At 35.5% G+C, this 576,716-nt stretch overlaps 1 protein-coding gene across 2 annotated transcripts; it reads right to left on the reverse strand.

The window, feature by feature from the left end:
- Positions 1-13,146: 13,146 nt before the first annotated feature.
- Positions 13,147-462,413, reverse strand: cpx (synaptic transmission protein complexin). Of its 2 annotated transcripts, none has more exons than XM_069839638.1 (4): positions 462,298-462,413; positions 120,289-120,449; positions 41,149-41,290; positions 13,147-22,384 (listed from the first exon to the last, which is right to left on the reverse strand). In XM_069839638.1, the coding sequence occupies exons 1-4, from the start codon at positions 462,308-462,310 to the stop codon at positions 22,311-22,313; spliced, it is 390 nt and encodes a 129-aa protein (XP_069695739.1). In that variant the 5' UTR covers positions 462,311-462,413; the 3' UTR covers positions 13,147-22,310. The 2 variants fall into 2 exon arrangements, with proteins under 2 accessions (XP_069695739.1, XP_069695740.1); XM_069839639.1 differs by having other exon boundaries at positions 16,994-22,384; positions 41,158-41,290.
- Between the last annotated feature and the right edge of the window lie 114,303 nt (positions 462,414-576,716).

Below are 576,716 nucleotides of genomic sequence, written 5' to 3' on the forward strand. Positions count from 1 at the left end.
TATCTATCTATCTATCTATCTATCTATCTATCTATCTATCTATCTATCTATCTATCTATCTATCTATCTATCTATCTATCTATCTATCTATCTATCTATCTATCTATCTATCTATCTATCTATCTATCTATCTATCTATCTATCTATCTATCTATCTATCTATCTATCTATCTATCTATCTATCTATCTATCTATCTATCTATCTATCTATCTATCTATCTATCTATCTATCTATCTATCTATCTATCTATCTATCTATCTATCTATCTATCTATCTATCTATCTATCTATCTATCTATCTATCTATCTATCTATCTATCTATCTATCTATCTATCTATCTATCTATCTATCTATCTATCTATCTATCTATCTATCTATCTATCTATCTATCTATCTATCTATCTATCTATCTATCTATCTATCTATCTATCTATCTATCTATCTATCTATCTATCTATCTATCTATCTATCTATCTGTAGGCATTAGCTATAAACAGTGTTGCGTTTTCCAAATGTGGTGCATGATAACTGAATATTCAGGCTGTTAATGAATAATTGTAATATTGACTTTTAGGAAAACACGAATTATTATGTTTTACGACACTCATTTTCAACATACATATTTCCCTCATTGTCGGTAAAACAGCTGACACATCAAACAAATGACGATCGATCACACGCTTAGCGTATTGAGATCGAATTGAATACGATACCCGTTTTCATGGAACTCTATTCGAACTGAATACGACCCGATCCCACTTTTTAGGTGTATCGACCTCGAGACTCAGATCGAATTGAATCCCCGATTTCATGAAGATTTCAATACGGTAAGTGTATTCAGATCGATCTGAATACTGCATGAAAACGTAGTACATGTTTAAATAAGCAAAATGTTCAAATGACTCGAGTAGTTTTAGGTAACCGGAAGCTTTAGTACCAGCATCACTTTTATCGTTTTCAGAAAAATCTGAAAGGAACGAAAGAACGTCTTGATAGTTATCTGTAAGGGATTTTAAGCTAAGGGCCCTGACAATGAATCGCGTTGGACAAACCGGTCTTAAATTTTGTTCTGAGCCATGTGCATTTGTATACCTTAAAGAATTTAACCAGTTCAACCTTTTCGGGGACTCTCTCATCATATTTATTAGATCTTGAGTTATATTGATCACATTTCTGCAAGTTGTAATGTGCTTCACACTGTCTTGTGCCTCTAAATTCAATGAGTGCATGAAGCAATGCAAATAGTTATTTACTTGGTTATTTAACGACGCTGTATCAACTACGTGGTTATTTAGCGTCGAATTGGTGATAGTGAGATGATTTTAGCGAGATGAGGCCGAGGATTCGCCATAGATTACCTGACATTTGTATTACGATTGAGGAAAACCTGGGAAAAAACCCAACCAGGTAATCAGTCCAAGCGGGAACCGAACCGCCCGAGCGCAACTCCGGATCAGCAGGCAAGCGCCTTAAAGGTTGACGCTCACTGGTACGAACCGACCGGAACGGAACGAACCGGAAATATTCTGCGAGAGACGTATGCATGTATTTTAAACGGCAAACGCTCACTTGTCCGAACGGAAGCAACCGGCTGCCGGTCCTGACGGACAGGGTTCTAGCGACACGACCCTAGCGGAATTTCCGATGACGATCGTCAGCATTCGTATGTCTTCGCTGGTCTTCGGAGAAAAATGTGTTGGCTGTTCTCAGTACTTTCCCACTCAGCATGTGCTGGTGCCTTGTCCAGACAGATTATTCTTAAAATGGGCGATGAAAAGTTAATTTTAACAGTGCTAATCGCGCTTCTGTGCTGATTGGCCTTCGAAATGTGATGTTTCCCTTCATTATTTCAGATGCTAATAACAGATGAAGTTTTAAACATTTTTCTTCGCTCATACGAAAGTACTAAAAAAACCATTACTCGATCTTTACACAAATGTGGGCAAAGATGGTTAAATTAATCAAAACACTTTTTATATTGTTATGACTAGAGCCCGGATTGTATGTAATTACATATTCCGTTCCTACATATGTAGCTATAAGGAAAGCTAAAAGTCCGCGAATTGTATTGAATTTAAATTTAAATATACAGAATAAAGAATATAATTACAAACAAACAAGACAAATAGAAATAAAATAATACAATCAATATAAAAAAGGAGATACAGTAGTATTAACAAAATTTGAGACCGAATGAGCAGCGCTCGTGTTCGGTCGCAGTTAAGATATAATATTAATAGGCCTATAAGAGAATATAAAATAAAATAGGAAATAAAATTAAAATTACAGTTACAAAAATTATATAATACAATATTAATATAAGAGAAATATAGAAAAAAGAAACAAGTAAAATAAAATAAGAACTAAAATTTAAATTACAGCGGCAATGGAATTATATAATATAATATTAACACTAGAGAAGAATAATATCGCACGTGAAAAGTAGGACAATATATATATATATATATATATATATATATATATATATATATATATATTTCAAAATTAAAGAATACAAATATAATATAGGTTGATTAATTCATACACATAGGCTATAAATTTATTTAATCAAATTGAAGATATTAACACGTTTCTAATTTTCTTGCTACATGTTAGTGGGTTACTGTTAGAAGTTCTGGGTGTAATTTAGCTGAAGCATTGTACAACCGAGGGCCAAAATTAATGCTATGCTTTAGACCAGCAGATGTGAGACATTTAGGTTCTATTAATGTTGAATTAATATTTCGTCTTGTGTCATAATTATGTGTCTGTAATACAAACTTATTACGATTTTTATGATAAAATTTTAACAGCGTATACTTATAAATTTGTTCAATATTAAATACATTAAATTCAGAATAAATTGTTTAGTTGGATAATCGAAACGTTTCTTCAAACAAATTTTAATTATTCGTTTTTGTAGTAAATTTAACGAACTAAGATTAATGTTTGTACTTCCACCCTAAACAATTATACCATATTGAATGGTAGACTGAATAATGGCCAAATAAACATTTCGTAGAACTTTATGGGTAAGTAGCATCGAAGATTAACGAAAGGGATTATTATTCCGAAGTTTTAAATGTTTTTACATATTTTCGTGCATAATAAATATTTTGGCATATATTATATATTTTTAAATATTTTGAAGGATATTGCATATTTTGAAAGAATATATACATTTTTTCACTAATTTTCTCTCTACGTAATGCTTAAGTTATTTTTAAAAATTGTTTATAAAGCTTATCCCTTCGTCTCTAGTGCATAAATATAATTTGATAAGTGAAAATAATAACGTATTCTGTCAAAAAATGGACATCTCTTTGCAATGCTAATAGTTTGTAGGCTATATCCCTTGAGAAGTAACGGTAAAGTAGGTACAAATAGCAATGCGAATGGTAGTAGTGAAGGAAAGAATGAAAATTACCCTGTGGGTATGACCGTTTCGCACAAACACCCCCAATCAGTTGCTCTAAAAGAAAACAATATTTTTTCTGTTTTTTTTTTTAAGAAAATTATTTTGACATCAGGTAATACAAGTAGCAAGCCTACTGCCATTCGCATCCAAGTTAAAAGACTGAATTTCAATTGACGATTCCTTTACTAAAATGGTAAAATCGTGCAGTCTAAAGTGTATGACAGACGCATTGGGTGCTCCATGAAGTCACAATTAGAATAGCATTTAAAACTTGGACTTCATGTGAGAAATAAAAACGTGCTCCGTCAAAAAGAAAAAGTTCTTCTTACACAAGTGGTGCTGAAACATTCGTCTTCTACAAGTGAATTTAATAAAAATTTGTGCATGGCAATGGTTGCTGCAAACATAGACAGTGGTATAAACTTGGAGTTCCAAAGTTCTAAGCATTCATACACAAATACTGCAACTTCAATATTTCGCATGAATCAACACTCCGGAAAAAATATTTGAACTCCTGCTACACTGACACAATGGAAACGATTAGAGATGGACTTGATGATTCCTACGTATGGGTTGCCGTTGACGAGACGATCAATAACCGCAGAAAATATGTAAAAATATTTAATTATTAATTGCGCCTCCAAACAATGAGGTTCAATCACATGTGCACCTGTAATTTTTTATTAGTGTGCAAAAATACATCTAATAAAGCTTAGATTTTAAATTACCAAATTTTTTTTTATTTATTACATATTTATCTACATACTTCGTCATTTTTAGCTTCATATTTATGTAGTCTACATAGTTCTCATTTTCACATTACATAAAATCCGGGCTCTAGTTATGGACCCATATTTTCTTTTTTATTTTCTTCCTCATCAGCTAAAGACTCAGTAAAATAAAATCATCTTCGGAACTACTATCCCACTCCATGTTTAAACCAGACTACCTGTCGACTGTACCGGAATATTCCGAGCAGTGAGCGTCAGAGCTTCCGCGGAAGACGGACTGCTGTAGATTTCCGTTCCGGTCGGTTCGTGCCAGTGAGCGTCAACCTTTTAGTCGACAGAGCTACGCCGGTGGCTACAATGCAAATATCTAACTTTTTTATTTATTCGTAAAATATTTGCCTGTACTCCCTTGTATTTCCCACTTAAATTCGCAGCACCATCATAACATCGTCCGCAACAATTTTGAATATTTACTCCTAGTCTTAATAAAGCGTCACTGATCGTATTGTAGAGACTAGCCACCTAAAGGTATCTCTATCAATAAATTGCCTGAGTTCTGGAAAGTCTTTACATCGCAATTTCAAAAGCTGATGGAAATTACTTGCTTTGTCCTTATGCCCGCGGATTGCTAGTTCCTGCTTTGATAACTATAACAACGATGAAAATAGTTTATGTAAGACGACACGAGAATTTTGAAGGTTTTGCAACTTTGCAAGATTCAAACTGGATGCAACATTTACTCCACTGCACCGTCAGTATTTTGGAACATGATTCTTTGTGGCACTGGGATATTTCATGGGAACTAAATTTTCTTATGGCATGTTTCCAGTTGGCAAAGCCGGAGGAAATGAAACAAGGATCAGCTTTGATGGAGAAATTTAATACTTTTTTATCACTAGCTTCCATGGATTTTGCTGGACGCTTATTTAAAACACAATTTAGTAGTTGAACTTAATAAATATGAAAAATATAACTATTTTGACGTAAGGGTATGGCGGAACGGTCTAAATACATGGAAATGGTTGGACCGCAGCGGCGACCATTTTTGTTTATATATATATTTATTTATTTATTTATTTACTTATTTATTTATTTATTTATTTATTTATTTATTTATTTATTTATTTATTTAACCTGGTAGAGATAAGGCCATCAGGCCTTCTCTTCCCCTCTACCAGGGAATTACAACTACAAAATTAAGAATACAATTACAATTATAATTACAATTAATATTAAATTTACAGATGCAATAAAAATCAAAGTACTAAAAGATTAACTGATTAATAAAAGCTAGACAGTTTATTGTAAAAGTTGAGAAGAGAGAAGCATTTCTTTTATTGATTAAGTACAAATTAAACCTACTCTACGCAGAAAGAAAATGCTTAATAAGTTTGCTTTTGAATGCTACTAAATTCCGACAGTCTCTGATGTCACTGGGTAGGGTATTCCACAAGCGCGAGAGCGAGATTGTGTATGATGATGAATACGATGATGTCTTATGTGTTGGTATGGCTAGTATGCGGCTATTTTGCGTGCGTGTGAAGAGATTATGATATGATGACAGGTAACTGAAACGGGAGGCAAGGTAGGTAGGTGTAGAAGTGTGAAGGACTTGGAAAAGGAGAACAAGAGAATGAAAATTTCTACGTTCGTTAAGCCGTAGCCAGTTTAGAGCTTGGAAGGATGGGGTAGTGTGGTCAGCGCGACGGACATCGCAGACGAAGCGAACACAAGAATTATGAACACGTTGTAATTTTTGCAACTGGTTGACATTGAGGTCAGTCACTAGAAAATCACAATAATCGAAGTGGGGCATTACTAGTGTTTCCACTAGTATTTTTTTGAGTGATAGCGGAAGGAATTTTCGAATGCTGTTTAAGGAATGTAGTATGGAAAACACTTTTTTGGTAATATGAGTTAAAAATTGGTTATTCCAGTTTAAATGCGTATCAAAGTAAACTCCAAGGTTTTTAACACAGGAAGCAAAAGGGATGATACGAGTATTGGAGACGGTCTTGGTTCGGCCTCTCGACCGTTTCTACGTGTTTGACCATAAACGAAAACCATCTTGGCTTGATCCTGAAACGAATAACGAACCATTGTGCCTCCATAAAAGTATTTGCCGAGCCCTCCCTAGCCAGCCTATCGATAATTCAATTACCTCTGATCCCCGTATGTCCTCGTACCCAACACAGCTTTACATGACATCGGAAACAGAAAAGATCTAATGTCTTCTGGCACTGCCATACCAATTTGGTCATTGTTTTGACTGCACTTAATGTCTTTAAAGCTGCCTGGCTATTAGAGGAGATGTAAATCCAACAGATCAAAATAGCAAATATTTCGGCCTAAAATACCGTAGTGAAGCAATCTAAAAATAAGATAGCCTCCTCTTGGGTCCATGAATGCCAGCCCCGGACCTTTCATTAGTCTTGGAGTCGTCCGTATACTAGAACAGCCCCTTGATGAGAGTAGGAGTCTTTGAGCCACGAGTCCACTTTTCCCTGGGTGAAAAAAACCGTGTGTAACAACTCAAAAATTACATTTAGGCGCCAAAAGACACCCCATCCTAAGAATTGTGAGGACTACCGATTGTCCTTTCAGGACCAGCAGCCCAAACTTCAGAGTCGATGCGCAACCACTCTGGCCTCCCTGAACTATCAAGCCCAATGGAGATAGGCCCAATAGCGTCTCAAGGACAGTAAATGGAGTAGTGCGCATCGTACCTGTTAGTCTCAGACACACCAAGCGTTGGATTTTATTTAGCTTACTTTTGGCAACCTGTGTCAACAAACCGGATCCCATACTGAAGATGCAAAAGTGATAGAAGTTCTAATGATAGAGATATAGTCAAAAGTCTTTTGACCTCTTTGGGCCCGAGTCCTCAACTCTTACCCTAGCCTCACAAAGAATTGCAGGTTTTAGTCATCTTGTACTCAATAAGCTCTCTTCAAGTCAGCCGAGAATCCAGAATAACGCCGACCTGGTTGGCGAGTTGGTATAGCGCTGGCCTTCTATTCCCAAGGTTGCGGGTTCGATCCCGGGCCAGGTCGATGGCATTTAAGTGTGCTTAAATGCGACAGGCTCATGTCAGTAGATTTACTGGCATGTAAAAGAACTCCTGTGGGACAAAATTCCGGCACATCCGGCGACGCTGATATAATCTCTGCAGTTGCGAGCGTCGTTAAATAAAACATAACATTTAACATTTCCAGAATAACAGTAAGGTACTTGACCGACATGGAGCGATGCAACTTCTTCCCGAAGAAGAGGCGCTGAAACAAATCATTCAGCCTTCTCATTCTTGTGAAAACAAGATGAGTCATGTCAGGTTCGACTGGCAATTCCACCTCGTGACATCAATTATCTACAGTCTTATGGGAACTTTGAACATTTGAACGTGTTTCAACACTGTCAGGAAATTTTCCCATGACCATAATGCATAGCCTCTATCATTTGCTTAGCCTTAATAATATTCTCCAATTTTATTGAGCCTGACAAGCAGTTCATCAACTACCAGGCACCATAGAAGTGGAGACACAATTCCCCCTTGAGGGCATCCTCTGGACAGAGTAAAGATCAGTGAGTACTGATAATGTACTACTGTTACTTGGCGACCCTCTGTGGAAGCCATAATCCAATTGGATCACTATTTGGTTGACCGCGAGTCTTGTATCTTCTCTATAGATGGAGTCATGAGATGTAAAGTTAAAATGTCCCCTCTGTGACCAAGAAGACAACCACAGCCAGCTCTCTCTGATCTAGCTCCTTCTCAGCCCACACAACTAACTCATAAAGCGTTGTCTTAACGGATACTCCAGGCTGGTAAGCATGTGGATTGGATGCAGATGTTTATGTGCTAGAGCTTGATTCCTAATATGCCTAACCACAATCTTTCCAAAACTTCCAAAAGAAAAGAGATTAGGCTAATAGTCCTTTGGCTTAAGGTAGACATTTCTAAGAGGCTTAGGAATAAACACCACTCTAGCCTATCGCCAATCAGAATAAACGAATCCTGTGGACAAGCAGGATCGAAAATTCTTATGAGAAGTAGAATAATTACATTTTGTCCCAACTGTATCAAAGCTGGATATATACTATCCACTTCTGGACTCTTAAAGAACAAATTATTAAAAAACCCACCTAATCTTCCTGAAGACGCCAATATCAGCTGCAGTCCGCCAATCCAGCTTAGCTGGTCGGCAGACTTGGCTGGATACTGCATCCTCTTCAGTTACCTTGTTACCCAGAAAAATGCGTCCTTAACAAGGGCTGCAAAGTTTCCGCCTCCGAGACAGTAAATATCCCAGGAGGAATTAGTGAACCTAATTTGTTTTTGCTGTGTCGCATCAGGACCTTATGCAATCTAGCCGATTTTGGTGGCTCACTAACTCTTTTGCAGAACTCTCTCCAGAAATCTCTAAGAGACTTTCTTCAACACCTTCTTATACCTCCGCTGTAAATATCTACACTGATTCCAGCTTTCGGTACTTTGCTTGTCTTTAGCTTTATTTTACAGCCGTCACATATATTAACTCAGATAAGACTGACGTCCTATATATAGGACACCGGACGTTTCACACAAATATGTTAATAACAATGACTATGACAGACTAAATATAAGAAAAAAAAATTGGAGGCAATTTATAACACATAAGGATTATGGTATCATGATTGCCGACTATGAAAATCTTACACAGCAATGTTAAAAAAATAAAACGTTCCGTCCTATATATAGGACGTCAGTCTTATCTGGGTTAATGTTCACAGCCACCAGCATAGCTCAGGTAGTAGCGCGTTTGTCTGCTGATCCGGAGTTGCGCTATGGCATGGGTTGGATTTCCGCTTTGGTTGATTACCTGGTTGTGTTTTTCTGAGGTTTCCCCTAACCGTAAGGCGAATGTCAGGTAATCTATGGCTAAATAACATCTCGCTACTACCAGTTATATCGACACCAAATAACCTAATAGTTGATACAGCATCGTTAAATAAGCAAGTAAAAAAATAATGTGCACCTCCAAATCTTCTTTCATAGATGAGTTAATAGGCAGGCCCTCATCGATTCTACCACTCAGGTCAGCCCTAATTAGTCGCAATTGGTCCTCCTGGGATCCCTATAAGGTCTTTCCTTCAGGGGGCGTGCCACTTGAAATTCAGTATGCCTATGGTCCGAAAGGGAAATTTCTCCAGAGATCCTCTAACCGCCGATTTTATCCAATATACAAGATACTAATGTAATGTCTATGAATTCCTCCCTTCTATCTCTTACAATATGTTGGTTCATCGTTATTCAGAATTTCCAAATCTTTTGTGCTTAAAAATCAAGAAGGGGCTCTCCCCTTCCATTGATATTGGTGATACCCGATATCCTATAATGGGAATTAGTCTCACACTCCACTACCAGGTCGTCTTCATTTCTACAAAAAGTAACGAAGTCCTCAAACTCCCTGTCAGAAGAAAAGTGCTCGAAATCATAAGAGATATCTACAGAGCATATAACAAGTTGTCCATCAGTATTCCCTTCTTTAAATATGATCAGGACAGCCACAATATCCTGCGAACAGAACTGTGGTAGCTATTGCTCAGGAGTTCATATCCTTAATAAGATATTGTACATGTTCTAGGCCGCTCTATTACACCACCACTAAAATGGAGAAGCCTGGTATATTCAGACTCATAATACGCACCTCACGGATCCATGGTTCCTGTATTCGGGCGACAGCAACTCAGGCTAAGAACTCTGAAGGCAGCAATAGTGTATTGGAGAGTAGCCTGCACACAATAAATAGCAAAGGTATTACTTACCATAACCAAGCATCTCTAATACCTCTTCTTCTTTGGTGCGCCTGGTCCCATTAAATTAAATGTTGCCTGGCCTGTTCTACAGAAGAGCTGCTTCAATTTCGGAAGCTGCCGTTTAAATAGACGGAATCCCCTCCGAAGAGAAGCCTAGATCAGCTGGGTTTGCTGCAGCAGAATGTGAGGACAAAGTTGCCAAGTTGCACCTCCCTCAGCCATAAGCTTCGCCGGTCTCCTCCTTTTCCTCTCAGCTCCCGAGCGCCCTTTCTTCTTTTTAAGTTTCAGGGTGCCTACCTTTTCGACTAGAGTCCCCATCAAAGTTTCTCCATTTCATCTATGTTCTGGTTCCCCTTGTGAGGTCCCTGATATGGCAGTCATATTTTCATTCTTCCTCCGAGTCCCCCACTAGTGAGCTCTCTGGGTTCTCATGTTCCCTTAACTACACCCCTGAAATGTAACTTGACCCATTTCCAGATTCCTCACCATGCTATTTTAGGTTATTTTACGACGCTTTATCAACAGCTTAGGTTATTTAGCGTCTGAATGAGATGAAGATGATAATGCCGGTGAAATGAGTCCGGGGTCCAGCACCGAAAGTTACCCAGCATTTGCTCATATTGGGTTGAGAGAAAACCCCGGAAAAAAGCTTCAACCACATGCTCTTCTCTAGAATTCATCATTAGGGATCACTCTGGTTGTTTTGTTCCCTGGATAGAGATTGTTCCCACGAAACTGGAGAAACTAAAGTCGCTATCCTCGGAGACCTCACGGAAGCAGGCCTAAGTACAATGAGGTTCCACCTGGTACAACAAGGGGATTATTCGCGACACTGAATATTTAAGTACCTCAGTGCCATTCTGCTCTCAGCACGATACCTTACACCTTGGTTTGGGAATTGATAAGGATAGGATAGGGCAGACAGGACGTTGTAGGACATACTTCGTCTGGCACCTCAGCTGAGACCTGTCCAGCATGGGAGTCCCTGCCAGTAGCAAGCTACGGCTGGCATAGCCCTCAGCGTCATTGGAGCACGCAAACCTCCCCGCCCACACGGACAGTGTTACTTTAAGGCGGTGTCCCTTGATGATAGAAGTCTTAGAAATAATTCCGATTTACGAGAGACAAAAGTGGCAGCAGAGGATCTTCAACTAATAACTACAATTATTATGAAACATTTTCAGTATCCAATTTCCTACGAAATCCTTCTGTGATATCATTTCGTTAATACTTCTGAATGTATCTGTTCAGTCAGAAAACCTTCACCTGGCTGAAACCGTAATCATTGCACAAAATTCAGTAAAGGAACTAAAATATGTGAAAAAGGCAACTAGTTCTGCAATATAACTGAGAAAGTGAAGTCTGGCACTGATGATGTCAATCTCTGTTCTAAAATTAAGCAAGAAAAAAGAATACTGAAAGAATATCGAAGTTGAGTTGCCAGAAGAATATTAATATGAATGCATTTTGTACCATTTTTAGATTAGGTTAACAGTCGTATTGAATTTGAATTGATCAAGTACGGCAAAATTATTCAGGAGTTTAAACGGTCTGCTACCTCATATGCAGATGAACATCAATGAAAACAACCATCGGACCCTATACAAAACTTGTAAGCTTATCTCTGAATGTGTCAATGAAGGCGAATTCATAGAAGTGAAAATGTAACGAAGAGGAATCGGAGATTGCAATGGGAAGAAAGGAGACATCCTCCTTACTCTGAATGTAGTTTGTGAAGGAAGGGAAGCGTTTCTCACTGTAAGAAAACATTAGAATATCTAGGTTTGAGAAAGGATAAAGTTACACAACGCGGAACTGCACGCATTGTGCAAATCAAGCTTTCAGGTATAACTCCCTGTAAAGTTGATTTGAATAATTTCGAGGGAAAAATTGTTCCGGGATCTTTGGTTAAACGTACCAACGCTCTCCCAACTGAGCTACCCGGGAACTCTACCAGACACCGATCCAATTTTTCCCTCTATATACACAGACCTCAAAGTGGGCTGACAACCGTCAAGCAACCAACATTGAGTGCACACTAACTCTGTGTGACTTAAATTGTGGTTTTCTGTTAACGAACAGTGACGTGTATTATGCAAATCAAGCTTGCAGGTATAACTCCCTGTAAAGTTGATTTGAATAATTTCGAGGGAAAAATTGTTCCGGGGCCGGGTATCGAACCCGGGACCTTTGGTTAAACGCAGCGGCGTATACTGGTTAAAGGGTTTGGGCTACCGCTGACCCTATTATGACACAAAATATATCTAACAATTACTTTAATTTTAATTACCATGGTAAAACTAATAATACAAAATTATTACATTATGTTATATTATAAACTTTTTCTTTTGTAATTTCCTTGGGCTACCGCCGGTAGCCCCGGTAGCTCGCAAAATACGCCCCTGGTAAACGTACCAACGCTCTCCCAACTGAGCTACCCGGGAACTCTACCAGACATCGATCCATTGTATTGTATTCTTCACCTGACATAATTAGGAACATTAAATCCAGACGTTTGAGATGGGCAGGGCATGTAATACGTATGGACGAATCCAGAAATGCATATAGAGTGTTAGATGGGAGGATGGAGGGAAAAAGACCTTTGGGGAGGCCGAGACGTATGAAGATGGGAGGATATTAAATGGATTTGAGGGAGGTGGGATATGATGATAGAGACTGGATTAATCTTGTACAGGATAGGGACCGATGGCAGGCTTACGTGAGGGCGACAATGAACCTGTAGGTTCCTTAAAAGCCATTTGTTGTTGTAATTGGGCAAAAGAAATTTGAGACGATTCAATAAGTGACGGAGAGAATAAATGAAAATGTGTATCTAATACCTACTCACTTCACTTGTGTTATTCAGGTTTTGGCATATTGCGGATAGATGACCCATTTTCAAGTTGCACACCACTTCGGTGGACCATATTATTATTATTATTATTATTATTATTATTATTATTATTATTATTATTATTATTATTATTATTATTATTATTATTATATCAAATAGGAGAAGCTGTATATACATAACTACTCGTGTGTAGCTTAATCTGTTTTTCAGTTACCGCATTATCCTTTAGTAATTATAGAGTGTACATAGAACAACTTTCGCGAAAAAGTGACGGGAAGGAAAGTAATGTACATGTTGGGTTGATAAGTAAATAGGGAAGGTTTTTCTTCAAAATAAGAACACAAAACATTTTGTTATCGTTTTATTCATTTCAATGTTTTCAATGTTAATTCATCTTTCAACAGAGCGACTGTGGGTATACACAACATGTCTTCCATTCTGTTATATCTACTGTAACGATTTTTAATATATATTTTTCATTTTCCTTCCTTGCATACTTTTCGAAAAAAAGTATAAATTGCTCCATGGAACTTTGTGATCCACAAACATAGTAAAACAGTTCCATGAAACAATTTTTCATTGAAGGAATGAATTTCACTTGTAATGGCAGCTTGTTTTGCATGTCACTACGTGACAATATCAATCCTGGATAGGCTATGTTGGTGTAGGGGAATTTTGGCATCTGAGCTAAGTCTAGATTTAACGAATCGTTTATCATTTTACTCTTTAGGGATGAAAGTAACAGATATGCATAGTCACAGGACAGTGTGATATTGGCAATACAACTGCGTGTCTGTTCCATATCGTAATTTAATTTGCAAACTGCCAAATAAATGAAAAGTAAACCTTCCTCGTGCAATTATTATTTAATTCTATTTATATTTTAAATTATTAATCTAAAGTAACTTTGTATTATCAACCTCTACACATTGTTAAGAAATAAACATAGAACAAATATATAATTCATACAATTACTTCGGAAGAGGTTCTCGTGCTAAAAGAAACGAAGTATAAAATTTGATAAATATACAAATTATTTCACTTCGGTTTATAAAACAGGGTACATTTGCATTACCAACATTTAAGTATCAATAATTCTCAGTAATTGTTTGTTGTTCACAGCAAGGTCGCTTATAGTAATAACTAACAACAATATATTAACAACAACTGTTTAAAACAAACAGGCTCCCTATAATACAATTCTTTATTTTTAGAATTAACACAACTCTCATGTATTTAGGATTCTGTCGCTCTGCACTGTCTTATGTTTTGGATTTCATGTCGGGTACATTCAACGTCTCACTCATTCTACACGACTCCATTCATATGTTTGTCTGAACTCAGTTATCAGGAAAATTACAGGTAACACAGTTTTGTAACTCGCAGAGCATGTGCCATATTTTATTATATTGACTAAATTTCGTGTTTTCCTTAATTTAGTAAAATTATTTTCATAGTATGTTACACTAGAATTAAATTGTAATATTAAACATATCAAATTTAAAATAACTAAAATATTATCTTGCTTAAATAAACATTGGCATAGTTTCTACAGGAATGTCTTTCCATCTTAAACTCAATAACAATAAAATGCAATTAATTTAAATCGTAACAATCTCCTTTACGAATATTTGGTGCCGATTCATAATTTTTATTAATAGAGAACAGATCGAACCATATGGATCGAATTTTGAAAGTAAATAATGATAGCGACAACGGTACATCAGTGCACGTACGCTCTAGAGTTAGGCCCGTTACACACTTCAGCGATATATATGTAATAATATATGTTTGTCGAGCTATGGAAAAGCTTTCTTTTAGCACGGAGTAACGCTCAGCTGACATTGGTCGGCTAGCGATTTTTTGAAAACATACCTACGTACAAAGACGTTATATAATGTACGTATTTCCCGCTCCCACAGATAACCTAACCTAATTGTAGCATATAAAATTTATATTACGTGAATTAAATTGAACAATTAATACAAAGTCAGATGTTCAGATTTATGTAACTTCATTTCTGTCAGCGCATATCAAACCCAAAGACCTTGTGGTTTTTGATCAAACTGCCTTCCGTATGACGTAATGAAATTCGTGTTTTAATTATCAATACAGAGATGGCTCCATTGAGTAGCAACATATTTCTCGCTGTAGTGTGAAGACGTTAGGCTAAGCTAAGCCGTGTCCACACATTACATAGTTCATAGCTCTCGTTGTAGTGTGTAACCGGTCTTAATAATTGTTTATTTTCGATGCGTATCTTTAAGGCCAATTTAAAATGTTTATATCAAACACTTTTAATAATCCATATACGTTTCCACATATATTTATTTATTTATTTAAATTTGAAATTTGGTTGAAACGAAAAGTTACCGTTGCTATTTTGCTGCGAGAACCGTAATGTAAATGACATTTTTCTCTGTGCCATACTGAGCAGATTTTAGATTTCACTAATAATTTTTTAAAAGGCGTGTATAAATTAATCTCTGCAACTGTAAGGCGTAATATATATCATCTGAATAACAAAGAGGAGGTAATATGTCATACATAATTGGACACTGTCTTGAAAGCGTCAGTTATCGTCCCTATAGGCGGAATATTTCGAAGAGGAAGGAAAATCTTAGCGACATGTTTCGTTGATTAATGTGCACACCGGATGCTGTTCATATAAACTTGGAGAAGTAGCAAGGAAAACAATTTCTGTATTCAAAATTACATAATTAATAGAAAGATGGATACCTCCATTGCATACAAAACCAATTGACAAAATTATGTTTAATATTTCATATTTTATTTTATATTCTTTGGTGATGTATGTCTATATTCATAACGGTACTATTTATTTCGGAACCGACATTTTAACATATAACCAGAGATAATTGATTTGGATTTGGAAAATCGAAATTGAATTAATTTAATGGAATGTTTTAGTTAAAATTAATTTCCGTTTACGTTAGCTTTCTTTACATTAATTTACATTTATACATTAAAGTCACGTTTTGCATACCCTGCAGATGAGATGAAATAATAAAGTTTAATCCTTTCGTGTAAATAAAGTCAATTTGTTGCTTAAACGGAAAACGGCACTTTTATCCGTGTAGGCTATATTTCTTGTACCTGAGTTGAGACAACACTTATGTTGGAGAGAGTATGTAATCTAATTTCACAAAAAAGAAACGAAAGCAATATTAACGTAAGCAATTAGGGTTACTACAGAATTCATTCTTGCCATTCATAACAAGACAATATACTATTTTATTTAATAACACATGTCAGATGTCGTTGTAGCAAGTTACACTTCCATTATAAACTGATATCGAGGTTCAGAGAATTCTCTTTATTGTTGTTATGACGTCAAAGTTTGTGTTATAATTAAGAAGGTATCCACACAAACACATAAATTCATTTTAAATGATTTTTAAATGAAATGTTCATACTTTCAGAGCTGACATTATTTTGTTTGCATTCCGCCATTATGACCTCTTCAACGAATTAAGACATCGCCATTAAAATTAATTTTGACCATAATATTAATCAAAACTGCGTATAATAAAATTATATTTTCAGTTTTGCTAAATGAATTACTATATATTTTTCTCCACAGTATGATAATTTGTATAATTCTAATTTGAATTTGTAAAATAAAGTAATACATATTTACTACTTGAAATTTGTTGGCGTGGTTGGTTGTCAGGGAGTGTATATGCATTAACAAATATCTTCAATTAAATAAATGAAGATAAAGTCATGTTGACTTATTTTCCATTAATGTGGAAGTACAGGAATTTTCTTTTACGACGAATATTTCAATCTAGGCGTTCCTATACTCTTCAATTGTTTTAGATTTTATCGTCGTCTGCCTCCATTCACTTGGAGGTCTTGTAAAGGAGAGAAATTGCATAACACAACAGGTACTGGTTCCTTAATTCGTCAAAGAGATTGTAACGGCATAGACTATACGTAGTGTTATAGTTATTCCGGTATGAAACTTGTCAATCCTGTACTTGTGTATCATTGTTGCTAATACAAAGTAAAATAGTTTGGTAACGTATTTACAAAGAAATGCCAAAAGAGGAAAGATTACCATAACAACATATATGTGTACTTAGTCGCTCTTACTAAAATGATAACGGTAGTCGAACTCTAAGTGTTATTTTTAAAAATTCTACTTCATTTTTTCAATATGAAACAACACAATTAATTTGGAATAGAAATTAACAGGTATTTACAATTTCTTATGATCAGTTAGTACATAGGGTGAATTTTAAAAAGAGGATTGGTTACAATCACGGGCAGTCTATCACAATGTTACCTTCCTTGGTGGAGGAATTAGTTTTAACACCAGTTTCAGTCTACTATTTTTGGAACACACGTACGGAATTTTCGTACTATATAAGAATCGATTGGATAAGGCTGAATTAAGGGGAAGAACTGAGTGTATTTTATCTTGAAGTGAACAAAGTAATAATTTCTTGATTAAAATAATAACACTTAGATCACAAATCAATATAGATTCAATTGCTATTATTCTACAAAGTCGGGATGTTAAACTTCAAAATTTCCATTAAAATTAAATTAGTTGTGAAGCTATGTAGGGTAATGTGACGTGATATGAGTCGGTAATAACAGAATACAGTTCAGGTCTTCCCCGTATCGTATAGTTCGATACAAAACACCATGAGCCCGGGAGAACATAGACCACATAGCAAAGCATCATTATCACTTTTCATACTCTGCTGTCATAATGAACTTCCATACACTGTCCAACTCACCAGAAGTGTAAGGATTCAGAACAGGTGTAATTTAATTCGTTCGGAGAAGTTCTGTATTATTACTGTTACAGTTTCAGAGAACAAAATTTATAGTTAATAATATTAATTGTCCTCTAAGCAACAATGTGGAGTCACGTGGCGTGTTTTAACATAATTTGACGGCCATTTTAAGACTGCAACAAATGCCACTGTTAAAAGGACTCAATAAATGTCCTCGTTAATTAAAAAATAATGAGCCTAACTTTCAGAAAAAGGTTACCTGTATACACTTACGCAGCGTAGTTAGAGTTACTCATATACGACGAAAGTCTTTACTGAATCAATGAATGTTTGATGCTGTAATTATGTTAATGGAACAACTCATTTGAGAGCAGAGAAAGTGATAATATTACTTAATAATCAACTGGATGACCTGGCCACATGGCAGAACTATTCTTCACCAGTTCTACCTATGGTCTGTCTAGAGCAAAAATATAAATCCATCATGTGAAATAACATTTAATATTAATACATCAAGAGAGAAAACGTTTAAAACCGTAAAACCTAGGGCTCCATGTAAATAAATCTAAAAATGCATCTTACAAGATGCTTCTCTAAGATCTAAGAACCACATTTAGGCATAACCTACAATACTTCGAACTTATGGTACATCGGTTTGATTCTGAGGTGGAATTTACATTGAAAGGTTTCTTTCTATATAAAATGTGGTGCAATATTTTCACTTTTCTTTGTTGACTAAGTTATACTGAACACAAATTACGAATCGTACACAGATAATTTTAACTATAGTATAGTATATGAGACACTGTATAGTATATTTTATATGTTCGAAATATTCGACCAAGACACTTTCAAAGAAAATGATAACAATTTTATGAATCCTAAAGTATACAAGTAATCTACATGAAAATCACGCTGGTGCCTCTTCGGATATTTGGTACGATTTGTACTTTCTGACATCACTTACAGGTAAAAACATACTATGCAGTATATACTATAACTAAGACATGTAAGACGTTATGTTTAAGAATTACACTTTTTTGATAGTCACTGTTGAATGTATTTTATACATTTAATCTTGTTTGGATTAATCACACATAAGGAATTAATGTTCTCACCAGTTTGTATATATCAGGATAACATCTAGGTTATGTACAGATCTGTGATGAGCATATTTAGTGAACTGCACCGCCACAGCGTCCCTATTTCTTTGTGGGTTAAGCCTTTACAATGGTTCTTTCAGCCAAAGGTTGACGGTAAAATATTAAACAGAAGCTTTAAGATTAGAAGCAACCAGTTTGTGTTTGCGTTATTCAACATTTCATTATAATTCATAACACAACTAGAATTAAATCATATCTATAAGTGAATTCAAGAAATTTCAATATTAGAAATTCAACTTCTCATTACTTAAAATATGCGTGCTTGCTGAAGATTAGCTTTAAACTAAGTCAATTACAACAGAGGGAAACATTATTTTACATGGTTGGGACTAAATACCATTTAAATACGTCAGCTCCTGCTAAGGAAGCGAAGACCTGATTTTTAAAGTATTCATTCTTGACATAAAACTAATCTTCAAAAGTAAATTCAGACAGAAATATGTAAGGCGAATTTTTGTCCCGGTGTTTTGATATATACTGTACATATCTTATAATTCGCACATTTAAAAGCTTCTATATTTAATCATTTTAATTGCTTATTTTAGATAAATTTTCATTACATGTATTAGATGAAATAGTTTCCTATGAAATAAATTATACGGGCCGAAAGGGAAAAATACATATGTTGAAATGAAATGAAATTACGCTTTCTCATCCAGGTGTTGGTCCATGGTCATATCGATTCACCCAAATTCCAAGCTTTTAATTTACACAGACAAGCTATTAGAAACATTTCTACACACTGCTAGCGACATCTAGTGAAGGTTAAGAGCAATTACAATTAACATAACAAGTGAAAGTGAAGGTTACAAGGATATTTTCTTTTGTTCTTGAATTCATTATTATTGTTACACTTAACTAAAAACACATTTTGTCTTTTCAACAAAATATATCCTATATATATGTTGAAATGTACTAAGCTATATTAATATTCATGTTATATACTTGCATTATTGGATATTAAACATCTGTGTGGAGTACTTAAGTAACTTATATCACGAAATAACTATATTTAAGTAAAAAGGATATTGTGACTATATTGTCACCATTTGAATCTGTACTTATTCATTTAAAAAACTAATCACAAATTATTGGCTAATATGGGGTAGTTTAATTTTTCCGACAGTTGTCGAAAAATTAACCGTCTTATATGTTTGTTTCAATTGTGATACGTATAGTTATTGACACATTTAAGCAAGAAAAACACACATCTCCTTTCATTTTCCACAACATTTAAAGTTTCCCCTCAATTACCATTATTCATATGTTACTATTTTAATCTCTTACTTCTAACAATACACATCCACCTTCAATTTTTCAGAATAATGTTTACCATACTAAACAAACACACAATATATAAACAGTTCAGTGTTCATCCATGGGGAGATGCTTCATAATATTATAATTGACAATGAAGAACAGTCAGTACAAACTTTGTTCAAAGGTCCATATTATTACATAGTTTAGATTCCTACTTCCACACACATTATACCATTCATATTTTAATATCATTCTGGTCAATATTTCTTACATTAGGAAACTTAATATGAAGGAAAAATTTAATACGTCAAATCTATAAAGATGATGTTCCGAGAAAATTGAAGGTGGAGATCTAATTACTTTTTAAGCAAATCTTTTATTAGAAATAAGGTATTTCCATTACATCATGCCAATACTTGCCGATCTTCCAATATTATTCTGGTGTCAAGAGGTAGAATAATTTTATTACCATACGTTAAATGTTCCACCTGCCTATAACTGAGGGGAAAGTCTAAAATGAATAGAAGTTTAATACAAAATATATCACTAAACAAATGAAAAGTTAATATTGAATAATTGAGCTATATCAGCTCTGTTTTAAATCTGCAGATTAGCTGTTAAATCACCACAATATTTGGTGACGTAATTACCAAACACTGATGATTTACAAAAGTATAACTGAACAAACATTCCATGTTAAAATTGTTTAAAATTTTAGAACAAGAGACAAGCAATATGCAAGTGAGCAAGACCCAATAATAAATATCATGTGCATTTATTAGCACATGGAAATTAACTGAAGTCCCACATAGAAGGTACACATCAATAGCGTTACAATTAGTACATCGGAAACATTTGCTGGCTGTGTGAGGGAGCTGCCGAGCAAGGAAGAAGAGGAAGAATATGCAATAACGAGGAAGGTTAGGTTAGGTTAGATTAGATATTAGACAATTTCAAACTAAAATAATTTTCTTCATCCGAAGATTGCGTCATATTACAGTTAAAAACCAATAAACCACATCAGTGGTGACAACTTAGATAATTTTGATATTCCTTCAGATTATGTAGCATTACGTCATTTCGAGTGAAATTTTCTGTTAATATGTAAACTAAATTAGAAAACTGGTTCTGAAACTTTAATATTAATTTCGACTGTTGCTTGTATAAATAAGATATTGAAATTGTCTTCCGTAAACAACGTCGTTCGAACAATGTGCATAGGAACAGGGAGAATTCATGACAGAGATACATACATGAAAAGGAATTTGGATGATTGCAACCGGCCATGGCAGGTTAGGGTTCTTTTTCTCTTCTCTATAAGATGTGGGAGTTCAGACTATAGCTACAAAGTGTTACGTATATTCCACTTACAAAAGTTAAGTCTATTTACCCATTTTATAATAAAACAACTAACTTAACATAATTAACAGGGATTTTTATTTACAAAAGGATTAGTGCTGTTCACCCAACTAACAGAAGGGGGCATCAGTTACAGTCTAGCAGAACACGAGTATATTAATTTTAACATGTTCATTTTTGTTACTGTTTTTGTTTGTTCAAAATTCTATCGTATAAAACTTCCATGCAAATATTTATAACTGAAAGTACAAAAATGTGATACATAAACTTCCGTTCTTTCACACTTTCACACAAAGGGTTAACTTACATATTTTGAAAGTGTAGAGTAGCTACGTCGAGGTGTAGACGATGTCTTCTTGTCGCATCCATGTAGCTTTATAAAACTTTACAAATGAAATTCAAAATTTGAAAACGTCCGTTTCTTAACAACAAACCTGTTAAACATATTTGAGCTCCTATTTAATACTAATATTGTATCATATTTTGCGATCTAAAGTAAGAAGATACAAATGTCTTGAGGCATTGAAATTTACATTTCTGTACAAAGAAGTGAAGTTAATATTTTTCTTCTTCATCCTCGTCATCAGCTCTAACTTACAATTTTACATATTAGTATTATTACTTCTACAACCCACAATAAAAACTTATGCATTCTTGTTTATGTATCTTTCATATTATATATACTTTGACAATGCTACAAAAACTAACAGCATGGCAAGCATGGTTATTTTTTTATTATAAATTAGTGAAGTGTGTTATTTACTCTTCATATTTTAGTATTATTTATTATTGTAGTTGGTCGCTACTATATATATCGCAGTCTCTTGTTAAATCAACTTAATTTAGTTTACAAAAATCATCATGAACAGGCTTTGCGTAGCTGTGTCTCTTATTTCGACCGATTACTTGCCGTCATTTTAAGATAAATCGATTTATATCGATCCTTCACTAATATCTCACTGGAGAACACATTTACTCTCGATCGTAGACTTGAGCTCGCTCACTTGTGTCTCTATCGAGTTTTTCAATTCTGAAAGAAAGCAATTCTGAAATTATTAAGAGTATGAAATGCTACAAAGTTGGATCGGTGAAATAGGTTGAAGAGACGATGCCGTGTAATTGAAGATATCTCTGAAATGACACGTTATGAACTCGTAAGATGGTCACAGCATTTAAATAGATCTGTGGCTGAATTATAATTATTATAACCAGTGGTCGAATTGGACCGGTATGAGCCGGTATGGGATACCGGAAGTAAAATAACATGTCAAAAAGCGTACCGAAGTAACATTTTAAATTTGACTGATATTAGTGAAGCTGATCACACAGTCATTACGCTAACCAATAATGTACCTTCTCTTAGAAAATTTTTCAGTAGTGCGTGAAATATACGTTATTCAGCGCGCGCGGGAGCAATGTCTTATTTAAGAAATCCCCAAAATAGTAGTATCACAAGGCAAGTTTTTGCATACCAGCAGTAACTTATTTCAAATTCGATCACTGATTATAACTATTTGAAGTTTCCATTTTCTTCGATACTGAGGTGACCACATTACGAATTTACAGAAAATAATCAACTATCTACAAATTAAATTTAATTCTTATGTTGTCTTCATAAGAACAGTTTGAAAAATTAAACTTTATTTTATTCAATAATAGACAATTTAATGCAATTTTGCTTTAAGTAAATAATAAATAAATAAATAAATAAATAAATAAATAAATAAATAAATAAATAAATAAATAAATAAGGTAAAGAAGGAAATAAGTAAGTAAAGAAATAAGTAAAGAAAGAAGTAAAGAAATAAGTAAAGAAGTAAGTAAAGAAAGAAGGAAAGAAATAAGTAAAAAAGTAAAGAAATAAGTAAAGAAAGAAATAAAAAAATAAGTAACGAAATAAAGAAGTAAAAAAGAAGTAAAGAAATAAAAACGAAGAAAATAAATAAATAAAGAAGTGAAGAAATAAAGAAGTAAAGAAATAGATAAGGAAGTAAAGAAATAAATAAAGAAGTGAAAAAATAAATAAAGAAGGAAATAAATAAATAAATAAATAAATAAATAAATAAATAAATAAATAAATAAAGAAGCTAATAAATCAATAAATAAATATATGAATATTGATTTGTAATTACATTGTTAACTGAAAATTATCAGCCAAAAATATACGAATAATATGAAAAAAAAATTAAGATCGTGTTTGATGAAACATATATACCATTAGTCTCAATAGCCACAGTGATGAGCTCCTATAAGACAACATCTTACTTAAATTTGAATTGATCTTGTGAGACAATAAAGTACAAAGTAAGGTAACTGAAAGTTGTATATAAGACTCGTGTTCGAGACAAAAAGACAAAAATAGTCTGACCTCCGTAAATGATGATTGAATAATTTCTTATTTTAAGTCAAACAAGTAGAGCGTACCCATTACATACGTAACATGCATTTTTGTGACACAAATATGGTGACATTGAAAATGTGGATTGCAATTCGTGTAGGGATTGTCATGCGACTGTGTCAACATCATCACTCCATCAATAAACTTCAAGGTGAGAGATGTCTGTAACACTTCTTAATTTAACATGAGCAATTTTTTTCCGTTTCGGAAACTTGCTAAATTGTTACTGTAAAATATTTTAATTTATCCAAATCCATGAAAAGACTTGTTAACATTAGAAAGCGTGTAGAATATTAGGAATGGGTCTCAAAAGTGTAATTAATTCAATATCTGAAATTTTAGAACGAATACCTTCAATGTTAAACTTACTGGAATGCTGAATTCTACCCAACTACTTCGTAAAATCAATATAGCCTACGTCACTTACGGTGAGACATCTATTAATTGCTCAAAACGTAATAAATGTTAAAGCAGGCTGAAATTTGAAAGCATTTAACACCAAAATTAAATATAATATTGATGAAGCGAAGAGAGGTTTTAATACATTATTGTATTTGGTTGGAGAATTTTTGGAGTTTGCTTGCCTCGTAATTTTAAGTACTCCTCACTAGATCAATTCTACAGGAATCAGGACTTCTTTCAAGAGCATTTATTACTTTTTTTTGTTTATGAACAATTGATATGTATTAAGTGACATTCAGGGAAACGGATTAATTACAGTGAAACGCTTTTAGATCTTCTTACAAAGTCCAAGGTTAGGGGTACAATTTCATGGATTGAAGAGACAGAAACAAAAACTTATGGCTATTTTTTTGAGCATTTATAATGTCTAATGATTAAAACCTATTATCACAAACTTCTAATGCTCATTGTCCTCTCCTTAAATACGTAAATTTGAGATTGCATACTGCCTTTAGCGATGTCTTTTCGAGAGGTCTGTGTGCTTTATTATGATTTTTTCATATTTTGGCCGAAAAAATTGCCCAACTTATTAGAGCTTTGTTACTTACAAAATTTAGTCACTATTTCTGTGCCTTTAAAGCAATGAAGTGATTGAAACATGAGTATTAGCCTATGTAATTTTCATTAGCTATAAATACAAGGTGATTCACGAGGATTTACCGTCCTTTACGAAGCATATCTCCGAAGACATTCTAAGCAAAAAATGTCATATAAACATGGGTCCTATTCTCAATATTTACAGAGTTATGTTTCGTTTCTGGAACGCATTACTGTGAACGCGTGATCTTGGTCAGCGTACAGTCAGCAGCCAGCGCGAGCGCTACGGAATTCAGAGATAGCTGTATGCAGTTAAGTAGCGCGACGAGTGCCGTTCACAAGGATGCGGCCAAGTGTACTCAAGCGAACGGCGACATTTTTAAAAATGTGTTGTAAACTCTCCAAGACTGTAAATTAGGATGCAAAATTGAACTGCAAATAATGAAGTCTTTGGGAGTGGTGTGATTTGTAATAATTGTTGTGATAAGTGCGTGAGAATAATGTAATTTTCTAGTTAAAAATAGAAAAAGATGTCTGTACGAAGCAAGTAAGGAGTTCATAGCACATTTTTAGCTTCATAATACTTGTCAATTAAAGAAATGATACTTCTGAATGATTCATTTTCTATTTGTATTATTATTTCACCTTCAAACTAAAGAAAAAAACGTATTTTACAAACAACTTTAAAATTTATTAGTGTAACTTTGAAAATATTGAGGATAGGAACTATGTTTATAAGACTTTTTTGCTCAAAATATCTTCAGGAATAAGCTCCGTAAAGGACGGTAAATCCTCGTGAATCACCCTGTATGTCAATTACATTTCATACACTGTTAGTCTAGTATTTTAAATATGTACAAAAAGTCCATCACAAGGTACAGTGACGAAATAAATAGACAATTAAAGAATGGATTTCCTGAGCACCACATATAATATTTTTAAAATTATTATTATTATTATTATTATTATTATTATTATTATTATTATTATTATTATTATTTTTGGTTAGGGGAAGAACAACATACTAGTTGACCAAGTAGCGAAGATTCTGAAACAGAGTGGCGCTGATATTAATCTGCGTTTATGATAACTACAGCCTATGCTGTAATGCTATACTATAGTCACCGTATAATAGCAAATGAATCAATGACATAATGGTTAAAAAGGCTGTTGCATACAATATAAACACATACTAGATTTATAAAGCAGTACTTCGTAAGTTAGTTCATTTATCGATGGCATTAAATAATTTGCTACTATTTAATGATCCATTTAATTGTACACCTATCAATTTTAAGAAAAGAATTAGTTCATCTAATACCGATACCAAGGAAAGCGCAGTTAAATTACATTCTAAATGAAAAAGAAATGTCTTTCTTCACAGACCTTTTCATATCAAATATTGTACATAATAAAATTACAATTAATGTATATGAACAAAGTTATTTCGTCGAATCATTGGTTTAACTTTGTGTATTGTTTTCTTTCTGCAGAATACAAACATTTTGCTGGAGATGACATACTGTGACCACTTGTCTCTGTTCTCGATTTTTTTTTCATAGACTGTACTGAGACAAGCTAATTTAATTGTCATATTCGTATCAGTTTCTCCATAGACTTATCACTTAATTAATAAGATTTATTATCCATTTAAAAATGCCACTTGGTCACGTAAGTGTTTTCCGTTTCTTCATGCTAAAAGAGAGGTCTAGTATAGTACTATCTGTAAATTTAACAGCTTGATCACGTATTGTTTTCCGTTTCTTCTATGCTACCACTGAAAGAGAGGTCTAGCATGGTACTATCTGTAAATTTAACAGCTTGATCAAGTATTGTTTTCCGTTTCTTCTATGCTATCACTGAAAGAGAGGTCTAGCATGGTACTATCTGTAAATTTAACAGTATTGATCACGTATTTTTTTCCATTTCTTCTATGCTATCATTGAAAGAGAGGTCTAGCATGGTACTATCTGTAAATTTAACAGCTTGATCACGTATTGTTTTCCATTTTTCTATGCTATCACTGAAAGGGAGGTCTAGCATGGTACTATCTGTAAATTTAACTGTAAATTTAACAGTATTGATCACGTATTTTTTTTCCATTTCTTCTATGCTATCACTGAAAGAGAGGTCCAGCATGGTACTATCTGTAAATTTAACTGTAAATTTAACAGCTTGATCATGTATTTTTTCCATTTCTTCTATGCTATCACTGAAAGAGAGGTGTAGCATGGTACTATCTGTAAATTTAACTGTAAATTTAACAGTATTGATCACGTATTTTTTCCATTTCTTCTATGCTATCACTGAAAGAGAGGTCTAGCATGGTACTATCTGTAAATTTAACTGTAAATTTAACAGCTTGATCACGTATTGTTTTCCATTTCTTCTATGCTATCACTGAAAGAGAGGTCTAGCATGGTACTATCTGTAAATTTAACAGCTTGATCACGTATTGTTTTCCGTTTCTTCTATGCTATCACTGAAAGAGAGGTCTAGCATGGTACTATCTGTAAATTTAACAGCTTGATCACGTATTGTTTTCCGTTTCTTCTATGCTATCACTGAAAGAGAGGTCTAGCATGGTACTATCTGTAAATTTAACTGTAAATTTAACAGCTTGATCACGTATTTTTTTCCATTTCTTCTATGCTATCACTGAAAGAGAGGTCTAGCATGGTACTATCTGTAAATTTAACAGCTTGATCACGTATTTTTTCCATTTCTTCCATGTTATCACTGAAAGAGAGGTCTAACATGGTACTATCTGTAAATTTAACAGCTTGATCACGTATTGTTTTCCGTTTCTTCTATGCTATCACTGAAAGAGAGGTCTAGCATGGTACTATCTGTAAATTTAACAGCTTGATCACGTATTGTTTTCCGTTTCTTCTATGCTATCACTGAAAGAGAGGTCTAGCATGGTACTATCTGTAAATTTAACAGCTTAATAACGTATTTTTTCCGTTTCTTCTATGCTACCACTGAGAGAAAGGTCTAGCATGACAAAAAAAACTTGTTAAACGGACCAAAATGCGCTAATTTTGAGAGTGTTCCAAAAGTTATGGGGCACTTTATGATTCACATCTGACGCAAGAAAAAATATTTTTAGTTTCCTTATTTTTATTATTAGATACAGAAATTCGAATATGTTATTTCAAAATCATCATTACAGTTTATATTATACAGGGGTTCATCAAATAAAATAAATTATTTGTATTCTAAGAACATGTACAATATTGCACTATAAATTAATGGGGTTCCATACTTAACCGAGGTGTTTTCAATTAAGGTTATTTTACAAAATAGAATTGTTAGTTACCTTGAAGAGAAGTCCTGAAACTAGTCTACTGTGCAGAACATAGTTACAACACACATTATAGAACCATTTGAGAGAAGGCGAGCGAAACACACTCCAATCTTTGGTTAGTCTCAATTTCAAGCGCCGTGGAAAACGTTATTGTCAATTTGGTAACAATGCGCATCCACAAAATGGTACCGTATTTAACTTTTTATAACGCTACAGAATTCAGAGACGTACTTCGTTGAAAGACTAACTTCTAGCTAATATTTTTTCTGTTAGTGTATGAATAGAAGAGGATGGATTTTAGAATATTATTATACAATTATGAAAGATTTATTTTTAATAGAATGTGATTATTACAGGATAGAACATTTACCTCCATACTCTCTCTAGCGAACATGAATATACTATGCACCGTAGACAAGGCTTCAGATAGAACAACTATCGAACATATCTTTCGCTACTATAACAGCAGAACAAACTATTAAATGGTGCGCTGCCATATTTTAATTTACCGGTAAGTAAATATATAAATATAATCAAATATATAACTTTAAAACATACATATTAAAGAGAAAAATAATATGATTGTGAACCAGAATCTTAAAGTTAATATATTTTCCGTACAATATTTGTAGATTGTAGTCAGATGAATTACATCTGTGATGAAATATACTTATTTTCATAACTGCAATTGCATCCCCACCGCTACAGTACATACTGATAGGCGATAGCTCGCTGCCCTGTCCACGTTGCCCATATAGTCGATGCTTGCCCTGACGTCATTCCGTTTTGTAATGACGGACGCTGGTCTAGTTGAATTCTTAGGTATCTTGTTTAATTTCTTTTAGGGATTGTTTCATTGAAGAACTTTAATTGAAATAGTTCTATTGACCGTCTTCTAGTGAAGACTATTACAGCGCTTTTTCCTGTATTTATTTTTATTTTCCAGTTTTGTAGCCATTTTACAATTGAATTTAGGTAATTTGGAATTCTGATTTAAGCACTTTGTATAATCCAATCAGTGTATATGATGGTATCGTAAGAATATTGTGCGAAATAGCAGTTTTAGTTGCGAGGGAAGTCTGCTGTATAGATGTTGAATAGAATTGGAGTAGAAACTGCTCCTTGGGGTATTCCTACATTTATAGGCAATTTAATAGGGTACGCAATTATCTGTTGCATAGAAAGCTGCTTTTAATACGAATGTATGAATAAGGAAAATGTGCAGTGAGTATTTTTATAAGTTCTTTAGTCCAAACAGTGTCAAATATTTTTTATATGAAAGAAGAGACATACTGTAAGCATGCCTTAAAAATATTGGTATGTATTTACTAGAGATGAATAAAACTAAGTGCCGCTCTCGCTCGCTGTTTTCGTTGCATTATTGTCTTGCGAGTCTCGTTTCGTCATTCTCGTGCGCTTCGAGTCTCGCTAATCATTCTCGAAATAGCATTTGGTCGGCGTCTAAAGATTTCGTAACTTTGAATAACATACATTGTTGTAATAAATAACATTATAAATGTTTAAATGAGACAAAAAGACAAAACAGAACAGTATCTTAGTTATCAAAATGTTCTGATTCTATTATATGATTTTACCTATGGTTATATAAATAGAAAAAAACAATTCTCAATAAATTTGCATTTCTAAGAAACATACAACATAACGTTAATATCTTTTTACTTGAGATTGCACACTTGATCTCAAACATATGAAAAGAAAATTCCTAGCCTTTTAATAAGGGCCTAGTAATTAAATAAAGATTGGAGGACGGATTGTTATACACTGAAAGGTAGAGATGATGTTTCAAATAATAATAATAATAATAATAATAATAATAATAATAATAATGATTTATTTTAGCTGGCAGAGTTAAGGAGTTAAGGCCGTAGCCAAATAGGCTACTTGATTGTTTATACCTACATATATAACAGTTGCCAGAGTAGATAAAAGTTCAGTCAGGTATAAACAACTGTGGCGATTCAAGGCTGCTTGACATTCGGGACTTCGAGAGTAATCGATCTCGGCGTCTCGAAACACTCACAAGCAGTTTTTACATCAACGACGCGACGTAGAACATTGTCGTGCGGGTTTTCGGCTTTGCGGGCGCTATTAGTCTTGCTTTCTCGATCGTTGTTCATCTCTAGTATTTACATATATAAAATAACTGATGATTGGTACTATGACTTGCTTTGAATCCGAACTATCGTAGCATCTACCGCGATAGGTCTGCCATCTATCTGGGAAGTACTACATCCGGAGAAGCTGCCCTGTATGGGCATGATGGAGAACCTCAATATTTTTTTATAATGTAGTTAATTACACTGTTTCCTCACAAATATCATCCAATAGCGGGGTTTTCTCTACATTAATATTTCGGTTTCTTCCACCTGACACTAGGCAGACTTTCAGTTGAATGTGCGTAATATGAGCTCAGTATAACACTGATCTCCATTTAAGAGAACGTAACAGTACGTATATAGCGATAACAAATGATCGATGAAAGAAATACGTAATAATTTCAGCGCTGTGCGGACAGTATCGGGTCCATAAAGTGATACAGATGTGATAGTGTTTATTGGTTTTACTGTAGACGATGCAATAATAAACATATTTTTATATTTCACTTCCTACTGAAATATTTTACTGCAAATGTAGGCCATCCAGTGGGGGGGGGGGCGAGTCTCCATTTAAATGTTGCTCTACTCTTAGCCTTGTGCATGTGCCTTAGAACAAGAATTACTTTACTTTATGCCTCCTTGGTAACTCGATTGGCAGAGCAATGGTTTGACTGCGGACCCGGGTTTGAATCCGGTTGATGGTAAGCCGTATGTGGTTGACAAAGCCGAGGCTCTTGATAATTTTCCTCAGGTTTCTCTCGTTTTCCTCCATCATTTCAGCGCCACTCTCCATTTCAATATTCATTATTATCATTACAGTAACAATACCCAAAACTGTGTCGGTGTGATTTAGTATTGTAACTAGCGCACAGATGGCAGCAGTAATACGCTTTCGAGGAGAGATGGGAGACATTGCAGTGAGACTCCATCAGGACCATAAAGACGTCCAAGCAGAATCGACAGATGGCGCCATAATTCTGAATAACAATATAAAAAAGAGCGCGAAAGTTCGAATTTGACTTCAAACATTAAGTTATTCCTACAATAAGAGCGGTCATGCACAATAAGCCAACTAGACATTGTAGTGCTAGCCTTCGAACCCTTCCTCCATAAGAAATAAAAGATAACTATTTTGGGCTGTCATACTCTTGTTGAGATTTAATTTTGGGCAATTTTCTCCTTTTTAATTTTAACACTAGACAAACAGACAATGGGACTCCGATAGCGTGATATCACCGTGAAATCGTACTCAACAAATATAAGCCATATATAATTGTAATATAAAACAATAATGCTACAATCTAATTCGAAAATTAGCCATTTTAAATTAAGTATTGACATTGTTTATGCTGCATTCCATAGTGTAGCAGTTTATTTTTATAGGTGTAACACTATAACATTTCAATCTGGTAACTTATGTTGGTTATAATGTATTCTGCTTACATTTCAATCTATACTTGTATAGTTCAGTTTTTTTATTGTCTCATGGAAAGTGTGCGCTTCCTTCTCTCGTTGGTTAACAGTTCCAAGCAGGGCAGCCAGTGGAGTCATGCTAGCTATAAGGCAAAGTGTTAGTGGTTTCTATTCTACACTGCCTTGTGTCTATTTGGTTTGGCTCATTGAAATGTTAATAATTTAGAAACTATATGCGTCTTTATTAACCACAATTAAGCAAAGCAAAGGTTGTTGAAAGGCAGTTGGCTGGCATTGGTGCAGTCATCTTCTGGAATATCGATTTCAAACATGAAATATTTGTTAAAGTCTTTATATATTTTTAGTTAAAAGTGTAAGAATTTAATTAATCTTCTTTATATATTGGGGGATATTTCAGAAGAGACTTCACTGCAGTTTTCTATTTGTTCTAGTAAATTTCATTTACATTTGTATTTTATGAACTGATTAGCAATAGCAAAGCGACAATGATATGACTGTGTCGAAGGACTAACAGTGGCACTCGACGTCTATTGGCACAGAACAGAACCAGTAGGAAGTCCGTGTCCGCAGCAGTTGGGTACTTGAAAATCAGCATCTTTGTTCAAAACAATTTTATTCATCTTTGATTTATGTTGTATAAAAATCGACATGTTTTATGTAGGCCTACATTATAAAATTATGCTACATCGAACATAGAAATTGTCATTCATTTGTATTATATGTTCGTAGTTTTATTAATGAACCGATACTATACAAAACTAGAAAATATCATCTATCATATATATTATACGTATGTAATTATTTATATTATTAGATGATGCTATATTAAAATAAATTTTACATTTTATATGTATTACGTTCTTCATATTATTAAAAATATTATCATAAGCAGAAAGTTCAATCAATTATGTTATTACGTAGACTGTTAAATTATGGCATATCGAAGGTAATAATCCTCATCAATTTTACGTTCTTATCTAGATTATTAAACTACGACGTGCCAGAAAAAGAAATCGCCACACGTTACTTGCATATTATACAGAGTGAAATGTAATTATCTTAATATATAAAATTGAATGTGGGTATGTATGTATGTATGTATGTATGTATGTATGTATGTATGTATGTATGTATGTATGTATGTATGTATGTATGTATGTATGTATGTATGTATGTATGTATGTATGTATGCATGCATGTATGTATGTATGTGTGTGTGTATGTTCTCTATACAAATCTACACGCTTTGACCGATATGTGCCAAAGTTTGCACATTTAACCTTCATAACCAGGAGAAGAACACAGGCTACATTAAAATTGTGCAATGGAAGTTAAATTAATTAAAATTGTAAAAAATAAAAATAAATAGATCAAATATTCACGTATAATATTAAAATGCAAAATCTACTACAGTCAATTGTTTTTTATTATTGTCTGTTGTATTCAACATCGACTTTCACGAGGCCATGGAAATTTTTTTTAAATTTTTTTTAAATTTAATTTATTTGACAATTTTTGTACATTAGTACTATCAATTGTGCTTAAATAATTAACGTTACAATAATATGAGACTTGTGGAGAGGGTGACGTCCATTAACGTTCCTCAAAGCATCAACAAATCAGTGTGCCTTTTCCTCTTGAGGCGACGATCAGGCCGTGCAGGGGGCAGGTTCCGAGGAATCTGGTTGATTAAGTTGTTAGAATGTGTTGACAATGATGGAAATTTTAACACGAAATTAAATTACATTGTTGTTACACATCATGAAGGCTAAAACTAGATAATTCATGCAATAAGTATCTTTACGCACTCCAGGACCGTAATTCCTCGATGCAGTTCTGTAGATAGTGAGCAGATTGTTTTATACAACTAAATTCTAGAATTATTTGAAACTACAAGGTTTGCTACCACATAATTTACTTAATATTGAATAACCAATAGTACTATTGCGAAATATTGACTCACCAAAATTATGCATGAATAAGAATTGGTGTGAAAAACTCATACGAAACGTAATAGAATTGGCAATATTAACGGCAAAAATAAAAGGAGATGTTTTTATTCCACGTATTGCTAGGATACTCATTCAATTTTAAGCAACTGCAATTTCAATGTCGCTAGCATTTGTAATGGCCATATTAAAAAGAAGCTCAAGGACAGTCGTTCAAAGTTGCAGACATTAACTTAAAAACTGCGTGTCTTTCACATCCTCGCTATATTTTATACAAAGAAGTGGGGGGGGGGAAGATTTTACACATATCAATAAGCAATTCAATGATACTTTTGTCATGTATGTGAATGTATATAAGCCCACTGAAAATAGCACTGTATTAATTCTCAAAATATTGTTGTTCACATCCAAAAACGTGTTGCTGCGAAATTATATCTGTATAATCACGTTGTAAATGTAGTATGTTAAGCGTTGTGGAAATAAAAATCTCTTAATTTCTAAAATACCGGTAGGCCTATACGTTTCTCAGAATATTAGTCTTTATGTTAAAAAACGACATTGCGAGTTTATATTGTATCTGTATTCTGTGTATAAAATTAGAATTAATATAATATGTTCTGAATTATGAGATATAGTTTCAAGTTATATTAAAAAAACTGGGTAGGCCTATGATATAAGTGGGTGTACAGCGGTCAAGAGGTAAAAAAATCTTCCAATATAAATTAAATTATATATGTATATATTGGTTCGATAATGAAACTGATCAGAAAGAGGAGAAGGAATTATATTTTCGTTGGGTTTTACTTTGTTTATAGTTTGATTTTTCTATTACTTTATTTGTATTTCTGGTGGTGTGGAAGAAAAGGCCTAATGGCCTTATCTATACTAGAATAAATAAATAAACACAAATGAATAAAACAAATAAATAAGTACCGGTAACAACAATTAAATACATAAAAACAAATAACTATATAAATTTAAAACAACAGTTTAACGTCAGGCACATGATGAAATGTTTTCTTTTCGGTGCATGATTTACAACCCTGAGTTAATCCTGGAAGACATTGGGCTAAGGAGTTCATTAATTCATGTAAGTGACGTTAAGTAAAGATTCATCTTTATGGGCGAGGAAAGCTTAGTAAAGAAATTCGTTTTTGTTGTCTGTAGTTAGGTTTCCGAGATTTCCGAAAATGTAATAACCAGTTTAATTAAAAATAGAAGCAGAAAGGAAAACCCGGGCAATGCCGGGTACTTTCAGCTAGTGTACTATAAAGTATTGCAGAGTATTCTTTACACCAGAAGAAACATATTTTGTCATATAAACGTATAGCCGATACTGCATTGTTATCAAGATATGTTAACATTGCATTATTTCAAAGGTAATCTACCAATATTATCCGTGGCTAAAATCGAAACTAACAGTCGGTGTTTTTTTTTTTGTGGGAGATGTATTTATAGTTGGCCATGTCAAGTACTCGTAGTTACGGTGATGTTTTGTCAAATCATGACAATTGTATGTAGAGTTATATTTTGAAGAATGCATAGACACAGGAAGCTCATTTTCGTTATCAGGTGGACAAAAGACATTTTGAAAATGGGCTCCTAATGTGTAAGTTGCACTAAGAATTGTTATATTTAATTAATTTGTTATTTCGAACCTTCGTTTGAATTTAAAATTAAATAACCGCACAAAATTAAGACCTTAAGGCAGTGGTGGGCAAAATGAACGTAACCCACAAGACAGGATTTAAATGGCAACTACATAATGTGGGAGGGGTTGCATTCTACAGTGCAGTGACGGATTTAAAGACAGTTGCGCCACTACACCTACCATATGTAATTAGAATAGTCCATTCACGTGATATTTAATTAATAATTTTTCAAACGAAATTGGGATTTATATCTATGCATGCTATTTTCAGTTGCGCAAGGAGATGAGTATCACTTAAGCGGGATCTGTGGCTGGACTTTATCAATTTCATTTTAGAAAACAGCTGTTCGCACTGGTAGGTTGATGAATACATACCGTCATTTCCCATAACTATGGTCCTGGAACACAACTATGGTTCACGATACAACCATTCAAAGATCATTGTAGAAGTAACATAGACCGTTCGTAGATAGCTGCAGTGACTTGAATTCAAACTACAGTACAGCAAGAACATAGATAAAGGAGGTACTACGTTATGGAGTACAAAATTTGAATAGTTGTATCGTGGACAATAGTTATGTTCCAGGACCATAGTTATGGGAAATGACGGTACTCATTATTTTTGAAGCAAACTGTCAAAGCAGTAGATATGTAGTACTGGACATCTTTTAAAAAATTTAGCCCCCAGTAGACCTTCACATTCTGCTTTCAAGAAGTCATCATTCTGCAAATCCAGTACCTCTAACTGCAATTCTGGGATAACATTTTCAATTTAAACATGAAAAGGAGTGGCAAAAATATTGAAATCTTTCTCCATCCTTTGAAAATCACTGAATCTGTGTTCTTTGAACTCGTATAACAGGTGATCTATTTTAAGAATGTACATATTTAAGTTCGCGTCCTGAATATTTGTAACTGATCCTAAACATGAGAAATGAAAGAACCGCCTTTCTTGTAAGTGCGATAACCTCTCGATTCATATGATTCTGCGAGACATTGTATCACTAATGAAGCTCCGAAGTACAGCAGTCCAGTATAATCCGCCACGTACAAGCGCAGTATTTTTATGGAGTGGGGGAAGGGGAAGGTAGGGGGAAAGTTTGATGCTTCGCTGAGGTCTGACGTCACTGCGGCAATGCCGCAGGAATGCCCACCATTGCCTTAAGGTAATCTTTAATTTCGTGGAGGGAGGGGGAGAAGAGACCTTCCGAATACTGAATTAATTTACTATGAGTATATGTAATTTTTCCTGGGTGTTAGAGTTAGGTTGTATTTATAAGTTACAGTCATGTGACATAAAAATATGTCAGTAGAAAATGGATTTTTATTCCTGCAAAATTTTGACGTCTTAAACAGTAATGTACAATGTATTAATACTATAATTAAGCACAATAAGCTATGGAGACTGCGGTACGTCCGGACTTTAATGCAGACGTGCCTGTAGTGAAAGAAAAAAGTGTAACTGAATTTTTAGGATCTATAAGCACAATACATGTTGGATATACAAAATAACTTTCTATAATATTATGCTAAAGAATTTTCTTTGGCGATCATAGTAGTATATTGGTCTACGATTTTGCTAATAATTTCTCCTGAGTAAAAAAAAAAAAAAGTGAACATAGATAAATAAACTTTTACAAGCATATTATTTTCTTTATTTATAAGAATAAAACATTTTTACTAGTAGCTGTCCTTCGTAATGCTCGAATTTAATAAGAATTTTTCACTGAAACTACAGAGTTGTTTCCGATCTCTGATAACGAATTTTAATGACATCATGTGCGTCAGGAGTCACACGACAGCTGAACTGTGGCGCGAGGTGACAGACCAGTATTGAGTGATCTCATAGCCAAAGTGTACGGCGACTCACAGCAGAAATTCCCAATAAAATCGAGCCTTTTTGGGAGGAGTACATTACGACCCTTTCCAATGCCAAGTACAGTTAAGTGAAAATAAAAGAAGCCTGCAATAAACGAGGTTTCGTTATTTCCAAGAAAGGCATCTTCTGTGTACTTAATAGGATTGGTAAAGCTCGAATGGAATTAATTTGTATCATCTCGTGGGGTGCGGCGACTTGTGACGAGGGATGGATTTGTTTGCTTTTTCCACTCTGGAATTAATCCCATCCGAGTTTTGCCACAAGATGCCTTTCTTCGAAATAACGAAACCACGTTTTTTGCAGACTCCTATGATTTTCACGTAACTGTACTTGGCATCGGAAAGGGTTGTTATGTATCCCTCCCAAAAAGGCTCGATTTTCTTGGGCATTGCTACTGTGATACACCGTGCACTCTCATTATGAAATCACTCACTACTGACTGGTCTGTCACCTCTCGCCGCAATTCAGCTGTCGGTGTGATTCCTGACACACATGACGTCATTCAAATTCGTTATCAGAGATCGGAAACAACGCTGTAAGCCGAAAGAAAATCCAAAACCAATTGAATACTTGATGCTTAGGCAAATTTTGCAACTTACTCTTCTTCGTTTTACTATTTTGGAGGTATCGGTAAAGTATTGTGGCGACTGAGGTAGAACAACTTCCAAAGAAGGAAGTCTCAGAATTACTTGAATTAATTATTGTAGAAGAAAAGAACAAGATAAATTAAGATAGCAAAACAGAGAGGACTTGTGTATCAACAAGCATAGTCATACTAAATTATTTTATCATCGGTAAATAAACTTTGCAAGTTATTTATGCTTAAATATTGAGATGTTCTTCCACTTACGCCATTATAATTAAATTAATTCTAAATGCATAGGCTATATGTCGTGCACAATTCAGTATTTCTGGAATTCTACTTGGAAATTTAAGTATTTGTTTTATGAATATATTATCAGGGTTTTTAATTACGATTCCTTAATCGAGAAAGAACTAAAACGACAGTCCAAGAATGACAATAAATTATTCATATTAAATGATTAAATAATTACGCATGTGTTCAAGGTTGCCCATTTTCAGATTGAAGGTTTGAAAGTAATCTCAGAATTTTAGTTCCGGACTACCACTTCTTCTTTCGCTGAAATTGTAATAGCAGGCATTTTTTAATACTCTTACTTCATCCATTCTCAACATTTCTTCCTTGCATTGTACTGGGTGAACAGTATAGAACATAACAGATTTCACGGCCGGCCGGCTATGCACGTGTAGGTGAGGGACTCAAGGCCGCGCGAGGCCGTGAAACCTGTTCTGCTCTATACTGTTCACCCAGTATTATACATTGTTTATCTTGAACGATACTGTATTTTTAATATATTCACAATTAAAAGTTATGTAAATCATCAATAAATTTTAAGTGAAGTATTGATTTCTAAATACATTATTATAGAAAAAGTGTGGCTTATTTTAAATAAGAACAATCTGTAGAATTCCAAGTATCCAACTGTCACAGTTCCTCTGTTACTAATGCGTACGATACAGTCACTGCAAGGAGCGACGCCATCAGGGAGAGCGCAGCAACAACACAACAAACCGGATTCCTCACTTCAAATCTCACAGCCGTAAAGAGAAGACAGCTTTTTTAATACTCTTGTTTCTACGAGTTTAGTTATAAAATTTTGACTTCCACAGTTTATGCGGAATATTATTTTCTATAATATGTTGACGACTCGTGAAAGGGGAAACGGGAACTCTTGCGTTTGTACATAAAATTTCATTTTCCGTAATACCTATGTAAATACAATTTGTGACAATAGGAATATATTTAAGAATTTGTACATAACATCAAAGATATTTGAAATAAATTTTGTTTTATTTGAATTACAGATATAACACTCTTACTTTAAATGTATGGGTTTCAGTTAAAACCTGGAAATAATTTCCGTTACATAACATATTTCTCAAAGAGTGGAAAGTTTATAAAAGCCAAACGTTACAGCCACAACAGTGGTTAAGAGTATTATTACTTTTGAGATGAGGTTGTTTTCTGGCTTGTTTCATTGGATGCTTAAGAGGCCATGGCTTCCTGGTTTCACTAGGTTGAAAATAATACTAAACAATAATAATATGTAGTGTGTGTATGCATATTTCTCATGAGGGGAGGATAGAATCCTAGATAGAGAATACCATACATAAAATTATTATTATCCTCATTCGATACGGCTCAACGCTTGGTCGCACTGAGTTGCTTGTCTTGCATCTTGAACATAATAAAACTTATATCCATGAGCAGGCTTAAGATAAGACGTTTAATTCCTAAGTTATTGATTGTTGTCAGCTTGTTGGTGATGATAATACATCAATTATTTTCTTTGTTAAAACAATTATATTTTGTGAGGGGGATAGAAGTTATTCGTGGCAGGGATGTTAATGTGAATTTATGAGGGAGGATAACTTTCCAACAGGGGGAAATCCCCTCGCCCCCCCCCCCCCCGTTAATTCGCATCGTGTGTGTATGTAATCTTTCTTTTGTAGAAATTAGGTTTAGTTCGCATATGGATTTTTTTCCATGTAACATTAGATACCTAAATGTTCAGCGAAGCTCTAGTGACAGCAAATGAAATTATTGTATTGAACAGAGGTACATTTGGGAGATTAAAAGGGCATATTAATCTGGAGATCCAATTCTAACAGACGTGAATATAGGTAGTGGGTAAAGTAGTTCTCAGATTTGTCATAAACATTAGAAGCTCTGTCGAGCAGAGATTATCTGTAGGCTACCTTGTGGTATAACATATGGATTACTGCGGTAATACGAGACTGGGCACTAAAGAGGGAGGAAATTGATCCCATTTCTAGGCCACAGTTAATTAGAGATCACAGTAGGTAATTGATGAGAGTGCATGGACTCTGATTTGACCCCGCTCTAATGAATCGCAGTATCTCTGCAAATATTTGCAACTACACAAGTTACACAACGCAAACAATATACTGTACTATAGATACTGAATTTCTGCGATGAAACTTCAGAGTTTTACAATTAAATAGTGTGTGGAAATTTGATTTCTTTGCGTTTGGGAACATAAATATTCCAATCTTAGGGTGATACCGCTTGAGAACTGAAAAATTCTGCAACCCTCCTGGGTCCATCACAGCTGAACAAAATAAGACAGAATACAACGCTTAAACAAGAGGTTTCGAGTATATAACTACTGTAAAGCAATTCCCATGTATGGTTACAGACTATTTATACATCCATCGCTTATGCATGGTTTATTAGTAACGTTTTCTGTCTCAACTCTGTATAAGTCTCGTATAAAAACTATGCATGGTTTATTAGTAAGACCGTAACAAGCTACAAAGACAATTTTCTTAATATTCTCCTCTCAGATACTGTTAATTTCCGAATCGACGAAGTTACATTTTTATAGGTTGTCCTTAAGGGCTGAATGTATTACTTTTATTTGTTCTCTGTTTTTCTTAACGTTAACCTAACCTAACCTAACCAAACCAAACCAAACACAACTTAATCGAACCCAACCAACCTTAGCAGAGAGTCCCACAACTTGTAAATTTGTTTTCTGTCCGTCATGTTTTAGAAAGTTTCTGCGCATTTAGTCAAGTTTTCCCTTGGATCCATTCAGTTGTAGTTATTTACCACTTTTACTGCTGTCTACATAGCTGGTTATTCACAACTGTGCTCATAAACCAAAACTGTTTTAAATCTATTGAACCTCCATTGATTATTAAGTTCCTCTACGGACAAGGGAGTTAAGTTCTTTATTCTTTATAGCCAAGCTAGAGAGTTTTTTTTTTGCCGTTTAAAAAATTATAAACAGATAGTCTGTAAAATAGTCTATCTAATGCTATCACAATTATAACTAAAATTGTAGGTGAGTGAATGGTTTTTATAATGACTCATCAGAGTGATCCTGAGGAGGTTGTATCATAAAGGGAAAGAGTGTCTGAAATCAAGAAGCCACGGCTCGCGCGCCCCACCCGGGCGACGCGCCTGCTGCAGGGTGGGATGGGGTTTTGTGCGGGGTGCGTCCTGAACCTGTCTTACTCGTGAACTCGTCCTCTTCCTCAGCTTCGGCCTCTCGCGCCAGTTCTTCAGGAGTCTTCTTCTTCCGCATCAGCGGATTGGGCTCTTCTTGAGGCATCTGCTCTTGTACCTCTTCTTTTTTCTTGATGTTGTACTGTGAACACAAATACACAGTCACTTAAATCTCAGAATTCAACAAAATTCAGCAGTTTTACAAGCTAATTTGTTTGCAGTTACATTATGTACTGGCGTACTACTATAGCCTACTAACAGATCAGGCTTGCAGAGCTGGGCGACAATTGTGACGTTACGTCACACATCAGAATACGTCACTCACCCCTTCCTTCCATCCTCGCGTCATTGAGTTGGTAGGGAAGGGGATTTGTATTCAGTGTCTGTTTTATGTGATTGTGATTGCGTACGGGCCACAGATACGTCATTCAACGCCGGTGGACTGTGGAGGGAGAACCAACACTTACCCTATGCTTTCCATCCCTCTCTCGCCAGTTATGTATGCCTGGGTTAGATCGTAGGATCTTTACGTAGGGGACATGGGTTGAAATCTTGATGAGCTCAGGTAGAAGCTTGTGGTGTACAAAAACTTTTGGACAGGTATTCTCGGAAATTGTTCGTTTCTCCTTATGCAACTCAATTTTTCGTTAATTTGAAATCATCCTTATTATCACAAAAAATAAATAATTTTCATTTTGTTCCATATTTATAAACATTTGTCTTGTACAGTACACCTAAGTTAAAATAAATAATTAATATTAAAGGTAAAGGTAAAAGGTATTCTTAAAGGAGAAAAATTCGCTCCGGCGCCGGGGATCGAACCCGGGTTCTGGCTCTACGTACCAAGCGCTCTAACCAATTGAGCTACGCCAAAATTCAATCCACAGCACCGGATCGAATCCCTCTCCTCCAGTGTTTTTCCCTTTGTAGCCTGATTCCACGTTCGACATATATGTTGACATTTAAATTAAGTCAACTACCATTATACAAGGAACGCACTCAGCTGAGTGACTTGGTGGCCGGGATTCCACAGGAACATGCACTGTTGCTCGAAGAAACTCCGTGAAGATTAATTTATTTTTTGGTCCTACAGAATACATCTGTTATGGTAACAATTGATATTAAAACACTGGAGGAGAAGGATTCGATCCGGTGCTGTGGATTGAACTTCGGCGTAGCTCAATTTGTTAGAGCGCTTGGTACGTAGAGCCAAGGATCCAGGTTCGATCCCCGGCACAGGAGCGAATTTTTCTCCTCTAATATTAATTTTTACTATAACAGATGTATTCTATAGGATAAAAAATAAATTAATCTTTACGGAGTTTAATCTTTAAAATAAATAAATAACATTAGAGTACTTCAAAGAAACGACATAATTAACTCTCAAATTAATGTCAATGTGCGTAAGTTATAAGCAATTACTAGTAGGAAAAACAACAGCGAAAAGAGGAGCTGAAATAGAGGGAAGAATATTCCACTACTATTACGGACATATACAAGGAGTCCCATTCGTCTCCCGGTCTATAACGCGCGCACCAACTATACATGCGTCGCCGACTATGTTACGTTACTATCGATTTATAATCTCCCGCCTTTTTCTGATTATATAACTTTGATGCATACAGTTAGTCTATGTTTTTCTTTCATGAGAGCAGCGATGAACCTGCGGGTTCTCTAAAAGTCATTTGTAAGTAAGTAAGTAAATATGTGCAAATAGAATTATGGAGGATACTATTAACTTAGTCAACTCATTATGAAAGAAAAATATGTGCAATTATAATATGTATGCTATTATAAATCAACTCATTGTGAAAAAAATATATGTGCAATTATAATTATGAGTGCTATTATTAATCAACTCATTATGAAAGAAATCAAAGCTAGAGTAAAATAATAGGACATATATAAGAAATATAGAAAACAAGAGAATGAACAAAAGAAAAGAAAACATAAAGAAAATTAGAATTTAAGGCCTGTTGAAAGTAAACGGTAAGAATTTGTGACAATTAATTTCAGTGTGACTTGAAAATCGTTGCTGTTATGTTGGATGAGGCAACGGATTGCGCATAAACGGTGCTAATAAAGTTCGATATGATACAAAGGGGGGCAGTTGGTCACTCTAGTAGACACTTAGAGACTAACTTTATTACGCCACGTGTTCTCTCTCCTTTGACTGTTGTCTCGGTGCCATGGTATAATTGAATTCCTCTGTGTACAAACTCGGAGATGTCACTGACATTGATATTCCTTGCAAATTCCTCTTTGATCAATCTCCAAGGAGCACGAAACTTAGTAAGACTGCAATTTCTCATATCACAATGCCCACTGAGCTGAACACATGCATCGTCTGCAGCTTGAGGTACAGGACGGTTCCCAACACTAGCACCATTTACTACATCACATCAGGGGTAAGGAAACCATTTGGGTCTCGCGAGATTAGTTTTGTGGCAACAAGAATTTATTATTATTATTATTATTATTATTATTATTATTATTATTATTATTATTATTATTATTTTACTTCTTACTGATGGCAAAATTCGCACTATGTGCAAGATGGAAAAAGTTTAGAATCAAACATAAACAAGTTAATGAAAAAGCATATAAAAATATGTCTTCTACAAGAAGAAAGTATAAAGATTTTATAACAAAAACGATTAAAACAATGTCTTCTAAACTCACCTACAAATTATGATATAGATAAGGAATGGGAAAATATCAAAACTTGCATTGAAAAAGCGACCCAAGAGGCTGATGGAAAGAAGAGAAAAAGAAGAAGTAAAAAGGAGTTGAGGATTTGGAATAATGACATTCAATTAGCAGTTAAAGAGAAACAAAATGCATACAGACAATGGCTTCAACAGAAAACAGATCGGTCCAAAGAAAATTATATTAAAAAAAAACGAAGTAAAACAATTAATTAACGAAGCTCATCAAGAGTCATGGAATAAATTCATTTAGTAGAGTAGAGATTTTATTTGCGTTTGATTTATAGGTGTAAATGCATATTTAGATAAAAAATAATTGTAATGAATACTTTAAAATGTATACATAATAATGTATATTAACATTTTAATTAGATTAAGCAAGGGAAACTTCGGTTTACTGTTGGCTATTGGAAGAAATTAATAACGACCTGAGTACTCGATGTTTACGTAAATTTAACAACATTATTATTTTACTTTATGTAATTTTTGTGGGAAAGGAAGAATATATAATGTTAACTGTATAAAACGTTCCTCAACGACAATAGTTATTTATTGTGGTTAAACCAAGATCTCAGAAAGATCTATTATGAACTGCGACAGCGGAAGATAAAGAACATTAATTCGTATATTACCTTTATTGTAATTACATAAATTATAATCGAATCAATGAACCCGAAAACCACCCATCTTCATTTTTAGCTGTGGCTTTTATTTCAGTTTCGTGTTCTTCAAAGATAAATGCATCGTTTGAATTGAAAACATTCATACCTTTATATTGAATATGGAAAATATTGAACTTCAGCTCTATTCAGTTTGAAAACATGTCATGTGCAGCTGACTTGTTTTCCAATAAAGCGGAAAATACACACCATATAGTAGCATTTTCGGCCCTGCTAGCAGCTTGTAATCATAACCTACAATACCATTCAGTGTTTGTGTCTATCCTGCAAGTTCAGTCCTCTGTATATGAAATATTTGGTCTATAATCGCTTTATATAAAGTTGCATTTAAAATTAGTGATTCAGGATACAGTTCTGCAGCTGGTTCATTGAGAAAAGAAAGAGACGCAAAAGAAATTATGAGCCACGTGAAATGAAAATGGCAAGAGTGAAAGGTTCACAATTAAAATTAAATCAAGGAAATGTATATTAGTAACTAAAATAATTATTGGTGATTATCAGAGATGTCTACATCGTCATACTATTAGATGGCAATGTTCCGCGATAACATGACCAACGAATCTCTCATTTGCATCTCTTATTTCATATGGTGAAACCCATAGTCCTATTTCTTTATCTAGTATCTACAGCATACCTGCACAAATAGCGCTCAACGAGCGCGCGCGCTCCTTCGGAGCGGGAGAGCCGTGTTTTCCGCTCGCCGAAACGGACAGGAAGATACGTCAGAATGACATAGACTTGCTATGGGTAGAGGAGAGGGAAACGACCACTCAGTTATCCACTAGTAGTGGAGTGCAGTGTGTAGGCCTATTCTCAATAATTGTTTCACGTTGCTTACCTATTGCTACAGTACAGTATGGAGAATCTAAAAGACGGAACATAACATTTAACATTTAATGATTTACAGCTAGAACTTATTGATCTTCAATGTGACCTACGGGCTAAAGATCGTTTGAATAATACTACTAGCCTGGTTGAGTTTTACAAGACTAAACATTAGCAATAATATCCACGACTACACAGGCTGGCTGTGAAAATGATTGCTATGTATGGCTCAACATTTATATTTGTGAGCAACTGTTTTCTATAATCAACTTTAATAAAGGCAGGCATCGAACATCTGTAACTGAGGTTTCATTACGATCAGTAGGCTATTGTTCCCTTCAGATGCCAACAGCATAAAACCTCGTTTTGATGTACTGATAAATAAAAATATAACAAAATGATATTGTACATTTAAGTAGCTATAGAATTTCTATTATTTCTGTAAAATAAATATTTATTTATTAATTAATAATAGTCCAAGATAGTTTTGCAAACACTGAACGGGAATTCATTTCATAAACACTCGTAATAGTACTTCCTTTTGTGTATATTTTGTACGAGATCACCCCTTCTTCCAGTCCACCCTTATACAGAGCGCAGCTAATATCTGCATTCCGCTCATGAGCTGTGAGCCGGCTCGGAGAGCGCAAACCTTGTGCAGGCCTGATCTACAGGGTGTAAGGGGTTTGCGTGCCGTCCTTTTCACAGTCGTCGGGGACGGTCTACAGTATCAAAAAAGTCCATACAACATAGGGTCAAAACTTGATAGTTTTCCCAGAAAAAAACATTTCTTCTCTTATTTTATTCGCGTTATACTCCTTATATCGTTAGTAAAATTACGAAAACAATTACATCAGTAAGTATATCTAGCAAAGAGTTAATATTAGTTTAAATACATATTTATGTGTTCTATTACGTTTTCGTGAAGTTAAATAAAATTGCATGCTTAAATTTGTTAATATTCTGGTGTGAGAGACGTGGCAACGTGTTCAGCAGGCAGTACTCTTCACAGACGTACGTGCATGTCAGCTGAGTTCAAGCTCCTTGTCCATAGGTCTACTGCCGAGCGGATGACAGTTCGGTACCAGGTATTCGATAAACAACTTACAATATCATTCACAGTTTAGGAATATCATATGTTATTAATTTACGGAGAAAGTTGTCGTAATTCAAGTGAGGCAAGAAGATGTATCAATGGTTTTCGCAATGAAGGTTACCTATTCGGCGAACTTTTGTAGCAGTTTCTCAACGATTATTAGAAACTAGGAATCTCTTGCCTCGTTTCGGAAATCACACAAACAGAAATGTCTTTAAAAATGGTACTAGTTTATGGAAGTGGGAGAGATTAAAATGCTGCATTTAAAAAAAAGTTCGTGTGATTTTGTGCAGTAAACCATTATTGTTTATTTTTTAGACGTACATTAAAAAAATAGACCAATATTGCCAATATTGTTAAATAAAATGAACATTTATCATGAAGTTCCATTAATGAGATTGAAAGTTTGTAATTGCTGTTTGTTTTATGTAAACAACGGTCCGCCCCTGCATTAGAACAAAGCAACTGTTTTGTACCGGTATGTCTGCATCCGCTTAAGCTGTACTACTTGGTTTCACAAGTAAAGAACCTTCGTTGCAGGGTTGGGTTCAGGAAGCCATAAATCTGACTGACACGCTCCCCCAATTAGTGAAACTGTGGACAAAGATACCGCCAGGAGACCGCCGAGAATGCTGTGTTGTGAATTTTCCATTTTTGAAAGAATCCAACCAGTTGCAAAAGAAAATACATTTAAAGAGTCCAGCCAAGAGCAAACGTGGCAACAGCTTCCCCTAACTGGCCTGTCAATCACTGTCATCTGTGCAGAAGTGGTGTGAGGCCAGGGTTCTTTACTTGTGGAGCCGAGAGGTACAATGTACTTGTAAAGTCCCTCTTCCGCATTCAGCAACGTTGGCAAACGCCTAATGTTGTAAACTTTAATAATTAGTGAAATATTGCAATTGGAAAAAAATTGTGAGGACATTTTTTCTTCCTTACGACATAAACAATCTTCAGTTAAAATAATGGCACTTATATACTTCACACTCTGTATAACGTCCCTTATGAGAGTTGAACATTTTTATAGCAGGACGCAAAATTATATTTAAGCAATGTATTGCCCAAAGAAGTTTTCTTTTAGTGTACAGTACGTACGTTCTTATAAGTATAAAAATGAATGTTTTCGACTTTTTCAAACAAAATATTAGCTAAAAACATCATGCTACACGAGTACTTATAAAAAAGTGACCGTTTACTTACTTACTGGCTTTTAAGGAACCCGGAGGTTTATTGCCGCCCTCACATAAGCCCGCCATAGATCCCTATCCTGAGCAAGATTAATCCAGTCTCCATCATCACATCCCACTTCCCTCAAATCCATTTTAATATTATCTTCCCATCTACGTCTCGGCCTCCCCAAAGGTCTTTTTCCCTCCGGCCTCCCAACTAACACTCTATATGCATTTAGGGATTCGCCCATACGTGCTACATGCCCTGCCCATCTCAAACGTCTGGATTTAATGTTCCTAATTATGTCAGGTGAAGAATACAATGCGTGCAATTCTGTGTCACCAATTAGGAACAGGATTCTTTATTCATAAAATAATAAAATCAGCAGTAAAAAAGGTCGAATTTATCAGATAGGTTATCGTATTTAGTACTTAAGGGTAGATGGTGCGATATCGTAGTTATAAATGCTCACGCCCCTACAGAAGAGAAAGACGACCATATAAAGGATAGCTTCTATGAGGAATTGGAACACACTTTTGATCAGTTACCTAGATATGACATGAAAAGTTTATTAGAAGATTTCAATGCTAAAGTAGAAAGGGAGGATATTTTTAAACCGACTATTGGAAAAGAGAGCCTACACGTAACTAGTAATGATAATGGAGTTAGGTTAGTCAACTTTGCCACATCAAAAAATTTAATTGTCAAAGTGATCGTGTAGCAGGAAATAAATTGAAGAGAAAAAACGTCTGTTTTGAGTCTCCTTGAGAAACACTACATTTTGTGTGGATTTCCAATGTTCTGATTTCGAACTTCAAACTGTTCTATAAGGAAGTTAACTTCCGAATGCATTTCCATCTTTCTGAATAGTCACTACCTTATTTGCTGATAGGCCATCCTGAATTGATTGTAAGTAAGATGGGTTGGGTGGAGAGTTGTTCATGATGTGATAGTACGATTAAATTTGTAGTAGAGGTTGACAGCTTCAATTATCCCGGGAATCGGTTATGTTTAACATGAAGGAAACGCACTGAAATCGCAACTCGGCTATCAAGATATTCTCATAGTTCACTAAATTAATCAGAGACTATATCTGCTAGAGATGAACAAAACTAACTGCCGCTCTCGCTCGCTGTGTTTATTGCATTTGTCTTTCGAGTCTCGTCTCGTAACTCATGTACGCTTCGAGTCTCGCTCATCATTCTCGAAATAGCATTTGGTCGGCGTGGAAAGATTTCGTAACTTTGAATAACATACATCACTGAAATAAATAACATTATAAATATTTAATTGAGATAAAAAGACAAAATAGAACAGTATCTCAGTTATAAAAACATTCTGGTTCTATTATATGATATTACCTATGGTTATATAAATAGAAAAAAGCAATTCTTAAATAAATTTGCACTTCTAAGAAACATAAAACATAACGTTAAATAAAGCGTTAACATTTTTTTACTTGAGATTGAACACTTGATCTCAAACATACGAAAAGAAAATTCCTAGCCTTTTAATAAGGACCTAGTAATTAAATAAAGATTGGGGGACGGATTATTACACATTAAAAGGTGAAGATGATGTTTTAAATAGGCTACTTGATTGTTTATACATATATAACAGTTGTCAAAGTAGATCAAAGTTCAGTCTAATATAAACAACTGTGGCGATTCAAGGCTGCTTGACGTTCAAGAGTTGATCACTCCCGAAGTCCCGATGTCTTGAAACACTCACAAGCAGTCTTTACGGCAACAACGTGACGTAGACATGGTCGTGCGGGTTTTCGGATTTGCGGGCGCTGTTAGTCTTGCTTTCTCGATCGTTGTTTAACTCTAGTATCTACTAACTCTGGAGCCTGGTGTTGAACTATACTCTGTACATAGTTAATCTGATTCCATTTGGTCGGTGACCAAACTCTGGGCTCTAATTATCACACATACATACGAAAAATGTTTTACCGGTATATGCAATGCCCTTTATCATCTACTTTGTTCAACATCTACTTGGAGGATTTGGTGAAGAACTGCTTTCAGAACATGGGATGGGTAAAAGTAGGAGGAAGAAAAATAAAGTGCATAAGATTTGCTGATGATATGACATTGTTACAGAAGAGGAGATGGTACTAAGGGATATGCTACTGGAGCTAAATGACAACTGTGAGCAGTATGGGGTTATGGGATGAAGATAAATGCAAACAAGATGAAGAACATGGTTGTTGCAAGAAAAATAAAGAAGGTAAACTTAATAATTCTAAATGAGGCAGTAGAACAAGTGAACAGCTTCAAATACTTGGTATGTACTATAAGCAGTAACAGGAGCTGCAGACAGGAAGTCAAAAGGAGGATAGCAACGGTAAAGGAAGCTTTTAATAGAAAAAGAAGCATCTTCTGGGGACCTCTGGAAAAATAACCAAGGAAGAGACTAGTGAAGTGCTTTGTGTGAGTGTGGCATTGTATGGGGCAGAAACATGGACTTCACGACGAAATGAAGAGAAATGAATAGAAGCATTTGAAATGCGGATATAGAGAAGAATGGAGAGTGTGAAATGGACAGACAGAATAAGAAATGAAATTGTGTTGGAAAGAGTGGGCGAAGAAAGAATGATGCTGAAACTGATCAGAAAGAGAAAAAGGAATTGGTTGGGTAAGTGGCTGAGAAGAAACTGCCTACTGAAGGATGCATTGGAAGGAATGGTGAACGGGAGGAGAGTTCGGGGCAGAAGAAGATATCAGATGATAGACGGCATTAAGATATGTGGATCATATGTAGAGACTAAGAGGAAGGCAGAAAATAGGAAAGATTGGAGAATGCTGGGTTTGCAGTGAAAGACCTGCCCATAGGCAGGACACTTACGTATGTATGTATTAATCCCTTATGGTAGTATTCTATACCTCGGATATACTGCATAGGCCTATAAAAAAATCGGTACTCTCCGAGATTTAACGAATTTCATTCATGGACTCCATGACAAACCCTATCTTTCGTGGTTCACAAAGTCTGTGCTTCTAGATTCCCACTTTGTGCTTGTTTTATAAGAGTACAGTGCCTCGTCAGTAGGCCCATTACAATTCTAATGTTGAATTCTTTAGGAGAAACACTTGTCTAGCAATTGAAGAGGATTTACATTCCTATCTTTACTGTGTCTTAGATTTACACAAGTTGTGCAGAAGCGATGTTTTTTTTAAGTCTTAGGCCTATTATTGAGAGTACCTTGAGAAAAACTGATCTTAAAATAATATAATTAATAGTTTTTAAATGAAGAGTAACCACAACTCTCCAATTGTAAACCGAGACAAAAAAAACATTCAAACCAACACAACTGGAGTTTCATTCCCGAAACTGGGTGACGTATATCCCTAATACAGAGCAGAATTTTATCACTCTCGTAATATTTTCGTGATGAAACGTGAGTTTTGATTGAAAATGAAGTGTAGGGATACATTTCACGACGACAGACAATTGAAAATTGGTGAAGAAAGTCGAAGAAACAAAAAAAGAGGCATTATTGACAGACATAAGTTCATTAGAACATATGAAAACATTACATGCCTACACCAAACTCTTATTCTTAGGCCTGAGAAATCTGCCAAATGTCTGTCGCAACAAATGGGTTTAAGAAGGCTTAGAAATATTTTCACATTGAGGCAAGCATTGAGGCAAATATTTGAGGCAAGCACTAACTGGAAGCGACAAACAAAGACGTGTTGTCTTTTGTGAAATGAACCATTTAGTCCGTTATTAGAGGAGAATTCCGCGAATCATATTTGTTACCCTGATGAGGCTAATTTCCATGTAAACGGCTATGTTAATAAACAGAATACGCGTGTCGGGAGCTCTGAATATCCACTTCAGTCACTGAAGCGTCTTTACATCCTCAAATGTATACAGTATGGTGCTCTATTTCATCAGCTGGAGTTGTTGGACCGGTCTTCTTGAATGATACAATTACCGCGAAAAGCATCCTATAACTTCTTATTGACTTCCGTTACAAATCTTTATGGTATGGAAATAAATATGAAATAAACATTTTTACAACAAGATGGGGCAAAACTAAAGTGAGGGCCACATAAGAACAGTTCCTAAACAGCAAATATTGCCTTCTTGTCAGTGTTGCCAACTGTTACCAGATATCACACGATAATACGTACTACATGACTTATTTGCTTATCGTACTTTATGTTGGAAGGTTATTCCAAATAATTCAATAATTTGTAACATTTTCGTAGGCAAACTATACGAGAAAGGGATCAACATGTCAAGTATTTTGTCTGGCAATACGAATTCATTGGTTTGACTCGCGAGACCTAACCTAAAATTGTATTTTGTTTGACCACATGAAATTATTAGTACTAACTCCGAAAACTTACCTGACTATGGTCTTGAATTATAACCACAACGCAACACATAAAATAACTATCATGTATTAATATTAATACTGATATGAATTAATTATTAGTTTTTTTTCAAATTTTACTAGCTTCCAGTAACCGGCTCAGAAATCTAGTACAATTTTAATTTCATGGAACACCAGTACCGACAAATATTTTCGATATTTGTCTCAGCTGGCAACATACCAGTTACAAAATTACTACAATTTGTAGTATTTGTCAGTATCGAAACTCGAAACGAAGTTGGCAAAAGAAAATTCAACCTGCAAACTAGAAAATCACCACAATCCACTAGCATATGTAGTAATGGAGGAAAAATGGTTAGGTTTCATCCTTAGGATATGAAGTGAGCTGACTCGGACTATAGGCCTACATACGGCGAATGACGTCCTGGATTACTTGAATGAACACTTCCTACAGTTATCTTGAAAGATTTGATGAACGGAGATAGTCCTGTTCGCCTTATTTCCCGGATTAGAATCCCTGTGATTATTACCTAAAGAGTTTTCCTGAAAAACAACGTACCGTATATAGAAATAATCTACATACGACTGAAGGAAAGAAAGAAACATTATTACAACTGTTGTGGAGAGTAACTATGAAGAAACACTAGCAAGGGTAATAAAAAACTTTGGTACAAATTTGCGAAGGATGTTGGATGCAGAAGGATAGCACAATGAAAATGTTGAGATTTGAATAAAAGCTTCCATGTCTAAGATATTGCATGACATAAAAATCATTAATATGAGTGAAATATATAGAAATGTATTTGAATTTAAAAATACTGCGACTTTCTTTAAATATATTGTATAATATTTTATTTTAGCTACTGAATTTGGTTCAGATTAATTGTAGTCTTTGATTTTTAGGATGAAGAATCTGAATTAGTTTCTTGCTTTAATATGGATTACAAAAATGATAATTATGGTTTTGTTTTGGTTGAATGTAGTAGGATTTTATCTTTCAGTATGATTTTTGTATTCTTTATTGGGTAAAGATTTGCATTCTTTTTTATTTATTTTAAGCATCTATCCTTGCAAATTAGTGATGATAAGGTTGATGATAGTGATGAGAGTAACCAACAGTCGTCTTCGGGTTCCCGTTCTCGTTGTTGGATCCCATGTTCCAAGGTTTAATCTCGGCCAAGGGCAATGGATATTAATTGACGATAAAATCCTGGCTTAGTCTAGGAAGAAAGTAAAGCTAAATTTCGTGTCGTTGATTTATGGTAAAGAACTTTGCTCCTAATAGAGAGATCAAAGCAAAATTTGTCGCCTTTTCTCACTCATTTGAATTTCGAAGCAGAATAACCTCTACAGTTGAAAGTGTCCTAAAATTAAATAATAATAAAATATGTAATCAACATCATAACCGGATTGAACAAAAGATTCGTTTCAATAATATGGACCAGTGTTTTCAACATATTTCAACAGATATGTGACATACTAAAGTTTTAATTTAAAATTCTCCGGCACACTTATACAGGGTGATTCACGAGGATTTACGGTCCCTTACGGAGCTTATTTCCGAAACATACTGAGCAAAAAATGTCATATAAACATTTGTTCTAATCTCAATATTTTCAAAATTACACTAATTTGAAGTTGTTAGTAAAATACCATTTTTCTTTAGTTTTAAGAGTAAAATAATATTATAAATAGAGAATGAACTATTCAGACAAATCATTTATTTAATTGCCTAGTGTTCTGAAGCTAAAAATGTGTTGTCAATTGCTTGTGTAGATTTTGTTTTTCAATTTTTAACTAAAAATGACATCATTCTTACGCACTTACACAAAAAGTGTTACAAATCATATGATTAGGAACTTGACTCTTTACAGTTTAATTATGCATCCTAATGTACAGTCTTGAAGAATTTACAAGAGTGACATGATTTGTAACAATTGTTGTGATAAATGCGTAAGAAAATGTAATTTTGTAGTTAAAAATTGAAAAAAAAAAAATTCTGTACGAAGCAACTATGGAATTCATAACACATTTTTAGCTTCAGAATATTAGTTAATTAAAGAAATGATACGCCTAAATAGTTCATTCTATATCAGTAATATTATTTTACCCTTAAAACTCAAGAATAATGGTATTTTACAAACAATTTCCAATTAGTGTAACTGAAAATATTGAGATTAGGAGAAATGTTTATATGACATTTTTTGCTCAGAATGTCTTTGGAAATAAGCTCCGTAAGAGACGGTAAATCCTCGTGGTTCCTCGTGGTCCCTAACTAGGAAGGACTTTTTCATAAAAGCATGTTGTAAAATACGATATTTCTTAATGTTAGTCCATAGTGACACTTGTGGCGAAATGGCCGCAGTTGTTTTTTTTTTCGGGGTTCTCCCGTTTCTCCAAATTAGGTATCTACATTATTCCATCAACATTTCCCCATTTCGTCACCATTTCACAGCATTCCTCGAACGCTGGCTGGCGACGCGTGGAGGGGGCTGGCCTAGGGACGAGTGGGGGGTTGACTGCTCGAAACCTGGGTACGCAGCGAACCTTAGTATAGTCAGGCGGTGTGGGTTGGAAATGCGCCTAGCTTGAGAATCAGCGCTATAGATCTAATAATGTCGCAGTGAAAGGTCATAGTGTCCTCTCCCTTAAATTAAAATTCAATTTAAGGTTGGTACGATATTCTAACTTTACTAATTTGGCAATCCTGGATGCGTGTCAGTTATTCTCTTCCCTGCTGATCGCACACCTACACTGTGATTATTGAATGCTGACTTGTTCCGCGTTCGCTAAAAATTGACTCTTGCCAACTCACTTTTCTTTACTACAGTACAATTATTTAGTCCTGACAGTCGCCGGCAATGTGCGCCTAGGTCAGACGAGTCCATTAAGTTACGCCAAGGGGTATTCAGATTAGTCTGTCGCCTGCAGTCAGAGCGATCGGAAGTCACTCATGTGGTATAGCGTTGTTTCCAGTACAGTTAAGCTGTACTGCATTCATTTACCGACCGCTCGCCCTTATCTCTACTCCGGAACTCTCCCCACTATTTCTATTACTTCCCTTCTTTCGCGTCGCTGAACTGTCAGGACTAAATAATCGATCTGGTCTGTTTTCACTTTTATTTTCCCCAAGTTCTGCTACGACAGTCTTCACTATTTTCGTTTTCTCACGGCACACGGTTGAAAATGGCTGATGACTTAAGTCATACATAATATATCAGCAGTCTCTAATACACCTGGGAGTGAAAGCTCTGACCGCGTGTTCTGAAAGGCAACCACTCGTAATATACCATGACCTTACTCTCCCTTGATCCTGCAAGACGTGACGGTGCGTGTTGCTTTATCTTTTTGAGGGCCGGTTTATTGATTGTTGCTTGTGCCACTCTCCCCGTCTCATGCAAGGGAAGGAAGAGGGTCTTATGAATATGGAGACGCGGCGGAACAGGTGATAAAACTGGATTGTTGCGTTACAATGTGTCTCAAACACGCCATACGGAAGACTCAATGATATCATGGAAAGCACATTCTCTCTAACAATGCTAGCGTATGTCAAAAACTAAACGAGGCTTCATGCACTTGGATTATGAAGTTTCTTAGATGTGGTTCAAGCGATAATATTTTATAATTACAAAGCCAATGGACCCTTGTTTGATTTCCGAGAGGGAAATGAAGATTTATTTATTTCACTTACACAGGGATTGGGGTGTGTACCATGCATTACACAATACATTAAATTTAGAAGAGGGCCACATGTAACATAATTGAATGTATATTTTGTTTGCAGTAGTAATATATATTCCTACGTCATAATTAGTAACCAAGCAAGAATCAATTGTGAAGAAATGCATTGAAACAGAGGGACATCATTTCCAATACACAATTCGATCCATATTTATGTGCAACTTTTTATTACACTGTAGTAGTGAAAGCAATTAGGTTAAGTGGCCCATTTCACCGCTAAAATGTACAGTGTTCCATACCATATAAAAGAAGCTGTCATTTTATTTTAATTTATTGTGTTTTCAATACGGTCCGAAACATTTAATGTAATCAGAAAAATGTGGTGTAAATCTTAAAACATTAACCATGGCCACAAGACTGTCTGTGTACGATCGAACACGAATTGCTGCTCGAATGGAGTGTGGCAGTCCACAATTATGGTGCAGAGATGGTGGAGAATGGTGAAAGGAAGAAATGCGACGCTGGACTACAAGACATTCAAGAGACTTGACGCCAACTTGATTCGCAGTGGCTCAGTTACGCAACAGTAGGGAGCTGGCCGACCAAAAACAGTGCTCACAGAGGAGGCTAAAGCAGCCGCTACTGAGGTCTTCCAGACATCCATTCGACAGCACCGGCGGGAATCTGGTGTATCCTATGGATCCGTGCATCGGTTGCTAAAGAAAATGAATTGGCGGCCATGGAAGCCATACTTTATGCAGGCTCTGTCATGTGAGGACTGTGATATCAGAATGGAGTTTGCGGAGTCTCCACTAGCATGTATTAAAGAGGAACCTAACCTTTTGCGACACATTCTATGGTCAGACGAGAGGAGTGTGGCCGGGTGCCATATAAAATGCTTGTGAGAGCAGTACAGAACGTTCAGCCACGTCTGGAAAAATGTGCAGTAAATGCTGGTGCTTACATCGAATTTTGATATTGGTGGAATTTGACTGGTCTATTAGTTCATGCTACTTTGATCCTGTCATGTTAATTCATTTTTACTTGTGATAAACGAATAAGAAGTTGCACCGGTGATTGCAGTGAACACGCGTCGGTCACTGGTGTCGAACACAGCTAGTATTGCCAACTGATTAGTTAGTAGCTTCTGATAAAACTATTTGTGATTAGTAGGGCTAGGATTTTGATGACCTATAAATCACGAAAAAATGCCCTAAAACAATGCATTTATGAACTAAAAATCTTTCAAAAATGCCCTAAAAATTGATCTTATATAATTGGCTTAATAGAAATATTAATATTTAGACTAGTAATTGAATTAAATTCTTGTACCAACATTCAAGTTTATTTAATTTTACATAATTTTTCTAAGTAGTACACTTTAATTAATTATTTTACCTGATGTAGTTCCATGTAGTCCACCACAAGGCCACTCTTATCCGGAACTAGCAGGTATAGAGGAGTCTATATTGAAGGGGTGGTTGGACTGACCCATTACGTGGGGGTGTACTATGTTAAAATGGCAATATTTGTGTAGAAAAACGATTAAAATAATATACAAAATAATGGGTATTAATGGACAAAATATGTAGAGAAAATATCAAAGGAAATAAATAATATTTTACATTAATAATGGGAATTTATGGCCAAAATTAAATGAAGATACCCCAAAAATCATATAATAAAACAAAAGATGCTCTTATGAGTTATAAGAAGTAAAAAATGCAAAAAAAAAATGCCCTAACAAATATGTTTTAAAACACTCAGTTCATCACATAACATTTAATACTAAAGCAGCAATGTTTCTGGCTTACTAGAAAAAAGATGCAATTTCATCAAAATCCTACCCCTAGTGATTAGTTAGTGAAACGGATTCGGGCGAGGCCCTTTTGTTGTTACTGCTATTGAACAGGAGGAGAATGAAGAAAAAACGTTCATTACCCAGACATTCACTGCTATGTGATCGGCTAGAGAAAGGCTTGTTTACACTCTGTATGACGACCAGAGACGAGATCACAGGACATTGTTTCAGTACTGCCGAATGTCAAAAACTTCATTTGATGAACTATTAGAAAAATGTGAAAGAGGAAATCACAGGAATGGACACAATACTAAGGAAAAGTATCTCACCAGATGAAAACTTTCTCTTATTTTGAGGTACTGTGGTATTATTTTCTTTTATTTTGAGCATATTTGACAGATTTTTAGCTGGTAGTAGTATATTATATATTTTAAAATATTATAAAAAATGTCACAGGTAAGTTCATTATTGCTCTTCATGTGCTGTTGGAAAGTATAACAAAGATTACTAGATATGTTATGTGAATATTTGTGGTTCCTACATGTCAATATTTCATTTAAGTTTCTTTTTTATATCATTATATTTGTGATGTGTATACTCGTAGTTCAATGCTAAATGTTGTGTATTGTTAAATATAACTTTCCATTATAAATAAATTAGTACGGTAACAATTACAAACCATGTCGCCATATATCATTACTTAGCATCACATGAAATGTAATTTAGAACTTTTTACAGTGGGAAAGAAAATATGCAATTTAGGTACCTGTACCAATTTTCTTTCTTTCATCTATATCTATATATTTCTCATTGAAATCAGGTACAAACTTTGCTATAATTTCTTGCCAAGCATTCGTTTTCTTCACTTTATTGCTACAATCATCGTTTTTGACATCCCAAATAGCAGGTCGACTTTCTACTTCACTTATAAAATCTTCTGTATTAATCAAATCTAAACTCATGGCTGGAATATGACTAGTTTCACTGTGCTTGAGTGTTTTGTTGCCAATCTGCAAGCTGTGTCTTGTGATCGGTGTCCAGTGTGAACATTCCAATTCAAAGAAATAAATGTCGGGTAGTGACTGGTCTGGACACAGTGACCTTGTCCGTCACATGTGAAGAAGTCGAGTCACTGTTGCGTCACTGTGACTGGGTCAGACACTGCAGTGTCCCTGTATGAACGCGCCAATTCAAACGAATGTATCTCTATCAGTGACCGTCACCGGTGTCCTAGTGTGAAAAGGCTCATATATTTCGACAGAATTCAGCAAAACAACCCTGTTTTGATTTATTACATGACTCCAAACTTTTCGTTTTGGATTCTCCTCTTCCTATACAGTGACAATAAGATTAAACAAGTGGGTCGTTTAGGGACATCTCGACACGCTAAGGAAAAATGTTAATTTTGGGACCAATTTATGCAAATTTTATTGTTCCGTATATTTCACATATCTTGCGCCAATGTGATCATTTTATTTCACTGTATTAAAAAATACAAATTGATGCCGAAATGTTGACTTCTCCCATAATTGGAGAGATTTCGACATAATATGACAAACATAGGAAACATTAAAAAACCCTACATTTACAACACTATTTTTTCTCCTAAAATATAAATATTTTGTAGTATTCTTACTCGCGTTGGCCACATATGATTTCTTCACCGGTGCTATTTTACTCACATGCCTCATGGAACTATTATTTTTTGGCATTCTCCAACACACTGAACACTAAATTGTCTGGTATTGTCACTGTAGTATCTACTACATGCGGCACAATAGTTTTTTTTTGGATTGTTCAGATTGTTTGATGAAATAGCTCCCTACCCCTACACGCCGAGCATTATAGATGGCTTCCTTCTGTGGACAAATCTAACTCCTTTTTGTTGTTTAGTCTTCCTGAGCTGTTTTGTATAGTTTTCAGACGTTATTACGTCTGAGTCTTGCAGTTTTCTTACTCTTTTGTCACCAGATAGAAGTGCTGGCAGCGGAACTTGCAACAGTTCTTCAAAGGAAGTATCAGAGGTGAGGAATTAGGCAAGCCTAAATCTTCTTGTGAAGGTGGTATCTGAGGTATTCTTGGAGGAGTGGTAATGTCTTCTTCAACGCGAATTTCAGATTAATTTTCGGCAAACATGTTATTCGGCACTACGTTAGGATGTCGATTCTCTTACGTCATTAATAACAGTTAATCCATACACCCTTTAGAATCAGGCGAAGGATGTGCCGAACTAATTTTGAATTTCCATGTTTGTATCGAGAGTTCTATCTTTCCTATTTGTACGATATCAATGAAAATTAAAATATAAAGTTTAATTAAGATTGGTTCAATGAAAAATGAGTAGTTTCATACACGCAGCCAGACACACCGAGAGAAAAACAGATAGACGGACAAAGTGGCACTGAAAGCTCTATGAAGAATTTCGAACTCTCCTAAGACCAAACACACACAAATTTTGATACAGACAGCCCCCAAGTCATCTAAGAAGGAACACAAGCGAAATCAGAAAGAACTCGATACATGTCGAAATCTTCCCAAAGCACAGTGTCGAAATCTCCCAGAGTGACACAACATTCAAAAGATAACAGAACACTCGAAAAAAAGATAATTGTTTGAGGGTAATCACTTTGGCACCTTTACTAACCTGTAAAATGTATATACAATAATTTGTGCATCTACTAAAGTCGCACGTTTCCAGTCAAAGTACAATAAAGACTGTAAAACACAAGTTCAAGCCACAAGATTCACTCACACAGAGATTACAAACACAGTCAACACAGGTCTCATGTAGTTCGAACTTTTTTCACTTGGAATTGTGCTCGCAATGATTACTTTTCTTGAAAGTGTCGAAATCTCCCAAAACGACACTATATAGTTACTCATCTGGTGAAGAAGAACTGTAAATCATTCTTGTAATAATTGCATTAGCAGTTCAGTGACTATTCATTAAAACAATCTACTTCCGGATGAGAAATTATGTACTGTAGTGATTAGCATGCAGTCGCGGAAATTAGTTGTGTGGATGCTCTTGAGTCGTGAAGGCTTCTCTTCTCTTCCCTCCTCTGCGCTGCAGTGGGCAGACGGCCCAGAAACGACATTTCTTCGTCGCGCTTCAGTGGGTGAGCACCTTAATGCTGACGAACTTTGGTTGTGAAGGATGTTGGAGTGCATAGAGCGAGATCGAGTTCCCCATTAGAAATTGGTCTTTCAACCCAGTTACTTCTACACTAGGTAACTAATATATGGAAAATACGCTGCTCCATCATCTCTTCCTTCCAAGTGGTCAACGAATGAAGAGACCATACGATCGCAGTATTGTGGTCCACGAGGACTTCTGTCCACAAAAAGTTGACTATTTCTACTTTTTAATTAATGATTTCGCGTCTTTTTTTTAGCACCACTTCTTTTATGTTGTCCTGAGGATATTCTCGCTTTTTCCCTCAGGAATCGTATGTCCGAGATCTAGGAATTATTGTTGATTCCAAGTTGACATGGGAAAGTCATATTGATCATATTTCTACTACACTTTTAAGAATTTTGTTTCTCTTTAAGAGATTAAAGACTGTTGTACCTGAAAACTATATTCGTGATGCTTATTTTGCTTCCTTTCAAAGTACTCTTACCTATGGAATATTGCTACGGGTCAACAGTGCTTTTATAAATAGGGTCCTTCTGCTTCAAAAAAGGCCCGTAAGAATTATATCAAACGCAGCTTTTAATGAACATTGTAAACCATTATTTGTGAAAAACAAAATCATGACTGTAATAAATTTATATATTCTAGAGTTAATTTTGTATGTTAAAGATAATCTTCCAACTTTAACATTAAGAAATAATATTCATTCCTATGACACAAGACAAGGAAATGATTTTAATATCATAACATGTAGACTTGCTAAATCCCAAAAAATCTTCTGTGAAATGTCATTGAAGGTTGCAAATAAATTTCAATCGCATATTTTTAATTTAAGCAGAGATGCTCTCAAATTTTACACCTCTAGTTGGTTAATTTTAAATCCGTTTTATAATCTTGACGAATTTTTTTGATTGTACAATCTCTTTGTAATTTAACTGACTTTGTTTGTACATTTTGTTTTTTAGACATATAATTTAAACTATTAAACTATTTTATTTCAGTAGTTTTTGTTAATGCCTGTGATAAAAGCACACACACGGAAACTGAAGCGACATTAGTTTTACAGATCTGTGTGTGTATCCTGATTTTATTTTAAAAATATTTTTAATGGTTACATGCTGGTTTACCTATTTAAGAACGTTTACATCTGCTGCAATAATTCGGCATTTATGATTATGATAATCATTGTAAGATAAAGAATTAGTGACTGCATAGGAATTTAGAAAATCATTACGATCTAGGAATTTTTCAGCAGAAAGTGAAAAAAGTGAAGATGGCTATTCTCGTTATCGAATCCAAAACGTACGAATATAAAGTCAGGATGCTTAGACAATGAGCACAAAAAATTACTTGAGAAATCAGACATAAGCTGTATCTACTCGTATTTGAAGATCCATAGTAGGCTATATTCGACACTGTATGAATAATAATAATAATAATAATAATAATAATAATAATAATAATAATAATAATCTTGCCAATCCTCCTTTGATCTGCAACGCCATAAAAGCGTAATGCCACTACCTCATGAGAAGGTTTCCGGGCTTCTTACATTCAAACATTTGTAGTTTCATATTAGTTGATTTTGAGTACAGATTTAAGAAGGAAAATCTGTCTGCAAGCAGAATTTAGAGGACCTTACTTTGGAAGTAACGACTGCTTCTTTTCAAAATCCGTTTAATAAAATTAAAGCGTCCTATAGATGATCTTAAAAGGAACAATGAATAAGTAAAACAGTAAACGATCGTACAGAGAAACGGACTAGAATTGGAACTGTATGATTAATGGAAATGTACCCGAAATAGTCAAGAAAAAATCCGTTAAATTTGAATTTCTTTTGAGCATGAGTTGCAAAGAAATCGACCACCCTAGTAGATGAAACATTGACGACGCTTCCACAAACAGAATTATCTATGATACATAGGATGCAAATAGAAAAGCATCGCTCCAATACCACATTCCGAAGTGACTGACTCAGGCTGTTTGGCTTGGCTTTTCGAAGGCTGGAACCGGGACGGTTCCCTACACTAAGACACCTCTGCTCATTGCACGCCCTATATATGCGATGATTATTCAAGCCCGACAGGTAGGTTTGGTTGAATTCGTGAATCCGACGCTGACAGATGGGCTATTCTGCCTCAGTCCCCCATAGAGCCAGTTTACATCCACAGGCCAGTACCCTGATAGGCCCAGAGCCCAAGTTCTTTCTGAATCAGCGTCGTAAAATGGACACTTACAAGTACAGACTTAGGTTACTTATTAGTAGAGACGAGAATTTCATGCACTATAAAATCCAAAAATATGCATGTATTCATGCGCTATCAAACTATGAAATATGCACGATCAAGCGAAAAATATATTAAAATATGCACTTTCATTTTTTTTTCCAAAGTTCTTATTTCACTTCACCTTTTTTTTTTTTTTTTTTTTTTTTTTTTTTTTTTTTTTTTTTTTTTTGTGCACAGTTAACAACTAACAACATGTCTAAATTGGTTTCTGTGAGGTTCCTGCGCTTGTCAGTCAATATGTTTTTGTAGGCAGAGAATAACTTCTCTACATCAAAAGAAGTTATAGGTACAAACTTGAATTAAGCTTTTTCTGTTATTTATTTATTTTTCTTTTCCTTCTTCAATCCTGATTCCTTAAGCTAAAATAAGGGACATTAAAATCGAGAAACTGAGGTGTCCACTCAAAACCATTGAAACATGCATATAAACTGAATATAATGTATATTATATGCATGATTAAGCTAAAAATTATGCATTCTGTATGTTTTTACCCCCAAAAGTTCAAAAAAAGCAAAAAGTACACATATTAGGAACCGGAAAGTAATGAAATGGTACTAAGTTTGAGCTATGTCCTATGTTTTTATAAAAACATACATTTGCATGAAATTCTCATTTCTACTTATTAGTCTAAACATCTAAATTTTTTATTCAAACACTAGGCCTACTTAGATTTAAAAAGGCAGAAGCTCTCCAGTTCTTCAAGTTGAATTCAAAGATGTTCTAAGTCAGTAATCTTGTAACTACGAGTTCAGAACAAGACAGAAAATGTGGATAAAATCTCATTCGTCACTGATTGTGAACTGCATGTTATTCTAGTTATATAGGCCTACATATTATTATGTAAACATCTCATAATTGAATACATTTCCACGCACATAAATCCACAGAGGAAGGTGGCATCGCTATTATGAAGAATTTCGACTGAAAAGGTCAGCTTTGTATGATCCTGTCGCGGTGACTGAGTGGTCAGACCACCAGTCTGTCACGCAGGCGGCCCGGGTTGGAGTCCCGGTTAGGTCTGGGATTTTTCACTGAAAAATTCATAGTGACACTTGTGACGGACAACGTCCAGTTGGGGTTTTTATCGGGGATCTCCCGTTCCACCTCATTACGCATATACATAATTCCGTCACCATTCTTCATTTCGTCGTCATTTCATAGCATTTTCCGATCGCCGGCTGGCGACACACGGAGGGGGCTGGCCTAGGGACGAGGGAAGTTGCCTGCTCGAAACCTGGGTACGCAGTGAACCTTAGTGTAGTCAGCCAGTGTGAGTTTGGGTTAGCGTAATAAATTGTAACAGGTCGCAGTGCTGGGCCATAGTGCCTTCCTCCCGTCTATTCCATTTCATTGCATGATCCTAATGTGAAGTTATGAGAAAATATGTGAAGTTAATATTGTTTTGCGGATTATTTGGTGAAAGGACGTTCTAAACATACAAGAACGTCATGGCTTCTTATCGTAGTGAATGTTAACATTAGTGTCTCTTTAGGAAGATACTCCAGAATTGAAGACGGTGTATAAAGAAGCACATTGCTTCATATAAAAGTATTTGATAAAAAAACTGAATAATAATAATAATAATAATAATAATAATAATAATAATAATAATAATAATAATAATAATAATAATAATAATAATACTTACTGGCTTTTAAGAAACCCGGAGGTTCATTGCCGCCCTCACATAAGCCCGCCATTGGTCCCTATCCTGAGCAAAATTAATCCATTCTCTATCATCATATCCCACCTCCCTCAAATCCATTTTAATATTATCTTCCCATCTACGTCTCGGCCTCTCTAAAGGTGTTTTCCCCCTCCGGCCTCCCAACTAACACTCTATATGCATTTCTGGATTCGCCCATACGTGCTACATGCCCTGCCCATCTCAAAGGTCTGGATTTAATGTTCCTAATTATGTCAGGTGAAGAATACAATGCGTGCAGTTCTGCATTGTGTAACTTTCTCCATTCTCCTGTAACTTCATCCCTTTAGCCCCAAATATTTTCCTAAGCACCTTATTCTCAAACACCCTTAACCTATGTTCCTCTCTCAAAGTGAGAGTCCAAGTTTCACAACCATACAGAACAACCGGTAATATAACTGTTTTATAAATTCTAACTTTCAGATTTTTCGACAGCAGACTGGATGATAAAAGCTTCTCAACCGAATAATAACATGCATTTCCCATATTTATTCTGTGTTTAATTTCCTCCCGAGTATCATTTATGTTTGTTACTGTTGCTCCCAGATATTTGAACTTGTCCACCTCTTCAAAAGATAAATTTCCAATTTTTATATTTCCATTTCGTACAATATTCTGGTCACGAGACATAATCATATACTTTGTCTTTTCGGGATTTATTTCCAAACCTATCTATTTAAAATAATAATAATAATAATAATAATAATAATAATAATAATGATGATAATAATAATAATAATAATAATAATAATTGATGTCTCAGGCATTTGTGTAAATGTCAGGAATTGTCATAAGTGATGTTAATGGTAGTTATTTTATTTGAAATCTTTAATTCATATTCCGAGCGATTATAATAGTGCAATAAATTTTCATTGGTTGACAATGATAATAAAAGAAAAATGTTTTATGTGAATATATTGAACAATAAGCATGAAAATTGTATATTTCACTTACACATATCTTGTTAGTTTCTTTGGGATTCGTCATATATTTATTCGAACATGACAAAATATATCAATTATTTAAAATGTTTATTTATCGTCCACAGTATCTGAGCCAAATGCAGTGCATATTGTAAACAATAACGGTAGGCAGAACTTTTATTTACTACTAACCATGCCCGTGCGCTTTGCTGCATTTGTTAGAAATAAATGTTATTGATTTAAATCTAAATACAGTTTTGTAATTACTTAGTGAATAATAGCTTTTTGTATGTTGTAAGTCGTTTGCTACTGAATCATTTTGAAAGTTGTATTTAAAACTATAAATTTAACTCGATACCCGGCCCCGGAACAATTTTTCCCTCGAAGTTATTCAAATCAACTTAACAGGGAGTTATACCTGAAATCTTGATTTGCATAATACACGTCACTGTTCGTTAACAGAAAACCACAATGTAAGTCACACGGAGTTAGTGTGCACTCGAAGATGGTTGCTTGACGGTTGTCAGCCCACTTTGAGGTATGTGGATATAGAGGGAAGAATTGGATCGGTGTCGGTAGAGTTCCCGGGTAGCTCAGCTGGTAGAGCGTTAGTACGTTAAACCAAAGGTCCCGGGTTCGATACCCGGCCCCGGAACAATTTTTCCCTCGAAATTATTCGCATTATATAAATTTAACTATTATTATCATGCAATACTTTCTGGTTGCTACAGTGACTTTATATTAATAGTGTGGTCACGAGGATTCCGATTTTTACTGGTTGCTACAGTGACTTTATATTAATAGTGTGGTCACGAGGGTTGCGATTTTGAATGGTTGCTACAGTGATTTTATATTAACAGTGTGATGACGAGGGCTGCGATTTTGAATGGTTGCTACAGTGACTTTATATTAACAGTGTGGTCACGAGGGCTGCGATTTTGAATGATTGCTACGTGACTTTATATTGACAGTGTGGTGACGAGGGTTGCGATTTTGAATGGTTGCTACAGTGACTTTATATTAACAGTGTGGTCACGAGGGCTGCGATTTTGAATGGTTGCTACAGTGACTTTATATTAACAGTGTGGTCACGAGGGCTGCGATTTTGAATGGTTGCTACAGTGACTTTATATTAACAGTATGGTCACGAGGGCTGCGATTTTGAATGGTTGCTACAGTGACTTTATATTAACAGTGTGGTGACGAGGGTTGCGATTTTGAATGGTTGCTACGTGACTTTATATTGGCAGTGTGGTGACGAGGGTTGCGATTTTGAATGGTTGCTATAGTGACTTTATATTAACAGTGTGGTCACGAGGGCTGCGATTTTGAATGGTTGCTACAGTGACTTTATATTAACAGTATGGTCACGAGGGCTGCGATTTTGAATGGTTGCTACAGTGACTTTATATTAACAGTGTGGTCACGAGTGTTGCGATTTTGAATGGTTGCTACAGTGACTTTATATTAACAGTGTGGTGACGAGGGCTGCGATTTGGAATGGTTGCTACAGTGACTTTATATTAACAGTGCGGTCGCGAGGGCTGCGATTTTGAATAGTTGCTACAGTGACTTTATATTAACAGTGTGGTGACGAGAGTTGCGATTTTGAATGGTTGCTACAGTGACAATATTAACAATGTGGTCAGGAGCGTTGTGATTTTGAATGGTTGCTACAGTGACTTAATATTAACAATGTGTTCAGGAGCGTTGCGATTTTGAATGGTTGCTACAGTGACTTTATATTAACAGTGTGGTCACGAGGGCTGCGATTTTGAATGGTTGCTACAGTGACTTTATATTAACAGTGTGGTCACGAGGGCTGCGATTTTGAATGGTTGCTACAGTGACTGACTTAATATTAACAATGTGGTGACGAGGGTTGCGATTTTGAATAGTTGCTACAGTGACTTAATATTAACAATGTGTTCGGGAGCGTTGCGATTTTGAATGGTTGCTACAGTGACTTTATATTAATACTGTGTTCACGAGGGCTGCGATTTTGAATGGTTGCTACAGTGACTGACTTAATATTAACAAATTGGTGACGAGGGTTGCGATTTTGAATGGTTGCTATAGTGACTTTATATTAATAGTGTGGTCACGAGGGCTGCGATTTTGAATGGTTGCTACAGTGACTGACTTAATATTAACAATGTGGTGACGAGGGTTGCGATTTTGAATGGTTGCTGCAGTGACTTTATATTAACAGTGTGGTGACGAGGATTGCGATTTTGAATGGTTGCTACAGTGACTGACTTAATATTAACAATGTGGTCACGAGGGTTGCGATTTTGAATGGTTGCTGCAGTGACTTTATATTAACAATGTGGTGACGAGGGTTGCGATTTTGAATGGTTGCTACAGTGACAATATTAACAATGTGGTCAGGAGCGTTGTGATTTTAAATGGTTGCTACAGTGACTTAATATTAACAATGTGTTCAGGAGCGTTGCGAATTTGAATGGTTGCTACAGTGACTTTATATTAACAGTGTGGTGACGAGGGTTGCGATTTTGAATGGTTGCTACAGTGACTTAATATTAACAATGTGGTCAGGAGCGTTGTGATTTTGAATGGTTGCTACAGTGACTTTATATTAACAGTGTGGTCAGGAGCGTTGTGATTTTGACTGGTTGCTACAGTGATTTTATATTAACAGCGTGGAGAGGAGCGTTGCGATTTTGAGTGGTTGGTACAATGATTTCATATTAACAGTGTGGTCAAGAAGGTTGCGAGTTTGACTGGTTCCTACAGTGGCTTATACTGTATTAACAGTATGGTCACGAGAGTTGCGATTTTGATTGGTTGCTATAGTGATCTTATATATAAACAGGGACTTTACTCAACAGTAAGGATATGAATGTTTTTGAAACGATAATTTGCTTATGTTCATATTCCATTATTATAGTAATTATATTAACATATATAATGCAAATAATATTTACATTTCTCATTTCAGTTGTTTATTCCAGAAATGGTTGCATGAAAGATTAACTTGCCGAGTTTCTTATTACACTTTATTCTATTTATTTATAGCATAACTTACGTTATAGTTCTACACTGGGCACACAAATTTAAGCCACACTCAACATATCAATGCGTTAAATTCTGAATGAAGTTGAATAGAGTGACTTTATAATATCAAGTGAATGTAGAATTGAACAATATTAATTAGAAGTGAATGGTGGCGACCTGTTGGTGACCATACTCTGTTTATAAAGTCGCTGCATTTATTATTAGTTCACTCATTTTTCTGCAGGTAACAGTTTCAAAATTACATTGTTTATCAATGTTACCGTGATTCAATTATTTCCACACTTCTTAGTATCGCAACAGAATCTACAATTCCCTACGGAATTACCATATTCATGGAGTATTTTCTTCCCTTCTAGCAAATGTATGGAAATTAGTTGCTCTTTATTCGTAGTTTTTTTTTCTGAATAAGGAGATTGACAACCGTTTTCAGATTAAAGAAAAGATATCCTGCTTACGAGTTTCGTTTACACAGAGAACATAAATTGGATGTAGGCTAGATGAATAACACCAAGAAATAAAATAAAAATCCACTTCAATAGAAAAAATAAAGTTTTAATTCCCGGTGAACCCTATGTAACAAGTATTTAAATAATTCTGCAACAGATTGCATATGCTGATTTTATGCGGTTAAGAATATTTAAACATCACTGCAAAGCAGTTTAGTTATGAATTTTATCGTAATCCAAAAAGATGATGATGATAAGACTAACGGGGACGTAATGGATCGTCTTAATACAATATTTTCCATCAAAGATTATGAGTAAATTTTGCATAGGAAAGTACGATAAAATAAAGAGAAAGAAAGACAATTTTCTTAACTTTTAACATTCTTGTACAAGAATCCTCCCTGGAACTGGATGGACTATTAATACACAATATATCCTACATACACACACAAAATGTTGTAAAGTGTACAAAATTATGTAATTACATTAACAAAAATATTATGTAGACCTACAATATTAAATTAGCTTCGGCTGCATAGTATTTCTATTGTATTTGAGTGTTTCAGTTCGACAAGAAAGATATGATCATATTTTGGTTACGTAATTCAGGAAATGTCATATGCAAAGTCCTAGATAGAAGATCGTTGGTTGGTCGCAATATTCATTATGAAATTCACTATGGCAGTGTACTCTTTACTTGGTATATGAACTTCTATAACCAATACATAGGTCTATTCATCATTTTCAGTGTCTGTACAGACGACTGAAGAAAATATATTATTTATAACTTTAATCGTTAATATATTTAAATATGTGAGCTATTAAGGCTCTGTTAAATCATGGTATGGTGATAATAAATCCATTATTAATCTATTCACCCAAATATTTCTCAATCCATGCCATCAACCGTGTTTACAGGAAACTGATTTTGGGTCAGCTGCATCCGTGTATGAAAATGTACTACTTGACCACCTACAATGCATCGCATAAATACAATAAGTAGGCCTATATTTATTAATAAATAACTTACAGAGTTACGTTTCGTTATTGGAACGCATTGCTGTGAACGCGTGATCTTGGTTAGCGTGCAGTCAGCAGCCAGCGCGAGCGCTACGGAAATCAAAGATAGCCGTATGCAGTTACGTAGAGCGACGAGTGCCGTTCACAAGCGTGCGGCCAAGTGTACTCAAGCGGACGGCGACATGTTTTAAAATGTATTGTAAACTCTCCAAGAATGTAAATTAGGATGCAAAATTGAATTGCAAATAATTAAGTCGGTGGAAGTGGTGTGATTTGTAATAATTGTTGTGATAAGTGCGTAAGAATAATGTAATTTTCTAGTTAAAAATAGTAAAATATGTCTGTACGAAGCAACTAAGGAGTTCACAGCACATTTTTAGCTCATAATACTTGCCAATTAAAGAAATGATACTTCTGAATGGTTCATTCTCTATTTGTATTATTCTTTTATCTTCAAATTAAAGAAAAAACGTATTTTACAAAAAGTTTTAAATTGGTGTACCTCTGAAAATATTGAGAATAGGAACTATGTTTATATGACATTTTTTGCTCAAAATGTCTTCAGAAATAAGCTCCGTAAAGGACTGTAAGTCCTCGTGAATCACCCTGTATTATTAAATTTACTTGCTCATTCATTGATTCAATCATTTATTTATTCTTACGACAACATTAAGTAATTCATTCATTTTAAAGGATTATTTAACTTACTCTATAGATAATTTTGAATATTTCCGCTCTTATTGCTACCCAAGAACAAGCTGCAATATATAAACAAGTATATTTAATTCACTTTATTATGTAGGATTGTGAAACATTATGATGTAATTTTGCTGCAACTTGAATCAATGTCGTTAGAGAAAGATGTAAGTTGATAGTTGGCAACAACTCCTTCGATGTAAACAGTTTAAAGTATATTCTCTAAATCAAAATATATGTTACCTTCTTTTCACGTAGTTAGAGATGCGATTAACCTGTAACAGAGTTTTATACCAGGATTTTTTCTTGGAACAAACGAGTAACAAGAAGAGGAAGAAAAGGGTCAGGGGAGTCTCCCTACTTAGTTTTGGAAATGTCCCAACACAAAGTTTCCTAATTGAAAACAGTGCTTATCACCATAACAATCTGCCTACCGTGCAAACTCAATACTTACTCTTACAAAGAAGAAAGATAATGGTTCGGATCATTAAGTCCAGTAAAGTGCTTTACATCTTACAAGATGAGTAACAGTTATGTTCGGTAGTGCTGAACAAAAACTAAATCGTCGGTTAGAAGCAAAACACATTAAGGAGTTAGGTACAGCTTACAGCAGTAAAAGTTTTGGAAATATTCAACATTTTTTCTTCCATTACTGTATATTGTACAATAATGAAAATTGGTATGTGTAAAACACTGTCCTCCAGCTATATGGAAAAAAATATTTTTACGATTAAAAAAATTATTTATATGTATTTTTTTTCCAAAATTTAAAATGGTGGCAGTTCACTGTGCAGTGATGAAGCGTTTTGAGTTATGAGAGAAAAACACTCGTTTTGTTTTAATGTAAATGTCAACACAGATAACCCAGTGCAGCACACACGTTCTTAAATAATGATTTCACCATAAAAACGAGTGATGAATCATTGAGACCAAGGCTCGCAGAAAAAAACATCCAACTAATGGAAACTATTATGAAGTTTAAAGAGGAATCAAATGGTTTTTATCATGTTTGCAATTTTATAATGTTATCATTTAAACATAATACCAACAGTTCAATCACAATTGTATTCTATATTAAATTTTATACCTGTATTTTTAAATTTTAGATCGTTAATCATCATAAGTCAATTATAAAATAGCTGTTTCATTATTAGATATAGGTTGTGTTTAATCAGTTTGTATACATTCCACAACAAAGACATGAAAAATGTACAAGATATTGTATGTAAAATGCCTGATGATGCCCGAAGGGCGAAAACGTTTGCTTTAATTTTCATAATACACAATGATCATTTACAAATGTAAATGTCATTGATTTTAAATTTGTGATATGTCAGTTAGACTGAACTTCAAATAAAACAATATTATATTATATTATACATGAGTTAAATTATTTCCTTTCCACGGTAACGTGTGAAACCTATGAACATTATGTAATTTAATGATATCAATTTAAAGGCTATTTTCTGCTTGTCTAAGTTGGAAGAGTTTTAATAAGCAAAACAGTAGACTCTAGAGGAAACTTTAAGAAATAACGTTTTCTTGGAAAAAACATCATTGACAGTTTAATGTATGACAAGTTGTTTGTTGTGTTAAAATGACTAAAAAAACGTCCTGCGAAGAAAATATATAAAATTATGAATAACACAGTCTTAGGTATTGCTTTCATGAAACATTACTGTTGCAATGGTCTGTACATCAACAAGACGTTTAAGTTGCTTTAGTTGAATGACTAATCTTACTAACACCGAACTGCGCTTGCAATGCAAAATTTTTGTTGGAAACGCTCACTATACAACAGATTTGTCAGGTTACTTCGGCATGCCCTACCATTATCATTCTATCCTTATTTCATGATACTGTATCCCCATATATATTCAAGGAGAACCGTAAGTAATGTCATTGATTTCAAGGGGTTATACATTGAGATATTTCAAACAAAAAAGTTTAATACAATTTTTCTCGTTTTTGCTTCCTTTTCGAAAAAAAAAAATATTTTATATAAAACATTTCATAGTGTATTTTGGGAAACCTACCGAGTTAATTACCAATATGCTCAGTCAATTTAAGACAGCACTGTATTATGATAATAAATGATTGAAATAATTTTAGTTTTGTCCTTTAAATGTGCAGAAATTTAATCTGAACAAATGTAACTTTTCGTTCTGAAAATAAATTTTAAAATGTTACATTTGTTCAAATCAAATTTCTGTACATTTAAAGGACAAACCTAAAATTATTTCAATCATTTATTATCATAATACACTACTCTCTTAAATTGACTGAGCATATTGGAAATTAAATCAATGACTTTCCCAAAAGACGCTATGAAATGTTTAATATAAAACAATTTTTATTTCGAAAAGGAATCAAAAACGAGCAAACTTGAAAGAAACGTTTTTGTTTGAAATACCTCAATGAACAATCCCCTGAAATTTACATTACTTACGGTTAACCTGTATAGGCTACATAATTATGTATGTGTCTATACAGAGCATTCACCAGGAACAGGTTTCGCTCAGATAAATACAGCCAGCCTTTTATTGTTATACGAGTATACATAGATCGAACGTGACTGCCATTTCCCTTGGGTCGAGTGTGTGAAGGTTTTGTATTGCGTAGTATAAACAAATAACACAGGCTGAAGGGACGTCAAGATTAGAACGCAGCAGCGTGGTCTAAGGCGTCAAGCCCTGGACTATCGATAAGGAATGAGTCCTTTTTCGAGCCCTCATAAAGGAATACATTTTCTCATGAAATTTCGCCTCTGAATGGGGCTGGTGTCCACCTAGTATCGTGATGAATTTTGGGAGTTACGGTTTGAGGGATCATAGTGCTGAACACATTACTCTCGTACTGGTTGGATGATCGTTCGCCTCTACTAAGTCGTGTGGACGTGAGGACAGCAGTCGGCTAGTCGGTCTTGAACCTCCATGCGCTGTCGTGCCACAGATATATTTAAAGATAATTAATTTAGCACTTAATACTGGGCAAACAATATACAGCAGAACAGGTTTCACGGCCGGCCGGCTATGTGCGCGCAGGTGGGCGACTCTAGGCCGCTCGAGGCTGTGAAACCTGTTCTGCTCTATACTGTTCACCCAGTAGTTGTTCATCTGATAAACATGGATGAATTTTACATGCAATTTGTGCACGAAATGGCGAACTTCAGCTTGGATGAGTCATTGTAACGCACTAATATGGGCCATCTCATCTTCTCTAATATTCCGGTTGTTGCACAAACTTAGTTCACAGCCAACCAGTATTATTATCAGAAGATATTATTCAGTTCCTATATTGTTCTCCAACCAGGAGATTAACCGTGAAAGGAATGTGCTTATTATTGCATCATCTTTTGGAGCGAAGTAGATAGATAATATTTCCGTTATAACGTCAGTTTAAAAAACATGAGCTCTCCTGCATATGTTATTTCCTGTATAGAGGGATTAAAGGCCAGGAGATCTAATTTTGTAACTAGGGTAGCATAAGTATGTGTATCAGTGGTTTATGCTTTGAGAGTTAGCCAATGGAGATGCGTGTACCCAAGTGTGTGTGACCTTATGACATCAACATTCATTCAGAGTATTACCCCACTGCGTCTCATTCTCCTGAAACTTTCTCCTGATTGGAGTACAGTAGGTGCGCCATTAATACAACTTCTCATACAAGCAAGAGAAGTTGCCAAATTACAAAACACCGTAATGGAAAAAAATTGTCTATAATTCGTAACAAGGGCGTACTTCGCACAAACTTACTTATGATTCGACTTGCAACTAATGTGAAAGTTGTTAGTCACACAGTTCCGAGTTTTATTCCCAGTACTAGTGAGGACTGGGATTGTCCACTGGCGCTAACATCTTCGAGGGACTTGGCTCTGCCTTGGCTAGTGCTCTGCGTCTTCCATCATTAGTCTATGCTAAGCCGAAAGTGTTATGTCCTTATTAGCCATTTTCCCTCAAAACTGTCTAAGGAGATAAGTGGTTAGGCGGCTTGGAGTTCACACAGTTTCTTACCCACAGTCCCACGACCCCTTTTAGATTATTTCTTTCCTTTAGTCACTTTTCATTCCTTATTCCTAAAAAGGACATTACCAGACACTGGTTCCCAATCCCACAGTGTTTCTATTATATAGTATCCACACAAACACAGTATTCCTATTATACAGTGTGTTAATTAAGTATGGGATATTGCTAATAACTCTTGATATATTCATTTTATGAAAAAATATCAAAAACAAAAGTTGCTGAAGATATATAACTAAAACTTATGACTATGGTCTCATAAAAGTAATGATTCATGTACAGGGTGTGGCAAAAATAACATTTTTTAAATAGCACCCTATATTAAATTTTACATATTTGAAATCTCCATTCAATTTTACATACAAATAGAAGTTTGACTCAGCAAAAATGATGAATACTCTCTTGTAAATGTTATGATTCTTTCAAATGCTTTGATAATGTAACACAAAATAAATGTGTGTATTCATATGGAGTAGGCCATGCAACAAACAAAACAATAACATAACTGTTTCAGAGGATGTTTAAAATTATAATAAGTATCCAAAATGAGAACTATTCTCGGCCAAACAATGCCCCAGTCTATCACGAAAGCATTCAATTGACTTTCTTACAGTTTCAGGAGTGATCAGTTCCATCTCATTACTAATTCTTAATTTCAGATCTTCAATACTGTTCCGTCTATCACGATACACCATGGACTTTAATTAACCCCACAGAAAGAAATCCAATGGATTGATGTTAGGTGATCTAGCTGGCCATTCAATGTGTCCTCGTTTTCCAATCCATCTGCCAGGGAACATTTGGTTGAGGAAATCCATTTCTCTTCTACCATAATGTGGAGGTGCACATTGTTTTTTTTATTTTATAGCTTACTTCATATGCATACACAATTATTTTGTGTTACGTTATCAAAGCATTTGAAAGAACCATAACGTTTACAAGAGAATATTAATCATTTACGCTGATTAAAACTTCTATTTGTATGTAAAATTGAATGGAGATTTCAAATATGTAAAATTTAATATAGGTGCCATTTAAAAAAAGTGTTATTTTTTACCACACCCTATACATGAATCAATACTTTTATGAGACCATAGCCATAAGTTTTAATTAGATATCTCCAAAAACTTTTGTTTTTGGTATTTTTTCATAAAATGAATATATAAAGAGTTATTAGCAATATTCTATACTTAATTAACACGCTGTGTAGTATCCACAGAAACTTGCATCATATTGTCAGGAACACACTGAATACCGCATACCGATAACAATTCTTAATAAAAGTAATTGTGTTAAATTAAACCATTGTATTCAGTAAGTTCAGATTTAAAATCGACTTAAAATTGCCACTAGATACAGAGTGGAAGTGATATAACTGTGCAGATTGAAGTAGACAATAGAATACATTAAAATAAATTGAAAACCTATTATGCATTTTGTAAATAAGTGCAAGGTTAATTAGAAAAGTATGCTGAAATCTGCGTACTTTGGCAACAGCTCATCTACGAATACACTGGGTATGAATAGCAGCATTCCGTCCCTTTGTTATTGCAGTAGGGTTGCCAGATTTGCTAACGCATTATTATAATTATTATTATTATTATTATTATTATTATTATTATTATTATTATTATTATCGGTGTATTAATTGACAAATTATATTTTCACAACCACATCTATATATATATATATATATATATATATATATATATATATATATATATATATATATATATATATATATATAATTTGAACTGGTAATGGAAATTACGGGAAAACGGCTGAATGGATTTTAATAAATGACCCCTCATTTTGAAGCTTGGAAGCCAAACTTTTTCAGAAAAATAGTAGTTTTCAGTGAAATGTCAATTTTCCTAAATCATTTTTCTATTTTCCAAAATCCATCTTTCGTCAGTTTTGAGAACTAATTAATTGCATTTCAGAATAAAACAAAACACACACTACAATAAACAATAGATTATTACACGAAGGCCATGACCTACAGGATTGCTGACATAGTTAGAGTTCAGATGGCTCAGATTCTTTCACATCATAATGCCACTATGTCGATCTTCATTTATGTAATTTTTTGATAACGTATAAAAATAATTTACAGATCTGATTCTCTGGTCTGTAGTTTTCCGAGTACAGCTGTGTATTGGATTTTAAGAACTACAAAACTTAAGAATGTTTGATGACATTATTACCATTAAAAATGAAATATTATTATAGTTAATGCAACACATAATGCTATACTGATGATATGAAAGTGAAACCTTTTGGGGCTTTATGGAAGTAGACGCAGAGAAAGAATATTTTATATTAGATCTTCATTTCTATAATTTACTGAGTAACGGCTATATATAAACTTATGTTACTGAAAACTATAAAACTTACGTACGGTAACAATATTGTTATTAAAAATGAAATACTTTTATAGTTATTAATCAAGAGGTGTGGGTCCTTTTCATATATGTAATGACAGTGTGATATAGATATTTATATGTCTGATTCTCTAATTTTCCTTGTTAGTAATTGAGCCATGCTTCCTATTTTAGCTGCGTCTTTAAACTACATCAAAATTATATTATTTTATTTATTTTTTTATTTATTATTTTAATGTACCGAAGTACATATGATATTTCCATGCAGATATTCTGCGTCATCATACGATGAAAGAGTAATGGAACGGAGAAAAATTCTCTCCGGCGCCGGGATTTGAACCCGGGTTTTCAGCTCTACGTGCTGATGCTTTATCCACTAAGCCACACCGGATACCACCCCGGCGTCGGACAGAATCGTCTCAACTAAGCTCCAACTCTTGGGTTCCCTCTAGTGGCCGCCCTCTGCACTACGTCATAGATGTCTATGAACGTAGGACCGAAGTCCGCACATCTGCTGAGGTGCACTCGTTATTAGTGACTAGTTGGCCGGGATCCGACGGAATAAGCGCCGTCTTAAATCACGAAGTGATTTACGCATATCATATATGTTATTTTAATGTACCAAAGTACATATGATATTTCCATGCAGGAGAGAAGGGGGAGGAGGCGCCGGAGAGAATTTTTCTCCGTTCCATTACTCTTTCATCGTATGATGACGCAGAATATCTGCATGGAAATATCATATGTACTTCGGTATATTAAAATAATATATATGATATGAGTAAATCATTTCGTGATTTAAGACGGCGCTTATTCCGTCGGATCCCGGCCAACTAGTCACTCATAACGAGTGCACCTCAGCAGATGTGCGGACTTCGGTCCTACGTTCATAGACATCTATGACGTAGTGCAGAGGGCGGCCACTAGAGGGAACCCAAGAGTTGGAGCTTAATCTGAGATGATTCTGTCCGACGCCGGGGTGGTATCCGGTGTGGCTTAGTGGATAAAGCATCAGCACGTAGAGCTGAAAACCCGGGTTCAAATCCCGGCGCCGGAGAGAATTTTTCTCCGTTCCATTACTCTTTCATCGTACATCAAAATTAATTTCATATTTCTTTGGTTTAATCGATTAGATTTGTGATCGCTGCCATGCATATTTTGTTGTAGGGAAAATAGCAGGCCATTTCACTTCTTGCTACCGTGATGAGTAAGTTTATTTCCCGCAACCAGCAACGAATGAAACATTGAAACTGCTAATGGTTTACGATGAACAATTTTACTTAGAGCGCATATAAGATTCTACAAGTCTGACATATCATTCGCCTCATTTTCCGCATTTCAGCAATGGATTCCTGACAACAGGATATATTACTGAAAATTTACGGGATAACATTCATTGTTACACAAATTAATCCAGCAGTATTTGGTAGATCAGTATTGTCTGGAGGAAGCACAAAAATTACAATTCCTAAAAACCAAAAGGTATTACATACTGATAAAATAAGATGCCTACAAGATTTTGTAGTCTCTTGATCACCTCAGCAAGATCTCTTAGTGGGAAAAAGTGATTCTGCCCTCTACATTTCAGGGTAGTTCACGAAACATGCAGCAGCTATACCAAGATGCTAAGTCTTTTGTTCAAAGCATGACAAACCTTACATTTTCTTAACTTTCATATACAATCCGCAATGACCCGAAATAGCTACTGCATTACTCCCACATGAAAAACCCACTGTTCGTCCTGACATTGTTACTTGCTATTTTGCATTGAAACTCAAGAACTGAAGACGGATAGGTTCAAGGAAAAGTATTTGGCAAAAAAGAAACATTCAGAGGGAGCATGTATCACTATTATGGAAGCAAATAAATATGAAAATGTCTGGTATTCTTCATTGAAAATAAATCTGAACAATTTTTATTTGAACTTTTTACGGACTTAGTTTGCAGCATTTGCTGCACAAGCCACTAGTTGATTATATTTATAACCATGCAATGAAATGTTAGGAATAATTCAGTCAATTACTTATTCTTTCTCAACACCTGACTCTCTTTTAATACTATATACTATACATTAGTGAGGTCGAAATTCGAATATGCATTTGTAGTTTGGAACTCTATTACTAGTACCTACTGATTCTGCAAAACTGGAAAATATTGGAAGGAAATTTATTTCATTATGTTCGTACAGATTTCTGCCTAATAACTCCGGGTATAACTATGATAAAAAATGCGAGCACTTTAAATGTCGACGTCATGATCTCGATTACTTATTATTATGTAAGGTTCTTAAAAGGTGACATTAATTGTCAATCTTTCTTAAACAGTGTCAGCCTTCGTATTCCTATTAAGGACATGAGACATCACAAACTCTTCTATATTAGAAATTCTAAATCTTCCTCGCCGGTCTCCAGATGTATTAAAAATGCTAACATACATGTAGGCGATTTCGATCCATTCAATATATAGAAGTATTAGAACATGGCAATGTCTTTGCTATTTTATTTGCATAATCTTTCTACACAAATTGGTAATACTTTTGTAAGAATCAACTCCTTTCCATAAAATATTACAGTATTAATAATTCTTGTAAATTAATCATTGTCATCTATGTTCTTCATTTTGTTGTTATCTCAATTATTTAATTTGTACCATAGGTGTTCATTTTATTGTATTAATTGTATCACTGTGCTGAACTTTTATTGGCCAATGGCTGTTGTCCAGCAAATAAATAAGTAAGTAAATAAATAAATACATAAATAAATACATAAATAAATAAATAAATAAATAAATAAATAAATAAATAAATACATAAATAAATAAATAAATGGATGAATGAATAAATAAATAAATATTATTATTATTATTATTATTATTATTATTATTATTATTATTATTATTATTATTACAAAAAATAAAGATATGTGTTTATCTATTTAATTTGCAAGAAAACTGTCCATTTTATTTAAAAACTGCAAAGGGATAAAGCATTCCTTATCAGTTTCTATAATAATAAGTGTAAAAATCAGAATCGTACGGGCAGTACTTATCCAGTGTTAACATTTAGGGCGAAATTATTTTTCCTGATATATTTATTTAAAATCTGCACCATTATATTACTTTCACTCTGTATGTTTAACAGGAACGATGTTACAAACACACAAATATTTTTTACTGAAATCAGAGGAACTTACCACATTACTATAATCAAGTACCTAAATGTGACAAACATTGTTCCAATTATAGATCTAAGATAGTAGCTTCCAGGTTATTACTGGTGATGCTAGACAGCAGGAATGTGCGATGCGTGTCCCGGAAGCCCCAGATGACGATTAGAATCCTTGGGAATGCAGACAGGCCGATCGACGTTGCCGCTCTTCGACCGTCGTGTTCACTTCAAAGAGGTCAATCTGACTCCGTTAGGGAGTCACTATGTGTATAAAACGGACTCCCTACTAGAGTCAATTTGACCCCGGTTGAGTTCAATTCACTGTCCGCTCTCACCATCCTCTTCCTGATGTCTTCTCTCTTCCGGTGGATTCGGTGTCGTAAGTGTAGCATTATGAGGCATGACGCTGAAGCAATTACATTTCCTTTAACTGTTTAAGATACATTGTTATTGCGCTTTAATTTAGAAATGAATGGTGACCGTATGCAATATTACATTTTGTTTTTTTACGACTCAGATAGCGGTATTTCATCTAAGAATATGGATTGTGATGCCCAAGAGATGATTTATTTTGATATTTGAGAAGAAATAAAATTAAACACAAATAGGCACACATATAAATACATGTATATATACATAAAAAGGTAAATGGATAAATAAATAGATCAATGAATAAATAGAAAAATAAATATATAAATAAATGGACAAATAAAGACAAATGAATAGAAAATAAGTAAATAAATAAATAAATAAATAAATAAATAAATAAATAAATAAATAAATAAATAAATAAATAAATAAATAAATAAATAAATAAATGGTATTACTCGACCAAGGCCAGTGGAGTCCTGCAGCCCGGAGCCGTGGCGCTACTGCTCCTGCGTTCGTAATACCGCATCGCGATAGTTCACATTACGCCCGCGGCTCCACTCGCCTTGGTCGAGTAATACATAATATAGGCCCTATAAAAGAATGAAATAAATAAATAAAGATGGATAACTTAATACATAATTTTCTTAATCAGTTGCAATGGTTTTGTAGCGTCTAACTGAGATGAAAGTGATCATTTTTAGTTGGTTATTTTATGGCGCTTTATCAACTGGTATGGTTATGTAGCGTCTGAATGAGATGAAGATAGACGGAGATGAGTCCAGGGTCCAGCGCCGAAAATTACCCAGCATTTGTTTATAATCGGTTGACGGAAAACCCTGCAGAAAACTCAACCAAGTAACTTGTCCCAAACAGGATTTTAACCCAGACGCGCTGGTTTCACGGTCAGTTGTGCTAACCGTTACTCCACAGCGGTGGACAAGGCGATAATGCTAGAGATATGAGTCCACGATCCGGCGCCGAAAGTTACCCAGCATTTGTTTTTATTGGGTTGAAGGAAAACCCTGGAGAAAACTCAACCAAGTAACTTGTACCAACCAGGATTTGAACCTGGGTGCGCTAGTTGCACGGTCAGACGTGTTAACCGTTACTCCACAACGGTGGGCCTAATAGATAATTTATTTAAGAAATATTTAAACGGATGAAAGGAACATACAACTCAAATGAATATGCAAGTAATAAAAAATAGATATAAATAAATAACTAAAATCAAGCATTAACATTAACATAGATTAAAAAAGGAAAATAATAAATCACACAAATAAGGAAGAACAGGCAAATTCTTAAGAATTTAAATGGTTAAACAGACAATTAAACAACAGTACAAATAATTAAAAAGAGTACTTAAGGGGTTAGGTATAACTTACAGCAGTAAAAGTTTTTGAAATATTCAACATTTTTTTTTTCTCCATTACTATGACTTGTACAATAATGAAAATTGGTATGTGTAAGACACTGTCCTACTGCTATATGAAAAAAATATTATTACGATTAAAAAAATATTTTACAATGGTGGCAGTTCACTGTGCAGCGATGAAGCGTTTTCCTCATAACTCATGAAGTTGTTAATTTTTTCATGTTCTCTCTCTTTTATTTTATTGCTGAAACTCATGTTTACAATATCATGCTCTTTCAACTACGAGTACATTCCTTAATAAATAATATATATATTTTTTATTTTGTGTTAGAAGAAAATACTGATATTTGAGCATTTTTTAATGAATTTATTTTTTATCAAACAATCTATCAAAGGTAGAGAAGTAATCTTGCATCATCTTGTAGATATGAGATGCATAAATACACACAAAAACTTTCATCACAGAATATTGGATAGTTTTTGAGTTATGTGGGAAATGCTTCATCACTGCACAAGGAAGTGAATTTTGAAAAAAAAAAGTAAATATTATCGTAAAATCATTTTTTCATGTAGCAGAAGGACAGTGTTTTACACATACTAATTTTCATTATTGTACAAGATACAGTAATGGAGGAAAAAAATGTTGAATATTTCCAAAATTTTATTGCTGTAAGCTGTACCTAACCCCTTAAAGAAAAATATACAAAGAATTAGGCAACTAATTAAAGAGGGAATTAATTAGATAGATATTTAAAGAAAATAATTAAACAAACATTACAATAATAGAAACAAACAGATAAGTAGTTAAAGTGAAAAAATTTATAACAAATTGTAAAAATAAATGGTGATCTTAGTAAATATCGACCTAATTTAATAAATAGGCTATGAAAACAAATAATAATTAAAAAACAAGTACGTAAATAAAATTAATATGAAATAGATTAAAGTGATAATAAAATAAACCATTTTGCTAGATTAAAGTGAATAATATAATTTGTAGTTCTCCCGACTGTTTCATGTATTCATCAGCACCAGACTTAGTCGTCCAGTTGCTCATACTGCAGTCATATCAAATACATTTTGGTATTATGCATTTCTCAGGAATTATTACAATCTTCATTTAACAAAATCCACTACAGATAAATGCATTCACATACCACAATCCGCACACGTTTCGGAATCAACGCTTAATTTACATAAGAGCAAGAAGGAAGTTTAAACATTTCAGCGTCATACCGCATTGAACAACATAAACAACAATCATTGTAACTTACGATTTCAAGATTTCAGGCTTCAAAATTTTACGAAAATATAAAACTCACATCAAACTTTAGTCAACTATTTTCTCAAACACTATTTCATTTAAGAAAGAATTTGGATTCAGAAATCATCAGATTTTATGATAAAAGGTAATTTATTGCTAATTATATATAAATAATTAATCTTTTATTATTATATAACATGTGCGCATACAAGTACATACAAACTTCACAGTACACACTTAGTCTACATACATACACAGTACTCACAAAAATATAGATTAGACTTTAACCAATGGTATATTTCAGCAATTATAGTCCCGTCGCTCTAATTTCCGGCAGCCAATCTCGTTGCAGGTTGTCTACATTTAAACGTGTGCGTCTTGTGATTCGCTGAGGAAGACGTTATTCATTTCTTAAGGCTCGATAGATACTTAATATAATCGCCCGCCATTTCGGCTCTTTCGTTGGCGTTCGCAGAAAGCACACGAAGACGTTATTTGCCGCTCAATTATTTGCTGAATTACAGTGCGTTTGATTTATTATCATAGGAGCTACGACATGATAATGTTTAACGGTGTGGCAAATAGATTCCTCGTATGGTAGCTCGGCAACGAAAGAACAAAAATGGCGAACGATACTACCTACCTAGACTTTATAGAGCCTTCACTTCCTAAGATGTAAGCAAAGAGAAGGAGTCACGCCGGGAATAACAGCGTCGCGACTATAACACTATGATAGGAACAGTTCAAATAGTTTAAAGTTATTCTGTAATGTGATTCGATGGAAAAGTTTTCCGTTGCATTGGGACCTGTTCCGCATTTCGGCAGAGAAGTGAAAATACATAGCCTAGGTATATCTTGCACCGTGACTGGGTATGAACATCCTATATTGAGGTTGTCCTTCGTTGACCTGATCAGGGTGTCTCATTAGGTATGTCTGATGTTGATTCATATGAAGAACGGAGCGGATAAGCACATATGATGAAATTTGAAAATTTCATTACTTAGAAAACCAAGGACTTAATCTTATAGCAGTCTTTATATAATCCACATCTGAGAATTAACACATCTATATTACACATTATTCATCTTCAGGATTACATACTTTGGCCTATTCCCTTAATTTTTTGACGTGTAACCTCTACAGAGTCTTTCATAAGTAACAAGTCTATCGAAAAATAAACTATTTTGGATAATTTTTCGAAATGATATTCATCCTCACGAGAAGGAACCCTTCCCGGTGCCGTACAGTCGACTTGGAAACAAACACCCCCTCTCCCCGCCGCCAGCGGTGGCTACTTATCCAAGTGTAATGTGCATTTGAGGACAACTTAAAATGACCTCGAGCATGGCCTTCTATACGCCAAGGATAATAGCATACGGCCATGCCTATGCACATTGTTGTGATAGATTGGAATGATAAAATGCCACGCACCCGCTTAGCGTTACTGCAGAAGAGAAAAATTGATGTCTGGTTTGAACTTGGAAAGAGTGTCGCTCAAATTAAGCGTTTATTCCGTAGACGAAGTGATTCAAGGCAGGTGAATCGGTCGCACAGGCCCAATCCGTTGGCCTCCGCAATCACCTGATTTGACTCCCCTGGACTTCTTTTTCTGGGGATTCATCAAGGATCGTGTCTATGCGACTAAGCCACGCACTATTCCTGAATTAGTGGAACGAATTGAACACACGATACAAATGGTTACGCCTGACATGCTCACCAGAGGCAATGAAGAGTTGATACGTCGCTTACATTTGTGCATTCAACAGAACAGAAGACATTTTGAAAATTTTACACCATAATTTGTCAACAATTGGAACTGTTTTTACATTTATATGTTTTAATAAAGATTTAAAACACTAACCATTCTTTCGTTTAATAGCTGGCGCAAGGGGAGAAGGTGTTTTTTCCAAATCGACTGTACGGCACCAGGAAGGATTCTTTTCGGGAGGATGAACATCATTTCAAAAAATTATCCAAAATAATTAATTTTTCGATAGACTCGTTACTTATGAAAGATCCTGTATATTCGACCTACACTAATAGAAAAAAATGAAAGGATTTTCAGGAACGGAAATTTCACTAACGTTGCCATGGAAATGCTTACGTCATATAGGCCTACGGTAGACGACAATGTGAACGAGTCCATTCCTACAATATAAACAAGGGGAGTCCGCATTGATACGTAACCTACTTGAAAGAGGCATTATACATATCCTACTTGAAGGAGCTTATTATAATCCATGGAGGGGGGGGGTTGCAATACATAAAAAAATAATGTTAATTAGTTGTGCTTTTACATTGACACGAAACAGAGGCGTGCACATTACATGCGTAACTATAGAAAATTAATACAAGCTTGGCTTTACTCACAGATGGATAAGTAACAAGAACATTATTTACGGGGTAATCTATTCTTATGTGCTTATATACAGCATGTCAGTTAAATGTTAATTATTTTTGACTCATAAACAGTTCTTCACTTGTTCTCGTAATAGCGCATTCTGTCAGTCTGTGCTTAAATGCGACAGGCTCATGCCAGTAGATTTACTGGTATATAAAATAACTTTTGCGGGACAAAATTCCGGCATACCGGCGACGCTGATATAACATCGGCAGTTGCGAGCGTCGTTAAATGAATCATAATTTATTTATTTATTTATCGATCCTGGCTCAGGTCAATGGGATTTAAGTGTGCTTAAATGCGACAGGCTCATGCCAATAGATTTACTGGCATGTAAAAGAACTCCTGCGGGACAAAATTCCGGCACACCGGCGACGCTGATATAACCTCGGCAATTGCGAGCATCGTTAAATAAAATATAATTTACAATAGCGCATTCTGTTTTAATACATAATAATAATAATAATAATAGTTTTATTATTATTATACTGGCTTTTAAGGAACCCGGAGGTTCATTGCCGCCCTCACATAAGCCCGCCATCGGTCCCTATCCTGAGCAAGATTAATCCATTCTCTATAATCATATCCCACCTCCCTCAAATCCATTTTTATATTATCTTCACATCTACGTCTCGGCCTCCCTAGAGGTCTTTTTCCCTCCGGCGTCCCAACTAACACTCTATATGCATTTCTGGATTCGCCCATACGTGATACATGCCCTGCCCATCTCAAACGTCTGGATTTAATGTTCCTAATTATGTCAGGTGAAGAATACAATGCGTGCAGTTCTGTGTTGTGTAACTTTCTCCAGAGAATCAGTTCCATTCCGACGCTTATTTGAAGGATTCGTAACAAGCTGTTTTTTACGGTGATGGGTTGTTAGCCCTTCGCCCAACCCCCAAGCTGGAGGACCACTCCTCATCGGCTGTCCGCGACTGCTTATTCAATATATTCACAGTTACCCGTCTCCTCGGTCCGCAACCTGAGGACGCGCCATGCCGTGGTGATAGGGATCCACAATGCAATAATAATAATAATAATAATAATAATAATAATAATAATAATAATAATAATAATAATAATAATAATAATAATAATAATAGAATTGACAGTTATTATTATTTCATTCCCTTTATTAGATACTATTAAATCGTAGATCAAATTGTATTTATTTACCCTAATTCCATATCTATAATTCCTGTATAGACGTCATAAGGGTTTCCTCAAATTCTCTGCCACATATTTTGACGTAAATGTTTTCAAAATCATATCGATATATGGGGTACCAGGAAGGAAACGGCTATGTAACGATATAAGGTTTGCAGAGTGATCCACTCCGACACCATAACATTGTGACTAATGAAACGATTGAAATAAATGTGGTCTCCTTCGTTTGGGTATACTAGTACGGTGCGAGCATGAACTTGATGGAAGCCCGCGGAGACTGACGGTCATTTTAGGCGTTCGCGAAAATTTCCCGGTAGTAGGCCTATATCTCGCGACCCCAAAATGCTAGCCTTCTGATTTTAGTGCAAAACGAAAGATCTTGTGTAGGGTAAAGGTAGGTAATATTGTGATACTAATAATATTATGATAGTTATTTTTGAGAATTTTTTTTACAATTTTACTGAGCGAGAGGAAGATCGGTTCTTTGTGTCAACGTATTAAGAGAATGTTGTGAACAAGTTTCTGCACAAAACCGGTCCTTTCTCAAAAAGTACTATCATATTATTAGTATCACAATATTACCAACCTTTACCCTATATCAGTCGTTTTAAGACAGACGTATTCACGCAAAACCCGCGGTTGTATCCCCGATGCAGGGACACAGCCAACCACCCCCAATCCCCTTTTAAGGATTTTGAATTAAAACTAGGTAAATACTAGAATATGGTGCTGACGTAGTAGTCACAATGGCTCAGCCACACTGTTTGACAAAAGATATTAAGAGGACTAAGGTTTCACTATGACTATGCGTGAAGAAAATTTTCATCTCAACCTGTAAACTAATTTATATTTTATGCCATTTCTTTAAAATGTTTTAGTGACTGTCTAACAAGACCGTCTTGATATTTACTTTATATTTTTACTGGCCTCGAAACAACTGTCTGATCTAGGGACCAACGATACAAATATTCTTAATATTCGTGACCACATAGGATTAGAAACGAAGCAGTGTTGTCTAAGGAAACATTAATAAACACTCAATTAAGGAAGATCAATACAGTAGTGGCAGTAAATTCTGAAAGTGTGATGTAAAGCTATGGATAATTTTATCATTATGAACTGCAGATATACAATCCACGAGAAGTACTTTTAGAAATTGGAAACTATTCCTCTAATGTTGAAGCTTGGGGAATTGCAGTTGAAAAGGAAGGAGAACAGAATGAATAATTGCTACACTTCTACTCCGATTATAATCTTGGCACTGTGCCGGAGATTCGGGAAACGTTCTTATAATATATTATAACAATAATGGGGAGGGTGGGGAAGGAGGGGGTTATGTTTCACTCAGTTTTGGAAATGCTCCAGCACAAACTTTGTGGACTTAAAACGCGACGTTAATCACCATGACAAAATTTTCACAGAATCGTTAAGACATTCAAATTTCACACTCAAGAATTACTTTGAAGTTTAAGACAGAATAATGGATAAGAAAGAGTTGATACTACTGGCTACAATCTCACATTAAAGTGTCTAAAATTTCCTACTGTAATTCTAACAGTTGAAGTAAATGAAGACAATTTAGTAGGTAAGTAAATAAAATCTCACATAAAATGACAGTAAAATTAAAATCATAAGATACATTACAACGCTTAATTACTTAGAAAGAGAAATTGGTATTGGAAAACAAAGAACAAAACCAGATCATAAACAAGATAAAAGCTATGCCTACATTATAATATCGCAGTGAGACATTGTCCATTAGGGTGGAGTGAATCCATACATAAAATTGTTTTTTTTATCTGTTTTCTAAATGTAATAGTTGCAAAAAGCTGTATTTTCACTTAACTTAGGAATGTGAAAAAAATGGAGTTTCTATATTTAATTTTTGAGGTCCCCCAAGGGCTTTGAAGTTTCTTAAAATTATATTTTTTTGCCTCTTTGTACATAATTTGTTCTATTATTTTGTTTTTCATTACATAGCCAATGCATTGCTGTAAAATCACATATTTAAACTTTATTTGGAAGACTCTAAATTGGAGTTGCAGTATACAGTATTTTTGAGGAGATCCAAAGGGACAAAATTATAGTATTTAACATAACATATGACAAAAATTCCATTTCAGTGCATTTATTTTTTTTAGTTAGAATTTATTCTTGTTTTGGAACACGGCGGTCTTTAACAGAATTAGATTAGACTTACAGTATTAATTTTTTTTTTTTTTGCATTTCCAACTGCATAAATCAAATAGTTTGTTTGCTTCTTCTTTGAATTTTGCAATGTTGTTATTTTAGTTGTGACTATGTCATTTCTTAGAAGGCTTCATTAAGTTTGTGTATTGATCATGGTAAGCAAGAATCAGTTGTAATATTCTTGTATGACTGGCTTTCGGGATTTATGCCTTTACCTGGATTTTCTTAGTTTTGATAGCAACTCTTTGTGAAATCTCTCCAACGGTAGATTCTTTTGATTTGGAGTCAGATTTTAATTCATTTTTGACCCATAGATAATATTTCATTACGTCATGATAGGTAGGTAATTGTGATGGGTTCAGTCCCTCTGGCATTGCGAATATAGAGTAGAAGGTCACATCTCTTGTATTAATTATAGATATTCTGATTTAAAGACCTTGCAACATGAGAAGAATGAATTTCCATTAATTATATTTTATTAATTATATCATATCTCGAAGTTTTGATATTATTCCCAATTTTCTTATAAATTGAGGTTTTTGTGACACTTCAAAATGAAACAACAGGGGATCAAAAATATGCTGAGTCTTTTAACATGTATTTTTTAACATGTTCCTGATTACCTGTTCAGATTAAATCACTGGAGAATGTTCTCTCGCTAAAAAAATATGAACCTCAAAATTTTGTGAAAATTTGAAAATATGATACTCTTGGGACACCTTTAAATATTAATCTAGAGAAAATATATTTTGCATAGTTCTTTATGATATCACCCCACAACTTTTCCCTGGTATTACATTTTGATTCTATAAACTTCATATTTTCACTCCACTCTATTGTCCATTACTCAATTTTTTTAAGCATTGAAAGCTTAAGGATAGGATTCTAAAGACAAGTAAAGCAATGCACATTTACATGATTCAATACAAATAAAATTTATAAATTAAAAATTAACCAGTATTTTGATAACGGAATAGAAAGAAGTATAGAAAGATTATTCAAATTAGTATTTCACTATAAATCAATACTATGAAGAGAAATGACACGATGAAGAAAAATATGGTGAGGCAGATTGGAATATGGATGACATATACACAGAAAACCGTGAATTGTAGAGGGAAAAACACATGTACTGGTGGACACAGTGAATATGCGTATCAGATTGGACGCGCTGCTATTGCTTGGTTAGGTGGAGTTCGCCGCAATAGCTAGCGCTACCAACGGTCACGTAAAGAACTGGTAAGCACAGAATTATAAAATAAACATATTGTGTTTCAAAAATTGAAATATTCCTATGTTACTTGATTAAAAGTACATTTAATTAGTCGCAAAAATTCTACAAGATAAAATTTATTTTACTGTCATGATTTACAAATCTATTAAATTCAGCGATCTTCCTCCAGTGTTGGTAACCCTGGGTAGCAGCGAGTTGTATGTCAAGACGTATGGCGTCGCACGGTATGATTTCGCTAGTCACCGATACGCATGTTCGCTGTGTCGAGTAGTAATAAACAGTATTGTAAACACATTTTCCAAATGACCTAACTTGAAAAATACAGCATTCAGTTAAAAAAGTGATCCTCGGTAATCCATTGGTTACTCCATGCTTAGTTACTGGATTCAAGATTTGCGGGTTCAAACCCGGCCGATGGACATGGCTTTAAAGGGCAATACAATCCTTAGCATGGCTTCCTCTGGGAAGGAAGTAAAGCTGTGGACTCTTGTCGTGAATTTACGGTACGTAAAGGAAATCTGTCCCTGATAGGGGGCTCCTCGAAAAAATTTCCGCCCATTTCCCGCCCCCGTTGAAATTCGGCGTTGTATAGACCTAAGCTTAGCAGCTGAATCTACGTAAAGATTTGTTTTTGGTCCTACAGAATATGTGTTATAGTGACAATGGTTATTAGAGGAGAAAAATTCGCTCCGACGCCCGGGATTGAACCCGGGTTCTTGGTTCTACGTACCAAGTGCTCTAACCACGAGCTACGCCGAAGTTCAATCCACAGCACCGGATCGAATCTCTCTCCTCTAGTGTTTTTCCCTTTGTGGCAATTGACTTAATATATATGTCAACATAATATATGTCGAACTTGGAGTCAGGCCACAAAGGGAAAAACACTAGAGGAGAGGGATTCGATCCGGTGCTGTGGATTGAACTTCGGCGTAGCTCGTAGTTAGAGCACTTGGTACGTAGAACCAAGAACCCGGGTTCAATCCCCGGTGTCGGAGCGAATTTTTCTCCTCTAATAACCATTGTCAAACCTTAGTAATGCCGCATTTCGATTATTGTGACGTTTTGTTAAATGACCTAAGTTCTGAACTGTCAGTCAAGTTACAGCGAGTTCAGAATATGTGCGTCAGATACGTATGCAACATCCGACGATACGATCACATATCACCGTCCTTCGCAAGTCTTTCGTGGCTCCGACTTACAGAATGTAGAACTTTACACTCCTTGTCATTGCTCTTTCGAATTCTGCACACTTCAACACCAAATTACCTTTCGTCTCGTTTCTCTTATCTATACTCTAACCACGACGTAAATACCAGATCACTTATCTGTGGCGCGTTAAGTATACCTCTTCATAGAACATCTCGTTATTCATCATCTTTTACAGTATCCACCTCGCGACAATGGAATTCCCTGTCACAAAGTATTAGGGCTGCAAGACAATAAACACTCTTAAAAACAGCTTAAAAGATAACCTTCTTAGCATTTCACTCCAATCATACTTACTTACACTATCACTGTCTATACTGTTACTCCTTCCTTTAGACATGCATCCTGATAGTGCTGTATTTTCAAAATTGTCTCATAATAATCTCTTTCTATTATCTAACATTATTTGAAATATATTAACATTCTATGTATTTTAGCTTAATTCTGCTACATAGTTTGTATTTCAGTGCTTAAATAATAGTTCATAGTATTTTGTTGTTTAATTCGTAAATAACTCTTGTATACATGTAGCTCTTATCTAAATCAAATTGTTGAATTCTTTGTAAGTTGATACATATGTATGTATACTTTTTGCTGGTTGAGTGGAAGAGAAGGCCTTGCGGCCTTAACTCTGCCAGCTAAAGTAAATTATTATTATTATTATTATCATTATATTATTATTATTATTATTGTCAGCAGTTGAAGACCACCAAGCCTAAATTAGGGCCTCTGGACTACATTTCTCCTCGCCTTCGTTCTAGTAGTCCTTAGTTGCATACTGGGTGGCATTTTAAAGGATGAGTCTACCACATGTCTCTCTGCCCCTGTCGGAAAATAAGTATAACTAAATTCCTAGTGTTTATTGAAACTCGCGCTAGAGGGGTGCCTATGTTCTGACTCCGAAACTGTGGGTTGAATGGATGAATGAATGAATGAATGAATATGCAAAGTTATAATGCAAGTTTTACAACTTATTGCTCAGAAGAGCATTCTCAAAAGAGCGCATGAAATACTACTTACGATAATAGCCGAATTCGTTGTCGTCATCATCATCATCATCATCATCATCATCATCATCATCATCATCATCATTTAATTGATTCAGAGTTGCCGCCAAGGCTAAAAATAATCATATTGTGAGTGGACAGGAATGCAATCTTATTTTCGTTCTTGACTGTAGAAACGAAGCCAGGTAAGTGGTAATATTCGCTAGCACGCAAGGGACTTCTGAAATACTGTTAATGAAAATAGGAACGTCTCAAAAATCTTATCCCAGTAGTCTTCGTCTACCATACGTTGCTTTCGAACTCGCAGAAATTTGAACTCGGGGTCTGCCGTCGTCGTAAGCCAACTGAGCCACTAAGGCGACTTTGAAAAGCATATATTCAAAATGAGCGAAATACCACAAAAACCTATATACATAATTACAGAGTAATAGTGATGAACACAAAAAGCATGAATTTCTATTGAGAATAAAGCCATCGGGCCCTACTGCAAAATAGTGTTCAATGACAGGCCACGGACAGGGAGAGAACAGTTTTAATATATAGAGTGAACCGTAAGTAATGTCAATTCTGGTGGGTGATTCTCTGAGAAAAGAGCAACAAAAAAGTCACAAACCATTTTTCTATATTTTGAATACTTTTCCAGAAAAACGTGCATTTTAAAATACATGAATTATGGCATCTTTGCAACGCTGCACACTGCAACCAGCTGGGAGTACACATTTAGTTGTTCTGCTCTGAACTACCCCTTCACCTGACTTGTTGCAGGTCATTGTTTTTAAACTTGTAAGAAAAAATACAGACGATATATCTTTTAATTTTTGTGTTTTAACTATGTTGGAGAACGGAGCATGAACAATGCTCATTTCACGTTATACAAAATCTTGGAAAATTTAAAATAAACTCTAAAAGCTAAATTTAATTAAATGTTCAGAGAACACAGAAATAAGACACGCTTATTTCAAACTAAAGTGAAAAGATTAAGAAATATTTCTATATTCCCATTTCAACTGAATATTCTAGAGATCGTATACAATAATGATGCGTATTTCACGTTATAAAACCAAAATTTTAAAACATTTAAAACTCTAAAGGACATACATAAAAATAAGATATGCTTATTTTATGTTAAAGTAACGAACAAAATTAAAATAGTAATATTATGAAACAAGTTTATAATGTTATAGTTTATTACGTGAGCAAATGTTACGAAACCAACGTCGTGAGTTTCATACTTTTATGAATATAATAAATTATAAAACATTATAAATGAATTTCATATGCTATTTTTTGTACGATAGCATTATAAAATATTATTAATAAAGAAATAACATCAGATTTGTAATGATGTCTAGTTTGATATCATATACTACGAAGAAAGGGCTTGCTATGACAAATTTGATTTAAATATTATAGCGAGGCAAATCGTTTCATAATGTTAACTTTATGATACAAGTTATGCCTTCTTAATAGAAGTCCTGACGTTTTGGTTGTCATGGTACGACTTACGGACCTAGTAGGCCTACGATAATGTGGCATATTAAGCAGGATTTTCACTAACGATAAAACTGTTAATAATGCTGATGTACAACAAATTTTATTTTTAAACTCTTCGATTTAATCTTAATTAAATATTCGGTGAACACAGCCAATTAAAAAGCTTATTTTACATTATACGAATGTAATTAATGATTTAAAAAATCTCCCTTCACGGCTTAGGCATAATTTCCTGTTCCGGTTTAAGAGTTAAGGGAAATAATCTCGCCATCTTTTAATTGGGCGTCCTATTCTCCTCTTTCCACTTGGATTGTAATAGAGGAGCTGAAATGGTAGACGATTGGTTCCATTTTTTCTACATATTGTTTCCATCTATTTCTATATTGTGGTATAAAATCATTTACATCATTTAGTTTCAATTCACTTCTGAATTCATTGCTGTATTTATGACCCATTAAAGTGTATTCTAATATTGATCGAAGCAATCTTATTTCAGCAGCCTCTATTCTTTTTCCTTCTCCTTTTATTAATGCCCAAGTCTCGGAACCTATGTCAATATCTGGATAGTTATTGTTTTATAAAATTTAGTGCTGGTACAATTTTTTTTTAAATTGTGGTTTATTTAACGACACTCGCAATTGCCCAGGTTATATCAGCGTCGCCGGTGTGCCGGAATTTTGTCTCGCAGGAGATCTTTTACATGCCAGTAAATCTACTAACATGAGCCTGTCGCATTTAAGCACACTTAAATGCCATCGACCTGGGTCGGGATCGAACCCGCAACCTCGAGCGTAGAAGGAGTGCAATACCAACTACGCTACCCAAGCCGACTTAGTGATTATATGTTTTCTTTCTTTGCCACATAGGGTCTTACTTATTGTACTAGTATCTGGGTAATTAATTATCAATATCTGCAGATTTCAAATACGAAATATTTCAACCTAAATAGCGAAATTGAGAAACCTGTTATAGTATTTTATCTTGTATCATTATTACCTCTAAATCCCATTACTTTTGTTTCTGTAAGCGATATGATTTATTGTTTATGATAATTATTAACATTGTTTTGCTTTTAACATATCTTGAAAATATTATTATTCTCTTTCTGTCTGTTGGTCAACTGTCCGAAGACAGGTCTGAACCTCGTAAGTGATAACAAAAAGGAATCACTCATGGTAACTAGATAAGGAGATAATAGGGTAGGGCGGCCAATTCCTTTCCCCCTCCATTGCACACATCGCCGATTAGCTACATTTCTGTCTGTTATGACTTATGACTTACTATACTTTTAACAGAATGCATTTTCTTGAGACCAGCCAACCCTTCTTCGTCTATACATTTCAAGCAATAATTTCTCTCAGCTCTCGCATGGAAATAAGAAATCAATACATCGATTTTCGTCGTCATCTCTGCATTCTTGAAGAGATGTTTTTTTTTTTTTTTTTTGAGGGATGGAACGTTATTTCCCAAATATTGACATTTTCTCCAACAGCATTTTTCAATAAACATTGTTTATCTTATTTCCTTTGTAAAGTTTGCTGCTTCTGCCTCGGAGTTGGACAACTTGTGCACTTTATCGTAGCTAGTGAGACGTATGACGAATGCACCCCCTCCCTAGCCCCTGGCGCTCGAGGCTGCATCTCTTCGCACCCGTGTCTCTCACAAAACTTACTCTCAACTTAGAAAAATGATTTTTTTTTTTTGTGTACGCCTCTTCGTTATTCGTGACATCGCTATAAAATGGGGCCTCAAGAAGTAGCGTCTCTCTCTCCCTCCGTCCCGATAGACTGCAATGCAAAAGTGGAACTATGGCCTCTATAATTTCATCCTACAAAACAACACAACTGTTACGTAGTTTTAGTCTGTTTCATAGTATGAATGTGTCGTTGAGAGGATTAGGCAAAAGGGCATTGAAGACTTTTGTCAGTCTATAGAAACATTGCACTTATCTGTCAGTAGGAATGGCCGCACAAATTAGATTATACATATTTCTAGTAATTTAATGTTAATGCTATGTTTTATTTAACGACGCTCGCAACTGCCGAGGTTATATCAGCATCGCCGGTGTTCTCCAACCAGGAGATCAACCGTGAAAGGAATGTGCTTACTATTGCCTCATCTATTGGAACGAAGTAGATACATAATATTACCGATATAACGCCAGTTTAAAAACCATGCGCTCTACTGCATATGTTATTTCCTGTATGAAGAGATTAAAAGACCAGGAGATTAACTGTGATCTAATTTTGTAACTAGGGTAGTATCAATATGTCTGTATCAATGTTATGGTTTGTGCTGTGAGAGCTAGCCAATAGAGATAAGAGTACCCACGTGTGTGACCTTATGACATCTTATGACATCAACATTCATTCACAGCATTACCCTCCTTCGTCTCATCCGGCGGAGACTTCCTCGTGGTTGGAGCACAGTATTTTAAACGATTTTCTACGCAGCGTAATAAATTATTTTAATGGAAGTAAATTAATAAGTTACATAAGGTAATGGAAGGTAATTGTGCGCAGGCGGCCAAGTATACGCAGTCTATTTTTTTCAGCTGTTAGCATCACTAGACGACAAGTTTAGGTCTCGCAAGCAGGGAATACCGACGGAAGGAATGCGATTGAAACAATGCGATAAGGAAGAGCGGGCGACAGGAAAGGTCACGAGATAGCTTGAATGATATTTAAGAGTACAGTCGGAAGATAAATGACATCGATAGAATCAGTCTTGCGTTGTGATAGTTACATTACGACTTTAGTTTGTTCCATTGCATGTGAATACGTGTCTTGTATCGCACGGTAAACATATGTTGCGCGTTTAATTAGCTTCGAATTTTTCTCTTCCTACGTTCTTTATTTCCGCAGCGATGTCCTCATTTGTTCATCTTCTTGGGAGAGGCAGTACTTCCGTCGGCCCGTACCTCTCTCCCCTCGGTGTGCCTACATACACACGTCAAAACAGACAGCAACGCCACCATTGCTTTTCGGTAATCGTTCCTTGCGCGAGCTATAACAGTCTAGTATGGTAGTATGGTAGTGTGGTATTAGTATTAGTATTTATTTATTTAACCTGGTAGAGATAAGGACGTCAGGCCTTCTCTGCCCCTCTACCAGGAGATTCCAACTACAATATCAACAATAAAATTACAATTAGTGTGATCTGTAAGAGGTTGTGTTAACGCTATGGATGCTTTATTCGTACGATTATATTATTGAAGCAGCTACTTTGTCATGTTTCGCTAATTTGACTGTAATTTCACGATGAAGCAAGTGAAGTACTGGTCTCTCCGCAATAAAAGTATCACATTACTATTAATACCTTGGAGAATGCTATTATTGCTGGTGAGGGTGCCGTTATTCCCACCTGGAACTAGCAGTACTTGTTTCATCTACACTGGATTGAACGAGACATTCGCAGCCGGGCAAGTGTGCGCGCCAGATTCAAGTTTGTGTACAGTAGTGACAAAAAAATCCGGACCGACTCTTGTAGCTGATTTCAGAGCCTTGTTCAGTCCAAAGCACGATTGACTGGTAACTAAAACTTTCGTGGTTCGAATCCTGCCCGGGAAGGAAACTTTTTTTTTGTTCCTTATTCAAATTTATTCCTAATACTTTTCGATTGCAGCGATATTTTACTACTTAATTAACTTATTATTCCCAGAACATGAATTTTACCAGCAATCGAAAAGTATTGGGAATACATTTGAATAAGGAACAAAAAAAAAAGTTTCGTTCCCAGGCAGGATTCTAACCACGAAAGTCTTAGTTACCAGTCTATCGTGCTCTGGAGTGAACAAGGCTCTGAAATAAGCTACAAGGGTCGGTCCGGTTTCTTTTGGCACTACTGCTGTACACTTGTTGTCTTCCAGCCGGCAGCTTATGCGATAGGCTAATTTTACGGTGCTTTATCTCGCAGATCTCTGTTTTGTTCTTCCATTACTTTTTTATATGCTGAAGATAATTGTTTGTATTTATTTCTTGTAGTTAAAAAATACATGGGGAAGTATGAAAGGAAAACTGAAAAATCATAACTCACACAAAGGCAGTTTGATGAGGCAAAAAGATTGAGGGAACTAGCAGAGAGATGCTGCTAACAAGAAAGGCTGAAAGCAAGAACTGAAAAGTAGCTTTCAAAATCGGGTTCTCAAGTGTTCAAAATAACAAAAAGGTATAAAAAATATGAAAGAAACCAATCGAAAACTTTACTGCACGACAGCTGACATTCGGGCCTAGAACATCCTAGTGTTAAACAAACTCCTTCAGAGAAGACATACATCTGCCCTGGGTGTGATGTATCTAATGAAGAAGATTGGGTACAGTGTAATGGGTGTGGCAAGTGGTGGCACGAGTTGTGCACGTCATATGAAGGACATGAACATTTCTTAGTAATCTTTGTTAATAAGTTGTTGCAATACAGGCATGTTGTAACTCAGTGAAACTAAAGAAAACGTACATTAAAATGTGCGCACAGTTAGCCGACATTCTGCGTACACTTACCCGCATATGTCGTCTAAGTGTTCGCATTCGCCAACTTGTCTAAACTTGCCACAATTAATGATTATCACTATAGGCAGTTTTAACAATGCATAAATATTCTTAAACTTTCCTTGAGTATGAACACCTACCGTACTTAATGTTACAAAATAATCACAGACCACATTATAAGCGAATTAAAACTAAGTGCACACAGTTAGCCGCCATTACCTTACTGTACTATGCGCTTGAGGATGTTGTGTATCTGTGTTTTTAATTAATTATCGAGCAATCAACTATATATTTTGCGCAGTTTTTATTTTCAAGTTTTGTGGGAATAAAACCAAGTTCATCATACTTGCTCTGCAAAAGTCTTCCTGCGTACGGTGTTCAACTTATATTTTTAATAAAGGATCTTACTAACTTCAAAATCACCGATTATTTGATTACAAACTGTTACTGAACTATGTTGTGAGCTAAAGTTGATTATGTTATTCCTTCTCTAAACATTTCTAGACTATTAGATCACTATACGATCATGAACAATCTAGAAGTGTGTAGTAAAAGTAAAACGTGCCGGCTTTGGAAAAGTGTCTACGGAGTTTTCAAAAGAAGAACGAATTTTGTTTCCTTTTTTAATATTGGCCATTGTGAACAGAATTTCTTTCGTTAGCGGGTGAAGGAAATACGTGAAGTCAGCATTACGTACAAAGACATTATCCATTATCATAATGATATGAGTTCAGCGGAAAATATAAAGACAAAATATAGTCCTACCAGTGGAAACCATGGGAAATACAATGATAAAGTGATGGAAACCAACACGCCAAGCAACACGCGGAAGGTGCGTGGGTGTCGGCTTATCGTTCCAAAGGATAGAAGAAATGAAGAAGATTTAATACGAAGAGCTCGAATGAATTACTGCAAGCGATGCATGCTGGTAGTTTGGGAACTCAAGTAAGAATTTAACACTTTATTTACTTTATATTTATTATATTACAGCGCTTTAAGTTACTCAGCAATTCTACTTCAATTGATTGAGGAGGTAAAACCTCGGAGATAAGTCCAACCAGGTAATTATCCCAACCAGATTTGAACCCGGGCCCACTCGTTTTCCAATCAGATATTCTAATTATTACTCCAGCGATGGACTCCTTATCTATTAATCGAACTCCTCTTGTAACTCAGATTAATAACCTGAAAAATATGATTTTTCTATCCTTCCTAGTTTCATTCTTCCTTTCTCTTTCCTAGGTACAACAGCAGTATTTGGCCAGACTACCCCAGTGATCTTCTCCATTGATTCCCTCCCTGGGTTTTGTTTTCGTTGGATTATTTGGAGAGTTTTGATATTTTCTACTTCGTCTTCCTACTGTCCTTTTTACATAAATGGAATCATTTTACATCATATTATTTCTCTTTCTTCTTCTTCTTCTTCTTCTTCTTCTTCTTCCTTAACATTTTCTCATTCATTCTTCCTTCTACATCTCATTTTTCTTTTTTTTTAATCGAATTTTCCTTAATTGTCCCTTCTTCATCTTATTCTCCTTAATTATTTATTCTCCATCTTGTTTCATTTCTCGTTCTTAGTGCATCTAATTTTTCTTTCCGTTTTTCCTCCACCTTCTTATTCTCATTATTCTTTCTCTATCATGTTCTTCATTCTTGCTTTCCAATTTGATATTTTCTTCTTCTTATTTCATCTACTGTTCCTTTCTTTCTGCACCTTGTCCTTCCTTCTTTTCATCCCTGTTTCCTTTCTCATTCTCATTTGTTTCATTTTTTCTTTCTCCATTCGTTTTCTTTCTTCTTCTTGGTTTTCTTATTACATTCTTCCTTCTCTATTTTTCTCCTTTCTTCTTTCTCTATGTCCTTCTTGTTCTTTCTTCTTCGCACCATTTTCTTTCTTATGCTCCTCCCGCTTCTCCGTTTCTTCTTTGAAGGTTTGAGAGTTTTTATCGATTTCAGTGCAAGTTATACAGGGACATTACTTTATTTTTACTAACATTTCTAATATTAACCTGGCTATACCTTTGGATTAACGGTTGAGAATAGGAAACACCGTTCGCTACTCCCTTCCACGACTGGAGTTCGATGATACTGCGTAAAATACAAGCAAATCACTTTACTAGGTACAGGAGGGAAGAAAAGTAGTTCATCCATTTACGTAATCTAGGAAATATCGCGATTTTGAGTTTGATAATTTTCATTAGGATTTTGTTTAATCAAAATACAGTACTGTATTAACAATAAGTGTTTTTACTCACGAACTGAGCTATCCATGTGGACGTATTCATTATGCAGTGTATATTATACTGTCTACAGCACATTAGCGTACACTATAGAGCAGACGTCTCCAAAAGCGTACTCGCGAGTAAGCCCCTGAACGGAACCGAACCGAAGCCAGTACATAATGAGCGCGCTCCGCCTCACCCATCTCCACCTGTACTGTACTCAATGTTTATGCGCAAACGAAGAGCAGTGGCGGACTGCCGTTATCATTGTGTTGGTCGGAGTGTTCCACCGTTTCACAATGTCTTCTAATCATGGGCGTAGTACATTCAAGGATGAATAGGAAGTGAAATATTTTTGTGTTAGTGGGGAGAATGTGAAATGCTTAATTTGTTGGAAAATTTTTAAGGGCGTGTTAAAATTCAACATGCGACGACAATACTCGACTCTTCACAAAGAATATCATACAATAACTGTTAGTTATACATAATAATCAGCATATTACAATGCGTTTACACTCAGTTCCGCATGACAAACATATTGTTTTTCGTTTAATTTTAGGTGAAATGCGTAAGCCTACAAATATTTTGATAAATATAAAATAAGAAAATACCAACACAAATCACACACGTGTCCTCAGTCTTAAACAACAAAAGCTTCTTGCTAGCTATGTTCTAGCTTGAAATATTGGAAAATCAATTAAGCCCTTTACAGAAGCATTATTTGTAAAATCGTGCATACAGAATGTTACTAAAATACTGTGTCCAGAACAAAGTCAAAGTTTAAGAAAATTAAATTGTTTCCAATTACAGTTCAGAGAAGAAATTTCAAGATTGTAAACGTAATTGAATCTGAAATCGAAATCACAATTAACCAGTTTGTAGCTTACTCACTTGCATTGGACGAAAGCACAGATAGAAATGACAAAGCCCACCTATCCACTTTCATCCGAGGAGTTAATGAACATTTTACTTTGTCTGAATGTCTTCTAGATGTAATTACAAAATACAACTGGAGAAGATCATTTCCAGGCACTGAAAGGCACCATTAAACAGAAGAGGTTGAATTTGCAATGGCTTGTGTCAATAGCAACAGAAGGGGCTCCAGCTTCATATACGTCAAAATAATATACAAACGTAAATTATTTGTAAACATAAGCAGACCGTTGCCGCGATCCCCCACTGGTCGCTCCAATCTGTTGAGGTACGATCTCTTCCCCTTCTCTAGCCTTACAGCACACTGTGTTCGGCGGGCAGCATCGAGAGCACGAAAGACGATACGCTTTTTGGAGACCGCTGATATAGAGTATGAAGTTAAATTGAAAAATAATCACAATATGGATATTCAAACACATTTTTGAAAATGGTGGCCGTTCATTTCGATACAGTTTTCAGTTCTTTTGTGCATATTATCGCACTATAGACTATTGTACCTAATTCCAATTATCAGTTTCGTCCTTCGTACTATTGACTCATGTTGAAATAATTCTGTATCTACTCTATAAAAGAGTACCTTACGTACTGTAAATTCAATCTTCACTTCTATCCGATCCGAAAAGATAAAATTACTCAGAGATCCTATATACTGTCAATCCAAGTGGTTTTGTCGGGGTCGTAGAAAGGAGGGAAATCACGTGACAGTTAATTACTTAACGAGGCCCTTTTATTTAAGTTATTTTAAACAGTTGTATAATATTACGTAGACGTCCAATTCCTAACAGGAATTAATGTTTTGAGAAAAGAGCTAATATAGCCCAGCCCTTTACAAAGGAGTGAGCAGAAGCGTGTGGGGGAACTGGGATGCGACGTAGACAAACAGACGACAATGTCTGTGCGAAAATATGATTCGATATTGATAGCTCTTTCGTCACTGGAAAACGCGAACATATTTCTGGAACGTACTATATTCACTAACTCAGTACGGTTTATTTTGACTGCATACGCGACCTTGGTTCTGTGTGGAGGACGGTTGGAAGTTTACTAGTAGAGGGGTGGGAGTGAAATACATTCAAAATCTCAGGTAGAATAAAAATTGAATTAGAAATAAAATGATGTCCCTATACAATATAATTAAGCATGCACAAGTAGCTGAATATCGTTGCTATGTTGTGAGTTCGACACAAACAACATCACATAACTGTTGAAATTGTAAAATTGTAGTCTTTAATCCTATAGTGAAGACCAGGTAATCTATTATTTTTTATTTAAAATAAGCTTGGTTAAAGTATTTGCTGTACTGTACAGAAATATTTGCGAAGAGAGATGTTCGTATTCACAGACACAAGCATACAAGGATTAATGTTCATCGCAGAATGGTACGCTCTTAGTTTTTACCACTACATCAATTACATCCGCTAGCCATTCTCGAATTCTAATTTCCCTAGAGGATACACCACTCATGCTCTCAACTTATTGGACCTTGTGATTTTTTCTTCCCTCTTCTGAAGTTGCTTATGGAGACCGGATAATCCATTAGAGCCGTTCGTTTTCCAGGTTTTAATGTGAAGGCGGTCTCTAGGGGTCGAGTAGATGTTTGTCCGTCCCACGGACACGAGAGCACAACTTTTCAAAGTAATTTTTATGAAACTCCCCTTTGCCCTGCAGGTTAATCTACTCAGCATCCGCTATTGTAATTGCTCTTCAGGCTTACACAGTACAATATTTTGGCAATTAGGGAGAGCGCTGCGATCACCAGACTTCACGGCAGTGAGTGGCAATCGTTTTCTCCACATATTTCGTGTGGGTCTGCAGGACACAGCGAATCTCATCCTAGTACAGCGTTAGACAACGTGAAATTTAAGGTGGACAAAGCGACTATGGAGCACATTTCCATGCCATGCCATGCACACTTAAATGCCATCGACCTAGGCTGAGATCGAATCCGCAACCTCGACCATAGAAGGCCAGTGCTATATCAACTACGCTAACGAGGCCGACTTTTACGACGTTTTATCAACTGCGATGGTCATCTAGTGAAATGAAGCTGATAATGCCAGCGAAATGATTCCAGGGTTCAGCGCTGAAATTTGCTCAGCGTTTGCTCTTAATGGTAAAACCGCGGAAAAAGCCTGAACCAGGTAACTTGTCCCAATCAGAATTTAAACTCGGGTTCGTTCGTTCCACAGTTAGACATGCTAGCCCTATTCATAGCGGTAGACTAATCATTATATTGTTGTTGTTGTTGTTTAGTCAACTGTTACAGCCTGTGGAGTAACGGTCAGCGCGTCTGGCCGCGAAACCAGGTGGCCCGGGTTCGAATCCCGGTCGGGGCAAGTTATCTGGTTGAGGTTTTTTCCGGGGTTTTCCCTCACCTCAATACGAGCAAATGCTGGGTAACTTTCGGTGTTGGACCCCGGACTCATTTCACCGGCATTATCACCTTCATATCATTCAGACGCTAAATAACCTAGATGTTGATACAGCGTCGTAAAATAACCCAATAAAATAAAAAAATCAACTGTTACATTAAGGTCTACAATTCACACTTTTGCTGCTGAAAATGTCTGTTCATATTCCTAACGAATGTTAAATATTAGGAAGTAGCGGAATTCCCTATTCATATGTTTTGCATAGCAACGTCATCGCTTAAGGGTGTATGTACGTAAACGACCACAAATATTCTCAGAAAATGCAGGCTCTAATTTCTAAAATGTTATAAGGAAATGAACTCACAATTGGACAAAAATTACAAGGCACCACAATAAGACTTATTAGAACTTAAATATCTGATAAAGGTATAAAAAGGTTGCTAATAATATTTTTAAGAATTCACTTATTATCTTAAATTAAATTTTCTAAAATTTGAAAATTTTCACACATTATTTCATAACTCCACAACAATTAAAGATAGAATTATGAAAGTTTGTACACTGATTTAACATGCATTTTTGCAAAAGGTAGACTACAATAATACCCATTTCTTTGAAAATAGAAAAATTAGGTCACAAAACATTATGTAAATTGTAATATATTTTATATAGAACAAATAAAGAATTAATTATATTAAAATAAACAACTCTACAGGTCTGAGAGTAGTCTACTTATCAGAAATAGGTGTTCATTACATGCAGGAAAAATATTAAAGATGTCAGAGAGACTATAACAATGTTATGGTTACCAAATGATGTAACTGCAGAATTTTTTTTCATATTCTGATAAAACTGGTTTGAAAAATATTATTAATAACCTTTTTTATACTTTCATCAGATATTTAAGTTCTAATAAGTCATGTTGTGATACCTTGTAATATTTGTCCAATTGTGAGTTCATTTTCTTATTTTGGAAATTTAGAGCCTGCATTTTCTGATAATATTTATGGTCGTTCACGTAGGCTACAGATACCCTTAAACAGCACAGGAAAGGCAAGACGAAATACACACAGCGTATCTGCTGGAAATAGAACCAGGACCTGTTGGTTTTGTAACTGGAATGTTAATACATGAACCAAGTTGACTGCAAGTGAATTATGAAAAAAAAAAATCATATTAAGGGGGAGTGATATTTTCGGAATCGTTCTAAAAGCGGTAGATGAGATGGAAAGGAAATAATGCTACGCATCTAGACAGGAGATGAAGTGCGTCGCACCAGTTAATGACATCGATGTAACCTGCGCTGCGGACTCCATATGATATCGAAGCTACGTCCGCGCCAACATGTGCTTCTTCATTACGAGCCCTCTTCTTTAAATTGTTTCCTTAACGTCGGAAGTTCTTCAAGGGGAAGTTTTCTTATAAGCTTCAGGTCGAGAGGTTGGGATAAGGAAGGGTGGGGGGGGGGTTGGCTGTGTTGAAAGGGTTAGATTTTATAGAGAGGGTGAAGCAATATGTTAGTGGAGTGTTTGCAGAGAAGGGGTGCGAAGAAAGCAAACAGAAGGGTGCAATATATTATTAAAACAGAAATCGTAGACTCAGGAGATTTCCATAAGTCAGCCGGCACGACCCTAATTCACGTGATGGAGACGCCGAAAGTTGGGGTCTGTTCATCGATTTCTGCAATCTGACATTCTATACGAAATGTCAGAGTTCGATCGATTTGAACTAAATTTAGACGCACAGGTAGGCGAATGGTTGGAGATTTGACATTCTACTTGGAGGCCTAGGATCAAATTTCAGAGAGTCCAAGAAAGAAATTTGTTGTATACAGAGACGGTTGGGGCGGATATCTCCAGAAACTTCTGCAATTCTATACCACTCTATATCACCTAAAAATGGGCAAAGTGTATTATGACCAGGCAACGCATTTTCGTTCCCGAACATACAGCGGATCGAGTAGTTTCTTCTGGTAGCTACTTCTATTACGTCACGTGGATGCGTAAGCAAGGTCGAATTGCAAGCAGGTACGCATGGGGTCATTAAATAACAATGATGTAATGTATTATAAATATGTCCCTGTAACGTCATATGACGTAGAAAGAACATTCTCTTAGTTTAAACAAATTTTATGTGATATTCGTAAAAGATTTGCATTTCATAACCTCAGAATATAGGTTTTCGTTCACTGCAACGGGATAGGTTTTGATAAACGAATTATTTGTATATATTGTGTAAAATGTAAATAATGATAATATGTATATTGATTTTTGTTATTATTATTATTATTATTATTATTATTATTATTATTATTATTATTATTATTATTATTATTTCCCCGTAACATCATGTGACCTAGGAAGAAGATTTTCTTAGCTTAAACAAAGTTTTACTGGCAGTTATAGTAATGAATTTCATAATCTCAGAATACATAGGCCTATTTTTTTGTTCATCATAACGGAGTTGATTTCGTTAAATGAATTAATTGAATACAGTATATTATATATAGAGTATTACGCTTAATTTGTATCGTGTTTACTATTATGTTCTATAATATATGAGGGGTTCAGAGCCATAGTGGGCCAAGCGCCATGTATTAAAAACGAAGAAAGCAAGAGTTAAAGTTAAGTGAATATCATAGTTTAATGAAGATTGACATATCATTTAGTTTTAATGTGTATACTTTATATTACTTGCTATATGTTTCCATTGAATTATGGTAATAACTTCATTTTAACTCTTGTTTTCTACGGTTTTAGTAAATGGCGCTTGGCCCACTATGGTTCTGAACCCTTCATATATTGTATACTATATTCAATTAATTCATTGATGTTGAACCCATTCTACCCCCATGCTACCGTTTATCCAGCGTTGCCAGCTTTTATAATTTGAACTCAACTTTTCTCGGAAATTAGGGCCTAGGCGCAATTTTCGGAAATAATAATTTGGACATAGTTTGCAATGGTAAATTGCGCGGTGGCTTGCATATGCGCGAATTATGGTTCATCCTGTATAAGAATGGCTTTAATTCCCTTTGTAATGTGTGTCCATATTTTGAAATATTCATTTCACGTAAAGTGATATCCTTAAATTAAGCCTTACAATATTTCAATAATAAATCTATTCGGTCTACTTTGCATTTTGAACGTGGGATGGAGTTGCTTTACGCCTAAAATCTTTCTTCATACTTTCACCAAAAGATACGTAAAGTAAGATTAACTTATATATAAAAGTTAATCTTACTATAATATATGTATATATATGTACATATATATATATATATATATATATATATATATTCATGAATACCATACGAGACAAAACTACAGTTTCTTTCCAAACATCCTCAAATGCCACACAACTGCTGGATTAAAACACAGCAGAAATTTTGGACCAAGAATATATAATGAATTAATTAGAGCTTACCCTGAACTAAGTACTCTGAGCACACATAGATTTAGGAAACAAATTAGATTAATTATTTAATAATTGTTTTGTCTTTTCTTAAGCTAACTGAGTTTAAAATTGTGATCTAATACTCGTGTACTTTGTATTTTCTATATTTTTATATGTTATTACATGGTCTGTATTTTACTACATATTAATATTATTGTAGTGAATGAACATTTTTCAATTTTATATACGTAGACTGAACTGCGACCGAACACGAGTTTCTGCTCTTTCGGGCTGCAATGCCTAATGTAGGCCTAGTGTAAATCTTCTGTATCAAATAAATAAATTTGAATTTGAAAAATAAATTAATGAATGATAAATTATCGTGCGAGTAAAACACTCTTTAGAAAATATTAAAAAAATTCTCTTAGAAACTCAGATTACAAGCCATTTATTCAGCAACCGACTCTTCTTCGGGTGGACTGGACTACCCCAGACACGACGATGCACTGTACGTGACAAGATGTTTTCGAAGTTGTAAAACTTGGGAAGTGATTTAAAGGAGTTTCCTTGAAAAGATCGCGTCGTTTTATTGGCATCTATGAAAGGCAGAAGAGCGCGATAGAAACTCGGGAGTTTGCAGAATTGATAAGTTCGTTGATTTGTTTTTAGTTCTAATTACTTTGCTCTGGTCATGAATAGTTAATGGGGTCGCACATCTAATTTGTTTTGCACATGAGAACGGAATTATCGACAGGCTGATGGATTACTGTTCGCGGAAACTTTTTAATGGCAGCAGAATTCCTGCGTGCTAAAAATAACTCGGACGAGACGCAGAATTTTATGCGTTGTTGTCGTTATCACTGTCAAATGACGTGTGTAATCGGTCATGACGCTCCCATTGACGTATTATCCTCTTAATGGCTATGTCGATATTCTGTGGAATGAAACACGTTGTCTCTTTTGCATCCATAACTTCCTTTTTCATAGTGCTGTACAGAGGAAGTAGCCTACATTAGTACAGTAACCGTAAAAAGTTACTTCCATATCTCAACAGAAATAAACAAAATTGTTTTAGTTATTGAAAGACGTTCTACTACAGTGCGTTCGTAGCTCGGCCGGACCGTTCCGCGGCCTTGGACTGGGTGAAGATTGGCGCGCCTGCCGCCAGAGTAGCGCTATAGCTACCGCTGACGCGCCAGTCAGGTCCGGCCGAGCTACGGACGCAATGTATAATATTTATCTATGAATACACTACAGAATGCAAATGGTCGCAGTTTACGGAAACAGAAATATATAATCAATAAAGTATAAATGTACATTTGCACTCAATTATCTTAAGTAAAGAATTATTTGGTGCAAAACTGCCAATAGAGCAAGCTGCCAGCGCCTAAATACAACAAAGAATCTGTTGATTTCTGTCGCATTTTCATTCCTCCTCCTTGACAATTCTGACCGATAGTCTGAGGCGTTCAGCGAACTCGTTTAATGAACAATTCTGATGATGAAATTTCCAGTTTATTCTGCAGAAGAAGAAATAGTGGTTTATACTCACTATTTTAACATATATTCTTTGTTAAGATTTTGCGAGATATTCTATTAGAAATATTAACGGCATTGGGGGGAGGGGGGATAGTGCAAAATATGAAAAAAAAATTAAGATTTTTATGAAATATGAAAATGTTACCAAAATATTATATGAATATTTTTTAGCATTAATCAACTCTACACTTTGTGAATCGTTACATTCCCTGTTATCATACCGCTAGCAGAAATATTTTAGAATATGAAATTTCATATTTTTCCCGTCTTTAGTAATGACTTTTATTTTAACAAATTAGCATATATCAGGGATGTAAAACTGTGCTACAATTGTAGCACACGTCACAAGCCGAACACGTAACTCATCCCTCCACTTCAATCCTCGCGTTATTGTACGATAGCGGGAGAAGAGATATGTATTTTGTGTGCTAGCCAAACGTCACAGCAACGTCATTGAAGGCTCCGGTCTTGTGGATGGGGAAAAAACTCTTTCCCCATGCTTCCACTCCTCTCTGCAACCCTGATATATATATATATATATATATATATATATATATATATATATATATATATATATCATGAAGACAATGAAACAAGTTACAATAATTCTGTTTAAACACATGGCTGATTTTAGCACGGCATATAGCTACGGGTCGCTGCCGATGTTGTAGTAGTCCGTGACGTGAGAGCATGACGAGCGACACGGAATCAAATCTCAGTCAGAGGTAGTGGGGGTTGAAGAACAGTGGCGACTCCTAGAAGATTACACAAAAACCATTGTAAGAGATTAAAAGATGATTCTGTTGAAGAGAGTTCTCGAGTGGTTTTAGATCCATTTTTAGATTTTAATGTTAGTAATGAAATTGACCCAATAACATAAGATGAGGTCCGACATGCACTTAGGAGTTCAAAAAATGAAAAAGCTCCAGAACCTGGAGCAATAAATACGGAATTATTTAAATATGGAGAAGAAAAAGTATTTTAAGAATCTCAACCAGACTCTTCAACCAGATCATAGAAGGTGATACTATTCCATCAGAATGGACCTTATCATTTATAAGTACAATACACAAAAAGGGAGACAAGAGAAATCCAATGAACTATCGAGATATCAGTGTATTGTATCAGTGGTAGGATACTCAGTAAAATAATCAATATACAATTGGAGTCTTTAATACATAATAACATAACTGAAGAGCAAGCTGGATTTACAACAGGAAAATCCTGTGTAGATCATAATATTTACAATTAGAAAGATGATGGAAGGAATGCTAACCAAAGGAAAAGAGATAACATTTTATCTTCATTGATATAGAAAAGGTATGTGACATAGTACCAGTTAATCGACTTTGGACCGCCCTACAAAAAAACTGGAGCCCCAAGTCGTCTCATAGACCTCATAAGGGGAATGTGTAAGTGTACAGCATGTGTCAAAATGGGGAAAAAATCTATCAGAAGAATTTTGTATTACAAAATAATTGAGACAAGGGTGTGGAATGTCACCAACCTTATTTAAAATATTTCTAGAGAATGCCTTGAAAAAGTGGATTGATTCATGCAGAGATATGGGCATAAATATTAATGAATGATCGTATGGTGTATACCTTGCTATTTTTTGGGACCAGATAGTAGTAGGACAAGATCAGGAAGATAATGAGTATATGTTCCGCAAGCTTATAAACAGGCCAGGCGGTTTCGGTCCCGTGGAAGTAAGGTTAATGGTACATTTACTATAGCATACGTTTGTCGCGTGGAATGTTATGTAAACAAAGATATGTGTGTACAGGTGGACTATCGGCTGTGTGCACGAACAGTTTTAGGAGCTACAACTACATACTACTTACGCAGATTACAAGTTGTTCCTAAATTATGTAGTCAAGGCTAAGTTGCACATACCTGTAAGGATATAACTCGAAATAACATTAAATCTCTACATACCTCAGTAACATGTCTACATATTTAGAGAACAACATATGAATAATTTAAATAAATTATGTGTAGACCTACATAACTTGTCTAATCGACTTCCTTAAAATCCGATGTAACAACATTTTCGAAATGGATTACGATTGGAATTCGATGTTTCTCCCTATCCTTATATTCTATACATGATTGAACCACGATAAGACTGGTGTTTGTGTATTTATATAACTTCAAATGTTGAACAATTGAAAATGCCTTACAGTAGGATTCTTTTTATTTTCTTGAATTTTACACAACTCTGGAAAAGTCAAATTTGCCGTCCGGTTTTCTTTGTGATGTGCAATGCATGTCTGCAGCATCCTTATTTTCCATTAATGCAATATTTTTTTCTTATATATTAGTATTGCAATGGATCTATAAGCTTATATTTGCGTTTTCGTCCTCTTGTAACTGAGCGACAAACTTTGCACTGTCCAATTCCTTTACAATATCTTACTTCATATTTATTCGTTGGAGCATATTGTTTTCGCTGTAATTATGCACTGAAGGACCTTCATATAACACCGCCTCCTTAAGTCACTGTAATCGGTTGTTGTTTTATAATGAGTGTAAACATGGACTGCATGACGTAGACCAGTAGTCACAACCCTATGTGCACGTAAGCTCTGCTTATAAATGAGTATAGTCTACATGGATTGAAAGTGAATTTTATGAAGACAGAATATGGTTGTTGGAGGGAAGGGAGAGGACTTTGTTGTAAATGGTGTAATAATTAAGACTGTCAGTCAGTTTAAATATTTGGGATCAATTATTATAGATAGTTCTGGTACTTGTGAAAAGGACATAGATAATAGAATCAGCCAAGCGAGAAAAATAACTAGATCCTTGAATGGTATCTTTTGGAACAGAGAAATGACAAAAACAACTAAAAAACGTATCTTGAAAACAATGGTAGAGAGTGTCGTTATATATGGGTCAGAGTGTTGGACTTTGAATGATAGATGGAGAAAAAAGTTGGAGAGCACTGAGATGGATCGGTTACGTCGAGGTATGAGTGTCTCGGTTGCAGCATATAAGAAATGATTTTATTAGAGAAGAGATGGAAGAAGAAGAAACGGTAGTAAACAGGATTGAGGAAAGGATACTGCAGCGTTACGGTCATGTACAAAGAATGGAGGAGGAGAGATGGCCCAGACGGATAATTCATTTATCCCCCACAGGAAGAAGGAAAAGAGCAAGGTCTCGTTTAAGTTGGTGTGAAAAAAGTTATGACTAAATGCGACTTAGAAGATGGGCAGTGGAATGATAGATCCTTATGGCGGATAGGAATTATAAACAACCGCTGAAAAGTGGATAGCTGAATAAAAAAAAGGAGGCGAAGGAAGGCAGGAGATGCTATTGGCTTGTTTCGTTCTAATACTTTCTTTGTTTATTTTGTCAGTCGGAGCTCTGAACACGAGACTGACCTGCAGTGACTTCTGTTCACAAAGTTGCAATCCTAAAGCTCCCTCTTTCAGGGACAGAATTCTTTCAGATGTCCTATAATCTACAACTATATACTAATCCTAAAGAGTTCCGTAGCCTAACAGATAACGTGTTAGACACATAACCGATATGTTCTAGTTCTTTCTTTCACTGTATCACTGTATTATTTTATAGTTCATATATTTTTGTCAGTTCTCTTTACTCCTATATTTATTTTTATGTTCAGAGCTGATGATATCCTCTAAGTAGACTACATACAAACTTCTGCAGCACGAATAGACGAGATCCTTCTCCTAGTAAGAATTCTTGAAATATAAGAACAGAAAAGTGCAAATTGTGCAACAAATATTCCATAACTAAATTATTTTAAAAAATTGTAGAAATTTCTTCCACGTTTAGTGGTATTTTTTACAGAGAGTAATGATATACAATCAGTGCTGGCTACTTCAATTATTGGAAGACGTTAAAGAAACTGTGCTGAATTTGTTAAATATCTATATAATCGATTATGGATATTATGATTTTATCCCTGAAAAGCTACAAATTCGATAAATTTCTATATCAGAAACAGTAAATGTGTAATATTTTGTAGTTACTCGTAAATTGAAGTTCAAATTCATTACATTTCCAAGACTGATAAAATCAAACTGGAAACATAGGTCCCCATCTAACGACCAAATTTAACGCGTTTTATCGAGTGTATAGCAATTGGATAGATAGATTTGCTTTCAGAAGTGGGCACAAACTTATCTATTCCATGAAGTTATGGAAGAGATAGCTATAGAATATTTAGTTATCTCTAGTTATGCCAGGTTGTATAAAGCAACCTGGCATACTCGCACATTCATAATTGTTATTTGAACGCTATAAAATATTCCCAGATTTAACCGAAATTGTACCCCTTAAAGTCATGTGCGTAAGTTTTAATTATAATAATAATAATAATAATAATAATAATAATAATAATAATAATAATAATAATAATAATAATAATATTATTATTATTATTATTATTATTATTATTATTATTACATAATTATTTTATTGGTGTTGTGAAGACGAAAAGAATTGTCATTGTATTATATTAATTATGTATTATATTGTCTTGTATTTGTAGAATTGTATTGCTTTGAATTGTATTGTATTGTATTGTATTAATTTTGTTATATTCATAGCACTGTAGTAATTTTTATCATACTGGTTGAGTGGAAGAGAAGGCCGAATGACCTTAACTCTGCCAGTTAAAATAAACCATTATTATTATTATTATTATTATTATTATTATTATTATTATTATTATTATAATCAAAATAGTTTCTGTATAGCCTGCAATGGAATAATGATGGAGTGTTTTGGTCAAGATGACTCGATACGTATTTTTTAATATCTTATTTAACGCCGCTATGTAAACTTCTAGGTTATTTAGACTCGATGAAATTGGTGATAAAGAGATAATATTTGGCGAAATGATGCCGAGGATTCGCCAAGACGTACCTGAAATTCGCCTTAAAGTTGTGGAAAACCTCGGGGGAGGGGGGGAACTCACCAGGTAATCAGTCCAAATGGGAATCGAAAACACGCTCGGGTGCATCTTTGGAGGTACATAATTAATCAGCTTGTTATTCTTAATTCGTACTCTAAACTTTAATTGAACTCTGAAGAAAACTGCAGAAGTTGAATAAATACAGATGGTTTTTATTTGGGGTATTGGTAATTAACGAGTTAATAATAGAAGTATTCAAGAAAGAAAAAAAAATATAAGACAAAGAGCTGTTTTAAAACTCTTATCATTTTTAATGATTAAATACAATGACTATGCTGATTATAACAAATTATGGAAACGAGTCGCAACTCGAATATTATATATTATAGTAATTAATTAATACAATAGAAATTAAAAAAAGACATCAGTATTGGGTAAAGGGGGAATAGACAGAGCAAACATAAGAAAACAAATTAACTTGCAACGCAACCCACAATGAATAGAAGTTCATCGCAAAGAGTGTAATAATATTGTGTAGATCTAGTATCTAAATGAAAATCGAATCAAGTGTAGCAGGAGATTGAAAGCTGCATACAAAAATACTGAAAGAAGGCAATCAACAAGGGATAGAAAGACGACTTTATGTCTTCTTTTGTTTGTCAAGGTTAAGTGAAGAAAAACAAACTATCGACGTATTTTACTACAAGGTGAATAATGTAAATATGTAAGTAGGTAATTTTAATTTTAATAATGTTTTTCAAAAAAAGGCTATAAAAATAAGCATGCCAGTGTAACTACTTGTACATTGCAGGACACTGGTTTGATGCGTATGTTTCTATACGTTTGGATAATGCCGAATAATAAGAAACGAAACCATACAAATAAAATATGAGCCAAAGTACAACGTAGAAATGTTTTGCATTTGTTAGCTTTTAAAATATTAAGTGATTAAGTATCAGGCTTCATGTATCTTAGTACTTTTCGGGGTTCTGGATGAATTTTTTTAAGTAGGTTATTTTACGACGCTTTATCAACATCTCAGGTTATTTAGCGTCTGAATGAGATGAAGGTGATAATGCCAGTGAAATGAGTCCGGGGTCCAGCACCGAAAGTTACCCAGCATTTGCTCATATTGAGTTGAGGGAAAACCCCGGAAAAAACCTCAACCAGGTAACTTGCCCCGACCGGGATTCGAACCCGGGCCACCTGGTTTCGCGGCCAGACGCGCTGACCGTTACTCCACAGGTGTGGACTTCTGGATGAAACCTGGCCAGTTCTGAAGACTATTTACTGACTAGCATGATGATTATAACTAGTACACACTGATTTCAATACTAATATAACGTTTTTTATATTCAGTTTACTTCAAATAATAAATATAACATCATCTGCACCTCATAGTACAGTACAAAGTTCATATTAATGACCCCTTTTTTATAATGTAATTGCTCGGATGTTGTCTCTGTGCTAATGATATTATTAATTAGTTTTATAAATGAAAATCAATTAATTATAGTTCCTTTTCACACACACTTTTATTATAATATATGTTCATGTTGTTCCGAGTATCTAATTTGACTTCAGCAATTAGTTTTCTAGTCAATTAAAACCATTGCTTTAGCGTCCGGACTAGCATGGCTTAACAGCCCAACATCCGCCCTGGTGATGGAATCTGTATGTAGTTCCGAAAGGTTGGAAATATCAAGTTCCAGGACACGGTGGAATGCTCAAAAGTCTGATTCTGATCATAGTCAACGGGAAAACCTAAAAACTAATATCATTTGGACCAATTTCGAAGTACTCAAACGAGTGAATCTAAGAAATGCATAAGTTTTTAAAGCAATGATTAACTTTACAAGTTCTTTACTATGTTAGCTTTTTAGAAAATTATCTGGCTGACTAGTTTTGAAGCGTTGTTCTTCATTGTCCAAAGCCTAGTGAAGGTCCCGCGCTTTCTTCTGGTTTCCTGTTGTGGTGGGGTGTGTTCATGATTGTATCGAAAATGGTGTGTGTTTTGAAATTGAGTTGAGTGTTCAGGATGTTCTGGGGGTAAGTTTTTGTATGTTTGTAAATTTAATATTGATCTAGAGTGCCAAGTTTCTATTATAATATATGTTCATGTTGTTCCGAGTATCTAATTTGACTTCAGCAATTAGTTTTCTAGTCAATTAAAACCATTGCTTTAGCGTCCGGACTAGCCTGGCTTAACAGCCCAACATCCGCCCTGGTGATGGAATCTGTATGTAGTTCCGAAAGGTTGGAAATATCAAGTTCCAGGACACGGTGGAATGCTCAAAAGTCTGATTCTGATCATAGTCAACGGGAAAACCTAAAAACTAATATCATTTGGACCAATTTCGAAGTACTCAAACGAGTGAATCTAAGAAATTCATAAGTTTTTAAAGCAATGATTAACTTTACAAGTTCTTTACTATGTTAGCTTTTTTAGAAAATTATCTGGCTAACTAGTTTTGAAGCGTTGTTCTTCATTGTCCAAAGCCTAGTGAAGGTCCCGCGCTTTCTTCTGGTTTCCTGTTGTGGTGGGGTGTGTTCATGATTGTATCGAAAATGGTGTGTGTTTTGAAATTGAGTTGAGTGTTCAGGATGTTCTGGGGGTAAGTTTTTGTATGTTTGTAAATTTAATATTGATCTAGAGTGCCAAGTTTCTGGTTTTTGAATGAAGTTTTTAAAGAGCTAGAACAGGCTAAGTGGTTGTTAGAATTCAATACTAATGAATAAAATACATTATTTAAGCATTTTTATGACTTGATAAATGTAAAATAAAATTTCGCCATAAACTGAAGGCACGTGAGATGGACGTCCTCCAACGAATTATGAAAATCCGCAGATAATAACATGCAAAAATAATATTAAAATGATGGTGGATTATGAAACACCTATAATGGATTGACTGGAAGAAAGAAACACACAATAGTATGACCATAAATCAACGACGGATTTTCAGAGGAGGCAATGGAGGCCGTACCTCCCCTAATAGTTTACCAGAATACAATATCGCAGTGTTAATTCCAGCTGAAGTAAGATCATAGACAAGTTATAGCAAATGCCGGACTTTTTACTTTTATATATTTTTTTAGTAGGTTATTTACGACGCTTTATCAACAGCTTAGGTTATTTAGCGTCTGAATGAAATGAAGGTGATAATGCCGGTGAAATGAGTCCGGGGTCCAGCACCGAAAGTTACCCAGCATTTGCTCATATTGGGTTGAGGGAAAACCCTGGAAAAAACCTCAACCAGGTAACTTGCCCCGACCGGGAATCGAACCCGGGCCACCTGGTTTCGCGGCCAGACGCGCTAGCCGTTACTCCACAGGGTGGACTACTTTTATATTAATTTTACTATTCAGTACGACTAAGATGTAAGTTACGTCAAGACGACCACATCCAGTTGGTGATGCCCGCTCGCTATAGACAGGACAAATAATTTGTACCGAAAGAAAACAGATAACCTGTACAATCGACATCGAGCAGCCTGCAGTGTCTATGCGAGTAGCACAGCGGAGACAACTGTATAACTCTTTTCCTCGGTAACAATGACAACAGCAGTTCAACCAATAAGATAGCTGGTTAGAGGAGTGTTTAAACCTGACTAAAATCAGCGAGAGGAGGCGAATTTGGAGATATCCTACCCAGCGTCGACAAGTGTATTGCTAGTCTCCGCTGCTTTCTGCTATGTTAAGCTATATTGGCAAGCTCTCTCTCTCTCCCTTTATTTCTTCTTCGCTTTAGAAAAGCGCGTCATGAATTGTTAATTTTCTCTCCCAGCGTAAAAGTTTTTATGTTGGCAGAATTTTTTCTTCTTTGCGGGTGTTTATATTATTTTTTTCTTTTGTGTTACGAAATATAACTTATTTATTTATACAGTGTATTAAATATTGATAGTTTAGAAATAAATTCAGACTAGTCTCTAGATACTTCTAGTAGTAGATGTTCAGCAGTATATTGTGACCTCATTGATCGGTTTGCGAAGGAAGAGGATCGTCGAGTGAATTTGCTGTACAAGTAGGCCTATGTAATAGTATTAAGGTACGTGAAGGTCCTATATTTTTTAATATTATATAAAATGCAACCTTTCATCAGTCACGTTTGGCTTCTTCAACTTTAAAACCCACCGTTCGCCACCGAATAAAACATTGCAGGTTGCAAAGACTATTGAAAACAACCAAGTTCACAGAAAGTCTAGAAGAGACTGGACGAGATTGACATATATATATATAGTGAAATGATTCTTGTAGCAGGAGTTTTAAGTTTGATGTAAAAGAGGCCAGTGGGAAAAATATCAATTATTATGGAACCTGAAAATAAAAGACAGATGAAAATGGACATGTCCACGAGAAAAGAGGAAAAACGCAAGGGAAGTCAAATGGCTGTTCTTTAATAAGGCGTAAAGTGTTTAAGTATTATAATATTATCATCAGCATCAGTATAAACAAGTGCAGATTAATCATGTTACGGTGGTGAAAGAAGTAATTATTTTTAAGATTGCCATTAGATAGTTTTCTTGGACATCCCACTTTTATTCTTTATGCATAGGTTTATAATTGAAAGATATGTATGGTAATCTGTAAGGATCCATCACTTGAACATATTCTTTTGATTTGCTGAAAATTATTCAGCAATGAAAGGAACTATTTATGGTGGCGTTACCTTACTCTATCTTGAGCTCTGACGCTGAAACGAAGCGACGCGTACAGTGGCATCGTTGCCAAACTGAAGAATTTCTAGTCATCTGTGTTCCAGCAGTCTAACAGGTCGAATGCAACTCATGGATAGTGATGAGAAGAAGTGGCCTGTTCTGCATTTACAAGCGATAGATTGTCTTTAAGCTAAGAAAATATTTTTTTATCCTTTTTACAGCTACTGTAGTTCAAGGTATGGCAGAAGCTCTGTGGCTATGTGTCGACGATAAAAAGAATAACAAAAGAGAATTCTCATAACGTTGGTGACGGTTTTTGGAATGCTGAAGCGACCTAATGGTGAAGGAGAACTTGTTATTTTCTGTTATGGAGGTTCGACAGATGGCTCTATCAAAGGATAGTTACGGATTTAAGTCTAAGAAGATGAGATTATCATGCAGAAATTGATGCAGGCAGGCATGTCGAACGGTTTAGGGACAGAATATTGCCAAACATACCTGCCGGCTCTTTCACTGTTATGGACAATGCCTCCTACCACTCTACGTAGATGGACAAAGCGTCAACCTGAATGAAGGCTCTGCATTTTCTCTCTCTATCGTTCGACAAGGGAAACTGACAACAAAGCTGCTATGAAAGCCATGGGCCAATAATGTTACGAGATCTTGACAGCTGATCATTGGTTGACGAACTTAAGATACAGGGACTCAACTATAGATGCAACACTTGGATGTCATGACCATGTTCATTATTTTTCAGTATTTGAAAGATCTCAGGTGTTTAAATTATTCTAAGAAGATTGCCACTACGTCGCAGGAATATAAATCTACAACTTAAATATCTATTATTGTGGTCTCACGTTACGTCCTTAAATTCCGGGGCCTTTGCAGGTCTATTGTGTCATATTTTCCCATTTTATTTCCTGCTCTATCTATTCAAAATTTATACGGTCTCACATGATGTCATCCATCACAGGATTATGCAATGTTAATCAAGACATTATCCCGCAGAAATGTCTGTCCGTAAAATAAAGATGGTACAGTGAGAAATTGTCTTCCGGTAAATTTACCTAGTTTGAATTCTCTTAAGCATGTGCCGTAAATATACGTATACAGCCAGTGCCACAGTTTCTGACGTGTGAAATAAATAATGGGAACGTTGAGAGCGAGTATCTTATCTTTGCCACAAAATGTGGGCGAGAAAGCTGACAACTGTTTAGGAGGTGGTACCACTCTCAGCCGAAGTAGCAACGGATGCCACTGACTGGACAGTGTACTCAAGCCCAGAAACGCGAAGTGCGAGTGTCTTGCCTTTGACGCAGTGGGCAGATTGCTGACGAGACGTGCTGAGTGGTACCGTTCTCAGCTGCAATGGCAACAAGTGCTCACTGACTGGCATTTTACTCAAGGACATGCGCCAAAAACGCTGGCACTGGCTATAACACTCGACATCTAGATTCTATCTAGATTTTACAGAGGAATATCAATGGCATGGGAGTTTTGTATGTCTAAAAACAGTGACATTCATGTACAGCATCTCTATATCCTAATCATGAAAATGAACGAGAAAATGTCTAATCAATACTCCCTTACTGCCTACGTAGTTTGTGACATGGCAGTTCAAATTCGCGGTTATTTTGCATTGAAATATGTTCTTTGCTGGGTTCATTATATAATTTTGATGCTGTTTTCCAAGAATTTCTCATTGTATAGCAAGATATGACATGATCAGTGACATATCTCTTGCGGCGTGACATCACATATTTCTCGTGATACAAGCTACAATAATGACGTGTCTACGTACCTTGTCCCTGATCTCCTGTCTCATCTTCTCTCTCTCTTCCTCCATCTTCCGGTGCTTCTCTTTCCGCCTCTCCTCAGCCTCCCTGATGGCCTCTTGCCGTTCTCGCTCGGCCTCCTCTTCCTTCTCCTTATCATCTCCGTCATCATCGCCTCCCACCGCACCTGCAACAACAAGAAAAATAATGACGTCTACTTGTGAAGCTGGGGAGAGGTCTGTGGTACAAAAAGCACAACTCTTAAACATCGAATAATAGCATAGAATATTCTTTGCCGGGTTCTACCTGTAGTAGAGATGGGTAAAAATAGCTGGAACAGTTTTTTTGAAACTGTTTCACAATTGAAACTGTTTCAGTATGAAACAGTTTCGTGAAATAACCTGTTCCAACTGTTCCAAAGAGAGTTACACTGCTCCAGTGATCACTTCAACTTTCCACATGGTTCCAAGAGATAAACAGTTTAATTTCTAAACAGTTTTCCTTTCTTCGCTGTCTGCAAAGGCTACATGTAGCGCTATCATCAACCTCCAATCGAAAGTAGATATAATAAAGATTTTCCACACGGCCTTCGTTCAACAGTGTGTAGTACCGCGGAATTTATTTGTACGAATCAAATTCCCTAACAAATCCGATATTAATAGGCCTAATTATTAGCTGCCCATTGATGGAGAATAATTATGTTTATCGTGCCCTGACATGGTGTTAATTAATATACTGCAAAAATATTATCAGATAATGTTTTATTGTTATTAAATTATCCTACGGTTATATACGTTATTTTTCACTAAAATAAATTCATTTTAATTGTACAGACGTGGACAAATTATTAGACTAAAACTTTTCTTGGAAACATAATATAATTCGTCATATCAACTATCAGTATAATTCACAGAGTCTCTATTGTTGTAAATATGATTGTTTACATCTTCTGGTATATTCTTCCAATGGTTAAGTATGTTTTTTCTAGCTATGTTGGTACTACTGGTGTTTTAATTATATACTGCAGAAGATATTCTCCCATGGCCTGCAAGAAGACCGGACATGAACGAAATTGAAAATCTGTGATCTATATTGAAGAAGAAAGTGAACAAAAAGAGGCTTACAACATCACATGGACTTATTTAAGTACTGTCTCATATCTGGCTAAATGATGCTAATATTCAAAGAAAGTGTCAAATTTTGGTTTCCAGCATCCCTGACAAAATCAACGTGTTAATAAAGAATAAGGGAATGTTTACAAAATATTAGTAACCTCAAATCTCAATTTTCTGTTCATTATATCTGTGCGAAATACATTTTTGTTCATTATTTCTACCAATAAATGCAACTTCGTTGCACATATAATTAATTTAGTCTAATAATTTTTCCACGTCTGTAGATATTTACGGTACTCTTAACAGTAACCTACGAAAAATGACTGACTTTAGTCGTCATAATACACTGAACAGCTGATTTAAGACGATTGAAGGGCTTTGAAACATGTTCCTGAAACAGATGAGAAGTTGAAACAGTTGGAACACTTGCAACAGTTGGCACAGTTACAGTCGAAACTGTTTCTTAAAAAGAACAGTTTATCCCATCTCTAATGTACTTTGCATTGTAGACCTATTTATGCATGATTATTGACTGACTACTATTTTTCTGTTCATATAATTTTTAACTAAAAAGGCTGTTCAGAGAAAATTGGATAAGATAATGGAGCAAAGACGGGACGAGAATGACAAAGAAGTAGATATTTGACAAGTAGTACATTGAACTTTGTTACTGATTATACTGTCCCCTTTTAAGAGTAACTTCCAAAATTGTAGATTTCTTTCCGACCTTCGGTGTTGTCCTCGTCGCGCATTGGAAGAGGATCTTTGATGAAATTAAGTTATATATCAAATCAGGTAAAAATTCTACTAAAATTTGTAGTAAATATGGGTACCAAAATGTACCATATTCTTATATAAAAAGAAATATAAACGTAAGGGTCCATTGTAAAACCTGCTTAATGCATGAAGTTAGTAGTGATACTTTGTATCAGAATCTTACACTGACATACACTGTCGACAACGGTCGAACAAACAAATGCATTGAGTGGAGGCGTTCACAGTAAAGCCGTGCTGCATTGGGATATACGTTTCCACTAGAGATGAACAACTATCGAGAAAGCAAGACTAACAGCGCCCGCAAAGCCGAAAACCCGCACGAAAATGTTCTATACGTCGCGTCGTTGACGTAAAGACTGCTTGTGAATGTTTCGAGACGCCGAGATTGATCACTCCCGAAGTCCCGATCGTCAAGTAGCCTTGAATCGCCACAGTTGTTTATACCTGACTGAACTTCTATCTACTTTGGCAACTGTTATATATGTATAAACAATCAAGTAGCCTATTTGAAACATCATCTCTACCTTTCAGTGTGTAATAATCTGTTCCCCAATCTTTATTTAATTACTAGGCCCTTATTAAAAGGCAAGGAATTTTCTTTTTATATGTTTGAGATCAAGTGTGCAATCTCAAGTAAAAAGATATTAAGGTTATGTTTTATGTTTCTTAGAAATGCAAATTTATTTGAGAATTGTTTTTTTTCTATTTATATAACCATAGATAATATATAATAGAACCAAAACATTTTGATAACTGAGATACTGTTGTTTTGTCTTTCTGTCTCATTTAAACATTCATAATGCTATTTATTTCAATATATGTATTATTAAAAGTTACGAAATCTTTCCACGCCGACCAAATGCTATTTCTAGAATGATGAGCGAGACTCGAAGCGCACGAGAACGACGAGACGAGACTCGAAAGACAAATGCAACGACCACAAGGAGCGAGAGCGGAAGTTAATTTTGTTCATCTCTAGTTTCCACAGACTGACGATGGAAATAATAATTCTATTTTTTTCCGTCCGTGTGCGCCAATCTGTAGTATAGTTTGATGCTAAGCACAATGCTCTTATCACTGTCTTGTTTCCGTTTCTTTAACGAAATGGTTGACAATGAGAAACTAATTTCTTTGCTATAAGAGCGTCTTAGGTTCCATTCTAAAATACTACTAATAAAATTTAAGTGGGTGCTTCATCAGCCATTGGAATAGAATATGAAACTCTACATATTCTGGGGTGCGTTCTTCAGTACACTGTCCAGTCAGTGGCATGTTGCCACTTCGACTGAGAGTGGTACCACCTCCTGAACAGATGTGACGTCAACAATCTGCCAATCACAGTAGTTGTCAGCTCTCACGCCCACAGACTCTGGCAAAGATAAGATATTAGCTCTCAATGTTCCTATTACTAATTTCACACTCCAGAAACGGTGGCTTTGGTTATAACCCAATCGCTTCTATCGTCCCCTAATAACAATATTTTAAAAAATTCAATAGGTAACTTTCTAAATACAACTGCTCAACTATTTTAATGGGCGTAGCATAAAATTTGATTAAATTTAATACTGATGAGAGATCTCGGTATAGGTCTGTGCAGTATGATCACAGACTCTGCAGAGCATGGTCATCCGATGAGTCCGCTGTGTATGCCAGTGTAAAACAGCGGATGCAGTGTGACTATTACCGTAACTGTGCGGTATGGATGGATCATTAGAAACTAGAGGTTGAAACAAGCCTACAGTCACTTAAGTCAGTGACAAGTCAGATTGCGCTATCCCCAAATTTCTAAGTGTGCGAAAAATTCCGAGAAATTAAATTTATTAACAATGTAACAACAATCATAGCAAATACTGATTTTATCACTTGATTGAGTTTGAGAAGTTTAGGAATTAAATTTCCACTCAGTATAATAATAATAATAATAATAATAATAATAATAATAATAATAACAAAAATAAAAATATATTAAACACACACATGGAAGCCGTACTATTGATTAATATACAGAGGTGAGCCTGCCTGGAGAGAAATAAAAAAATAGATTGCAGCCGCCAAATTACTCTTCAAGGAACGACCACTCATATAAATTGAGGGAAAGAAGACAGAGGACGGACACTGAAAAGTTTTCTTTTCTCAATCATACTATCGGGGACTGGAATGATTTACCTGCAGACTTACTGAAGGCTTTACCAATAATAACTAAAAATGTATTTAAAAATAGGCTTAAGGACTTTACTAATAGACGGTAGTATATTTATGTACACACTATTTAAAGGTAATTAATATTTTGTTACTGAAGTGTTGTATGAGTGAAAAAGCGTGTTGTGTCAGTGAAGAAGTGTGTTGTGTAAGTCAAGTGTGTTTCTGTCAGTGAAGTTTTATAGTTTATAATGACAGTGCAAAGTATTTGAACAGTAAAATGTTTCTGAAGTGTTAGTGAAATCAGTATAGAATCAGTGAAATGTGTCGTAGTTCCAGTGCAGTGAGTGAGTTATCAGCGTGTAGTGCTGTAGTGAGTGTAGTGCTGAAAGGTACTTGTGCAGGCATGAACATATCATACTCGTGGGTTTTAGTTCGAACTTAGGGTTAAGATCCAAATTAGATTTACTTTAAATGTTATTTTAAGTGATCGTGCTTCATTTAATTTAGGATGCTTCCTGTTGTTATTATTATTAATTATTATTTGTATTATTAATTTATTAATAATTGTATTTTTTATTAATTGTGTTTATTATTAATAATTGTCATTATTGAGTGTAATTAGTTACCACAGCCACCGAGTATATACCCATTTGCAGTGTGAATATGTACATACATACATACATATTCTTCGACTAGCCTTGTTGCAGTAAAAGGAAAAACACAGTAACCTCTAGAATGGAGAGAAAAAAATGTTTACCATTACCGAAAACAAATGAAGTAATTGTGTGCTCACAATTAATATGTAATTGGTTTTTGCTGGCACGTGATATCTGGGACATTATGGCCTCCCCTCGTTACGATCACCAGGTTAAGTTCCCCTCGGGACTATTACAAACAGCGCGCTCTGGGAGAGATCCGATGGAAATGCAATACTGCCACCTATGGCGCTATGTGCGCCCACTAACACGGTTCAATATCTCTGATTACTAGCTAATGTCATTAACTTTCCATTATAATGCGCTACGTTACCCAGCTATGCCAAATTATGTGCATTTATATCTCTGCTCTTACTGGAAACATACCGGTCTCTATTATAGTTTAGATCTGTATAGAAATAGAATTTAAAAACAACTGTCCAGAAATGAATTCTACAGATATTGTCCTGAAATAATCTCCATCATATTTCAAAGAACAAAACAATTTTATTGATATATTACGGTTTCACTGCGAGGTTTCAGATATTTAACGGCCTTTTAGACTTTTTCTTTTTAGATTTAAGTAAATATGTACAGATTGGAAGTGAAATAACCTTGCAGATTGAAAGAGACGTTAGAGTACACGTAAATGAATAGAAAATCTGCATTACATTTTGTGATCAAATGCATGGTTAATTAGAAGATCAATTTTGAAGTTTCAGCAGTCCGACAACATCGTCGCTAATATATTCTACTCGTATACAGATGTAAGAAGTCAACGAATTCGGTGAGTCTCCGTATGTAAGCTGCCGAGATGCCAAGACGTTGCCAAGCGTTCGCTTCGTACAATGCAGCATTAGGAAAGGAAGGCGATTGAGCAGTGCAATTTTGGCCGATTTCTCTGCAGATAATGAATTCGCGAATTTTCTTGATACGAAGTTTAACAATAAGCATACAATTTAATATTTTAAGGCATATAACTCATTCTTAAGCCTAAGAAAAAGCACCTTAAATTATAAACTTGGCTACTTTCAAGTACTTACGTTCCTTTCCGACGGGCGGCGGCTCCATTACGCCGAAAAAAGATGCGATTTTTAGCTTTATTAGCGACGTCGTTTATCCGATTATATTTTCTTCCTGATATTTCGAGAGAGAAACCAAAGAATATGATCCAAACACAGCAGTAATAAACTAAACAACATCAATTAAAGCTAATTAAAACAGCAAGGCAGAAGAAAAAGCTTATCACAAGAAGCATACACAATAGGAAGCGAAAGACCTAGACACGCAATTCTAAGATAAAAATGTGAAAGGAAACAATAGAAAGCGGAATTTGATTACAAGGAAAATAGGAATGTACTGAAATGAGAAAGATTGTGGTTTGTAGAACTTTACGTTGGAAATATTTACACAAATCTTATAAGACATTAACAGTGACTGCTTTGCTAACTGTGGAATGTGGAGTTTTTAAAAATGATTAAATATTTATTACGATATATAATAATATGGCGATTGAGAAAACGAAAGACGATAGTCTCCACAAATGGATAAAAAATTACCTCAGTTTAACGAGGGGCTTGAGGACATACTTTGTTACGGGCAAAAATACTATTAAAGGGAAATCATTATTCTTTTATACTCAAATTAAATACAAGTTTTATATCCACGACAATATATCCCTATATTGAAATTCATTTCATGTCTCTTTTCAACTGCAGAGAGATGATGAGATGATGAATGGTGATAATGGAGCATTGGTGTAATGCGAATAGAAGGAGAATGGATGTCCTGAAAGAAAAACTATATTGGCAGCTATTTTAGATATAAAAATATTACAGGATTTGTAGAATATGGAATCCTGCTTTCTTTTCGTAAGAAATTATGTTTGCTATCTAAGCTAAGACTGGGTCCATTTTGAAGAGGAATAATTCTGGTTGAAAGTGAATGGAAATACAGTAATTCCGTTTTATTTTCTTATCTCCAAGCGGCACGTTTACTATTAGCAGCTACGCTACCTGCTTCCGTCAAACAGCCAGCAAGATAATCATAAAAGATATTCATCATTAGCACTGATTGTTATTGCATTGAACAGACGAGTAGAATATATAACCTTGTTAAAAAAAACATTTTCCACAAACAGAAGCTTTATGTTGTTTAGGATTTCCTCGGTTGAAGCATGTCGTCGCCTGCTACGCTTTTTGTCTTGTACACTTCCAGTCCCTCTCAATTTCCTAACATGATTATCCGTTGTAAGATGGCTTAACACATAACAAATTTTTTACAAATATTTGAACTTGTTAGACAGACTTAGTGAGTACATGAGAAACATCAATGTTAGATATTGCAAAGAAAACAGAAAAAAATCCATTCCAATCACACGATCAGCACAGAATATAAATTCTTGCTCGTACTTGCCATGTACTACAGGAGGGATGCAGTACTGGCGAGAGAGGGCTGGAAGTATGGGGAAAGCGTTGGTTCCCCGTCCACAGTCACGGGCGTTGAATGACGTCTTTGTGACCCGTACGAAATCACATAACACAGACACTGAATACAAATCCCCTCCCTTACCAAGTCAATGACGCGAAGGTGGAAGGAAGGGATGAGAGACGTATTCCGCCTTATGACTTACGCCACAATTAGCGTCCACTTCTGCAAGCCTGTAATTACTTACAATGGCTTTTAATGAACCCGAAGGTTCATTGCCGCCCTCACCTAAGCCCGTAATCAGTCCCTGCCCTGTGCAAGATTAATCCAGTCTCTATCATCATATCTCACCTCCCTCAAATTCATTTTAATATTATCCTCCCATCTACGTCTCGGCCTCCCCAAAAGTCTTATTCCCTCCGGTCTCCCAACTAACACTCTATATGCATTTCTGGATTCGTCTATACGTGCTATATGCCCTGCCCATCTCAAACGTCTGAATTTAATGTTCCTAATTATGTCAGGTGAAGAATACAATGGGAGCAGTTCTGCGTTGTGTAACTTTCTCCATTCTCATGTAACTTCATCCCTCTTAGCCCCGAATATTTTCCTAAGAACCTTATTCTCAAACATCCTTAATCCCTTCAATTGTCTGCTATCAATGTTTCTAGACATGCTGATTAATTATTCCCCACAGGGAAATCACACCACCTTTGCTGCGGAAAATTTTACACAGGACATGGTGCCCATCATTTTATGCCGCGACAATGATGGTGCCCATACTGATGTTCTGGATCATTAAACAAACTCAAACGTAAAGCATCAACCATTGCCACACATCTGCTATGACATGTACAAAATGGATGCACATCAACATACAATCAAGGAGAAGTAACAAGACTTTCGGAACTTACTGTATATTGCTAAGATGTCTTCTACAACTCGAAACATTTGAAGAGACAGCCCGTTATTTTCCTTCCGATGTAAATGGACTTGACCTATATGAAATTATTTATTTTATAAAATTTCTTGCTTGAAGAAATATGTGACTTCAGAGAAAATAGCGAAGTGAAATGAAGAAAATGCTGATTTTAGCTCAAAATAGACGTTGTGGAATATGAACGTTACATTAGCGGACATGAATGGTGTCGGCCAGAACAGAAATGGAATTAAAAAAAAAGTGAACATTAAATACAATGTCCAAAAGAATGTGTGAACAAAAATATGATTAGACATTGTGTCTGTGGAAGATGCGTCTTGAAACCCTTTGTATTATCGTGTTTGCGGACTTTAAATTATTTGTGTAATGCCAGATGGTTCCTCAAATTCTCAGTAGAATGGCAAAATTATGCACAAGTTAATTTCGTGTCAGATTAGGATTCCCAGTGCTCAATTACCTCGTTACTGTGCACACGATTACATATTTAGCTCGACAGAATATGTGTGGGGCGTCTGACACACAAGAACCGACGGGTTAGAATGCGGATTCACGTGCTGAGATCCAGATCTGCCGCCAATGAATAAACAACAGCAACCCTTGTCTGTTATTTATCAAATAAAACATGACCGTAAGAGAGAAAGGGGGAAGTAGCAGAGGAGAAATAGTCATAAATACAAAGCAAGTCATGCAAATTTTTTCAACGTTGTATAACTATGTACTTCACTCAACATGTTAAATAATATTTTCATTAATATAGCATAACAGTAGTCTTGTTATTGTATTCCGTTTTCTTACAAGGAATATGACATTGTTTACAACAAGCGGAATAGCTATGTAAATCTCACGCCTGAAAATTTACGATACTGCGACCTATCAAATGAGGGGTTCGGGAGTAAAACATGGTAAATGACGGTTTAGTGTTTTGAAGTTATTAGGTAGATAAACATTTATATATGCAACAGTTTGTATAGTTACCAGAAAAGTAAAATTTGTATCTATACTTCTGCCATCTGTTGAGATGTTGGAAAACTAACAACGGGTTGTTTCCGATCTCTGATAACGAATTTGAATGACGTCATGTGTGTCAGGAATCACACCGACAGCTGAATTGCGGCGAGAGGTGACAGACCAGTAGTGAGTGATTTCATAATCAGAGTGCACGGTGTATCACAGTAGCAATGACCAAGAAAATCGAATCTTTTTGGAGGAGTATATAACAACCCTTTTCGATGCCAAGTACAGTTACGTGAAAATCATAGGAGCCTGCAAAAAACGTGGTTTTGTTATTTCCAAGAAAGGAATCTTGTGTGTACCTAATAGGACTGGCAAAGCTCGGATGAGAATAATTCCAGAGTGGAAAAAGCAAGCAAATCCACCCCCCATCACAAGTCGCCGCACCCCAAGAGATGATACAAATGAATTCCATTCGAACTTTACCAATCTTCTTAAGTACATAGAAATTGCCTTTCTTGGAAATAACGAAACCTCATTTATTACAGGCTTCTTTTATTTTCACTGAACTGTACTTGGCATCGGAAAGAGTTGTTATGTACCCCTTCCAAAAAAGCTCGATTTTCTTGGGAATTTCTGCTGTGAGTCGCCGTGCACTCTGACTATAAGATCACTCACTACTTGTCTGTCACTCCGCGCCACAGTTCAGCTGTCGTGTGACTTCTGACGCACATGATGCCATTCAAATTCGTTATCAGAGATCGGAAACAACTCTGTACTGCATTAGACACAGAATGTAAGCTACCATATTATACGCTACATATCTAATTTCTGTCCAAAATGTTAGTTACCATGTTTTATGCCCGAGTCCTTCAAATAATAAATGACCTACTTACATATATAAATGAGCTTTGAAGATTAAAGTGGCTGATTTCAAGAATCAAAGTAACAGTATCGGCTAGGATTTCAAGAAATGAATTAAAATAGATTGGAAATAATAATAATAATAATAATAATAATAATAATAATAATAATAATAATAATAATAATAATAATAATAATAAATGTCAGAAAGAAAAACATATTTTTGCGCATAAGATCTCAATTAAGAGTTTAGATTTTAGGAAATTAAATTAAATATTTTGTAATATTTTAAGATTTAAAAGCATATAACGATTAAGATTAAATATTGAACTTCAAACTAGGATTGGCATAAAAGTTAGTTTAAAATAAATCTCAATTAAATGCTTAGGTTTCGAGAATAAAAACAAATATACGCCGTAATAGTCGAGATTTTAAGAATGGGATACAAAAAATAGTACCTTAAGATTTTAAGAACAACATCTGAGCAACCAAACAATGCTTGAATTATTTAAAAAAAAAAAAAGATCAAGGCTAGCCGGCTTGTCGGATGCCGGATGCCGAACCGGGGGTGAATTCATGCACTTAGGCTAACACTGGCCCATTGTGCGTCCTATAAGAATATAATTGTTCCAGTTCGACAGGTGGCCTTGGTGACATTCCTGAATCCGATACTGACAGTCGAGCCATTTTGTCTTATCCCTGATAGAGACAGGTTCCATTCCCAGAGGAGATCTAATAAACTATAGAGCCGTCTGAACACACAAGCCCTTAAAAGCTATATCAACATCGGAGATCCATACTACTCTCAAGACTTCACCCCCAGTGTACTTTTAACTAATGTAGACTAGATGATAAACGAAATGAGGGAAGGTGGGAAGTGTTTTTGAAATGACAGAGGTAGACAAAGTTCCCCTAGGAAATCCTTTGCAACATCTGCTTTCTATAAAACAAATTCCATCACTACCAGGCCGGAGATCGAACATGGACCCCTAGCTGGAAGACCAGTACGCCAGTGCTGAGTGAAATACGCGGCTGGATGTAGATGATTGGTTTTATTTTAATTTTTTATTACCTATACAGAGTGGAAGTGAAATAACCTTGCATCTTGAAAAGGACGACAGAGTACACACAAATGCATAGAAAACCTATATTACGTTATGTGATTAAATGTACGATTAATTAGAAAATTACGTTTGAAGTTTCAGCAGTCCGGCAACATCGTCGCTAATACACTCTACTCGTGATACTGATGTAAGAGGTCAACGGACTCGGTGAGTCTCCGTACGTAAGCTGCATTCTGCCGAGACGTAACTCGCTCGCTTCGTGCAATGGCTTGAATTTAGGGATTTTAAAATTAAATTTACACGAAAACCGTTCACGCTATTGAAATACGCCAAAGGGATTAATTATTCATTATTAGATTTCCTATCGATATGGACAAAAATCACGATCCTACTCGCAATATTTACCCGATAAGAGATTGTTAAACATTTGAGAAAAAACATTTTGTTTCTGAAGCACTATGAACTTTCCACCAATATGATATACTTTTTTGTTACATAGGCCTATAGAGCTATTCGCTCTGGAAATCTGCAAGGCTATTTCACTTCCACCAGCCACCGGCGTGGCTCAGTCGGTTAAGGCGCTTGCCTGCCGGTCTGAAGTTGATCTCGAGCGCGGGTTCGATCCCCGCTTGGGCTGATTACCCGGTTGGGTTTTTTTCCGAGGGTTTCCCTAACCGTAAGGTGAATGCCAGGTAATCTATGGCGAATCCTCGGCCTCATCTCGCCGAATACCATCTCGCTATCATCAATGTCATCGACGCTAAATAACCTAGTAGTTGATACAGCGTCATTAAATAACGTTAAATAACCAACTAAAAAACACTTCCACTCTGTATAGTGCTTGAGGTCACTTTGAAATTAATGTAGTTAAATGGCAAAAGGCCAATAGAACTCAATATTTGAGATTATGAAGTGGAATAGAATGAGATGTAAGAGGAAAAAGCAGATGAAAAGAAAAATTAATGTCTATAGAGAAAGAAGAAAATTCTCATCGTATTGGAAACTGTTAAAGAACGACACGAAAAGTGTATTTTGTACCAGAGCTTGATTATTCGTAACTATCTTGTTTCTGTGTAATACCAGGCTATGGAAGTTGTGTAAAGTAGAATAAAAGTTACTTTTAATGCAAAATAAATGCCGTTTATTTGTCGTTTATGGGCTCTGTTTTTGTCCGAAACAGAGTTAACTGCATTACTTTTAAGTGATACAAGAGAAGTCGGTTATGTTAGATTCAATTCCTGCTCTCGCAGACAAAACATTGCTGCTACTACTACAGTGGAACCAGTGACATCAAAGCCACAGCCCGCTGCAGTGCGGGCTGCAGTCTCTCCAGGGTGCAGAAACAACGGAACACCGAGGAGCGTATCGTCTCTGTGCGGTCAGGTGACTCTACACGTACTAAAGCACCTCGGCTAATGGAATTAAAGCCATTCAGACAACGAATAAGTGACTTCAGGTCAAGTTCTTAATACAATGGTTATAAGAGCGTCATGTTAAGGAAAGAGAAATTTCATGGAAAGCAAATACAAAAATCTGAAACGAATTCAAGGTCGTAAAAATCACAACAATTAGGGTGCTATTCATAGACATTTCGCAGCACGCGCTACGAGCGTGCTAAACTAGCCCCGGCTATCCACTGGTTACTTGTACAGAATTCAAATCATATCCTATCGCTAACACTGGTTTATGAATACGAAAAACGCTGATCATCCACCGGAAGCCCGCGCTAAGAATGTCTATGAATACGGAGATTTTAAATACATAATATGTTATGCTTGGGCTGGATTCCCGTTTAGTAGTGATTGTTGGCTTCTCCCGAGTTTTCCCCAGCCGTGGGGCGTATGCCGAGTGGTCCATGGCGAGTCTTCGGTCTCACCTCACTTCATTCCTGTTTGGTCTGATTAATTGGTTGAGTTTTTCCGAGGTTTTTCCCAACCATAAGGCAAATACCACATAATTTGTTGGCGATTCCTCAGTCTCATCTCAATACATCTCGCCAAAAAATTGTAAAAAAGTATTGTAACTGTAATCTTGTAAAATTGTGACTTATTCCACATCTTTATATTCTTCATCTTATACAGTTTCAGTTGCTAGAAATTGGAATTCGCTTCCGAGTGATGTAAGGAGTTGTTGGACAATAACTTCACTTAGGTCAAAATTACATGAATTATTACTTAACAGATTAATTACTGATTAATATTTGTTACTTATAATGAAACTAAGATCTGTCCACTCTTATTATTATCATTAATTTCTCTAAATACATTTACAAAACCTCTAATGGCAATCACATTAATATTCTCATTATAGAAATATATTTTAGATTTTTTTCTCCTTATAACATAGCTCTAGTAAAGTTATATTAAATTAATTATTATCATTTTACTAGCTATCTCAACTTAATTATAATTGATTGAATTAAATTAGCTCATAAATTAAGTTATTACTTTTTCTCATAGGTTTATTTAAATTTAAATAAATATGTAGGCGTACTAGTCGTTAAAACTTAACTGAAGAATATTTCTGGAGAATATTTTAAGTGTAGTGTAAATATTCGTAATTTAAATATGTATTGTATTGATTAAGGCTGGTTGAGTGGAAGAGAACTCTGCCAGCGAAAATAAATCCTTCTATTCTATTCTAAAGCTTCATTGCTAATGTAACATCTATGGAATACAATAAATGAAATGAAATGAGTACAAACGTGAAAGAATATTAATTTCTACACATATTGGGACATATATTTTTTGATAGAATCATAAAAGATGTTTATCAACAGCTAAAATGAGACTCTAACGATCCATATTAGGCGTTACATGAAATTACAAACCAAGAAATGAAAATAGAGAAACTTCAATGTCTAATTGAAATAACAGATAGACAGAGAGACAGACAGATAGACAGACGGACAGACTGATTTATTGAGCAATATTATACATAGGCCTACAGATGTACTATATTATCCGAATTTTCTCTTACATCCAATGCACGTATCTTCTGACCGTACGTGCTGTGTAAAACAAGTCCTACTTTGTAGGTTTCGCCCCCCTCACCTATGATTAGATCCAATCACTCTCCAAAAGAATACACAGATTAAAATGAAAATAGCACAAACAAAACACATTATATAATATATCCTAACCTAAAACAGACATAAAAGTGTATAATTGAGTAGATATCATTATCCCTTCGTCAGTTCGCATCACACACTTCAACAGCTGAAGTTCTAATCTGTCTCGCCTTCAAGAGGAACAATCCAGTCTTTTGTTCGTATTCTCTATTCCCCATGAGGTCAAGACATGCAAGCGAACTCCTATTCTGACTTAGCATCGAGGGTGGTAGATATTTTCTCCGGATATATTCCAATTCGACACACTGCAATAAAATATGTCTATAGGAGTCCTTTTCCCCGCACAGTGGACAAAGGCGATCTCCTTTGTTGACAATTTTATTACCCTTCCATGCCCCCAATCTCAGCCACGTTAAACCTGCTCTACTGTCTTTGTTACGAGAATTTATATAGTCACACCTCCCCCAGTTAAGAGGATATGGTTGTGGAATGCAACGGCTTATGTTAAGTGTAAATAATGAATATGAGATGATATGTGAAACAGATTTTCGTCATAGAGCAGAGAAAAGGAAAATATAAGAAACTGATGAGAAAATGGTTTGGAGAGCTGAAGTTGTAAAGCATTTAAAAACCCGATTCTGAACAAAGAAGATGAGAAAATTATGACGAGAATGGAAATTTCAAACATGAAGTTATCAAGCAACTGGTCACGATAGACGGTCCATTCATTTTAAACATTTCTTTAAAGTTTACAATCACAAATTACAACTGTGAAAGCTAGATAATGAATACATCTGATAAAGTAAAAGTAGAATCTACAGATATGAGATTCCTGAAGTCAGTAGCTGGAGATAGACTACTCTTCTCTATTTGTTTTGAATAAACTTTATTTATTTAGCCTTTTCTAAGTGGAGGCTGCCTACAAGACAAAGCTTACCATAAAAATGTTTTAATAAATAAATGGTAGGTAAACAATTATAATAAAAATAAGAAAAAGAAATACCAGATTTATAAATATTTGAAAACGATTAAACAAATAATCATTAATTCCAGAAGAAACGTTAAATCTTCCTAGTATCTATTTATCAGATGATCAGAGTCATATGTATTAAGATATAAAGAGGCAAATATATGAAATATGATCTGAGGCAGAAAATAAATTGACATAAACATGACTTTTGATGACGTAGTCCATGATGTAGAAGAAAATTAATGTCGAAAGTAATAAGTGAAAACGAGTTGGAAAAAAAATTGTTTTAACTTCAGTCAACCACAGCAGTACGTAAATGCTATTCTTACGTAAGAAAATTGGAATTTAAAAGTGGCATACACAAGGTGCAATCAAAACATTTCCGAACTCAACTTGCATTTATTGTAGCTTTAGGCCATGACGTACGTGTCAATGAAAATAATTTTATTGCTTCCATGCCTATTGAGTCAGTCTATCAAACAGCATCAGACTGTCTTTAACAACTAAACGTTTACACGTGATTTTGTGCAAACATGTCAAGGACCTATTGCGATTTTTCTTGGAATCGCTCATATGGAGCGATATGGCTAGTCTTCTTCTCTGCCTTTCAAGTGATGCATTTAGTATAGATTGCAGGGGCTTCCCTTGTTCTACGCGTAAATAACTTCTCCGTTTCCTAGGTCTTGTGTGTTGCGTACATTCAGGGCAGTCCGGAAACTTACTAATTGCCTCTTGTAGCTATATTTACTGTACAACGGTAAATAATACGCAGATGTTCGGTATGCCCAAAAGAACTTTCCCGTTTCAGTGGTACTGAAACGTGTACATTCGCGAAAACCCAAAACATATATTTTTTGCGGCATTATATTTTCTCACTGTATTTCTTGTAATGAGAAAGTAACGAACTGCGACAAAACAAGGTGCTTAAACATCTCAACAGGAATAGAAACAAAAGAGAAGTTTAATTTTTTATTAGTGAATGATCGGAAGACTTGGTTGATAATAAACTTATTATAGGGATTACTATGATGCACCGAAGTACATATGATATTTCCGCGCAGGAATTCTGCGTTACCTTATGATGAAGGATGGGTGGAACGGAGAAAAAGTCCCTCCGGCACCGGGACTCGAACGCAGAATTCCTGCACGGAAATATCACATGTACTTCGGTACATCATAGTAATATGATACGCGTAAGTAATCACTTAAGGATTCAAGACGGCGCTCATTCGTCGGATCCCGGCCACTTAGTTACTCGTAATAAGTGCACATCTGTACATAGTATGTTGGACATTGTGCCACTGTCACATATTCTGTGACACAATACATGAGGGTAGGCCACCAAAGGGAAACTGAGAGGTGGAACTTAAACTGAGAGGGATTCAATCCGGCATCGGAACTAGAATCCGGTGTGGCGTAGTGGATAAAGCGTCAGCAAGTAGAGCTGAAAACCCGGGTTCGAGTCCCGGTGCCGGAGAGAATTTTTCTCCGTTCCACCTATCCTTCATTATTATAGGGAGATCTGAGAATAAAAGTTAGCTAGCTGTACATAAGTTAAGCCACGTTACTAATAAATATGGAATGCAAATTTCAACAAGTAAAATTAAGGCGGTATTGTTCCTAGAACTAAAACCTATAAGGGATAAAGTAGTAATAGATGGAAAAATTATTGAACATATAAGTTCAGTTATACAGAGTGGTTCATAAATACCTGTAAAAACTTTGTGGGTATAATGTAGGGGTAAAAATAAAACTAAAATGTTCTATACAACTTTTACCGAAAATCCTTACTTTCAGAATTATGATGCATAGTGCCATATCTTGCCAGGCATAAAAAACATGGGCCAGTAAAGCCTTCACGTTCGCATACATAGCGACTGCGGTAGGTGTTTCTCATTCGTACACTACAGTTGATTCCGACCTGATAAGACTTTGCAGGTATGTTTAGTCGTAAAGCATTGTTGCTGTTCCTTCAGTCACCACGTCCCGTAGGTACACATTCATTTTGTCGTTAGTTCAGTATGCTTCAGTTGTGTAGGTAAGATAAATCGTGCAACACCAGCTGTTTGGCCAGTCAGATCACCAGACTTCTACCTTTGGGGTCGTCTGAAGGCGCTCGTTTATGCCATTCAAATTCTGAACTTTGCGTAACTATGGCAGTGACATCAAAATAGTTATGAAACAGTTCGGAATGAGTTGAACGAGGTCTGTAAAATTCTAAGATCAGTACATATCTAAGTACAGTCAACGAAGTTTTATCAGGTCGAAATCAACTGTACGTAATAGGGGCGTACGAATAACAAACACCTAAGGCAGTCGCTATGTAGGCGAGCATTACACATCCGAAGGCTTTACTGGTCCATGTTTTTGATACCTAGCAAGATAGGACATTTTGCATAACTCTGAAAGCAAGGATTTGCGGGAAAAGTTGTATAAAACATTTTAACTTTAGTTTTACCTCTACGTTACACCCACAAAGTTTTTACATGTATTTATGAATCACCCTGTATACGATATTATTTTGGTTATGAAAAATTATAAAATTTTAAACTGAAGTTACATATATTCAGAAAGTTTTGCGAAACAATAAAATTAAAATTAAAACACGAGGTGGAAAAGGAGATGCAAAAGCTGGGCATTAATGTCAGATCAAAGAAGGCGAAGTGAATAATCAGAAATGTGATTTATCTGTTTCGTGGCAAGATATGCATTATTGATTATAAAGAAAGTATTGACATCAGGCAAAAATTGAATGTCAAATCAGTTGCAGCTACAATTGTAATACATACGAGTACAAGAAAACTGTAGAAATAATGTCTAGCATAGGCCAGATACCAGAAAACTAAGGCTGCCTTTCAGCACAGTCCTACTGCAGGAAATAATTTGGGCCAACTCTTGAAAAGATGGAGTGAAGAATTTTGAGATGGAAAGGGACGAAAGGTCTAATCCTTGATGTTGATGATGATGATGATGATAATGTTGATAAGAAGTGCCGAAGTATAATTTAATTGTAGGATATTTTAAAACTAAAGTGTGTGCGTCAATTTTGGGGATTTGTAATGGTCACTTTTCAGTGGAACTTTCGCCACAGAAAAAGTTACATATCCCAGAATAAAGTTTTTTCTAAAAAAATGTATTGTACGTTAGCCCGCAGAAAAACCAGGGGCTGAGGACTGAATGCAGACGTCCACACAAGTTACTGCTGTTTCCTTCGTTCAGCGCGAGGTAAACACCACATAGTTGCCAGTTCTGTAACGACTTGGAGGGTACGTAGTTTGCATTATCTGTTTAGTTTTTTAGTGTACATTAAAATGAAATATGTGGCGACCATGGGAGTCCGTTGAAGAGAGTGCACAACATAGTGATGACGACAATAATTGTAATGTTCGTACTTCTGTTGAAAGAGGTCATTCATTAGAGAGACAAGCTGCACATATAAAAAAAATGTATATCTATTTTTCAGTGAAGAAGAAGGCAAATGTGATAACACTCCTAAAAAGAAAACTCAGATTGCATTACAAACAGTTACGAAATTCAAGAAATTTGATGATTTCGGACGTGATATAATACGACGCACCATTTATGAATGTTACAACCACCACATATCCCCTTCATTGGAAATAATTTTTAAGTGCAGTGCAAGGAAAACCACAAGCACAGATTGCGAATTGCTGTATTTGTAAAAAAATATATGACGCAATTGTTATAGGTTATACTATTCTGAAATTTGTGAAATTCACAAATTTATTGTGTTAACTGTATAAAAGAATAAAACTATTATTTTATGACTCAAATAAATATACTTCTTTCATATTTAGAAAATGGGTCTGACAGACCCAACCCGTGCAGTTACGTAACTTTTCATGACCCGTCTACTGGCGAGGTAGTAGGAATAATAATAATAATAATAATAATAATAATAATAATAATAATAATAATAGACTAACTTACTTACTGCTTTTAAGGAACCCGGAGGTTCATTGCCGCCCTCACATAAGCCCGCCATTGGTCCCTATCCTGAGCAAGATTAATCCAGTCTCTATCATCATATCCCACCTCCCTCAAATCCATTTTAATATTATTTTCCCATCTACGTCTCGGCCTCCCCAAAGGTCTTTTTCCCTCCGGCCTTCCAACTAACACTCTATATGCATTTCTGAATTCGCCCATACGTGCTACATGCCCTGCCCATCTCAAACGTCTCGATTTAATGTTCCTAATTATGTCAGGTGAAGAATAAAATAAGTGCAGTTCTGTGTTGTGTAACTTTCTCCATTCTCCTGTAACTTCATCCCTTTTAGCCCCAAATATTTTCTGTAGCACCTTATTCTCAAACATCCTTAACCTATGCTCTTCTCTCAAAGTGAGAGTCCAAGTTTCACAACCATAAAGAACAACCGGTACCGGTAATATAACTGTTTTATAAATTCTAACTTTCAGATTTTTTGACAATAAACTGGATGATAAAAGCTTCTCAACCGAATAATAACAGGCATTTCCCATATTTATTCTGTGTTTAATTTTTCTTTCGAGTATCATTTATATTTGTTACTGTTGCTCCCAGGTATTTGAATTTTTCCACCTCTTCGAAGGATAAATTTCCAATTTTTATATTTCCATTTCGTACAATATTCTCGTCACGAGACATAATCATATACTTTGTCTTTTCGGGATTTACTTCCAAACCTATTTCTTTACTTGCTTCAAGTAAAATTCCCGTATTTTCCCTAATCGCTTCAGGATTTTCTCCTAGCATATTCACGTCATCCGCATATACAAGCAGCTGAAGTAATCCGTTCAATTCCAAACCCTCTCTGTTATCCTGGACTTTCCTAATGGCATACTCTAGAGCAAAGTTAAAAAGTAAAGGTGATAGTGCATCTCCTTGCTTCAGCCCACAATAATAGACTAACAAAAATGACAAATGTTATTAGTGAAAATAAACATAAATCGTAATTCGAACGTTTAAGAGACGTACTCTAGTAGATGTTGCAACGCTGCTTCCTTAGTCACGTGTAGAGTTGTGTAACAACAACCACTGCTTCGGTAGCTTACTCACTTATTGCACCCCTTTCCCTGGTTTTTCTCCGAGCGAACGTAAATATATCTTGAAGATTAAAGTCCTTGTATTTATATTCCTGTTTACGACAGAAGTTTTTATAAAGACGTTGTTATGTCTGGAACATCGAGATAAATTTATATCCGCGCGAAGACATAATTTATAGTAACTCAAGCAATAAATCTGTGAAGCTACGTTAAAATCCAAACTTGCTTACGTATTCAATAAAAAGAATACACTAAAGACACGTCGTTACTTTTATACTAAAATCAATAGATTGATATTAACGACGCATTAACAGAAGATAGATGAGGCAAAGCAATGGAAAGGAGTACAAGAAACATTCTCAAGATTCTATCACACCGTAACTGGCATCGATATAGAGATGTAGGGACTACTACAGTAATGCACGTCTAAGCGACTTCAACAAAGATTTGGGTTCAAAAAGGTTTTAAGCATGCATGGGCAATATGTTCCCGCGCGCGCACTATACGTACTACTCCATTTCTTCCTCCACACATATTCTACAGGAACATCATTTTATTTTTACTAACATTTCTTAATATTAACGTGACCATTCGTTTGGATTAACGGTTGAGAACCGGAAACACCGTTTGCTACCCCCATCCACGACTGGAGTTCGATGATACTGGAGTAAAATACAAACAAATCACTTTACTAGGTATAGGAGGGAAGAAAAGTAGTTTATCCATTTACGTAAACTAGGAAATATCGCGATTTTGAGTTTGATCATTTTCATTAGGTTTCAGTTTAATCAAAATACAGTACAGTATTAACAGTAAGTGTTTTTACTCACGAACTGAGCTATCCATGCGAACGTATTCATTATACAGTATATATTATACTATCTACAGCACATTAACGTACAATATAAAGAATTAAGTTCAATTGAACAATGGATATTTAAACACATTTTTGAAAATGGTGGCCGTTCATTTCGATACAGGCTTCAGTACTTTTGTGCATATTATCGCACTATAGACTATAGTACCTAATTCCAATTACCAGTTTCGTCCTTCGTACTAGTACCTAACTCGTGTTGAAATAATTCTGTACCTACTGTATAAAAGAGTAGCTATCTTACGTACTGTAAATTCAATCTTCACTTATGCGCGATCCGAAAAGATAAAATTACTCAGACATACTATCTACTGTCCGTTCAAGTGGTTATGTCGTAGGGTCATAGAAAGGGAGAAAATCACGTGATAGTTAATTACTTAACGAGGCTCTTTTATTTAAGTTGTTTTAAACAGTTGTATAATATTACGTAGACGTCGAATTCCTAACAGAAATTAATGTTTTCAGAAAAGAGCTAAGACAGCCCAGTCACTAGCCTTTACAGAGGAGCGAGAAGAAGCGGGTGGGGAAAGCCGGGATGCGACGTAGACAAACGAATGACAGTACCTGTGCGAAAATATGATTCAATATTGAAAGCTCTTTCGTCACTGGAAAACGCGAACATATTTCTGGAACGTACTATACTCACTAACTCAGTACTGCTTACTATGACCGTAAGACGACTTTAACTGCATATGCGGCCTTGGTTCTTGGTTTAACTCGGTACCATGACGTTCTAATCAGGAGTGTGTAAAGCGGTGGAATACGGCGAAAAATTTCGTTTTAATTTCCAAGAAACATGGGAACAACACTATTTTGTTATTAAGCTTATGAACACACAGCGGATTTTCTCGGTCTCTACACAGCGAGAAGACGTAATATCCCCTGCGTATGGAGGGAGCGTAGCAATAAGTTCAATGACCTCCCTGAAACTCACGTACAGTTACCCTGAAAAAGAATGAGACGATTCTTGGTCGTCGGAAGTTAAAGTTCTACAGCGCGGTTCACTCGATATCGACGTAACGATACATACCATGAGAAATAGTACAAGAATTGTTACAAGAACCACAACAAGGACAAGGACCAGAATAAGGATCACGAAGAAGACTGCCTTTTAAGGCCAGGATTTCACAACATAGCTCGAGTCACAAAATAGTATTTATTGCTTCACTGTACCGAATGGCAAATGCCTGCTAAGGGATCTACATTCTGGACTGCTGCTGTCACTGTCTTGTCTCGATAGCTCATATGGTAGCGTATCAGTTCCACTATATAACCGAAACGTCTCGTGTTCGATCCCGGGTAAAACTTTTTTTTTATTGAGGTGTAATTAATTTGTTCAGAGTTCCTCGACTGTCTAATTTGTTGAAAAATATGGAATAATTTATGCCTAATTTCTGGGTCTTGCAAGTGGGCTGAACCTCGTCAAAAAAATAAATCTTACTTGGAAGTTAAAAGTATTCTTCCCTAAACAAAAATCATAAGAAACAAAAAGAGATCTGTTAACTTAAAATCTTGTCCACATGTCATCAGCTTCTATTACAGCTCTAAGTCGATCCGGCATGGATGTCACGAGATTGTGAAATAAGTTCTGATCCCCGGCGAAATCTTCCCAGGTGTCAACAACTTGATCCCACAATTCGTCTCGATTTCGAGGGCGTCGGTGGGCATAGGTGGCTATCTTTCTCTTTTTCAATTCCGCCCATAAATTTTCGATGACATTCAAATTAGGTGACTTCGGAGGCCAATTAATCATTTCGATCTCGGGTCTCCTTTGAAACCGTCTTTGAATGCTTGCAGCATAGTGCACGGGATGGTTATCCTGCTGGAACAGCAATGTTCCTTCGGGAAAACGTTCTCGGGCGGAGGGAAGGAATATATTTTCCAGAATGTGCTCGTAAGTTTCCGCATTAAACCGGCCATCGAATGCGTTCTATAACGCCAGGTCCATCGTAAGACATCCACCCCCAACACGATATGCTAAAGCGCCCCGATCTTTCACGTCTGTGCACATAGCGCTGGTCATGTCGGAGACCATCCTCACGATAGACACGGACAGGATCTTCATAATCACTCGAGATGGTTGTTTCGTCGGAGAAAATTACATTTCTCCAATCGAAATCCACTCGATTGGTAGCGAAGGCAAGACGGTCGACATCTTGTGCTTCCCCCAATATTTCCATTTGAGCGGTTCCTCAACCTGCTGATCACAGTTTGTGAAGAGCCGGGAAAGTTAGATGCTGCTCTTATTTCGTTAGCAGTCAGGAAGGGGTCCTGTCGAACTGTCTCGAATAAGAGAGAATCCTCTTCCAATGAAGAAATCCGCGGACGCCCAGGAATAGGGCGATTTTCGACCTCCCCTAAATTTTGGTAACGATGAACCCACCTCGCGGCTGTACTTCCAGGAACACCGACCAAACGGCCAGCAGATCTAGCCCCATATCCAGCCTCAACTACAGCTATAACTCGCTGTCTCATGTCACGTCGGTTCGTCATTACGATGAGAAATGAGGGATGGCAATAATACTTTATTGTAGACAATGACTATTTAACGTGATATATAATTATTGAAATAACAGGCATCTTGCATAGTAAGAGTTAATAAATCAACCCTAAATTAAATATCTAAATAACAGGATATAACAGGAAGTCCAATTGTTGCGAAACTAATCAAATTAAATCTAATTACATTAAGTAAACAAATCCCAAGTTATGACACCACATTGCTACAGCTAAATTGTAGGTTATTAACATAAGCATTGAATAAGTCCGTGGTTGTGCGTTGGACGACAAAATCATCATCGAAAGTTCGAATCTTGCGGAAGAATGTAACTTCTTGCTTTTAATAATATAAATCAGACTTCTAACTACAATCATTCATATTTCTTACATTATTTATTAATATTTATAGCCAATATTGAATTTCTAAAGAAAAGACTTTAGAAATCTCATATGGAATTTGTGATCTGTAGTGACATAAACATAGATTATCTCTCTGAACATTTCCGTAAAAGTAAATTAAATTCACTGCTTGAAACTGGAAACCTTAGTGGCAGAGTCATTTTCCCACAGCATACAAGCTGAAGTAGCACAGCCATTGATAAATGTTTTGTACACAGAATTAGACTGAATTCCTATTCGACAGAGCCTAAAATCAATGGCTTGTCTGAACATGATAAACAAAACCTAAGTGTTTCCAATGTCACTGAACAATTTCAAAATATTAATTTAAAAACTAAGAAAGGATCGTAAATGCTGTATCTAGTGATTATTTACATTTAAGTCTACAAAATTAATCTTAGAAAAACGTATATGATACTGGTACTGCTGATATTAAGAGTAAATGTATTGAATTTTTTACTTAATTTCATAATCACTTCAGTGGATGTTCTCCATTCAATGCTGTGAAAAAATTCAAAAGTAAAAACATGTAGATAACGCAGGGACTTAAATATCTCATGTATTAAAAAGAAGAATCTATATGTAATGAGTTGCAATGTAATGATCCTCATGTTCCTAAATACTGCAAGAAGTACAGTGTAATTTATGAAAAATTATGAAAGAGGGAAATAGTTTATATTTGAATAGAAAAGTACCAAATTCAGATAATGCAATTAAACCTATTCGGAATATTATTAAATATAAACTTGTAGATATCCTAAGAAAGAAAATATTTTTTTTCATTAAAACCAATGATTATAAAGTAGAGGATCCCAAATCTATTGCAAATTCTTTTAACGTATTATAGTATATAGTACAGAAATATTATTGACAACTTAAACATTCAAGATTTTGCAAAAGATACTGCAATTGGTTACTTAACAGATGTATTTAATAATTAGTATTAATATATGTAATTATTCAATAACTGCAACAGTGCTTTTTCATTCAATCATAACATGAATCAAACTGAATGCGCATTAAATTAAACACTATTGCAAACACGTAGATAAAATAGTTAAAATTAACTGAAGGGGTGAGAATGAAATAATCCAAAGCCACACTTTTAACAAAAATTGTTTTGTGCGAGTGCATTTCTTAACATAGGGGAAAGCTATTAATAAAATATTGTAATAATTACTCAACAAATGACATAGCCTAAGGACTACAAACCTTTGTAAAAGTTTGTCTATTATTATATATATTTTTTAATTTCATTTTAATTGTTAGTTTTTAATATATATATATATATATATATATATATATATATATATATATATGCATTTATATTGTATATTTGTGTGTATAAATGCATTCATTAGATTAACGTTTATAATATTATAATTTGTAAGTTTGTATTGTTTGCGATCCTAACACTTAATCTCAGGACTTTGTAAAACTCTATTTCAACGTTACTTAGCTATTTCAAAGTTATTCAGACAAAAAAAAATCGTTTTGTAGACTAAGAATCGAACTCGCACTCTTCTACACAACACGCAGAACTCTTACCGTCTGAGCTATTGAAACGACATGAAAGCTTTCCTTTCTGTGCGGAGTGTCGATCTAGTCATGAAGGTCCATTGTCAATTTAACTACACGATTTATGTATATGTTTATCTTTTATTTACGTAATGTTATCATATTTTTTTGCAGTTTTTGAAGTGAATTTTGGAACGATGCTAGCAACAAACCAAATAACCTGAATTTAAGTAACTCAATATTCGTTATCTTGTGTATCAGTGCTCTGGTCTCTGATCATGCGCAGTGTCTTACATCCGAGACTTAGGAATATTCAATCGTCTCATCCTTTTCCAGGGAAACTGTACATCTAACGTTCAGTATCGGGACCGAAAATCTGCAATTTCGCTCATATTTCGCAACATAAAGAAATTTAATTTTTATTAATTATTATTGAATCATTCCCTTTGAAACTAACAGAAAATTGTTTGCATAATTAATTAAATTCATAATTAAATTTCACTCGGCTGTTAGGGGGTTATGGCACTGCCTTCTTCATCTCATGATGGTAGTTGTTGCGGGAAAGAGAAATGATCGTTGTCTGCTTGCGCTGCTCCCTGAAAGTAGTTCCTGAAACTATGAGTACGGTACATTGTTGCCAGATGTCACACGCATGTAATGCTGAACATATGTAGAAATGTTCATATATATTTTATAACGAAGAAAATTTTCCCGTTATATTTGGACGAAAGAGTCATTTTTTGTGCGAATTCTAAATAAAACCCGGTTTTTTTTCTGAAAACAACGTGATTAAGAAGTAATTTCGCGAAAATTTGTGGGTATATTTGATTTAATTTTGGACTTTCATTAAGGAATTTGTATTTACCATGTATAAAATTAAGATTTAAACACATTTTGCGTATTTCGTTAATACCAAAAATTCACACCAGTATAAATGGCAAACGTGGAAACTACCTAAGCACATTTTATTAAAATGTTACGTATGAAGTTTCATGAATAAAATAATTTTATGCAAATTTGGCCGTATTAACAAAATCATCTCCATCTAACTTGAAGGATTGGACAATTTGCTCCTTTCCGGCCTATCTCTTGAGAAGATTATAAATCAAGCATTAAATATTCATAAATAGTGGAACTCTGTTAATGAGAACAAATTGAAAGGAAAAATTCGTCTTGCAATTTCTCACAAAGAATTTATCCGAAGATAAGATATGTAAAACAAAGACTGGGAACGGATACCCAGTCTGTCGAAGCCTCCACCCCCCCACTTCGGAAATAAAAAAACCAAGAACATACTCTGCCCACGAGGGAAATCAAATCTATGCGGCATCGTTCCAATGTCAACAGCGCCAGTAATAACATCTGCAGAAGTGATTCCACTCAGCAGGAAGGAAAATCATGGTGACTTCACAAGGACACCAAACTTTTATGACAGTATTATCTGTGTACGAAGAAAAGAACTGTAGGTATTCTAACGCTGCGATTTGGGAAGTTATAAGAGAATCAAAAATTCAGGTTAAGACAAATACCACTTTCAAATAGCGATGTATAAGTAACAATTTCATTTCCCCGGAAAGAAAATATAGAATGAATGTAAAATGTTCTGAGTGCCGGTCTCAGTAGCCTACTGATTTTTAGTTTCGATCACAGTTTATGGTAGTCACCTTTAGATATGCGTTTCAAAACATAACGTCTTTAGTTTAGGAGTGCCGTTAGCCAAAAGCCTAGATCGTAGGCTACAGCTCATGAATTTTGTGAAGACACTCCCCCACTCTTCCTACAGAGCTGCGCACGAGATCGCATGTGTCTACTTACGAATTATAGGGGAATGGGTTAATTTTTTCCCGATCTTCCCTTCTTATTTTACTCCCTCCACAGAAACGTTGTTCCCTTACTGTCCAAATCCGACAGGCAGCCTGGGTGGCATTCGTGAATCCTACACTGACAGATGGGCCATCCTGTCCGAGCCCTAACAGAGTCAGATTCCATCCTCAAACGCGTATTTTATAAGCCTCAGGGCCCCCCACCCCAAACTTCAACCTAGATTATTATTTTTTTAACTATTTCAGATAATATGAATCGAGGGAAAGATGGAGAATATTGGTGGAATGATAGAAGGAAACTCTGCAACTATGATTTGTTCACCACAAATTTCATCAACACGTGTTCGGAGATCGAAACCGGAACACCTGAATAAAAGACCAGCGTGCTAGTTTATTGGGGAAATCGCTACGAACCAGCAATACAACCTTGTAAATACTGTATATTGTGCTTACCCTCCGCTATAAGCATGCAGAACCCATATTACATCGGGAAGGCTCGGTGTTTCTGCCCGACATTCGAACAGTGTTCATTTAGTTACTGCTTCAAATAAGAAGGAAAGAAAACCCGTATCTTTTGAGAGATCTTTGCGAAACACTGTTGGTGCAGTACATTTATAAATTGGGCTGACATATAAGTAGGGCCGTGACATCGGTATATTTATATCAGTTTGAGGTCTATTGAAGGTGAACATACGTCGCCGGACAGAATGTAGTCGACGTGTTTCAAGTACAGGCAGCGGAAGCGAATTTGACACACGCCTTAGTAAGCAGACACGTTCCGTTTTTTGTATGCGATTATTGTATATTATAAAATCAGGACAATACAATCATCGTATATACGGGTTAATATCGGAAAGGTCTAAAATGCTGGTAAGGCTAAGAATAATTGTTGGAAATCATACTGAAATTGTCACAAATGTGGTAAACTGAAAAGAGTTTTTTTTTAATAATTAGAGTTTTGTATTACAGTTTTAGAATGCCGAAAACGTATATGGCATACAATTTTGCTTTCCCTATATTTAACTGTTACATTAATTTATTTATCACATCTATTCCGTACCTTACTTTTCTTGCATGTTGTTTGTCTGGTTTCAGTTGCTCCTGCCATGAACAATAACATTCATTTTCAAAGTTTCAAATGAAAATGACCGCCGAGTGTCCGATAGTATAACTTTGTATGCGGAAAAACTGCGTTCAACATCGGCTAAAACCAAGGGCGCATATGTAAAATATTTCACATCATCCATTTCTACATCAAGTTGATAAAAATCGCACTTGGAATCTGACAAAACAGTTGCTATTTTGCATAATGAATTGAAGCCACGTTTTTTTGTGTTACTGTGTTCATTTTCGCAAACACCTTTTGCTTATATCATATTGCAGATCATTCACTTTTGAGATGAGATTATTTACTATCGAAATTTGCTCCACCAATTTCATACCAGTCTTTTCGAGGCATTTGATTGTAGAAGGATAAATCCAAAATTAGATTAAATGTATTAACACTGTTTTTTATATTTGAATCACCAAGAAGAGTTTCGGCATTGCTTATGAAGCTGCATAGTTTTCCGTCAAACATCTGCATGACTCCCTTTGCCTTTATACACAATGATTGTATTGTCTTGATTTTATAATACGCAATAACCGTATACAAAACACGGAAAGTGCAAGCTTAAGCGTGAGCCAAATTCGTTTGCGCTGCCTGTACTTGAAACACGTTCGGCGTCGTGTTCTTCTTCAATCGAACTCAAACTAATACAAATTTACCGATGTCACGGCCCTACATATAAGTTAAGCATTTACATTGGGAAAGCTCGGTGTTTCTGCCCGACATTCGAACAGTGTCCATTTAGTTACTGCTTCAAATAAGAAGGAACGAAAACCTATCTCTTTTGAAAGATCTTTGCGAAACACCGTTGGTACAATACATTTATAATAAGAAGCATATTAAACTGGGAAGCCTCGGTGTTTCCGTGACCATTCAAACAGAATGTCATTTAGTTACTGCTTCAAATAAGAACGAAAGAAAACCCGTATCTTTTGAAAGATCTTCGCGAAACACCGTTGGTACAATACATTTATAATAATAAGAATATTAAACTGGGAAGGCTCGGTGTTTCTCTGACCATTCGAACACTGTGTCCATTTATTTACTACTTCAAATAAGGAGAACAGAAAAACCTTTTTATTTAAAGATCTTCGCGAAACACAATTGGTACAGCACAATAATAAGCATATTAAACAGGGACGCCTCGGTGTTTCTCTGACCATTCGAACAGTGTGTTAGTCGACCTGGTTGGCGAGTTGGTATAGCGCTGGCCTTCTATGCCCAAGGTTGCGGGTTCGATCCCGGGCCAGGTCGATGGCATTTAAGTGTGCTTAAATGCGACAGTCTCATGTAAGTAGATTTACTGGCATGTAAAAGAACTCCTGCGACGCTGATATAACCTCTGCAGTTGCGAGCGTCGTTAAATAAAACATAACATAACAGTGTGTTCATTTATTTACTACTTCAAATAAGGAGGACAGAAAAACCTTTTTATTTAAAGATCTTCGCGAAACACAATTGGTACAGCACAATAATAAGCATATTAAACAGGGAAGCCTCGGTGTTTCTCTGACTATTCGAACAGTGTGTCCATTTATTTACTACTTCAAATAAGGAGAACAGAGAAACCTTTTTATTTAAAGATCTTCGCGAAACACAATTGGTACAGCACAATAATAAGCATATTAAACAGGGAAGCCTCGGTGTTTTTCTGACCATTCGAACAGTGTGTCCATTTATTTACTACTTCAAATAAGGAGAACAGAGAAACCTTTTTATTTAAAGATCTTCGCGAAACACAATTGGTACAGCACAATAATAAACATATTAAACAGGGACGCCTCGGTGTTTCTCTGACCATTCGAACAGTGTGTCCATTTATTTACTACTTCAAATAAGGAGAACAGAGAAACCTTTTTATTTAAAGATCTTCGCGAAACACAATTGGTACAGCACAATAATAAGCATATTAAACAGGGAAGCCTCGGTGTTTCTCTGACCATTCGAACAGTGTGTTCATTTATTTACTACTTCAAATAAGGAGAACAGAGAAACCTTTTTATTTAAAGATCTTCGCGAAACACAATTGGTACAGCACAATAATAAACATATTAAACAGGGACGCCTCGGTGTTTCTCTGACCATTCGAACAGTGTGTCCATTTATTTACTACTTCAAATAAGAAGGACAGAAAAACCTTTTTATTTAAAGATCTTCGCGAAACACAATTGGTACAGCACAATAATAAGCATATTAAACAGGGAAGCCTCGGTGTTTCTCAGACCATTCGAACAGTGTGTTCATTTATTTACTACTTCAAATAAGGAGAACAGAGAAACCTTTTTATTTAAAGATCTTCGCGAAACACAATTGGTACAGCACAATAATAAGCATATTAAACAGGGAAGCCTCGGTGTTTCTCTGACCATTCGAACAGTGTGTTCATTTATTTACTACTTCAAATAAGGAGAACAGAGAAACCTTTTTATTTAAAGAACTTCGCGAAACACAATTGGTACAGCACAATAATAAGCATATTAAACAGGGAAGCCTCGGTGTTTCTCTGACCATTCGAACAGTGTGTTCATTTATTTACTACTTCAAATAAGGAGAACAGAGAAACCTTTTTATTTAAAGATCTTCGCGAAACACAATTGGTACAGCACAATAATAAGCATATTAAACAGGGAAGCCTCGGTGTTTCTCTGACCATTCGAACAGTGTGTTCATTTATTTACTACTTCAAATAAGGAGAACAGAGAAACCTTTTTATTTAAAGATCTTCGCGAAACACAATTGATACAGCACAATAATAAACATATTAAACAGGGACGCCTCGGTGTTTCTCTGACCATTCGAACAGTGTGTCCATTTATTTACTACTTCAAATAAGGAGAACAGAGAAACCTTTTTATTTAAAGATCTTCGCGAAACACAATTGGTACAGCACAATAATAAGCATATTAAACAGGGAAGCCTCGGTGTTTCTCTGACCATTCGAACAGTGTGTTCATTTATTTACTACTTCAAATAAGGAGAACAGAGAAACCTTTTTATTTAAAGATCTTCGCGAAACACAATTGGTACAGCACAATAATAAGCATATTAAACAGGGAAGCCTCGGTGTTTCTCTGACCATTCGAACAGTGTGTCCATTTATTTACTACTTCAAATAAGGAGGACAGAAAAACCTTTTTATTTAAAGATCTTCGCGAAACACAATTGGTACAGCACAATAATAAAAACATATTAAACAGGGAAGCCTTGGTGTTTCTCTGACCATTCGAACAGTGTGTCCATTTATTTACTACTTCAAATAAGGAGGACAGAAAAACCTTTTTATTTAAAGATCTTCGCGAAACACAATTGATACAGCACAATAATAAGCATATTAAACAGGGACGCCTCGGTGTTTCTCTGACCATTCGAACAGTGTGTTCATTTATTTACTACTTCAAATAAGGAGAACAGAGAAACCTTTTTATTTAAAGATCTTCGCGAAACACAATTGGTACAGCACAATAATAAGCATATTAAACAGGGAAGCCTCGGTGTTTCTCTGACCATTCGAACAGTGTGTTCATTTATTTACTACTTCAAATAAGGAGAACAGAGAAACCTTTTTATTTAAAGATCTTCGCGAAACACAATTGGTACAGCACAATAATAAGCATATTAAACAGGGAAGCCTCGGTGTTTCTCTGACCATTCGAACAGTGTGTTCATTTATTTACTACTTCAAATAAGGAGGACAGAAAAACCTTTTTATTTAAAGATCTTCGCGAAACAAAATTGGTACAGCACAATAATAAAAACATATTAAACAGGGAAGCCTTGGTGTTTCTCTGACCATTCGAACAGTGTGTCCATTTATTTACTACTTCAAATAAGGAGGACAGAAAAACCTTTTTATTTAAAGATCTTCGCGAAACACAATTGATACAGCACAATAATAAGCATATTAAACAGGGACGCCTCGGTGTTTCTCTGACCATTCGAACAGTGTGTTCATTTATTTACTACTTCAAATAAGGAGAACAGAGAAACCTTTTTATTTAAAGATCTTCGCGAAACACAATTGGTACATTTAGAAATTCGGCTAAAATATAAGCATATTACACTAGAAAGCTCAGTGTTTCTATCCGACTATTTGAACAATTTGTCCATTTAGTTACTACTTCAAATAAAATGGAAAGAAAACCTGTATCGTTTGGGTCTTTGTGTGATCATTCGAACTTCAAATAAGACGGAAAGAAAAACCCGTATCTTTTGGAAGATCTTCGCGAAACACAGTTGGTGCATCTATAAATTGGGCTGAAAAATAAGCATATCACACTGGGAAAGTTCGGTGTTTCTGTCAACCATTCGAAATTTAGTTAATACTTAAGAAATAGAAGATGAAAATTTTCACTAGGATTTCCAACTTGAAGTTTGTGTTCAATACCTAATTACTTAACCATCACGATATTCCAAATGCGAGTTCAAAACAGTCCAGGATTCTATTGTACATTGTATTTAAAGTTCATTAAGGCAGAGCAAACATTTCTCCTTGTGTAGGTGGGCAAAGTGCCCTTAGTAGTTAGGATTAAAAATAAGGCCGAGGAGAGACGGGAGATGCATAAGAAAACAACTTGGCGTACAGAGATAGAAATAATGTATGAGGTTTCTTCCATTAAGAAGGGTATAAATAAAATACAACATCGAAAAGTTCACCTGTCGGAAGCAAAATATTAAAATATTAATGCTCGCTACGGAATCTTGATCACAAGGCTCACGGAGACTGCGATTGTGACACGGGAGAGCGTTGTTCTCAGGTGTACACACGAAGTTCGGCTGGTTGCAGTCTGCTCAACTTCTCTAACTTTTTTTGGCATCCGCAGAATTCGGAGTTAATTACTTGAACCTTACTTTCTACTGACATTCTTAGTGCCAAAATTTATGAAATATAAGTAGGACGAGTGTGTCTCTTGTCGTTTCATTGTTTTATAATAATCGCTAGTTCATTTTGGCCTTATGATCAAGGACTTCTGCTACTTGAGAAAATTGTTCCATAAAGTTTACGGCAATGACGGAAACTGGAGGATGATTCTGCTCCTCTTTCCGATAATAATAATAATAATAATAATAATAATAATAATAATAATATTTGTTAAAATGTCTCTCATCGAAAATTTCACCATTGCCGTGGAGGCTACAGACGAGAGTTCCAGTCTCGCCATGGAAATGAGTATTCGTCTATTATCAATTAAATTAAATATTTAATCTTCCTCAACTTTGTGAGGTTGCCGAAGACAATGAATGTTAAACAGTAACATTTTATTTATTTATTTTGCTAATAACACTGAACAACAAGAATTTTGCTCCGATTTAAAACAATATATCCCTTATGGTTTAATGTGCGCTGAATCCGAAAAATGCATCTCTTTTCTTCGTATCACGTAAGGTTTTTAAGATATGCTGTGATTTCACTTTCCGATAAGCGCTCCCCAAGAAAATAACTGGCGCGGGTTGGGTATATAAACCAAAACTAATGCTAATGCGTTTTATGAGTTTATGACTTATTTACGGTTTATTATGGTTGTTGGCATTTTCTTTTGTATTTATAATAAATAAACAGATATTGGTCCCTTCTATTAAGTAAATTTCATAACAGTTCAAAGTGAGGGCTATGCAATGAAAAACAAGGGTGTGGTTTTCAGTATTTAAAGGAAAAGTTTACCAGTTTGAGTGAAGGCAAATTAAAAGAGGGTATTTTCATCGGTCCACAAATTCACAAGTTATGGCGGACCCTTTGTTTGAGGAAAAAATGTTTCAGTTACAGAAAGAATGGCATGGCGCGCTTTTAAAGACGTTTGTTCAAATTTCCTTGTAAATTATAGGGCAGAGAACTAATAGAACTTGTTGTGGAAACCTTGTTAAGTGCATATGACAAAATGGAGTGTAATATGTCTCTCAAAATACAAAGTTCAAGTTCTGGGATTTTTCTCATTATAAGCATAAAATATTTTTATTGTTGTTCTGTTTTAAACTATGGGACATTATTTTTGTACACATTTTCAAGTATTATGAGGAATTTTAAATCCCTAGTGTAGCAATGAAAAATTAAAAAAAAAAATAAGTTTTGTCATAAAAAATTCAATTCATTTTCCCTCGAAAATGGTAATGATGGGGCAATCTGGATGTTAAATTCAGATTTAGGGCACACATATTAGTAATATTCACCTATTTTTATTTCGGAGCAAGACAAAAAGCAAAAATTTGTTGCTCAGTGTAATTGTAACATAAAATATAATATAAACAGAAAAATTTTAGCTCGCCCCTGAAAGACTAGAACTCGTGCTCAGGGACGGATTCCTGAATTGAAATTAAGAAGTACATAATAAAATTTGTCTTATGTCTACTATGCAATAAGAATATATAAATTTAAATTTACAATTTTTCTATTTTTATAAAACCCATACATAACTTTTAAAATTTAATACTAGAACTATTAGAATTGACAAGATTAGGATATTTAAACATACATTTGTTATATATTTTTGGGCCTAAATTACTACTATGATTAAATACTGTAGCAGTGTTGCATTTTGGTTCAAGCAATCTTAAAGAATAACAGATAAAAAAATAAAATAGAATGAGAAAATTCAACTGTAATTTGAATTACAGTACAAGTGTCGCCGTAAGATCTGCAGAGAACCCTTCAAAGCTGCCATAGAAATGTCCTTGATTGTTGTTGTTGTTGAGACTCCAAATTTATGACAGAATGACATGAATTGTTTTGTTATGGTCCCTCTAGTGCCCACCATTTTCTGTGTTGTCAAATATACATGTCCAATGTTGTGTTGCCGCAATATCATTGACACCTTCTACGAGTTTGTCTATAAGACTGCATGAACTACGACTGTACTGGTTTAATTGATACTCTTACTAGGCAAGTGCTGAAAAGAAAACGAAAGAAAGAAATATGAGTCAGTGGGGAGAGTACCTCGAGAAAAACCTTCTCTGAAACTCTTCTCCCTCTTTCATTTCACTGACATACTTCACCTCTCCTTCATTTCATCTATCATTTGCAATGGTTAAAAATAGGCATAATTAGACTCTGTGTTAAACAACCAGAAGACTAAATATCTCGTAGCTGGAAAACATCAAAGCCATGGGCGTAATTAGATATTTCCACAATTTTAATATTTAAGTAGCCTATTACATTGCCCAATAAATAAAAAATACCACGATATCAAAACTCGATAATCTAAGAGAAAAATACAATCAGACAGCTTAATTTTATGTTTCCGAATAGAAAAATAAGAAATAAAAAATAAATCAACGCAACATAAAATTACTAAGATAAAGGTACGTATACGCCTACAAACGATGAGTCAGTTGACAAATGGGAAACAGTACTAAATACTGAAATAATTTATTGTACAAAGTAACATAATGATGTATTCCTTTCAAGATGTCCGTAATCTGATTTTATATATTCCAATTCAAATTTATTTATTTAATATACAAGGTTTACACTACATTAGACATTGCAGCCCGAAAGAGCAGAAGCTTGTGCTCGGACGCAGTTCAGTCTAGTTATACAGAGTGTTTCCGAGATGGTGTTACAAACTTTCAGGGATGATGGCGAAGGGCACATGTATCAATTTGAGATAAGGAATCCTGGTCCGGAAATGACCGAGTCGAAAGTTACAAGCAAAAATAGTTCTGTGGAAATGAAATAATTTTATTCCTCTATACACCTTATTTATGTATTATTTATCTGTACATCTTACACATACTGTATTCATCTGACGTTGTTTACGTTGTCTACTTACAGTATTCCAGTCTGAGAGATGGGGACAGGAAACTACACTAAAGCAATGCGGATAGCGTAATGTGTAACGGACGTGGTCGGTCCTGAGATGCACGTCTGTAGACAGCAGTGTATGTGTACAAATTGCAGTGTCCAGTCGATCAATCATAGTGAAATGGAGAAGTACACGAGAGCGGAATAAGCAGACCTCATTTTCGAATACGGGTGAGCCAATGGGAACAGTAGACAAGCTCACAGATTGTATCGGGTCAAGTACCCACCTAGGAGACATCCGGCCCATACCATTTTTCCACGACTGTTCCAAAAGTTAAGGGAAGGAGGGCACGTGGTGCGAAATTACAATTCCATTTCCACACAACTATTTTTGCTTATAACTTTCGACTCAGTCATTTCCGGAACATGGTTCCTTATCTCAAATTGATACATGTACCCTTCGCCATCATCCCTGAACGTTTATAATACCACCTCGGAAATGCCCTGTATAAAATTGAAGAGTGTTCATTCAGCACAATAATATTAATATATCGATGGCCCAAAACCAGACTGTTCCAAGTTCATTTTACAATTTTTTTTTTCCAGGAGAGATATTTTCAGCTCCTGACGTTCAAAGCTTCATGAAACAATTTGGAATAGCTTCATAGCATCCTTATGGAGAGGAATACTTACAATTTTGTTCGATTCATATATGCAGACAAGAACTGGAACACAATGAAACACAGATTTCTTTCTTATAAAAAGTTGGACTTAGAACAGTCTGGTTCTCAGCCATCGATATAGTAAAATACAGACCGTGTAATAACATATACGAATATAGAAAATATAAAGTACAAGAGTATTAGATTGCAATTTTAAACTCATACAACTTAATAAAAGACAAAGAAATAATATAATTTGTTTCCTAAATCTACTGATTGTGAGTGACCTTTTTCGTTTATACTGTTAGGTTGACAGTACATATTATTTCCCTTTTGTACGGCTAAAATTCTCCACCTTTTATCTCTTTATTAGTTTTCCTGAATTAATTTCTGTGGAATACGTAAAATTAATACAGTACATGAATTGAAATAGGCCATGGTACGATAAACAACAATGCTACATTAAGTCTGTGCTTTGTTTCTTTTATTGTTTGAAGCTATTGCGTTATTACTTTGAGTGGGGTAAGAGTTGAAGAAGATAACATTATTGTTTATTGTTTTCAGTTGTGATATTCAAGGAAAGTTGAAGAGATCATGTTGACTCCTGAACAGTGAGTAGAGCTAGTACAGCTCTGTGGGGACAATAACAGGACAACAAGAGAAGCTGCAGACGAGTTGCATCGTCGTCATCCGGACATTCCAAAACCATCATAAGAAAATGTAGCCAAATTATTGCATAAATTTAAAAGAACTTTCAGTGTACTCAACAAGAAACGAATTTGTCATCCCAAATCTGCTACTGATGGACAGCTTTTAATAGCCTTCATTGCGAAGATAACGGCCAGCCCTAAAAGGTCAGTGTGCTATGTGGCTCGAGGAAGAAGTATCAGTAGAGAATCTGTTCGCAGAATATTGAAATCTGCATGTTTTCACCTCAACAAATTACAGCATTTACACACAATGCAAGAAGAGGATCCACTCAAGAGATGACCACTATTGAAACTCGATCACACAGCGTTTGCGTACTGATCGATCTTTCCTTCAGCATGTTCTGTTGAGTGACGAATGCTTATTCTTTCTGGATGCACACGCTCATACACAAAATGCACGATATTGGTCCAAAGAAAACCCAAGATGGATGCGTGAAGCTAACAACCCTGGTGCTTCAAACAGTATGGTGTGGTATGGAATTGAAGGTGATATGGTTGTGGTACCATCTTTCTTTGATGAAAATGTAAGCCAACACACATATGGGGAATTTCTGGACAGCAATGTAATGGAGTTCCCGTATAGTTTGCCACTGAATAAACGTAATCTTTTCTAACGGAAAGTGCGTATATGTCTACTGTATAACAGAACAAATTTTCTCAAATGCAATTCCATTGACCATGTTTGTTTAGCTGTAAAAATTGAGGAGGAGATATTTTATTATTTACAGACATTACACAGCTAATAAAATAGACGTAGGTCCTAATGTGCAGAGGACGTTGTATCTGTGAACGAAAAATTGTGGTTAGGGGAGTCTGTACTGTCATCCGATCAATGTAAAGCAGAGTAATAAAAGATAAAGATCGTAATTTTAGCCTGTTATATACAATAATACTTGAAGAATAACCCCTAAAATTTCAAATGTGTATCTTACGTAAGTCCTGAGAAAAGTGCACCTAAATTAGATGAAATTTACATTGCTGGGATAGGCAGTACAGACTCCCCTTAGTAAGTTGTTACTCGTGGTAGTGAATATTTCCCCTCATCGCTATAGTCAACTTTTATTCTTATTGTCCTCCACATCAGTATCACTCCAGTTTTGTATTCTATTCCTTCACAAACGCTCAGTATATACATATTTTATATGCAATAATAATGTTGCTTTTTGACTTACAACTGCATATTTTACATTGCTTGAAATAGAAATACAGAAAATTAACAACATTAATTATAGTTAACATAACTTGGAACTGAATTTTTATGTAGACAGTTTTTTATTTATGAATACAGTATTCCGTTCTAATAATAATTTAGTATATTTAATGTAAGTACCATTCGTTCACTTTAAGTTACTGTGAAGAAATTGTTTACGTTTTACTGTCCGTACTACTGAATTTACTGTACAGTTCTTATAGCAATAAGCTACCCCTTTTAGATATGCAGTGTGCTTTAGTCTGTGAATTAAGAGCAACGAACGGCGCAAGCCTGAATGATATGATGACGCAACTTAAATTAGCCACGTAACGGAAGGTCAAGAAAAACTTGGGCCGAAGGACGGGTAACGTAAATGTCGAACAGAATAAAGTGAAATAGAAAGGAGTTCCTAAATCCTGTTCATTAGAGGTGTATTGTTTAGCATCGGATACTAAGTGTAAAGAAATAATCGACTATTTAAGACTTAAATTAAATGTTTTGTCCTGTGTAAAATTAAATTCCAAACATCCTCATATTTATTCCTCTTTTAGGATTGATGTAGCCTACAGGGTGTAAGGGGTATAAGTGCCGTCCTTTTCACAGTCGTCGGGGACGGCCTACAGCAGGCCTGCACAAATGGCGCTCATTGGGAGCGGGAGAGCTGTCTAACAGCTCGCCGGAAAGATACGTTGGAATGACGTAGGTCTGCTATAGGTAGAGGATAGTCCACGCAGCTATCTGGTATAGTGTGTATTATCAGCAGCTATTTCACTTTGCCCATCTACGGCTACATAATGGAGGAATCTAAAAGACGGAAAAGTGATCATCAGACAAATTCTAACAATATTGCATGGGAAAATGCTTATTTTTTCACATCAGCTGGAGTCAATACTCAGTACCTTATCTCCCACAAAAGTGTGAAAGAAAGAGGAAAACATAATATAATGCGTCATTACTAGTCCACACATACAGATACGATGGTTTGGTGGTGAAGATCGCAGTAAAAAAAGTTCAGGAGTTGAAAGTTGCATTATTACATGAAGTAGGATACGTTAGAATTTATTAATCTTCAACAATTTAAATATCTCTTTTCAGGGAAAAGGCCAGCTTATTGTTGATATGTAGAATAAATTACGGGATTTCAGTCGTAAACTTACACTTTTCGTAAGTCAGTTTCGGGAAGGTAATATGGCTCACTTTCGAACGATAGAAATTGCTCGTGATGAAGCCATGTTAAATGATTATGTGAAAATATTAATTGAAATTCAAAATTAATTTAATTCTAGGTTCCAAGATCGTGCCTTAATTGGAAAGAAGTTTAAAGTTACCATAATAAATTCCTTCAACACCAGTTGAAACAGTGTCATATAATTTACAGATCGGCCTGGTTGGGGCAGTTGCTATAGCGCTGGCCTTCTATGCCGAAGGTTGCGGGTTCGATTCCAGATGGCATTTAAGTGTGCTTAAATGCGACAGGTTCATGTCAATAGATTTACTGGCATGTAAAAGAACTCCTGCGGGACAAAATTCCGGCACACGGGCGACGCTGATATAACCTCGGCAGTTGCGAGCGTCGTTAAATAAAACATAGACTAACATTTAATATTTAACGATTTACAGCTCGAACTTATTGATCTTCAGTGTAACCTAAGGGCTAAAGACCGTATGAATAATACTACTAGCCTGGTTGAGTTTTACAAGACTAAACCTCAGTCATAGGCTGACTGTGAAAATTACTGGTATGTTTGGCTCAACATTTATATTTGTGAGCAACTGTTTTCTACCCGTATAATCAACTTTAATAAAGGCAGACATCGAATATCTGTAACTGATGTTTCATTACGAGCAGTACTGTTCCTTTCAGCTGCCAACAGCATAAAACCCCGTTTTCATATACTGATAAATAAAAATATAGCAAAATGATATTGTACATTATGTAGTTATAGAATTTCTATTATTACTGTAAAATAAAGATTTATTTATTAATTAATTATTTATTAATTAATAATAGTCCAAGATAGTTCTATAAACACTGAACGGGAATTCATTTCATGAACACTCGTACTAGTACATCCTTTCATGTACATTTTGTACGAGATCGCCCCTTCTTCCAGTCCACCCTTATACAGAGCTAATATCTGCATTCCGGTCATGAGCTGTGAGCCGGCTCGGAGAGCGCAAACGTTGTGCAGGCCTAGTCTACAGGATCAAAAAATGTCCATACAACATAGGGTCAAAACTTGATAGTTTTCCTAGAAAAATATATTTTTCTTATTTTATTTGTGTTATACTGCTTATACCGTGAGTAAAATTACGAAAACAACTACATCAGTAGGTATATCTAGCAAAGAGTTAATATTAGTTTAAATAAATATTTGTTTGTTCTATTACGTTTTCGTGAAATTAAATAATAATGCATGCTTAAATTTGTTAATATTCTGGCGTGAGAGACGTGGCAACATGTTCAGCAGGATTCATCCTTCAGACAGCAGTGTGTACAGACGTACAGATCAGCTGAGTTCAAGACAACTTTTAATTAATTTGTAAGGAATGGAAAGAACAATCAATATCTATTTTTGTGAGAAAGGAGAAAACATGAGATGTTTGCTGTGCCAAAAAGTGTTACTGGCTTGCTAAGTATAATAAATGTGCAGTGGCATAGTGCGCATAGCTATATTAAGAGTTTTAACTGTTTAAGGTCCAATTAATTAAAATTCAATTCTATAAATATTTGGATATAAAATTCATTATCACGATTATATATGTTAATATATTTACAGACTTTATCCCTTGGAAAGTGCTGATAGTGATAACAACTAGTAGGGCTGAAAAGCAAGTTATGTGGAAATAATAAATAAACAACAACCAACAACCAAATGCAACAACCGAGCCGGAATTCATGAGCAAAAACATTCTTGAAGCGAGTTATGAATTTCCGTGGGAAAGGAAAAAAACCGTAAACGCAAAAGTGCCTCATTAAAATAGCAGAACGTGTATGTGCTTGAGAAATTACAAATTTTAGAAAAGATCACCATCATTATCATGGGTGGGCAACTCGTGCTGTTAGAGTGTCAAAACAACCTCAGTGCAGGTAGAAAGGACTCTGTACTAGCTATAGTGTCTGTATGCGGTTCTTGCAAGACGCAAGTTTTCGCGCGTCTGCAGTAAGTGGCGGCTCGTTTTAAGTGAAAAAACAATATAATCCCCAGATCATTTTCCTTTAGTGATGAGTCGAAAGATAAATTTTTTTTATTAAGAAGGGAGGTAAAGCTTCTATTATGTTCTATTACACTTTCTTACGCATTACATTTTATGTTACAAATAAGCACAGTGAAGGTTTTAGTAAAGAAATATTGTCTAGATCTGCTTTAGAACAGCTAAAGATAAAAATGGGATATCAACAAAGTGAGACTGATATCAAATATCGTTAGGACGTTGTACATGCGAGTTACAGAATTGCACGATATATGATCGACTACCTAAAAGCATTTATGGATAAATTTGAAATGTGGCAGTATCATGTAGAACATAGACAACTTCAATTTCTTTGACTATAAAATATCTTGAAGAGTGATAAGAAAATCTTCTTATCAAATATAACATCCTACTTCAAGACCTACAGCAGAATTGACTGGTAAGTTTGGAAAAACAATGGCAATTGACAAGGAATCGAGATTTTTCTGAAATCCTTTTTGGCTTACAGCCGATAGAAGATCCTGAAAGTTTATAGCTTGAATTGATAATACTACAGAACAGCATGCTATTCAGATTCCGGTGAAGTCAGGAATCGAACTATTCGTAAAGCTGCCTGTCAGAATTTCCAAATATATTCTTTGCTTTCATATATATACTATATGTGTTTTAGTCAGAGTTTAATACAAGAAAAAAGTGTAAAGGCTCTCAATGTACAGAAAGAGCTTAGAATTAAGTTTATTTCATCTACCATGACATATAAAAAAAACTTCCTTGAATTTGTGATTGTTTCCGAATACAGACTATTACTTTTCTGAGAACAGAGGAATACTCTTCAATGTATAAAAACTTGTAAATTCTAGCGTTCTATGTTTCAAATAAGACATATAATAAATATTAACAAATAGTGTAATAATAAATAAGTTTTGCAGCTAAGTTTGTTGTATCTTGAAAAAGTTGTATTCAGTTTGTGTTTCCAGTACTAAACCAATTTACAAAGCTAGGAAATAATATAATTTTGTTATGTGTGTTAAGGCACAGTGTGTCTAAAATTACTATAATTATTGTACCATGCGTCATTCTGAAATACAAATCGTGAAGTAGATATCACGACCACCTGCATCAGCCGCCAGAGCGCACCGTGGCAGTGAACTACTTTTGCAGCGAAACTACAAACAACTTGTAACTGCTGCGGCTGGCTCCGTCTATCTTTCTCTCTTTCATGTTTTTTATTAGCACTTTGTGAGTACGACTTGCCCATCCATGATCATTATAAGTTCTATGTTAAAATTTCTGGTGACCTCTTTATTAAATTTTTTTGTATAAATTTGAGTTTTTAATCTCGATTATTTGTAATAAATGATTGTAATTATGCTTTCATTAAGGATAGCAATGGGTTTATACTGTTTTACATTCTAGCCACCACTGAGCAGTAGCAAGGATCTATTAAATATAAAAGTTGTAAATATGTGTTAAGGTTTGTTGCTAATCCACATATGGCAAGGGACAAACCCAGCCGTTGAAAGGAGATGGCAATGATGAAAAAATAGTCTCACACTATCTACCGTAAATTTTTCTCCGAAGTTGATAAATGAGTGGATCATCCTGTTCGATGAGGACAGAAAACACATACTACACTTCACTTCACTACACTGTATACTACATTGAAACTAAGGACATTTTAACATACAATTTCTGCTGCTTTATAAGAAAAGTAAAGCAACTGCTGCACACATGTGTGAACTAGACGTCAAAAGCGGTGAAAACTTATACAGAAGCAGAAGCAGTCAACTTTCTTGATGGATCTCAGCTGAGGATGAACTAGCTCGTCCAGGCAGGCAGACGAATGGGAGGTCACTGATAGATAGCTCAATAGCTGGAATCCATTACTGGACGCGGGTCCATGCATCTTTTATTGCGTGCATGTCTCTTGCTAAATCTCATGCTATCCCACACAAACTTGCTGCCAAGTTCATCAATCTATTGCCAACCTATGAAATATAATAACCGCTTTTATTTTTCAGCAGTAGCACAAGGAAATGATAATCATGCATTTATGGCTCCAGACCCCGCATCAGCATGCAATCTACACATCACATGGCGTTTCCCACAAGCGCCAAGATAATTTCAACCTCTAATCAATATTTTTTGTCGGCGTTAAGAACTAGGACAGGAAAATTTACTCTCCGGACACTCACTTCTGGTACAAATATTAATTTTCACTCCATAACCATAATTGGAAGCATCAGTTGCTTTGATTAACATTTTGTTTCTTTACTATAGTTTCATCATTCAGAGACTGAAATACGAAATTTGATTCGTGTGTATACTGGCTCTCTCTTATGCTCAGTCTCGAACTTATTCCTGAGAGCGTTGTACTTGTAAATAATGATATTGCATTGAAAACATTTTTAATAGCGTACACTCAACCAATTCTAGATGATAATTTTTCTTGATTAGAAGAAATTAGATAGATAAACTTTGAAACATATATTTTTCTTATTTCAACAGATCTATGTAGAGAAACATTTTCAAATTTTGTTACATGAAGACGAAGCATAGAAATCGCGTCGATGTTGATTCAGATTTGAAACTAAAAATGTAATAATACTGAACTGTATGTACAGTAGTGGCAAAAAAACCGGACCGACCCTTGTAGTTGATTTCAGAGCCTAGTTCACTCCAAAGCACGATAGACTAGTAACTAAGACTTTCGTGGTTCGAATCCTGCCTGGGAAGGAAACTTTTTTTTTGTTCCTTATTCAAATTTATTCCCAATACTTTTCGATTGCAGCGATATTTTACTACTTAATTAACTTATTATTTCCAGAACATGAATTTTACCAGCAATCGAAAAGTATTGGGAATAAATTTGAATAAGAAACAAAAAAAGTTTCCTTCTCCGGCAGGATTCGAACCACGAAAGTCTTAGTTACCAGTCTATCGTGCTCTGGAGTGAACAAGGCTCTGAAATCAGCTCCAAGGGTCGGTCCGGTTTTTTTTGGCACTACTGTGCAAAGATTGTTCAGAGCAAAAGGATACATGATTTCGCTTTTAGATTGAACAACTGTAGGTAATATATTTTGTTCACTTATTACAGAAATTATATAATAATAAATTAAGCTTCCCTTATGAAAAGGCTGTCAGATATGACAAAGCGTATTACATATAATTTGGAAACACACTTAAAAGGTAAAATGATTTACATTTGAAACGGTTAGGGAATCGAATATATAAAACGTCAGAAAAATTTACACCTAAGTAGCGTTTGTGCTCACTTGCAGAAGCAAGAGATAGTAGTAAAATCAGATATGTTAGAATGATTTGAATGCCATATACCGCGAGAAAAATAATAGCTACGGATTTATTGACATTGATACCTAAACCAATCAACAGCCACCGGTTAAGATAACTTGAAATTTCCATTATCACTCCCATACAAGTGATTTCTCAATATCTGAACCGGTCCTTTGAGAGCACTAATGGCTATTTCCTTCACAATGCTGTGTGCTAGCCCCAGGTTTTTACATTTGTTGGCAAAGAAGGAGGGTATGGTACCTCGTGCTCCCACCATCAGACCTATTAGGAATGTGGGACAGGCTATATTTATCTTTATAGAACGGGATTGTTGGTTCATAGATCCGTTTCTTTTCACTATCCACCTCATGCAGTTGATCTGCATGTCTCTCAAATCTGATGGTGGGGTCGAGAATGTATGCCGAGTTGTTCTTAATGGCAATGATATCAATTCGCCGAAGTAGGGTGTGGCTAGTCCCTGCACCTCTTGATGGACTGTAAACCCTACCTCCTTCAGTGCCTCGGCCAGCATAGAACGGACAGCATGGTGACAGATGTTGCGAAGGGCCTCACTATAGGGGCAGAAGCCAAGGATATGGGGAAGAGTTTCAATCTCGCTGAGACAGCGACACATTTTCTGCAAAATTGCTTTACATAGGTAATTATTACACAAATAAAAAATTGTACATGGATTCATGTCTTTCTTCTTGGAAAACAGGAAGCTCACAGTTCTTAGATAATTTGGAACCATTGAATTAGAGGGTGCAAGAATGAATTAGACCGTGCATGAATGAGAAAGGGCATGAATAAATTAGAGAGCGAATGAATGGATGAATCAATGAATGGCTGAATGATGAGTGAAAAAATGAACGAAGGAACGAACGAACGAAAGAATGAATGAATGGATGGATGGATGAATGAATGAATGAGCGGCTGAATTTCTAATGGATAAGGTTCAGATAAAGTAGCTGTATCAGGATAAGCTGTATAGGATAGGACCTTGGCTTGCTTCAGACTTAGTAAACACTACCCCCTTCCACTAGCTAAAACTCTACCTGCTGAGAAGAACGCTCCCCACCCCTAGTAAACCATCAGCGAAAGAACAGTACAGCCGATAGGAACTGAATATACGTCGTCACTACTGTCGACTGGGGGACACGCGACAACTATGGTCCATCCCAGGAATTTGTGGAGTAACTTCGCGCATATGGAAACGGAGTCTATCTATGCCGGAGAGTGCTGCGAGCAGCATCAGCTCGAGTCCACTAAGGAGTAAGATGCACGTGATAGAAGTTAGAGTAGAGTTCAGATAGAAATTATCCCCTCCCCCCCAGAGCAGTCATAGGCCCTATCCCTCCCACATATCACTTGCGCAGAGGTCTTTTTCGTCTTTCTACTCCACAGATTCCCGGGACAGACTATAGTTAATGTTTGTAAAGAAAACGCACGGACCAAGGATGCCTATGCTGATACAGCTACTTTATCCGAATCTTACTAATGAGTAAGTAAATGAGAAAATATAAAAGTGATGACAGACTGTATCAGTAAATGCATGAGCAAGTGAGTAAGGTACTTGAATAATATGTGAATGCACGAATAAATGAGCAAATGCATATAAGTGAGTGAATAAACGAGTGAAAGAAAATATAAATGAGTGAATGCATACCATAATGACTATAGGAATGTAGGAATGGATGCATGGATGAACGAAAGAAAAATTTATGTGTACTTAAATTAACGAGCGAGAGAGTGAGTTTGAATGAATGATGTTTGAATGAAAAAATGAATATGAGTCTGTCTTACTTTTAATCCTCTGCCGCCAAGATGACCAAAGTGAGAGTACATTATACGAACGTACTGGGAAACTCTGCGTCATACGTTACACAAACACAAACACAAACACACATACAGGCTATGAATTAAGACAATATCACCATTCATCAGCATTATTATTATCATCCTTCATAATTCTAGACTAGGTGGTCCATTTCGATATACAAAAAATTGTCAGACGTTTCAAAGCAAAAAAAAAAAAAAAATTAAAAGCAGAATAAATATGGGAAATGCCTATTATTATTCAGTTGAGAAACTTTTGTCATCCAGTCTGCTTTAAAAAAATGAAAATTAGAATTTATAAAACAGTTATATTGCCAGGTCTTCTGTATGGTTGTGAAACTTGGACTTTCACTTTGTGAGAGGAATAGAGGCTAAGGATGTTTGAGAGTAAGGTGCTTAGGAAAATATTTGAGACTAAAGGGGATGAAGTTACAGGAGAATGGAGAAAGTTACAAAACGCAGAACTGCACGCATTGTATTCGTCACCCGACATAATTAGAAACATTAAATCCAGAAGTCTGAAATGGGCAGGGCATGTAGCAAGTATTGGTGAATCCAGAAATTCGTATAGAATGTTAGTTAGGAGACCTGAGGGGAAAAAGACCTTTGGGAAGGCCGAGACGTATATGGGAGGATAATATTAAAATGGATTTGAGGGAGGTGAGATATGATGGTACGGACTGGACTGATCTTGCTCAGGATAGGGATCGATGATGGGCTTATGTGAGAGCGGTAACGAACCTCCGGGCCCTCTGAAAGCCATTTGTATGTAAGTAAGACGTTTCAAATGTATTCTCTTTTCTCCGGGTCGGTAATTAAAAAAATTGTAGAGATTTTTTGTAAAGTCATCCATTCTTAGTATAATATGTATATTGTGTGTAATTTTCACTTATTGTAAAATTTCTTAATTTTTAATTGTCTGGCAAAAGGTACCCAGCTTTTTTTTTTCTTCTAAAAATCATGTCTGCATTAAATATTATTTTCGAAGTTTCTAAATCTCGATTCATACAACAAAGCTGAAACTACCATGGTGTTGTACTAAAAAATCATCTCTGCAATATTTAATATTGTTAAATCTTATTTTCTAAGTTTCCAAATCTCAGTTGCATACAACGAAGCTGAAACTGCCATAGTATTGTCCTAAAAATCATCTCAGCAACATAATCTTGCTAAATCTTATTTTAAAAATTTCCAAATCTCGATTTTATATAACAAAGATGAATCTGTCATGGTGCTGTCCTAAAATGTAATCTCTGCAACATTTAATCTTGCTAATTCTAATTTTCAAAGTTTCCAAACCTCGGTTCCATACAATAAAACTGAAACTGCCATGGTGTTGTAGGCCTATACTTCAACTATGTTCTTACTTAAATGTGATTTGACTATGAAAATAATATTCAGTGTGTCCAATATTTGTCAGTATTTAATTAGTAAATTTTCTCTTTATATAATAAATGGTATCCTAGATAGCTAAATACAGTCTCTTTTTCTACAAGCTTCAATGCATTGGTATAGGTTACATATTATAGAAGTAGGCCTAAAGATTAATGAATGGAAATGAAAAAAACTTGTTATTCACTGTTATGTGCATAGAATTCATTTAATTGTAACTGTATTTGTAAACAGTCAATTTAAAAAATAGAATTTATTCCTTACTAATTTTCTGGACGTTTAGAATGAAATGACCAGTAACTGTATGCATTTTTTTTAAACTGGGTTATTTTACGACGCTGTATAAAAATATCTCAGATTATTTAGCGTCTGAATGAAATGAAGGTGATAACGCCGGTGGAATGAATCCGGGGTCCAGCACTGAAAGTTACCCAGCATTTCAATTCAGGAATCCGCCCCTGAGCACGAGTTTTCCTCTTTCAGGGCGAGCTAAAGTTTTTTCTGTATATATTATATGTTATGTTATAATTATTAGCAACATAATAAATAAATAAATAAATAAATAAATAAAAATAAATAAATTTGCTCGTAATACTTGAGGGAAAACCTCAACCAGGTAACTTGCCCGACCGGGGTTCGAACCCGGTCCCCTGGTTTCGCGGTCAGACGCGCTAACCGTTCCTCCACAGGTGTGGACAACTGTTTGTATTAAAGAAACAATGACAACAATATAATGAAGATTCAGATATGAGGGAAAACAAAATACAATTTACCACATTGAAAACAAAATATTTATGGGGTGAAAAAAACTACGTACACTTATGGATTTAGTGCGTCTGACCTTTGTGATCTTTATTTCTTTTTCTACTCACGGTACTGTAGATGTTCGGTGACAATAATTATACTGAACTGTGTATTTTCAGAGAACAATTTTAAGGTTTCGGCCTGTGACACTGTATCTTAGTACACTTTTGCATGTCATCATGTTCAAAAACATTAAGTCGAGCCAAATACTGATATCAGTATTGCAGCAAGTCTATGTAAGCGAGAAAATCGAGGCCTGTGAATCGAAGTAATTAAGTGGTTGGAGTAGATCTAAATAGGCTATATTTCAGTGTGTGCTCACCCACTCTATGTTCTGGAGTGACAATACCGACACTGTATTCAACCTCAGCTGATACGCCTGCCCTTCTCTCCCTCTACATTAGTGGCGTGGTTTGATAAGAACTCTGTGCACGGATGTATGGGAACGCGATAGGCGAGCTGAACGGAGTTGGATTAGGCAGTCTGAGAAGAGAGTCCGTAGGAAGGAGCACCTAGTTAATTATTAGGCAGGCTGTCACTCATCCGGGTCAGACTTGAGCATCCGTCCCTGGCTATATCAGTCCGTCGTTCTGTCTGTTCGTCTTTGGTGTTTAATGTAAGACTGGCATATATGACAAATGGTGCCAACTGTTCATATGGCAAAACATTCCTAGCACTAGTTTTACAGGAAAAAAATATATCCCAGAATTCTCTTGTAAAATTGTCTTTAACCCACTAGCTGAGATAATGTGCAGATAAATCAACAACGGGATAAGAATTAATATAGAAATACCAAAAGCAGCCACAGAAAGAGCATGATTACTGTTTTTCGGGTGTCTTGGATACCCCTGATGGGTTTTCCCTAACCTCTTATTTGAGTTTCATCGATCTGAAACTTGACACACGGCATTACTCCCAAGGTATAAAGCAGCTACTTGAGACACTGTGAGACATGATGGGTTTTTAGTCAAACTATTAAATATTCAGCTTTCTACGTCAGAGAATAGGATTCAAATCTGGCAGTCCAAGACAAATTTGTGGAGAAAAAATACTATGATTGAAGAGGACTTAGTTGAGTATTACAGCATTCCATAAATTGCATCATTTTTCATAGTCATATCTAGGCTTACTGGCGCAACGTAAATAGTCTTCTCAGGATAAAGCTGAAAGCGAAAAAGTGATAAATTTAACATGTTAATGCTATATGATGAAAGATGAGTGGAGCGGAGAAAAATTCTCTCCGGCACCCGGAATTCGAACCCAGGTTTTCAGCTCTACGTGCTGACGCTCTATCCACTAAGCCACACCGGATTCCAATTCCGATGCCGGATTGAATCCTCTCAGTTTAAGTTCCACCTCTTAGTTTCCCTTTAGTGGTCAACCCTCATGCACTGTGTCACAGTGGCACAATGTCCAACACACTAATGTGTAGAAGTGCACTCATTACGCGTGACTAAGTGGCCGGGATCCGACGCCATGAGCGCCATCTTAAATCACTAAGTGATTATTTACGCATATCATATTCTGCGTTACCATATGCACGGAAATATCATATGTACTTCGGCACATCGCAATAAGATCATTATTTCAAACACGTTACAAGGAACATATCACAGCCATAACCAAACCACACAACAATTCAACCTACGCAGAAGATATCACAAACTCCTATCATAACTACAGCAATATACCTAGATACTGACATGAAAATACTACACAATCAGCCGAAAAACCAGAAATTTGGCATTCTAGAGCAATATGGAATTTACAAACACACAAAAACACACCTGCAATATATCAACACTGAATTTCAAAACACACCTTTTCGACACAATCATGAACACACCCCACCACAACAGGAAACCAGAAGAGAGTGCTGAACGTCACCAGACTTCGGACAATGACGGAAACCGTGTTGAAACTAGTCAGCCAGGTAACTTTTATAATATTATATTATAATACAGTAAAGCAGTCGTAACGTTAATCAGTGGATATTTTTTTGCTTGATCAGACTTCTGAGTCACAGAGTTTGGCAGCAATGAGATAGCAAGTCTTTTCTACCTATCGAATCATTTTAGCTGTTTAAATTCCAAACAGCTCTGAGACTTATGAATCTTAGGCAAAGTATCTAATATGTATTAGTAAACATTAAATAAACAACATAACACTTGCAGACTATGTCCCTCTGTATCACCATAAAAAGGAAGTTAAATCTGTTTATTTTGTAAGTTACTACATAATTTTATTTTATTTGTTACAAGACTGGCGACAGATTGAAAAAACATCTGATATTATCTGAATCTGCACTTTCAAGTGAGCTATTGTATTCGTACTGAACCTTCAATCCATACTGTTCCCAGTGTTGTGAGAAATGTGAACGAAGATTTGGCATTTGGAGTGGGACCGTAGTTGTCAGCTGACAAATTCTCACAGAAGGAACTATTAGAATTTGACTTCGAATACATTCTGGAAGATTAGCGTTGGACGAAAACGATTGTGTGGGGATTCCCAAATACTTACAGCAGTTTTCCTTTTCTGCCATTCTCGTTGCCTCATTTATTTTTCATAGCAGAATCATCATCGGGCCATATGTCTACAGTCTCGACAGTTTAGAATTTATAAACGATTACAACTTTCATTATTCATCACTGTCTCCTTGTCATCGGCAGTTGAGGTATGTTCGGTCTTTTAGGGAGCAGCATAACCTCTAGTCAACTAAAGAATTAATCTTTTACCACTTTCTGATTTCGTTTTATTGCACTGTGTTTTATTTGTTCACAATATTTCCGTACAGCATTGAACGAAATTGAGAAGTAATAAAAATGTACAATTCATGATGTTTGCGTCAGATAAGTCGTTTGCAATATATGAGAGTTTATTTTCAATCATATGACACCGTTTTCAATTTACATTAACATGAGTTAATATACAGGTTGATTCATGAAGATTTACCGTCACTTACGGAGCTTATATCCGAAGACATTCTGAGCAAAAACGTCATATAAACATGTGTCCTAATCTCAATATTTTCAGAGTTACACTAATTTGAAGTTGTTTGTAAAATATCGTTATTATTTAGTTTTAAGGGTAAAAGAATATTACAGGAAAAGAATGAACTATTCAGAACTATCGTTTATTTAATTGGATAGTATTCTGAAGCTAAAAAATATTGTTAATTGCTTTGTACAGATTCTGTTTCAATTTTTAACTAAAAATTATATTATTCTTACGCACTTATCACAAAAATTGTTACAAATCATACGAGTTTAGGAAGAAACTTGAGTCTTTACAGTTTAATTACATATCCTAATGTACAGTCTTAAAGAATTTACAAGTGTGGCGTGATTTATAACAATTGTGTGATACATGCGTAAGAAAAATGTAATTTTGTAGTTAAAATGGAAAAAAAAATTCTGTACAAAGCAACTATGGAATTGACAACAAATTTTTAGCTTCAGAATATTAGCTGATTAAAGAAATGATACTCCTGAATAGTTCATTCTTATTCTGTAATATTCTTTTACCCTTAAAACTAAAGAGTAATGGTATTTTAGAAACAACTTCAAATTAATGTAGTAATCCCGAAAATATTGAGATTAGGACACATGTTTAAAATACATTTTTTGCTCAGAATGATTTCTGAAATAAGTTCAGTAAGTGTCTGTAAATCCTCGTGAATCACCCTATATGTTAAATATTGAAATAATGCTTTGTATAAACGTTTTCGCCTTGTTAGGATATCTTAACATTAACTGTATATGAAGATGCCCTAATATGGCGAAAACGTTTATACAAATTATTATTGCAATAGCCTACTTAACATGTATTAACGCATGTTAACGTAAATTGAAAACGATAAGTTACATGATTGAAAATAAACACTCTTTACATGAGCCGTTCAGAGCAGAAGTGGTGTAAGTCAAAATTGGGTAATGAAATTTAAAGTAAAAATTCTGTAAAATACAGCGCAAGGTAGCAATTAATATGTTCCATTTTGAATCTTGCGTACACCACTTTTAACACTTGAATATAATTAATTGATGAACTAGTGGACTTGCTCGTGTTAAATATGTAATATTTGTCCGGCTTACAGCTGTTTCAGTGCTTCACGCACCATCATCAGAGCCTACTAGATCGCGGCGTCATCTCGAACTTCTCTGCCTGTTAGATAGTTTGTGTGTACTGAACAATTTCAGTACACACACACTATTCGACTCCACACTTCAACACCTTTCAACATTAAAACACACCCTCCTAACAGGCAGAGAAGTTTGAGATGACGCCGCGATCTAGTAGGCTCTGATGATGGTGCGTGAAGCACTGAAACAGCTGTAAGCCGGACAAATATTACATATTTAACACGAGTAAGTCCACTAGTTCATCAATTAATTAATATGTTCGTGCTATCCAATGACTACTAATAGATTAAGTAAATTGAATATTAATTACTATTTTGCGCTGTATTTTACAGAATGTTTATTTTAACCCTCATTACCCATTTTTGACTTACACAACTTCTGCTCTCAACGGCTCATATATAAGTAATACAAAGCTACCGGTACCTTAATGGTAACAATATAATAACTAAGGGACGGGTGTTGATGACCTAAAAATAGCTGTAAAATTACCAACAAAATTAAAATGTCCTTACATTTACATAAAAAGGCTACGTAAACAAGTAGATGTTAAAACGGAGAAACGATTTAAACATTCTCCAGAAAAAGGGCCTATAGATCTATGGGCTCATTTTCAGACTACCGTCTCAATTACTTAATATTAAATGTCAATTCAACACTTAGTCATATTTGGTTCTCAAAATTATTGTAGAACATCCCACAGACACTCGTATTTGCGACAATCTTCAATAAAGCTAATCGTACTTGTCGCCATTTTCAGCCTAAGACGTCCACTATCTCCAAACAAAAGAATTTTCAGTTTATTCACGGCCATCTAGGACAATCAGCTGCTCGCTACATGCTACTGTTGAGCGAAATAACGCACAAGATACCCACCGGCAATGGGTAGCTTTCAATAGCTGCATGCGTTCTCATTTATAGTGGAAAAAGGCATGCACAATTGAATGCGTTTCGCTCACTTTTGCAAGCACTGTTTGAATGCGTAAAGTTGAAAGAAAAGTTGAACCGTGTACATGCACCTTACGAGTGAAATCTAAACATTTTCCCTCTACTACTGCTTATGCTACTGGATTATAGTGATTATCTATTACCGGGTTGAATTTTCTTTGGAAAGTTTGTTTAGAATTTCGGTACTGACAAATACTGCAACTGGCAGTTGGTCTATTTCCTACACCTATGTTATGTTGACAACATTGTTTGCCTTCGAAGAAACCGCAAATTTCACAAAAAAAGTTACTAGCGAGTGTTATTTGAAATTTGAATGTAATTAATAACATCGAACAACAAGAATTTTGCTCCGATTTAAAATGATGTATCCGTCATAGTTTGGTGTGTGCTGCATCCGAAAATGTATCTCTTTTCTTCGTATCACGTAAAATTTTTAAGATATACTATGATTTCACTTTTCGATAAGAGCTCTCCCAAGAAACATCGGCGCGGGTTGGAGGTTGTAAACCAAAACAAAAGCTAACGCATTTTATGAGTTAGTGACTTATTTCCGATTTCTTATGGTTCTTGGCATGTTCTTTTGTACTTCTAATAAATAAACAGATATTGGTCCCTTCTATTCAGTAAATTTCGTAACAGTTCAAAGTCAGGTCTACGCAATGAACAAACAAGAGTGTCGTTTTCAGTATTTAAAAGAAAAGTTTACCAGTCTGAGTGAAGGATAATTAAAAGAGGGCATTTTCATCGGTTCACAAATTCACAAAGTAATGGCTGACCCTTTGTTTGAGGAAAAACTTTCCGTTACAGAAAAAATAGCATGGAGTGCTTTCAAAAATGTTTACTCATATTTCCTTGGAAATCCTAGAGCAGACAACTACATCGAACTTGTAGAAACCATGTTAAGTGCATATGAGAAAATGGAGTGTAATAATAAGTGTCTATCAAAATAACTTTTTACAGTATATTCTTATTTGGATTTCTTTCCTCCTAACCTTGGAGCGATAAGCGACTAGCACGGGGAAGGAGTTCATCAATGAATATCTGAAATTAAAAGGCGATATAAAGGAAGATCATCATCCAGCATGCTTGCAGACTATTGTTGGTTCCTTGTAAAAGACAGTCCGGGGTCTAGTTATAAACGGAAGTCATCCAGAAATTCCTTTTAAATGGTAAGTTCAAATTCCGAGATTTTTCTCATTATACACATGAAATGTTTTTAATTGCTGTTGTGTTTTTGTGTTTTAAACTTTGTAATATCATTTGTGTATCCAGTACACATTTTCCAAGTATAATGAGGTAATTTGAATCCTTAGTCTATTGTAATTTTATCAGTAGCAGTGAAAAATAAAAAAAGAGTAGTTCTTTTTATAAAAAATTCAATTCACTCTCCTCGGAAAATGGTACGTGATGGGGCAATTTGGATTTTTAATTCAGACTTAGGGCACACATATTAGTAATATTCATCTATTTTTATTTCGGAGCAAGACAAAAAGTAAAAATTTGTTGTTCAGTGTAATTAATAGCTAATATTAATACATGTTACAGTTACTGTGTTATATTGTGATTCCAATTCAAGATGATAATTATGACATACTAGTACTTCGGATGATACATGACATGTATGCGACTGTATATAAACTTATACTGTAAGCCAGCTGCACTGGCTTTCGGCTCTCCATCCCAAAGTGTACTAAGGATTCTTATTGACCAAGACCCGTTTTGAACTAGAACGTCGAATCCAATAACAAGCTCCAAGACACACTGTACCTTAGTTGGAATGTAACTCCAGCGTGATAAATTTACTATTGACTGAGTGAGAACAATATTGGGCCTAGCTCTATTCTCACATGACCTCTAAACCCAGATTCAATCTGCAAGTTCCTCTAAAATTTATTTGCAAGGAAGGTCCATCTTTATTAGGGAGGGCTGAAATGCTAGGGCTAAGCCAATAAACTCAGGCGGAGTCGGTCTCTTCTTAGGAGTGTCGCAGCGACAACGCTCTGTTTCTCTTGTCTTTGTCTCAAACTGATTGGCGATCCAAACGAGCCACTGGACAGGCGGCCATTCGTCCTGCTCAGGCTAAACCCAGGCTTCTGCTCCCCTCCATTTCATAAATCTTTCAGCCAGAATTTCGAATGAGACTGCGACTATTCTATGCTTAGTGCTTCCGTCTATTGGCTGCAACTTCAACTAGGATATAATTCGCATCACTGTTACCTCCATCTGCTGATAACGCAGTTCACTGCATGGTCATGACCGAGTAAATCGTCTTCAACGTCATGCCCCGAAATAGAGCGTACTGCTATACTGAGGATCACGTAAGAGTAAAGGCTGGTTCACAACAAACCGGAAACGAGAATCGGAACGAAAACGAAAACGGTAAAATTGTTAAAATGTGTACATTTAAATGTGAGCATTCACAATTAACGAAAAGCTTACCGGAATCCGGGATCGGGAACGGAGAGTTGGCTAAGTTTCAACTTTGGCGTTCACGTTTCCGATCACAGTCCACTAGATTCATTCTATTGCCATCTAAAAGCTATTTTGTCGTTGTATATTTTGTAGCAAGAAGACCGTGACATAACCTACGCATTATTTTGTTCTGTGCTGTGCATCATGGAGCAAGTTTTATTTGATGAGATTCTAATATTGAGTGTTGAGGAAAATCCTCAAGTTTACGAATAAGCGGCGCGCCTCGTATAAAGATGAGAAAATGAAGGAGAATACGTGGCTGTCAATAGCTGCATCTTTGAACACCGATCGTAAGTGAATCATATTTTATTACTGTATTGGTTGTATTACACACTACATATTCATGCTTCAATTCAATAACTACTGTTGTGTTCATTTTTGTTCTATTACAAATGTTTCTTCTCTAATTATTTTACGTTATGGTGGACTTAAAATAGGTAGTGATAATAAAGATGCATGGGCATATTTATAGTACCGTTGAAATTTTGAAGTTGGTTAACCTGTGTTTATGTTAGCTGCCTTGTACTCATGAGAGAACGCCATTGGTCAATTATACACAAATAACATCAGAATGCGTAATATCGACTTTACATATCGTTATTGACATGCATATCGATATGCATAGTCGTCTATGTTCTCGGTTTATTGTGAATAAAAAATTTTCGTATTCACGTTCTCTGCGTCTCGTTTTCACTCTGGTTCTCGTTCCCGGTTTATTGTGAACCAGCCTTAATTCCTAAAAGACTAATTTGGTCGTCTCTTCAGTGTTACCAACTAATACTACATATCACCAAAAGAGGATAAAATCACCATTTACTATAATAATAATAATAATAATAATAATAATAATAATAATAATAATAGTAACTAACAAATCAGACACTAACCATTTTCTACATTTATTTATCGGAGATAAATAACAGAATTATCCTACAATATAATATATTTTTACGAGGCGAGCGGTAGCGTCGAGATTAAGGCGTTGCACCCGAAGATGGATGTTCGCGGCCTGAATTCTCGATGCAGTCATGGATTCTCTTCATTGATCTAATCATTCTGGCGCATTATGGCCCTGGGGTTCACTTAGCCTCTAACCGAAATTAATACCAGGGGCATTTCCTAGGGGGAAAATGTGGCCATCACATAGGACTGATATCCCTACTGCTATTCAGCGCTGATTACCTGGTGAGGTGGGGGCCTTTACATCCCACTAGCGTAAATGAAATTGCCTTGCTTTGATATAATGTAAATATTGAATTCTGCTTCTCTTTATTCCTCGATTAATATATTTTTCTCCACATTCGAGATCAAGAAAACTGTAATTCGTGACCTGGGCATGACGCCTGTTGACAAGGTTATACAGGGTGAACCAGAACTCTATCGAAAAACTTTCACAGGTTGTCCAGTGATGTTGGCTGAGTGTTTTGATATAAGGAACCTATGATCTCGGTGACTTATTACTGAATAATGTGTTGTTGATGTGTTTACTTGTAGCATGTCTTCTTTAAATTATGAAATATATCCAAATATTCTTAAAATTTGGAGCGAAAATTACAGCAATACGATTTTCAGTAGCACCTACGTAGACCTACAGGTAGGTGAACCATATAATTGATGAGCCTAACAAAGCCGAGAATAAAGGCTAAGCTGTTCGATGATGGAAAGTTCGCTATGCTAAGATTCGTTTCTTCAAATAATATTTTACGAGACGTAAAGGCTAATGTGAAACGAAAATCGAAGAAGCGATTCTGGCGAAATTACGTCTTAAAAGGTTTATTTTCGCATAACAGTATCGCTATTATAATGGAAATGATGTTATACTTCAGCAATTTCAAAAGTTTTATATGTGGACGTAGTTATTTTCAAATTATACATTTGGTATTGCAAATTACAAGTGATTTTTAGTTAGTTATTCAAAATCGCATAAACAGAGTGATTCACGAGGATTTACCGTTCTTTACGGGGCTTATTTTTTAAGAAATTTTGAGCAAAAAATATCATATAAACATAGTTCCTATTCTCAATATTTTCAGAGTTACACTAATTTAAAGTTGTTTGTAAAATACGTTTTTTCTTTAGTTTGAAGGTAAAAGAATAATACAAATAGGGAATGAACCATTCAGAAGTATCATTTCTTTAATTGGAAAGTATTATCAAGCTAAAAACGTGCTGTGAACTCGTTAGTTGCTTCGTACAGACATCTTTTTCTATTTTTAACTAGAAAATTACATTATTCTTACGCATTTATCACAATTATTACAAATCACATCACTTCCACCGACTTAATTATTTGCAGTTCAATTTTGCATCCTAATTTACAGTCTTGGAGAGTTTACAACATATTAAAAAAAAATGTCGCCGTCCGCTTGAGTACACTTGGCCGCACGCTTGTGAACGGCACTCGTCGCTCTACGTAACTGCATAGGACCATCTTTGATTTCCGTAGCGCTCGCGCTGGCTGCTGACTGCACGCTGACCAAGATCACGCGTTCACAGAAATGCGTTCCAATTACGAAACGTAACTCTGTAAATATTGAGAATAGAACCCATGTTTATATGACATTTTTGCTCAGAATGTCTTCGGAAATAAGCTCCGTAAAGGACGGTAAATTCTCGTGAATCATTCTGTATAATATCTTCTGTTTTGAAATAACTTTATTGCTTGTCAAAATTATTAACATAATTCTTAGATAACTGAACCCGGCCAATGTTATGAAGAACAGAGACTGGCGGGGCACCATGTTTGCGCCACTTGCGATAGCGGCAAAATGTTCTTGCGTCATTTACTGTAGCGCCGTAACTCTTGTGTGACACAAAGTCACATATAAATTTAAGAACATTTTTGTTTACGCTTGTACCACGTTACGATTTCAGGCCACAATTTTCTGTCCCACTTTCGCAATAAATGAGTGGTAGCTCTATGGTTAAAAATTCTGCTCTTATATTTTAATGTCTTAAAACACGGCATCAAAAAATGAAATTATTTTTTCTCAACTAAAGACAGTCATATGAGGGATCTGTTTAAATAGGAAATGTATTTCACAAAAGCAATATGAGAAATTTTACTCTCTCTGTACAGTTTTTTCCTATTTTTCTTCTTTCATGGGCTTGCGTGTGCATTCCATTAGTTTTCAAATAAGTTTCTTTTTGAATGTTTTTAAAACTGTAATTATCTTAAAAATGTCAGAAAGTGAGCTGTAAAATAAGGCGTTGAATTATCTATGAAACGCCTCACATGCTTTGGTTGAGTGAGTGATTTCAGACGACTGCTCGGCCCACATTGTAGGAGGGAATGCGGCCTCGTCAGATATGTAGTAAAGCACAAGCAAGTAGCTAAACTGTTCAATATTTGAGCATGTTGGCTTAATCTCAGTCATATCAAAACCAAAATCATCTACTTCTTGTGGAGGTAAACAGGACAAACAAAAACAACCTGTAGGCCACTTACCACCGTAAGACGAATTGACTTTCAGACTCTAGCTAGGCCAATATTCTACCAACTTCAGAAAAGAAAAAAAAAACATTCCTTCTGGTGTTGCTGATTGACTTAATGAACGTCTGGGCTGACGTCCGCCGACTTGCTTCCTCCCACAACATCATGAAATATGTATCATTCGTGAAGACCTCTGACTTGCATTATTAAATGTCTGCTTTATATGTTATCTATTTTTAGAAAAAGGCCCACAAGACTCCGAAACCTGCACGCTATTGGAATATATATGTAGCCAACTGAATCCATCCGTCATGTCACGAGGACTCTACAGTCACCAATATAGACCAGATTCCACTAGGTGACGTAAACATGAAACTTACAGTGGAAGAAATGGCTCCATTAATGTGCAACCGATTCAAAAAGAAAAATGTATCATTAATTATCAAAGGAGATTGTGGTGTAAGAGGCAGTCCACACTAGTAACTTGATATATTTAGAGTAAATATTACAAGCAAAGAAAATACGAAGAAAAGAGAAGCATTAGAAAGAGTGAAGAGAAAGGAGTAGGAAGGGAAAAAGAAAAAAGAAAGAAAGAATAGAAATAGAGCAGAAAAATGAATACAAACAAATTTAGAATGAAATGTAGAAAGGATGAGTAAGAGAGAGAACGATACAAAAAGAGAAAAGAAGAAAAGCAAAGATCGAAAAAGAAGAGGTGGAGAAGAGAAGGAGGGCAGGAAGAGATAAAAAAGAAAGTTGGTTAAAGTAGTTAAAAGGTTTGTTGAGGTTAGTTTATTGTTTTTGGGTGAAATCTTAATATTTATTATGACTTTGTTTGAGGCTATAAAATCTTTTGTTTTAAGAAGAGATAATTTTATTATACACTAGTATCCGATGCATCAGTTTTTTTTTTTTTTTTGCTCAGTGATATTAAATTATTATTTTAAGAGTTGAGAAACTAGAAAAGCAAAAACAGAAGTACCAGACGCAAAGAAAGAGCAGGAAAAGACGAGAAAGAATATGAGAGACAGTATAGCAGACATAGACAGAAACAAGAAGAGAAAAAATAGGGGAGGAGGGAAAGACCAGAAAGAGGAGACAAAAAATAGGAGGAAAAGACGAAGGTCAGAAGGAGACAATGAGTGGAGAAGAGAAAGCTTATAAGGTGAAGAGAAAGAAAGAAGGTGCAGAGAAAGAACAAGAAGAGCTGAAATAGAAAAGGGGCCAGAAATATGAGAAGATAGAGAGAAACAACAGGAGAGGAGAATGAAGAGGAATAGAGAAAGGGCGAATTGGAAACAAGGAACAGGAGGAAAGAAAGGACAGGAGGAGAGAAAGAACAGGAGACAGAAAGAACAGGAGGAGAGAAAGAACAGGACAGAAAAAATAGGAGGAGAGAAAGAGCAGAAGGAGGGAAATAACAGGAACAGAGAAAGAACAGGAGGAGTGAAAGAACAGGAAGAGAAAAAGAACAAGAAGAGAGAAAGAACAGGAAGAGAGAAAAAACAAGAGGAGAGAAAGAACAGGTGGGAAAGAAAAGGAAGAAAGAAAAACAGGAGGAGAGAAAGAACAGAAGGAGGGAAATAACAGGAAGAGAGAAAGAACAGGAGTGAAAGAACAGGAGTGAAAAAAGAGGAAGCGAGAAAGAACAAGACGAGAGAAAGAACAGGAAGAGAGAAAAACAGGAGGGAAAAAACAGGAAGAGAGAAAAAACAGGAGGGAAAGAAAAGGAAGAAAAAAACAGGAGGAGAGAAAGAACAGGGTGAGGGAAAGAACAGGAAGAGGGAAAAAACAAGAGAAGAGAAAGAACAGGAGGGAAGGAACAGGAAGAGAGAAAAAACAGGAGAGAGAACAGGAGAGAAAGAACAGGAATATATAAAGAACAGGAAGGAAGGAATAGGAAGAGAGAAAAACAGGAGGAGAGAAAGAACAGGAGGAGGGAAAGAACAGGAAGAGGGAAAAAACAAGAGGAGAGAAAGAACAGGAGGGAAAGAACAGGAAGAGAGAAAAACAGGAGGAGAGAAAGAACAGGAGGAGAGAAAGAACAGGAAGAGGGAAAAAACAAGAGGAGAGAAAGAACAGGAGGAGGGAAAGAACAGGAAGAGGGAAAAAACAAGAGGAGAGAAAGAACAGGAGGGAAGGAACAGGAAGAGAGAAAAAACAGGAGGAGAGAAAGAACAGGAGGAGAGAAAGAACAGGAGGAGGAAAAGAACAGGAAGAGGGAAAAAACAAGAGGAGAGAAAGAACAGGAGGAGGGAAAGAACAGGAAGAGGGAAAGAACAGGAGGAGGGAAAGAACAGGAAGAGGGAAAAAACAAGAGGAGAGAAAGAACAGGAGGAGGGAAAGAACAGGAAGAGGGAAAAAACAAGAGGAGAGAAAGAATAGGAGGGAAGTAATAGGAAGAGAGAAAAAACAAGGAGGAGAGAAAGAACAGGAGGAGGGAAAGAACAGGAAGAGGGAAAAACAAGAGGAGAGAAAGAACAGGAGGAGGGAAAGAACAGGAAGAGGGAAAAAACAAGAGGAGAGAAAGAACAGGAGGGAAGGAACAGGAAGAGAGAAAAAACAGGAGAGAGAGAACAGGAGAGAAAGAACAGGAATATATAAAGAACAGGAAGGAAGGAATAGGAAGAGAGAAAAACAGGAGGAGAGAAAGAACAGGAAGAGGGAAAAAACAAGAGGAGAGAAAGAACAGGAGGGAAGGAACAGGAAGAGAGAAAAAACAGGAGGAGAGAAAGAACAGGAGGAGAGAAAGAACAGGAAGAGGGAAAAAACAAGAGGAGAGAAAGAACAGGAGGGAAGGAACAGGAAGAGAGAAAAAACAGGAGGAGAGAAAGAACAGGAGGAGGGAAAGAACAGGAAGAGGGAAAAACAAGGAGAGAAAGAATAGGAGGGAAGGGACAGGAAGAGAGAAGAAACAGGAGGAGAGAAAGAACAGGAGGAGAGAAAGAACAGGAGGAGGGAAAGAACAGGAAGAGGGAAAAAAACAAGAGGAGAGAAAGAACAGGAGGGAAAGAACAGGAAGAGGGAAAGAACAGGAGGAGGGAAAGAACAGGAGGAGGGAAAGAACAGGAAGAGGGAAAAAACAAGAGGAGAGAAAGAACAGGAGGAGGGAAAGAACAGGAAGAGGGAAAAAACAAGAGGAGAGAAAGAACAGGAGGGAAGGAACAGGAAGAGAGAAAAAACAGGAGGAGGGAAAGAACAGGAGGAGGGAAAGAACAGGAGGAGGGAAAGAACAGGAAGAGGGAAAAAACAAGAGGAGAGAAAGAACAGGAGGAGGGAAAGAACAGGAAGAGGGAAAAAACAAGAGGAGAGAAAGAACAGGAGGGAAGGAACAGGAAGAGAGAAAAAACAGGAGGAGAGAAAGAACAGGAGGAGAGAAAGAACAGCAGGAGGAGAGAAAGAACAGGAGGGAAAGAATAGGAAGAGATTAAACAGGAGGAGGGAAAGAATAGGAGAGGAAGAACAGAAAGAGAAAAAAACAGGAAGAGAGAAAGAACAGGAAGAGGGAAAGAACAGGAGGAGAGAAAAACAGGAGGAGAGAAAGAGCAGAAGAGAAAGAACAGGAAGATAGAAAGAACAGGAAGAGAGAAAGAACAGGAGGGGAAGAACAGGAAGAGAGAAAAACAGAAGGAGAGAAAGAGCAGGAGGAGGGAAAGAACAGGAGGAGAGAAAGAACATGAGGGAAAGAACAGAAAGAGAGAAAAAACAGGAGAGAACGAATAGGAGAAGGGAAAGAATAGGAAGAGAGAAGGAACAGGAGAGAAAGGACTAGATGAGGACAAAAAAGGAGGAAGAGGCAAAAACGAAAGGTGGGATGAAAAAACGGGCTATAGAGGAAGGTCAAAGAAGAGGAGAAAACGAATAGGAGAAGAAAATGAAGAAAGAAGATCAGGAGTAGAGGCAAAAAACAGGATGAGAAAATGAACAGGAGAAGAGAATGAACAGGGAGTGAAGAGAATGAACTAGTGGAGAAGAAAAAGAAAAGTAGGAGGCAAAGGAGGGGGGAAATGAATACAAAGGGAAACAGAGCAAAAGGAGGAGAGAAAGACCAGAAATAGCAGAGGAAGAGCATAAGAATTTATGGCATAAGCTAACAAGAAGAGAGAGTAGAAAGATCGGGTAGGAAAGGAAAGAACAGCAGAAGTGGAAAAGAAACTATTATTTAGGGAATGGCAAGATGTGAAAGTGGAAAGTAGCAGAAAGACAGAAAGAATAAAACAGAAAGATAACAAGAAAAAGGAGAATAAAATAGAGAGAAAAAAAAACAAGATAATAAGAATTTTAAAAGTTTGTGATTGTTTAAGGGAAAAATTTGTAATGAATTCTGGAGAGATGTTACTTCAAAAACACACTGTTATAACTTTGTTTCTTTTGAGTGCAATTTAAATTTCTGCCAAGTAACTAACGCCGTATATATCGGCAGTAAATGATGTCCATTTCATGGCCCAATGAACTAACTATTTTAAGAAATACTTCCCACGTTCGAGTGCGTAACCGTTATGCAGTTACATAATTGTGAAGCACAGCTGTCCTGGTAACAAGCAAACTTTGGGACTTAAGACACGACGACTCAGCAATCGATTGGGACAATGTATTTATAGAAATAACACGGGAACTGTGCTAATAGCAAGAGAGTTCGTGCCATGTTCTGCTACTTTTAATGCTTGTATATCATTGTTTATTACGTTTGCGATAATAATAGGCATGGCTATTAAATTAAGAAAGTTCACAGTAATAAATTATGGCTATAAACATAGTGTACTATAGGCCTAATACAAGAAATAGTAAAACGTGTCTAAAAATAAGGCCCTATCAGATTTGAATTTTAGACAGAGAACCTGTTCGCTGATTGCAAGTGATGAAAGAGCTGGCAAGAGCAGAAAAAATGTTTTAGTCTTAAGACAACCAACATAAAAATAGACACTAGAAACTAATGCGGAGTAGCTGATAGAAATGAAAACCAATATAATTAGAGGTATACGTAACTATACAGGATGAACCGTAGTAATATCATTTTAGGGGTTACTCTTTGAGATATTTCGAACAAAAAAGTTAAATGCAATTTTGTACGTTTTTGTTTCCTTTTCCAGATAAACATTGTTTTATATAAAACATTTCATAGCGTGTTTTGGGAAAGCCTTCGATTTAATTCCCAATATGCTCAGTCAATTAAGAGAGCAGTTATTATGATAATAAATGATTGAGATAATTTTAGTTTTGTCACAGTCAATAATTGTGGGCCATTCACGTTGTTAAGCACTATTGTCCCCCCGATTAAAATATACGGCACCGAAATTCCGTTCAGTGAATCAATAAAGACCCTAAGTATTCATGTGGATAAAAGTTTAAATTGGAACATTCATGTTGCAGAAACCTGCAAAAAAGTATTCTCATTAATCCACTCGTTTAAGCGATTGAAGAATTTTGTACCATTTTCCCTGAAAAAGATGTTAGTGCAAACGCTCGTGATGCCCCACTTCGATTACTGTGATATTCTGTTTACTGACCTAAGCGTTACTTAGGCGCAGAGACTGCAACGTGTTCATAATATGTGCGTCCGTTTCGTCTGCAATATTCGCCGGGCTGATCACGTAACACCATCCCTCGAAATGTTGTCCTGGCTCCGTCTAGAAGATCGTAGGAAAATCCACTGTCTTTCCCTCCTCTTTCACATATTGCATTTTTCCACTCCTGACTCTCTTGCGTCTCGTTTTCAAAATTTATCCACCACCATAACCTAGGCACACGATCACAATATTATCCATTACCTCCCACCGAACATCCTCATATTCATCTTCTTTCACTGTGGCTGTTCCTCGGCTTTGGAATTCCCTACCGAGTAATGTCAGGGACTGTCAGACATCAAACCAATTTAAGAATAGACTAAAACGAAATATATTTCTAACATTTCTTGTTAACAATAATAGCTGTTTCAGGTTTCTCAATGTTTAATGGTTATATATATCAGAGAATAAATATTTAAATTATCTCATTATCATTATCATTATTATTATTATTATTATTATTATTATTATTACTATTTCTTACCCATGTTTATTATTGTCTCACTAACATTACTTATCCAATTTTCATTAATTACTTTCATGTTGTTTTATGGTCTAGATATTAATGTAATAACTATGTAACCAATTGTATTCACTTAGAATTAGAGTCTGGCTGGGCGGAAGAGGTCTACTGGCCTTAGTTCTGCCAGATTAAATAAAATAAATTATTAAATGTGCAGAAATTGATCCGTTCTGAAAAGGAATTTCACAATGTTCTACTGTGCAATAATATTACTGCTAACTTTTCCTTCAATTAACAAAGATCACAACAAGATGTATTGGAGGTGTGAAAAACTAAAGATATGCAAAGCTAGATGTTCAAAGACAACACCATCGACTAATAAGCTACAAGCTTAAATTATACACGGAATGTGAAGACGAAAATGAAGATCCCGATTCGAGTGAAGACCATAATTTCCAAATCTGTAAAAAAATTATATGCTGTGTTCTTTCATCATAACTGCAAACAATAAAAAGTATGATTGCAATGCACCAAAATCATTTGCGGACAAAACTCAGGTTAGGACGGAACAATGTGGTGGACTGTTTGTGGATGAAATGTCCGACGGGGTGAAACACTACGCGGATGAAATGTACGACTGGACAAAATGAATATAGTTCGAAACTATTTGTCGATGAAATGTTCGACGGCGCCATATGTCATTGGACGAAATATTTTGACGTACTGTCTGTTGATCAATAATGGAAATTATCACAAAGATGAAGTTGGTAATGACGTCATAAAGAGAAATGTTTATTTTACTTATCTATGTGACAAGACTAGCATAAAATGAAATATTTTGTGTCAATAGAAATTATTATTAATAACTATAATAATTCTGTGGTGTACGGGTAAAGGGGTATAAGTCATTTTTTTTTGTCCAGGTGGAATTTTGTTCCCCAGATGAGCACACAAGTTAAATTATACAAGTGAGTGTGCAAAAATCAAAGAATACTAGCAGTTGATGTGTTTTATTTGTGTAGAAAATTATTTGTAATAGGGGTTCCAATTTTAATTTTCATTTATCTCCGAACTCATTTTTATAACTTATCTCCCTTTACCCAAACACCACAGAATTATATTACAATTAATAATAATAATAATAATAATAATAATAATAATAATAATAATAATATTGTTATTATTATTATTATTATTATTATTATTATTATTATTATTATTTAACCTATGGACACGCATCTCCACGAACTTTTATTTTACATACCTATCTTAAACATATGCAGTAAATGGTGCAATGTGTCTTCATTGAACAACGTAGTTAGCTATTCATTCTACCTTCAATCAGTTAATTTATCGTGTGGTCAGTTACATTAATTTTCCCAATCGTGTGGTCAGTTACATTAATTTTCCCACATTTCTTTTTCTGCATGTCTTCATGTAATTTCAGTACAGCATAATAATATTAAAAGTACTCAAGTACATTATACAGGGACATCATTTTATTTTTACTTCAATTTTTATTGTACCTGAGTTTTTGAATGTACTTCAATCCCACCCCTTCTACTAAGGAAGTTCCAACTCCACACAGAACCAAGACCGCAGATAGTAAGCAGTACTGAGTTACTGGGTATAGTACGTTCCAGAAATATGTTCGCGTTTTCCAGTGACGAAAGAGCTTTCAATATTGAATCATATTTTCGCACAGGTACTGTCCGTTTGCCTATGTCGCATCCCGATTTCCCCCACCTGCTTCTGCTCGCCCCTCTGTAATAGCTGGGCTGTCTTAGCTCTTTTCTGAAAACATTAATTTCTCTTAGGAATTGGACGTTTACGTAATATTATACAGCTGTTTAATTTAACTTAAATAAAAGGGCCTCGTTAAGTAATTAACTGTCACGTGATTTCCTCCCTTTCTACAATCATGCGGCATAACCACTTGGACGGACAGTAGATATCATGTCTGAGTAATTTTATATTTTCGGGTCGGGCAGAAGTGAAGATTGAATTCACAGTACGTAGAGTAGGTACAGAATTATTTCAACATGAGTTACTAGTACGAAGGACGAAACTGGCAATTGGAATTAGATGCAATAGTCTATAGTGCGATAATATGCACAAAAGAACTGAAGCCTGTATCGAAATGAACGGCCACCATTTTCAAAATTGTATTTAAATATTCATATTATGATTATTTTTCAATTTAACTTCTTTCTCTATATTGTACGCTAATGTGCTGTAGACAGTATACACTGCATAATGAATACGTTCGCATGGATAACTCACTTCGTCAGTAAAAACACTTATTCTTAATACAGTACTGTACTTTGATTAAAGAAACACCTAATGAAAATTATCAAACTCAAAATCGCGATATTTCCTAGTTTACGTAAATGGATGAACTACTTTTCTTCCATCCTATACCTAGTAGAGTGATTTGTGTTTTACGCCAGTATCATCGAACTCCAGTCTTGGAGGGGGGAGCAAGCGGTGTTTCCGGTTCTCTAAAGGTATAGACAGGTTAATATTAAAAATGTTAGTAAAAATAAAATGATGTCCCTGTATATGGTAATCAATTAATATTCAACATGAGTTCGTACTTACTTGTACAAGATTTGTCATATATAATAATAGCTCATTTCATGTTTACTTGTTATCTATTCATTTTTATTTTTCATATTTTGTATTTCTGCCATCAAATTATTTATTTAAATTCACTTCATTCTGTAAAATATGCATAGTTAACAAGTCATTTACATATTTTACATATTTTTGCCATACTGTTTTGAAACGAAATCATGGCTGTTACAGCATTTATTTACATATATAATTCGACATTTTTTCTAGTATCACATGTATCATTAATTTGTGGTTTTATCTTTTTATGGTTTTAACTTTTTAACTGTATTATTCTTTTTGAATCTTTTCACACTTTTTATCATGTAGGCCTATTCCATGTTTTCATAACATATCGATTATTTATGTCTGAAGATGCCATGATTTGGCGAAAACGTTCACAATGTTAATAATATAATGTAAAGTAACTATTATAGTATTTTACATTAAAAAATAAGTCATATGACTGAATATTATCTATTTTTATTTGTTAATATTTAGAAAGCTCTTTATTCACGCTTTTACGTACAAGTCCGTACTCTCTATCTTTTAGAGATATTGAATTATTGGGATTTTTAGCGACGTTACGCGTCAGTGTGACTCGCAGACAAGCTTTATTCGACGTTAAAACAATTTAATAGGCAGAGTCTTATCAATCCACATTGCAGTTTTATTTTATTGTAAAGTTATATTTGTAATACTAACAGCGCCTTGTTACGATGAAAAGAACATGGAGTGTTTTGTGTAGATTTTATTCCACATCATGCAGTTGCATCCTCTCTCTTTGAGCCGTCAGCAGAGATCGATGGTATAACAGTATTAATAGAAAGACCCCACTTAAGGCAGTGTGTCAATCAAAGATAGGCTAGCCTATTCGGTATTAACATCTTTGACAGTTATGAGGGAGTTGCTGTCAAAAGTTATACGAGTCCACTTTAATGTCAGTGATCAACGTATATTTATAGAAGAATAAACTACAGTCTGTGTAGGAGGGTTCAACTAAAAGTTTTACAAACTCCATTATAAGGTACACAAAAGTCCATGTACTCGATGTCGTTGCGAACTGGAGCATATTTTTTATACGTAAAATGGATTCGCATATGGCTTTTCTTCAAAACAAACTACTTGTTTTTCGACTTTCAGCACATTATTATTCTAAAAGATGGCACATAAGGTATTAAGTTTCGTCAACAAACAAAGAAGTTACATTATTTTCGTCAAGAGTTATTAAACTGTTTTCGAATTGTGGCTTGTGTTTAAATAATCTAACCCGACTTTTGCTCTCTCTTGCGAAGTCTATAAGTCTGTAACTCATAGGAATCGTCTCTCAGATGGCGGGTGATATAAAAAAGTAGTCCAAACAACCAATAGAATCACATTATATAGAGTGATTCACGAGGATTTACCGTCCTTTACGGAGCTTATTTACGAAGACATTCTGAGCAAAAAGTGCCATATAAACATGAGTCTTATTCTCAATATTTACAGAGTTACGTTTCGTTATTGGAACGCATTGCTGTGAACGCGTGATCTTGGTCAGCGTACAGTCAGCAGCCAGGCGAGCACTACGGAAATCGAAGACAGCCGTATGCAGTTACGTAGCGCGACGAGTGCCGTTCACAAGCGTGCGGCCAAGTGTACTCAAGCGGACGGCAACATTTTTTAAAATGTTTTGTAAACTCTCCGAGACTGTAAATTAGGATGCAAAATTGATCTGCAAATAATGAAGTCGGTGGAAGTGGTGTGATATGTAATAACTGTTGTGATAAGTGCTTAAGAATAATGTAATTTTCTAGTTAAAAATAGAAAAAGATGTCTGTACGAAGCAACTAAGGAGTTCACAACACATGTTTGGTAGCTTCATAATATTTGCCAATTAAGGAAATGATACTTCTGAGTGGCTTATTCTCTATTTATTATTCGTTTATCTTCAAACTAAAGAATAAACGTATTTTACAAACAACTTTAAATTAGTGTAACTGTGCAAATATTGAGAATAGGAACTATGTTTATATGACTTTTTTGCTCAAAATGTCTTCAGAAATAAGCTCCGTAAAGGACGGTAAATCCTCGTAAATCACCCTGTATAGAGGAGTGGTTTGAATAATCAATATTGACGTGTGCATTAACAAAAAAAAAAAACTGGGGTTTGAAAGGGCTATAATGTCCTCTTGCTCTAGATCAAAAATACGAAATAAGATAGGCTACATCCGAACATCTTAAGAAAGTATCGATCCCACTGCATGACTGTAAAACTAGGAATCTACTATAACACACTTGTTCTTTTTTTCTGCCTTTTGGGGTTTAATAGCTTAGTACTTATTTAGGAATTCTTATCTCGTGTATTCCTTCGTAGTCACACGCTGACGAAGCTCTCGGGGAAAAGCAAGCGAGCTGACTCCGCGATTGGAAACCGTTGGATGACGGTGTGTGAACAACGGAACATTTACTCAATAAATTCATTCCTATATTTACATGAGAGTCTGAAAATACCCTCTATCGCAGGATCTGGGACACTCTGTGAAGTTTAGACAATGCAATCCTAGCTATCGTAACCCGGATACTGTATTTTAAGTCTTTTATCCTCTGGTAATTATGTTATAATCGAACATCTCATCTCTTACTACATTCAATGAAATTTCCTTACTCTCAAACTTGCTTTTACCCTTCTTATAGCTTTTAAGTTCTACTATATAACAGTCTAAATTGAAGCGAACCATATTGTAGTCTACGGAATTAATTTCAATTCTTCTCAATGAAACATTCTTGATATAGCCTACTCGTACATTCAATTCTTCTCAATGAAACATTCTTGATGTAGCCTACTCGTACATTCGTGATGTATGATCAGAGAGTTTTTGTACTCCTGCCGTTCGCTAAACGGCTAACGCTGTGTTGTCGTCACTGATAAAAGTGTCAATCGGAGCCATTCACTTCACGTTATTTGAACAAACGGAGCTGCTATTTCTCGGCGAATGACATGGAGATGGGCTAAGTTTACCGTAGGCCTAATTTGGTATTAAAATTTAACATCTAGTTTGAGATGTCCTAGTGCAGACGATATTCATCTACTTAGTTCAGCTCAAGATGAACAAAGATTTAGATGGAAGTACAAGAAGGCTCAGAAAAGAATTTTTCATTGAGGATGTTGAAGGAATACGTGCACCAATCGCTTATGATTCTTTCCCGCGATATTCGGGTCCAGGAGCAATGCAATAACGGTAACCAATATAACGCCAAGAACGACTCCATAAAATATTATGCTATAGTGAAGCTTTGAGTGGGTCACGAGTATATGAGGCGTTGCTGATATTAGGGACGAATTCACAATCGAGATTCTTTGTCGAATTCTCCCCTGATATAAGCAGCTATTAGGACGAACTTGCAATCGAGATTCTTTGAGAATTCCCCACCGATATACGCAGCTATTAGGACGAACTTGCAATCGAGATTCTTTGTCGAATTCGCCCCTGATATACGCAGCTATTAGGACGAACTTGCAATCGAGATTCTTTGTTGAATTCGCCACCGATATACGCAGCTATTAGAACGAACTTGCAATCGAGATTCTTTGTCGAATTCACCCCTGATATAAGCAGCTATCAGGACGAACTTGCAATCGAGATTCTTTGTCGAATTCTCCCCTGATGTAAGCAGCTATTAGGACGAGCTTGCAATCGAGGTTTTTGTCGAATTCGCCCCTGATATACGCAGCTATCAGAACAAACTTGCAATAGAGATTTTGTCGAATTCGCCCTTGATATACGCAGCTTTTAGGACGAACTTGCAATCGAGATTCTTTGTCGAATTCGCCCCTGATATACGCAGCTATTAGGACGAACTTGCAATCGGGATTCTTTGTGAATTTGCTCCTGATATACGAAGCTTTTAGGACGAACTTGCAATCGAGATTCTTTGTCGAATTCGCCACCGATATACGCAGCTATTACGACGAACTTGCAATCGAGATTCTTTGCGAATTCGCCACCGATATACGCAGCTATTAGGACGAACTTGCAATCGAGATTCTTTGTCAATTCGCCCCTGATATACGCAGCTATTAGGACGAACTTGCAATCGATATTCTTTGTCGAATTCACCACCGGCATACGCAGTTATTAGGACGAACTTGCTATCGAGATTCTTTGTCAATTTCGCCCCTTATATACGCAGCTATTAGGACGAACTTGCAATCGAGATTCTTTGTCGAATTCGCCCCTGATATACGTAGCTATTACGACGAACTTGCAATCGAGATTATTTGTCGAATTCGCCCCTGATATACGCAGCTATTACGACGAACTTGCAATCGAGATTCTTTGTTGAATTCGCCCCTCACATACGCAGCTATTAGGACGAATTTGCAATTGAGATTATTTGTCGAATTCGCCACCGATATACGCAGCTATTAGGACGAACTTGCAATCGAGGTTCTTTGTCGAATTCGCCCCTGATATACGCAGCTATTAGAACGAACTTGTATTCGAGATTATTTGTCGAATTCGCCCCTTATATATGCAGCCATTAGTACGAACTTGCAATCGAGATTCTTTGTCGAATTCGCCACCGATATACGCAGCTATTACGACGAACTTGCAATCGAGATTCTTTGTCGAATTGCCACCGATATACGCAGCTATTAGGACGAACTTGCAATCGAGATTCTTTGCAAATTTCGCCCCTGATATACGCAGATATTAGGACGAACTTGCAATCGAGATTCTTTGTCGAATTCGCTACCGATATACGCAGCTATTAGGGAAGAACTCGCAAGTTACTATTGAGGCAGCACTATCGCGCAGAAACATGGCTTTCAACAGAGTTGTATAATGACTAACAAAACAATTTAGACGCTATTTTGTAATTTAGATCCTAGGGAATTAGTCGGCAGATTCATTTGCGCATGAAAAAAATGAAAGCTAGGCGGACAATACATAGAGAGTTGAGAATTTTACTTAGACATTAATCAACATCGCAAACTCGGTGCGACAGAGGAATCGTAGCTTTATTCCCTTCCCGGAGGAAGCCGGATTTTGGACTACTTTTTGTTCCAAAAATCCATTGCTCTCTCGGAGTCAGCAGGCAAACTGATATTCACAAGACCACCGAGACCAAACTACAGTATATTGAACGTGCCGCGACTGTACATGCAAGGCCTCTGTGTGAAGTTCTTATTGTGAACAGTGCCCAAAGGAATTGTTATTGTTAGTGCCCTCTACTACTAGAGAGCAGCACCGTCCTGATGGAACCAAACTCCCGTCAGTGGGAGAGTCGGAACCTGTATGCGACCGCAAAATTATTAATCAAGTTAGTCTCCTCTCCCTCTTTCATTGAAACAGACTTGTATATGAGACTGTACCACCTGTTTAAAATTAAAATGCGTATCGCCACCACAGACGGAGTCGTGCTTCCTCTCGCTGGAACTTAAATATTTTATAGTGTCTCTTACTTTATTTTTAACTCAAACTTTATGTTTGTAATTCAACGGTTTCGAAAACGACAAAATTTTCATGTCTATGAAATGCAGACCATAAAGGATATGAAGGGTTGAATATTTTCGTGCGGAAACATGAAAGCAGACCTCCTGGATAAAGAACTTTCTCATGCACAGGCTTCTCATTTGCCTCACGATGTAGAAATGACCGTGTTGTTTAGTCAACTGTCCGTAGACGGTAGAACCTCATAAGTGACACATATAAGGCGTCATTCATAAGTCAACTAAGTCAGGAGATAATGTGATAAGATGGTCAGTTCCTTTCCCCTTCCACTGCATACATCTGACTAACTCAGATGTATACAAACAATTGCTCTTCCTCCGACACATATTCAAGTGAGGTGTACTGCCTGATAATAGATGTACATACCAGCCAGAACATCAATCAGAGGTTATAAAGTGATCTAATACTGGACAATTTGCAATTCATGTTTTTATTTCCAGATAAATCTGTTATTAAATACAACAAATAATGTGATGTTCAATCTTATGACATCAATTTAATATTAACATTTGTTAATACATGTTAAATATAAATAATATATAAACATTTTTGCCTTCTACGGCATCATCAGATACAACTTGCTTCTACGATATCTAAATTAAATAGCGTAATTTTGTTTTCTCTTATGTGTAAACCATCAAATTGGTGTTATAATAATAGGTAATAATATGTACTATAATAATGGCTCACGAGTATGTATTATTGCTGGAAAAAATTTAGGTTATAAATAATTGTACATTGTATAACTAATTTATTTAATATTGAAATACATAATACTCGTGTTACAATGCTTTCAGCCACATATGTATTTTAAACTGTCATAATTTTAAATTCAAAAAAGTTTTTCAAACTTATGTTTTACATTATTTATTGTACTCAATATTGGATAATTCCAGTTTGGTTTTAGGAGACTTGTTTCATAGACAAGAAATCAGATCTTACAGCTATAAAGAAGAACGTTCACAAATCGCAACTCAGCAATCTCCAATCTTCCATGTTTTCCGCCGTTTTCTTAGTCTCTGCACACGATCCATGTATCTTAATGTTGTCCACAATCTGATATTTTTTTTCAGCCCCGAACTTTCTCCCGTTCATTATTCCTTCAGTAGGCAATTTCTTCTAAGCCAGTGACTCAGCCAATTTCTTTTTCTTTCCCTGATCAGTTCAGCATTATTCTTTCTTCATATACTCTTTGTACCACAGCTTCATTTCTTATTCTGTCTGTCCATTTCACACTCTCCATCTTCTCCATATCCACATTTCAAGTGCTTCCAACCACTTCTCTTCGTCGTAATGTCCATACAATTCCATACTGCACACTAAGCATTTTACTAGTCTCTTTCTTAGTTCTTTTTTCCAGAGGTCCGCAGGAAATGCTCTATTTTTCTATTATAAGCTTCTTTTGCAATTGCCGTCTTCTTTTTTACTGACTGGCAGCAGCTCATGTTGCTACTTCTAGCATACAGCAGTATTTTAAGCTGCCCAGTTGTTCCACTGCCTTACTCAGAATTCGCATGTTTACCTTCTTTATTTTATTCCGATAACCGGTCTTCGTCTTGTTTACATTTATCTTCATTCCATACTGCTGACTGTTGTCATTTAACTCCAAAAGCATAACCCTTAATATCATCTCCTCTTCTGCTAACAACGCCTTATCATCAGCAAATCTTATGCACTTCATTCTTCTACTATTACCCGTCCTATGTTCTGAAAACATTTCTTCACTAAATCCTCCAAGTAGACGTTGAACAGGACAGGTGATGAAGGGTATACTTGACGTATGTCTCTCCCTATTTCACTTCCTTCCGATATTTCTTCTTCAATCCTGACTTTGACTCGTTTTTTTTCCTATAAAGATTATTGAATAACCTCCCCCCTTTCCAATCCATACCAATTTTCTTCAGAATCCCTACAGTTTACACTGTTGTTTTCATTTCTACGAACGCTTGAGTCCTTCGCCGTAGCTCAAGAAGTAGTGGAAAAATTCGTATGCGGGTTCTATTACCAGCATGGCTGTGCAAATTTGCCTTCCGAGAGGAATTGAATGCGCGTAGATTGTTTCTTTCGTTCTTGACTTAAAGTCTGCTAACCATACAGACCCGATAAATGTGCCTGTGTAATATAGGCTTATATTTCCTGTAAGAGAGCAGTTGGAGGATCAATCCTTATCCCTCCGGCTGACGCGGCGGCGCACGATGTGCGCCATGCCGTGATTTTCCGGTTGTGTGTGGAGGGGATACGTTTCTATTTCTTCTACGCGTACCTATTCCTCCATTCGAGTGTTCGCTTTGTATTAAAATATAATAATAATAATAATAATAATAATAATAATAATAATAATAATAATAATAATAATAATAATAAAGTGTATAATAACTCTCTTAAAAATATTAAGTTAACATTATAGAAAAGACCGTTTTGTAATGAAAAATTGTGTGGCGCACAGTCTGCTCCGCGCGCCTGGTCGTGTTACCAGAAAAGACGCGCCCGCCGAAGGGTTAAAGAGGATAATGAAGATGCTGGTGTGGTGACGACGACGAGGAAGTGGGTGTGACATCTCTTGGTCCATTGAATCAAATATATTATTATCATTTATATCCGCCTTCTTGGTCTTGAGGTAGCGTGCTGGACTCCTGATCAAGGTGGCCCGGGATCGATTCCCGGTCGCGAAGTCAGGGGGATTTAATGGACCTCTTCACGGGGACTGGTTGTCTGTCCATTGTCCCAGTGTGTGTGGTGTTTCGCAGTGGCCCCAGGGTATCCTGACCCAGTACACAGGGGAGTCCTGCAGTGCGTGTGTCTTCAGTAGAGATGTGGGTCTAGGTACAATAAGCCTCAGGGTGCGGTGCCAAAATTAGTGAAAAAATCTATCATGTAGTGTAATCTTCTTACATCAGCAGTCGATCACTACATCCGTGAAAGAAACATGGTAGGAGAAAAGGGGTCATCGTCAGAAATTCTGTCCGTTCTTTGACTGGCTGGATTTGAACTGGGTTGTCTTAGTACAGCATACAGCAGTAAAATTTTGGAAATATTCAACATTTTTTTCTTCCATTACCGTATCTTGTACAATAATGAAACACTGTCCTTCTGCTATATGAAAAATATTTTAAAGATTAAAAAAAATTATTTATATATATATTTTTTCAAAGTTCAGTTCACTGTGCAGTGATGAAGCGTTCCCCACATAACTCAAAAACTACCCAACATTCTGTGATGAAATTTTCATGTGTATTAATGCATGTCATATCTACAATATGATGCTATCTTTGATAGATTGTCTCATAAAAATACATTCATTTTACAAAACAGTCAAATATCGATATTTTCTTCTAACACAAAATAAAAAGAAATACAGTTGAAAGAGCATGATATTGTAAACACGAGTTTCAGCAATGAAATAAAAGAGAGAGAACATGAAAAAGTTAACCAGTTGATGAATTATGAGGGAAACGCTTCATGACTGCACAATTTGAATTTTGAAAAAAAAAAAAATATATATATATATATATATATATATATATATATATATAATTTTTTAAATCGTAAAGATATTTTTTTATATAGCAGAAGGACATTGTTTTACATATAACAATTTTTCTTATTGTAAAAGATACAATAATGGAGGAAAAAATGTTGAATATTTCCAAAAATTTCACTGCTGTAAGCTGTACCTAATTCCTTAACTGGTTAGCCGATGCTGTAACTTTTCCTCTAATACTGCACTGATGATATGAGCTTTAAAGCATTCTTACATTAACTGCACTAAGTATACATATGCCATCTACATTTATATTCCCTCTTGGGAGCATGAACTCTTACATTATCTGTATACCGCAGCTTAATTAAAAACTCTACCCTCAAGTAAAAACGCTATAAGAAATGTTGGTAAGCGAAAGTAAACAAGGAATATCAATTACAAGCAATTACTGAAACAAAGGACGAGTTCAGCCACAATTAACTCTATGTTAATTACGCCACCAATTATAGCAATACCAGTTTATCCTTGTTTATGTAAATGAAAACGGGAGTCATGAACGCTGTCTCCTCTCACCCCGAAATGCGGTCAATGCGTTTGACGTCACAATAAAAATAGACCATGTCCTTTTAATTTTACATCGTGACAAAGGGTAAAATCGGCGGAAACGGGTTAGAAGGCGAATCAGGTCAGTTTTAGAAATTTCCTCGTAATCGTCAAATAGCTAAGTTCAGCATCAGTTTCTTTGTAGTTTACACACAAAGATCAAGTTGTGCAGCTTTTGAAATCGCCAAATAAGTACTTAAGAATGAATGAATGAATGAATGAATGAATGAATGAATGAATGAATGAATGAATGAATGAATGAATGAATGAATGAATGAATGAAGTGCATTTATTGATACGTAATTATACGAACTCATGTACACTATACAGCGTTCTGCATGGATTTTGTTGTTTTGAAATAAATGAGCGTTTCTGAATCACAATTTCACACTGATTGCAAAAATGAAATCCGTTTTCGCATACCACGTCAGAATTTTTTACAATTCAAAATTTTATGTTTTCAATACTTTTCGTAATATAGTAATATTACAGCGTCCTTGTCGTTTGTTAAAAAGGCACGACAGCTTATAATTTAAACTTTATTGCTTAAAATGTGACATAATATATTTTATTATGTTCGTATTTGATATTTATTAAAATCTACTGACTATATCCGCCCTTGGGGGATGTACAAAATTGTATTCTCCCCCTTAAAATGAACCGAGGTTAAGACATCCGTTGTTTATTCTTGGAGATTTTTATCTATCTGCACCCAACGTTATCTATAAACAAGAAGTTGATATGTTTAGTGTCTCAGGTCATAAAAAATTATGAAGAAAATATTTACTCTTAGAGATTGTTATTAAAACTAACAACGAATTAGAGAAATGACATATATATATATATATATATATATATATTTATTTATTTATGGAAGTGAAATCCAGCTTATGTGGCTACAGATTTCCTTATTGAGATAATAAACCTATCCCCTTTTAAAAGTTGTTTTAAAATTAGAGGTTGTTTTGTGTTGTTGGTTGTCGCGTAAAAGTGAAGTGTGTGAGTTCTCATTTTTCTCGAGAGTATAACATAATAGTGTTGTTTCATAGAAATGTCGACACGTGGTTGTGTAAATGATTCAAATTTGTTTTGCTATATATGTGGGTCATATACGTTAGTAAAACAGAGACAGAATATAACAGCTTTTGTAAAGAGTACTTACTTTCAATATTTTGGCATTAAGTTAGGAGACCAGGGGCCCGTTTCACAATCCTTACAAATTACAAATTAACAATTTACAAATAACAAATAAAAGATTACAAATACTTGTACATTGTGTTTCACAATGCTATTTTATTAGTTTGTAAAGTCTGACGAACTTTACAAAATCAGCTAAAGAAATTTACAAATACGAATTATTGGTTACACAATATCGCCAACGACAGTTAACTAAAATCGCTAAGGAGCAGAGCTAAAATCGCTGTATTTTTACTACTGTCGATACATATGTTTATATTTTGTACTAAAATAGATTATTCTAAGCTTGCTGATTCATATTTCACCAACAGAAAATATAAAGTATTGTTAAAAAAATTAAAAGTATTTAGATTTTTATATATTGGCGACAATGGAGTTTCATGTGATGTGATTGGTCGAGTATACCAATAATTCTATTACTTAAATGACCAAAGTTAGCATAAAATTCAGTTAATAAGTAAATAACAGATTTGGTCCACTTACAAATATGCAATTGATAAAATAATTACGTTGTCTAAACATAAAATCAGGTTAATTGTTTGTGTTGATCCATCAGTATTTATTAATGTTGCATTCCTAACCTCTCAAACATTAGTGATCCCATGAGCAGCATAAAAATTCTGTGCTATAGTAAATAACATTTTTGTGATCAAAAACCTGCCCCGAATTTAACTCTTTTAACAACATCAACTACCCTGTGGGCACTTTTGCACACTGATATCTTAGAAATTCCGTGCATATCTGGTAACCCACGGAACTGACAGCTAGTATGCAACCAATGCAAAACAATACAGTTCTTGCTTTGAGGTTAGGGCATCACTTTTCTCTTTTGGATGTTGGTTATGATGTCCCATATCTTGTAGGTAGGAGAGATTCCAGCGAAACGGGACTCGAAACGACTTCAGAATACCGCGTAAGTAGTGTCGCTATTGCATTATTGAATTATTTATTTTTGGTGCAGGGAACTTCTTTATTAAGTTCGAGTGTTTATTAAATACAATCTTCGTATATAAATACTTACGCGGTATTCTGAAGTATAGCGCGGGACTCATTCGAAACCTTTCATTAAATTTATACAATGATACGAACGTGTTATTAATTCTTGCCCGGAGAATTTTACGTATACGTCTTCGTTTGATTAGGCCTAAATTCAATATCTTCGTCTGAGTCATTAGAACTCCTTAATAACATAAAAACTGCTTTAGTTTAATTCTTAATATTATCCACTTATTCAAAAATCAATTTAATAAGTATTTATTTATTGTATTTATTATCAAAAACTGTGAAGCCGGAACAGACAATATTGCCTACTCCGTGTAGTGAAGATGATGATGATCAAAAACCTGTCTCGAATTTAACTCTTTTAACAACATCAATTACCCTATGGGCACTTTTGCACACATAACTTAGAAATTACGTGCTTATCTACTAACGCACGGAACTGACAGTTAGTATATTAAACCAATGCAAAACAATACAGTTCTCGCTTTGAGGTTAGGGCACCACTTTTCCATGTTGGATGTGATGTCCCATATCTTGGAGGAGAGATTCCAGCGAAACGACTTCAGTGTCGTTATTGTATTATTGAATTAATTTATTTTTGGTGCAGGGAACTTCTTTTTTAAGTGCGATTATTTATTAAATACAGTCTTCGTATATAAATACTCATGCGGTATTCTGAAGTATAGCGCGGGACTCATTCAAAACCGTTCATTAAATTCATACAATGATACGAACGTATTATTAATTCTTTGCCGGAAAATTTTACGTATACGTCTTTGTTTGATTAGGCCTAAATTCAATATCTTCGTCTGCGTCATTAGAACTACTTAATAACATCAAAGCTGCTCTAGTTTAATTCTTAATATTACCCAATTACTAAAAAATTAATTTAATAAATATATCTTTATTGTATTTATTCAGAATTTGTTGCAATATCAAACTTTACACATCTCAGAGCTATTGTAGAAAAATGCGCTAACTTTACAAGTAAAGTTTACACGTTTGTAAAATTACCCTTCATTGTGAAACAGAATGCTTGTAAAGTGAGCAAAATTTAATTTGTAAAGATTTTATTTCCTTTGTAAAGTTCAACATTACAAACAAAGATTGTGAAACAGAAGTTTACAATCTACAAGCAAAGTTTACAAATTACAAAGCTTGTAAACATTGTGAAACAGGCCCCAGGACAAATCCTAGTGCCCCCACAAAGTATGTCGTAGTTGTGTTGAAGAGTTGAGGAATTGGAAAAATGGAAAAAGGAAGTCATTGCTCTTTGGTATCCGTATGATTTGGAGGGAATCTGCAAATCATGGAGACGATTGTTATTTTTGTACAGTTAAGGTAGCTGGATATACTGCTAAAAACAAGGAAGAGATTCTATATTCTAACATTCCCTCTGCCATTCGGCCTATACCTCATGGTCCTGATATTCTCGTTCCGCCACCCCCTGAATCAGAGACATTGTCATCTGCATCCAGTAGCACTGAAACTGAATATCCAATGGATCATACTTATGAACCAGACAGTACTGGTGATGATAGATGTTTTAATCAAAGTGAGCTTAATGATTTAGCGAGGGATTTAAATTTGCCTAAAGAATCAGCAGGACTATTAGGTTCTAGGTTAAAAGAAAAGAAAGTATTGGCTCAAGGTACATATTTCTCATGGTACAGGTATCGTGAGAAGGAACTTGTCCCTTTTTTTTTTTTGCTGAAGAAGAAAATTTAGTGTATTGCCAATTGCCGTCTTAAAATTTTATAACATAAACTATAATTCTAAAGAGTGGAGGTTCTTCATAGATTCTTCTCAGAAAAGTCTTAAGGGTGTTTTGCTTCATAATGGAAACATTGCGGACTATTGCTGGATGTTAAAAAGGGACTGCTCTGAACAACATACGAGGAGGTCAAAGAGGAGAAAATGTGAAGTGCAATATTGAGGTAAGGTTATGAAAGTGTTTATAATTATTAATTAATATTAATTAATGATTAATTAGTGGCAAATAGCAAATTGTGGCCTAGTTTTTCTCACAAAATTCTTGTTGAAAATAATTTTTATGACGTTTCACAAAGCAATAATTTCATTTCTAGTTATTCATGAATTGTCTGAAAACCTGATGCGATGGGGAAAAATGGAGATTATTTTAGAATTCAGCACAAAAAATCCGTTTAGAATCGCCGATCAGATTGAAAACAACAGAAAATAAGTTTTGAAATGCAGAACGGTGATATCCTTCGCACAAGCCTGTACGATCATTCGTGTTATAACTATGCACAGTTTGAATTTACAAAGAAAACATTACGAATAAGCCTACTGCTAATAAAATAGTAAAACAACAATTATTATTATTATTATTATTATTATTATTATTATTATTATTATTACTACTGTTATCATTCATTGTTACTATCATTATCTCAATTATAACTAATTTAATTTCATACCAAGTTTCACAAACATAATAAAAATAAAATAAATATAAGATATGAAAGAAAAAACACAGTGAAACATTATATATATATATATATATATACAATTCAATTTAGTTCCGTATCAAAATTGCAATAAACAATTCAAATAATAAATATAAATATAAGACATAAAAACACACAGTCCACACCTGTGGAGTAACGGTTAGCGCGTCTGGCCGCGAAACCAGGTGATACGGGTTCGATTCCCGTTCGGGGCAAGTTACCTGGTTAAGGTTTTTTTCCGAGGGTTTTCCTCAACCCAAAATGAGCAAATGCTGGGTAACTTTCGGTGCTGGACCCCGGACTCATTTCACCAGCATTATCACCTTCACCTCATTCAGACGCTAAATAACCTAAGACTTTGATAAAGCGTCGTAAAATAACCTACTAAAAATAAAATGTATTATATTTTATAGCTCAACTGATGAATAATCGTTTGGGTTTCTAAATTTAATAATCTGATTGGCTATGTACTGTATATTTTTAAATAAAGCTACCAATGTAGCTCAGTCGGTAGACTCGCTGGCCTGTTGAACCGGAGCTGCACTCGAGCATGGGTTAGATTCCTCCTTTGGTCTGATTGGTTGGTTTCTCCCGAGGTTTTCTCCAGTCGTGGGGCGGAAGCCGGGTGGTCTATGGCAAGTCCTCGGCCTCACCTCACTTCATCCTCGTTTGCTCTGATTACCTGGTTGGGCTTTTTCAGAGGTTTTCCCCAACCATAAGGCAAATGCCATGTAATCTGTGGCGAATCCTCGGCTCACCTAACTTCATCTCGCCAAAAAATTGTAATGTTGTAAAAATTTGACTTGTTCCATATCTTAAATCTTCAATGCTAATGAAAGATCTATGGAATAAATGAAATGGGGGAGGGGGAAAACTTAAGGTTCTTCTGCCATCTATCGGTAACTATGATAACTCCGTCCGTAACTTGAGATCAAGAAATGTGTCCGTAGCAGTGTTCGTCGCTGTGCTATTATTGTAGAATATTGTGTTAACTAAGGCAAACTAAGAAAATATTTCACTTTTAATTTGCTACTGAAGTTATATTGAAATGTTCAGTGTAATTATTTCGTATTATATTAAAATAATAAGAAGATTAATTTGAAAGGAGGTTATGGCGTTTTCCGCGCTTTATAATGATTGTACATGACTACCAACAAAGTGGGGAAAAAGTTGCATTTCGGGAGAACAGAGTCACTGAAATTCGTGTGAAAAGAGTCCTACACGTATTTATTTTTTTTCTGTTTTTGTTTTATATTATAGATGGGGAAATATAAAAGAAAAACAAACTCTTTGTGGACAGAGATTGATGTGCGGAATGCTATCAAAGCTTTCCACGTTGATAGAAGACAGTGCAGGGAATTATATTTTGGAGTTTCGCATCCGTGGATTTAGTATCAAGGCAATGAAAGAGAATGGTATCACGAGTAATGTATTGGGAAGAGGGATAAAATAAGTTTGTTTGTGGAAAATGTTTCTTTCGTAACTGAATGTGTAAAATTTTGAACTGACCTTATTCGATCAACTCCTTGACCCGATTCTTACTACGTGAGGAAGGTAAATAGGGTCATGTAGTACAATTTTTAACTTATTTTAATAAACTTTGAACTTTTTTTAAATTGAAAGAATTATGTTTGTAGATAAAAGAACACTGTTTGTATGTATAATAAAACCAGTTTATATTCAAAGATTAACTGCAATTAAGGTTTTTCTCACTTTTGATCCGATTTCGGCGACCTTACCCTAAGTAAAATAATTCAGGCGTTGTCGCCAATGTCTGGGATTTCCACGATTATTTCGTCGGCTTACAAGTAAAACACATCAAGTTAAAAATATTAATTCTGAGAGAAAAAAAAGTTTGAAATTTCTAGACAAAACTGAAACCTCAAAATATTATTTTTAGTAAGTTGTTTCCCTTCATGTGTATTTCATTTTCCAATTCTAAGTTTATATACATACATTATATACACCTTTTTCTCAGAAGTAATATAATATTTTACTGTGTTTCCCTTGTATGCCGACGATTTTCTACGTGAAACGTACAGCGTATAAGCCCAAGGAATTGATCTCGTTCAAAATGATAAGGTACACTAGTTTCCCAATGCTTTCTGCACCGGTAATAAGGTTGATTGTGAGATATGTAGGCTACAAATGGTGAAATGAGAGGAAGTAAAATTGGAAAAATCCTGTTAGAGCTTAGTTTTTTTCCACACGAATTGGATACTTTAAAGTAGAAAGGTGCAAAGTGCCAAAATCATAGAAAACGAAATTATTATGCAGAAAAGTGCAATGTGCCTAGGAGGATGATGTATGAAAGAGGCTACATCCACTTGTGTTTCTTAAGCGAGCTATTTAGAGGTTACGTTGCCAGCACCATGCAGTTTCAGATGGTAAGCGCCCTCTTGAGCTGCGTCATAGAATGCAATGGATCTTCAACAGGTCATGTTTGTGCCCAAACTTACACACAGCGAAATGTTTTACAGATGTCAGCTTTCATGTTATAACTTTGGAGTTTGTGCATGTGATACAATGCAGTCTTACATGTGTATGTGGGATGAAAGCATCGCGAGCAGAGGTGCCAATGAGATTGTCTCGTGTGTACTAAAACTGATGAATATGGACATAACAAACAAGAAGAATCTGATAACTGTGCAGCTGAAAACAAAAATCGTGTAATGGTTTTCATGTGTCTCTTTTTAGTTGCCATTGGTTTATTTGAGCACATAGAACAACGTTTCCTTCTCAGCGGCCACAGTTTCTTGCAATGTGATTCTGATTTCGCTTTGATTGAATAACGACAGACCATAACAAAAGCCTTCATTCCTAGTGACCTGCTTAAAATCGTACAAGACTCTAAAGTTGTAAAACCATTTCAAACCGTTTCAATGCTAGAGTCATATTTCCTTAATATGCAAGATGTTGCTGATCAACTAATTTCCATCAAGAACTTGAATATTTCTAAGGCATGTTGCATTCAGTATGATATTAGTAAAGCAGGTAGTGTTTCTGTGAAACAGTCCCATGATAATGAAGCAGTACATACCATTAAAGTGCTTAAAAAGGAAAAAAAAACACGAAAGATGTGCAGTCAGCATTGTTTCAAGTTAAAGCATAAAATAGGCAAATTACTGAAGAAAAGAAGGGGGATCTACTAGCAATGACTTCCTATCTTCCAAATGAGGAGCATAGGCAGTTCTACAGGCAGATATGTGAGTAAAAATTGTTCCAGAATAGGAAAAAATAGGTATTGGACTTTGCACCATTCTACTGCAACTGTACCCATTACTTAACCCTTTTCACAATCTGTGTTATGTAATTAAATATGGAGAAATAACATTTTTACATACCACTATTATTAATGAGTAAACACTGTACTATTGCTGTTTTCTATCAGTAAAAAAAACATGACACAAATATGTGCACAATTATTCTTATAGCTACATTTTTTTATCTTATCTCAAATGTTTCATTTTGGCACTTTGAACCCTCCTACTTTAAAGTATCCAATTCCTATTGGGCTGTTGGAATCCGAACCTGACCATTAAATAGAAGTAGTAGCGTCCCACTGGCTTCAAGCTACACCAAGCCACAACACACTACACCGGCGGTTCCTAACCTATGGCCCGTGGACCCCTGCGGGTCCGCGAGTGATTTGAAAGTGGTTCGGGGAAAATTTAAATTATGGTTTATTTAACGACGCTCGCAATTGCCGAGGTTATATCAGCGTCGCCTGTGTGCAGAACTTAGGTCCGCAGGAGTTCTTTTACATGCCACTAAATTTACTGACACTTCAATGTCATCGACCTGGGCCGGGATCGAACCCGCAACCTCGAGCACAGAAGGCCAACACTATACTGACTATGCTACCCAGGTCGACGTGGTTCGGGGAAAGAAGGTGTGTTTTTAGAATGTATTTTAATTAAACTTAACTTTATTATGTTCTCTTGATTCTTCTCAGCTTGTTGAAATATTTTTTTGCATGTGTCAGACTTTTGATACATAGTTTAGCAGGAACGGGCTCGCCTAAGGGACTTCTATTAGTTTGCAAGTCTTCTCTATCTATATCATATTTTTTATATTTTTAGTTTTTTTTTTTAATTCTTTAAATTCAATTTTCAGGGTCCAACTTGTGATCGAGAATTCGATTCATTTCCAATTTTAAGTGACATTCTAGCAACAAATAATGATGAATTATTGTTCAATATCGTTGGAAATATGAATAACATCTTGATTCATTAACGTTACAATCAAGGGAATATTTTACTTCCTGCAACTGAAGAAAGCAATGGAACGAAAACCTTTTTTGATGCACAAAAAATATTTTGTCCGTCACAGAAGAGAAGCTGATAGAATTATCTTCTGTTTGGATCTTTGTTGTTTATGTTCTTAATTAATTAGGATATAATTAATAATGATACTTAATCACCCACTTAAAGTTTGTATGACTGCAACCTGTGTATATTTTTGTGTAGCTTTATTTAGTTTATAATGTGACTTTTCTTTTTATTTATATTATTGTATTTGTATTTCTGGTGGTGTGGAAGAGAAGGCCTGGTGGCTTTAACTTCACCAGAATGAATGAATGACTGAATGAATGAATGAATGAATGAGTCAGTAAATAAGCAAGCAAGCAAATAAATAAATAAATAAATAAATAAATAAATACATAAATAAATAAATAAATAAATAAAAATTGCGTTATACAACGAGAATAAATAAATAAATAAATAAATAAATAAATAAATAAATAAATAAATAAATAAATAAATGAATAAAGAAATAAATAAATAGATAAATAAATAAATAAATAAAAATTGCGTGTTATACAACGACCCTGTTACAATCTTGGTTTCATGCACGACCATGTTTTTCGAATTGCAATAACTACAACACTTAAATGTGATTTGCATCAAAGTATTTGTGTCTAGTGTACATTTTTTGATTTGGTTTTCTTGGAGAACAAATACAGAAAGAAATCTGATGTTCAGCTAAACTTGCGACTTCTACAATTGAACCAAACTTCTCAAAACTAACAACTGCAAAGTAATATCAAATCATCCTATTAATAATCTTATGGTAAGTCTAAACACCAATTTAATTTTTCTCAGAAAAACGTGATAAAACATAAAATATGTATTTTCAGTTCATATTGAAAAGCTAAAACTACAATTTAATATTAATACCAATTAATTAAGGATTAATAATTCGCTACATTATGCAAATATTTAATGAGCAGTATACGTTTACAGGTATAAATTATACAAAACGCTTTAGGGGGTTCGCTGGAATGAAGTGTGAACATTATGGGGTCCGTAACACTCAAAAGTTAGGAATCACCGCACTAAACCACATTACTAGGCTACATGTGGAAGTACATACTGTATGTAGTAAATAACCCAGATACTCACGAGCTATATGACGTCATACTACATTTGCGTTGATCGAGTGTGCTAGCAGTGAATCTAACAAATGCTACGAGGCAATATTTCAGCATTTTTTAAAAATGAGCCAAGAAAAGGAAACATATGTTCTTTTCTTAATCAGTCATTTAACGACGCTGTATCAACTAAGCGATTATTTAGTGATAGGTGATATTTTTCGAGATGAGTCTGAAGATTTACCATGGGATTATTTGACATTCGCCGTGAATCACAGAGAAAATTAATTGTGAAAATATAATAACTATGATAATGTATCAGAAATAAATTAATTGAGTCTTAATAAACTTTCCAATTAAGACATTGGGAACAAATTGGTCCTTCCCTTGTCTACTCTCGAGGATGTATTTCGTTCGTTGTCGGTCGTGGATGTGTGACAGTTTCCCGTTGTTTTCTGCATTGGTGTACGCTGAATTTTTGTTTATCTACGGTGCGAAAGGAAAGCTAGATAACGACAAGAACTCAAAATTAACATTTACACTCACACCTTGACTTTTTCCCAGAAAACTGAGGTGCTTGTAGTGACGAACAGGGTGAACGTTTTCACCAGTACATCCTACTATGAAGAGTCGTTACCAAGGTTATTGGAACCGTTCAATGGTGTGTGATTACTGCTGGTTTCCTTTTAGAAAGACTGATAAGACACCGTACAAAAGGAAAGCATTGTAAATATTAACATCTTGGATTACTGTCAATTATTTTAGTGATTTTGTTAGTTTATAGAGTTTTTTTATGTTATCGAGAAAACTTTAATGACTTCTGAGTGTTATGTTATGTTTGTATTTAAAATGAGCCATGTATGCCAATATCGTATTACTGTCTTTGTGTTAGTGCTGTATATCTAGGAAATGTGACGTGATAGAAAGAAGCTGATTTTTCCAGTGAATTCAGCACTCAAAAATTAGGTAAATCCACCCATTTACATAGCAGATATACGAAAAATGTTTGACTTTGTTAATTAGTGTAATTAATGGAAGTATTATATTCAGTGGACTTCTGTAAGGGTTAAAATAAATTATTTTGCAGCACGGAGGAACTGGCTCAGGGATTTCCCTAAAAGTCACCAGAGAACGAGACAAACCTTGTCTACTAGCAGGTCCTGCCAACTAAGGAATGTAGTCTTAACTAGAACCTCTACTTGATCGTGATTGTTACACACAGAGAGACAATTTTGTAACCTGGCGCTGACCATCCGCTATCATCTACGAATCTTCGCTGCTCTTTGTCATTTGACGACATGAATTTCTTTTTTATTTTATTGGGTTATTTTACGACGCTGTATCAACATCTAGGTTATTTAGCGTCTGAATAATATGAAGGTGATAATGCCAGTGAAATGAGTCCGGGGTCCAGCACCGAAAGTTACCCAGCATTTGCTCGTATTGGGTTGAGGGAAAACCTCGGAAAAAACCTCAACCAGGTAACTTGCCCCGAGCGGGATTCGAACCCGGGCCACCTGTTTCGCGGCTAGACGCGCTGACCGTTACTCCACAGGTGTGGACAAGACGACGACATGAAATTATACACCGTGTCCCGCTTAGAGGGATCGAGAAATAAATGCTCACCACTTAAAACCAGATAAAGATAACCTATCGTTGAGATTTACATCTAATAAGATAGACAAACTGTCCAAGTTTAGCCTACGCAACAAAGTCTGAAAACAGCTACATGCGTAACTTTCGTTTGTTTGTTGCTAAAACAAGACTGGCGCCATTTTGTTTGAGAACACGTCATGGTCAACATGTGGACACCACAACAAAAAGTTCAGTGTGTACTATGGCTAGCAGAAGAAAGATCTGTTACGCGAGTACAATGCCGTGTTCGTCATACATGGATAGATGGATCAGAAGACGAGGACCCATTGCCTGGCCAATCAGGTCATCCGATCTGGCCCCCTTGGACTTTTTTTCTGAGGCTTTGTGAAGGATGCTGTATACGAAAGAGGCAGAGCTAACACTTTGAAGGGACTGAGGCAACGCATTACAAATGCAGCTGCGCTAGTTGCTCCACAAATGCCACAGAACAATTGGCGGGAGGTTGAATACCGTTTAGATGTCTACAGGGCAACTCAAGGCGCACACATCGAGTTGCATTCAGCATTCTCCGAAATCCGGAGAGTTTTTACATCAAATTATGTAAACGTTATGTTAATAAACCATTATTTACACTTGAAATTATCACTTATTTCTCGATCCCTCTAAGTGGGACACGGTGTATTATGAAAGGAAAACTAAGTTGAAATAGAGAGGTTGATGTTATGCAATTTAATAAGTTTAGGGAAACGAGAGATTCCCCAGAAAACCCTGGACATCAGATTTCATTCGCCACAAATACTACTTAATAACAGGCGGGAATGCACCCGAATCCGCAAAACAGTAACTCGCGTTATAGCACTAAATTATGAGAGAGATATAGTGAAGACGATGATTTATGGAGGAATAGTACATGTAGCCTATAATAAATGAGCAAGTCTTTGTAGATGGAAAAGTATAAAGGTTACTCAGAGGCGATAGGATGAAGATATGACATTAGCGAGCATTAATGGAATAAGAATGACAAGAGAAATAGATAAAATCTGCCCTCCAATCCTTTTGTCACTGAACATTACACTGAATCAGATAGCAGTTGATTGCTGTTGCTTTGATGGAAAGACTTAAGCTGACAATTGAACAATATTAATTAAGAAGGAAAATAAGTGAATATTTATGAACACTTTCCTCTTGCTCCTTCTGTGTCAAAAGCGCCTCTAACTACAGGGTCTTTAAAAATACGCTAGAATTTTCCGGTACTATATAATAAGTCTGACATTTTTGTGCATGTGATCAATAGAGGGCGGATTTTTGGTATATTTGCATGTTGTGTTCCTTAGTTGCAAATCATATGCTGCCATTATACTGGGTGAACAGTATAGAGTCCACACCTGTGGAGTAACGGTCAGCGCGTCTGGCTGCGAAACCAGGTGGCCCGGGTTCGAATCCCGGTCGGGGCAAGTTACCTGGTTGATGTTTTTTCCGGGGTTTTCCCTAAACCCAATACGAGCATATGTTGGGTAACTTTCGGTGTTGGACCCCGGACTCATTTCACCGGCATTATCAGCTTCATATCATTCAGACGCTAAATAACCTAGATGTTGATACAGCGTCGTAAAATAACCTAATAAAATAAAAAAAACAGTATAGAACAGAACAGGTTTCACGGCCGGTCGGCTATGCGCGCGGAGGTGCAGGGACTCATGGTCGCGCGAGCCGGGAAACCTGTTCTGCTCTATACTGTTCACCTAGTATAAATGCATTTCAAGTTATTTGTAACCAAAGGTCAAGATTTTATAGTGCATAAATATGCATATTTAAGGGGTTAATGCACATTTCAGCTTTTAGTGCATATAAAAGAATATTTTGTTATTTTTTTTAGCAATATGGTCCTTTAACCAAGATTAAGAATACGGCAGAAACGGAAAAATAGAATACAGAAGAAACTCAATCAGACAATGAAACACATTACAGGAGTTATATTTTATTTATAGACAGCGCATTGTTGTCGGTGAATCATTTTGGACAAATACCTAACAATCAACAAAGCACTCAATTGGTTAAGTGCATTGCTGACTCTGTATAAATTAACAATATTGGGATGTTATGAAGGATGAAAATTGTGATTAAAAGAGCAGTTATTCAAAACAAGAAGCCACCTTATTATCTACTCCGCACTGCATAAGATTTTGTCACTAGAACGCTGCAATATGATTGGAGCAGAAGTTACAGGAAGTGTTCATAGGCTTCTTTGCACTCGCTAAACTCGAATTTTGTCATTGTGAACAATAATATACTAAGTAGTCATGATAATGCAATTTTCTGTTTTTTACTTACCAACGCGGCAAATGAGAATATTTCACTTTATTATAGTGATAGGTCTTAGAAACTTCGACAGTGTGTAGAGTGCGTTGTATTTTAGAACAGCTTAGCTGCAAGAAAATTATTAATTTTGAATTAATTTTATCAACGATACCTAACGAAAAATGTGCTAGAAGAATACTGCTTAAGAGTGGGTTGAAGGACACTCAACTTTAGCACCTGACGTCTCAATATTCTTATGTATAACAGAAAAACCATCAATAACAATAAATTGTTTTTTTTTTTTTCAGTTTTAAGAGTGCATATTTTGTTATTATTAGTGCATATAGTTTTTACGTGCATATATATATTTAGCTGTTTTTAGTGTATATGAATCCGCGTCCTGTGATCAGTGAACTTCAGAAAATGGTAATCAATAATGCAACAATATAACAAAGCAACACTGACAAAATTAATATGACCTAAAACAACACAGAAGTATGTGTAAGTTATACTGTGAAACGATTTCTCAAAGAATAGTCTATTATTACTGTACGATGTGAATTTAGAGCAAAAAATTAATGTACAGAATCACCGAGCACGTCTGCAAACACAGATTATAGCTTTTAGTTGGTTATTTAACGGCGCTGTATCAACTACCGGGTTACTTAGTATCGACAGAACTGGTGATAGTGAAATGGTACTTAATGAAATGAGAACCAAGATTCGCCATAGATTACACGACATTTGCCTTATGATTGGGGAAAACTTCGGAGAACACACAACTAGGTACTTAAATGCGAATCGAACCTATGCCGAAGCACAGCTCCGGATCAGCAGGTAAACGCGCTATCACCTGAGTTACGTATTGTACTCCAACCAGGAGAAAGTCTTAGGGGAATGAGACGCAGCAGGGTAATACTGTGAGTGAATGTTGATGTCATAAGATGTCGTAAAGTCACACACGTGGGTACATGTATCTTCATTGTCTAACTCTCAAAGCACAAACCATAAAACTGATACATACTTATACTACCCTAGTTACAAAATTAGATCACGGTTAATCTCCTGGTCTTTTAATGCCTCCATACAGGAAATAACGTATGCAGGAGAGCGCATGTTTTTTAAACTGACGTTGTAATGGTAATATTATGTATCTACTTCGCTCCAATAGATGACGCAATAGTAAGCACATTCCTTTCACGGTTAATCTCCTGATTGGAGAACAGTACGTCGGTGGCTACACATTAACGAAAAAATTCGAAAACACAGTGAGAGTGCTTGATAACAAGAAGTCTATCATCTGTCAGAAGAGGTCAGTTGAAATGCCGAAAAGCACCAGCGTATTAGGCTTCGGCCACAGTGCAAGCGGTAGGCGGCGCGGCGCGTTGAGTGGCGGCGTGGATGAATCACAAACGCATGTTAGCAAATGCAGCTGGCCATAGTGTGAGCGGAGCGCCATTTTGGAGGGGAAGTTGGTTGAAGGACAACGCTACACGCCGCTGGCCGCACGCTCTTGTTTGAGATTTTAGCGGCGCCGCTCACAATTGCACGTATGAATTGTCAAGAAATGAGAAAGAAGTTATCATTTAAGAAGTGAAAACCCGAATATTCCTGTGGAATAATTGGGAGAAGAACTTCAAAAACCTCTCCATGACGAGGAATATGTAGGAAGACATTTTACGGAACACGAATAATATCTTTATAATATGTCGTGTGATGATGATGATGATGATGATGATTATTATTATTATTATTATTATTATTATTATTATTATTATTATTATTATTATTAATCATACTTCGTAGAATATTGTCGGGATAAACACTCAGTACTGCGTACAATATTAAACATATTCCAACTCCGAAATAAAGGTACAATTATATGATTTAAATATTTCTGTTGTTACGATTAACGATCGTTAAAGCAAAGAAATACCGGCAGGATTAAAACTATTAGGTCAAAAGTAATTATTTACAATCTCATACAAGAAATTGGCACTTCTATTATGAAAAAAACACAATCTATTAAGTACAAATTATAATGTTATATTAACATCTGCGACTGATTGAAATAATCAGTGAAGTTATCCTTATTTGTCTATCAAATTCACTGCAACTATTATTCCTGCGATCTGAGTTCTAATGAGTTTGCACATCATCAGTTCTGTAAATTTGTAAAGTCGTTTCATAATAATGCAGATCATTCTTTGTCGCAATCTTTTCTCAAATGGAAGATCATAATATGTGCTGGCTCTTTTCACATTGTGCCCATATTTCTATCGTGAATCGCCACTTAGCACGCAATATTCCGAAAGCACATTCCACGTATTATTTTTCGAACACTAGATAAACGTTGATTAAAATTTTCTCTTCTAGGCGTTAGTTCTCTCACTAGATATTGCCTCATAAGATAAAGTTTTAGAGGATGGGCTTCATCTCCAATAAGTACAAGTGATACCTTTACATGTGAGTTCGATAGTTCAGGCACATTGAACCTGTTGATCTCCAACAAATTGAAAAGTGTAAAGTTGTGAAAATGTCACTTTTCCTCTTCCCACCAAATCAATGGGTAAAATGTTTAGTCTGCGCCAGCAATACTCTGTAGCAATACTACGTAAATTAAAATATCTGGAACCGAATTTATCAGAACCCTTTACCTGACCATACTTTTCGTCGTTTGTTACGAAGCAGTTAGGGAACCACAACGTTCGTAGTAATCACTGACTACTTCGTTTAATTTTTCTTTATTTGGTTATGGTATAAATTCTTTAATCGATTCATTTTAGATTACCTCACACGTTTGTCTTGCCATTAAAATTGCTGTAAATTTTCCTACCCTGAAGGAAAATGCCAGTGATCGCAATGATGTCCCTGTGGTTATAAGCCTACAAGAAAGAGTAATGTTAGAAATTTACCTTAAATTTTTCTTCATTTTAACGTAGTAGAAGACTTAATATTAGAATATATTAATATTTTAGTCACTAATTCATTAAATATTCATTATTGCATTCTATTTCAGAAGACGTGGCAAAAATAAGTGGTAGAATTTAAAAGATAAATTTGAGAAGGAACTCCAGAACTCCCAAAGATACGAAGCGGTTCCGAAGCTCTTGAATCGCTACATCGTTGTGGACATTTTTCGACCTCACGATGTTTATGAAGGACGTCGTCCTTTCTGATAGGACTGTAGGAAATCTTTCCTTCCAGGAGATCCCATCGACTCCAAACAGTCCTGATTTGGGAGAAAGTAAAGACAATTATCAGCGATGATAACGTATCACTTCAGACGAATATGTCTTCGAATGCCTCAACACCAAAACCAAGGGCTCGAATATAAATCTAAATTATTTAAATATATATCGCATATAAAAATATATTTATGTTACATCTATTTATCAATAATTGGTTATTTAAAACAATATATATATATATATATATATATATATATATATATACACAATAATATAAAAAAATGATTGATGCTGAAACTAGAGTAGTTCGATATCCTGTTAATAAAGCAACGGCAAGAGTGCATATTTTCAGTGGTACGGAGCACAATTTTTAATATCTATTTTGCCGCATATGAAAAGTAATAATTATAAGCGCAGTGGAAAAATTAAAATTGCACAGCACACAATTGTAAGAAGTTTTAAATGCAATAAACCAAAATGAAAAAAAAAGAAAAATACTGAAAACTGCTCATTTCTAATGTTAAATTTTCGTAAGTACAAACGTGTGTTTTTTTGCAATGTAAGATGCAGCCCATGCAATTAATCGTAATGAATGAGACTTAATTCCATCAACACAAAAATTTAAGGATTCGTAGGACTATTTTTATTTAATTTAATTTATACGCAGTATAGCCTACCTGCATCATTGCTCGAAGAATGCATGATCCTGTGTCTTTAACGTAAAATAATTGCATCTTAATATAATGATTAGCCATTGTGCAATAGTGATAAATTTCCGAAATTTGATGGCTTGCTTCTGTAGTCGCTCCTTATTTTTATTTAGAAAATAGTCGAAAGTCGTAATAGGCATGCGAGTATACTTCAAATATCTATCTGGAAATGTCCCTAATTCTCCATACAAACGATGAAATTCTCAGAGTTTCACATCTCTTATTAAATAGATGAACATAAAATTCTCTTCCATTCCTATTTTAAGCTGTTCTTTCTAGATAAGAATTGCCTAAAAGCAAACACTGTCATGATCTCATCTCCACGCCGGCCGCGCTGCTCACCAACTCCACGCTATATGGCCACACCAACGCTCTTTCCTCCCCACTCCTCAATTTTTCGAGAGCGGTACCGCGCCGCCTACCGCTTGCACTGTGGCCGAAGCCTTAGTCAATTTTTGACACAGAATCCCCAAAAGTCAATACATCTTGTAGCTCAACAACTCAACTGTCCAAGTCAGCAATTTATAGGATAAAGAATCGGTAGAAGAGAGAAAAATTCTCTCCGGCACCGGGACTCGAACCCGGGTTTTCAGCTCTACGTTCTGACGCTTTATCCAGTAAGCCACACCTGATTCAAGTTCCGATGCCGGATTGAATCCCTCTCAATTTTAAGTTCTACGTACTGTGTAGGTAGGATAAAGCGACAGCACGTAAAGGTGGAAACCCGAGTTCGAGTCCCGGTGCCGGAGAGAATTTTGCTCCGTTCTACAGATTCTTCACCATATGGAAACGCAGAATTACTGCACTGAAATTCCATATGTACTTCGGTACATAATAGTAATATGATAAAGCGTTAGTAATCACTTTGTGATTCAAGATGGCGCCATGTTCCGTCGGACCCCGGCCACTTAGTCACTAGTAGAGTGCACCACTGTACTTCTGGTTGGACATTGTGTCTATCACACATCTCTGACACGGTTCAGTAGAACACAGTAGATAGAACTTAATAATAAGAGGGATTCAATCCGGCATCGGAACTTGAATCCGGTGTGGCTTAGTAGATAAAGCGCCAGCTCGTAAAGCTGGAAACCCGGGTTCGAGTCCCGGTGCCGAAGAGAGTTTTTCTCCGTTCTAACGATTCTTCACCATATAGGAACGCAGAAACTCCATATATACTTCGGTACATCATAATAATTTACAGGGTGATTAAAAAAGATGCAAGACTTCGTACAAAATTCAAATGCACCAAGTTTTTCACGCAGCCGATAAAGGTAGCAGAATTATTTATTTCTTAAGTATCTTTGAGAAATTTGCAAAAACAATCTTGTGGTACAGCGCATGCATTATGTCCAGACACTCCCCCACTCTTCCTACAGAGCTGCGCACGTGATCGGATGAGTCTACTTACGAATTATAGGGGGATGGGTTTGTGTTTGCCTTGAACTCGGTAGACACACGCCCGACCTTCCCTTCTACTCCTACTCCCTGCATAGTTACGTTGTTCCCGTACTGCACATCGCGAGTATCTTGACAAAATGCATGAGCTGTACTGTGTAATACAGAGTTAATTGATGAGTTCCATTTCCAGTTGAATGGGTATCAAAGAGCAGAATATGCCTTTTTGGGCCAGTGAACACCATAACGCAGACGCTGTTATATTCTCTTAAATGCTCAGTGTGGTATTTTTGTTTTACAGATAGCCTACAGTGAATACTTGAACGTTGTTTTACAGAATGGAACTCGACTCTACACTGCAAATGCAATTTCGAACATTATTGATGAGCATTTTGAGGGCAATGTGTTGTCTGGATTTATGTTATTTTATTGGGTTATTTTACGACGCTGTATTTAGCGTCTGAATGATATGAAGGTGATAATGCCGGTGGAATGAGTCCGGGGTCCAGCACCAAAAGTTACCCAGCATTTGCTCGTATTGGGTTGAGGGAAAACCCCGGAAAAAACCTCAAGCAGGTAACTTGCCCCGACCGGGATTCGAACCCGGGCCACCTTGTTTCGCAGCCAGACGCGCTGACCGTTACTCCACAGGTGTGGACTGTTGTCTGGACGGTTTGAAACGATCGGTTATGGCTGGTTCTGGTTACCATACTCAACTAATATCAATCTCTTTAATTATTATTTCTTTTGAGGCTTCCTGAAGGATATCGTGTACAGAGGTAATCCTCACAATTTTGAAGAATTAGAGATCACAATTTCGACTGCAGTGAATGTATTACAAGAGAAACAATTATAAAAGTTGTGGAGAACTTGATAAATCGGTTGCAGATGATCTTGGATGCCAATGGAGCACATATTGAAAATGTTTCATACGACTACCATTTTCTCAAGTTTAGTGGTCGATTACATAAAATAAAAAGTGTCAGACTTATTATGTAGTTTCAAATAAAATTAATTAAAACTGGAACGTCTTCTGTGAAAGATTCTGTACATGCTAAGACATAACCTGATAAAGCTCAGTGCCGTTGATCTCCTAGTACCATCGATGTCTGAGATTTGCCACTCTTCCTAACCTCCATGACGCATCACTCAATTTCTTGCGAGAGAGTAGAAGAGGAAGGATACGACAGAGGCGGGAATTGAATTCATTAGGACGGAGAATTGAACTTTATGCACGAATGTAGGATATCGTTGGAAAGAGAAATATATATTCAGTAGAATTCGCACTGCTTAGTTCAAGTTTAGTCTTCTCTGAAACTTCTTGCTTTGTGGTTAATTTGTTAGCTGAAATAGAAAGCAGTTAACTTTTCAAGCTTGTTGAAACACCGAAGAATGCTCTTCAGGCAATATTTCTGAGTTTACATAATTTTGGGTAAGCATTGTACTAGCTGAGGTGAGAAGGGAACATGGAACAGTACCTGTACTCGGTCTTGTGTTAGTTTTCGAACTAAGTAAACGACCGGTGTTAAATCTAAGAAAAATATAGATACCGTACATTAAAGCAGTGGTTCTCAAACTGGGGGTCGTGTAAAGAGTTGAGGGGCGCCGCGAGATGATTTACAAAACGAAATAAAAAGCGCCTTATTAACGTACACTTTCTGTGTGTTCAGAAACATTAACAACATTAACATAAAAATAAATAAACAAGTTTCAGTAGTTATACACTAACAAACAATAATTTTATTGACGCAACAGATGTGCCTACTTTTCAGAAAGTAGTTCTCAAATCTGAACTCTGTATCTAATACACACATAGTGATATCACTTTCAAGTTCAATGAGACCAGTGGGTGACCAAAACTCGAACGACAGTAATTACACGCGAGAGACGGTCTAAGAAGTAAGAAGACGGGGGAGAGATACAAGGCACGAAAACTACAACCAGTGGTGGTTCGTGCACTAGCACTGAGTTCTTCATCAACCCCGCGAATAAAAATCGCAAGCTTTGCTATATCAGTAATGTCACTACTGTCATCAAGAGCCAATAAAAATATATACAAATTTTCTTGCTTTCTTTTTTTAATATTCCTCAATGAACACAATCAGAAATTTCCTGAATTCTCTTTTGGATATTTAGTCGAGAAATGCTCAGTTTCTTCAAAATTAATTATCAACTTTTATTGGACAAAACATTCAGTAACTTTAATCATTACGCTTTTATAAAACTCTCCTTCGTTGGAAGGCTTAAGAGAACGAGCTATTTCATTCGCCACTAGATAGCTGGATGGGAGGATAATATTAAAATGGATTTGAGGGAGGTGGGATATGATGATAGAGACTGGATTAATCTTGCACAGGATAGGGACCGATGGCGGGCTTATGTGAGGGCGGCAATGAACCTTCGGGTTCCTTAAAAACCATTTGTAAGGAAGTATTATTATTATTATTATTATTATTATTATTATTATTATTATTATTAAACCAATAACTAGCAAATAACTGATAACAGTCATCAAACGATTTAAAAAGAAATTAAAATGGACATATAGCGTAGTAATTATTGTAGGACTATATCTTCAGGCACGTATATAAAAATTATTTATTTATTTATTTATTTATTTATTTATTTATTTATTTATTTATTTATTTATTCTTGTACAGTTAAGGCCATTAGGCCTTCTCTTCCACAGCATCAGAAATACAATACAACTACAAGAAAAATTATACATCTATGCAATTAATCTACAGTAGTAACGAGTAGTATGGTAACACTTGCTGATTAATAATAATAATAATAATAATAATAATAATAATAATAATAATAATAATAATAATAATAATAATAATAATAATATCTGTTATGCCTACGTATTCAGCGTAATGTCCTGTAATGTCGCTTATATATTTTTTTATTGGGCTATTTTACGACGCTTTATCAACATCTAGGTTATTTAGCGTCTGAATGAAATGAAGGTGATAATGCCGGTGAAATGAGCCCGGGGTCCAGCACCGAAAGTTACCCAGCATTTGCTCGTATTGGGTTGAGGGAAAACCCCGGAAAAAACCTCAACCAGGTAACTTGCCCCGACCGGGATTCGAACCCGGGCCACCTGGTTTCGCAGCCAGACGCGCTGACCGTTACTCCACAGGTGTGGACTGTCGCTTATATATATATATATATATATATATATATATATATATATATATATATATATATATATATATATACACACTACTAATTGAACCGTTGAGCAAAGCAACATATTACTTTTTGTCCGAGAGAACAGCGAATAAATTCCTCTTCCCATTCTGTACGAAACCTTCTGTTCCTGCTCGTAGAGACAGAGGATTTGTAGAGCGACATGGTATCGACACTGCTTACCTTCAGTACGTGAGCGAGACAGAGAGCAATTTACAGGAAACTCCCCTTACGAGTACGAATGTCTTTGTTTACACGATGTAATCACGATATCCAGTTTGGTCACCGTTGAATTAGACTGATATCATTTTCAATTTAAATAAGATTTCTCGTCTTTGTTTTGATGAAAATCATACGCAAGAGGTTTATTTTGCATATATATGAAATAAAATGTAAACATGTATTCTTTGGATCCAAAACTGGTCTACACTCTGCCAAAAAGATTAGATCAGCATTTTAGTAGTAGGTACGTACATGTCTGAATTAATTTGTCCTTAATTTCAGTTAGTTGAATGCGGCTGTCTAAAAATGGGTTTGGTATCCATCTGAGAATATGATATTGTTTTGAACTGTACAAACTTAAGTGCATGTTCGCAAAAACAAACTAAGTACCTGTCGTATCATATGTAGCTAAATTTTCCACGATTATTTAATACACTGGAATGCATCACATTACTTTTTGTCGAATGACATCTACCAGAGAGCAAGTTTCTTCATAAATCCTTTGATTTTATCCCTGGCTGTTATATGTTAACATTTTGGCCTTGCAAAGTACTATTCGAAATGTCAAATGTTCGAAAATATCAACAAAGTATGCTACCAGAAATGATGTTTACATAATATTTCACGTCATTGTGCATTATATTACTCTATTTTGGTCGTTCTTTGGGTGGTATCTACTAATTTTGAGTGAAATAAGGGAAATGAAAGAATGTAAGAGGAAAATTAGTGGAAGAGAAGGAAATAAGATAAAAATAAATGAGGAATATGGTGAAAAGTAAGCAAAGAAAAATAAAATAAAATAAAGGAAATTAAAGAAATAAGAGAAAAAATAGGAAAAGAGAGAGAAATACGGAAAGAAAAACGCGGAAAAGAAAGAAAATTAAGGGAAAAAGAGGTAACGAAGACAAATAAGGAAAAAATGGGCAATGCAGAAAAGAGAAGACAATAAAAGAAGAAAGGCCAAATGTGGAAAGAAAATATCATGAAAATTTAGAAAAATATGGGGGACAAAAGGAAATTAAGTAAAAGAAACGCAGATATAAATAAGTGAAACAAGGAAAGTAAGCGAAGTAAGGCAGATAAAAGGGAAATAGAGAGAAAAAAATGGAAAGAAAAGAAAGTTGGAAAAAGACTGCAATATAAGAAAAAGAGAAGAAAATTACGGAAAATAAGGGAAAAGAGGAAAACACAGCTAAGAAAACGAAATATCGTATTTACTCGCGTAATTTGCCCACTTTTTAATCTACTTTGGCTGTTTAAAAAATTGGGATGCGTAAAATATACGAATTTTTTAAATTAGATTTCTTTATCTGGGTTTTATTCACAGCACTTTTCTCACCTAAGACTACTGGTAATCTTGAATTATAAATAATTAAATTGGGTATATGACAATCATAATGAATGCAAAGTACATAGCAGACATAACATTCTCAATAGGTAGTCTTTAATTGAGCACATTGTACGAGTTTATAGGCCTATAGGTGGTTGATCGATGCATTCTTCATGTTGCGGTGACAACTACACGATACCTGTTAAACAGTAAAACTTGTCACAGTCACTGCCTTGGGGGTAATTTACAAGAACAAGCATCAGTGTTGAAGTAACGTTATTTAGGGTTTCTTTGTGAAGCAGGTAGTTGAGTTGGGTACTGGTCAATGAAAAATGCCGTGGAATGTAAGTATTGAGAATGGATAAATATATAATAGGCTGCGAAACTTATTGAGTTTCCCGTAACACATGCTAGAGGCGCTAATGTAGAAATTGATTTTTCTGCCACCTGTTGGGAGTAGGCGATCTTATTACATCTAGCAGCGCATCAAGTAGCGAAAATAAAAACTAATTACTCCATGCATTTAGCAGCGCACCTGGTGACGAAAATGTTAAACTGTGCAGAAAGTATTCTCTCCCATCCTCGGTATTCAAAACTAACCCAATTTAAAATAAAACATTTACATTTTTATTCCTCACAGCATCTTCTACTGAAAATTCTTACCAGAACCAACAGGAAGATAAAAGAGACGATCTATTTTATACTACCCAATTAAAATATAACCAGAGACAAAAAATAAAGCAAAAGGTTAGATAATTGGGATTGTATTCTTTGGGTATTTATTGTACAACGCAACGGGAAAGTCTGCAAAAACTACTTATATAGTTCAATTTATTATATTACTATTACTTTACAATACATTCAACAACACTATTTTTACAATGTCCATAAACATCGCTGTTTAATACACTGCTTATACACAGACGTAGTATCGCTTTATGTTCACTTAACAGCAAGTTTCTGTCTGCCATCTTGTCTTCTCGAGCAACATTTCGAAAGGATAAATAGAGAACTCAGGGTACCCAACACGTAGTTCTAATGTTCACCTAAGACGTTGAGCACTGATCATCTTATTTGAGCCCCCTGCCGCCAGATGGTGCTGACCGCAGTTTCGTATCCTATTTTATATTTATCCATGTATTGGCAATGGAATTTAGTGAAGGAAAATTCATACTACACTCAAAAAAATTGTAGGTAAAATGAGTGCGGAAAATACAAGGAGCAAAACTGAAGTTCAATATATTCCTTTAAAATGTAGGGTGCGTATAATATGCGGTGGCGCAAAGTACGTAATATAAGATTTTACAATAAAAAGAAAAGTGATATAAGAAAAAGAAAGGGGAATATAGAAGGAATAGAGAAAGAAGAGGCAAAAAGAAAAGGGAACACATACATGAAAGAAAAGAGGATATAAACACAAAAAAAGAAAATTAGAAAAAAGGAATAAATGAAATGGAGAAAATACAGAAAAATGGAAAGGAAGAAGAAACTGGAAGAAATACAAAAAAAAGCAATCTTTTGCGAAATGATACGACTTCTTGCAGTATTAGAAGACTGATTTGTGACACGCACCCCGTAGGGGGGACTATGAGCCATTTTTCCTCTTTTCAGAAAGAGCGAAATTTTCCTTGAAAAGATAACACAACACGGTCCTCGGATTGTTCCTGAGGGAGCGCCAGCCCTCACTGGTAAGTCAACTCGTGTCGCCTTCAATAACAGTTTCATCCATTCCCTCCTCTCACTCGCTCTCTGATTGCGAGCGACGAACAAGAATCGGAAACTGAACGATCGCGGCAGTGTAAACAATTTGAAGACAACGCTCCAACGTGCTAATGCTAAATTGCAACTAGCAAGCAAACGCGGTTCAACAAACACGGTCTGATTGACTCACTGACGCACACACAGCAGGAGTGGCACGAAACGAAAATAAAAAAAAGAATAAATAAACACATACACCGGTAATATTATATAGTTACATACATGCGTCCATGCATGAGATTTACTCTCAAACTGGAGTCCTAGATATGATGTCTTAGAACACGACGCTACTGCGCATGATTTACAATTTAGTTCTGCATAATTATAGGTTTATTATACCTAAAAAATCATTTGAAATTCTTTAAAATTAACGTAATTCTTAGATGTTACAGAAATAAAAATGATACACTGTTTTGTTTCATCTAAAATATTGATTAATATCTACATAGTATATGTCCAATTTAAAAAATTCTTCACATATAAATTTTAGGCATTTAACTCTTGCAACTTTACTCTAGAATTTCATACTACTTATCTGTTTTTTTTTTTGACCCCAAGAATATTCGTTGTTAATAATTGAGGGGCTGGGTGCAAGAAGGACATTTTAGAGGATGTGTCCTTTTTGAGTAAAACGCTTTATTGTGTTCTATGATCTGTTATGAATATGATCACCAAATTGTTGTTCATTACTGTGATCATAGAGGTCAGGAGTACCCAAAATGTAAAGGCGTACATAGATAACATGATTACGGTTTGAATTTTCAACATCAATTTCTCAAACTTGCATTTTAGAAAAGTGCCTTTCTTGCACCCAACCCCTCAATTAGGATATTTTATAGCTTACTGAATTTTTATATACAGTATAAGCAAATTGAAAGTTTTTATTGCACCTAGAATTACTCACTATGTTTAAACAATGAATGAATGAATGAATTCGTTAATTACATTAATTTAAGGCAGACTATTCTGTATTGGTATTTTTACTTTTAAAATTATTACCAGAGAACTCATTCACGTTCTTTGAAATAAACACGAAAAGGAAATGGTTATTGGATGAAGAGTCAATTATTATGTTTAGGCAATTAATTAATTAATTTAGTCTCGTCACCTGCTGCAGTAGAAAGAACAAGAAGCTAATTTTATATGTACAAATAATTACTCTTGAACCTACAACATTTTACCAACAGTCTACATGGCAGTCTATGCTGTATTTGTTTAATTTGTCCACTTTTCAAAGTACATGCTCACTTTGATTACAACAAAACATTATCACTGCAAAATAATTCAAACTAGAAAATAAAGGCGTGTTCTTTAGCTGGGTCATCCAAGAACTCAAGCAATAAAAGTGAAGAAAAAAAATCAATATATAATTACAAAATAATATTAATTGTAAAGGAAACTAAAATAACCATGGATAGATTACCTAGGATACGGGAACGTTCCGGAGTATATGTAGATATTAACAACAAAAGATGGTGTGGGGTCAGAAAAGACCTCAGGTAAGTGTCAAGGGTTAAGATAATGTACGAAATTTAGTTTTCAAAACTAACGTAACACTAGTCGTTATGGAAAGAGAGCAATGAAAGACAGACTACAAACAGTTTAATAAAGATGGATTCTAAGAGATCGAAAAGAGAGATGCAAATATCAAAACATACTGTCAAAATTTGTTCCTCACCAGAAATGACGAGCAAATTTGAACATTTGCTTTGTAGTCCAGAGAGAATGTCCATAAATTGTTTTAAAATGAGTAAAATATTCACAAGCAGCAAAATTACAAGCCCATTATTCATTCATTCGAAGTTTTCTGCACAAGGGCATGTCTTTCACTGAAATTTCAACATTCTCAAATCTTTCCTACTTTTCGCCTTCTTCTCAGTCTACAGATACAGTAAAACTCCAATTCTGTGAATAGTTGTAAGCGTACCATGGCTCAGTAAACAATGATGATGCCAGTTCAGTTCAGGCACTGGCACCGAGCACATCACAGACGGTAAGAGATGTCTGTCAAGCGGGACGTCTTTAAACATGCAACACAAACTACAAGTTATTCGTCAAATTGAAAACGGCGAAAACTTTAAACTTATCGCAAGTAATTACAAAATTAGTGCTCCCACACGATTTATAATGTCGCTACCTTCTACGCTAAAATTTCCACTGAAACTCTAAAGACAAGCTGGAATAAATTACTTACATAATATGAAGCCGAAAGAGCGAATTCTGAATAAAGAAGCTTTATGTAAAATCCACGACTCTTATCAGAGCACTTTTTAAAATACTATTCATTTTTTCTTTAAGAACAGAGTACAATTATACGATTAAGTTTCTTAGGAACTGTTTCAGTCCTAAAAATATAACAGATCATACAAGAAAAAAAAAAACTGTATATATTATATCTAAAGATATAATTTGTGTTTAATATTACAGCAATTAAATGGTGTTGAACAGCAACTTCATATCTTCGTACATAAAGAAATTCAATTTTACAGGAGAGCGAAGAAACATTTTAATATCTTTATAAAGAACAAATGTCTGACATAAGAGGGTATTTAAATCTCTTATCGTAAAATTTGTATCCACGACTTGACATAAATTGTTTGCAGAAGCTTTCGGAAAATTTCTTTAACGAAAATCAAGTGAAATCTTATTTCGTTCATTTTTTGACATACTAGGTTACTGTTCAACATCATCGAAATGTTACTTTATAAAACATAGCGTACTTCTTTGTAACACTATCGTGATTATGGGTCTTTTCTAATGCGCCTGCAACTCTGCAACCTTGGTGAACTAGAGATGATTAAGGATGGATAGAAGAGAGAAAAATTCTCTCCGGCACCGGGACTCGAACCCGAGTTTTCAGCTCTATGTGCTGACGATTTATGCACTAACCTGAGTTCGAGTCCCGGTGCCGGAGAGAATTTTTCTTTGTTCTATCCATTCTTCATCATATGATAACGCAGAATTCATGCACGAAAATATCATATGTACTTCGGTACATCATGATAATATTATATGCGTAAGTTTAAGTAATCACTTAGTGATTCAAGACGGCGCTCATCCCGTCGGATCCCGGCCACTTAGTTCCTCGTAATGAATGCACCTCTGTATATAGTGCGTTGGACATTGTGCCACTGTCACATATTCTGAGACACAGTGTATGAGTGTACAGTAGGCCACCAAAGAGAAAACTGAGAGGTAGAACTTAAATTGAGGGGATTCGATCCGACATCGGAACTGGAATCCGGTGTGGCTTAGTGGATAAAGCGTCAGCGCGTAGAGCTGAAAACCCGGGTTCGAGTCCCGGTGTTGGAGAGAATTTTCCTCTGGTCTATCCATTCTTTATCATATGATAACGCAGAATTCCTGCACGTAAATATCATATGTACTTCGGTACATCATAATAATAACAAAAGAGGTGAGCTACTCGTATTTGTGTAGATTTTCGTAAAAGATAAATATTAGAAGTGAATACAAGATAAGAAGAGACGTATCATGGGAATTTCTGAAATATTAATTAGGGCCTACATACAGTACTTAAGCCGTACAATTTATTAATGAAGTCGAATTACTTGCTTTTAAAGATTGTAAACAAACATGTGAAACTGAGAGAACCTTAATGTATCTTTTTCCTGTGTTTCAATTATTTATTTATATCTTTGATAGTTCAAGAAAATATACTATAAACGCTAATATTATTTACATGACAAGACATATAATGAGAAAGTACGTGTTGACTTCGTGATATTCCTATGTTACCTTACTTTTATGATATTCACCGATCATATTATGAAGTCGTATGGGTGTATGGCAAAAAGTAAAGAACAAAAATTAAATCGTTCACGGATCTCGACATTGTGTGAGGTTTTTGGCCTTTTGCACCGTCTGACGGACTTATAAATTGTTAGCTTAATGAATGACTCAGGAAACTCTCCCTATAGATTTTCTTTCCAAATAAAGAGAGAAGATAAGATTCAAATCGCATAATATTGCTGTGTTTCAAATTATACTTCAAAATATTGTATCTCTGAAACAGGAAGTTGAGACATTCCACATCTGAGCCTGATCTGGTCCATAATTTCGTCATTATCAATATTTAGCGCCTTCTCTTTCTGGCCGTCATCCTGTAGTGTAGTATCTCCTAGCCACCGGGGTAGTTCAGTCGGCTAAGGAGCTTTCCTGCCGATCCGGAGTTGCGTTCTATGTCATCTCAACCATTCAAATTTTGTACTCCATAACGTAGTACCTCGTTTATCTATATTTTTGCTGTACTGTAGTTTGAAGTCAAGTCACTGCAGCTATCTACGAACAGTCTATGTTACTTCTACAATGTTCTTTGAATGGTTGCATCGTGGACCATAGTTGTGTTCCAGGACCATAGTTATGGAAAATGACGGTACTCTGCCTTACGACGTCTAAGGATATAAAGGTCTAGGGATATAAAGGTATAAGAAGATAAATGTCATGCGAATAAGTTATCTTCTATTGCTGCTGAATGTTATGATTATCAAGTTGAGATTTTTCTTGGTGATACGTCTGGATCTATTATTATTAAAGTATATTTTATGTGGCGAACTTGTTCATAAGGCCGGCAACATACTGCCTCCAACATTCTGTCCCGGACAGTACAGTTTTGTCCCGGACCGTTCGATGTGACGCATTCTCATGCAGTATGGCATAGTTGCGCCCCGCGGTCAATCGGGAGGCCTAGGCATGGCATAGTTGCGCCCCGATGGATATAGTACACAAAATAAATAAATTACGTACTTAAAATATTATAATGATAGCTGCATTGAAATCAGGTAGGTCTAGCATATGATCAATTTTTATTTAAAATAACACATTTTTTTATCGATCACACACAATAAATGAACTGCACTTTTTGTTTGTACACCCATATCTTAACCCTAACGTACAGGGTTTTGAAAATTGAAACTTGGAACCATCGTGAATTGTTAAGTCTTTACCCTTTTCACTAAACTTAACATTCATTTTAAATTAACCTCACTATACGCCACAGACGGTGTGAAAATCGGATATTAAATAAGAATACATTATGCGCTTTGATAAACAATGTTCATTATTCCCCTTGTGCCAACACTAAATTTGAGCTCAAACAACTAAATGCAAATAGCCTACTTTATAGAAACATAAATAATACATTGTACCAATATAACTAAATACAACTTAATTGTAGAATATACTTCAACATATTTTTTAAGTATAGTTATACAAGAACGAAATAATACATTGTTAGTGAAAGTTAGCAATTGACAATTGAAATTCCGATATATTTTATACACTGGGCATGTTGAAAAATGTGAACAAAAACATACTGACAAATACAACGATAATACTGGAAAGATGGTTTCAAATTAAAATTACATAAATTGTGCAATGGATATATATCTCAAGTAAGAGTCTGATACTTTCAGATTTACACGCTCTTACTTTTTGACATCTTTTCATTTGTACGATAGAACTATATTTGGACATAATGAAACACAAGTCTGTACCCTTAATGCACACTTTAAGTTATGGTCACTGAGGCATCTCTTTCAGAGCCTTTGTTACGTTTCATAGCCGAAAATAAAGCTACACACACATAGGTCGAATCAATTAATATTGAAATCAAAGATACCGCACGTCTATGAAGACGAGGGAATCTTGACTTAGGAAATCGGTTGTAAAAAACTAGCAAACTACAGTTTCAGTTGGACATATTTGTAGCCCACCTCTAAGAAATCAGAATCCCGGACCACAAGTGCCAACCTGGGAAAATGACCGGGATCACCATTGGATAGTTGACGTTCCCATAATGATAGCATATTTTTGAAAGCTTGAATACTGCAGAACATATCTGGGATCAATTTGTTTTTCCCTTGAAGTGATTCATTTAAAACTTTTAAATATTCAGTTATATCAGCCATGAATGCAAGATCACATTTGCAGTTAATATTTGCGAGCTCTGCAACTCAACAAATTTCTCTCTTCCAATAATTCGAAAAATTTACATAGAAATTTGCAACATTCCATGAAGAAGTATGTTGCTTCCCATTCAGGATTGAAATTGTTTGTTGGCGTCAAAGGCCTCACTTAACGGGTTTCTTTCCATGACAAACAGGCGTCGATCTACGAGACACCACTGCTTTGGAGGGCAAACTGTATGCATCCACTGCTCTGCTCGCACTGAGCCCTCACCGTGCTCAATACCTCCACATAGCACCGCGAGCAGCTAGTTGGTTGTCAGTGACTTAAGATAATATATCAGTCAAAATGTGTATTGATATGCATAATGAAATACTGTAAAATCATCGACAAAGGCAGTAAATTAGAAGAGTACAGAGAACTCCTTCAAAGTCATATTGGATTTTTCTCTACAGCCTTTCTTTTACCTGCTTTAGGCCCGTAACACCACACTTGAAGAGTTTTCGCTAGCGAGAAATGTGTTGCGAGAAAGAGGCGAAGAGCACTCCTTCACACGCTTGGCGAGTTCTCGTTATCACAAATCACACCTCGCTATGATCATCTATGCACTGCCTTCATGCAGAAAGCATTTTTCTGATTATAGTAATCACTCGTTTTGGGAAATATTATAGGTTATGTATTTACTATATTGTCGTACTTAAATATATAACCTATAAGTGTACTGTCGTACTTTACAAATTACGTACGAACGCTATGTTGAATCTGAGTATTCAGATGATGAGAAAATGGAGTTATATGAACATAGTTTCTTAATGGAAGGAAAAAGTAGGCCTAAAATTAAAGCCAGAAATATCTGAAAATCACATTGTATCTTACGAAAATAAGGGCGAGTTTTGGACACTGGTTTCGATTTGAATGATGATACGTTTAGGCGTTATTTCAGGCTGAATGGACCACAGTTTTTTTTTGCCATTCATGATATGATAGAGGATTCTTTGCTATGATCTGATTAAAATTATGTAAACTGTTAAGACATATATATATACATTATTTCAAATGTTTAATTAATACTATTAAATCTCATAAAAATAAAATATAACCCTATTTATTTTCAGATAATCTGATATTTGTCTCCAGATTTCTTCTTTCAGTTTCGTGATTTTATAGTTTTCATCCCGTGTATCTTATGAACAGGCCTACGGGTGACATCGTACAAGTTCCATAAGTTTCTGACTGCAATTAATTATCAGCCATCTTTCCTCATTTTCAAATAAAAACAATACAATTCATCGCCACCTGTGATATTTTTTCTACATTCAATCGTCATAAAGAGTATAAATGTCAAACATCTTTGATAAATGTGTTAAGAAAATTCGCTGAGCCACCGATTCCAGCGAGAAACTCCCGCGAGGTTTTTGCCTCGAACGAGAATCTCTTCCAGTGTGTGGACGTCCATTTGAATCCATGTTATCAATCTTTGAATTTTCTCGCAATACATTTCTCGCTAGCGAAAAATCTTCAAGTGTGTTACGGGTCTTACGGACAGTGTGGGGGTCTTGTGATTGGCACTAGCACGACACCAGTTCTCCAACATTACAATGGGTAATTATCCATTCCAGAGATGGAATTTTGAATCCATGACTGAAAATTTCAAATAACTTTAAAAACAAGAATAATTTTACTTTAGCATATTATGTTCTTGAATGGTATATGCAATATGCTTTATTGTGTATAGACATAAATCCGTACTGTATTCTGAAAGTATCGTTCATAAATAGAAATGCTTGTTTAAAGTGTTACCCTGTAGGGTTCGACCTCCTTCCCGACTGCCGCGTGGTGTGAGTGAATGGCGTTGTGATCAATGGAATTCACCTCGGGCACCACTTTGAGCACGCTCAGCGTTTAGACTCTGTTGTTGCAAGATCCTAAATGGCCCCTAAAGGAAGATATTGCAGAGGTTCGTTACACAATATAGCTAAACAGGCAGTCATCAGTTGCCTTCCTCCTTGGGGCCCACTAAGCAGATAATGAGGGGCGCTACAAATATTTGTACACAATGATGACGTCGAAACTCTCTCTACAGATCTTTAACTTAGTGGCAGAGATGCGTAGTATTGCTTTTATATAGACGAAAGAGTAAAAACAGTTCAGAAGAGTTTGATGACTGATCGCAGTAATATTACAGTATTTTAACCACAGAACAAATAGGTGGGCCAATGATCCCGGGTCATACTCACCCGAGCTATTTTAATTTTTGCAATAAATCACATGATAACGTTTTGCTGTTCTTTTACTGCTATGTAAATTCATGAAATTTTGCCTTGCAAAGATGGCTATGTTAAAAGTGACAAAATCACTATTATCTTGTCGGATATTAATGTCTAGGGGTCAATTTAACCCCATGTATATGTTAGAAGTTGACAATATTAGATGCAATTGAAAAATAATTAGTTATATTTATACATAGAATTTAAATTAATTTTGAATACCGGTATTCAACAATAGGAATAAAGTTATACATCTTCGTTAACATTAAAATATAGAATAATAATAATAATAATAATAATAATAATAATAATAATAATAATAATAATAATAATAATAATAATAATAATAATAATCACTCTACTCTCAAAAAAGCTGAAAGTTAGAATTCATAAAACAGTTATATTACCGGTTGTTCTGTATGGTTGTGAAACTTGGACTCTCACTTTGAGAGAGGAACAGAGAATAAGGTGCTTAGGAAAATATTTGGGACAAAGAGAGAAGAAGTTACAGGAGAATGGAGAAAGTAACAAGACATTGTATTCTTCACCCAATATAATTGGGAACATTAAATCTAGATGTGTAAGATGGTCAGAGCATGTAGCACTTATTATATGTGAATTCAGAAACCCATATAGAGTGTTAGTTGGAAGACCTGAGAGAAAAGACCTTCAGGGTGCCGAGACGTAGATGGGAGAATAATATTAAAATGGATATAATGCCAAGAACTGGATTAATCTTGCTCAGAATAGGGACCGATGGGAAACTTACGTGAGGGCGGCAATGAACCTCCGGATTCCACTTGTAAGTAAGTAAACAAGTTTATTTTAATTAATTATTTTCAAAATCGACACTCAATTTCGAGAAAATCTTCTTCCACGTATGATGAAGGATCATACGATGATGCAGAATTCCTGCACTGAAATATCATATGGACTTCGGTACATCGTAATAATATATGATATGCGAAAAATAATCACTTAGTGATTTAAGACGGCGCTTATTCCGTCGGATCCCGGCCACTTAGTCATTCATAACGAGTGCACCTCTGCACTTGTGTGGACATTGTGCCACTGTCATACATCTATGACGCAGAGCATGAAGGTAGGACCCTAGAGGGAACTCAAGTGGTGGAACGTAAACTGAGAGGATTCAATCCGACATCGGGATGGGAATCCGGTGTGGCTTAATGGATCGAGCGTCAACACGTAGAGCTGAAAAGCCGGGTTTAAATCCCGGTGCCGGAGAGAATTTTTCTCCGTTCTATTCATCCTTCATCATATGATGACGCAGAATTTCTGCACGGAAATAACATATGTACTTCGGTGCATCGTAATAATATTCTTTCACGTATCTTTCTTTTTTTTTGAGTAAAAGTATTATCAATGTGTTTTGTTTTCTTTTATAACTTTGTGTTTAAATAACAAATACCTCAGACGAATCCTTTATTGGTTTGTGAAATGCTTCCCGTTAGGCATAATTTCAGGATAAAACAGAAGACTGTAATAATATTATTTATAAAAAGAATTTATTCAACAGTGCACTAACAAAAACTGATTCTAACAAATCATACAAAAAACTGATCCTTGCTCTGCTTGTACAATGACACATAAAAAACTGATCCAAAAGCCCGTGACATCACAGGATGCAACGCTGTCATATATCACACTGCTAGGCCTACAAGTGTCATTGTGTGAGTGTAGATCTTGTGTAAGTGACTTTTTATGAAATGGAAACAAATATGAGTGACTTATCACATACAATTTAAGCATTCCACTCAGTTATTAGCGTTTACTATGAATTCGACCCTAAGTTAACCAACAAAAGAGAGAGTAAATGTCTGTTTATTTAAATCAGTAAAATAAGTGATGTTAAAGTGCGTGAACACTATTTTGGGACATTGTTTAGGGTAAAGGTGCCTAATTCCGTGATACCCCTAATCCCGTGATAAAATTTCAATTGACTCCCATGGAGTTGTGGTCTCCGACTTTTAAGTTTTTGAAATATCTAACAGATGCTAGGAGATGTCATCTTTTCAATTCCATTGACTACCCGCCTTTTGAATAGAAGCAGTCGACTGAAGAAGCTTTTGTTCAGTGAAAGGTGGTTGACCAGTAAGTTTTTCTTTCTCTTGTGTCCGCTCCTGAAGAAACATTTTATGTTTGAGGTAAGAATTAATATAGCATTATAAAAATGAAATATTACTGTAGATTATAGTCAGTTGAATCAATGTGTAAGATTATTTAAACATTGTGAGACAATAACAATGCCACAAGAGCTTTCCCATTTTCGGATTTATTTTCATATTTCACCTTCCTGGCTCACTCGACCAGTGATGCCAAAGCTAAATTGTGAAAATGAATGTATATGAAAGAAAATAGTTCGTGGAAATAATAATAGAAATAAGTTATAGATAATATCAATTATAATTATAATAAAATAATAGGGTATATATTTAACTTAATTACTGCTGTTGTTAGGAATATAAATAATGAAAATAACTGTGTTATAATTCAATTTATTCAAATTTAATTTTGTATTGAATTTAACTTTCAGTTTATTTTGTTTATAATATAGCAATATGTAATATGTATTCCTGTAGTTATACAAGTATTTTCTATGAAATTTGTCACTTAGGACCTTTTCTCTGTTGTAATTTCTTGCTTAATCCATATTAAAACAATATACCATAACTTTAAAGTGTTTTTTCCAAATACAAGTTTGTTTTCTGGGCAGTTAATGAGATTATTTTAGTATTACGGAATTAGGATAGCACTCACGGAATTAGGAAACAACTATCACGGAATTTGGATCCCTGTCACGGATTTAGGAGCCACTGTATAACAATGAAGAATCATATATTATATATGAAACTTGTGAAACCGTAGTCACTGAATGTTATAAAAACTGTAGTTAAAGGCCCAAATAACGTCATTTAGGTGTTATTTGAAAATTTTTAGTATAATTTTGGCATAAATATAGACTTAATTAAATATGTCACGGAATTAGGCAACCTTACTCTGTAGTCATTAACTTTGGGAGAAAGATGAATCTTTATTCGCGTTCTGGAATCGAATCTGAGTTCACAGTTTCCTATCTTGCAACATTGCAACTTGGAATACAGTGAGGGAAAGATTAGCTGAAAATTAATTTTGAAGTGTTTGAACATTTAAACAGTTTATCCAAAAATTGCTTTTGTAAATGCATACCCGTTGTGCGATACTGCAGTAGTAGGATATTATCTTTGCCCGTCAGTATGAAACAAGATGTTGTGTGAGCGCAGGTAATTAAATTCCAGCACACCACAACGCGGCGCACCCTGTATTGTGTTACATGCGAACAGAGGAGCACCGGAGTCTCAATTCCCAAAGCGCGTGACAATGGAGAAGTGCAATGTAAGGCTGTGGAATACATTATCTAATGTGCTACATAGGATTTATCTTCCAGTTCCCACACTTTGTTCTCATCCACCTCTTTGCAGGATCCATCTGTTAGAAGCGCAGTTCTGTCTTCGAACCTGGCTACAGCCCGCACCACAAATTCGTGTAGCATATCGATAACAATCCTTCCGTAATTTAGTTTTGTCTTAATTTTAAAGGAACTGCTCTCAACTGTTATCCAACTGGCAATCTTGATTAACTTAATATTTTAAGAGAAAAATTCGCTCCAGCGCCAGGGATCGAACCCAGGTCCTTGGTTCTACGTACCAAGCGCTCTGACCACTGAGCTACGCCGAATTCAATCCACAGCACCGGATCGAATTTTTCGCCTAAAATATTAAGTGTCGATATTACAGATAAATTCTGTAGGGCAAATTAACAAATCTATAATATTCTCTTAGCTAGCAGTGCATAATAACTGCGGATTCCCGGTCAACAAGTCACTTAGTTGAGTGCGCTCCTATTATAATGACAGTTGACATTGGATACACGTCAACACATATATGTCTAACTTGGAGTCAGGCCACAAAGGGAAACATCGAAGGAGGAGAATTCGATCCGGTGCTGTGGATTGAATTCGGCGTAGCTCAGTGGTCAGAGCGCTTGGTACGTAGAACCAAGGACCCGGGTTCGATCCCCGGCGCCGGAGCAAATTTTTCTCCTAAAATATTAAATGTCAATATTACAAAAAAAATTCTGTAGGACAAATTAACATGTCTATAATATTGATTAACTTAGTTTGATTCCATAGAACCAACGACAGAGTTCTTTCTCTTCAGAAATATAGGGGTGCGCACCACCTCATTTCGTATCATATCATTTTAAATTGAAAAGTCTGGTATGTCTCTTTTATTCAATTTCTTATAGTTTATTGGTCATACCAAACTAAGCGTTTTCCTTATGTGTAAGTTACCCATACAAAACAGTTATATTACCGGTTGTTCTTTATGGTTGTGAAACTTGAACACTCACTTTGAAAGAGGAACAGAGATTAAGGGTATGTGAGAATAAGGTTCTTAGGAAAATATTTGGCGCTAAGAGGAATGAAGTTACAGAAGAATGGAGAAAGTTACACAACGCAGAACTGCTCCCATTGTATTCTTCACCTGACATAATTAGGAACATTAAATCCAGACGTTTGAGATGGGCAGGGCATGTAGCACGTATGGGCAAATCCAGAAATGCATATAGTGTGTTAGTTGGGAGACCGGAGGGAAATAGACCTTTGGGGAGGCCGAGACGTAGATGGGAGGATAATATTAAAATGGATTTGAAGGAGATGGGATATGATGATGGGGAATGGATTGATCTTGCACAGGATAGGGACTGATGGCGGGCTTATGTGAGGGCGGCAATGAACTTTCGGGTTCCTTAAAAGTCATTTGTAAGTAAGTAAGTAAGTAAGTCACCCATGCTAGCCACCGGCGTAGCTCAATCGGCAAAGGCGTTTGCCTGCTGATCTGGAGTTGCACTCGGGCGTGTGTTCGATTCCTGTTTGGCTTCATTGCCTGGTTGGAATTTTCCGAGGTTTTCTCCAACCGTACGATGAATGTCAGGTAATCTATGGTGAATCCTCGGCCTCGTCTCGCCAAATACCATCTCGCTACCACCAATCCCATCGACACAAATTAACCTTGTAGTTGATACGGCGTCGTTAAATAACCAAGTGAAAAAGTACAATAATTTTTCGTCTTGGAAGCTATCTATGGCAGCCTCAAACACCGACTTTGTCAAACACAACCTTTATTCGAATTTGAATCGAGGTTTTATGCGTAAAAGCCAATACGTTGCCAATACTTTATTCGTTCATAAACGTCTCATCAAACTGAGGATTTGTTGTATAGGTATCAGATATATACATGTAATTATGTTTTTCTTCACTCTTTTTTCTGTTTCATAGCTTGTTTCTTCTTGAGAATTTCATCACATATGTTTGTAATCATTCTTTCAGCTCTCTTTCTTAATTCCCAAATATTTCTTGCCATATAAACAAAATTGCTATAACATTTCATACAATTTTAATTCAGATTCTTTTCAAATTTATTATTATTATTATTATTATTATTATTATTATTATTATTATTATTATTATCATCTAAGCATTTGTCCATTATTTTCACATATGATTTAGTCTCCTTAGGTTTCGTTTAAAACCAATTGTCAGAGAAGAAAATATAAATAAATTTTGTGATCTTTTCTATTATTCCCTAATTCATAACAGTTTTACTTCTTTCAATATTAGGACCAATAAACATAACTACAACACTTTCAAATTGGAGCGTATTAAGTAGGGGAAAATAGCTGAAATTGTACCGCTTTCTAAATCGTACCACTGCATTGGTATTTATTAACCTCATATTAAACTACCTGGTGAGAATGTGTTTTCCTGCAGTTCCCGCTGTTTGTTGAAAGAAGCAGATGTCTGTCTCTGTTGTGTGAAGAAAATCGTCGACCTTAGTATAAAAATTATGCATTTTACTTTAGTCACTCCACCTATTGCAAGTATGGAATGGAATTTAACTGATGGGAGCACGGACGGCCCAGCTCTGCGACCTATTGAGATATATTGAGCTAACCCTCGATATGGAATGAGTCGCATGCCACAGATCCCCTACGCGCACCGCCCTAACCACATGACTCCCTTAACGACCAGTCCCTACAGCCGACAGAATCATATACCATTCCTGCTTCGGCAAATTCCCCCAAGGGCCCCTGTCGGTCCGAGGCGAAACTCCTCCCCCGACTAGGTCCCGCCTGGGGTGCCATTGCAGAAGCCATCCAACATCGCTGAACTACATTCCACGGAGGCGGTCGAGAGAGTCAGCAGCTTCGGGAGGCCGCCGGTAGAGTGATCTGAAAAACCAGAAACGGGATTATGAGGAAATGATGATGGGGGAGGAAAGGAAGTGGCGAAGATGAGTGGGGTTCCAATCGCCTGATAAAGTTACCTGATATTTATCCATAGGAGCGAGGGAAAAACCCCGAAACAACCTCATCCACGCAAGTCGTCCTGACCGGGAATCGAACCCAGGACCGCTGGGTTAGGAGTTAGACTCGCTAACCCCTCAGCCACAACGGTGGACTATTGTAAGTATAGATTTACATATATTGTGCTGCTTAAATAATGCCCAGATATGTGTATTTTCTTAGTGATTACTGTTCGTAACTTAAAAAAGGTTGGAGTTATAATCGGATTACTCCAAGCATTGGGCTTGTTTCTCAAATCGTACCACTAATTCCTTGCAAAGAATCTAAATTTTGAACCATGTAGAAGAGAGAATATGGAAAATGGAAACCAGAAATCATGTCCAGGACTCTCGAAGAGTATGAATGTATAAAGAAGATTAATGAGTGTTGCCGCAAATACGAAATTCCAAAACCTACATTCAAAAGGCACTGATGGATAGCGTTAAAAGGAGCGTTAACCGCAGTGTGCCTGCGAGAGTTACGGCCTTGTCTACTGGAAGAGAGGAGGAGTTGGTTTCCGTATTATAAAATTAGAGGAACTCTTTTCGGACTTTCTCGGATGTTAGACACTTGGCGTTTCAGGTTCTTGAGGAACATTCCCTATAAGAAGTGTCTGGAAATGGCGAAAGAAAAAGCATCTAGTAAAGACGCTAAAAGGCAGAAGATAGTATAGTCGAAAACTTCGTCATCGAAGGACATAGTACTAGAAGCCAATGAGGAAGATTGGTATTGCTTTTTGTGTGAAGAAACATTCATTGAAGACATGATTTCGTGCAGTGAATGTAATAAATGGGCACATGAAACGTGTGCAAATGGTAATAAAAAGGAAACCACGAGTTCTGTGTGTGATGTCTGCCAACAAGGGGTGTAATATTAAAATAAGTCACAAATTACTTTTTTTTTTTTTTTTTTTGGAACTCCCTATATTTACAAATGTTCAGTTTAGTGTAGCCCAGCGGTTCCCAAAGTGTGCTCCGCGGAGCCCTTGGGGCTCCGCAAGTAAGTCTCAGGGGCTCCGACCGCGGATGACAAAAATTTCTGCTTCCATCTAGTCTCTAGTACGAAAAACGTAAGCTACTTCCATCAAGCGAAAAGTGCTTTCTCAGAAAGTAATTTGATTTCTTATTGCTAGATAGAAGCAGCAATAATAGATCTACTATAGTCATCAGTAGGGAGCGGATTTTTATGTGCTAAAAATTTAAATATATTTATTTTTTATGTGCTAAAAACACGAAAATATTTGCTAAAGCAAAAAAAAAATATATTTTTTTTTAACTATGACAAAATACCTTACTTAGCTTGAAAAAAAATGTTACTAGGTACTCACCAATCACACTTGAGTATCAGTTGCTAGTAGTTGTACGAGAATTTCAGCGAACAACAAAGTTCATTTCCAAATTCTCCATCACAAATGCATGCCCATTATCTCTGAACAACGACGTATACTGTGAAAACGATCTTTCCACATCACAGGACATCAGACGAGCATATTTAAAGAGAGGAATGTCACAAACACCTACATCGTCAATTTCACCTACAGGCACACCCTCCAATACTTGAGCAACTTTACACATTTTTTTTATATCCACTGTTTTGCCGTGAATGCACACGTGAAGCAGCAGCAATGTGCTTGTCTCCAGACAATGTTGCGTTACCTGAGAGCTCTGATCTGCACTTACTGATTTACCACATGGTTGGCAAAATAACACTTTTCCGGCGGTAGTAAAAATGTTTTTAAATTCATCTACATATTGCTGTAGACGCGATCTTAAACTCGATTTGATTTTAGGCATCTTAAGTGGCTAATATACACATGTCTTAATGTAAAAACTTCAAACTTGTTTCTGGCTACTGACTGACAATGTCGGAGAAAAGCTTCTTATAGCGACGCCACCATGTCTACACTACGCAGCTTATGCTTATGGTCCGACAACGGGGAATCACAACAAGATGTATTTCCTCACTTCATAGGCATGAGCGAGAGGCGAGAGATTTGTTTAAATTAAATAATGTTTATACCGGAGCTCTTATCCGTTGTGTTTCACAAACAAAGCGGGAATGAAATCATCTTCAGCAACAATAAACATTCCTAAGTATGTGTTGCAAAACCTCTCCTTCTTGTCCATGTTAATTTATTCTCATATAATAATACTTGATATGCTACCTAGCAGTTCTCAGAACTTCAGGCGATACTATTACAAAAATGGATTACGGATACACCACACAGCCCATAAAAACACAAAGCAACCAAGAATTCTTAAAAAAGATAACGTATTTCTGAGTGATAGAATGGATTTAGTTTTAAAATATTTAAACGTTCTTGTAAAAAAAATTATTTAAGTAAAAAATTCCAAGATTTATGTGTTTATAATAGTTTTCCTGAAAATATGTATTTACATATTTTTTGTGAAAATATGTGTTTTTATGTGAAATAAAATTCGGGTTTTAAACTTGAAACTTGACATTCGGAATTTTTAACTTTGTTAATTGTGTTTTATCACACGCAAGAAAAATATTTAATTACATAGGAATCCGCTCCTTAGTAATCAGTCATCAGTCATCAACCAGTGCTCAGTCAAAGGAGGATACAACAGCTGTAACCTTACTTTCGAAGAAGATGGTGCTAATTCTTTGGGATTGAGTTCAGAATATGCTACACATGATCCTGCTTCAGAATTTACGATGCCTAGTGTAGAGGTACAGAAAAGGAAGTAAAAAACGAAACTATTGTGATTCATATTTGGATATGGGATTCACTAAGTTTGCTGATGGACATCGTCCACAGTGTGTGATATGTAACAAAGTTTTGCCCAATATTTCTATGCTCCCTGCCAAGCTTAGGCAGCATTTCGAAACTCATTCTGATTTCACAAATAAAACTGCATTCTATGCTCCCTGCCAAGCTTAGGCAGCATTTCGAAACTCATTCTGACTTCATAAATAAAACTCCATTCTATGCTCCCTGCCAAGCTTAGGCAGCATTTCGAAACTCATCCTGATTCACAAATAAAACTGCATTCTATGCTCCCTGCCAAGCTTAGGCAGCATTTCGAAACTCATTCTGATTTCACAAATAAAACTGCATTCTATGCTCCCTGCCAAGCTTAGGCAGCATTTCGAAACTCATTCTGACTTCACAAATAAAACTCCATTCTATGCTCCCTGCCAAGCTTAGGCAGCATTTCGAAACTCATCCTGAATTCACAAATAAAACTGCATTCTATGCTCCCTGCCAAGCTTAGGCAGCATTTCGAAACTCATCCTGTCTTCACAAATAAAACTGCATTCTATGCTCCCTGCCAAGCTTAGGCAGCATTTCTAAACTCATTCTGACTTCACAAATAAAACTGCATTCTATGCTCCCTGCCAACCTTAGGCAGCATTTCGAAACTCATGCTGACTTCACAAATAGAACTCCATTCTATGCTCCCTGTCAAGTTTAGGCAACATTTCGACAATCATCCTGACTTCACAAATAAAACTGCATTCTATGCTCCCTGCCAAGCTTAGGCAGCATTTCGAAACTCATGCTGACTTCACAAATAAAACTGCATTCTATGCTCGCTGTCAAGCTTAGGCAACATTTCGAAAATCATCCTGACTTCACAAATAAAACTGCATTCTATGCTCCCTGCCAAGCTTAGGCAGCATTTCGAAACTCATCCTGACTTCACAAATAAAACTGCATTCTATGCTCCCTGTCAAGCTTAGGCAGCATTTCGAAAATCATCCTGACTTCACAAATAAAACTGCATTCTATGCTCGCTGTCAAGCTTAGGCAACATTTCGAAAATCATCCTGACTTCACAAATAAAACTGCATTCTATGCTCCCTGCCAAGCTTAGGCAGCATTTCTAAACTCATTCTGACTTCACAAATAAAACTCCTTTCTATGCTCCTTGCCAAGCTTAGGCAGTATTTCGAAACTCATCCTGACTTCACAAATAAAACTGCATTCTATGCTCCCTGCCAAGCTTAGGCAGCATTTCGAAACTCATCCTGACTTCACAAATGAAACTGCAGACTACGTCAAAAGAAAATGTGACGAACTCCATGCAGTTCAGACAAAAATTTTATCTCATGTAAAGACACATAACTATAAAGCACCGGAAACGTCGTATTTGGTTAGTCATGATCTGGGTCTTACTGGTAAACCTCACACCATTGCCGGAATTCGTATAAAACCACTATTAGTGAAGGCAGTGAAGTGCATGGTGGACGAAAGAATTGCAAAGTTGTTCTCCAGTGTGCCCTTATCAAATAACACTGTGCATAATGGAATCCAGGATCTATCACATAATGTTAAAAATATTATAATTTCCTGTATCAAAGAAACGCAATTTTTGCTACAACTTGACGAATCCACGGACGTTGCCGGATTAGCTGTGCTAATGACGTTTGTGCAGTACTAATTTTGAAATTCTTTTCATGAAGATATTTTGTTCTGCAAGCCATTGCCATCCTCTACAAGCGGTTCTGAATTTTTTTCCCCTGATAGATGTCTTCATTGAAAACTTGATACCAGTACCATGGTATTATTATGATGTACCGAAGTACATCATAATAATATTATGATATGCGTAAATAATCACTTAGTCATTCAAGACGGCGCTCATCCTGTCGGATCCCGGCCACTTAGCCACTCGTAATGAGTGTACCTCTGTACATAGTGCGTTGGACATTGTGCCACTGTCACATATTCTGTGACACAGTACATGAGGGTAGGTCACCAAAGGGAAAACTGAGAGATAGAACTTAAATTGAGCGGATTCGATCTTGCATCGGAACTGGAATCCGGTGTGGCTTAGTGGATAAAGTGTCAGCATGTAGAGCTGAAAACCCGGGTTCGAGTCCTGGTGCCGGAGAGAATTTTTCTCTGTTCTATCCATCCTTCATCCATACCATGGAACAATTGCATTAATGGATGCACAGATGGCGCAAAGACCGTGGTAGGTCCTGTTGCTGGCGGTGTTACAAGGATCAAGAAAGTTTAAAAAAACTGCACAAGTAGTCATTGTGTAGTACACCGACACACCCTCGCAACGAAAAAAAAATACCAGCGTTATTAAGGCATGTACTAGACATCGTCGTCTAAATTATCAACTTTGTTAAGGCACGACCTTTGCAGTGTAGGCTACTCAAAATTCTGTATGAAGATATGGGAAGTATACACAAGTCATTGTTATTAATTATTTATTACACATGATTGTCACTTGATAAGCGTTGTCTTGAGTTTTGAATGACCAAAAGAGTTTGCTAGCAGATTATTTGAATGACCAGGAATTGTTGTGCAAATTATGTTACTTAGCACACATTTCGCAAAAAAATAACGAATTCAGCACATCCATACAAGGGAAACAGAAGACTATATTCAATGCTAATGACAAAATTGCCGCACTGAAGAAAAAAATAATGTTCTACATGGAAAGAGTCTCTAATAAGGATCTGACATGTTTCTCATTGACTTCAAACATAATAATGAATAACTAATTCATAGCAATAACAAAAGAGCACCATGATAATTTGCTTCAAAATATGAATTCATACTTTCCAAGTGAAACTCAGGAATCGATTCGAAAGAAATATGAGTGGATTGTAGATCCATTGTCAGTGAATTCAAAACCAGCAGCCTTCACTGCGGCAGAATATGAGGTCCTTATAGACATGCCTTACAGCCACTGTCAGGCATCATTTAAAAGCAAACCACTTCCCGAATTTTGGGTTCAGTTAGGGGAGGATCTTTCGATATTAAGATCAAAAGCTAAATTGCTCTTACTGCCTTTTGATACTACATACCTCTGTAAACGGCCTTTTCGAAGTACACGGCTATAAAAACATAATATCGAGCTCGTTTGGATACAGAAGACGATATGCGTCTTCAACTGACTTCTGTGACACCGGAAATTGACAAACTCTGTCGCAAGAAACAGTACTTTCTTCACATTAATTCGGGTGTAAATGTAACATTGTAACATTTTTTACATACCTTAACTACCGGTACTACTTATAATTATCATTTTGTACTTTTAAATAATATTGTCTCCTGTTCTTTTTTACTATTATTTCCTTGTATATATACACTTTCGTATACATATCGTGTATTATGCTTCATAGAACATATACAGACAGAACTAAACACTAAACATTTCTTGGGGCTACACGAGAAACTTTTGCTTCAAAAAGGGCTCCGTGGCTGAAAAAGTTTGGGAACCGCTGGTGTAGCCTAAATGTTTCTGTAATTACAATGACGTTCAATAGTGAATCTGGTTCGGTAATCTTACAGTATTTGTATGTGTGTATGTATGTATGTATGTATGTATGTATGTATGTATGTATGTATGTATGTATGTATGTATGTATGTATGTATGTATGTATGTATGTATGTATTCACACTGGAAATGGGTATATACCCAATGGCAGTGGTAATTAATTACACTCAATAATGACAATAATAAATACAACTAATAAAAATACAATTAATAATAATAATAATAATAATAATGAGCATCCTAAATTAAATGAAGCACGATCATTTAAAATAACATTTAAAGTAAATCTAATTTTTATCTTAAGCCTAATTTCGAACTAAAACCCACGAGTATGATATGTTCATGCCTGCACAAGTACCTTTCAGCACTACACTCATTTCGCTGTCAACTCACTCACTGCACTGATTCTAACCTGATTTCACTAACACTTCAAAAACATTTCACTGTTCAAATACTTTGCACTGCCATTATAAACTATAGAACTTCACTATATTAGTAGATAGCCACATTATTATTTGTTGTTTAGAACGAAGTGTGAATGTTGTATTAATATTTTAACCATTTAGGTACATTTAGGCATGATAAATGCACGTAACTCTTAAATTCAAGTGAAGTAACATTTTATAATACTTAATGTCACATTAAACAACATTAATTTTGTATACAACCCGCTTTAATCTTGATATTAATTTTGGTACGATTTGGGATAATACGAGGTACGATTAGGGAAACTGGTTTCCCAAATGATACCACTTGCAGGTTGTGAAAAAAGGGTTAAAAATGCACTTAAAATCCATCATAACTGCACAAAAAAAATATATTAGTTTCCAAAAATTGCATATCACATTATAATTCAGTTAAAATCATCTAGAGGACTTGCATGTAAACACAAAAAAGTAAAAAATCAAAAGTGGTACGATATAGGCAACCTTCCCCTATTATTTTTTGTAAACATTTTCATGTTCATAATCATTCTTCCTCTGACTATTATTTTATTCCTATCAGTTAGTAATTCCTCGTCTGCAAGCAAGCCATTAAGATGAACTGTAATACAATGCCTTTACGTACTCTCCTTGGTAGAACTCTTGACTCAACCCGTTGCAGAAGATGCGATGAGCAAGAAACGCTTCCTCACGTCTTGGGTTTCTGCCATCATCGAGAATTGCTCCGAATCAACAGACATAATACGGTTCGTTCTCTTATCGCAGCTTCAATCCGTCAGAATGCTTCCTATGAGATTTATGAGGAGGTTGGTTGTATCTCTTCAGATGGCTCTACTAGACGTGCTGATATCATTATAATTGATCGGCAGAAGGATAAGGGTGTCATTCTTGATCCCACAATCCGTTTCGAGATACATGAGCAACAGCCACAAGAGGTGTGTCGTGAAAAACAAATCATATATGAGCCTTGTTGTCAGCATCTTGAAGCATAATACCACATCGCACATTGGACAGTTTTTGGGCTCATGTTCGGTGCCCGTGGCACGATCCCACGAGAAACTTTAAATCAACTTAAACAATTTAAAATTTCTGATGCAACGATTGATTCCATAGGATCTCATGTGTTAAAATCATGCTTAGCTATAATTAGTAATCATTTGTACCCAAGACTCTTTTATTGTAAATGATTTCCTATGATTTCGTATCATTTATCTTAATGTTTTTTTTCTTTCAAATTGCCACACAATTGTTTTTAATGATTATTCTTTATGAAATGATTAGTAGGCCGATCTATCGAACCCTTATTTAGGGCGGCTTTTGTTAATAAAAATGTATTATTATTAGTAATTCACTTAAGCTATTTTTGTAAAATCTATAATCTCTGTTTAGATCTACGTAACCTCTTCTCTGCCCAACCAATTATAATTAGGCGTATATAAGACCTGCCCATCTACTCGTCTATTCATCTGTCTACTTTCCTATCCAGCCACCTGTTTTCTGTCTACAAAATCACTTGCCCATTACAGTTATCTGCCCATCTGCCTAATTACTCTTCTATTCATCTACCTATTTGCTATTCTCTATATCTGCCTACCCACCTATTTGACTGATTACCTACGTACATATATAACACTCTACCTACGTATCAACCCACCTACCTGTCATCTAGCATAATCCTTACTTTCCACTAATTAGCTTCCCTTCCTATTTATTTACCTGGCCACCTCCTTTATATAGTTCATCTATTATTACCGGTATCTATTTATCTGTTTGTCTTACCTACCTATTTATCTACCTGTATATATTGTACCCGTCTATCTACTATTTATATTCCTACCCACCTATACACCTAGAACTCTCTCGTTTCTGTATCTCCATATGCAAATATAACTACTGTGCAGCTACATTTTGCATTTTAATTTATGAGCAAGAATTTTAATGCCCTACCCGATGGAACTCTACAACACGTCATTTGAATAACATGGAGACCGGTGCAATGACGTGGTCTCGGCGCCATGACAATGTCTTTGAGGTCGTCTGTCATGTGACACAGAGATAACCTCGGTGAGGTTTAATTAATCCTCCGACTTGTAACAATGGCGCTGCTGTCACCTCCCTTAATCCATCTTTGATGCGTTCAGTGGCGGTTTAAAGAATATAACTGTGATTAGAAAATACACTTTCTACTGATACGCACGCAGCAAAAGTGAATGAATATTCCTTTAGATTAATAAAATCGTACGGTTTCCTTTTTTTTAGCGTTAAAAGGAATACATAAATTCAAAATAAAAAAGAGATGGGTGATGACACCATTTTTAATTACAATAAATGTTTTGGGAATACGGGTTTCTAGATTTTTAAAATCAAAGCAAATATGTAAAAAAAAACGCCTTTTGTGTATATTTGTTTGTTAATAATTTAGTAACTATCTGTTATTCGGGAAACATAACTTGGTATAAGATTTGAAGCTTTCGTTCACTATGTCCATTTCGTAATATGGGGATTTTAGAATTTCTGATCTAGACGTAATTACAGGGAATTATCTAAGCCTCAGAGGTCGGCAACCTACGGACACTCCCTCTTTCTTATATACTCGTACTGTATTAAAATTAACTGTTAAAATTGAAATATTTTCAGATGTAAAATCCTTCGAACTGAAACTCCAACTCTTTGCCAAACAGTTCAATGAAGAAAACTTTTTTAATTTCCCTTGCTGCAAGAGTATTTCACAAGAAGGAAGTACCACAGTTACGCATAAAATATCTTGCGAAATGTTAGAGTTGTTGCAGAAGGAATTTAATGCATTATTTCAGGATTTTAATACATTTTCCAAAGATATTCGCTTATTTCAGAATCCTTTCGCCATTGAAATAAACAGTATCTGAAATGTACCAGCTTGAACTCATTGACATGCAGACTAATGACCAGGCTTCGGTCCTGGGCACAGAAACGCATACAGATGCAGTATATACAGTACATTCCTAGTGTAGACAATAAATGTCTACCATTAAAGTATTAACGCGAGTTGTAACCTTCAATCAGGTGTCCCTACACCGAAGCCTGTTACACGTACCGCAGCCAAGCAGCAATACACACAACGGTAATGCACATTACGGACCCACCTGTGCTGTTACAGTCACTCCATACGGGTCATGACGTCATTTATACTCCGTGTACTCTAAACCTCATACTGGTTACTCTGTGTCCCTAGGCCGAAGCCTGCTAATGACGAACTGAAAGAAATATTTTATTCATATACCAGGGTACAATTTCACAAATGTCGCGCAGTTACACAGTTTCCTAACATAAAAAACGTGCAGATAAAATGTTGACAGTTTTCAGGAGTACTTATATATGTGAGGAGACGTGTTCAATGATGAAATATGAAAAATAAAAATTTCGCTCAAGAATAACTGAAGATTTGAATCACTGTTTACGTATATCAGTCACCAACTTCGAAACAGGTATCAATTTTCTTGCATCTAAAATTCAGCCGTAATCTTCTCACTTCTCATTAAAGATAAGGCGTAAATTGTAATGTCAGATTTTAATTTGCACAAGTGAAGCACATATTGTTTTGAGACTCTGAATTTATGAGTCTACCAAAGTTACAAAGCCTAATTTACATAATTTATTTGCTATTTTTTTGTTAGGTATTATTTCTTCAATTTTTAATATGTAATAAAAATGAATAATGAAGAGGGTAATTCTGTATATATATTTGAATGATCTTTATCATTCATTTAACTGTAAATCATGTTCGGCCCAGGTCTCCTTCACTTCTTATCATTGTGGCCTATTCCTACAACACGGTTCCCGACTCCTGCATTATAAGGAGTAAGAAAATTCTATACAATACGAGAATTATTGGTTCGTTTATTGGTTTTCAATATCTCGATCACCAGGGTGTATTCAACTTGTTTCCCAGTATAGAACACCAAAGTTTTGGTTCGTTATAAGCTACTTTTCAATAGTTTACCTTCTTAATTAATATAGCGTCTACCCATTCTTTAAGCTTGTTGTTGACATAAAAACACATTCTTCCAATTCACAAATCCCTATTTTGTACAAGTGTGCTGCAAGACAGACATGATCAGCCTGTAATCAAAGCTCAATAATAACTTCCATCGGGGATTTTACCTAGTAGTTATTTTAGGATTTTTCATCGTGTGTCTTTTTATTCCTGAGGAAGTTTATCATCATTAATTCTATTTCTACATTTGCTTTGATTAAACGTGTTAGTGTGTGGATACTTGGATTGTTGTTAAGTTGTGATTACAATTTGCTACCGGTACTTTTTTGTCAACGTATCTGTAGTATAAGTTCATAGGAGACCAATATGTGAAGGGATTCACTGAATGTGTACTTTTTCTTCGAATTTTATAATACTGGTAACTCGATGAGTTTTCTCGTTTCTTGCATACAAATCATTCTTTAAAATAAAATCCAACGCTTTAGATGAAATATGTCATTTGGGGTCGATTTCATCAAACTTTAATTGTTACTTAAAGTATTTTTAATTGACACTTAAAGGGACAATGCACTTCACCAAATAAATTGGGCTTTAAGCTCTCATTAAACTCGATTTAAGTTAATTGTTCAATATTTGATAATTTAAATAATTAATCCTGTATTAACGACGGTAATTTTCACAATGGCGAGGAGAATGATGGACTTGATATTTAAAGATGCTGATTTCGTGTTTGAAGATGATATCTTATCAAGACGCGCGAGGATAATTTCCCAAAGTGAATAATATTTAGTACAATGGACGACAAAGACTTCCAAACGCTGTTTAGGTTAAGCAAAATATTATAAATGGATATTTTGAATAGTATAGAAGTAAGAGTCCAAGTTTCACAACCATGCACGTGATATAACTACTGTATTTTATAAATTCTAACTAAGTTTTTTGAAAGCAGAATTAAAATATAGTGAGTAAAAATTTCACATTACAAAAATTTGAAGGTTAATGCTAATACAAATCATTGTAAATTCTCACTGGTAAAGGGGAAGTTGCAATAATAATAATTTTCATAGTACGGGAGATTCGTAAATCTTTGTTAGTCACATTCTCTGTTACTAATGGCACCAAAACATTCACAACAGTCCATTTGTTAAAACGAAAACGGTTTTTGAATTGATGTTCACCATAATGGGTCTAAGAGATTATCGAGGTCTCTAATATGACGTTTTTCTTTGCGCAGCATATATATGTATGTATTTATTCACACTGCAAGTGGGCAAACACCCGGTGGCAGTGTAACTTAATTACACACAATAAAAATAATACACAATACAATTAAAGTACACAATACAAACAGTACACAATAGTTACATTAATAATAATACATAAAATAACCTAATTAATAAGTGAACCTAACTTTCTATTACAACGCACATACTTATAGCCAAACATAAGTTTCTCATTGATACTGATAACTTTTCACTTCACTCTCATATCACTCACTGCAATGGCACTATGGCACATTTCACTGACACTATATAACATATTTTACTGACACTATAGAACAAACTATAAATTATCGAAACTATTCTCTGCCACTGTAAACTAGACCTTCACTGACTCACCACGCTTCTGATGCAACAGTTCAAATAAGACAAACAATTACACCCTTATTCATATTTATAAACAAAACTACATTACACTGAACATTTCTTCGGAATATGTATGATAAGAACTTTCTTGTGTTAAATTTTAACGTACCTTGTTAACATGTTTCGACCTATTTTCGGTCATCTTCGTACGTCATCATGGTACGTTAAAATTTAACACACGAAAGTTCTTATCATACATATTCCGAAGCGATACAGTGTTAAAAGTTGTGTAATCAAGGTGTATGAACATTTCTAGTTTAAGACCCTCTTACAAGCTATTTTAAAATATGTTGCAATTCAAATCAAGGGAATAATTCGTCAGGCTAAGTAAATACATATCACCTTAAGTAATGTAACGTCTCTTTTTTAATTTACACTTTATACACAACTTTTTATGTCCAGCATAAAATTTAACATATTCTGCGAAGTCATTATTACTACGTACTTTCCATTACAATTTATAAAGAACCACTAGTCTGGTCAGAAATCAGTATAAATAACATTTAAGTGGCCATCCTAACTCAATTGTTGGAAAGAGTGTTCACTTCTTTGATCACTCATTTGTGAATGACGGGCAATTGTAAATTGTAAATGAGCCTGAGTAATGACTATAAATATCCCTGATTTATAAGTGTTCACTTTGAATTCGGTCCTTAAAGTCATAAATATTTAAAATTATTACAACCAACATCAACGCATTGTTGACAACGACGTATACAACAGAGCGAATCACAGACGGTATTGCTTCTAGGGCAGGGATCGGCAAAAATGTCATCGTGATCACTAGCAATAGTGACGTCGCAGGGGCAGCGCAGTAAACTGTCTTTTCTTCACCCGCTCCCTTACGTCCAACTCCCCTACAACTCCAGTTCACAGGCATCTATCACTGGCGGGTTACCTGATTACATTTAGATGGATTCTTTCTCAAAACCTTCAACGTCTGTTTGGAAGCGTGTGTTTAAGGAAGAATGGGAGGAACAGTATTTGTTGTGCACATGGTGACAATGTAGACGCCTCTTGTGTTCTAAAATTCTAATGGGTACTTACAAATCAAATATCTAGCGACATTACAACACGTCATAAGATTATCACGAAGTGATAGGTAAGTATGAACATATCCAATGCAATTGTAAACGGAAAAGTATACAGTAGAAAACAAGTATAAAAATAACGTTCTTTTCGTACGGCTGGACGAAGCGAAGCAATTAAAACATAAAAAAACTAAATTGAAATAATAGTTTCGGTACTAAAATATTATGAAGCAAGCTATGAGTGAAAGGAAACTCCATGCAAGTTATGTTATTGCTTTGGAAATCGCAAAATCATTGAAGTCCTATAATGAAGGACAGTTCATTAAAACATGTCTGAATAAAGTTGCTAACATTATTCGTCCCGAATAATCTGATGTTTTCAACAGTATGAAATTATCCATACGGACAATACAAAGGGATATTAAAACACTAGCTGAACGAGAAATAAAATAAAAGATGCATAAACGGTGGTCTAATGTCCCGCTTTAAGTGGAAACACAGATATTGATCAGTATAATTGGTTATGTTCACCCGCGGAGTTATGAAGAATCTCTCTGTATAAAAATATTTGCTCGATGTCATTACACTCGAAGGAAATACAACAGGAGAGGAGTTTTCCAAGCATGAAGAAAATATATAAAAAAATGAATCTGAAGTAAAGCAATTTGTATATGTAGGAACATATGGGACTCGAAATGCGACTTTAAAAAGTCTACTAGGTGGACTAACGTGTTATTAAGAGAGCTGGAAATAAGTGAAGACATAAAACGTTGCTATTGTACCAGAATGACTTAGATTTATTTAAAATGCTTTCCACAGAAAAATATGTGTAGTCCTATGATAGGTCGCCTGCCGCAATCTTACATAGCTGCTATGTTTGGCTGTAGGGTAAAGGTGCCTAATTCCGTGATACCCCTAATCCAGTGATAAAATTTCAATTGCTGCCATGGAGTTGTGGTCTCTGACTTTTAATTTTTTGAAATATCTAACAGATGCTAGGAGATGTCTTCTTTTTAATTCTATAGACTACCCGCCTTTTGAATAGAAGCAGTCGACTGAAGAAGCTTTTGTTCAGTGAAAGGTGGTTGACCAGTAAGTTTTTCTTTCTCTTGTGATAGCTCTTGAAGAAATATTTTATATTTGAGGCAAGAATTAATATAGCATTATAAAAATGAAATATTACTGTAGATTATAGCCAGCTGAATCAATGTGTAAGATTATTTAAACATTGTGAGACAATAACAATGCTACAGAAGCTTTCCCATTTTCGGATTTATTTTCATATTTGTCCTTTCTGACTCACTCGACCAGTGATGATAACGCTAAATTGTGAAAATTAATGTCTATGAAAGAAAATAGTTCGTGGAAATAACAACAGAAATAAGTTATAGAAAACATCAATTATAATTATAATAAAATAATAGGGTATATATTTAACTTAATTACTGCTGTTGTTAGGAATGTACAGTAAATACTGAGAAATAATAAAATTGTGTTATAATTTAATTTATTCAAATTTAATTTTGTATTGAATTTAACTTTCAGTTTATTTTGTTTACAATATATTAATATGTAATATGTATTCCTGTAATTACACGAAGTATTTTCTATGAAATTTGTCACTTAGACCCTTTTTCTCTGTTGTAATTTCTTGCTTAATCCATATTAAAACAATATATACTATGACTTTAAAGTGTTTTTCCAAATACATGTTTCTTTTCTGAGCAGTTAATGAGGGTTATTTTAGTATCACGGAATTAGGAAACCACTATCACGGAATTTGGATCCCTGTCACGGATTTAGGAGCCACTGTATAACAATGAAGAATCATATATTATATGTGAAACTTGTGAAACTGTTGACACTGAATGTTGTAAAAACTGTAGCTAAAGGTCCAAATAACGTCATTTAGGTGTTACTTGAAAATTTTTAGTACAATTTTGGCATAAATATAGACTTTATTAAATATGTCACGGAATTAGGCAACCTTACCCTACATTCAGTATATTTCCGAACAATTGTTCTCTGAACGAAAACTTCTAAAATCTAAACAAAGATCGTGATTAGCAGACGAAAATGTACAAGTTGTATTAAGAGTGGCAATTTGACATATTTTCCTAGGTTGTTGTAACACAGTAAAAATAAAGGTGAAATAAAATATAATCTGTCCAACTATAAATCAATATTGCGTAGTCTACGTCAGATACTTGTGTTGAGAGTCCGCCACTAGGATCCTAACGGAGTGCTGTATACTCCTCGATTGATATTACATTTTATATATTGCGGCTTGCGTCCAGTGATGTCATGGGGAGTACAAATTTTCCGACGGCTGTTATAGAGGAATAGCAGCACAGATATTTTTAGTTTGGTGTTTCATTTCATGAAGTGTTGGTGGTTTTGCAGAATGCATTGTATTTTTCAGAGTATTCCCAGAGATGAAAGTCCATAGAAGTTATATCAGATGATCAAGGTGGATACTCCACATTTCCTTTTCGTCCTATCACCTTCCGGGGAAAGTGACGTCAAGTTAAGGCTAGTTCACAATAAACCGGGAACGGAAACGAGAATGAGAACGGAAATATTGTTTATATATATATATATATATATATATATATATATATATATTTCTTCGAATGACAGGTACATAGATAACTTATCTTTTACCTAAACACAACCTCAAGATTAAAAAAAATTAACTTAATATAACTTAAAATTAAATCTAAAGAAAGAACTAAACAAAATCCTTAAAGAACCAAAAACTAAGAACTAATTAAATAACAGAGGCATGAGGCTTCTCTCTTCCCAGTATCTGGCACATTCAGTCAGTGATTTTAGAGATGGACAGCGTTGGAGATAATCCCTATTCATCGCTTCTTGAAGGTCACATAGGGTACAGGTTGGATGTTGATAAATACCGAAACGGTGGAGATGCTGCGCCAAGCAGTCATGACCAGTTGCAAGGCGGAAATGCGCGACTGCCAATCTTCTTGCTCCGTTAGGTATTGATAGAAGGCCCCTTCTCCAGTGTTTGTCATAATGTTCTTTCGGCAATCTGATGGAAGTGGATGTTGTGGGCAACTTCTTTGATGTATAATTTTATTGTCTGGAAGGGTGTTGGTTTAGGAGATGTTTGTAAAATTTTAGCACCTTTTTTTGCCAAGGCATCGGCCTGCTCATTGCCAAATAAGTTGCAGTGCCCGGGGACCCGCACAACCTCACATCAAATAAATATATTTAAATATGAGCGTTTACAATGAGCTATTGTGAATGCTCACATTTAAATACATTTATTTTAACATTATTTCCGTTCTCATTGTCGTTTTCGTTCCCGGTTTATTGTGAACCAGCCTTTAATTTCTCACATCGGTGTGGTAATGTGGTGGCGCACCATCCTACTGAAAGTAACACTCTTTATATTTTGAGAAACAGATCATTAATAGCAGGAGGACGATGATCTGCAACATTAAGTAGGCGGCACATGTGACAGTCGCTTCAAAGAATAATAAGCCCTATTATTCCTCTGGAAGACAAACCTCACTACATTATTTTTAATTGGTTTATTTTACGACGCTTTATCAAGTGCGCTGGTTATCTAGCTTCTGGGTGCAATGAAGGTGACAATGCCAGAGAAATGAGTCCAGGGTCCAGCGCCAAAAGTTACCCAGCATTTGCTCTTAATGGGTTGAGGGAAAACCGAGGAAAAACTTCAACCAGGTAACTTGTCCCCAGGTAGGATTTGAACCCGGTCCCGCTCGTTTCACGGTCAGACATTCTAACCATTACTCTGCAGCGGTGGACAACCTCACTGTTATCTCTTACTGCTCGCTCTTTCACTACGTGTGAATTTTCATTAGCTCAGTACCCATAGTTATGCCAGCAAGCAGCACCATTAAGTTTAAAAATGATTTCATCAGACCAAATAATGAAATATTGACAAATTTTACTTTCTTCGCATATTTGTAAAAACCACTCACAAAGCTAAAGTCGTCTATCTGGATCGTCCTCAGGAGCAATCTCGGAATATACGCCTTCCACCTGTTACGCCGCAAAATGAGGTGCATAGTGAATTTACAGATGTTAGTCACGAGAAAATTGCCTTACAAATTTCTTCGGGTGGTGGTGGTGATGGAGATGGTAGTGGTCGAATAGAGTAGGACGAAATCTGTAAGGAAGAAAGGCCATTACAATCGAGTGAAGCATAGTCGGGCCACCCGCAGCACAGTGGAGGAGGAGAAGTTGCCGCAGTAGTGGCGTTCGTATAAAAAATGAAACTTCGTAGTACTTTTTAGAGTCCTGCATTACAAGGCTGTTCGGTTCAAATTTGTCGAGTTCCCTGAAGGCAGAAAGTATAATTATATTCTTCACATAATATTCAAATAAGTCACAGTTCGGCATCAATATGTCTGTGACTATACGGATGATAAAAGATTTATATCATGAACACATAATATAAAAGAAATTGTATAATTCCATAAAAATAACTGTTTCATTTTCATACTACACGCCATTATAATTTATAATATCCAACCCTTTATAAATAATATATTCATTTTCATACTACACATTATTTTTGCTTATAATATTCAACCTGTTAATAATTAAAATAAATTATTTTATTTTCATACTAAACATCGTTACAGATTAACAACGATAGAGAAAGCGAGACTAACAGCACCCGCAAAGCCGAAAACCCGCACAACAATGTTCTATACGTCGCGTCGTGTCGTTGCCGTGCCGTTGTGAGTGTTTCGAGACGCAGAGATTAATCGCTACCGAAGTCCCGAAGTCAAGCAGCTTTGAATGGCCACAGTTGTTTATACCTGACTGAACTTTTATCTACTTTGGCAACTGTTATACATGTGTAAGCAATCAAGTAGCCTATTTGAAACATCTCTACCTTTCAGTGTATAATAATGCGTTCCCCAGTCTTTATTTAATTACTAGGTCCTTATTAAAGGGCTAGGAATTTTCTTTTCATATGTTTAAGATCAAGTGTGATATCTCAAGTAAAAAGATATTAACGTTATGTTTTATGTTTCTTAGAAATGTAAATTTATTTGAAAATGGTTTTTTTCTATTTATATAACCATAGGTAGGCCTAATATAATACAATATAATAGAACCAGAACTTTTGATAACAAAGATACTGTTCTGTTTTGTCCTTTTGTCTCATTTAAACATTTATAATGTTATTTATTTCAATGATGTGTGTTATTCAAAGTTGCGAAATCTTTCCACGCTGATCAAATGCTATTTCAAGAGTGATGAGCGAGACTCAAAGCGCACGAGAATGATGAGTCGAGACTCTAAAGACAAATTCAACGAACACAGCGAGCGAGAGCGGCAGTTAGTTTTGTTCATCTCTAATCTGTGTCGTACATGAGAGACGCTACTTTTGGTTTATGTGATTGAGTAAGACAAAGTTCGATGTTCGGTCTGTAGAAGGAGGCCCGTCATGTTTGTTTCACCATGTTATGGAAATACATGCTGTCTTCCTCTCCCATTCCTTCATGTTTTAAACTGCTTAAGGATCTCAGCACAGATCTTGCGTTTAGTTTTTCATATTAAATAAAACGGAATTTGTAATGTCTTGGTTTCCTTTCACATGTTTGAACATTGATATTTTGTTTCATTTACTTATAAGTATATTTCTGTGAATGGTTAATCATATTAATAGCAACAAAAATTACCTGTACGTACTCATTAATATACGTCACTTCGTAAGAAATGTGACTTAAATCCATAGGCAGCTGAAGCATGAAGGAGCTGGAGGGAAGGAAATAAGATTAAAAGCACCGAACAGAGGAAAGGGGAACGAATGAACAAACGCAAAGCGAGCTTCGGTTCTACAGAGACTCGGCAAACATGAACCGAACATGGGGTCTCTTACCGGTTTTTAACCAACTAAATTATTTTAGTTTACATTCTTCACTTCTATGTACTGATGGATGCCTATGGAGTAGGGTGAAGTCTGTAATATCTTGATATTCCCTCTCAAGTTCGAACATTGAATGATGATGGTACTTTTCCTAGCCTATGTTATGGGCAATCAATGAACAGCCTGATGATAATTCATAATAATTAAGTTCTCGCTTAAGATATACTAAATAATTAATACCTTCTGAATGAAATCAAAGTTTTTTTTTAATCGTATTAGCCTATAGTTTACTATTTTGGCAATTACACTTTACAGTTTTCAAATGCACATTTTAATGTAAGTGGTACTTATGGTTCTGGTAACTGCAGAGATATGAGATTATCTACTAAAGTAAATTGATAATATTATTACGTATATTTTAACTTTTTTCCTTGTTACGAGGGAGGGAGGGAACATCCCACGTATTACGACCTGAGGTTTATTGTACACCCACTCACTATATGGGGTGAGTTGCGTGCCCACCGATACTCCAAACGCACCAACCTAACCACTTGACCCCTTTAACGACCGGTCCCTACAGCCAACAGAGTCCATATACCACTCCTGCTTCGGCAACCCCCCTCCACGGCTCCCTTAACTGTCCGAGGCGGAAGTCCTCCCCCGAAAAGGTCTGCCCCGGGTTCCGTTGTAGAAGCTATCCATCATCACACGAATACAATCCACGGAGGCCGGTCGAGAGAGCCAGCAGCTTCAGAGGGCCGCCTGTAGAGCGATATGAAAACCAGAAGAAGTAACGGGATTATGATAGGGGAGGAAAGGAAGTGGCGAAGGTGAGTGAGGTTCTAATCGGCTGATAAAGTTACCTGATATTCATGCATAGGAGTGAGGGAAAAACCCCCCAAAAATATCACCAGGCAACTCGTCCGACCGGGAATCGAACCTGGTTCGGAGTTAGACTCGCTAACCCCTCAGCCACAACGGTGGACATATTTTAAATTTACTGAATTCGATATAAATTTACAAATTATTTTGAGGGTCTAAAACTGAAGCGAATAAATCACTACTAGAGTAGAACACTATAGCGCTGCTCTTTCTCTCTAGAGGAGAAATAACGGCTGTTGAGGACACTCCCTTATTTCTTTTGACACGATCTGACTCGAAAGCAGATAAAGTCCAGTCTCTGTCAAGTAAGCGGACCTCATCCATATTCGATCCTACAGCTGTCAGCGAGCGGCAATTTGTCATACTGTCGCCTGCTCAGTGGTGTTTTACAGCCGCTCTGACACCTAACTGCATCACCGAGACAAATCTGTAAAAAATTACATCAGCCAGTAGACCCGACAGCAGTTACCGCAGTTCGGTTAACGCGAGGCTGCCTGTTCCATACCTTAGCAGCAAGCCAATATCGGAGACATCACGGCATTGAGGCTGGTAAGATTTATGTGGCTCAAGTCACAGCGATGCAGGCTAAAAATTTATAGGACCCGGGATCGATTCTCAAAAAATAAATGGAAATTTATCTCACGTTTCTGTGTTGATATCTTAAGCCTATTCTATCACCATATAGAAACATGATCAGGAAGCCCAACTGCTGTGAAAGTCTAGTACTACTCTTAAGTCCCTCAAGTGAGGACTGAATGGACCAATCGACCCAATCTTTTACTGTAGAGGTTGATAACTACGATGATTTTGATGGGGATGGTGGGAGATATTGATATATACAGTCGAACCTCGATAAATTGAGGGAAAGAAGACAGAGGATGAACACTGGAAAGTTTCTTTTCTCAATCGTACTATCAGGGACTGGAATGTTTTACCTGCAGACTTACCAATAACCAAAAATGTATTTAAAAATAGGCTTAAGGACTTTACTAATAGGTGGTAGTATATTATACACACTACTTAAAGGGTGTAATTGATGTTTTGTTATTTGAAGTGTTGTATCAGTGAAGAAGTGTGTTGTGTCAGTGAAGTGTGAAGTGTGTTGTTAGTGAAGTGTGTTGTGTAAGTGAAGTCTGTTTGTGTCAGTGAAGTTTTATAGTTTATAGTGGTAGCGCAAAGTATCTGAACAGCGAAATGTTTTTGAAGTGTTAGTGAAACCAGGATAGTATCAGTGAAATGTATCCAGTGCAGTGAGTGAGTTGACAGCGAAATGAGTGTAGTGCTGAAAGGTACTTGTGCAGGTATGAACATATCATACTTCTGGGTTTTAGTTCGAACTTAGGGTTAAGATACGAATTAGATTTACTTTAAATGTTACTTTAAGTGATCGTGCTTTATTTAATTTGGAATTATTATTATTATTATTATTATTATTATTATTATTTATTGTTATTATTATTACTATTAATTGTATTTTTGTTAATAGTGTTTATTATTAATTGTCATTATTGTGTATAATTAGTTACCATTGCCACCGGATATTTACCTATTTGCAGTGTGAATAAATACATACATACACACGACAATTTTCTGGAGACTAGGAAAATTTGGGGTTTGATAAAATAGGGGCGTAATTCGGAAAAGTGCATTTTGAGAAAAATTAAATTGAAAATTTATAATAGGTTTTGTTATATTAAATTACTTAAAATATGACATCATCTGCTTTTCTTTGGTAAAGTAGATATTAAAGAGGACAAATCTATGTTTGAAATATTAGATGTTGCTTTTGTTTTAGAAATAGTTATCTAAATATAAATTAAGGTTTACGCCCTTCCTCCATCAAACCACTATTTTTTTTAACTTTTCTATAAATTAAAGGTTACTTTTTTAAATTATGATTATATTATTGAAATGTGTGTTTATGATGAATATTACATGGTTGAATAATACGATAAAAGCCAATGAAGTACCTTATTTATAACAAATATAGGAATCAAATGCTCTTCTTATTTCACTAAGTGTCTTAGTCACTTTCACTGTCGAAAGAAAATTAATCTTCTTCGGTACATTGTTCTTGGTCTTGTTGGACATCTTGAGGTGCAATTTACTCATACCGTACCCTAACTGGCTCTGGGACAAAACGACAGAGGCTTTTAACATCAGACAACTTGGCTACCGTCACACATGGTTTATCTACTAGAGTCAACACTATTTCTTCAGGAAAAGGCTTCTTGATATACTTGAAGGTTGCAAACATTTGTGATCAAGAACTGTTCCATCAGTAGACCACTGCAGCCTCACATACAATTCAGTTTTGAAGAGAAATTTGCCCTTAGATTTTTGGTGAAAGAAGTCCATGAGATGTTTCTTCCAGTCTTTTAACATTGCACTACCGTCAATGACTTGAAAAGGCTCGAGTTTCTCCCTGCATGCACTTAGACCAGCCGCGGCGAAAATGCGACTCACGAGCACATTGTGGCTTGCAGTGCATTTCCCTTGCTTCCTACCTACAACCCCCACCCTCTCACTCACTGGAATCAAACTCCGTTCCATGTATATTTGTCTCTGACCTGCGTGTGGCGTATCGTCACAATGTCTCTTTCGAAACCATGTACCTCTATAAAAACGAAAGTTTCAAGTAGGATGGGAGGATGCATTTTTTGCTGACAATATGATGAGAATATTAAATGTATGATTTATTCACAAGTATTACTAGGAAAACGGTTGTATAACATAAAACGGCATTATAAATTACTACATGTTACTGATGAAACATTAAAAGGTTAAGTGTTGTTGTTATTGTTGTTATTATTATTATTATTATTATTATTATTATTATTATTATTATTATTATTATCATCATCATCATCGCTGTACGTCAATCCTTTTTCAGCAGATGTACGAATAATGCGGTTAGATCTTCAATTTAAATTCACATATTTACAATGTGATGTTAAATGAAAGCTAGATGTAAGGACTTGACAAATGTTGAACTTTTCAAATCTTTGGCAAAAAATAAATATTTGAAGCTTCGTTCTTTCGTTTGCTCTGTTGAAGCCATGTTCGCTACAACTTACGTTTGTGAAAAATTATTTTCAACAATGAAAATAGTAAAAATCAAATTTAGATCACGACTGACAGACAAATACCTTCTGATCAACTACGACTGGCAGTAAGCGACATAATTCCTGATTTTGAAACTCTGTCGCAGAGACATTCTGAAGACAATTAATTTTAGGTTGTGATAATGTGTCCTATGTTTTTTTGTTCATTTCTTTCTTCGTTACACATACTAAACATTAGTTTGTAACCTTGTACTGTATTTAATTTTATTTAAGTGCTTGACGTAAGGAAAATGAAAAACCGTTATTGTCAAACAGTTGCTTCAATTCCCCTTCGGGTGTCCGCCTCCTTCCATAGGTGCTATGCACGTTGCAGCTTACACAGTGTCTCGGCGCACGATAGTATTTTCGCCACCGCTGATTTAGACCATCAACATATTCTTCTTTGGCAGTTGTCACACCTGACTTCAAACTGCTGCCCTGACCTCCAGAATGTTGATATTGACTTGAAACTTGATGATAGGGAAATTCAAACAAGGGTGGAATTATTTATACATTATACACCTCTTTGACGCCCATAACCCACCAAACCCCTCAATTGTATTATTCATACATTCATAGTTTTCTGTCCAAGGTCAAGTCTTTCGCTGCAAACCCAGCATATTCCAATAATTCTTATTTTCTGCCTTCCTCTTAGTCTCCGCAATTGTATTATTATATCAGGGTTATTGTTGTATTGAGGGAGTATGCCATTTTACCAATATTTATGTTCTAAAAGATAATATAGTAGACATAAGTATAAAACAACATTACATACTGTGAAATAACATTTTCTCATGATTTGATTACCCTACTTGACACAGATTTTATTTCACATTAAGGCATTTTTTTAATCAGTGATTGTACTCTGTCTTCTGATTTTAAGGTTTTCAGCAACAAATGTGTTTCTTATTGTTTCGAGCACAATCAGATGATCTGGTTCGGTGGCATAATAGACACATTAAACCACTTGAAGATAGAAATGTCAACGTCTTCTGCTACCGCAGTTTTTAAACGCTTACGTTCGGGATTAATTTTACCACTTGCTACACTTTCCTCAAATTTTATTGCGCTTCTTTATGAATGTTGCGATTTTTTATTGTGCAAACCCATACCTTTTAGCCGCATCAGTCTAATGTAGTATCCAGACTGATTTGTTTTCGTATTACACCTTCTATTATTAACAAGTAACATTAGAATGTGGAAAGCTCCAGGCAGTCAGAAAGACAGTGGCAAGAACCATAAAGGCAAATCCTGTTAAGGATCATGCGCCCTTGAAGCGGATAAAATTTTATTCCAACACAATCCATGCAAAGAATGCCAAGATCAGTCGACGAAAGTAGATAGATGGATTTGTTGAGCAATATTATACATACAGATGTACTATATTATCAGAATTTTCTCTTAAATCCAATGCACGGGTCTTCTGACCGTACGTGCTGTGTAAAACTGCAATAAAAACTAGAATTACTGCGGGGGCAATTGTTCATGCTAATTCAATTATTTGACCTTCCAATAAAAATCGATTAATATATTTATTGAAAACTATTGCAATTATTATGTATGAAACAAGTCCTACTTTGTAGATTTCACCCTCCTCACCTATGATTAGATCCAACCACTCTCCAAAAGAACACACAGCGACGAAAGTATTAAAGAGGGTAGACGAAATAACGGCAAACGTCTTTAAGATGGCGATACGAAGTGAAAAATGAAATACTGAACATAACCAAGCAAATAAAAAAGTTATATTTTTTATCGTTCCAACGTGGTTCCTCCAAAATTTAATCGTCGTTGTTATTTTGATTAAAACATAGGATTATTGAAAATACAGGAAGTATGCCGGGACGAATAAAATTTATCGTTTCAATAGGGATTATCGTCATATCAGTTTTCGTTGTACTGAGGTTCGTCTGTATTTCTCTACCGGAGACTGTAGTTCAAATTCCAGCGATTCCACTAGAATTTGTGATAATCAAGGACGATATTAGTCGCGTTACTAGTGTGAGAGCTCTATTATAGTGTCGCAGCAACAATTGGAAACGACTGCACTGTACATACTTCGTAGGAGATTAACTCTGCAGATGACGCTACGTAGAGCATTTAACCATGAAAACGCCTGAAGTCAGCGCCGACGCTTGAGCAGTTGTGATAATACGCGGGAGCAAAGGTTGTGGAGTTTCGCCCTTGGCATGAATTTTAGTATACTTCCAGCGTAATATCCTGAGTCTTCTTAGATGGGTATCCAACAGTGTGCCAATTAAATCTCAGTAAGCGACTTTGAGGACATCCAGCTAGAGGAATAAGAACTGTCGTTAAATCAGTGTAACAGAGCTTTGATTTTCGATCATTGTTTTGCAAATGAAAGGTTACGGTATTTGAAGAGGGATGATTTTGTAGCAGTTATTATTACTTTTTTAATTTAGTTAAAAATGTGCTCGTGAAGCATGAGGTTCTTTGCAGTTTAAATTGTTTGTTTCAGTCATTATGGTAACAGGTTTATTGAAAATTATGACAAAACTTCTTTCGTAATGAATGTTACGACTATTCATAAATTGTTGTGCTGTTTGGAAATGTTTTTGCATTCATAGTAATATTGAATAAGATGTGTTCGAAATATTTTTAAGTTGTGCAGAAATTTATGGTATAATACAACTTTTAATTAAAGTCGAATTTCCCGAACTACGGCGAGCGCCCTCACCAGATTTATTTAACTTTATGCTCGACCATGCCGAAATGTAGAAATTATACACCTGGTAGCAGTACTTTAATGCATGTCTTTAACGTACACCTATTCATTAAAGTTCAGTTTTTCGATTATTCTCGAATATGCAATCGAAAGACGAGGGAAACGTCACGGAGGCTGGAAATCCAATACTGTCGCAGAAGGTTATGTTCTGTTACTATAATAATTAGCGTTAATTGTAAATAATATTAAAATAAATTCAATTTGTCATCTCGTTTTTCAATTCTAAATCAATTTCCAGGTTATACATTCTTTGTATTACATCAAGGTCAATGACATTATTGTTCCTCGGAAAAAATCAATACTTTCGCATCTGCGCACATCTCACAATTCACGAGCTATGAACAAGGTCACTTCCGATCTTCTGTCAGATACAAATAAAGTGAATACTTCTGAATAATTTCAAGTTAGAAATATGGTCGAGCATAAAAAGTCGTATGAAACTTGCCCTATAATGGTAATTAAGACGCTCGTATGAAAATTATGAAACTCGCTTGCGCTCGTTTCATAAACAAACATACTTGCGTTTTAATTACTATCATTATAGGCTCGTTGCATAATGTACTATTAGAGCTATCTTTGGGAAGTTCTTAGAATTATGGGAGAGCTAAAAGATTAAATTTCATCAGACCCCCACAAAAATGTTGTCCATTGTAGGGAGTAAGAGCATTATTTATTTAAAAACAGGATGACGAACATATTTAAACTAAGAATATTAAGAAAAACAACATTACTTTATGAATATGAAAGTACAGTAAAACCTCGTTAATCCAGACCCCGATAAGACGGACTTCGCTCAATCCGGACAGGCAAGGAAAAAAGATTTGGAAAAATTAAAGAACCTTATTTTAAGACTTACTTTTATACATTAGAACTATGGAATTACAAAAGAATATAGACATGTACTTCAAACCAACTTCCACAGCAAGAGTTTCGAGTAATGCAGAGCCAGGTCCGTCGGGCACATCATCATAATATTAGGGATATCACGTATGTACTGCACTGTATGTCTTGCTTTACATTTTACTGTGCTGTATAGTGTATTTAGGCCTATGCCCTTTAAATACAGCATAATAAAAGTGTTTTTATTGCTATAAAACGAGTTTTAATACAATTTCAGGTTATTTCAGTTAATCCGGACTTACTTAAGCCGGTGAACTTATCTCCCCAATTACTACGAATTAACTAGGTCTTACTGTACTTTTAGGAGCAACTGGACAAAGAGGACAGTAGAGCAGCGCGGACTACGCTGGCCACTAGTCACCGGGCCGTACCGAGCCATTTGAAACAAAAGACAATCGAAATGTAATAAATTTCGCGACTATATTCTTAAAGTGACATAACGACGGCGATTTGAATTCATGAAAACAATATATAAATAAATTAAGATACAGTATTAAAGCAGGTTATCACATCTAAATAAAAGAGAAATATGACGTGGCTCACCGAGTATCATTCAAATCAACGAAAGCAAACTTCAGGGCAATGCTAGCCAAAGCGTTCAGTACGTAATTATGATCGCGTTCCCGTTTTATTTTTGGTCCAGAGAATTACCTCGTCTTTCACCCAAAAAAACTATCAGCGGCCATAAAATTATTTACCGCATTGATCATATTTTCACAACAAATTTAAATGAACCTAGTTATTCGTGTACCAGATTAAACAAATTATTGACGTTTACTTCAGTGATAATTTTTTTTTTACCTTTTTATTTTTCTGTACAATAATTCTTACATGATAGCAGCCAAACAGTTTATTCACACAAATAACACTGGTCAACAATGATTTTGTTAAATTTACAATTTCTGCTGTTTCTTAGGTAATGTCATCTGCTGATTCCAAAAATGAAGTCAGAATTTTTCTACCATCAACCATTTTTTTTTTGTAATTTTAGAAAAATTGATTTATTTTTATCGCTATATACGGTCCTTAACATGCTAATGGAAAGAAAATATTTCAAATATTTCATTCTACTGCTTTAATAATTGACCTATAACTTTAGATCACTGTTGCCTGTGAAGTCAGAATTCATAAAAATGAATATTATTCCTTACATGACTGCGAGAGTTAGTATTAATTCTCAGTTGAGTTGGAACTTACAACCATGAAACAAGTTTCATAACCCGTGTGTTTTTGTTCTAATATTAAGTGTGGTAAAGAGTGAAACATACCTAGAAATACTGCATAAATTACAAACAATATTTGTTACGTTTGTTTTTAATTAACTCTGAAAGCACAAGGTGAATTTTACTACACTAGTTAAAAGAATTTACGAGTGTTGTTTTGATTGCAAAATAGATGAGGACAGGAACTGGAACACTGAAATCTGTTGTACTCCATGTAATTATATTAGCCTAATTGGTTGGCTGAAAGGATCCCGTCATATGCCTTTTCCAGCCGGGAACCTAAGGATCATTCAACAGATTGTTACTTTCTAGGAACTACAGATCAGAAGATTACAGAGAACCTGTCAGCGAGCTGATTCACAACTCTAACGTTATGGGGTGTCATGTATCTCCCAAAATAACTTCTTGGATTCCCATCTATTTTTTCTTTCCTCAAAACCTTCGGGTAGTGAGCGACGAACACGGGGAGCGTTTTCATCAGGATTTTTCTGAAATGGAAAGGCGCTACCAGGAAAAATAGAGCCCAAATATTATCTCAGACTACTGCTGGACACTCAAAAGATATGTTTCTCAAGAGAAGTATAGCCTAAAATCTATTTCACACACATTTTAGGTAAATAAATATGATTTTAGGTAAAATGGGTTAATCTTCCTTTTGGTATTGCCAGTATAGAGAATTAAAAAGAAACACTGAAAATATCTTAGTTTTGTGGTATGGAGTAGTAGAAACTCGATTTGATCACTGGGAGAGCTGTGGTCCCACCGAACCCGCCCTAAATAGGTACCTTATTTATATAGGAAAATCGTCCTGTTGAATGAAGAAGGCGGCCATATTTCGTCGTTGTGACGTAATTTGAGGTGGATTGGGAGACTGACTGCAGTGTCGCCAACTGTGGTAACCATTCATATAATCTTACACACCTAATCTAACCAAACCTAACCTAACCTAACCTAACCTAACCTAACGTACTACACACGTGTTGTAACATTCCTCACATTAATTTCATTTCGTTTGCCGATATTTGCATCCCTGCTACACCTATAGCCTATTGTCTGCTGGAAGTCAGAGTCATCTAGTGGAAGTGAAGTGAAAGTGTGTTACTCTTAATTACGTTTCCTAAGTTGATTCTGTGTTATCTGCAAGAATTATTGTGTCATTGTAGTGATAATTGCATATATATTGTACAATAAAAATTGAAATGTGTCGCGGCTGTGATAAAAGTGTTCAAAATTGGTTTCCAGCGCCACAATCCCAGTGATAAACGTGTGAATATTCGTTAGGAGTCCATTGGAAGTGACAATAGGAAAATGAAGATTGACCGTAAAATGTTGCAAGGTATCAATACTAGAAAAGTCTGAAGTACATTTCATATAATTACTCAAAAATCCTGGGCGATAGAAAACTTTTGAAAACAGATCTGAAATTAGCACGAAAAATGCTATAAGAATCACCCTTACTTTATCTTTTAACAAAAATATGTTTAATTTTGTTGACCAGTGTAATTATAATAATCATTATTACGTTTCAGAAGTATAGCCGCATCATGCATTAATGGTTAAGACTAATTTGAAAACAAACAACTACACTTCGGGTAAAATATTTACCTTTTTCCTTAACCCACCGTTCACCGATCATAAATGAACGAAACTGAATGAAAATACAGCGTCATTAAACAGTGTCTGTCAGCGATAAGGTTTCAGTATGGAGACAAGCGGCGGAGGATTCGACGTCGTGGATCAGTATAAATACTCCAGGAATTTGGCGTCTCACAGACAGACAAAACAAACTTGCTCAAAGAGAAACTCAGGCTTGGAGAAATGTAACTAGAGACATTTGTTATCTTCACGTTGGCTGCCCATTTAAAGGTTTTGCTTTGTATAGAATCTTGCGATTTACTTTGCTGAACTCTAGCCTCCAAGTCAGAGTTTAGTCTTTGTCTGCAAACATTCGCAGGTTGCTCTTCCCCTCACCCCACGTGTTCGAATTTCAAACACTACGGGGCCGACTGGCCGGCAGTCTCGCTTTTCCATTCAAATCCCAAATCCTGCCAAAGCCTCTGTAAAGAGCAGTTGATACTTGAATGTGTTTCTACAACGACTCGTAGCAGAACACAAGCAAAATCGCGTAACAGCTTTTCAGAATACTAGCAAAGTGGAATAACAGCATTTGAAACAGTAACTAAGTGGAATAAAAGACCAAGGAACAATAGCACGGCTGAAGAGGAAGCTCCGAATAAAAGTGACATATGTGTCAATGTTTAATTCATGCAAAGCTTCTACACTTGAAATTAATAAGGGACAAATAAAGATTTGTTAGACTTGTATCAAAGGAAGTTCTGAGTCATGAAGATTTTACATTTTCGTTGTAGCTTATTATATTACGTAGTTGATTGGAAATGTGAGAACCACCAGCAGTTGATGACAATAAACATCATACATATATATAGTTAATACTGCCTACTGAAGGATGCACTGGAAAGATTGGTGAACGGAAGAAGAGTTCGGGGCAGAAGAAGATATCAGATGACAGACGACATTAAGATGTGATCATATGCGGAGACTAAGAGGAAGATAGAAAATAGGAAACATTGGAGAATGCTGGGTTTGCAGTGAAAGACCTGCCATGGGCAGAACACGTATGCATGTATGTATGTATGTATGTATGTATGTATGTATGTATGTATGTATTTAAAAAGATTTATCCGATATTTTAGGCTGTCACAGTGACTGTGATTAAAATTAGGCTCTTTGGTATTCCACCGTATCCTGGAACTTGACATTTCCAACGTTTTGGTTCCATCAAAAGGGTAATCAGTCTTCCGGATTAGCCTGGCGTAGCGAGCCCAACGGACTAGGCGATCTCTCTGGTCTTACCCTGATGATGGAATACCCAAAACCCTAATTCTAAAGATTTAACCAAGGAAGTTTTACTTTTATACATTAGTAACATTTATATTGATAAATGAAGCAGTTAATTCAATGTTAAACTGCTTATTAATTTAATTTGTTTTTAAAATAATAATAATAATAATAATAATAATTATAATAATAATAATAATAATAATAATAAAAGAATAATAATGAATAAAGTTAACACATTTTCATTTCAATGTAGTTTGTAACGAAGTTAATGTTGCTGTTCTGTACTGGTTTCGAATTACCACAACAAAGTACTACATTTAGCCGTTCTAACTATTATAAAATGTAATAATATTTAATATAAAACAAAATCTCATAAAAATCTTTGTCAGTGTTCATTTACCAACAAATTCAAGGAAGACGGGAGTAAAAATTTTAGTTTTCTTCGAGTTAGGGTTTGTCGTGGAGCAAGTTATGTGGACGAGAGCTGCCTATTTTAGAAAGCTAGTGACCAGAAAGAAAATATAAGTTCGTAATTTTTATCTAAAGCATAATAGACTACTCACATTGCACTAAAATATAGTCCTTAAACAACAAGACAAGTGAAAGACTCCAAAAAATATAAATAAATAAAAGTGGAAAGAATAAGCAGTTTATTTGTACGAGATAGAAATGAGTAGACCATGAAACTCTTCTACTGATATAATGATGATGATGGTGGTGATAATGATGATTATGATGAAAAACAAGTCAAACTCAGTCAGTAATACACAAACATAGCAATTGAAACTGAGAATACCTGGAAATTGAAAGAAGTAAAAATATTTTCAGTCATAATTATGAATAAAATGTTATGAGAAAGTTACCCAGAATAACTTATACAAACAATAGGACTTTCGAAAATACTAATAATAAATCGCTGCGTTGAAAAATATTTTTCGAGACGGACAATTGAAATTAATTTCTCTTCGAGTATACTGTAGACCTCCCTGCAGATATTTCAAATGAGAATAGAATAGTCTATTATTATAGTATTTGCAAAGATAAATAAAAAGGAATAATAATAATAATAATAATAATAATAATAATAATAATAATAATAATAATAATAATAATAATAATTTTAAGAACTGGACCCTTTCGCCCCCAATATATTGATATTTTGGTAAATATTTCGAATAAGTACTACATTAATTTAAAAGTATCAGGACTGTTTAAACTCATAGAATGGCGCAAGATAATATAAAAATAAATAAAAAGATAAGATCACGCCCCATTCTTTCACACACAAATTTTTATGTTCCTCCGATGAATAGACTGCGTGTCAACTGGATTTCTAAACAGATTTGTTGCAATAATAATAATAATAATAATAATAATAATAATAATAATAATAATAATAATAATAATAATAATAATAATAATAAAAATAAAGTCAAGTTTAGATTTGCTTGAGATGAAATTTGAGTTTGACTAAACGACTGTCTGGTATTACTTGACAAAGGTCAGTGGAGTCCTGCAGCTCGGAGCCGTGGCGCTACTGCTCCTGAGTTCGTAATACCGCATCGCTATAGTTCACAATACGCCCGCGGCTCCACTCGCCTTGGTCGAGTAATAAAGAACATTGTATTTGATAACAATACTAGAATTCAGATAATTTAGTATGCTTTATATATCAAAGAAAGCAAAGTGATAGATAAAGATTTTTTATGAAAAGATATATGCAAACTCAAAAGATTCACAATTAAAGATGACTTCTTTTTAAAACATTAAAATGTATGCGCATATTAAATGGAAGTTTTAAGATTATTGTTAAGAATTATGGCTATATACGTTTAGAACTTTACTTCTTCCTGATGATGTTGAATTTCAACAGGAATCAAGATTTTATGTAACTTAATATATCCCACTTTTGAAGTAGACTAACAAAATATAGAGACAGTGACCTATTTAATTAAAACGAAAGAATATTTTAGAAGGACTTTAAGTCAGCTAATAAAGTATAATGACCTACAAAATATAGAATAAAAATTCAGTGCGAAATAAAAGAAAATATGGAGAATTCCGAGGAAAATGTAATTTATATGCTGAAAAGGGAGCTATGTTGGTTATGATTTATTTAGTCTCAAATTTCTGAAGCCTGGAGAGTTACGGCGTGAGAATACGAGTGTCACATTTCTGATATAAAATAATGTACTCTATTAAACGAGATGGAATTTTCAGCGTGAGCTCGGAGAGGAAAAATTTAATTTTACACTAAAGCCAGAAATATTAAAAGTCTGCTTAGAAGGTTTTATAACTAAAGAATCTGTACAGTTACATTTGTTGTGTAAAATTTAAAGATCCTATTTGAATTAGACATAAAACAGAGATCAGCGAACGGACAGACAATAATGAAGCTGAAGCACAAGAAGGCAATGATAGTCGTGACAGAACAGGATATAGTCAGGTCAGTGGCGTACGCAGAATTTTGTCAAGGGATGAGGGTCATTATCAGGGAACGGATTTATATGGACTAAAAATATATGAAATATGTAAATATATATGTAGTTATTTTTACCAAAATATGGAATTAAATATGGATTTTTACCAAAATATGGAATTAAATATGGACTTAAAATTATAAAAAAATGACTATGTACGTTAAATATTGGTACATTTTAATCAAACTAAACAAAAAATATAATGGACGTACCTTATCTTCCAATGTAGTTTCAACAAAACACAATTTTTATTGTCTGTTACCATAACAATAGGTTACAAACATTTCTTTCAAGTGCTGAAAAGTGAATCTTCTTCTATTGTCTCTGAGGATAGATTTATACTGACTAAAAGAGCGTTCGACGTCACAAGAAGTAACTGGTACATAATTCAATTTCACAATGTCTGCTGGGGATAAGTCCAAGTTAATCTTCACTGTTGATTCACCACTCATCACAGCAACAACCTTTTGTAGTTCTTCATATCCAGGGTTTTTTGAAAGTACAGTGTCCACCTTAGCTCTTACTGCATCTGCAACTTTACCTCTACCACGATTCAGTTGTTCCACAGTACTATTTATAATTTCAAAACTTTCAGATAGTGAAAGGTGCCTATTTTGGAGACTTTTGAGCGTTTTTATGATGCATGAAAATGTATGCTGAATGTGAGCTAAGTCATTCTTCACACTTATGTCACAGGTAACTGTTTTCGCAGTATCAATTGAGACTGCATCTTCAGAGTCCAATGCAAGGAGAACATTGTTAATAGAGTCTATATGTTCGGCATAATATTCAACTGCTTCTAGCCATGTACCCCATCTAGTTAAAATTGGCTTTGGTGGCAATGGAATTTCAGGGTACATTTCTTTCAACACGTTAACTCTACTGGGAGCTTTGAGAAATACTTTTTTCACTGATGAAATCAACAAATCTACTTTAGGGAAATTGTCTCTGACCACTTCTGCCACACGATGAAATGCATGCGCCACACAAGTAAAATGAGTCAATTTAGGATATACAACAGATAATGCTTGTCCAGCTTTGACCATATAAGGGGCAGCATCGCTAATAAAGAATAACACATTATCGTACATAATACCCTTTGGCCACAGGATACCCATAGCTTCGTTGAACAGTTTAACTATAGTTTTGTTATTGCACTTTTCTAGAACATCACAATGTAAAAGAATTCGTTCAGAATATTGTTCACTTAACAAACCGATAACTACATTACCAACAAGTCTACCTTCTTTGTCGGGAGTCTCATCAATGGAAACCCAAATTGAACTATCTTTAATTTCATCTCTTATCTTCTGTATTGTCTCATCGTAGATGGATGGAGCATACGTCTTCCTAAGTGTTGACTCATCCGGGATTGTATGTTGAGTATATTTTTCAAGGAATTCCCTGAAGACCTTATTCTTTAGTTTGTAGAGAGGAATATCAGCAGAGATGAGAGAACGGCACAGGTCGATGTTAAACTCAGATCTTACATTCGATGTTGTTGGTTGTGTTAAAAACAATTGTCTCTGCTTGGAATTTAGTTGTTTGTTGGCCTGATGTTTACTAGTTGTAATGTGTTGTTGCACCAGGAACTTTTGTGTAGATGATACTGCACACTGACACAAATTACAAAATAATATTTTATTGTCAGTTGATAAACCATCTTCTTTAAATTCTGAAATGTAACTTGTTAGTTTTGATTTTAAATTGACTGAATGACGTACTTTTGGCATATTTACCGTCTTTATAGTATGATTTACAAAACTGAACCTATGTGTACTCTGACTGGCATTTAACTGTTGAGCTGCACAACTGAAGTCTGTTAAAAATTTTAAATTAAATTAATACAGTTTTGTAACTTACTTTCCCATTGTTGATAGGACTGCTAATTTTCAAATAACGCTGATGTTAAGGGATTACTGAACATGTGTCTAAATCTCTATTGTTGAAATGTATTTTTAAAAGTTAATGGAATTTTGTTTTGTTTTATTGTTAAACCTAATATAATATGGACTGTTTTATATGAAATATGGAAAATATATGGAAATTAACGAAAATATGTACTAAACTCTAAAATATGGAAAAATATGGAAAGTAAAAGTAGGATTTTTCAACCCTACACATTGTGAAACATAAAGATAATGCAAAATATAAATTATATTAGCTTTATAAGTAAATATGTATTTACATATAAATCCTTTCCCTGGTCATTATTAAAACTGTTTAAAAAGTTTGTGTATTATTATTATTATTATTATTATTATTATTATTATTATTATTATTATTATTATTATTATTATTAATCCAGACGTTTGAGATGGGCAGGGCATGTAGCACGTATGGGAGAATCCAGAAATGTATATAGAGTGTTAGTTGGGAAGCCGGAAGGGAAGACCTTTGAGGAGGCAGAAACGTAGATGGGAGAATAATATTGAAATGGATTTGAGGCAGGTAGGATATGATGATAGACACTGGATTAATCCTGTGGCCAGGAGGAAAAAGGTCTTAAGTAAAAATGTTATACTTTTCAGGAGAGCAGTAGAAGGATTGAAATTGGTGTCAATTATAGAGTTGTTTTAATTAAGAGTTTTTTCCTGGATATTATTTGTTTATATTTCTTCTAAAATAGGTAATGCTGCTCATTTAACAATTTTCTTGATTATTTCCAAAAATAGCCGCACTTAAGCCCTTTTAAGACTAGAACCCAAACTGAGTAGAAGGGACTATTTAAAGATAAGAACTTTTTCATGTCAAAATAAGTGAGAAATGTAAATTATTAGGAATGCAAAATTGATCTTAAACAATTATAGAACTGTTTACCATGGTGCGTAAAGTTTTAAAAGGAAAGGGCATCAGTATGTGATAAAATGGCTAAAATACAAGTTAGACCTTTTAATAGGGAAGCATGGAAAGTAAACATGTGATGATTTGTAAGAAATAAAGTATTAAATATTCTTAAGTCCTTTATTCTGAGTGTGCTCGATTCAAAAAGTACTTACGACATTTGGTAACGCTCTATAATTCCAGTCAGGAGTCTTATTTGACTTTAACCGTTTTACCAGATTGTAGAGAATTGTTTCCGCTTTCAGAATATATAAAAATCTCATTTTCACAAAAAATTGACCTAAGACCTTTTCCTCCCGGCCACATAATCTTCCACATGGCGGGCTTATGTGAGGGCGGCAATGAACCTGCGGGTTCCTTAAAAGCCATTTTTAAGTATTATTATTATTATTATTATTATTATTATTATTATTATTATTATTATTATTAATCAGCAGAGTTTTCACAGGGAATGTGAAACTAGTTCCGGAAAGAATATTTGCTACAACATCGTCACGCTGCGGCTGTGAACAAACATTGTGAAATTTTTACTAACCTCACGAGAATCACTACGCGACTTTTTGCTAAAAATTGTTTGAGCTTTGCGGTCGCTTAGGCGTTTCAAAGACCCTGGCACGTTAATGTGAAGTTTATATTAAAAAATATGAACTATCAAATACACAAAACGTTAAACGAACGTTTCACAATAAAGTCAGAACTCAAACTAATGAACTGGTGAATACCGCTCTTCATTTAAAATCGGCAATGCACAATATTTAATATCATCTGCACTGCAGAACTATCAACGAATGAACGAATATATATGATGATAAATATAGCGAAAATGATTGTCCAAAAATTATGTAACACATTAAGGTGGAACAGAAAAGCATTCATCTACTGATAAGTAACATTGAGATAAGAAATTCTGCTATATAGGCTTGCCATATAAGAATACTGAAATAAATATTTGTATGATTAAAAAACACAGGCTTAAATTCGGATTTGGAATATTCTTTTTTACAGGATGGTAGCCTATGCAAAACACAAAATACATTAGGTACAGTAGGAGAGGCAAGATCTGTCCTGTAACCTTATCATGTGCCGTGACTATACTACCAATGGGTATGAAGGAGGAAAATAAGTTTCAGTCTGAGATGAATTTCCGTGTCGGTGGATTCATATAATATTACCCATCCTGGTTTCTTATCATTATTTTGACGTCTAATACATAATGTAGCGTTACTTTTTCAAGTAAAAGTCTCTTTCCAATTTATATGAAATTATTGCGATAATCTTAAAACTACGTAATTAGCGATAAAAGAAAGAAATTCTCTTCCTGATAGCTCATTATTCCTCTTCTCGCACACCTCACATACTAGATCTCGCCTTCTCACCTATAAAAAGTCAAATTTGATAAATATTTGACTTGAGATGTTTCTCAATTCAGGTCTTCAATTGTAGAAATTCTCAGAAAAAACTCAATCGGATAATGAGCCCATGTTCGAATGAGAATTCGAGAAGTAACTGATGTAAACCTGCCTCACTATCGTGTCAACTACAGATTTGACGTATCTTCCCCGGAGAGACGGTCCTGATGTCAGCTGAAATGACTACGTCGGGGACTAGTCCGATGAAAAAAATGTTGACACAAATTATTTTGTAACACGAAAGAAAACTAAGTAGGATAAGCATAATTTGGGGAACTGATATATTAAGTTATAATGAAACTGAAGTTTATGGCTGTAGAGAATACAATAGGCCTATTCCTTCTCAGTACACGGGCGAATAATGAACCTTGGTCACGACAGCCAATTATCCCGTCTTATGAAGTCAGTATCCTACGGCGGTTTGACCTATGATGTGCACCTACTCGTATAAGCGTTTACAAGCCGTGCTAAATTATTATCTGCGTTCGTAAACCACATCTATGACAAGGCACGAATTCGAGATTTACCTATATATTGATATGCAGGAGTCTGTTGTCACTCACTCACTCGCTCACTCAATACCCGTGTCCCTTTCAAACCTCCCACATTTTAATTAATCATTGCTAACAAAGTATACGGAATTATGAAATGAGACTGGTATTAAAAGAAAGAGAAACTCAAAGAATTGTTATTTCATTTGTTGAAGTTAATTCATCTATCACGTGTTCAGTTACTGAAACAGTTTCCAGTTAACCCTTAAGGGGACACTCAACTATATTTTGGAACTTTTTTCCTATTTGACCAATCTTTTTCAAATTTGGAGAAAAAGTTTAATATACATATGGAAAGTAACATGCAAAATCGCAGCTCATTACATCCATTACTTTTCAAAATAAAAAATATTTCAATTTTTAATCAACCATTAATTGAAATATCACTTTTAATTATCATTTTTTATTTTTTGGCTTTTTGGATTTGACTGTGACTTCTCAATGAATAGGGGAAGAATTCTGCGCATTGATTTAGTTCTGTCACGTAAATTAGCGTAGAAATTTAATTTTTCATTTTTATGACACTTTTTATCCAATTTTTAAGTTGAGTGTCCCCTTAAATTGACAAAACTTCATTTCTCACATTAGTTTATTAAACCGTGTCGGACTGTAAAGAAAACAACTATTCCAATGTCCATATTTTATAAGTTGTGCAATATTGTAGTATTGTGAAATTTTAATTTTCCTACCAATTTTTTTTCTATTGTTTTATTAAAATTATAGCATACTAACTGAAAGTACCCGGCGTTGCGCGGGTTTACCTTTCTGCTTCTATTTTTAATTGAACTGGTTATTAAATTTTCGGAAATTTCGAAAACCCAGCTATAGACAACCATAACAAATTGTCTTTACTAAGCTTTCCTCGTCCATAAAGAGAATCTTTACTTAACTTCACTTACATGAATTAATGAACTCCTTAGCCAAATGCCTGCCAAGGTTAACTAAATTTAAAACAGTTTTAGATCAGGCACCGAGAAGAAAACATTTCATCATGTGCTTCACATTTAATTTTTTTTTTAATTTATATATTTATTTGTTTTGTTTATTTATGTATTCTGGTGTAGATAAGGCCATTAGGCCTTCTCTTCCACACCGCCAGAAATACAAATAAAATAATAAAAAAATCAAACTACAGTATAAACAAAATAAAACCCAACGAAAATATATACAGGCTACAGTCACATAAAAAAACACCCTTCGATCTCTATACGCCCCCTTAGTGTTGACTCAATGTTCTACGGATCTTACATTTTATCTCTGCCGGTCAATTACCGCTAAATTTCAAGTGCCTTATCTCAGTCGTGGCTGTCAGCGTATTAAATAATTTTTCTGCCGTCTCCTTTCCTCCCCACCAAAAATGTGACGTTGTACTGAGGCAGAGATAAAATAATTATAAGATCTGTACATTGATCTGAAGCTGTGCTGACATACATTTCACGTAATTTTATGTCTACATGTGCTTCCACTTGAACTTCAGAGAGCTGACGGTAATTAGGGAATTCCCTTGTTCCCAGTCTGAATCCGTTGGGGTGTCATCGTGAGCCGAAATTTATCTGTCTATCGGTCGTACCAAAGAATCAATATATACATATATAATTCAGTTTATATTGGAAGATTTTTTACCCCTTGACAGCTGTATGTCCGCTTATATCATACCCGGGATTTTTAAATATGACTCGAGATATTACATCTAACAAATTCAGAACATATTAAATATATTACTTTTTATTTTATATACAGACTGCAGATAGATTATAATTTTGCAAGAAGTCAACATAAATAATAATATTCTGAAAGACATTCATGTTATAGAAATGAAGTGACTGTTCTTTCCACAACGCTTAACATTCTACACTGGCAACATGATTACACAGATAGAATTTCGCAATAACACATTATTAGACACGGACAACAATATTTTGAAAGATAGGCTACGTATTTTAGAATTAATATAGTGTTATTTTCAGTGGGCTTACGTATATTCACATACTACATTAGGAACATGACAAAAGTATCATTGATATGCATACAATTCGTTTTTCCCTCTTTTGTATAAATGTGTATATATGTTTAGGTGTGCTCACTCGAAAGCAAGTTACGCAATTTATTTACAATGTGAAACACACGGAGTTTTTAAGTGAATGCCTGCAACTTTGAGTGACTATCTTTGAGCTTTATTTTACTACGGTCATTACGAATGCTAGTCGCACTGAAATGGCAGTTGCTTAAAATCGAATGGCATGTTACTGGCTACCATAGGAATATGTGGGATAAAATCATCTTTTCTTTTCGTTTTGCCAGTTAATACTATCACTTCTGTTACGTTTGGCATGAGTTTTTTCGCACCAATTCCTGTTCCATTGCATACTTTTTGTGGATCAATATTTCGGAATAGTACTATTGGTGATTCAATATTAAGTATTCAATTATGTGTTGACAATCCTTGCGATTTCAAAGAATTCAAGAATTCAGTTTGATAAAACACAGTCTGCTCACTATCTACAACTATCTCGAGAAACACATAATACGGTTCTGGATACTTAATGCATGAATTGTATAGATTTTGACCTTCATGATGTATCTACAATGTTATTTTACATCGTTTAGCTTTTTCCATGGCCTCATGAAAGTCGATGTTGAATACAACAGACAATAATAAAGAACAATTGACTGTAGAAGATTGCATTTAATATTATACATTAATACTAGCCGTACCCGTGCGCTCCGCTGCACCTGTTAGAAATAAATATAAAGTAATTACGTAATTAAAATAGGATGTTTGATCCAGGGAACATTCGTGTTTGTTAGAAGGATAAATCGTTTAATATGTTACTTAATTGAAATTGTATTTAAATAATTAAATTGCGATCATTTTGGTCCAGAGACCACTCATTTGGTGCAATGACAATTCCTTTAACATGTTTCTTATTTGTTATTACACGCAACTATAGTTTAATGAAGATTGACATATCATTTAGTTTTATTGTGTATACTTTATATTACTTGCTGTATGGTTCCATTGAATTATGATAATAACTTAATTTTAACCCTTGTTTTCTACGTCTTCAGTAAATGGCGCTTGGCCCACTATGGTTCTGAAACCTTCAAATAACTTAAATAGTGATACAGCATAAACAGTGATAAGTAATTATATTTATTTCTTTCGAAAATGTAAGAATTCACGATCTCCTATGTACCATTGCCATGGAATGAATAAATGTGTTTTTTCTTCCTACTCAAAAATTTTATATTTTGCACATGGGAATTACTGCAGGAACAACAACGCTACAATCTGAGGCGGCGGTGAAAACGTATTGTATTATTATTTTAAAAGTCTATCAGACCTACCAAATTTTGCATAGAATAAAACTTATCGGAAATCATTTTTAAAGAAACTTTTGTTATGTAACATTTTTCACAAAAAACAATAATAAGCGAGATATTTCGATTTAATTCAGGCCCCGTTAAATGAAGTATTTTGAATGCCATATAGCCTAAAATCTAAATTACAACGAACTTAACTTATATTTCAATTTTCATCGAAATCCGTTCAGCCATTATCGCGTGAAAAGCTAACAAACAGACAGATAGACATACAAACAAAAATTTCAAAAAAGTGATTTTCGGTCTCAGGATGAATAATTATACATGTTAACACCAATTATTTTTGGAAAAGGGAAAATTACCAGAAAATTTTCGGCTACATATTTATTATTATATTATACTAGTGGCTTGTGCAGCAAATGCTGCTGCAAACTAAGTTCGTTAGACGTTCAAATAAAAATTTTTCAGATTTATTTTCAATGAAGAATACTTGTCTTTTTAATAGTTATTTGCTTCCATAATAATGAAACATACTCCCTCTGAATGGATTTTTTTAGGCCAAATACTTTCTCTTGAACCTATCCAACTTCAGTTTTTGATTTTCAATGCGAAAACGCAAGTATCAATGTCAGGACGATAGCAGTAGCTATTTCAGGTCATTGTGGATTGTAGGCAAAAGTTAAAAAAATGTCAGGTTTGCTAAGCTTTCGAACAATAGCATTTTCGTATAGCTGCTGCATGTAGAACTTCAAATGTAGAGCGTAAAATCATTTTATCCTACTAAGAGATCTTGCTGAAATGATCTGCAGGCTACAAAATTTTCTAGGCCTCTTATTTTATCAGTAAGTAATACCTTTTTATATATTTTCCTTAGGAACTGTAATTTTTACGCTCTCTCGAGCCAATACTGAAGACAATGACACATCAATATCTACAATACACCGCCATTAAGTATATGAAAAAGACCGAACCCGACTGGGTTAATAAGTATAAAAATATTTGATTTTTAATAACAATATTATTATCTTACTTAAGTTTTGTAGTTATATATAGCAGCCACTCAGTAAATTATAGAAATGAAGATCTAAATTAAAATATTCTCTAGATTTACTTACATAACCTCAAAACGTTTCACTTTCATGTCATCAATATAGCATCAATATTATGTACAATTAATGAAAAATAGATGCATCATGATATTAACTATAATAATATTTAATTTATAATGATAATAATGTCATCAAACCACCTCAAGTTTCATAGATTTGAATATCCAATACACAGCTGTATTATACACTGCAGAATGAGTTTTTAACAACAAATTGAATTGAGCTCTAAATATGTCGGCAATCCTGCAGGTCATGGCCTTCGTGTAATAGCCTATTGTTTATTGTAGTGTATGTTTTGTTCTGAAATTCAATCAAGTCGGCCGTGATTCGATAAAATTAGTTCTGAAAACTGACAACAGATGGATTTTGGAAAATAGGAAAATCATGTAGGAAAATTGACATTTCACAGAAAACTATTACTTTTCCGAAAACTTTGGGTTCCAAGCTTCAAAATGAGGGGCCATTTATTAAAATCCGTTCAGCCGTTTTCCCGTAATTTCTATTACCAGTTCAAATTATATATATAGATTATATTAGATTATATTATATTACATTATATTATATTATATAAAAAGTGCGTTGATAACGGATGTACTCCGATAAGAAAGTTTTTAATTTGTTGTGGGGGCTCTTGAATCTCAGAAGCAACAACCTTTACAACAGCGCAACATAATCTGCTTGGCTCATGACCCAATTTTTTTTTGCATTGCATTTATTGCATATATAGTCTATTTTATGTATTTTAACACGATTCAATTGAGCATAGTTAAAATTTGAATTATAAAATAATGGATTGCTAAGCTAACGTACTATTTATTACTGCATACTAAATCAATACACTCTCGTTGTTCATTAATTCTCTGAGATTAAAATGAGTGTGTACATAAATATTATTTTAAGAAATACAGAAAACGAATGTACAAAAAAGCCTATCAAATTTTCTGTGTATAGAAATAGTTTAATAGCTTTCGATTGTTGCTGTCCAAGGCCCCTTTTTCGATTCTTGTTGCCCAAGGCCCCTTATAGACGAAGTCATTTGTTATTTCATTGCACCGTCTTAGATGGCGTTATTTTAATTTTAAAACTCATTTACCTCATTAAATATCAGTCCTATCAAAATTTTGTAAAGAATAAAACTTATCGGAAATTATTTTTAAAGAAACGTTTGTTATGTAACATTTTTCACAAAAATCAATAATAAGCGAGATATTTCGATTTATTTAATACAGGCCCCCTTATAACCCCCCTTTTACATAAAGTATTTTGAATGCCATATAGCCTAAAATCTAAGTTACAACGAACTTAATTTATATTCCAATTTTCATATAAATCGGTTCAGCCATTATCGCGTGAAAAGGTAACAAACATACAGACAGACATACAAACAAAAATTTCAAAAATGCGATTTTCGGTTTCAGGGTGGTTAATTATATATGTTAGGACCAATTATTTTTGGAAAATCGAAAATTACCAGAAAAATTTCGGCTACAGATTTATTATTAGTATAGGTTTGACCGTATATGCCATATATTTTTATGTTTTTATCTTTTTAATTAATTTAACGCCCATTTTAACAATTTTAATATAACCTATGTTCTTCTCCTGGTTATGAAGGTTAAATGTGCAAACTTTGATACATATTGGTCAAAGCGTGTAGATTTGTATAGGGAACATACATACATACATACATACATACATACATACATACATACATACATACATACATACATACATACATACATACATACCCACATTCACTTTTATATATTAGATAGCCTATTAACTTGTTGTATTCTATCGGATACTTTGCGAATTTAAGGGTTAATAAATTTCAATATGATTACCATTACCAGTACGACAGATGTCTAAACGAAGTAATTCAATTTCAGTTTACACTCTGACAAGAACATCTGGCGTAATACTTGTGATTACTTGTCCGGTTCTTCGTTTAGGTGATCAAGATTCTTACTTCTTTCACTGTATATCTCATTCTTGACATAGCCCCAAAGATAGAAGTTCAATGGAGTAAGATCCGGACTTCTAGCGGGCCATGGGATGGGTCCATATCTGGCAATCCATCGGTCTGGAAATCGATGATTAAACTCTTCTCGGACATGGCTTGCGAAATGAGATGATGCCCCATCTTGCTGAAAGATGATTTGCAACTCCATTTCCATTTGCTTGATTTGAGGAAATAGTAAATTCTGTATTTATTTTATTTTATTGGGTTATTTTACGACGCTGTATCAACATCGTAAATTCTGTAGCATGTCCTTGTATGCAATGGAGTTGATGTTTGTTTCAACAAAAAAGAATGGACCAAAAATTTTGTTGTGCATTAGACCACACCACAAACGTTGACCTTAGGAGAATCTCAAATGTGTCCGTGTATCACATGTGGAATTTCCGAGCTCCGAATTACACAATTGTGCCAATTAACAACCATTTACATGGAATGTGGCCTCATCGGAAAAAGGGATATTCTGTAGAAATTCTGGTTCATCATCAATTCTCTGTAGCATGATAGCAGTGAATTCAGCCCTAAGCAAGTTATCCTGTGGTTTTATTGCATGCAAGAGTCGAATTTCATAGGGATGTAATTTCAATCTCTTCTGCTGATATCGTGCATTGTTGACTTAGGCACACCTAACAATGACTTATTATGACAGAAATCTGGTAAGATACGCAACAATGACGTGAAAGCAAACCGTTGTAGTTACTGAACTAATTACAAGCACCCTCAATCCATTACACATAATACATTAATAATGCCATCTGTTAGCACAACCATAAAACATCTAATAGGTGCTATAGAGTTACCAACAACGAAAAAAAAAAAAAAAAAAAAAGAAAAACATAATACATGCTTCACAGTGAACTCATAAAACCCCACCATTCATTATCGGAAACCCTGTACTAAAAACTTAAAGATTACAGTCCCACAAAGTCCCACAGTCCTTTTCACTCATAGGTACCGGGTTCTAATCCCTACTCTATTCTAGTATTTGTGATGGCTTATGAATATCCAAGTTCACTTACACGAGTATAAAGGATCATATTGTTGAGAGAAGAGAAATAATAAAAAAATTATGTCATAATTATGTTGTTAAAATAATTAAAGCACACATGAAATAACATACGACAGAAGCAAAAACGAAGATTTTAAATAAATACACAAGAAAATATTTAAGTCCAAATAACACAGTGGTCTCCGCCGAAGTAATAGCGTTTCTAGCTACACAGCGAACACGGGTTCGGTTCCCGGGAGGGAAGTGAAGATTTATTATTTCCTTTATATAGGGGCCTGAAGGCCTGTTTCATAAAATTAATACATTAATATTATTAGTAAAGAACTAATAATGTTGACTAATATTATTAGTATTGTTTCCCAAAATTAGTTAATAATATTATTTATTACTGTAAACGCTCATAATATTAGTAAAATAAATAATAATATTAGTAAAGTGCTTTATAAAGCAGCAAAGACAATAAAATGGATTAAAATTATTAGCGTTTGTTCCATGGGTTTATTTCAACTAATAATTTCATTATTCTTAATAAGTAAATACATTGTAGGGTTAGATTTTGAAGATAAAACAGTGCAAACAGAGACAAAATGAATGACCAGTCAAGTCCTTCTCCATACTTACAAATGACTGCCACAGGCGCCAATGTAGATGGACCAGGTAGAAATTGAGAACCATCAAATCTATAGCTTATGCTATATGCTTAAAATGAGGAAAAATTGACTGATTTTTTTTTCATGTAATTGGGAAAGAGGATGTAACTGTGAAGGGTGAAACCTAAATTAAATTAAATTAAATTACAATGTAGAATTGTTATAAAGTAATTGTATTTTACATTATTTTATGTTGTCATTTGAATGACTGAATTCAACGTTTTTTCCCTCCTTTCAAGTTATCATTTTTAAAATCATAATTGTTCAAAAATATATGCCTAAGCCTATTGGTCACAACAAGAGACCACTACTCACAACATAGTAACCAATAAAAAATTACTACAATTTCAGTATTTTCATTAATTTCAACATAACATTAATCTTCTTCAAAATCTTCAAACTTCTCAATATTTTCTAGAACGACTTCGCGGACTACTTATATCGTTACTGCATTACTGAATTATTTATTTTTAGCGCAAGGATCTTTTTTATGTGTTTATTTATTTACTCTTGTGCCAATAATTTTTAAGTACTTACGCAGTATTCCGAACTATAACGGAACTAGAAATGTCTGAGTTAAGACGCTTTGCAAGACTACTAAACCGTCGTTTAGCTAAAACATTGCCATCAAACGTTTTCACTGCTTAACATTTTGATACGGTACTTTTTTTGGATAACGAGGGTGCAAGTTTTGCACACCCGCACACGCTTCTGTGACACGCTGTTTTTAGGATTACGATAAGGTACCAGCAGAGACGTAAACATTCAGGAATGACAAATTTCTATTCACAATATTTTAGATTTATCAAATAATTGTGTCTTTTAAATATATAAACTGTATTAAATAACAGGAATAATAACAACAAATTACACAGATTTACAATCCTTCCTGAAATGAATTGTCTCCCAAACATTTATACATATTACGATTTACTCTATTGTTGCTATTAAACACAGTACATCGAAACCTATTTCATTCAACATTAAATGTAACTGTTAACAGAGAGGATATAAAAAAACTGTAGACCAACATCGTAATATACTTGGTTATGTTTGTCAGCCTTAACCTCAAATCATTTATTTATGTTGGCTGCAAACGATATAACCAATGTTTACCACGCATAACCATCCGCGACTTAACCTCATACACAATGCTCTCACTAATATATTAATAATATTACTGTGCGTATTTTATGAGTTGTCTAAAATGTTTTTGAAACAGAATTTAGTTAACTAATAAAATTATTTTCAGGAGTATAATAATATCAGTTAATATTATTAGTGTGTTTATGAAACAGGCCCCAGAACAAAGATCTTGTGATGTCTTAAGCGATGACGGCATGGACAGAATATTTAGCTATATGAATGTCTAATGATGACAAATGACTCTCTCAAGAATTGCAACTGGCCAAACCGTCTTCTAATTCTTGAAAGTAGTTGATTGCAATACCAACAATTCTGCTGATGATAATAACTATAATGAACACTGTCAATTATAATATGATATTGGATATTATCACAGTCTAGTATATACAGTCACGAAGCTCAATACGTAGTAAATATGCAAACATTAGGTAGTTGCTCACCACTAGGATCGCTAATATCGCCTCATTACAGAAAATGCGAAATAGTACCGGTACAGTCTATTGTTTCTAGCACCCTCAAAACTCGAGCTTCGTGACTGTATATAGTAGACTGTGATATTATCCAATACTAAAATTCCCTATAGCTGCATCTACACGGTTTAATTTTCCATGCGCGTATGCATGGAAATTTTGGAAGAATATTGAAAGAATCAACTTTAAAACGCGCGTTCAATTAAGATGCATGAAGATTCTGTGTCTACATGGTGTGCCGGTTTGAATGTCATCTTCACTGCGTATACTATAAAAAATATTTATTAATATTAAATACAAATCTTGCATGCATTGCTTGAATCCGTAAAGTTGAAAGAAAAGTTGAACCGTGTAGATGCACCTTATGTACCTCTGCCCGAATCACCCTATACCAGTAATGTTTTCTGAAAACATAATACACTTAAGAGGATGTGAATTCAGGTCGGATAGTGAAGTTGTATTGGGAATCCCCTCGTGAGACCCGGTAATCCAGCTGACGAATATAAATGGCGTTCTGTTCAACAACAATAGCGTGGGTTATGACGTGGATACGAGGTGATTTGCGTCTCCGCTAGAGCGCAGCACAATACGGGCGCATATAAAACAGACCGGAAAGTTGCCGGAGTACGCTCATGTAGACACCTGACATCCCACGGAGCTCGCCTTGTTTGGAATTACGCTGATCCCTGCCGCACATATTTCTCAATACTGCAGTTCGTAAAGTGGGCCAATTTTAAAACGAAGAACACAGTTTGACGGAACTGTAAGGTGCTTTGTATGCATTGATACTCCACGACTGGAAAAATATCCACAATGCGGGCGTGATAAAAATGTTATCAAACTTTAGATAAGTTATCCATCCTGAATTCGAGAATACGTTCATACGTAAAATTTTTAAGAGCACAGCAACGAATTATATACAGAATGCGTTTTAGATTGAACATTCTGGAACACAAGAAAAGTGCTATTCTTTGAGAATCATGCCATAACAATTGTCTAGGGAACTTAGCAATTTTTAACTTTTATTTTATTTTTTATTTTTGTTTTATTATTTAAATTTAAATATACAGAACACAGAATATAATTAGAACAATAGAAATAAAAATAAAATAATACAATCAATATAAAAAAGAGGATACAACAATATTAACAAAATTTGAGAACCGAATGAGCAGCACTCGTGTTCGGTCGTAGTTCAGATATATTATTAAGAGGCCTAAAAGAGAATGTACAAAATAAAATAAAATAGGAACTAAAATTAAAATTACAGCTACAATGAAATTATATAATATAATATTAACATAGAGAAGAATAATATCGTACGTGAATAAAGTAGGACAATTTATGAAAAAATATATATTCCAAAATTATAGAATACAAATATAATAGGTCTATAGACTGATTAATTGATACACATAGCCTATAAATTTATTTAATCAAATTGAAGACATTAATACGTTTCTAATTTTCGTGTTATATGTTAGTGGGTTACATGTTAGAAGTTCTGGGTGTAATTTAGCTAATGAGTTATACAACCGAGGGCCAAAATTAATGCTATGCTTTAGACCAGCAGATGTGAAATATTTAGGTTCTAATGATGTTGAATTATTATTTCGTCTTGTGTCATGATTATGTACCTGTAATATAATCTTATTACGATTTTAAATTGTTTCTTAACCTTAGAAATTCCGGACTAATCCTAGTCGAAAGCAATGGATTTTTTGAAGGTTTGAAATACGACTTCCTCCGACAACAAGGTGTGCTGTGGGTATTGTGGATTTTCTGTTACATTAGAGTCTGATGTACGATACATTACAGTCTCATGAAATTTGACAGATTACTGTCATAAGAAGATTTTCAAAATGATAATTCTGTTGCAGATGGTATTACCAACTATCTGGATAACATTATCCATTGATAGATAGATAGATAGATAGATAGATAGATAGATAGATAGATAGATAGATAGATAGATAGATAGATAGATAGATAGATAGATAGATAGATAGATAGATAGATAGATAGATAGATAGATAGATAGATAGATAGATAGATAGATAGATAGATAGATAGATAGATAGATAGATAGATAGATAGATAGATAGATAGATAGATAGATAGATAGATAGATAGATAGATAGATAGATAGATAGATAGATAGATAGATAGATAGATAGATAGATAGATAGATAGATAGATAGATAGATAGATAGATAGATAGATAGATAGATAGATAGATAGATAGATAGATAGATAGATAGATAGATAGATAGATAGATAGATAGATAGATAGAATAGATAGATAGATAGATAGATAGATAGATAGATAGATAGATAGATAGATAGATAGATAGATAGATAGATAGATAGATAGATAGATAGATAGATAGATAGATAGATAGATAGATAGATAGATAGATAGATAGATAGATAGATAGATAGATAGATAGATAGATAGATAGATAGATAGATAGATAGATAGATAGATAGATAGATAGATAGATAGATAGATAGATAGATAGATAGATAGATAGATAGATAGATAGATAGATAGATAGATAGATAGATAGATAGATAGATAGATAGATAGATAGATAGATAGATAGATAGATAGATAGATAGATAGATAGATAGATAGATAGATAGATAAAACAGTGATTTTTAAAACATCAGGACATAAGAACCAAATAGCAAGAGATCAAAGATAATATAAGTAGGCTCTTTGAAAGCTCTTCTGAATGTGAGTAGGCATATATAAATTTAGTGTAAATATTTTAAATAAAGTACATTTCAAATTTATTACATATTTGTATTGAACTATTTAAAACATCTTCGACAAATTGTTTTCATTCTTATGAACAAATGAAATTGTTATTTATTTGGAATATACTTCTATATTTTTGACTGGTTAAGTCCATTTGGGTAGCGCCCGTATCGGCTTTTTTTTTCATCTTAAGAGCGAGACTAAAACCTACAGTATTTAAATTACCATTGGGTCTCTAATATACATATATAAATAAATATAGCCTATATATACTCAAAATTATCTTAAGATTTTTTTATATTTGTAAAAAATTAAAATATGGAAATTTTGCGCAAGCATTTAAATGTCGTTATTGAATAATTTAGAGTATTCACTACAAGGACAGTTAGTCTGAAGTTGGCGTGCACTTAAATAATTGTCAATAAGTGAGGGAGTTAAATTCTAAATTATTATTCTGTTCCACATTCAGTTTCACACATAAAGACCTACACACAGAACAACGAGGGATGCTGCCACTCACCGTATACTTTCAATCATTCACCGCGGCGCCATCTAGTGGATGACTTGACAAGTCACTCACCTGAAACGAGAGAAATTGAAATTCAGAAGCAAATACGAAACTGTATTTCCTACAAATACATACATTAGATAATTAAAATACACAAATTACATACATTACAGGCATACGTAATACATACATACATGCATACGTAATGCATATATACATACATTACATAAATTATATATATATATATATATATATATATATATCTGCTTATGTGTTCTTTTTAGTCAAATGTCCGAAGACAGGTCTGAACTTCACAAGTAATACCAACATGGCACCACTTACGAGGCAACTAGGCGGAGATAATTGGATAAGGTGGCCAGTTCCTTTCCCCCTCCATTACATACTTCGCCGATTAGCTACATATTACATTAATCAGACTTCAGATGTATACATACAATTGTTCTTCCTCTGACACATACCGTCAAGTGAGTTATACTGCCTGATAATAGATGTATTACTCGACCAAGGCCAGTGGAGTCCTGCAGCCCGGAGCCGTGGCGCTACTGCTCCTGCGTTCGTAATACCGCATCGCGATCGTTCACATTACTCCCGCGGCTCCACTCGCCTTGGTAGAATAATACATATCAGTCAGGACCTCAATCAGATGTATGTACATCCGAAATATTACAGGGTTGAACCTGATTTTTATGTTACTGAAAGGAATTGATTGCCAGCGGCTTATCTCAGAGGTTAATGGACTCGAGTCATACTCCTTGGCTGCGCTCGGACATGGGTTCGAATCCCACTTGGGCTGAAAATCTGGTTAGATTTTTCCTGAGGTTTCACAAAATGATAAGAGAAATGTCAGATAATCTCATGGTGAATCCTCGAAATCATCCCACTAAATACTATCTCGCTATCGCCAATTACACTGACGCTAGATAAACTAGCAGTTAATACAGCGTCGTTAAATAACCGATTAAAAAACTTCGTTAAATACAGTAACATAGTGCATCTCCTTGCTTTAGCCCACAGTGAATTGGAAACGCATCTGACAGAAATTGACCTATGCGGACTCTACTGTACATTTCACTGAGACACATTTTAATTAATCGAATTAGTTTCTTGGGAATACAAAATTCAATAAGAATATCATATAAAACTTCTCTCTTAACCCAGTCATGTAACCCGTTTTATAATAATAATAATAATAATAATAATAATAATAATAATAATAATAATAATAATAATAATAATAATAATAACTTACAAATGGCTTTTAAGGAACCCGCAGGTTCATTGCCGCCATCACATAAGCCCGCCATCGGTCCCTATCCTGTCCAAGATTAATCCAGTCTCTACAATCATATCCCTGCTCCCTCAAATCCATTTTAATATTATCCTCCCATCTACGTCTCGGCCTCTCCGAAGATCTTTTTTCCTCCGGTCTCTCAACTAACATTCTATATGCATTTCTTGATTCGCCCATACGTGCTACATACCTTGCACATCTGTAACGTCTGGATTTAATGTTCCTAATTATGTCAGATGAAGAATATAATGCATGGAGTTCTTCTTTGTTTAACTTTCTCCATTCCCCTGAAACTTCATCTCTCTTAGTCCCAAATATTTTCCTAAGCACCTTATTCTCAAACACCCTTAACCTCTGTTCCTCTCTCAAAGTGAGAGTCTAAGTTTCACAACAATACAGAACAGCCGGTAATATAACTGTTTTATAATAATAATAATAATAATAATAATAATAATAATAATAATAATAATAATAACAATAATAATAATAATAATAATGATAATAATAATAATAATGTTAATGGGTGGAATGAGGGAAAAAATTGATATAGGCCTACTAGTAAATGAGGTAAGAAAGGGATGGGTGTGAGGGCGTAGGGAATAAGACGAATGTTTTATAACCTAGTAGGCTAAATGGAAATAGTGTTATGGTAGTAAAGATTAAAAAGGAATAGGGTAATATAGTAAACAGTAAAGAGGAATGATATTAATGTAGGTACTAAAGGGGAAAGAGTAAAGGGGAATAGTGTCAAGATAGTTAAGAATAAAGGAAAATAGTGTTAATATAGTAAAGAATTACGGGGAATGAATGTAGTAAAGAGTCACGGACAATAGTGTTAATGTAATGTGGTTTGTTTCAGTACGTAAACGGATGTTATAGTTGAGAACAAAAGTGGTGTTTGAGCTGTTGAGTGGAAAAAATTCATGATTTTAACAATAGGAACAGAGAACAGATAAGTAGACGATGAGGAAAAGTAAAGAGATGGCAAATAATGTAATGATGAGTTATGGTGTTTTCTAAATGCAGGAATGTGAAGGTACACTATGACATGATATATGCTGTTTGACTAATAAATGAGGCACTCAGAAGCAAAGTGATACAAGTGATATTTTTTTTAAAAGTGAGATAAGTGTATATTCTAAATCTTTAACGTCACTTCTGTTCAGAGAAAAAGTAATATAAGTGCAATTCCAATCAGTGCTGCTACATGTTGGCCTTACTCTTGTATTACAATGCATATAGAGTTTTGGCTGAGAGGCAAACTAATACAAGTGCGTTGTTTACATAGTGTTGTTGCGTTTCTTCTGTTTATGACTAATTCATTTACCACAATGGAGGGAGGTAATATATTACATATTATTCGAAACATCTTCGTCCAAGGCCTGCACACATTGAGCTGCACCAACTATACAGTGATTTAATAACGGTAACTTTTGCTAAGTGGAGCAATTTGCAATAGCTAAAGAAATTCATCCCACCCATACACCACTCTTTCTTTGATGATCTGAAGCATTAGGATGGGCCTATAATAAGGACTGCAGGACGTGGAAGAGTGCGTGGAAGAGGAAGTTCAAGGATTACTCGCGGTAGGAGTCCTACAGATGCACTTCATGACAGAAACATAGATGTTGCAGCAGAGAGAGATATGACTTCTTCAGATAAGACTAGTGACGTAATGAACAGCGACTAAGGCTGAAATTCATTTAAAATTAAAAATGTTCTTAACCCTCTTCTTTCGGAGTACTAAAAACCATATCAAGTGTTGCCCTAGAAATTGATTGTAATATTCAACCAATTAGACACTATGTATTAAAAAAGGATCTAAAAATACATTTAAAATTGCAAGCCTCATCCAGATCTCAAATGTTCTTCAACTGTCAGATAATATCCTGTGTAATTTCTACAAAATAAACAAAGAAGAAATACCAATCTATATCAAAGACACACTCATTGCTAAAACTCCATTTGTGAATGAAATTCCTCCATGGAAATGGGTAATTCCAGAACACAGCATACAAATTCCAGGAAATCATTCCAAAAATGATCCTCCGTACATTCTTAAGTTAGATGCCATGGAACTAATCTCCAGCACATATAAAGATCACCTTCAAATTTATACAGATGGATCTCTAAACCCTGATGGTGTGATCAGGAGCAGGAAATTATATTCCAAAATATCAAGAAAGTTACTTCATACCATGTTCATCCTCCTCCAGTCTTGACACTGACACTATTGATGCTGCTCTTCAGGGTGTTACTCAAATTTCTGAAAAATCTATTTGCATACTTATCGACTCCAAAGGGGCTACTAGCAACAGACATCTATAATGAACACCGAACAAAATACCCCTCATTTCTCATGATAAACAAGAAATGAAAAGACTACAATCGACTATAGTGGACGTTATGTTGTCAGCAAACAGCTGGATACATTAAGAAGATTGATTCTTTCGGTTATACAGACACATTTAGTATCATAATATGATAATAAGAAAGTTGAAATACTGCTAAGACAGGAATGTTTCAATGTTGTAAGCAATGTTCTTGTTCTTGTTTTAAATAATATACAAATACTGAAAACCGTTGCACTTATATTACTTCTCCACAAAAATATTTTCGTGGAAAAATAATACAAGTGACTTTAGGACTCTATTTTACCTGAACTGTTTTAGAATAGATAATTTTTATTTAGAAGTTAAAAACTATAGGTACCAACATATACTACTGTAAATTTACAGCAACATAGTCCTGTAACAGATTTTTTAATTTACTTTTCAACTTCAAAGTCATTTATCTCAGAACTTGCTAAATGTCACTTGTATCACTTTGCTTCTGAGTGCCTCAAATATCATATCATATCATATCATATCATATCATATCATATCATATCATATCATATCATATCATATCATATCATATCATTTCATAATCACATCATATCATTTCATAATCATATCATATCATATCATATCATATCATATCATATCATATCATATCATATCATATCATATCATATCATATCATATCATATCATATCATATCATATCATATCATATCATATCATATATCTATCATATCATATCATATCATATCATATCATATCATATCATATCATATCATATCATATCATATCATATCATATCAAATAATTTGATTTACAATTAGACAAGTTGGCAAGCAACGAACAGACACTGCACGAGGGTAGACATCCAATAATTCTTAGAGATGAGAAATGATTTGGATTTCTGCTAATAAATCGAAATCATAAAGTTACAAAGAAAGTAGATGCAAACAGTAAAGTGATTGTATGTCAATACTCTGGCAAGAACAGGTCTATGTTCGTGCTCTGCCCCATGTTTTCAGTCAGTGTGTGGCGGTGCGGTAACAAGGTAGTCGTGTAATAACTCGCGTTAATAGAGTCTGCACGGTCCAGCTGGCAGTACTTGCCGCGATGCGCATCGTTACTGCCGCGATGACCGTGCGAGTCGCTCTCTCTCTCTCTCTCTCTTCACATTTTTCATGCCATGGTTGACGTTATCCTAAACAGACTCAGGCTCCGTTACCTTAACGGTAGACGGCCACATGATAGGACTCACATGTCTTGGGGTCACGTGGTAGAATTCAACACACTAGAAAGGATGCTTGTGTAGGGATATGTTTTAAACGGGCTTGGTTTCAAATCTACGTGCTGTTTAAAACTGTTTTTTTGATCTAGGTTTCATTGGTTTAACTGATTTTATTATATTATGCAATATAGAAAATAAGGTAATGACAATTAATAGATCCCGGATGCAAATTAAGCTTTCAGGAATAACTCCCTGCAAAGTTAATTTGAATAATTTCGAGGGAAAAATTGTTCCGGGGCCGGGTATCGAACCCGGGACCTTTGGTTAAACGTACCAACGCTCTCCCACTGAGCTACCCGGGAACTCTACCCGACACCGATCCAATTTTTCCCTCTATATCCACAAACCTCAAAGTGGGCTGACAACCGTCAAGCAACCAACATTTGAGTGCACACTAACTCTGTGTGACTTTAAATTGTGGTTTTCTGTTACCTACAGTGACGTGTATTATGCAAATTAAGCTTTCATGAATAACTCCCTGTAAAGTTAATTTGAATAATTTCGAGTGTTCCGGGGCCGGGTATCGAACCCGGGACCTTTGGTTAAACGTACCAACGCTCTCCCACTGAGCTACCCGGGAACCCGGATGTTTAGGCATTTACAACAGTTAAACTAGGCAGGCAAAGAAGGCAATAAAAACGTAAAAAGGCACAATAAATTTTGAAAAAGGCATTATGAATTTTAAAAAGGCAAAATATATTTTAGCAATAAATTTAAATTATATCAACATAACTCACATTCTTACTTCGTAGTTGATACATGTTGACTTATAAAATAGTTTTTTTTTCATGATTAGCTGTTTTTCATAAACCTTACATAACAAAACTGTTCCACTGGTTGAAAACACATGAGCACCTAATTCACTAACGTAAGCATGAAGTTTACTGAATTTAGGCATTCTAGCTACCGATCTTATACCTTCTGTCACCCCACAATAACAGACTGTTAAAAAGGTAAAGGTATCCCCGTAACATGCCATGAAGGCACTTGGGGGGCATGGAGGTAGAGCCCCATGCTTTCCATGACCTCGGAACTAGAATGAGGTGGTGTGGTCGGCACCACGCTCTGACTGTTCCTCACTCAAATTTATTTTTCCTACAATAATAAACACGTGTACCACAAAATTGTAACAGTAAGATTTGGAAATATGAAAGTAAACAATTGAAAATACGTGACAACTTCTATAGGAACGAGCTTAATATTTAAAATTATAAAGCTGATTGTTGGTATCGTGAAGACATGGCATGGATTGCCGATCATTATTCATATTAATAATAACGAAAGGAATATCGCACAATATGCATGTTTCTTTTGTTCAGTTTTTGCAGAAGTGTGTTAGTGAGCTGTTTCTTTGTTTGCACCAAAATAGATGATATCGGTCACAGTTCAATCCACATAGTTTACACTTGCACCTGTCTGTCTGTCGTGGTACTTCTCTGTCTGGCATATCCGATGGTGGAATCCATGTACCGCGAATCTAGTTACTGCGTGTCGTAAGTCGTATCTGGCTTGTGTCCAATTCCTGTAGATCATCGCGTGTGTGGAGAAGAAATCCGGCCGTATCTCTTGTTTCTTCTTGTTTAGTTCTTGTAGTAGTTCTCTGTAGCCTTCGGTAGAGGGCAGCAGAAGTTAATCGCGTAATTCATCTATGAAGAATTGTTCCTTTGCTAGTGCATATTAGTGATGGGCGAAGTTGTTCTTTTCCCGGAACAGTTCCGACTGTTCCGGTTCCGAAAAAATACTATGTTCCAAATAACAGTTCCGAAATAACAGTCACCAGTGGTGATGAGTCGGAGTCGTTGAGTCGTTCAAACGAACGGTACAGTACCCTCCCTCTTTACCATGCTGCTCACACTGGAGCACTCATAGGCATGACATAGTACACATTCTTATCTATAGATGGCACTGCAATGCACATTCGAATCGATTTTGGAAAATTGCTGTGCATGCGGACAGAACTCAAAAGCTTAATGTTAGTAATTAAACAGCTGTTGACTACAAGGACAGAATACAACACTTTGTTTTCGTACATAAAGTTATAAAGACATGGTAGCCAACTAAAAAAAATAACATAACATTTAAAACATATGGTATGTAATTTCTCTTCTCTCTATTACATAATAAAAAAAAACAAATCATTAATTTTTATTTTTACTTTTCTTAATGCAGTTATAATAATAATAATAATAATAATAATAATAATAATAATAATAATAATAATAATAATAATAAATATTACAATTTCATAAAAAAATATATATATATTGGCAGTACTGAAACCTGGAAACCCCGCAGTGGGTTAGTAAAATGTTGGAATCGCATATTTACCAAAGTGTAATTTAAACTTCGCATTAAACCTCGCTCTCCAAATCAGTACTTATATGGGTAGTTTCCAACAAATAATGCTACAACATTTTTGTCGTTCTTTGATAACAGAGAAGATAGCACAAAAACTTGTGCTTGTCAGACTTAACCTTAACAAACGACATACAGACATTGTAACTAAACCACTCATTACCATTTACGACTTTAACCTTTGTATAGAATCAGCTGATCAATGAATTAATAATAGTATGTGTACTTTATGACTTTGTAGAATGTTTATAAAACAGAATTAGTCAACTAATGGTGAAATAAACCATAAAGCGGGAATGAATATTACAGATTATTAAATACTTACTATAACATTACAGATGATTGGCCAGTCTTACAAATGTTGATATTAAAGTTCGCGCCACCGCAAGGATTTCAATTTCCATGCGCCCCCCTCCAACAACATGAGAGTTTCAAGTACCAACTTCATCCAACGAAGTTCCAAGTATAACCCTAGGGTATAACATAAAGAACAACGAGAACAGTGTAACTGCAGCTGTCGGTTCATCGGAACAAGCTCCTACGTTCCGACTGTTATCTCGGAGTCGGAACATACCTTGTGCAACGCGGTACTGCGAGCCCGCAACAGCTGGGCAAGTGAGCAGCTCGGAGTCGGAACACTGTTATTTCGGAACAGGAGGTCCCGACCTACTGTTCATTTTTGCAACAGTTCCGAGAGAGTCGGAACATACCCTGTGCAACGCGGTACTGCGAGCCCGCAACAGCTGGGCAAGTGAGCAGCTCGGAGTCGGAACACTGTTATTTCGGAACAGGAGGTTCCGACCTACTGTTCATTTTTGCAACAGTTCCGAGACCGGAACAGTTCCAAAATAACTGTTGTGTTATTTTTTACCCATCTCTAGTGCATATGTGAGGCGCGATGGTGTTTACTTTGACAGGCTTAAGGCTCATTTGAAAAAACTGGCTTTCACTTTTTCTATGTCTTCTAAGTTCTTCCTCTTCAGGCTTTCCCAGATAATCTCTAGTCCGTAGGTTATTATTCATATTAGACGAATCCAATACTTTTAAAGCACGATTATTAGCAGATTAAGCATTGAAATAAATTACTTTTATCTACTATTGTTAGTAAAGTGAGTCACTGTTTCATGTATTTAAAGTTCATACATATTGCATTACAATTAATTATAAAATTGTAAATAAACAAGAAATATTGCTTTAAAATGACAAAAAGGTATTTATTATTGAATTAGTAAGAAACATCTTAAAAAGGCAAAATAGGAAAAATAAAAATTGGCCCCATCATTTTGATTTACCCCAAAATCACATTTATATCTATGAAAATAATGATTTCCTTTAACCCAATAAAAAAGGTATTTTGTCAATCATCCGGGCTCTAATAACACTGGTCAACAAAATTTAAACTTTTGTCTGTTAAATGAGAAACAATGGGTGATTCTAAGTGACTTTTTTGTGCTGATTTCAAATCCTTTTACAGAGCTTTTCCATCACCCAGGGTTTTAGAGTAATCACATGAAAATCATTTTTCGTATCTGTACATTATAGTATTACGATATTGTAAATTTTATTTCCACTCAACAATAGGATTTTATTCTTCCAACAATAATTCCTTTCTACAATTCGCCTTAAACGCTCTCGTCAACAATTGGATTTTCACTCAACACCGTTATACCGTTATAGCACTCCACCGACGACAATGACAATTTACTTGGACTTTTACGAACAACAATGAACTGTTAATCTTAACTAATATTTACAAAGCATTATTTACAAATCAGAACTATCAGTTCTCAGTTCACAGTTCTTCTAGCTCAGTCACTCGAGTTCACAGTATCTCGAACCACAGAACTTCAGAGACAGTTCACTGTAATCGAACTCAGGTCTCTCCAACTGCGGTGCACTGCACTCGAACTCAGGCCTTCGGATGCTGATACAGTTGCGGACGCACACTCGAGTCGAACTCCAGTACACAAGACTGGCTTGCTTGCTTGCTCTGGCTGACTAATCAACTGAAAACTGCTCGAGTTCGCTGGCGTTTCTTCTTTTATAATCACAGCGACGTAGCCTCGAAAGTTCGACGCGTCTCCAGAGTTTGCACTCCAGAAAAATCCAGAGCCCTCTCCTCTCTACCAGCACCAGATGCACGCGCACTCTCGTCGCGTTGACGTAATACACCCCCTCTCTTCTCTCCGCCGCGCGCCGTCCCAAAGTGCTCCGCGCGATCTTCTCTCTTGCGGGACGCTGGTCGTGAGATCGAATCTCACGTCGCTGTCACATTGCTCCCTCCTTAGGGCTGCTCGTCCCGGGCAGTCCCTTCGTAGGCTGCTAATCGGTCCAGATGCACCATCATCTTCTTCCCTCGAGGTTGTCGCTGGATACGGTACACCACGTCGTTGATCAGGGTCACCACGCGATATGGTCCATCCCAGGCACGCTGCAGCTTTGGTGATTTCCCTTTGGTCCTGGTAGGTCGATACAGCCACACCAGGTCGCCCTCCTGGAATCCTGCAGAGTTGGCTAATCTGTCGTAGCGCACTTTCATCCTGTCGCTGGCCATTTTGAGGTGCTCTCTGGCCAGTTGGTGAACTCCATTCAACTTCTTGGTGAGTTCTGCCACATAGTCAGTCGCTGGTTGGTCGGCGCTGGGTGGCGTGCCAGACAGCAGATAGCAGGGCAGGCGCAGCTCTCTCCCGAAGACCATGTTTGCCGGTGTCATCCCTATTGTATTGTGGACCGAAGCTCTGTAAGCCAAGAGAAATAGTGGGACTCTGGTATCCCAGTCTCGTTGATGGTTGGACACCACCTTCCGCAGGTGCTCTTCCACGGTTTTAATGTAGCGTTCCACCATGCCGTCGGATTGTGGGTTGAGGGGAGTGGTCCGGGTTTTATGCACCCCCAGACGCTCGAGCAATTCTCCCATCAGGTTAGATTCGAAGTTGCGCCCCTGATCGCTGTGCAATTCCCGGGGCACCCCGAATCGGCAGATGAAGTTGTCAAGCAGCGCGTCGGCCACTGTCGAAGCCTCTTGGTTGGGAATCGCGTACACCTCTGGCCATTTTGTGAAGTAATCCATGGCGACTAGCAGGTAGCGGTTCCCGCGATCCGTGACCGGGAACGGTCCAGCAACGTCGATGGCGATCCTCTCAAAAGGAGCTCCCACGTTGTACTGCTGCATGTCCTTGGTCCGCGACTGGCTGCACAGGTGTCGCATCTTCGGCACCATTGTTCCGTGTCGGTTCTCTGATGTAGCCAGTAAAACCTCTATCTTAACTTGTCCAGCGTCTTGTTGGCTCCCAGGTGTCCTCCAGTCACTCCAGCATGAGTCTCCTCCAGCACTTCCTTCACCTTGCTCCTGGGCAGGACAAGTTGTTCTATGCGGGTCCTTCCATCGGCCGACTCCCAAATCCTCTTCAGGATACCGTCCTTGACAGTGAAGGATTCCCACTGGGCCCAGTAGCTCTTGTAAGTGGTGCTACGGTTGGCGATATCGGCCCATACTGGTCTCTGCCCGGACTCTACATCACGAAGTAGCTGTCCAAAGTTTGGGTCCTCCAGCTGCTCCGCCCTTATGGCGGCGTTATTATCTCAGCGGCTGTCCCATCTTCTGGAACGCTGTGAAGAATCTCCGACGCCTGTCCCTGAAGCGCGGCCAGCAGCTGAGTGGTTTTCTCTGCTGGCGTCCACCCATTGTGCTCTGCGATGGCCTCGAACTGGCGACGGAATATCGCCCAAAACGGCGTACCGTCGAATTTCGGCGTCTTGACGTTGTGATGTCTGGCTGAAGGCGATGGTTCCGCAGGGCCACTATATGGAGTCCTCAACTCTGTGGCCGCTTCTTGCATGGCACGTCGAACCTCCTCGGCAACTATCTGTTTATGTTCTCTAGCCTGGCGATCCACCAACGCGAGGATGTGCTTGTTTTCTACAGCATGTTGTTCCATTAACGTCAGTATGTGCTTGTTTTCCTCAGCGTGTTTGTCCATCACCTCACTCGTCTGCTCTTGACGACGCTCGAGATCGCGGATTTTGCCGTCGAAATGGTCTACATCCTGTCTCAACTCGGCTACTGTCTCATTTATAGTTGTAAAATTCTGGTTTAGTTTAACCAAATCGGCCTTAAGTTCGTCTTTCACGATGGCGACAATTCCATCTACGTGGGCCGAAACGCTTTCATTTGCGTAGTGACGTCATCTTTCACTCCGCTTATGTCGCCTTTCACTTCACTTATATCGTTCTTAACCTCACTGATGTGCTTGTTCATTTCTGCTTTCATTTCCGTGATGGCTTGCAGGATCTGCTGTAGGTTCTCCATTGTCGATAATATCCCACTTCTGACACCAATGTAAATTTTATTTCCACTCAACAATAGGATTTTATTCTTCCAACAATAATTCCTTTCTACAATTCGCCTTAAACGCTCTCGTCAACAATTGGATTTTCACTCAACACAGTATTCGTTATAGCACTCCACCGACGACAATGACAATTTACTTGGACTTTTACGAACAACAATGAACTGTTAATCTTAACTAATATTTACAAAGCACTATTTACAAATCAGAACTATTAGTTCTCAGTTCACAGTTCTTCTAGCTCAGTCACTCGAGTTCACAGTATCCCAAACTACAGACCTTCAGAGACAGTTCACTGTACTCGAACTCAAGTCCCTCCAACTGCGGTCCACTGCACTCGAACTCAGGTCCCTCCAACTGCGGTCCACTGCACTCGAACTCAGGCCTTCGGATGCTGATACAGTTGCGGACGCACACTCGAGTCGAACTCCAGTACACAAGACTGGCTTGCTTGCTTGCTCTGGCTGACTAATCAACTGAAAACTGCTCGAGTTCGCTGGCGTTTCTTCTTTTATAATCACAGCGACGTAGCCTCGAAAGTTCGACGCGTCTCCAGAGATTGCACTCCAGAAAAATCCAGAGCCCTCTCCTCTCTACCAGCACCAGATGCGCGCGCACTCTCGTCGCGTTGACGTAATACACCCCCTCTCTTCTCTCCGCCGCGCGCCGTCCCAAAGTGCTCCGCGCGATCTTCTCTCTTGTGGGACGCTGGTCGTGAGTTCGAATCTCACGTCGCTGTCACAATATGTTAGCTAAAATTACATTTATTGACCTAAAATGTATGTGAAGCATATTTTCGGCTGCACTTTGCTTCAGGAACATCTCTTTTCAGTATCCAACAATAGTCTGCCAACATGTTTGGACATCATTTACCCTGGTAGTGCCTTTACATTTCCACGTTGTCCTAGTGGAAACGCTCCCCGTGTTCGTCGCTCACAGCCCAAGGTTTTCAGGAAAGAAATCAAGTTGGGATGCAGAGAGTGTATTTTTAAGACATATTACATCCCATGATCTTGTAGCTCTCAATCATCTCACTAACAAGTTCTCTAAAGTTCTCAGACCTGAAGTTTCCTAAAAAGTTCGTGACAACATTTTTGAAATGCACCCATGGAGCTGTTTCTTGCATATTTAACTGGCTTTCAAATTGCGTATCTTTCATCAGTTCCCTTATTTGAGGTCAACAAATATTCCTTCTTTTAGTTTAGCTTCACTGATTTTTGGGAACTTATTTTTCAGGAAGAGAAATGCACTGCCATCACAATCCATTGCTTTCACAAAATTCTTACTCAAGCCTAATTTGATATGCAGTGGAAGCAATAAGATTTTTTCAGAACTTACAAGTGGTTGGTGAAGAACATTATCTTGTCCTGGATTAAAGTGATTCTCTCTTTGGCCAGTTCTTTTTTATATAATGAGTACTTTTATCTCTGCTATTCAACTTGTACAAGTAGCAGAAAAATTTAGTACAGCCAAGCTGTAACGCAAGTGAGATCTATTACTTTCAAATCCCCACATATCTGCCAAGAAAAATTGTTACACTTGATAGTGGTTAGTAAGAGCTTCATATTCTCATAATTTTCCTTCATACCAACTGCAAGGACTAAGGAATGGATGGATATTTGTTTCCATTATGTAGTAACGCTCCTTTCAAAGTTGTTTTTGAGAAGTCTGTGAACAAATGCCAATCCTCAGGTTTATGCTCAATACCTATTGACTCGAACAAATTCTCAACAGCAATGCGGAAAACTAAGTAGGTCCTCCTCTTTAGAAAACAAATGCTCAAACTCCTTTTGGCGTTGGCGAAAGAAACTTACTTTGATGTTAACTCCAGTATCGTCCAGCCTTTCAATCTTGAGGCGAGTAATTCTGCCCATGCTTTTACTTAAACCAAGATCCCGAACCAAATCATTTAAATCCTCCTGTGTTAGAAAGTGAGGTTCATTTAAAGTATCATCTTCCACAAAATCTGGATCATTTTGTAATTCAGTCTGAGCATCAGGAACACTTTGAATTACTTCAGTCAATGTTATGTCATCTGGTGGTGTTGGTATGGGAAGTCCTGGGCTATGAAGCACCGGCAGAATTGCAGAAACTAAATATTGATATTTAACAGTGTCTGGACTTCGAATTTATTCCACATATACTTGTCAAGCAGAAGTAGCAATCTGTCAAATGATCCCTAGTTTCGCGCCATATCATAGGGACTTCAAAAGGCATATGACGGGATCCTTTTAACCAGTCAGTTAAAAGTGCTACACATTTAGCACAACAGATTTCCGGGGCCCATGTCTTGTTCTGGTGTATTTTATTGTTAAAATAACGGTCATAAGCTCTTCTAACTAGAGGAGTAAAATTTTACCTCTGCCATTTTAAAGTGAGCTCACAACACACTTAACAGAAGTTGTTTTTATCTATAAGACTCTTTAAAGACATGTTTCTTATACATTATACACTACTCCTCACAATGCACTATTAGGTACGGTATTATATACTTCTATCACAATTCAATTTACAACGAAAGAGAGCACAGGATTAGCTTCTTTCCTTGAAGAAAGCTTCTATTCATCTGGGAAATTTACCTTAAAATCACAGTTTTGTGACGGAAATGTCATTCTTGTTATTCGTGAATTCACAGGCAACAACACCAAATGTTACAAGTCAATTGTTGACACAATGTAATGAAATATAAATGTAAAATACGCCTTCTAATCAGCATGTTATACACCACAAATACTAATAAACTGGAAGAAATTTATTTTCAAAATTAAAAAAAAAATGGTGGGTGATGGAAAATTTCTGATTTCATTTTTGGAATCAGCAGATGGAAATACATAAGAAACACCTGAAATTATTTATTTAACAAAATCATTGTTGACCAGTGTAATTAATAATAAAAGTAATAGTAATAATAACAACAAATAACATACATTTTCTTCTTTTCTGTTCAAATTATAAAATGAAGCCTTTAAATCAACAGCATTCAAAACTCTCTCACTTTTTAATCAACTAAACATCAAATTATTTCCATCGCTTGAACTCTATCATAAACGAAGGCATTAATAAAGAATAACACCGTTCTAGCCATCAATTCATCTAATTCCTTACCATTAATTACGATGTGATGATGTCTCTGAATACGCTCAGGTGCAACTTGGCGATATCAAAGGTGAAGACAGACTTGAAGAAATAGGTGGAATAAATGAGAAACTTGGTAATCAAAGTTGGACAACTCCACTTTTGCTCTTTACAGGAGAGGCGAAAAACTAGATTCTTGGAAAGCATGCGTTAAACGTAAAATTTTTTCAGTCTCAAAATGTGATTAAAATTAATATTCCGGTCGCAAATTAAGTATAAAAAGTGGAGTTGTTCATCTCTGAAACTAAGTCATGGAGTTGTCTGTTTTTGAAAGCAAATGGAGCCATATTTAAAGCGGAGTTGTCTGTTTTTGAAACCAAACAAAGCTTCCTCGCTTCCTTTCGAGGTACTTATTTGACATGAACTTCCATATTCTTACTGAAACAACGATGTAACATAATTTTACAAAGGAAATTTACGTAAAACAGTACGTCTTATTCATCCACAAATCGATTTTTAATTTTAGTTGGTTATTAACGACGTTGTATCAACTACTAGGTTATTTAGCGCCGATGAGATTGGTGATAGCGAAATTATATTTGGCGAGATGAGGCTAAGGATTCGCCATAGATTACCTTGCATTCACATTACGTTTGGGGAAAACTTCGGAAAAATCCATCAGGTAATCAGCCCAAGCGGGGATCGAACTCGCGCCCGAACGCAACTTCAAACCGGTAGGCAAGCGCCTTAACCGACTGAGCCACGCCGGTGGCTTCCACAAATCGATTATATAAACAATCAGCCATGTTGGATACGCGATGCGTGATGGGAAAAGGTGGTACGAATGTGGGCTTCTCATTCGCTACTAAAGGAATTGTACTAATTTGAAACCAAGCCACAGTGGAGTTGTCTACTATGGATTTTAAAGCGCACAATTAAGTGCTATTTTCGCTCTGTTCTGTCCGTTTTTAAACCTAAACAGTTCCAGAATCGCATCAGCATACAAAATTCTATGAGAAACAATCAATATCTCGAAATCGAAAAAAATGGAGTTGTCTAACTTTGATACTATGCTCCTCAAATATTCATTACTAGGGCTAGGATTTGGTGACCTATAAATTATTAAACAAATGCCCCAAAATAAGGCATTTATGATTTAAAAATCCTTAAAAATACCCTAAAACTTAGGAAAATGACCTAAAATAGATTTCATATTGTGAATTTGGCATAGTAAGAAAAGAGGTGCTGTAGATTAGTATTTAAAAAATATAATTGATTTAATGTGATTCTAGTATCAATATTGAATCATACAATATTACTTTATTTCTTTACGTGTTAATTAATTAATTCTATTTTTCATGAATCTTATCTAAATAATTTAAAATAAATTATTTTACATGAAGTAGTTTCTATCAATTAGTCTTCATTAATTTGCATTTTCACTTACTGAGTTGCAATATACAATAAAAATCTTACGTAAGTTTTCAAAATTGAAACTCTGATGATTGTCAGCTGACAGAGCCTTATACATGGAAAATATCCTTTTACTCTGAATTTAGTAGACCTTCTTTCAGCCGGTAGACTATATTGACACTAACTTTAGAAATATGGACTCTTTCCTTACAACGTTTACTTGTTCCCATCCTAACACTCTTACTGAATAGGGTAGCCTGTGGAGGTGATGGTCTGATCATCACCACAGAAAGGAGTGTAGTCCGATCGTCCAATGAAAACCCAAGCGGAAAACTTTGTGTTGGATATACCTTTTTTAAACGCATAAATAATTGGAATGTCAAGCGATGTTATTACATTAATTTTCATTGCAAAAATGATTCTTCGTTACAGTTATTTTTATACCGACATCAGTACATTGATTTGTACCACCACTATCCACAGTGAATAAATTGAAAGGTTACATTGAACTAAAATTGAAGTTACAGTTACTAAACTTTTTGTCATCAATCAACTCCAGATACAACACTGAATTTTATTCCACGTGGAACATACATTAGAACGTTAATTACAATTGCTAACGCATTATTGGTAGATATGTTACCGCTCCTTGTGATTGGAGGAGCATCTGAGAAGACCTAATTAGCAAACAAAAGCTTATCTTATCACTTCAAAAGAATGAACCCTCTTCGACAACGCCTGTGTATTAAATAAACGCTCGGACTATACCTGGAATAGAGCGAGATGGCATGTATCTCTTTCTCTTCCAAATGAACAACCCAACTTAATCTCTTGCACAATAGAAGAGACTGACATGACAATGTACAACGACAGGGAAGAATGGGAAAATCTCAAATTCGAGGACAGTAAAGAAGTCGATGACCAGCCGAGACCGACGGATAGTAGCATTACAAATGCAAAAGATCAGCATGCGGAAGATCTTGAAACTTAAAAAATTTGGAGGTATTTCAGTCTACATATTTACAGGAATCTCTCCCTTAATCGCTAATCCGATAAATAATCACTGCGATCATTTGTCCCAAACTAGCAGGTATAGTCGGAAGAATCAATATTGAAGAAATGGTTGGACTGGTCCATTATATAGGGATGAATGTTTAAGTGCCATTAATGAACGTGTATAAAAACGATTAAAATACATACAAAATAATGATATTAGGTACAGCAGAGTCCGTATAGGTCAATTTCTGTCGGATGCGTTTCCAATTCACTGTGGTCTAAAGCAAGGAGATGCACTATCACCTTTACGTTTTAACTTTACTCTAGAGTATGCCATTAGGAAAGTCCAGGATAACAGAGAGGGTTTGGAATTGAACGGGTTACATCAGCTGCTTGTCTATGCGGATGACGTGGATATGTTAGGAGAAAACCCACAAAGATTAGGGAAAACACAGGCATTTTATTTGAAGCAAGTAAAGAGATAGGTTTGGAAGTAAATCCCGAAAAGACAAAGTATATGATTATGTCTCGTGACGAGAATATTGTACGAAATGGAAATATAAAAATTGGAAATTTATCTTTAGAAGAAGTGGAAAAATTCAAATACCTGGAAGCAACAGTAACAAATCTAAATGATACTCGGGAGGAAATTAAACACAGAATAAATATGGGAAATGTTTGTTATTGTTATTATTCGGTTGAGAACCTTTTATCATCCAGTCTGCTGTCAAAAAGTCTGAAAGTTAGAATTTATAAAATAGTTATATTACAGGTTGTTGTTTATGGTTGTGAAACTTGGACTCTCACTTTGAGAGAGGAACATAGGTTAAGGGTGTTTGAGATTAAAGTGCTTAGGAAAATATTTGGGGCTAAGAGGGATGAAGTTACAGGAGAATGGAGAAAGTTACACAACACAGAACTGCACGCATTGTATTCTTCACCGGACATAATTAGGAACATTAAATCCAGACGTTTGAAATGGGCAGGGCATGTAGCACGTATGGGCGAATCCAGAAATGCATATAGAGTGTTAGTTGGGAGACCGGAGTGGAAAAGACATTTGGGAAGGCCCAGACGTAGATGGGAAGATAATATTAAAATGGATTTGGGGGAGGTGGGATATGATTGTAGAGACTGGATTAATCTTGCTCAGGGTAGGGATCAATGGCGGGCTTATGTGAGGGCGGCAATGAACCTCCGGGTTCCTTAGAAGCCAGTAAGTAAGTAAGTAAGTAAGTAAGTAAGTAAGTAGGTAATTACCAAAATGCATAGAGAAATATCAAAGGAAATAAAAGTAAATAATAGACTTACTGTGTATTTGTGACCAAAATTCAACGAAAATGCCTAGAAAATGACCGAACAGAAAAAAAAATAAAAACAATGTCCCAATGAATTATGTCTTAAAACACTCCATTCATCACAATCAGTCCGATTATTTTGTCGTGACAGTCGCCGACAATGTGCGCCTGGGTCAGGCAAGTCCATTAAGTTAAGCCAAGGGATGTTCAGGTTAGTCTGTCGCCTGCATTCAGAGTGATCGGATGTTCGCATGCGGTATAGCGTTGTGTTTCCAGTACAGCCAAGCTGTACTCCATTTCTTTACCGACCGCTCGTCCTTATCTCTATTCCGGATCTCTCCCCACTACTCTTATTACTTCTCTCTTTCGCGTCGCTTAGCTGTCAGGACTAAATAATCGGTCTGTAAATACTAAAGGAGCTGTACGCCTATTTCTGGCTTACCAGAAAAAATGCAATTTCATCAAAATCCTAGCCCTACTGATCATATTGCAATAAAGGACATTGAGGAGTTGTAGAGTTTTATGAAATCTACGATACCGACAATGATGATCCAGGTGACGGTAGTGGAACTGAGGATGAAGTAATTTCATGTGAAAAATTCTTCTGCTTATTTTTTTAACCTAATCTTCTTCACGGACTGTGGACAAAGGCGATACTAGAGGATGTGGTCCTGTAAACGGGAAGTCATCGCATACTTGTATTCTTGTGTTCAATATTTATATGTCGCCTTTATCTTTGTGTTCCCCTTATTGTCCCTTATTTAAAAATTGTTCCAAATGCCCAAGAGAGTCGCATTATAGATTCTTCCACGCTGCAGCACAAACACACAACTGATGGATTACAAACAGTAAACACCCACAGCGCTTCAGCCGCTTGCCTGACAAAAATAGTAAAGAAAATACATACAATGTTGTTACGCCGTTCAGAGTAGGCCTATGCAAAACCGACAGTAAAAACGTTGCCAGGGTTGCATCAAACTAAACCTATTAAAACAATACAACGGTATTTAAAAGCAAACAAAACCGAGTGCCATGGTTTTAAATACTGCAGTTTGAAACGGGTTTTTCACATATCTACGCCTGTGAGACAGGCTTATCCAGGCTTGGCTTGGCTTGATCTAGATATGCGATGATTTTCCAAATCAAACAAATTTAACAGAAATCTCAAACTCAGACTTGATTTTGCGTCATTCACTCAAGCATCTTCCTCTAGGAGTGACGCACAGTAACTGTATACCAGAGATCTGCATCGGACGTTTTCGCTCGAGCGCCAAGTAGTTCATAGCATAATCCGATAGGTAGCGCACATGCATGATGGTAAAATTGTCACGAGCGATAAATCCTCGAACGGTATAAGCCGAGCGTTAGACATTCGTTCTTGTTACAGTGATGAACTGTGTAGTAACATCATAGATGTTTATCATTTCAAAACTTTGCAGTGTTTAACTAACCTCTCCATAGTACAACTACAAAACTTGCTTTAAAATGTAATATAAATAATGTTGTAGGTATTTTTTTTTCCCCCACACAGGAGTGATTTTGTTTTTGCCACATCTGATAGATGTTATTGGCTGTAAATGTAATTATTATGAACAGAGAACACAATCACGATAATGCAAGAACTGTATCAAGTTTTCTAGTAATATTAGTAATAATAATAATAATAATAATAATAATAATAATAATAATAATAATAATAATCATCATCATCATCATCTCTAATAATTAGTGTATCAATCTTTGCGTCTGTAACAGTTGTGCAGCATGATTATTCGTTTTATTATATTTTCTGTGACGTTATCTCCATACTAATATTGTTATTAATCTACTGCTATATCAATAATATTTTGTAAAACGTTTCTACATTGTCGCAGTATATAGGCGGAACACTATGTATGGACCTATCATATTATATATGTGGTAAATCAAATACTGAATAATTATTAATCAGCAATAATAACTGTATATCGAAGTTTTTAATACTATTTTATTTATAACTTCATGTTCCTGTTTTGGTACGTTCCATTGACTGTTCCATTAAACGTTTGTCATAAACGCAGAAAATAAAGCCTTATTTTTACCGTGTGAGCAAAACATATGTGTATCTTATCTGTCGCCTTCCATACAAGATAAGACATGTCAGTGAGATGACCTTGTACTGTGCTTCTATTTATTACGAGCGTATCACCACCGATCGTATCTCACTCAAGGGTGAGACACTCGAGCGAGTTCAAGCGAGCGATTTAACTCCAATGCAGCACTCTGCTGTATATCTTTTTACCGCCGTAGAGTTCGGCGAATCATGGGAAGCGGTCAAAATAACACCGCAATGATTAATTGGACGGAGTTACGCAATAATATACCAACCGACAATTTAAAAAAAGAATGAAAAATACGTTGATGGCAGGCTAATTTAACTCGGGGAAAGAAATCAAGAATGCGATATTTGAATTTTGCTGCTGTTTATAAGCAAAAATTCGTTTATTGCATAAAATTAATTAATTTATTTTGCTTTGAAATATTAATTCAACTGCTGGTCTGTTATTGAAAATCGGTTAGCCTTTTTTTTGTATTATTTGTGCCATTTTTTTGTAATAGTATGAATGTTTTAATATTTCTTGCATAAAATATTTTATTAAAATACAGATTTATTTCAATGGCCAATATCTCGAAACAGGTTTTTGGCGCTTGGATTACTATTACTAATCACCGTCCAATTGAGCAATAGTTGAATGTCAATAGGAGACACGGGAATACCCCTCAAAATTTACTATCAAACATCGTCTTTATTTACCATAAATTCCATCTTCACCTGCCGGAATTCGAATTCAGTAACCAGCGCGGAAAGCAGGCGATTTAGCCGTTCGTTTAATGGCGTGTCGCAAATACGATAAATTAATGCATTTTTTTAAAGTATTTTTATTATCGTCATCTACCTAGAAGGTTTGGCCTCTTTTATTCGTGCTGTATCCACTTGTGTGATGACTGATGACTGTAAATTCACATGAACATTAATCATATTTCTATTTCTGTCAAATTAACAAAATATATGATTTCCTTTTCAGAGGTGGCTTTTTAAAAGTGTGACAGCAAGTCATGATGTGTGTATTTATAACAAAGATATGTCATAATGTAACAGTAGTAAAATAACTGAGACAGGACATCTGCGTCCTGCACTTATTTAGGAAAAATAAATTGTCTGACTATAACAACAATAAGACAAAGTCACTGAAAAATGAAATTGTGTTGGAAATTAACTAAGACTTCAACTGTTCGTTAGAAAACAGCTTAAAGACTAGAAAATATGATTATGAAGAAAATTGAAATTTTGGAACATAAAGAAAAACGGAAGGTAAAAAGGGGGATAAAACTAGTTTACGACAACTGAGCATAGAATTTTTAAAGAGCATTTTCTGCCTGCAATTGAATGTGCATAGAAATTGACAACGATGATACTATTGGTCGCTTATGTTTTTTAAGAGTAAAATTTATCCAGGCAGGTAACGTTTATTTAAAAAACAAACTAATATCGGTACTTGAAAATATTAGGCTAGTTTTTTGTTTTAGAAAAACTTCGTTTTGTCTTCAAAGTGCGGTAGTTATTTTCTATCATGGTGTTTTAAATTGAAATGAGAACTTGATATGAAAAATGAATTCAAGTAACTAATTTTGTCTCGAAATATTTAAAGGTCTGTTTGTTTTGTGAAATGGATCGATTACTTTTAAAAGTCATGTTGAAGTTAAAGTTCAGATAAGTTGAAAAATATATAAGAAAAATTATATTACAATTTCAATCAACAACTTATCAGATTGGTACAAAAACAAGTTTTGTTACAATATTTTCGATTTTACAAAAAAAATCATCATCAGGTGGAAATTGACAAATTAGACAAATTGATCACAAGTGAAATATAAAAGTATAAAATATACATAATGAATAAAACAGTATAGGAACATTATCATAAGTCAAAATATTAAAACAACTTATAAAATTCAATGATAACATGCATTCAAAAGGTGATGCATATGCTATATATCTTTTGGATTTTAATGATTGCAAGAATATAAATGTAAGGTATAGGTATGGTGAAAGTTAAAATTTAATTATGCCATATTTTGATGGTTATATATTACGATTACTTGATTAACAAAAAAAACAAATAATCTTAATTTATTCAATGTCACTTGCAATAATTATGCAATCTTAAGGAAACCAAACAGGAATCTTGACAAAATGGTACACGTGCCATGAGTAATTGAAGACCTCTGGGTAAATAGTGGTAAAACCTCAAAATTGCGATTGACAGTTTTCTGGTTGTTAACAGCCTATAAGGCATATTATCTTTGATTTAGTTAAATAATTATGCAAATATATTAACGAACTAGCCGTACCCATGCGCTCCGCTGCACCCGTTAGAAATAAATATAAAGTAATTACATAATTAAAATAGGACATTTGATCCAGGGAACATTCGTGTTTGATATAAGGATAAATCGTTTATTATGTTACTTAATTTAAATTGTATTTGCATAATTAAAATGCGATCATTTTGATCCAGAGACCACTCATTTGGTCATAAAAATTATTTTAGGAAAAACAGGAAACGAATGTACAGAATAGCCTATCAAGTTTTCTGTGCATAAGAAGCTATTTTAATCTTAACTGTCCTCGATTCACTCAGAAGTTACTGTAATAACATTATAGCATTATGTCCATCTAGAGAAACTACACTTTCCAACGGTGAATTAATAATTAATTATACAAATCGGTTAATTTAGCTTCCGATATTACTTCATACAAACACAGAAACATTATCTGTAGGCTATCTTTCATAGCTTTCGATTGTTGCTGTCCAAGGCCCCTTATAGACTAAGTCATTTGTTTTTTAATTCATTACACGGCCTTAGATGGCAGTTATTTTAATTTTAAAACTCATTTATCTCATTAAATATCAGTCCTATCAAAATTTTTCAAGGAATGAAAGTTATCGCAAATTATTTTTAAAGAAACTTTTGTTATGTAACATTTTTTTCAGAAAAATCAATAATAAGCGAGATATTTCGATTTATTTAATTCAGGCCCCCTTATAACCCCCCTTTTAAATAAAGTATTTTGAATGCCATATAGCCTAAAATCTAAGTTACAACGAACTTAATTTATATTCCAATTTTCATCGAAATCCGTTCAGCCATTATCGCGTGAAAAGGTAACAAACATACAGACAGACAACAGACATACAAACAAAAATTTCAAAAAAGCGATTTCCGGTTTCAGGGTGATTAATTATATATGTTAGGACCAATTATTTTTGGAAAATCGAAAATTACCAGAAAAATTTCGGCTACAGATTTATTATTAGTTTAGATGACTGGATTATGCCGTTTGAAAAATATGGCAATCCTCTAGTGTTTGCAGTAAAAATTAAAATGTATGCAATTTGTATATGTGGATTATCATTATTTACCCCCAAAGTCTTCAATTGTTCAGGAAACTGTTTGTTATTGGCATACCTATAACACAGTTTCGTAATTGGGCCTAATATAAAATACCGATATACTATATTATTATTAAGGATTTCGCTGGTATTTTGGACTATTTTTAATTGATTTATTTTACGACGCTTTTATCAATTGCAATGGTTATCTATCGTCTGAGTGAAATGAAGATGATAATGCCAGAGAAATGAGTCTATGGCCCAGTTCCGAAATTTATGCAGCATTAATGAAAAATCTCAACCAGATAGATTGTTCCAAGCAGGATCTGAACTCGGGCCACTCGTTTCACAGTCAGACATGCTAATCGTTACTCCACATCGGTGGATGAAATTTCGCATGACGATCTACCACTAGTACAGTTTTGAAAGTAAAAAGAGGATTTTTTTATGGAAAGAAGGAAAAAAACACGCATCTCATCAATCCGTCTTATAAGACTTGACATGCAGAGAGAGAAGGCGGGTACGTTTTTTTTTTCATCCTTCTGGGAAAAGGTTGCACGGAAAGTCACTTTATTAAAGTCTGCAACCTATTCCTCACCGTGTCTCATTATCAGTCTAATGACGGCATGAACGTCCGGTATAATGGGGAGGGAGAAAAGAGAGAAATCTGATTAGTCCTGCTCTCCGACCCCAACTTTGAGGGGATGTTCGGGAACTTTCGCGAGGGATCAAAGAATTTACACTTGGTCTCATAACAGAGATAAAAAATGTTGTTAGTGTAGACGCTACTATTAGCGCTGTTTTTATTTTGTAAATGAATCTTTGTCCAACGTGATACGGCTGTCTTTGGTGGAGGTTCGGCGTAGTGTTGACCAAACGTTTCACATTTCACCATGTACTAAGAGCAAAAATAAAAGGTAACACGATCTGGCCTATTTAATATACAGTAAAGAAAAAACAGGGACGGAAACTGTCGCTCTTCGTATAGCCCTGCATCAAACTATTCGAACTGCGCAGAAACCAAGTGCTCCTACCGGGCATACTGAAGTGAGGTTAAAGTCATTTGTCAAGAAGCTCTTGAAGAGTTAGTGATACATCATAATTGACCTTCAAACCCAAACACCAACATTACAAACATATCAACAACATTGTACGTTCTAATATTGTACTTGTATTTAAGTCCTGTCACGCAGACGGCTCGAGTTCGAGTCCCGGGTAGGCCTGAGATTTTTCAATGAAAAAACCATAGTGGCATTTGTAGCGAACAAGGTCACAGTTGGTGGCATTTGTAGCGAACAAGGTCACAGTTGGTGGCATTTGTAGCGAACAAGGTCACAGTTGGTGTTTTCTCGGAGTTATCTCATTTTCTCCACATTAGGCTTCTACAGCATTCTGTCAACATTTATCCGTTTCATCATTCCCGAACGCTCCTCTGGCGACGCACGGAGGGGGTGGCTTGTTCGAAAGTTGGGTACGCAGCGAACCTTAGTGTAGTCAGCCGGTGTGGGTTTGCGAATCGTGCAAAGAATTGTTAGTGAAGGAAACAGGTTTTGTTTGGTGTTATGCTTATAGTAATCAACGGTTAAGGTCATTATTGTGTTTTGAGAATTTAAATTATCTCCTACTCTAATTTGTATTGTGTGCAGGGGTGAAGTACAATATGACAACGTTGTACCACAGTCTACTATATACAGTCGCGAAGCTCAATATGTACTAAAAATGCAAACATGGGTAGTTGCCCACCACTAGGACCGCTACTATCGCCTCATCATCGCAGATCTCTCTCCTAGTAGACGACAAAATATGTTACACTTTCGTTGTATTCTTTTGGAAAAATTAACACCTTCCGTCCATTATTGAAATATTAAATGCATAAAGTTAATTTATTATTTTAATGAAGCATATTAAATTCCACCATAAACTCGAAGATACCTGCAAGAAATAGGTTAATATTATTTTTGTTTGTGCAAAACGAACTGAAATTTACTATAATCGCTTCACTCATTCAAGATTATAGCGATAATTAACTATGAAACCAATAAATATTAATTTTCATTTCCCTTTACAACAATAATAATGGAAATATGAATTAATGGAGTAACTTACGTGTACCGGTATTTGTAGTGTAGGCTTACGTAGTTAACAAAGTGGGATGAGGTTAAGCAATAATAATCACACCAGAATTGGAAATAAAACGTGATCAATAAATTTTATTGTAACATACTTTTTCTACGTCTCTAGTAAAGTAACAAATAAAAATAACAACAAAATTAACAGCTATAATTAAAAACATATCCTTTGAAAAAAAAAAAGTAGGCCTAAGCAATAATAATCCCACCAGAATTGAAAATAAAACGTGATCAATAAATTTCATTAAAACAAACTTAATTTTTCTACGTCTCTAGTAAAATATTATTATTCCAATTATTATATTTTAGCCATTAACATTTTCATTACAACCAATAACAAACATTTCACAAGCATCAATGTGAAATACGCAACGAGCTAGCACTCGATGGAAATAAGACACAGTCCAAAGTCGACCGTGGACAATCTATTGTTTCTAGTTGCTAACCGCTTGGAGCGCTTTATCACGAGATTTGCAAAAAATCACCTCAAGCTTCGCGACTGTATATAGTAGACTGTGGTTGTACATCATCTTGCTCTCTCTATCTGCCTCTCTCGACGAAAACGCTAGCAGACGACCGCCTTCCGAGATGCCGTCGACTCTAACAACCCTCTACCATTCAACCCGGCCAAGTCTACAGTTAGAACTAATACAAGTACAAAATAATATATTAATTAGTATCAGTATTAGTATTTATTTATTTAACCTGGTAGAGATAAGGCCGTTAGGCCTTCTCTGCCCCTCTACCAGGGGATTACAACTATAACATGAACAATACAATTACAATTAATATTAAATTTACAATTACAATAAAAATTAAAGTACGTCAAGAATGCCTGATTAATGAAAGCTAGACATTTTATCATAGAAGTTAAGAACAAAGAATATTTTTGTATTTACTGAATTACAAATTAAACCTACAATAACAAAATTCTATAGTGATGAAATTACCGGATATTGAAATATTTTGTGATAGATTAAGAGAACTATTTACAAGAAGCCATGTCTAAACGAGTCTCAATTACTGACCAAGTGCCCAGTAAGTTTGCGTTTGAATTGAATTTTATTTCGACAGTCCCTGATGCTAGCAGGTAACGAATTCCAGAGTCTTGGCAGGGCTATTGTGAAAGAGGATGAGTATGAGGAGGTGCGATGGGATGGTATTGTTAGTATTGTTTCATGGCGAGAGCGTGTGTTCAGATTGTGGTGGGAAGAAAGGTAAGTGAAGCGAGACGACAAGTACGAAGGAATAAAAGAGTTCAAGATTTCGAAGAGAAGGAGAAGTGAATGTAAATTTCTTTTCTTATCTAGTTTAAGCCAACCTATTGCTTCCAGGGATGGGGTAATGTGATCATATTTACGAACATTGCTTACAAAACGTACACACTAATTATGAGCACGTTGAAGTTTCGTTTTGTTGTCGCTGGAAAGGTCAGTCAGTAAAATGTCAGCATAGTCAAAATAGTTGTCGCGTTATTGAATTGAATTTCAGTCTGACCGCACTTAAGGTTCGATGCGTACCCAGGTTTCGAACAGACAATTCCACTCATTCTTAGGCCATCCGCCTCCATGTGTCGTCAGCCAGCGTTCGGAAATGCTTGTGAATTGTATTTGTAGCCGAACGGTCCCGCTCTTGAACGAATACAGCACCTTGCATCGTAAAATGAATCTGGCTATTGCAATGATGACAATGACATTTGAATAAATCACAGCGAAATGAGTCCGAGGTCCAACACCGGAAGTTATCCAGCATTCCACTTCGATTGATTGAGAGGAAACTTCGGAAAAAAACCTCCAACCAGGTAATTTGTTCCAAATAGTATTATAAGAAATTCATTTAATTCTTTAATTATGTAATTTTTCAATAGGCCTAATCGTTTACGAAAATGTACTACAAACTACAGTGCGTCAGAGAAGTCCTCCGGACTGAAGACAGCTAGGAACAAGATGTAAACTGTGTATTCACCACAATCATAACAGATGCTGGAAGTTCGACTCTTTTATACTTATTTGCAAACACTTTCACTAATGTTTCTTGCGTAATCGACTGCACATAAAGTTCACTGATTGTTTTAGGATTATTACCATATACCGCAGATTTTGCAGACTCTCTTTTCGTAATCACTTTCTTTTAATTCATGAACCACTGTAATTTTATAGGGGTACAATTGAATTTCGCTTCTTACAGCCTTACGTGCTGTCCACTTAGAGATTCCGGCCTCTTGTGCTAATTTACGTGTTGATTTTGTAGAACTTCGCAACATTATACCCGAGATTTCATCAAGTTTTTCTGTCGTTAAAATTGTAGGCCTGAGGCTTCTTGGTGCATCGGGAACTGACCCGGTTCCATGGAATTTATTGACCAAACCACGTACAGTATCGTGATTTGGTATTAGGAAAACGCATACGAAATTTGTTTCACATTTTTCATAAACTTATCACCTTCGCGAAAAACGTATTCCACCAAAAACGCTCTTTCTTCAATAGAAAGCATTGTCACCAGTACTCTTTAGCCACCACTTACTCACAATTAGATTGCAGTACACCCCATCTGCCCTCAATGATACCGTTAACTAAGCAACTCCCACTCAAGAGTGTGGCAATAACCCGGCCCGGCTGATGCTACCAACGTAACGGCAGTTGCGAGCGCATACACTCCGCTGCCTCCAGTGCGGAGAGACTTCTCTGGCGCACTGTATAATGTCATTCGTACCGCAATAAAAGAGATGAACTGTTGCGAAGTGCGTAAAATAAAAGAACTATTAGTCATCTTCGTCACACTCAATTTCGTTTGTCCCTGTACCTATTTATCATTGTTTTTTTTTCTTTCCCACTTCCATGTATATTAGCTAATTGTACAATAATTTTCTCAGGTTTTCTGTTGGTTCGTTTTCTCATTTGTTTTTGTTTATTTATTCTTTCAATGCTCTTTTACTTAATGTTCGCTATAATTTTCAGCACTCGTTCCTACTATTGCAGCTATGTGAATTGTCTCTTAAGGAAACCGTTTCTAAAGCAGGTTTTGGATATTGCGTAATTTTCATCTGAACTTTTGACATTAATTAGTTTCAAACATTAAAATTACTGCTTCCATCCTTTCATTGAAAGTTCCGAGTGTGCAATCTTACTGCGTCATACGTTACATACAATAGCACATCCAAACCAATTGAGCTGGGCTTTCTAGATTTTAAAGGGATAAATGCTTTCTATTGTGCTTCAGTACCTTCTCGTTGCGTAGTGATCTCTATACGAATATGTCGAAATAAATGCCAACTTTCAAAACCGTTGAGAACTCCGAGTACAATATGGAGAAATATTAAAGCATTTCGAAAACTCTAAATAGGAGGGAAAATTACAAATGTAAAACAATCGCCTATCTTTCTGTTGGACTACTAAATCTGTGTGCCTCTTTCCATAAAAGAAACATTGTTTAATCGTTAGTGATGCCTCATTTTGATTACTGCGATTCTCTCTTAACAAATAAAACTGTCAATTTAACTGAAAGACTACGTGTTCATAACGTGTGTGTCCGCTTCATCTGCAATATTCGTAGATTTGACCATATAACGCCATCTTTTGAAGTTCTTTCATGGGTCCGCCTAAAGGAGCGAAGAACAGCAAATTCTTTATCTGTTCTGTTTAGAATATTACTCACTTCTACTCCAAAATATCTGGGAACTCGCTCTGAATATCGTGCAACGTTACGGATTCAACATCAGGCCTTAGGCCTACTATCAATTCCTCGTCACCATACCTCTTTCAATTCATCCTCTTTCACCATGTCAGTTTGTCGCCTATGGAACTCCTTACCTCGTCATGTCAGGGATTGCCGAACGGTTAATAAATTTAAATTAAAAATTAAGAATTACATACTTTTACATTGAATTTAATCAGTGAGCGTTAGCTGATTTTTATAGCTTATTCTGTGTGTTTTATGTCATTTAGGTCTATCATAAAGTAAAATTAGGAAATACATTGTAAATCAATTCATTATGTATCATTTTAAATCAATATTTCATTATATGTAAGCTCGTTAATGTGTATGATAATGATTTCATATTTAAGTACTGTATAATTATTAATATTACTATTTTTGATATTGTTTCATTGTATAGCTATTTCACTTCTGGTAGTGTGGAAGAAAGGCCTCATGGCCTTAACTTTACCAGAATAAATAAATGAATAAATTAAATTGTTATTTGTTATTGATGATGATGATGATGATGATGATGATGATGATGATGATGTGAGGCAAACCGGCGTAGCTCTGGCGATATCGCGTTTGACTGCCGATCCGGTGTTGCGCTCGGGCGTGGGTTCGATTCCCACCTACTTGGACTGATTACCTGGTTGGGTTTTTCCGAGGTTTTTCCAACCGTAAGGCGAATCCTCCGCTTCATCCCGTCAAATGCCATCTCGATATCACTAGTTTCATCGACGCTAAATAACCCAATACTTGATAAAGCGTCATTAAATAACCAAGTAAAAAATTATGATTTGATGATGATGATGATGATGATGGTGGTGGTGATGGTGACCTACATAACTTGCCGTGATACACATTCAGATCATATGCATTTTTGTGATATGTTTTCTTTGCATAAATCATGAAAATAACATCAACAAGGTCACTATTATTATTATTATTATTATTATTATTATTATTATTATTATTATTATTATTATTATTACTATTACTATTACAGCCTCTGGCTGTTGTTCAGCACACAAATATTAATAATAAATAATAAATAAATAAATAAATAAATTACTATTATTATTATTATTATTATTACTATTACTATTATTATTATTATTATTATTATTATTATTATTATTATGGTATGGTTAATTCACATTTTTTATGTGACAATTAATGGATGAAATTTTCTACAATTATTTTCTTGAATGATTTTCTATTATAAGAAAGATTTAGCGAGTGGTACAGGATTTCGTAAACCTGTCTAAGTGGAAGCAACTCTTATTTTATTGTATAAAATGTATTTTGTCTCTCCCTCTCCCCCCCTCTCTCTCTCTGTCTGTCTTTATCAAGAAGGAAAGTTTGCATGACGGTAGTTTATATAGCCTACCTATTCTCGGCAGTCGATAGTACGAGGTAGGTAACTGGAACAATCGTGGTATTGTGTTGCTGCCACGACACCTAGTAAACGATGTTAACGAATACAAGAATTAACTTTTCGTAGAAGTTTTTCAAGTGATATCTGCAACATTGCGAAAATATTTAATTTACAGACTGAATAATCTGTGTCTTATTGTCTAACTTCTGAAGGATCTCCTTCTTTGTCGATTCCGCTGACTAGCCAGGAATGAAGGATCCAATTAAACAATCGACCATTCAATTCTTAGGCAATACTACTCTAAATGTTGGAACATGCAAGCAGTTTAGAAATCTTGGAGATGTTAAGAATGAACAAACAGTTGAACATGGTCTTCTTCCTCTGAACATGGTCACCGTGAAAGCCTACATCTCAGAATGTAATAAATTACACAATTAAATAATAATAATAATAATAATAATAATAATAATAATAATAATAATAATAATAATACTAATAATATCTTTATTGGCTTTTAAGTAAGATAAATTACTATAGGCTTCGTTAAAAGGAATCATAACAGATTAAAAAGAAAAGATCATTCACCCCCACAATAAAGAACTCGCCAATTGGAATCCCACTCATCTTCGCCACTTCCTTTCCTCCCCTATCATCCTTTAATTCATCATCCCGTTACTTCTTCTGGTTTTCAAATTGCTCTACAGGCGGCCCTCCGAAGCTGCTGGCTCTCTCGACCGGCCTTCGTGGATTGTATTCATGCGATGATGGATAGCTTCTGCAACGGAATCCGGGGCAGATCTTCTCGGGGAGGACTTCCGCCTCGGACCGTTAAGGGAGCCTTGGGAAGGGTTGCCGAAGCAGGAGTGGTACATGGACTCTGTTGGCTGTAGGGACCGGTCGTTAAGGGGGTCAAGTGGTTTGTTCGGTATCGCGTAGAGGATCTGTACGCACGCAACTCATCCCATATGGGGGGGGGTGTACAATAGACCTCAGGTCGTAATGCGTGGGATGTTCCCTCCCTCCTAACAAGTAAAATAAAAAAAGAGGTCTCGTCAACAGTATAAAAAGCCTTATCGGTTAACCACTTTAAGAGAACTTTTCTAAATTTAGAATGGCATTAACAGGCAAGAAGTTAAAAAATATTATTCCCACAGTCTCCCAACTTTTCAGTGCTTTGGAAGTGCAATAATATTTAAAACTCAGATTATCACATAACCTAGTTCCATAATCATGAATGTTTGATCTATACTACAATAGATTTCAACATTTCTCTTATAAAAGTCGGGCAAGCAAAGGTATAAATTCCAGGAAAAGTTAGTATTTTAAAATTAATAAATATAAGCTTTACAACGTTCAAGATAAGATTTTCAAGATGTGCCTTGCTACGAAACGTAAAACTTTTTTTTCTGTAATATAAAAATCTTGCAAGCAATACGCGAATGACCCCAGATGTGTACACCATACAGTAAATGACAATGGAGAAGACCAAAATATACAATCATAATAACTTACTGACTTACTTACAGTAAAGAATTACTAGAGGGAGAGGAACGATAGGGAGGAGCGAATAAATGGAATTAAAGAATTGGAAAATGGGGAGTAAGTGGAAGGGAGAGAACTTTTTATCACGGTCAAATAATGATGTAGCAATGATCATGGTGTAAGAAGAATGTCACGGGATGGTATATATGTGTGAAGTAATTCAGAAAAATTATATGCTACATAGTTGGCAATGTTGCAGTTGTTGGTTCATTTAACTGTAGAACGAGGCAGTTACGAAGCTCTGTACCAATTCTATTCCAACCAATTTAAACTTCTAAAAAAAGAATCGTCCAAATCGTTAAAATTATGAACCGGAAAATGGGAAATGTTCCAATAATATAGAAGTCTTTTTATCTTTGATAAAGCCATTAGCATACCTAAATCCTTCTACATGAATGCAATGCGAGTAAAATAAAATTACATCTTACATCAGGGGTTTCCAATCCGCGGCCTGTCGGCGTATTTTAAGCAGCCCGATATGAAATAGTGCAAGTATGAAGTTATTTAAATGAAATAAATAACTTTACTGTGTTCATATTTAAATTGTGGTGTTATTTAAGTGACTAATTTCAATATAATTTCGATTATCCTCTGAATTCTAGTGAGCTCCGCGCTATCTTCTGGCTTTCTGTTACAGTAGGGTATGTTCATGACTGGTAGTGTTGTATCGAAAAGGATGTGTGTTCTGAAATTCAGTTGTGTTGAAAATGGATTGTGTGTGTGGTTTTGTGTCTATATAAGTAAATTTCGTACAAGTATTGTTCAAGAGTACCGAGTTTCTGGTTTTTTGGTTGAAAGTGTAGTATTTTCATGCCAGTTTCTATGTTGTTGTAGTTGTGGTTGGAGTTTGTTATGTGTTCGGCGTACGTTAAATAATATTGTCGTGATATTTAGTTATGGCTGTGATATGTTCCTTGTAACGTGTTTTAAAAGATCTTCCAGTTTGTCCAATGTAGAAGTCATTACAACTGTTGCATATTAATTTGTATAACCTGTCAGGTTATATTTGTACTGGAAGTCGCAGCCCCTCAAAATGATTGAACATTAAAAAACAAATTCTTAGAGTCATCGGTTATTGATTTGTATTCTATGTACGTTTCTTCAAAAAACATATCCCGAAGTACGAAAAGAATGCATGCTCCGTCTTTACATGATAGCATATTATATTCTTTCTTACGGGATGGGTTTCAAACATTTGAAACCAGTTGCAGGTCATTCAGTATCTCTCTAGCAATCTAATAATCATGTGTGACAGCAAAAGGAAGAGCTAATCGCTAGAAGACAAAGTTAGATTTATGGAAGAAGTTTAGGCAAATCCCCCCCCCCCGAAAGATTGAAATTACAAGAGGTTTGTAATAAATATGTATGATAGAAAAATTAATAATTACAATATCTTAAAGTCTGAGTTCATAAGAAAAGAAAACTTTTCATAGTAAATATTTGCAGTGAATTTATATTAAATATTAAAATTCTAGTCACGTTCTATTGATTAAAACACATTTGAACAAGTTAAAAGAATCCTTAAGGGCTTCAGCTCTGTATGTCCTGTTAAACCAATTTCTACTTATTCGAAATTCATCTTATGTTCAAATCTTATTTATACGTACAATAGAGTATCTCGTTTAGGCACAGTAAAATCGTAAACAAAGTGCAGGTAACGTGTGGGGAGAGGACGAGCCGTACGATAAAAACAAGGGATGCACAAGGTTTTAGTTACAACATTTATGGCGGAGAATTAATTGAAATTATTATATTTTCCAAAAACACACGAAATAAAAGAACACAAATTGCATAACGTTATCAAATAGCCTTCACATTTTAACAAACAAACCATTGTAACGTTGAACTACTGTAATTCAATATAACAAATCAAATTTTATATATTATTTTAATGTACCGAAGTACATATCATATTTCCATGCAGATATTCTGCGGAGAGAATTTTTCTCCGTTCCATTACTCTTTCATCGTATCAAATCAAATTTTGCTACCTATATGATGTTACTTTCAAGCAGCATTTTTTTACGGTCATGATTTTCATTCTCTGTATGGCTAACATATCTTATGTGGCCGAATTAACAAAATTGCAATACTGTATTTATGTTTAGGAAATAGTGTTGTCACTTCAGACCAATATATTGCAGTTTTGTTAATTCGGCCACAGAAGACGGTGATTTTATGTTAGTCATACAGAGAATAAAATTCATGACTGCAAAAAATGCTGCTTGAAAGCAACATCATACAAGTAGCAAAATTTGATTTGTTATATTGAATTATTTCAACATTACAATTGCTTCTCTGTTAAAATGTGTATATGAAAAGTTATGCAATTTGTGTTCTTCTGTTTTGTGTGTTTTTGGAAAATATAATTTCAATTAATGCTCCGCCATAAATGTTGTAACTAAACCTTGTGCATCCCTTGTGTTTATCGTACGGCTCGTCCTGCCCCCAAATGTTACTTGCACTTTGTTTACGTGCTTACTGTGCCTAAACGAGGCGCTCTATTCTAGTACCAAGTTGTGCTTAATTTAAATCATTCCCTTTCAGTTACGCAGAACGCAGGTTTTACTATACTCAGTAGGAACTAGGGACGATTTACAGACAGCTGTGAAGTAAAATCGTTTAATGAATGCCCTATCTTTGTGTTGGATGTATCTTTTATGCACGCATCAACACTCGTAAAGCCAAGAAATGTTGTCACATTTTTGTTGTAGTTTTTTTTACAGCAAACGATTAGGGAACACACGGAAATTTTAGTTGAAGCAAGTAAACCGATAGGTTTGGAAGTAAATTCCGAAAAGACGAAGTATATGATTATGTCTCGTGACCAGAATATTGTACAAAATGGAAATATAAAAATTGGAGTTTTATCCTTCGAAGAGGTGGAAAAATTCAAATATCTTGGAGCAACACTAACAAATATAAATGACACTCGGAAGGAAATTAAACGCAGAAAGACATGGGAAATGCCTGTTATTATTCGGTTGAGAAGCTTTTGTCATCTAGTCTGCTGTCAAAAATCTGAAAGTTAGAATTTATAAAACAGTTATATTACCGGTTGTTCTGTATGGTTGTGAAACTTTGACTCTCACTTTGAGAGAGGAACAGAGATTAAGGGTGTTTGAGAATAAGGTTCTTAGGAAAATATTTGGGGCTAAGAGGAATGAAGTTACAGGAGAATGGAGAAAGTTACACAACGCAGAACTGCACGCATTGTATTCTTCACCTGACATAATTAGGAGCATTAAATCCAGACGTTTGAGATGGGCAGGGCATGTAGCACGTATGGGCGAATTCAGAAATGCATATAGAGTGTTAGTTGGGATACCAGAGAGAAAAAGACCTTTGGGGAGGCCGAGGCGTAGATGGATTTGAGTGAGGTGGGATATGATGATAGAGACTGGATTAATCTTGCTCAGGATAGGGACCGATGGCGGGCTTATGTGAGGATGGAAATGAACCTCCGGGTTCCTTGAAGGCCATTTGTAAGTAAGTATTTTTTACCATTGCATTTATAATGTCGTTTTTTCAGCAGCCTTATTTTCTTTCTTGTTGTGAATGTTAAACCTCGACAAAACAGTAGAACATAAGAAGAGAATATTTAACAGGTATAATGTTCAGTCTACACATAACAATATACTTGATAAATATTCAATCTAATAGTAACTTACCTGAAAAGAACAAGAGAAGCCGTGGGGATCAACCCTGAGTATCATGAACTCACCAGCAGGAAGCCAGTCATGCACTCAGTGAAATATCCCGACCCCAACAAGCAAACAATTTATTGCTACAAAACGTCCATATCGTGGTAAGGATTTGAAACGAACGAGTCCATTAATAATGCATCCAAGTGTTTCAGCAGCTACTATATCGCAATAGCTCATTAAACACATGAAACAGGGTTGGCTCAAGCAATTAAAACGACGTCATACCATATTCACAAAATAAAAAAAGAACAATGGAGTATCGTTATTACAGTCGATAGCTGTAATTTAAAATTTAAAACTCTAACGTTGAACTGGGCCGTATTATTAGCAATACATTAACTGGTAACTTTATTTAAACGACGACTAATGCTATTACTCGGCGTTTTGCATGTGGGGAGGATTACGGAGTGATACGTCAATAGGCATCAGGGTAATCAAAACGAGAAGCTGCGTTAATTAGTCCCAGTCGCAGCTGAACTGTAATTTATAATTACGAAGGTTCACAACTGTCACTGCGGATTAGCGTCGAACTGCCCTACTTCTGATTACCAGACTACCACTCTGGGTCCAATCTGCAGTTGAAAGAAGGGTGATAAGATGTGAAAATATGTCAGACAGTCAAGAGCGAAGAAAAACATAAATGAATAAGAATGTGAGTTAACGTGACGTAACTTTACCGTGCTTGACATAATGGGAAGTAATTTAAAGTAATGTAACTTTATGTAACCAGACGTAACGTAGATAAAGTAGGTTTTCCGCACTATCACGTAAATTTATCGAGCTTGACATAACGAGAAGTAACTTAAACTAATGTAACTTTACGTAACGAGACGAAGCATAGATAAAGTAGGTTTTTCGCACTATCACGTAACTTCATCGTGCTTGAAATAACGGCAAGTGACTTAAAGTAATGTAACTTTACGTAACGAGACATAACGTAGATAAAGTAGGGTTTTGGCACTATCACGTAACTTCATCGTGCTTGAAATAATGGGAAGTAACTTAAAGTAGTGTAACTTTACGTAACGAGACGTAAGGTAGATAAAGTAGGCTTTTCGCACTATCACGTAACTATATTGTGCTTGACATAACGGGAAGTAATTTAAAATAGTGTAACTTTACGTAACGAGACGTAACGTAGATAAAGTAGGTTTTTTGCACTATCACGTAACTTTATCGTGCTTGCCATAATGGAAAGTAACTTAAAGTAATGTAACTTTACGCAACAAGATGTAACGTAGATAAAGTAGGGTTTTTGCACTATCACGTAACTTTATCGTGCTTGACATAATGGGAAGTAACTTAAAGTAATGTAACTTTACGTAACCAGACGTAACGTAGATAAAGTAGGTTTTTCGCACTATCACGTAACTTCATCCTGCTTGAAATAATGGGAAGTAACTTAAAGTAGTGTAACTTTACGTAACGAGACGTAAGGCAGATAAAGTAGGTTTTTCACACTACCACGTAACTTTATCGTGCTTGACATAACGGGAAGTAACTTAAAGTAATGTAACTTTACGTAACAAAAGGTAACGTAGATAAAGTAGGTTTTCGCACTATCACGTAATTTTATCGTGCTTGAAATAACGACAAGTGACTTAAAGTAATGTAACTTTACGCAACGAGACGTAACGTAGATAAAGTAGGTTTTTCGCACTATCACGTAACTTTATCGTGCTTGCCATAATCGAAAATAACTTAAAGTAATGTACCTTTACGTAACGAGACGTAACGTAGGTTTCTCGACCTATCACTTAACTTTACCGTGCTTGACATAATGGGAAGTAACTTAAAGTAATGTAACTTTACGCAACGAGATGTAACGTAGATAAAGTAGATTTTTCGCACTATCACGTAACTTTATCGTGCTTGCCATAATCGAAAGTAACTTAAAGTAATGTAACTTTACGTAACGAGACGTAATGTAGATAAAGTAGGTTTTTCGCACTATCACGTAACTTTATCGTGCTTGACATAATGGGAAATAACTTAAAGTAATGTAACTTTACGTAACGAGACGTAACGTAGATAAAGTAGGTTTTTCGCACTATCACGTAACTTTATCGTGCTTGACATAATGGGAAGTAACTTAAAGTAATGTAACTTTACGTAAAGAGACGTAATGTAGATAAAGTAGGTTTTTCGCACTATCACGTAACTTTATCGTGCTTGCCATAATTGAAAGTAACTTAAAGTAATGTAACGAGACGTAACGTAGATAAAGTAGGTCTTTCGCATTATCACGTAACTTTATCGAGCTTGACATAATGGGAAGTAACGTAAAGTAATGTAACTTTATGTAACGAGACGTAACGTAGATTAAGTAGGTTTTTCGCATTATCACGTAACATTGTATGAAACAGTTTAACGTTCTGTAATGTAAGGTATTATAACTATAAGTAGGGGGCGGATTTCAGCATATTTGTATGTTCTATTCCTTAGTTGCAAAATATTAGTAAAATAATAAATTAGTAGGATATTAATATCTTTTAATCATTCTGAGATGTGAAAATACAGAAAGCTTACTTACTTTATATGAAAAATATTGTCACAGTGTTTTTTTTTTTTTTTTGTTCGGTCAGGATGCTTACCGGTATCATTATAGCCAGGATGTTTAGGCTTTTATTTTGGTTAAAATAGGCAGGCATATAGGCACTAAAATAGTAAAATTAGGCAGTGAAATAGGCATTTATTATTCATGGAAACAAACAAAAAAAATAGACAAATACCTAATAAACTATCCCATAAGGTACTCAATTTCCTTGGTTTTCATATCACAACTATATGCTTTTTTAAGTTGTCAACTGTCATAGTGAGCCGCCTGTCAGAGAGAACGTTTTTCATTGTGGAAAAAGATCTTTATACTTCTACTGAAGTGATAGGAGCAAACTTAAAACAACTTATTTCAGAAGGACTGTCTCTACTTTCTTTCAGAGATCGGGAAAAACCGGCTGTGTATTGTCTCAAAAAGAGGGTTGTGAGAAGGGATTAGAGACTTCAAAGTACGCGTGACTTGTGAGTGCAAGCGACAACAGTAACGGGATTCCCTCATCCCCTTTCTTTCGCTGGTAAACCCCGAAGTGACCTGAGCACTGAGGGTTATACTGTTCAAATATCTTTGTTAAGTGACATGAACGATGGAATCGGTATGGGAGAAAAGTTTAAGACTTCTTGGAAAAACATGTATTGCTGGAGAATAAGATCCTCAGCAAATATTTGTGTGAGGTGATTATATATTTTTAATTTGTACAACCGTTCTTTTTTCTTTTTTATATAATTTATGTGTGGTTTATTTTAAATGCATTAAAATATAGAAAATGTAAAATAACGGCGTAAAAAAACCTTAAATAGGCAACGGGATTTAAAATAGGCAAAAAAAGCAAAATAAAAATGGACCTATCGTTCCAAAATGTGCGGAAACGTCTTTATCTCTAATAGGTCTTTCATACTGTACATACACTCAGTTTAAAAAAGGGATTTTGCCTAACATACGAGCTCTACTCATCATCTTCCCATGGTTGTATTCCGCGATTGTAACGGTTATGCCTTTCAAAAACACGTGTACATTTACTGCGTTATTTGCAAGCTTTCTGTGGCACTTGTGCTCAGGCGAAAACAAAATATGGTGTTCGGTCTTTCTGCATTCTTGTTACACGACACAGACACAAGATATGTGTCAGATGACACTATTTTCCCCAAGAAACACACAATAAGCAATCCTTTTGATTCATATTGACTCCTAGTAGTAGGCAGCATGAGTTCATGTCTCAAAACATGTCTCGTTTTTCAATAGCTACACTATGTACATTATTATTATTTCACTCGGAACTAAACACACTTGTAAACAAAACGGACAGTAATTAAATTAACTAGTACCGATTACTTAATTACACATTTCATCAGAAAATCGGTCAACAAATAAAATTAAAACATCAGTAGGTAATGAATTGATGGAAAAGCTACTGCATCAAAACAGAATTTGTAGGTACTTGTCAAATAAAATTTTAACTTGTTAAATTAATGTTTTTGTAAATGGTTGATTAAGGCACAAAAACTAGACATCGACAATAATTTAATGAAGTAATAGGTCTATCGGTACTGCAATAGTGAAATATTTACAGCAATTCTGTATGACGGGGACAGAGAGAACTTCAATGCTATTATGTTTTAAATTTGATTGGTAAGTACAAACAGTACGTAATATTTATGACTAAAGTTGAAATGTTAACGCTTGAGATATTTTCAAAGAAAATAATAATTATTCATATGACACATTCTGTTAACAGAAGAACTTGACTGTAGAAAATAAATTATCCAAGTAAATATATAATAAAATAAATAAATGTACGTATAAAACAAATAAAAAATTAATGAAAATACAAAGGACAAATCTAACTAATAAAATATCCCTACGTTGTGACTGAAGAGGTATCGTATTCAGCAAATCAAGCTTCCAGGTATAACTCCCTGTAAAGTTGATTTGAATAATTTCGAAGGAAAAATTGTTCCGGGGCCGGGAATCGAACTCGGGACCTTTGGTTAAACGTACCAACGCTCTACCAACTGAGCTACTCGGGAACTCTACCAGACACCGATTCAATTTTGGCCGAATATTGGTCTGAAGTGACAACTCTATTTCCTAAACATAATTACAGTAGTGCAGTTTTATTAATTCGGCCACAGAAGACGGTGATACTATGTTAGTCATACAGAGAATGAAATTTATGACAGTAAAAAATGCTGCTTGAAAGCAATATCATATAAGTAGCAAAATTTGTTTTGTTATATTGAATTAGTTCAACGTTGCATTGGCTTGTTTGTTAAAATGTATATGTGATAACCAGGGAACGGATTTATATGGACTAAAAATATATGAAATATGTAAATATATATGTAGTTATTTTTACCAAAATATGGAATTAAATATGGATTTTTACCAAAATATGGAATTAAATATGGACTTAAAATTATAAAAAAATGACTATGTACGTTAAATATTGGTACATTTTAATCAAACTAAACAAAAAATATAATGGACGTACCTTATCTTCCAATGTAGTTTCAACAAAACACAATTTTTATTGTCTGTTACCATAACAATAGGTTACAAACATTTCTTTCAAGTGCTGAAAAGTGAATCTTCTTCTATTGTCTCTGAGGATAGATTTATACTGACTAAAAGAGCGTTCGACGTCACAAGAAGTAACTGGTACATAATTCAATTTCACAATGTCTGCTGGGGATAAGTCCAAGTTAATCTTCACTGTTGATTCACCACTCATCACAGCAACAACCTTTTGTAGTTCTTCATATCCAGGGTTTTTTGAAAGTACAGTGTCCACCTTAGCTCTTACTGCATCTGCAACTTTACCTCTACCACGATTCAGTTGTTCCACAGTACTATTTATAATTTCAAAACTTTCAGATAGTGAAAGGTGCCTATTTTGGAGACTTTTGAGCGTTTTTATGATGCATGAAAATGTATGCTGAATGTGAGCTAAGTCATTCTTCACACTTATGTCACAGGTAACTGTTTTCGCAGTATCAATTGAGACTGCATCTTCAGAGCCCAATGCAAGGAGAACATTGTTAATAGAGTCTATATGTTCGGCATAATATTCAACTGCTTCTAGCCATGTACCCCATCTAGTTAAAATTGGCTTTGGTGGCAATGGAATTTCAGGGTACATTTCTTTCAACACGTTAACTCTACTGGGAGCTTTGAGAAATACTTTTTTCACTGATGAAATCAACAAATCTACTTTAGGGAAATTGTCTCTGACCACTTCTGCCACACGATGAAATGCATGCGCCACACAAGTAAAATGAGTCAATTTAGGATATACAACAGATAATGCTTGTCCAGCTTTGACCATATAAGGGGCAGCATCGCTAATAAAGAATAACACATTATCGTACATAATACCCTTTGGCCACAGGATACCCATAGCTTCGTTGAACAGTTTAACTATAGTTTTGTTATTGCACTTTTCTAGAACATCACAATGTAAAAGAATTCGTTCAGAATATTGTTCACTTAACAAACCGATAACTACATTACCAACAAGTCTACCTTCTTTGTCGGGAGTCTCATCAATGGAAACCCAAATTGAACTATCTTTAATTTCATCTCTTATCTTCTGTATTGTCTCATCGTAGATGGATGGAGCATACGTCTTCCTAAGTGTTGACTCATCCGGGATTGTATGTTGAGTATATTTTTCAAGGAATTCCCTGAAGACCTTATTCTTTAGTTTGTAGAGAGGAATATCAGCAGAGATGAGAGAACGGCACAGGTCGATGTTAAACTCAGATCTTACATTCGATGTTGTTGGTTGTGTTAAAAACAATTGTCTCTGCTTGGAATTTAGTTGTTTGTTGGCCTGATGTTTACTAGTTGTAATGTGTTGTTGCACCAGGAACTTTTGTGTAGATGATACTGCACACTGACACAAATTACAAAATAATATTTTATTGTCAGTTGATAAACCATCTTCTTTAAATTCTGAAATGTAACTTGTTAGTTTTGATTTTAAATTGACTGAATGACGTACTTTTGGCATATTTACCGTCTTTATAGTATGATTTACAAAACTGAACCTATGTGTACTCTGACTGGCATTTAACTGTTGAGCTGCACAACTGAAGTCTGTTAAAAATTTTAAATTAAATTAATACAGTTTTGTAACTTACTTTCCCATTGTTGATAGGACTGCTAATTTTCAAATAACTCTGATGTTAAAGGGATTACTGAACATGTGTTTAAATCTCTATTGTTGAAATGTATTTTTAAAAGTTAATGGAATTTTGTTTTGTTTTATTGTTAAACCTAATATAATATGGACTGTTTTATATGAAATATGGAAAATATATGGAAATTAACGAAAATATGTACTAAACTCTAAAATATGGAAAAATATGGAAAATAAAAGTAGGATTTTTCAACCCTACACATTGTGAAACATAAAGATAATGCAAAATATAAATTATATTAGCTTTATAAGTAAATATGTATTTACATATAAATCCTTTCCCTGTTCATTACGAATGCTTGGTCTAATTAGATTTATAACATTCTTTTTCTGCTCCTATGTGTCTATTAATTTTACACCATACGTTGGTTAGATCCAAGCTTGAATATGTATCTGTAGTATGGAACGCCATTACTTCCACTGACTAGGCTAAAGTGGAGAATATTCAAAGAAAATTTATTTACTTGTGTTCTTATAGATTTTTATCTAATTCCGATTATAAATATGAGATAAACTGCAAATATTTTAATTGGCGTAGTTTATTTACTAGACGTCATGATCTTGATTATTTATTTTTTTGTAAAGCCATTAAGGGTTAATCTCTAAGGTATCATTTTTGGTGTTGTTTTGTAATCTATCACTCAATTTTGTATTTTATGTATATTATTGAAACCTGGTTGAGTGGAAGAGAAGGCCTTATGGCCTTAACTCTGCCAGATAAACCACTACCACTGCCGCCGCCGCCGCCACCGCCGCCGCCACCGCCACCGCCACCGCCAAGGGTGATATTGATTTTGAATCATTAACCAATATCAGTCTTCGTATTCCCGCTAAAGATTTAAGATTTCATCAAATTTTTTATAATAGAAATTCTAAATTTCTCTGCGATATATAAAATATGCTGATTTGCATGGATTGAACTGGATCCATTTAATGTGTGGTACGATATACTTTTTGAGTTTTATGTCAGTTCTTATTAATTTTTGCCTTTTGTTTAGATATGTATTATAATATTCTCGTCATCTTGTATATCTTTGTAATACTATTTATAGCCTATGATTCCAGTCTTTCATTTGCAATTATCATCTTATTTAATTGCCATCATTTTAATGATTATTTTATTGTAATTTATATCATTGCTAATGTTTTTATTATATTGTCTTTGTGCTGATCTGTAATTGGCCAGTGGCTGTTGTACAGCACATTAAATATAAGTAAATAAGTAAATAAATAAATAAATAAATAAATAAATAAATGACATATTAGTCCATTAGAAATTAAAATATGTCGACAATTTAAATGTGCACAACTGAATTTCTGGTTACAATACGGAAGCCGCTGTTTTTATCTGTGAACATACGAGGGTGTTCGTCGCATTAAATTTTGCAGCAGGATTTAGTTTCCACGTTGTCCCTAGTGTAATCTACTGTCCACTGCGAATAGAAAATGCCGAATGTTCCCCAGTGTGCAAGGCATAAATAAATGTGTGGGTATATATGTATAATGCAATTTCGCTGCAGTGTAATCGTATGTTACGCCAATAAATCATTTTGCATCGTCTATTGAAAATAGTCGCAGAGTTCATTACGGCTCGGCGTAATGGTAGACTTGTAATCCCCAGTTTTGTAATTTGTAAAGGGCTCGGAAATTAATGTTGGGAGCTTCCATTCACGTTTTTATAACATTTTTATAATAATTAATCACTATTGAAACTTTAATACTGTACATTTTTAATTAAAATACCTACTGCATTTAAAAATCATCGTCACATTCTGTATGTTATATTTTTATATGATTATTAAAACTCTGAATAATTTACTTATTTATTTACTAATATTTATTGTGCTGTACAATAGCCTGAGAGCAATAACAGTTCGGCACAAGATAAAAGTTAGTACAAGATTTACAATGAACAAGGAATTACAAAAACAGTGCATACAAATAATTATTAAAATTAGAGACAAATACAAATAGACAATAATAACGAAATAAATAGATAACTGCAAAATACTTTATACAAAAAACCTCAAAAACAACACAAACGAATTAAATTGAAATGAATATGATTTTGATGAGTATTCTTAATATAATAATAACCAAATAACAGACTATACATTACAAGGATCTGAATTAATACAATGTAAATTGGCAGCTTTCATGCATCTGACAACTGGAGATAGATATTTCAGCTTATAGGTATAATTTTTTTTTTTTTGAAATCTTAAACAATTCGAATGTGCACGAAGGTTTTCTTTTATTTTTTTTTACTTGCTTATTTAATGACGCTGTATCAACTACGAGGTTATTTAACGTCGATGGAATTGGTGATAGCGAAATGATATTTGGCGAGATGAGGCCGAGGATTCGCCATAGATTACCTGACATTCGCCTTACGGTTGGGGAAAACCTCGGAAAAACCCAACCAGGTAATCGGCCCATGCGGGAATCGAACCCGCGCTCGAGCGCAACTCCGGATCTGTAGGCAAGCTCCTTAACCGAGCGAGCTACGCCAGCGGCTACAAAGGTAGATATTTTTTATGATTCATAATAAATATCACCCTTTAAGGCCTTACAGAAGAATAAGTAGTCAAGTTGAAGATGTCTAACATAAAGGCTAGAACAGTTAAAATATTTATAAGTACGCTCATAGCCTAATTGAAAACAGGTGAATTTGGTAAAAACCTAAAAGCACATAGGGGCATAAATTTTCTTTGAATGATTTCCAATTTAACCGAATCAGTAGAAGTAATAGAATTCCAGGTAAGAGATGCATATCGTCGTTGTTCCTGCAATAACTCCTATATGACATATTTATCGATTTTCAGATTTTTGTTCTATTAAATAACTTAAATAGTGACACAGCAAATAATAAAATCTCCTATATGTAATTATATTTCTTTGTTTAGAAAATGTAAGAATTCACAGTCTCCTATGTACGGCTGTCATAGGATGAATAAATGTGGTTTTTCTTCCTACTGGAAAATTTTATATTTTGCACATAGGAGTTACTGCACGAAACAACGACGATATTCAAGTTTAGATCTTATTAATGTATAGTATAAAATTACAAGAGTAGCAGGAGTAGAAAAAGAATACGTTATAGACCTTATAAGTCCGAGCATTCTAATGGAATGATTATAAATATATTGGACATGATTAAGAAAATGTAATTTGGTATAGAGTAATAATAATAATAATAATAATAATAATAATAATAATAATAATAATAATAATAATAATAAACTTACAAGATAACTTGTACGTAGGTCTTCAAGGAAACCTGACTCCTACTAATCAATAATGATTGATAATTTGTTCGTGTATGTGTGGCTTCATTAGTTATAAATGTTACAACAATATTATTTGTACGAATAGATGGCATAGGTAACAGTCGGTGCCGCCAACACTACGTGAAATAAATATTCTAAAAAAATGCGATCTCAGGTGATTTTGTTAGGGCAACTAGAGTAAATAATGATAATTATAATTACTTTTCATTTAACGTCGCTTGCAATTGCTGAAGTTATATCAGCATCGCCGGTGTGCCGAAATTTTGTCCCGCAGGAGTTCTTTTACATGCCAGTAAATCTACTGACATGAACCTGTCGCAGTATACCTCTACCTCTATTTGTCACGTGTTTGTTGACAGTGTGCGGACTGTTAGTAGTGGAGTGGGTGAAATTCGTTACAGGGTAGGATTTACCAGTCACTAACAATATAGGTATCCTACACGGAAAACTCAGCTCGGACTCCTCGCGGCGCGCAGGCTATACCCCTCTTACCTCCCTGCAGTAGGCGTGAGAGCATGCTGGGAACGGAAGCATATGACATCTGCGCGAGACAGTCACGTCCGCTGGTTTCTGCGCACTGAGTTTTGCTTGTCGGATGCCTATACATCTTGCACCGATGAGCAGGCCTTGGACTGTGATGATGGATAGATTGTATTTGTCTTTGTAATGCGGGATGGTTAGCGTACAGATACCAGTCTTCTCAGTGTTAACTACTTCTGGTTGATTAGCACGAGACTCGGTAGGATCAATAATGTCGGCGGAAGTGCCAGGTGATTTAGCTATCTTGTCAATACGTCTGGTGCACCGTTTTCGGCAATCCCATGGACTTCCTCTTAAACCGTGAGGCCTTCCTGACCGAGAGCGCTGGCTATTAATCTTCTTGTGCGATGATGTGTTCTTTGAGACGTCATTTACTGTAGGTTTACGTATATACTTCTCATAAAATTATAATAGTAACAATACCCCTTATCTTATGGTAGTTTTAAAAATACTCGCTGATATCACATATTTAGGCTATAGCCTTATCGTATTAGTCGTTATTTAACGGCGCTGTATCAACTACTAGGTTATTTAGCATCGATGGAATTTGTGATGGCAAGATGTTTTCGAGGATTCACCACGGGGCTACTTAACATTACTTACTTACTTACTGGCTTTTAAGGAACCCGGAGGTTCATTGCCTCCCTCACATAAGCCCGCCATTGGTCCCTATCCTGAGCAAAATTAATCCATTCTCTATCATCATATCCCACCTCCCTCAAATCCATTTTAATATTAACTACTACTTAACATTAGCCTTAAGTTTTGTAAACATTCTGAAAAAATTCAAGCAGGTAATCAGTTCAAGTATAGTATAAGAGTACATCGAAACCACGCCCAAGCGCAGTCTCGGATCAGCAAACACCTGAGATACGCTGGTGACATAATCTTATCATGGAAAGAGAAGGTGAAGAAAGAATGATACTGAAACTGATCAGAAAGACAAAAAGAAATTGGTTGGGCACTGGCTGAGAAGAAACTGCCTACTGAAGAATGCACTGGAAGGAATGGTGAACGGAAGAACCAACAATTTTATTTAAAATCTTTCACCTGATTTCTATAGAAGGAAATAGGTAAAAATAATCTGAATAGTTAATGTCTTGAATCTTTTTCTGCAAATTAAACCGTTTAACCATGAATTTAAAGTGAATAATAGCGAAAATCGTTTCAATAAATCTTGCAACGCAGCGCACGTTACCGACTGAGTACAGCAGAGGGAGAGGGTAAGCTAAGGAGTGCAGGCCGCGCTTGCTTAGAGTTATTGCAGCAGTCATGATGTTGCCAAATGCTTCAGAGAAACATATACATTTTCTTTAAAATGATGAATGTTAGGGAGAAAATGTATTTAGATTTTTCAAATCTCTCCTCATGATCTATTACCAGTTTCATTTTGGTGCAGAGGTTACCATCATTATCTATTCTATACATACATACATACATACATACATACATACATACATACATACATACATACATATATACATACATACATACATACATAACATACATACATAACACTTTTCTAAAACGAAGAGAATGAGGCAAGTTTCTTTCGTAAATGTGTTTTTTAATCTATTTATTTTAGTCACCTAACCATACCGAGAAATATTTTCATTCAAGAATAGGAGTGGTCTGTACAAGTACAAGTCTCTTTACGATCTGAGTTAATGTAAACAACATGCCTTTTATAACACGCGACGTAGTTAACTTCATAGGTTTGGTGTCCAAACTACCATCCCTAATGATCAGTTGCTCAAAACGTGCATAATATTTCGCATAATTTTCTTGTGAATAGCGTAAAAAGTTCTATGCTAATCGCTCTTTATATACATGAACTCCATTGTTTGTGAATGAAAAGTTGCTTTTAATTCTATGCACAGCGTGGTTTTAACAGCATTTAAGCGATTTTTAAAAAGTTCAATCTTTTGAATGGGCACTTTATTTTGTAACCAGTTTCCTTGCAACTTTTAAAATTATATTTTATAGTAGGAATAAATGCATTGCAATACTGTTTGGATTTTTCAGTCTAATATATCTAGTCGTATGACATAATCGTTATAAAATAAATATATTAAAATCAAATGGATATTGCCCACACTGTTTTCATGATGTGGATGGAACTGTGGGTGGCAGTGAGCAATACTTCTGACGTAAGAACCAGATATGTTTTACACCAACCTTAACCTACGAATGAGACGCCATATTGAATGTCATCATACCTGACCTGAGGCATTATAGCTTGCCAGGAAAACGAATAAATATTCATGTCTCAGATGTGAATCGAAGTTTCCAGTTTGATACTTTAATATTTAATTTGACTCCAACACTGAACGGACACATGTTGAAATTCGTTTAAATGGCGATAATTACGGCATCAATTGTCGGTCTACTCTACGATAACTCAGAATAACACATCGCCAACGGTAAACATCCGATTTTTTGCGAAAGGAAGAAAGAACAGGACCCTCCTCATTCAGAGTTGATTTTACCTTCCCTAAATACATAATATGCTACTGCCGTGCTCTCTTCCTTCCGAACGAAGCGTTGCTAAAGAATGTGTTGATTTTGAAAATTGATAATCGCCGGCAGTATTTGAACTCACAAAATTAGAAACCGAGGTAACAGAATAGTCAGGATTTATTGATGTTTCATTCCAGTGCTCATAATTAATAGTTGACAAAGCGAAAGTTTTTGTCAAGTGTATGACTCATCCTGAGTCGGAGCGAGAACCTGATTTCAGATTAGGCTATATTAGTCTTCTCAAACGTCACTTGCCTTCATTAGAGAAACATATGCGCGTATTATCGCGTGTTTCATGCACTGTAAGTACAGTGACATCAAAAACTTTTTCCTTACATTTTAATTATTGTACTTTATTTTTTTGACTATACCATGCAAACTTTGCTTTATTGTAAGTCTTAGTTGCCATGGTAATATTTTACATTGCGTATGTACAATCAGGACATAGTCAAAAATGCAAGAAAAAATATTTGATGTTACTTTATAAGTTGCAACGTTGTTAACATTCTGTATACACTATGTAAAAATATTCACACAAAGTGAAGAGGTTGCATAGTCATGGTAACCGAGTTAGTCGGTTTCCCGCCAGATAGCAGGAGCAGCAGCTTGTATGTGGATACCAACAATATAATGTTTTAAAGAAGTGAAAACTCTCCCTTTATTATTACAAAGTAAAGTTAATATGAAAGTATCTCTCTCTCTTTTTTTTGCCGACAAGTTTGAAGGGTGTATAGTGTGCGGAATTTGAAGACTTGCTTTCGAATTCTTTGAAATTTGCAAAAAGTATTCAAGAGTTTGAAAATATTTTGGAAAGAAAATATATATATATATATATATATATATATATATATATATATATATATTAGTCTATGTATGTATGTATGTATGTATGTATAAAAGAAAACTTTTTTCCGTAGAATTATTAGAGAAAACATTCTCCACAGTCACACTGGCCATCGTAAATCTCGTAGTATCTTCTCCGGATTAAATCATGGTCACATTTTGTGATGAACGGACTGCTAATTGACTCAACAACGGTTAGACTCACAATATATCGCTAAATAATTACCGAACTCTTCTTTTCCAATAATTTGTAAATCCGTTATGATCATCGTTAGAGTTCAGTTTAAAATGAATAAATACTCTAACATTGCTGTGCAAGATGACTTAACTTTTTTTACAGCTTTATCTCATATGTTTGATATATTTATCATTTCTGTAATAATTAATGTACTTGGCATCACATGAGATTGCGTGAAACATCTTTATTCTTGGTATGTAATTTTTAGGTTATCTTAGGATTTACAATCTATCACCTATCTAATCTCAGCCATTCTACTAACTATGCAACGATGAATATTCTCAACAATGTAAGGATAAAATAAATACTATCATAAGCAGGATGAGTACAATCTATCTAGTAATATTTGATAATGGAGCGAGATGGACAAACAAACAAATAAAGGCGGAGTCAGAATATATTGCAATGACAGGGTGACTAATTATCTTATGCCTCCATGTTAATTACAGAATCAGTGCCTCATTAGAACCAGGTATCCAGCTGCTGAAGCCGTAGGAGTTTATTTATTTCCCCTGTTATAAATTTACGTTTTATTATAAGAGTGACAAGTTCTTTAATTTTTTTGCTAGAGGCTTAAGTGATTATTTCTGTGTTAAGCATATGCAGAACAGTCCGCATTCTAAATTTGTAACAGCAGTGTTTCCAATTCACAATGCATTTGATTTTATACATGAGCATACGTAAGAACCGCTCGGCAGACATTAGGAACGAGCGTGAAGCCAATTCCTGAAGAAGGACGATTCCAGCGAAGAACCTGAACGTCAATAATTTTGAAACCTAGTAAGTTCAGAAAAGTAGCTGGGAAAAATTTGGAGGGAAGGATTGAAGGTCCATGGCCCATTTTTTTTAGGTTCGAGGTGCATTAAATAGGAAGTGGAGCGTAACTTCTATTTCCATGTACCACGAGAGACGTCACAGTAAATATTTCATATTCAAATGTTACTATTTTCACACTTTTAGGTTAAATATAGAAGTTTCACGCCAAAATTTAAATGGCTTGTAAAGTGTAATGTTAAACATGATATGAAACATAAATAAATAAGAATAAATTAGCAGATAAATACATAAATAAGTTAACAGATACATACATAAATAAACAGATAAATACTTAAATAAACTAACAGATAAATAGATAAATAAATTAACAAATAAATACATAAATAAACTAACAGATAAATAGATAACTAAATTAACAGAAAAATTAATAAATTAACAGATAAATACATAAATAAATTAACAGATACATAAATAAGTAAACTAAAATACGTAAACAAATAAATAAGCAAACATAAATAAATAAGTAAACAAACAGATTAAATAGATTAAAAATAAATAAGTAAAGAAATAAGTAAATAAATAAATAAGCAAATAAATAAATAAAAATAAAATAAAACAAAACATAAATGAAGACTGTTTGGAGTGAAATATTTACTGCATAGTTTTCAATATCGGTATATCGAAATATTTATATATTTTCATAATGTAACAATAATGAGTTCCGCTTCTTAGGAAGGAACATATGGAAAGTATAATTCACTAGGAAGATAGACGAGGAGATGATGAGAATTTTTATGTGGGCAATAAGCTACCGGTAGTTTGATACAGAACCCTCTCATTCAGGAAAGGATTTTTTTTTAAGTTTTTCATAAATCTAGAACATGCATCCCTCATCTTTACTTTCTTTCGAAGGAGGATATGCTAATAAGCTATTCTCTCTTAGAAGTCGGCAGAGTTCGAATGCGTGAACATCAGATCTCTTGGCAAGCAAAATAAACACTTCACCATAGTTAACAACACTGTTTAACGTTTAACCAAAGCTCTGAGGTCGACAACTGCCATACGACATCCCGGACATCTGGGAGAGGTGTCGTCACTGGTTTACAGACACTGTAGCAACCGTGTAATGAAACGCATTCCTGTGAAAAGTTTTCATTACTCGAGATGACATCCCAGTTTTGTTATTAATCTAGTTTCTTTTGTGTGTGCGAAACAGAGACACAGCGCTGGAGTTCGAGGGGCTTGGGGGAGGGCGGACGCACTCCGAGAGGAGCTGTATCATAACAAATTTTAATTTATACATCGTCGTGACTGACAGTACAACTCGCATTCCTGATATCACAACCCGAACCTCTCGACACGAACTACATAAACACAGGAGCTGCGTAGCTTTCACATGGGAACTTCGATTCGACATTTCGACCAAATATTCTATTTATTATTTACCAGACATATTTAAATTTATTTACATAAAAATACAAAATACAGAGACATATAAAATACAAACAGAATCTAAAATAATAATGATGATAATAACTTCTTATAGTTAGAGAACACGAATGTAATATAGACTAATTAATTTATACACTTATAAATGTACTTAATCAAATTCAAGACATTAACACATCTTTTTTCAGTAGATTGCATATTAAATTTCTGTCATCACTCTTATCCCCTATTTCTTCAATAGTCACTGAATCCCTTGTTTATTTGTTCACTTTCACCTCGATAAATTTTTCGTTAGACACTATTTTTGTACGTCAATGCTCAACTCAACCTTCATTTGTAAACTTACATTGAAATATCTCCTCTCTTCCTATAATTTCAATTTCTCTCATTGTACTAAACTTAGTAGTCACATCCTATATTAGTAACATTGCATAAGAACTCTTATACAAATCTGGCTTTCAGGTACAACTCCCTGTAAAGCTGACTTCAATAATTTCGTGTTACTGTTCGTTGTTAAAAGAAAACCACAAATTTAAATCACTCTGTAAGTGGACACTCAATGCTAGGCTCAGATATTCTGTCAACTCACTTGAGGTATAAGGGAAATAGAGCCGGAGTCTCGTAGAATTCCTGGGTAGCTCAGTCGGTAGAGCGTTGGGGCGCACAGCCAAAGGTCCCGGGTTTTGAAATTATTCAATGAGAGCTATTGTTCATAGAACTTTTCGAATTGAAAGAGTGTTAGTTCAATTATTAGCAATTTGAATACATGCTGTAAAAACATGAAGATAACCTCTTTACACACAATAAAGACGTATGGAGGACATGGATATACAGGGTGATTCACGAGGAAAGGTAAAAAATTTAGGATGTGAATTCTGAAGTCATTCTGAGTCAGAAAGTTCATATGAATTGGGTCCGTTTTCGAACGGTTATGGAGATATGGCTCTTCGATTTCACAAAAACGTCTGAGATTCCATTGTACTAACTCGCATTTAGAGGCAGATAACGGAGAAATTTAAAGTTTATATTCACGTATGCATACATACTTACTTAGTATTCTAGAAGTCGGGGTCGATGTTTTCGCACATTTTGAAAGGTACCTCCTTCAGCTTCAATGCATTGTTGCGCTCGGGCGTGAATCGCGCTCGTCGCTCGGGAGAGTTGCTCGTGGCTGTTCTTTATGCCGCATCCAAAATACGATCGATTAGGGTCACTCTCGCTTCCCCCTTCCTTTGCAATACCAAGTCTTTTATCCAACCCCATAGACAGTAAATACTCTTCGATATGGTACCCTTCTGTTCGGAAAGCGTTGTTCATATTCAGCGACGACACGCAAGGAACTTCCATTGCACAAACCATAAACATACACAATATCGGCGTATTGTGTAGTCGAAAATTTATAAGGCATCTTGAAAAACACAACTTAACACTTCCGAAAACTGTACCTGTATAATGTGCTGGTTCTGTGTCATAACATCAGACAAGAGCAGGCGATTGAACATTTGTAATGCTCCCCACTCGGTTTGTTTCTCTTATCTACATCGCTCATAATGCAGATTTCCAATGTTACGTCATTCACTGCGATCCGTGACCTGTTCTCACGTCAGCAGCATATGGTAACATCTGATTCAGATTAGGGCGAGATGTTTTACCAAAAAAATGCATCTAGCTCCGCCATCGTTCGAAAACGGACCTATGTTCATGTGAACTTTTTCACTCAAAATAGCCTAAGATATCGTATTCTAAATTGTTTACCTTTCCTCGTGAATCACCCTGTAGAGCTCCATGCTTTCATGATCTCGGCACTAGAATGCGGTGGTGTGGTCTACATCACTCTCCTAACGAGTTTTACCCTTGGGAAAGACCCGATACTCAATTTGACAGGAGGTGGATGGACCTCGGGGCCATTTTTGAAGTCAACGAAAGAAAAAAATCTACCAGCACCTGGGAATGAACTCGAGACCTTTTAGTCAGTAGGTAGTTTCTTTATCTACTGAGCCATCCGGCTGCTTCAGGTGCATAAAACCTAAAGGGAATAATTGACAAACCTTTTTTTTTTACAGAGAAAATGCTACTTAAGAATTTGAGAATAAAATAGTTGCTCTCAAAATAGAAGACTACAACGGTTGATTCGAATCGCTCCTACTCTCATATGCGTAGGTTTGGCACGTCAAGCACTACTTGTGATCATCTCAGAGAAACATTTCAGACATTGATTTACATCAGATAAGCTCCATGATATAGTAGTACAAGATCTTATCGAAGGCTTGGAATATTAATGATGCTGATAAATTAAAAAAAATGGAGATAAACAAGGGAAAGCTATGTTTATGGAGCGAGCGGGATCTCATGATTCTTTCAGGTACATTATGATTTGAGAGAGATGGATTGTCGGATTCATGTTACGACCGCTTTACTCCGGGGGGAAATTACTCTCGTTGCATGTTTGATATATGACCGAGCACATTCCAGCGTCGTCGTCGTGCTAGGGCGAAAACAAATACCTGCACTCAAAGAAATTTGATCCTCTGCCTTCTATCTCGCAGTGAGTCTGCCTGATCATTAAGCTAAAACCGTTAATTAATACATATTACCACCACCACCCAACATCATTATCGTCATCATCAAACAATCACTATTGCATTAATCTCATATTCACAGTTTTGCTTTAGTTGTCTTAATTATGAACTTGGCATAAACTTAATCATCAGAAACCTATCATCACCAATTTCATCGCAAAAGTCTTCTTAGCCACATATAATCATATTAATATAAATTTGATTTATCTTAATTATTTCCGTAATAATTATCATGTTACCAGTTTTTGGGTATACGGTATTTATGTGTATGTTAAATCAGCATTCCGAAGACTGATTGGAACCTCAACCAATAAGGAAATCACTCATGAGGCAACTAAGCCAGGAGGTAATGGGCCAGTTCCTTTCCCCCTCCATTGCATATATCACTGGCTAGTAACATATTTCAGTAATCAGACGGCAAAAAAGGTTAGTAATTTTCATTTCCATTTTAATTTAAAGTAATCTTATAGTTTAAAATTTACTTACGTGAATGGTGGTGGTTGAAAATCAGTGTATTGATGTCGGTATAAAAATAATTGTAACCAAGAATTATCTTTGGAACGAAAATGTGACAACACAGCTTGATGTTACAAGTATTGATACGTGAAAAATATATATCCAACACAAAGTTTTCCGCCTGGGTATTAATTGGACACTCAGATTATACTAGGAATTTTGTGAACTTTGGCATTATAAGTACAAGGACTTACTTACAAATGGCTTTTAAGGAACCCGCAGCTTCATTGCCGCCCTCACATAAGCCCGCCATCGGTCCCTATCCTGTGCAAGATGAATCCAGTCTCTATCATCATATCTCACCTGCTTCAGATCCATTTTAATATTATCTTCCAAGCTACGTCTCGGCCTCCCCAAAGGTCTTTTTTCCTCCGGCCTCCCAACTATCACTCTATATGCATTTCTGGATTCGCCCATACGTGTTACATGCCCTGCCCATCTCAAACGTCTGGATTTAATGTTCCTAACTATGTCAGGTGAAGAATACAATGCGTGCAGTTCTATGTTGTGTAACTTTCTCCATTCTCCTGTAATTTCATCCCTCTTAGCCCCAATATTTTCCTAAGCACCTTATTCTCAAACACGTGAATGGTGGTGGTTGAAACTCAGTGTATTGATGTCGGTATAAAATAATTGTAACCAGGAATTATCTTTGGAACAAAAATGTGACAACACAGCTTGACGTTATTGTAAAAGTATTGATATGTGAAATAATATATATCCAACACAAAGTCTTACGCCTGGGTATTAATTGGACACTCAGACTATACTAGGAATCTTATGAACTTTGGCATATAAGTACAAGGACTATATTATGCAAAAGATGTCTGCACCGACCAAGTTAAGGGAAGTGAATTATGAGTGAAATGTAAAATTACGACAGGAGAAGCAAGATCATACGTCAAAGTCTGATACTAATACGTTCTTCATATACAAAATCTCTAAAATCGATTCACCAGAAATTATCACCAACACACTAGCACGTTTTTGTAGGTAATCACTAATAATCAGTGCCGGATTTAGGCTTAGGCAACCTAGGCAGTTGTCTAGGGCGGCAATTTCTAGGAGGTGGCGGCATTTTCTCTCTCTCTTTCTCTTCCTTTATGCTTTCCTTTTGTTTTTTCATTTTCATTTTACAGTGAAATTTGTTTTTGAAACACTTGTTGGTAAATCTTTTCTTGAAGTTTGTTCTTGAACACCTTGTGGATGTCGGATATTGTTTTGTTATCGCATTGCAGCCGTCGGCGTCGTGGCGAGAGTAAAAGGAAAGTGTGCACCTGCATAATTTATTTGTAATGCCGGTATCACTTTATTATACTATGAAACTGCTTAAGTTTAACTGCTTGTATAAACAAGAATGCATTGTTGAAGATCAAATTGGATGTGTGTTTATTTTTTATCGCTATGAATAGTAACTATAACTCTAGTTATATTTCCAATGTAATATATTATCAATAATACTATTTAAATTACTTTCCAACATGTGCGCTATATAATTCGATATGAAAGATTTATTCCGCAAAGAGTTGTGGTTTATGTTTCAATTTACTCTATACTTCCTCTCGAAGTAAGAAATATTCGTAATAATTAGGGGAGAGTCGGGTAGTATCGGACATCGGGTAATATCATCTACCACACGATGATAATACCTGATTGACATGGTTACGTTTCTGTGATGTCGCATAGAGAAACGTAACCATGTCATTCAGGTACTACCATATGGTGGTAGATGAAAGAAACGCACTGTCCGATACTACCCGATGTCCGATACTACCCGACTCTCCCCTATATCAACAACAAAACCAATACTTAAAAATAAAACATACCCTTACTTTCACAAATAAATTTTGTTTCAACACTGCATAAGCTTTAAATATGTTTCTTTGCATCGAGTCTGATGTGCTTCATCAGATTAACTTCAGCAATGCTTTCTCTGTGAAGAAAGTGCGAAGGAAATCTTTATAATTCACAAGATGCATGTATTTTTTTTTCAAGTAATTTATTGTTTTGTGAATTGTAACATTTTATTTAAAACTAATTAAAACTAAACATGACCTGTATAATAGCTGCTCATAAAATGTTTGTGGGAGTTGGGGGGCAGCAAATTTTAGCACTGCCTAGGGGCGGCACTATACCTAAATTCTGCTCTGCTAATAATTACAATTTCTCAGAATATCCGAGAATTATAATTAAACGCACAGAATTGATATAGCGGTGCATGGCGAATTAACCTATTTTACATAACGCTTCTAAGCTAGTTCCAAGCATATGAAAGTTGCAACCTGACGTAAAGCAAGTCTCGTCGATATTTCGCCTCCCCTCTAAACTCATGTAGTCAGCAAGTGGAAGTATAGAACGAACGTTTTTAGCACTGGCCGTAAATCAGTGCTGTGCTGATGGTCCCTACAGACGAGATACGTGACTTTCTGACGTCAGCACTTTTTTTTGCTCTAGGGTGCTTCATTTTTTTCCAATCCAGTTGCTGTTGTTCCTTAGGGAAATGCTCACAGCAGGAACCAGGAAAATGTTTGCGCGAGTTACAGTAAGTGGAGCTTGTTGGTTTTATTTGAGAACAATTTGCTTCTTGAGGAGCTGATAACGATTGTGTTAAAATTCAGCTTACGGTGAACTGTACCAGCAGATCCGAAAATTCGCAATTAAGTGTCTTATAAATTATGTGTTAGTTGTTCGTAGTCTGTGCAACGGCTAAGCGTAGAGTTAAGGCCCATTCACAATGAAAATTAAACATAACCGTAACATAAACACAGAAGTTTGCGCCCAGGCTACCAAATGGGATCATTCACAATGATTCACATAAGCATTGACATAAACATTACCGTAAGATGTTAATATGAAAGTTTGCAAACTCCAAACTTTCATCCTTATGCTTACGTGATTTGCAAACAGAACACAATCGTGGAGCGCTGAAGTATACGACAGAATATGAGGAAATGGCGTCGTTGTTATGTTTCCATGGTTACCAAGTATGTTTGCGGTTATGTTTATGTTCCCATCGTGAATGATGGTATGACTTCTTGATTTTACCGTAACGTTTACATTCTTAAGTTAACGCTTACGTTATGTTAATTTTCATTGTAAATGAGCCTTTAGTGTTCCACTGCCATCGTTGACTCGAAACCCTATTGGAGAACAGATGTTTGTTATCAATGTTAAATCCTAGGGGGATCGATAACCTTTTTGTCCAAACCCAACGGGTTCCAATATCTTCAGTTTAAAAATGTATCAAGTCTAGGAATAATCCAAATAAGGACTCAAGCCAAGAAGATCTGATATCACGATTCGATAGGAAAAGGTGAAGCAAAAGAACGAACACGAGAAGAAGAAGAAGAAGAAGAAGAAGGTGCAGTTTTAAATTTATGTGAAAACCATGGTAGTGGGTCCAATCCTACTTACGGTATGGTGGTTTGTCAGCTGTTAATATAGAGTTCTGTATTTCTTAGGTCAGTGATGGGCAGATTCCAGCACTGAGTGCATGCATTGTGTAAGAGTGAACCAGTATACACATTTTATGGACGCGTAACACGTGAAGGTGGGTTAAGGATGAGCGAGTTGTTTCCATGGCGCAAATGAAATGAAATAAATCACGTATATAAACCTAAGTAGTTTTAATATTTTAAACAGTGAAATAATTTATACTGTAGACATTTTTCTTCAATTTTAAATACATCAGCTAGATATCAAATAGCAGCACACTTAAGATAAGCGTTCACTACACCGTATCGCACTCCTCGTACGAATCGCACGGAACGGATATTTTAAGTGCAGTGCGTTCACTGTAACGGCTCTACCTCATCGTCTCATCGGATTCTCTATCAGCTGTTTAAATCATATGACGTACGTTATTGACATTACTGAAAACATAGGAGTTTTGAGGTTAGGTCTATTAATCATGAGTCTTAGCGAAAAAGAATTTGTAATTGTTTCATTGAAGAGAAAGAAACGAAAGAGATATTGGTTACATAACATATCTGTAAGAAACGACTTGATTACTGTAATGGGAATGCCTCAAATTATATAACTCTTCACAGTTTTCTTCAAGCGAAATAAGTTTTCCGTCTGCCATTTTGGCGCGACACTGAACATGGCACAACATAATAGTAACAGTTGAGCAATTAAAATTGATTTATTAAAGAAGGCCATGATCGCACGCATCGGAAAAGTTGCTCATCCGAGAAACGTGGACGGATTTACCGAGAGCCGATGCGTGCGATACGATGTAGTGAACGCGGTTACATAACAATTACAACAAAGATTGTCTTTTTCCGATCTGTGCGATTCGTCCGATGAGTGGTATACGATGTAGTGAACGCTTACCTTTAAAATGAACACAAATCCTTCCTTGAATAATAATAATAATATCTTTCTAGATGAAAAAATTTTAAGTGGCCGAAAAGCCCAAGTACACTTGCTTAATTTTCTTGCAGAACAAAACTGTTTATGAAAATTATGTCCGTCTTACTCGTATAACATTGGCGGACGTATTTCGAAGTGTGATCACGATGGGAGACATCTGGCGGACCTGAAGGAAACCTTAATTCATTTATTGTTCTGCCCAAGGGCAGGTCTTTCACTGCAAACCTATCATTGTTCAATATTTCCCATTTTCTGCCTTTTTCTTTAGCTCCGCATATGATCCATATATATTAATTTCGTCTATCCTCTGATATCTTCTTCTGTTCCGAACTCTTCTCCCGTTCACCATTCCTTCCAGTACATCCTTTAGTAGGCAGTTTCTTCTTATTGTTTGCAGTTTTTCTTGGAAAATGTAAATGCGGTATCTTCCCGTTGCTTTCCGCGCACTACTCTCTCTTTCGCATCTTAAAAGAACCCAGGGGGCCTCAGCGTGGAGGTGAAGAGAGTCTATTTGACTAATTAGCCTCTCCGGACTTCACCGACATTTACCGCAAGGTGGCCCGAGTTCGATTCCCGGTCGGGGCAAGTTACTTGGTTGAGGTTTTTTCCGGGGTTTTCCCTCAACCCAATATGAGCAAATGCTGGATAACTTTCGGTGTTGGACCCCGGACTCATTTCACCGGCATTATCACCTTCATCTCATTCAGACGCTAAATAACCTAAGCTGTTGATAAAGCGTCGTAAAATAACCTACTAAAATAAAATAAAATAAAATAAAATTACCGCAAGGATTAAATTTCAGTTCTATCAGGGTTTTCGACTCGATCAGAGACCGGGAAATCCCAATTAGCCTTTGCCCACAGGGAAACCTTAACACGGAAATTCCCAGCCATTCCAAGATGCAAAATGGCGAGGTGAATACTAAAGTTTTTGTATGGAGAAGAGACTGTGGACTGGAAAAGTCTGCAAAAACTAGTTAGATAATTGAAATTATTATATTACTATCTACTATTCTACAACACATTCAACAATAGGCCTATTATTTCAACAAGGTCCATAAACATCACTGTTTAAGATACACTACATATATACAAGTATCACTTACAGGTGCAGAACATTTGCATAGATTCTTTTGCAAGTTTCTGATTTCATCTTGTCTTCTCATCTGTCTAACCCTAACGGATAAATGGAGAACTCTGGAGGATCTACCCATCACGTAGTTCTAAAGTTCACCACCTACGACATCGGACGCTGGTCTTGTTACTTCGGCCGGGCGCAGTTAGATGGTGTTGGCCGCAGTTTCGCATCATATTACATTTCGCTCAAGGCATTATGTTTAAGCTAAAGCAAGCTGGTTTTCAAATGAAAATTTACGTAAGTATGTTATTGGAAGAAATTTCTCGAAATTATTCTGTCGAGCCATCACCCGGTAAGTTATGCGACAACTTCTCATTGAAAATGATCGAAATTCGATTCCCAGCTGATCTTGTGACATTTAAGATACAGAAAGCGCTGTGGGACTGATTTTCTCTCAGTACCGTTTTCTTTACAATCCTCAATCCATCAAACACTTATTATTGTTGTCATCATTTTATCGCTATAGTAGCTGAAAAAAACGAGTAGTGTCGTCAGTTACTACTTGTTCATTTTACGAGTCTCTATTTTTAGATATAAGCTCTGGTATCATATGGCAATCTGAGGTTGCTGTACATTGACTGAATATGCATCACAAGTATTTTCCGTGGCTACTTGCAATAAGGATGGCATTTACAGTGTTTCTCTCGCCTGAAAACGACAATGCTATAGTGAACACGTTATAAAACTTTATGTTATGGACTATCAGCCTTCAAGAATCTGGCTCTTTATGTAGCTCGATTAGGGTCATGAATTACACATACACAGACAGGAGAATACTCCGTTAGTATAGTCAGCTTGGTGCAAAGTAATCGTTTAACATAACACAAATCAAAGGACATTTATGTTGGCATCATACTGCATCAGATATTCTGTCTCGGACAGGACAGTTTTGTCTCGAACCGTTCGATATGACGGTGATTACACGCATTCTTATGAGACTGCAGTATACTGGATCGGACGAATGTCCCGAGACGAAAGTCCTTTGCAGTATGCTACCGGCCTAACAATCTCTATGGCATACATGGGCACAATTTTCGGTTACGTGAGGCACTCGATTTGAAATAGTTTGTTTAATAGGAGAGGAGACTGCAGAGTAGGATGGGAAATATAAACTGCTGTGACCTGCGTCACCTTATCATTATCGCTAAGGCGGTCAGTGGCGAATTATTAGCAAAGCGCTTGGTTAACGTGAGAGACTCGACAATTTTTATTCAATTTGGCAAATTAATTCGGCAGCTTTAATCATAAACCTCTTTACTATTTCTCCATCAATGAATTGATTTAAATCACAGTCGAGAAATTGCGTAACTAGCCAATAGTATTCCATCACATCTACGTTTATTTTCTTGAATATTCTGGCGTTTCTCAAGATTACTTAATAGATTTGCACGTTCTCGACCTAAAATAATTTCAGAAAATCATATTCCGTTTTCTACGCACCTTTGATATTTTATTTTTATAAATTTCTTTTGGAAATAATACGTACAAACAATATTTAATTCCTCGTACCTTTTAATGCAGCGTGTTTAAGGTATAATGCCGTATTTAGTATACTATCCAAATGTTAAAATCATAAATTTTCTTCGGAATAGTACGAAAAATAACATTTAATTTGTCTTACCTTTCAATTCAGCATGTTCTTTATGACATAAGGAGTAATGTCGTTGTATATTAAATTTATTAATGCCTAATAGGATTTTCGAGCATAACATACATCGTATGTTCTCCCCTTCTAAACAGCAAAAAAAAAAAACTCTTCCTCCCATTTCTCATGAAATAATCGTTTTCTAACGCGTACACACTGCTTTGATAATGCCATTATGCCACCACTGATATTGCTTATGAAACTGATATAGAACCTGCCCACACCTAGGAGCTACGTGAGGGAGCAACGGGGACTGTGAAGATAATGTCACTCAGAGCGATAAGCTCTGTGAAGGTCAGTGAGGCATAAATTCTCAAGTGAGGCGCGATGCCCATGTATGCTCTATGGAATGAAATAAATTCACAATTTTCTACCAGAAACTGAACCAACGTTCGTTTGATTTGTAGCTAGGTAAACTTTGTATCATTATTAGACTTTGTGAGCCTCTTTATTTTAAATATTATATTCTAGATAAAGAAAAAATGTAAGGTAACAGTATGACGCTTTTATTTAATAATCTCTGGAAATATTTAATTGTAGACAAAAATATCCACTATATTACATTTGTGATAAAGTGAGGACTCATGTACGTCAACAGTTGACCTGTTTTTGACATTTCTCTATATCAGGCCTGCAGAATTCGTAAGTAGGGGAAATATGACGTCAGCCTCACTCCACTTCTATTGGAGATGATCGACTTCCGCGTAGAGTTATTTACCTTCTCTTGTCGTCAAAGGACAATCAGTGGCGGCATGTAATTTTCAAAAAGGATTGTAATAAATTCATTGTTTTTATAATACGTTATCTCGTTTCAAGGTTTACAATTATGCTGGATTTCCTGTCGGTAGTTTCTTTGATCTTTGCACCTAACCTGTTTTAGATTTTCGAAAACTTTTCTCCTATCATCACCTACGGAAACATAAATTTATAGCATTTAAGTAATGAACCTTGAAAGTCACTATTAATTTCAATTCAAAATGAACGAGTGACGTCCTTAATTTTACAGTATATAAATAAACAAATAATCAATACACAGTTCGTAATAATGAACTTACTAGAAAGTTTGTGCATTCCATAATTCTTAATATGGACTTTGTTGAAATGTGGTTTAATATTGAAATGACGTGGGGAAATAAATTGGGACACAGTAAACAAGCAATTCTTTCGTCTTCAACAACAAAATACTCATATTCCCATTTCCTTTGGAAGTAGTATTCCTTCTCGGGTTTACATTTTGCCATATTCCAGTTCTCTTTAAACTGCAGTACGCGTATTATTTGTTTGTTTGTTTACTTATTTATTTACTTATGTAGGCCTACTTAATTACTTATTTATTTACTTATGTAGGCCTACTTAATTACTTATTTATTTACTTATGTAGGCCTACTTAATTACTTATTTATTTACTTATGTAGGCCTACTTAATTACTTATTTATTTATTTACTTATTTATTCACTTGTTTATTTATTTACTTATTTATTTATTTACTTATTTACTTACTTTCTTACTTATTTACTTATGTATGCATTTATTTATTTATTTGGCTGGAGTGCGTTACAATGTTGAATGACAGCATTGACATCCGGTCATATAGCTTATCAACGTACAATTTATTTATCGTCCTATTACTAGTAAAACCAGTTAAGACCAGTAATACAAGTTTTGTAAAAACAGGAATTAAAACTTTATTAATGCACGAAAAATCATAATAAATTCTTAAAATAAAGTAATTGGTTGAATAATTTCAAGGGAAAAATTGTTCCGGGGCCGGGTATCGATCCCGGGACCTCTGGTTGAACGTACCAGCGCTCTTACCAACTGAGATAACCGGGAACTCCACCCGACACCGTCTCAACATTTCTCTTTATATCCACACAACTCGCGTGGGCTGACGAAATGCCAGAGACCCACATCGAGTGCACACAATCTCTGTGTGACTTGGAATTGTGGTTTTCTGTTAACGCACACAGTAACATATATTATGCAAATCTAGTCTTTCAGGTAATGCTCCCTGTAAAGCAGATTTGAATAATTTCAAAGGAAAAATGAATTGGTTTGTTGCCTGCAAGCAGCATTTCGGACTTATTTCATTTTAGTAGAATACAGAGCACGGAAAGACAAGTCGGGGACTGTACTTAACTTATTTTACACAAAAAGTGGATTTAATCGTCTTTACTAGTAATAGGACGATATATACATAGGTAGACCTTCTTACATTGTATGCACACATACATTTTAGAATTTATTTTACATGTCTTTTAATTTATTTATTTCCCGCATTGATTTTTCTCTTACTTTCTAAAGGTATGTTCCTAAGGATTTTATTATCTGTTCATTTGTAATTCTTGATAGCGTATTGTATACCTGCCGCCGCGAGAATGAATGTTGATGCAGCCGAGAGTAACTAGAACGGCATGACCGCACTGGTAGAAAAGGTGGGTGGGGTAAGAAAGGGGAGTATAGGAGTCGCTCTTAGGAGCTACAGTTCTGCAGGCCTGCTCTATACCTACAGTAATAGACTATTACTTCATTTCTGTTACTTCAACAAGCTGCAAAATTTTCGTCCTAATGTTGGAGTTAAGAAACGGCTGGGTCGTTCCATATAAAATTTTAAATTTTATAACGTCAAGTTCTGGATTTTTTTCAATATTCTAGTAAATGAATGTCATAATTAACAGTTAAATGGTCTAATATAAACTTATCAATGGTTGAAATGTAATGAAGAGTGAAATTTAATAATCGGGGAGTTGATATGTAGACTATTGTTAAACATGTTATTAAAATGACATGCTTCATTGTATCAACGTAAAAATTGTGCCAATATAATGATTTCTCTATATATTTAAACTTACTTTTGAGTTATTATGTATTAATTGAAACCTCAGCTAAGAATACCTATGTTCCGACTCCGAAACTATGAATGAATGAATGAATGAATGAAATTGAAATACAATAAGACAGCACATTTTGATACACTAGAGATAATTGGTTTTTAGTGAAAAAATAAAATGTATCTGCTTTAGATCCCTTTTGTTGTATTTCAGTTCCATGGCAAAGAAGGGAACACTGAACCCGATACAGCCACGAATCACCACCAAGAAGTGTCCATGCAACATGGCATGTCGGGCGCCTCACTCATCTCGTCGCGTGCGTCCGCGTATCACTCACGCACAAACCTTCTTTATAGCACGATGTTATCTTTATTGCATCGAGCGCGCGGCGCGGCATAAGGCCTTCTTGGCAGGAAAGGATTGCAATGTGTGGCGTTGTAGAATTCTCTTACTACCGTCGCGTATCGTCGCCATCTTTACTGAGCATGCATTACAAATATGGCAATAACAATTTTATATTTAACATTCTTTTCAACTGTAGAGGTCATTTAGACACGATGGTAAAGCGGGAAAGCAATAGTCGAAGAAAAATCTTAGAGGAAGAAACTTCTCGTTTATCTCTGTTTACTAGATCGGACCTTAAATTACAGTGGAGCAAAGAATGGAAACTATTCGTCTCTTTCCTTCTCATGAATTTCACCATAAGCGCTATCCTGTTCTAATCGAGCGAGTTTGCCACATTTCCGTAAAATATATAGTAATCGATTAAAACACATGAATATAGTTACATAGAGAATTTGAAGCTGCATCTGTTGGCGTTAATGAAAAATGTCTTACGAAGTAATTAAGGTTTAAAATGTCAATATAATAAAAATTTACCTCAAATGCAAAATCTTCGCTACACGAAACATATCACATCATAACTCCTACATTAAATACGTTAGAAACGTTCACTTTTTACTATTGGTAAAGAAACAGTCACTCTCCACGTTCGTAATTTTAAATCTACTTTTGAATTCTAAGAAAATGTAGAGTGTCTCTTTCTTTTTAGTCATAGTCAGAAGTTTTTACACGAAAACACGAAAAAGTCAGCCAGCGGAAAATTTTTTTCGGTGTTGTCTATATGTGGCGTCAAAGCGGGAGAAATGTCCTTTGAAGATGGAAGTTATTTTTAAAACAAACCCCAAGTCTGTAGCTCATTTACTTCCAGATTTATGATTTAGGAAAGGGTGGATATCTGTTCTGTTTCGTTTTGATGTGCCGAGTTAGCTCTTGCAGCTATCGTACAACATACACACATTCGAATTTTGCCTGATGGAGATCACGAGTTATATACATTTCAATCTTGAGACGGTCACGTGCATTGACGATCGTAAGTAATTTATAGTGTACTATATCCAATTATATACAGGTAAGGATATTTTGTGCGTGTGTTAGTGCTTGTGCGTAGAGTTTCTTAAAGTAAAACTTGTGCAAAATAAAATAAGATATAGTGCTATAAGATAGCAGTGTAAAATGGATTCTCAAATTAAGAAGAAACGTTTCATAGATAAGCTTATGTAGTTATGACGTTTCGCTTAAGCCATTCTTGCGCGCATTCTTCTGCAGTTGACGTCGCAGCAACGCACTCCATAAGCGCTGTACTGCAATTTAAGGTCCGAATACTCTATAACTGAAACTGTCGGAGTACTCTTCTTCTTCTTCTTCTTCTTCTTCTTCTTCTTAAGTGCGTATCATTTGGCCTCGACAATAAATGTCATATTAATTTGGCCCACTGTAGTTCATTCTCTTTCTAGAAAAAATGCCATGAAGGTTGCGGTATATGAAAATTGCTGCCAAGAGAAACATTTATGACAATTACGATCAAGTGCTTGGAAAATACTTTAAATCGTTATTTGTGAAATGGCTTATGTGAGCATTGCGATCACCGATGGTAAGAGGTTTAATTTCCCTGTAATTCTGAGGTAGCGCTAATTACCTAGCCGAAGGCTGTGAGAGGGGAGTGTGAATAACGAGACCAGCATGATGATGTATTGAGACTAACAGACCAATGAGGTCTAATACTGGGCTAAATGAGGAAGAAGAATTAATTAACGAAGCATTTCTTCAGATCAGCAATTATTTCAACGCATTCATACACTAAAATAATGAAATGCCAATAACATAATAAGCGTTCTTTGTTTTGTAGTGTAGTGCTTACATATTACCCCACCACACAATGCGTCACTATTACGTCACCTATGCAGTACAGCCTATCTCTCATTCTAATGTGACACTAGTAGTGTCTACTGAGTTAGTGTAGTCGTGCCGAGGAAATGGAAACGTACTATCGCTTTTACGAGGTCAAGCTAGGCGTATGGCCTTTAATACAGGTTATAAGCGGTATAAGTGCCATTATTTTAACTGATGGTTGTTCATGTCATAAGGAAGAAAAAATGTCCTCATATTTTTTTTCTAATCGCAATATTTAACTAATTATTAAAGTTTACAATATTAGGCGTTTGGCAACGTTGCTGGATGGGGAGGAGGGAGTTTACAAGTACACAGTACAGCTCAAGCGGATACAGACATATCGGTACAAAACAGATGCTCTGTTCTAATGCAGGGGCGGATCGTTGTTTACATAAAACGAACAGCAAATACAAACTTTCCATCTCATTAATATAACTTTATGGTAAATTTACATTGTATTTAACAATATTGGCAATATTGGTCCATTTTTTATTGTGCGTCTAAAAATAAACAAAAATGGCTCACTGCACAAAGTCACATGCACTTTTTTTAAATGCAACATTTTAATCTCTCACGCTTCCATAAAGCAGTACCATTTTTAAAGAAATTTCTGTTTGTATGATTTTCGAAACAAGGAAAAAGATTCCCAGTTTCTAATAATAATCGCTGAGAAACCGCTAGAAAAGTTCGCCGATTGCGGAAAACATTGACGGTATATCTTCTTGCCTCACTTGAATTATGATTTTCTCCATAAATTAATAACATATGATATTCCTAAACTGTGAATGACATTCTAAGTTGTTTATCGAGTACCTGGTACCGAACTGTCATCCGCTCGGCAGTAGACCTATGCACAGGGAGCTTGAACTCAGCTGATATGTACGTACTGTACGTCTGTGCAGAATACTGCCTGCTGAACACTTTGCCATGTCTCTCACGCCAGAATATTAACAAATTTAAGCATGCAATTTTATTTAATTTCACGAAAACGTAATAGAACACACAAATATGTATTTAAACTAATATTAGTCTACCTCTTTACTAGATACACCTACTGATGTAATTGTTTTCGTAATTTTACTAACGATATAAGCAGTATAACGCGATTAAAATAAGGGAAGAAATATTTTTTTTCTGGAAAAATTATCAAGTTTTGACCCTATGTTGTATGGACATTTTTTGATCCTGCAGACCGTCCCCGACGTCTATGAAAAGGACGGCACTTATACCCTTTACACCCTGCAGTTTCAACTTTCATTTATTTTTTACAATAGAGAGTTTACTAGGGAAAAACGCGTTTCACAGCAGCATTTGAGCCAGAAATAGCCAAACAAAATCCTACCAAATTAACAATATTCTTAAAATTAATGTTTTAAATATTAAATTAGATAAAAATTTCACACGTCTTCCATTTTGCTCTTAAAAATAGTTCTCTACCTCATCACCAGAATTACTTGACACAATCTTTTCAACAAAACCACAATATTCCTGAATATTCCTCCACATTACCTGCTTCTTTTCAAAGATCACCCAATCAAATGATTCAAAAGGTGTGAGTCAGTAGATCGTCGTAGCGTATAATACGTTAGCAAAGCATCGTCGCATAAAGCGGGACATGTGAGTGTCCCCCCCCCCAAAAAAAATGTTCGAGTCAGAGAGACATTAAAAAAAAAACGGGAATGATTCTGAAGAAATGTCACGAATGAACATTCTAGACGAGATAGTTCTAGAGATACAACCTATGGACTAAAAGAGTTGGCTTTAATTCTGGGATAAAGACAAAATATTTTAACTTGCCGTAACTTCCAGAATGGCTCCGAGCCCTGATCACATATAATAGATTGATGAGCCTAATGGACTTTGAAGGGAACAACTTTGATCAATTTCACTATGCTGCCAACTAGCGACTGCAAAAGAAGTGACATAACCATACAGAATTGCATGGAAGGGAGCGGCTCCACTTTTTAATAATAGAGGAGTATTAATAATTATTGATGTTAAATAATTATTAGTAAATGTATATAATTCTTCAATTATTGATTTTCTAATAATTATGAATAGTAGAGTTTGTAACAACTGAGGAGTTAGCTAGACGAAGGGCGTAATTCAAATTACGGCGTTTATCCGTAAAATGGCTTAGGCGTTCTTTGGTGGCGTTTCTATCAACCACCACAATGTTATGCCTCTACTCCCAATAGATTGCAATAGACAGGTATTATTGAATTGCGCCCGTCTTCCATCTCACTACTGTGGTTCGAGGACCGGCGAAGGTAACTGCAAGGGTGTTCGCGTTGTCTGACGAATATTCTGATCTATCCTATCTTTCGCCTAATGGAAGAGAATATAACATTTCTGATGTTGAAAATATCAGTGAAAATGAATTACATGCGGAAAGGTAGAAAACGGAAACGGTTTACCAAACTATGAAAGAATAATCTAGCAAGCGACGACGAAATTATGGAAAAACTTACACAAAAAGTAGGCCAAGAAAAATGATGGAAGAAATACAGTATTACTATTTATTTTTGTCAATGGAGAATGAATATAAGGTACTAATAACATAGGCGTAAGCAGCGCCATAAAATGTTAGATCCAGGCTAGCAGTCAGTCATTTAGGAACAACCACTTTTCTGACAGGTTAGCAGCAAAATATTTAAGTCAGTTGCTGCCAGAAGAAATGTCAGATATCTATAGAGGAACAAGGCATTTTCCATTGAGGATTTCGGGAAACTGGAACCAAAAACCAACAGGACACATTTCTTATGGGATATTTGGAGAGGAGGATCATTAAGCAACGTCAAACAACCGTAAAACCACAGCACAGTATACAGTATCATGACTGAGAAGAATTTTTTAAGAAAGTCCTTTATTCTGACATATTATCTAAGAAACGAGTGATAACTGTACAAAATATAGTGAAACTAGTTGGTACTGTAATGACATGAGAGGCAAACACTCCAATAGGCCTCATTAAGATTCTAGATGTTGTTTATGTTAGGTTATTAGATAGCTTAAAGTGGTAGTGTTTGTAAGCCTATATTTTAGGTACTTTAAATTAAAATAACATGAAATAAGTGGGATTAATTATTTTAATGTTGTGATAACAATACAATAAACGAACATTTTATATCTGTAGTGCTCGAGAAAAGTGGCACAAGTCAAAAATGTTAATCTTACAAGAGAAGGACAAAACTGTCTTCAGACTGGTTTATGTCGATTTGATTTCCTTCTGTATGAACTATTCTAATGGGAGAAATACTCATGTCTCTATTCCCAAGCGAGCAGATGTTCCGTAAGTTGTCAATAAACTAATACATTTTTTTGTGGAAATTAACTTATACCACTTTTCCCAAGCATTGCATATATATTGTATATATATATTTTTGTAGAACATACATTGTAATTATCTTCATTATTGTAGTATAGACCTATATCTAGCCTCTCCTATACAAATATAGAAAAGTTAACAGTATTGCTGTAATTTTCAACCCTCTTCTATGGAAGAAGAGCGTAATTTAAAAAAAAATCAATGCATCGTTCTCGTACAATATTTAAACATTAACCACGGAACTCATTATAATCACAAGAGAACGTATTACCCTACAATATAAATGATTAGTGTCATATTTCAGCAAGGGATGCAGGGTACAGATAGTTTTTGTTGGATATCTCAAAACTATGTTTTCTGGGTTACGCCCTTCTTCCAGCTAACCCTTCAACTGTACTTCCATCTAGAGGTCGTTACCAAGATATGTCTTTTCGACGGTGGAGGTTCTGGTGATTGTTCTCATTTTATGTTGCCATTTCGTAACATGGAAATTGTCGATTTGATATTATATGTGACCAGGGCTCTGTGATTTTCTCAGGTTTCTATAAAATTGGTTATAGGGTCTTTAAAGGGACAAAAATGTGGCCGGTTCGCAGTGCTAACCACATTACCTTCGAATTTCAGAAAGCATGGGGCTCTACCTCTCTACCACATGCACATCTCATTACAGTTACAGTTACTGTTGGTCACTACGCTAATACTAAATAATCTCTGCAGTTTAAAACCTTCGTTAAATAAAGAAGTAACCAACCTTTAAGACTCGGTTTTCCTTTCGCTTGTGGTGTGCTTGGTCCCCGCTCCGAGGGAACAGCTCCACGTGCTCTGCCGGCTCCCCGCGCGTTCTACTTTGTATCAGTAGTCTCTTGTGGCTTTCCCTCTCTACTCTCCGCCCCAAATCCCCACCTAAATAAGAAAAGATCCCTCGGTTCCCCACCCCTTCAACAAAGACCACATCAACCGAACAACCAGCGTATATATACTTACATGCCCCATTCTTGCTATTTTACGCAGTTGGGGGAATTCCCCAATGCACCACTGATTGGTGTGCTGGAAAACATTGATGAATTTCTCTACAAGACGACATCTGACTGGCGGCCGAAGAGGGAAGCGGGAGATTGTACTCGTAGCTTACAATACAGTGGAAAATGGGGCAGAAAATGAGTGCAGGGGGAGATCAGCTTATTGTGTAAACGTAATCCGACGCAGAGGGTCAGTGACTGATACACCATGCTGCTGCAAGCCGATGTTCCCGATCTCGATTGCTCATGAAGTATCATTTTTTTCTTTTCTCCTATGTTATTACGCATTTAATTCAAGTGGCGTTCTTGTTATGATACATAGTAAGAACCGTTAATCAAAAACCCCACTAATTCGACATTCCAGATAAAAAAAGAAAAAAGAAAGAAAGAGCATTTGAACTGAAACTCACTTCAATATAACAGTACTTAGAAACTCAAAATGTAAAATATACAGTAAAACTTACTTATTCACTAGTGAATGAATTAAACCACGCCTTATTCTCTGCCCCACTATTGAAGATTAGTATAGTGCTATAGAGAAATTCCCCATAAATGTATCGAGGTCACTATCCAAGGATATACAAAATGTTCAACTATTACTGTTACAATGGTCTAGTTACTCAGGTGAAAAGTGTATAAATTATTACCAAATCGTGGTCAAAATTTAAGGGAGTATGTACACTTTTCGCTAGTATAAATTTAGTATGATTCACAACTCACTTTCTACACATTGAATTGGAATTTGGTATAATGATTATACAATACTTCTAGATTAATAATTAATTTTTTTAATCCAAGAAACCTTTATTGTTAAGGGTAATTATATTTTTCATTCGGAGAGTGCAATTTATACAGGGAAAATTGTTTTTTTTTTTATATTTTGTACAATTCTGAATATCTTTTAATGTTTTCTTCTCTATTTTATTCATAATGAGTGTTTTAACAAATTCCGCCTTTGGCACTGTTTTATCATTTCAAGTCCTTTCTTTAATTATTTATGTAATAAAATTGAATTTTACAATTCGTGGCAAAAAATTTGCAAGAAATATTTCTTATTTATATATTCAACTGTTAAACTATGAATGAAACAGAGAAACATAAAAAAAAAACAATCAGAATTGTACAAGATATCATGTAAACCAAGTTTCTGTGCACAAATTGCACCCCACCCCAATTTAAAATTATGAATACCTTTAACAATAAAAGTTTTCTTCGATTCTAAAAATAGTTAATTAATCTAGAAGTATTGTCTAATCACTATACCAAATTGCAGCACAACATTAATCCAGGGTATATAGAAATTAAATTTTGAATTTCAATAAATTTATACTAGTGAAAATTGAACATACTGTACAGCGTAAGTTAGGTGGATGATGAACTTACAGAGTAAATTCTATATATAAACAAATGGAAATTTGCCGATTCCATTTAAATGTGGTCAATTTACACAGGTGGTCATGCTACAGAGGTGATCAACTTCATAGGCTTTACTGTACATAGGTTGTTTATTGCAGCTGGTGCAGCTATTCCCTGATGACGTGGGGTGATCTGTGTTTTGAAAATACGATGACCCTTGTTATTATTTGCTGGAGTTTTCACATCTGTATCTCTTAATCCAGTTTTGTGTACACGTTGATTTTATTATTATTATTTACTATGGCTTTTAGGTTCATTGCCGCCCTCACATAAGCCCGCCATCAGTCCCTATATTGAGCAAGATTAATCCAGTCTCTATAATCATATCCCATCTTCTTCAAATCCATTTTAATATTATCCTCCCATCTACGTCTCAGCCTCCCCAAAGGTATTTTCCCCTCCGGCCTCCCAACTAACACTCTGTAGGCATTTCGCTATTCGTCCATGTGCTACATGCCCTGCCCATCTCAAACGTCTGGATTTAATGTTCCTAATTATGTCAGGTGAAGAATACAATGCGTCCAATTCTGCGTTGTGTAACTTCCCCCATTCTTCTGTAACTTCATCCCTCTTAGCCCCAAATATTCTTCTAAGTACCTTATTCTCAAACACCCTTAATCTCTGTTCCCCTCTCGAAGTAAGAGTCCAAGTTTTACTACCATACAGAATAACCGATAATATACTGTAACTGTTTTATAAATTCTAACTTTCAGTTCTTTTGAGAGCAGACTGGATGACAAAAGCTTCTCAATCGAATAATAACACGCATTTCCCAAATTTATTTGCGTTAAATTTCCTCCCGAGTGTCATTTTATATTTTGTTACTGTTGCTATAAATTATTTGAATTTTTACACCATTTCAATGGATAAATTTCCAATTTTTATATTTCCATTTCGTACTATGTTCTGGTCACGGACATAATCATAGGCTATACTTTGTCTTTTCGGGATTTACTTCCAAACCTACCTATTTACTTGCTTCAAGAAAAGTTTCCGTATTTTCCTTAATAGTTTGTAGATTTTCTCCTAACATATTCACGTCATCCCCAAAGACAAGCAGCTGATGTAATCCGTTCAATTCTAAACCCTCTCTGTTATCCTGAACTTTCCTAATGACATATTCTAGAGCAAAGTTAAACAGTAAAGGTGATAGTGCAACTCCTTGCTTTAGCCCGTAGTGAATTGGAAAAACATCAGACAGAAACGGACGCTGCTGTACGTTTCACTGAGACAGATTTTAATTAATGGAACTAGCTTCTTGGGAATACCAAATTCAATAAGAATATTATATAACACTTCTTTCTTAACCCAGTAATATGTCTTTTTGAAATCTATGAATAACTGATGTACTGTACCCTATTATTATTATTATTATTATTATTATTATTATTATTATTATTATTATTATTATTATTATTGTATTCCTAATTTGATTATAGCTAACATGGTTGTCAGCAGTGGTTTTAAATCTGATCAGACTGTTGAGTTATAGACGGATTGGGAATAGAATAGAATAGAATAGAATAGAACAGAATAGAATAGAATGGTGTAGCATGCACGTAATTATTCAGACCGTTGGTCTCTTTCATCGTCTCTTCTGTAGTGTACGTACAATTTTGTTATCCTTTGTCATGATCTGTGGTCTAGTGGTTATCATGATTTTCAATGGACCAGAGATTCTCAAAACCAAAACCGATCGCAGCTGATTATCAAATGGATAATGTTTCGTTCGCAGCAGCTTTTGAGAGATTGGTAAATAGAATGCTTGGAGAACAGTTCTCTGTCGAAAGTGGTTTCCCCTTCCATTTTCGTTTTTCTCTTTGACTACAATATTATACCATCATCTCTGATTAGCCCTACAGAAGTTATGTTAAAGAAATAATAACCATAATCGTCATCAGTAGATAACTTAGGGCCACTGGCATGACAAAGGAGTAGCGAGCGGGACTTATACTCCGAGAATGCACTTGGAAGTGGATTCGAATTCAGGATTGGCTAATTAAATGGTTGGATTATTACAAGGTTTTCCCAACTGTAAGGAGAGTGCAGGATTCCAGTGACAAATAGGGTATACCTCATTAGGGTGGTCCTTATATGACCTTAAAAAATGTTCGGAAATTCCGACCGTCTACTAGAGATGAACAAAACTAACTGCCGTTCTCGCTCGCTGTGTTCGTTGCATTTGTCTTTCAAGTCTCGTCTCGTAACTCTCGTGCGCTTCGAGTCTCGCTCATCATTCTCGAAATAGCATTTGGTCGGCGTGGAAACATTTCGTAAATTTTAATAACATACATCATTGAAATAAATAACATTATAAATGTTTAATTGAGACAAAAAGACAAAACAGAACAGTATCTTAGTTATCAAAATGTTTTGGTTCTATTATATGTCATTACTTATGGTTATGTAAATAGAAAAAAAAATTCTCAAATAAATTTGCATTTTTAAGAAACATAAAACATAACGTTAAATAAAGCGTTAATAATTTTTTTACTTGAGATTGTACACTTGATCTCAAACATACGAAAAGAAAATTCCTAGCGTTTTAATAAGATTATGTTTCAAATAGGGGACTTGATTCTTATATATAACAGTTGCCAAAGTAGATAAAAATTCAGTCTGGTATAAACAACTGTGGCGATTCAAGGCTGTTTGACGTTCGAGAGTTGATCACTTCCGAAGTCCCGATGTCTTGAAACACTCACAAGCAGTCTTTACGTCAACGACGCGACGTATACAACATTATCGTGCGGGTTTTCGGCTTTGCGGTTGCTGTTAGTCTTGCTTTCTCGATCGTTGTTCGACTCTACTTCCCACCCTCTTATCTAGTAGTACACCATTAAAAAACGGACATGTGCCAAAAACTGGAGCCTCAGAGCATATTTAGGGTATGTTCAACGATGTTTAATTTCATGCAGAATGTGCCATACTGACATATGAGTAATTGGGTAATACATTCAAGTCATACAACCATACTCAACTATATCCTTCAATAAGCCAGGTGCGATCCATCGAGCACGGTTCATAGCAAGATTGAACTCTACATTGAAAATATTCTTGTTTAGAGATACGGGTTTCGAGCTAACAACGCAGAGAAACGATGTCTTGAGGACTTCTGTGTCTTTGGCATTGGACTGTACGTCAAAGCCTGGTTCCTCCCCCGGCTGTCAACTGCAGTGATTGGGACTGTTGAAATTTCTTGTGGCACAAACATCACCAGCAGCCAAGGTGCCATGAAAACATATGTGATATATAAGCGAAGAGCTGGTAACACTCGCATTCTTTGACGTTGACTCATCAGAGAAGAGAGCGATGGTGAAAAGACTCATCATGAGGCAGATGACAATCATCCAAAAAGAATTACTTTGGAATTGGCTTCGATACCTGACAGCAGATTTCGGAGTTTTGTAACGAAAAACATCCGGAGATGCTTCCAGATTTTGTTCATCCCATATTCATTTTTGGAGGTGGATCCTGACACTTGGCTTACAAATTCCGATTACCTACAAGCAGAGGAGGTCGTTCTAGAGCTTCATGTTGTCAAGAACACCGCGGAACGAGGAGTCGCCCTCATGCAGGAATACAAAGCTTTGCTGAAAAAAGAGTAGGAACAGACTCAGTTCATCTTGCAAGTCGTCCAGCAACACAAGTGCTGTCTCAATTCGAAGAAGTCTACGGCCCTCCAGGGTCTTTCTTCATCCTCCGTTATCGAATAGATGACAGATGTATTGTGCTGTAATGTAGACTAAGTAGTTTCCCTTATAACAACATGACATAACATAACAGTTTATTCTCTTGTTAATGAACGGGCTCGATGGTTCGTAGTGTTCTTGTATACTTTCAACATCGACCTGCAGCTTACTATGTGAAAATGTCGCTGTTTCAATTGTCCATAATTGTTACCTACAATAATAAAAGAATGACACATTAATTGATTGATTGATTGATTAATTGATTTAGTAATTAAAACATGGTTCCAAGACGTAATACGCAGAATAAACGCTCAGTAAGAGGAATTTCACTTGAATTGAGCATACCTTAAATATTAACCTATTGGACCAGAATTTCACCCACAGTATTTTTAAGCCAGGGAGAATTGATTGGAGTGGTGGGAGGAAGGTATTTTAAAACTTGAAAAATAAGGACCACTCTAATACCTCATGTATTCGAAATGTCAACTCGCTATCACCAATTCCACCTACGCTAGTTATCTGTGCAGTTGACAGAGGATTGTTAAACAACGGATTGAAATACGTGACATCCCTAGATCCACTCGATACGGTCGATGATTCACGATCATGGACCAGGGATACAGAACTGAGCGCCAGTTGTGACATATGTCATTCATCCCTTTCCTCAACCCTTGCTTAACAGATTAATTACTGATTAATATTTGTTACAATGAAACTAACATCTGTATATTCTTATTATTGTCTACTACTAATTTCTCTAAATAGAATACAAAACTTATAATGGGAAAATCTCATTACATTAATATTATTCTCATTATATAAATACATTTTAGATTTATATTTTGCTCCCTATAACACAGTTCTAGTAAACTTCCATTAAACTAATTTTCATAATTTAACCAACTAGATATCTCAACTTAATTATAATTCTTTACATATGACATATAGACTGAATTGAATTACTTTAACTCATAAACAAAACTTCATAATAGGCTACTTGCGAATTAAAGAAATGACACTTCTGAATGGTTCATTCTCTATTTGTATTATTCTTTTACCTTCAAACTAAAGAAAAAACGTATTTTACAAACAACTTTAAATTAGTGTAACTCTGAAAATATTGAGAATAGGAACTATGTTTATATGATATATTTTGCTTAAAATGTCTTCAGAAATGAGCTCAGTAAAGGACGGTAAATCCTCGTCAATCACTCTGTATATCATAGCTACTGCACAACTTTGTCCTCATATTTATTTTATTTATTTCTTTTATGCATTACAGTTTTTTGTATTTATTATGATTTTATCTCTGTACTTGTATCTTTTCGCTCCTCTCTTTTTGAAATCATGTATTTTTTTGTAGTTTATTTCTTTTTATTACTTGTTTCTCTCTGCATTTATTATTATTATTATTATTATTATTATTATTATTATTATTATTATTAAATATATTTCGATTTCAGGTGATGTAGTAAACAAGACCTGATGGCCTTAAATCCACTAAATTAAATAAACAGTAAATAAATAAATAATAATAATAATAATAATAATAATAATAATAATAATAATAAATATAAAATTATGCTATGTTGGGAAGGGGAAAGAACAGTAACATGAAAAAACTGTTCCAATACTGCCGTCTTCTTCCAAATGTTCTATTCAAATTCGTTTGCCACTGAGTCCCTGGAGTTAAAAGCCGTTCATAAAAGATGCACATCTCTATTTTCAATATAATTACAATAATTCACAATTAAAAATTGTGAAGTATACGCTTAAAAATAGTCGAGAAAGTCCCTGCTGAGATAACAAGGTTGTAAAATCGGCAGTTCGTCTCTAGTGCAGTAAGGGAGTTTTAATGTCACCCCCATTCCATGACAGACACATTCTTCGAAAGGCAGACTATGGTCATTAAACATACCGCGGGGGTTTTAATGACCATGCCTGGTGTTTTCTGACTCCTGCTGAAGATAATGGCGTGTATCGCAAGCTTGGTGATTGCTCTCTGGAGACATATGACTGGTTTGCCGGTCCGAGTGGCGTCAGTCGGCTGGAGAGCGTCGCCAAGTCGCAACGGAAGCATCTGTCGCTGTCATTTCGTCTTCACATGGGGGCAGTTCCGACAGTGATGAACCTCTCAAGTGCCGAGAGTCGAAAGTTGTCACTGATTTTTTCGGAACTGGTGTATGAAATGTTAATTATTTTTTCGACCTCTTAAGAAGTATAAGCAATTTGGTTACCATTATTACCCCACCTCCACCGCTACAATCATCTCCATCGCTGCCGTCGTCATTGTGTTAAGACCATCACTATCTTCATATTGTATTCTTAATTTATACAGAGTAATTCAGTAAAAGCGTTCAAGAATTACACAGAAAATAGGAATATTTTACTGAAAAATTGCCGATTAGCTACATCTTACACTAACCAGACTTCAGATACATACAAACAAATGTTCTTCCTCTGACACACATCGTCAAGTGAGGTATACTGCCTATTAATAGAGGTACATATCAGCCAGAACCTCAATCAGAGGATATGCAGTTTTATGCTAAACGTTATAGGGCAGTACAAATTTAATACAGTGCATCGCTTGACCTCTTGCTAAAGCAGGGATGCAAAACTGTGCTCAAATTGAAGCACGCGTCATAACCCGGAACATATAACTTATCCCTTCCTTCAACTCTCTCGTCATTGTACGGTAGGGGGAGAGGAGAAGAGAAAACAGTGTGTATGCCAAACTTCACGCAAACGTCATTGAAGGCTCCAGTCTTGTGGATGGGGAAACGAACGCTTTCCCCATGTTTCCACTCCTCTCTTCCCCAGTTCTGCAAACCTATGCTAAAGAGTAAAGAGCTTTGAAATCATCATCACAATATCCTCAATTACTTCAATTTTTACTTTTTGTTTTAAATAATGAAATAAAAACTGTCTCAGAAATAATATCGCTTTTCGGCAGTACGTATAGATGAAAACAGTTTTTTTTTTCTTTCATGAAACTTAACAAATCTAGGCTAAGGAATCGACTGGTAGAAAATTATTTATGTTCAGTTTTAACGATTGCGTATTACAAAATGTTGCTTGTTTTTTATTTTCTTATGAAAAGTTCAGCAAAATAAACTTCAATCCGACGACATCTGCAATTTTCTGCCCGAGTTTATTATTATTATTGCTATTATTATATTATTTATGATTATGTCTCGTGATCAGAATATTGTACGAAATGGAACTATAAAAGTTGGAGATTTATCCTTCGAAGAGGTGGAAAAATTCAAATATCTTGGAGCAACAGTAACAAATGTAAATGACACTCGGGAGGAAATTAAACGCAGAATAAATATGGGAAATGCCTGTTATTATTCGGTTGAGAAGCTTTTGTCATCTAGTCTGCTGTCAAAAAATCTGAAAGTTAGAATTTATAAAACAGTTATATTACCGGTTGTTCTGTATGGCTGTGAAACTTGGACTCTCACTTTGACAGAGGAACAGAGATTGAGAGTTTTTGAGAATAAGGTTCTTAGGAAAATATTTGGGGCTAAGAGGGATGAAGTTACAGGAGAATGGAGAAAGTTACACAACGCAGAGCTGCACGCATTGTATCCTTCACCTGACATAATTAGGAACATTAAATCCAGACGTTTGAGATGGGCTAGGCATGTAGCACGTATGGGCGAATCCAGAAATGCATATAGAGTGTTAGTTGGGAGGCCAGAGGGGAAAAGACCTTTGGGAAGGCCGAGACGTAGATGGGAAGATAATATTAAAATGTATTTGAGGGAGGTGGGATATGATGGTAGGGACTGGATTAATCTTGCTCAGGATAGGGACCAATGGCGGGTTTATGTGAGGGCGGCAATGAACCTCCGGGTTCCTTAAAAGCCAGTAAGTAAGTAAGTAAGTAAGTAAGTAAGTAAATTATTATATTATTACACGCATTTTCCTTAAGTTTTCTCCACTCTGCAAATTTGTTTTGTTTCCCACAGAAAACCACAGAGTTTATAGTGAAAACTATGGAACTCATTTGTATATGGCGGTGAGCCTTTTGCATTTCAAGTGGGACATTTGAAGAATGTGATCCAAAAACTCACTCAGTCCATTTGACCATTTTTATGATTTAAACATATACTGTATATTAAGTTATATACTGTATCGCCTGCCGGTCTGAAGTTGCGTCCGGGCACGGGTTCGATCTCCGCTTGGGCTGATTACCTGGTTTGGTTTTTCCGAGGTTTTCCCCAACGGTAATGTGAATGGAAGGTAATCTATGACGAATCCTCGGCCTTATGTCGCCAAATATCATGTCGCTATCACCAATCTCATCGACGCTAAATAACCTAGTAGTTGTTACAGCGTCGTTAAATAACCAACTAAAAAAATATACTGTATCATTATATTTTAAGCTTGTTTTCTTCCAAAACAACGCCAATCCTTGTCTAAAAGTTTGTGTTATTATGCATGTCACTTGAAAACTCGCTCAGTTCGTATACTGGTGGATAAAAACCTAGCTCATTCCTTTCATAAAAATGGACTTAACGCGTTTTGGGATATCACTTTTCATTATTGTAGTTGCAGGTAATTTTCACAGACGTATTTTACGTGATTTCCGTATTGTTACTGTTTATAAAGTGACTGAAACTACCAAAATCTCGAACTGTTACTGCTTATTTACTAGTTCCTTAAGAGAGAGCATTATCCATGTTTTCAAATTATGTAGGATGTACATATTAATATGATTATGATTATATTATTATTATTATTATTATTATTATTATTATACTGCAATATCAAACTTGTGATAACGCGGCAGAAGAAGGCAAATACGTGAAAAATTTTCTTACAAAATAGTGCTGTGATATTTGTATTGATTATGTGACATGATAGAAGTAACATCAATATCTATTTCATTGTAAATCGAAACTGAGGAAAGAATAAACACTAGCACAATCCACAGCCTGCAAAAGTTATATCCTGTGTATTGTTGGAAGGTTTCTGTATGTATGAGCGATGCACTCACGCTGTTAATATGAGCGGGATTCAAATGTGCGTGAAAAAATGTAAGGATAAAACATGCATGTATCCATTCATGACTGTTTTTAATGTGTTGTGGCATACACGAACAAAAGGGAGACAATAAATGAGGTTCCCTACATCATGATATTGCTTGTATAGATAACAATAGTTATAACTGTAATAAAAAGGTAAGGGTATATCCTTTTTAGACGTCATGAAGGTGTATGGATGCATGGAGGTGGAGTCTATGCTTCCACGACCTCGGCAATAGAATGAGGAAGAATGGTCAACACAACGCTCCGACCGTCTTCCTACCTTGGGGAAAGACGGGATTGTCGAACTGCGCAAAAGGTTCGTGTTAACAACTTCACGAAAAACCGAGTTGAACAGCTGTTTGCTTGCGGTCATCACCTTTGCCCTAACTCCCACCATGGTTCTCACTCGATATTTCCTAGAACTTGTCTCATCAGAACAGTACACTCATGTTCGAATCGAAATTCATCTTACCTTCACAGATGTCGTGTTCTCGATAGTTACTTCTCGAAAACATATCAATCCAAAATTTTGAAAATTGAATTTGAATGCACCCATCCCTACCAACCTGTTGTTGACCAACCAACCAATCAATCACATGACGTGGTGCATAACCTAAGTTACGCATTTTTTTTTCAAGTATCACACCAAATGAGGTGTGAGGTTTCCAGATCAAACATGAGAAGGCCAGCTTCCAGTAATACAAAACAGAACAGAAATTATTAGATTAATTGGCTAGTGAAATTTTGATCTTCTGAAAGGAAATTGTTTGAATTCACCTAAAATTCACCTAATTGAAACTTCAGCACAATAGACATTTCAATATGTCTTAATTATCGACAGGATGGAATTGCGTTGGTTTATTGAAAGGCTTAATTGTCGCCATGACTTCTTGTATTGAACATACTAATAACGACACTTTCTTAAAAACATCCTTAAGTTCTAGTAGAAAGTTTTGGGTATTAAAAAAACGGGACAATTTATGAAGTTCATGTAATTCTGTCTGTAACGATTGAGATGTTTGTCTAGATGCTGACTGAGAATTGAGGCGTTTAGTTGCAAAATCAGATACATCACAAAAACATAATTTTTCAGTATGAAGGAAAAACGTTTGCAAGGAAGCAAGGATTTGCAAACAATACTATTCTTTCATCATACAAATCCATGTGATACATCTGGCTTTGGAGCATGACAGTGATACAGCAGTTGTAGAATAATATAAAGATATGAAATATAACATTAACTCATTTTCGAAAAAAAAGTGATGTATCTGATTTTGCAACTACACGTCTCAAATGATAGACGCTATTTTAGCCCAAGTTGAAGTTGAGACCGAAGGTGATGGGGATTGCATTCTGAGTTCACTTTGTAGTATTGGCTTCAGCATAGTAAGGTTAACGTATGAAATAAACTTTGGACATTGACGATAACTCGAATAGCATCTACATCTTTACCTGCGTAAAGATTTCACGCAGGTAGTAAATGGTCCGACGCGTGACAATGCCCTCTTAGATGTTTACCTACTAAGACCTGTCTCTCTCTTTGTCAACTCTGAAAGTCTTCATAAAATAAGTGATCACAATAGCGTCTTATTAGAAATCTTATGGGAAAACACAGTAAATCCGAGGTCAAGTCCAGTGTCTGTCTGGAATTTTAACAAAACCGATGTCCATGAATTACAAACGTTTCTACGACAAAAGCATGATGACTTTCTAAGGACTGAAGGAAATATGGAAAATGTATGGCATAAATTTAAGTGTATAATTTTCGAGGCATTAGTAAAATGTGTACCTTCTAAAATAATTAAGAAAAATCCGGACCCAGAATATTACACTAATTATATTCGCTACTTAAAGAAAAAGACAAGGCGCGCATTTAGTAAACGTAAACGAAGCCATGAGCATTGGGAAAAATATGTTGAATTAATTAAGAAACTTGAGTGTGAAAAAAGGTTAGCTCAGGAAAATTTTCTAAAAACTATTTTAAAAGAAGATGAAAGTAACAATTGGAGACAGTTTTATAATTATGTACGCAGGAGAAAAGGGAAAAATGAAGGAGTAGTGCTTTTACGAAATCAGAACGGAGAAAGTATAACTGATGACAAAGAAAAGGCCGACTTATTAAATTCCTATTTCATTTCGGTTTTCAATAATAATAATAATAATAATAATAATAATAATAATAATAATAATAATAATAATAATAATAATAATCCCGCTGATAGGAGTGGTTGTGTCACAGACCGTGAATGTGAACCAAATTCGACTTTCAAAATAACTTCCAAAGGGGTTAGAGAGAGAATAACGAAATTAAAAAATCGGAAGTCTCGAGGACCAGATAGTATTGCTACAGAGATTCTTAAATTAGGTTCCGAGGCCATAATTCCATACTTAATGCGTATATTTCATGTTTCCATAAACAATGCAGCTATTCCATGTGACTGGAAATCAGCTATAGTGGTACCCATACATAAAGGTGGAAATAAATTAGATGTCGGAAACTACAGACCGATTAGCCTTACATCTGTCGTATGTAAAGTCATGGAGCATTTGATATCGGATTATATTCGTCATGTTCTAAATGCGAAAGACTGGTTTTACAACCGCCAGCATGGTTTTAGGGAAGGCTTCTCATGTGATAGTCAAATTACGTCGCTGGTTCAGGATCTAGCTGAAGAGGTAGATAGAGGCGGAAGAATCGATGCAGTTGTGATTGACTTTTCGAAAGCATTTGATTTGGTGCCACATGACATATTAATAGATAAGTTAAGTAGGCTAGGAATAGATAAAAGAGTGGTGCTATGGATCCAAGAATTCTTAAAAGGTAGAACCCAGAGAGTTAGAGTAGGTCATGAAATATCGGAAATTGGAAATATAAGTTCAGGGGTGCCACAGGGCAGCGTTCTGGGTCCATTACTCTTTATAATATACGTAAATGACCTATGCCAGGATATTACATCAAATGTGAGGCTATTTGCAGACGACTGCATTATCTATAGAAAGATTAGAAATAATTCAGATGTAGATGCTATTCAAACAGACTTGAATAAAATTTACAACTGGGCGTTAAAGCATAGGATGAAAATAAATGGTTCTAAAAGTAAATCTATAACATTTTGTAAAACCCGAGAGGAAACTACTCTTAATTACGAATTCAGTGGTGTTGTAATTCCGCAAGAACAATGTTGTAAATACCTAGGAGTGTATTTAAACTCCAAACTTTCTTGGGGAGAGCATGTTGATAATGTTACAGGCAAAGCATGGAGGGCACTTCACTTTATTATGAGAATCTTGAGAAAGGCTAGCCCCAAATCGAGGGAAATAGCATATCTAACATTAGTGCGACCGTTAATGGAATACGGAACTACATGTTGGGATCCCTATAGAATATATCAGATAAATTCCTTAGAAAGAATCCAGTATAGGGCAGCTAAATTTGTTAAAGGTAAAAGAGAAGATGGGAACGATACGATAAAAGAACTTAAATGGGAAACTTTGGAAAACAGACGTAGGAAAACTAGAATAACATCATTGTATAGAGCACATCTAGGTCAGAAAGCATGGGTAGACATAACGGCTCGGTTAGAAAAGCCAACGTACTATGGTAGGAACGATCATGATTTTAAAATCAAATGTAGGAAACAGAAAACGGATGTAGGTAAATTCTCATTTTTAAATAGAACTATAAATGATTGGAATGACCTACCTGCAGCGGTCTTTGAGGGCTGTCCTTCCTTAAGGAGATTCAAGAATAATTTAAAGAGTTGTGTATAAAGTGAAAATTAAAATTAAGGTGACATTCAACATTTAATTTTTTTAAGGTGGCATGTATTTATCTAGCCTGACGAGTTTACTTCCTTGGTTTGAATTGTAAATTATTTAAAAATAGCGTGTAAGAGGGCCTTAGACTAGAAATGTTTAGTTTAAATGTAGTTCTGTTTATAAGTACAGTATGCATAAGAATGCAATTATTTGACTTATTTGAACTGTTGTATCAGTGAAGCGAGGTGAGTCAGTGAAGTTATGGTTTTACAGTGCAGTGAACAGTTCCGATCAGTGATAATTTATAGCGTCAATGAAATGTGTTCTATAGTGTCAGTGAAATGTGTTACAGAGTGTCAGTGAAATGTGTGCTAAAGTGTCAGTGAAATGCGTCATAGTGCCACTACAGGGAATGAGATGAGAGTAAAGTGAAAGACTATTGAAAATTATGTAGGACCTATACATAATCATGTAGGTTGTGTTGTAAAATTAGGTGTTTTATTTTATGTTTTATTATTATTGTGTTAAATTGTATTGTGTATTCTTATTGTATTGTGTATAAAATTGTATATGTGTTGTAAATTTTATTATGTATTGTAAATTTTATTGTGTATTGCTTATCATTTTAACTGTGTATTGTTAATATTGTATATACCACTGCCACCGGGTGCTTGCCCACTTGCAGTGTAAATAAATACATACATACATGTTTATCTCCACAATTTGCACATAGAGCTTCATGTTGTGGTCCTTCATTAGGACAATCAGCTATAGCATGTTCACCCGCGCACTTAACACATTTACTTTGGTGATGACATTCTGTAGTCACGTGACCAAAAGTCTGCAATTTGTAACAATAACGTATAAATGGTTTATTTAAATAGTCCTGTACATTGACGTAATGATTCACCGGCAGGCGAACTTTCTAAGGTTACAATTCAAAAAAGAAATTTCGAAGCTTCTTTGAAACCAGTTGATTTTGAGGTAAATTGACGAAGAGATTGAACTGGATAGTTCAAAACTAGAATTTCTTGGTAAATTTCTTCTTCTGAAATTGTAGGTGGCAGTTGTTTAATGACATACTTTAACGGCCTTTCTGATGGTGAAATAAACGTATGAAATTCAATGTCTGTTGTTGATTGCTGCAAATAACTCGTATACTAAAGGGTGTTCCGCTCAAATGTAAAGTCAGACAAAAAATGACAGGCTGTCATACGCTAAGTCCTCTTCGGAAGAGTTCGGCTGATTTCATGAGAGCTTAGGTTTACACGTGAAAAATGTCTTATGTACGACTCCGCTCTGTTTTTCCCTTTGTTTTGTTTGTTTGTTGCTTTTTTATGTCTGTTTATAGGTTAAGTGTTGTGAATAATCTATAACGAAGATATATTCAAGGAGTAAATCAGGTGCAAAATAAACATCCCTTCCCTAGTCGTGTGAACCAGGCGCTGCCCGAAGTGGACTCAGACAAATTCACGCTACAGGAGAGCGGTCATTTTTTGTGTGTAAGGCAGTACATAATTTCAATTGTCTGTAAAAAGTTAAAGGTTAAAAGCATAATGAAACAGAAAGTGCCATCTTAAAGGAAAACTCATCAAGTTTTGTAATGTTTTCAATTGCAACTCTTGTAAAACTCGCCTAAGTGATTTTCGCGAGCTCCTTTCAAATACTGCTCGAACGTTTTCCACCGTCACTTCCGATATATTACGGCCGCCATCATGCTTCTTTAACACACAGTAGTTAGAAATATGTCATATCATTTATTTCCGCATTTAGAACCGATGCATTTCGATTAAACACTCGCCTAAATCTTCTTTGTACACTAACAATGGACTTTAACTCAACAAACCAGAGAAATAGCCTACCTGCGCGCATTCTTGTGGTGACCTCATGGCTGACACGGAAGTCTATGACCCGACCTCTGCTCATCTTTTGGTGTCAATTGAAAACATTACAAACTTGACGGGTTTTCCTTTCAGATGATACCTTCTGTTTCATTATATCTTTAACATTTAAACTATTTACAGACAATTTGAATTAGGTTTCCTTCGAGCTGAACATGTGTGTAAAAACAGAAAGAACAGAAGATGATGTGCACTGTCAAGAATTGCAATGCTAAATTAGTGACGAATATCGAAGATGATATGGTAGTAACGAAGGCAGGAACAAATGGATATTACAGAAATGGAACGTTATGTAATCAAATAATATCAAATGGTGCTAAGCGTAAAACTCCTGAGGATCTACTGGACACATCAACAAAAGTGTTAATGAAAGAAATCGCCGAAGCTACATCAGTGATAATTGGGAGAATGACAACTTACGAAGTGTTTCTTTCATGGAAGAATTTGTACCCCAATAGAATAAAATAGTTTCCAGTTTACCCAAAATTATTGAAGACATCCACGTCATGTTGCCATTCTACCAAGATTTATAGCAACAAAGGAGAAAACATGTTACTAGTGAACGATCGGGTGAGTGATAGGCCTATGTAATATCTTCAACTATAACGAACATTATGAACAAGGCAGAAAATTTACTCTTCCCTTTGACGGTACTTTTTAAATGCCGTTGAGAGATTATTCTTTGAAATATTTCAAACAAAAAAGTTTAGTATAATTTTTCTCGTTTTTGCTTCTTTTTCGAAATTAAAATTGTTTTATAGGAAAAATATCATAGCGTATCTTGGGAAAACCATTGATTAAATTCCCAATATGGCAAGTCAATTTAAGAGAGCAGTGTATTATGATAATAAATGAATGAAAGAATTTGTTTTGTTCTTGAAATGTGCAGAAATTTGATCCGAATAAATGTAACGTTAAAAAAATTCCTTTGCACAACGACATGCTACATTTGTTCGAATCAAATTTCTGCACTCTTAAAGGACAAAACTAAAATTCTTTGAATAATTTATTATCATAACACACTGATCCCTTAAACTGACTAACCATATTGGGATTTCAAACCATGGCTTTCCCAAAATACGCTATAAAATGTTTTATACAGAACAATTTTTATCTCGAAAAGGAAGTAAAAACGAGCAAAATAATTGTACTAATTTTTTTTTAATATCTCAAAGAATAATCTCATGCAATTAATGACATTATTTACGGTTCAGCCTGTAGAGATGTGCCTATTTCTACATCAAAACGGGAGAACCCCGAGAAAAATACAACCTTGGCTTTGTCCACTACAAATATAACTCCGACATCGCCGAGATTTGAACTCGGTTCCGGGATCATCTTTATGCCAGCGCTCTGCAAACTGAGCTGCCAAGGCGGCTAAAGCGAGAGCATAATCTTTATGTAGACGGTAGCTTTATGGCAAACTCCGTTATGTACTTGTTTACTGTAGAGACATGGACATGTAACGCCCATAAACATAAGCCATTATGATTATGTTATTATCGTCTTGAGGCTCGTCCTCACGTCATCAATCACTCCACGTCACCACGCCTTGTACACGTTATCAGTGTGCTGCCTGTCTTAACACTAATCAATTTCATCAGCTCTGTCAGAGGAATGCCCCAGTCGATATTCTGCTAAATGTGCATTAAAACTGTTCAATCACTACCAACATGGCGGGAATGAAACTTTGCACATTGCTGTTCCCATGACAACAAATGATTCTTATGTCTCTGTTGTCCTTGATGGTCGAGTGATCCATAGTTGCTATTAGAGCTGACGTTCACGACTTCAAATCCACCCGAAGGCGGTAAAATTTTAAGGACTATATCATTAGCATGACATACTATGCCACGAGTTTCGTATAATAACTTTACAGCAATTAAAACAAAACACGTCTCTGGAATTGTAATGTTATTGTGAAATTTGGAGACTACTTTCTTCTAACAAGGTAGATTCGCGAAGTGCCTAACTTATAAATACGATGGAAAATTCAGCTGCCCATAGTGATAATTATACCTACAATGTTTATTAGCCTAGATAGATATTGGAATAATAATGAATATGGAAGGAAACTCATCTATAAAATTGATTATTCTACTAATTTTAGCTGCCCTTACATATACTTAAACACGTTTGTGGGTGTTCATGTACAAATCCGTTAAGCACAATTAATGTAAACAACAATAAGCACATTGGATGAATGATGCATTTCTGCAGTTGGGAATTGAGCAACTCGAATCTTCAGTGTCCCAGATAACATTGACAGTAGCTTCAAAGGCATCACATTCAACTGGAAAAGTAGCTTTCTTCCAGGCATGCTTAATCATGTTAGTGAATATGGGGACACTGAACTGATTATGAGTAAGTGCATGCAAGTTGATGATAGCGTTACGGCTCTGAGGTGAATATCAATGTTGTCAGTAAACCTCTCTCACAAAAACGTTTGGTGAACGTATACATCCAACGGTTGAACAAGGGACGTTGCACCAGGTGGAGTGGTTGTTACCGTATGTGTTTATCCCTCATATTCACTAACATGATTAAGCATGCCTGGAAGAAAGCTACTTTTCCAATCGAATGTGATGCATTTGAAGCTCTTGTCAGTGTTATCTAGGACACTGAAGATTCGAGTTGCTCAACTCCCAAATATGCATCTTTCATGCAATATGCTTATTGTCGTTTTACATTAATTGTGCTTCACGGATTTCTACATCAATACCAGCAAACATGTTTAAGTAGTCTATATGTAAGGACGGATAAAATTGGTAGAATAATCATAGGTGAGTTTCCTTCCATATTCATTATTATACCAATATCTATCTAGGCTCATAAACATTGCATAATTGCACTATGGGCAGCTACAATTGACTACAACTCAACTTTCCATCGAATTTGATTTTATACCATTATCAGTCAGGCATTTCGCGAATGTACATTGTAAGGTAAACACTAAACTGTCCTAGTCATCATCTCCGTCTAATATTCGATCAAAAGGAGGAATGAAATAAGTCGCACAGACTGCCCATCTCGGAGGTGGAATTTCCCATACAGTGAAACTAGTAGAACATAAGAAATTTCTTTATTAATCACCTCCGGATATTTTTTTGGAATATAAAAACTAGAGTCCTGCGTTTGGTTACTTTTAATACAAGTGTACATGGATCATACTAGCTTCGTGACAAAAACAAGTTGCAAATCAACAGTTCATGCTTCAGTGAACCAAGCTGTCTTTCCACATGCACGATACTGTGTGTCTACGAATCTTTATTCGTGTACCTATGTGTGTAATTCGGTGAACAACAGGAATACCACTTGAATTTAATAATAACAATAACGAAGTATATAATTAAAGGGTTTTTGAGAATAAGGTGCTTAGGAAAATATTTTGGGCTATAACAGGAGAATGGAGAAAGTTACAAAACACAGAACTGCACACATTGTATTCTACACCTGACATAATTAGGAACATTAAATCGAGATGATTGAGGTGGGCAGGGCATATAGCACGTATGGGCGAATCCAGAAATGCATATGGAGTGTTACTTGGGAGGTCAGAGGGAAAAAGATTTTGGGGAGGCCGAGACGTTGGTTGGAGGATAATATTAAAATGAATTTGAGGGATGTAGGATATGATGATAGGGACTGTGGATTAATCTTGCTCAGGATAGGGACCAATGGCGGGCTTATGTGAGGGCGGTAATGAACCTGCGGGTTCTCTGAAAGCCATTCATAAGCATACGTGCAAAGGCAGCTTATATGCAATAAAAGATTTTTTTTCCAGGAATAGAAGAAAAAAATACAAGCCAGTTCTTTTACTTTCAGAAGCCACCACATTTCGTCCAGATATTCAATGAGGGAACCATTTGAGCTAACATAAAGATACATTTACTAATTTACATTTGCTTATTAATATACTGAAGGTAGTTGATTTTAATTAATGTTGCTATCTATTTGTTACTCTGTAATTTGCCATTAAGGCCTATAGATACATTTTACATCTTTTGGTTATGATATCTATATTTGGTGAATGTTACTTATGTCCCGCTCACTATAGAGACATAGGCCAATTTTACACATATTTAGTATAACTTGTTGCTTCTTTGACAGGTTAGGTTTGGTTAGTTTAGGTTTTTGTTATAGTCTACCTTACATATACGATTATAGCGCAACATTGGCAGTGATAAAAGTGAAATATTCGTTCAGTGGGCGTTGGATACTCTACATTCACCCTATATTTATCTATTTATCATTTTTTATTTTTTTATTTTTCATTTATATCTATATCTGTGCTTTTTATTTATGTAGTATGTATCTGTTCGTTTCTTTTTTCTCATTTTTAATTTACACTTGTATCTAGCATTTGTATGTTTTTATCTCTTTTTCACGTTATTTACAATTTTATGTTCTTAGGAAATATTTGTACTGCCTATTGTAATTGGGGCTTTGCCATGTTAAATAAATAAATAAATAAATAAATAAATAAATAAATAAATACAACAATTATGTCAATGAGAATTTTCCCGCCTCTAAACTTTTATAAATTCGAACACTGATAATGAAAATGCATACTTGAATAAATAATATTTACTAGATACATAGAATGAGGTGAAAGAATGTGGATATCAAAAAAAAAAAAAAAAAAACTAGTCACATGTACTATTGATAAATGCCGACTCATCACAGAAAGACACTTTCTCCGGATGCACAGGTTATGTTTATACTGACAGCTCCCAAACTACAAACCATGAGCAGAAATATACATTATTTGATAATGATAAAGTGTTGATAGAAGACTGAAACAGGCAACAGAACCCAACACGTTCGTTGACATTATGGTACAATCAATAATACAAGGAAATATGAAGGAACAGTAACAATGCGACAGTTGTAAGTATGGAAAAAGAATAAAGATGAATTAAACACTTTTTCATTTGTTAAATTAGACCGTAGATTCAATATGTTCCCTATAAACTACACCACAGTTATGCGTTTAGTTGCTAGGAATCTGTCTCATCTGTCTTGAAAATTGACGGCGCTTTAAAATCTCTTTACTAACGTTTCTTCTACATCAATTAAAAGAACCTCACTCCCCTTACGAAAGCCACTCAAATTTAATTAAATCGTGTTACAACATAAAACTCTCCTAAAGTCAAAATAAGATCCAGTTTTTCTTGTTGTCCCCCCCCTCCTCCCTCTCAGTTTTAAAAAGTCTCAACAGCAAAGTCAGAATAAAACCGCTCGCGCTTCTTCCGTCTCTGTTCCACAAAACCTCCTGACATCGTGTCACAAATAAATTGGGAATTAAGTTGTCTTCTCTTGCAATAAAAGCTCCCTCCACAGCCTTTGCTTTTTTCTGCAACGGCCTGCAAGAACGCTGAGCTCAATTATAAGTGTACGGCTTCTTAAGCGCATTGACTGCAGATTACGATAAGGAGACTGTGGCTCCCTCTATCTATCACACATCTGATTTGACACGAATCGATAGTAACGCTGAAGCAAACACAATGCCTTAGAGATAAAATATCATTTGATAGGAAGCTAACTTGAAATGTAGACATTACAGGACTTTTTCTCCCTTGCTGATGTACAGTCGTATTACTATCGAGAGTAGAATCTTTAACTTAAAATAATAATAATAATAATAATAATAATAATAATAATAATAATAATAATAATAATAATAATAATAAGTGGTACAGTGCACAAGTTTAACTTTCGTAGATGCTGGTCAATGAAGCTTCCGTTTCGGCACAATGTATGACATTCAAATATATACGCATGGAATTAGTATTGATAAGAAACATGTAATTTAAAAATCACTCACTCAAATTAGCAGCTAATCCGGATCATCTCCATCTGAATCTTCTAACGCAGGAATATAATGCTATGACTGTGCGGTCGCCGGGGTAGTAATTTATTCCTAGCCTGTCCACTTTCATTTCTGTACGTAGTCAAGGTAACTAATATTTTCTCCAAAACCTCTGGTGGTACCTGATAATTCTTGCAACACTTGTTCACATGACCCAGACCTGCCCATATTGTCAGAATTGCATTAATTAATTTTGTCCCCATCCGTTTTCGTAAACTTCACGACATTCATGATACTAAATATTGTCTCCACTTGAGCAATAGACCAAGAAAATATAATAAGATCAACTAACTCTTGAAAAGGATTTATATTAGATGCGTCCCTATAACTGGCTACTTCACTCCAGAATTCAATTGTGCTTGTCTTTAAGATGCACTTCTCGTAGCCACTCTTCACGAAATCGTTGCTGATATTGAGGCCCCATATCTCAATTATTTAGCCTACGGATAAATAGCACAGAGAAAGGTTTAACGATTTTGTAGCGGTATATTTATAAAACGAGTAATAGTTAACAGTGTCACGGTACTCGTCTTACACAAATAATATTCTTTAAGCAATTTGATTTAATCTGTCTGTAATCTCTATATATTATATTACAGTCTTTGTTGATCATGTGAAGTACTAGTGCACGGCGGCAGCAGATGTTCCATTTTTAACGTTTGATTAGAATGCTGTCACACATTTTATTACTGTCCGATTGTTAGAATCGACCGGTATTAAACTTGCAAAAACAACAATAACACTAATATGAATTTCATATCAGAAACTTCAAAGATTAAAAACCGCTAGTACTCCAGCTAAGTGGGATAATATAATTTTACCTGCGAGACGGTTATCCAAAAAAAGCTAGATTTAGCGGGAAAACCGCTGAATTGGCAACACGGTGACGCCCGCTTGTTACAAGAACAGACTACCTCGGTATTACTGTTGATATCCATCCGCGTTCATAGTATATAACAAAATATAAAAGTAGCTTTTCTTTTACATAGCGTTTTACATATGAGTGAAGTTATATGTTTCATCGTATTTAACAACTAGAATTACATTTTTTATTTTCAAATAATACAAGATTATGGTTTCCAAATACGAACCATATTTTCCTGCGTCATGTGAGTGTTTCTACTGGGAGCCTATCACGGGTATGACAGCAACGTTCTTATGTTTACATTAGGATTTTTCTTACAGCGAAAACAGTATAGTCAGCGATGTGCGCAATGGCGGGGAAAGGAACTGGCCTCCCACCCCATTATGTCCTGCCTAGTTGCCTTCGGAGTTTACTAGTTCGGTCCCACGGTCAAAAATGTATACTAGTTCGGTCCGGAGCCAATAAGTAAACAATACTAGTTCGGTCTCGGGCCAATAAGTTAACAGTACTAGTTCGGTCCCGGATCGAAAATAGAGCAGTACTGGTTGAAAATCAACATTTTCCTTCCCATTCTATGCAGGTTTAGGACTGTCGTAAGGCAGGGACGGTAAATACGTGACTCGACACAGCAAACTACAAAACTGCCTGCCCCTTCCTTAAGTCATTGTTAAAAATGTTGATTATCATGTACCGTGTACAATATAAACCTTAGTCAAAACTTCTTAAACTTCAGAGTAGTCACTGATACTATGAGCTTTGTTTTTGGGAGAAATTTGTAGCACAGTGTTTTTAGATATTGGAGTCTGTTTATTGATTTAGATACAAATTCTGCCATTTCGTCTCTAATATATTGTTCTTTCTTTAATTGGTCTGGTCTTCTTTTTGTTGCTGGACTTAGAATTTGTATGTAGGGCCTAAGTGTCAATTTGAGTTCGTTTTAGAATGTCTATTAATTGAAAGATGTTAGGGTGAGCAGTGTAGAATAAGCCACTTAACTTTGCATGGAAAGATTCACAACTGTTTGTCGTTCTTTCTGCCGTAGCTACGGTTTCGTCCCATAATAATGACAGTTAGGTACATACGACATGAAAACATGTCGGATTCTACAGTATATGACAGCTAGTTCATAATATATACTGTACCAACATCAAAACAAGTCAGTATCGATATAATATGAACATGAAAACATGTCGGATTCGATACGACAGCTAGTTCATAATATACAAGGTGTTTCAGAAATACTCTGACAAACCTTGGGGGCATGTTCCTCATATCAAAACAAGAAAAAAAGTTCATATAAACATATGTACGAAAATCCTTAGTTTTTTTAGTTATTAATGAAAGAACACAATGAAACATCTGTTAGATATTCTCAGCTTGGTAGCAAGTGTTACAACTTTAATCAATTCACAAACTCATAACAAATATTAAAATGACAAGTCTCCTTGGCATTGAACTCTATACTAAAATGGAGGAAACACCGTATGTTAAAATATCGTGCCACTAGGTTCGCGCGTCGCCATGTTGGTGAGGGAATCTCTCTCTCTTTCTAACACAGTTGCTACCTCCCAAGTTCGTGAATGCATATTGAAATTATTTATATTATGAGTTATCTTGAACTATTTCTTTCAATTTAATATGAGCTATGAATTCCCTAAACTTATATGTAAACATCATAAATGAAATTAAGTATATAATGAGCTCTACATTACTTTAACTTAAAAAAAATCATACCGTACCAATATAAAAATATGACAACCAAAGACAAATGAGGTATACAAAATAAATCTCTTGCCTTATCTAGGCCACATATTTACATGCACTACTCTCGATCAGGATAAATATGGAATAGTACAGATTAAATTAAAATAAAATTTAAAGACGGTACTATAGGAAGAAAAGTACACATATTCAAAGAATTGTAAACATACTTATATTGTACTGTAGTACTGGTAGTAAACCGAAATATATTTTGAACTAGAAAGATTTATTCCCCATTGAAATTGTATAATTTTTGGTTTTGTCACAAGTTTAATTACCTTATACCAATATAAAATAATATACTGTCCGTTACTCAGGAGAAGACGAGCGGAAAGAATGTGACCTTCTTGACTATCGCTGTTTATTATACTGTAAACATCGCTCAGATAAGCATCCCAGTAGCCAGGTTATTACTCGTATAGGAAACGTGAGTAACAATGCGTATGGAAATTAAAGCTAAGTTGAACAGAAGGAGACCTAATGTTTCCGCTTACTGCAGTACAAATATTGCACGTGTTGTCGTGCGTTACCTGTTCACATCCCTTCCTCCTCAGTCCGCTCTCGTCTTCTCCTGAGTCACAGACAGTAACTAAATTTACCGATATCTATAGATACCGGTATCTATACTTTGACCTCAGAACATAAAACCCTGTTATACTTAATTGTATGTAATATAAGAGCTGAATTTTCTTTAAAATTTATTCTCTTGTTAACAGAAATACACTAAAGTAAAAAAGCCAAGTATAGGCATAATAAATGCTAATAACGCTACACAAATTAGAAGAAAAATTTATTACATCAATTTATCAAAATAACAATACTCACAAAATATTACATCATACGGTACCGCACCAAAAGATCAACAGCCGGAGCCAGCGGGTCATTTCCCTAAAGATCCTAAGCAGGATAACAGATCCTTTTCCACGAAATATTACGATAAATTCACATTGACAAGGCAAAGAATTAGGAGAGAATGGTTGTGTTATTCTATTAAAAATGACTAATTATTGTAAACCGTGTTGGCTTTTTGGACAGCAGAAGTCGTCTTCAGCTTGGAGAGAAGGGGTCCGAGATTGGAGATGGTTAACTAAAAGTATAGTGCGACACGAAACTAGTTATGCACAGTTGAACGCATGCGTCGTTTTTAATTCGTGGCGTAAAAAAAAACACAGTTCACGCGGGTATGGATTCAGAACTAAATAAAAGTGAAAACATATGGAAATAGATCCTTGAGCGTATCGTGAATGTGACGTTAAATATGGCATCCAATAATTTAGCTTTTCGGGGACATAGGGAACAAACTGGACAATCAAACTGTGAAAACTTTTTAACAATCATCGAACTTCTCGCAAACTACGATCCTGTATTACGCGATCTCATAAATAAACCAAAATATACACAAAATGAGTTAATAAATGTTTTATCCCATGCAGTTGAAAAAGAAATTATTAATGATATTAAAGCAGCCCCAATCTTTTCAATAATTACAGATACAACACAGGACATAAAAAAGAACAATTAAGGCAGATATTTAGATACGTTACAGTTTCTTATGATGTAACTGGAAAGCCTTGTGACGTGAAGATAAATGAAAGCTTCTTAGGTTTTCGCGAAATAAAATATTAAAGTACACTAGAAAGAGAGAAGGAAATACTCATTGCAATAGACGAAAAGGGACTTCTATTAACTAAATGCCGTGGTCAGGGGTATGACGATTGTGCCAATACAGACGTATACAAAGGTGTCAGAACTACAATTGAACAAAGGCAAAGAAATGCAAAACATGTACACTGTACAGCGCATAATTTAAATCTAGTACTTAACGATGCTGCATGTGAAATTCAAGAAGTTAGGTCCTTTTATAACACAGTGGAAATATTGTATCTTTTCTTCAGGCATGGTGTTAAAAGATGGGAACATTTGGTATCTTTTTATACCTTAAAAATCTTTGTCCAACACGTTGATCTTCGAGATACCAGTCTGATAAAGCCATGCGTTACGCTTATATCGATGTATTTAAGGCTCTGTCAAAATTAATATTGATATATAAGAAAAAAAGGAAGAATGAAAACAAGCTGTTGCTTTGAAAAACCAATTAGCAAAATTTCAATTCATTTTTCAAATAGTGTTTCAATCACAGATTCTAGAATGTACTAATACAGCATCACAAATTATGCAATCGGAAAACGTAGAACTTGACAATGCGTGTTCTCTTATTCAGAATTCAGCCGGTAATACATCTTGTTACCGAAATAATTTTGAAGGAGCAATGTCATCAGCTACATCTTTGGCAAAGAGCTGTGTCAGGACGAGCAGCTAGTAGATCCAAAGATATATTTCAGAACCACTGTTTTTAATGGCTGTTTGGACATTATTGCAGCCCAATTAAAAACAGATTTGAGGGTATGCATAATGTTAACCATTTCTTCAAAATTATTTCCCCAAAATTTCTAAATTCTGCTTCCGACGAAGAGATTCACAATGCAGCAGTGGTTCTTCAAAATTACTATCAGGAATATTTATTCAGTGAATTATCAGACCAGGTAATAGGTTTCAGAAACGCTCTGAAAAAAAGAAATAGCCTCATTAATCTCTGTATCTGATTTAACAAATCTATTAGTAATAGAAAATTCAATCGTAGCTGCTAGAGTTCCAGGCTTAAGCACAGCATTTTACCTATTTCTAACTATTCCGGTTATTATCACCGCGGCCTCATGCTTAACATGTCTGCATCATACAACGTGCGCTGTGCTTTTAAATAGAGATGGGAACGATATATCGGTTTTTACGAAATACCGATATTTTCGTTTTGATATATCGATATCGAAATTTTGATTCAATATATCGTGTAATATATCGGTTTTCTCATAAATTTATCGTTTTTTTATATTTGTTTTCGTGTTTGTGGAATTATTATGAACAACAAAATCCACACTAGTTAACTTCGATAATTCCCTGAGAGATGGTGTTAATGAAAGTGGGCAGTTACATAATTGTGCAATCTTGAAATATCCTATCCAGTCCAATCAATGCTTTTCTCTGATTGGCTGGTCTATAAGTCGAATTCAAACTATTTAAAATGCAGCACCAAATTCAAAATCCAACGTGTGCGAAAGTGAGACTGAGACGGGAGATTTATCTACTACTGTTTTAGTATTAATTTCTCCAAGGCAGGAGCAACTGCCACTCTGAAAAGGAACCGTTTGACTTCAAAACTTTTATTTCTATGTTTTTAAATGGAAAGAGAAACAAGGATGTAATACTGGTTTGAGATTTGTTTACGGCTAGGATTTCTATGCACAACCTAATAGTGACATTGTTTCCTTATTGTAGCCTATATTTTAATACATAAAAATTTTATCCCCATAATCACCATCATCAGTATCATCATCACCACCACCACCATTGAGATTTGGACTGTTGGAGTGTAACAATAACTTGTAATGGGAACTTACTATAGAAGGTTTGTATCAAATCAATTGTGAAGTTTGTTAAAACTTGTAACATTCTAAGTACTGTTTACTTACATTTAAAAGTGAATACAAGTACTGCTTACTGACATTTAAAAATGAATACAAGAACTGTTTACTTACATTTAAAAATTATTACGTTGTTATCTACAAAAGAGCATTATATGTGTATGCTCGATCGAATCCTATATAAAATTAGAATAATTGAATCGTGGATTGGAAAAAAACTGATGGGGATTCTAAAGAAAATTGGAGTGGATTGAGAAGAGAGAAGGCCTTTCAGTAACCTACAAATGAAACGAGTCAAAGGAGAAGAAATGTCAGAAGCAAGTGAAATAGGGAGAAGAGTACGACGAGGATGCTGTTTATCACATACCCTGTTCAACATCTACTCGGACGATTTAGTGAAGAACTGTTTTCAGAACATGGGAGGAGTGATAGTAGGAGGAAGAAGAATAAAGTGTTTAAGATTTTCTGATATGGCACTGTTAGATAATACTAAAGGATAAGCTAAATGACAGCTGTGAGCAGTATGGAATGAAGATAATAATTGCCAACAAGAGGCAAACCATGGTCATATGAAGAAAAGTAAAGAAGGTAGACTTGTGAATTCTAAATGAGGCAGTAGAGCAAGTGGACAGCTTCAAATACTTGGGGTGTACTATAAGCAGTAACATGAACTGCTGCCAAGAAGTCAAACGGAGAATAGCAATGGCAAAGGAAGCTTTTAATAGAAAAAGGAGCATTTTCTGCGGACCTGTGGAGAAAGAACTAAGGAAGAGACTAATGAAGTGCTTTGTGTGGAGTGTAGCATTGTATGGGGCAGAAGCATGGACATTACTAAGACGCGTTGAAATGTGGATATGGAGAAGGATGGAGTATGTGAAATGGACAGACAGAGTAAGAAACGAAGCTGTGTTGGAAAGAGTGGATGAAGAAAGAATGATGCTGAAACAGATCAGGAGGAGGAGAAGGATTTGGTTGAGAAGAAACTACCTACTGAAGGATGCACTGGAAGGTATGGTGAACGGGAGAAGAGTTCGGGGCAGGAGAAGATATCAGACGATATACGACATTAAGATATATGGCTCATATGAGGAGACAAAGAGGAAGGCAGAAAATAGGAAAGAGTGGAGAATGCTCTGTTTGAAGTGAAAGATCTGCCTTTGGGCAGAACACTATGAATGAATGAATGAATGTTTCAGTATCAAATACTGACCCATATAGAGTTCACCACTTTCCCATTGTATCATTTAAGCTCATCTTACCTCCACCATAGGTGATTTAGGTTAGGAACTACATAATAATGAAATTATGATATTGAAAATGTATTGTTTGTCGTTGCAATTTTCATTTAATCTTTTGATTGTTATAATGTTAATTTCAATTCTAATAAGGAATAGGCTATTAAAATTTAAGTTTATTGTAATAAATGTACACCCACAAATGTAATTGCATTAGTATCTATTAATTTGCTTACAGGATAGCGATATATCGAATCGTTTCGATATACCGATATATTTTCTGCAATATATATCGTTTTATCGAAATTAGGTTTGCAATATATTGCATTATCAATATATCGGTATTTAAATTATTTACTCCATCTCTACTTTTAAAACACAATTTTGCCGACCGATCGTTGCTCTGTAGGTTTCACTCTAAGCGTCACGTTGTCACGTCTACTTTCTCGATAAGAATAAGCACTAATTTGTTATATTGTTAAATAATAAGCGCCGTCATAAACCACGAAGTGATTTAATATCATCTATATATGTACTTCGGTACATTAAAATAATTTATATAACAAAATGAATATTATTATCAGTTACAAACTTAAGTTAAATTGTTGGATTGTACCTTGAAACGCATTGAACGTAAATTTTGACTTACGAGTTTCTGAATTAATTAAAGTTGCAACACTTGCTACCAAGCTGACAATATCTAATAGATGTGTCATTATGTTCTTTCATTAATAACTAAAAAACTAAGGATTTTCGGACATATGATTATATTAACTTTTTTTCTTGTTTTATTGTGAGGAACGTGCTTCCAAGGTTTGTCAAATTATTTCTGAAACATCCTGTATACTGTAACAGTCTCTTCGAAATAAATATAACTTGTCTATACCTGCATAGGCTAGTTCGGACCGAATTAGTATTGTACCTTTCAAGAAACAAGCACTCGAGCACTGTATAATACCCACGCTACTCTATGGGTGCTAAACATTGTCGCTCACAAGAAGAGAAAAACTAAAACTATAACGATGCCAGCGAGAAATGGAACGTAAGATCACCAAAATATCTCTCAGAGATAAAGTGCCAGCCACAACAATAAGGAAGTTGACAGGCCTACAAGACGTCGTGATGGCAGCTCAGCGAGTGAAGTGGAAGTGGGGAGGCCACGTGAGCAGACTGAACACGTCGAGATGGGTGTATGTGATAACCTGATAACCATGTGGGATCCAAGAACGGGGAAGAGGACAGCGGGAAGACCGAGGGCCCGATGGAGCGACTTCTTCAGGAGAGAAGCTGGCAGACAGTGGACAAGAAGGGCGACATGCAGGACAACATGGCAGATGCTCGGAAGAAGATGGACAGACCCTAAGTGACGGAAAGTGGACTGAAATCAAACATCAACTATTATCAGTGCATAACCTCTAGTGACTGAAAATGGACAACATTAGAGACAGTAAATGAACAAACATTAAGCATGAGGGTAATAACTTTTTAACCAGTACAATAGACTCGTCAGGAATAGCTACCCAGGCGAGTATAAGGAGAGCTCACCCTGCTTGATGCAGGAGGCCCTTGCCCTAATGGGATGTAGTGGCCTTATTCATTTATTTATTTATTTATTTATTGATTTATTTACCTTTCTGAACCCCGGACCGAATTAGTACTGTATATTTCAGGTGTGTATCTAATGGGATCGAACTAGTATGCACCCTTAGCATAGCCACAAAAAGGACAAACAACCTATAATAAGAAAGGGATAAATTTTCTGAAATCGATCCACAGTTCGCTGTAATTGTAACCGGAAATAGTATGCCAACACTCGTCCCACAGCGGGGTTTCTCGTCTTTATTTGGCTTCACTAACCTCCATTGCATTTAGGTATAATTCATTTTTCGGTGCGAGATCTCAATAGGCTGTACGAACACATGCTAGAACTCAATGCAGATAAATTCGCATGAAATATAGAACACAGCATAAGCAATCAAACGTGTAAATTTAATCAGTTCTCGTTGACCTGATCAGATTTCATATCCGTTTTGTGCATCGGAATATGTTTGCAGTACCTGGGGATGCGGCATTGTATTGGGAACGCCTTCCAAACGCCGACGCAATTATCGGATTATTGTGTTTTCATTTGAAGTACTCTAAACGGAGTGGTTTTAATTGTTGCCTGATTACACTAATTGCCCCATACTTGTCGCGGTTGCAAACGTTCCCCTCAGCTACCTGTCCGCTATCAAACCACCGTGTTAACTCCGGATTTATACAATAGTTTTATTCGCCCACAGTTACAGCTGCAGTGCTTTTGGGTTGAGTGTAGAGTAGATTCGGTATGCTTTTACTGTGAGGAGCACGTAAGAGTAATTCCTAAGGGTGCTATTCATAGACATTTCGCTAGCCCGCGCTACGAGCGTGCTAAACTAGCCCCGTCTATCATATCACATCGCTAACACTGGTTTATGAATACGAAAAGCGTTAGTTCGCTCATCATCCACCAGAAGCCTGCGCTAAGAATGTCTATGAATACGGCCCTATAAGACTAATTTGGCGTCTCTTCAGTGTTGCCAATTAATTCTAGATATCACCGAAAGAGGATAAAATCACACAATGCTATGTACTATAATAATAATAATAATAATAATAATAATAATAATAATAATAATAATAATAATAATAATAATAATAATAATAATATAGTATTAACAATAACGATGTCTTGCTTATTTACCACATCTCATCTTTCTGTTGGGGAAGTGTTTTAGTTCTAAAAGGTTCAATACCATAATTTGTGAAAGAGTATATTTTTCTTCTGGACCTCTCGCACATTATGTTAGTAGTTAGTAGATTAGTGTGTGATCTAATATTAAAATGTAATTTGTCTGACAACATGAAATTCATTGCTTTGATTAAACAGTTTACGAATCACGAGACCTAACCTAGAAATGTATTTTGTTTGATCACGTGAAATGATTAGTATGAATTCCGAAAACGAATGCCACTTTGAAATGCATGCTTTAGAATATTTACTCCATTATTGTAATAAAAATCTAAACACGAAAGAAATTAATTAAAATGTGAAATGGTATTTCTTTCGATTACTCAAGGGCATGTATCACACGAAATATGTTATATTTATTTACACTTAGCCTACCTGACTCTAATCTTGAAATTGTAACCACAACACAAAGCAACACATACAATAACTATCAGGTTATGTATTAATATTAATACTGATATTAATTAATAATTAGTATGTTCAAATTTCACTAGTTTCCAGTAATGGGCTCAGAAATCTAGAACAATTTGAATTTTCAAAATTTAAACTACTGACAACTTGTGTCACTGCTGTCAACATAACAGTTATAAAATCACCACTAGTTGTAGTATTTCTCAGTACCGAAATTCGAAACGAAGTTGGCAAAAGAAAATTCAACCTAACTAGAAAATCACCATAATCCACTAACTTATGTTGGAAAAATGGTTAGGTTTCACCCTTACGGTATGAAGTAAGCTGACCCGGACTATACAGAAATCTAACTCGTAAGTGCAGTGACGGTTCTTGCTAGCTTCTGAGAAATGCGGGTGAACGTGACTCATGTTTAGATCACGAAGTTCAATGGAAAGCAGGGAGGTAGAATAATTTCTACATTTAGCCAAGTTCTGTATAAGGAGGGGGTTACAGATACAATTAAGCAGTTACTAGACAAGTCAGATTAATTCAACGTCTGCTAGGCAGTGGCTTGTGAGATCGCGGCCCAGTAAATTATTTTTCTATAAGACGAAGGCCCCTGTCCCAACAAATTTACTCGTAAATACGTTTCCATTTTTAGTAGGTTATTTTATGACGCTGTTTCAACATCTCAGGTTATTTAGCGTCTGAATGAAATTAAGCTGATAATGCCGGTGAAATGAGTCCGGAGTTCAGCACCGATAGTTACCCAACATTTGCTCATATTGGGTTGAGGAAAAACCCCGGAAAAAACTCAACCAGGTAACTTGCCCCGACCGGAATTCGAACCTGGGTCACCTGGTTTTACGGCCAGACGCGCTAACCGCTACTCCAGAGGTGTAGACCCAGTTTTTTTAAGTTCATACATTTAACTAACAAATATTAATAATTAAGTATGACGTAATCTTAAAACTTCAGGGAGAATATACATGTTTGAGCACTAAAAATTTAGGGAAATTCCGTTTTTTTTTCTCAGCAACTAATGAATCTTTCACTTTGCAATTCGACATGCTCAGTATTCACTGCTTCTGAAATTATAGACTATTTTCAGATTTACTAAAAGTTTCATCATTATGAGTGATTATTAAGGCTGAGGAAAGTATCGGTTATAGGCTAAGCTGCATCGTACGTAGAGCTCTGTGTTTACAAAATGCTTGTGTGCACGCTCGACTAGTTACGATAGCGGCTGTTTGTACAGTCCGCTTCGTATAAATGAACTCATAAATGAATTTACATTTACAGGATTACTTATATTTCAAATTAATTAACTGGGAACAAACATTATATTTACAAAAAAATATAATTCTTATCAATTAAGTCAAACACATTTTCCCTATGCAAATCGAGCTTTCAGATATAAATCCCTGTAAAGTTTATTTGAATAATTTCGAGGGAAAAATTTTTCCGGGCCGGGCATCGAACCCGGGAGGCGCTCCCCTTCTTCGTCGACAATTTTATTGCCCTTCCATGCTCCCAATCTTAGCCATGCTAAACCTGCTCTGCTGTCTTTGTTACAAGAATTTATGTTAAGCATGAGATCTGATTGTAAATGTAGTGAGGACTTTTCCGAACATTGGAGCTCAATCTCTTGCCTCTCGATATCAATTAATCGCATCTTCACATTACGCCTTACATTCCTTCTATTATTATCACCTCTATCCCACACCCATCCCATTCCTATATGATGCAGTCCTCTCTGCAGTTTATAAACCCATCCTTTTTCCCAACGCTCTCTTTGTTGAACTTTGTAAAGTAAGTAAGTAAGTAAGTAAGTAAGTAAGTAAGTAAGTAATATTTATTCGTGAAAAATACTTAGAAAAGTAAAATGATAAATCTTCTTCTTCTTCTTCTTCTTCTTCTTCTTCTTCTTCTTCTTCTTCACCTCGGGGATTAGGCTTGAAGCCTGTTCCGGCTTCACAATGACTCCTTCTTACGTTTCCTTGGTCTCTTTTACCTTTTGGTCTATATGTTAATATTCGTCTTGGAATTCGGTTCCTATCCATTCTCTCTAGATGTTCAATCCACTGCTCTCTGAAACTACGAATACTTTCTTCCAAGTGATACCACGTTTAGTTCACTTCTTACGTCTTCATTCTTAATTCTATCTAGCCTAATGCAACCCTTGACCGATCTTAGGAACTTCATTTCAGATGCTTGCAATTTCTTTCTGTCATTGCTTGGGAGAGTCCAGGTCTCTGATCCATATAACAGAACTGGTACTTTTGTTACATTATAGAACTTTATTTGTGTGTCTTTCCTTGTTTTACCCTTCAGTGTTCTATTTATTGTACCACATATCTGTTGGAACACTGGAAGTTTGTTTCTACCTTCACTTGTGTGTTTGTAAGTGACTTCACATTGTAAGTATTTGAAACTAGTGACCTGTTCTATAGGTGTATCATTTAAATTAATTTTAGTTCTGATACTATATTTTCCCATTAAAAGCCACTGTCTTTGTTTTATGTGCTGAAAATTTAAAGTTATACATCTCACTTATTATTTGTAACTGATATATTGATTTTTGTAGATAATCTTCACTTTTATTAATTAAAACCTGATCATCCGCAAATAGCATCATCTTAATACTAAAATAAGGAGTAATTTTAATACAATTAGGTAATCTAATGTTCCATTCTCTAAGAATGTCGTCCATATAGATTAAAAACAAACTTTGTGAAATATTACAGCCTTGTCTTACACCTTGATTAATTGGAATATCCTTGCTATATTTGCCGTGTCCAATATTAATGCTAATTGTCGTGTTTCTGTAGATACTTTTCAATACGTTTATGAAATGATTAGGATAGCCTCTTCTATACATTAACTTATTTTTTATTTATTTATTCATTTATTTAATACTTTACACTTGAGCTACATTAGGCATTGCAACCCGAAAGAGCAGAAGCTCGTGCTCGGGCGCAGTTCAGATCAGTTATACAAAATGTATCACAAAATTAAGAGAGTTTATTGAGCGCAATAACATTAATAAATGGTAAAATACATATAGCATGTAATAATAGGGTCTATATACAAATAGAAAATACAAAAGTACATGAATATTAGAGTATCAATTTTTAACTCAATTAGCTTAAACAATTAAATAATTAATCTGATTTGTTTCTTAAATCCATGTGTGTTAAGTGTACTTAGCTCAGGGTAAGCTCTAATTAATGCATTATATATTTTGGGTCCAAAATTCATGCTGTGTTTTAATCCAGTAGTTGTTGGCATTTGAGAGTATTTAGAAAGAAACTGTAGTTTTGTCTCGTGTGGTATTCATGAGGATCAAATTTAAATTTATTGTGATTTTTATGGAAGTAAATCAGCAATGTTTATAAATTTGTTCTAGATTTGATACACCAAGTTCCTGAAAAATTAATTCTGTTGGGTAATCAAAAGGTTTATATAGACAAATTTTGATAATTCTTTTTTGGAGCAAATTTAAAGGATGGAGAGTCGATTTTGCGATTCCTCCCCAATATAATATACCATACTGAATTGTTGATTGAAACAGAGATAAGTACACAGTACGCAGAACATAAACAGGTAAATAAGAGCGTAGAATGGAAAATTTGTGGATTGCTTTATGCAATCTGTTACACAGGAAGGAGATATGCTTGTCCCATTTTAAATCTTGGTCAATAATAATGCCTAAATATTTAACTTGTGAGGATATACTCAGAGCATTACATGAGCAAGAGTTTATTCCTATTAACACGATCAAAAGCTTTTTCATAGTCAACAAAGGCTAAGTGAGTTTCTAAATAAAGTCTCTCCGTTCCTTAATTGTCTGTTTTACTGTAAAAATAGCATCTGTACATGAGCGGCCAATCCTAAAACCATTCTGTTTTCAACTACTAAAACTTCTAAAATATTTCTTAATCTTTCGTTCAAAATTCTTGCACATTTTTTTATGCCAGCATTTAGTAGAATGATAAATTGCAGGATAATATCTCGCGGCCCTGTATAATTGATGCTAGAACTCGGTACCGGACCGCGACCTGGCGGTTAAGAAATGCCGTGTTAAAGGCTTCAACATGCGAATAATGTGGACTATTTAGAACCCTCTTGAGTCTCAGGTCCAATGCACATCTATGTTTTGCTGTACACGTCGAGTCCAGCTGTCTTCGCTTCCATTAATCATACAATTCAATATCTGGCGGTAAAAGAACGATGCACGACTCCATCCTCAGCATCGATTATTCTGGCAGCGTCATGAAATTAGTAACAAGGAATGTTATTTAGCCTCTAGCATGATTAATAATCCTTGCGATGCCAGCCTCATTATTAACAGTCTGGCGGCTGTATTCTTGCCTCAAAACACACAAGCGCCACTGAAAATTATGTCAAGTAGGTTGGCTTCATAACAGTAAGCCTAGAAATTCTCCCTGCTGTAACAAAACACCACAGACCTCCTATAGCAAAATGTAAAGCTTCATTATAATAATCCGACAGCCGATTTTCGGTCCCTACACATCAACAAGACGTCACGTCCCTTGGAGTACTGAAAGAGCGTAACAATGAGTTCAGTGACCTCCCTGAAACTGACATACACCTAACGTTCATTATCGGGACCCAAAATCCGCTATCTCACATCATAGTCATCGTCATCATATTGTCGACATCGTCATAATTTCATATAAAAGCTGATCAACATGGTGTTTCACAAGGATCTGTACTTGGGCCGATTTTATTCTTCATTGCCATAATTGATATCTTTCATACCTAATGTTCGAACTGATGATATTCTTCATGCGAATGATACTGCAGTACTTAATCGCCATAAGGATTCTCACGAGCCTGAGACTGAATCAAGGTTATTTCTTTCATAAGTAAAGGCTTGCTTTAATGTAAATGGACTTATAAATGAAAATAAAACAGAACCTTTAGTGTTTATTTTATCATCTGATATTCTTAAAGCTCTTTTTAATATGTTAGGTATTATGCTTGCACAAAACTCACATGAGAACCCCAAATTCACCACTTGTGTGACAAATGTCACATACATTGTATTTACTGAAAATATTGAGAAAAAAAGTTTCCCTTAAATTACATTAAAACTACTTATCATGCTTATTTTTATATTCTTTTGACTATGGGGAAATTCTGCTCATGCAAATAGAATACTAAAATTACATAAACATGCTGTCACAATAATGACTTATTTAAGAGAAAATAAACATTGTAGTAGATCAATTTTTTATCAGAAAAGGAATATTAACTCTGACTTGACTTTACATACTTCAGTCGCTTTTATTTGCTAAAGATAACCTTCGTGAATATAAAGTGAAAGGAGACTATATTGATTACTGTAGTAATAGCAAAACATATTTTTTACTGATTATTTTACGACTCTTTGTCAACTGCTGTGGCTATCTAGCGTCTGAATGAAATGAAGGTGATAAGTCAGCGAAATGAGTCCGGGGTCCAATGCCGAAAGTTACCCAGCATGAAAAACATGTTAAACTTAATCCACCTTTCTACAGGCTAACTAAAACGTATTCAAATTTCAAAATTTTTGAACTAAGTCAAACTGAATTTAAAAAGAAAATCTCTAGTTTGTTTGTTACTAAATATTTTTATGACCTTACATGAATATTTTGCTACTGATTTTAATGTTTAACATTGTATGTTGCATGGCTATTGTCTCTTGCATTATTAATCGTGCTCAAAGACCGCAATACAAATACAAATACATTATCAATAATAATACTCATCACTATAATCGACTGTAAAACCTGACTCGTCTCTTGGTTTATTTAAGCTTGAACATTACGGTCAAAAGAGGTTTTCCGAGTAAACATTATCAAAATAATAATAATAATAATAATAATAATAATAATAATAATAATAATAATAATAATAATTCATGCATCCAATTATCCAGTCTTCCATCTATCTAAATTACAGTATTATTCACCTTCACCATCCATCCTAATCCAACCCAGTTCAGTTCAATTGAAATACATGTAACCAAACCCTATACAGTAACCAATCCGAATCAACCTAACTCGAACCTGCCCTATTTATCTCCACCGAACCTAGTCTATTTTAACATATGAATAATTTTACGATTTATTTCTATATTGAAAATATTTATAAAAATCGAATAAAAACATCGTTGAAGAAATCACAATAAACTAGACTACGTAGACCAATGATGACCAGCTCGTGTTCCTTGTGCAAGAGCACAGGACACACTGCTTCGTAAGATCAGCTAGGCAGTGTTGCCAACAGGACGGAAATGTAAGAGACGGGAAAAGAATGGCTTTGACGAGTGACGGATTTTCTGGCGGAAATTACGATTTGCATTGTCCTTTGACTTTTTTAGCTGCTGTCATTTGTAATTGTTTAATTTTTGGGGGAGCGGAGACCAACAAAACACATCAACTGCAGAACTAGAGGCAAGCTATTAATTTAATGAAGATTGTAAGGAAGTTGCATTAATATTTTCTTTTATTTGTATATAGATATATTGAGTGAGTCTTACTTTTTTTTAATTTTGACGGATTCTGACGGATTTCCAGGTGATAGACTGACGGGGATACAATTTATGTGTTGGCAACACTGCAGCTGGGTCGGTCGCCACTGGAGTAGACATAATGGTGTCCCTGCGGTGACTACGTGGACTAAAGCATGTGGGCCAGGCGGTCGAGTTTCGAGTCCCGGTCAAGCTTGAATTTTCCAATGAAAAATCCATATTGATACTTGTGGTGGGAAAGGTCAAAGCTATGTTTTTCTCGGCGATTCTTCTGTTTCTTTACGTTAGGCATCTATATCATTGTTTCAGATTTCCAGTTAACCACCACCACCATCACCACCAATACCACCACCACCGCCGCCGTCGCCGCCGCCGCCGCCACCGCCACCACCACCACCACCACCGTCGTCATCTTCATAGAATTTCTTAATCGTCGACTGGAGAAGGTGTTTGAGACACGAGTAGGAATGCCTGCTAGCAACCTGAATACGAGCGAACTTAACCTAGTCATTTGGTATGTGTCGGGAATGTGTCTAGCTAGGGGATAGGGGAGACTGTTGTATCTTGAAACACTCTTCACACTTGATTATTTTTAATTTAAGAAATGCAATTTTTTAAATGAAGAAATGCCTCAAATAATTATTGAAGTTTCCTTTACAACTTCGTGTAAGTATTTTCCTGTTTTACTAGATCTATTAAGGATGAAAAAAATTAAATGAAGGGGTATGTAATGTGTTCGAAGGTACAACAGATTCATGTACCTTGACACATACCCTCTGCTACTCGGAACACATGGAATATAGGTGGGAATATAGCTGTATAAACTGACAATCATATTTAAAAAATGTGTTTGCCATCATAAACTAGAGCAGACTTCTCTGATTGAGATTTTATTTCCTGGAGGTGCAATAACTGCTTCAACAGCTTTCTTCAAGGCACCCGGATCAATTGGGAGCCTCTTAACTCCAAACTTGCTTCGTGACATGATCTTAAAATAAAAGAAAAACAAAAACCAACAGTATCATGTACCTTGGAACATGTTCCATGGTTTAGGTCTCTCAGAGAATACCGACGGAAGGAATGCGACTGAAACAATGCGATAAGGAAGAGAGGGCGACAGGAAAGGTCACGAGATAGCTTGAATGATATTCAAGAGTACATTCGGAAGAGAAATGACATCGATAGAATCAGTCTTGCGTTGTGATAGTTACATTACGTCTTTAGTTTGTTCCAATGCATGTGAATGCGTGTCTTGTATCGCACGCAATCATTATTTCATTGTAAACATATGTTGCGCTTTTAATTAGCTTCGAATTTTTCTCTTGCTACGTTCTTTATTTCCACAGCGATGTCCTCATTTGTTCATCTTCTTGGAAGAGACAGTACTTCCATCGGCCCGCATCTCTCGCCCTCTCGGCTTGCCTACATACACACGTCAAAACAGACAGCAACGCCACCATTGTTTTTCGGTAATCGTTCCTTGCGCGAGATATAAAAGATGTTTTATGTTCAAAGGTGCAAGAGGGTGCACGTTTAAACAAATATGACTCCCAAAACCAGAAATTCGAATAAATAATAGAAATTAAAATATATTATTACTCACCAGGTGATAGGGATCACACTGTACTTGATTGATAGTAACAAATACAATTTGGTTTTGTGTTAGGAAACATATGTCAATGAACGAAATGTTTAGTTCTGGTACTAAAAAGAATTGTTTTGTCCACAGAACTTACACTTTGCAATAAATCAAACTGAAACTACGACCAGAGCTACTTAGAGGCTTTCTCTACAATCTACTTCAGTTTGAGTCCTCTAGGTAGCAGCAAAAATAAAAAAATAAAAAATGTTCAAAGGTACACTATGCTAAAGGTACAACATCTCCCCTCAGGAAAACAGATCAAGGAATGGTCGACGTATAGGATCACATTAAAGAACACCTTCCACAGTAAAATAGAATAGGATAGGCCAGGATAGAATGGAACAGAACAGAATAGGATAGAACAAAATAAAACAGAAAAGAATAGAATGGAATTAGCTCACTGGTATACTCCAACTTGACTTGGCTCGCCTTGGCTTTTACATGGTCTGGACCAGGGACGGGTTCATACACTTAGGCACGGTTTGACCCATTGTGCTCTCTTATATGCGACACTTGTGCAAGTCTGACAGGTGACCCGGATAGTATTCGTGAATCCGACGCTCACAGGTGGACCATCCTGCCTAAGCCCCTAATAGAGCCAGATCCCGCTTCGTGGACGAGTAGCCTGATAAGCCCCAGACACTCGGAGCCCCAAGCCCTTCCTATATCAGCATCGGAAACCCGTGCTACACCCAAGACTTACGACAGCCTATTTTTACTATAGCGGATGATAGATGAAATGAAGGAGCACATGGATATTGTTGGTAGAATGATAGAGGGAAACGGGAGTAACCCGAGAAAAACCCTATGCAATGTCTGCTTTGTCCGCCAGAAATTCCATCACGATCTGGCCGGGGATCGAAACCGGGCCGCCTGCACGGGAGGTCAGCGCACTAGCATTATAGCCACAGACGTCTGTTTCAACTTACATACAATCTAAAATGCTGTAAACTTTAACCCATTTCTTATTTTTCCAGTAGAGGTAGTTCTATTTCTGCTGCACTCATATATGTTTTATACACTGCATTTATTCGATTCAAAATTTCGGAACCAGAAGCTAGCATAAGGACGATCTAGACTTCTTCAATGTATAATTTTATTCTTTTTCATGAAATTTTATTTGAATTGTGTCTATTAATTGTCTCCATCTCGCAAGCAGGGATTACCGACGATAGGAATGCGAACGAAACAATTCGATAAGGAAGAGCTGGCGACAGGAAAGATCACGAGATAACTCGAATGATATTCAAGAGTACAGTCGGAAGAGAAACGACATCGATATAATCAGTCTTGCATTGTGATAGTTGCATTATGGATTTAGCTTCAGTTCCACTGCATGTGAATACGTGTCTTGTTCCAAGAGCGTTTATTTTATTATGTAGTGATGGAGCATTCCCCTTGCAGAGTATCATTATTTTATTCAAATCATAATGTTGCGCGTTTAATTCGCTCTTCACTTCCACAGGCGATGATCTTCTTGGAAGAGATAGTACTTCCATCGTCCCGCACCTATCGCTCCCTCAGCGTGCCTACATACACACGTCAAAACAGACATTATAACACCACTGTTTTTCGGTAATCGTTCCTAGCGCTAGCTATATTAATTTTAATGGCAATTAGTCTTGAGTATGAAATAATACAACTAAGGAAATTAAAGTTAATAAAATGTTACATTATTCTTCCTTCTACAATAATTTTTCTTCTCAAATGTGATGTTCCTTCAAATCAGCTGTCATCAGCACAGTGCACTCTCGGACTAACGTGTCTTACCCGCGGGTAAGAGACTGCACTATCGTGCATCCGTGGCTGCTAGCGTGTATGATTTCTCCCTATCCCTTCTGCACGACGGTGCATATTCAGATACACTACTTACCCATTACTCATTTCAGCGAATGCTGACGACCACTTCTTTAAATTAATGAAGCTTCACTTTTGTTTGAATAAGGAGAGAGGAAGTGTTAACTATTCTAAAGATATTATTTTATGAATAGAAACATATCAGTAATCATTAGGCATTTGGAGCAATAGTGTCTCATGCTACAATCCCACTATTATCCGACACTGACGATTCAAAGTTTCTAAAAATTAAATAAATGAGAACGACGAATTGTATATCAACTGATTTATAATTTATTAACCTTGTAGTAATCTTAAGCACTAGGCATCACTCATGTTATTCCAAGAGATCTATTCTTCGCCGATGTACACAGACGCTTAAAGTGTACATTATATTTTATACCTGATTTTAGGGGAGTGTTGGGTAGTATCGGACATCGGGTAATATCGGACAGTGAGTTTCTTTCATCTACCACTAGATAATAGTACCTGAATGACATGGTTACGTTTCTGTGATGTCGCATACAGAAACGTAAACCTGTTATTCAGGTACTACCATCTGTTGTAGATGAAAGAAACGCACTGTCCAATATTACCCGATGTCCGATACTACCCAACTCTCCCCTTTACTCACACAATTTGTATCCGGGCATGGTAAATTTCTCTCATAATTCAGGAGATTTCATATTAATGTAGAGAATGGAAATGAATGCGTTTGTGGAAGTGAAAAAACAGTAGAACATTTGCTATTTCATTGCCCGCTATATGGATATAGAAGATACAGCATTGAAATGCACTTAAATGTAATATGAGCTACAATAAGCCACTGTACAATGTTTTTAATAGGAACTGTTGTCAAAAATTACGAGGCGCATCCAGAAAGTAAGTTTCCCTATTTTAAAAAAAAGAACACACACTTTCAGGAAAAAATTTATTGGCAACAGGTACAGCAATGTTTCAGCTATTTTTCAACATAGCCACCATCAGAATAGAGACACTTGTATCGTGGGATCAACTTTTGTATCCCTCTGCCCCCTGTAAATGGAACCAGCGTGTGACAGACGTCTTCAGCTATTCGTCATTGCCAAAACGCTCACCGGAGTACAGGAATTTCTTGAGGTGCAAGAAAATGTGAAAATCGCTGGGAGCAAGATCAGGACTGTAGGGTGGATGATGAAACAACTCCCAGCCAAATTTCGTCAAAACAGCTGCTGTGCGCCGAGCAGTATGTGGACGAGCATTGTCATGGAGGAGCACAACACCTGCAGTAAGCATTCCACGCCTCTTGTTTTGAATGGCACGTCGCAATTTTCGCAGTGTTTCACAGTAACGGTCAGCATTCACTGTTTCACCTCTTGGAAGGAAGTCAATGAGCAGAATGCCCTTCCTGTCCCAGAACACCGTGCACATCATTTTCCATACCGACGGCGTCTGTTTGAATTTCGTCCTGACCGGAGATCCACTATGCCGCCAATGCACTGACTGCTGCTTGGTTCTCGGGGTGAAGTGCGAAATCCAAGCCTCATCGCCCGTGACGATCCTGTCGAGGAACTCGTCGCTGTCATCGTGATACCGTTGCAGAAATGTCAGTGCTGCTCCTAAACGTTGCATTTTGTGTTCGGGTGTCAGGTTTTTCGGCACCCACCTTGCAAACACTTTTTTGAACAGCAGGTGCTTAGTGACAATCTCATCCAACAAGGATCGCGATATCTGCGGAAAATGGCTGCTCAGCTCCGTAATCGTGAAGCGACGGTTCTCCATGATGCATTGGCGCACCAGCTCAACACGATCATCATTGATGAGGGACGGTCGCCCACTGCGCTCTTCATCATGGACACTTTGACGACCTTCGGAAAACTGCCTACACCAGCGACCACCATCTGCTTACTCATGATGTTCGGCCCATAGACCTGACAGAGCTGCCGATGAATTTCAATTGGCGCAATGCTTTGTGCATTAGAGAACTTTATCACCGACCGAACCTCGCAGGTGGCGGGAGAAGGAATAAGAGCTTCCATTTCGGACCACTGCTGCCACGCTACTGGCACCAGGCAGGACCTGTCCGGCTGGCATATGATTGATACATCATAGATCTGTTACGCATGCGCAATTGACACGGCTAATTACGTTTACTTTCAAGGGGAAAAAAATCGGGAAACTTACTTTCTGGATGCGCCTCGTACTTATTAATTTTATTCACCACATGAACAGAAAATTGTGTCAATATTGTTCTTGTATTGTCTGTATTATTTAAAAATGTTAACCCTAAAGTAATATGAAATGTGCCTTTGTGCTATGCTATAAAAGGGTGTGTGTAAATTTCAATTTATTTGTGTATGAAATATTTGTTTGTATGATTACTTATGCCTATATATTATATATTGCTCTAGTATGTTTAATAATAGGCTATTTGAAGGGTTCAGAGCCATATTGGACTAAGTGCCATTTATTAAAAACGGAGAAAGCAAGGGTAAAGTTAAGTGAATAACATAGTTTAATGAAGATTGACACATCGTTTAGTTTGAATGTATATACTTTATATTACTTGCTATATGTTTCCATTGAATTATGGTGATAACTTCATTTTAACCCTTATTTTCTACGGTTTTAGTAAATGGCGCTTGGCCCACTATGGTTCTGAACCCTTCATTTGTTGACTTATGGATGCTATATGTAATATTTCATGTCAAATTTTATATTATTGTTATTCTAAGTTATATTATTGTAATTATGGTTAGTATTTTAATATGTTCTGTATAATTACTCGCTTTATTTTATGATTGATGTATTACTCTAATGTGTTTGTAGCTTGTTTTTTTATTTATTTTTTTATTTTATTGGGTTATTTTACGACGCTGTATGAACATCTAGCTTATTTAGCGTCTGAATGATATGAAGGTGATATTGCCGGTGAAATGAGTCCGGGGTCCAGCACCGAAAGTTACCCAGCATGTAGCTTGTTGTAACTGTCATAAAAGTAAGTTTATATTTATCTTATTCACAACATCGACAGAAGAAAAATGTAAAAAAAAAAAAATGTATTTATATTATCTCTACTTGGTTGAAAACTTTAACCCTTATATACTCATGTAACATAGGGTTTGTATGTGGAAAAAAATGTTATATCATATCAATTTAATTACTCCCTTAGCGAAGAAGGAAACATTTGTTTAGCCTAATATTGCTGAAACATTTAGGCAAAAATAAAGATTCTACATCTGTAGAACGTTTTAACCCAACAGATTCCTGATGAGGTGAAATTACATTAACAGTGGATAACGACGGTGCTGAGACAGATTTTCACGAGACATCTCCGTTTCCATCATTTCCCCATAATTTACAACGATCGTTATCAATGCTGCAGCAGCAACTGGAAACTGCTCCATAATGCTGTCTTCGTCAAAAGACCAACTCCATGAAATCCATATGGCGAAATTTTTATGGAGTAAATTAACTACAGAAATCCCCGGAGCTGGCGCCCGAGTTTTCGAGAACAGAAGCCTACGAGAGAGAAATTATGGCACACCGGCTCGGAGCCTTAAAGCACTCGTGGCACCCTGTGGAGGGAGTAAGGACAAATGAAACCCCGGGATGAGGGCGGGTCGCATCTTGAGCTGTTTTATTGCCTCTCAGAGTTATGAATGCACATAAAAGCCCTGTGAGGTGTATCCCTTTCGGAGCTCTTGACGCAGGCCTGACAACTTTTAATTGTGTTAGTGCGAGCTACTTAGTACATTTTCGCCGCTGCCAAAATTAACGTATACTTAAGTCCGCAGAAGAAGCACGAAGATCAGCAAACTGCCTAATTTCACAACTTCTTGGGTCGAAAATATTAAAATTGCAATTATTGAGCTTTATACCAAATACATTGGGATATTCTATTAATATTTGGAATTTCAACGTCTAATTTTAACCACAAACGATAGACTGGTCACTTAGACTTTCGTGGTTCGAATCCTGCTTGGGAAGGAAACTTTTTTTTATTCCTTATTCAAATCTATTCCCAATACTTTTCGATTGTAGCGATATTTTACTACTTAATTAACTTAATGTCAGGTAATTACATGGCGGATTCTCGGCCTCATGTCATCAAATACAATCTCGTTATGACCAACTGCATAGACGCTAGATAACCTAGCAGTTGATACAGCGTCGTTAAATAACTGGCTTAAACAATTAAAGAACTTTTCTATCGGTTTTAAATAGATGGGGGATGTATTAACAGATCCATGTTATTACAGCTACACAACATCCTCAATTCTGGGAAGTTCTGCAAGCTACATGACGATACTGAAGGCTCGAAATCTCAAATAATTAGAGTATTTATAAAGTTGATGTATGCAGTCATGCTACTGACGGTTCACAAAGTTTTGGCTTGCACGCTCGTATTAAGAGGTCACACGCAATGGCGATACAAATTGTGTTCGTTGTTGAGTAGAAGACTGCTCCAAGGGTAGGCAAATATATCACGAACACATTTCCAGGCAAACGTCAGAGCGTCGGCGATGAACAATGCCTCAGAGTTCCGTTAGACGCAAACAAAGAGAATTGTCTGCAAACAGAATTCCTTCTTGAAAACTTGCATTCCAGTTGCCTGGCGACCTGCCTTCAAGAGAAATCTCGACTGACACCAGTTCACAAGCTCGCATTTTTAGTACCCGCTTTCCATCTGAAGGAAAATGCGTTGTGACTTCTTGTGTAGCACAATAAATTGAGCATTAGGAAAAGAAAAAAATAAACCAGACTTAAGGGACGTTTCATTTTAAATAGAGAGGGAATAAAGAACAGAAAAAAAGTTCGATTATCATGTCAACAATAACATTAGGCTAATAAAAGATGACATAATATAGATAAAAATGTACAGGGACATAATTTTATTTTTACTAACATTTCTAATATTAACCTGGCTATACCTTTGGATTAACGGTTGAGAACCGGAAACACCATTTGTTACCCTTTTCCACGACTGGAGTTCGATGATATTGGCGTAAAATACAAACAAATCACTTTACTAGGTATAGGAGGGAAGAAAATTAGTTCATCCATTTACATAAACTAGGAAATATCGCTATTTTGAGTTTGATAATTTTCATTAGGTTTTTGTCTAATTAAAACACAGTACAGTATTAACAATAAGTGTTTTTACTCACGAATTGAGCTATCCGTTCGGATGTATTCATTATGTAGTGTATATTATACTGTCTACAGCAAATTAACGTACAATATAGAGAATGAAGTTAAATTGAAAAATAATCATAATATGGATATTTAAACATATTTTTGAAAATGGTGGCCATTCATTTCGATACAGGGTTCAGTTCTTTTGTGAATATTATCATACTATAGACTATTGTACCTAATTCCAATTACCAGTTTCATCCTTCGTACTAGTAACTCATGTTGAAATAATTCTGTACTTACTCTATAAAAGAGTACCTTGCGTATTGTAAATTCAGTCTTCAATTCTGCCCGATCCGAAAAGATAAAATTACTCAGACATGCTACTGTCTACTGTCCGTCCAAATGGTTTTTTCGCAGGGTCGTACAAAGGGGAAAAATCACGTGACAGTTAATTACTTAACGAAGCCATTTTATTTAAGTTATTTTAAGCAGATGCATAATATTACGTAGATGTCCAATTCCTAACAGAAATTAATGTTTTCAGAAAAGAGCTAAGACAGCCCAGCCACTAACCTTTACAGAGGGGCGAGCAGAAGCGGGTGGGTGAAACCGGGATGTGACGTAGGCAAACAGACGACAGTACCTGTGCGAAAATATGATTCAATATTGAATGCTCTTTTGTCACTGGAAAACGCGAACATATTTCTGGAACGTACAATACTCATTAACTCAGTACGCTACTGTTTACTATGACCGTAAGGCGACTTTGACTGCATACGCGGCTTTGGTTCTGTGTGGAGGACAGTTGGAAGTTTACTAGTAGAGGGGGTGGGAATGAAGTACATTAAAAAACTTAGGTACAATAAAAATAGGAGTAAAAATAAAATGATGTCCCTGTAATCAATGACAAAAGTGAACAGCATAAAGAGGAAAGTATGGACGATGTTTGGGAGATTGACTACTAATGATAAGCTTATTTACACACCCTCCTGGGGAGGACTAACAAAACAATAATCCGATTAGATATAAATATACATATTTGGACAACAACAACAACAAGCTGAACAGTCGAAAGCGGGAAACATTATAAGAGTGCTGGAACCATGTTGCACGGGCAATGTATCATCTTACTCTTCCAAGAAAATTCAATTAATCTATTGAGAGTTGACCATATAGCTACAGAAAAATGTCTACAAAGGCACGGAAATAAACTGTTAAAATTAAGTCTATTTATTAAAACACCAATGGAAAAGAAGTTTCACAAGATCTACTGAGAATCCAGACATAAAAAACAAATATTTCAAGATCAGGAACAGATACACTCAAATGCGACAGGCTCATGTCAGTAGATTTACTGGCATGTAAAAGAACTCCTGCGGGACAAAATTCCGGCATACCAGCGATGCTGATACAACCTCGGCAGTTGCGAGCGTCGTTAAGTAAGACATAATCTTTACTCCTAAACAAACAGCGGAAAAAGACGAGAAATCAGACGAAGGAAAAGATGAAACTTCCTTTCAATTTGCCAATCTAAGAGAATTCCGGTTTTGAGAAAGGAAGATTTGGGATTAAATCATAGCGAGTGAAAATACTAATTATTTCAAATTGTTACTTTCCCGATTTCTTTAGAAGACCTGCATTTTGTCAAACCTTTCTACAACGAAGCGCTCTGAATTTCTTTCATAGACAGGACTACATTCCGCAGCTTCTCCTTCAGCAGTCGCCATTAAGCTGAAGCTTGATTCTGGGAAGATCCTATGAGATTTGTAGTGTTGAAAACTTTACAACAGATTTTTTTCAGAGTACTCAGGTTTATTTTAATGTTCTAATATCAACGTTTTTCTCTTATCATCGCATCATCATATAAAAATCTTTGAACAGTCTTTATAATTGATAAGAGAATAAAATTATTTATTATAACGAAAAGACAGTATGATTCGCTGTTGGGCTTTCTGATAATGCGTTCAACATACTTTATGTCTGGGTCAGTGTAACGGATTAAAACCTGATCAAGGGCGAAAATCATAATCAAATTGCTACTCGGATAAGAAAGTAAACTTTTACCCAAGGTAGTACATTTATTTTATGCAAAACATCGCTTTGTTAATGGAAAAACTAACATGAGCAGTTACTCACTTAATTGGAGCTGTAGGCTCAATTCCCGCTTGGGGTGATTTCCTGGTTCATGTTTCCCGAGGTTTTTTAAACTACAGTATCAGGAAGAAGTTAGGTAACCACATGACGAATTCTCTGCCTTATTTCGCCAAATGCCATCTCGCTATGATCAATTCCATCGATGCTAAAATCTAGTAGTTGGTGCACCATAATTAAAATAACCGACTAAAAGGTACGAAAAAGGCAAAACGATCATCTGTGGCTCAAGTGTTAACGTGCTGGTCTTTCAATCCAGGCGCGCGAGTTCGATCCCTGACCAGGTCGTGATGGAATTTGTGTTAGACAAAGCAAATGTCGCAGAAGGCCAATTTGGTCGGAAAGCGAACCTCAATTACGCGTGTTAACTCCGTCATTAATTTTTAGGTTATTTTACCACGCTTTATGAACATCTTAGGTTATTTAACGTGTGAATGAGATGAAGGTGATAATGCCGGTGAAATGAGTCCGAGGTCCAGCACCGAAAGTTACGCAGCACTTGCTCATATTGGGTTGAGGAAAACCCTGGAAAAAAACCTCAACCAGGTAACTTGCCCCGACTGGGAATCGAACCCGGGCCACTGGTTTCCCGGCCAGACGCGCTAACCGTTATTCCACAGGTGTGGAGAATAATGGAATAAGATAGATTATTACAGTAAACGGGAAGCGCTACTACAGTTTGTTACAGAACTTCGTCATCTCTAGACTGAGGAATCACGATGCGGAAAACATAATCTTCATGCAAGATTGCGCTCCATCCCACATCTTTATCCCTGCAAAAGATTTAATTATGCAAATGTTTGGCGATCGTGTCATCAGTAGGCACTTTCCAACAATGTGGCCTCTGCAATCTCCAGATTTCAATCCGGCCGACTTTTGGTTGTGGGGTTACCTTAAAGAACGAGTTTTCCTGACACATCCAACAACCCTACTGCAACTGAAAGATGCCATCTCGCAAGAAATTGCCAATATTCCAAGACATAATCCGCAAAATGCTGTGCATGGTGTCGCAGACAGAATACTGTACGTTGAACAATAGAATGGCGGACATCTTCCTAACACTGTGCCCAACATTGTGATGGTTTTGTTTTTTTCCCTATTTCAAATATTATAATATTTATAGCGGTTTAATGTTTGAACTGACTTTTGAACTACTCTACACATTAACAAGAGAAGAGATTTAATATCGGGTAGATTTATTTTTTGTTATAGTTGACAAAACTGCTTTACGATAGGCTTCGTCTATGCATTATATTTTTCTGCTAGTTTCGTTCTACTATTGCTCCATTTTTTACATATTAACTCATATTCCCTGAATTGCCAAAACAAACGTTCATACTAACCTAACATTCTCTCAGGTTCGTAATTAATTCCTGATCTATTAGAACTCTTCGTAAATTACATGTAAATTAATAAATACAAAATCAAGTTTCATGTGAACGAAACGCTAATGGAAACATATTTTATTAGCCTGACGTATTCATTAGGCTGAGAGTCCAAAGAGACTGCTTGATGCTGTAACACTGTGTAACATAGCAATTCCACTAATTAAATAATGACGATTTGTACGTAATATAACATTTCTGTAGTCCCAAGTAATTTCATAATTGATGTATTTGATTAGCTAAAAGTGCACATACTACATCAACAGTTCTAGGAAATTCGGAGTTCAATTATACCAGGGGTCGTCAGCACAGAGCAAGCTGGGGCTAGCCTCTTTTACCCGCGGAAAACGCAGTGCACTATAGTGCTCTCGTAGCTGCTAGCGGGTATGCCCTCTATCTCTCCCTGTTGCACGACGGTGCACACGGGACGGCACCGCGTACCTATTGCACATTTCAGCGAGTGCTGACGACCACTGCATTCTACTGTCGTCATACTGGCCACATTACTATCACAAGAAATAGAATGCACTACCCGTGATCTAGCGGTTCCTTGCTAGTCATCGCATCCGAGATTCGCTGGTTGAAATCCTGCAGAGGGTGATTGATTTTAATGACTATTTATGCATTTGGAAGCTTCATTAAGGGGACTGGATAGTGATACCTGTGCGATTAAAGAATCTAAGTACAAACGTTTACTTCACTATTTCTAGCTTTCAGTTTCAGAGTGCAATAAAAATTTCCATGGTTATACAATCAATCATTCTAAATTCAGTGGCATAAAAGACAACTAGTTAGTTTCGTATATAAGTGCAAAAGAAAGGCCCTAACTGAAAACCTGTTTTCTCGCTTTGCTAAATGAACCTAGTTCTTCAGGTATACATAACTTGCTTCTGTCTTCACACATGTCTTTTATTTTTATAGTTTGGGATTTTATAAAATGTTTTATCATATAGAAATGACTTGGAAACGAATTTTATGTAATGTTGTATTTAAACGATTTTATTAATAATGTTTGTATATATATATATTTTTTTTTTCTTGCATTTCACCTATATTCAATTGGTCAATTTGTCTCTCCACCTGAAGATGTTTTTTAAAAAAAATCGAAAATATTTGTGAAATTTAAAAATAGAACATTGTTTTCTGTATTAATTGAGATAAGTTGTTGACTGAAATTATAAAACAATTTTTTATTATATATGCTTTCAACTTATCTGAAATATTAACCTCAATATGACTTTTAAATTAAAAAATTGAAGGTACTTATTGCATGTCCGTACATCAGCCATAGATGCTATCGTCGATATATTTTGTATCACAAAACCTGTTGGTATTCAGAAGCAGCAGATATCGCGGGTCAATAATTATATGGCATGATTTTCTCAACTGCCGGCAAAGTGCAATACGTTTTCGCATATCTTGACCTTGCTTATGAATATTCCATTATTACATAGTACGCAGTAATCCATATCTTAACTACTACTGCTACTGTATATAGGGTATGATCTTCCTGATCATAAACTGTCTTACTACTTGCCGCTCTTCCCTTAACAGAACTCCGAGGAAGCAACAGAATAAATTAACTGTGTAATTAAGAAGTAACTGCTTCAAATTAATACGGTTAAATAATCGCTACTGAATTATAGCCCACAGATAAAAACCATACAGGTACCTATTTCTTTTAGTCTTAAAATATTGCAGTGTAAAATCAGAGGGATAAATGAATTTCTCTTTTGCTTCTTTAGCCAATTATTAAATTTTCATACACTAACCAGATGCATGGTGGGATTCCCAATATGATGGATCAATGCTGGACTTCATGTAAGACAACAAAAAAACATCACAGCGACATGAGACGGGATTAAGACTCATGAATATACGACGATGATTAAAAATGTAAGGTAACAAGAGCTCTCACGGGTGACATATTCCTCCAGGGCAGCAGCAGCAGACCACAGCTTTATCACGCAGCCATTAGATGGCGCATATGTTGCGTCAGACTCTCGCAATGCCAGCTATAAGATGGCTCCGCGCACGGAAACACGTCAAACGTGAGAGTAAGTAGTGTGATCCAGTTTTTGCACTTCAACAGCAGGAATTTCCAATCAATTGTTAAGGTGCACGGTACGAAACGGCGCTTCCGGTGGAGGTACTGCACCATCCTCCCTACAGCTCCGACGTGGGAGCACCTAGGTGGTAAGCGATTCAACACTCATATGGCCGTTCAGTAAGCCGTCATGACGTGGCTTCATGGACTTGACGCAGATTTCTTCTATGTAGACATCGATGCCTTGATCTACCGTTTGAACAAGTGTTTGGACAAGCATGGCGACTATGTTGAAAAGTAATGCATACCAGTGCTCTACTACTGTGTACCTGTATATCTGCCTGTGAAGTAAGGTTTGTTCATGAGAGCTTGTTACCTTACATTTTGAAACACTCTCATAGCTTCTATGCAATGTAAAAGCTATGCATAACGGTTGGGTCCTTAATATTGTGATAATCTGAACCAATACAAGACATATATAATATATGTAGAAGAAGTATTTTCTGTTTATGTACTTATTTTAACTATCAAGACCGCCTATTAAGATAAAACAGGAAAGGCACAATTTTTCCGGACTCAAAGAAGTGCGATAGTACTCCACACTTCTGACATAACAGAATCAGTAGCCGTTAGATTTTTAGCAGAAACTGCTACCACCTGCCCCACAGCAGAAAGCCAATGTATAAGAATAACTTCAAGCTTCAGTAAGTTATAAATATTATATTATTTGTGGTAGAAAGAAAAAAATCACCATATTAGAAAACCAAGGGGTCTGGTTTTTGCAAAACATTGGGAATGTCTGCTGATATCTTGTTCTACAAACACCATTCTTTCTGCGTTACCATGTACAACATTTTGCAGACAACGTCGTCGAAAAACCCCAATTTCTTGCGAAATAGCATCTTTCAGTTGTTGTAGGGTTGTTGAATATGCTATAAAAACCTTTATTTAAGATAACACCACAATCAAAAGTCGGCAGGATTGAGATCTGGAGATCGTAGAGGCTATATAGTTGAAAAGTGTTTACTGATTACACGGTCGTCAAAGATCTGAGTAATTAATTATGTATAAATGTGGAAATGTGGGGTAGTGCATCGTTGCCACAAGCTCAGAATAACCCTTGATGACATTGGCGTGCAATTCTACCACGGACTACCTCGATTTTTATCCATGGTCGCTGCTCAAGTTTAGTAAACATGCTTTAAAGCAGTTAAAAACAGTGCTCTACATTTCACCACTCATAATAACAAATCTGTTGTCAAACCGGTTTTATCATTCAATATACTGACAATATCTCCAACTAGGATCACAATTGTCTCGCATCGCATGCGAATGCGCATGACCCATTCCCGGCAGTGTTGCCATTACTTTATTTAAAACCCTCGTATATATTGCAAGGTAGGTAACATAAGATTACTATTGAATAACATTTCCAAATAATAATATAAATAATAATAATAATAATAATAATAATAATAATAATAACACTTAATAATAATAATAATAATAATAATATTATTATTATTATTATTATTATTAAATAGTAACAATATTATTATTACATGAAAAGTAACTGATTAGGATAAAAGTTCAATAATATAATCAGTGTATAATGAATTTTTGTTTCCATGGCTAACTCTCCACACATGTTACACTGTGTACGCTGCAACGACAGAATAATGTATGTATCGCTACGTTTCCAGTTTTTCAATTTCTCATTCTGCGTTCGTTGATGTCGCCAAAAAAGAAACCATTTCAAAACCACGTGCCACTTACTTGAAGCGAATGTGTGATTAGGCAGGGTTGGGGAGCTATTTGCCGCAATGCGCGTAGTCAGCCGGGCACGCTAGTTTCCCCTACCCTCTCCGCCAGGCCTGTACATGTGGCTTGCCCCAGTTCTAGGACCGATTCCAAAACTACACAGATTTCACTGTCGTTTAGCGATGTCTTGTGATTGTCTGTAACGAGTCACATCGTTTCTTCCGGTTCGGTCGGTACGTCAGAGTGCCTCTACACCGACTTGTTTAGAAATCGCAGAATGCATGCCGAGATAAAGATCTGACATTGTGTGGCAGAGCGGGATAGGTAACAATATCACAAAATAGACTCCATCGAATTGCTGCAGTTTTACATGATATGAGCTACGGAAGAAAATTTAGCAGTGATTACGGAACGAAAATGGATTCCATCCTGATGTTTAAGTTCTCTTTAAAATATTATATTAATAATTCTAATAATACCATTTAAAACTGACAATATCAGTTTAATATTATTAATAGGTTCACAATATTCATGCAAATATTAATACCGGTAATAGGTGGGCCAGTCAAGGCTGGTTCACAACAAACAAGGACCGGAAACGAGAACGAGAACGAGAACGGAACTAATGTTAAATACATTATATTTTAACAATATTTCCATTCTTGTTGTCGTTGTCGTTTCCGTTCCCGGTTTATTGTGAACCAGTCTTCAAATGGAAAGATTTCAAGGCGCAGAAAAGGAATGAAAAGTTACTACTATATCAATTTAATGAGTTGAAATAACGAGTACATGAACAACCATTAGGTATGCAACAAGAAAAAAATATATTTCTTAAAAATTACGTCAGCTAAGTGAACTCCATAGAAACGCACACATTCTTCGAGTCTGGCCACGAACTGTTGCATAACCCCTCTCAGCATATTGACAGGTATCGCAGCGACCTCTCCTCGTATAGTTGTTTTAGGGCTGGAATTGTTCTGAGTGGATTGTCCCCAAGCACCTTCGTTTTGAGGTGTCCCCATAGGAAGAAATCACATACCGTTAAATCAGGTGACCTAGGCGGCCAAGCGATATCACCTTTCCGAGAAATGACGCGGCCCAGGAACAAGGCATTCACAACATCCATCGAAATACTTGCGGTGTGGCTTGTTGCTCCGTCCTGTTGAAACAGTGCCTTTTCATTCACTGGAAAATGGGCGAGTTGTGGTGTAAAAAAGTTCTGTATCATTTCAACATATCGCACTGAATTAACAGTCACTGCATTTTCGGCCTCATTCTCAAAAAAGAATGAGCCGATTGTTCCAGTTGATGAAACAGCGCAACATACTGTTACTTTTTGGGCATGGAGAGGTTTCTCATGAAGTCAAATCAACTAATTGCAGTTTGCAGTAACGATGAGCACCATTAACAAAACATGGTAGAGACAAACAACTTGGTTACTAGGGAACGCGGAGATAGTGACGTCACCACCTAAGGAGACATAAATTGTAAAGTAAATAGGTAGAGAAGAGACTATTATATTCATTCTCACTCTCTCCATATGAACAGTATACTCGCATCAAATCTTTCCGTTTGACTGGCCCACCTTGTACTTCATATTTGTTTTAACTTAGAATATCAGTTGTTTACGACAAGAATTGATGAAGATATTCCACGGATAACGGTAACTATTGAATTATAGACTTTTATGTCTGTTAATAAGTTAGGTTAGAGTATATGTTATAAAGTAAGTTATTTTGCATGTACCACTTACATATTAATCTGTATGTTTTATGGAGAGTGGTTGGATTTTAATAATAGATGAGTGTAGGACCTGTTTTGCAAAGCACATAGGTCTAAAGACCAGTGCACTGGATTTAAGGGAAAATTTTGTAAGTGTAATACATTTGAATGTATAACTGTTGAATAAATCCAATCTATCTACTTTACATTTATCAATATGATGGATTTCGTCTATATAAGAAGGAAGAAAGACGAAAACAGAATAACTGCTAATGAAATTAAATTTCTGAGATACACAGTAGTAGATTATATACCAAATGGGATCATAAACGTAATGAGAATGTAATGGAAGAATTACAATTATAACCTGCAATGCATCACATACCTACAACATTATCAGAACAAATAGATAAATCATCTGCATCGAATGCATACAAATAGAATCCCAAAAGTCATGCTTCACTATCGTTCAAACGGGAAGAAATCTCTGTGTCGTTCGATGAAACGCTGGGTCGAAAATTCAACTGTGAGATCATAACAGGCCATACGGTCTAATATTTGAAGGGAAGAAGAAGATATACCGATATCAATGTCGGTTTAATGGTAAATTAAAAGGAAACAATTTCTATAAAATGATGTAATAAGATTGGCAATTTCTCAAGCATTTTGATGTAAAACACAATATCCAAGGATTAAAAAAAAAAGTCTTCAGACTATAATAAATTGTTCATCTCTTATGTTCAACTTATTACTTCAGTCCTTATGGATCCTCAGACAGAAATTTTTAATTATCTATTGAATTGGAAATCGCCTATTTCCTATAAGAGAAATTCAAGCATTACATTTATTTTGTATTATTTCTTACCTCTTCATTATTTTCTAAGCATTTAATTTCGTTTAGTATATACAAATTAGAAGGTTTCATTTAGTGCAAACTCGTGTTTTGCTTCATTAGAACCAATTTCTTATTTTAACAGAATCTACGGAACACCTGCGGTTTGTTTCATGGTAGTTATCTGAGGTAGAAATCTGCCTCGTCGTGGCGATAAAAATGGCAAGACTTTACGTCATACTTGTCCGGTATAGCGGATTTACCCAGTAGTTGCAAACTTGGAGGACCTGGATTCAATTTTCGGTGAGGAAGAAGAGACTTATTTTCCTCCCATATGCAGTGGGTATCTCCCTTGACTGTGTTTGTTCCGTGTTGTCTTATATATTCGCCTTGCACTATATAGATTACACAGAAAAACATTTTTGTTGTTTAATATATTACTCGACCGAGGCCAGTGAAGTCCTGCAGCCTGGAGCGCCACTTGTACTGCTCCTGCGTTCGTAATACCGTATCGCGATAGTTCACATAACGCCCGCGGCTCCACTCGCCTCGGTCGAGTAATACCTATATTGATAGTAAATTTTAGGCGAGTGGAGATGGAATGGGTCAAAGTATTAGTTCTTTAAGTTTGAAGTTAATGAAGAACAACAACCAGCCAACGCATAATGAAATAACACGTATTTTTACGACTCTTGATTAAAACATTTATGAATGACATGTTTACTAAATTATTCATTACAAGTACAAACGTCATGTACTGTGAAAATGTAGAAAAAATAAAAATAAAAACGTAACATCTACTGAAGTTGCTATCAAAATAACCAACAAATATGCAGGCACATTTATAAACAATTATCTTGCTTTATGTAAGTTCTCAAACACATTTGCTTACATTTAATTTGTATTCTACAAGAGAGAGATCTGTGTAAACTGTGGAGAACCAAGAGTAATTAACTTAAGTGCATTTACTGAAGCCCTTAAATGGAGGAGGGAAAAAAGCTGCATCAGCAGAGAATGGAGAAGGAGAAAATGAAGTGCAAGAAAATAAATTAAAAGAGGGAGGATTTGAAGATATTTATATCATTAAGTGAAATGCAAGTCTGACTCAAATTAAGTTGAGCGAACCACAGTACTCAGCGGTTCAGCAATAGCTTAACGACATCGCAAATGGTCAATTAACCAACGATGAATAGTGTCGTTTTAGCAAGAATTCTGAATTTTCGTGAAATCCTTCAGATTCACTATTATCATGTAGTACTGAAGACGCATAATTGTATAAGTATTAGGTAGTATTAAGGCGCTTATATGTGTGTACGTATCATGTAATAGGCCTAAATACTGAAGGCGCATAGGAGTTTCTGTCATGTGGTGAAGAGGCATAGATGTGTATGTATTGGATAGTATTAAGGCGCATTGTGTGTACGTATTATGTTCATTCATTCATAGTGTTCTGTCCAAGGGCAGGTCTTTCACTGCAAACCCAGCATTCTCCTGTCTTCCCTATTTTCTGCCTTCCTCTTTGTGTCCTCATATGATCCATATATCTTAATGTCGTCTATCATATGATATCTTCTTCTGCCTTGAACTCTTCTCCCGTTCATCATTCCTTCTAATGTATCCTTCAGTAGGAAATTTCTTCTCAGCCAGTGACCCAACTAATTCCTTTTTCTCTTTCTGATCAGTTTCAGCATCATGCTTTCTTCACCCACTCTTTCCAACACTTCATTTCTTATTCTGTTTATCCACTTCACTTCACAGAAACCTGCAGAAAAGTATATTCTATTATCCATGTGCTAAAAAGGATAAATGTTCGTCTTCCCTCTTGCTTAAAAAAGTCCCTTGTGCAGACGCTTGTATTTCCCTATTTTGACTATGCTGACATTTTACTGACTGACCTCTCCAGCGACAACAAAACGAAACTTCAACGTGCTCATAATTTGTGTCTACGTTTTGTAAGCAATGTTCGTAAATATGATCATATTACCCCATCCCTGGAAGCAATAGGTTGGCTTAAACTAGATAAGAAAATAAATTTACGTTCACTTCTCTTTCTCTTCGAAATCTTGAACTCTTCTATTCCTTCGTACCTGTCATCTCGCTTCACTTACCTTTCTTCCCACCACAATCTGAACACACGCTCTCGCCATGAAACAATACTAACAATACCACCCCATCTCACCTCCTCATACTCATCCTCTTTCACAATAGCCCTGCCAAGACTCTGGAATTCGCAACCTGCTAGCATCAGGGACTGTCGAAATAAAATTGAATTCAAACGCAAACTTACTAGGCACTTGGTCAGTAATTGAAAGTCGTTTAGACATGGTTTCTTGTAAATAGTTTCCTTAATCTATCACAAAATATTTCAATATCCGGTAATTTCATCACTATAGAATTTTGTTATTCTAGGTTTAATTTGTAATTGAGCCAATATAAAATATTGCTTTGTTTTTCTATGATAAATTATCTAGCTTTTATTAATCAGGTAATCTTTTCGTACTTTGATTTATATTGTAATTGTAAATTTAATACTAATTGCAATTTTATTCTTCATATTATAGTTGGAATCTCCTGGTAGAGGGGCAGAGAAGGCCTGACGGCCTTATCTCTACCAGGTTAAATAAATAAATACTAAATACACTCCATTTTTCTCCATATCCACATTTCAAATGCTTAATTCATTTCTCTTCATTTCATCGCAATGTCCATGTTTCTTCCCCAAACAATGCCACACTCCACACAAAGCACAGTACTAGTCTGGATAAGTAACAACAAAAACAACAATAGCAGCAGGAGCAGCAACAACAAAAACTCTCAAGTACTAAGTCAATATTTTGTATGTGGAACGTAAATAGTGGCGCTGCGATGTTATATTATTACTCTGTGGGAAAGAGAAAGACGTAGTATATGACTAGAGTAGGAGAGCGATCGTACTGCATATACGACGTGACAGCGACGCGCTGTGTATTAGTACAAGCAACTGCCATTCCACAAACAGAATGGTTGAGTAATAATACTGCATCACATCAAATGTTAGAGCGCTTTTGTGTTCACCCTGTTAGTTGTATTTATTCTGCGTGATGGTTTTTGTTCTTCCTTTTTTTATCGGATGCTTGTTTGTTCAACAATTATAACGACAAGGATATACTTGTTTGAACGGTCTAATTAGCTGAATCAGCCCTGTAAGCCAGTTCATACTACAGAACCTCGTTTGGTATTCTCTGACTTTTGGTAATGCAGCAAGAATCGATATCTCGTTGTCACTCAACAGAATTGTAACCCTCCAGTGCCAGAGTACGGTCTCATTAATCCATAAGATCGGGTTTAACTGGAATGGTACTTTTGGGGGATAATATTGTAGGATAAGGATTTCTTCTGACGTTCTTCCAATTCAAGAATTTCAGTTCATAAGGATTGAACTTCACTTTTCATTCTCATCACTTCATTTCATCAGAAAAATAACACAGCTTCTACGAGTTTCGATGGTATGAAATAAAATAGGGCAGTCAGATACAATCTGCACCACTGTAAATGCCATAGTGGTGAGCCCACTGGTTTTCGAAAATAGCTTTGTATATTTTGTGGCTGTTGGAAAACAGAGCCACCTGTACAGTAGCTTTGGGGCTACAAATCCATTCATAGGCTATGAGTTCAGTCATTTAACCTTTCCCTCCCACGGCCTTCTAGAAAAAATAATATAATTAAGCACTACAAGGATTATTTTTACAGCAATTCTAGGAAGATATTTTACTGTATTACAAGCTTATGGATATGAGAAGCCCCTTTTACTATTGAAGACTCAGAATATGGATCAACATTCTTAATTGAAACAGGATTCGATGGACATGTAATTATTGAAACAACATGGGTCGTAGGCATAATATATCAATTGAATAACAATATTGAGAAATCCCACATGTCCATTTTTTTTTAACGAAATTGAGTTATAATATGATTTCGTATTGTAAATATGTAGTCTCATTAAATCACTCTGTGTAGTAAACATGTAGTCTCTCAATATGCACCCTATTTGCGTTCTTTACGAATCAATAACTGTCTGAGATTAAAAAGTGGTCGGCATTAGCAAGGTGAACTGCAGTTAGATAAGATTTCATTGGTACTGCAGTACCGCATCACTTTATTTTATGACTTTCAATCATATTCGTAGATCTTTCCCATCTTTTCATTTTCCTGGTACTATATACGCAAATAACGCACACATAAGAGCTCGTGAAGTTGTCAAGTGTGGATCTTAGTAGTATGGCACGTTCACAGCGCATCCATTCGATTCTGCCTGCTGCCTACGGAACGTCAAGTTGTCACATCTGCGCACAGTCCACCCCCTCGACTAGATATTTTTACACCACTCTCAACGCACGTGAAGTGTCAAGGGGGTGAATCTGAAGAAGCCCGTAAAAGCAACGGTAAATAACAGAGCACGCGACTACAGCGCCGGTATTTCGAGACATCTGCAATGATATCAAAGGGATAGAGCGACCTAAGGGTCTAATAAAACCGTACATATATGCACAAATAGTGCACAATTATAAAAAGAACAGTTTACTATAACATACTGTAGTTTACTCATATTTTCTTTGTGAAATGATTTGTAATTTTGAAAAGTTGGAAGTTTTCTTCTTAATAAATTTTTTTTTTTCCTTTTAAAATACTTTCTCACTCCGTTGTCGATGGTGAATTTCTTAAGAACTACAGCATTATATTCTATTTATACCTATTATTTGCGACGACATTTTAAACTCGTTTCAACGAAGCGTAAAATATGCACTTATTTTGGTATTCAAAATACATAATTTTGAGCACGAGTTTCTTCGGTGCTTTTGTGAAACAATGTTGGGGCGATTTATATAGTAGACGATTTACACCGGCTGACTACTTTTGATTACCCATTTTCTTCATTCTTCAGGTTTCAGTACTGATTCAGTATTTCGCCATAGCTTTCAATAGGTATTGGTGTTATTGTTATTTGTCTAAACAACATATTATTAGAAAGAGTGAATGCCTTGGAGGACACCTGCGTAACTCAGACGATAATGCGTTTGCCTCCTGATCCTAGACTGCCCTCGGACATGGGTTTGATTCCCCGTAGCATTGCGACCTCTACTGGACTTATTACGCTTTACCGATTCTCTAGTTACAATGATTTCTGAAGTCCGAACGGTCGTGCCTTTGTAGATATTGTAACTCAGCTGTTTGGTGCCATCTGTCGATTCAGCCTGCACGTCTTATGAGTTCCGATGGAGTCCCACTAGGGTGAATTTCCACTGCCCGAAAAGCATACTACGCATTCTCAGGTTGATGTCGTCTGTACGCCAGTTACAATACTACATCACGTTTCACCATTTTGGGTAAAATTATGATAATAAATATTGAAATGGAGAATAAGGGTGAAATAATGGAAGTAAATAGGAAAACCCCGAAAAAAGTGCTCATGAATCTTGATTTTGCACAGTCTACCACAAATACGACTCCACCAACGCCATCACATTAATCTTAAGCCAGTGCTCTATCAGATGAGTTAACAAGACAGCTATAACCTACTTATATTTAAACGGAGTTGTTTGGATTACTAAAATGTAATTCAACCCTGGGCATAAAAGGGAAGGAGAAACCTCCGCCCATGTCTTTTCGCTTACACCGCCTAGAAACAAACGCATTAGTGGTGGATTTCAGGCGAACAGCGAGATCCGAAAGTTCCGTAAAGACTATTATGCCTATCTTTTACAATCCGTCACTGAGGAATACTTATCTTCCTGTCTACTCGTATCGGACCGAAACATTACTGTCTGAGCCAGGGTAGGTGAACTGGAGGGTTAAGGGGTAGTCTGCAGTGATTCGACTGAGATATTAGTGCCTAGGTCTGATGTCCTGTGTCCTATATCCTGTGTGTTACCTACACTTAGGGCAGTCCAGAAAATTATTGACTGCCCCTTGTGTACGCTCCTTAAAAACACCAGATCCTTTGCCGAGCACTACAATAGTAATAGGCCTAAGGACTTGCAAGCAAAGAGACGAACCCCAGATGTCCCAGATACTGAGAAATGCTATACAGTAGTTGGCTTGTAGAGTGAGGGTATATGGACTGCTACCGATTTAGCCCCTGTGATTAGCACTAACCCGCAGAGGACAGTGGCTCTGTTATAGCATTATTAAAACGCTACTCCGGTCGCACACCCGCGCGGCAAGACATTAATTCTCTCAGAGTAGCACCCCATCGGTCTCAACGCTACCACGCCGAGTTTATGTCTTCCAATTCCTACAAGTTTCTATAAAAGCGCTTCTACAAAAAGAGGCTTTCTGTACTTTTGTTGTAAGTTATGATCCGCATGAACACACTAAATTTGATTTCAGCTCCACAAACAGAAACTCGATGTAGAAGTTCGCGCAGACAGTGAAATCCTAAGTTGGTCGGATAATTGAGAATGGCATGAAGCCTTCCCTTGTGGCTGAAGTGGTTGACTTTGTGGCTACAAATTTAGCGAACCTGAGTTCAATTCCCGACAGGAAAGTACAGATTTATATCCTTTACATAGGGACAGCATATGTGCCATGGGCATTATGTTTATACCATGTTGTCCTTGTTAGGCCTACTCCCTTCTCCAAAAGTCGCGTCACTTGCGAACGTTTGCTTGCTGGTTAAGGGTCTGAACAAGTACTGCCAACTCTGACATTTCACTATCATATGCTTTATGTCCTATATCCTATACTTACCAGAAAGATAGTCAACATTAAATGCGAAAATGGGACCAAAAATGGGTCAGCAATGATAAAAGAACCCTTACAAAAGAGCTGTATTTTACGATGATTTATGATCGAGGTAAATGTAAAGAATTCTTTAGATGCGTTATTTTACGACGCTATATCAAAATCTCAGGTTATTTAGCTTCTGAATGAGGTGAAGGTGATAATGCCGGTGAAATGAGTCCGGGTCCAGCACCGAAAGTTACCCAGCATTTGCTCAAATTGGGTTGAGGGGAAACCCTGGAAAGACCTCAACCAGGTAACTTTCTCCGACCGGGATTCGAACCTGAGCCACCTGGTTTTGCGGCCAGACGCGCTAACAGTTACTCAGCAGGTGTGGACATGTAAAGAAATAACGTCAAGATTCGTACTCAATCAATTTTTAACTGAACGTGTGACAGTCGGAGAATAATTATATAGAGTTCGCATTAAAGACAATGCTCAAGATGTCGAATATAGAGTCTATTGTACGATTGCCCAGTTTTTTGTCGTGAAAGATATGAATTTAAGTTGTTACGCATATTTTACTTACTGGCTTCTAAGGAACCTGGAGGTTCATTGCCGCCCTCACATAAGAACGCCACTGGTTCCTATCCTGAGCAAGATTAATCCATTCTCTATCATCATATCCCACCTCCCTCAAATCCATTTTAATATTATCTTCCCATCTACGTCTCGGGCTCCCTAAAGGTCTTTTTCCTTCCGGCCTCCCAACTAACACTCTATATGCATTTCTGGATTCGCTCATACGTGCCCTGCCCATCTCAAGCGTCTGGATTTAATGTTCCTAATTATGTCAGGTGAAGAATACAATGCGTGCAGTTCTGTGTTGTGTAACTTTAAATCTTGTAATTATTTTATGTCTTTCTTGAATATAATATTTATGAAACTGTGAACTGTTGGATTATATTCCTACAAACATCGTCTTGCCTATAATGAAACATAACTTAACTGTTAAATAACTAAGCCATTAATTTAATGTATTATATCTTTAATATTGGCTACTCTTTCTAAGTCATGTATTTAATTGCCGGTATACTCATCTCAGCAGGAGAAGGTGAAGTGGGTAGTTAAGAGGAAATCTGTAGTGACTCAATTCAGCTAATAGCGCTCAGGCCTGCTATAAAACCAACTAAATTTTTTATCACTAAATATAGAGTAACTACTTATCAAATAATACATTCTATTCTACAGGAACTACTTTCGCTTTTGTTTATATATCGAAGGTCCAGGGCTATCTACAGTATATACTGTATTAATAACCTATTGCATACGTGTGTTAGTTCTCTTATGGGAAAAGGACTCCAGGAGACCTATTTTATTGCAGTGTGTCGAATCGGAACATAAATATCTACCACCCTCGATGCTAAGTCAGAATAGGAGTTCGTTTGCATGTCTTGACCTCGTGGGGAATAGAGAATATGAACAAAAGACTGGATTGTTCCTCTTGAAGGCGAGACAGATTAGAACTTCTGCTGTTGAAGTTTATGATGCGAACTGACGAAAGGATAATGGTAACTATTAAATTATACACTTTTATGCCTGTTTTAGGTTAGGACACATTATATAATGTGTTTTGTTTGTGGCATTTTCATTTTAATCTGTGTGTTCTTTTGGAGAGTGGTTGGATGTAATCATAGGTGAGGGGGGTGAAACCTACAAAATAGGACTTGTTTTACACAGCACGTACGGTCAGAAGATCCGTGCACTGGATTTGAGTGAAAATTCGGATAATGTAGTACATCTGTATGTATAATATTGTTCAATAAATCCATCTATCTATCTATCTAGTTCTCTTATGTGTGACTATAAATCCCGGTATATTTGTAGTAACCGTTGCAATTATTTTTATTATGCCTTAACTTCGCCATAATAATAATAATAATAATAATAATAATAATAATAATAATAATAATAATAATAAGTATTATTTCTATTATTTATCAGTTCTAAATATACAGGTCTCAGTACGATTGGCATTTTTCTTCAAGGCCAGCGTTAGGAATTCGTACTTTCATGGTAGGATATTGTACTTCAAAAGAATTTTGTGGATATGTGGCTACATATAGTATACGGTAACTATTACTGATACTAATATTATCGTGCTGTTCTAAATTCCTTCATAAGATTAGTTAATGCTACAGTAACGAAATCTGGAGGGTTCACGTTTATACATTTATTCTGTTTATTCCAGGAATGAATCGGACAAGATATGGCACAGCATTTACATTCATGAAATTCGTGTGAAATTGGAGAGCAACGCGGAATATATTTGGTTTCGTAAAGACCAAATTATGCTGAATTCGCCTAACATCTTGGTGCCAAGAATAAATCGCAGAAAGCGGTATGGATCTGTCTGCATATCATATGGCAGACATGTGACGACTCTACTTCTATCGCATTGTTTGAAAGCGCCGTGCACAAAACTAGTGGCGAGGGAGGACGGAACAAAATAACGTGACAAACGCAACCTCCTGGGAATTTAGCTAACCGCAATATACATTTTATTTCATTCTAAATAAAATGTATGACAAATGCTTGGGTGTCAAATTCCGTATCCGTTTCGATTCACAACAGCGAGCCGACATTGCGTGAGAAATCACGTTTTCGGAAATATAAAATAAATAATACATTGAACTAAACAGACATTTAATGTACCACAAATTATGTCCACCGCTGTGGAATAACGATTTGGACCCAACTTAAAATCTTGGTTGGGGCTATTATCATATGTATATGAGTTAATATTTTCCTAAGAACCTTATTCTCAAACACCCTTAATCTCTGTTCCTCTCTCAAAGTGAGAGTCCAAGTTTCACAGCCATACAGAACAACCGGTAATATAACTGTTTTATAAATTCTAACTTTCAGATTTTTTGACAGCAGACTAGATGACGAAAAGCTTCTCAACCTAATAATAACAGGCATTTCCCATATTTATTCTGCACTTAATTTCCTCCCGAGTGTCATTTATATTTGTTACTGTTGCTCCAAGATATTTGAATTTTTCCACCTCTTCGCTGACATAATTAGGAACATTATATTCCAGACGTTTGAGATGAGCAGGGCATGTAGCACGTAAGGGCGAATCCAGAAATATCATATAGAGTGTTAATTGGGAGGCCGGAGGGAAAAATACTTTGGGGAGGCCGAGACGTAGATGGGAGGATAATATTAAAATGGATTTGAGGGAGGTGGGATATGATAGTAGAGACTGGATTAATCTTACTCAGGATAGGGACCAATGACGGGCTTATGTGAGGGCGGCAATGAACCTCCGGGTTCTTTAAAAGCCAGTAAGTAAGTAAGTAAGTAAGTAAGTAAGTAAGTAAGTAAGTAAGTAAGTAAGTAAGTAAGTAAGTATGTAAATAAGTATATGAGTTAATAAAGTACATACTTCGTGTTGAAATTACTATATTAAATCATATAATAATAATTAATAATCGAGACCTAAGCAATTTACACATTCTTAAGTTTCAAAATAAAGTAAAAATGTTTGTATGACATTTGTTTCATTTTATTATTATTTTAAGAGTTGCTAGCATTATTTGTACTAATATCTATTGTATTTACCTGATGTAGGCTATGTAACCTATAAGATAAAACATTGTAATAAATATACATAGATCATTTTCTTAATAACAGTGTATGTTTCCACATAAACGATTTCTTAGCATCGCCACAGATACACTTGATTGTACTCTGTCACTAGAGAGTTCTTAAAATTTATATATTCCCCGTCATTCATAAAATATTTTGATATGATGTCTCTTGCACCAAAGGGGAGACCCATAATTGAAACATGATTAATATATTTCAGTATTATTATTGTATTTATCCTGGTAATAATGAACAGTTTGACTCGTAGACACTTTGTTTTTCAGCATTAACTTCCTATGATTGTATGTTAGAAGATTCGAAGAGAACGTCAGGATGTAGACCTTCGGCTCCCCCCTCCCACCAATAATGCATAACACAATATCAATACTGCGGTTGCTGTCATCTGAGATACAACGAACTTTTTTGTTGATTTCGAGTTCGTTATTTTTTTCTGGTTATTATATGCTTATATAAATTGTGTTAACTCTCGCTAAGTGGTTTTATATTTCATTTTATCAATCTTGGTTACTACTTTATTATTGTTAATATATTTTTATTTTATTACTATTATTATTATTATTATTATTATTATTATTATTACTTGTATTACTATCTTTGTATTATCTCCGTCACCTGTTATTCTATTATTATTATTATTATTATTATTATTATTATTATTATTATTATTATTATTATTATTATTGTTCTTACTAGCATTACTATCATGTAAATTATTATTGATGTCTGTAAAATTTATGTAGACTCTACTGGACTGTACCCGAGCACGAGCATATGCTCATTTCGGGTATCTATTCAAATGTACCATTTCAATTAATGTAAATTATGAATAAATTTGAATTTGAATATATGTATGATATATACATGTACACAGACACTAAACACTTAAATTACTTGATTCTAGTTTTTCCGAGTTTTTCCCTCGCAACCACTTGAAGCAGAATTGCTGGGTAACTTTCGCCTTCATTAATGTCAACTCGTCCTCAATAGTTTCAGGTCGATCTAGGGATCCAACAGGTGTAGTACCGTTATTCGCCTACAGATGTCATCGTCTGTGTTGCTGCACAGATCGAGGAAGACATAGAGGCTTTCACAGCGGAGTGCGGTAGAGCAGGGAGTGTAGCTCCTTCGAGCAGATGGCGCCAGGGTGAATCGCGGTATCTACAGTTCCGCGATCTTCAAGTCATTATAGGATGTAGCAGGACGTAGTACGTGAATTTCAAACACGTCATCGATCTAGGAGGCTGCAAAATATCGAAGGGAGACTGAGGGCGTTCCTGTTCACGCGGACTGCGTCAGACCTCGATGCCGTAGGTGAATCGATAAGATAACACCAAGAAGTGAATCACGTACTCGAAGGAATGCGGTCCTGCGGACTTCAACAATCGTCTCATAATAAGGAGATTGCATAATAAGCTCAGATTGCGATGCTAGCCTTCGGGCCCTTCTCCTCGTCCTCCGAGAGGGAGAGGGCGAGAGAGAGGGAGAAAACCTAAAAATTGCTTGAACGTTGAAAGCCAGACATAAACAATGCAAATATATTTTTTGAGTGGTTTACGTTTTTTATTTATGTAGAATAATTATTTTTGGATTTAATAAAACGCAATAAATCTGTGCATCAACCCAATATGTAAAACTTTTAGTTCCCGTTTTATCATTTCACTTGATATTCCTATCAGTGACTTATGGGCTACGTCTATTCCGCATGAGTTTGTGTTTGTGATTTTTCAACAGTAATTTCACTAGAAGTTTTGATTTCTCTAGAGAAAATCAAAACTCGGGTGGGATTTAAATTACTATTACACGATTAGAAGAATGTATATAAAGATTAGAAAAAATAAAGTACTCTAATACAATAAAATATTAATTGACTTACTGAAATTCTATTTCACTTATGTTAGCTTCACCAAAACGTTTGAACGGAGCTGCCATTTTCAGTTGACTGTCTATGCTATAAACAAATGACGATCGCAAAGCATGTTTTATAGTACCGTAAACAATTTGCAGTTTGAAATGTTGGCAAGTAAAGAAACAAATGATAGTGTAGTGATAAAAATAAAACAAATGCTAGGGGAGCGATAAAATTAAACAAATGCTAGGAAATCGATAAAATCATATGATAAGCAGCCATGATTGGTTGAAAAACGTCCTTTCGTACCGTTTTATTGGTCAAAAGTAGTATGACGTAGTAATAGTGTAGTAGTGAAATCAAATTTACTAATAAATCTCATATGGGCAATTTCTGCATCTGCTGTCATAGGATCCATGAAAACATTAAAGATTGAGAACGATTTCGTTGACTTGTTTCATAATATGGTTGATAATGAATAGAGAATTTATAGAAATTCTGTAGGAGAAACGGAGCACTCGAGAAAATGTGCACACAACACCGTCATTGTCCAGCACAAATTTCACTTGAACACACTGGGATCTGAACCTTGGACCTATAGCATAGTAATCAGATGGCTAACGCTACGTTGCTCCCCACTGTTGTGCGTATTGTTTGCCTTACATGGAATCTTGAGCAAATACGGGGTTTATTAATGTGTACTCGGGCTTTGAATTCTGCAAGAATAGGAGCAGCATATCTGTGTTATGCCGGGGTTCCCAACCCCTTTATTGGGGCTCTCGTTCGCGGAATGTGCAGTCCATGACCTCCCGTCGAGGCATCTGCAGCCTAGATCGCCCGTCAAACAGAACAAAGAGGTGGAAAATATGAAGATATAGGAGCTCTCCTTATAAGGCAGGAAATATACCAACCGGGAGAAAAATGAAGAGTAGAAGAAGGAGGTACGAGAACGGAAGTTAAAGATAAGAACTGGTAATTAAGTAGAGGGAATATGATAGCAAAAAATTAAGTACGTAATGTACACCGGAGAAAAGTTACAAAAAGATGTACCACAGGAGAACCGTGAAAGAATAAAGGAGTTTAAAAAGCATGAAAAGAGAGTGAAGTAGAGGAATAATAAAAGAGGGATGGAATACTACGAAAATAAACGTAAAGGAAAGACATCGTTAAAAATAATTGAAGTAAAAGAGCTGAAGGAAGATAATACTCGTAAAGGAGTAAAAAAGTAAGAAGTGGAAACTAACAATGTCGAAGTGACGAAAGTTATATACAGTTACACCTTCAGTGGACGACGATTGCCACGAGTGCCATTAGATCTGGGACTCGTGAGTTAAAAGGCGGTGAGAACGGAAGGGTTTTAAGGACAAGGATTCTTAACACGATTTTCTTTGGAATGAAAATGAAACTCAGAAGACTGTGTCTTAAATTCCCAGCATGAAAAATATCTCTGTTCCTGAGTGGAATGATCGAAGAGACAATTTACCGACGTCTTTAATATCAAACTTTAATAGTAGTTATCCTCAAATATAATTCTATAAACAGAGCTAATATATTCCGCGTTAGAAATCATTCTACCTCACAGACTGTGTTCTTCACTTTATCTCACTACAGGAGTATTAATAATGAATAATGGGATAAGAAAATTATTTTGAAGAAACTGGTGATCATTATTTATTTTATTTTATTTTAAAACGGTTTGCATTTAAAACATTCAGCATCACTGACACGAAAAGATTATCAGCCTACAAATTTCCAACCATGGAGTTGGAAGAACACGTCAGTAATTTCTTGAAGAAATTAAGAAAAACCACACAAAATGTGTTTCAACTGTTATTAGACAACTTAGAAAGAATACGCCAGGAATTTTTTGGATAAAGTAACGAAGATCACAAAAACTGTTGAAATATCCAATTAAATCTCAGCTACGAAAGGAGTTGAATAAAATATCATATCAAAAATAAAGTTATAAAAAGAATGTTATTTTTTCCTTGAAGCAAGAATTAGGATTCTTAGGCCACTGCGTTCGTACTTTTATGCGGGTTTTGAACTAATACAACAGCTATTTCTAAGTAGCAGCACTCTATTGTAATAGTTACTTTCGTTACAAGGATTGAAACTGAGGTTTTACGGACAGAATTTCGAAAAGAATTCGCAAAACACTTTCATTTCTTGTAACGTATATTTTACTTCATATTATGTCGAATTACATCATTTTTAATAAATGAATAATAATATATACGTATTGAACAACCGGTAGAAAAGGACACCCCTAAAATATGCTCACAATGAACTGACCCGTACGTATTGTTGAAGTTGGTGAACGAACTACGCTCATTACGGGGCTATCCACGCAGGATCAGTTGATAGACGGAAAATTATGGAGGGAGATTTGGATGGATATTTTGAAGTTCGAAAAGAAGTATCAGATAAAAGTAATCAAGCGGTGGGAGAATGATCTAAGGGGGTAGAAATTTTGTAGAAGTTTTACAAGAAGAACAGACACAGGTATGTACGACTTCCACAACCGATAGAAATTAGATTAGATTAGATTAGATTTATTTATTTAACCTGGTAGAGATAAGGCCGTCAGGCCTTCTCTGCCCCTCTACCAGGGGATTACAACTATAACATGAACAATAAGATTACAAGAAATAGTATTCCATCGATTCGATTTGTGTAGGCCTAATGGATAACGTGAACTGCACAATAAATACAGCGTATAAACATGGTGTAGATGTAGTCTTAAATATTATTTAATAATTTCTGTATTATTTTGTAGTGTTGTAGGCCAATTCTAAAATTCTGTAGTGTGAAATGTTAAAAATTCAATATAAACCTTATGTTTTGTTTTAATTCAATATGTCGCATTTGTTTGTTAATAATAATTTTTAAGTTATTGGCATGATTCCCATTGCGGGACCAGTCACTGAACAATAAATTATTGACAGAAAAGTACACACCTAAAATCTGCTGAGAATAGATTGGCCAGAATTTTACAGACCCAGAAAGAAATGATCCGCCTAATTTTATTTTAAAGATACAACGCATTGCGCACGTGCAGTAAACAAGAGCGCCTAAATGCATGCTACTTGTGGGCAGTCTTGCGAATCTTGTTTCCTACATTCAAAAGTACCAGAAGGACTGCTACCAAGATTATGCCCACATTTTATTTCCGTATCTGTACTAAATTTTCAGATGTGATAAAATAATTTGGAAGTAAATCAGTAGAATTTGTCTGTATAATTTCTATTGAGTAACTTTACTTGTTCAATTTTGAAATTACTAATTAAGTTTTCCATGGTTTATGCGTATGTTAGCGATATTGGTGTCCCATTTGCGAATATTACTTACTTACTTACAAATGGCTTTTAAGGAACCCCAGGTTCACTGCCGCCCTCACATAAGCCATCGGTCCCTATCCTGTGCAAGATTAATCAACTCTCTATTATCATATCGCACCTCCCACAAATCAGTACATTATTCTGTAATGTTTTGTTTGTCGGCCATTTTGTAAGATCATAAAGTTCCGTGAAATGAGACCTAATACAAAATGAAGATCTTTCATGAACAATATAGTAGAAACAGAAGACAGGGAAAATGTCCACTTACTTTCCAAGAATAAAACTGTAACCTATGGAATTGTAGTTAAGAGAAACTGAAGACCAAAAAAGAACATACAGTAAAAAGAAAAATGAAATCAGACAGAAGGAAATTATTACGAGAAGGACAAAATGTATGGAAACGAATAAGAGCAGAATGTAAAGGAGGATAGCGGAAAATGTAAAATAAATTAGAAATCAGTGAATTGGAAAGTAAAAAGAATATTTTGTGTAAGGAGAATTGTAATGTCAGAAATAATAAAAAATATATAGGAACTATTAAACCGTGATGTAATAAAAAATGAAATAAGAAAGACAAAAGGAAAGCTGAGTTAAAACCTTGAAATCTCCCTTGTGTCCGTTCTCCTGTCATCCATTCTTCCAATCTCCTCCCATTATTGGTATCTTAAGTCTCTTAGGATTCCTCCAGCTCATTTTCCCCGACATCAATCTAAGAGCTCCGGCATTGCAGCCATCATCCGAGTCTGTGTTGCACTCTCTGTAATTGATTTATAAATGAGACTCTTATTTAACGCCGTGACAGTAGATTACTGAGAAAGAACAACTCATCCCAGCTTCAGCTTCTCGGATCTCCGTCTCGAAATCCTTCCTACCCCATTACAACCCCTAGGCGAAGGAAAAATCAGCTCAAGGATGTGTGTCTCTCAGTTTAAGCAAGTTGGTGCCATTAAATGAAGCTCTGACTCATTACGCATGCCGTCCTAAAATTAATGTAACCTAACTACAATTTTAAGTAAAAGTTTGTCAAATTATGCACAAGGAATTTTAAGTCACAAAATTGTACACCTTGATCATACATTTTTAACACTTTGTATCAGTTAGGAATATCACATCAACTTTCATGTGTTAAAATGAAAACTAAGTTGGCTTATTCTGAAGATGGCTGATACGAACTCAAAACTGGTCAACTAGGTGATTTACAACTTAGTTTTCATTTCAACACAAGAAAGTTCTTATTATAACCATATTCCTAAGGGACACAAAATTGTGTTAGCCGAAGTTTTTAAGTTCTAATCTCTACTACAAGGATATGCAAGACACAATAACAGTAAAGAGAGTCATTTTTAATAACTAACGTATGTACAGCAACATCAAAAACTTTTTCCTTACATTTTTATTGTACGGCCTACTTTGTTTTTCGACTATATAATGCAGGCTATGTTTACTCGTAAGTTTTAGTTGCCATGGTAATATTTTACACTGCATAGGTACAATCAGGACATAGTTAAAAATGCAAGGAAAAAGTTTTTGATGTCACTTTACTATAAATTCCAATCCAACGCTCAGACAATCTTAGTGTTGCAGTAAACTACTCACTAAAAATAACAAAATTGTATGATAATTGAAGGGTTCAAAGCCATAGTGGGCCAAGCGCCATATATTAGACCTAAAATGGATTAAACAAGGGTTAAAATTAAGTGAATACCATAATTCAATGAAAAATATAGAAAGTAATATAAAGTAATAAACTAATACTTATCATTATTTCTATACCTTCTCTGAACATATAAATAAAAAGAAATATTGAAAATTTCTTACAATATGGTGCATGGAACATTTTATATCAAACGATATAAAGTTTTATAAAATTATTAATATTTACAGAACTATTGTACTTAGAAATTTGAAACTTGGTATGTCCATTACTAATAACATACTAATACTTAGTATCCGTGATCAATTTCAAACAAATCGGATAAATTTTGTGGATTTTGAAATATTCACTTCTGCCTCCCCTTAAAAGAAGACATATAATATATCATTCATATTTAAATATATTCTCTTATTTCTTATTTTAAAATGTGGACTAGAAACTGAGCCATCACGTAGAGAGAAGGGAACGTAAAATTATTATTTCACCATATTTAATCAGTTCACTTGATTCTGGATTCGTGAGTCGGGTGATTCAAGTTAATTTCGTTGTTCAATTTCTCTCGTCTTGTGAGCAAGACTTCCAGCAATTTCTCGCTTGACATATAGGTTCACACCACAAAAAGTTTACAACTACAGTAGACGAGGCCCTAAGGGTTTAAGCAGAGATGGGGTCTGAAGTCTCAAGTTATCTCGTTATTTTCTGGTTTTCTTACCCATCATTTTAATATAACTTTAAAATGAACAGTCTCCGCTTGGGGAACCTACATAAAAAACGACTGTCATCCCACGGCCTGACTTATTATTCGATATGTGTCTTCAGGCGATCGAGAAAGTAATTTAGAAAAGAAATATACATTAAATAAAGGAAATGTTACTAAAGCAATAGGCTAGGAGTTGCCCAGTTTCAAAGCTACCAAAAACTCTCACAGAAAATTTCGCGATTCTCTGATCTAAGCCATCTTGGAAGCAAAATGCATAATGTTTGTTAAAAATTCGTTGTTTTGATTCTTTCAACAGCAAGTAACAGTTCTTTATTAATGGGATTATATCTTATTATGTTGCCAAATTTAGTGAAAACATTGTGACGATGAATAAAATTGATTTAGATACAGTTACCTAAAAATATGTTTACAAGTACCGGTAACATCAAAAGTCTCAGATTTTGGTATGCCGCTTATTTATTTGTTTGTTTGTTTGTGTTCGAACGTGTACACTTCCTTTGTCAAAGATAAGATAAATACAGAGTATCCCAAATTGATGTATACACTCTTTGAAATACTATTTCACAGCAAAGAAATAAGACAGAAATACGATTTTTGCAGTTTATGATTCAGAAGGCAGTGGAAAGCATGGAAACATGTTCATCTGTTTATAAACAAACATGGCGGTGAAATTATCGTTCGATGAACGTAAGTAGATACTGAAATGTAATTGAAAAGTGGAGAATGTTGTTGAGTTCAACTACTACGTTGGAGGGTTGAATTTGGAATACAACCATCAACAAGGTTAACTATCACAAGAATCCGAGACAAGTGTGAAGATGTGTTGAAAGAGCGGTGCGGAAGAAAGAGAAGTTCCACCGATAACGATAGTGTTAACGCAGTCATGCAGGCTTTTGCACAATCCCGAAAGGAGTCACAGAGACAATGTTCTCGTGAGATTCGTATCAGCAAATCCAGTGTTCATCGAATTTCACGAGCTCAAAAATGGAAGTCTTACATTCCGAGACTTGTCCACGCACTAAACTAGGACGACCCAGAGATGGATAGGACGAAGAGGAAGTGCTGCGGAGTTCCCGCCTCGATATCCGGATTTAACGCTCCAGACTTCTACCTATGGGGAGCTCTAAAGGACACAGCGTACGCCACAAGACCACAAACACTGGAGGAACTGAGAGTTCAGAATGAACATGCCTGTAACGATATTCCGTTAGCAACAATCCAGTTGGTATATCGCTCTGTTGTACGTCGTTGTTAGGAGTAAACTGCGGCGGAACGGAGCCATTTTGAACATGTATGGGCTTAAGGAATAGAAAACCGCAAAAATCGTATTTCTATCTCATCTCGTTGCTGAGAAATAGTGTTTAAAAATGTGTATACATCAATTTGGGACACTCTGTATACACACGAAATGCAATAATTCTTGCACTATAATAATAGCATAAGATTAAAAATAATTTGTTATCTCGTGAAACCAAATCCATACGTGCGCCGTAGCTCATAGTAAGGAACTTATGGTGGGAGTTAGTTTACTAGCTAGCTGCAAGTGCAAGCGTAGCGAGGGAGGAAAGCTTCCCAGTACACTTTCTCCTTCCCCTCACGCGCAAGTTGTTTTCCCGAGATAACGAATGACCTGTATGTATGTTAAGTTCTCCTGTTAAAAACATCACAAACCGATTGTAACGATTTTATTCTCGAATACTTTATTACAAAATGAATAAGAGACTAGAGTTTATATTCTCGATCACTTGGGAGTCACTTAATCAGTCAAAAGTTTTCAAATCCCCAGATTGCAGCATCTAAAAGATTATAGTTTGGGACCGGGTTTTGGATGCTTGACCACTGATGCGAGTGACACAGTTTGTTCGTAATATGTTCTGTAAATTACTAGGCTAGAGAAAGCTCCGAAAGTGAAAATTATAATTAACAAACAATCTGTAAGAATTTCAATCATTTAACAGCAATTTACTTAAATTCTGGTTATTCGTAAAGTTTCGTAATTTGTATAAAGAGGACGTACGTGTAACTTAACGACAGACATTGTTTAAACTGGAGAGATCAGTCAGAGACGAAAAGCTAATGAAGCGACAGTGGAATGGGAATGAAGTACTTCGTAAGAACCTGCTCCACTCCTCACCCCAAATGTATCACAATCGAATCTACTCTCTGTTTCAGCATAAATCTCTTAGCACACACAATGCATATAAAATTGTGCTGCGATATGTTTCTTGACAGAGAGAATTCTATTCTAATAATCCCCTTTGAGGGGAAGGGAACGGGCTCGGGACTGCTCTTGACGTAGGCCGCTTAAGTGCCCATTATACTACCTGGAATATAATGGGGTGCATGCCTGCGCTACATGGGCTTCCTCCGAACGAACTCCCCTGCAACTTACATAATCCCTCCACCTTTCCACGTAGACATCACAGCGATCCCTCAGTACCGGTCCCACGAGGTGTCATGAGCCAGGAAGAGCCCGTGGTATAAAGCACTACCTCCAGCAACTAACGACCACATACCACGGGGTTTAAGTTCGAACCTCGAAATATAGGAAAGAAACAGAGATGGTTATGAAAGAGGGGAAGTGTAGTGTAATGAAATGAGTCCGAGGTCCAACGCTGAGAGTTACCCAGAAATTCTGCTTCAGTTGGTTAAGTGAAAATCTCGGAAAGAAAACATGAACCAAGTCAAGGCTGGTTCACAATAAACAGGGAACTGAAACGACAGCTACAGTGAGGGTCACATAAGAACAGTTCCTACACAGCAAATATTGCCGTCTTGTCAGTGTTGCCAACTGTTACCAGATATCACACGATCCTACGTATTGAATGACTTATTTACTTGCCGTACTTCACCTTTATGTTGGAAGGTTATTCTAAATAATTCAATAATTTGTGACATATTTTCGTAGGCAAACTGTACGAGAAAGGGATCAACATGTTATGTATTTTGTCTGGCATTATGAAATTCATTGGTTTGACTAAACAATTGATTCACGAGACCTAACCTAAAATTGTATTTTGTTTGACCACATGAAATTAGTACTAATTACAAAGACTTACATGACTATAGTCTTGAATTATATCCACAACGCAAGAATAAAATAACTATTATGTAGGCCTATTAATATTAATACTGATATTAATTAATTATTAATATGTTCAAATTTCACTAGCTTCCAGTAACCGGCTCAGAAATCTAGTACAGTTTTAATGTCATAGAACTCTAGTACCGACAACATTCGTCTCAGCTGCTAACATACCAGTTACAAAATCACTACCATTTGTAGTAATCGTCAGTATCAAAATTCGAGACAAAGTTGGCAAAAGAAAATTCAACCTGCAAACTAGAAAATCACCACAATCCACTAGCATTTGTAGTATTGGGGGAAAAATAATTAGGTTTCACCCTTTGGGTATGAAGCTGAACCGGACTATAGAACGAGAACGGAAATATTGTTAAAATAAAGGTATTTAAATGTGAATATTCACAATTGACTATTGTGAATGCTCACATTTAAATACATTTATTTTAACATTATTTCCGTTCTCGTTCTCGTTTCCGTTTCCGGTTTATTGTGAACCAACCTTTATATGTCTAAACCGGAATTTGAATCCGGAACAGCTCTCTCACGGTCAGACATGCTAACCATTATTTCACAGCGGTGGACAACAGACAGAATTGGGATATGCTAGGTTAAAATTAATAATTTTCAATAGATGCATTTCGCAATGACTCAAATGCTGGCAGAGGGCTTGACTTCTCAGTCTGCGTGACGGTTGTAATTCACGTGTTCTCCTACAGTTTAACTTGATGGAAGTGATATGTGGAGGGCGAGCATTCGTACTTTAAACGGAGGGCTGAAATACTGACGACTAACACACTCCAAGCCTAGCGCACTGAAATACTGTTGATGTAAATGCGAATTAATTTTCTGACAAATTTATTATTACCGGTAGACTACATATTATTTATCGTTTTCTTTTTTTCAAATGATCATAACTGTCACAACAAAGAATGAACTCAATTTTTTCATAACTAAAGTTTCCTTGTTGGAACTACTGTACATCAGAAGTAAATCAGCTTTAGTAATTTAGTTCTTTAAAATACTGAGTACCTCTAATTTTTTAGGATGTGAAGTATATTAATATACTGAAGAGAAAGTTACGTCGTTAATATTAACGAAATTTTGTAACGATTTTGGGAATGGAATTATGAATTATGTTTTTAAACACATTACTAGAATTGACTGGATTAATTCCTTAAAATCATTTGAAAGACGACAGTTGATTTAAGGAAGCAAGGTATTATTAGTAATTTAATGAACAAAAATTGAACACACAAGAGAAAATGAATGTAAGAAGCGTTACTTCGTCACTTATGAGCAGGCAGCGCATTTTCGTTCCCAAACAAGTTAGGGAAGTTATCTGTTAATACATCCTGACCGTTCAGAGTTCAAACTCTGACGCTAAATGCTTACTTCAGGACGCTACGAAAGGTATAGTTCAGTACATAATAATAATAATAATAATAATAATAATAATAATAATAATAATAATAATAATAATAATAATAATAGATCATGACGACTGTAAGCGGGATTGCTACTAAATTGAAATGGTCTGTCCAGCTAATTTTTAACAACATAAACGCACTAAAACTTCGAAACTAGCATATGACAAAAAATGTAATTAGTTAATAATAATGAACTAGTAGGTATATAGAATATATATTGTAGAACATAATAGTAAACATGATACACTTTAACTGTATATACTCTATATACAATATGCGCAATTGATTCATGTAACAAAATCAATTCCATTACGGTGAACAAAACATATATTCAGGCCAGCATGTACGAACACAAAGGTCTGTTATGCAATGAGCTAGCAGCTAAGGTCGCTCTGATTTCGTTAATATCTCTCCTTATGATAATTATGACCTATCTCCAGCTTAGAAATTGCTTATATAAATACGCTATATGATTGATTACCAGGAAGAGCAACAGTAAAAAGTGTAGGCCCTACAGCAATAAAATGACTAGATATTTTGCAACTGTCCAGGGTATTTCAATTTATTTCCGATCACGACAGATTTCAATCTTAAAAATAATAATATATTTTTTAATAACCTCCCTAGGAATATAAAAGTCAAACTGAAAACATAAGATTATTTAGGGTCAAATTAAGAAAGTATCTAATTTGTCACGCCTTCTATTCTGTAGGTGAATTCATGACATTCAACAACACTGCATGAATATTTCTGTCTTGTATTAAGTAATCGATACTAATCCCTTGTGTTGTATTAGTATATTGTAAAACTCTTCTCTATATACATATTTCAACTAGACTGTGACTATAATTAAGACTTTGTAGTACTACTAAGATTCTTTTGACATGTTCCATATTCTAGCTGTGAAGCAATGTACGAATACCATGAAATGTAAATAAATACAATACAATACAATACAATCCGAACTTTGTTCGTATTATAGATATTACGCTAATTTTCCGTCATAAGATTGCTAACCTTTCTTTGGCATTCCGAGGGTTAGATTACAAGACGTCGTTATTTCTCCCCACATTTGAAAATTAGTTTCAAACATATTTTTTCGTCAAGGCTGGGTGAATAAACACTGTTAGAACTCGTCACCAGAAGTGCGTAGTCTGCTTAGGCATGTTACTAAAATGGCGTAAGACAAAATAGGACCAACATCTGATTAGGTAGGCTTATATAATCAGTTCTTGGTGAACGACATTATACTGGGTGAACAGTATAGAGCAGAACAGGTTTCACGGCCGGCCGGCTATGCGCACGGAGGTGGGGGACTCAAGGCCGCGCGAGGCCGTGAAACCTGTTCTGCTCTATACTGTACACTCTGTATTGCCACACATTCTAATGAAGTAATGACACTGGAGTCACGAAAATATATGAAATGGCTTCAAAATTAAAACATTTTAAGTTCAGGTCTGAGGAGGAGATGAAATATATTTAAAAATTATACCATGATTTGATGTACTTCACTGTGGAAACTGAATGTCCAAAAGATTTGCTAAATTGTGAAAATCGTATTAATTTTCGTTTTCAAATGGTTCAATGAATACGAAACAGTAAAGAGACATGCATTTCTATGATCTATCGAGAACTCAATGACAATTTTTCTGTAGATAGGAGCTCATCAGGATAAGGGGCTTCCAGAATCAAACAAGTAGATCTCTCGAGTACATGGCCTGACATACTCACTCTGAGCGAAACATCCCATCTAAAAGGCATGGGATTCGGACTGGAAATTTATTGTACACTGTATCCACACTAAGAGTAGCTATACAGAAATAACAACTTATAATTTCACAATCGTATATTATAATCCCATAAGATAAAGCTCATTTAATGGAAAAACTCTCCAAGGTTTCGTTTCATACATTTTCCTTAGCCATTGTTGTGTGCAATGTTTAGTTTCAAGCTTATTGTTGCCTGGTCATTGTTGTGTGAAATGTTTCGTTTCAAGCTTATTGTTGCATGAATGAAAATTTGCATTTATCAATCTAGTTCCTTCTCAACAGAGATGTGGACGGTACAGCAAAAAGTTCAATGCGTGCTCTGTTTTACAGCATTGAATTCAGTTACGCGTGTTCAGCAGCGCATACAGAGGGAATGGAATGTGGATCCTTCTACACGCAAATCCATTTACGAGTGGGATAGAACTCTACGAGATAATGGAAGCTTGATTTCAAAGACAGGGAAACATTCTAAAAAGCATGTGGCCGAAATGACTGTGGATCAGGTGCGTGACTCATTTGCTAGAAGCCCACTTAAATCAATTAGGCAGGCTAGTAGAGAACTGCAGATTCCTCGTTCAACAGTTCACAAGATTCTACGCAAACGCCTCCGTATGCGTGATTACAAGCTACAGTTTTTATCGTTGTGTGCCAAACTTCACCATCAGATACGTAAGAATATAAGTTAAAACGTTTTTGGATGTAACCTTCCCAAGAAATTAGATTGTTAGGGGTGGGCCAACTTCCTGACCGCCTAGATCACTGGATTTAACTCCTTCGTTTTGTTTATTAAAAATTTTGTGTACAGCTGAAAAGTTCGTAATTTGATTGATTTGAGACAGCGTATCATTCAAGCAGTTGAGCTTATAACACCCGATATGTTGATGAACATCTGGCGAGAGGTTGAGTATCGTTTTGGTACCTGTCGAGCTATAAACGGTGCTCATGTTGAAGTGTACTAGTGGAAATAAAAACTTTTTTAGATACTCTATACAATTCAGAATGAATTTATTTTAATAAACTTTATCCAAGTTAAGATATAAGCTGTTATTTCTGTATACTTTTAGTGTGGACACAGTGTATTTATGATGTTAAAAGATAGCGAGAAAACTTTTATAATAGCATTTCAAAATTTTCTGATATTCTCATTCGAACATCATTATCACCGTAACATTACTTACATAGTTCTAAATAGCTGCCTAAGGTGAAAATATACGTTTGGCAAATAATATTGCTAACAAATTGATCTGATATTATATCATTTGCACTTAAAATTAATCTCTTCTCAAGTTTGAATGTTAGATTGTCAGTCAAGTGTCCGAAGACAGGCTGGAATCTCATAAATAATACCAATAAGACACCTCTCATGAGACAACTAAGCCAGGAGATAATGGGTTAGGGTGGCCAGTTCCTTTTCCCCTAAAGTTAGATTAATATTCATAAAACAGTCATCAACATTGCTGTCATCATCACAATTAGCAGTGGCAACAGTAACAACGAAAAATGCAACACCTTTATAGAATTGGAACCATTCGCCTACTCAAATCTCACTATTATGAAGATTTAGAATGAACACTAGATATCACAAAACACCGAAACCTTCTGGTCAAGTGGTCAGTATAGCGCAAAGTATTCGTTTGATATAAACTCCTCTGTACGAATCCAAGTGTGATTACCTGAAGTTACCAGTAAATAATTTTTTTCATAAAATACGAAAAGAGGGTTAAAGAACAGTCAATGCATCAAAATATTATGTAGAACGTTATAAGAAATGGGCAAGAAGGAAAGGTCTCACAAAGGGAGAGAATGACGTAGCAGAAACGATGCTTCTATTCAAAATGCAGTCCTAACATGGAGAACAACCTTATAAACCGGATTTATCGTTATTTTCGTAGGGCACTGACCCAGATATGTCAGCTTTTTCTCCCTTTAAAGCAGTACCATTTTCCAGATTACTTGAACCGAGAATGTGCCTCGAGCTCCGGCGAAAAATGCCTCCTTGCAGATTTAAAACTTTCTTATGCGTGACGACACATACAGTTCATCACTTTGGACAGCGTAATCTGGCAAGAACCCAGAAACATGGTCGCTTTAGGCAGGCCTGCGAATGGCGAGTTGTGTTCTCGATTTGAATCCATATACTGATAGAATTATTGCATCCAAATCTCATTTCACTTCTTTGGTTTTGTGTCTTCTTCTATGTTTAACGATTTTTTTGCTCTTTTTTGTAATTCACTAGTGAAACCCCGCTAATTCGGAATTCGATATAATTCGAACAGTTCTTCTTTTTTTACATATGGAAAAGGAAGATTAATATTCCACACAATGAAGATGGAGTGAATGCAAAGAGTGAAAAATGTGATAATAAACTCAACTTATCAAACACAAGATTAATTTAGATAAATTATTTGAATTTGTGGGCTGTAATCCGAATTGTCAGAGAGTTTATGTACCTTGTCTTAAGGAAATGCGTCAAGATTTACATAAAGAACAATAGGACAAACAGATGCAGACAACATTTTATCTTTCTATTTAAATCACAGTCTGAAAATTCCAAAGCTTATACTTTCTGCACAGTAATTGAATTGGACTAAAGAACTTCAAATTCATTATTTTTAAATTAATGTTCTTTATTTAATATCTCTGCAAAAGCTGGTTACAATAATGTACTTCATGTGCAGTAATTAACTTGGATGAAAGAACTTCAACATCATTTTTAAAACTAATGTTCTGTATTCCACAACTTTCTAAAAACTAGTTACAGTACAGGTACTTCCAGTGTAGTAATTGACTTGTACTGATGAACTTAAAACTCATTCCTTTTTAAATTAATGTTTGTAAACAGAATGATTAAAAACTGTCTTACTAATAAACCTGTATAATTTTATACGAGACCTATACAGAGTTGAGAAAGAAAACTTTACTAATAAACCATGCATAAAGATGGATGTGTGTAATTATAGACACTAATCTAATCTGTATATTTTCCGAACTAGTTTCTACAATTATATTATATTTCAACTCCCACTTTCTTTATTATATTTAGATCACTACTTACTTATCATCACTCCTTGGCTATTACTCCTATCTTTCTCATCCTTTTACAATATTAGTTCCTTGCCTTACCGTCTTTTTAGTCACCATCACTATTTTCACTTTAACACTTTCCTATGTTTTATCACTAATGCATCAAGCTCTTAAGTTATAATTTTTCGGTCCCTTACTTCTTCTCACTGACGTACCTCTATTCCGAGTCGGTAACGTTACTTCTTTCCTCCACACTTCTTACAGAATCTTGACTACTTATCTCACTTTCTTCTTGTCTCGATCTCTTTTGTAACTGCTGACCCACATTTAATCATCCTGCTGATTTCACTGAACTCTTCTTGCTGTTCTCAGATTCTCTTCGATGTACTTCGGTTCTCCCTTGTCTGCATGGTGTCATCATCATTATTTTAATGCAAGTCTCTTCTTTCTTCTTCGATCGCTTGTTGACGTCATTCCCGTCTGCAGCTCTCACTGCGCTTTGCATTTTCATTCTGGTCGCTGTTCTCTCTTCTTGGTTCCTGTAATTCGCTGACTGTTTCATTCCATCAGTTGCTACTGTCCGTGACTCAAGAGAAGACGAGGGCGGACTGAGGAGGAAGGGATGTGAACAGATAACGTAAGACAACACGTGCAATATTTGTACTGCAGTAAGCGGAAACATTAGGTCTCCTTCTGTTCAACTTAGCTTTAATTTCCATACGCATTTTTACTCATGTTTCCTGCACCAGTAATAACCTGGCTGCTGGGATGCTTATCTGAGCAATGTTTATAATAATCAACAGCGATAGTCAAGAAGGACACATTCTTTCCGTTCGTCTTCTCCTGAGTAACGAACAGTAGTTTTTCCTGTATAATGACATCTCCACCTTGTAGTTTACCAACTAGTTCTCCCAACGTACGCTTTACTACTATGCTCGTTATCGTCCCTTTCAGGTCTCTTCTTTTCTTTTCATTAACGTTTGTCTCTATCTCTGCATGGTTCAAATTTTCTAATCAGTATTCAACATCAAACATCTCCCCATTTATCTTTAATTTGTCTCTGCATAATCTAGCGAAATATCATTTTTCCTTGCAGTCTTCATAAAAGGAATGAATGTTCTTCTCCTACATCTTACTTCATACTATAAATAATTATAAATCAATAGTCAAAGAATCAGAATTACATCTCACAAATACTTCAATTTTCAAATAATGTTTGTGCCTTATTCTTTTGGCTTTTGTAGAAGTTGTGACTAGAATATTGTACGAAATGGAAGCATAAAAATTGGAGATTTATCCTTCGAAGAAGTGGAAAAATTCAAATATCTTGGAGGAACTGTAACAAATATAAATGATACTCAGGAGGAAATTAAACGCAGAATAAATATGGAAAATGCTTGTTACTATTCGGTTAAGAAGCTTTTGTCATCTAGTCTGCTGTCAAAAAATCTGAAAGTTAGAATTTATAAAAACAGTTATATTACCTTGGACTCTCGCTTTGAGGGCGAAACAGAGGTAAAGGGTGCTTGAGAATAAGGTTCTTATGAAAATATTTGGGGATAAAAGGGATGAAGTTACAGGAGAATGGAGAAAGTTACACAACGCAGAACTGCACGCATTGTATTCTTCACCTGACATAATTAGGAACATTAAATCCAGACGTTTGAGGTGGGCAGGGCATGTAGCACGTATGGGCGAATCCAGAAATGCATACAGAGTGTTAGTTTGGAGGCCGGTGGGAAAAAGACCTTCGGGGAGGCCGAGACGTAGATGGGAGGATAATATTAAAATAGATTTGAGGGAACTGGGATATGATGATAGACTGGATCAATCTTGCTCAGGATAGGGACCGATGGCGGGCTTATGTGAGGACGGCAATGAATTTCCGGGTTCCTTAAAAGCCATTTTTATTTATTGCTGATGATTATTATTGTATCGTATATGATGTGTTTCAGGCACTTATGACATAAATTGTCTTATTTGTATGATTGTGATTTTCTACATCTACAATCCCTTATTTACTGTAACACTTTTTACATCTCTGCCTGAGCGCTTAGAAGTCGCACAGCTATGAGCCATCTTTGACAGAAGAGCATGCGACGTAACAAATATCTTCAAAATCATAAGTTGCCGTGCTGATTTCGTGACACCACTGAGTTATTTTCTTAACAATGTGACGCCATTGTGCATGAAAGTCTTTGTAATGCAAGTTTTTTTATTTTTGGGTTAGAATTAAACCAGTTAAAAAATTTCGGCTGTAGTGGAAAATGTATATCTTTGTGGAGAAAGAAAATCCTGAAGAATGTGATCGTATTTAACATTATATAAAACACTAGTTATGTTAAATTAAGTATGACAAGTATCATAATAGAGACCGGATTTTAAACGAAAAGTTTTCCATAAAAAAGGACAAAAAATGGGAAAGTTATAGCCCCCCCCCAAAAAAAAGGATTTGAAAAAGGACTATATTACTCTCCAAAACAAACTTCAGCACATCCATGGAAATACATGGCACACACAATCTTACATTTATTGCTTCACAACATAAGGAAATTGTTGTATTTGACCACATTCAACATTTCAGTATGTTTCAATATGATTCTGCCTCTTTAAATGTCTTTATAAACAGAAAATGACCGCTCAACATCAACTGAAAAAAGAGATGAATATTTTATTTTTATCCCAAACTCTAAATCAGCACACTTTATTAGTTTTCCTATGTCTGGAATAAGAAGAAGAACGATATTTAGACCTATTTTCGCTTGCTAAGGAAGTTATAGGTCTATCGGAAAAAATATAGGAAAATTATCTAAATGTTTGCGATATTCTGTCAAAAAAGGACCAAAATAAGACGTGTTTTCAAAAAAGGAAAACAAGGGGAACATTGGACTCAAAAACGGAGAACAAGGGGAAGTCAAAACCACATAATTTGGTCAGTGGAAGATAGTTTTGAACATCGTAACTAATTATTTCATGTTTCGCGTTGAAATAAGAAAAAGGGATTGCCTTTAAATTCGGTCTCTAGTCATAAGAAAGTGTGTAATTTGATACCATTTATTTTGTGTTATGATCAAAATAGTTATTTATTTCTGTACTCCAAGTATGAAATTTTGACGGTTTTGTATGATTTACAAAAATTAATATAACCGTCTTAGTCAACATAAAAGTTAAGGAAAATCTTTAACCAAGGTCGTGGATTCGAATCTCGTCTGTCAATTGTGAATGTGACGCTCTGTTTAAGTGACCATCCTATATCAGAGTTGGAACTTCGTGTGCACAGTGATAGAAAATAAGATATCGTTAAATACAATATTATCTTTATGAGTTAAGAAGTAAATATGAAAACGTTTCAATAACATCTCTTATGAGCTTTGATATTATGGCTGAAAAGACATTTCATTTCAAACTGTTTTTGGAATAAATTCTGTGGATAATTATAGTATTTTTAATTTATGATATTTTGTTTTTTGCTTTCATACGCAGTGTATTAATAATATTGACATTTCCACAAATTTCACTGGAATTTTATTTAATGTAGAACCAAAGCATTGAAATTTCCTACATTATGAAATGTCTTGAGGGGATAATGTGTATGGAGATCGGACTGGTGGTAAAAGACTTCGTCTCGTTTGCGGAAAATAATATTCCAACCTATGCGTTTACTACATTAAAGAGCATTATACATAAGACTGCATTAACATCGTAATTACAAACCGAAATTAGTATTTTCACTGAAAAAGTAGCGTGGAAAAGATTTCATGTATAAAAACAAAATTACACACTCGTTCCTACTTTGCCTTTGAGCTTACACATTCCTTGTGAAATCACGCACCAGTTATTCAGTGTGTGTAATGCCTGTTACACGACGTCAAAAAGAAACAAGCGAAGAAAGACGCACGTTCTCAGCTTCCAGTTACCAGCCTTCAAATAAAATATGTAATATTAAAAAAAATGCTTATCCAAAGGGCGTTTTGTGTCCTCGCTTTCATATACAGTAATTCACAGATTCAATGTAAGCTGTAAATTGAAAACTTACGACTATGTATTTATCTGCAGTTGTACAAAAAATTAGGAAACAAGAAGGAAAATTTTGTCAACAAGAACTACAGAGGAAATATAACTGTAAAAATTATTACCAGCATTAAATATTCATTATTAGTTTAAACATATACAGCATATACCAGTCCAGTGATGTCAAAGCAACGCACTTTTCTGACCTTAAAGGCCCATTCACAATGAAAATTAAACATAACCGTAACATAAACACAGAAGTTTGCGCCCAGGCTACCAAATGGGATCATTCACAATGATTCACATAAGCATTGACATAAACATTACCGTAAGACGTTAACATGAAAGTTTGCAAACTCCAAACTTTCATGATTATGCTTACGTGATTTGCAAACAGAACACAATCGTGGAGCGCTGAAGTATACGACAGAATATGAGAAAATGGCGTCGTTGTTATGTTTCCATGGTTACCAAGTATGTTTGCGGTTATGTTTATGTTCCCATCGTGAATGATGGTATGACTTCTTGATTTTACCGTAACGTTTACATTCTTAAGTTAACGCTTACGTTATGTTTAATTTTCATTTTGAATGAGCCTTAACGTCGAGCGCGGGCAGCAAGCGATAAGTATGGAAAGAAGAAGGGTTGTGTATATGAATAAGCAACCTGTTGGATTAAGAAACCAGTGGTGCACAAACTTCAAACGGAACGTGAAATTTTATCTCGTTATTTTTATATGGCTTCTCTCTGTTTAACATTATCTATATTGCCTCTAAAACAAAAGTACTAACACTGATTTCTTAATATTGCGCTTGTGTTTTAAATCTTAATAACATAATAAAGAGTTAAGAAGGAATATTCATTAAATTCTATAGTAGTATAATATTATACTGTATTAAGTGGTTGAAACATATCATTCATAAAGAAAGTGATATTCCAAAGAAAGAGATTGAGTATTACATGATAAGTTGGAATTTATATTGATGGTATCTTTAGCCTTATAAAAGTAATCAATAAATTAATCAAAACAATGTTACAGTACAAAGCAAAGTTACCTAAACTCTTATTGCAGTATGCTTTTAAGGTGATATTGTGAGCAACTTCCTATCATCAGAATAGTAAATTATTTTCTCGAAATCTGCTGAAGCTATAGAGCTGACATTTTTACAACACATGGGCACGTAGGCTATCTTTTGCTTATGATGTAACAGTAGTTGCTTTGTTAATTCATTTCCTTACAAACAATTTCCATGCGAATATTTTCAAAATCTTCAATACACTATCTTCAGTAATATGTACAGTATATACGGTATATTAGATTTACGAAAACATTTTGTAAGGCTACTAAATAAATAGGCGTATACCTGAAAATTTCACTTTTCTATACGAAAAGTTGAGAAAATATTTCTTTTGAATAAAAAAATCAAACTTGTGAAAAATGAGCATTAAAATTAAAACTTACATTCTTATAATGCACTTATACTTCTCAGGCAAATCTAAAAAATTAATATGGATGCAGTTTTAATAAGTTCTCTTCCCTTTATCTATTGAGTGCTGGCCAACCCTTAATATAGCTCGACCAAGCGGCATATACCACCTCTTTCGTCTGTCTCTTTCCTTTCCGCTGTAAAGCGCTCAGGCTCTCCTGGGCTCTAGAGCGCGCGCTTGCTTCTGTCGGCATCAATTGACATGCCTGTACTAGCCTATAGTAATAAATTTATGGAGTTTTCCTTTATATTTAACAAAATTACAGATTTGAATATAGAAAGAAGTATAGTAACATTACAAATTAATTCTATAAATTTAATGCTCTTTTAAACATAGTAAAATTTCGAACACATTTTCTTTTTGTAGTGCTACTCCGTTTAATTTTTTAATTAATATTATTTGTAATCTTCATCTGTGAGACGAACTCGATAGCTCAGTGGTAGAGCGCCTGACCGGAGAACAGGAAGTCGCAGGTTCGATTCCCGCTCGAGGTTGTGAAATTTTTCTTTCATACCATGGCATGATTGTGACTATAACAGTATTTAATTCATTAATATTATTTGTTATGTATTTTGTTACTTTGCCTTTGAGAAATATGAGTAAAAATTTCCCATAGATGACTTACCGCTCGTCGTAAGGAAAGCTTAGGAATGGAGTCGCCACCTTTTGCATCCAAACCTGTCCACTATTTGTAAACCTATAGGACTTATTTCCCCTAGAGAGATTACCTTCACTAGCTAAAGAATTCTCTCTGCCATTTGCTAGTTTTGGTCCGCCCCGGGCTTTGAAGAGATCGAGGAAAAGAGTAATTGAAACTGCAGATATGAAATTTTAAAGACGAATTGCAGCTTATATATTATATGACGACATTAGGAATGAATTTAATATTTATAATCTGCAGCATAAAATAGATTAATCTAAGTCTAAGCAAGAATACTTTCAACATAGGTCTAGTCCACCCTGTAGAGTAATGGTTAGTATGTCTGACCGTGAAACGCGTGGGTCCGGGTTGAAATCCTGTGTGGGACAAGTTACCTGATTGAGGTTTTCTCCGAGGTTTCCTCAGCTTACAGCTCACAACAGTAAAATTTTGGAAATATTCAACATTCTTTTCTTCCATTACTGTATCTTGTACAATAATAAAAATTACTGTGTGTAAAACCCTGTCCTTATGCTATAAGAAAAAAATACTTTACGATTTAAAAAAATCATTTACATTTTTTTTTCATAATTCATTTCACTGTGAAGTGATGAAGCGTTTCTCACGCAACTCAAAAACTATTCAACATTCTGTAATGACATTTTTTGTATGTATTTATGCATGTCATATCTAGAATATGATGCAAGATCACGTCTTTACGTTTGATAGATTGTCTGATAAAAAATAAATTCATTAGAAATTGTCAAATATCAGTATTTTCTTCTAACACAAAATAAAAAAAAAATATTATTTATTAAGGAATGTAATGAACGCGTTTCACGGTCAGACATACTAACCATTACTCTAGAGGGTGGACTAGACCTATGTTGAAAGTATTCTTGCTTAGACTTAGATTAATCTATTTTATGCTGCAGATTGTAAATATGAGTTTCAGCAATAAAACAAAAGGGAGAGAACATGAAAAAGTTAACAAGTTTATGAGTTATAAGGGAAAAGCTTCATCACTGCACAGTGAAATAACATCATTATGAATTTTGAAAAAAAAAAAAAAAAAAAAAAAAAAAAAAAAAAAAAAAATATGTAAATAATTTTTTTAAACCGTAAAAATATTTTTTTTTTCATATAACTGAAGTGTTTTACACGTACCAATTTTCATTATTGTACAAGATACAGTAATGGAGGAAAAAAATGTTGAATATATTTCCAAAAATTTTACTGCTGTAAGCTGTACCTAACTCTTTAAGTGCAAGTGCTAGGTAACTTTCGGCGCTGGACCCCGGACTCATTTCGCTGGTTTTATCATCTTCATGTCATTCAGACGCTAGATAACCATAGCACTCGATAAAAAGTCGTAAAATAACCAATTAGAACGAAGATTATAGAACGAATGGATTTCTACTGACCTCAAACAAGCTCTACAATATGAACAAAAAGGCCAACGTTTGGTTGGTCGACCTAGACTACGTCGGAAAGGTAGTCTTTTGAGACAGAACAGGCTTATAACCCATTCTTGGGGTGGAAAAAGACGATCTACTTGGTAATTTTGTACGTCTTTTAAAGGAAAAATACATGTCACAAAGGTTACAGAACGTAGTTCAAAATTATACATGTGTCTAGTAAGTAAACATAGGCCTAATAATAAGAAAACATGCAACATTAAATGCAAAATATTTCATTATTAATGCTTCAAAAGAGTAAGGAATTAGTTCATTTGATAAAGAAATAGCAAAGAATTAGTGAAGCAAGAAGAGAAGTCTACTGAGCACACTCAACTGACTCGAATGCAAAAGAAATACAGTAGTCTGCATAGCACAATGTTATCGATAGGTAAATGAATTTGTAAATTTTGTCTTAACACATGAAATCAAAATATATTTACTCAAACAGAAGAAAGAAAAAAAGAAATAATTATGTACAGGAATTTACTACTTAAGGCACTCTGCAAGATAATAAGATAGAATGATATTAAGCAAAAGTGACTCATTAGAAAGTATATTTTACGGGAAATACAAAAATAACTATTAAAAGGACATCACCCGAATGAAAGGCAATTAGGTTAGCTTAAAGTAAAATCTACACAGGAAAAACGAGCAGTAAACCTACCAAAAGATTAACGGGTATCAGAGAAGATGCGAAAATACAGCAGCTTTAAGGGGTTAGGTACAGCTTACAGCAGTAAAATTTTTGGAAATATTCAACATTTTTTTCCCTCCATTACTGTCTCTTGTACAATAATGAAAATTGGTATGTATAAAACACTGTCCTTCTGCTATATAAAAAAATATTTTTTTTTCGATTAAAAAAATTATATATATACACTTTTTTTTTCAAAATTTAAAATTGTGGCAGTTCACTGTGCAGTGGTGAAGCATCTCTCATAACTAATTAACTTGTTCACTTTTTCATATTCTCTCTCTTTTATTTTTTTGCTGAAACTCATGTTTACAATATCATGCTCTTTCAACTACATTCCTTAATAAATAATATTTTTATTTTGTGTTAGAAGAAAATACTGATATTTGAACATTTTAAAAATGAATTTATTTTTTATCAGACAATCTGTCAAAGATAGAGAAGTGATCTTGCATCATAATGTAGATATAACATGCATAAATACAAACAACAAATTTCACCACAAAATGTTGGATAGTTTTTTAGTTATGTGGAAAACGCTTCATCACTGCACAAAGAATTGAATTTTGAAAAAAAAAAAAAAAAATGTAAATATATTTTTTTTAATCGTAAAACTATTTTTTCAAATAGTTGAAGGACAGTGTTTTACACATACTAATTTTCATTGGCTGGTCGGTCTAGGCCCTTCACGGTCTGTAGCGCCATGTATGGTGGGTCCCTATCACCACGGCATGGCGCGTCCTCAGGTTGCGGATAGAGGAGACGGCCTCCAGATATGGAGGGTAGCTGCGAATATATTGAATAAGCAGTCGTGGACAGCCGATAAGGGGTGGTCCTCCAGCTTGGGGGTTGGGCGAAGGGCTAACAACCCATCACCGTAAAAAACAGCTTGTTACGAATTCCTACAGTAAGCCTCGGAATAGGACTGATTCTCTGGCACGACCACAGCAAAGGAATAAGGTTTTGAGATTTGGCACTTGGAACGTAACTAGTCTTTATAGAACAGGAGGGGTAACATTAGTAGCAAAAGAACTAGCTAGATACAGAATAGACTTTGTGGGAGTACAAGAGGTTAGGTTAGATGGGAATGGCATATCACAAATAGGAGATTACTTGTTGTATTATGGGGAAGGAAACAATAATCACCAATTAGGAACAGGATTCTTTGTACATAAAAGAATAAAATCAGCAGTAAAAAAGGTCGAATTTATCAGTGACAGGTTATCATATTTAGTACTTAAGGGTAGATGGTGCGACATCATGGTTATAAATGCTCACGCCCCTACAGAAGAGAAAGACGACTATATAAAGGATAGCTTCTATGAGGAATTGGAACATACTTTTGATCAGTTCCCTAGATATCACATGAAAATTTTATTGGGGGATTTCAACGCTAAAGTAGGACGGGAGGATATTTTTAGACCAACTATTGGAAAAGAGAGCCTACACGCAATTAGTAGTGACAATGGAGTTAGATTAGTCAACTTTGCCACATCGAAAAATTTAATTGTCAAAAGTACAACATTCCCCCATAAGGATATACATAAATATACTTGGACTTCTCCAGATGGATTGACACACAACCAAATAGATCACATCTTGATAGATAAACGGAGACATACTAGTATAGTAGATATTCGAACTTTCAGGGGTGCAGACTGTAATTCTGACCATTATTTGGTGATTGGAGAATTAAGAGAAAGATTATCAGTAGCCAAGCGAGTAGAGCAACAAGTTAATATTACTAAATTCAATATTTTGAAATTAAAGGACGAGGAAGCTAAGCAAAATTATCAGGTCGAAATTTCGAATAGGTTTGCCACTTTAGAAAGTTCCGACGAAGTTGAGAAAGAATTAGATGTTAATAGCGTGTGGGAAAATATCAGAGATAGTATCAAAATTGCAGCTGAGCAGAGCATAGGTTATTATGAAACTAAGAAAAAGAAACCGTGGTTTGATGAAGATTGTTGCATGGTAGTAGAAAGAAGGAAACAGGCAAAATTGAAATTCTTACAGGATCCAGTTGAGGAGAAGAGAGATAATTATTTCAATGAAAGACGGGAAGCAAGTCGTACACTTAGGAATAAAAAGAGAGGTTACTTGAAGGAAAAACTGAATGAGGTAGAAACAAATAGTAAGAATAAAAACATTCGAGATTTATATAAGGGTATAAAGGAATTTAAGAACGGATATCAGCCAAGGGTAAACGTGACCAAGGATGAGAATGGTGACTTGCTTGCAGACTCTCCATCAATCCTAAACAGATGGAAAAACTATTTTGCGCAACTACTAAATGTACATAGGCCAAATGGAAATGATCGGGACGATATTGAAATACAAACTGCTGAGCCATTTATACCCGAACCCACGCTTTCAGAAGTCGAAATTGCGATAGAAAATCTGAAAAAGTACAAGTCTCCAGGTATCGATCAAATTCCAGCAGAATTAATACAAGAGGGTGGAAGTGCATTATATAGCGAAATTTATAAACTTGTACTTGCTATTTGGGAAAAGGAAATTGTACCAGATCAATGGAAGGAGTCCATAATTGTACCTATTTTTAAAAAGGGGGACAAAACCAACTGTGGTAACTTTCGAGGAATATCACTTTTGTTGACGTCGTACAAAATTTTGTCCAATATTCTTTTGAGGAGATTAACTCCGTACGTAGATGAAATTATTGGGGATCATCAGTGCGGTTTTCGGCGTAATAGATCGACTATTGATCAGATTTTTTGTATTCGGCAGATAATGGAGAAAAAATGGGAGTATAAGGGTACAGTACATCAGTTATTCATAGATTTCAAAAAGGCATATGACTCGGTTAAGAGGGAAGTATTATATGATATTCTTATTGAATTTGGTATTCCTAAGAAACTAGTTCGATTAATTAAAATGTGTCTGAGTGAAACATACAGCAGAGTCCGTATAGGTCAGTTTCTATCTGATCCTTTTCCAATTCACTGCGGGCTAAAGCAGGGAGATGCACTATCACCTTTACTTTTTAACTTCGCTTTAGAATATGCCATTAGGAAAGTTCAGGATAACAGGCAGGGTTTGGAATTGAACGGGCTACATCAGCTTCTTGTCTATGCGGATGACGTGAATATGTTAGGAGAAAATACACAAACGGTTAGGGAAAACACGGAAATTTTACTTGAAGCAAGTAAAGCGATCGGTTTGGAAGTAAATCCCGAAAAGACAAAGTATATGATTATGTCTCGTGACGGGAATATTGTACGAAATGGAAATATAAATATTGGAGATTTATCCTTCGAAGAGGTGGAAAAATTCAAATATCTTGGAGCAACAGTAACAAATATAAATGACACTCGGGAGGAAATTAAACGCAGAATAAATATGGGAAATGCGTGTTATTATTCGGTTGAGAAGCTCTTATCATCCAGTCTGCTGTCCAAAAATCTGAAAGTTAGAATTTATAAAACAGTTATTTTACCGGTTCTTCTATATGGCTGTGAAACTTGGACTCTCACTCTGAGAGAGGAACATAGGTTAAGGGTGTTTGAGAATAAGGTGCTTAGGAAAATATTTGGGGCTAAGCGGGATGAAGTTACAGGAGAATGGAGAAAGTTACACAACACAGAACTGCACGCATTGTATTCTTCACCTGACATAATTAGGAACTTGAAATCCAGACGTTTGAGATGGGCAGGGCATGTAGCACGTATGGGCGAATCCAGAAATGCATATAGAGTGTTAGTTGGGAGACCGGAGGGAAAAAGACCTTTAGGGAGGCCGAGACGTAGATGGGAGGATAATATTAAAATGGATTTGAGGGAGGTGGGGTATGATGATAGAGACTGGCTTAATCTTGCACAGGATAGGGACCGATGGCGGGCTTATGTGAGGGCGGCAATGAACCTTCGGGTTCCTTAAAAGCCATTTGTAAGTTGTAAGTAAGTAAGTAACACAAGATACAGTGATGGAGGAAAAAAATGTTGATTACTTCCAAAATTTTACTACTGTAAACTGTTCATAACCCCTTAAAGGATGAAGAATTTGTGTCGAGATTGCTGAAGAAGGAAAGTAAATTCTTTATGCTGAAGATAATAATGAATATATGAGCCGTTCAGAGCAGAAGTGGTGTAAGTCAAAAATATGTAATGAGGGTTAAGTAAACATTTGTAAAATAGAGCGCAAAGTAGCAATTAATATTCAATTTATTTAAATTATTAGTAGTCTGTGAATAGCAAGAAGACCATATTAATTGCTACTTTGCGCTGTATTTTACAGAATTTTTACTTTAAACCTCATTACCCAATTTTGATTTACACCACTTTTGCTCTGAACGGCTCATATGACCAAATATTTTACAATAGACTAAAGTAAAATATTATTTTTGGCGCGCTCTTTTAATACTTACATTGAAATTATGTAAGATTTCACTGTCAAAATATTGCACAAAATACAACTTGAAATAACAATTAACGAAGACAAATGCGTATTAAATAGTGCGTGCTACACATTAGGTACCGGTACCGATTAGTAACTCAATGTTCTATTTCGAAAACACAGATAAATCTGGTAGATTATGAAATGAAAATGTAACAATAATGGAGCAAAGAGAGAATGGAACGGTAATGGAAACAACAGTACTAGAAGAAAATTAACCTTTCAACCGTTTTGTATACTAAATCACTTTGAAACTGCCTGAAATTGAATCCCTACAACACTTGGTTATACACTGCTATGTAGCTGAGCTGCATCTGGTTACGTTTATTTATTTGTACGTGTGAATAACACTAAAATAGCATCGGTGTAGATTGGGCGGTAGCGTTTTTGCCTGCTGATCCGGGTTGCGCTCGGGTGTGGGTTGACTACCTGGTTGTGTTTTTTTCCGAGGTTTCTTTCCAATCGTAAGCCGAATTTCAGGTAATCTAAGCCCATGGCGAATCCTGGGCCTCATCTCGCCAAATAACATCGTCACTAAATCGATGGTGTTCGGGCAAAGGGGGTTAAGTGCAAAATGTGTTTTGTTCCCTAGGGGAATATACAAATTAAATTCAAAAGTAGTTATGCAAAAAACAAAAAGGATAGGCTACTAGCATTTGTTGTGTTTTATTTCTGTTGAAAATTATTTCCAATAAGGATCCGATATTTAATTTTAATTTAACTCGAAATTAATCTTTTATGACTTATCTCCCTTTACCCAAATACCATGGAATAACCAAGTATAAAAACCATTCAAATGGACTACAGGCCTTACTTACGAAACGTTTATGAGAATGTTCTAGTTTTTAATTTTGGTAGACAGTTAAATAAAGTAAAAAATTCTAAATTCAGTGTCAAGTAACTCTATTATCGAATTTAGTGATTTCATTCTTTCATATGAATAAAATAATTTCAAAGCAGTACTAAACAAACATAGCTACTGCAAGTAGCAATGAAAATAAAACATTACAGGCCTAGAATTTTGATAACAGTCACAATTTATTGTCACTTCTTTTATGTTATTTTTTTTTCAAATGAAAGACTTTGTTCTAGAAAATGATGTCACACATTTATGCAAAACGAGATTTTACTGTAAATTAATGAAACAATTCTGTGACAATCGTCCCTGAGGATGATTTTATAACAAACTGCCTCTATTACACCATCAGTTGTATTATAACCACTGTGTGCGATGTTGTGATTATTAAAATTATTATTATTAAAATTATTGTTGTTATTATTATTAAAATACTTATTAAAATTATTACTATTATTATTATTATTATTATTATTATTATTATTATTATTATTATTATTATTAAAATTAAGTACAGGCAGGCTACATATTAAGTTTCAAATTCCACGGTGACTATACAGTCGATACTCATTTAGCAATTTAGAAAATAAAATGAAGTTTCTAACAACGTAGGTATGCTACGTTGGAAATAATACAAAATAAATATGATTATGGAATTGTTTCAAATTTCTCTCCATAAAACTATAAGCGTGTTGCACAGTTCAATCATATTAATTTTTATTGTTCCGTAGCCTTGCTTTTTTATAGTACTATGTTTTATATTTAGAGGTTATATTTCTTTAAATTTATGTAAAATTCTATTTTTTTGTATGAAATATTCTTAACATATGTTCAAATCATAATTTTAGAGGAACAGCACAGTTTTTCGTTTTTTTTTTAATATAAAGAGTATTTGAAATTTTATTTCTGCGTAGAAAATTAATAAAGTTCAGAAAATTATTGAAAATAAACAGTTAAGCTTTCATCTGTTATACAAGCCGCTACAAAAATATTTACATTAGACTGAACATAATTCAGAGAATTATGCAGTGTAGGCTATACGCATTGCGTTGCGCACAATATTAGTTAATCAAGTCAGTATCGAGTAGAGCCGAGGGGGAAACGAAAGGCGATACGTAATTAATGGAAATTGATCAGAAGCAGTTTAGTGTACAGCACTCAATCTAAATGAATAAAATTATACCAGATACTATCAGTATTTAGTCTATGTATATCATTACTTCTATGGTTATTGCGGATGATGACGTAAATAATAATGCGACAGCATAACATTGCACTATGACGAAACAAGAGAGCATCTCTCTGCGTCAATTGCAGATTGCAGAAGTTCGTGACGATGAAAAGATAAAAACAGATAAGAATATAAGGTAAAATACACAATGAAGGATTAAATACACATTAAAACACTCCAAAGTTGTAATATCACATGTAATTAAATGTTAATAGCCTAGTTAAAGAATACAAGTTCTCTGTTCGTAGTTTCAAAACTTCAAAAATTAAAAAAAATTAATACGCATAACGTTGAAAAATTAGAAAAAAATAATTAGTATTTATAAAAACATGTTTTATTTGTAATTATTTAGAAGAAAAACCTTTTGATAATTATGACACTCAAAAAAAAAAATCTTAGCACTACATTGCAATGACCTCTACGTGTACAAGAAAGCAACTAATGAGCAACTTTTAATGTTGTTCCCGGTCTGGTTTATAAAAGCATGGCCTACCTAGAATATCCATGTTGAGGTCGTGGGGACGTCTTCAGGCACACACACACCCTCACACCACCACAACCCTCTTCTGTACATACGCACCCTCTACCGTGCAACTCCTGAAAATCTACAACACGACGACACGCATTGATTACCAGCCAGTAAGAAGAGAATCTAAGCGCCTGCGCACTCGAAGCTCCGCCTCTTTTGCTCGCGCATGCGCAATGGAGTATCAAAGTTCGGGGCTAACAGTCGCGAAGAGGCGGCGACCGCAGGCGGGCGTGATACCGGCCCGCTCATCAGCTAGCGTTTAAGAGTTCAGATTTAATCGAAACTGCCGATATTCCTACGCGGTCTATATTCATTATCAACAATTCATGCCTCTCGAATTGTCTTGTCGCACTGCACTCCTGCCAAAACAGTACATGCATCATGCTTTAGAATTAGGGACAGCAAATCAAATCGAAATGTACAATAAATCAGATTAGACTAATTCGTTACGACAACCATTAGGTATGATTTACGTTCTTCACTAACGACAAAAGCAGCTTTCATTCTCAAACTTTTTCAGATCAAGTGAAGAGCTGACATGCAGTGTTGGATCGCCGTATTTTTCCTGGTTGGGGAACTTAAGGGTACACTGAAAAACATAAATCTTTTGTTTCTACTCTTGAAAAATATCTCTCTGCTTAGGCCTACAGATGCTAATCGCAAAATTTCAGAGACTTGCGCTCCTTACAACTTGTTTTGACAGCCATTTTTAAAGATGTATGCGCTTTAAATACTTTGCAGCCTCTGCTGTTTAACTGCATTTTTCTCTGTTTTTAGTTTTTGCATTTTGCCCAGGCTCCAAACCTATCCCCTTCCAGGAATTCTGAGCTAGCTACATGAAATTTTTTCCACACCTCCCTCAATCTATTACCGTATGAAAGTACGCATGGATATTTCAATAACATTTCAAAGGTATTTTTAAAAACATTGGTTTTGAAGTCATGGAATTTTTTTTCGCATTTAAGCTATTATGTAAACGATTTTTTAGACAAAACTAATGAGAAATCTTAAAATTTCCATACAATTATTATGAACGACGGGATGTTGAACGTAATAGTAAAGTTTCAGTTTAAAAACAATTTTTATGTTAGGAAATGAAAATAGTATTTTCATCAAACACTTTTTAAAAATATCCACAATATTCACCAATGCAGCTGAAAATTTATATGTATACTATTTATATGACGAATAATACCTGTGCAAAAAAATGAAAACTGTAGGTCTAATATTTAAAAATTTTTAAATTTCATTTAATGCAGCTACACTTAAATTCAGCGATCAGAAGGGAATTTTTGCAGTAAGTTATAAAGTAAAAAGGAACAGATATATTAGGCCTAACACCCATAATCATAGTACGCGAAAAAAATCAGCAAAGAAATTAAATAATGTAGGCCTAACTTTTCCATTCCTCGTAGTATTGTTTTTTGATCTAAGGAAACTAGACTACTCGTCTTTTACGAAAACACTCGTGTTTGTTATAAAAAAAACTGGTATTTCACTCGACCAAAACTACACTATAACTTTTCTACGAAAACTGCCGTTAACTTAGGAATTGGTAACATATTTTATACCAATAGGGTTTGGAATTGAACGGGTTACATCAGCTTTTTGTCTATGCGAATGATGTGAATATGTTAGGAGAAAATCCACAAACGATTAGGGAAAACACGGAAATTTTACTTGAAGCAAGTAAAGAGATAGATTTGGATGTAAATCCCGATAAGACAAATTATGATTATGTCTCGTGACCAGAATATTGTATGAAATGGAAATATAAAAATTGGAAATTTATCCTTCGAAGAGATGAAAAAATTCAAATATCTTGGAGCAACAGTAACAAATATAAATGATACTTGGTAGGAAATTAAACGCAGAATAAATATCGGAAATACGTGTTATTTTTCAGTTGAGAAGCTTTTGTCATCTAGCCTGCTGTCAAAAAATCTGAAAGTTAGAATAATTTATAAAACAGTTATATTACCGGTTGTTCTTTATGGTTGTGAAACTTGAACTCTCAATTTGAGAGAGGAAGAGAGATTAAGGGTGTTTGAGAAAAAGGTTCTTAGGAAAACATCTGGGGCTAAGAGGGATGAAGTTACAGGAGAATGGAGAAGTACACGCATAGTATTCTTCATCTGATATAATTAGGAACATTAAATCCAGACGTTTGAGATGGGCAGAGCATGTAGCACATATGAGCAAATCTAGAAATGCATATAAAGTCTTAGTTGGGAGGCCGGAGCGGAAAAGACCTTTCGAGAGGCCGAGACGTAGATGGGAAGATACATTAAAATAGATTTGAGGGAAGCGGGATATGTTGATAGAAACTGGATTAATCTTGCACGCGGGCTTATGTGTGGGCGGCAATGAACCTGCGGGTTCCTTAAAAGTCATATGTATGTAAGTAAGTAAGTAAGTACGTAAATGAGAAGTATCATTCGCACAAAACAATAAGGAGGGTCGCACCTATAATACGTCGGTTCCATAGCAAAATGTATCGATTTAAAATTAAAACATACTTAAAGGAACAATACGTTCACCAAAATCTTCACCTTTCATTGTACAGTGTATAAAGAGATAATGTTGTGTTGCTGTGAAAGTCAATTTTAAGATTTTCACCGAAATACACGTGTTCAGCATCCCTCATTCCGAAAGAGTCATTGATAGATGCTACCTATTACTTTGTATAGATCTATGCAGCGATTTATTTGAATTAGTGAACGGTTTGTTTTCGTGGTCAGTATTATGAGGCAAATCCAACGGAAATAAATGTAATTCTGATGGTATAGTATACCTATAAATGGCAGAAAATGTATTATAACATAGATTTTTTTTACTGCGCTGTTACAGTGACGTGAGCGGATTTTTTTTAGAAACTATTTGGAGAGTTGAGAGATCTATAGCTTTGAAATTGTGAGTGAATATACTATCCGATTATCTATGTTAAAAGAAGAGTTTTTGCTGTGTTTTGTGGTCCAAATTTATTTTCAATGGTAAGTACTGACATTGTGTGCTTCTTGATAAAAAATATAACCTTATTAATGCACTGATTATGTAGGCTAACACAGTCTTATCTTGGGAAGTTATTTTCTTAGCGTTTTTCTCATTCCTCGAGGCCATTTTTTCTCTTTAAATTGTTTCTATAATTACAACACTCTATAGTGGAAGAAATATCAAATGCATGAAATATAAAATATTTGTGTGTGTATTCATAGTTTCCCTGATATATTGTGCATGTCGCGCATGTTACAGATAACAGATAATCGCAGGGTCAAATGTGGAAATAAATACAATATAAATGATATGAAAGAGGTAATTGACTGTGTCTTAAACAAAGGAAAACTGCCCCAGAGATATCTCATCTTTTTCATGGTAAGTGCGACGAGGACCAGGAAGGAACCAAAGAAGCAGTCAAGGAGAATGACATTTACAATCTCCCAAGTGAGTTAAAAGAGGTAGACAACGAAACCGCATCATCTTCTACCCAGTGATAGGGATTATTGACTAATAAATAAATTAATTACTTCAAGCAAAGAAGATTTATGCTTAAAGAAAAGACGAATGATAAGCCTAATGATTTCTGAGTTAAACTTGCTCACGAAATTTTGAGGACAGCAAGCATGGCGAAAGATGGATTCAGTGCGTCAGTTGTGATCAGTGGTTTCATGAAAAATATCGAAAAAACTCCAATTGTTTGGCTTGTAGGTATTAATCTGGCTGAGGAATTTAACAATTTGACTGAATATGCCTAAATATTTTGAATTTAAGGACTATCACGAAAATACCCTTGTACTATCACGAAATTATACCAATTATTTTAGAGTACTAAATTGTTTTGTACATTTGTAATGCTTGTTTGTAACTATTGTATAAATTTATTTCGGGTAAAAATGCTGATATGTAACTTCCTGAACCCTAATAATATACGTACATTAAAACAATAATTTCATTGAAAATTTGAACTTTATTCTTGCATCAAAACCTTAGTATCGCGAAATTAGCCGAGTCTGTCCTACTTTCATTCCTATCTTTGTGTTGTTTCTGCTCCATTTTGTATGTATTGTACTCGTATTTGTTTTCTTTGTGTTATGTTTACTTATTGATTACAATATGTCTCGTTATTTTATTTTGTATTGAATATCACAGGTAACTGAACTACAGTTAGAGCTTTTGCTCCTTCGGATGTCATTATGATGTACGCGATTTTGTACTGTCAGAAGAAAATAAATTATTATAATAATATTTTTATTATCATTATCATTATTACCATTATTTCTATTATCGGTAAATCTAAAATTCTATGTAGGCTCATTCACAGAATTAAAACTTCCGGTCCCGAATTGCCTCGGCTGGGAATTAATTGGGTCCACCTGTTAGACTTGCACTACTAATTTCAATTAAATAAGTAATTCATACATATGAGAGTGTCTTTTTTTTTCTAAGAATTTATTTCTAGACTTAGTGAAAGAAAAGGACTAGGAAGAGCAAGGACAGTAATTTTATTACTATGGGAAATTTTGTCATATTTCAAGTCTAACTTGAATTTGTGTTTTCCAGACTGAGGTCAAGTACTCACAAAACAAGCATGTCGAGCAGAAATGAAGTCAGATTGCAATATACTGCAGTTTGTGCATGAAAAGTTATAGTGATAGCTTCCAAAAAATCCACGCCCTCCCCGAATTAGAACTGATGACCGTGCTTCCATAAGGAGCTAAAACTATACGCTTTCGCCGTTGCATACATCATGGGAACTAGACGTAGGTAGGTACATAAAGTTATGAATATTTTTAAGTTCTCATGGCAGTAATGATTAAGTAATTATTTTTCCAATGAAGACTTCAGTATCATTATCGTTCTAACATTTTGTACTTACATTATCTATAAATTATTCAGACACACACTTCTAGCAGGACTCCCGTGCCAGGAGGTGAACACGACGTTGAGCTTCTATGCATCACAACATATTTACGAGGGAGAGTCAAAAAGTAACCTAATTTTACAATAAGTCTACAAACACTTTATCACTCTTCAACATAGCCCCCATTACGTTCAATGCAAGTGTTCCTGTTACACAGGGACATCATTTGGTATTACTAACATTTCCAATATTAACCTGACTATGCGTTGGATTAATGTAATTGAGAACAGGGAACAGTGTTTGCTACCCCTTCCACGACCGACGTTTGACGACACTAGTGTAAAATACAATACAAATAACTTTACTACGTATATGAGGGAAGAAAAGTAGCGCATCCATTTACGTAAACTAGGAAATATTACGATTTTTAGTTTGATCATTTTCGTCGGGTTTTTATTTAATCAAAATAGAGTACAGCATTAACAGTAAGTGTTTTTACTCACTAAATGAACTATCCAATGGAACGTATTTATTATGCAATGTATAGTATACTGTCTACAGCACATTAGCATACTATATTTACAGTGCATTTAAATTTAAAAAAAAAAATAAAAATATGGATATTTAAAAACATTATTGAAAATGGTGGCCGTTCATTTCGATACAGGCTTCAGTTCTTTTGGTTAAATTATCAAAAACGTTTTCAAGCAAATCTTCTGAAATTTAATGTATGGTTTCTTGAATATAATTGTTTAATTCTTCTATTGTAGTAGGATGTTTAGCAAACACATCTGTTTCACAGTAACACCAGAGAAATAATGCAAAGTATTCAAATCAGGCGACATGGGGGAGCCAAAATCCTACGCCTGTTGAAATAATTCTGTACCTGCTCTAAAATAGTGTACCTTACGTACTGTCAATTCAATCTTCTTCACTTCTGCCCGATCCGCATAGATAAATTTACTCAGATATGTTATCTATTCTCCGTCCATGTGGCTATGTAGGAAGGTCTTAGAAAGGGGGGAAATCACGTGACAATTAGTTAACGAGGCCCTTTTATTTAAATTATTTTAAATAGTTGTATAACATTACGTAGAAGTCCAATTTCTAACAGCAAATGTTTTCAGAAAAGCGCTAAGACAGTTCAGCCACTAGCCTTTACAGAGGAGCCAGCAAAAAACGGGTGGGGGAAATCGGAATGCGACGTAGCTAAACGGACGCATAATTCCTGTGCGAAATTGATTAAATAGCGAATGAATGCTTTTTCTTCGCTGGAAAATGCGACCATATTTCTAGAACGTACTATACTCAGTCACACTGTACTGTTTACTATGACAGTAAGACGACTTTACTGCATAATGTGGCTTTGATTGTGTGTGGAAGTTTGCTACTAGAAGGAGTAGGAGTGAAGTACATTCAAAAACTCAGATACAATAAAAATTGAAATAAAAATAAAATGATGTCCCTGTACTATGTTAAAAGTGATGAAGTGTTTGTAGTCTTATTGTACATATTCAATTAATAAAACAGTTAAGGTTACTTTTTGACTCTTCTTCGTGCAACAGACATATAAATATCCATACCCCTATGAGGATTCGAATCCAGAACGAAGCTTTCAATACAACATTCAAGCTACGTGCCTTATTCGTTACGCAATTCGCGGGCGGCTATTGGAATTTTATGCTTCTGGAATAATTGCAAACTAAATACAGTGTATGCGATTGTCACTGAAATTAATGATATCAAATTTTATCGATATGTACAGTACAATTACTCATGTGGCGGGGCTAATTGGTTACGACAACCACTAAGTATGATTTACCTCGTACACTAATTGCAAGTGCTACATTTTAACGCTCCCTTTTCCAGGTGTGCAAGGTATTTAGACAAACGAATTGGACTATTTATGTCCACAGTAGGCTTACTATCCATGATATTTAACCTCAGCCTATTCAAGTTCTTCGCATAGATCATGCCGTTTCGAACCTTGGTGTTAAGTCCGCAACTGAGCTTAGAGACGTCATATATTTTTACGCGGAAGCATGCTGGGGCTCTCACATGTGGAATCAGCACGTCGTCGGACACACACCACAACAGTAGTTCATGTTTCTACGTGAAATTTGAACCCGCCAAACAAAATAAATCAGAAGAACCTAAATCATGAACAATTATTAAAACATAAGATCCACAGAATCCTGAGTAACTTAAACTTATTAAACCGCCAATAACAATTCAACGCGATACCAAAAGTGTGCTCTGAGATCCTCCCCTGAGCTGAGATCACTCTCCTTCAGCGGAGTGCATAAACTAAAACGTGAATGAAGCAAGTTATAATATATTTAAAAAAGACTTAGAACACTTTGGAATCTACCTCTTCAATTAGACTAACTTATCTTGGCATGGGATTTCAATGTAAGTCCTGAGCAGATTGATATAATGATATGAACAGTATAGCATGTTTCACGTCATGTGATAGATTCTCAGCGTTTTATTTATTTAAATACTCACACGTGAACAAATTACGGCTATGAATCAAAATACATGTGAGACGTCATTGGTGCTTCGTGATAGGTATAGCTCATGTATTTTGTCAAGATACTCTCCCCCCACTCTTGCTACAGAGCTGCGCACGAGATCGAATGAGTCTACTTGCGAATTATAGGGGAATGGGTTAGCCTGTGCCTTGAACTTGGTGGACACACGCCCGACCTTCCCTTCTACTCCTACCCCCTCTACGGAAACGTTGTTCCCGTACTGCATATCGCGAGTGTCTTGACAAAATGCATGAGCTGTACCATATGTGAATACTCATGTTTCTGCGTTAACTATGAATTTTTGTGGTTACTTGATATGTAGAACATTGCCGGACGCATCATACGAAATTCGTTTGCTGAGAGAGATGGTAGAGGGCTGCTGTTCTCTGTGGCTTCTACACCTGCGGTAGAAATTATTGACTAATAGATAAATTACTTCAAGGGAAAAGGAATACAAAGGCGAAATATGATCACTACTCAGTAAGTTTAAGGAAAACTTCACTTAATGAGCCAGATTTTGTGAAACTAAGGTCTTCTACTGTGAAACCTAAGTTCTAGGCGTTAGACCTACAGTGTGCTTCCCGGTACTAAAAAATTCTAGACAGATATTAATGTAGAGGAAACATCCACTCTCTTCAATTTCAATGAAAATCTATTTTATTATTTTTTTAAGAAACCAACTAATATAATTGGAAGTGAATTACTTTCCACGTAATTAGAATTAACAGAATTGAAATAATACTGCATAAAGCTGGATGACGAAACATTATTTTAAAGCCAAGCTACAATCTGCATCACAATACCTAAACAAAAACATTTGTAAATATTAGAGATGAACAACGATCGAGAAAGCGTCCGCAAAGCCGAAAACCCGCACGACAATGTTTTATAAGTCACGTCGTTGACGCAAAGACTGCTTGTGAGTGTTTCGAGACGCCGAGATTGATCACTCCCAAAGTCTCGTACGTCAAGCAGCCTTGAATTGCCACAGTTGTTTATACCTGACTGAACTTTTATCCACTTTGACAACTGTCATATATATAAACAATGAAGTAGCGTATTTGGAACATCATCTCTACCTTTCAGTGTATAATAATCCGTTCCCCAGTCTTTATTTAATTACTAGGCCCTTATTAAAAGGCTAGGAATTTTCTTTTCATATGTTTCAGATCAATTGTGCAATCTCAAGTAAAAATATATTAACATTATGTTTTATGTTTCTTAGAAAAACAAATTTATTTGAGAATTTTTTTTTTCCTATTTATATAACCATAGGTAATATCATATAATAGAACCAAAACATTTTGATAGCTAAGATATTGTTCTGTTTTGTCTTTTTGTCTCATTTAAACATTTATAATGTTATTTATTCCAATGATGTATGTTATTCAAAGTTACGAAATCTTTCCACGCCGACCAAATGCTATTTCGAGAATGCTGAGCGAGACTCCAAGCACACGAGAATGAAGAGACGAGACTCGAAAGACAAATGCAACGAACACACAGCGTATTCCGAATCTCATCGGACCGATGGACAACAATGACGTCACGCTGCAGCGAAATAGGAACAAAACTGCTGGAAGGTTCGATGGCTGTCATGACGGCTGTACAAGTTGTTGTCTGTGCTACGCTAGCAAGATTTTGCGAAATTTCCGTACTGTCATCTCGTTCGAAGAAAAGAGAGCATAAACAATTTATTTCTTGAACCGGTAGTAATAACTGGTCCGTTGACATGTTCGCTCTTAAGCCATTAACATATTGTTTTTACGTTGTGCTCATTACAAACAATACAGCAGAACACACGCCATGACACAAGAGTGCACGATGTCATTCGTCTGCTAATTCCCGCCCTATACAAGAACCAATCAGATTCACTGATGGCGGCTGATGGAGACTGCCACCACCTCTGCAAGCTGATGGAACCGATGCGACATCGGTGGAGCATCAGTGACGTCATCGTTTAAATTCGGAACACCGTTATGTCATCAGATTGCTCAGCGTTGAGATTCGGAATACGCTCACAGCAAGCGAGAGCGGCAGTTAGTTAGGTTCATCTAGTAAATACTGTACATCATAAACAGTTATTTTCTTTTAGTATACGCAGTAAATGAGACCTGAGATGTCGTAAAAGGGTACTAATCATCAAAATTAATTTTTATTTTTGGACTGGAGCTTCTTCAGACAGGATACGAGTCGAGCGCTGTGAATACAAACTTCTGTGACGGAGGTTTTAAGAGTGCTTTGCGTGTTGTTGCTACAGTATTGTGTATGCTGCTATGTTATCGTGTAAATATAGTTGATGTTTGCGGTCTCCCAGCAAATACCATAAACTAATATATATATATATATATATATATATATATATATATATATATATATATATATATATATTCGTGTAAATGGGATTGCTGTCGGACAGTGTGCTTTTTGTTTAGTTTTGTGATGTTGTCCAGTCGAAACCATTGAGTATCTAACATTTCACCATTATATAAATGATGTATCGCAGAAGTAAAACTTTTTAAGCTGTATATGTGTAATAATAATGTTTCTAAATGTTTGTGCAATGAGAGACGTTAATTGATACTTTATGATTAAATTTCACACCTTTATACTCAATATTATTCAGGATTTAAAAATTGAACACTGGGTTATGATAGACAAAATAAGATGTGAAAAGTCAACTTTGCAATCACTGAAAATTACCTGAGAAAACTACATCAATTATATTTATCATTGTACGCAGTACATATTACCACAGAACTTGCTGAACTAACAACTTTTAATTATGTACTGTGTTAAATGCTGAAATTTAAGAAGGTATATATAATTGTGACTACAGACGTGGAGAAATATTAGACTAAATTAATTATATGTGCAACAAAACTGTATTTATCGGCAGAAATAATGAACAAAAATGTATTTTGCACAGAAATAATGAACAGAAAATTGAGTCTGGAGGTTACTAATATTTCGTGAACATTTCCTTATTCTTCATTAACACGTTGATTTTGTCAGGGATGCTGGAAACCAAAGTTTGACACTTTCTTTGAATATCAGCATAATTTAGCGAGATATCAGACAGTGCTTAAATGAGTGCATGTTTTGTTGTAAGTCTCTTTTTGTTTACTTTCTTCTTCAGTATAGATCACAGATTTTCAATTTCGTTCATGTCCGGTCTTCTTGCAGGCCATGGCAGAACAGACTGATGAATATCTTCTGCAGTATATAATTAAAACACCAGTAGTACCAATACAACCAGACAAAATATACTTAACCATTGAAAAATACACCAGAAGATATAAAAAAACCGTATTTAGAACAATAGAGACTCTGTGAATTATACTGGTAGTTCATATGACGAATTATATTATGTTTCAAAGAAAAACGCTTCAGTCTAGTAATTTGTCCACGTCTGTAGTTTCGGCATGATGTTTGCCATTTTCAATACGTCTAGTGAGGTTTTGTGCGTTGTTCCGGCGTCTTGTTACTTGGTTTCGTTGTGGATAGCTCTATGGATAATAGTGAGGTGTGTCTATGACTGGTAGTATTGTGTTGAACAGTGTGTTTGGAATCAAGTTGAGTGTTCAGAATATGTTGTATATATGTTTTAGTGTATGTATATATTTCGTATTATTCTAGTAGGTTTACTTTTTGGCTTTTCGGTTCCATGTGTAAATTTTTCATGTGTTGCAGTCGGAGTTGGTGACGTGTTCTGCGTGCGATTTCGTTATGGCTGTGATATGCTTGGTTTTATTCTAGTAGGTTATTTTACGACGCTTTATCAACATCTTAGGTTATTTAGCGTCTGAATGAGATGAAGGTGATAATGCCGGTGAAATGAGTCGGTCCAACACCGAATGTTACCCAGCATTCGCTCATATTGGTTTGAGGGAAAACCCCGGAAAAAACCTCAACCAGATAACTTGCCCCGACCGGGAATCGAACCCGGGCCACCTGGTTTCTCGGCTAGACGCGCTAACCGTTAGTCCACAGGTGTGGACATGTGATGTGCTTGGAAATATCTACCAGTTTGTTCTACGTAAAAGTAGTTAAAACTATTTGATGTTAATTTGTAAACCCCTGTTAGGTTGTACGTTATTGTTTTTTGTTTTGTTTGTATGATGAGATGTTTTTATTCCTGTTAGTATGTTCTGTGTTATGTATGTAATAGCAAGTTGTCTGCCTAAGCTAAATCTACGAGCGATTCGAAGGAGAGACAGAATGCCGCGTAGCGGTTTCTCTAAAATTTTTTTTGCCAGGTATAATGTGCGAGTTTAATACAATTAATTTAAACTCAATATGTAAAGTATTTTAATTTTATTTTCAAATGACCACGTGAATATTAAAAATACGGGTAGTAAGACCAGATGCAACATAATATAATGCAAGCTAGTCACCGGCGTAGCTCAGTCGGCTAAGGCGCTTGTCTGCCGATCTAGAGTTGCGGGTTCGATTTCCGCTTGGGATGATTACCTGGTTGGGCATTTTTCCTAGGTTTTCCCCAACCGCAAGGTAAATGCATGGAAGTCTTCCACATGACAGGCCTAAAGTACACACTGAAATCTAACACACACATTTTACAAGTACGTGTCTGAAGAATGTATCTTTTTAAGGATCTGTTGATTCCTATACAGCTTCACACTAAATTCTTCAAATGAGGAATGAAAGCTTTTTTTCACTTGTAGATCTAACAAAGCTTTAACTCTTTCAACTTTTTTCTGACTTTTTATCAGTCCAGATTGAGCTCACTGTGTAAAAAGTCTTTCATCTGATGAATTACTGACTGGAAGACACATGATTAATGACACTATTTTGAGAAGATTTTCAAACGGAATGAATTTTTTCTTGAAATGTTAAAACATATCGTACCACTTTTCACCTGTTGGTTTGTCACAAAATTTCTCATTATTGAACTACTTAAAAATGAACACTGCGGCAGTTCTAACGCTTCCACGCAACGCGAATGCTAACATGACCAAATAGATGATAAAGATGCTATGTTCTTCTCAAAGAATATATCACACTGTGCTCTCTGGTTGTTCTGTCAGATACTGAGAAGCGTTCAGAAATGTGCTTGAATCGCAGCAATTCCATCACGATCCTTAAATATTTATTTGTAAAATTTTATTGAAAGAAAATCAAAGCTTCTGGGGACAAAATTAAATTCCGGGGACATTTGCCCCGAGGGGACAGCAACTCAAAATCGGGGACGTCTGGTCAGCCTAGACAAGTTACCTGGTTGAAGGTTTTTTTCCAGGGTTTTTCTTCAATTCAATATGAGAAAATGCTGGGTAACTATCAGTGCTGGACTCAGGTCTTATTTCACCGGCATTATCAACTTCATTTCATTCAGATGCTAAATAATCTGATATGTTGATACAGCGTCGTAAAATAACCCACTAAAACAATGGCTGCATACAAGTCGGGTAATGAAGGAGAATCATCTCGTGAGTTGCAGGGCTGTACATCATCCCTTCTGTACGAGGATGAAGACGATTTTGCATAGAACATAGTGCCTACAAAATGACACACACTTTCCATAACTTATCTTATATTTATAAAAAAATTATCTAATTCCTAAAACTGTATAGTTTGTATTTCAAGTTTGGAAGTGATGTGTTAAGAAAAATCTGGAGTTTTTTAATTGCAGTTTAGCGGTTTTCTTAAGCTTGTGCAGCGGTAAATGGAATTCTGAGTTGGAAACACTGATCGCCAGAACATATTGGTCAGTTTCAGTATAGATGTATGGTCGGATCATAGTGCGTCTATTTTATCAAAACAGATTTATTTAAATTTTATCATATAACAATTTTTAATTTGAAAAATACAATCTGAATAAGTTCTGAGTTAGCTGACAGCAGTGATAATTCAAATAACGTGAGCGAAAATTCTCTTTAAGGTTCAATAAAACGTACTGCGTTTCGTATATATAGTGATGAATACTTGCAATATGGTTTTACGTGCCGTGGAGATGAATATAAACAAAATCCCGAGTGTCTTATATGCGGAAATGTTTTGTCAAATCAGTCGATGGTGCCGAATAAGCTAAAAAGACATTTAGAACTTCCGTTTACAACGTCATACTTGTGTGAATCAGTATTTTCTACCATGAAAATAGTGAAGTCTAAACAAAGGAATAGACTGCTGTATCTTGAAGATTATTTACGTGTTGTCAACCATAAAGCCACGCCACGTATAGAGAAACTTTGTGTAACTCACCAAACTTAGACTTCACATTAATTTAAATATGTGAATTTTCAAAAACGATTACTATAAAAATCTTTTATGGGACATCTAGTATAGATAGGTTAGGATTTTTGACACATAGGCTACCTTGATTTTTTTCTAATGCCACTCAAGTTGCTGCTTGTTTCTTAGAATTTTCGATTGCGCGTTAATATCAACCTATCTACAATATTGGATGTCCGACACTACATAGAAGTTATCAGTGCTTTTTTTGTTGCGGAACCAGCTGGAACGGCATTTCGGCACCTTTTTGTTATTTTTTAGTCATGCAACCACCCCTTTCTTACGAGGCCTTTTCCCTACACGGGACAGAACCATGCTATTAATTAATTCATTCATTCATCCGAAATATGTGTGAATAATTGTTTTTAATATAATTTTTCTTTGAATTCTGCTTAGAAGTTCAAAGTCTTAGTTGGGTGAAAAGGAGGTTAAAAACGATAAAATTCTCGTGCTGTGAACAGTAGGCCTAATTCCCCGTCCGCTAAAAATATTCTACACAGAGTTCCACCACCTTTTTCTCCAGAGGAAAAGCACTGGTTGTTATTATTATACCATTATTAATAAAAACAAATAAGTGTGTCGCGATATCGTGGGCGTTCAGTAAAGTGTGTCGTCAGTCAAAAGAGGTTGGGAACCATTAGCGGCTAAGATCTCGCTCCATCAGGATATTCTGCAAAGAGTATGTAATAACCAGGGAAAGGATTTATATGTAAATACATATTTACTTATAAAGCTAATATAATTTATATTTTGCATTATCTTTATGTTTCACAATGTGTAGGGTTGAAAAATCCTACTTTTATTTTCCATATTTTTCCATATTTTAGAGTTTAGTACATATTTTCGTTAATTTCAATATATTTTCCATATTTCATATAAAACAGTCCATATTATATTAGGTTTAACAATAAAACAAAACAAAATTCCATTAACTTTTAAAAATACATTTCAACAATAGAGATTTAAACACATGTTCAGTAATCCCTTTAACATCAGAGTTATTTGAAAATTAGCAGTCCTATCAACAATGGGAAAGTAAGTTACAAAACTGTATTAATTTAATTTAAAATTTTTAACAGACTTCAGTTGTGCAGCTCAACAGTTAAATGCCAGTCAGAGTACACATAGGTTCAGTTTTGTAAATCATACTATAAAGACGGTAAATATGCCAAAAGTACGTCATTCAGTCAATTTAAAATCAAAACTAACAAGTTACATTTCAGAATTTAAAGAAGATGGTTTATCAACTGACAATAAAATATTATTTTGTAATTTGTGTCAGTGTGCAGTATCATCTACACAAAAGTTCCTGGTGCAACAACACATTACAACTAGTAAACATCAGGCCAACAAACAACTAAATTCCAAGCAGAGACAATTGTTTTTAACACAACCAACAACATCGAATGTAAGATCTGAGTTTAACATCGACCTGTGCCGTTCTCTCATCTCTGCTGATATTCCTCTCTACAAACTAAAGAATAAGGTCTTCAGGGAATTCCTTGAAAAATATACTCAACATACAATCCCGGATGAGTCAACACTTAGGAAGACGTATGCTCCATCCATCTACGATGAGACAATACAGAAGATAAGAGATGAAATTAAAGATAGTTCAATTTGGGTTTCCATTGATGAGACTCCCGACAAAGAAGGTAGACTTGTTGGTAATGTAGTTATCGGTTTGTTAAGTGAACAATATTCTGAACGAATTCTTTTACATTGTGATGTTCTAGAAAAGTGCAATAACAAAACTATAGTTAAACTGTTCAACGAAGCTATGGGTATCCTGTGGCCAAAGGGTATTATGTACGATAATGTGTTATTCTTTATTAGCGATGCTGCCCCTTATATGGTCAAAGCTGGACAAGCATTATCTGTTGTATATCCTAAATTGACTCATTTTACTTGTGTGGCGCATGCATTTCATCGTGTAGCAGAAGTGGTCAGAGACAATTTCCCTAAAGTAGATTTGTTGATTTCATCAGTGAAAAAAGTATTTCTCAAAGCTCCCAGTAGAGTTAACGTGTTGAAAGAAATGTACCCTGAAATTCCATTGCCACCAAAGCCAATTTTAACTAGATGGGGTACATGGCTAGAAGCAGTTGAATATTATGCCGAACATATAGACTCTATTAACAATGTTCTCCTTGCATTGGACTCTGAAGATGCAGTCTCAATTGATACTGCGAAAACAGTTACCTGTGACATAAGTGTGAAGAATGACTTAGCTCACATTCAGCATACATTTTCATGCATCATAAAAACGCTCAAAAGTCTCCAAAATAGGCACCTTTCACTATCTGAAAGTTTTGAAATTATAAATAGTACTGTGGAACAACTGAATCGTGGTAGAGGTAAAGTTGCAGATGCAGTAAGAGCTAAGGTGGACACTGTACTTTCAAAAAACCCTGGATATGAAGAACTACAAAAGGTTGTTGCTGTGATGAGTGGTGAATCAACAGTGAAGATTAACTTGGACTTATCCCCAGCAGACATTGTGAAATTGAATTATGTACCAGTTACTTCTTGTGACGTCGAACGCTCTTTTAGTCAGTATAAATCTATCCTCAGAGACAATAGAAGAAGATTCACTTTTCAGCACTTGAAAGAAATGTTTGTAACCTATTGTTATGGTAACAGACAATAAAAATTGTGTTTTGTTGAAACTACATTGGAAGATAAGGTACGTCCATTATATTTTTTGTTTAGTTTGATTAAAATGTACCAATATTTAACGTACATAGTCATTTTTTTATAATTTTAAGTCCATATTTAATTCCATATTTTGGTAAAAATCCATATTTAATTCCATATTTTGGTAAAAATAACTACATATATATTTACATATTTCATATATTTTTAGTCCATATAAATCCGTTCCCTGGTAATAACAGAGAAGTTCGCACAGCATTATAAAAATGTGTGATGATAGCTTGTCGGAAGTCTTTTACATTGTAACTCAAATGAACGAATAAAAAGTAGCCAAAAAGTGGTTACATATGCCTGTCTTTCACTATTATAAAAATTAAGTCCAAATTGATGCAGCCATCTGGAAAAGAGATCATACATAAAGACCCCTGTGCACCCTCGGGCATAGAATTTAATAGTTCCATCACTGAAAACTGTACGAGATGTGGCAGGTTTAAATCGCCAGCACTCTATTACTCCTGCAGGCCCATGCCTAGGCAACCCGCTCAACGGTTATGTAAGAGAAGTTGCCGATTACGAAAGGCTATCCGTCTCTTACTTGATAATGTTCTGGTTATTTCGAGGAGAACATATTTTGTTGTCGTTTAGTCAACTGTCCGAAGACAGGTCTGAACTTCACAAGTGATACCAACAAAGCCCACTCATGAGGCAACTAGGCCAGGAGATAATGGGGTAGAGTGGCCAGTTCCTTTCTCCGTCCATTGCATCCATCGCCGACTAGCTACATATTCCACTAATCAGACTTCAGATACATACCGGTACAAACAATATTGTTCTTCCTCTGATACATATCATCAAGCTAGAACCGCAATCAGAGGTATAGGAGAATGTTTAAACATTGAATTTATCTAATGTCAACATATTTATCTTTGTTCTCATATGATGAAGGAAGGATGGATGGAGCGGAGAAAAATTCTCTCCGGCACCGGAAAGGTTTTTCAGCTCTACGTGCTGACGCTTTATCCACTAAACCACACCGGATTCCAATTCCGATGCCCGATTGAATCCTCTCAGTTTAAGTTCCACCTCTTAGTTTTCTCTTTAATGGCCAACCCTCATGCATTGTGCCACAGATGTCCCCCTTCATCATAAGGTAATGCAGAATTCCTGCAAGGAAATATCACATATTTCGGTACATTACAATAATATGATATTCTTAAATAATCACTTAGTAATTTAAGACGGTGCTCATTCCGTTGGATCCCGGCCACTTAGCCATTCGTAATGAGTGCACCTCTGCATATAGTGTGTTGGACATTGTGCCACTGTCACACATATGTGACACAGTTCATGATGGTTGGCCACTAAAGGGAAAACTAAGAAGTGGAGCTTAAACTGAGAGGATTCAATCCGGCATCGGAATTGGAATTCGGTGTGGCTTAGTGGATAAAGCGTCAGCACGTACAGCTGAAAACCCGGGTTCGAGTCCCGGTGCCGGAGAGAATTTTTCTCCGCTCCACCCATCCTTCATCATAATTATGGTAATGCAGAATTCCTGCACGGAAATATTATACGTACTTCGGTATATCATAATAATATTTGTTTTCATAGTTTATAACTGTTTGCAAAATCACTCTCGATGCTCGTGGCATTAAATGCTATAATTAAATAGAACAAAATGAAATTAATAAAACACTCAAGCTCTTGTAATTCGTAAGTCAGAATTAATTTAACATATCCCTTACTATATATACTGGAAAAAATACGTGACGTTAAGCATTCTTTTCAACACTCCGTTTTCTTGAATGGAGACTGGGTCTCAAAGAGGTGTGTGCCTTATTCAACTAAGTGAATTGAGTCATAAAAGTGTGGAAGGATGCGGTGGGTTTGAGACCTGGCATGTCACATAGACCGGTTATGTATATTGTGTCAAGTTTTTGTCGATGAATCAACATTTAAATAAAGAACTGAATGTAAAACTAACAAAGCTAAACTGAGTGGATATAATACTGTAAATATGAATACAAATTCCTGGAAACCTGAACGAGTGGCTTTGTAAGAGACGATTTAATCAGCCTCCAAGCGATGTCTCTTGGGTAATGCTAATAGACTGGTCGCAGATAATGGCACCGCGTTAAAAGAAACTCTTATTTCGCTAGAGACACTAATTTGTATTATTTTTCAATTTCAGTCAGTACAATACATTCTTTTAATATAATTTAGCTTAAAACCTATTTGAAAATAGTGCTTAGGCAAATTTATCAGGATGTATTATAGTTTTACAAAAGCATTCAGCTTACCTAAAAATTTTCCAATAGTACTAAATTTACATTATGACTAGTGACTGAAAACCTCATATTTTAAAGTAAAATTGAGTTTACCACATATTTTTCCAGTTCTTTCAACATTAACTCAATTTACACAACGTTAGTCCATTAAAGGCAGTTTACGTTCAGTGTTTTCAGGGGAATATAGCTTATAGCGCGTTTTTCAGGGCTCACTGCACATTTTAGGAAACGTTCTCCCAAACAACATTAAATAAGTGAAAGTCTCAGGAATCTTCTATGCCACATCCATAAATTTAAGAATGCAGTTATATTGTCATACTCCAAAGTAGCTATTCTATAAATAGTCTCTAAACACACACCTTCATCTCAAACAGCAGAAATAACTAAAATGCTCTCTCAATTAATATCACTCAATAAAAGAATTTTATTCCGATGGATACCATCCCATTGTGGAATCCTGGGAAACGAGAATGCGGATGCTTTAGCAAAGAAGGGCAGCACTGCTACTTACAGACCTGTTACTAAATCTACGTATTACTCTGTGAAAAGATTTATTAAATCTATATAGGCTACTTAGACTTCAACAAACAAAATTTGATAACACAATCCCAAGGGAAAAAATGGAACTCTCTGCATCATAATCCACAGTTCATGCCCGATTTACCACGAAAATCGTCTGTAGCTGCATTTAGATTGGCAACAGGCCATGATTGTTTGGTCAAACACCTGCATAGAATTGGAATATATCAGTCCCCTAACTGCCCATTGTGCAACTAAAACCAAGAAATGGATTCGGAACACCTCAAAATCTGTGCTTCAGTGGCTGGCCATGATAATATCTTTGAACAATATTGGAGTGCAAGAGGTCAAGTGACTTTATTGTCAAACGCCTGGCATTAGAAAACAACAACAACATTAAGTTTATCATATTTTCTATTAGCACGTTTTTGTTCAACAGCACTTAATTTGCCACTAATGTTTCACAGTGGGAAGCATTTTATCACATATTTTACAACAGCTCACAGTTTACCACATTATGACAACATTCAGTTTATCACGTATTTGAATAGTAATCGATTCGTCACATAATTTTACGATAGTACTCAGTTTACACCATATTTTTATGTTAGTATTTAGTTTATCACGTATTTGTCTGATAGGGCTCGCTTCATCACACATTTTACGACAGTACTCAGTTCACAACGTATTTTTAAGCTAGCATTTACTTTACCACGTATTTGTTTGATAGTACTCACTTCGTCGCACATTTTACGACAGTACTCGGTTTACAACATATTTTTACGCTAGCATTTACTTTACTTTACTTTATGAGGTCGAGGATTCGCCATAGATTACCTAAAATTCGCCTTACGGTTGGGGAAAACTTCGGAAAAAACCCAACCAGGTAATCAGCCCAAGCGGAAATCGAAATCACGCCCGAGCGCAACTCCGAATCGGCAGACAAACGCCTTAACCGACTGAGCTACTCCGGTGGCTATGTATAATATTAATCTCAGCGTTTTTTTTTTCAAGATGAGAAATATGCAGGAATGTACACAAAATATTTTGTAGAATTTATTTTGAACATAGAATACATTTATCATATTTCTTTTTCGACACTCTCCCTCTGGTAGGGTATTAAAGACCAGTTTGAAAGTAATATAAAACTGATGTGTATTCTTGAGTGGCAAGTGTCGAAGTCACGGGATCTTTTATTACGTTGCGGGGCGTGACTCCATTAAGTCGAGATAATGCGTGCGAAGCAGGTGTCGGCAGAGAGAAGCGCTTGACTACTAACACAGGCCCCGAGCGCATTATCGAGCCAATATCGATTCCCCAGATTTCGTTTCCTCTATATCCATATCAGAGGTAGGGGAAATATCAAAGCGATAATTACATCGGTAAACCAGAGAAAAATCTCAATCACGTGATGTACTTTATATAAAGTGTTTCACGTAAGAAAGTTCGTAATGGAGAGTCATCCTACCTGTATATGATTAGAATACAGTATGTGCACTAGATCAGGTTCAAATCCAGAGGAAGGCTATAGAATTTCAACGATGAACAAACATTAAAACAATTTTATTAGGAAATAAAGTAAAGTTGGAAGTCCAGCTGTGGTCTCGTGGTAGCGTCTTCGCTCCCGATCCTCGAGGGGTTCGATTCCCCGCTTGGGACGAGTTGCCTGGTTGAAGCTTTTTCGGGGTTTTCCCCTCAGTCCTATGGATGAATATCAGATAACTTTATCAGGCATTATCGCCACTTCATTTCCTCCCCTATCATCCTCTCCTCATCATTCTGGTTGTCTTCCTTGGTTTTCAGATTGCGTCTGCTGAGGCCCTCCGAAGCGCTGACTCTCTCGGCCGGTCTCCGTGTTTAGGTCAAGCTATGGTAGCTGATGGCCAGCAGCGGAACCCACTCCTCTCCCGACGGGAGAGGAAGCTTACACCTCAGACCGTTTAAGGGGGGAATTTGGGGGCTGTTGGGGTAGAATGATACACGGATTTGGAAGGATGGAGGAATTGGTCGTCAGAATGTTGGCGGTTAGGTCGGTACGGCGTAGGTGGTGTCGGTGGGCTTGCAACTCAATCCAGGTGCACACAATAGACCTCAGGTCGTAGTGCATAAGGATGTTCCCCTGCCGCCCTCATTGAGAGAAAAAAACTGGAAGCCCAATGTTATAAATTTAAGGTTAAACTGTCTCTGAGAAGTTTTCTGAGAAAATTTAAGACCAACTCGCTGCTCAACTGTTCCGCACAGATATTCTTGCAGGCCCGTGTGATCACAGTTATCTGACGATTAAATTAGAGAATTATTAAAATTAGTTTCTAGAGTAGTTGCAAAATTTCGAAGTCTCCGGTAATCTCATCAAAACTTTAACGAAGGAAAGAAACTGATTAGATACATAACTTAGGAATTCGATTGGATTTAAAGTGCCCAATCGATCAATCAGTCCTTTCGCATTTAAGTCTAATGTGCAAAATATCATGATCATCATCTTTATCATCTTCATTATCAACAACATCCATTATATAGAATAAACCAATCGTGTCGGGCTCTTGCGTTTCGCTGAGTCATTGTTAGACATGCAACAAAGAACAGATACTTTCCTGAGCGTCACAGTAGGGAAAAACCGGGTTATAGACGTGGGCGAATTAAAGAGAAACTGGTGACTTACAGCTTTAGGATCATAAGATATTTCACGTACGGCTCATTTAGCTCTTTTTTGAGTCCATCTGCGTGGAGTTGAACTTCATCAATTTCTATAGAACCTCGAAATTTTTTTTACAAAAAAAAAAAAAAAGATTAATAAAAATCTGCTTAAAATCTACTGATTGTCCTTATAAATCAATATTTTCTGAATTTAAAGTTAACAAGATAGAACAATTATACAAATATACATTATTAAAGGATTATCACTTAAACGACAAAGATTAGCCTATATATCATTTATGTATGTTTACAACTCTAGGCGGAACGTTAATTTACCGTAAAGAGATCAAAAATTTTTCACATTGGCAGATTTCAAACATAGTATTAATCTAGGTCCAAATTTTGTAACTCTATAATCAAAATGCACCCTGAATTTTTAACATTTTCCGTTAACGAATTCAATAACCATTTGAAAATCTGCCTGTAAGTGATATATAAATTGATTGTGTACATAGAGTTTTTGTTTTTATTTTTTTATAATCCTATGTCTTAACTTTTGTTTTTCACGTACTACGTAATGGAACTATACCGAACACGAGCTCTGCTCATAGGGGGTGTTCCTGATTATATGTCATTTGGTATAATTAAATATCAAACATCAAACTGTTACCTTAAATGTGAATGGCGAAGACACGAACAGTCGTAGGATTGTAAAGTTATATAAGTAATTATTTCTTATCATCGGTTTATTTCTAAAATCGCGTAAGTACGATTTTTCCGGAATGTCGAAATCTGTGCATATTTTTAAAACGCGTCTGCTGAATACATCTCGTAAGTATGCAAATGTTTCTATATTTTATATATAGGCCTAACAAATGTATAACAGTTGTTAGCTGGGGTATAAAAACAATAAGAAGTTAGTTGTCTCTTTTGTGCAAGTTCCTCAAATTTCGTTCTGAGGTTTTAAAAGTATCTGTATCATCTTCAATGTTTTCCACAATCTGATGACAACTTAAACATAACCCGCATTTTCAATGACTTCTTTATTCTTAAGATAACATTTTCAATGGACTAGTAATATACGAAAATGTAAATAATGAGGTAAATGTTATGGCTAGATAGCAATTTTCTTGCACTAAATGTTTCCAAGACTACTTTGACACAATTTTCCTTAAACGCAAGTGGTTTACAACAATTAAAATCGTGTGATAAATTAAATTTAATAATTCATAATGCTGGTTGTTCAGTTAATGACGATTGCAAATGTCCAATTCTGAAGAAATATAATCAAGTGAAGTACTTAGAAATTATTATTGAATAGCATTTAAGTTGCGATAAACATATTTCTTCTTCATGTAACAGACTTCGTAAAACAATTAATAAAATTGTAATTCTTCGCTCTTACATCCTTATAAATATTCCGTGATTACCTTATTGGAGAAAAATTCGTTCCGGCACCGGAAAAACGAACCCAGGACCTCTCAACTTTGCGCTCTTTCCATCTGAGCTATACCGCGACCCGATTCACGGCGCCGGCCGAACTATCCTGTTTTTGTATCCTCAATGGCCTTCTACCTGCATTTAAACATATACAGGGACATCATTTTATTTTTACTTCAATTTTTATTGTACCTGAGTTTTTGAATGTACTTCACTCCCACCCCTTCTACTAATGAAGCTCAACCGTCCTCCACACAGATCCAAGACCGCATATACAGTCATAGTAGCCTTAAGGTCATAGTAAATAGTACGTTCCAAAAATATCTTCGCGTTTTCCAGTGACGAAAGAGCTTTCAATATTGAATCATTTTTGCACAGGTACTGTCCATTTGCCTACGTCGTATCCCGGTTTCCCCCACCAGCTTTTATTCGCCAGCTAGTGGCTGGGCTGTCTTAGCTCTTTTCTGAGAACATTAATTTTTGTTAGGAATTGGACGTCTACGTAATATTATAGAACTGTTTAAAATAACTTAAATAAAAGGGCCTCGTTACGTAATTAACTGTCACGTAATTTCTCCCATTTCTACGACCCTACGACATAGGCTAACTACTTGGACGGACAGTAGATAGTATATCTGAGTAATTTTACCTTTTCGGATCGGGCGGAAGTGAAGATTGAATTTACAGTGCGTAAGGTACTCTTTTATAGAGTAGATACATAATTATTTCTACATGAGTTACTAGTACGAAGGACGAAATTGGTAATTGGGATTAGGTACAATAGTCTATAGTGCGATAATATGCACATTAGAATTGAAGCCTGTATCGAAATGAACGGCCACCATTTAAAAAAATGTGTTTAAATATCCATATTATGATTATTTTTCAATTTAACTTCATTATCTATATTATACGCTAATGTGCTATAGACAGTTTAATATACACTGCATAATGAATACGTCCACATGGACAGCTCAGTTCGTGAGTAAAAACACTCATTGTTAATACTGTACTATATTTTGATTAAACAAAAACTTAATGAAAATTATCAAACTCAAAATTGCGATATTTCCTAGTTTACGTAAATGGATGAACTACTTTTCTTCCCTCCTATACCTAGTAAAGTGATTTGTTTGTACATTACGCCAGTATCATCGAACTCCAAGTCGTGGAAGGGTGTAGCAAACGGCGTTGATCCAAAGGTATAGCCAGATTAATATTCAAAATGTTAGTAAAAATAAAATGATGTCCCTGTACAAGCCATGTAAGCAGGACTGCATATTTAAATGACTTTGTGGCCATTTTCGACAACAGTTTATGAGTTACTGTTAATATTGATATATACTTATATTCATATGTGAGGCCTCACCGTCTTCATTGAATAATCAAAGTCGGCCTGGGTAGCGTAGTCGGTGAAAAATTGGTTTATTTAACGACGCTCACAATTGCAGAGGTTATATCAGTGCCGCCGGTGTAACGGAATTTTTGTCCCGCAGGAGTTCTTTTACATACCCGTAAATCTACTGGCATGAGCCTGTCGCATTTAAACACACTTAAATTTTGATAATAAATCCTCACCTAGGTTATCTTCAGTTTATTAAATTTAAGGAAAAAAATAAGCAAATTACTTAGTAGGCTATTCATATCCCTTTTTCCTTTTTCTTGTTCTTAATTTCAGTATACTATTTATTCATTCCAACTTATATTCTGTTCTTGACTTGATTATTTACTTTTATCTTCGTAATTATTCCTCGTTTTCAATAAATTGTAGGTATTGGTTTTGTAATTTTATTGAAACTTTGTTATATTCCACTTTATACAAAATAGTTATTTATAGGAATCGCAAAGTATTACATCAGATTGGAACTGATCTAAAAATATTAAGAATTGATCTATTTTCTCCTCTGTACTCCGCTTCTAGAAGAAAAATGTGTGGTTTCGTCGGGAGTCGCAAGGCTGCAGCGAGAATCACAATGGTTCTGAAACGGCATGTGTGTAATCTCTAGAAGAGATTATAGCACACTGTTCCAAACGGAAAGAGTTAAAATTGTTATTTCAATATTTTGCCTGGCTGTATTTTCTTTCACTATCTATTTGGACATTTAGTTTAGGGTAATTAAGTAATATTCTTTATGTAGTCTACCTTGCTTTATCCTCGAAACATGATGAACCAACTAATTTGATAATATTCGATTTTGTTTATTAAGTTAAAATTGTATAATCAGAAAATCTGATAGTCCGAAACTAGGAAATAATTAAAACCACCTAGGAAGAAAATGATTATGAAATTTACATTATCACATACATAAAGCTCTTACAAGAACGTGAGACTACAATTTCACTTTCAAGAGCCTAAGAGAATTAAAACACGGTATCTGAGCATATGGGGAAGATAAATAACGTCATAACTTAATTAGTTTTTCTTAGCGTTTTTAGTCACCGTGTGCTTATATTCCAAGCCGAGAAGATGGCCTTAGATCTTCCAGTATAATCGTAACATTGCTCCCAACGGAGCAATATCATCATCTGTGATATCGTGAATGCAATTATTCCGTTCTGTGAAGTTTCCTCTGCAAAGGAGATTTTCAGGAACACTTTATGGATAGGAGGAAAAATCCGAAGGCTTGGGACCATCTCGGGAATTATCGTCGAATCAAATTATAATCTTCGTTTAACTTCGGATCGTCTTCACACACATTGATATTATGTAAAATACGTGGTAACGCAGTTAATAAAAAGGGGAAGTTTGTTATTCTCTTAGAGGAATTTGCATTCTCAAGTTTTCAACACTTTCTTCTTATAAGTTTCATTCCCAGTTTACCAGAGCGTGTAATAATAAAGTGTAAGGAAGAAGATATTGAAGTCTGAAGACACAGATCGCGTAGAAATGAGACGGAGAGTTTCTTATATTCTGTGCTAACGATCGAAATTTCGTCATGACCCACTTTATATAAGCACATTGATAATCGTTCTAAAAATGAAGATAAAAAGTAGTACGGGTCGAACTAAACATATTTTACGCGATATTAGACATTTAAGACTATGAATATTCATTCTACGCGCACAAAATGTTTTCATAATGGTGTATATAACACTGTAATGGATAAATGTTTGCATAATGGAAGTGTTAGTACGAAGAAGTTTGAAAACTTCCCATATCGGAGCGGGTCAGGGCACATTTAAGTAAACACAATAAAGAGTGCTACAAGCACTACACATCTGGAAACTAGACAGCGGTATTGCGAAGGATACATTAAGAGTCTGGATATTGTGTTTTCTGTTATTTAAAGTTCGCTTCTTTGTACTGTACATTTTAAGAATACACATTATTTCACACAGATAAGTATAACGTTAGGCCTACACGATACATTTTCCAACTATCCCGTAAAAGTTAGGGAATTTCTTAGCCACCCAATAAATAAAATGAGTTTTCACTATTTCGAATATATCGCCGGTTTACAAACAAACACATTAACCCTTTGCAGCACAAATTAATTTTTTATGTTTTTCATATCACGGATCATAACACAGTTTCGATCAATTTTTTCAACATTTTAACTCTGCACACAATTTCAAAACACAGATGGCACCTCTTTGATACTCAAGATGTGGTTCCTTGGTGGAATATCTGTGCCATGAAATTTATAAAGAAAGAAAACGGTGGTTCTTCTGAACATCCACTATGATGCAAAGGGTTAAGTAAAAATGTTACTTCTGAGAAAAAGACGTATATAATATACATAATGTGTATAAACTTAGAATTGGAAAATTAAATACACATAAAGAGAAAATATGTACCATAAGCAGTAACATGAGCTGCAGCCAGGAAGTCAAAAGGAGGATGGCAATGGCAAAGGGAGTTTTCAATAAAAAAAGGAGCATCTTCTGCGGATCTCTGGAAAAGAACTAAGGAAGAGACTAGTGAAGTGCTTACTGTGGACTGTGGCATTGAATGGAGCAGAAACATGGACATTCCGATGAAATCAAGAGAAAAGAAAGAAACATTTGAAATGTGGGTATGGAGAAGAATGGAGGGTGTGAAGTGGACAGGCAGAATAAGAAATGAAGTTGTGTTGGAAAGAGTGGGAGAAGAAAGAATGATGCTGAAACTGATCAGAAAGAGAAAAAGGAATTGGCTAGGTCACTGGCTGAGAATGAGAAAAAACTGCTTACTGAAGGATGCACTAGAAGGAATGGTGAACGGGACAAGAGTTCGGGGCAGAAGAAGATATCAGATGATAGACGACAGATCAGAAAATAGAAAAGATTGGGGAATGATGGGTTTGCACACACGTATGTATGTATGTATGTATGTATGTATGTATGTATGTATGTATGTATGTATGTATGTATGTATGTATGTATGTATGTATGTATGTATGTATGTATGTATGTACAGGGTGATCCGTTTGGGTATGGAAAAAAAGCACCGTAAAACATTTACTACTGAACTTTATTTGTTGAAACTTTGTGCATACAACACTGAAAGATGGGAGATTCCTCAGAGCTCAACATGACTCCCATTGCGCACTCTGCACAACTCATAACGGTGATGCAATTCAGTCCATGTCCGTTATAACATAAGAGGGGTGATTTGTTGAAAAGTTTGAGTAATTTTTACTCTCAGATCATCAATGTTCCTGGTTTCTGTGAATAGACAATATCTTTAACTAAACACTACACGAAGAAGTCAGGAGGGATTATATCTGGGGAGTTTGGGAGCAAAGCCAAGAGATAGCTGCTTCTCGTACTGGGTTTCGCCTGCGACCTCTTGTATGTTTTTTTATAACACAGAACCTGTTTCTACAAATGTTCGATACCACAACATTATGGAATCATATTCAGGTACATTACCCACACCATACTCACGCCGAAATTCCCTTTGAACTCTTTTAACACTCTCAAATTTAGCATATCAAAGAACACATTGTGCCCGCTGTTGATTTAATCATCTATGATTTTCATTTGTCCTTTCAGATTATGCACTGTTGATTGCCATAAATGGAAACTCCCATTTTTTTTAATCATAATATAATCAGCAAGAAATTTTTCCTACTATCATAATAGCTTTATAATAATAAATTAATATTATCCATACCCAAACGGGTTGGACTGCACGCGCGCGCGCGCGCGCACACACACACACACACGTATATACAGTATGCTAACGACATTTCTAAAAGTTTCATAATTCTTAGATAATTACAGTAGGTCTATACAAATTTATGTCAAAAATCTCACAACAAATTTATAGTCTAATTGCAATGCATAATATTGAGATCAGAGGGAATGAAGAAGAACCCGTTTTGTATGTTGTTATGTTATTGATTTGGTTAGTATAATATTTATATTGTAGTTGTGAGAATCGATATCGTTTCATACATTATTAACAAGCTTCTTTGGAAAAGCTATAAAATGAAATATGAATAAAAATAGCATTACATCAATGAGCACTTTTACATAATTAAAAGTTTCAGAGACATAATGGGCCAAGCGCCATATATTAAAAACATAAAAAACGTTAAATTAATACCATAATTTAATGGAACATGTAGCAAGTAATATAAAGTCAGCACATTAAAACTGAATGATATGTCAATCTTCATTAAACTATGATAATCACTTAACTTTAACCATTGCTTCCTTTGCTTTTAATAAAAGGCACTTGGCCCACTATGGCTCTGAACCCTTCAATTATACTTCAATTTCTATAACCTTTTTTGGTGTTATTACTGTAAGATTAATTTCTTTTACGAAAACTAACGGAAATGTAATTCACTTTTTTACAGTATTCCCTTCCTATAATTAATTATCTAACCAATATTCTGTTTCCTCTGAATAAATACAAATTTAAGTATGCTAATATGTGAAGTGGATTGTTAGTATTTTCTACTTTGCATTCTGCCCTGAATTTCAGTGACAGAAATTACTCTGAAAAATAAATAGGTTTTAATGATGCGAGTAAATTTTTTATTGCTGAAATATCTTTCTTCCTACTGAAGTCCCACTGATTTCTTTCCATGAAATCGCGCTTTAAGCTTCACTACCACAGTTACTGGTTCTGTACTACGCGATTTCTTTATACTTACACAAAGTGATAAAGTAATTAAATAAACTTTTAAATGCAAAAAAGTAAAAAGAACACTACACCCGAATTGACACAGAGCTGCTATAAAGTACATCTATTAAAGGAAATTGTACTGTAGGAGATTGGAAAATTATATTGACCATAGAGCTTTAAGTATGGATGTAAACCAAGAATGGAAAGATTTAAAAAAACATAATTGAGAAAGCAGTATATGAGTCCTTGGGGGAAAAAGATACAAAAGAAAAAGTAAAAGAGGTATTAAAATATGGAGTGAAGAGACGAAACATACTGCAGAAGAAAAACGTGAAGCATACTTAAAGTTTCTCCAAACGAAATCGGAAGCAGATAGAGTAGAATATAAATATAGATGCACTACAGTTAAAAGAGAAATACGAAAATTAAGTAGATAAAGTTGGGATAATTACATAAGTAATATAGAGTATGATATACAGGGGGCACAGATTATGATGTACACAGCGTCTAAAAACATTTAAATAAAAAAGAGAGAGATAGTATCACTGAATAATGTAAGGACAGAAGAATGGCTTCAGTATTTTAAACTCAACGTTAAGAAGGAAATTTAGATGTTGGCAAAGATACTGCTGTACCTGCAAATGATATTGATCTTGTAGAATATGTAGAAATGGGACAAATTCTACAATCTTTCTCTAACAATAAACCTCCAGATAGCAACGATTTGAATATAGAACTTTTGAAATACAACGTGTCTCGCTTAGAGGGATCGAGAAAAATGCTCACCATTTAAAATCAGATAAAGATATCGTTGTGATTTACATCTGACAAGGTAGAGAAACTGTCCAAGCTTACGCAACAAAGTTTGAAAACAGCTGCATGCGTAATTTTCGTTTGTTTGTTGCTAGGGCACTAAAACAAGCCTGGCGCCATTTTCTAGGAGAATACGCTATAGTAAACATATGGACACCACAACATAAAGTTCAGTGCTATGACTAGCATGAATGTTTGGTGTGGATTGACGAGGAACTCCGTCATTGGATCATTCTTCTTCGTAGAGATTACAGTTACAGGAAATGTGTATATAGACATGTTGCAGAACTTCGTTGTTGGCCAACTTACCTCAGGAGGATAGGGCCCCATCCCATTGCCATCAACGGGTGCGTGAGTTCTTGGATGAAAAATTCCCCGATAGGTGAATCGGAAGACGAAGACCCTCTTGCCCAATCTGACTCCTTGGACATTTTTCTGGGGCTTTGTGAAGGATGCTGTGTACCAAAGAGGCAGAGCTAACACATTGAAGGAACTGAGGCAACGCATCAAAAATGCAGCTGTGCTAGTGAATCCACAAATGCTACAGAACACTTGGCGGGAGGTTGAATACAGAGCAACTCGAGGCGCACACATCGCGTTTCATTCAGCATTCTTCGAAACTCGGATAGCTTTTACATCAAGTTATGTAAAAAGATATGTCCATGAACCATTATTTACACTTGAAATTATCATTTATTTCTCGATCCCTCTAAGAGGGACATGATGTATATATGTAATTATTTATTGTCATTATTTATTAATTTTAGTATTTATTATTATTGTTATTATTATTATTATTATTATTAATTTTATTATTAATTGTCATTAATAAGTATAATTAGTTACCACTGCCACCGGATATTTACGCATTTGGAGTGTGAATAAATATATACATAATTTCACAATCAATACGGAATAATCTAGGTGAAGTAATTTATTTAGCAACTTCAATTATAATCAAATTATTATATATTATATTAATCATAAGGTAGCTCTCCTTAACCCGCCAGTGCACGGGCGACTCTCACTGTCAGTAACTTTCTGTTGACATATGTTCTGTAGTCAGGCACACTTGTAGCAAAGAAGATGGTTTAGTTTGTGTTCTGTGTGGGTACTAATTGTATTGATGTGTTGTGTGGGTCTGAGAGACCCAGCCCGTGCAGTCATGCAAGTTCTTCGAACTCAATCATTTTTTATATTTTGGTATTATTTGACTATTATACTGTCAGCACTATTGCTATTGTTTTAAAAATATTTACAGTAGTTTTACATGGATTCAATACTTCATGCAAGAAAAAATTTATTACATTTTCCATTTCGTTCAAAGATCTAAAATTAGAGAAACGTGAAAAAGAGTAGCCTATTATGATATAACCAATCCGAGCAATATGGTAAGATTTTCAGGATTATTTGATGAATATAGTCTGAGGATGATATATCTGACAGTGCATTTTGGAAAGACAGAAAAGTCAGATATTCATGATGTCTATGTAGGCCTAATATAGTATCTGTGTTTAGGACATTCATCATTCTTGTGCAGTGACTGTAAAATGGATACGTAAGTTTTATTTTCATGTGATAAAGTTAAAATGTGATTTTTAAATGTTTATGCTCCTCCCGTTTTGAGTTTCTCGTTTAATTACAAATTCATATTTAAAATTGCTGTACTTGAAAAAAATGCTGTTTATTTTTTTATTGAGTTATTTTACGACGCTTTATAAACATCTAGGTTATTTAGCGTCTGAATGAAATGAAGGTGATAATGCCGGTTAAATCAGTCCGGGGTGCAGCACCGAAAGTTACCCAGCATTTGCTCGTATTGGGTTGAGAGAAAACCCCGGAAAAACCTCAACCAGGTAACTTGCCCCGACCAGGATTCGAACCCGGGCCATCTGGTTTCGCGGCCAGACGCGCTGACAGTTACTCCACAGGTGTGGACCAAAAAATGTTATGACTCATTTGAATATGTTATAAAATAATGAACGTCGTGGAACTTACGAATTTATTAAGTTCACTTTAGAGAAAAATATAACTATTATTATACGACTCAAATAAATGTATTATATTTTTTTTTCATATTTACAAAATGGATCTGAGAGACCCAATCCGTGCATTTATGTAACTTTTCAGGACCCCTTCACTGGTGGGTTAAGAAAAGGGTTACCCAAAGGATACAGCATACAATGAACACAAAAACAATTCCAATACACAACAAAATATAAAGTTTCCATTCTAGGCAAGCCAAACAAAATTTATATAATATTAAAATTTTTCATCGCTTCACTGTTCATACTAATAATTTTTTGAGAGTTCATTGTTCTTATAAATAGTGTCTGAGAATTTGTACTGAATATTTAATAGCAGTAACGGTCAGAGTTTTAATATACTGGTTGAAACATTAAATATCATACAAAATTCTACAAACAAGTTTGAGATGGTACAACGAGAACCTAAAAACAAACCTATCACTTGAATAACACCATTGATTTTATGCTTATGCTTAAAGTATTCACGAAAGTGGCTCATAAATAGAGGGTTATTTCCGATCTGTGATAACGAATTTGAATGACGTCATGTGCGTCAGGAATCACACCGACAGCTGAATTGCGGCGAGAGGTGACAGGCCAGTAGTGAGTAATTTCATAATCAGAGTGCACGGTGTATCACAGTAACAATTCCCAAGAAAATCGAGCCTTTTTGGGAGGGGTACATAACAACCCTTTCCGATGCCAAGTACAGTTATGTGTAAATCATAAGAGCCTGCAAAAAGCGTGGTTTCGTTATTTCCAAGAAAGGCATCTTGTGTGTACCTAATAAGACTGGCAAAGCTCGGATGGGATTAATTCCAAAGTGGAAAAAGCAAGCAAATCCACCCCCCCGTCACAAGTCGCCGCACCCCACGAGATGATACAAATTAATTCCATTCGAGCTTTACCAATCTTATTAAGTACACAGAAGATGTCTTTCTTGGAAATAACGAAACCTCATTTATTGCAAGTTTCTTTTATTTTCACTTAACTGTACTTGGCATCGGAAAGTTTTGTTATGTACCCCTCCCAAAAAGGCTCGATTTTCTTGAGAATTTCTGCTGTGAGTCACTGTGCACTCTGCCTATGAGATCACTCACTACTGGTCTCGCCTCGCGCCACAGTTCAGCTGCCGTGTGACTCCTGACGCACATGATGTCATTCGAATACGTTATCAGAGATCGCAAACAACCCCGTATTTTTCTTTTCTGTGTTTATTTGTTGAGGTTGATCAGCACTAGCCTCAAAACGAACCGCTGGATCAATAATTCTGGTATTGTAATGTTCTCTGTCAACAGCAATGATATCGATATGTCGTGTATTACCTTTTGTAGCAATGCAGAATACTTCTTGGTGCACTTCAAATTATAGTGAAACAGGATAAAAATAATTACTGAAACTACAGGGCTTTGTCAGTGATCGAATGAATTTCATGTTATCGAATTTAGTTGCAATAAACATTTATTACTAGGCCTATAGTTAACTTTCAAAATTTCCGGGCTACAGGTCAAAGACTCCGCATTTTTTATAATTAATTTGATTAATTTTGGAGCATGCGGTAGCGTCGCGATTATGGCGTTGCGCCGCTGAATCGCAGGTTCGATTTCCAATGGGTCATAATTTTGTCACGAACTAGAATCCTTCTGGCCTCACTGTAAGTCCTATGGCTCACTCAACCGCTAACAGAAATGTATACCAGGGGAATTTTCTTGAGGATAAAGGAGGTAAGTGCGTACGACTCTGTTAGGAAAGGTGGGAATCTTAACCTTCCGCTACTAAGTGAAGGTCATGGCTATAACAGGGATATATTTACCTTTATTAAGTTGAATTTTAAAATGTTCAGTACTGGTATATACCTTATTTATGATATAGCCTACAGAACATTCACCAGAAAACATTCTCGCTCAGGTCTAAGTGCCGTCGACTTTTTACTTTTATAGATCGAACGTGACTGCGAAGGAAATAGTGTGTACCAGCGTCGTGCATTACAGACGCTATGTCCGGTTCAAGTATCGAGAAGTTCGATATTCGCCGAAGTTCGCTGTGCATAACGAGGCCTGTCGTGTTGGTTCCACCTTCTTACAAAAGTATTCGCTGTCCTCCACTCCCAACCCTTCGTGTTTTAACCGCTTAAGAATTTTAACACGGATCTTAGGATTAGTTTTTCATATTAAATAAGACGAAGTTTGTAACATCTTTATTGCCTCTCTCATGTTCGAACATTACGTGACACTAGTGTGTATATTTGCCCTGTATTGAGCTTGGGAAGGTTTTTTTTTCTGTTTAATATGGGCAGATAACACAGGCTGAAGGGACCTCAACTTTGGTATAAAGCTGACTTCCATTCAATGCAGTACAGTTTATTTCGTAACACATTAGAACAGCGAATCTTCATTGATAGTTCCGGCCACCGGCGTGGCTCAGTCGGTTAAGGCGCTTGTCTGCCGGTCTGAAGTTTCGCTCTGGCGCGAGTTCGATCCCCGCTTGAGCTGATTACCTGGTTGGGTTTTTCCGAGGTTTTCCCCAACCGTAAGGTGAATGCCAGGTAATCTATGGCGAATCCTCGGCCTCATCTCGCTAAATACTATCTCGCTATCACCAATCTCATCGACGCTAAAGAACCTCGTAGTTGATACAGCATCGTTAAATAACCAACTAAAAAATCATAGTACCGTATATTACGAAGAAATCGCACAGAAAGTGTCCTGATATGTCTTGTTTCGTTAACAGTGTCAGCACTTATTATAAAGTGAGCCAAAATATTACGTCTGTAATGTAATGTATAGATTAATCGCGAGATTTTATTGCCGAAACCTCACGCGCTGAATAACAGCTAAGTAGACGGCTGCCTGAACATGCGGCTTTTCGAACAGCGCCGTACTAAGCGAAACCTGTTCTCAGAAGTACATCCGTTAGATGTTTGAATATTTTGAACAGAATGAAAGTGTGTATATATATATATATATATATATATATATATAATTATATACTATCAAATTATAAATGTATTATTTTAATAGAATAGCTAAAATATCTAAAGATGAAATACAATTCAATTTCACACGATAAGTTATAACTATCATTTTAAGTTGATTGCAGTCTTAAGCAAGTTGCAGAGGAAGTCTGTTCGCTTTGTGGAAGTCAGGGGATAGTAACGTGTAGTAGAGGCGTTGATCTGTGTTAAACCGGTGAATAAGTGTGCGTAATAGTGAAATGGAGGACAGTGCAGTGAAACAAGACCTAATGGAAATGAAGGAGAGCATGGCAGAGCTAAGGAAGAAGATGGAAGCAATTAAACTGGAAAACAAAATTCTGAAAAGCAAATGGGATCAATTTGAGGAGGAAAAGGGGAGGAAAAACTTGTTATTTTTCGGGATAGAAGAAAAAGATAGAGAACAGAGTATCGATACATATGAGAAGATATTAGAAGTGTGTTGGGATTGTTTTGGTATGGACGTGAGCGATGGACAAGTACAGGGAGCATTTAGAGTAGGTAAGAAGCAAATACAAAATTCCGAACAAGTTAGGCCAATATTAGTAAAATTTAAGAGTTTGGTTAAGAAGAAAAGGATTATGAAGAATAGAAGGATGCTAGGGAACACATCAGAATAGATAACGACTGGAGCTACGAAGTGAGAAGTAGAAGAAGAGTTTTAATCCCTTTTCTTAAAGCAGCACGAAGAAATGGACAATTCGCGAAACTTATCAAGGACAACATTAAGATAAACAATTTGGTTTTTAGTGTAGAGGAGTGTCTAGTAACGTTAAAGGAACCGATTGTAGGCTCAGATGAAAAGGGAAGGAACAGAAAAATTTGAAAGAAAAAATCAAGAATATCGTATCTAATGGCGAGGTTAGTGACACAAGTGTGGAGAGCGTACGCGAGGCAAATGCAAACTCAGAAAAATTTTCCGGAAAACAGGCAGTGACGTCATCTGAAGAAGAAACAAGAGTGACGCGAACTGGTATTCAGCAAGCATAGCAGAACAAGACTTCAGTGCAAGCGAATGGAAATAGTGGACATCAGATGGGACCAATTCCGAAGCGGGTGAAGGAACTAAGATCTAAATCGAGGCTGACGTGAAGTAGAGTAACGGAAGAAGGAGATAGTTCTGGGAGAAGTGATGAAGGAAGAGGGGAAAACAAGGTGAAAAAACAGTATGACTTAAGGAAATGGTGTGGAGGGGAAATAAATCGTGAGAAAAGAAAACTAAGACCTAAATAAAGTATCAATGTGGAAAAGTTAGCAGTGAAAAGTGAAAATAGTTAGACATGTGAAGTGAGGGGAAATGTGTCATACAGCAGGGGGGGGAGTCAAAAATTAGAAGTATAGTATTTTTGGTATAATAATGGGTTAGGAGTAAAGTAGTTGAAACATTGATGACAGACAAGTAAAGATTAGAGGAAGAATTGCAATAATAAATTAAAAATAAGTAATGTGCTATATCACTTATACGAGAGGCGTTGTAAAACGGGGAGACGGCACTGTATATTAATCAGGTGAAGTGCCTCCTCACCAAAAGGTATATTACTTAAAGACAAATATATACATTCATACATTCATTCATTCACATTCATTCATTTTAAGTCGATTGATGTTGAATTATTTTATGTTTTATTTTTGCGCAGTTTTTATTGGGACAATACTATTTTTTAAAATTTAATATAACGACTTACAAGTTGAGTTTAAGACTGCGGTAGTGAATTTGAGATCACTCAGTTACTTAAAAGTAGAAACTTCAGTGCCTGCTGACTCTATTATTAAGATAATCACTAAAGAATCCCTTTGATGCCATGTTATGTTTACCACAACTAAACAAGTTTGCTGACATTAATTAATTTGCAAACAGTAATTTTAAGAGTTCTGATAATCAGCTTTGGAGTAATAATGTCTATTAATTTTAGGTTTTCGTCAATTAGCTTCGACATTTATCTGTGTTGACATAGTTATGCCTCGTCAATCCGATGTAAACTCCAACTCTGGAGTTAGCCTACGTGCAATTTCATTTTGGTGATTATAAGGTAGTGTGGGTCTGGTGGAGAGAGAAGAAAAAATGATTTTATTGAAAAGAAAATAAAATATGAACTTGGGTTAGCGGTGCCAGAGATTTTTAAAAATTTATTATTGAGTATCTCCCAACGGGTAAAACTCATATTCAGGGGCTATACAAGAACAGATACATAATGCTATACAACATAATTCAACAAATCATAAAAGTACAGTCTATGAAAAACATACAACATGACAAGAATTAAAGAAAGGAAATAAATAACAACTGTAAAGTATCATTAAAGTTTGAGGGAGAAAGAATAAAAAATCTGAAACAAACAAATAAATAATCCACCCGAGAATTAACAGTAAATTATAGTATAAGAGAGTAAAATTAAATTTTATCCGCTAGTGAAAAGTTTAGAGCCCGAGGTGAAGCCGAGGGAGGTAATTTCTACGAGCACATAAAATTTGTGTATTCTCTTGTGCTATACAATATTTTATCCATTATTGATATCCAAATTTACTTTTGAATTGAACGGGTTTTCTTTGTAATGTGTTATTTGTGAAGAAATTATAAATGAATGAATGTATGGATTTTACTGTTGTTAATGTGTTGGTTGTCAAAGAAAAAGTGATTAAAAATATTAATTCACACATGTGAATTATGAAATTTTGATTAAATATTGTGAATATAGTCATTGTTTACGTTACTAAGGACGGTTAAATAAAGACTGTTTAGATACCAGTCACGAATAATATTTATGGTAGGTACTTGTGAGGTAAGTGTATCTCTATTACGCGAGTGGAAAGATTTAAGCACGAGACGTCAGCCGAGTGCTTAAATTATACGGGCGCAATGAAGATCACGCTCTCAAGTACCATACGTAATTTTATCCATGACCATAACAAAAAAAATTGTTTTATAAAAGAAAATATATTGAAAATAAGTCCTCAGATAATCAGATATGATGACATCGATACGTATACTAGGCAAGTCATGATGTAGGAGGCCATAAATAGTGAAGAATGGTACCTAAGGCGTTGGATAAATAACAAATTATAATTAATTATATAATTTTAATAGATATATTTTTTCATTTTAAACGTGTATTTTCATCTTTTTGAAGTTTCAGGGATTATTTAGAAGCGTTCACGGGACTAATGTGATTAAAATAATTTCACATTTTACTTCTGTAAACTTAAGAGGAATATTAAAACGTATTTAATCATCGTGTCTGTTTAGCTCAGTTGACTACGGCGTGTTGTTATTAAATCCTATAGGCGTGTTGTTATTAAATCCTATAAACCCAACTTCGCAGGTTCAAGTCTCCTCGCATCCCAAAAGGTAACTTGAAACATAATTTTAAAAAGTACATATTAGAGTCCACAGATGTGGACTAACGGTTAGCGCGTCTGGCCGTGAAACCAGGTGGTCCAGGTTCGATTCCCGGTAGGGGCAAGTTACATGGTTGAAGTTTTTCCGGTGTTTTCCCTCAACCCAATATAAGCAAATGCTGAGTAACTTTCGGTGCTGGACCCCGGACTTATTTCACTGGCATTATCACCTTCATCTCATTCAGACGCTAAATAACCTGAGATGTTTATAAAGCGTCATAAAATAACTTACTAAAATAAAACAAATACATATTAAATACGGATGCAATGCACAAAATACGACGTAGTAGTAGTAGTAGATAGAGAAAGGAGAAAAAGTTTGAGTGTATGGAGATATAAGAAATGGTAATGAAGGAGTAGATGTAGTGGTATCTAGTAACTTCTTGAGTAATAGTTGAATGGAAAAGTATACGTGTATGCCCGGGTTTTAGGAAAATACTAATGAACTGTGAGGTAAAGTCTTTATTTCACTAGTGGAATAAAAGCCTACTTTACAAACGCAAAAGTATTTAGTAAACGCATGTTTTTGTTATGGTCATGGATAAAATAAATAATCTTGTCAAGAACATTTTCTTTTTTTAACAATTCTTAAAACATCGGGAATATGGTAAAACTTTGTGTTGGTTATAAATTGTTATTAAAAATGAGTAATTCATTTCGCCCCCTAAGTTACTGAGCCATGTTGAGAGAAAAGAAAGTTTCGTTTTGTTTTGTAGAGTAAGTATGTGTATCTTTACTTACTTACTTACAAATGGCTTTTAAGGAACCCGAAGGTTTATTGCCGCCCTTACATAAGCCCGCCATCGGTCCCTATCCTGTGCAAGAATAATCCAGTCTCTATCATCATATCCCACCTCCCTCAAATCCATTTTAATATTATCTTCCCATCTACGTCTCGGCCTCCCCAAAGGCCTTTTTCCCTCTGGTCTCCCAACTAACAATCTATATGCATTTCTGGATTCGCCCATACGTGCTACATGCCCTGCCCATCTCAGACGTCTGGATTTAATGTTCCTAATTATGTCAGGTGAAGAATACAATGCGTGCAGTTCTGCGTTGTGTAACTTTCTCCATTCTCCTGTAACTTCATCCCGCTTAGCCCCAAATATTTTCCTAAGCACCTTTTTCTCAAACACCCTCAACCTATGTTCCTCTCTCAGAGTGAGAGTCCAAGTTTCACAACCATAAAGAACAACCGGTAATATAACTGTTTTATAAATTCTAACTTTCAGATTTTTTGACAGCAGACTAGATGATAAAAGCTTCTCAACCGAATAATAACAGGCATTTCCCATATTTATTCTGCGTTTAATTTCCTCCCGAGTGTCATTCATATTTGTTACTGTTGCTCCAAGATATTTGAATTTTTCCACCCCTTCGAAGGATAAATCTCCAATTTTTATTTTTCCATTTCGTACAATATTCTCGTCACGAGACATAATCATACACTATGTCTTTTCGGGATTCACTTCCAAACCGATCGCTTTACTTGCTTCAAGTAAAATTTCCGTGTTTTCCCTAATCGTTTGTGGATTTTCTCCTAACATATTCACGTCATCCGCATAGACAAGAAGCTGATGTAACCCGTTCAATTCCAAACCCTGCCTGTTATCCTGAACTTTCCTAATGGCATATTCTAAAGCGAAGTTAAAAAGTAAAGGTGATAATGCATCTCCCTGCTTTAGCCCGCAGTGAATTGGAAAAGCATCAGATAGAAACTGACCTATACGGACTCAGATGTATGTTTCACTGAGACACATTTTAATTAATCGAACTAGTTTCTTGGGAATACCAAATTCAATAAGAATATCATATAATACTTCCCTCTTAACCGAGTCATATGCCTTTTTTAAATCTATGAATAACTGATGTACTGTACTCTTATACTCCCATTTTTTTCTCCATTATCTGTCTAATACAAAAAATCTGGTCAATAGTCGATCTATTACGCCTAAAACCGCACTGATGATCCCCAATAATTTCATCTACGTACGGAGCTAATCTTCTCAAAAGAATATTGGACAAAATTTTGTACGACGTCAACAAAAGTTTCTTTTTCTTAGTTTCATAATAACCTATGTTCTGCTCAGCTGCAATTTTGATATTATCTCTGATATTTTCCCACACGCTGTTAACATCTAATTCTTTCTCAACTTCGTCGGAACTTTCTAAAGTGGCAAATCTATTCGAAATTTCGACCTGATAATTTTGCTTAGTTTCCTCGTCCTTTAATTTCAAAATATTGAATTTAGTAATATTAACTTATTGCTCTACTCGCTTGGCTACTGATAGTCTTTCTCTTAATTCTGCAATTAAGTATGTGTATCTTTATTAACTGAAATATAATATTGCATTTATCAAACAGTGAAATAACTACATTTTATGCCAGCGGTTTAGCTCTGGCAGTAGCGCACTTGCCTATTGATCCGACACTACACTTGGGTGTAGGTTCGATTTTACTTTGGCAGAATACCTGGTTGGGTTTTTTCCGAGGTTTTCCTCAATTTTAATGCTAATGAGGCAATCCCACGGCAAATCCGTGTGCTCATCCCACCAAATATTCGCACTATCTTGATATCACCAATTCCATCGACGTTAAATAACCTGGCAGTTGATATAGCGTAGTTAAATAAAATAACCGTTTAAGATTATATTCAATTTTTGATTGAATTGTATTCTGAGTTTTATAATAATTTCTAGTTTTGTAAAATAATACTTATTTTACAGAAAGCACAATCATGGAGCACAAATGGAACGAAAATAGGATCCATTTTCTTGGTAATAGTAGTATTTAATTAAACGTATATTTCTTAGATAGATAGATGGATTTATTGAGCAATATTATACATACAGATGTACTATATTATAAGAATTTTCTCTTAAATCCAATGCACGAGTATTGTGACCGTACGCGCTGTGTAAAACAAGTCCTTTTTTGTAGGTTTCATCCCCCTCACCTATGATTAGATCCAACCACTCTCCAAAAGAACACACTGATTAAAATGAAAATGGCACGAAAACATATTATATAATATATCCTAACCTAAAACAGGCATAAAAGTGTATAATTGAGTATCCCTTCGTCAGTTCGCATCAGAAACTTCAACAGCTGAAGATCTAATTAGTCTCGCCTTCAAGAGGAACAATCCAGTCTCTTGTTCTCATTCTCTATTCCCCATGAGGTCAAGTCATGTAAGCGAACTCCTATTCTGACTTAGCATCGAAGGTAGTAGATATTTTCTCCGGATATGTTCCGATTCGACACACTGCAATAAAATATGTCTCCAGGAGTCCTTTTCCCCGCACAGTGGACAAAGACGCTCTCCTTCTTCGTTGACAATTTTTTTACCCTTCAATGCCCTCAATCTTAGCCATGCTAAACCTGCTCTATTGTCTTTGTTACAAGAATTTATGTAGTCGCACCTCCCCCAGTTAAGTATGAGATCTGATTGTAAATGTAGTGAGGACTTTTTCGAGCATTGGAGTTCAATCTCTTGCCTCTCGATATCAATTAAATGCATCTTCACATTACGCCATACATTTCTTCTAGTATTATCTCCTTTTTCCCACACCCATCCCATTCCTACGCGGTGGTAACATAACGTAGCGTTGACAATCGGGAAAATACGACGAGTGCCGACAACAGCTAAAGTATTGAATAGCGAAGTTTTGTTCACCATTTATCTGATCTAGAAGTTAAGGAACAGTCTTCTGTAATAATAATAACAAATAAAAAATAATAATCTGGTTATATTCAGGTTGTCCGCATTTTAACATGAATGGAGCATCTACTAGGAAGCGTAAAGCGATGGATTTAGCTTGTTGCAAAGTCCTTTGTCGTCATGTATTAGCAGAATTGTGCAGAGTCACATCTGGGAATGGAGAATGTATTTTTGAAAGACGAGCGCGGATGTGAGTGACAGAAAGAAGGCTGCTTAGAATATAGCAAAAACTTGTGATATACGTATATCAGGAACATGCGAGTCGTTGAATTTATCGAAACACGTTCATTCAACGATCTAGAGTCTTCGTTTCTCCGTTTGCGTTTTGGGAATATATTTCAATATGCGCACTGAGTAGTTTTAGTATTTCTCTGGTGAAATATTCTTTTCTAGAAAAAGAATAGATATGTCATTGTAATATATTGCTATTAACCACATATTCTGAGTCGAAGACACGACTTAAAAAATCTACGAGTATAAATGGAGTATGTAGCGGACAAAATCAGTTTTAGAACACTCGAGATATGTCCGTCCCTTCTGTTATAATCTCATGAATTTACCGCAATATCCAGAAATAAGAAGAGGAAATGAAAGGTGTTAATCATATGAAATAATTGGAAAAGAAAGGAAGTAAGCTTCCAGATTAAAGAGTCCACTTCAAGATGACCAGAGGAAAAATGGCGACAGACAAAAATGTCCAGAGTAAAATGTCCAAGGGAAAAAGTCCAGTAAAAATGTCCACAAGAAAATGTTCAGTATAAAAATGTCCACTAGCAAAATGTCCACATACAAAAATGCCCACAACAAAATGATCAGTATAAAAAAGTCTGCATTCAAAAAGCCCATAAAAAAGTTAATAATTTGAAAAAAAAATATATATATATTTTTTTTACAGAAGCAGTAACCAGAAGAAAGACTACATACAATGTAGTTTTATTGAGATTGCTAAGCGACGTACCAAATTTTAAACCAAGAGTGACAGAATGATTGAAATTATACTTTCACAAAGAAGGAAAAACATTCTAGTATACAATGACCTTCACGTATCACTTTCATTCAAGGAGTAAAAATAGTAATAAATTACATTGGAGGTGTGTGGAAAGTAGCACCTGTGATGTGTGACCAATGCTGGTATGGATAACTTACATGTAGATAAACCAGGTGGAGTTTAATTTTATGGACATTTATATAAGTGGACATTTAATTTTATGGCTATTTATATAATTGAACATTGTATTTGTGGACATTTAATTTTTATGGACATGTGGACATTTTGCTAGTGGACATTTCTGTTTGTGGACGTATTGAAATGCACATTTTAACCTCCAACCGGAAGTAAATAACGGAAGGAGGTAAATAAGGGGAGATGTATATGGAAGGAATGAAAAATAGAAGAATATGAAGGAGTAGAACAGAAGAATAACTAGAAGAATGTAAATGAAAGGAGAAACAGAGAATGAGATTGAGGAAGAGAGAAGAAGGTTAAAAACGGATGAAGAAGTGAGGAAGGCGAAAGAATTGAGAAGGCAAAAGAAGAAGACTTGGGTGAGAAGAGGGACGAGAGGAATACAGAAGAAGAAAAAAGAAAAGAAATGGAGAACACTGAAAGAAAGAAAGAAACAAAGGCAAAAAGGAAGGGAATAAAAGGAGACAAAAAAGAAGAGGAAGGGTAATAACGAGAAAGCTAAGGAGAAGAAAGAAAAGTACCAAAAGAGAGACAGAGAATTAGAGAAAAATGAAAGGGAGTAGTTTGAAGATCATGAGGAAAGTGAGAGACAGAAGTGGAGCAGCAATTTAAAGAGACGAAATGAAGTCGTAAGAGAAGAAACAGAAGACTTTTGATGAAGAAAAAGTAGAAAAATAGGGCTGTTCTGAAATATAATTATTTTCCCTACAAAATAAATTTGTGCCCTAAGAAAAGCGAAATACTCTGTCAAAGTTAAAGACAAAAATCAGTTAAGGAAGACACATTAGTAGTTAATCAGAGACTCAGGTTTGTAAAAACATAAAAGTTACTTATTATCTTCTTTACTACTCTAACATCTCTAATGTAATAATTTAGAAATATTAAGGGGCTTAGGAATTGGACATACTACAAAATATAATACAGAATTTAGGCAAAAAGTGTATTAATTTACCAGATTCTGCAATATACTGTATATGCGTATATAATCTCAGTTCAAATGTTTACTTACTCAAAAACTCATAAAATAGGAAGTAAATAGTTATTTTGCAATGGAGTAATACGATGTAAACGCTGTTGGCTACGCGTTGTTGAATTTATTTAACCCTGTAAACAATAAAGTGGGAACGCCAAAACGAAAGAAAAACTCTACTAAGAAAACAAAAGTAGTGCAACTGTAATACAGTTTGCTAAACTATGAACATATACATTCCGGTGTACAAACTGCATTAAAAGACATGTGGTCGAATGATGCAAATTGTTATTCAATTTTTATTAGTTTGTAGAATTCCTGTTCTGAAACTTAGCTAGAGATCTTTTATGACAAATATTTCTAATTACCATTTTATTTTCTAGCATTTTTAGATGAAACAACTGCTTTTCCATCAAAAGATCAGAAAATCTGTTGGGGTTCGAAAAAGCATAATTTTTCTCCCGAAATAATCTGAAATCTGTTCGTTATTTTACAAAATATCAAGAGATTCTGGCGTACCGAGGAACACAGACTCATTTAAACCGATGAAAAATAGAGTTTCACTCTAGAATTCTACATTAAAACTTATAATTAGTTTAATTTCTCTAAGTGCGAATAAGAGTATATAATCAGAAGCTTCGAGAATACTCAGGATTGCTTCACATCCTCTCAGATGCTTCATATTATCTTTACTCCCTCTATACTCTAGTAAGTAACCATTCCCTGTCCTTCAACCATCCTAAACCTCTTCCCTCTTATCCGTCTACCAATTTTCCCTGAATAAGCTTAACCTTAATCCCATGCCCGCTAGGAGAAGAGCGCTCCAAGTGGAGGAAGGAGGAACTAAGATAAGTTCAGTATCCTTAGCCTTCAGTGACCCGAGAATCTAAGAGTAATCAGGGATTTCGATTGCGGTCGTAGTACAAATCCTTTTTCACGACTATCGCCTTTCCTTTTTTACTCTTTTCTTCTAGACGCTCCGTTACTCGGGAACGCATTCCTTACGATTCCCAGAACTTTGCCCATTATAACATGGGAAGTCCACGTTACAAGAATTTGTTTGCATCTTGTCACAGTTAAAGAAAGTTTTACAGTACGTAAAAACAAATCACTCTTAGAACTTTATAAGAGCAAGATTTCAGTTTCGTTAGTTGCGTAGCGAGTCAAAAAGTAAAGGTAAAATTGTGGACTCTGGAATTCATTACATACAAATTTATACAACTGCAATAATAACACAAGTTCAGCATTAATCGACTGCTGCCTAGAATAACGTTGTAAGTCCGTTTTTGGTCAAACCTAGTTTTCGGCTGAAAAATGTTGCATCGCACATCTTGCATCATGTGCTGCCATCGTCTTGCTGATATTCAAACTACATCGAGAGCTGTAGTATTTTGATTGTGTTGCTGAGCTGAATAACGTTGTAACGCAAATAAAATGGTGGACAATCATACTTGTAGCGTGTCCCATGGTCTCATAAAAAACCGCAAATAGAAAGAGAAAACGTAAGATTAATATCATGCGATGGAAGGACAATGTACGTGAGACACTAAAGGATCAGGGGAAAGAATATACTTCGAAGAAAGGTGACATTAAACCAGATATGAAACGACCTGAACTGGCGAGTAGAATAATGTTGTAAGTCAATGTGTCTATAGAGTGTTAAAGGAGAATAGTTAAAGGTAATAAGGTCATGGTTACTCTGAACTGTCGGTGACTCAGGAAAAGACGAGCGCGGAGTGAGGAAAAAGGGTAGTTAATAAAGAATGTTACGACAATAGTGCAATACTTGTACTACTAGTAAGAGGAAATAATATTTCCGCTTACTAGTAGTACAAATATTGCACATGTTATCGTAACGTTATCTATTAACCACCCTTTTTCCTTACTCCGCGCTCGTCTTCTCCTGAGTCACCGACTATACTATGGCCTAATAAGAGAATAAAGAAAAAAAGATTCTTGTCTGTGTAATATCGATATTGTATGCCTGAACATATAATCTAAGTTATGTAATTTGTTTCAAGTTCTTATGACATAAATTTGTCTATCATTATTATTACTATTATTATTATCATTATTATTATTATTATTATTATTATTATTATTATTATTTACTGTACTCAAATGTAACAACCATAAAGAATCTACCAGGAAATATGGACAGTATTTAAGTTTCTTTGATTTACAACGTCGTTCTTCTGGATTGACATAAACGTTTTTCTACCGTTGTCGTCTTCCTAACAAGTATTAGGCCGAGTGGCCTGTTACGGTCTCAAACTAGAATTTCCAGTCCATATCTTCTTCGGACGACCTAGAGATCTTTTGCCATGCGGATGGTAAATCTTCAAAAGTTGTGTTATTTGGAATATGAAGACAATACATAAATATAAATGGTATGAATACTTATTGAAGTATTAATATAGACCTCACACTGTCATATTTTGTAATATTTAACAATGTTAGTATGGAATAAACATATTTCAAATTTCCTGACAAACTGTAAAAACTGACTTACGTTATTCTAGGCAGCCATTCAATTACACAATTCCGTATCCGTGTATTTCGCACATAAATTAAATGCGATTGAAACATATGGGGATGAGATAGGAAGTGGAAGGAGTGACGAGTTGCAAGAGGGGAGGGTGGACTCATCTCTTCCTACTCACTGCAAGAGAAGGAACAACGATCGAGAAAACGAGACTAACAGCGCCCGCAAAGCCGAAATCCCGCACGACATTGTTGCATTACGTTGCGTCCTTGACATAAAGACTGGTGTGAGTCTTCCGAGACTCGATATTGATCATCTCCCGAAGTCCCGAAGCCAGCAGTTGTTTCTACCTGACTGAACTTTTATCTGCTTTGGCAACTGTTTTATATGTATAAACAATCAAGTAGCCTATTTGAAACATCATCTCTACCTTTCCGTGTATAATAATCCGTTCCCCAGTCTTTATTTAATTACCAGGCCCTTATTAAAAGGCTAGGAATTTTCTTTTCATATGTTTAAGATCAAGTGTGCAATCTCAAAAAAAAGATACTAACGTTATGTTTTATGTTTCTTAGAAATGCAAATTTATTTGAGAGTTGTTTTTTTTTCTATTTATATAACCATAAGTAATGTCATACAATAGAACCAGAACATTTTGATAACTAAGGTACTGTTCTGTTTTGTCTCATTTAAACATTTATGTTATTCATTTCAATGATGTATGTTATTCAAAGTTACGAAATCTTTCCACGCCGAAGCAAATACTGTTTCGAGAATGACGAGCGAGACTCGAAGTGCACGAGAATGATGAGCCGAGACTCGAAAGACAAATGAAGCGAACACAGCGAGCGAGAGCGGCAGTTAGTTTTGTTCATCTCTAGTCTTCACTAATTCCTTTCTTTCAGTGGCGGATCTACGGGTTGCAATGTCATTCATGATTGATGAAAAGACAAGAATAGTCCACATACACATTTGTCTCTGTTTTTAATCTAGTTTAACCCTTTCTGACCTGAATTTATGGGTGCACAAGGTCATAGAGACACCATAGAGAAACAAAAATACTAAGCAACTCTCTTCCTAATAACAGCTGGCCAAGGAACTGGCGAGTGCTGCACTCTATCGGTAAAGAACGAAAGTACTTCTGAGAATACCAAATGGAATCTCAGGAAAATCATATCAAAAAGGAGTGCGTTATATGACAGTATAATTTTTTAATAGCCTCCCTATCGATATAAAAAATGAAACTCAGAACGTAAGATTATTTATGGCCAAATTAAAGAAGTACCTAATTTCTCACGCCTTCTATTCTGTAGGTGAATTCATGATATTGAACAACGCTTCATGAAATTGATAAAACTTTGTGTTGTACTAGTAGACTATACTGTAAACCTCTTATCTATATATTTCAACTAGACTGTGACTATAAATTAAGACTTTATATTAAGTTTTTTGACTTGTTCCATATTCTAACTATGAAAAAATGTATGAATACCTGGAATATTAATAAACACAATACAATAAAATACAATACATGTGAGTTATAGATTATAGAAATTTTATTGATTCAAAATAGACTTATTCGAGCGGAAAGGTTAACTTTTCTGGGTTGACTTTTATGGCATGATTTACGTTTAACCATTTCATGTAACAAGAAATGCAGAACCTCAGAAGATGAAGTAAGTGATTGTCACTTAACATGCTGCGATATTCATTCTTAATGTAGCTCAGTTTTGAAAATGTTTCTTCGTCCAGGGTAAGAGAGTTGGGTATTAATGTGAACTAGGATTTATCTGTAAATTTTCCTCCCTCTTATTTGGGAATGAATTCTTTCATTTGATCATATCTCTCAACTTGTCTAGCTTTTATTAATCAGTTAATCTTTTAGTACTTTGATTTTTATTGTATTTGTAAATTTAATATTAATTGTAATTATAATTGTAATTGTATTCTTAATATTGTAATTGTAATCCCCTGGTAGAGGGGAAGAGAAGGCCTGATGGCCTTATCTCTACCAGGTTAAATAAATAAATAAATAAAATAAAACTTTATATTCTTCCGAGGAAAGACATATTAAGTAATTTTTTCGTCCTCAAAACTTGGTCACTATTTGCTGCATATGAACTCGCGAATCTCGAATTAAATATGAGTACAGTAACCACTCGACCACCGAGGATTACCCTTGCTGACAACTTGAAAAATCCACGTTGAAGTAAAGAAATTTAATTGGCTTTGATGGTTAATTTTTCTCAACAGAATATGGCTGATATTATTAATTAACAGCATCACAAAGATTAATGTTGCGGTGGCTCTATTTTAGGCTGATAAAGAGTCACTTCGTTACGGTAATTAGCAATGGTGCTTTGAAATACAAATTGAATGTATATATGCTGACTACAGAACTGTGATGTTTACTCCAACTTACACAGTAAGTACACACAGATCCGCAAATATATAGGCCTACATATATATACTGTATACAATTATAAATAATTTGTGTACACACTGTTCATTAGTTACATAAAATCGTGAAATTACAGGCATATTTTGTGCTCAAACGTTAAATAAAGCCGGCAGCCATGTACGCCACAAATAAATCCAAATATCAAAATTGCAATAGCACTACCACCATGAATTTCAATTCCACATCTGTCCGGTGTCAGTGAGATATCTTGAGTAGCATTAATAAACACACATACTATAACACTTTGGTCGTACCTCAATTATTATATATGGGAGTGAAACTTGGCCAAGAAATGAAGGGTTCAGAGCCTTAGTGGGCCAAGCGCCATTTATTAAAAACGGAGAAAGCAAGGGTCTAAGTTAAGTGAATGCCATAGTTTAATGAAGATTGACATATCATTTATATACTTGTGTATATTTTATATTACTTGCTATATGTTTCCATCGAATAATAATAATAATAATAATAATAATAATAATAATAATAATAATAATAACAATAATAATAATAATTTATTTATTTATTTATTTAATGTGGCAGAGCTAAGGCCAGTAGGCCTTCTGTTCCGCCCAGCCAGACTCTAATTCTAATTGAATACAATTGCTTACATAGTTATTACATTAATATCTAGACCATAAAACAACATGAAAGTAAATAATGAAAGTTGGATAAGTAATGTTAGTGTGACAATAATAAACATTGGTAAGAAATAGTAATAATAATAATAATAATAATAATAATAATAATAATAATAGTAATAATAATAATAAAAATGAGATAATTTAAATATTTATTCTCTGATATATATAACCATTAAACATTGAGAAACCTGAAACAGCTATTATTGTTAACAAGAATTGTTAGAAAAATATTTCGTTAGTCTATTCTTAAATTGGTTTGATGTCTGACAGTCCCTGACATTACTCGGTAGGGAATTCCAAAGCCGAGGAACAGCCACAGTGAAAGAAGATGAATATGAGGATGTTCGGTGGGAGGGAATGGATAATATTGAGGAGTATGGTAGTAACTTCATTTTAACCCTTGTTTTCTACGATTTTAGTAAATGGCGCTTGGCCCACTATGGTTCTGAACCCTTCAAATAAAAAATACCTGTTCATTCATTCATTCATTCATTCATTCATTCATTCATTCATTCATTCATTCATTCATTTATTTTATTCCATAGATCTTACATGAGCAATGAAGCTTTAAGATGTGGAACATGTCAACATTTTACAATATTACAATTACAATTTTTGCAAATTTTTATAGTTTTACAATTTAGTAATTTTCTACAATTTTTACAATTTTGTACAATTTTTTTACATTTTGTCTAGAATCCAAACAGCAAAAATGCAGTTGCAAGATCAGTAATAGGCTGCCTTAGAGGAAACAGAATAAAAAATATTACATAAGGAAATAATAGAAACACTGAATGGAAAAATCTCACACCAGTTGATAAAGCATTGCAAAATAACGAGTTAAAAAAACATCCTTAGGTAGAAGTGCAGCTGATGTGGTCTGAATAACAATGCAGCCGAACAAAAATGAAGTATTGATTATTAATGGAGAAAAATTCGCTCCGGCGTCAGGTATCCAACCTGGGACCCCCCCGTTCTACGCACTGGGTGTTCTAACCACTGAGTTACGCCGAGGCTCAATCGACAGCACCGGATAGAATCTTTTTCCTTTTGTGTTTTCCCTCAGTGGTCTTACTTCATGTTCGACATATATATTGACACACATTATATTAAGCCAACTGTCATCAAACAAGGAGCGCGCTCATTTGAGTGACTTGTGGCCGGGATTCTACAGTAGAAAGTATACGAATCCTTTAAATTCAAAACATCCTAAAGACCATTTTGTTCATAATTGAGTTATGCCAACACATTGCTTGCTAAGAATGAATTCTAATTATTTACATAGTTTGAATTAAAAAAGTCACTGAATTTAAAGCAAAAGGTTTGTTAAAAGTCATTGTTAGGTTGAAAATTTCGTCTATTTTCCTCCAGTTACTTTCAAAATCCTTTAATCTGTAAAATTGGATAGCCTATAGGGGATTTTTAATCTATAAGATTCATATGCACTGTTGGGCGAATGATCTACGTAAAGATTATTTTTTGTCCTACAGAATTATCTGTTATAGTTACCATTGGTTATTAATGGAAAAAATTCGCTCCGGCGGCGGGGATCGAACCCGGGACTCAAGTTCTACGTACTGGGCGCTCTAACCACTGAGCTACGCCGAGGCTCAATCCACAACACCGGATCGAACCTTTTTCTTTTGGTATTTTACCTTAGTGATCTTACTCCATGTTCTACATAATATATGAGTAGCTTAATATCAAAGAAGGACATCTGACCTCAATTGAAATTTAGATAGCTGTGGTTTTTTATACAATTTTTCATGCTCTTTCCAGTTATAGTGAAACCATATGCAAACTATAACACTACATTTATAAAATAAATTGTGTTAAATATTACAAAGAACACTGTGAATTAAAAAATTGCCTCTAGATCAAAACTATGGAGACGACAGATGTCCGTCTTTGATATTAAACTACTACTATATATTGACACACATATTATATTAAGTCAACTGTCATCAGAACTTGGGGTCCCAGGTTAGATCCCCGGCGCCGGGCGAATTTTTCTCCATTAAATAATCAATGATATCCATAACTGATAATTCTGTAGGACCAAAGAAAAATCTTTATGTAAAGAAAGAAGTAGTTGTAATGTTACAAAAGGTAAAATTGTTTTGATCATCCTGTACATACATTTGATTCGCAGTATCTAATCAATCCTTTATAGTGCCATGATGACGTTCGGAACCTGACATGCAGAAACTAAGCAAAATGGAAATGGATACAAGTTCATCATCCTCGGGAGCGGAACGTTTCACTGATTGAGTCCGGATAGAGAAAAAAGGAGATGAGTAGGTGGATGGGTAAAGATGCTCCATTAGTCGTGTAAGGGGATAAATTGACTTACTACTGTTTTAAAGTGACTTATACGCAAGAGAAGAAAATTGGCACAGGAAATTCATTAGGGAAGTTGCTTGTGTGTAACTCTGTGTCGTGGATAATTAAATTTAAGAAAGTCTGTCAGAAGAATTTTCCGCCATGCTGATATTTGAAATCGGAGTCTTTGAGAAGTGACGCCGGCGTCGGAAGGACTTCATATCGCTGCCATCACCGGGGGTAGCGGAGCGAGTGTGACCTAGTAAATACGAATTAATTTATCTTCGCCATGAACATCCTATATACTGTCGCTCTGCAGTGCCAGTCAAGTGTGAGTGATGAATTATGTGAACGGTTCAGAATAACGGATGTAACGACATAACCATGTTAATGGCGCGTGCGTGCAGTAACTTCCTCGACTCCAAAAAATAAATAAAGATTGTGCTACAGAACAACGTAGTACGTACATAATGAGAGATAATTTCGTACATAAGCAGACAACTGAAAAAAAATAAGTGAATTATTTTACTTGCAGAAATTTTAGTGATTACTTGGTGACAACTGAAGAAGACTTAAGTAACAACTTGCAGTTTAGAGTTTACTGAATACTGGTCAGTAGAGTCCGGAAGTTCAGGAATTTAGTTTGGTTAAAATAGACAGGCAAATAAGCACGTAAAATTCAGCGATTGTGTGAAATGAAGCAGAGTGAACTATTGTGAAAGACAAGTTGTACTAACGGATTAGACACACCATATTAAAATGAAGCCTTACATCTTCAAGATGTGTACTTATATTCAGTTAACAGCCTGAAGACTGGTTGAAACCTCACAACTTTCATAATTAATTGACATCAATAAGGCATCACTCATGACGCAACTATGCCAGGAGATCAGGTAGGGTGGCGAATTCCTTTCCCCCTGTATTACATCGCTGACTAGTAATATAGTTCACTAATCAAAGTTGAAATGTATGCAATACTTATTTTCCTTCCTCTCACACATATCTTGAAGATATGATGCACAAAAATTTGATGCCAAGTATTTATATCAATTTTCCTGGCAAGAGATTATACAGGATAAATTCCATATTTTACTTTCAAGATCGGCCCTTTTCTAATATCTTCTTCACTGCCGTTATATAAACAAACTGAATTTTGATACTAAATTCTCAATTTTCCATTTTAACGCTAGCTCGACCCATCTACCTGCTCACAATCAAAGCCAAAGTTACTACTTAAATGCTTTCTCATTTCTAGTACAAAAACCGATTTGAATCTCCTTAAAAACAATTTAACTTGTGTAAAACAACATGTAAGAGACTGATTTGGATTTTGACAAGTCACATTAATAATAAATGAAAGCAAATCTTAATCAAGCACACGACTGAACGATCATCATTAACGATAGAAATTACAAAACATATCTTGTTCTAGAGAGCCAATTTTGGTCCAGCTGTGGATTAATTTTGTCACCAACAACACTGAACAACAAAATTGACATTGCAAATTTTTTTGCAGAATATATGCCATCCATTATGTATTTTCAAGCGCTGAGTTGAAATATATCCTTAGTTTTATGTAGAACTCTCAGGGTTTTAGTAAATTATATTTTAAAAATATTTATTGAGAGCAAGAAATAAAATTAAGTTACCATTATGTAGTAGTACATTTATCACAAAAGTAACACATTTTGAAGTATTTAACCAGGTGCTCCTCTCGTTTTTTAAATACGGATATGCTTGTATCTCTGTGTAAGAAATTTCATTGTTTTAGCCTAGAACCTAAAAGTTCTGCTTGTGCTTTTGTAAGATTTACATCTCGAACAAGATCATTTAACTCTCCCTGAGTTACCTGATAATGCACATTTGGATCTGTGCCTTCAAATTCTTAACCAAAGCTTGATGGAACTTGTTCTGGGTTATCACTTCTTTCAGTCTCGTCTTATAGTGTCCAAGAGCCAGGAGGAATAAGAATCTGTATCTCATCACTGTGACTAACAGGTCTAATGGCTGAAGGAATATTTGGGTATTCAATTTTCTTTCTATCTTTTCCTTTAAGCCCTCCTATTTTAATCATACAAAAACAACAATTATCAATATGGTTAGTTGGTTCCCTCCATACCATCGGAATTCCGAAAGACATAGAAACTTTTTGTTTGTTCTTTAACAATCCCTTTAGACAGCTAGCACAATTATCACAACACACATGAGGAGCCCACCACCTATTTTGATCACCTAGTTTACAATCAAAATATAATTCGTAAGCCTTTTCTATTAGTGGTGATATTCTCTGTCTATTAACTGTATATTCACCACACACATAGTAGATATTGTCAGAGTCACTAATACACTTGCGCGACATATTTAACTCTGTGTTCTAGTACTTTGATTTAATATGTCAATACAAACACAAACATAATACAGTGCGTTTACTAACTGGCTCCGCAGGAGAAGTTGCAAACAGAATGCGGGGACGCGAGGAGTTGTGTTGGTATCAGTACAGGTATGAAACAGTGACATTGTCCGCGTTGAATAGTGGTGGGAGGGAGACATCAAAACGATGAATCAGGATATGTAATATTCCTACGTCCAAACCAGGCGCCTCACAGTACCAACTACTATCGCTGCACGGTAGAATACTGTCGCTTGCTTCATTGCAGAGCCAGTTAATATACGCACTGTATATGCACTACACTATACCCAAAGCTAAACGATAATTGTATATTAACCACACATTTATTTGCAGCAGTAACAATTTTTATAAGTGACTGAGTCTGCTAATAAGAGGCTGAAAAATATTCTCTGAGATGGTCGTGACCTTCGGAATGGCGCAATAAACAGGACAAGGAGTGGAGATACTCGTACATTAAGTTAAAGGATACTTAGGAGGGAGTTTTATATCATATCAGAAAGGGATTCTAAAAGGAAACAAAGTAGACCCTTTGAAAATGTTATCTTTACTGAATTTTAAGAGGCTGTGAAAGAAAATAAAGTTATGTGGGGCAAAAATATCATCACACCAGAGTTCTTGTCCACTAAATCAATAAATTAATAAAATAAAATAAATTAAATTACCATTATTAGCTTTGCATTATTGTGTAATGTAGTATCAAAGAAATATTAGCATTTATATCCCATCCCAAAGACAAAACCAGACTTTAAAACAAAACTGAGGGTGACAGAGAAAAATGGATTGCGACATTAAATTCAGTGCTAAAATCTAAATTAGAAGAACCTTATTTCATGCAAAAAAATGTTCACTGTTGTTCAGTGTAACTGTTAACGCAAAATATGATATTTCGTGCGCAACTTTCGCTAAATATAGCGTAAACTGTTATAGAACGTTTCTACAGTTACTTAGTTACTTAGAGAGCATGGGTAATGATAATGGCAGTACAAAGTCACATTGCTTCCAGCTGAGTACGGCCGCGACCAGTAAGCTGCCTGCCCCAGTATACGCCTTCAAGAGTCTCAAGCTGTGTTTGGTTTCAGCGCCGAGTCATGTTAACACGGAACTCAACGACCATCAGCTGACTTTGAAGTGTTGTGCACTTTTCGATTATACTGCTCACGTCACTTAGCAACCTAATAACATTCCAGGATTTGCTGTCATAGACTGAAGTACGAAACTATTTCGTGTTACGGTATCCCTTCCGAAGTGACCATTATACTATGGCAAACAGCGACACACTTTGAACTACATTAATATACCTTTGAGGTTACGATAACAATCTTGTTGACCTAGAGACGATGTTTTGTAACACATTTAAAGATAGGCCTACATATGAAATACAGTACTGAAATGTTGAGGGTTATTTATGTTGCAAATTAAATGGATTTCATGGTGATTATTATTATTAGTCTATTACTTATTCCTACTTACTTACTGGCTTTTAAGGAACCCGGAGGTTCATTGCCGCCCTCACATAAGCCCGCCATTGGTCCCTATCCTGAGCAAGATTAATCCAGTCTCTGCCATCATATCCCACCTCCCTCAAATCCATTTTAATATTATCTTTCCATCTACGTCTCGGCCTCCCCAAAGGTCTTTTTCCCTCCGGCCTCTCAACTAACACTCTATATGATTTCTGGATTCGCCCATACGTGCTACATGCCCTGCCCATCTCAAACGTCTGGATTTAATGTTCCTAATTAGTCTATTATTATTATTATTATTATTATTATTATTATTATTATTATTATTATTATTATTATTATTATAGAGCTGCAGCCAGAAAGTCAAAAGGAGGATAGCAATGGCAAAGAAAGCTGTTAATAATGAATGAATAAAGTGCATTTATTGATACACAATTATACAAACTCATGTACACAAGATCCTTCGCACGATCCTGTACGGCCATTCGATTGGATCTCCAGAGCAACCTTCTCCCTACATTCCCCTTCTGTTATTTGCCTGTCTATATCCTTCAGGTGTTTCTTAACTTTCCGCCAGACATTTCGCTTGTTCCTGCAGTCTTCCCCAATTATAAATCTCATGGTTATTTCTTCCAACCCTCTGCGTAATCTACCTGTCAAACTTTTAATAGAAAAAGGAGCATCTGCGTACCTCTGGAGAAAGAACAAAGGAAGAAACTACTGAAGTGCTTTGTGTGGAGTGTGGCATTGTATGGGGCAGAAACATGAACATCACGACGAAATGAAGAGAAACGAACAGAAGAACTTGAAATGGAGAAGTATGAATCGTGTGAAGTGGACAGTCAGAATAAGAAATGAAGTTGTGTTGGAAAGAGTGGATGAAGAAAGAATGATGCTGAAACTGATCAGAAAGAGAAAAAGAAACTGGTATGTGTGCATGTATGTATGTATGTATGTATGTATGTATGTATGTATGTATGTATGTATGTATGTATGTATGTATGTATGTATGTATGTATGTATGTATGTATGTATGTATGTATGTATGTATGTATGTATATATGTATGTATGTATGTACAGTGAAAGACGTATCCATGGGCAGAACGCGTATGTATGTATGTATGTATGTATGTATGTATGTATGTATGTATGTATGTATGTATGTATGTATGTATGTATGTGCGCGCGTGCGTACGTATGTATATATTATTATTATTATTATTATTATTATTATTATTATTATTATTATTATTAGGCCTATTATAACCGGTCGGCCAGGATTGTGCAGTCAGTAGAGTGGTCACCTTCTGTGTCCGAGGTTGTGGATTCGATTCTGGCCCAGGTCGATGGCATTTAAGGTGCTTAAATGCGACAGGCTCTTGTCAGATGATTTACTGGTATGTGAAAGAACTCCTGCGGGACAAAATTCCAGCACACCGGCGAAACTGATATAACCTCGATAGTTAAGAGCGTCGTTAAATAATACATAATTAATTAATGAACAACCACTGTGGATTAGTGCTAGAGCGCTGGGATTATAAGCCAAGGGGCCCGAGTTCAAATTTCACTCTATCCTTAACGTACAATTTGAGTCGGGCAAGCCCGTTGTCCAGGCAACACATCCCAATAATTCTTCATCATTATTAAAGGGCAGCGTTTGGTCATGGAGTGAAGAAACCAGATTATCTGTGCTATGGGGTATAGATGGCAGCACATGCACACGACACGTTTTGTATAGTCAGCGCAGAAGATAATAGTAAAAGAGTATCGATGGTAACATTATTAGTCTATGTTTTGCCGACCTACTGTATATAGCAAATTGAGATTCTGGCTGATATGTAGCCTACATCTATTATCAGGCAGTACGTCTCACTTGACGATATGTGTCAGAGGAAGAACAATTGTTTGTATACATCTGAAATCTGATTAATGAAAAATGAAGTTAATCGGCGATGTATGCAATGGAGTGAGAAAGGAACTGGCCTCCCTATCCCATTATCTCCTGGCCTAGTTGCCCCATAAGTGATGCCATATTAGTGTCACTTGTGGGGTTCAGACCTGACTTCCGACAGTTGAATAAACAATAACATTAGGAAATTGAACATACCCAAACTAAGGAGAAGTTCAATTCATTTTCTGATAAATTTTCTTTCCATATAGCTATCAGATGTACGAAAGATAGGCTATATGTCTTAACATTTTCATTATTCCCGCGGAAACGGCGATTTAAATTGTCAAAGTGTTCTGACATATCGGCAAGAAACCCCAAATCTGTTGCTAAATTTTGATCCATTAACTCAGGAATGTTTGTATCCTGAAACTGAAGAGCTGAATAATTATCATATAAATTTTTAAAATAAACGCGGTAATGAATTCTATCATCTGTATAATCATACATCTTTTTTTATGAAATCATCTATCAGGCTGCGCATATCAAAAACCAAGCCAGTTGACAAGTGATCGTGTCATAATGACTTGAACACAGCTTTGAATGAACAAGTGATGGTTGCGGGAAAGGAGATCACGCCTTACTCCTCCACCCTGCTTGTGTGCTAAGGGGTTGACTGGTGAGTCAAGAAATGCCGACGACTACTTTAAGGGGAATCTGTACTTCCATATCTTACAATGTTAAATTCCTCAATTCTGGGTGCACTTTTTTCAGAAGTTATAAAAGATACAAATGTATATAACTTTATGTATACAACCGGTTAAATAAATTTAAAATTCCAGCGGTTCGCAAAAAAAATCATTAGTAACATTTTTTGCATTAAGAATTACTGCAAATTATAATTTAGTTTTGCTGAAGATAGAAATAAACTTAAATTTTTTAACCTACTGTGTAAAATGTCATCACATTGATATTGTACATTAATTTCAGCCTTCCGGGTACAATACTTTCTGAGAAAAGTTTACCAATGTCACAAAAATAAGTGCAGAAAAATGGTGTCAAAGTTTCCATATCTTGCAATGTTAAATTCTCAGAAGTGATAAAAGATAGAAACGTAGAAAAAATAGGGCATATGTAACATACTTTCATGTATACAACCGGCTAAATAAATTTAAAATTCCACTGAGCGGTTGGCGAGAAAAAAAATTTAATTGATAACATTTTTTGCATGAAGAATTACTACAATATTTTTGCTGAAGTTAGGGCTAAAAGTTGACAACTAGAAAAAATAAAATCATATCATTTTTAGAATATTAAACTACTGAAAAATGATAAAAAAACAAAATTTCATTCATTTTGGTCAAAATTCGGTGTACAGACTCCCCTTAATGGAACTCACAACAACTTGTAATGTTCAAAGAACAGATTCTAACACATCTAGTTTATTATCGCAGACAGCAGGTCGTTTTTTTATCCCGCATTACTCTAAGTCAGACATGTCTGAACATATTGTTTGCATATACCAAACTGTGACTGTGAGTAGTTTGCTAATGTGCAGTCAAGAAATCTAACGGAAGCATCTTTCAAAATGTCATGCATTGGAAAAAAAATAACAACCCTACAACTTGACATAGGTTTCATTAGAATAACGCGTTTCCTGTTCGATACTCTGGTTATGAGCAATGACAATTGCAAATTTTAGAAAAATTTGAAATAACTTATTACAATTTGAACATGTCTTTAGCAAAATAAGTTAAGTTGGTAGTGATTGTTATTTTATTCAACAATGTTAACTATAAAATTTACTCAGAGTTTATGATGACAGGGAAGGTGTTGACTACTGTTCAAATTTCACGAGAGGATTCCTGCGAGGGTAGTAAGGTCCTTGCGGGGTAAGAGGAGAGAGTAAGCCAGTAACTCGGCGTTCTTGAAGGAGAAGGTGGATGGGAGTGATGTCATTGGCCGGCTGGGACAAACAAGGCTCAGTCAATGGCCGGCCGATTCAGTGTCGGGGATAGGTTATAAGAGTGGGGGGAAAAACTCGCATTCCTTGCTCGGATCTTCTCGTGAAATGCGGACTGTAAGAGAAATGAATTGTGACTGGTCGAGGGATGGCTGGTAGGCTAATTTTTGTCAGGAGTCTTCTGAGTCAAGAATAAGACTCTTCTACTTGTCATAGATGTACGAGATATCCAGTTTTGTTTCCAAATCAAATCTGCAACCTTGGGTCTAATGCCAGATATGGAACTCTTCGAGGAACGAGGACCGCAATTCAATTTAAATCCTGTCCAAATTCAACGTCGCAAATTTCTAGCGCAATAACTAATAATAGATCACTATTACAAACAACAACAAAACTTTCTTGGCTTAAAAATCGATAATGTGTTAAATTGGAAAAATCATATTAAAGAAATTACCCCCAAACTAAATTCAGCTTGTTTTGCTATTAAATCTATGCAGACGATAGTAAATATCAATACCTTAAAAACAATATACTTTGCATACTTCCAGTCGGTAATGAGTTTTAGAATAATATTCTGGGGAAATTCCACAGATAGTAACAATATATTTCTATTACAAAAAAGAGTAATTAGAATAACAGTAGGTGCCAAATCTAGGGAATCGTGTAGGGCTATTTTCAAAAAACTACAAATAATGCCCATGGCTTGTCAGTATATCTTTTCATTAATAATCTTCCTCGTATGTAATCGTGAAAACTATGTAACTAATTCAACAGTTCATAGCATAAATACACGTCAAAAATGACTTTCATACTCCATCGGCAAGTCTATCGTGCTATCAAAAAGGAGTGCGTTATATGGCAGTAAAAATTTTAATAGCCTCCCTATCGATATAAAAAATGAAACTCAAAACATAAGATTATTTAGGGCCAAATTAGAGAAGTACCTAATTTCTCACGCCTTCTATTCTGTAGGTGAATTCATGACATTCAATAACACTTCATGAAATTGTTACTAAAACTTTGTGTTGTACTAGTAGACTATATTGTAAATCTCGTCTGTATATATTTCATCTAGACTGTGACTATAAATTATGATTTTATAATAGTATTACGTTTTTTGACTTGTTCCATATTCTAGCTGTAAGCATGTATGAATACCATGGAATGTTAATAAATACAATACAATATAATGGTGTTGGTTATAGATGATATACACGTCTGGTACAAACTTTAATAAAAACAGACATTTCTGAAGCACTTGTGTAGCACTACATTTCCAATTTCATTCCTGAAGTGCTTATAGTAATCTGACCATAATAACAAAAACTTAATATATTTTTAAGTACCGTAAGAATATTCGCGAATTAAGTCACTCTAAGACTCAACTTGTGGAGAAACAGACCGCTCGGTGAAAGTAGTCGGTTTTGAAAAATAGTATAGTATCCATCAGAATTCAAAGAGAAACAACTCACCAATAATCCATCAATAGGTAGACGCAGAATGGCACAACTCACCTGAAAAAGAGGAAAATGTAATTAAACACTGAATAAAGTACTTTATTTTCAAAATGGTTATTTTTATTATTAGCAGGTGGATAAGTTCTTATTGTTAGAAAATAATGATGCACAATGAATCAATACTGGAAGATTTTATAAAATGCTTTTGAGGAGAGATTTCATAAGAAAATATACACAGTGAAAATGAACGAGTTTTTACAGACTATGGAGGACTGGAGATGAGATGAAAGTGAACCGAAAACTTTATCTCAAAGTTATAATGTTAAGAATAACAAACTTCGAGCAACGAAATAATGTTCCTGGACAGTATTGTAAATTCTGTATATATTTCGTTAATATATCAGGAGAACAATTTAAATAGAGGTCTCAGACATCAATGCAGACACGAGAGTGATGTATCATTCTGTGGCATGGCTGTTATGTTTGCATCCATGTCGGTAACTACTGTTTTTAACTGCTTTCCTGCTAATTTAACAGGAAGAAAAAATAATGCATCTAATTAAAACATTACATAAATTTGATTTTAACTCACGAACAATATTTATAATTTTGGTCAGCGCAACTTAATAGATTTCTTCTATCTGACAATGTCACAAAACGACGTTAAAGGAATAAACCATTACTGCATCGTATGAAATTAAAAAATGAAAATATATCAGTTTCTCATTCCTCTACAATCCTTCACGTCTGTAAAATTAATTCATTTACAATGTGTGTAGAACTCTATGGAAAAGTAATAGAAGAAGATTATGAAAAAAAAAAAATAGGCAACATGTCAAGATTTAAACCTTGTAGTGTAATAGAAAACGGAAAATATCTTAGGTCTATATTAAGCTTAAAGAACTGCTTACAAATAGTTTCTATTATACAGGGTGTCCCAAAAGTCTCCATACGTAGGGAATATCAGTTCAAAATAGAAATGTCACATAATGTGCACAATATAACGGCTTTCGAGAGTCAGGCACAGATCAGTGAATGTGTTCCAACCTGTTCCGATGCACATGAGAGACATCGACGATAAGGGCTTGCTGATGAAGGGTGTTGGGGGGGGATCACTGCATAATATAATATAATATAATATAATATAATATAATATAATATAATATAATATAATATAATATAATATAATATAATATAATATAATATAATATAATAATAATAATAATAATAATAATAATAATAATAATAATGTAACTTCTTGTAATACTGGACTTATTATTTGAAAGTAGATTTTGTATAGGTAGACAGCAACGAAAATCATTTTACATGATGGCAGTCTTTGGAAAATGAAGTAGAAATTTCGGGTTATCAAATCAAAAGAAGTTGGCCAGTTATATATAAAATTAGATCGATGCGAAATGAATCCTGTACGTTTGCTGTATGAAAGATGAATTGAAATTATCGAAATTATGTCTGTATACAATTTTTCTTTTACCAGGTGTTAGTAAAACAGCAGTTATCATCGATGGTAGAGTGAAAAAATTCTGTGTTTCTCGTGAAGGACACATGACTGACAACAGTTAAGGAATCACGTATAAAGAATTCATAACAGATCAATCATCATGTTTAATCTAAATTACAAAAGAAACGACTCGACAAACAAACAATGATGGATCGACTTCCTCAAGCAGTCTTCACAGAAATTCCCAACAACAAACTAACAACATCGCCACACAAAAGACGATACAAAATACACTCTTTCTATTGGTGAATGACTTGAGTGCATGAATTATTACTTAAGGCAGAAACGAGAATTCAAAGATAATCAGTAAGCATTAATCAGATATGGCTAGCGGAGTAACTAAGTCCAGGTCTGGACTCAGACTAATTCCAATGTCACCGTCATTACATCACCTAACAAACTTTTTTTAACTTTTGACTTGCTCCGACTCCATATCATTATAGTTAATCTAGGATCTACCGGGTCTTCGTGTTCCTTTTGTTTAAGTATAGGGCCTACTTAGGCCGGTGTAAGAACAATATTCTGATAGCTTCTATTGTAGTGAGGACAATGGTTATTATTCTTTTCTGCGAGTAAATTATTGACCTTCCAGGTTAGTATCTGTCTAGAGTACCTCCAAGACCGTTTTACTACATTCCCATCTTTCACCAATGGCATGATCTGACATTTCTCTTTATTCCTACCATTTTATGCGAAGTAACTGACTGCACGTACGAATATTTTTGCAAACTGATCTGTAAGAGACTTTCTTCAGAGGTAAGGTGACCAGATTCACATCGATAAAAAAGAGGATTCAAAGCTTTTAAAAACCATGATATTGTTCGAAAAAAAGAGAACAAAAAATATGTACTTAGATTTAGGCTTAGGTCCATATTATACTTTAAATTACGTCAATATCTATTTTATTACAAAATGTTTACAGTACAAATTTAGGCTCATATCATACTTAAAAGTACGTTAATATCTATTTTATCACAAAATAATTATGAAAAAACTTAATAACAATGATTTTACAGTTAGCTACACATGAAAGTCATGGGAACAATAATAAAATTATTAAAGAGAACAGAAAATATCTATTTAGGTTTACATTAGTACCTCGATTTGCTAGCTACCTCTGAGCAACGGCCATAACAAAGAGGAGCAAAGAGTATATTCCGTCGATGGTGCTGCCACCTACAGGCAAATTACTTGAAAAGACGTCAAATCAGATAATTTCAAAATATCAGGCGTACAAGTTACGAAAAGGAGGAAATTTCTCGATTTTTTTATAATCCGCCCGGACCCGGACAAAAGCCTAAAAAGGAGGACATGTCCGGACAAAAGAGGACGTCTGGTCACCCTATTCAGAGTAACATCCTTCTTGACTCTCATATTTTGAGACTGCTTAGTAAGAGCGACGATAAGCAGAAGTGGGTCTAACATTTGTAGACTCTCATGACCACCTTACTTCTAAATTCAGAATTTGGCCAACTTGCTTATTCGTTTACTGTAGACTGGGAAATCATTATCCGTCATTATTTATATTTGTAGAATTTATAATTTTGCATAGCCAATATTCATTATCACTTTTATTCTACTTTGCAATATACTTATGGGCCTACTCATTATTCCTAGGCGAGATGAATCTAAGTTATTCTTTATATTACCATTTACTGTATAATGCTCATGTCTACTATTTTCGTGTCATTTTCTCACATTAATTTTCACGAAAGGTCGATATCGCCAATATCACAAAAGCCGGTTTAACGAAACCATTTTTCCCGATTTCAGATGTCCCGAAAATCATTAATCCATAAAAATTATGAATATTTCAGTGACATTATTTTAATACCGATGGGAAGAATTTTGTACAAAAAGAGCTACTATGTTACGATACAATCTAATCCATTTGGGTATGGATAATAATAATTTATTATTATAAAGCTATTATGATAGTAGGAAAACTTTCTTGATGGTTATATTATGATTAAAAGATGGGAGTTTTCATATATGACAATCGACATGGCATAATCTGAAAGGACAAATGAAAATCGCAAATGATTAAAATTACCACTACAACTCAACAGTGTGTTCTTTGGTATGCTAAATTTGAGAGTGTTAAAGAGTTCAAAGGGAATTTCGACTTGAGTATGATGTGCGTAATGTATCTAAATACGATTCCATAATGTTGTGGTATCGAACATTTGTAGAAACAGGTTCTGTGTTAAAACATGCAGGAGGTCGTAGGCGAAACCCAGTACGAAAAGCAGCTATCTCTTGGCTTGGTCCCCATAACTCCCCAGGTCTAACTCCTCCTGACTTCTTCGTGTAGGGTTTTGTTAAAGACATTGTCTATTCACAGAAACCCAGAAATATTGATAATCTGAGAGCAAATATCACTCAAGCTTTTCAAAAAATCACCCCTTTTATGTTACAACGGAATGGGCTGAATTGCATCACCGTTATGAGTTGTGTTGAGTGCACAATGGGGTCATGATGAACTCTGAGGAATCTCCCATCTTCAGTGTTGTATGCACAATGTTTCAACAAATAAAGTCCAGTAGTAAATGTTTTACGGTGTTTTTATTTTATCCATACCCAAACGGATCACTCTGTACGTTGTATTTTCTGAAATTATTGCTACAAAGTGAAGGTGTGGTCCATTGCTCGGAAGTAATCCAAGAAGCGTTCTACATCTCTGTATGTATTGCATTCTTGTGTAATATTCTTTCTAAACTGTTAGCCACTTGTTTTCTGGCACTGCCAAGACTGTTCTTACGATTCTAAATTTGTTGAAAATAGGTTCTGTATCGCTTATCTTCATTGTAGTTCTAGCAGGAGGTAGTAAAAACTCGTGTGATATTTGCCTATGAATAACTAAAAACGATTGTGAAAACCCTCGCTTATATTGTCAGTTCTATGCTGATTGTCGAGGGTGAGGCAATACTGGTTCAAAGACATGTAGAGTACCGTAACGTAAAGGAATTGTCATCCTACGACTTCTGACCGGTTTTCCCATAATATAAGTACTGGGTGAACAGTATAGAGCAAAACAGATTTCATGGCTGGCCGGTCGGCTATGCGCGCGGAGGTGGGAGGACTCAAGGTCGCGCGTGGCTTCTGTTCTGCTGTATACTGTTCATCTCCTAGAATCAATCATATTCACGAATGCTACCTAGGCCAACTGTCGGACTTTGCATATATAGGCCGCAGAATGGCCAAAGCATGTCTCAAATGATGAAAGATGAGTGCAACGGAGAAAAGTTCTCTCCAGCACCGGGATTTGAACCCGGTTTTCAGTTCTACGTGCCGATGCTCTATCCACTAAGCAACACCGGATTCCCATCCCGATGTCGGATCGAATCCTCTCAGTTTTAAGTTCCACCTCCTGGGTTCCCTCTAGTGGCCTACCCTCATGCACTGCGTCATGGATGTATGACAGTAGCACAATGTCCATACATGTGCAGAGGTGCACTCGTTATGAGTGACTAAGTGGCCGGGATCCGACTGAATAAGCGCCGTCTTAAATCACTAAGTGATTATATTTCGCATATCATATATTATTATAATGTACCGGAGTACATATGATATTTCCGTGCAGATATTCTGCGTCATCATATGATGAAAGATGAGAGGAACGGAGAAAAGTTCTCTCCGGCACCGGGATTTGAACCCGGGTTTTCAGCTGTACGTGCTGATGCTCTATCCACTAACCCATACCGGATTCCCATCCCGATGTCGGATCGAATCCTCTCAGTTTAAGCTCCACCTCTTGGGTTCCCTCTAGTGGCCTACCCTCATGCACTGCGTTATAGATGTAGGACTGAAAACCCGGGTTCAAATCCCGATGCCGGAGAGAATTTTTCTCCGTACCACTCATCTTTCATGATATGATGACGCAGAATATCTGCACGGAAATATCATATGTACTTCTGTACAACATAATAGTATACGTCTCAAATGCTCCAACATACCTGGTTTTCTACGATACATCGCATTCTTTAAGATTACCCATAACTAAAAGTCGAAATTCAACGTGAGCGAGAAATAACAGAATTTTTGTCTGGGGCCCTCTACCAGGAGCAAAATTCTCTTAGTAACGAACTCCCAGTTTTTACTTGGCTCTCTGAGAAAACCATGTTAGATCTATTAAAATCCATCGCCATCAGCATCGACCGTGATGAAACTCGATAATCATTGTGACCGTGGTGGTGATAATTGTGGTGATAGTGTTAGTGGTGATAGTTTAAACTCTACTACGAGTAAAATTTACGATTTACTTAATTTACATAAGAGAGGACAATAAAAGAATCAAATTGGTGTTGGAAGTTCAAGAAACATTTGCATTAAAGTCTTTTTAGTTTAGCACATGTTTCAGATTAAAAAGGGCATATGACTTGTACAACGTTCACAAAAGAGAAACGAGAGTATTGACTATGGGTAGCTTACATCACAAAATTTACCCGTCAATCAGCAACGACGAGAAGGTAAATATCACCAAACTCCAACTTCCATTCTTATGCCACTGAGTCACCTTAATATGTCATGCGATCACGTAGTATTGATTTTACAACAGCCACGCATCAAGCCAAAGACTCCCACAGCGAATGAGGACATCATACCATTGAAATTGGGTTACTAGATTAAAAACTGCCAAGAAAGGTCTTCGAACACAATTGTATAAATAAACATTTCTTCTCAGAGGACAAAGCCAACGATTCCAAACTTTCCGATGTTTTCAAGGTTCATTTGAATGAGATACTACAGGCCTAATTAAAGATAACCGGCAATTTTTTCATTTGTAGCCTAGGAACTTAGGACACTGCTATTTCCGAAACACTTTTCAGTTTTACACTACCTCCCATTTTCATATAGAATTTGTTTTTCAATAGCAGGTACTGGGACTTCCTTGCGTCATTAACCTCAGCGTTCCCCTCTAGGAAAATACGCCATACTTCTAAACGCTTTGTCGCTGAGCGTTGCTCTTGGTAAACCATGAGAGGTAGACTCCGTTTCTGAAATCTATAAAGTCGACGCATTTGGGTGGAGCCGATGGAAAGCAAATGGACGGAGCCTATCAGTGCGGGAGTGTGTTTCGGGCTGCAATGGCTCAAGGTCGCTAAGGGGTAATATGTGCGTGGCTGAAGGTGATAAGTAGGGTGGCATTTTAAGGTAAGCAAGCGTTCACTACATCGTATCGCACTCATCGGACGAATCGCACGGATCGGAAAAAGACATACTTTGCTGTAATTGTTAGTGACTAATAGTGACTTTGTAATAAATATTGTGATGTAACAGATTATCTGACCTCACAAACTGAAAAGTGTATTTGACTGAAAATTTATGATATATAATTATTAATTCGTATCTCGAGTCAGCTTGATGCCGCCTGAAATACACAGATGGTCAACAACACTCAACTTACTGATTGGACTATACATGAGAAGATTTAGAATGAAGTATTATGGTCTTTATTTAGCTGATTACACTACTTTTAACCCTATATCACTTCAGAATATGTATTATGACTTTCTCGTGTTAAATTCTGTGGTGTTCGGGTAAAGGGGTATAAGTCATTTGTTTGTCCAGGTGGAATTTTGTTCCCCAGATGAACACACAAGTTAAATTATACAAGTGGGTGTGCAAAAATCAAAGAATACAAACAGTTGATGTGTTTTATTTGTGTAGAAAATGATTTGTAATAAGGGTTCGAAGTTTAATTTTCATTTATCTCCAAACTCATTTTTATGACTTATCTCCCTTTACCCAAACACCACAGAATTCTATCGTACCTGGTTAACATGTTTCGGCCTATTATTGGCCTTCTTCAGAACTGGTTGTTGCTGGTCTTGGCGCCTTTTGTTTTGTTTCTTGTGGGGGTGTGTTTGTATAGTGTAATGTGGAGTCAAAGAGTCTGTGTGTTCTGAAATTGAGTTGTGTGCTGAGAATTTAATTTGGATGTGTTTTTGTGTGTCTGTATATTTCGTATTGTTCCAGTGTGTTTAGTTTCTGGCTTTTTGGTTGGATGTGTAGAATTTCCACGTCTGTGTTGATGTCTCTATAGGTGTGGTTAGCATTTTTGATGTGTTCTGCATATGTGGAAGTGTTTTGTAATTTTGTTATGGCTGTGATGTGTTCTTTGTAACGTGTTTGAAATGATCTGCCTGTCTGTCTTATGTAGAAGTGGTTTCAGGTGTTGCATTTGAGTTTGTATATGCCTATGTGGTTGTATTTGTTTGTTTGTGTTGTTTGTGTGTTGAGATGTTTTTGTAGAGTATTATTTGTTCTGCATGCGATGTTGTAATTTAATTTATCGAATGAGGTTGCAATCCTGTGTGTGTTTTTGTTTTCGTATGTTAGTGTGATGTATTTTTTGTGTTGTGTTTGTGTTGTATTCTTATGATTTTTGTGATTATGTTTTGTCTTCCGTATTATGTTGTCTATTATGTTGGAGCTGTATCCATTTTCTTGTGCTATGTTGGTAATCATGTTGGTTCATTGGTATGTTAAGTAGTCTGTGTACCATTGTTCGGAATGCAGCTTGTCTGTGTTGTGTTGTCTTGTGTGGTTGGATGTGTTGTGTATAACAAGAATTCTGAGTAACGCGCAGAAGAAAAAGTGATCATTATATACAGACATGTAGTCTATTTCTAGCTATACATCTTTGTGGGCATCTTATACAAGTAAGAAACAACAAAATACCTTAGTGGTCGCTTCCTATGGACGTATGGAGTATACCAAAACTTCCTAACTAAATTATTACCTACTAATAAAAGGAAAGGAAACGTCAAGAACTTGATCCAAGTCTTATTTCTTTCAAGAAACCTTCCTTCTGCGTCTTCCTCTCTTAATCTGTACAAAGTTTGCTTCGAGGATGCTTGAGCATTTCCCATTTTAGTACCATACTCCTTAATTTATTAAGCATACTCTTATATTATAACTTTTTTCTAAAGTAAAGTCCATAAAAAATAACGCATTCTACCGTCTAGTGTACACGATTATGCGACAATTTGTCCCAGGGAATTCGTACTAGTACCTTTCGTACCATGTATTTCGCACCAAGCACAATTTGTACCGTGACAAATTCCGTACAGACTGTTCGTCCCGGACAATTTGTACCGTGAAAACATTTGTAAAATTTAACATTTAAATTATGTTTTATTTAACGACGCTCGCAACTGCAGAGGTTATATCAACGTCGCCGGTGTGCCGGAATTTTGTCCCGCAGGAGTTCTTTTACATGCCAGTAAATCTACTGACATGAGACTGTCGCATTTAAACACATTTAAATGCCAACGTCCTCGGCCGGGATCGAATCCGCAACCTCGAGCATAGAAGGCCAGTGCTATACCAACTACGCTACCGAGGGCGACGAAAACATTTGTCCCAAGCAGTAAATACCAAAGTTAAAGCGTAATAAACATTTATTTCAAAACAATTAATGCCACAGTAGTTTAAGCCTCTCTCTTTGCACAGTACGTCTTATTGAATCAGTTTTCAGATTTTTTCCTAAGCCTTGCATCTACCCTAATCAGGCCTTTGAGAGTTTTCACTGTCTTCAGAGACTTCATGAGTTATACTAGCTATATGTATTCGCGATACTCCTTCTCCTCTTTTCTCACATCTCCATTAATTTTTTTTTCCACTTTCCCTGTACTTCGTATAAAGGTAGTCCTTATATATCAATTTTGGTTTCCCCCTTCTCTGATAATGTTAACCTTTTACGATCCATAATTTATACAATTTAAAATGTAGAATGTATTTATATACTTTTCAATTTAGAATATTTTATTCATTTAAAGTCGTCGTTTTCATAGAAACTTAGCATTCTTTGATCCACTGTTGTGGTATGAATTAAAATGGAACCATTTGACCGGAACAAACCTATAAAATGTAGAAATCGTCGCAGGTACGAATTGTTTTCTGGGACAAATTGTCGTAGTGACAAATTGACCGGGACGAATTGTCGCGACACACTCTTCTCTATGATAGTAATAGTAGTATCTTATTTAACGACCTTTTCAACGGCAGAGGCCATTCAACGTCGAAATTCAGCACGAACGAGGAACAGCCGAAATATACAGAGTGCGGCTCGAATGAGCTCCCCGGTATGAATTGGATGCCACACAGGTTTCTTGATAGCTGCACTTCAGTGATCTTTGAGCAGTACAAGCCATGCCATTTCAGTTACAATCATAGCGAGGATAGTAGGACGTAGTGCGTTTTGTTGTTGAAGCAGATTTAAAAAATGATGGTTCTATGACTGCAAAGCAGCGGCAATTTCGTACAAAATACAGTACATTAATATATAGGTAGACTACCATAATCACAGCCTTCTAGTTTTTGTTTGCATTTACCATTAACATGTTAATAGAAAAATGTTCGCTAAGAACGCTAACTTATGAATGCTACTCGTACAAACCTGTGGTTCACAAGATTTTGAGTGTCACGGATCCCTTGCAGCTGATATTTCATTTTGGCGTATCCCCAAAATCTTTAGAAAATTTTAAACTGGTAATCATTTTCCACTCATTAAATATTTGCATAATACAGTGAATTAAACATTCTTAATTAAATTGATAGTGATATTAATTTCAGTTTTAGCTTGTGAATGTAATCTGAAAATATTTAAATATCGTACGTTATATCGAAAATGAAGCCGGTTTTTACACTTGCCATGAGGTTATCTGTGGGATGCCTGATGTTGGTTTGTTAAGTCTCGCATGTCTACTTCAACATAAATTTACTTCTATATTTGTTTTCAAAAAGACTGAGCAGGGAATGTTATCTCACGCAAGTATGCTGATACAAGTGGAATTAAGTGTTGAATTACAATTTGGGAGACATCGGAATATTTGAGTGGTGCAAGCATCAAGATTGCAACAGAGACGTTGTAGGAAACACGATTTCAATCAGAAAATAATTCTAATAATTCCATCAGTCCCTCTTCGTTTCTGACGGGCAAACTGTTATTTGTCTCGAAGAAAACATTTTTCATAATTCCCCTCCCCCCCCACTGGAGAACAGATCATTTGCCTTTAATTCTAATGTCACTCAATGAAAGTATTGTCCGTTACTCAGGAGAAGACGAGCGGAAAGAATGTGATCTTCTTGACTATCGCTGTTCATTATTATAAACATCGCTCAGATAAACATCCCAGTAGCCATGTTATTACTCGTGCAGGAAACATGTTAGTAACAATGCGTATGGAAATTAAAGCTAAGTTGAACAGAAGGAGACCTAATGTTCCCGCTTTTTCAGTACAAATATTGCACGTGTTGTACGTTATCTGTTCATATCCCTTCCTCCTCAGTCCGCTCTCGTCTTCTCCTGAGTCACCGACAGTATTTCTTCATATAAGGAGTTCAGAGCTAAAGTGGATGAAGTCCGTGAGATGTAGTTTGGAGATAATAGGACTTAAAGTTAACTTGCTCTAGTGGATTGTCTAATTTGACTAGCAATAATTTTACTGCTCTAGATTTATAAAATATAAACAATTGTGATGTTAATTGATGCATCGCTTTGGTGACTTGATCCACTATGGCTCAAAACATCGTGAACAAATAATCTGAGCCAAAAGTAACTGGCGTCACCTACCGACGAATGCTTGAAATTAAGACTTGATCCATTACTGCTCAAGATCCAACTTCAGATATTCAGAAAATGAATTAAACTCAATTTATGAAAATTTGTGACTTGATCCACTTTAGCTCTGAACGTCTCATATGTCCGAGACTATCTGGCGAAAGATCATCATCATCATCATCATCATCATCATCATCATCATCGTGTTGCTAGTAAGTCACTTAGAGTGGGTGAATGGAATTTCATATTTAATATTTATTATCTTCAGACCGCTTTCATGCAGTGGTTTCCCTCACTGATGAATCGATTGTCGATTAATAACACAGCGAGACCAAAAGTTTAATTTCTTCATCGCTGCTTCAGTCTTATCCGCAACGGTGAACACAGTTAAAGTTGGACCCTGAAGGTTAGAATTTAAAACTGTAAAAATATCGGATAAGTACGCAAGATTTGCAAGACAAGAGAAGTCCCTCAGGTGAATTCATTCCTGTTGAACTTTTGTGTCTCAAAAGTATGAGATAAACAAAAAAAGTATTTCAGCATGCTGATTAATATCAGAGAATGTGATGAAGTGAAGCTTAGTTAAGGGGACTGAGTAGTAATTAGGAGTAAAAAAATCCGATTTTTTATTTTGTGTTTAAAAAAAGTACAACACTTGATTTTTAAACAATACTGTGTATTATCTATTGAGGGGGTATCTCTGGAGATCAGCTCTTTAAATTTGGCGGCGCATATAACTTGTACGTATTATTTTAATGCAGTTTTCAGTAAGTTAATATATTTCTCTGAAACTACTGAATCTATTTACCAGTGTTTTCTTCAGCCTGTGTTCTACAAAGTAGACCTATTGGTTTATGAATATCATACACATAACTCGAGGAAAAAATTATATGCATTGAAATAAATGACAAAAATTGTTAATCAAAGTTCAATAATTTTTTCTGCTTCACTAAGGGTGAAATATTTAACTAAATTTTCTTTATAATTTACAATATACATTTGTTGATAACTTAAAAAAATACAAGGTATATGAGTGAAAATTGTAGCAAGTAATATGCACCTGAAGAATGAGGTACATTCAGAGAAGTGAGAGAACAGGCTATCAGTTATCCTTTTTTTTTTTTTGCACTTGGATTGGATACGAAACTAATTAGTATCTTTTATACCACTGAATTCAGAATGATTTATTGTATAACCACGTAAATTTTTATTCCATACTGAACACTAAAAGCCTAGAAATATTGAACTAAAATTTTGTATTCAAATTATTTAATCGCACAGCCATCACTACCTACTTCCCTTAAAATACAGTTTGAAAATACACCTTGGTTCCGCAGGCCCCTTTCAAATCACCAGGGGTCCGCGGACCATAGGTTGGAAACAGCAGTAAACCATCATACCATATTTTGCGTATTAATACAAAACGAGAATTGTGATTTTGCGAAAATACTACGTGATATGACGTTTTAAGCGTCATATTCCATTTCAGCATACAAAAATACATAAAAAGGGCTACAATTTTTTGGGAGGAAAAAAAAACCTTTCAATACAAACCTGCGTTATTGGTGTTAGAATGAGGTAGGCTATTATTTCTCCCAAATTACCCTTCTCTTGGAGGGAATATGGTGGTGTTGTTAACATCCTAAAAGAGATATCGTGGCGCAGAATGTTTTTTGGAAACACTGCATTGCAGGATTGACTAAGAAGCCCGAATTATGACAGGAAGACAGGTCTACGTAGCAAATAGTCCACAGCGGCACTTCCAGAACTAAAGCTCCACCTTCAGTTTATTAGGTTACTACCCTTGTCACGTGACCTCAACAGCAAAGCGCACAGTGCTCTTCAGTCTGCAATTTGAACGACAGACGCTAGATGGCACTTCAATCAGCTAATGAAGGAGGAGCGCCTGTAATGCGATTACCGGCATTTCCAATGACGCTAAGAAAATGTATAGAAATGGCGAGAGTTACTAAAGAGGGGCGGGTGAGGTGAAATTTTATTCAATGAAAAGATGCCTTCAGAACATTTAAGGTACATTCATTAAGGAGCAAGTTCAAACACTCTACTCAATGCGATATAAAAAGTTACGTCGTCTTAACCTCTTTTGGCAATGCCAAAATGGCTGCCCTAGTTATTTATTCACGCTATGAAATCATTGCCTTAGTACAAGTTTCTTGAAACATTTCCAGACGTTAAAGTAAATTTGAATACACAGACATCCAATGATCAGTACTGCAAGTAAAGCAATACCATGGAAAGAATCAAATAATAGAAGGATAATCTATATTGATATTCGTTGTCATCATCGCCATCGTCCTCGTCCTCGTCGTATCATCATCATCATCATCATCATGGTTCAATCCGATAGGCTCGTTCTACCTACATAAAAATCGATCACTGACCTGTGGCCTCCATATTCTATCTAGTATACACTAAAAATTACCATAGGAATATGTTCCACGTAGGCCTACTTTATTTTCATCACACAGCATTATAGCACAACAAGTAGGAAATAATACATCAATTGAGTCACTGCCGACTTCTCCTTAATCTCAATACTCCACCTTCCTCGTCTGACAAGCAAACATTTTCATGGGGACAGACAAATAATGTTAATAATTTCAAAACAAGTGCTTATACAAATTTTGGCCACTCGAGCGCTATTACGAGGCTCGTTCAGAATTTAAGTTTCCATGGGACAGTTTACATAAATAAACACAATTTCATAATTAGATTAGATTTTATTAAAGTTATGGTATTATACAAATACTATGGACATAGTCATAATAAAAACAAAACAGAGTGAATAAGATTATCGTATTAGAAACATAAGTTATTAGCAGAAGACTCAAAGTATTCACTAATACTATAAAAGGGATTATTAATCATCCAGCCTTTTAAAACATTTTTAAATGTGTTATAGTTAAAAGTATGTGCAGATTTATGTAATCTATTAAACATAGGTACTGCCATGGACATAAATTGTTTTTTAATTGTTTCCAGTCTAACATTAGATTCAGTTAAGTGAAAATTGTATCTTGTATTATAATTATGATGATCAGATCTGTGATAATAATTTGCTAAATTTTTCTTTACCATCAGCAAAGAAGTGAAAATGTGAAGATTAATAACAGAGTAGCCTCATTTATGAATAGTGGCTTACAATGCGCATCAATCGCAGAACCAGTTAAAATACGTAAGACTTTTTTTGCAGGAGGAGAACATTAGATACATTAGAACTATTTCCCCATACAGAAATACCATAGGTTATTATACTATTGAAGAATGTAAAATAAGCACTTCTTACATTATGTTTTAGGCGCCAGTGATTTCAATTTGCTTAATAAATAAATAACCCTTGAGAGTTTAGTACAAACATGGAAAGATTTAGTGGAACAGATAAATTAATTATTGAGCAATTTTTCAATATATTTCCTACTGGAATTAAGACATTTGTTATACTGTGGGATCAACAAAGAGGTGCAGACGACTGTCACACACTGGGTGTGATCCCAGGCGGCAGACTTCTACGACACAGGAATAGAGAAGTTGATTCCACGGTTGATAGGCACGTTTTGCTGCCGTTCCGGAGCAGTTCTCGAGCGTAGGTTACATTACTATTTGGTCTGATCACATGTTTTATTTTTCTGGGTATTCCCTAATTGTGAGGCGAATTTCAGATAATTCCATTGCGAATCTTCGGCTTCATTTCACCAAATATCACCTCGCTATCATGAATTTCATCGACAATAAATAATCTAGTAGTTAATACAGCGTCGTTAAATAAATTAAAATTTATTATTATTATTATTATTATTATTATTATTATTATTATTATTATTATTATTATTATTATTATTCAATATTTAATGGTGGAAATAATGCGTTAGCAAGAGAAAAATATTGGGTCTGACTTTTCAATCTCGTATCTGTTCGTTCTTGGTCAATTTGAAATTGGAAATTATTAATTCATAATACAAGAGATCTAGTGTCGTTTATAAACTTAAAACTGCTGGAAGAAAGTTTAATTTCAAATTCATTAAATAAATAATTAATAATTGAGGCGGTCTCCAGGAAACAGGCTCATAGTTGCCTATGGGCCCTTTTATTAGAGAACAATTTGTTAACTAACGGTGTATGAAGTTCGGTGATTTTATCTTGTGTATTAAGAACACAGAAGTCAGTTGTATTATGATGTGCGCATCGGAATTCCGTTCAGTCAGTCCATGCCATTCGCGTCCGTCAGTCACTAGCAGTTGTTGTGGAGCGATAAACCTGGATATGATGTTAAATAATGGAGGAAATTCAGTGTGAAAATAATATAAATAAAAGGCCAGAGTAGAGAAAAGTTAACCTGGAAAGTGAAGAAATATAAATCAAGGAGAGACAAGGTAAAAGTTGTGTGTTAGCGAAAGGAAATGTGGCTCAAGAAAAACATATTGTGGCTATTAGTTCCTGTTGCAATAAGTTACGTTATAGAAAATTTATAAGTGATGAACACAATGTGTATTTCAGTAGCTATATTTTATAATGCAAATGAGAAATCACTATAGTTTAGCAGGCTGCATGTCGGTAAATGGAAAAAATTAACCGAGAAATAACAGAGAACCTAAAGTTATACGTTAAAATACTTGGATGTACAGCATGCCATTAAAAGAAATGGCTTTAACGTTGAAGAGTGTCGCAGAATGGTTTTAAATTTATTTCAAATTTCTGCGAAAGGAATAAGAATAATACAAAAGAAACTTTTAAATAATGATTCTTTTGAAGAAAAAGATGCTCATATAGAAATAGGCTGCATAAAATTGATAAAAATGTATGGGACATGATAGTATCACTCTTGAAATCAATCTCAGATAGTAAGAGTCATTATTGCCAACATAAAAAACTTTGCGTACCTACTTTGGTAATCTAAGTCTAAACGTGAAAATCCTATTTAGGTAATTTTTTCTGTGATTATTTCAAAGAGAAAACAGAACGTGAACTAAAAATGAAATATAAAACTTATTTCACATATTTCAAGTAGAACTGCAACTTCTGTTTTCGTAAATTTTGAATTTACATTGTGAATTTTTACTGCCTGTGAAGAGATGTGGGGATCTTTTCAAATACGTGAACAATGAAAGTTATATAGGGCTATTCGAAATACTGGAGGGTAGCAACAAGTTCTGTGAGGAAAATAACCACGATGAAAAGTCGGAGAACGACTCTGGATGTGATATGGATGCAAAATAACTACAGCACCACACTGATGGGTAGAAACTCCTTTCAGAGTCTTTCTTTTTTCTCTTAATTTATTTTCAATAATTTCATTCTATGTTTATATTGTGAGATTGATGTTTCCTTTACAATCGTGCAGTTGTTTGCAAATATAAACAAAGTTATTATACATGTTGCTTAAGAGTAACGGGAGATTAATTGCTTGCCTTTTCTAAACTGCGGAGTTGTTTGGAAATATAAATGAAGTTATTATACATGTTGCTTAAGAGTAACAGGAGATTAATTGCTTGCCTTTTCTAAACTGCGCAGTTGTTTGGAAATATAAATGAAGTTATTATACAAGTGTTTTAAGAGTAAGAGGAGATTAATTGCTTGCCTTTTCTAAACTGTGCAGTTGTTTGAAAATATAAATAAAGTAAAAGGGCCCATAACAATTGACAGTATTTCATTTCATATGTGATCTTCTGTCAACAAAATAATATCTTGCAAATTATGCGCTTAGCTTATATAATTATATCACTTATCTTGAGGTTTGGTGTCCTTTAAATACGATTATAACAAAGCATTATACCATCCATATATGAAAAAGTAAGTTTTACTTGTGGCTCCTTTTTCCGGAGATCGGCTCAATTTCATTACACGAACTTAAAAGTTATTTATAGCGGGTAAAAGATTTATAGACTTGATCGTTATTCAGTATTGTCCATTTAAGTGATTAAAGTCTAGAGACAAGACGTGTTCAGAATTCACCGTCGTAGTTTTCAAATTTTCTGAGATAGTCTGTCATTGTTTATTATTTATTTTAACTTCCAGACGAGCTTTTCCCTCTGTCTTTATGACATGGGATAACAAACAATATGCATACTGATTACACATGAACAAGAACAATTAAGAATAACAATACTTATATTCATATCGATAAGCGTACTTAAATAATTAAATAACAATTTACTTACAAAGTGAAAATTTTCACACATTTTGTAATACGGTATGCTCATCATTGGAACAACCACCAGTATTTTAAAAACTTTGACAACGTCGATGTTAACTTTTATGTCTTTCGCGATACATTAAAAACTACGAATATATGGAATCATGGAAAGAAAATTAAGAAAGGAAAAAAAAAAAAAACAAAACAAAAACGTTATAACGGTACTAATAGATATAGAGAAGCTATAGAGATGCTTGTGGGAATGGATATGAAGTACGTCTAAGCATTTCAGTCCATGTAAGCTATTGCACATTGCTATGAGTCGTGCATCAACTATGCTGTAAGGCTAAGCTGGATCCATAATTCGACTCCCCACGCATTTCATTTCAGACCAGAAGCCCCAATTCCATACCTTTAGTGATAGTTTATCGTACTTCACAGACCTACACGAGTCATATACCCATCATGCAAGCATTAATATCTCTGGTGTGTCTGATGGAGATTTATGAGTCGTCTAAAGTCCATCACTAATGCCATCTACCAGTCTTTGATCAAACCGCGAGAAACATCGGTCTTTGCGGACGATTAATTCGGCGTCATGAAAATACAAGTGGTGGCCTAGTTTTCGAGACAGAGATGATAATGAAAGAAGAATTGAGGAGAATTTTGGTACAATGACGAGGGAAACAAGATAACCCCGGTTAAAATCTTCACAATCTTGGCATTGTCCACCACAAATACAACTCCGTCTCCGCCGGGATTTGAACTCTGATCTGCGGTCGTCGTAAGCCAGCGCCCTGACAACTAACCTGGAAAGGCGGCTAACAGTACCAATAGTTTGTTATCATATTAACTATTTAATATTCAGGCGAAGCGCCTGACTGATATTGGTATAAAATCAAATACGATGGAAAGTTCAGCTGTAATCAATGTTTATGGTACCAATTGTAGCTGTCCATAGTGGTAGTTATACACTGCCGAGCAAAAAAAAAAAAAAAAAAAAAAAAAAAAAAAAAAAAAAAAAAAAAAAAAAAAAAAAAAAGCAACACTTGAATAAATTTGAAATATCAAACCGTAATACAAATTATAACATTACTGTGTGCTTCTATGGACCTCTTTGTGTTAGGCACGTGTTAATTCATGTTTTTGGAAGAAAAATTTACCTATTGCGTGGTTTGTGACACCATCTTTGCCACTTCCTGTCCCTTAGTCTGTATTTATTGCTGTGACATTAAAATTTACAATCCTAAACACAAGCAGCTAAAACAAATTTACAACATTTTTATTTTATTTTTTTGCATATAATGGAATTCTGTGATATTGAACTCAGTTTAAACAATCTTTAAGAGAGTTAAGATGCCGTTAAAATCATGAAAGCTGCTAGAGCATTGGCATTGGTAGAGGATGGCAGCATCTTACGTTCTGTGACTCAGGTGTTGCATACAACACCGTCGACGGTTTCAAATACAGTGCAGAGGTACAGGGAACTTCGTTCATATTCTCGAAGACCGGGATATGGTAAGAAAAGATTAACTTCTTGCAATAGACGACCAGTTCTTGCGCCTTGAAGTGCTGTGTAATTGCAACACTCCTGCGGTCTAAACCAGAAATCGACTAGAAAAATTGCGAGTGTGAATGTCAATGAGTGGACTGTGAAGAGGAGGTTACATGATGCTGGCCTGATCTCCAGAAGACCTGGTCCTGGCTCAGAACTTACAAGACAACAACGTCAAACTCGCTTGCAGTTTGCAAAGGAAGATCAGGAATAGGCTAAGGAACAGTGGAGAACAGTTTTGTTCTCAGATGAGACTCAATTCTGCTTCAGATCCCCAGATGGAAGAGAAAGAGTGTTGAAGATGACTGGAGAAAGGCATTCTCCATGCCAATTATCATCAAGGACAGCATTTCATAGCCGTTAAGTGATGGTGAGGGCAGGCATCAGTTTTACTCTACGAATGAATCTTGTCTTTGTGGAGGGTGAGTTTCTTACTGCCCATCGCTACATGAAAGAAATCCTTGGGCAACATGTTCTTTCTTTTGCATAATTTATTGGTGACAATTTCGTGCTCTTGGAAGACAATACACGTCCTCGTGTGGCGCGATATGTTCTCCAATACCTCAATGAAGTAGGGATCCAACTCATGCAATGGCCATCGCGTAGTCCGGATCTTAACCCAATTGATCATCTGTGGGATATTTTAGGAAGGAATGTCCGTCACCATGCTCCAGATACTCTTCAAGAGCTACGGGGCCATGTATGCAACACCTGAACCACATAAATTAAGCTGTGGTCATCCTCAACCAACGCGACTACTCTAGTGGCGTTCTCGCGGCTTAACGGCATCTTAACTCTCGTAAATATTGTTTAAAAGTGAGTTAATTATCACAGAATTCCATTATAAGCATAAAAAGAAAACAATAGTGTTGTAGCTTTGTTTTGGCTGCTTGTGTTTAGGGTTGTAAATTTTAATGGCACAGCAATAAATATAGAGTAAGGGACTGGAAGTGGCAAAGAAGGTGTCATAAACCGCCCAAAACATGAATTAATACTTGCCTAAGAAAAACAGGTCCGTAGAAGCACACAGTAATGTTATAATTTGTATTACAGTTTGATATTTCAAATTTATTCAAGTGTTGCGGTTTTTTGCTCGGCAGTGTATAATGTTTATGAATCTCGATAGATATTGGTATAATAATGAATATGGAAGGAAACTCATCTATAAATAATGATTATTCTACTAATTTTAGCTGTCCTTACATAGACTTTAAACATGTTTGTGGGTGTTGATGTGGAAATCCGATTGTAAACGACAATAAGCACACTGGATGAATGATGCATTTCTGCAGTTGGGAGTTGAGCAACTCGAATCTTCGGTGTCTCAGATAACATTGGCAGGAGCTTCAAATGCATCACATTCAACTGGAAAAGTAGCTTTCTTCCAGGCATGCTTAATAATGTTAGCGAACATGGGGGATAAACACAAACAGGTAGCAACCACTCCACCTGGTGCAACTTCCCTTGTTCAACCGTTGAATGTACTGTATACTTTTTTCGTCAATGGAAGAAGTTCGCCCAACGTTTTCGTGAGAGTTTTACTCGACAACATTGATATTGACCTCCAAAGCCGTAACGCTATCATCAACCTGCAAGCACTTTACCAATTATCAGTTCAGTGCCCCCATATTCATTAACATGATTAAGCATGCCTGGAAGAAAGCTACTTTTCCAGTTGAATGTGATGCTTTTGAAGCTCCTGTCAATGTTATCTGGAACACTGAAGATTCGAGTTGCTCAACTCCCAACTGCAGAATTACATTATTCATCCAGTGTGCTTATTGTAGTTTACAATCATACTTAACGGATTTCTACATCAAAACCCACAAACATGTTTAAAATATATGTAAGGACAGCTAAAATTAGTAGAATAATCATTATGTATAGATAAGTTTCCTTCCTTATTCATTATTATACCAATCTAGGCTCATAAACATTATATAATTGCACTATGGGCAGCTACAATTGGTACCATAAACATTGATTGAGGGGTTGGGTGCAAGAAAGGCACTTCTCTCAAATGCAAGTTCTGAGAAAATTGATGTTGAAAATTCAAACCGTAATAATGTTATCTATACATGCCTTTACATTTTGAGTACTCCTGACCTCTATGATCACAGTATTGAACTACAACTTGGTGAACATATGCATAACAGATCAGAGAACACAGTAAAGCGTTTTACTCAAAAAGGGCACATCCTCTAAAATGCCCTTCTTGCACCCGGCCCCTCGATTACAGCTGAACTTTCCATCATATTTGATTTTATGCCATTATGAATCAGGTACTTCGCGACTGTACCTTGTAAGTAAAAATGTTCCTTTCTCCCTTTCTTTTTCTCAACCTGTTTTAACTCAAGCAACTTGTCAATATAAAGTCCCTAGTAGTTGGCATGGCTGCGATCGTTCAATTAACTGACTGGGCTACGTCTGAATCATTTTAAGAACACACTGTATGCTGTTACATTTTCTGAAAACTCAGTTCTCTGAAAGGAGATGGAATTAAATTTCTCTGTTTCTTATATCCGCTGCGAGACATATGTTACATCAAGTTTCAACGAGACATACTGTGTTATATCGTAAAATTTATGGCACTTTCGACAGAGAATGCAATCTGTTCAGAATTTCAATGTACTTGCAGTATGTGTCAAGGCTAGCAACCCTGTATTAAGTGAAGACAAAAAGTATTAGAGACATGTCGGAGTTACTTCCGATGTGTGTGGTAATTGCAGGCTGTAAAACATTTTGAACAACTGAAAAGAGCTGCCCGCGTGACGCGACTTTCTAGAGCTTTGCTGTTAAAAGTCAGCGGCTAAAAAATTGGCAGGAAAGAAGGGAAAAACTACAGAGAAATAGCGTTAGTCGGTTGTAGAGAGCGAAAAAAAAATAAGACAAACGGATAAAGCACGAGGAGGAATAGTAAAAAAAGATAAAGCGAGAAAGAGAGATTCTAGAAATGGGAACGTGGAGAGGAAGTAAAAACGAAAGCTATAAAGAAGCGAGGCGAGGAAGATAAACGAGGGCGATGTGATTGTGCGACGGTACGGGAGCGGGGCGACCGGCTCGCTAGATCAAAAAGCGATTTTTAATAGACAATGAGGGCCGCACTTCGTGGTAAGTGGTATTAAAACAGACAGTGTCGACATTCTGAACACACATTTATCTTAATTCTCTTTACTCTCTCATTACAAGTACGGAGAAAAGATGACAATGAAACAATTATTGTTTTCAACATGTCTTATAACAGTAAAGTAAAGAAAACTTAAGTTCTTTCTGTAATAAGGTAAGTGTGTCCGTGTACAGTACATACTTTACTCCGAAGCTACTGTGCCAATGTGACAATTTTCTTGTATGTTTTGTGTATAGGCCTAATTATACTTAGCGTCATTTTCATTACAAAAATAAGCATTCAATACTCTAAGAGGTGGTAGTATTTATCAGTACAAGAACAACAATACATAACGTATTTATTATTATTATTATTATTATTATTATTATTATTATTATTATTATTATTAGGCCTATTATTATTACTATTAATATTATTCTTCTTGCTATCTTTGTTTTCTTTTTTTTCTTGTATTAGCTCGATGAGAGCTCTATAGTGTTCTTTTGAGCCTGTTGACTCTTTATAGGGCTTTAATTTAATTTCTATTATTTTTATCAGTGTTTGTATTTTTTTTGTACTTATGTGTGCTATCTGGTAGGATGGAAGAGAAGAATTTATGGCCTTAATCCTGCCAGAATAAATAAATAAATATAAATAAATAAATAAGTAAATAAATAAATAAACATACAAATAACAACATAACAAATTTCAATAAGCATGGCACTAAAGTTAATATTTCTCAAGATATGAGTACTCGTTCATCAACATCATAGGATAAGCTCAATGTGTTTTCCATTAAAAACACACACAATATTCTGGGAGAAGGTAGTATTCATCAGAAGAAGAAAAATATAATAAAATGAGTCCTAAAATTAAATTTTGTACAAAACAACTGCTTTGAAATTTGTATTGTAGCAACAACATATATTCCAATATGAGCTCTTTGCTTGTTTTTATTGTGTCACTGACCGCATACCTTGTTACACTTTTGTTTATCACGTTTCCGATATGTTATTGTATTCCCAATAAGAACCAAGCAAAAAATTCACACTAGAAGCTAGGATAGTTCGTTCAGTCCAGGTCGGTGGCCAGTACCGGACTATAGCATTTCTAGTGTTTTTATCACCGACAAGAGATGGCAGCAATTGTGTCGATTCACCTACGAAGTTATATAAACTGCTACCCTTTGTTGTGAACACCTGTGTGATTTTAACCGTTGACAGTGACCGTTGAAACGTTTATCTGTTGGGTGTGAAGTGTGTCGAATTAAGTTAAACTTATTTAAAATAAAGGAAATTGGGTAAGTACTATATCATATCTCATACAGATTATTTAATTATACGTAGTCTACATAATGCTTTTTGACTTGATTCAATGTAGTTCAAGTGATGGTTTTAGAATGATCTTGGTTTCATAGTTTCAGTCGTGTCGGTCAGTATCGGACACTGTTTAGTAGAGCAGTACCGGACATACTATTTTTTTGGTATTTATATATTCTACCGAAACTTATTTTAATATTTTGTAATTTATAGAACGTAATTACCAGAAGCTAATCCTAAAACTAAAGAAGTAGGAATCCGAATGCTAAGAAGGAAGCATTTGATGAAGGTTATTAAGTGACCTCTCATTCCGGCACGCTGCAGACATTATCAGGTTCCAAGAAGTACATTGAACGATCGTGTTTCTGCTGATAAACTAGGTGAGGAAATTTTATTCACCCTTTGACTTGACCATTTAAGCCCACATTCAGCAGCAATTTTGATGATGATCTGGTAAGTCACGCCAGTAAGAAACGGGCAGCTACTCGACAAGGCTGAAAAAGTGAAATATTAGCCTCCAGTCCCTATAAAAGTATTCACAAGACAAGAAAGAAGACGAATTTAGAAAGAAAGCAGAGAAACTTCTGCGAGGAAAAGCCCTTCTGTCAGGAAAATCCACAAAAAAAAATTCTCAAAAAAGCAGAAAGGAACCCATATCTCTGAAGATACTGAAACTGCCTGCAATTTGTGTGAATAAACACATAATGAAGACTGTATCCAATGCTCATCATGTATAAAATATGGATTCACAAACTCGTGCTAGTGTTCAGAAAACATCAGACAACTATGAATGCGATTATTGTCAGCTTTAGAAATGTGTCCGGTAATGTACTCCATTTCTAAATACTATACGCAAATTTTTATGTTCGCTTTATTTCTTTACAGCATATTTAATATTCATTTCTGAAGTGTTTATATTACAAATATTATTTGATGTGTTAATTTCATATTAAAGAAAAAATAAAGTTAATATAATAGGCCTAGTTTTTTTTTAATTATGAGAAAAGACTTCAAGTGCCCGGTACTGAACAACCCCCCCCCCCCATGCTGTTCCCGCAGTACCAATTTCAAATCCCTTGTTTCATAAAATTTAATATTAGGACTCATGTTTTTAGACATTTCTGTTTGTTGAATATTACCACCTCTCAGGATATTTTTTTTAAATGTAAATCGAATTGAGTATCTGATATGATGTTGACGAAGAAGTACAATTCGTTATCAGAGATCGGAAACAACCCTGTATAACATAGTAATAGTTTTCTTCTAGAATAACTATTTGATATTGCGTGAAATCCATATGAAAAAATTATGTTCAAAGTGAATTCTGTAGGTATTTTTTAAATTTCATTAGAATACATAAGAAAAAGACTACATTCCCCGAAAAATATTCTTCTAGAATAAACTGTTTTCTTTAAAACTCCGATGCAATAGAGATAACATTATTTTAAAATCTCGATCAGCAACTAGGCGAAAGTGGCGTATCGCTTTTGGAGTGGTATTTTCTAATGTTATTTTATGTTGTAGATCCACGGAACAAGAGATAACTGTGGTGGTGGGACTGTTGTGGCGTTCCAAAAGAACATTATGGAAAAAGGTGAATGTATAAAATTTATTACACAAACATTTACTCGAATATTTCGTCTGATGCATAATGTGTATTATGAAGAACTGTTGTTTTTAATGACATCCAATTTTTAAAATACACAGACGGATCAGTCCTGTGTAAGCAACGGATAGAGCGGAGCTTTGACTTTTTTTGTTATTTTCATACGTATCCCGATGGACGTTTGCTATTCTGTATTGTTTTAGAACAAGTTACGGTCTTCTGCTAACTCTTCGTTACTGAAAACACATGGGACAATCAATAAGTTTCCGGACTACCCTGTATATAGGCAACACACTGGAATAGCAAATGGAATCTATACTAAACGTATCACTTGAAATGCAGAGAAGAAGACTAGCCATAAGGCGTACATGAGAGATTTCAGGAGAAATCGCAATAGGTCCTTGACATGTTTGCACAAAATCACGTGTAGACGTTCAATACTTAAAGACAATCTAAAGCTGTTTGATAGATTGATTCAATAGACATGGAAGTAATGATATTCAGTGACAAGCACATGTATGAAGAATCAGTAGAACGGAGAAAAGTTCTCTCCGGCACCGGGACTCGAAGCCGGGTATCCAGCTTTACGTGGTGGCGCTTTATCCACTAAGCCACGCCGGAAATTGAACATGGTGTGGGTTAGTCCCAGTACCGGAGATAATGTTTCTTCGTTCTACCGATTCTTCACCATAAGGAAACGCGGAATTACTGCACTGAAACTCCTTATGTACTTGGGTACATCATAGTAATATCATAGTAACAATATATTTTCTCTGCCATTACCATTCTACTGTAATTACATTATATCTATATCATATTATTCTCTATTAAAATATATTAATGGTAAATAGTGAATTCAACACTGGATAAAATAATAATACAATAAATATAACTCCCAACAGAACATAAATTCAATAAATTCCAATTATCTAACGAAAGCTGCATCTAGAGTAAGATGTTGATGTAGTGAATGGTCTTGTATTCTTCTGCATATTAATTGTACGTTAAAGGTATCCTACAAGCAAAACTCAGCCCAAACTCCTCGCGGCGCGCATGCTATACCTCTCTTACTCTCCTGCAGTAGGCGTGAGAGCATGCTGGAAACGTGAGCATACGTCATCTGCGCGAGACAGTCACGCCTGCTGGTTTCTGCGCACTGAGTTTTCCTTGTTAGATGCCTATAACAGGATTTATTATGCCTATCAACGTGTCTTTTACATGTACGAAAGAACATAAAACACATGAAATAGAAACACTGGAAATCTTTTGCTTATGCAATGAATTGGATTATCTTTGCATTAATTGTCTCTGAGGTGATAAGGAAAACTGAAGCCCTTCAAAGCGATGGTAAATCACAAAATCACAAGTTTATCACGCTTTTCGAAACGTGGAGGTTGTACAAGGAGAATTTCCTTCAGTACAATACTAAGGGACTAAGGCTCGGCACTGTTGCGTCATATTTACGCTTACGGACTACATTATTAACGGCATAAGACTGGAGCACTGAAGTCAATAACGTGGACTGTTATTCTGTAACGTGAAGTTATGAGGTAGACCTCCAGACGTTAGAAATGATTCGTGCACAGCCCGTACGCAGCGAAATGATTAAGGGCCAGCGTTGCCAGTTAGTCTTCTGAAATTTAGACGCGGGAACGTGGGAATTTCTACAGTCTATTTCACATGTGAAAGAAATTTATGTTTTATTATTTCATCTTTGCATGTATCGAGCTCTGTGGTGAGTTTCATGTTGCTATAATAGAATACAAACATAATGTAGAAAACTAGAGATTGGAGAAAATATTGATAGAACATATAAAGTATGTGTGTGTATGTTTGTGTGTGTATACATATACATATACACATAGGTGACAGGGTAGTTCTCTTGGGAAAGCAATTGTTTCTGGACTGTAAGGTCCCACCTTTAATGCAAAGTGATGGTTGTGGAATTTTTCTCGTTATATTATAGTAGTTCCATCAACTGACAAAAAATCACGTGAGGAGATGGTTAACAGATGTATTTCTCCCGGATGTTAAGAAAGACATACTGCTACTTCTGGATTCCAGGAGTGGTAAGACAGATGACACTATATTTGCTTTTGAAGGAGTAAACAATACTTTACATAGGCCTAGTAAGACAATTAAAACACAAATTATCCCTCCAAAAACTACAAGATTTGTGCAACCCTTGGATGTGTATTTTTTAGGCAATATCTATATATATATATATATATAATTTGAACTGTTAATGGAAATTACGGGAAAACGGCTGGACGGATTTTAATAAATTACCCCTCATTTTGAAGCTTGGAACTCAAAGTTTTTTTTCGGAAAAATAGTAGTTTTCAGTGAAATGTCAATTTTTAAACTTAATTTTCCTATTTTCCAAAATCCATCTGTCGTCAGTTTTGAGAACTAGCTAATAGCATTCACGGCCGACTTGATATTACCTTCGCTTTTTTGTAAAGGAGAAACGAAGCGAGCATCAAGTCAGCCGTGTTGCATTTCAGATTAAAACAAAACATATACTACAGTAAACTATATTACACGAAGGCCATGATCTGCAAGAATGCTGACATATTTAGAGCTCAAATTAAATTGGTTATTAAAAACTTAACTTACTAAAAATAATTTACAGGTTCGATTCTGTGGTGTGTAATTTTCTGGGTACAGCTGTGTATTGGATATTAAAAACTTCAAAACTTGAGGTGGTTTGATGACATTATTACCATTAGAAATGAAATATTATTGTAGTTAATGCCATGATGTGACTATTTTTCATTAATTATACATATTAATGCTATATTGATGATATGAAAGTGAAACGTTTTGGGGTTATATAAGTAGATGTAGAGAATAACTTAAATTATTATTTTGATTTCTATATTTTACTGAGTGGCGGCTATATATAATATACAGTATATGTTACTGAAAGCTATAGAACTTACGTAAGATAATATTATTAAAAATCAAATATTTTTATAATTATTAATCAAGTGGTGTTGGGTCTTTTTTATATATTTAATGGCGGTGTGGTGTAGATATTTATATGCGTGGTTCTCTTCAGTATTGGCTCGAGAGAGAGTATCTTTCATTGTTATGGAAGCAAATAACTTTCCGAATGTCTGGTATTCTTCATTGAAAATAAATCTGAAAAATCTTTATTTGAACGTATAATGAACTTAGTTTGCAGCATTTGCTGCACAAGCCACTAGTAAAATTGTAATTATGTCTGAAAAAATTCCAAACACATTGCACGATAGGGGCTTTATAATGACATTGCATTCTATTGTGTATCAACAGTTTCATTTACCTGTCCTCAAAGACATGCTAATATAAGGCGAGTCACAAAGTTATACATATTTTAAATTAAATTGAAATTGTATTTCAGCAAGAGTACTGTATTAATGTGAGTTGAGGGTAAAAGATAACAGACTAGAGCGATGTCGCGAATCACATACGAGGATCCGAGTGCGCGCAAGAAGCGGTATAAGTAGCATCGATTTTCAAGTTGTTATATTTCGTAAACGAGAACAAAGCGAAACGAACGACTACCACCACGTTTCTTAAGGAACGAAAATTAGATTAAATATGTATTTTCATTAAATTCAAACACCACGACCTAGGACGGTTCCATTGTGAGGGAATCCCGAGACCCTTCTAGAAGTTTTTCCAACGAGACAGTATCGTTACCACCTGGGATCGAACACGGACCTTCCAGACCATAACGAGTTCCTCTACCAACTATGCTAACCGGTATGTTATAACAAAAACTAAATCTGTAGTGCTCGAGAAAAGTGACACAAGTCGGTTTCCACAAACCTTTTTTGATAATTTATTGACAACTTACGGAACATCTGTTCGCTTGGAAAAAAATACATAGGTATTCCTCCCATTACAATAATTCATACAGAAAAAAATCAAATCGACATAAACCAGTTTAAGTTGTCAATAAATTATCAAAAAAGGTTTGTGAAAACTGACTTATGTCACTTTTCCCAAGCACTGCAGAAATGGTTATGCTTAATGTTACACTGTTTCCTCTGAGCTATTCGAACTGGACAGGAACATAAATAATAGTAAAGTTATTCATTTCAATCCACTTCAGTTTGAAATCTAGTATGCAATTCCAGACAAGAATTTTTGTGGTTTTCATTTTAGTAAAACAAGAATTGAAAAACAAGTATCATAGCCTCTCCGCTGTAAACTTTGAATTTCGCGATTGTTACAAATACAATCACGCTTCCAAGGGCAGATTCATGTTTTATTTCAAGCAGAGATTTTCGATCTAGGTCAACTGTTAAACGGGAGGGAGGTGGAATTATCCAATCGCATCGCGGAACATCAAAGAGAGAAGTCTCTTTTATGTCCGGGGACAGAGTGACAAAAATTGTTGAGGATTGCTTAATGCACACCGCAAAGTGCTGTGCCCGGGGCTGCAATCAGGGAGTCACGGCTGCCTGTCTTACGCGCGCAAAAACTTTAAATGTCACTTCCAATAGAAATGACGTCTCATCTCCTCTGCAAAGAATTACCGTACTCTGCAACATTGGCGCAGAAATGTACAGTATGTCGTTCACTGCGAGTTACATACTAGATAAAGAAAAGGTTGCATATACATTGTTACGAGCTTTGTAGCAGTATTCAAGCTTTCAATTCATACATTAATACTTTTCTAAGCGTCAAATTTTATATACATCTAGCCTACTATATTAAAATATGTACATATATCATATCGTATCTCACATAGCATAAGAAGTTAAATAGCAAAGTAATGTCACATTGCTCATGTCACATACATTATATTACGTATCACATCACATATCCTATATCACATACTCGTATTACACCATATCATTTATAATTATTATACCATATATTATACATAAGAAATTCTGAAAGTTAGAATTTATGAAACAGTTATATTACCGATTGTAACTTGTGAAACTTGGACTCTCACTTTGAGAGAGAAACAGACAATAAGGTTCTTAGGAAAATATTTGGGGCTAAGAGGGACGAAGTTACAGGAGAATGGAGAAAGTTACACAACGCAGAGCTGCACGCTTTGTTTTCTTCACATGACATAATTAGGAACATTAAATCCAGTCGTTTGAGATGGGCAGGGCATGTACCACGTATGTGCGAATGCAGAAATGCATATAGAGTGTTAGTTCGGAGATCGGAGGGAAAAAAAACCTTTATGGAGGCCGATACGTAGATAGGAGGATAATATTAAAATGGATTTGAGGGAGGTAGGATATGATGATAGAGACTGGATTAATCTTGCACAGGATATGGACCGATGGCGGGCTTATGTGAGGGCGGCAATGAAATTCCGGGTTCCTTAAAAGCCATTTGTAAGTAAGTAATATACATAATACCGTATCATTTTTATCATATTACTGTTCTTGTTCTAGTTCTAGTAGGCTATCAACTTTTCTTATGTATTGTTTATTTTCTCTCAATCAGGCATGGTATAATAATAATAATAATAATAATAATAATAATAATAATAATAATAATAATAATATAAACCATCGTCGACCAGGAAGACCTTTAAGAAGACTGCTAGATGGGGCCGAAACAGGACTACAGAGGCCTAATTCGTGAAGGATGATGATGATGATGATGATAATAATAATAATAATAATAATAATAATAATAAAATAGTATTTTTACTGCTAGAATAAAGATATAAATTGTTTATATATATATTACACACATAGGGTATCCCAAACTGATGTATAAACTCTCTGAAATACTTTTTCACAGAAAAAAATGAGATATAAATACGATTTTTGCGGTTTATGATTCAGAAGGCAGTGGAAAACATGTCTATAAACAAACATGATGGTACAATTATCGTTCGATGAATGTAAGTGGATAATGAAATGTTACTGGAAAGTGGAGAATGTTGTTAAGATTCAATTACGTTGGAAGGTTGAATTCGGAACACAACCACCACAAGAATCCGAGACAAGTTTGAAGTCTACGGAACGGTGCAAGACGTGTTGAAAGGGCTGTGCGGAAAAAAAGAGAAGTTCCACCGATAACGAGAGTGTTGATGCAGTCATGCAGGCTTTTGCACAATCCCCAAAGAAGTCAATGAGGCAATGTTCTCGTGAGACTGTTATCAGCAAATCCAGTGTTCATCGAATTTTGCGATCTAAAAAATGGAAGCCTTACATTCCGAGACTTGTGCACACACTAAATGAGGACGACCTTGAGATGGATAGGACGAAGAGGAAGTGCTGCGGAGTTCCCGCCTCAATCTAAGGCAGCGGTCGTCGCGCAGAGCACCCTGGGGCTAGCGTTACTTACTCGTGGAGAACACAGTGCACCATGGTTCACTCGTAACTGCTAGCGGGTATGCTCTCTACCTCTTCCTGATGCACGACGGGGCAGACGGGACGGCTCCGCTTACCCTTTGCACATTTCAGCGAGTGCTGACGACCACTGATCTAAGGATTTAACACCACCAGACGTCTACCTATGGGCAGTTCTAAACAACACAGTGTATGCCACAAAACAACAAACACTGGAGGAACTGAGAGTTCAGATTTAACATCCCTGTAATTATATTCCAATAGCAACAATCCCGTTGGTATGTCGCTCTGTTGTACGTCGTTGTTGGGAGTGTACTGTGGCGGAAGGGGGCCAATTTGAACATGTACGAGCTTAAGGAATACAAAACAACAAAAATCGTATTTCTGTCTCATTTCGTTGCTGAGAAATAGTGTTTCAAAATGTGTATACATCAATTTGGGACACTCTGCATATCACTCTAGCACCCCAGGAAGAGTACATAGCCTACTCGTACTCAGGTGGTATTCCACAAAATTCTGAAACAAGTAATTAACCAAAAATAAAAAGTAAAAAGAGAAAAATAAAAACAAAAATATTACAGTAATTGAAGCTTTACATTGCCTCCCTACTCAATAATTTGATTTTTTCTTTTAAATAGGGGGCATTTTAGCAAATTTAATGTTTGATAATTTAGTTGCTGTTATCTTGTTATAGATAATTGGAAGGGAGTTGCTACTGTGATTATAAGCCACAGTTGTGGTACATTTAGGTTCTGTCAAACATATGTTTTCTAATCTTTTATTTTTATATTTATTTGAATACAAATTAAATACTTTACAGTTTTTATGTACAAAATTCAATAATACATTGGTATAAATTTGTTGGATATTAAATACTTTAAGTTCAGAATACAACAATTCTGAGGGATAATAAAGAGGATTATTAAGACATATTTCTATTATTTTTTTCTGTAACAGTGTTACTGGCATGAGGAAGGTACTAAAAGCAGAACCCCATTCTATAATATATTATAATATAGTTCTTAGTAATGCGAGGTAAATCATTCGTAAAGTATGGATAGTCAAGTACTTAATTTCGTAGAATAACAAACTATTAACAACACACCACACAACACATCATAAATATTGTATAATACATATCATATATCGTACCAGAATCACCTCTTAATCATATCACATGATATGATACAGTATATTATATATCATATCACATAACGTCATATGAACTGCAGCCAAGAAGTCAAAAAGAGGACAGCAATGGTAAAGGAAGCTTTTAATAGAGAAAGGAACATCTTCTGCGGGCTCTGGAAAAAGAACTAAGGAAAAGACTAGTGAAGTGCTTTGTGTGGAGTGTGGATTGTATGGGGCAGAAATATGGACATTACGACGAAATGAAGAGAAACGAATGGAAGAATTTGAAATGTGGTTATGGAGAAGAATGGAACATGTGAAGTAGACAGAGAGAGTAAGAAATGAAACTGTGTTGGAAAGAGTGGGTGAAGAAAGAATGATGCTGAAACTGATCAGGAAGAGAAAAATGAATTGGTTGGGTCACTGGCTGGGAAAAAACTGCCTACTGAAGGATGCAATTGAAGGAATGGTGAACGAGAGAAGGGTTAGGGTCAGAAGAAGATATCAGATGATAGGCGACATTAAGATGTATGACTCGTATGCGGAGAGTAAAAGAAAGGCGGAAAATGAGAGACTGAAGATTGCAGGGTTTGCAGTGAAAGACCTGTCCATGGGCAGAACAACACTTACGTATGTATGTATGTATGTATGTATGTATGTATGTATGTATGTATGTATGTATGTATGTATGTATGTATGTATGTATGTATGTATGTATGTATGTATGTATAACAATTTACTCATTATACCATACCAAAAGACGTCTTTATATTCTTAATCCTACGTAGTTTTAGTTGCTAGAAATTTGAACTCGGTTCCGAGAGATGTAAGGGGTTGTTGGACAATAACTTCATTTAGGTCAAAATTACATAAATTCCTACTTAACAGGTTAATTACTGATTAATATTTGTTACTTATAATGAAACTAACATCTGTCCATTCTTATTATTACCATTAATTTCTCTAAATAGAATACAAAACCTCTAATGGCAAAATTCCATTACATTTATATTCTTATTATATCAATGTATTTTAGGTTTATATTTTGCTCAATATAACATAGTTCTAGTAAACTACTATTAAATTAATTCTCATCATTTTAACCAACTAGCTATCTCAATTATAATTCTATAGGCCTACATATTGCATATAGACTGAATTGAATTAAATTAGCTCATAAATTATTACTATATCTTATAGGTTTATCTCATTTTAAATAAACATGTACTAGTCGTTATGACCTTAACTCTGTCACCGAAAAAAAAAACATTCTATTCTATTCTATGTATGTATAACTTCATATCATATTATATATGACAGCATAACTTCGCATAAGGAATCCATAAATAACTCAGTATATCGGAAACCTATATCAAGATCAGATGTCATAATCATATGTGGTGTGATATACAGAATATAACATACATCGTATAAGTCGAGCGTGGTATGCGCGAAAGCAATCGTGACTGTTAATCCAATTCAGAGTATGACTGTCCGTTGTCAATATGTTGTCAGATAGACTATAGTTACGGGAATGACACAATGTGTTATACATATCAGTAATAAGAACAACACCAACTGCAGCATGACATGTATTACGCATTATATCATTGACAATATAATACATTTAGAATAACTCTTCTCGGGTTCTCAGCCAGGTGAGTTGGAGATTAGCTTCCAAGCTAGCTCTGCCATCTTCTTCAGGGACGAAGACTTCGTCCCTGAAGAAGATGGCAGAGCTAGCCGTCGAAAGCTTGGAAGCTAATCTCCAACTCACCTGGCTGAGAACCCGAGAAGAGTTATTCTACATCAAACGCCGGGAAAGCCTCAAGTCATACAATATAATACATTTATAATATAACTAGCCGTACCCGTGCGCTCCGCTGCTCCCGTTAGAAATAAATATAAAGTAATTACATAATTAAAATAGGATATTTGATCCAGGGAACATTCGTGTTTGATAGAAGGATAAATCGTTTAATATATTACTTAATTTAAATTGCATCCAAATAATTAAATTGCGATCATTTTGGTCCAGAGACACTCATTTGGTGCAATGACAATTCCTTTAACATGTTTCTTAATTTTTATTACATGCAACCATAGCTTAATGAAGATTGACATCATTTAGATTTAATGTATATATTTTATTTTACTTGTTATAGGTTTCCATTGAATTATGGTAATAACTTAACTTTAACCCTTGTTTTCTACGTATTCAGTAAATGGCGCTTGGCCCACTATGGTTCTGAACCATTCATATAACTTAAATTATATTATATAATATTACATATTATATTATATTATATTATATTATATTATATTATATTATATTATATCACAAGTTACTGTAATAACATTATAGCATTATGTCCATCTAGAGAAACTACACTTTCCAATGGTGAAATAATAATTAATTATACAAATCGGTTAATTTAGCTTCCGATATTACTTCATACAAACACAGAAACATTCTCTGTAGGCTATCTTTCATAGCTTTCGATTGTTGCTGTCCAAGACCCCTTATAGACGAAGTCATTTGTTTTTTAATTCATTACACGGCTTTAGATGGCAGTTATTTTAATATTAAAACTCATTTATCTCATTAAATATCAGTCCTATCAAAATTTTTCAAGGAATAAAACTTATCGCAAATTATTTTTAAAGAAACCTTTGTTATGTAACATTTTTCACAAAAATCAATAATAAGCGAGATATTTCGATTTATTTAATTCAGACCACCTTATAACCCCCTTTTAAATAATGTATTTTGAATGCCATATATCCTAAAATCTAAGTTACAACGAACTTAATTTATATTCCAATTTTCATCGAAATCCGTTCAGCCATTATCGCGTGAAAAGGTAACAAACATACAGACAGACAGACAGACATACAAACAAAAATTAAAAAAAAGCGATTTTCGGTTTCAGGGTGGTTAATTATATATGTTAGGACCAATTATTTTTAGAAAATCGAAAATTACCAGAAAAATTTCGGCTACAGATTTATTATTAGTATAGATGCAAATGCAGAATCGGATGGCACAGACGGACTTCAGCACAGAAAAAAGGCCACAAGAACTATATGACTCATTAGAGCACTGCATATTCCAATCATACGAAGACACTCAAAAGGCAGACAAGGCAAAGAAGCACAAGGGAAAGCTAAGCCAGGAAACCATAACACTAATCAAACGTAGATCGGAGCTGTACCTCATGAGAGATGACTCGGAAAGAAACAAAGAAGAATACGCCAGGATAGATAAGCTAATAAAGAGAGAAATACGAAAAGACATCCGAAACCACCGAGCATCTTCTACGCGACAGATACTTGAATCTTGCAAATCAGTCAGAAAGGCAAAAAGAGAGCTATATGGAGGCAAACAATGGATATTAGGAACCAAAGACCCGTCAGGGAACCGCATCACCTCAAGGAATAATATCATCGAAGCAGCCACAAAATGCTATGAATCCCTATACACAAGTTCACTCCAGAATCCTGCAACGAACCATATAACCAATACCAACCCCTCCCACGTCACTCCTCCCATATTAGCCAGCGAATTCAGGACGGCAATAGAAGAACTGAAGAATGGAAAAACTCCCGGCGAAGGCGGTATACACAATGAATTCTTGAAGCAAGCCGCAGATCACCTGATACCGGCGATCACCACTATCTACAACAAAATTCTGGACACAGAGGAAATACCGGACCAGTGGAAATCAAGCACGATAATCCTCCTCCACAAGAAAGGCACAAAAGATGACCTAAACAACTATAGGTCAATAAGTCTCATGTCTAACTTATACAAGCTGTTTTCGAAAATAATTACTAGAAGGTTAACGAAAACCCTGGATGAAAATCAACCTATGGAACAAGCGGGGTTCCGCTCAGGGTACAGCACGGCAGACCATCTCCAAACCGTAAGCTAGATCATGGAAAAGGCTGAAGAATTTCATTTAACAGTATACCTGGCCTTTGTAGATTATAGCAAAGCTTTCGACTCGGTTGAACACTCGAGTGTAGTGCAAGCACTACTTACGCAGGGAGTCGACAACAAATAATCACGATACTAAATAAACTGTATAATCAAAGCTGTGCCAAAGTGAAAACCGAGATCGAAGGACGACCATTCGGGCTCAAAAGAGGAGTGCGACAAGGAGACCCAATTTCCTCAAAATTATTCACAAGTGTATTAAAATTTTTTTTTCGCAAACTGAACTGGAACAGAAATTGTGGAATAAACATCAACGGCAGCAGACTAAATAATCTAAGGTTTGCTGATGACGTCGTATTGTTCGCCAAATCATCCAGAGAACTGCAGTCAATGCTCCAAGATTTATGCGACACCAGCAGATCAGCAGGCCTCCTGATGAATATGACCAAGACACAAGTAATGTCGAACGGGCCGGAGTCACCCATAATAATTGATGGTGCAGAACTACAATACGTATCTGAATACGTATACCTAGAACAGCTAGTCTCCTTTCATCAGAAGACAGAGAAGGAAATAAAACGAAGGATTCTCGCGTGGAAGGCATTCTGGAGTCTCAAGTTCATCGTACTGGAGGGAACACTCAGCAAGAAACTCAGAATAGAAATATTGGAGACCTGCGTAACTCCTGTACTGTTATATGGGTGCCAGACGTGGTCTCTTACTGCCAAACTTCGTAACAGTCTCCAAATATGCCAAAGAAAGATGCTGAGAATGATACTAGGCTTATCACTGAGGGACAGAGTTCCAAACGAAGTGCTACAAAAGATGGCAGCAATTAAAGATCCAGCACTGCAAGCCACCAACACCAAATGGAAGTGGGAGGCCATGTTGCACGACTTAGAGACGGAAGATGGGCGCAGAAAGTCACACTATGGGATCCCCGCATTGGCAAGAGATCACCAGGAAGACCAAGACGAAGATGGGCCGACCTCTTCAGTGAACGAGTAGGAAGCCATTGGTCAAGCAGAGCAAGATATAGGGAAGACTGGAAAAACATAAGAAGACAAGTGAACAGCGACTAAAACCAGTGCGACAGAAACAAGCGAACAATACCAAACTGTGCAGAATGTGAACCAAGTGAACAATTCCACTCTTACGCGGAGTAGCTCACCGCGTGAGACAAATAGAGCTCTCCCTCTATAGGAGGAGGCCTTTGTCCTTAACGGGACATTTTTAGGCTAATCATTTCATTTCAATAGATGCATATTACGTTACTATTAAGATTAGAAAACTTGTTACGGTGTCAGATTTTTACCTGACATTGGATTCGACCCTCCCTACATTTTAACATTTGGTTGGTATTTCTAACTTGCAGTAGGACGAAGTTGTGTTTGATTCTTACAGAATTTTACATATTTTATGCAATGTATTATTCTCGTTAGATGTTGCGTTCTTAATTATTCTTAACTATCTTTTCTTTTTTTTAACCGCTCTAACTTTTTTGTAACTTTTCACTCTTCTGCGTAGTTTGATCCAGATTTATTTCATATTAGCTAAACAATGTGTGCATAAGTCTGCGAGTGTACACCTTTGACCTCCTTGGCAAAATTGAATTAAGAGCTTTTACGCATTTTTGACCTCTGGTCTAAGAGTTGCTGATGTGATCCGATAGTCCAAAGAAAAAGGACAAATGCTATGTTTTATTTAACGACGCTCGCAACTGCCGAGGTTATATCAGCGTCGCCGGTGTGGCGGAATTTTGTCCCACAGGAGTTCTTTTACATGACAATAAATCTACTGACATGAGCGTGTCGCATTTAAGCACATTTAAGCGCCAACCAGGCCGACAAAAAAGGACAAAACCTTAATTATTATAACAAGGTTAAAGTGGATCTAATGCAAGAGGAAAGGTGTCGTGATGTACTTGAGAAGTATGTCACAATCAATATGAATATGGTTCTGAGAGTTATGCGGTTTCATTGTCAGAAACACAATTGAGTCTTTATACCACTGACTACCAGATACAAGTTAAACGTTTTAAGCATGCTTAGAAGTGGTCGAAATTGTGGAACGCAATGATTATCATCGCACTGACAAAATCCGAATCGTAGTAAGCAAACTGTGTTCTCGTCTTTCGGACAGATAAACATCTGAGAGTTTTATGAAGATTAGACTATATAGGGTAGTGTTGTTTGTCCAACAGAGGGAACACTTATTTACATAGCGAACTGTAAACTGCTGGAGAGCTTCTAAACACAATTTTCGCAGTTAAACGATATTGACAATGGTTGATTACACAGTAAATTATCTGGCGATGCGAGAGAATGCTTAGGGTTTCAGATTTGATTTGTCACGGAGTTTAGATGCGGGATTAACCAGCACGACGCTCTGCCCTGCGGACGGACGAGCCGTAGTGCTAATAACGATCCTCCCTAATAGCAAGAGGGGCGCATTATCAGTGTTACCAACCGCGGGCGGATTTCCCTCCACAGAAGTAAATTTCGCCAATCACGACCAAATTTTCCTTTCGTACATGAAGATGTTTCATAATGCATAATGAGTTTGGTAAGTGAAATACGTTACTAGTCAGAGATCCTACCTCATTATCACTTGGCTTAGTTGCCTGACATATGCATGCATGCATACATACATACATACATACATACATTCATACGCTTTCTGCATGACCTCTAAGGAAGCGATATGCACTCTTCTTGCCCTGACCCCAATCATAAAAAAGTAGAAGAGGCCGACACAGGACTGACCGGGACTGGAACGCGAATCACCTGCGTAACAGGCTGAAAATCTTGATCTTAATGCATAACAGGCAGAGTTCAGTTTAGAAGTAATATATTATATATGTGTTTTTTAGGTTCAAGTGATTATCCGACTCCAAACCAAGAGATTTTGTGCTTGTAGCTTATTTGAGATGAGTTCCATTATGTTGCTTATCTGAGGACTCACACTGAAACAGCAAAACCTGCAGAGAAAAATTCTTATATATAAGCCTTTGGGATTCAGTGACGCGAATTTTATTCTTGGAAATTTCTTCTAGGAAGTTTGTATAGCAGTGGGAGTTGTCACTACTGCAAATGGTGTGCATGCTTAACGGCATAAAAATTTTATGCCATATCTGAACGTCAAGAGCGTTCCTGGAAGTTTTTTCTCTGTAGCCTGCCTCTTTCGAATGAGTAGCAGCGCGATATATATATATATATATATATATATATATATATATATATATATATATACGATAGCAAAGTGTTTAACCACCAGAAACCACAAGGGAATCGGAGTCAAACGGCGACTACGTTAGGATTTCACAACATAAATGGAAATTAGAGATTTTGAGTAGGTTTCCTGTAGTGAGATACATTAGGTGCCTAGCCTATATAGTCTCATAAATGAATATTTAACATGAATTAGCGCATTTACTTCAATTCAACACTGAAGCGTTATCATCGTGTCAAACGTTGTTATAAAGTTAATATTTACTATCTATATAATTCAACTTAAAGCTAGAACATCATATTTAAGAAAACGTCAATTATTATAACTTATTATAAAAAACCAAACATTTCAGCACATAAAAATTCACCAGTGTTAAAAATGTGTTCAAAATTCAATGAAATATGTAAAACAAGGGATCTAGATTTCAGCATTTCTTACATGAAATGTAAACACTTTCTTATTAATATACTGAAGGTAGTTAATTTTAAATAGTATTGCTATCTATTTATTACTATGTATTTGCCATTTATAGCTACATTTTACAGTTTTTGGTTATATCTATATTTATCTATTCTTCATTCTTTTTTATTTTGTATTTTTCATTTATATCTGCTTCTGTGTCTTTTATTTACGTAGTATGTATTTGTATGTTTTTCTTTATTTTTCATTTGTATTTACACTTGTACCTTGCATTTGTATCTGCTTATATCTCTTTTTTCATGTTATCTCCTATTTTATGTTCAAACGAGTATTTGTACTGTCTACTGTAATTGGGGCTTTGCCATGTTATATAAATGAATAAAAATAAATAAATAAATAAATAAATAGATAAATATTAAAAATTTCTGACCAAATGGAGTAAAAAGTTACAATGGTAAAGTCAAACCCATTACAGGCCAAATCAACTCAGGGATGATTGGCGGCTAATGCTCCCATCTGTACAGACAATCGGCATTAATGCCAGTACGGATGTTAGTCCTACACTTAACCCCAAAATAATGCCCTGGTACTCATTTCTGTTAGGCCATAGTGCGGCTGGAAGGATTTGATCAATGGAGAAAATCTATGACCCCATCGGGAATCGAACCCGCGAACTTCTGACTTTATAGCATTACGTCTTAACCGCGGGGCTACTGCGTGTCTAAAAATGAAAAGAGAAGAGCGATTAATTATTCAATCAATTAACTTATATGCTGACTTATTCATTTAATGTTTCTATATTACATAGCTCTTTCTTAGTTATTTTAAATTATTTCAATTATATATCAAAATTTCATTTAATTTATTCTTTATTTTATATTTTCATTCTTTCCTTAATCTTAGTTAATTTTTTACATTAATGTTATTTTATCTTTTAAAGAATTAAAAGTTTATTTCGTATATTTCTTTATTTGAGTGGTAAGTCAATGTTGAAAGACGCCACACTTGAGATGGTTTAGAATATTTCTTAAATCTAAACGCATAAATCATATACAATACATACAACGTTCAGAACTTTAGTATACTAAATCTGCGGGTTATGCTTAAAGCATGCTTTGTTTTGTTTTTTTGTTTTTTTTTTTTTAAGATATACAAGGATTGAGTTTCTGCAAAAAAAAGTCAAAAATTCAATTTTAGTTTTTTTTTGTACGAAAATATTCCTTGTGTATTTAGGAAGCTGATAGTAAGAGGGTTTTTTTGTCTCTATGTCTTCTTTGAAGTCCAGGAGCAATTTTAATATAGGCCTGCTCCATATTATATAAGTATTGCATCTTTTTGCACAAATTTGTCTCTTTTTCGAAACTACATTTATGATGTTAAAAATGCTCCATGCGCATGAAGGTTTCACCAAATACAATGAAAGTATTCGTACGTATCCTTGCATATTTACTTGAGATCCAAGGATGAGAAATGATAAATATCTTGAAAATTATGGGCCAAATAAATTATTATGCTGATAAAAAAATGCGAATAAATACATGTCTGATTTTAAAAAAAATGTATTGTGTCCAAACTAGCCTAGATACCGGAAATGCTGGAAGATGATCACTTGCTAAACAATCTGATCATAACATATGATGCCCACTTTCATTTATCGGGATACGTCAGTAAGCAAAACTTCCAATACTGGGCTCCTGAGAACCCCAAGTCAATACATCAGCGTTCGCTGCATAGTTCAAAGGTTGCTGTATAGTGTGGAGTAAATTCATATAAAATCATTGGGCCGTATTTATTTGAGAACGTGAACGGTGTTGCAGTAAAGGCTGGTTCACAATAAACGGGGAACGGAAACGACAACGAGAACGAGAACGAAAATATTAGAACAAATGTACCGTATTTAAAAGTGAGCATTCAAATTAACTTTCACTTTCCCGTTCCCGGGCTGCGGCAAACTTCTCGTTAGTTTTAAATGCTCACGTTTAAATATATTTATTTTAAACAATATTTCCGTTCTCGTTGTGAATGCTCACATTTAAATACATTTTAAAATTATTTCCGTTCTCATTATCGTTTCCGTTCCCGGTTTATTCTGAACCAGCCCTCACTGTTAACTCAGATCGCTATATTCACATGCTGCAGATTCCCCGTATTACAGCTGGTGCCAGCGTTTTTGGCGTGTCCTAGATATATAGTGCCCAGTTCGTGACCATGTTGCTAGTGCAGCTGAGAATGGTACCACTTCCTATACACGTCACATCAGCCATTTGCGAAACACAGTTGTCAGACTGACTGTGTAAGATGTAAAACACTCGCACTTAACGTTCCCATTACTTACTTCACACGCCAAAAACGGTGACGCGGACTAAAATTAGATGTAAATTTGAAGAGTTGTGGTGGCAACAGGACTGAGCCACGTTTCACACTGCCCGGGCATCTAGGGAGGATCCTTCGACAGATGGTTTCAAACCGAGTCATTTCCCAACATGTCAATATTCCATGGCCAACAAAATCACCTGATCTAACTGCATGTGATTTTTTCTTTGGGACTACCTCAAAAGTAAAGAGTTTACAACTCGCCCCAACAGTATCGCTGTGCTAGAGGAACGAACTAAATGTGAAATTGAAGCAATTCAAGACATGCTGCGCAAAGTTATGGATGCCGTGAGAGACAAGGAGTACGATTGCTTATTTATGGTGACACTCATCTCAAGCATAAGGTGTTCAAGAAGTGAAGAGAAATAGGCATTTAGTGTACTGATTATGTATATTAAGAGCAGGAATGTTCATTTAATAATGTACAGGGTTTTCATTTCAAACCTTCCAAGTCTAAATAACTAATTATTTAAATTGAATTCAATTTAAACAAAAAAAAAAACGCGTAAATTTAGATATTGAGGGGGAAGTCTGAAACCTGCTTAATCACACTTTAGATTTAACCCCATCCCAACAACTCCCACTTTGAAATTTCAAATGGCACCCTTATATTTAGAATTAGAGACTGGATGGGCGGAAGAGAAGGTCTACTGGCCTTAGCTCTGCCAGATTAAACAAATAATAGTAATTAATTAATTATATTTTTGTACTTAAAAATGAAAGAGAATTCAATTGCTTATACACCTAATTCATTTGTTTTCGCATCTTTTGTTTTCTATCGTCGCCTTGCAACGTGTATTTTTGTTATTATCAGTTGGTTGTAGGTTGAAAACACAGCTTATTTTGTGCAATTTTCTAAATTTAATCAATGAAGATGATTTATGTTCTCTTTTGAAGGGTATAGCTACATTTTTTAAAATAATCTAATACGCAAACACAACTATTACATGAAATGCTCAATACGTTTTTGTAGCTTTATTCTTTTCAGCTCTAATCAACAATAACAACAATCCAGGTTGCCAGGCGACGATAAAAAACAAAAGATGCGAAAACAAATGAATGAGGTGTATAAACAATTGAATACTCTTTCATACTTAAGTATAAAAATAAAGGGATGGCTGGGGATGGGGGTGAAATCTAAAATCCAATTAAGCCTGGATTCAGACTTCGCCCTCAATATCTAAATTGACGTATATTTTTGTTTAAATTGAATTCAGTTTAAATAATTAGTTATTTAGACTGAGAAGTTTTGAAATGAAAGCTCTGTATAAAATATATGTCTTTGAAACGGTCTGGTTTTTATGGCTCACCATGTATTTATATATAAAGCGAATTGAAACCATAGTTTAATAATTTCACTTTAATTTTTGTATATTGCTTGACACTGACTAAAATTTCCTATGCAGGGTGAGAAATATTATCATATAATGAATATGGAAAAGATACAGAATCATATCGCATAAATATTTATTAACTTCCAGATTGCAATTAACAAAAAACTGTTATATAATTGTTAAATGTTATAATTACGCTATCAAACAATGGAAGGGACGTTGCAAGTATGCATATTGCAGCAGTGATATGCGTTGTTTAGTGAGGGGAAACTTTCATGCATCATGTATGCGGACATTGCTAATTAAGCGAACGAGTTCGCATGGCTGGCACGCTCATGTTTTATATAAGAATTAATCATTACGTAAACAGAGCATAAGTATGATACTGGATGTAGCAACAGCTGGGCAAGGATATGGGACCATTAATCTAAGCTTAAACGAGTGTTAATAAGCATTAGTTAACAAAAGAAAACGTACATATTTTGATTGCTCAATTTAATAACGTCTGTTCAATGGTACAAGGAGGTTTTGGTACTGTCCGATAGACAAAAAGTTTTAGAACCATACTATTCTTAGCATTACTTTCTTAGGAAGAAAAGCATAATCGCTAAGTCAACGGGATCCGGAATTCTCGTCACAGGAATCCGAGCCATTATACCACCTCGTCAATGCTTTTTAGTCACCCGGTTTTTCTGGTCACCATGACTTTTTTGTCATTTTCGACCTTTTAGTCATCGTTCCCTTGGACACCTGTTTGGTAGAAATGAAAGGTGACCAAACAACGTACAAACAATAAAAATTTATTTTAGTAGAGTGTATACAGTATTTTGTAATTTATGTTTCAAAATTTTCAGCTACATTATGTCCGATGGCTCTTAGATAAGCCAGCACGTCTCCTTCTTCTTTATAAAGCGGGTATATTTACAATCAGATCTCATGCTTAACTGGGGGAGGTATGACTACATAAATTCTTGTAACAAAGAAAGTAGAGCAGATTTAGCGTGGCTAAGATTGAGGACATGGAAGGGTAACAACATTTTAAACGAAGAAAGAGAGCGCATTTATCCACTGTGCGGGGAAAAAGACTCCTGGAGACATATTTTATTGCAGTGTGTCGAATTGGAACATATCCGGAGAAAATATCTACCACCCTCGATGCAAAGTGAGAATAGGAGTTCACTTTCACGTCTTGACCTCAATGGGAATAGAGAATGAGAATAAAAGATTGGATTATTCCTCTTGAAGACGAGACAGATTAGAACTTCAGCCGTAGAAGCTTGTAATGCGAACTGACGAAGGGATAATAGTGACTACTCAAATATACACTTGCCTGTTTTAGGTTCGGATATATTATATAATGTTTTGTTTGTGCCATTTTCATTTCAAACTGAATGTTCTTTTGGAGAGTGGTTGGATCTAATCATAGGTGTGGGGGGTGAAACCTACAAAGTAGGACTTGTTTTTCACAGCATGTACGGTCAGAGGACCCGTGCAATGGATTTAAGAGAAAATTCTGATAATATAATACATCTGTATGTATAATATTGGTCGATAAATCTGGGTATCGTTCAATAATACGATAAGTCCTTTCATTAAAATTCTCGTACTACTTTTTTTTGTAGTGGAGGAAATTGTCCTCCTTCCAGTCTCCCAATATCATGATGTATCCTTTCTTTTTCACTCCGCAGTAACTCCAGGACAGAATATAAGAAAGGATGAGGCTTTCCCATGAGAGTGTTCAGGCACCTATGCCATACCTCAACTGTGTTAATGGTTCCAGGAAGATTGTCCTTATGCAGTATGATATAACAGTTCCATACGGTAGCGAGAAACATTGGCTGCTGTCTGCCTCTATCTCGTCTACGAAAATGTAATCGGCGACTACAAGTCCAGTGACGAAAATTTAATCAGTGACGAAATAGTACAATTACGACTGTTCCGGTGACGAGACTTTCTAAACTCTAAGTCAACACACTCACGGCTGGTAAAATAACTCAATTCCTGCTGTATAATGCTTAAGCTAACATAGCTATAACAGTTGTCGCCCATTCTCTGTTAGTCACTACACACGCCAATAATTCCAGCATTAGGGACATGCATTCTGTCTTATAAATGTGTCACACAAAAACAAGAATTTTTCGAATTTTTGGAATTACCAAAGTTCAAAAAGGGATTTTTGTCGATTAATATCTGGATACTTTAGTAACCCTGATCGTACAACCATTCAATCAACTATTGAAAATCCATAGCCAGTTCGTTAAACGACTGTGATGAAAATTGTCAGGGCTGTCTTGGAATTACGGTTACTCAAATAAAAATGAACAGTGAAGACAGTGATATAGGAAGCGATTAAAATTCAGCTGTAAGTGGAACAAATCTTCAATATTAACCAATTCACCTGATTCACCACGCAGAGCTGTGCAGCATAGACTAGATAACCATTACACGTCCGTTAAATAATTATTTACTGTTTCCTTGATTCATTATCATCACACACAGCTTCGCATCTTCCCTACACAATCAATGCACATATCACAAGAATAGCTGATAGTATCAATACGAAATTAATATTGCATAAGAAAATTTTGGGGCTTATAATTACTACTAAAATAATATAATAACTCGTTGAATAAAAATCAATACACGAAATGCTAAAGCAATAATATCAATGCTGCGCGATCATAAAGAATTAGCAAATGGGTTGTATCACAGTATTAAGACGTCTACCCATACAACGTCGCAGATTAAATCTGATGGACATAGATCCATATTCTAGGTTTCCTTTAAATTCGAGCCCCGTTCATTCTTTTGGAGCATCTCCTATATCTTTTGAGTCACAATGAAGGACTATTATGTAAACATAGGGCCTAGGGGCCACAAGAAACCAACCATGAGAAAATAAACAGATACGAAATGAATTACTTTTCGAGTACAAGGAAATCCACTACAGTCGTCAAAATCATTCTCAATGTCGTTGTAATTGTTATTATGTAGTCATAGTTGGCGTCGTCATCGTCAGACATAGTCGGCGTCGCCGTAATAGTCGGCATCGTCATCATAACCATAGTCGCCTCGTCTTCATAATTAGTCACAGTCGGCGTCGTCGTCATTGCCCGTCATAGTCTCTATCGTCGTCGTTGTAAATCATAATCGGTTTCGTCATCGCCAGTCACAGTCGGTGTAATCGTCATCGCCAGTCATAGTCTCCATCGTCGTCGTTGTCAATCATAATATGTTTCATCTTCATCTTCATCATCAGCCATATTTGCTGTCGTCATCGCCATAATCTGTGTTGTCATCGTCAGTTATAGTCGGTGTCGTTATCATCAATCATAGCTGGCGTTGTCGTCATAATCATTATCCCCATTCATTTATGAATGTAACGCCAGATGGTTCGTTTTGGTTAGTAATTTCAGATCCTTATTTTTACATTCAACTCCACTGAAATAAAGAATTTTTTTTCGATAATTACAGTACCTATCAGTTTTGTAACATTGTTAGGCTATCTAATTCTGCTGAAAATTATTATATTTTTGCACTCATGGATGCCTATCCATTAGAGTTTCGTAATTTATTTTGTCACGAAATAAATTGCTTTGAGGAGTTCTCAGAAATTCCATTTCTACAATTCCACGAATTTATAAGCAACTAGAGTATCTCAAATGTAGATACTTTTTCCCCACAATTCATATACTCATACATTGCCCATGTAATAATGAAGAAAATACAAATTAATTATTTTATACATTTCAATATTCATATCTGATATTTTATTTCTCGTTCAAGCATGCTATTTTTGACAGGATTTGATCTTTCAAACAATTTAATTTTCACGCGCGAAACACACACCTGGTGGCACTGCATGTCGTGAGATCAGGCCAACACCTGAACTCCATTTACGACAATACAAGATGTCATCATATTAGGCGTACAGTTATGTCAAAACCACGAACAAATCTCTACGAAAGGAATTAGAGGGACCATAATTTAAAATGAAGGATTTTCATTGCTAATATGACTGTATGTCATTCCGTACTATAAAATCTCGTTATTTCACGCCATCCAAATGCTCTCAGATTTGAAATCAAGCTGTTGTATGCGGATATTGTAAACTCTCTCATCTTATTAACGTGCTATGTTGGTCATGTTGGTGGACTCTGTAAACTGCAAGGGAAGATTAATGGACTCAAAACGGGGTCACATATATCTGGATGCAGGTAGGTACAATATCAGTATATTACAGTGGGAATTCTGGGACAGAAGGGATGAAAAGAACACGCTTAAACACCCTTAGGTTTCTGCTTCACTGCAATAGATTATTGTATCTTGAAAGAACATTAATTTTAATGCTATTTTTTCTATTATATTTGTTTACTTCCTAAGCTTTGCATAATTTTATAAACGAGGTGTTTTAAAATTTATTGATATTCATTAATTCATAGTTTTTTTGGCCTCGGACAAAGTCTTTTACTGCAAACCCAGTATTTTCCAGTTTTTCCTACTTTCTACCGTCGTCTTCGTCTCTGCATACGATCCAAATAGCATAATACTGTCTTTCATTTTAGATCTTCTCCTGCTCCGAACTTTTCTCCCGTTCACCATTCCTTCCAGTGCATCTCTCAGTAGGCAATTTATTCTCAGTCAGTGATCCTATCAATTCTTTCTCCTCTTCCTGATCAGTTTCAGCACATTGGCGGCACGTGAGAGCAGGTGTCCCTCAGGGTCTGTACTAGGTCCTCTGCTTTTCACTGTATAAATTAATGACATTTCTTCAGTTCTAGATATATATATATATATATATATATATATATATATATATATATACACACTCTCGGCCTGATACTATTAATGAACGTTTGTCGAGCCTCAATGACAATCTTTTGTCAATTAATATTTGGGAAAGAAAATTTGGGCTAAATATCAATCCAAACAAAACCCAAGTCAGTCTTTTAGGGCAGAAAAGGCTTTTATTCTCTATTAATATGAACATCCTTCAGCCTCTCTCAACAACACAATAATTCTTTTCAGTGCTACTGTAAAAACCTCGGCATCTATTTCGATTCTAATATGAACTGGAATATGCAAATCAGATATATCTGTAGAAAAGTTTTCTCTAGTATGCATTCTTTGAAACGCTTGAAAAATTTCCTTTCTACTAAACTCAAAGAAATTCTAGTACAGACCCTTGCAATGCCTCATTTTGACTACTGTGATGTTTTATATAGCGATCTAAGTGCTGAACTTTCTCAAAAACTTCAACGTGTACATAATGTCTGCGTCCGATTTATTTTCAATATCCGCCGACATGATCATAATATATAAGGGAATATTTTCTACGACTCTCCTGGCTCCGCTTGCAAGATAGACGTTTAGTACATTCTCTTTGCCTACTATATCGAATTATACATGATTCCACACCCAACTACCTTGCTTCTCGGTTTACTGTCCTAGCTTCACATCATAATCGTAATACACGTTCACAGCACAATCTGTTGTTATCAATACCACGTCATCAGACATCTCTGTACTCAAGTTCTTTCTCAATAGCCATGGCCCGCTTCTGGAATTCGCTGCCGCTGGAAATCAGGAGTAGTCTTAGCCCTCAGTCGTTTAAAATTAGGTTGTTTAGGAATATTTTAAATGCACAGAATTGGTTTTTTAGGTATAATTTGTATTTATTATTATTATTATTATTATTATTATTATTATTATTATTATTATTTTTAACAGTCATTAATTTGTTTTTCCACCAAACTAATATCTAGGTAATTGTCATTGTCTCAATGTAACCTAGGCTGATTATATTAATTGTACTATTGCTTTAGTTGTGTGATTATATTCATAAGTATTAATTCTTTTCTGTTAAGTTAATACTTGTATACCAGAATGTATTTTTCTGTTTGTGGTTATATTCATATGTATTCAATCGCTCTTTTTTATTTTATTTCTTTATTATTTTTTAAAGTTAATACTTGTATACCGGTATGTATTTTTCTGTATTTCTTTTCATCCTGGTTGAGTGGAAGAAAAGGCCAGATGGCCTTAACTCTGCCAGGGAAAATAATACTATTATTATTCTTTCTTCAACTACTCTTTCTAGCACAGCTTCATTTCTTATTCTATCTGTCTATTTCACACATTGCATTCTTCATCATCTCCACATTTGAAATGCTTCTAGTCGATTCTCTTCATTTCATCGTAAAGTCCATGTTTCTGAGAAAATATTACATATATTATTGTAAATTTTATCATCAAAGCCGAATGGAAATATTTTACTCAGAGACATTGTTACAGTGTAATACACCGTGAAAATCCAGATATTGAAGATAGAAGCTCACTTCCTCAAACAATTCCGCATACTCAGGAAGAATTTGACCGAGATTTGTCCTATATCTGGTACATGCACCTGACGTTTCTGTACCTCCATACCCCGTTGTGACCCGTTGAGGGAGCTGATTGCGTGCTACGAGTTCAACGTACTATGCCATGCACAAATGTTTTACTAACGTCTTACGGAGCGAAGGTAGTTCAGCAATCAAAATTGCAAAATCCTAGATAGCAGGAGAATTAAGTAATTTTCTAGCCTTCATTCGAAACTATTTTTCACATATTATGTCTAAAATCGTCACATTGCTGGAGACGTAAAACAGAGAAATGCTCGAGTCACTTCGATTGGCGGATAAAATAGTTCAAGGATTCAATTAAGGTTATGCTATTACAAGATCAAGAATGAAACTCTAAAATATTTTGGAGAAAAATTTTGGCTATTCAACTTTATGTGATACAGAAAATAATACGTTATGAATCCATCACGTCGTGTGATGCAGAGAGACTTTTCTAGATACAACGTTTAAGTGATAGTAAGACATTTTTTTGCTTAATACACAACAATAATATGTTGGAACTCAATGTATTGAATTGTAAGGGAATCAGTATTAAATCAACATTATTTGATTTTAATTTATTACTCTCTATAAACACGTTTAAGAGCTTGTTGAATATAAAAAAGAAATAATATGAAAATTGTACAGATATGGAATTAAAATTTGGAGCGCGTCTTGATGAGAGTCCACCTGTATGTAGACAATTATTATTTCGCACGACTGTCTACAAGTAGCATACAGTATACAAAGTGAGTCAGGAGGAAAGGTATATAGTTTGAGGGATGATAATATTGGTGCTTCTGAACAACAAAAGAGTTTATATGAACATATGAGCCGTTCAGAACAAAAGTGGTGTAAGTCAGAATTGGATACTGAGGTTTAAAGTAAAAATTCTGTAAAATACAGCGCAAAGTAGCAATTAATATGTCTTTCTTGCTATCCACTGACTACTAATAGTTTAAATAAATTGAATATTAACTGCTACTTTGCGCTGTATTTTACAAAAGTTTACTTTAACTCTCATTTTTGACTTACATCACTTCTGCTTTAAACGGCTCATATTATGTCTTGTTCTTAGCAGTTTCGGAGAAGACTAATGGAAACAATGAGGAGCGGGAAAAGTAGAGATGATTGTGTACTTTTCTTCACAGAACATGTTCAAAAAGTCCACCGTCAACTTCAATGTACTTTGCAGCTCTTGTAGACAGCTGGTGTGTTGTTGTTCTGATCTGATGAAGAGTCTGTAGTCTTATTGTATATATTCAATTAATAAAACAGTTATTGAAGTTACTTTTTGACTCTCCCTCGTAGATTTAAATTTTGAATTTAATACGCACTCTTTTGCTGCATAAGTTGTTATACTTCGAACTGATAATTTGTATATATTTATTTATATTACTACATGGATTTGTTTATCGCATAGGATTTCGTTTAATCTTTTTATCCTTGACTTTCTTTTAACAATCCTTTCTCTAATTTCAGTTTCGATCCGACCATAATTAGTCATTTTAGTTCTTAAATATTTGAATTAATCACATCCTTCAATCAATTCTACTTTACTATTTTCTTCCAAAACTAAATCATTTACTTCTTCAGTTACAATTACCATATAATTAGTTTTCTCCATATTTATAGTTAGTGCTCAGTTACTGTATTCATTTTTCAGTGTTCTTGTCATATATGCTAAATCATCGTGATCGTGATCAACTATAACTAATTGGTCATCTGAAAATAGTATATATATATATATATATATATATATATATATATATATGTCGATTACATCATTATGTTATACGACTTTTATTTTAACATATACAGTTTTTCTAATATTTTCATAATTACTTCGATTCACATTGCTATACTTGTCTGATTCTTAGAATTACATGTAATTAAACCTGTTTTCATTTAGCTCTTATCATCATTATTATTATTATTATTATTATTATTATTATTATTATTATTATTAATTGTATATTGTTCCTATATTTCTGTCATTTTTATATTTGCTATTGTTCTTATACTGGTTGAGTGGAAGAGAGGCCTCATGGCAATAACTCTGCCAGTAGAAATAATTCTAGTAAATAAATAAACAAATAAATATAGAGTATTGCCTCCAACCATTAAAACCATACTGCCATATTTCTCTTACATGTTTCCATAGCTTTTTCAATATATATTTTGAATAATGTCAGGAAGATACAACCTTTACGTAAACCTTTAGTAACAGGAAATCCTTCAGATAATCTTGTTCACATGCTTTTTCTGCAGACTTACTAAAGGCTTTACCAATAACCAAAAATGCATTTAAAATAGGCTTAAGGACTTTACTAATAGACGGCAGTATATTATACACACTATTCAAAGGGTTTAATTGATGTATTGTTATTTGAAGTGTTGTATCAGTCAAGAAGTGTGTTGTGTCAGTGAAGTGTGAAGTGCGTTGTGTTAGTGAAGTGTTTTGTGTAAGAGAAGTGTGTTTGTGTCAGTGAAGTTTTATAGTATATAATGGTACTGCAAAGTATTTGAACAGTCAAATGTTTCTGAAGTGTTAGTGAAACCAGGATAGTATCAGTGAAATGTGTCGTAGTTCCAGTGCAGTGAGAGAGTTGGCAGCGAAATGAGTGTAGTGCTGAAAGGTACTTGTGCATGTATGAACATATCATACTCGTGGGTTTTAGTTCGAACTTAGGGTTAAGACACAAATTAGATGTATTTGACAGTAGATCTTATTTTAAGTGATCGTGCTTCATTTAATTTAGGATGTTCCTTTTAATTATTATTAGTATTAATTATTATTAATTGTGTTTATTATTAATTGTCATTATTGAGTGTAATTAGTTACCACTGCCAACGGGTATTTGCCCATTTGCAGCGTGATACATACACACACATACATACATACAGACAGACAGACAGACATACATACAGTCCACACCTGTGGAGTAACGGTCAGCGCGTCTGGCTGCGAAACCAGATGGCTCGGGTT

Source organism: Periplaneta americana, chromosome 11, assembly GCF_040183065.1.
Source record: "Periplaneta americana isolate PAMFEO1 chromosome 11, P.americana_PAMFEO1_priV1, whole genome shotgun sequence".
In the NCBI taxonomy this organism is placed as follows: Eukaryota; Metazoa; Arthropoda; class Insecta; order Blattodea; family Blattidae; genus Periplaneta; species Periplaneta americana.

Coding starts and splice junctions, on each gene's coding strand:
- cpx (XM_069839638.1), bottom strand. Junction 41,291..120,288: donor GACAGGAGATCAGGGACAAG/GTACGTAGACAC, acceptor TTGTGTTCACAG/TACAACATCAAGAAAAAAGA. Junction 22,385..41,148: donor CGAGTTCACGAGTAAGACAG/GTTCAGGACGCA, acceptor GCTTTCTTTCAG/AATTGAAAAACTCGATAGAG.